Source organism: Ursus americanus, chromosome 24 (genome assembly GCF_024610735.1).
Source record: "Ursus americanus isolate L20-20 chromosome 24, mUrsAme1.1.p, whole genome shotgun sequence".
Taxonomy (NCBI): Eukaryota; Metazoa; Chordata; class Mammalia; order Carnivora; family Ursidae; genus Ursus; species Ursus americanus.
In genome coordinates this window covers 2686607-3263322 of record NC_142150.1, presented here as the reverse complement: position 1 = coordinate 3263322, position 576716 = coordinate 2686607, and the positions used below count along the sequence as shown (strand labels likewise).

Sequence of the window (576716 nt, the reverse complement as noted above, 5' to 3'; positions counted from 1 at the left end):
GTTTCCCATCTTGGTCAATAGCAGTTCCCCTGCACCCCCATTTTCCCAGATTGGAAACGTGTGTGTCTCCTTGACTAACCCTCCCCTTATTTTACTCATTCATTTACTCTGAGGCTACAGCAGGGAACTGGTAAAACTTACATTCCATGGACCAACAGTAAACACATCAATGTATATTATAATGTCAGTAAATGATAAGTGTATAATAAAAGTAAAGCACACAGAAAGTGATGGGGTGGGAACGCCGCTTATTTTCATCAGAGAAGGTCTCTTTGAGAAGGTAGATTTGAGCAGAGGAAATAGCAAATGCAAAGGCCCAGAGGTGAGAGCATGCTTGCGATGCAGCAAAAAGATCAGTAGCTGGAATGCATCAAGTGACAGGTTGAAAGTACAGAGATGAAGCCAAAGAAGCGGCGCTTACAGACTACAGACTGCTGAAAGGTATGAAGAGGGGATTGGAATTTAATTCTAAGTGAGGTGAGAAGCCTTCAGAGGGTTTCACTCAGAAAAGTGCCATGATCTTATACATAAAGATCAGAGGATCTGTCTGGTGCTTGTGAAGAACAGACTGTGGGAGCAGAGTGAAGACCACATAGTAATCCAAGTCCTCACCACACTCACAGGGTTTTGCCCGCATCCATCCCCCTCCCCCAACCTCACAGCTACTGCCCTAAATTACCCCCCTCCCTCATACCTGAATGATTGCTGGGGTCACATTAATGATCTTCCTGATCCTTCTGGATTTCTCTTTCAGTTGCACACATCTGAGTAAGCCCTTCCTTTGCTCAAGCCTTCAGTTGTTCCTCACCCCATACAAAAGAAGTACAACTTCTTCAGCCTTGGATTTGAGGCCCCTCCTGCCTTCCCACCTTATCTCCCACTGCTGCCTTTCACCTAGCCCAAGTTCAAGTCACACTGCACTACTCAGTTCTGCATAGAAGCTTCTTGCCTTCCCACCTCCAACATTTGCACAACCAATTCCATCTTCCCAAAAAGCATTCTCTCACCTTCCCTCAACTCTGTAAGAGCCAGACTTCCTCAATTTTTCCTGATGGTTCAGGCAAAGGGGATTCATCTTGCCTTTGGACTTTTATACTTTTCCAATGACACTAATGACTCTCTACGTGGCTATAACTCTTTATTATACGCATCTTATCTTTCTCATGAATTTATACGTTTCCGGGGGTCAGGGTCCAACTGCACTTTGTATCCACACTGCCCAGTCCAATGCGCATGGGGAGACACCCCAGGCATTTGTCAAATGAATGAAGTGCTGGCTCCAGAGTATTTAAGCTCTCTATCTGGGGAGACAACCATGTCCTAAGTTCATCTAAATGAATAATATAAGACTGTATAAAATGGGAGGGATCCCTCAGGGAACACACTCTATAGACTGTAGGGATTCAGAGGGGCGATCTGTAGAAGATGGATTGGACAGGGAAGAGCTAGTAGCAGGTGATGTTTCTGGGGCGATTGTCATGTGCTGCGCTCTATAGGCTGAACAATTTACTGCAGTACCTCACTTCTCTCTACTACCTATGCTTCCGATATATACCTAGGCACTGACCTGATAGCCCCCTTCAGATGAGGAGACTGAGGTAGCAAGGTGAAGTGATCTTCTCGAAGTCACACTGTTACAAAATCTGCAGATGTGGGATCTGAACCCATGCCTATCTGATTGATTAGCTTGTATCCATCCCTCTAGTATTCTGCCTTTGGAAAAGCTCTGCAGTGAAAACAGGGTTTGCGTTTTGTCTCCTGCCTCATTCCAAAATGGATTTGAAGCAGTTAAATACGAGCCGAGCTGTGCCAGAAGAGATGACGAGGATTTGAAGATGAGGTAGGTGGTTCGGGTTAGGGAAGTAGCTATTTGTGGGCTATCAGGCAGACTCGTTCCTGGATGGAAGCAGAGTGTGTCGACTACATTGGAGGATGTATCTGGAGACTTGTTGGAGACTAATGTGTGGAAGGTGTTGAATGCCAAGGAGGATTGTTGAATGTTAATGACTTAGGACACAAGGAGATGTTGAGGGTTTATGAGCAGGCCAGGATAGAACTCCATTCAAAGAACATTCATTGGGATAGGTTGTGCACTAACTGATGAATGGAAAAGTATGATTCACTGAGCAAACCCTCGCTCTCAAAGAGCTGATCATCTTTTGGGAGAAACAGCCCGTAGGATGCAAACAAAGCACCATGGAGACCAAGCTAGGAGAGGCGGGTTTTATGAAGGAGCGGGGGAACCTCCTAAGGTTGTGGCATTTGAACCAGGCCTTGCAGACAAGGGAGGATGGAGAACAGTGATGGTGACTGCTTCTGGGCCAGGGGAAGGGGGGGAGGGCGGTTTTTATAGAGGGTTCCCCGGTAATCCTACACAGGCTGGGTCATAATACTTGTCTCTCATACATTTCTGAGAGGGAGATGCACCGAAGGCCAAAAATCCTTCTGCACAGGCAGCAGCACCTGTGAAAAAGACTCAAGGGTCTTAGCAGTGAGCAAGTTCAGTGAGAGAATGGGGCCGCTTGCCTGCCAAAGGAGCTGAAGTCACCTGCGGCTGCCTTAAAAGATGGTCAGGGCCGCACAACCGGCTCCCAGACTCTAGCCCGCGAATTTTGTCAGTTCTGGGGGCCACCAGCTAGAGCAGCGATTCACAGCCAGGGGTGATGTTGACCTTCAGGAGACATTTGGCAATGTCTGGAGACATTTTTGGTTGTCACACGGGGAGGAGCTACTACTGACATCCAGTGTAGGATCCTGAGCTGTCGTTAAACATCCTGTACTACCCAGGCTGGCCCCCCATTGTCTGCAACAAAGAACTTCCCAGACCGAATGTCAACGGTGCCAAGCTTGAGGAACCCAGCTCCAGAGGACGAAGCACCCAAAGCATGGGTCGAGGTTTTGATGACAGTATCCTTAGGAGCAGTTGAAGTAACCGGGAATGTGTATCTTGGAAGAGAATTAGGAAGCTGATAGATATCTTAGAAAAGCAGGTTGTCCAGAGCAACCGCCCCAACTTCCACCATCACTCACCCCGACTATTGCAATCAGAGTCCAACCAGACCCAATGTTTGGAAGATTAAGAAAGTCATCGTAATAGCAAATGCTTACGTAGCATTCACTGCTTTTCAGATACTAAGGTAAGAGCTGTACCTATGACAGGGCATTGAATGGTCCCAACAAACCCGTCGCAGCCAGTTTTCAAGCGGGGAGACGAGGCACAGAGAAGAGGGTAAGTCACTTGCCTAAGATCACAAATCTCTGTGAGTCGCAGAGCCAGCACTTGAACCCCAGCGGGCTGTGCTCTGAACCACTGTGCAGGACTGCGGTAGCTGCATGGGAGAGAGCTGTGTTTGAAAGACACAGATCCAAGCCTCAACCCCAGCTTTACCATTTACTAGCTGGGGACCCACAGGCAGTTTCTATCCCTGGATCAGTGGGACAGTGAGATGATAAAAGGCGACTAGCTCTTCTGTGCAATGAGTTCTCACAACAACTCAAGGAGGTACGTGCTTAGTACCCTCATTTCACATACATGAGGATTAGAGAGGTCGAGTGACTTGCCCAGGGTCACCCAGCTAAGAAGTGGAGAGTCAGGATTTAAACCCACATCTGTTTGATTCCAGAACCTGTTTTTAATCACAAAGCCGTATATTCCCAAACTTGGGGTGGTGGCAGCAGAACAAAGCATATGAACGTTTCCTGGAATGTAGAAAGCAATTAACAAAAGCTATTTGTTATTATCATAGCAATCACAGTTTTGATCTTCGTGACCAGCTCACTCAGGTGTGCAGATGGCAGCACAGTATTCCAGCCAAGAGAACAAGGTCAGCAGAAGATGAATGATGCAGGGGTTTGTGTGCGATCACAAGCCCATAGCCAGCTATTCCGTAAGCCTGGGCTTCGGTCTCTCCGGTAAGGCGGTGTCACTTTTGATCCATTTGTCCTGCTCTTTGCACAGTCTACTATTCATAGAACAGGAGTGGGAGGAGAAGGGACAATGCGAGGCTAATTTAATGTCAAGGTTCCGTAGCCCATACATTTCATAGATTCCACTTAGTCATAATAAAAAAAAAAAAAGATGAATGTAGTGCCTTGTGCAAAATGGGAAAAGCCACCACACACTCACATACTGCACTGCAAATAGAACCACAGCTCACCTGACGGTTAATTCCGCCCAGGAAGGATTTCATTTTAAAACAATTGCCTGATTTCATTGTAGGGAATGCTGTGTGAGCGTTTTGCACAGAGAGGGGGTGGCATCCGCCTAGCTGGAGGACTGGCAGCACATGGAATCTTCCTGCAGTAGATTCTTAAACATGGAAGCCTGGCCAAAGGGAGGCCAGACAAGAAGGGATGGGAGAATTGCTTGAGTGACAGATGTGGACACGAAGGACAATGGGACGCCTGGGCAGGGGACCACCAACTGCCTAGCTGGGGGAGAGTGATCAGAGAAACTTTCACAGAGAGGGGATATTTGAGCTGGATCTTGAAGGACGAATAGGAGTGTGCCAGGTGGAGGAAGGGGGGAAGGTATATAGACAAGAGAGACCAACAGCCCTGTGAAAGTTCTGAGACCTGGGAGAACACAGCCACTCCTATGCTTTGTGGCTAGTTGTGGCAAGAGCTCAGGGAGAGAGGGGCGTAGAGTGAAGGAGCCAAGGCTGGAAATGTGGGCTGGAGTCAGCTCATAAAGGGCCTGTAGCTCTACAATGGCTTCTGGACAGCTTGGTGCAGTGGAAAGATTTCTGGCTGTGCAGCAGGAGGAAAAAAACCTGGGGGTTTGGAGTGTGTCAAACCTGGTTTTGAATCCAAGTTCCATTACTTACTGGCCACGTGACTGAGATCAAGTTACCTTACCTCTGAGTCCCAGCATCCATGTTTGGAAGATGGGGACGCAATGCCCACCTCCTAGGGGTGTCGTTAGGATGAAACAAGGTGAAGGGTAGACTCCTGACACAGTCAGAGCGCACTGCAGTCTCTCGGTGAACGTTAGTTCCCACTTTCCTAGACACGTGAGGCAGTGTTGTTTCCAGCCAGAAAACACAGGGGGTAGAGTTTCAACCAGATCTCTATTTTAGAATGGTAACTCCAATGGATTGTTCTAGGGAGAACGGAAGGCAGAGAGAAGACTCAGCTCTGAACGTGGAGTTTTAACAGCTTCTGTTTCAGGGGTTTATAGCGTCATTATCAGGCACCAGATTCTGGGGCTATAGCCTGTGGTTCCAGTATCTGAATCTCTCTTTAAGAAGACTGGATAATGGACTGGCTTAGCTGCCTCAATGTCCCCAAAGTGGTGAGACCAGTTTGAAGGGCCACAATTTAAGCAAGCACAATTTTATTTTGCCATGGACCAGCTGTCCCACTTCTGTTCTTCACTTCATTTATTCATTCATTCGTCTGGCAAATATTTATGGAGTGGCCCCACCAATAAGTGGGCTGCATGGGTATTGGGGATACAACGTCTCCTCTCCCATCTGTGTGGTTATATATGATCAGAACTCGAGGAAAACAGCGCTCCCATCCCCTCCCAATGCCCACATGTTGCCGGGGCTTCCTGACAGTCAGTTCGATGCATCCCTGCCCTTCGTGGAAGGTAATTAGCTGGTCAGAGAACATGGTCCAGTGAAGACAGTCCCGCTGGAAAATCACTGTGCTGTGCCACACTTTCTCAAGCTTCGTTTTCTAAGATCTCAGCACAGAATTGTGATTCTGAGACCAGAGCTCCTGAATTCTGTCTTTCTGAGAAAGAGGCTGGGAAAAGGTAGATGAAAAGAAATCTTGAAGCCATACTGGCTTCTCACTTCTGTTGGACTGGGGATAATATACCCAGAGAGTGACATGGATTTCTCAGTTTGACAAATCAGGGAGTCTTGGCTCAAGTCAAAAGAACTGAGAGAATTAATCAAGAAGATCTCTATCGATAAGGTTAAACAAGAATGCTGTCGCCAAAACAAAGACGAGGGGAATCCATGATGCCGAAACTTCCACAGCTCATTCAGACACCCTCAAACACTCACTTCCCCCCCCGAATCCAGACCACTGTCTCTTCCTCTTATGGACCGTTCTAAGAGCCTCCCAAAAGGTCTGCCAAGCCATCTGTTCTCCATGGTGTCCTCGGTCAGCTCTCTCCAGAAGGAAAGAAGGACTCGGTCCCTCTCTGACTCCCTGACTCGCTTGGGGGGATTGTCAGGCTGTTAGCTGGGAATCAAAGCTTCTCCTAGCTAACCCCTCCTGAATTCCACCTACCGGTGGGTCTCCTTGTTTCACTCCATATATATTATTCATCAGAACAGGACTGGGGACTGATGGTGTTGAAACCATGCCCCATAGAGTTAATGAGGTTGAAACCAGCAGAAAGGTTTTTTTTGTTTTCTTTTAGATTTTATATATTTATTTGTTAGAGAAAAAGAGAGAGCTCAAGCAGGGTACTGGCAGGTAGAGGCAAGTTCCCTGCAGATCAAGGAGCCCAATGCAGGACTCGATCCCAGGACCCTGGGATCATGACCCGAGCGGAAGGCAGACACTTAACCAACTGAGCCACCCCAGCCTCCTGAAACCAGCAGAAAGTGCAAAGCTTGTTTTGCAGGGAACTGTTTCCCCAATCAGCTGTTGTGTCTTTTTAGACCTGACTAAACAAACCCACGAGCCGTCTCTGTAGAAGTCTGGACTCAGGGTCAACTGATCAGTTCCAGCCTAGGAACAAGCAAGGCCCTGCAGTCCTTACCTGGGATAATGAGCCCAAGACCCCATCCAGTTTCTACCGGCTCTCAGAGCATGCTCAGAGCCCCTTCCCCTTGTCCTGAGATAACCTCCTGACGTCAGGGGCTGAATTTTGCCTCTTTCTGAAGCTGTCTCCACTCCAAAGTGAACATGGGATGTATGTTACATTATGTTTGCTCAATGCGCATGCTCCACCTTTCCTCATGAATAGTCATAAGTTTCCCCCGCCCTTTTCATCAATATGTATGTCAGCTCCTACCCTGAATTTCCCCTTTAAAAATCCCCGCTTGATCCTTAACCGGAAATCTCAGAGATGGTCTTTGCACGTCAGTGCGCCCTCTCCCCAGGATGCTGACCTGCTGAATAAAGCAGCCTTCCTCTCCAGCCAACACTGGGCGAGCAGCCGAACTCGGGTTTCCGAGAGACACCGTAGCTTTCTAGCTTTGAGTTATTTTCTTTCACATCCTCATCTCCTTCACAATCCAGCTCAGTTTTCGTTCCTGCCCGGGACTGCTTCTTGCCTCTCCCTGCAGAGAGCCGACCACTCCCTCACCTGCGGGGTCACCTCTGTATTCAAATGCCTCTCAGTGCACTTTTGGTGTCGTGCTATACTTGACCGGATTCTGTGTCTTGCTCGCCTGCAGTGACCTTTACACACAAGGGCATGGACCCTGCCATGCACAGAGCCCCGCAGATGACAGCTGATTGGATATGTGATTTTTATAGTTAAATTAAGGGACAAAATGGAAGGGAGGGGAATAGGTATTCCGAAATAGAAGAAAGGAAGTAAGACCCACCAAATCCGGCTCCTGGGCAAATAGTCAACACACCTCATTGCGAGGGGCTTCCTCCTCTAAGGGGCTGGGGCTGGGGCCAGGGCCCTGAGAACAATCCAGCCTTTTCCCTCACGGAACATTGCTTAAGAACCTGGGCCCTGGAGCCAGCCCGGTTGGGTTGGAAAGCCAGGCCTGCCACTTGCTGTGTGACCTTAGACGAGTGACTTAACTTTACCGCACCTTGGGTTTTCATCTCCAAGACCAGGGTAACGATGGACTTTTATCATCCAGTTTTGCCATGAGAACAAATGAAAAGCTCCTTCTCTAGCACTTGGAGCAGAGGCTGGCATCGTGAGCATGGGCTGAATGTCGGCTCCTATTAAAGAGCTCGTAGTCAAGCACGCTTGAAGCAGCATGAAGATCAAAAGAGTCATTGCTGAGTGAACATTATTTCCTTAACAGAATCTGCATGCTGGCCTGCAGAAGGGCCCAAGATCTGTTGGGAGATGCTTTGATGAGATGCTCAAGGATGGGGCTTTGATGCTGGATGCATGACTGGGGAAGAATGGGAGTGGTGGTTGAAATGTTTTTTAGCCAGCTCTTGAGTTTTTGCGGGCTATTCAAGGCAATGCCTTGCTGGGAACACCAACAAGGAACTGGTGGTCTGTGAAGAGAAGAAATCAGACTATCAGCCACTCCCCCCCACCCCTCGGGGAAAGAGCTTTGCAAGGCAAGTGCATTTTCAAAGCCGAGCTTTAGATCTCCCTTTTTGTGGTGTGTGATGCAACCCTTTCCTCAGCCTTCCCACCAGGTCCTCATGGAGTCCCCCTTCATGCTCCCTGCTGCTGGAGTTGGCGTCCCTTCTACCCGCACCCAGAATGTGGGGTCTGCGCTCAAGGTCCTTGGTGAGAGCAGTGGTGCCCCCAGGAGGTCAGCCACATCAGTATAGACCACTGCAACCCAATGTGAGAAGTTCCATGAGAAAGGCACTTTGGGTACACTGAGGCAAAAGAGGCAAATGCAGCCCGGGGAGCGGTGGGGGAGGATCAGCAGATTGCAACTGCTGACCGTCTAGCTCGACAGTAGGATAGAGTCAGGTTCTAGTGCCTTGCAGCCGCCCCTCGGGCATGCCCGCCCTAGAGAAACTAACACTAATCATTGTATGTCTATGGGAAGTTCCTGTCACCTCTCAGCTTATATCCGATCATGCTCTTTGGAGCGGGGACGGGTAAGGAACATGGCAGCTGCCCACAGAGTTGGCATGGATGTCTCCATGTGTCTGAAATGCCAACAAGGGCCAAAAACACAGCACTGGAAAACCTCCAGAAGCCTCCATGATATTATACACTAGTTCATGGGTCAAGGATTTGGATACCCTAACTCCAATTTGAGTTCGGACCTCTAAACCCAACGACCTCTAGACATTGTGCGGTTTTTCCTTTTTCCACTGACTAGCTTTGAGCACTCGCTAGCTGCCAGGTGCTCAGTTACGTGCTTTATGGAGCCCTGTCTTGTCATAATCCCTGAAACCTGGTAAGTTCAGTGAAATGATCAGCTCCACGCTACAGATGAGAAAACTGAGGTTGAGGGAGGTTAATTGACCAGTACAAGGTCACACAGCTTGTAAGTGGTACAGTTGGGATTTGGACCCCGCCAGGTCTTTCGGAATCCAAGACCTGAGATCTTAATAACTATGTTAATCGGTTGGGAAGGGACCAGAAATTATCGAGTTCAATCAGTTGTATACCTAGAGGGTGCAACCTGCATTGGGAAGTGCATGGGACTGGGACACTGCTTGTGCCTTGTCAGAGACACCACTGCTGTGCCACACTGGGCAAGTTACTAAACGTTCCTGGGCCTGTTTTCTTTTCCAAGGAAAAGGATGGGGACGGAAGGGAGGGGAGGGGAAAGGAAAGGAGGGGAGGGAAGGGGAGGAGAGGGGAGAGGAGGGGAGGGAAGGAAAGGGTAAGGAGGGGAGGGAGGTAAAGATCCAAAGTTCAGCTTTGAACACTGACTTGCCTTGCAAAGCTCTTTGGGGGGGGGGTTGCTGGAAGGAAGGCTAATAGTCTGATTTCTTCTCTTCAAAGACCACCAGTTCCTTGTTGGTGTTCCCTGCAAGGCATTGCCTTGAATAGCCCACAAAAATTCGAGAGCTGGCTAAAAAGCATTTCAACCACCACATCCCTCCTTCCCCAGTCATGCATCCAGCATGATTGGGGAAGGGTAAGGAGGGGAGGGAGCGAAAGGGTAAGGAGGGGAGGGAGAGGAGGGGAGGGAGGGAAAGGGAGGGAGGGGAAAGAGTAAACTGCTCTGTCTTCCTCATAGGTTTGTTTTAAGGAACTACTGCAAGTAAAAGCCTAATATAAGGAGTGGAACAGAAGGAAAGGCACCACTTTGTCCTCCTAAACAGACAGCAGGCATATCCTAGTCATCTTTCATGGGGTAGCTAATTTCTTGTACATCTAGCCAAATGTGATTAACAAGGAAAAGTTTAATATAGAACCACTCCCTTTTCTGACTCACTAAAAAAATGAGATAATCTTGAATATTGCATTAAAATAAAGAATTTAAAAGTTGAATTTGATTTTTGGCTGCTCTACGCTAAGCATTTTCATATGCATTTAATCTCCAGTAATACAGAATGAGGCTCCCAGATGGTTAAGTGCTTTGCCTCCAAACACACAGCTAGTAAGCAGTGAGAATTCGAACCCAGCGCTGCCTAGTTTTACCTGTAGGTACTTTTCCACGCAGCAAGGGCTTCACAGAGACCCATTTGAATATAGAAGCAAACAATTCTGTCTTCATAGGACCCCCCTCCCCCAGATGAAGTCACCATAACATCCTGGGAACGCTCCCAAAATGGAAGAGTTTCCTCTGCTATGTCCAAGTCTAAAAACCTTAGTAAAATCCAACCTCAGCTAAACGAATTAACCAACCTCAAAATGTAGAAAGAGCCAACAGATGATAAAGATATATAAGGTATATCCCTTGCTGAGGGGTAACTTTCACAGTCTTGAAGTAAAGGAGGAATTACATTTTTAAAAATTAAGGACTAGGCGCCTGGGCGGCTCAGTTGGTGAAGCGTCATGACCTCAGGGTCCTGGGATGGAGCCCCGAGCTGGGCTCTCTGCTCAGTGGGGAGTCTGCTTCTCCCTCTCCCTCTCCTCTGTGCTCATGCTCTCTCTGTCTCTCTCTCTCTTCTCTCTCAAGTAAATAAATAAATAAAATCTTAAAAAATGATCTCTTTTAAAAAAATTAAAATTAAAAAAATAATAATAATTAAGGACTATATTGAATGTGAAACATATTTAAAACAGTGGCATGAGGGGCACCCGGGTGGCTCAGTGGGTTAAGTGTCTGCCTTCAGCTCAGGTCATGATCCCAGGGTCCTGGATGGAGCCCCGCACCCGCACTGGGCTCCCTGCTCAGCGGGGAGTCTGCTTCTCCCTCTCCTCCCTGCTCCTGCTCTCTCCCGCTATCTCTCTCACTATTTCTGTCTCTCTCTGTCAAATATATAAATAAAATCTTTTAAAAAACTCCCCCTGAACAAACAAAAAACAGTGACATGAAATTAAAAGGTAGACAACAAACTGAAAAAAGATTTGTACCAAGGATGATGAAATATTGAAGCATGTGATACATATACAAAGAAGTATTCAAATTTTAAAGGAAAAAGACCAAGATCTCAATAGATCAGTAACCTAAGGACACAAAGAAAAAATTTACATAGAAAAAACAAATATTAAACACTTATCCTGGTAAACATTTTTCCTGAGTAGTAATCAAAGAATTACAGTTTAAAATAATCTTTATCGTCATAATAACATGTAACAGTTTTATAGTTCTTAATATTTACTAAGTACTGAACATATATAAATTCACTTAATCCTGAAAACCACCTCAGGAGATAGTGCTATTTCCATTTCATAGGTAAGGAAATTGAGGCCCTTAGAGGTTTAATAACTTGCTCAACTCCGAACAAAGTCTACTTCTGTTTAATAAGCTCACCCACTGACTGTAGATTGGGGGAAATAACTCATCAGATGCCGAAATCTCTAGGAAGGCAGTTGTTCACCTAATTGTTATCCAGCCCAGTCCTGTCCAATGTAATGCAAACCACATATGTAATTTAAAATTTTCTAGGAAATGGGGCACCTGGGGGCTCAGCTGGTTAAGTGTCTGACTCTTGATTTCAGCTCAAATCGTGATCTCAGGGTCGTAAGATCAAGCCCCATGTCAAGCACCACTCTGGGTGTGGGGCCTGCTTGGGATTCTCTCTCCCTCTCCCTCTCCCACTGCCCCTCTTCCCCAGCCTCGCACGTGCTCTTGTTTTCTCTCTCTCTAAAAAAATAAAAATAAGATTTTCTAGGAATCATATTCAAAGATTTTTTTAACATGAAATTAATTTTAATAATTTACTTTCTTTACACGTATTGTATGGTGCACTGGGTGTTATACGCAACTAATGAATCATCGAACTTTACATCAAAAACCAGGGATGTACTGTATGGTGACTAACATAATACAGTAAAAAATATTATTATAATAAAAAAATAAAAAGAAAAATAAAAAAGAAAAAAATAATTTACTTTCTTTAACCCAATATATTCAATAATATAATTACAGCATCAATAATCAATATAAACACTTACATTACTTTTTCTTATCCTAAGTCTTAGAAATCTGGTGCATATTTTATACTCAAATTACATCTTAACCCAGACTAGACACGTTTCAAGTGCTCAGTGGTTACATGTGGCCAGTGGTTACCTATCGGATAGCACAGATCTAGAATAGTAGAATATAGAAAATATCCGTTAGTGAGGAGAATGGTTTAGAAAAATAGAGTATATCAGTCTCTGAAATTGTCTAAAGTCACTGCCAACAGTAATAATAAAAGCCACATAGAAATACATAAAATGCTTGTGCTTTGTTAAGCACAAAAAAATCTAAGAACACAAAATATTAGGTTCGTAGATATTTAAAATGTGTCTAAATGCAGACCACAGATGAAAGAGAATGTGCAAACATTAAAATAGTTGTGTTAGCATGCTGGGATTTAAGGTTGTTTTCTTCGTCAAATTTTCTTTTCCTTTAAATAGGCATTCAACATTTATTTCTAGTAAGAAACTTTCCTAAACAGAAAAAAGGCAGGGAAGGAATATTTCATACAAAAAAACAAATATTTGGATATTTTAAATATTTTTATAAGCCAGAGAGCCTCATAAATTCCACATACTAGCTATCATATGGGTTTACAATATTTTTTTGACATAGAATTTGGATTTTGAGATTGCTGGTCTCTTTCGTTTGTTTATGTTAATGTTCATAAAAGAGCTGAGGTACTAAAAAAAAAAGGTCATTCACAAATCTTTGAATAATACATTATCCGGACAATGTGATGCTAGGACTATTGTTTACATCTAATATACATCTTTTAATAATACATTCTTCTCTTTGCCATATGAGCTATCCTGAAAGCGGACCCAAAGCCAGGCCATTTTTCTGTGGATTTCTAGAGTTAGACACCAATCAATAAAACCCCAGATCCTGCAGAAAAATATAGAAATTTTGATTTCAGTTTTCATGAACATGCCTAGCTCAGAAGTAGAGTCCGGAAAGAAACGTGTGAGTTAGATAAAGAAGGATGACTGGAATCACAAAAATGATTCCAGGATGGAATCCAGATTCATCCAGAATTCAAAAAGATTCCAGAAATGGATGTGTTGGATAAAGAAGGATGACTGGAATCACAGATGGCCCTGATCCTGAACTTGGAGAGGCAGCCTCTTCCGGGGAGAGGGCATGAGTTTGGGGTCAGAGCAAACAATTCTGGCTCTGCTTTCTACTTCCTTGGAGAACTGTATCTCCTTTTCCAAATCTGTAAAATCAGACATTGTAATCTCAACCCTCTAGGTAGAGAGGCAAATAAGAGAAGCCACTTCTCTAAAGATCTGTGATTCTCAGAGATCATTAATTGCAACCTCTTATTTTAGCAACATGGTATAAACAGGCTCGGAAACCAGCCAGTTTGCCTTGCTGGAGTCAGGGTTCTTTGAGCACAAAGGCCCAGAGTCCAGTAGTGAAGTCAGAGCACTGAATTACAATGCCAGCTCCCCTAGCTTCGGACGCTATGACCTTGAGCAAGTCATTTACACTCTCTGTCTCAGTCACCGCCCCTGTAAAGTAAGGACAATCATTGTGTCTAATTTAAGATTGATTGTAGGGACTAAAAAAAGCCAAACTCAGTAAGGTGTCTGGCATTCTGCAAGCTCTCCGTAAATGTTACCTGTTATTAGCAGTAGTCCCTGAAACTTTCTTTGAATGCTTTCAGTGTTTGCAAACCGATTCTCGTGATCAGCCTTATTTTAGCATCAGCATGTATATGTTACTCCCTCAATTGGTGGAATCTTTCCTCTACAGTGTAAATGCTAAGGAATTACATTTTGATGTTTCTAGAAAATAAAGTTGGGGGGCGGGTAGAAGACCACCACTAGAGGGAGTATCGGCAAAATTTTATCTCTGATTTTCTGGGATAGGCTGGTTCTACAGTGGGAGAGGCACGGTGGGAAGGAAGGGAGGGAGGAAATCAGGGGTTCAGATGGGCTTGGCGGTGTGGTCCTGATGAAGGAGAGTTTGCACAAAGTAAGCAGGAAGGCAGTGCTGCACCCTGGTAATAATCATCGTTTATTGAGCTCTTACTGTATGCTAAGCCCTGTGTCTCATCGTGATTAGTTTGTTTTTAGAAAATGGGAGTAATCATAGTACCTCCTTTATAAGAGCGGTTGTGAGCACTTTAAGAAATACTATGTATCAAATATTTGAAGAGTGAGTTCTTGACACAGAATATAAAGTTAGTTGTTACTATTAGATGAAGACCCTCATGTTTCAGATGAGGAAGGCTAAGTAGGTAATACGCCCCAAACCATGGAGCTACTAAGTGGCAGATATCATGTGTAGTCTGACTCTGAAACTCTTAACTCTATAGAGCTGCCAGCTCAAGCAGAAGCTTCCGTCCTCCTCCTGCCCCGTCCAGCCCCACCCCTCAACCTTCCAATGATGTCAGGCTGGGCTCTGCCATCACACAGACCTGGACTGGAGCCCTCCTTTTGCCTCTCGCTGACTCTGTGACCTGGGCAAGTCACCTCTCCCCTCTACCACTCCATCAGCTCATCTGTGAGGCGGAGGGTCTTTTATCTCACAGCGATTTTATGGGGGACTCGATCAGGTTTTCCAAGTAGAGTGCTTAGCCCAATGCTCGGCACATGAAAAGCGCTAAGTGGCTATTAAGCTATTATCGTGAAGTGGGCACTTGGGTTCTTCACAGCCAGAGCTCCACGCCACTGGTATTTCCATGCTTACCCTTTATTCTGGAATAGTCTGTGACAAAAGAAAAATACCGGAAACCTCGGCTTTGACAGCTCTCTCCCTCTTTGTAATATGCCATGTTCTTAATTCAGCACCATATGAATCAACGTGACCATCTCTTCTGGCCTCTAAATTCATTGATGGTGTCAGCCGGCAACAAAATGCCAGGGCACTGGGATCCAGCCGTCCCCCTGCCGCTCGCTGGCTTTCCCTGGGTGAATGGTAACATTTTCAAATGGATAAAAATCTCCAGCCAACGTCGCTCTCCTCCTCCAGAGCAGATTTATTACAGAGTGCTTGGCATTTCCGCATGCTCTGCATTTGTCAGTGTCACATTCATATGCATTCTTAGGTGTCTATACATATATAGGCATAATTTAAACCTCCAGCGAACAAAGGCTATTTTTCTAGCTTGGAGACCTTCCAAAAGATCTTTGCATTTCATCTATTTTTAAATGTTTGTGTGATTTAAAAGCATGGTAATATCAAATGATACAGAGGAGGGCTGGCTACCCAGCTTCTAGCAATTGATCATGTGCCGTGCGTCAGGCACTTTCATATCCAATATTTACTGAACTCTGGGGCGGGTAGGCATTTTTCTCAGTCTACAGGGGAAGAAACTGAGGCTCCACAAGATGAGCTTTTCGCTCGGAGTGGCACACACGCGAGTCACGCCCGCTGAGAGTGGTGGGGGTGGGGCGCCAGCCAGTGCAGTTCCCTATTCCATGCACCTGCCATTTCATCACGGCTGCCTCTGCAGAATAACACTCACTCAGGCGTTTAAAAACTATTTCCCGAGCACCTACTGTGTGGCACTTGGTGAGGTTCTGATGAGAGAGCCGTGGGAAAAATAGGCACGAAGTCTGGCCTTCGGGGAGCTTACATTCGCACGCACACACAACACGGATCAGTCCTGCGACTTGGTTGGGTCTTCGTGGGATGACACGGAGGTGGAAGAACCAGGCAGAATGCAACCAAGGCTGAGGGGTGTTTCTGTCCTTCCCCGGATCACACGGGCATGGGACATGTGCACAGCGTGAGCCTTTGGGGAAGGGCTGAGGAGAGAGGCGTGCATGAAGCTGTGCCAGTTCCTGCCAGCCCTCCGTTCCCTCCCCTGCAATATTTAGCCTGCTCTCTCTGGGGGCTTGGGGTTTTGACAGCACACACTGCTGCCCTAGAGCAAATAGAGATCATGTGAGCAGGGCAAGGTGTTTTTGGGATGGGGAGGAGAGAGAAGGAGTTCCAGAATGCTGAGAACAGGTGCTCAAACAAAATAATTGTGGGCACACTGTGACCACACATTCTCCTTTCCTCAAACTTCCAGGGGGGAATCAATGGGGAAAAGAATGGTTTCTCCTCCTGATGACCTTCTTTTCCAAAGCAGTATCGTCAACTACCATTCATTCAACAATTCCTCCGAGTCAGGCACTGTACTATACTCTTTGTGTGTGTTGTCATATTTAATTCAAGAGAGAGAGAGAGAGAAGGAAAGAAATAGAGATTCAGAGAAGCTAGTGGATGGAGAAATTGAGATTTGAAACTGAATTTGTCCAGCTCTAAAGCTTTTGTCCTTTTCCCCAACACCCAGCTGCCTTTGTGGTCCCCCACAAAGCTTTAAGGAGAATGTGGGATGCATCTGTGATTCGCTCTGTGTCTTTTATTTTATTTTATTTTTTTTAAAGATTTTATTTATTTACTTGACAGAGAGAGACAGCCAGAGAGAGGGAACACAAGCAGGGGAAGTGGGAGAGGAAGAAGCAGGCTCCCAGCAGAGCAGGGAGCCGGATGTGGGGCTCGATCCCATGACGCCAGGATCACACCCGGAGCCGAAGGCAGACGCCTAACGACTGCGCCACCCAGGCGCCCCTTGCTCTGTGTCTTTTATATCTTTGCCCACCACCTGGGAGCCTGTTAGAAATGCAGAGTCTCAGGCTCCAGTACAGACTTCCTGAATCTGAATTTGCTTTTTAGTGAGACTCCTGGGCATGTGCAAGTTTAAGAAGCGCTCCTCTAGACCTCTTGCCAAAAGATCTGACAGAGACCCTCTGAAAGGGTGGAGAGATACCTCTCTCTGGCTCCAAAAATCGTTATTTCTAGAATTAAATTGATGGCTGCTGTTCAATTTAATCAAGAACTGACAGTTTTAAAACCTGTTTGGGTGCCTCTCCAATAAAATTGGAATGGAAGAACCGCTGAGTGATCTAAGAAGTTAACTTAAGAAGGAGAATTTCTGTTTCAAGATGTTTCCATAGCCTTTCTAGGAAAGAGGTGCTCATCGTTAATGACTTTTTTTTTCCCAGTGGGAATTCAGATCATACAGACAGTGGTTTGGAGGATGAATAGTATGTGGGGGTGCAGCCCACTAACCTGAACATAGGACAAGGTGTATCTTTTATCTCACTTTATGGTCTTAGGCAAATCATCCAAATCTATTTATCTAGTGGTCTTGGCAGGGGACTATTCAGAGTAATAGCTGGGTGTTCTCGTGCCATTATAGTGATGATTACGGAAACTTGTTTTTAAGGCAGGAATATTAAGTGGGTTAATATTCAGGGACCTCAAAAATGATAGGAGTTTGCTTAATTATTTGTTAGAATCTTCCAGCAACCAATAACCCAGTCAGCCAAACCCTTAAAAAGTATTTATTGGGAAGTTGCCATGTGTCTTGGGGTACAAACAGAACAACGCTCCTGGTGCAGAAAACAGTAATTATGAATCCCTTTCCACCTGCTCTCTGTCCCACAAGAACTAAGCACAGTAACGAGTGTGAGAAGCTGAGATGACAGGCCCTGGGCAAGGGGGACTCGCTGGGTGGCAGGGAGAGGTCTGTGGTTCGCTTTCCATTTTCCTAGTCACCCTTAGCCTGACCCCCTTGCCTGGCCTCCAGAGCAGAATTTCCAAGGGCCCATTGAGCGTCTACCCCCGTTTGTGAACACAAACGGAGTTCAGGCTCCATGCTACACAGGCAGGGGAAGTAGAGGCCTTGGGTCCCCTCAGCTCATTCTCTCTCACTTCCATATCTGAGCCCAGAGTCCTAACCACTGTACCTTGGGGAGAGCTTCTCTGCTGCCCTCCACAGTCCATTCACAAGCCCAAGCCCTCTGTCTGTAGGCTTCCTAGCATCCAGAACAAATCAGGTCCCCTGATTCCTCAACAACCTTTAATGGCTCCCGTTGGCTTCAGAAGAAAATCCCGCCTCCTTAGTTGGGCATCTGTGACCCTCTGTGATGTGGCCCCACACTGCCTCTCTAGCGTGTCGTTTCCCTCTGTTCATCTCTTCCCAGTCTTCAGCCAGAATGCTGGACTGCCAGGTCGACCCCATGCCATGCGTGGATGCGCCCCCCACACCTCGGTCCAGTCGTTCTACTCAGACTGCTCCTTCTGGCCCACTGTCCAGCTCTCGAAAATCATCCCTCTCCCTCAAGTAGGTTAACCCTTGAAGTCCTTGAGGACTTTCTTAGTTCCTACTTACTCCTTGTCTCAGTCCGTCAGGCATTCGGGCTTATCGAGATGTTTTCCTTCTTTGTCTGGCTGTGGGCTCGGTAAGGACAGTGGTCATGTTGTAATCATCTCTGTGGCCTCAGAGGCTAACCCAGGGCATGCTTCTTAAATGAGGGAGATTGGCGAATGAGGGCCCCCGCCTACAGAGGCTCCAGGGCTATGCCTAGTGTGAAGAGACGGTGGAGGGTCTCTCCCTACGAAGGCACAATGGCTCCATCACTGACGAGCTGTGTGATGCAGGGAAAGTGAATTAACTTCTCTGTGCCTCCGTTCTCCTCAATAAAATGGCAATAACAATACTGTCTGCCTCATAGGGTTGCTGCATGGATGTGGAGGAATGTAAGTCGGGAGCCTGCTGTGGGAACAGCTGCACTTCTGTGACCTTTGCCCTTTCTCCTCCATGTGCCCCTCCCTTTCGCCCTCCTTCTCCCACCAATTCCTCAGTTCCTAACTCTGATGTCACTTCTTATTGTGCTCCCCGACTCCCCCATGTGCGTAGCAAGTGTCCCTGGCGTATCTTCCTGCAAAATCTGACCGTTCTCCACCACACACTCTTTCGCTGTGGTGCGATTGCTGAGATGTCCGTAACTAGAGCGAGAGCCGTCCTATTTGTTGAGCTCTTACTGTATGCCTGGGTCTATGCCAGGTGTCTCTCAGGCACTATCTATTCCATCTCCACGGTGACCCTAGGAGAGAGGTGGTATTAATCCCATTTTACGGATGAGGAAAGAGGACAGAATAAATTCAGTAAACTGTCCGAAATCACCCAGCTGGTGAGTTACAAGACAGGGATTCAAGCTTAACTCTAAGTTTGGGCCCATGTTCTTAATACTGTACTGAAGGCCCTAGGCACCGATGCCTGGCATGTTCCAGAATATGCAAAAACAGACAGAACCAAAAATGCAAACACCTAAACCATGTTTAAAACAAGTGCTTAGTAAACTGATCAGCAGTGTAAGTCTCCTCTCCATTCCTCCTTTCCTTCTCCGGGGGGTCCCGGGGAGATAAAAGAAGGTCCTCATTCCTGGGTTTGCACAGTGGCTGGGCCTGTGCAACGCTGCTGTAGTCAGCTGAGCTCATTAGAAACCCACGGAAGTGAATTAAAGAAACATGACTTGTACCAGCCTACCTAGCCACATTTTAGGTTCCTGGGGCATATGGGCACAAGCTCATTTAAAAAGCATTTTTAACAAAAGCACACAACAGAAATGTTCAGCATATGTTCGAGTAGGTAGAGATCCATGGAATCCTAAATCGACTTGCTTTTTATAGCCACTCAGAGAGGGGCAAATTAGTGCAAGCCACTTCTTCCATCACTGCACGCTAAGGAGAGGCCAGGCTGAGAAGCAGGTGCAGATGCCAAAATGAACACTGTGCATTGGAGGGTCCCAAGCCTCCGGTCCCCCCCCAAAATAACCTCCCACTCCCCACCTTCTCTCCCTCCCACACCACTTGAAATATGCCCTTCCATGCTCATTCTCTCCAAGGCAGTGCCAACTCTAAGAAACTCCCCAAAAACATTTTTTTAAAGATGACATAAATAATACATCTTAATTAGAAAATAGGCTTAGGGGAAAAAAATTATCCTCACTCCCACTTTCCTAAAGAAAACATTTTGGTGTCTATGCTTCCAGGGTTTTTTTGGGGTCGTTGATAATATATATGATATGATATATACACACATAAATGTACCTATGCATATACTTATTTATACACATGTACACATATGTGTTGAAATGTATGGATGTGTTTACTTCCTTTCCCAAGTTATGATTATATTCGATGTTTTGTGATTTGCCCCCCCCCTGTGTAATATCACCATTTCAAATCAATAGTGCATGCATACATCATCATTTTTAGAAGTTCTATGGTATTCTCTGGTAAGGCTTATCATAATTCATTTAACAGTCCAGTGTTGTTGGGTGTTTAGGTTGCCCAACCAGCTGCTGTTGACGACAACACCTCTAGGAACATCCTCAAACATCCCATCCCATGCACCTGCCCTGTTATCCCTTAAAACAAATTCCCTAGGCACTATATCTTAAAAACAAATTACTCATTACCGCTGGGTGTTGTAATCGCTCCTTAATTGCTTGGTGTAAATTCATCCAAGGGCTCCTTTATTTATAACAGTTATGAGCCCTGACAAAAAAGGAGGTTTGCGGGAGGTGAGGGTGGGTGGGTGTTAGGCAGAAGAGGGGGACAGGAGAAAGAATGGCTTGGGGATCTAAGACATTACCTGAGAAAGTAGAACTTGGTGCTATGGGACCAATTGAGAATTTTAAGGTCAGACTGAGGATGTTGGATTAAAAACAAAAAAAAACCACAACAAACTAGAAGCCAGAGAGCAGAGATGGAAAGTTTCCAATGTTTGCCTCCCTGCTTTGCAATTGCACCAATACTGGATCCTTGGCGTAAAATCGTAGAATGGCCATCTTTCTTGGCCTTTTGGAAAATATTTCAGCAATCGAGACCCACAAAAATATTCATACTATTTGATTCAGTAATCATACTTCTGGAAATACTTCCTAAGAAACAAGCACCAAAGAAAGTGAAAGCCATGTGTAAAAGATGAAGAAATATCTTTATGTACAGAGTTACTTAAAGTAACAGAAACTTTTATTCAATGAAAATTGTCAACGGTTAACTAAATTATGGTTCAGCTACCCGATAGAGTAGCATATAGCCATCTGGTATTAGCTGTGTGATCTCAGGCAAGTTATTTAACCCCTCTTATCTATTAAATGGGGGTACTAATTTTTATTATTGCAGGTTTGTTGCCAAGATTAAGCGAGATAAATTTCAAAAGCCCCGATAATGGTACTTGACACAAGATAGGTGTTGCATACACAGCAGCTAAATATACAAAGACTACGTTGCAGTTTAGGAAATGAATGTGATATAAACAAAAAGGTGCCCAGGAAAGATGCACATACCGGTTTGTCATGGGGAACCCCTGGATCTGCACCTGTATATCTTTGTCTCAGTGTGGACTTGGGGCTCTTCAGTTTCAAGACCTGGAGACTCAGTCTTGTCAATGCTCAGGGATGTCAGACCCTAAGGATCTATCCTTACTCTAAATTAACAAAAGCCTGCAGTGGGCACTACAGTGCCGATGTACTAAGATTTTTGAGAACAAAGATATCTGTCCCAGCATGTGATGCTTTCTCTTCACAGAGGCAAAGAGCAGAGGGAGCCACAGCAAAACACAGCAATGATGTAGGAGTAAATCACAGGGAGCGTTAAACCCTAATGAGACTCCCCTGTTCTGTAGGGATCCTGCTTCTCCCTCTCCCTCTGCTGCTCCTCCTGCTTCTGCTCTCTCTCTATCTCTCTGTCAAATAAATAAATAAAATCTGTTAAAAAATATTTTTACAAAACCCTAATGAGAGAAACAACCCAAACGTCCATTGATGGAGGAATGAACAAGCAAAATGTGGTCTATACACGCAGTGGAATACTGTTTAGCCTTAAAAAGGAGTGGGATTCTGATTCATGCTACAGCATGGATGAACTTGAAAACATGCTAAGTGAAATAAAGCAGACACAAAATGATAAACATTATAGTATTCCACTTAAACGAGGTACTCAGAATAGGCAAATTCATAAAAATACCAAGTAGAATAGAGGATAGCAGGGGCTGGGGGGAGAGGGAATGGGGAGTTATGGTTGAACGGGTCCAGAGTGTCGGTGCAGGAGGACAGGACAGTTCTGGGGCTGGATGGTGGGGATGGCTGCACAACAATGTGAATGTGCTTAATGCCACTGAGCTGGACACTGAAATGGGTTAAGATGGTAAATTTTGTATATATTAATCACTAAAAACAAATGAATAAAACCCCCAAATCCAACGAGAGAGGAAATATAGCATGGGGGTTAAGAGCACGGGCTCTGATGCGCAGCTGTCTGGGCTCACGTTCTGCCTCTGCCTCTTTGCTAGCCATGCGTCATCGGGCACGTTAATGATACTCTGTCTTACGCATCTGCAAAATGGGTAGTAACTACCTCCTACAGTTGTCATGAAGATTAAAATGAGTAGACCTAGGTAAATCTCCTAGTCTTAGAACAACGCTGGGCACACAGTGAGTCCTATGTAATTGCTAGCATTAAAAAAAAGTGACTATCTTGTTTCCTTCTCAGAGATTGTTACTGTGGGGATCAGAAATAGTCAGTGGCCTTGGGGCATTGTCTTTATGTGACGGATCTGCAGGGAGACGTCAGTCATAAGGTTGTTTTGTAAACAGGGAACCAGAAGAAAAGAGTCAAAGAAATTATGTATCTATTAGTATCCAGCTAAGATATCCTGATTTCATCACAGACATCGTTTTGCCGGCAGAACTGGAAACACTCAGAATCCATTGACTAAAGCTCTGTGTCCCCTGAAAGGGGGCTGGTCACAGTGGCTGGGGCTCCCTTGTGCCACTGTCCTTTGTCTGCCCTTCCCAGGCTGACCAGTTCCTCCCCAAAGCAAGCGGACACCCTGTGTCCTTTGGGTGACCTGCCTCTCTCTGGCCTTCATGTAACATGTACTGTCTGTCCTTCTGCATTTGTTCCCCGAGAGACTTCTATCGCTCTGGAAGGACACGTGGAAGAATGACAGCAGCCTGGTTGCAGAGCAGTGGGTGAAATATTTGAGTTCTGTAACTGCAGCTATCATGGCTGTTAAAATCTTAAAAACAGATTTTAAATAAGTCCTTGTTGCCCAGTATTTTCCCCATTTGTAAGCGTTTTTCAGCTGGATGTGTCTGCTTGCTCAGAGCACCGCCTGCAGCGTGCATAATGAATGTGAAAGGGATGCTGGTTCATGCCACCGGGTCCCATATTCATTCCAGCCCGTTACCCGTCTCTGGGTTGTCTTCAAACACTAAGCAAGCATAATGAGGGGCTTGATGTGGTGTCTGAATGTATGATGAGCCCCATTCATTTGCTTTTACACTCCAGTAAACAGCTGCTGAACTTCTCCCTCTGAGTGGTTTATTCTTAGTCTTCCAGAGCTTGAAGTAACTTACAAGCCAGCAACGCCGCGGACACGTCATGCGTCTGCAAGTCCACGCCCCCTGGGCGGGAGCTGCTGCCTTGCTCTTCCCGTGCGATTCCCAAATGTGGCTCCATCTCAATGAATGGTGCTGTTAAATCTTACCTCACCCTAAACGGGCTGGGAAGGACTGTGTTGGAGTCTAAGATGATCTCTAGGTCTTGTGCTTGGCAGGTACAGAGAGGAAGGCATCAGCCGAGGCTAGGCGCCCTTAAAGCATGGAGCTGCTAGCAGACAGTGTCTGTCTGTGATTTATATCTGTCCAATCTGTCGGAGGCAGGGGGCATGGGCCAACCACTCTGTGTCTGTGTGTCTGAGGGCCCCCCTCCCCCGCCCAGAATTGCAGCAGGCTAGAAGTGCTGGGGAACGAACACTCCTGGGAGCAGCTATCAAGCAAGGCTTCTTGGTAACTGGGGCATAAATATCCCAGCTCCCTCCCTCCTTTGTGGGATACTTATGAGGCATGTGTTTTCTATTGTTTCCTGGATTTTTTTTCCTGCGGTGGTCACTGGCTCAATATGCACTCTCTATGGGCTGCCCTTGTCCTTGCTGTGTCCCTTCCCCACTGCCCCGCTGCTGGCCCCAGAACCTCTCAAATACACCCACTGTACTCGCATCCCTGTCTCAAGGTCCATTTCGGGAGAGCCTAGGGTAAGATTCACGATGTCGAGAAAAGAGCACAAGATTTAAAAGTAGGAGTCCTGGGCTTTGTCCTGGCTCTGTCACATGTCACATGACTTTGGATAACTGACTTCAATTCCCTGAGTTATAGGTTTCTTAACTATAAAAATTGGAGCATAATAATACCTACTCCATTCACTGGGCCATTTGTAAAGCCTGCGTGAGAACATCTAAGAGGAGAAGCTGAATAGGATAAAGTTCTTTAAAGATGCTCACCATGTTGTTTTACGTGGCTCTTCCACTTCCCCTATTGTCAGCAAAGTGTCCCCCAAAATATTTCTTTATGCTTTTCTTACCCGTATTCATGCTAATAACCCATGCACAAGTCAAGATGATGAGAAACTCTGGCTTTTCAGTATTTTTGCAGCTAATCCTTATGATTCTTTTTACCCCTCTTTCTCATTATGAAAATTTTCAAATGTAAAGAAAAGCTGAAAGAATAGACCAATAAACCTGGACTTGGAGTCAATAATTATAAACAGTGTGCCATATTTGCATTATCTGTTGGTTTACCTATCTGCCTATCTATATCTATAATCTATCTATCTATCATATACCTATTTTCTATACTTTTTGAAGTTAATTTCTAGACTTCATGACACTTTATCTCTAAGTATTCAGTCTACACTTCCCAATGAGGCCAACCTCCCACAATACCCTTTGTGCACGTAAGCACGTAACCTTAAATGTTTAATATCATCTAACATCTTACCTATATTCAAATGTTCCAATGGTCAATTGCATCAGGAATGCTTTTTATAGCATTTTTTAAAAAGACTTCTTATTTTATTTATTTGACAGAGAGAAAGAGAGAGAGAGTACCTAAGAAGGACAGGCAGAGGGAGAGGGAGGAACAGGCTCCCTGCTGAGCAGAGAGCCTGACCTCCCCGGGGGTGGGGGGGGGGGGTCTTCATCTATCCCAGGACTCCATAATCATGACCTCCCCGGGCACCCCTAGCATGATTTTTTTTTAAAGCCAGGGTCCACTCTAGGTTCATTGCCGAGTTTCTGTGCTTAGAAAAAACCATGTTGGCTCTGATTGTGTGTGTGAGAGAGTATGTGTGTGTGTGTGTGTGTGTGTGTATGCAAAGTGTGCATAGGGTTGTCCCTGAGCACCCTTTTTCAATGAAGCCAGATCAGTGTTGTGGCTCTTTGGGCCTTGGATGACAATGGGACAAACCTGAGTCTTGTCTGGACGTTTCATCTTGCCCGGCCTGGTGGCCTCTGCCAGCAGCAGAGGGTTCCAAGCAGGTGACGCCTGCCAAGCCTGCCTGGCCACCACGTCAGCCTGTGCTAACCACTGCTCGGCCGCCCTCGGTGGTCACCTGGCAGCTGCTTACACGGAACCACTGCCAGCGACATCAGCTGTCGGTTGAGGAAGAAGGCATCCTGCCCAATGATTTAGTGAAAGATAGATTTTCTCCTTTTGGGGGAAAAAAATCAAACTATTTGGCAGGTAGAATGCCTGTTGAGACGAGTCAGTATATGCTGTTACTCCAAATTGCCAATGTGTCCTTGTCCTTTCCTGTCTTCAAGGAGATGTTGAGATAATGGAGACAAATGATGATGGAATTTTGAGAATAAGCAAGAGTACGGACCAGAATAACAGTAAAGGGTTATAAAGTCCTCGATAAATATTTATTAAATGAAAAAGGAATGAATAATAGAAGCAAGCATTTGTGGAAAGCCTCCCATGTGCTGTCCCCTTGTTTATGCTTCACAGCAACATGCTGAAATAAGTATTACCATTTCCATTTCACAATTTAGGAACCTGGGATTGCCAATTGGCTCGGGACCACGTAGACACAAAGTAGCGGAGCCAGGATTTGAACTGTATCTCTCAGATTGCAACCTCTGTGTTCTTTAAGCAGAGCCCCCAGCGGTTAAGTCCTGTGCTCAGCCTGTACCGAAAGCATCTCCAGCCACAGATGCCACTGCCACCTCTGGTCAGCACCCGGCACAGTCCACAGCACCATGTAGGCGGTCAGGTAATGTTTGTTGAATGAATGTCTAACCCAAGATATGCATACAAAAGGTGAAGATCAGCCAGAATCCAAGGGCCCCTGTTAATTTCAGTGACTCATAAGTCTCCACCCAGTTCCTTTTTCTTTGCTCTCTGTGTCATTGTCTCTGTGTACCCTCCTACTTCCCCCAATTCTTCCCCAAATGTCCTCCCCAGCCCAAAACAGCATCTTCCTTGCTGCTGTTTTCTGCTAAAATGTAACAAGTGCCCAAATGCACTAGGTACTCATATCCCTATGTCCCCCGTACCTTTTTTCCCCAACAAGCCCTTCATAGTGAAATGCCTCCCTGCAAAAATTAGGGAGAGATTTTCTCTGCAGGGTCCAGAAACTATGTTATTGGTTATCTATTTGCCCAGTAGGACCCCTTAGAGACTTACCTGGGAAGAATAAAAGGGAAGATGATGTTGTCTCAGATCTGGAAAAGCCATCGTAAGAAACAAATCTCTCCCAAGGAATGATTCAGAACCCAAACTCTGCTTCATACTTTAGATCCTATGGATTCTGCTTTGCCAGTGAGTGAAAGATTAACCCAATTCATGGAAATAAAATCGGAGAGACCTAACAGCTGCCAGCCCACTCTCATTCCCCTTGGGAGGTGGAGCGGGAGCTCCGAGTGTCAGTCCTCTTAAGTTTGGTGACTCAGAGGCTGTTTGGGAGCCTCTCCCACTCCCCATCCTCATCTTCTTCCACCTTAACTCTGAGACATGAGGGACAAAAGGTGCCTGGAGGGGAGGCAGGCAGATGGGGACATGCCTACAACTGCATGTGGGAGGTGACACTAGGCTTCAAGGTTGGGCTTAGCACTTGCGTGGGAACATGAGGAGGAAACCACAGGTATGGAGAGAAGACTACTCTGTAACCAGAAGCATGAGATGTGTGGCCCCTGCCTTTGTGGGCTTACAGGCTATTGGAGGCTTTTGGAGGAGACAGAGATCACCAGGCAAGTGCAACACCACGGGCTGGAGTGATGCTAAGATGGGGAAGTCAAGAGGGCCCTAGGAGGGCATCAGGGAAGGCTTCCCAGAGGAAGCAGCATCTAATCTGGCAGTTGAAAGATGAATAAACATTAGCTGGACCAGGCTAGAGGAGTGGAGTAAAGTGGAAGAATGTTCCAGAATGTTCCAGGGGGAAAGAATAACATAATAGAGAGGGACTAGAGCCTAAACCATGAGGTGGTAAGGAACGCATGATGAAGCTAGAGAGGAGAGAAGGAGCCCGAGCAGTGGCCTGTGGGCTGGAGTCTGGAGGCTTGGAGGACTGTTGGAGTCTGACAAGTGTGTGCTCTCAGTCCTCAGACTGGAGGACAACAGAGATAAGGAAGGAGATGCAGGGCAGTGGAGTTCCGCCTGTGTGGGGGAGCTGTTTACGTCTCCCCTGCACTGCCATCCACCAGGCCGATGGTCTCCATCTAGAGCCCCACCCCCACTAGAGCCACCTGGTGAAATCAGATTTAGTGGATTCTTCTTCCATGTGTTCCTGTAGCATTCTGTAGATAAAGCCATTCTGACCTACTTCACTGTCTCTGCACTTATGCATAATTCATTCATTTATTCATTCAGCAAATGTTTATTGAGCGGCTTCTATACACCAGCCACGGTGCCAGGGGCTGGGATAGAGTGAGGAACCGGACAAATTCCCTGCTGTCAAAGAGCTCAAATTCTCCTCTGTGTGTGTGTGTGTGTGTGAGTGTGTGTGTGTGTGCGCGTACCCAATATATAAATAAACATACAGTTTAATGTCAGAGGAAAGAGAAAATAAAGGTTGAGACAAAGCAGGGTGCTGTTTGAGCTAGGTTGGTCATGAAAGACATTTCTGCTCAAGTGACCTTTGAGCAGAGATTTGAATGAAGTGGAGGAGTAAGCGAGGCTGATATCCGGGGGAGGAGTGTTGTAGGCAGAGGACCTGGTATGCAAATGCCCTGTGGCATTTATGAGGGATCTATGAGGAGTAGCAGGAAGTGAAGGAGGCTGACGAGGACTGAATGAAAAGGAACGCGGCAGAGTTAAGGTCAGAGAAGGAGCAGAGAGAGGGGCATAGCATATTGGTTCTTTAGGAACAGAATAAGGGTTTTGGAATTATTCTGCATGGGCAGAATCGCGTTTGATGCGTTTTGTGCAGAAGAGTGACATAATCTGCTTTGTTCTTTAAAAGCATCAGGCTGGCTTCTGTGTTGAGAATAGACTGTAGGGACGAGGGTGGAGGCAATACCGCCACGGACTTGACGGCAGGGACCAGGGTGGTCGCCGTGCGGTGGTGAGGAAAGGATGAATTTGTGACATGTTTTCAAGGTAGAGCCGCTAGGATTTCCTGACAGATTGGATGTGGGGAGAGAGAGAATCAGTCAGTCGAAGGAGACGGCAAGAAATTACAAAACTGCATCTTAATGATCCCCTCACTTGTCGCTTGCTGCCTCCTTCTAGATCAGTGGTCCTTAGCTGCCCCTCCCTGCCCCCACTTCTCTTAAATTTGGCATACCTTTGACAATCTGGTAAGGGCTATGGCTTTCCCCCCTGAAAAATGTACCATGTGCATATACATAAACAATTTTGTCTATAATTTCAGAAGGTCATGGACACTATGAATCCACCCCCCGATCCCTGAATCCGGGGGTCAGAGTTCCTGCCCTAACCTTTGGGCTCCTTGGAGCTGGCCTCGCCATATTCACCTTCCTTTCCTGAGCAGAGTAACCTGAAGACTGTCACAGCTCAGTAAATGTGCCAGAAAAAACACATGATAAACAGTTTCTTCTTTAACGATTTGCCCTGGTAATAAGGAAGCGTGTCCCATTCACACCCCTTCTAGTAACTGGGACTATTATTGTACTAGAATAATAACCAAACCAAACCAACCAACAAGCAAAAAAGCTGGGGAAAGGGGAGAAGGAAAGACGAGGCAAGGGAATTACAGCAGAAACGCATTTTTTTAAAATGTTCTTTTCAAAAAGCGTTGGTGGAGATACACCAAGGGAAAAAAACATGTGAGTAAAAATGTAATCATTCCGCTGTTAACGTGGGGACATTTCCCACCTCAGCTGCGGGCAGAGGGAGGGACTTGCTTCAGGGTTTCTGCACAAGGAGAGAGAGATCCTGCTTGCAGCTGAGCTCCAGGCCAGGCACCGGGAGGGAGGAGCACTTTACCCTGAGCATCCTCAGCTCAGAGCCCGTCTGGCGTGGGGGGGCGGGGGGGAGGGGCTGACACAGAAAGGCCTGATGGGATCCTATAACAAAGGAGTTAGAAACCATAACAATAGGGGCGCCTGGGTGGCACAGTGGTTAAGCGTCTGCCTTCGGCTCAGGGCGTTATGGGATCGAGCCCCACGTCAGGCTCCTCCGCTATGAGCCTGCTTCTTCCTCTCCCACTCCCCCTGCTTGTGTTCCCTCTCTCACTGGCTGTCTCTATCTCTGTCTAATAAATAAATAAAAAATCTTTAAAAAAAAAAAAAAGAACTCTGCACAACGCAACCTGCGTGTGCATGAGATTAAAAAAAAAAGAAACCATAACAATAAAGTGAAATAAAAGCGTCTCTGAATGGTGCAAACTGGGTTTGTTATTCCTGAATCTGCCCATTGGAACATAACTGATGATTCCCCTTTTAGCAGACATGTGTTCAGTCTGGCTCTATCCTGTACCATATTTCCTTTAATCCTGATAATGGCCAGTTAAATCGGTACAATTCCTCTTCCCCCGTTACAGGTGGAAGATGGGAAGCTTGGGGGAGTGAACGCTACGAAGTGGAGGAGCAAGAAGCAAGACCTGGGTGTTGCTGAGTCTGACTTCCAATTCTCCGGTTCAAAAGGGCGCTTTCTGTAATGCCTGCGTGCTCATCCACGAGAGGAACAATTAGCCTCTTTTGTCCTGTGAGTCAGAGGGAGGTTGGAAAGGGCTGTCTGCTCCCCCTTCCTTCCAGCTGACACATCTCACAGAAGAATGCCATAGGAGCCCCAGCCCTGGGGCAGAGCCAGGCTGGGGCGGGAGGCTCCGGGGGAGCCGGCTCCGGCTGCCTGGGTCCTGCTGGTGAGGTCTCTTTGCACCTTGTTCCATAGTTCCTGCTGGAGGAGACAGCCTAAAAAACACTGCTGCCGTTTGGGGACAAAGAATGTTCTCATCGTGCCCTTTTCCCGGATGAGGCGTGTGGCCCAGCAGAGACATGGCCATCAGAACAGACGAAATCCAGATCTCGTTCATTTTGCTACCTGTGCCCAGGGGCTCAGAGATTGGGTATAATTTTGGTCTTCGTTTTCCAGACATTTTTGCTTGGCCTCTAAATAGAAAAAGGCAGCATGGACTTTGGAGATGATGTGAGGCAAAGAGCAGAAGAAGGAGGAGGACGTATTCTGGAGAGAAAACTACCCAAGTCTTTAATGTGTCTCTTCTGAGCTTCTTAGAGCAAAGAGAGCAGAGCTCCCAGACAGGGAAAAAATCTTAAGAGGCTCTTGATAGGAAATATGCTGGCACTTGTCATCTACCCAATGGCTCCTAATCCTCTTTCAGGAACTGAAATCCCCTTGAATTGGATTATAAAATTCCTCTCAGTAGAAGGCACTTCACTTTAAAACGCAAAGCCCTTGATTGAGAAAGAAAACAAACACTAATTTGAAATGTTTTGCCTTAGGGAAGAAGATGTGGGCACACCTGTTGGAGGAGCCTGGCTCCTGCCTTTTGACCTCTGGGTTCCCGGATATGTGATGAGCCCTGAGGTCTCAGGACGGAGGCCGTCCCTCCCTCCGCTCTCTTCAACTCTCACATTTCCACAGGAGCTGCTACTTGGACTTGTTTTAAAAAATTATTTTAAGCATTCAGCAGTGGGAAAAGAAAACCTGGTTTAGAAGCCAAAGGGCCCTTTCGAATGACCCATTAATTGGATCAAAGCTTCCCTCAATGCAGTGATAATTGCTTGTAACTGGCTGAAGTCTCTGACCTGGAATCCGACAAATGTGAGCCAGCAAGTCAGGGAGAAGACTGGAGATAAACCACCAGCTGCAAACGACCGGGGCAGAGGGGAGCGCACGTGCTAGAGGAACGTTTTCTCCACGGTTGCAGCTCAGTCCCGCCTCTGACCTTTCTGTCCTCTTCAATGACTCGATCCTGCACTCTCTATCCTCTCTTGCCTGTAGTTTGGCAGGAGTGTGCTGCCTCGGGAGTTTGAACATGGGTCCAGGGTTAGAGGTGAGCCTGGGGCTCTGCTGTGGCTGGAGGTGGGACGTGGGGTCTGGCAAGAGCTGGGCCTCAGTGTGGGGCGGAAGGGGGCCCTTTACCTCCCATGCCAGCACCAGGGTACTGCCCATCGGCTGCCATTAAACATCGCAGCACTCCGCCCTGGGGACGGAGACCCGCGGCAGCTCAGTCGCTGTGAGCTTAACGTCGTGCGGGTTTTATGAAGAGCTACCAATGATGTCCCTGCTTTAGCCAGTGTGTTTAGGATCTGCAAAACCGTGGCTGCCTCTCAAGAGCCTTTGGATTACAAAGAAACAGGAATGTGAGTATCAAGGAGCGGATGGATCAAAGGGTCTCACTCACTCTTTATTTCCTATGAAGCTCCATGCCAGCTACTACCCAGCTGTACCCACGGCTTCCTGCCCTCAGCTTGGACCCCAGCCCTGGCAGGGCTTCCCTGGTAGAGAGTGGGAATCACCAACTCATTGTGACATGGCTTTCTCTTGCCTTATCTGGATGGGGATGAAAAAGTTTCTTCCTGTTTCCCAAAAACTGAAAAGTCAAGCAAACAGGATTTCTAAACACAGAGGGACTTCCAACAGAGCATTTGCTGGCATTACTGGTTCTCTTCTGTCAAAGCCTATCCGCAGCCCTACTCTGGGGAGAGCCCATAGACCTGCTTGACATGGCTATGGTGCCCCCCTGTCCATGCCTTCCAGGAAAGAAAACATTACAAGGCAGAGCCAGGAGATTCTGGACCCTAGGCTGGGGAGATTCCCAGGAGTTGCTAACTCCATTGGGACAAAATGGATGAAGAATATATTCATTTATTTCAATTTATTCATTGAATATATTCAATTTATTCATTTATTTTAAAATTTCTTGCCTTCTTTTATGAATAGATAATCTGTGCTCATGACGCAAACTTTGAAAGATCCTAAAGAGTAGACAGGGAAAATTAGGTCTTTCTTCCCTTTCCTGGGCCCCAGTTAGTCTGGGGAGGCAACAGCGTGCAGGAGAGATTGGGAATAGGAACCAGGAGTCAGGAGCTCAGCTCGGAGGCCAGTGGAAGCACCTGGAAGGGTGTGAGGCGGAAAGGCTGGCCGTTAGGGAGGAACAGAAGCAGCTGGTGTCATGTCACTGTGGAGGAAGAATGGGCAGGACTTGGGTGTTGGATGGAATTGGGGAGCAGGAGTGGGGTGCAAAGTGTCAGAAATGGGGATCCCATGAATGGACAGTTACCTGGGGAAGGCAGGTGAGAAGCCTGGCTGAGAGGACAGTGAAGGGAGGGGGCAAGGCCCAAGTTGGGGGTCTGAAAAGTGCAAAGGAGGCAGAGGTTTTCAAAGAGCAGGTGGAGTTTTGCTGGGTTTTGAAGGTCAAGTAGGGTTTATCCCTGGGTGGATGGGAGAGGGAGGGTGTTTTAGAAATGGGAACTGCAGGGTCAAAGTCAGAAGTTTCGACTGAAGGACAATAAGGGGGATGTTCAACTGTAGGGTGGGCTGCCATATCAGAGTATGCAAAATAGAGTTGGACCAGGTTATAGGCAACTTGGAAAACGGTCCCAAGGTACTCGGACTTGAGATGAGACTGATGAATAAATTTGAGAAGATGAGGAAAATAAAGGAAGGGGCTTCTAAAGAGGTTTTGCATGTGTCCCATTCACTTCTTGTTTGGGCAGTTCCTTGGTGAAGTTTCTTCATCCTTCTCTCCAAAAGTTAAAGCTTAGCCCTGTGCTGTGTATGAACTTCTGCCTTTTTATCAATCCCACCATGTTGTCGTTATTCATTTCTATGCCTGGCTTTCCTGCTAAAGTGTCTTTCTTATTTCTCATTTTCTTATATCTGGAAACTCCAACAGCAGCAACAATAATATTAATTAATATATTGCCAAGTACACTGTCTTACGTATCTTACAAATGTTATCTCAAGAAGTCTTTTCAAAGCCTGATAAAGTAGGTGTCTACTAGTAGCCCCATTTTAGAGATGAGGAGACTAAGGCACAGGGAAGTTACTTGCCCAGACTCACGTTGCTGGTAGCTAGGGGACAGGATTTGAGTCCGAGTGGTTGAACTACACAGCCTACACTCTGTATTATTTTCTAACAATGATAACATGTAAGGAACTTTTGGGAAGAGCCAGACATGGAGCAAAGTAGTAGGTCATATAATCCTTCAACAATGAGGTAGGTCTCATTACTGTTCCCTTTTGGCTGATGACAAAACTGGGTTTTGTTTTTATTTTTATTTTTTAAATTTTTTACTTAAATTCAATTTAATTAACATATAGTGTATTATTAGTTTCAGAGGTAGCATTTAGTGATTTATCAGTTGTATATAACACCCAGCGCTCATTACAAGTGCCCTCCTTAACGCCCATCACCCAGTTACCCCATCCCCCCACCCACTGCTTTTTTTTAAAGATTTTTTTATGTTTATTTTTAAGTAATCTCTACATCCAACGTGAAGCTCGAACTCACAACCCTGAGAACTAGAGTCACATGCTTTTCTGACTGAGCCAGTCGGGTGTCCCGGGGAATTGGATTTTAAGCCATGTCTAAGTCATGGAGGAAGAAAGCAAAGGGCCTTGGACCCATGTTTCCAGACTCTTTTATATGGTTCCATACTCCCTTCCAGCACATGGTGTGTGCTTATTAGCTATTTATGGCATAAATAAATGGCTGAAGTAGAGGAAGGAGGGAAGAAGGGAGGGAGGAATGGAAGAAGAAATGAAGGGGGGAAACAGGAAAGAAAGTCATGAAGGAAATAGAGGAAAATAAATCCAACAAGATGTAGCAATCAGCTATCTCGTGAGCTTGGCTGGCGCTGGTAATGCAAAGATTACATTATGTAAATATTTTGAAAGAGGACTCGGAGAGTAAAACCTCTAAATCAAAGGAACCTTCACAAATGTGAAACTCCAGAACAGCACAAGCTGATGGGGAATCCTTGAGAGTAGAAAGAGCTTCCCGGAGCCCAGGTACATAAGCCAGTGATGGACTCACGCCCCAAAATTCCGACATACTTCCTTGGAACAGCGAACTGTGATGAGTGTGGGTTCCTTAAAATCACCCACACCCAAGAGGAAATATTTGGTGTTCGGTTGTTTGTAAGGGACACCAAAAATCTCCTCTATTATTCCATGACCCAAGTTGACCAACAAGATGAATGAGAACTCCAATAGATTTCTTTTTTGTGGAAGGATGGTATTTGGTTTTATAGACATTGTGTGTGTGTGTGTGTGTGTGTGTGTGTGTGTGTTCTGGGTTTCTCTATTGCTGTGGGCCTCAGGAAGGGGATGTGAGGGCGATTTGGCTGCAACATCTGCCACCCCATCGATTGCCTTGGTTGCTTCGGCTGATCTGGCTGGCCAGGCAGGTGTCCCCTTCCTGCCTCACCGCTCCATGTGGGCCCCTCCCGAAGCCGCTCGCTCCGTTGAAGGGGACGACCTTCCCGATAAAGAAGGACTGTTCTTCAGTCAAGGGTATGCGAGTAGCTGGGCTCCCCTGCTAGACCCTCCAAACAAACTCTCGAGGTTCACTTGCAGGAGAACGTAGGGTAGTCAAGCTTCCAAGACCGCAGACACTTCCAAATGAGGCACTGTACGTGGCAGTCTGCCTTTCTCAAGAAAAAAAAAAGGAGGAGACAGAATTTCTGCAGGGTAGGCAGGCCTGCTGGAGGTACTTTTCTTAGGTTAATCAAGCAATGCCTGGTGGATTTTTCTATCCCAGACAGGAAGCCCTCAGTTTAGCATACTGATAGGAACCATATTTTCCAAACCCCAAATAGGGTCACAGCATCGGACGGAGCACTGAGTTCTGCTTTATGAATGTAGTCATGTGAACTTCTCGCCACGGCACAAAAATGACATCATCTGTCATTAGCCATTTTATGAATTGTCTTTATGGAAGGTAAAAAGACAGGATGTCAGGACCACCCAGGGATACAGGGACAAGTGGTCCTCCCCCCCTCCCGCCGCCCCCAGAGCCAGTGGTCTTTAAGGAGAGCAAGGTGCAGTCACAGGGACGGGGTCTCTCTGCCCCACAGACACGGTGGGCCTCGGTGACACGGCACGGCTCATGATTCCTGTGGTTAATGAGCTCACCCTTGGGCCGCCAGCCGGTCTGCTCTGAGCTAGCTGCCAGCCTCTCGGCGGGGGCTGTGAGTCAGCCCTGGGCCGTCACTCGATCCAGAGGGGCCACAGACCTGGGGAGCCTCCCCAGACCCGGGGCTGCAGCGTGCAGCTGGAGCGCGGCAGGAAGCCTGCTCGGTCCAAGCCGCCCTGCCCTCGGTGCCTGGCGCGGGGAAGCTGCTCCCGTTGCCCGGAATTCAGAGCATTGTTGCAAAACCCCTTGTCACACCCACAGCCATCCCGCCCCTGCTCTGGAAGGGGACTCACTGCACACACAGGGTGTCTTTGAAGCACTCCAGAGAGTTTACTGAATTAATCTCCTTTGTCCTGCACATAATTCCAGTGGAATTAGTCAGCTTTAATGGGTAGCATCTCATTCTACTTCCCTTTCTGCCTAGAAGTACACCGACTGGCTTCTTCCTCCAAGCCCCTTGCTGTTCCCTTCCTGGTTGGTGGCTGTTGGGCTGTGCGGTTAACCCCGTGCAGGGCCACACTGGATGAGGACGTGGGGTGGGGGGTGGGGAGGGAGAGGACGGAGGCTTACTAAGGCACGGGGGCAGGAGCCTCCTCATGTTTTATCCCGTTGAATCTTCCCCATGGTCCTCCAAGGTAGGAATTATTATCCACTTTCTAGAAGAAGAAACTGAGGGTCAAGCCAGTTTTGTCATTTGCTCAAGGTCACAAAGCTGGTGAGGGGCAGAGCACAGATTCGAATTGGAGTCCGTGGGATTCAGTTAACCAGCCAAGCAGGCTTGTTTGGAGGAATCTCTATTCCTCACATGTTTTTGTTTATTATTCCCCCCCCACCCCCCAAAAAATCCTCGCCAAACCCTTCACTTTAGGAGACCTCATGGACTGCACGACCCTGTTCCCAGGCATGGGGTGATTTTTGGTAATATGATGACATGTTGCCAACTACAGACAGGGTGCAGTCACCCGCTGGACCAGCCTGGCTGAGACGGAGATCCTACAGAAAGCTGACGGTCGGGCCCTTGCCTGCCTTCCAATGCTCGGAGTGCTGAGAATAGTCACTTCCACGTTTGTCTGGCTGCCTGCTCCTTCACCCCCCACTGCCCCGCTCTCCCCACCCAGCTCTCCTACCCCGGTCCCCAGCTTCTCCGCTCTGTGCTCTCTCCCCCACAATCTTTCTACTGGAGCTTTCTAAACCAACGTGGACTCATATAGCATCATCTTCTGTTTAAAGCCTGCCATATGATCCTGCAGTTTCAGTCTGGGTGTACACCCAAAGGAGATGCATCAGGATCTTGAAGAGACATCTGCACTCCCATGTTCGTTATTCACAGCAGCCAAGACATGGAAACAACCCAAATGTCCATCAGTGGGTGAATGGATGAAGGACATGCGGTATATACGTACAATGGAGTACCATTCGGCCTGAAGAAAGGAGGGAGTTCTGGCATTTGTGACCACATGGGTGAACCCGGAGGGCATTATGCTAAGTGAACTAAGCCAGAGAAAGACAAATATGGTATGATCTCACTTGTATGTGGAATCTGAAACAGTGGGACTCACAGAGTAGAGTGGGGTTGCCACGGGTTTCTTGGGAGCAGGGGAAGGGGGAAGGTGGGGGGCAGTGTGGGGTGATGTTGGTCGGAGGACGAACCTTCAGTCACAAGACGAAGAATTCCTGGAGGTCTAATGCACGCCGTGGTGACCATGGTTAACAATTCTACATTGGATACTTGAAATTTCTTAAGAGGCTAGACCTCGAGTGTTCTCACCACAGGGAAAGAAAAGGTAACTATGTGAGGAGATGGGTATGGTAACTGGCTCGATCGTAGTGACCATGTCATAATGTGTATCAACACAGCACACTGCACAGCTTAAGTATCTCCAATTTTTGTCGGTTGTATCTCAATAAACCTACTACGGCTCTCAAACTGTCTCCAGGCGTTCCAGCGACTGCAGAGTGCACCCGTCCCTAACAGGGCAGCACGCATCCAGGCCACTGAGCCCTTGTTGGCATTATTCCTTCCCCTGAGAAAGGCCTGCCCTCCTGGTCTGAGTGGCAAACCTCCTTCAAGCGGTAGTTCAAACACGACTTCCTACAAGGAGACATGCGCTCTCTGTAACCCGCTGTGGGGTGCTGCCCACGCTCCCGTCGCCCTGAATCAGTGTCTGTCTTCCCCAGTCGGCCCGCAGCCCTCAACACAGGGCGGGATTCGCTGGCCCGCTGCACTTGCGGCCGGCCTGTGTAGCAAGGGATTTGCACTATTAATAGTATAAGCACCAAAGTTCTCGAATGAGCTGCTTTTGTTATAAATTGGAGTGGATTCAAGGTTATTCTTATAACAATGTCGTTTTCACTCACTTGCGTGTTTTCCAGAGTAGACGAGAAAGGGGTGGGGTTGCACATGGCTTTGCTGTTAATTGTTCCAAATGTTAAACAAAAAAAAATGAGAAAGGGTCAACCGATCTCGAAGTACATTAGTGGGCTGTGGCTAACGCATGAGGGGTGCATGTCAGCATATGGAATTTATTACTTAGGCGTGTATGTGGGGGGGGGCACATGCATGTGTTGGGGGCAGGGTGCTTTATATATTCATGCCAAAAAATACCCCTAGGTGAGAGCAATCATTATTTCCACCAGGTTGAAGGTTAACTGTGATCAAGATGGAACAACGTAGAAAATACTTGATGTAATGTGACAAGAGAAAAAATGATAATCTCAAACTATGTGTACATTACAGGTACATGAAAAGTCAATACAAATCTGGCAGGAAGCAAAGCTAAGAAACAAATGAGCCGTGATTTGTGAGATGATAAGGTTTAAGGTGGAGTTTTTTCTTGTAAGAGTTTGAGCAGTATCTTATCTTGCAGATCCCTCCCCAGACCACAGTGTGTAGTCAGCAATGCTGTGGCTGTTATTAGCCCATCTAGCTTGATGCTCTCTGAGTTTCGAGGAGTAAGAGACCACCCCAACTGCGATCAGTAGACCTTGTGCCCACTCTCCTCAAAAAGGTCGTTGATACAAAATCCTCCTTGCTAGTCATCCCTCTTTTACTCAGTCAGTAACCCAAGAGTAAGTAATCCAGCCATCCTTTTGCTAATGGTCCATTCTTTCCACCATGTCCTGGGCCTCCTTGCCTTTGACCTGGCTCCTGACCTCCCAGACTCTTACGACCGAGCCCTCTGCAATTGCTTGTTCCACCAAACCACAGGTGATCTCCCACTTTCTCTCCCAGTGTTCCTTCCCAGTCCCTCATAATGCAGGCCGACTTGCCCTGAGGATACCACATACCTTGCACTCCTCTCCAGTCATGGTTGTCCATCCTCCACACCCAGTCCCAGGGCTGGAAGGTGTTGTTGCTGTCCTTGTTCCCAAACACTGTTCCCACAGTATTGTTTCTCTACCCTTTGAGGGCCATGCTGTTGAGCAACACTGCTCCCGGGACTCCCCGCCATGTTGCCACCATCTTCCAGCCACCATCATCCCTTTCATCCACTGAAGATGTGGGCACCTGCCTTATTGCCTTCTTTTACTCTCCCATCTCTGCTTTCGACCTGGTTGACCTCAGTATCTGCGTGGATGGCTCATCCAACACTGCAGCCCCACCTGTGTCTTTCTTTTCCTTCCCAGTTAAGTTCCTCCAAAGAGTTGCCTCTACTTAATGTCTCCATTATTCTTATTTCCCTCTCTCCCCTCAGCCATTCCAAGCAGGGTACTGGCCCTGCATGCCACCAAAACAGCTCTAGTTTAGGTCACCGGTGACTACCACGTCATCACATCCAAGAGACATTTGCCCAGCCTCATCTTACTTGCCCTCTCAGCAGTGACTGACACTGTTGACCATTTGCTCCTTCTGGAAACACCCTTCACTTGGCTTTAAAGACAAACTGTTTTCCTGGTTTCCCCGTATCCTCTGTAGGTCTACCCTTCTCATTCTCACTGTCAGGTCCTGATGTCCTTGTCCCCTTCTCTCTCTACAATCTCTTTCCAGGTGATCACATCCTCACCCACAGCTTCAGCTCTCTGTGGAGAATATGGACATTTCTATCTCCACCCTCAGCCTCTTCTCTGAATCCCTGGCCCATAGAACCAACTTTTGACTTGGTATTTCCATGTGGAAGTCTCCAAGGCAACTTGAACCGTCCCTAAGCCAAATCTCATCTCCCCAACATGCCTGGTCCTTTTGGTGTTCTCTAGGAGAGCAGCACCACTGTCCACCTAGGTGTACAAGCCAGAAACCCAAGAGTCATTCTTGGTATCTCCTTACCTTACATACCCTATCTGCAATTTATCACCAAGGAGTGTTTCTTTTCCCTTGTCAAAGTTTCTCAACTCCATCTACTGCTCTTCATCTCCAACTCAATGCCCTAGTTCAAGTCCACAGTACCATTGGCAAGGCCTATTGCTATAGCATGGACTCTCCTATATTTAATCTGAGTCTCTCCAGTCATCTTCACAGAGCTCCTATAGGCATCTTCATGAAATAGTCATCTACATCAGCCTCTGCTTAAAACTCATGATGACTTTCCATCTTTTTAGGACAATGACAAAATCATGAATGTGGCCTCAGGTTTCCTTTCCCCTTTCCCCTCATCTCATTCATTCTCTCCTTCTAGCCTTCTTTCCCTTCCTCATTCTCCCTTGTTCCCCGTTGCCCCAGGGCCCTTGCACAGCAGTTCCGTATGCCTGGAACATCCTCCATACCCTTGGCTTAGTTAACTTCTACTTCCACTTCACATATTAGTGCAGGCATTGGTTCCTGGGGGAAATCTCCCCTGACCTCCCAACAAAGGCAAATTTCCCTTTAATAAAGTTTCATAATATCATGTGTGTACTTCTTTATGGCACTAATAGCAATAGACAGTTATGAGACACTTCTCATGATTTGAGTAGTGGCTCTCTCCCACTCTCATTAAGGTTTCGTGGGGGGAAGGAGGCATATCTGATTTTGATCAACATTAAATCTCTAGCACATAATATAGAACAAGAACACCCAATTAAAAACAACAGCTTTAATCACTATTTTTTGTAGCTTTATTCTTTTACATAGCAGTTGTAACTATTTGCCACACATGTATTTATTTTTTTCTCATTTACTAGATTGAAAGTTCCACAAGGGCAGAGAATTCGTTACATATTTTATTCCCAGCACCTGACACCGTGCCTAGCATGGGGTAGTCACTCCACCAGTATTTTTGCATAAACACTCAGTGCTTAATAAATGTTTGTTGAAGGAAAAAACGTACTCTGCACAATAACAAAATAACCACCCTCCTCAGCAACAGTATGGTATTCAATTAGTCCATCTAGCTATTATGTACTTGCATGCCTATATTTCCCATAAATAAATCTACTACCTAAAATTATAACTCCCAAATTTACCAAAATAGCTACCTTATCCTAATTAAGATATTAATTGAAAATTTACTATATTCAGGAGTAATTTGTTTATGTGCTTGTCTACCATTAAAATAATTGCCTCCAGAAAAGGAACTTCAGATAACGATAAACATCCCATCCATAATTGCAGAGTAATATTTTAAGTAACTCTAGAGTTATTGCTTGTCTCCTCCAGGCTGTGTTCTCCTTTTCATATGCACTGCCAAATTGCCCTTCTAATGGGTTTTTAAAATATATTCACAGCCACTGGTGGAAATGGAAATGCTCATTTCCCCCCAACAAAGAATGGGTTTTCAAAGAACAGAAGTGGCCATAGTGAGGGGTGGATTGAAGAAACTAGAACACGAGGTGGCAAAGCCAGATATCTAGGAGCTGAAATCCTAGAGGAGGCCACTGATACCCGCTTTTATGTCTTGTGCCACAGTAGAGGAGGGAAAAGAGAGGCTCAGGATCAAGCTCCCACCTTCCCAGATTCTCCAAAACCTTACCTTACGGCTTCCTTTGGAGGTGGTCGAAGAAATCTTGGTCACTTGCGCCACCTTCTGTCCAGATTGGGGAATGGCTTGACGACGTCCACGCCTCCGGAGGATTTTTGTTGCAAGCAATTTCTACCCAGTTCCCTCCTTGTGCGTGACTTTCTTCTTTCCTCCAACAGCACACCTTCTGAGATATGGATGGAACGAAGGCAAGCTTGGGAGGTTGCCTTTGGAAAAACGGGCTCAGAGCTTCCACCCGTTGTTCTTATTTCTGGCGATGTTTTGGGTAATTGTTTTGATTCAGTCAGCTGTTAGGCTCTGAGCAGGCCCTGCGGTAACAAAGATGAATGAGACGGGATTTTTCTCCCCAAGGATGTCATAGTCTAGTGGGAGTGTCAGGCACGCAAACGAATAATTAAAATGCCAATGTCATGGTAGAGAGAACACGAACCGCAGGGAAACGTAGAGTGCCGCATGGCACCCGTGGAACCCGGAGGGCTTTCAGAGAGGAGATGTGATGTGCCTGCGCTCTGGGCGAAGCACGGGGGCTCGCCGGTGGGACAGATTACTATTTCGGGCAGACCAGATTGGCGGGGGCAGCTGGGTGGCGCAGCGGCTTAAGCCCATGACGCCTGGTTTCGGCTGGGGTCTGGAGACCGAGCCCCATGTCGCGCACTGAGCTCAGCATGGCGTCTGCTCGCGATTCTCTCCCTCTGCCCCTCTTGCTCCTACTCTCGTGCTCTCTTTCTAAAATAAATAAATCTTAAAAAAAAAAAAAAACCAACACAACCCAAAACCTGGCAAGTTGCAAAACTGGGGAGGCCAAATACCTGCAGCTCGTTCTGAGAGCAGCAAGAAGGTGATAACTGCTATTAGCAGTTTGTTATAGATCCTTTTAGGCTTTTTTTTTTTTTCGTCAGAGATAGAAAGAGTGCGCACAAGTGGGGGGAGCAGCAGCAGGCAGAGGGAGAAGCAGGCTCTCGCTGAGCAAGGAGCAGGATGCGGGACTCAATCCCAGAACCCCGGGATCATGACCTGAGCCAAAAGGCAGACCCTTAACCGACTGAGCCACCCAGGCGCGCCCCTTTCAGGCTTTTAGAGATGTCTTTTTATGTGCATATTTGTGGATGGCTATTTGTGTGTGTCTATGACTTCCTTTCATTTCTCTCAACGTTTTATTTTACACGTCTCTCCACGCTGGTGACTCCAGACCTACCTCATTCTTTTATCTTCTGCACAGTGTTCATTTGCGTTGATCTCTCCTAGCCCTCCTTAGTGGACATTTGAGGTGGTTCCCAGTTTTTCGGCTTGTATGTCTATCTTTACGGACATGTGTAGGGATTTCCTAGGAGGGCAGTTGCTGAGTCAGAGGGTAACTACACTTAAACTTTTATCTGGTATTACTTAATGGCCTTTTAAAATGTTTCTACCAATGTGTACTCCTTGTAACGCAGCTGAAGCAAGTCACATAAGCTAGCGAGTCCTGCAAATCTTTCCCTGTCTGGTTTAATCCATGTGCGTGTTTTACTCCCTGAAAGAAGGATCCAGACAATAATCCTAAAGGCGTGGAGTGATCTGCTTTTCACACGGTCTCGTAGTCACCACCTTCTAACGCTGTTGGTATTGTTCCGTTTTATAAATGAACCGAAGCTCAGAGGAGTTGGGGTCTTGCCCACAGTGCCCCAGGTAGTGAGGCCCAGAACTAGAACTCAGGCCTCCAGAATCCTAAACCTCTCTCTACTACTCTGTTGCTAGGCAACGCTTCTCCCTTTTGATTCTTGTGCCAATGCTACTTGTTGCCATGGTGCCGCTGGGACAAGGAGCAGCACATTGTCATTAAGCAGCGAGCTAGAATCTTAGCTCCTAGCAGAAAAGGGCCTTTATGCCCTATGTATGGGTGGCCAGAGAGGGGCGGCTGGATGGAGCTGGCTGGTTACCGTGTGAGCTACACGTGGGGCAGACGTTTGTCTTCACCTGTGTCCACCAGGAATGCCCGGGCAGGAGTGTTGTGTTGCCACGAGTCAGCATCCAAGTCCAGTGTGTGCCTTCTCTACTCAGTCTAGAAGGAATAGGGGTGTCCTTGGTAAACAGTGCCACGCTGGAGGCAGACCCGAGTTCAAATCCTGTCTCCACCACTTTCCTGTGAGGTACTTACATTGTCTGATTCTCAGTTTCCTCGTCTGGAGGGGACACTCGTGCCCACTTCATCGGCTTCTATATGTGGATTGAATGAGCTCGGGGACCACCAATCACTCAGCCAAATGTCCAACATTCACCACCGTTTATTAAGCACTCGGTACTTGTAGCTAATGTGAGTATTGTTATTTTTATCACCCACCCACCCCCGTCCTCTTTGGATGCTTTGCAGGAGTCAAAGAGGTTCCAAAACACCTCTAGTGTCCATCACTCAACACCGAGGTGAAGGAGTACGAAAGCTCGTCATGTTCTTGTCTTAAAGAACACTCATAAACAGGTTTTCAAAAGATTTGATGTAGTGAAGTTCTGTGCCTCAGAAACGCGTTATCTGCCCCAGGAATGAGTCATCTGTAGGAGGAGGAAAAGTGAAACTGTTTTTCAAAGACGACACAATGGAAATTGCACAATTCAAATTACTGCAAATTGCCTTTTCAGCTGAATCCAAGGAATTTTTTTCTTGAATTCATTCACTTGACTTTTTGAACGCCTATTATGTCAGGCTCCCTGAGAAGGATGGAAAGATGAATAGAACGCGGCCCTCACCCCAGGGAGCTCGGGGATTAGCAGGGGAGACAGGCATTTACAATCATTACAGCGATATGATAGCTGCCGGTGGTGGGGTCTGCGGCTGGTGCCGTGGGGACCCGGAGCAGGAAGCCTTTACAGGGCTGGGGGGCGGTGGGGGAGTATCAGGAAAGCCTTCAGAAGCTGGAAGCAGCAGAGCAGGCAGAGGAGGGGCAAAGGCACTCAGTGGAAGAACATGAAGGGGAAGCAGGAGAGACTGTGGCACGTTTGGACTGGGGCACAGGCTGCGTGCAGGGTGCGCTGGGGACAGAGGTGCAAGAGGCAAGTGTCTGCACCCCATGTCTCCGCCAGGGCCAGGCTTGGCCCTGCACCACGGAACTCACGCCTCCTGGAAGCTCTCCCTGCCCACTCCCCTTCTTGTAGTGCTCATGGCTCCAGGCCTGAGCCCCCTGTTCTAACCCCTACTGGTGTACCCCTCCCCCTCCCATAAGCCCCCCAGAACCTCATTCTGGTTCAGAACATGAATGTCACCCTGGGGCAGCCAGGAGGAGTTGTCTCCATGATGAATAGCGCTGATGGCCTTTCCGAAGCTGTGTCTGGGGCACATAGCTTAGCTTGGAGACCTTTGAGCAAAGAAAGGCCTCATGTTTTCAGGTAAGGCAGAGCAAACGCCATTGGTGGCCTGTCGCTGACCCAGGAAGAAAAGACATCAGCCATTCCACATGTAGCTTCCACGGGGTCCCAGCTGTCGCTGAGTTTGTGGGTGCCACTGTTGGCTCTTCTACCCTGGTCAGGAGGAGACTACTGAGTTGCCTGTCATCAGTTCTCCTGGGACATTGGATCAGCCAGCTACCCCTCCCCAGAGCTGTCCTCGCTGGCACAGGGCTCTTCCTTGGGATGATCCTGTCTTCTCTGTGGGTGTCGTTCCGGGAAGGATTCTGGACACATCCACGATGAACTGTCCCAGACAGACGAGAAGGACGAATGCTTGCATGTGGCTGCTGGTCTGGCTAGCCGTCTGGATGCCTCCCTGAATGAATCCACCCTGGCAGCCCCAGGCTGTGGACTACACGACTCACGGGGGCACCACGTCCATGGACTGGGGTGTGAATGTCACCTGCTGGAGTGATGTAATGCAGCCCCTCCACCCCAAGGTCTCGGGCCGGCCCCCTTCAGGGCTGGGGAGGTACATATGCGTGTGCATGTGGGCAGAGTGGGGAGAGGAGCAAAGAATACAGTGGCACCGCATACGCACCCCCCCCATAGTGCCTGCGTGCTCAGTGGGGGGCTTCAGGACATCAAGGACTGTGCTGAGCAGATTTCATGTTGTAACACCTGCATTTCCAGCCCACTAGGAATTGCTTCCAAATTCTGCTGAGTCTGGATGGACTCAAGGGCATGAAGTTTATCACAATTACCCTTGTATTTAACTTGGCTGAATGGAGGCTCGGTTCTTGTCTCCCTCCCGGAGTTCCTAGTCTAGAATAAGATGAGATGAACTGAGGAATTACCCTACCCTTCCCTCACTGTGCACAGAAATGGCATCTTACTGCTAGCAACCTATTCTTGTTTTCCTGAATGTATCAGTGGATAGTGTTAGTGAACCTTAAGCTCCCATTGTCTTATGCTTTGGAAAGCCCCCTGTTAGGCAAATGTATGGGGGGAAGTGAAAAGAAGCCCAAAAAGTCCTGTTGCACAAACTCGAAGGAGATCAGTGAAACTCCACGGTGGCCCTCTGCTGCCTGCTGTAGGATCGTGGGCGAATGGTGGAAGTGTCCGTTTTCTCAAACGGATCTAACAATAGTGCCTATCTTAAGGTTGTTTCCAAAATTAATGAGATAAAACACACGTAAAATACTCAGCACTTTACCTTGCATAAGTCAGCTCTCAGAAATATTAGCTATGATGATGGTATTGCTTTACTTTTATGGACAAAGCGTCTGAGCATTTCCAGGAAGGGAATCAAACATAAGCACAATCTGGGGCAGTGGCCATCACCACTGAGCACAATCTGGGCTATGCGCTGACTAACCAGATACACCCCCAGCCCATCCATCTCTGGTTTTTAGAAAGTGCAGATTCCAACGAATAACCACTTGTTCAAATAAAGCCAGGAGTGGAGTCATTGTGGTTGGCATTTCTCAACCGTCTGAGAGATAACGGGTCAGACCAAATCTTGCTTTTCCATTCAAGTCCTGAGCTCACTGAGGTCCGTGACCTCATGGTGACCGGCCAGCCAGGGTAGGTCCACAGAAGAACACTGGTCTTTGCATCCACTCTTGGCTTCATGGGAAGACCCAACAGCCGTGGAAATTCTGACCATAAGTTTAGCCCTGCACTAATAGGAGAGAAGGAATATGGGAGGCTAGACCCTATTTCCTGTCTGAGATCTAAGCAAAGGGCTTTTAGTTTAAGGTCCTGAAGGTCAGGAAAGCTTTCTTTGCACCGCTCATGGGCTGGAGGGGTTGCAGGTTGAGTTCTTCTTACTGCCAGGACAGTTAGGCTTGATTGTCTATTGGCAGCTGACCGCCGTTCCCCATTTTAGCTACTCTACCCTGTAGCGTGAGGGCTGGAAGCCTAGGTACTAGAATATTCCAGAATCCCTTGCCAGGGTTCTTTGTCAGATTCCACTCATCAGAGGGACTTGCGCAAGATTTGGAATGTGGAAAGTAGGTGGAGGCCGTTGTGTTGTTTCTCTGGCAGTCCCGAGCAGGCATGCGGCTCTAGCAGATGTGAGCCATTGCAGAGGTCCGGGCTTGCCTCTGGGGATCACTGACCCTGGGGCTGCAGCCAGCTGGAGCATTGCTGGTTTCCTCTGCCTGCTGTGATTTCCTGCTTCTGAGATCCAGAAGGAAGTCTCAGAGCCAGCCATGGCTTCCCCTGGCTTTTGTTCTTTTAGTCCCTTTTGACTGTTCTGCAAGCATCAAATTCTCTGGACAGAATCCCTTCCGCTTAAGATATCCAGAATGGTATTTCTGGTTCCCTGACCAGTAGCAAGTGGCTAGCTTGAAAAGTCTTATTGGCTGGACTGAGAACTTAGGACTTAAGTTTTTTGTGTTTCCTGCGTTATTGAGTGCTCGCTAGAGTAGTGCAGGCAAATGAATGATCCTTGAGCCTTATTTCTGCCCCAATGACCTAAAACCGTGCTTTATTTCCAAGAAGCAAAAACAGAAACAACGGGTCTCTCCACCCAAAGATAGACCTCAGGCTTTCTATCAGTTTGAAACATGTTTAAATCTGTAAATACCTACAAGGAAACTAATGCTTCATGAATTACTATGATTCGATAATCACTTCATCCAACCCATTACTAAGATCCTTTTGGGAAAAAGCTTAATTTAATTTTATGCATAAAAACCATTATGAATGCATTACCAGGTACAGAAATGAAAGAAAAAGCACACCCGTATTTGAAGCAACCTGACAAATCAAGTTGTTTTGATTTTCTTGTTCCTGCTTGTCTTATCCACAGGCATATGTAATTTTACGTATTACTATTATGCTAACTATTGTGAAAACACAATTTATGATCTGCATTTTGCACTTAACAGCGCGTTAATAAAATTTCCATCTTGTTATACAGACTTCCTAATTGTCATGTTTAATTACTTCATTACCTTTAGTTGAGTGAATTGATCATAATTTACTAACCTTTTCCCCCACGGCTGAATATTTAGGCAGGTTCTAATTATTTTGTTAGTATGCTTACCGCTTCAATGAACATCTTTTTGCTTCTGTTGATTAATCTTCTCAGGAAAAATTCCCATGAGTAGAATTTCTAGGCCAGGAAGCCTCATTTACACGTCTGGAACGGATTTCCACTCTCATCTCACCTCATTGCCCTAGATGTTATGCTCGATTAGTTACCTGAATGGGCCAGAAGGAAAATGGGAGGAGTTGGAGAGCCTGGAGTTCTAAAGGGACGTGGAGACTGGGAAGAGACTCCAGGATGGGGAAAGACACAGACGTCACCGCAGTCTCTGAATTAGAAGCAGCGACAAACAGCCCCAAACATTTTACATAATGAACACGGCTCTTCATCCTTAGTCTGCACCCTGCCAGGGCTGTTGGCACCCTCTTCGTGCAGCCAGCAGATGGCGCAAGAGAGTAAGTAGCACGTAGGGGGTGTTTGGGGGACCTGTGAGTGGTCTCCCTTTTGCTCACATTCGATTGTGCAAGTCACCAGGCCTCCCTTAACTGCAAGGCAGGCTGGGAAGTGTAGTTTCGGCGTATGCCCAGGAGGAAGAGGGGAGTGTGGATACCGGTGTGCACATGCAGTCTCTGCCAGAGCCTTTTTCAAAATTTAGCCGAACAAGCCTGAGAACAGGAAGGACCAGGCAGTGGAGAGAAGTGGAGCTCTGTCACTTGCAAACACTTTGCATGCAGGGTCATGTGCCTGTCCAGAGCCTGGCAGGGTGGTTTGGTTTTTTTTTTTTTTTTTTTTCCATGAATAAATTGATTTTATCCTCATTTAAAAAATTTTTATTTCATTAAGTCTTTTAATTCCAGTATAGTTAACATACCATGTTATATTAGTTTCAGGTATAAAACAATGATCCAACAGTTCTATACATTACTCTTTAACCCCCATCACCTGTTTCACCCATCCTCCCCACCCCCCCCCCCCTCTGGTGACCTTCAGTTTGTTCTCTACAGTTGAGAGTTTATTTCTTGGTTTTTCCCTCTCTCTTTTCGCCCCACGCTTATTTGTTTTGTTTCTTAAATTCCACATATGAATGAAATCATATGGTATTTATCTTTTTCTGACCGACTTATTTCACTCAGTGTAATACTCTCTAGCTCCATCCATGTTGTTGGAAATGGTAAGATTTCATTCTTTTTTATGGTTGAGTACTATTCCATTATTTAAATATACCACATCCTCTTTGTCCATTCAGCTATCGATGGACACTTAGGTTGCTTCCATATTTTGGCTATTATAAATAATGCTGCGATAAACATAAGGGTGCATATAATCCTTTCAAATTAGGGTTTTGTGGGTTTTTGGGTAAATACCCAGTACTGTGATTACTAGATCATAGGGTAGTTCTATTTTTAACTTTTAAAGGAAAATCCATACATACTGTTTCCACAGTGGCTGCACCAGTTTGCGTTCCCACCACGAGTGCACGAGGGTTCCCCTTTCTCCACATCTTCCCCAACACTTGTTGATTCTTATGTTTTTGATTTTAGCCATTCTGACTGGTGTGAGGTGGTATCTCCTTGTGGTTTTGATTTACATTTCCCTGATGAGGGATGTTGAGCATTTTTTCACGTGTCTGTTGGCTCTCTGTATGTCTTCTTTGGAGAAATGTCTGTTCATGTCTTCTGCCCATTTTTAAATCAGATTATTTGTTTTTTGGCTGGTGAGTTGTAGAAGCTTTTTTATATATTTGGGATACTAACCTGTTATCAGATATGTCATTTGCACATATCCTCTCCTGTTCAGGAGGCTGTCTTCTAGTTTTGTTGGTTGTTTCCTTCACTGTGCAGAAGACTTTTATTTCAATGAAGTCCCAATAGTTTATTTTTGCTTCTGTTTCCCTTGCCTCAGGACACACATATCTAGAAAAATGTTATTACAGCCCATGTGAGAGAAATTACTGCCTGTCCTCTCTTCTAGGACTTTTATGGTTTCAGGTCTCACATTTAGGTCTTTCATCCATTTTGAGTTTATTCTTGTGGATGGTGTGAGAAAGTGGTCAGTTTCGTTCTTCTGCATGTAGCTGTCCAGTTTTCCCAGCACAGGTGTTGAAGAGACTGTCTGTCCCCATTGTGTATTGTGCCTCTTGTGTTGACAGAAGCTGGCAGTTTTAAGCAATGGTTACATGATCACACAGTCCCTGTGATTTCCCCCCATAGTCAACACAGGAAGAGGAACAAAGGAGTCACTTTTTACTCTTTCCTGGACTTCAGGGGAAGCAGACACTAGTAAGATGACCTGCTAACCTCCTACTCCTTTTCCTTCCCTCCTACAGCCTGGTTCCTTCAGCTCTTGAACTTCATCAGCTCGTTCTGGCCCTACGTCTTTGGTCCCATTTTTCCAGTGTTCTCGTCTCAGACCTTCCTTCCTTATTTATTGGATGTTTATTATGTGCTGGTCATTGTGTTAAGAACTTCATACATGCAATGGGAAGAAAAATGCGTTGCTGTAGTTTGAGCTTGTCAACCTAGAAAGGTGGCAGAAACCCATTAAGGGGTAAACACTCTTTTTGTTAGGGACACACCTTAATGGATTTGTTTGGCTATAAATGCAGAAGCTTTGCACAGAAGAATCAAACAGGAAGAGCTTTAGCAGCAAAGAGAAACGGGGCGGGGGGGGGCTTGGGGGAGAGGATTGCTCTGTGAAAAGAAAAGAGTTTTAGGAGAATTTGGAGCTGTCTTCTGGTGGGTCCTCATGAAGTTACTGGAGATAAATGTTTCAGTCCTGGCTGTGCTTTAAAATTATCTGGGGGACTGTGACATTTAAGACTCAAAAAAATAAATTAAAAGACTTGAAATCCAGCATACTTAGAGAAAATTACAAAAATCATATACGTGTGCAGCCTGATGGATTTTCACAAAGTGAGCATATCTGTGTAATCATCACTCAGTTAAGAAAGGAAATATTACCAGTATCCAGAAGTCACCTTCCTGGTCCCTCCTGGAACAGCCCTACTCCTCCAAGGCACCCGCCACCCCGATCCCTAACAGCATAGTTTAGTTTGGGCTGCTTTTGCATTTTATAAAAATGGAATGGTGAAGTATGTCACTTTCTTGTTGGACTTCTCTTTTTCAGCATTGTTTTTGTGAGGTTCAGTCACGTTGATACAAGTAGCACTTTTATTCACGTCCAGCATGAATGTAGCAAGGATGCGTACTATAGATATTCCTCAATATTTTCGTCCACATCTGTGTTGTTGTTTCCAATGTGGGCTATTTTTCATATTGCTGTTTGAACACTTTTAAAAAATGCTTAAATTGTGGAAAAATAAATAGAACATAAAAATTGCCAGTGTAACCACTTTAAGCATATAATTCAGTGGTATTAATTATATTCACTGTCTACTGTCTACTTCCAGAACGTTCTTTCTTTATAACAACTTTATTGAGATTAATTAAAGTGTAAACTTCAGTGGTTTTTAGTATATTCACAGAGTTGTGAATCATCCCCACAATGAATTTTAGAACATTTTTATCACCCCCAAAAGCAGTCACTCTCCATTTCCGCCTATCGCCCCCTCCCCCCACCCACATATCTGCCCTAGGCAACCACTAACCTACTTTCCTTCTCTATAGATGTATAAACGTTCCTATTCTGGACATTTTGTAGAAATAGAATTCCATGTCGCTAGTTCCTTTGTGACTGGCTTCTTTCACTTGGCAGCACATGCTTGGGCTCATCCATGCTGCAGCATGCATCAGTACTTCCTTCCCTTTTATCACTGAATCACATTCCATTGTGCAGATATAAACACTGCATTTATTCATTCATCGGTTGATAGACCTTTTACAGATGTAGATGATAAGATCTTGAAAGTCAGTTTGTTCTGTAACAATAGATTTTTAAAAAATAATCCCTCCCCGCCCCACCCCATTCATACCTGTCCCCAGGGATCTGCAGAGAGAGAGCGTCCTTGGAAGAAGTAGGGTTGGGGCACTTTGGAGACGAGACTTGGAGCCAGGTAGGGAGCTGTGGCTTCTTCAGTGAACAACAGCCAAACCTCGGTCTGCGTCCGCATGAGGGAGTTGTGTGGAAGCCCAGCCAGCGTCTCTGCGGATTCCCCTTATCCTTCCCTATCGACATAAGCTTGTTCCATCAGCCATGCTGTGAAGCCACTGCAGATGTTCTCTGTGCGGACAAGCAAGGATCTTCCTGAAGGTCACCCAAGAGAAGTATGTCTGCCCATGACACACAACCTCGCTGGCCTCCATCCTAATGGCGGTCCATGCGAGCACCCCCTTTGCAATAGAGGACGGTTTTCTTAATAGGCTGAAGGGTGGTTGTAGCTTGGAAAAAACCCAAAACCCAGCACACATACTTGGGTGAGATGGGATGGGAGGGGACCACATTCCCATTATACAGATGAGAAAATGGACATTTAGTGTGGTTAAGGGATTCGATCAACATCACAAGGATAGAAAGCGATGGAGCCAGCATTTGGATCGGTTGCTTTGAGTACCAGCCCTCTGTCGTGAGGCCGTCCACCACACCACCTGACAAGTTAGTGCTACAGGGAGAGGAAGGACCCTGTACTCGAAAGTTTTCACATGGCCCAGTGCAGATCTACTTTAAGCCCGTCTCCACGCCGCTCTGTGCTCTTTGAGGCTGGCCTTTGTGGATTGAGTCAAAGGGCTCCTTTGCTTTCTGGTTTCCAGCTGGGTTTGGCCAATGCCAGAGGCCAGAGGGCAGGAAGGGAGCGAGGCTGGGTTACTCATTCCCCTGAGTCTCCTTCTGCAGGCGTGGATTGGCTGTGTCTCTGGGCTGACAGCCACAGCTCTGCTCCAAGGTCCCTTTCCTGCAGCATTCTTTCTGGATCTAGGACCTTCTCCCTTCCCTGTCCCTCCAGCCTACAGCGGCAGTGGTCCCTTCTCTTCCTACTCCAGGTGCTTCACCATGTTTGTGGTTTCCATTAACCTTCCTAAATAATCCCTTCCCTAAAGTCTCTTTATTTAACCTGTTGGGTGGAGGGTAACAGCTTTTTCCCGGACCTGAACAATCGAACCCGCTGCCTCCGTGCTCACCCGACTTGGCCAGGCCCCGGGATTGGGCCAGATGAAAACCAGAGGACGGAAAGAAAGGGAGGGACCAGAATTCCAACCAGGACGTAGAATTTGCTCTGCTGGGAGCAACGCTGTCAAAAAGCCTGGCCTCCAGCTGCACCCACCTTGTCCTTGCTCGGCACCCTCCTGCCCTCACACGGCTGCAGGCCCTGCCACCCCATGTTAGCTCTGGCCTAGAGCTGGGGAGTCCCTGCCATTCCCGCCCCGCAGATGTGGGAGGGGAACAGATGACACAGGAGGACCTAAGGTCTGGGGTTGGAACCTCGGGTGGGTTTTTCCAGAAACGTTTTGCATATACTTCAGTCACCACAGTGGGATATGCTAGATACATTCAATCAAGAATAACATTCAATAGAAAATGAATTCTGTGGGTGACTGGGACCTAACATTGTTTCTAGGGTGACATGCCAACCAAGTACCAAAGACAATCAAATGTCCTCATTTACCAGGTGAAGACGGAACACACGTAAGCGACACCCCTGTCATTTACAGGGACACAAAGCAGGATCCTCGAGGTTCCTAAATCACATGAAAGCTGCCCCGACCCTTCTCCCTCTCCCTCTCCCTCTCTCCCTTCTGAGGAGAACTCCCAGCTGCTCTTTGATAGCCATTCAGGGACCCCACTGGTTTCCAGTGGCGTGGGCCCATCAGTCAGGTGAAGAACTGTGCACGGCTGGCCTCGGTCAGACTTCGCTGGCTCTCCTCTGGCAATCGAGCAGTGGCTGGAAGTACATTGCCTGAGCATTGCCTGGTTCCTGTCTTCTGTGGTTCCACTGAGTTCCTCCAGCAACGCCAGCCCCCGGTATTTACACATTCACGCCCTGTGGAGCCAGACGTGCCTCGGACATGACCGCAGGCCTGGGATGCAATTCACTGGCTGCACTTGGACGCTGTGGCCTGCTCACCCAGCTGACCAGGGAGGGGTAGACAGGACTAGAAGGCACGTTTGCAAAGTCCCAAAGCAGCTTTGAGTTAGCAACTGAATGGCCGTCTTTAGTATACGCTGTGATCAATTTTGTGTTTGAATGTGTGTCTGAAATGGCTCTCTGAAATGATAACAGGTATCAATGAATATATGGAAATATCTGCTTAATAAATTGTCAGGTTATAAGCAAGTTGGAGGCACTGTGACGGAGAGGAAAAGCTGTTAATTTTCACATTAGACAACCAGGGTTACACTCTAGGAACTTTAACTGGTCAGCTGTGTGTCCGTGGCAAGGTCACTTAACCTCTCTGAGCAAATTCCTCAAATGTAAAGTAGAAATAACAACACTTTACTTACGTTATGAGGCTGTAGGAAGTATTGAATGGGCCAAGCACATAAAGCATCTACTCATTTCCTGGCATAGTTGAAGCTGTTTGTAAATAAATGGTAGATAATATCGTCAGGATGTCCTTTAAAACATGAAATGAATCTGTGGATATTGGCTACAATGACTATAGAGAACAGTAGAGGGCAGACTTTACAAAGTTATTCATGAAATGCGGTCTTTCAACTCCTCTTCCAAGAAGAAAGCCAGAATTCCAGAAATGACTTTCTTAATTGCTTTGGCTGAAAGATGCCTCTATTGCTACTTATAATTTCTTCACAGAAACTGGGGCTTTCTTGTTTTGCAAGGATCCCAAAGGAGAACATTGAGCAATATTTAACCAACAACTTTCATCACCAGGACATGTACGGCTGGTCTCCAGATTCCGGTGGAGCATTTTTGACGGGTTACTCTGACCACTTTTCTGCCTGTCATAGATTTAATGGTAAATCAAGGAAACAAAAGATGCCAAACTCTCTTGACCTCATTTCAAATTGCATCATGTCAAAATAGCGTGAAGTTTGTGACTAGAAGCATTATGGGATACAGAAAGCCAACTCGCTGCTGACTGGAGATCAGGTTACATTTAGCTCATAATTGGGATTGGGGTGGTCGTGAATTCCATTCCATGAGAAGAGGATAAATGGGCATTTAGTAAATATTTGTGGAAATCTGAAGAGGTTCTGAAGTGTGAATGTTTGCTCCTGTCTACACTGCTGGTCCCAGTCTCTGGGGGAAGGAACTAGCCTCACTCATCCTCCACAGCAGTAAGTGATATGGGGGCTTGACATAGTTAATAATTTGGAGATGAAAAAATGGCACCTTGAGTTGCTTAATACCAGTATTTCTTTGGTTACCAAAGATGAACATTTTTTTTCCCCTGCGGATTTGAACATTTTTGAATGCCAACCATGTGCTATGTGATATGCTAGGAAATGACAGGCTGATAGAATTGGGTCATGTATGTTTTCCAAGAATGATAGCAACGATTTACAAAGATCCCCTTGCAGAAGTTAAGAAAAAAACAAAAAACAAAAAAATCAGTACTCAAATACAAGACTGAGCCAAAGATATGGTCATTGACAAAAGATTGATCAAGATGTGATCAAATGTTTCTCCTTCTGTTCTATGATAAATAATGTTGTTATAAGGACAGAAAGGCCAAATTGTATTTGTATGTATGGTTCTCTCCCCCCAAGCCATGTAATCCAACCCTGCACACCCCACATCTCTCCCCCCACCCCCGCCACAGGTGCAGAGGACCACAGTTTTGCTGTGCTGAGCTGGGAGGAAGTAGACCTATGAACCTGAAGGTATGAGAAGCAGTTTCCCAAGCAGGTGGCTGGCATTGCCCCAAGGGCACAAATATCAGAGAACGGGGTTGTGAGAGAAGAAAACGAGAGAGTGGAGTTTTGGAAAGACAGAAAGAGGATTAGAGAGGATTTGAAGAGGGTTTTGATGTCTAAACCAGGGCTACACAGGCTGGTTGTGAGCTATTTGTTGTCTGTCTGGGCTACACTAATTGCAAAAATTGAGAGCAAGCATTTAGAAACTTGTATGGAAATTTGACATTGCTGCGATACCCAACGCCTTGTTGAGCCCAGAGCAGGGCAAGCCATGCGCTAGTCTCTCGCAGAAGGGCCACATTACAGCGTGCGATATTCCAAGGTTATTTTATCAACTGTAGCTCAAAAGTGTATAAAAATTGGAGAAAATGTAAGATTATAAAAATGAACTCTTAGTGTTTCTGCACTATTGGAAGTCATTTGGGCCAACTTTTAAAAGATGTGACTTGGGTAACCAGACTTGCGTATTCATTTGATATTTTGACAATTTTGGTCATCATGATACGCCCATGCAAGGAGATAATGCAGCAGATTTTTTTCAATGGTAGATAAGATCGAAGGGCATTAGGGGCGCCTGGGTGGCACAGCGGTTAAGCGTCTGCCTTTGGCTCAGGGCGTGATCCCGGCGATCTGGGATCGAGCCCCACATCAGGCTCCTCCGCTAGGAGCCTGCTTCTTCCTCTCCCACTCCCCCTGCTTGTGTTCCCTCTCTCGCTGGTTGTCTCTATCTCTGTCGAATAAATAAATAAAATCTTTAAAAAAAAAAAAGATCGAAGGGCATTAAAAACAGTTAGAAGCTTGGAAGATGAAGTTTCCACAGGTTTTTAGGGCATGTTCCATAATGGAATAACAACCATCCTCCGGGTGCTGATCCGTTACCACACACCTGTGAAGTTCTCACCGAACACTTGTCCAGTCGGAAAGTATGTTTTCAAATGATACTTCCTATCAAGTGAAGGCCTATGCAAAGGCATTTCATAGATTTATCATCCGCTTCTTTTATCAAAAGGTAATTGAAATTTAACCTCAACTCTAAGGGAAATTTTGTTGGAACTTGCAACTGCTGAAGGACCGAAGATGAATTTTGAAAATACATCTTTGCTTCTCTAATTTTACGTGGAATTAAAAACAAACACCACGTGTTCCCTGAAATTGCCTTACATCTCTTCTCCTACATTGTCAACAGACCTCTGGCAGAATGATTTTTCTATTATGAGTGCTAGTAAAACAAAAAACAGAAAGAGTTTAGGTATACATTATCCCCTTGAGAAATGTGTTGTCAATCTAACCTAGATTAATTAGATTAATGAAGAAGAAGCAAACTCATTTTTTACATTAAAAAGGCAAGTATTTACACGGTTATGTTGTTCATCTAAGGTAAGAGTAGAGAAGTTTAATATGAGTAAAAATATGGGTAATATTGCTATTTTGCTTATTTAGTTACAATTACAGAATGACTAAACTTCCAAGTGTAATAATGATTTTCTTTGTTAATCACTATGTGCACAATTTCAATGTTGCTTAATTCTTGTAGTTTTCCCTTATTTCCTGTGCTATTTTAGTTCTGATGATATTTATTGAAATTTAATTGAATTTAATTTGTATGAATCTATCGAAATTTAATTGAATTTGTTGAATCTAATAAAAAAATTGGACCTGTATTATATGTATTTTTAAATTTCATTTTTCTAATTGCTCATTTTTATTGCATTTTACTAAAGTTATCAGTCCATACCGTATTGGAGATTTTAAAACCCTGCTCCTTCAGTACAAATGGTTTGAGAAGCCCCCATGACACCACTCGTAAGGGTCCTTATGAGAAAGCTCAGTAGAGAGTTTCAGTGAGAGCCTACATTAGCGATCAAGGCTACTGGAAGGGGGCGCCTGGGTGGCACAGCAGTTAAGTGTCTGCCTTCGGCTCAGGGCGTGATCCCAGTGTTATGGGATCGAGCCCCACATCAGGCTCCTCCGCTATGAGCCTGCTTTTTCCTCTCCCACTCCCCCTGCTTGTGTTCCCTCTCTCACTGGCTGTCTCTATCTCTGTCAAATAAATAAATAAAATCTTTAAAAAAAAAAGGCTACTGGAAGGCAGTGACATTTTATTTCCATCTAAAGCAGAAGCAGCCAGGTTTAGTGGGATCACACTTATTGCTCTTCTTTTTTTTTTTTACATTTTTATTTATTTATTTATTTTTATTTTTTTATAATAATTTTTATTATGTTACGTTAGTAACCATACATAGTTAAAATGTCTATGCTACCCAGAGCAATCTACACTTTCAATGCCATCCCGATCAAAATACCGATGACATTTTTCAAAGAGCTGGAACAAACAGCCCTTAAATTTGTGTAGAACCAGAAAAGGCCCCAAATCACCAAGGAATTGTTGAAAAGGAAAAACAAAGGTGGGGGCATCACGTTGCCAGATTTCAAGCTGTACTACAAAGCTGTGATCACAAAGACAGCATGGTACTGGCACAAAAACAGACACATAGACCAATGGAACAGAATAGAGAACCCAGAAATGGACCCTCGGCTCTTTGGGCAACTAATCTTTGACAAAGCAGGTAAAAACACCCAGTGGAAAAAAGACAGCCTCTTCAATAAATGGTGCTGGGAAAATTGGACAGCTACATGCAAAAGAATGAAACTTGACCACTCTCTCACACCCTACACAAAGATAAACTCCAAATGGATGAAAGACCTCGATGTGAGACAGGAATCCATCAAAATCCTAGAGGAGAACATAGGCTGCAACCTCTTTGACATCGGCCACAGCAACCTTTTTCATGACACATCTCCAAAGGCAAGAGAAACAAAAGAAAAAATGAACTTGTGGGACTTCATCAAGATAAAAAATCTTCTGCACAGCCAAGGAAACAGTCAAAAAAAACTAAGAGGCAGCCCATGGAATGGGAGAAAATATTTGCAAATGACACTACAGATAAAAGACTGGTATCAAAGATCTACAAAGAACTTCTCAAACTCAATACATGAAAAACAAATAATCAATCAAAAAATGGGCAGAAGATATGAACAGACACTTTTCCAATGATGACATACAAATGGCTAACAGACACATGAAAAAATGTTCAAAATCATTAGCCATCAGGGAAATTCAAATCAATGCAAAATGGATGGCACTGGAGGAGATAATTATAAGTGAAATAAGTCAAGCAGAGAAAGACAATTATCATATGGTTTCTCTTATCTATGGAACATAAGAACTAGGAAGATCGGTAGGAGAAGAAAGGGATAAAGAAAGGGGGGTTAATCAGAAGGGGAAATGAAGCATAAGAGACTATGGACTCTGAGAAACAAACTGAGGGCTTCAGAGGGGGGCGGTGGGGGAATGGGATAGGCTGGTGATGGGTGGTGGGGAGGGCACGTATTGCATGGCGCACTGGGTGTTATACGCAACTAATGAATCATCAAACTTTACATCAAAAACGAGGGATGTACTGTATGGTGACTAACATAATATAATAAAAAAACATTAAAAAAAAGATGGTGGTCAGCAAATGTTCATAGCAGCATTGTCCACAATAGCTAAATTGTGGAAGGAGCCGAAATGCCCTTCAACAGATGAATGGATAAAGAAGATGTGGTTCATACATACAATGGAATATTACTCAGCCATTAGAAGGAACGATTACCTAACATTTGCAGCAACATGGGTGGGATTGGAGGAGATTATGCTAAGTGAAATAAGTCAAGCAGAGAAAAACAATTATCATACGGTTTCACTCATTTATAGAACATAAGAAATAGCAGGGAGATCAGTAGGAGAAGGAAGGGAAGAATGAAGGAGGGGTAAACAGAAGGGGGAGTGAACCACGAGAGACTATGGACTCTGGGAAACAAACTGAGGGCTTCAGAGGGGAGGGGGGTGGGGGATTGGGATAGACTGGTGATGGGTAGTAAGGAGGGCACATATTGCATGGGGCACTGGGTGTTATATGCAAACAATGAATCATGGAACACTACATCAAAAACTAAGGATGTACTGTATGGTGACTAACATAACATAATAAAAAAATAAAAAAAAACCCGACATTGAGATACCACCTTGTGCCAGTTAGAATGGCAAAAATTGACAAGGCAAGAAACAACAAATGTTGGAGAGGATGTGGAGAAAGTGGATCCCTCTTACACTGTTGGTGGAAATGCAAGTTGGTACAGCCACTTTGGAAAACAGTGTGGAGGTCTCTTAAAAAGTTAAAAATTGAGCTACCCTATGATCCAGCAATTGCACTACTGGGTATTTACCCCAAAGATACAAATGTAGTGAAGAGAAGGGCCATATGCACCCCAATGTTCATAGCAGCATTGTCCACAATAGCTAAATTGTGGAAGGAGCAGAGATGCCCTTCAACAGATGACTGGATTAAGAAGATGTGGTCCATATTGCTGTTCTAACCTCAGACTGCAGTTAGTATTAATTACTTCCTCAGAATATACCCAAGGGGTGGAAGGCTAATCCATAAATCAATTTCAAAATCGGAAATAACAGGTGCTACAAAATTCATTTAAAATATTAAAAGCAAGAGACACAGCTCTGAGCCCAAGAAGAATATGGTCCTGAAGGAGAGAAAGATCTGAAGTCGGCGTTAGCTCTGGGTCTCACATGATCTGTAACCAGTGAGGACAAACAAGCATCTCCCTTGATGTTGCTTATTCTACGGGCCACCATCCCAATTCCGTTTCTGACGCAACAGCCAAATGTCTCCACAATTTTCCACAATGATCTCCCATGCTTACTGCCTGCCTTCCTGGCTCCCTTCAGGTCTCCACTGGCTGCCAGCCTCTCCCCTCCAAGCACCCTCCAGCACCCCCACCCCCAGCACCCAAGTCTTCCTCACAGAGCAGTGCTGATGCCCTCTCTTGCCTTCCCTGACCCTCCTTTGGTTCTCCTCCCACTTCTTCTCCTTCCTTCATCCTTAATCTCCTTTGCCCTCTGCCTCTTTTCTCTCTACCTTCCCGGAAGGTATTTTCTCTCCCCTCCTCTTATCCATCCCCGTCGGGGAGCTCATTCAAATTCACAGGTCCCAGTGCCCACCCCTCACATTATGTAAGTCCCATAGTGGCAGACACAAGGTTTCCAAAATTTCTAATTTTTATTTCACAGCTCAAATTTTGATAACGATTTTTTAAAAGTTAGCTGGTTTTCTTGAATTGATAGGCTTACTACATTTATGAATTTTCAAGAAATTATCCGCCAAGTACCTAGCTCTGAATGATGGTAGTTTTACCAATCTGTCAAGTGGTTTTCTTTTTTTTTTATTATTTTTTTTTATTTTTTTTTTAAAGATTTTATTTATTTATTTGACAGAGAGAGAGACAGCCAGCGAGAGAGGGAACACAAGCAGGGGGAGTGGGAGAGGAAGAAGCAGGCTCATAGTGGAGGAGCCTGACGTGGGGCTCGATCCCGTAACGCCGGGATCACGCCCTGAGCCAAAGGCAGACGCTTAACCGCTGTGCCACCCCAGGCGCCCCGGTCAAGTGGTTTTCCATGAACAAGCAGCTAGTGTAGCTCTTATGTCAAGTCGAGCCACCGTATGTGTCCTTTTCCTCGGCACGCAGTGTCATATGCCTTCTTTAGCGGTGTCATGGCTGAAAAGAAATAGCTTTCTTTTTACATTTAGCCTCAACTATTCCTAGTTTTTGGGCCTTAAACTGTGGTGACTTTATTTTCTGAATCTCAAATCAGAACACATGGTTTGAGAAAGGATTTTTATGCCAATTTGAGGCACAAGAGGCAGGCCAAAAGGTAGGTGTTTCTATGGCTTTGATAGTTAGTGTGATTGACCACGCATTTGAAATTGAAACTCTTAAAAATCCCTGACATAAGCCACCAATGACTGTGCCAAGTGCCTCCAGGAAGGTAATGTCAAATGATGGGACCATGTTGGTGTCCCACTTGAAAATGGTGATGCAACTCCTTGAAAGTCAGATCTAGCATCGTCTAATTTAAGCTGGCATTCCCTGATGGGGCTGCTTAGAACTGCCTCATCAACTTTGTCAACAGGCACAGAAATACCCAGTCAAAGAGCAGTCTGGTAAAGACCACATCTGTCCTACCCCTTTGCATACACAGGTGATGAACATTTATACTAGAAATGCTGGAGAGACTACTTATCTGCCTATTTTGTTGGTGGATCTGATATGATCATGTGATCACAGGTACCATCTGTTGGGGAGAAAAGACTCATAATTAATCCATGAGTGGTGGACAGGTGAAAAAATGGGGACATTGTTGAGGGAGGGAACTGATTACAGTCGTTATGCCTCACCCATCTGGCTGTATTAAAACACATGCACACCCCAACATATGGTTACTAGCTTGAGAGAAGGGAGAGGATTACAAGATACAAATGATAAATGGACTCCACAGCTTCCCTTTGTGGCCGGTATGGGAGGAGTCTAATTTTTAAATTTTCTTAAAAATGTTCATGGTGAAAAGGGTCTTTTACCTTTAGTTCCAATTTTGTCATTGAGACATTTGAGGCTGTAGCCAAACACACCACTGCTTTATTCCCTCAAACAGGAATCATAAAGGGCTACCCATTAGCCCTTTTTCTTTTTTTTTTTTCCTTAAAAATTTTAAGTAATCTCTACACCCACTGTGGGGCTTGAACTTATAACCCTGGGATCAAGAGTCACATGCACTACCGACTGAACCAGTAGGGCACCCCTGTCTTTTTTCAATATATGTATATTAATTGATGTTTGATGATGGTTTGGAGATTTATGGAAGAAATATCATATATTTGCATGAGCTATTATTACTCTATTATTATTTCTATTGTGCTACTTATTTGGTAGAGGGCAATATTCTAATGTCAAGTGACATTTAGTGGGCTACTATGTGTTAGTCATTTTAAGAGCACTGCATGTGCTAACTCATTGAAGTCTTGCAAAATCCTACAAAATAGGAACAGAGGAAAAAAATAAAGCAGAGAGTGATGAAGGGACCCATCCAAGGGCATACCACTAATAAATGGTATTGCTGAGCCAGCCTAACTGTCTGATTCCAAAGCTTGTGTTCTTTCCCATTTTGCGTTACCGTAGGTAAAATGGGAAGAACGTAAGATAAGAGAAGACCCATGTCTACAGCCAGCTCCATGGTGAACTAATGTGTGAGTCTGGACAAGGCATACAATCCTTTGGTTGTGAAGTTTTCTTATTTTTAAAATAGGAACGATAATACCTGCCCTGCTTAACTCATGTGGTTGGTGAGGATAAAAAGACTATGGCCTCCTTGAGAGAAGGAATTGAAGGATTTATAACTGTAATATGAGCCCAACCACAGTATTTAATAGAGAATATTTTTAACGATTACACGCATACATCAATGAATGAATGAGATTTATATGCGATTGTAAGAAACAAAACAGAAAGATCCCATGTGCCTTTACCTGGTTTCCCTCAATGGTAACATCTTACAAAAACTCTAGTGTGATATCACAAGCAGGATATTAAGATTGATACAGTCAAGATACAGAACATTCCATTCCTACAAGGATCCCTCATGTTGCCCTTTTAAGCCACATGCACTTCTCTTCTGCTCCCACACCTCCTTGGCAACTACGAATCTGTTCTCTATTTCTGCAATTATGTCACATCAAGAATTTTATGTAAATGAAATCCTACAATATGTAGACTTTTGAGATTGCCTTTTTCACTCAGCATAATTCTCTGGAATACCTGTCGTGATTTTAATCTGAATTTCCTAATGGCTAATAATGTTGAATATCTTTTCATGTATTTACTTTCCATCTGACTCTCATCCTTAGTGAAATCTCCCTTCATGTCTTTTGCACATTTTCTAAGTGGATTTTTTTTTTAACTCTTGAGTTTTGAGAGTTCTTTATATATTTTAGACTAGCCCCTTGTCAGAGATGCGATTTGCGAATATTTCCTCCTAGTCTGTAACTTGCCTTTTCATCCTCTTCAGAGGGGGCTTTTCTAGCATAGAAGTTCTTAATTTAAATGAAATTAGATTTTTTAAGATAAGAAATTCGTGTTGTTTTAAGCCACTCAATTTGTAGTGGTTTGTCACAGCAGCAAAAGAAAACGAATACAACCTTTTCCCATCTTTTTACTTTCAACCTGTTGATATCATTCTTTGGAGTGAGTTACTTTTAGAAGCATATAGTTGAGCCATGTTTTTTAACCTACTCTGCTAATCTTTATCTTTTAATTGTTGTATTTAGACTATATTTAATGTTACTATTAATATGTTAGGGCTTAAGTCTGCCTTTTTATTTTTTATTTTTTGTTCTGTTTTTCTATTTTTTGTTTTCTTTTCCTTTCTTCCTGTGGATTGCTTTGACATTTCTTTAAATTCCATTTTATCTATACTATTTTTGGGTGCACCTGTTCAATAGTTTTTTTGGTGGTCAGTCTAGGTATAACATTATATATATAACCAATGGGGGAGTCTATTGTGTCATTATTTTGCCAGTTTAAGTGAAATGTAGAAACCTTACTTCCTTTTACCTTCCTTTACCTTTTCCTATTTCTAATATCATTGCTTTAAATATTTCCTCCAGTATATTTAGAACTGTATCAGACAGTGTTATGATTTTGCTTTGACCATCAAAGATAATTTGGCAAACTAAAGAAGAAATTCAAAGTGTATTGTATTTACCTATATTTTGCTTACATATTTACCCAAAATACAGAGAAAAATCATATTCTTTCTTCCTTCTTGATGTTCTAAGTTTCCTTCTATTATTATTTCCTTTCTGTTTAGAGAATTTCCTTTAGCCATTCTTTGGGGTAAGTATGATGGTGACACATTTGTTAGTTTTCCTTCAACTGAGAATGTGTTGATTTTCCCTTCATTTCTAAAGGGGTATTTTTGCTGGGTATAGTATTATGGATTGACAGTTCTTTCCTGTCAGCACTTGAAAAATACTGTGCTTTTATTTTAGCCTTCATAGTTTCTGATGAGAAAGCCACTGTAATTTGAATTCTTTTTCTCTTATTCATAAGATTTTGTTTTTTCTCCCCCTGTTTTCAAAAGTTTTTCTTTGTCTTTACCTTTTAGCAGTTTGACTGTTATGTGTCTTGTTTTCTGTTTGTTTGGTTTTTCCCCCCAGAAGTTTATCCCAATGGGGTTCACTAAGCTCCTAGCATCTATGGGTTCATGTCTATTGCCAAATTTTGGGTGTTTTCAGCCATTATTTCTTGAAGTCACTTTCAGTCCTACCCTCCTCTCTTTTTATCCAGTAACATAAATGTTAGATTTTTTAAAAAATGCCACAGACCCCTATGAGTATGCTAGAAAGGACATTGAATAATTGCTTTTGTCATTTCAAAGTCTTTCACAGATGTTCCTGACAGTTTATTCCTTTTTTTTCTAGTCCCCCTCTCTGGCAGCCCTGTGCTAGGTGCTGAGCTGCAAAGATGCATAGGGCACACTCTCTGCATGCAGAAAGGGTATAGTCCCCTGGGAGAGTCAGACACAGGAACAAAATATCCTCATTATATATATGCTAAATAGAGGTATTCATTTAAATCAGGGATGGGCAAAATTTTTCTGTAAAGGGACAGGTAGTATTTAAGGTTTTGTAAGCCAACTGGTCTCCGTGAGGACTATTCATTTCTGGCATTGCCATGTGAAAGCAGCCAGACAATAGATAAGGGAATGTGTGTGTCTGTGTTCTGATAAAACTATATTGAAAAAAAACAGGCAGTGAGCCTTTTTAGTCTACTGATTGAAGCTTGCTGATCCCTGATCTAGCCTTTATTTTATTCCCTTTCTGTCTTTCTCTGTAAAAGAAGGCGGTTATAATAATTAAATTAGTATTTGTAAAGTGCTCAGAACAAGGTCCAGCAAATATTAAATTAAGGTTTATATGATGTTGGTCTTTAGCTCTTGTTTTCCGTCCAGCCCTCTACTCCATTCACATGGCACATCTGAGGGTTAGGGGTAGGTCATGATGAGTATATGCTCAAAGACTGAAAGAGGAACCATTATCAATGTATGTACTCATTACTTAGCTGGTCGCTTCAACAGTAACCAAAATAAAGATCTTACCAAGGTCATTGCCACCTGGGGTGTCCATGATTCTGTGAGCATCCCTCTGCTTTCATCTTTCCCAGAGAGGAGTGAGGTAGGGGAAAGAGAATTTGTCCTGGAATTAGAAGATCCTCCACCCATCGAGCTTCACCTCATTGACCTATATATTCTTGTGTTTAAAATGAGAATGATGATCCACCCTTCACGGGATGATTGTAGGAATTAAATAAGATGATGTGTATGGATAGTACTTTGCAAACCATAAAGTACTTTGCAACTGCTGGTTAATTATTGGCATTATTAGGCTGTCCAGACTCTCGTTCATTCATGAGTTCCTTTCCCACAAAGTTTTCAGCCTCTGCGGTGTGAAGGGTGGTACTTACAGAGACACTAAAGATCTGATACCAAAGGAGAAAAGAGAATTGTTACTTAACAAGCCTTTGTTGCATTAAATAGGTACCTCTATGGCTTTCCAAACTTTACATGCTTCAGTGTAGTCAAAGGGGAAACAATTTACCTTTTTCTTGTCCTGGTGTGTTATATAATTGCCTGCTAAGTGATAGCAATTGAAAGAAGGCTGAGTTTGCAATGAGACTAAAAGATGGCCACTTTGGCAATGCAGCTGATTCTTACAGGCTGGGACCTAAAACAGGAATCCAATTCAGTTCAGTTCAATTCAACTCAAAATTCAATTCAACCCAACCCAACCCAACCCAACCCAATCCAATCCAATCCAATCCAGTTCAATTTGATTTAATAAACTGAGCTTTGCTATTTGCCAGACTTTGTGCCAGGCGCAAGGGATACAAAAATGAATATGACACCAGCGCTGCCCTCCTGGAACTAATAAACTCCAAGTTATAGTGTGGGAGGAGCGAGGCTAGAGGAAACCTTAGAGTGGGAAAAAAGATGAGGTTTCTTCTTCATGGGGCTTGCTGTCACTTCAGGAACAAGACAGCAGGAGAGGTTTGCAAGGGTGTTGAGAAATAAGACTGTTTTGCTGTTTTTCAGAGTTGCATTCCTAGGGGTTGATGACTACCAGCAGGCACTCTGACATCAGCAGGCACCTAGAGAGGTTTCTTCCCCCAATATGTCTCCACCTGTCTAATGACTATTTTTGTTTCTTCAAATTGAGATGTTGGCCCAATTTTAAAAACATTTTTAACAGCTTCATAAATGGGAGCTTTATGAGTTTAGTTTTGCTGACCATTTCCTTGTTTGAAAAGTAGAAGGAAGCAAGGTTTACTGGTCCAAGATTTACTTCTGTCAAGAAAAGTTGTCAAAATGCTTTAAAATGGGGGGAAAACTTACTGATCGTTCCATCTAGTGCATATTTTGAGCATATCGACTTTTCCTTACATTTAAGCCAATTTACAAATCTTTAGGTCATAGAAAAGTAAATGCAAATGATTCTTTTTTTATTTTAAAGATTTTATTTATTTATTTGACACAGATAGAAACAGCCAGTGAGAGAGGGAACACAAGCAGGGGGAGTGGGAGAGGAAGAAGCAGGCTCATAGCGGAGGAGCCTGATGCGGGGCTTGATCCCATAATGCCAGGATCACACCCTGAGCCAAAGGCAGACGCTTAACGACTGAGCCACCCAGGTGCCCCAGTGCAAATGATTCTTATCTCTAAAATGCTACTGAATTGTGTGGCTAGAGTAGTAATATTCCTTATTGCCTACACACATGTGATTCTTGAATTCTCCTTTGAGCCACTTGCTACATCTCACCCTTAATAATTAGTGAGTTAAATGAAACCTTTAATATGTGTTCATCATATATTTGTATATATGATTTTATCTTTTTTAAAAAAATTACCTTTTAACACTTTTATCTGGGAAAGAACTGGCTGGTGATATTGGAGGGATAGGAATGGAAGGAAATTGAGGTGTGTTAAGTGCCTATTAGATACCAAACCTTTATGTGCATTATTTTCTTGAATCCACACAATTTGTGTACCACTTTTTTTTTTTTTTAAAACCAAGGTCTCATATTTGTTATGTTAACAAGACTTATGTTGGTGTGATGATAGGCCATGTTATGGGGTGAATTCTGTTCCCTCAAAATTCATATGTTGAAGTTCTAACCACCTATATCTCACAGTGGGACCTTATTTGGAGATGGAGTCTTAGAGAGGGAATCCAGCCAAAACGAGGTCCTGAGGGTGGGCCCTAATCCAGTATGACCAGTGTCCTTATAAAAAGAGGCTATTTGGAGACATGCACACAGAGAGAACCCCATGTGAAGATGAGGCAGGGACGTCGGGGAAGCCTCTACAGGCCAAGGAACCCCATAAATTGCCAGCTAACACTAGGAGTTGGGAGAGAGGCCTGGGACACATTCTCCCTCACAGCCCTCCGAGGGCGCACCCTGCCAACACCTTGACCTTGGACTTTCGGACTTCAGAACTGAGACGATACATTTCTGTTGTTTTTAGCCGCCCAGTTCATGGTACTTTGTTACCACAGTAAAACCACAGCGAACCAATACAGGCTACTTACAACTTCTTTCTTTCTATTTTAAAGAATCAGTTATATTTAATTAGAGATGCAAGGGACCACCCCGGGCAGTGAGGCCCAGTCCCCGCTGTCAGCTTACAAGCTCACAGTGAGATCTCGGTGGTCACCAGTCTGATCATCTGACAGACACTCGACCTCAGCCGTGGGGGTTTGCAGGCAGGGGATTGGCGCGTGTGCCGCTTAGATGAGGGGCCAAAGAGCGGGGCTGTATCACCTTCTCATCAGATTCAGGTGACAAGAACACAGCCCCATCTCCTGGTTATCACCAGCCGTCACGGAACACATTATCTTCTGCCTTTCTGAAGTTCACTGGCATTTGCTTGCTCAAAATGAATTCGTGTTACTCTTTCCTCCTGGAACGCCCCAAAAGAAACAATACCTTTGGGAGGAGTTGTTTTCTTCTAACTGTTCCAGGGAAACAATGGAGTTTTAAGCAGCAGAGTGCCCTGAGCTGGTTGATGTTTCTAAAGGGCCAGTCTGGTGGGGGCAGGGGGTGTGGGAGGAGAGAGTGGAAGTGGGGACATCACTCTGGAGGCTGTCACAGTAGACTAAGAGAAAAAGGATGCTGGCCTAGCTCCTGAAGCAGCAGTAGAAACAGTAAGAAATTATCAGGGTTGGTATATTTGAAGGGAGAATGGGTAGGACTTGCTGGAGAGTTGGAAGTGGCAGATAAGGGAAAATAAAATCAAGGATGGTTCCATGTTGTTTTTCTTTCCCTGATAAACTGGATGGGTAGCCAATTAACCAGAAAGGGGGTGGGCTTTAGAGAGGGCTTGTTCTTACGCCTCCCATGCTGGTAAGTGACCGATTTGTGCCCTGGTCTTTGGGAAAGCAGATTTCAAGCCATTCATAGAAGACTAAGTGCTCTTTTTTTCCTTCAGATAAACAATGTTAATTATATGCTGGTTGTGACCAGTGTGGTGCAGGCTGCCAAGGGAGCTGCCAATCTCCTAGACGTGAATGGCAGGATGGGGGCCTAAAGATGTGGATTCTGAGAAGGGAGAGCCTTTCAGCGAGCCTGTCTGGAAGAAGTATTACAGATCCAGAAGGACTGGCAGGTTGATAGGAAGATTTTCAGCCAGTGAAAGCCTCTGGAACAAAGATGGCTACCTCTGGTCAGGGAGCTCCAGGCTTAGAATACCAGGTGCTGGGATCACATCCTGGTTCCCTTTGCTCTCAGGAAGCCAGTTCCCATCTAGATCTCTTGCTGACACCCTGCTCCACTCTCCATTTGGGACTACAAGCTTCACCCTTCCATCCCCAGGGCCTACCCAGTGCTTTACATAAGGAGGCATTCAGTACACTTTGTCAAATAAATGAAGCATAGATGCTGAGGAAGTAATTATTTCTTTTTCTCATCAGGCTAAAAAGTTAGCAAATCAGTGGATACCGTAGAGATGGTCTACCTTGATTTCAACAACGCATTTGAGAGAACTCTCCTTATATTCTGAGGTTATTCTGGAAAGATCTGGAAACAAATATGGGTTGGATGATATGCTAATCTACTTAGAAGAGTTAATTACTGTTGACTTATACAAAAGGGAGACTGATATCTGAATTACTATCACACATGGGAGGCTATCAAGTAACCTCCATATACCTTGGAGTTAACCTCTGTCCTGCCCAACATTTTTAGAAATGACTTGGATAGATATGTCAAAAATTAAGACTCAATAAATTTGCAGCTATCTTAAAATTGAGAAGCCAGGTAAATGCCATGGAGATAAGTGTCAAGATTCGATAAGTATCTCAATGGATTTTGATTCTGTATGACAACTGGTAAGATTATACATAATAAGAATAAAACTCTTTTTGATGTAGTGAACAGATGAATTCCACACGAAGGGAATGAAGGACTCTAGCAGATTTTCGGCAGTTCACATAGGAAGAGCAGTTCCTTCTGGAAGCAGTTCCTGCTTCAGAGAATGACAGCACGGATGTTCAAATGACCCATTCTTTGCAGAAGCATCTCAAGACTCAACCCATGAAAGTTCTCTTGCTCTGGCAACATTCACGATGCCCACAGCTGGCGGTTTGTCAGCCACAGGGCGTGGTGAGCCACAACTGATCCAAAAACCCAGGTATAATTCCTTGGCACTTTGGTCCAGAGCCCTGGTATCCAGACACACCTTCTCTGTGCGGCTCACTCCCTGCCTTGATTGACCTTTAAGAGAGGCTCTCAGAGGCAGACCACCTTCTGCAGGAGTAGCTGAAGCTCTTCGCTTTCAATCAGCTCTTTCCCTTCCCCACACAGATCAAAACCCAGCTCCCTCCAGGAGCAGAGGAAACGTCATCTCAAGTGACAGCCCCGCGAAAAGTTTCCATGTTAGTCACTTTGCGTTTATAAAAGCAAACAGACCTGGCCTCTGGGACAAGGAAAATTGGAAGACCGGCTGCTCCTCTCTCCTGAGATGAATGGCTTTGAGGTGTTGCGACAGACCCAAACCCCTTCTGGGAAAGGGTGCACTGTTTACCTTCGGAGCCCGCCAGCCAGCGCGGTGGTGAGCGCTCGAGGAGGGCTCCACGCCCTTCCCTGCCACCTCCCTCCACCGGGCGTCAGGTTCCAGCCTGCAGAGCCAGAGTGGGCCCCGCTGGGCAGAAAGAAACGCTGCTTTTCATGGGGTCAGCGTGGGCTTCTGGCCAGCGGTGTAGCACTGTAGGGCCTTTGAGTCCTGCTTCTGTCGCCTCTGCGGCTGAGCCAGATGGCAGCGCCCGGGAAGGCCTGCCCTCCGGTGTATGGACGCTCTTGTGAGTCAAGGCCAAAGAGGCTCCCGCTCAGGAGTTTCTGGTGAAAGGCGCTTTTCAGGCCTGGGGCATTCGCATTCTGAGCTCGGCTCCAGTCTGACAGGAAGGGCCTCCTTCTGCAGTTGGAGCAAATGTCACTGGAAACCAAATCTATGGGAGGCTGGGCTGGAGATGAGGGTCGAGAAGAGAAGAAAGTCACTGTTGTGTGTATTCTCTGCCCCCCTCACAAGTGGCTGACTCATCGATAGGACACTTTCCTGGATTTCCCTCTTTTCACTCACAAAGATTTGCATAACTCTGAACAAAAAAGAAAAAAGTAAGGAAGCAAAAAAAAAAAAAGAAAATAAAAGAAAACAGTACTTTGGTCCATTGTCCTCTTTGGGAAGTTAGCTCTAGTTACACATACTAGAAAGCTCTGTCTATCCTGTGCCCACTTAATGGGCAGAAAGTGAACCAGACTCTCTCTCTGTGTGAATAAATTCCACTGGGCCAATAGCCAGTTTTGTTTTGTTGTTTTGGTAAAAAGAAAAGAAAGTGCCTAACATATCAACCTGAATGAATTATGAATGCCTCTATATTCCTGACTACAGATCTCAGAACCAGATAGGCTTGGAAATTCCACTCAGGAGAATTGGCAGCTCCGTGACTTTGGCAAATTCCCATAATCTCTTGGAGGATCAGGTGAGAATTCCTCACCTGAACATTGGACTAACAAGACAGGTTCCTAGCCGTTGGTGAAGATTGGATGAGATGGCATGTGTGAAATAGCCTAGCTCAGCAAGGGACGCGTGGAGGTGAGTCTGGAGAGGGACGCCGGGACGGAGTCTGGCAGACTTGGAAGCTGTAGGAAGTATCTTGTCTTTATCCTGAAAACAATGGGAAATCAAAGAAGGTTTTAAACAAAGTGGAGACCCAGGGCTGCGGCCTGGAGAAAGCAGTGTCAGGTGGGCAAGGTCAAGATCAGAGGCAAGGACAGCAGCTGGATGTTGCAAGCAGTTCAAATGACTCCAGACAGCTTCTGGGCTTTGACCCTCTGTGATTTCCTGGCTTTTGACACTGAATTTGTCTCAAATTCCGGGAAAGTATTTTGACCTTCAGTGTCCTAAAATTGGACCCATCATTGTTAAGTTTACTCTTCGGATCAAATTCCAGCTTTGGTTTTATTTTGTTAAATCAATATTTATTGAGTGCCCCTCATGTGCTAAGAACTCTGCAGCCTGAGTGTAGAGTTTCATAGAGTACAGAGACGGCAAGGAGGTAGTTGAAACCTGTGTTGGAAGGATTCTAGGGCCTCGCAGTCCAGGGAGCCAGGACTACTGAGCATGTCTGCTCTAGGCGAGGGCAGTGTTGGCCACACATTTATTCCATGTTTGCCATCTCTGGTCCGATGGCCCAGCCCCTATATTCCATCCTGACTCGATCCTGCCCCTGCTCGAACTCTAGCACCTTCGGACAGCTCCCACTAGTCTGGGCATAGAAGCAGACTCCTGTAGTTGTTTCCTGCCCAGAAATGATTGGAAAAGAGGTTTTCTTTAATCACTGGGACTGCTCTGCTCGAGCAGCATGTTAGCTGACAAGGGGCCTCTCTATGGAAAAAGCATGTCTGATAATGGATGCAAAGGAAGGCAGAGTTGAACAGGAGTCCTAGTTTGCAGCCCTGCATCTCGCAATGCTGGAAGCTCTTGTCCAGGGGGCAGGCATGGATGTGTGCCCACGAGCGGGGTGAACGACTGCATCCTGGAGGGACCTGAAGCTCCACCCAGCCGTCACCACTCACACAGAGTACAGCCATGGCTGGAGCAAGGTAGGTGAGTTAACAACTGACAACTAACGTGGGCTTACCAACCGGTGAGTGTTTCTTGGCAGATTTTCAGAAAAGGCTGGGAAAGGGAACCCAAAGGCTTACCTTGCTCTCATGCCAGATGGGTGCTTAACTTAGTGCTTTTGGGGATCTGAAAGAGAAGGGTGATGTAAAACTCTGGTCTGGGGCAGCTACAAGTGGGTGTGCCTTCCCATGCTCTTTCTTTCCCATCCATAGGGCTGGAAGCAAAGGGCTTCGGGAAGGCCAAGTTACAAGACAGAAGGCTTCTGGCTTTCTGAGTCATCTTTTGGAGGGGAGCTCCTTAGGAGTCATCCAACCCACATCAAATTGTAGGAGAAACAGATTTTGTATGCCATACCACTGAATGTTCGAGGTTTATTTGCTATGTTAGCTTATCCTATATCGATCAACACATTTACAAAGAACATGGCGAAATGGCTAAACTTCCATTGCCCTAGGGTTTAGAGAGGATTATCTATATATCACCGATTAGAAAAATCTCTACCACTTACTTGCTCATGCACTATTTATTTTATTGATGATAATACAAGGTTAAGCCAGGCCAAGAGTTTGGTGAGATGAACACTTTCACACACTGCTTACGTTATAAATTTCTGGAATGTTTTGGAAAGCAAGTTGGTAATATTTATCAGTTGTTTTAAAATATTCATACCCTTTGAGCAAGTAATTCTACTGCTAAGAATCTAGCTAAAGGAAACTATGAGAAATGTGTGTAAATAATAACACGCAAAGCCATTGATGGTCAACATGGAAACAATGTAAATTTTTAATAGTATCAGAACAGTGGGAAATTGTGGTACTTGCATAAAATGGAATATTATATGTCAATTACATTTGTGCTTATGAAGTGATCTTAATAGTGTGGGAAAATGCTTATGTTACAATGTTAGTGAAATATCAGGAAAACCCTACTACTCTGTGTATATATATTTATAGGAAAAGCATAGAAGAAAATGCACCCAGTTTAACAGTTATAGTGGTTTCTGTCTTACCCATAGGATTATATGGAATTTCTGTTTTCTTCTGTATACTTTCCTGTATTTTCCAGTTTTAAGGAATGTTGATATATTATTTTTTATAATGAAGAAAAAAATCACAAAAAGCTTTGTTCTAGAATGTTATGCCAAAGTGTCCTCTAATGGGGGAGGTTACCATTGGGCTTCTCAAAAGTGAGGTTGCCCTTCCTGAGATAAATTCAGGAGACGTTCTTTACCAAGGTCTCTAAGTGCAGCCCTTACCTAAATGATGAACCACTAAATGGTTCATCAGGAAAGCCTCAGGGCCATTACTGAGTGTCTAAGCACATACTAAAGGCAGGAATCAGGGTAAATTATTTCTGCGAGGTGGGGAGAATTCTCCCAGCGAGGCTCACCCTCACCTAACCTCTGACCTGTGCTGGGGGAAGAGAGACAGAGGGAGAGAAAGGAGTGCTCAGGGAAAAGGTGGGGTGGGCACAGTGAAGAGCAGAAGCAAGAGGGAGAAAGTGCAGAAGGAAAGAGCATGAAGGCAGCAGAGTTTGGAGGAGAAAGCATACACTTATCTTCTGGCATTGCAGAAAGATGCCATAGGGAACCTGCAACAGAATCACCAGAGTTATTGAATGACAGATAGAAGGTGCTTGAATAATTGCAAGCAAAGACTCTGAGAATTCCCTGTAATTTTTTCAAAGACCTGATACACCTCTAGATAGAGGTAGGCATTCTTCTGTAATGGATCCAGGTTAGGATTACCAAATAATAATTTAAAAAGAGATGAGAATCTGACCATTCAAATATGACCAAAATGAAGATATCCCCTTACCTTAGAAAGGAAGAATTGGATATTAATATCACATCAGTGTTGTGTGCTTTTCGTTACTTGTTTTAATGTTACCATGTGGTTCCAGAGATGTGAAAGGAAATATTTGATAGAGAAAAAATTGGATGTAGGCTTTTTCCATAACTAACATACTTAGTACAGCAGGGTGAATTGGAGGAGTGGGTGAAACACATGGAGTCAAGAGCTTCATCCATGCCTCATTCATTCATTCATTCATTCATTCATTTACTGACTCATTCAGTCCATGTGTGCTGAGAATCAACGGAAATGTATGGGGCATTGGAGACACAGAGATGAACGTTCTCTGTTCTCAATGAGCCCAGGTCTAATGGGTAGGGTGATTGTGCAAATAACCCAGTTATTACACGGTGTGAGAATTGCTATAATGATAACATGCGCAAAGTGTGGAAAGCACATCCTTGAGGGATAGCATATTCATGGAACCATGGAGTTTCTGGGTCAAGAGAGTAAGAAGGGAATTTCAGGCAATGTCAGGGCATGCCAGGCAAAGTTGGAGAGGTGAGAGGCAGAGTGTGTTTAGGGGACCAAGAGATGTTGTGGCTGAAACTTAGGTGTGAGGAGTGACAGCCTCTGACTCTGGAGCTAGACTGGGAATGATCTCCTGCATACAATAGCAGTTCTCAGCCTTGGCTGAGCATTGCTTGGGAAGTTTAAAAAATATCGATGTCAGAGCCCCACCCAGAAATTCTGATTTCATTGGTCTTGTGAGTGGCTTGAGCATTGGGACCTTAAAAGCTCCTCAGATGACCCTAATGTGCAGCTAGGCTTGAGAACCATTACTCAAGGAGGTGGAAAGTTCTAGAATAATTATCAGTGTATTTTTCTTAATATTACTTTGGCATCAGTACAGAGGCCAGAGACTGGTGGCAAAAAGGCACATTAGAGACTGAGTATAAATGTCAGGTAAGAGAGGACGAAGTTCTTTTTTATATTTTAGAGAGAAAGAGAGAAGGCACAAGAGCGCACATGAGCAGGGAGAGGAGGAGGGGAAGAGGGAGAGGGAGACAAGCACACTCTCCACTGAACAGGGAACCTGATGCAGGGCTTGCTCCCAGGACCCTGAGATCATGACCTTGAGATGAAATCAAGAGTTGGACGCTCAGCTGACTGGCCACCTAGGCGCCCCAAGAGGATGAAGGTCTGAAACATGAGGAAGAGGGAAAGGAACAGATCTGAAAGCTATCAGGAATGGAGAATGGTGGGCTGGGTGGGATGAGGGGGAAAGAACAAAATCAGGTATTCTGACTTTTCCGGGTGACTGCTGGTGCCTTCACTGAGATAGGAACCCCAGGAGAGAAAACAAGGTTGGTGCATGCTGAGGCATTTGGGAAGCAGGAGTGGGCGTGGGAAGTTCAGTGTGTCTCTTGAGGTGCTTGTCTAAGTTTTCCATTGCTTTATAGGCTTTTCCAGTTGGGTGGATACTGAGGATCAGATCACTCAGTATCCATTACAATCTTCTTCTAGATGCTTTCTGATAACGCAGAGCTCGAAAGGAAGAGAATTCTATATTTGCCAGACTCCAAACAGCTCAGGTTCTGCGGGAGACTGAGGCTCTGCCAATCCGAAGTAGCCACAAGAGATTCAATATGGCAGGGGAGCGGAACATGGTAAGACGGAAACGATGGTTTTGCTGCTTCGAGGTCTGCTGGCAAGCACACTTATGTGGGCATTTGGGCTTTGGAGTTTTCTCTGGCATTTGAACACAGGTCATAACTTCTTGCCTTTTATTTACAAAAGAAAGGAGCACTTATCGCCCCCTCCTTCCCTAATCTTACTATAGGGCTTTGCCCTAGAGTGGAAAGTCCTCCTGGACTCCAAACAAACAGACAATTTAAATATTGGTGTTTAGGAAGCCTCCTTTCATTGAGACACTACTGATTTGTTTTGGGGCTCTTTCCTTGCCTAACACGATTTTCACTAAGAGAAAAGTGTGGCTTTAGAAAAATAGATGTTGGAACACGTGGGGATGTTATAAGTTCAGATTTATTGTAGACTGTGGTGGAGGGGTGATCATTTTCACTTAACCACATCTCTCAATCATCTCCCAAATATTGTCAAGGAATAGCTTACTTCTGACAGTAAGACTGTTTGGGTACAGCAAAGGGGGTGGGTGAGAAGTACTGAAAGCAGTCAGACCTCATTTTCTCATACCAATTCACTCAAGGCAAAGCTCTACTCCCTCTCTCTGTTTCTGTTTCTCTCCCTGTCCAATAGAATTAGGACACTCAACATTCCTAGAAAGCATACTGGAAAATACTAATCCCCCAGGAGGTAGGCTTCTCTGCATTTTCTCCATTTGCAGTAAGGGCACAGAGCCTGGTGGGAACTCTCATTCACTTAGTCTCGATCCACGTCTTATTTGCATATTTTGGATTTCAGGAAAAAGGAAATGATAAGCTTCCCATTTACCTCCCAAGAAACCAAGATTACTTTTCTTTAAAAGTAAAAATGGCATGAGAGAGGTAAGAAGAATTTCATAGGAGTTAGACTCCTTTTTATTTACTTAAAAAAAAGATTATTGGATAATACATTTAACACTGTGGTCACAGGAAATAAAAACAAATAAAATCCTCAATGTATATGCTTAGTTTTGTTGCAGAAAAAAGAACTGAGTCATCAATAAAAAATCGTAGATTAGAACAACCTATTAGGCTAAAATACAGTATGTGAAATGGAGTGGAAGTCAACATTCAAGAAGAGAAAATCACAATGTTAAATATGAGATAAGTAAGAAGATTTGCATATGTGTTTTTAAAAATGGATGGTGGTGGGAATTAAGGTTTATGACACTTCTGTTCCACTGGCTACATTAAAAAGAATTATGTGTCAGCTTGATTTTTAAAATGAATGTTTACAATGTATCATAAGTTGCATTATTTGCAGCTGTTTAGCTCAGGATAAAATATTTCAGATGTCAAATTAAAAATGTGCAAATAGGTACACGGTTTTTCAAAATTCTTTTAGAAGGTATGACAGTAAAAGAAAAGTTTGAGGGCCACTTATCTAGGGAAAAGTCCATGGAGTTTTGGGGTAACTAGGTCCTGGGATCAAGCCCCACATCAGGCTCCTTGTTCAGTGGGGAGCCTGCTTCTCCCTCTCCCTCTGCCTGCTGCTCCCCCTGCTTGTGCTCTCTCTCTGTGTCAGATAAATCAATAAAAATCTAAAAAAAAAAATAACACTGGCTGGAGAAAAGTGCCAGTGGAAGCATCAGCCTGGTGCCAAGGACCAGTGTTCAGATCCATCCCAGACTAAAACAGGAGAGACTCAGGTCCTCGGCTGTTTGCATGATTCATGCCTATGGTCCCCTCTGGCAGGCTAATCCAGACTTGACAAAAATTAAAAGTGTGGGCACATCTTGCTGGGATGCGTCACACACATGTCACTCCGCCATTTACACACAACTGACTTTACAGCCATTTATAACTTTCAGTTACAAGCAGGAACATGCTAGTTTGTGTACTAATTGCTATTTGGATAAGTGTGAAGAGTTTAGGAAGAGTTGCATGTCATGGAGAAAGTGAAAAATGGGTCATCGACGTGCTTTTCTTCGCCTTCCTTCTCGCCTTGGTCTCCATCTCAATGTTTCCCTACTTGACCTGTACTCTTCAGGCCACGTCTGGCTCTGGTGAATTCTGGTGTTAAAACCCTGGAGGTTTCACTCCCTATGGGTTTGAGAGTGGTCTCCGGGCCACCTCTGGGCTCAGATGGTCTGTCTGTGATTTAGAAACCTTGCTGAGATCCTGTCACCTTCAAGTCTTTGTTGGGGAGCCCACGCCCTCTGGGCAGCTTCCCCAGATGTCGGCACCTTGGCACCACCCTGGTTTGAACACGATTTTAATAGCGACTAATTCCCTCGGCTGTGGCACTGCTGCAAATGGCTCATCATTTACGGACAAGTTTCAACAGTCGCGGAACCAGATGAGAATATTTTCCCAAACAATAGCATTGTAGCAGAAAGCAGCCAGGGCATGTCAGGGGACAGCTGTGAGTGAGGCAGGTCGCAAATGGAAGGTGGCACAGAGGAGTGCTCTACGTTCGGAGATGATTACCTATTTCAATCTTGAATACTTTCTGAAGGGAAGGGGGCTGCTTGCAACTCCCTGCAGATGATTTTTGGTACCTCTGTAATGTACTCGGGGACAAGGGCTGCCGGTAAAGTGGGTGCAGACTGTTAGAGGAGTCATTTCTCAGTTCCAACCCAAGCCTGAGGGGGGTGGGAAGCACCATACAAACACTGTTGGACACATTCAGGCCCAAGGCAGCAAATACATCCTTGTTTTTTCATCACTTCACCCACCCCACCCTCTGCCACCCACCCACTGGGTCATCAGACGTCCTGCTGCTCCCTTGGGCACTCTGGTGGTCTAGTCCTTCAGGATTCTGCTCCATGGTGGGGGGCGGGGGTGAGAGGCTACCAAGGGACCATGTGCCCAAGGCTGGAATGTTCACTCTGTGATGCCAATGTCGAAAACATATGGTGTTGCTCAAACACCTGTCATTTGCCTGACCAACTCCCCAGTTCATTTACTCTAGTTGGAAGTTCAGCTTAGGCTTCTCCTGACAACACGAAAGCACAGACCACATGTACGCAGTGGCACTCACAGAAAGGCCACCTTTGCTTGCGTTCATTTCCAAGGATAAATATTGCTTCTTAAAACTCTGCTTTGTGGCAGGTTCTTTAAACAGATCAGCGTGAATTCTCATCTTTGGGCTACCAAGCAAATAGTCTTGTTCCCTTTTCTCCGGAAGAAGCAGCAGCTGAGCTTCAGAGAGATTATTTAATTTTCTGCATGTGAGAGGCTTCTATGGTGAAGAACCTGGCCTGCCCGACCCTGGGGTCTGGGTCCTCTCCATTGCGTCTTGCTGCCATTCATGTCGCTTTCCCTGCACTTGGATAATAAATCCCCACAGTCCCGATTGTGTGCCTTGTGCTTTTGCAGATTGGCATTTCTGAGGTTTTCCAATAGCAGAAGCCTTTGTGTCCTCGAAGCCAGTGGCTCTAGGCTGCAGCTTCTCTCAGTGGTCCTTTTCTGGAATTTCTCCAGTTTTGCCAAGTGTTTCTTGAATTTCAATGGCGAGGACTGAAACCAGTGCCTCGAAGCCAATGTCCTTTTGTTTGGTGCAAGGACACTGAGACACTTCTTGTTTGGTTTTTAAATCCCAGCATTGACCACTAAATTCCAAAATTTCTGAGCTGGAAAGAGGCTTAGGAAGCATCTACCCAGGGGGCCTCAAACTTAAGTGTGCCTCAGAATCACCTGCCATACTAGATTCCCCCCAAATGTAGCAGCTTAAAACAACAAAAATTTACTATCTCACACACTTTCTGAGGGTCAGGAATCCAGGGTGGCTTATCAACAGAGTTCTGGCTCGAGGTCCCTGATGAGACTACAATCGCGGTGTTTTGTGGAGGGACTGCAGTTCATCTGAAGGCTTGACTAGCGCTTACTCCTATGGCTGGCGGTAAGGTCTCTTCTCCCCACCACGTGAGCCTCTCCTAAAGCTGCCCGAATGTCCTTAAAAAACCTGGCATCTGGCTATCCTGAAGCCAGTGATCCAAGAAAGATCAAGAGGATAATCAAGGGGGAAGCCATAATGTATTGTGTAATATAATCTTGGAAGAGACATACCGTCACTTCTGATGTATTTTAGTCATCAGACAGACCAACTCTAGTTCAAGGTAGGACAAGACTACACAAGGGTGTGAATTCCAGAAAGTGGGGATCGCTGGGGACCGTCTTGGAGTTCGAATGTCACAGCTTGTTGAAACAGATTTCTCGGCCCCATCTCTCGAGTTTCTGATTCAGTAGGTTTGGAGTGGGGCCCAAGACTTTTTTAACGAGTTCCCAGGCAATGCTGATGCTACTCGTCTAGGACACATACTTTGAGAACCACTGATCTGTCCCTGATTCTGATTTTGTAGATGCTGAAGTCGAGTCTCACAGAGACGGAGAAAAGTGAGGAGTAGGGAAGCATACCAATAATTAATCGTTGAATACCTACTATGTGTCAGGCACTAGGCAGGAGCCTTTACATACATTTTCTTGCTTAATAGAACCAACCCCGTGCGTTGCTCACCATTTCACGATGAGGAAGCTATAACTGAGAGAGGGTAAGCCACGTGCCCAAATTCACACATCTAGTGCACTCATAGGGACAGGACTGGAACCCAGGTTCCCTGCCTTTCAAGTCAGAGTGGTTTGTACAACTGAAGAGCCCCCAGTCTACTATCCTATTATAAGTGAATTGTTTTCCCTGAAAATGCATCACTTGTGTTATTACGGCCCTATCAGAGGGCACTAGGGAATCACCCTGTATACTGTACCCATTGCACTTGCAGCTCTTAGACTAAAAATTAACCTTAGTTTCATTTGAAGACTTAGAGATTCAACATTCAGGGTGCTTCCTAAGTCTCCTAGAACATGTCTAAGAAAACCTGGCTCCAGCAGGGATCCCCAGGGGACTCCGACGATGATACCAATTACCCACAGGATGTAATCTCAGTCTCTTCCAGTGCTGAGCTGTGCTGAAGTCACAGTTCCAACATAACCTTGGGCAGGTCTTTTAAAAGCCTTGTGCCTTTGGTTCATCATGTGTAAGATGGAAAGAATGGTAATTATGTTTTATTTTACCGCCCCTTCCGAGGCTATTGTGAGGTTCAAATGAAATAAAATATGCAAAGTTCTTTACAAATTGCTAAATGCCTTGCACAGAGGAGATCCAATCGCTGGTACCACACTCATCCATCCCAGAGGTGCTGAGTTGTCTCTGGCTCTCATTTCCTATTTTTTTTAAAAAAGATTTTATTTATTCATTTGACAGAGAGAGAGTGCACAAGTAGGGGAAGCAGGAGGCAGAGGGAGAGGGAGAAGTAGTCTCCTGTCTGAGCAGGGAGCCCAATGCGGGGCTGGATCCCAGGACCCTGGGATCATGACCGGAGCTGAAGGCAGCTGCTTAACTGACTAACCCACCCAGGCACCCATCATCTCCTATTTTTAATAATAGGATGCTGGACTTTATTAAAAACCCTTTATGCATCTATTGAAATGATTATTGGGTTTTTCTTATACAACAGATATTTCTCCAGGCAGAATTGGCTGCTGGATAAGAATTTTAGAAAACATAAAAGAGGGAAAAAGCCGGCTCTCACCCTCTGCAGGGGCCTGTGCTGGATGCTTGTAACGAGTCTGTAAGGGTGATATCAATATGCCTGTTTTAGAGGTAGAAATGGAGAAAAAGAAACATAAGGTCCTTGCTGTAAGTAGGAGAGGTGGGACTTGACTCTGTTAAGTTACTCAGCACAGGGCCTGGCTCAGAGAAAATGTTCCATGAATGGAAACTTGCTCCGAGGCCTCTGTCGGTGATGACCGGGCCCCTCTCCCATCAGACTTGATGGACTGCTGGGGTCAGATGGAAAGCCGCCATCTGAGAAGGACTTCCAAATCCTTTCTTCTCAGCATGGAGCACGGAAGGAATGACTTTCTCTAGGAGAGGGTCAGATTTCTATTAAGTCTCTTATTGTTGACTTTTTCCTTTAATATAGACCATACTGGGAGCAGAATTTCCCAGCGCTGACCACTTGCTAACATTTTAGAACATCTAGAAAGTGCGGTGGTCACTAGGAGGCAGCATGGGTTAACTAAGAACCAAAGTGTGTAGGGGAAGAATTATTAGTTGTGTGAAATAGAAAAGTGCCATAAATGTCCTATCTCTTGATTTCCGCAAGAAATGGAGGCAGACAGAGAAAAAGTCGTTGGACACAGGGGTCCTCAAACAGCTGGTTGAAAATTATACCCAATAAAATACAGATCCAGTAACACGTTTTAAAGACGCTGCTCTCGATCCTGTTCAGTTTCATTAGTGCTTTGTCAGAGGTTAATGACCGAGACTTAAGTCCTCTACGTGGATCAACAAGCAATATCGACACCGGGTATCCTAAAGACAGAACGGAGAACTGGTTTGTCTCTAGCTCAGATTGCGACTTGGGCATTTTAGTTCATCAGTCAGTGTCTTTTTAAAAATTCCTTTTAGTGAGTTAGGAAGGTAAGCAGTTACAGGGCTCGAGACAATACACCTTATCATATGGTTCCCATAAGTAATCTTGGGCTGTGCTGCTGGATCAAAAGGAGAAACGTAGTGGAGAATTTTCAAGCACAGCCCTCCGCTATTGAGGTTTTGACTGCTGCATTTCCAGAGGGATAGTGACATATTGTAACAAACAGAAAATGGAAATTGAAAATTTTAGAGACACGAACGCTGGGAACTGCTGTAGGACCTGGGACTACTTCGTGTGGAGAAGAAAACGATTTGGGGAGAGGAGGATGGCGGTTCTGCTCACGTGGCTGCTGGAAGGGTTAGAGCCCCTCATCAACCACACACCATGTGCGTAGGTCAGTATGGCCCGCGTTACTGCCCTCGTTTCTGGATCTACTTTCTCAGCCTTGTCTTTTTCTTTTTTTGTACCCTTTTTTTACTTAAACACTCTTACTGAGATACAGACCTTCAGCCAAGTGCGTATGTTATGCGCACAGCTTGATGGATTTTTACATATGTGTATACCTAGTTAACCCCCACCCAGATCAAGTTGTAGAACAGTTCCCTTGTGCCCCAGAAGTAACCACTAGCCTGACCTCTGACTATAGATTAGTTTTATTGGTAATGGAATCATATAGGATATATTCTTTCTGTCCAGGCTTTTGTGACCCACATTATTCTGGAAGCTTCATCCATATAATTCAGGGAAGTGGTAGCTTGTGATTTTTCATTTCTGCGTAGTATTTTGTTGGTATAAATGTATTATAATTTATTCAGTCCACAGCTGATTGACATATGAGTTGTTTACAGTTTTGGGCTATTTTGATGTGCCCTCTTTTAAGCTGCATTAACTTGTTATATTTATAATTTATTTTATAATTTATAACTTCTTGTATTTATAATTTAGTTTAAATATGTTTGATATTTATAGCAAAATACTTATTGGCTGTGCTAAATAATTTGACCTATTCTGTGTTCCTCCGCAGGTAGGAACCAGAGGTTAGTGTATTTCCTGGCACATAATAGGTGCTCAACAAACATCTGATGAGTTTGATAGATTGTTGGTTAATTGTTTAGAGCCAATGACTAGAAGTTACAGAGATACACATTTTATTCCCTATAAAGAAGAATTTTTTTAAAGATTTTATGTATTTATTAGAGAGAGAGAGACAGCGATAGTGAGAGAAAGCAGGAGCAGGGAGTAGAGGGAGAAGCAGGGCTTGATCCCAGGACTCCGGGATCATGACCTGAGCTGAAGGCAGATGCTTAACCAACTGAGCCAGCTAGGCACCCCAAGACGAATTTTCTTAATATTAGCCCTGTTGAATGCTAGAAAGTGATGAATCATAAACAGTAAATTGCCCTTTTTTTGAAGGTGTGAAAGCAGGACATAGGCTCCTCCACCAGGGGACTTGGGAGTAGAGGACACTGTAGGGGTTCTGCCCGATCTCCCTGGATCCCCTTTGTCATTTCTTGTGCCTCACTCCCAGCCTCTGTGTTCTTTTGTTTCTAAGGGCCAGCAGTACCGTTATTGGGAGCTCAGCTCCCTTGGTTTGCATTCAGATAACCTCGGGGGTGTCATTTGTCTCCCAGGGCCCCCTGTGGCGTCAGGCTGAGGCTGTGAACTGGTCTCAGGTCTTGCCCTGGGTTGTCCTCTTTCCCTTCTCTGCTCCTCCTCTTCATTCTCTTACTGCTTTCTCTCGGGAGGGCTTCCTGAGTATATCACCTGGACATGAATCCTTGTCTTGGGGTCTGTTTCTAAAGAACCTAACCTAAGACATTTGGTGATGAATGAATTGATCTGATCAATTCTGATGGAGGACAATTTAGTCCAAATAGTATGTAAAGAGACTGATTAAGCAATTCCACTGTAGCTGTCTTTCAAAAATGTAGGTGATTATTTTCTTCTTGGCCTTTTAGCTAAGATCAAGCGTAGTATCAAAAACCTAGATGGTGCACAGCCCTGACCGCCTCAGGTCAGGGTTCACTGTTAAAACTGGGGGGGCGGTGCTGAGTCACTAGGCAGTGCTGGAACCTCAGGCGGATCAGTCTGTGGAGAAGGAAAAGAAGCTGGGGCAAGAAAATGGTAATGTAGGGATGACCCTCCAAGGGGATGTAATCCACAGTCCGAATTACAGGATCCAGATCAGATGTCAAATGCAGACTCCGTCGTTTATCTCCCAGGGAAACACTCAAGAGTCCACCGGAAATAACATCAAGCTTCATTGGGTTTAGATCAGAATCCCAGCCAGCGGCTGGCTGCCATCATCCAAGGCAAAAACTAGACGTAAAGTCTAGCGCTGCCTAGACATAAAGGCCAGGACCAGGGGGATCTTGTGACTTCAGGGACCCAGAGGAGCCTAATGCTCCACAGAGGTACCCCATGCTGGACCTGGGAGCAAAGCAGAAATTCAAGCTTCTCACGTTGGTGGAGCAGAGATGTCAGCTAGACTCTGCTCTAGTAAGGGCTGGAGCCGGGGAGCAGAAAACAGGCAGGGGCTATGTGATGGGACTCGTACGTGCTGGGCACAACACGAGGCACTTTTCATACATAATCTTCCATCTTCACAAGAACTCTGTGAAGAAAGCATTATTAACCTCATTTTTCAAACTCGGAGAATGAGGCTCCGAGAGGTTAAATCAAGTGCCCTAGGTCACTGGCTAGGGCGGAATTCACACACATCAAACAATAGCTAATTGAACAATGCCCTCTGCGGTCTGTGCCAGGGGAGGGGTTGCAAAGGATAATTGCCACAGGGGTGTAAACAGACGAGGCACAGGTGCCAAAACAACTTTGTAATAAATGAAAAAATATCAATCATCCTCATGGGTCGCCCCTTAATGCCAGCTTATTGGGAAATAGGACATTACTTCTCTCAAAGCATTTTTCTAGACCTATATCTTCCAGAAACTTTCCTTAATTATTCATATGAACTCTTCAAAAGGCAGGGAGGAGGAAGCAAATTCTTTTAGTCCTTTTATCTATGTTGCATTATTCAACCCTCTCAATACCGTGAGGAAGTATTCATCTTTTTATTTAAGAGATGGGGATGATGGGGACGCCCGGGTGGCTCAGTCGCTTGAGTGTCTGCTTCGCCTCAGGTCATGATCTCCAGGTCCTAGGATTGAGTCCCATGTTGGGCTCCTTGCTCAGCCGGGCATCTGCTTATTCCTTTTCCTCTGACACTCCCCCTGCTTGTGCTCTCCCTCTCTCTCTTTCTCTTCCTGGCATAAAAAGAGAGAGAGAGAGTGAGAGAGAGATGGGGCTGATGAACATCAGAGAACTTAACCTTTCCCAAATTTCAGCCTGTAAATAATTCTATTTTCTCTGACGGTGCCTCCTCTCTGTGACATTCTTGAAACTCTCATGGAATTTATCGGTATGTGGCTGGGTGGTTGTTTGAGCACTCTGACTGCTGGTCTACAAACTGAAGGATTTATTCTCTGTTCTGGATTTATGAATGATTGTCCTTGCTGCATGTTTCCTCCATAGGCCACAGCATAATGGCTCCATGGTTATTATTTGGGTCGTTGGTCGGTGTAGACAACCAAACAAGAAAACAGGCTGCAGAGTCTGCTTTCAGACTGAGGATATCCAGGTAGATGGTTTATTCTTACAAAATACAGGTATTTTCAAAGTCCTCTTTGTGAATGTGTATTACTGTCCATCCAGCCTCCCCCCTTCTTCTAGAGATAGCCTTCCTTTGTTTGGAGAACTTCAACCCCGTCAGGCCAACAGGGTTTTGGACAAGACTGCCATCCTCCCCTTGGCCATGGAAGCTGGGCCAGGGAATGGGCACGTGACCCAAACCAGACCAATCAGAACAGTCTCCTGCAATTTTTTTGAACTGGAGCTGAGAAAAGTTTTCTTCAGATGGCAGGACAGAGAAGATGTGAGACTGCAGTTTTGGGGACCACCTTTGGAGAGAAAGCCCGTTTGAGAGGCTGAGGCTGACCCATAGAAGCTGAGATCAGGAGAGAGCGCTTGCGTAAGCAATGGAGTGTTCGTGAAGTCCGTGTCCTGGTTCTCTAATTTGGGTCACCCTGTGGTTATGTGACCCAAAGAAGTCCCCTTGTTGTCCAGCCTAGTCTGAGTCGTGTTTCTGTTACTGGCAACCAAGTCTGGTGTCATACATCCCATCTTTTTTTCCTATTGCTTGTTCTCAGCCGAAGACCAAGACAGCGCGTGGCTCTGATAGAAGCAGTTATGATTTCAGCTGGGACTATGGGACTGCTGCGTCCTCTGAGGCTAGAATGTACCCTGGTTTGCTCCGGACAGCCCTGGTTTGTGCCTGCTGCCCGGAGGAGTTATTAGCAGTGCTCCCTTTCAGCTCCTAAGGACCTGACTTAGATGATCAACCATATAGTTACATTTCGGGCTCATCTCAACCCTTCCCCTTTTTTGAAGTCTTTTCTGACACCTGCCCCCACCTTGAGCCACCATCCCCCGGTACGTGGGAGCCCCGGGGAGGTAGAGACAAAGCACGCCTCACCCAGCTGTGCAGCCCGGCGGAGTTCTGTGCAGCACTGGGCACACTGTATTGGCTGCAGGGAACGTTTATGCCTTAAGGCAACTACTAAACAGACTTCCCTTAAAGAAATCAGTTTGATTGATTTGCATTAATCAGGACCTGGATTTCCAGTTTTCCAAGTTTAAAGGGAACCCAACATTTATGGGACGGATGATGATGGTGGAAACGTTGAATATGCACTTTTATTTAATTGTCTCAGTTGGGCCTGATCTCCATTTTTTTTTTTTTAAAGATTTTATTTATTTATGTGACAGAGAGACAGCCAGGGAGAGAGGGAACACAGCAGGAGAGTGAGAGAGGAAGAAGCAGGCTCCCAGCGGAGGAGCCCGATGTGGGACTCGATCCCGGAACGCCGGGATCACGCCCTGAGCCGAAGGCAGACGCTTTAACGACTGCGCTACCCAGGCGCCCCAAGGCCTGATCTCCATTTTTATAGATTAGGGATCTGATGGGGAAAGAGGTGAAGTGCGTGCCCCTGAAGCTGAGCTCACTGCCACACCATCGAAGCCAGCACCATGTGGTGGGCTCACTCCCTCTGAGTGCCATTCTGCACTCCAGAGCCTGAAAGCTCGACACGACACTTGCCACATACTTCCATAGCTAGGGTCCTGGGTGTGATGTAGGCTTCTATCTGATGCCATGTTATCCTGACTGAATTAATTCCATAGGGTGAGTGGCAGGTGCAAAGCAACCATTTTGCTGGTGAAGCTCTTGGAAAGAGCGTGATAGCCCTGGAGACAGCAGATGAAGATTCCACTTTAGCAGAAATGACTTCCTGATAGTGGTGGGAGCCGAAAGCCGCTTGAGAGCCCAGATCTACAGTCTGGCTTTGGGTGTCATTCCTGGAAGCTCAGCGTGGAGTCAGTTTCTTCAGTTATGCCACTGAAATTGTCAAGTAAGTATCAGGACAGCCAGGTGTAGGGGGAATTCTTTCCACGAGGGAGCACTGACTATTACATCACGTCTACACACCCCAGGGGGCATCACAGTTAAGTTCAGGGGAGAAACGTGCGTTGATTTCGCTTCTCCCTATATATGCTTTACTTCTCTTCTTCCCTTTTGTAGTGGAAACAGAGCCTGAGGACTCTCATCGAAGCTTCGGGCCCCTCATTTTATAATATGGAGTTTGATACCTGCTCACTTCTTACTGCTATTTGCCTGGGAAGGCCATGGTCACTGCCCAGTGTGATTCAGATGGAGTCATATGGAGGAAGTACCAGCATAATCACGACCCATGTTGTATTAATGTAACCACGAGAAAATCATTTGGAGCTTTCTATCATTGATACATATGTTAGGGTAGAACTTTCCCCTCCTTTATATCAGGGCCAAGTAAAGGCACATGTCTTCTATTTGTTTCCTTGAAATGATTCTTAGATGATCATTTTCCTTAGTGTAATCACAGCTTGTTTCCATATTCTTACAACCAGGCATTTTTCTTTTCTTTTTGGAGGGAGGTGACTTGGAATCATAGAGAAATATTAATCATTTGGTGTGGTTTTCTTGATTAAAGGAATTGTAAATGGCTATTTGAAAAACTCAAGGAAGGCTCATTCTTGGATTAATATCAGATAGAACTTGAGTCTATCATTCATCTTACAGAGCAACTGTCTATTCTTTAAAAGTTCAGACACAGTAAAATTGGGAAAATGAGAATAATCATCTGTTAAGCCTCAATTAGCAAAATATCTCAGGGAATGGGCTGTCCAACCATTAGGGTAAGAAGAAGGACCTTTCTAATTTCTATATAGTGTAATTTTGGCAAGCTCAAGAAAGACCCACACATCCAAAGAAATTCCACTCCTCTGGCTCACCAATTGCTTGAATTTCTTTAGGAAGGTGTAATGGTTAATTTTATGTGTCTTGACCAGGACATGGGGAGCCCAGATACTTGGTCAAACATTATTCTGGGTGTTTCTATAGGAGTGTGTTTGGATGCGAGTAACATTTGAATTGGTAGACCGAGTAAAGCAGGTTGTCCCCACCCCACACTCCAATGTAGGTGGGCCTCATCCAATAAGGTAAAGGCCTGAACAAAACAAAAGGCTGACCCTCCCCTGAGTGAGGGAATTCCTCCTGCCTGACTGCCTTCAAGCTGGGACATGGTCTCTTTTCCCCTTGCCTTCAAACTACACCATTGGCTCTCCTGCGTTTCCAGCTTGACGAGGCCCCTGAAGATCTTGGGAATTCTCAGCCTCCCTAATCATGTGAGCCAGCTCCTTATGATGTATACATGTAAAATATCTCTATGTTTATCTTCTTGGTTCTGCTTCTCTAGAAAGCCCTAACACAGAAGGCACCCCCAAAATACCCATATATCCTAGACGGGAAGCAGGACTCAGGCACACATCTGCACACTAAGGAGTGATGACTGATCTCCCCATCACTCATCTGTCTAGCACACGCTTGTGAGAAGGAGAGGATGGAGGAGACAACCACCCAAACCAAAGGGTCGGAGCAAACACCTGTGGGGGAGACACCTGGTAGAACCACCAGAAGCTTCATTTGGTCATAAAATAGAGTGAAGGTTTTTTAGCAGAAACTTGGCAAGTTTCTTTCCAAGAGGGGTCAGAAAGCATTTCCATTTGGGGGACATGGCCTAGGCAGTCTGGGGAAGAGAGGGCCACAGTTTTCCTCAAGGCAGTGCACCGTGAGAGGCTTCACCCCGTTACTAACGAAGCACGATTTTCCACAGTGTCCATAACTTCTCTGGGCAAAAGCGAAGTATAGGTTCTGAGAGTCAGAAGTCCAGAGAAGCAGGCTTGCATGGGAGGCAGGTGACCCAACACCCATTTCCGGACCTGTCCCTGTCACTCCCCAGTGATCACTTTCTCTCTCTGTGCCTCAGTTTCCCCATCTGTAAAACACATCCGTCTGACTTTTGGCTCTTACTTTTTAGTGATAGGTGGGCATTTTCTATAGGTGGAAAAAAAAAACCCACTATGGGTCCCTATTTGAAGCAGAGACAAAAAAGATTAGATTTATGTTCCAGAGGCAAACCATTCTGTGCTGGAGTCACCAGGATGGAGATGTTCTAGAATCAAAGGCCACGGAAGTGCAGATTTCTGCTAAAATTAAAAGGGGAGTTGGAGGATGAGCAAAGCCTTTTCTGGCTAATTTGTCTTCACTCTGAAAATGTTTCCAACAGCAGTGATGAGGAGGCTCGTCTCCTCCCCTGGCCAGGCACTTCTCTTCCAGAGGAGAATTTGGTCTGAGACACAAATGGAAGGCAGGTCCTTCCTCTAACTCGGGAGCCTGTCTTGGATCTCAGAGTAGCTGGCTGCCGGAGAGGCGACAGGTGAGAGCAGGTGCTCTGCAGTGAGGCTCAGAAGCACATATGCTGTGTGGCTTTAGGAAGAGTTTCCCACTGAGGTCGGGAGCAGACAGGGTTCTCAACAATGCAGCACTCTTTTTCAAAGGCAGCTAGGTAATAGTGTGTGTTCTTGTCTGTTTTGTTTTTTAGGAGAAGATGTGGGTATCCTGATGTCGTTATCTTGGTAATTACAAACTGCTTAGATCTGGGAACAGGAGTCACCCAAGGAAGGGGAGGGGTCTCCTTTGAATATGGTTATTACAGGGCATTTGCTCCCTGCCCTGACCTCCCTCCCTCGCCCTCCCCATCACCCCACCTCAAGCTTGTCACACATTCTTGGTTTTGTGACTCTCTTCCACCTCGCAGGGTGTGGCGTGACCTCCTCCAGAAGCTTATGTTGACCCGTAATGTTGGGTTGGGTGCCCGTATCAGACGCTGAGCTCCATCCAGATCCCCTTTCCTATTTTTTCTGTGCCCCTCCCTGGCTTCCTGGCTTCCTTATTTTCCCCTTTGGAATGTTTGGCTTTCTGCAGCCTGCACCTGTGACTCTTCTGCTGAATTGCCCTGGGCCCACCGGCGCCAGCATGCGTAGTGTGTCTGGGAGTGTGTGCCTGTCCTCGCAGTCCTTAGCCTGTGACTGGCAGGGGAGTAGGCATCTCAAATCCCAGGTTCTTCCTCTCCTGCTGGGACCAGGCTGAGGCCTGGCCTACACTTCAGAGTTCCCCTGTGGGGTCAGGTGGAAGCCTCTGGAAGCAAAACTTATGCTGCAGATCTCAACCTTGCTGGGTCTCCTCCCCTGTCCTGCTGCTTCCACTCTCTTACCGGTTCCTCCTAAAAGCATTACTTGAAACATCAGGAACATATCAGAGGCACCCCTCTCTCTGGGGGACAAACCGAAGATGGCGCCCGCCTGTGTGCTCCCATGGCCCTCTGGGCATGCCCTTATTCTAGGACTAGCCCGCACTGGACTGGGAGCTTTCTGAAGGCAGGGACTGCGTTTTGTCCACAGCTGTACCTCGGGACTAATGCCAACAGATTCAAGGGAGCCTGGAATGAATGAATGAATGAACCACGAACTACAGCTATTGGAATCAATCCCAATGGAAGGTTGAACCCAGGACAATATCTGGGCACCTGTAGAGAAGAACAGGCCCTAATCAGAAACTGACCCGTGTGCATTCCTGAGACTGGAGTGAGAGTGGTGGGGGACCCCGGCCCCTGGGCCTGGGACCTGAACGACGCTTTCACGCTCGTGTCCTGCTCGTGCATCTTCTCCAGCATGCTCATGGCCTTTGGCTGTGGATACCGTTTCCCCAACAGGCCTTACTTGTGAAAATGGGCTTGGGTATGTGTGATTCCATTATTTTCTTAGTTTTTCATCCCTCTGCAGCATCTGCACCCAGACTCTCACGTTCACCCCAGGGTCCACAGCCATCACCTGGCCGAGAGCTCGCTGTTGGACACTCACCTGCCGCCTCCACGGCAGGTCTGGGAACTGTTGTCCCCCCGTGTCCCCAGCCTCCAAGCCATCCCCACCAGGTGCCCTTTCCAGATGGCAGGACCTGGAGCATTGGATTCTAATCACAATCCCCCGGCCCCGCCCAGGGCCAGCACGGCACGGAATGTGGTATCACAGAGAAGCCCAGTCTGTTACCACCACACCATCTCGGGCACGTCCAGGCAGGCCCAGGCAAGTCGCCAGGGGTTCTGTTGACATGAAGGACAGCCCCTAGGTTTCCCAGAAGAAACTGCGAGGAAGGCTTGGCACTGAGACATGGCTCAGGTGGAGGCTTGAGCAGACTGGAGGGCCCTCACACTCTTAGTCGTCTGGGGTTCTGGAAGAGGCTTGGCTACGGGCTGAATTTATCCCGAGGAAGGACACCAAGGCCCCACTTCTCCAAGGTATTTGGGGACAGTGGTAAGGCACAGGAAGAACAAGTCATGTAACGGAAATGAAAAACCGTGAGAGGAAGCCCCCCTTCTGGAAGTGAGGCCCTCTGGCCTGGAAGCGGCCCTAGGAGGGGACAGAGCCGTTGGGAAGGGCTATTTCATTGCAGAGAAGAGGTGCCTTAATCTCATGACTGAATAAAAAGTGCTGAAAACTAAACTTGTAGACTTGTATTCCTTCCCCCTTGCGCGTGGCAGATGCCATCCTTCCATCAAAGGTTCACGGTGAGCCGTGGGCACTTGGGAGACCGGCCGTGTGGGAAATGACATTGACCTTGGCTGGGCGAGCGGAGGGCAGGGGAGCTGTGACGATTCACAGCCAGGAGATCTGGGGAGTCCCTCACACCATCCGGGCAGACAAGGCTCCTTGTGAGTGTCCTCTGCGTGTCTGCCACACCTGGCCTATTCCGGATCCTCACGACCACACAGCTATCCAACTCCAAATGTCCTTGCCTCCTTTGTCCTGCCTTCGCTCAATGGACACGGTTGAGTGTCTTCCTTGCCTTAGACGCTGAGGAAACAGCAGTGAACAGAACAGGTCAGGTCTGCCCTGGTGGAGCGTGCACGCTCAAGGGCGGGCCCAGACACACGTGGAGCATGTCAGGAGCCATAAGCCTGCAGAGGGAGGGGAAAGGCTGCTGCCCTTCATGCGTGGGGAAGGGGGGACACTGCAATTTTAAAGACAGGGCTCAGGGAAAGCCTTGCATTTGGCATTTTAATCAAGCTCCTCTCTATGCTAGACATCGTGCTGACCACTGCATAGGTAATTCCAAACAAAAGGCTGTGATTGCCACTCTTAGAAAGCTTAGAGTCTTGTCCTTTTCTGCACACCTTGAATCCTCACTGCGGCTACCCTGCTGGTCTTCCTACTGGGCTTCAAACCCTTCCATGACATTTCAGGGCCTTGAAGAGCAGATCCTGGTTCCTGGGCAGGTTTCCAGCCTTCAGTCCCTGTCCCACCTGCACTCCAGGCTGGCGTCGGTCGCAGCGTTCTCCCCTCGAGCCAGGTAGCCACCCAGCTGGCTTGCCTGGAATCGTCCTGGTGTATGCGTGTCGCCCTGCCATCAGTATTCATAGTGGGCCGCTTTACTCTCAGAAGTGTCTCACTCCGGGCAGTAAATCCTACAGTCCAAGCGGTGCTTCAGCTCTACAAGCTACTGTTCTGCACAAGCACGTTCTGCTTCCAGCGTCCACACTTGGTGCACGCTCCCCCCACTGCCCCCAACCCCCGGTCTGGGTTGCCTTCTCCAGCCACTGTCAGATGAACTGTTCCTTATCCCTAAATCCCAGCCGACGTGTCACTGTCTGTTTTCCGGGCTGTCTCCCCACCCTCAGCCCGCTACTCCACAGCGTGGCATCCCCCCTCTAGAAGAGCGTGCTACCCACCCCTGCACCGGAGGTGGGGCTGAAGCCCATGCAGCCCTGCGTCCTCCGGCCTCGCACCGTGTCTGAACCACGGTGGGTGTTGATTAGGCCGAATGCAATGTGGTCATGCTCTAGTGGCAGATACAATGACTTAAAGCTTTTAATGCTTTGGAGAAAACACTAGAATTCAGAGACTGGGTCCACCATGAATTTTTTTTTTCAGTCTGTCACATAATTTCTTTTTTTAAAATCTTTTTTTTAAAAGATTTTATTTATTTATGTGACAGAGAGACAGCCAGCGAGAGAGGGAACACAGCAGGCGAGTGAGAGAGGAAGAAGCAGGCTCCCAGCAGAGGAGCCCGATGTGGGACTCGATCCCGGAACGCCGGGATCACGCCCTGAGCCGAAGGCAGACGCTTTAACGACTGCGCTATCCAGGCGCCCAGGTGGTTCAGTCTGTCACATAATTTCTTAAACAGAGTGTGAAGTTGGTGCCCTGAATGGGGGATCACTTGCTGACCCGCACCTTAATTTTCTAGCTCCCAGGTGCTCGCTCTCCTGTACCCTGTGATGGCCCGCCCTTGCAGCTCCCTGCCTCCTGCCTGAGTCCTGGGTGCAGAGGAGTAAAGAAGGGAATATTCTCGGCCTCTGAGAACCGGAATAGAAGGGAAATGACACGTGATGATGGGGAGACAGTCCAGAAAACAGAGTAGGAGCAAGAAAATAGGCATCCCTTATCCAAAGCTGACCTGGGAAGTTTCTAGTAAGGGAAACATGGAAGTGGAAAGTTTTGGCATCAGTAGCAGTATTTCAAGCAGCTGGAAAAGACACGAGCAATTCTGTGTTATTGGTCCTATGCCAGGGAGGGCCATGGAGGAAGTTCAACCAACATCTTTAAAGTGAGGAGGCCGATAGTTGGAGAGAAGGTGTGAGGCAATGGAATGAGCACCAACTATGTGGAAATCCTGGCTTTCCAACCATGCAGGCGTTGCTGTATTCACTCCTATTCAGTCAGATTCACACAGCGAATCTGGATTGCCTATCTTGGGCCTGGTACTGTGTTAGGTGTTCAAAATACAACTCGTGAAAACAACAGAAGACCCAGTCCATGCCAGCCTAGTGAGGAAGTCAGAAGATAATCAAATGCTCCTAAGATAAAAATGCCCGTTTGAAATGGTGGCAGGTGCTCTGAAGGCAGCATACACGGGACTCTGGGGGAGGGGACAGTGCTGGGGAGCAAGTCCAGGCTTGTGGGGGGAAGTGAGGGGTGAGCTGTGAGCTTAAGGGTGAGTAGGCGTGAACTGAGATCCAGGTGGTGCCCAGAACCTGGGCCTGCAGTGGCTCCCTGGGTGGACGTGGGAGCCTGGGAAGAGCCTGTGCCAGGGAGAAGCACTGCACAGCCCAGCTGGTTCAGAGCCCAGAGGATGAAGAGAGGGCAGGACAAGAGGAGGCTGAAGAGGGAGGATGGGCAGATCGGGGACCACAGGGCATCTGTCTTTGTGCAAAGAGCATCGGATGACCAGGCAGTGAGTGTGGGGTAAAGAGTATATGTGTGTCACCTGATCACATGTGTAGTTTGAAAACTTCCTTGTAGCTGCTGGTGGAAAGATTTTGGCATGGAGACGTCACCTGGAAAGCCGTTGCCAGAATCAGGACAGAGGCAGTGAGAACTCGCACTAAGGAGGGGACTGCGCCGTTTTCCATAACCTCTCTGAGTCTCAGTGTGTAATCCTATAAAAGAGATAAGAAGTAGAAAAGCCCAGGGTAAGTGAAGTGGCAAAGTGTCTAGTTCACAGGAAACGCTCAAGAGATGTGTGGTTGCCTTCCCTGCTGACACGAGGCAGGCAGCCGACACTTGGCTGGGGTTCCTGGGCCTGGGAGGCTCTGCTTTCTGAGAAGATTTTTGTTGTACTCACAGAAACAACCCTGTGTTTGTGCAGGGAAATGGGGACAGGAAACAGCCCAAGAAGCATTGTAGAGAAGTTCCTTTCTGGAATATTTTTGAGGTATAAAAGGAGAGGACAAAGTATATAGATCCCAGGAGTGTCATGCACACACGCACCTGTACACATACCCCCACCGTGCGCTTCCTTAAGTAAAACATGACATTGGTCTTTGTCACGATAGGGAGGGCCAGCGCCCCTGGCCAAGGAGACTATCGACTCCTGGGAGGGTTGCTGTATCTGAGCCTTCCTCGGAAAACCCTTCTTGTCTCTTGTAGCTAAACAAGTCATGAAAGTGGTAGAGTAACCCAGATAAAGGCCTCTTGTGTTCATCCCGGTGCGGGCCGTATCGGGTGAGGTGCTCTTCCAATGAAAATAAAGAGTAGCGCTCCCCCCCCCCCCCCGGCGGAGAAGGAAAGAAAGCCTCCCCCCATTTCGTGTGGTCAGCTAGAACAAAGGCTTCATCACTGGTTGACGTACAAGGTGCGCAGCTGAGAGAGACCCACACGTTTGCATTAATCAGATGGCGCTGTTCGAAGCCCAGGCAGAAACGCTTCTGGCTAAAAGGAAAATGTCATCTTATTGTTTTCTCCTCTCACGGAAACCACCAACAAAGGAAAGCTCACCTTGAAACACTGAAAGCAAATCATTCATTCCTGAGGACAAATTTAGGTTAGACCATTTTGCAAAAGTTACCATAACATAAATGATTGTGCTTTAAAAGCCTGCAACCAGGAAAGTCACAGTTCTTTTTAGTACCCAAATCATGCTGGCATTGACCTGAGCAGCTGGACCGTTGATAAACAGCTTTGCTCAAAGTGTCCCATGGTGATTTCAGGAGCTCCCAAAGGGTGTTCCCTGCCTAGTCTCTCAGCTCTGGCACCTCGCGGAGGACCCTCTTCCTCCTCGCCCGGTTGGCTTCTCATTCATTCCGAAGCTACCCTGCTGTTCCAGCTGGCCAGGAGGATGCTAACGACCCTACCAAGAGGGCTCCTCCATGGAGTGGCCAGGAAATTCCTGGAGGGTTCTGAACAGAGGAGCACGCACGGTCCTTCAGCAAGATCAAGTTGTTGCTGTGCCAAAAACAAACTGTAGGGGGCGAGAGTGGCAGCAGGGAGCCCTGTTAAGAGCCTACTGATGTGCAGGAGAGAGATGTAGAAGCTTGGACCAGGCTGGTGGCTGTGGAGGTGATGACATGTGGTCTGATTCTGGATGTATTTTAAAGGTAGAACTGATAGGATTGCCTAGTTGGAATGTGAGAGAAAGAGAGGAGTCGAGGGTAACTCCAGCGTCCTTGACTAACAGCCAACATGGATGGAGCTGCCGTCACTTGCCCTGAGCAGAGAATTAGCTCCATCTGTGTTGTCTGCCTGACTGAGCCCTAAAATTGTCACTTACTCACTATTAAGCCCAGTACAAGGAACAATGAAAGCTGTTTTTCTACCTTATTTACTGAAGAGTATATTTACTTTTAGCAATAGGATGTCACTTGTCAGGCCAGAAAACATTTTTTTTAAAGATATATATTTTTAAGTAGCAATTTTACAGGCAAAATTCCTTTTCTGTTCTTTTTTTAAGTCATGGTATAACTGACATTTAACCAGGCAAAATTTTTTATCATAATCTAAAAACTTGAAAAATAAACTATTGAAAGGCAAAAAACAAAAACAAAAACAAAACCCCTCTAATTAAGAATGAATAAAGAAGTATGCACCTAGATAGTTTTTGGCTCAATGAGGAAACCGAAAGGGAAATTTTTATTGCTAAAGATTACGAAAACCAATGACCCAGCAAAGGCTGTCCTCAGAGGAAAATTTATGGCCTGTCACGCTCTTGCAGTTGCAGCCGAAAGACTAAAAAGTAAGAGAAATAAGGACTTGTCTTAAGGAAGTCGTGAAATAAAAAAACAAAGGAAACAAGGAAAAGGAGATTTATGAAAACAAAATCTAAATTTAATTCAATGAGTTTATTAAAATTTGATGTGATTTGTTACAATTTAAATGTAACATTTATTTAAAAGCTTAAATAAACCTAAAGCTGGCTCCCTGAAATAGCTAAACCCTTAAGAAACCTGAGTAAGTACAAAGAGAAAATGAAAAAGGGAGATTCCACCCTGGGGCAATGCATCCAAGGATTAAAAGGGAAAGGATGGCTTCCTGGCACATGACCTAAGAGGAAGTAGGAAACTTGAAGAGACCCATTACTGTCACTTCGAAAGTTGATTGAGATGTACAGTCAAGGGGCACCTGGGCGGCTCAGTCGGTTAAGCATCCAACCCTTGATTTCTGCTCAGGTCATGATCTCAAGGTCGTTAGATGGAGCCCTGCATCAGGCTCAGCATGGAGTGTGCTTGAGATTCTCTCTCCTTCTCCCTCTTCCCCTCCCGCTCATGCTCTCTCTCTAAATCTTAAAAAAAAAAAAAAAGTACAATGGAAAGAGTTCCCAGAACCAGAGGTATTCACAGGTTAGTAAAGACCATAGTTTGTTCCATTTTGCTGCCTAATAACCCAGCCACACCACATGACTCTAGAGCAAATAACAGTTACATAGTCACACTATTTGATTTCCATTTATTGGTTTTCCATGTTAAAAATCAACCCATAGGCCAAGCAAGCTCAATTATAATTGTCGTATAATATACAAATATTATGACTATCCTGACATGTTAAAATGTGGTTTGTTGACAAAAACAAGAGAAGTGGTGGTGTAGGTGCATTTACTAAAGAGAAAGTGTACAAATATGTATAAATTTGATAGATCAGGATATAGAGGTGTAAGTATATTATTTAATGATAATCATCAGAAGAACTCAAACTAAAGCTATCCCAAAGATCACAAGAAAGGAAAAAGGGGACAGAAAAAGTAAGTGGGAAGGGGAGTACGTGTGCTAATTTCACCATATTTTATACTGAGGGGTCAACAGCTGCTGTTTCAGATGGATAAATCATGAAATAAAGACCTAAGGGTTGGAAGTGAATGTTATGTTGGTAAAAAACTCAAAGTAGAAACAGTCCAAACCAGTCATTTCTGGGAAAGGGAAATTGGTATAAAATTAATTTTATTTTGCCCTCTTATATTCTGTTTGCATTTTAAAAATCAATTCTTATAAATAGCAACATTCATATACATGTATGTAAAAACAAGAGAAAAGAGCCAACGCAACAGATACTCTTTGGGTCAGGGGAAGAGAGAAAAGCCCCTGGTTGCAGCTTACCCAAGGAAAGAATTTCATGGGAAGACATCTGATGAGCAGTTTTCGGTTGTTTGTGGTGGGGTGTGTCCCGTGAGTCACTCTTTACCACACCCACGCAGTCTGCATTGCTCCTGGATGGATCAGAGGTCTAGAGCTATTGAACTGGGCACCCGGGTGGCCTTGGGGTAAACGCAGACAGCACGTGTGGACTCTGGAGCTGTAAGACAAAAAGAGAGCCAGCACCCTGGTTACACAACGATGGACCCAGCCGTTTCCATCTTGAGGAGTTCAGTCTCTGGGAAGACCCAGATATGGAAACAGAGCTCTGCTTGGGGCTAGACGCAGATGGAAACGAACTGCTTGATGAGCGTAGGGAAGGAAACTCCTCAAGAGTCAGTGAGGTCACTTTGGAGAAGGTGACCTCTGATATGTGTTCAACATGAAGGCTGAGGAGGAAGGAGCTTGCTGAGAGAGAGAGAGAGAGAGAGAGAGAGAGAGAGAGAGAGAGAGAAAGAGAATGGGCCTCCCTGGCAGAGGAAGAGGAAAGGGGCCTGATAGGATGAGGCTTGTTCTTGGAACGGTGGATGGTTGGCGTGGCTAACCAGAGGTTGTGTGGGGTGAGGAGACTGATGGGAGGTAAAGCTACAATGATAGGCTGAAGCAGATCACGAAGATGCTTGGACAGAAGCAACGCATTAGCCTGTGGGTGACGAAGCATCAGTGAAGGGCTGGGAGTGGGGAAATGGCATGATCGGATTTGCATTTTAGAGAGATCCGTCTGGCTGGAGGCTGGGAGACAGGCTGAGATTGTGACAACTAGAGAAGACATGATGAGAGGAGTCTGTGATGTGGGAGGTGTGAAGCTCAGCGCTTGCCAGCAGCACCTAGAGTGCCATCTGGAGACTTCACCCAGGGTCCAGGGCAATGTCCCTGGGTGCCGCAGGCCCAGGTGTGGTTTAGGAGATAGTGGGCATTAGTGATTCCGTTACTAATGGCTATCCCAACAGAGTGGACACCGTCCTGGAGAATGCAGAGGGGAGACTGCAGAAAACCAGGCAGGCAGAAGCCTCAGCTAGAACAGGGCTACCCCATGGAACAAAAGCCCCCTCCATGGTTAACTTTGTCCCCATTTCTTCTAAACCACAATCTGAATCAGCACGGAGGCCAGATGGAGTCATGTGGCTGCCCCAGTCAGGTCCGATTTGCTTTAATATATATTCCATATTCATTTAATGGGGCGGAAATAGAGAAAACAGATTTTCAATAAAAATGCAATACAGATCCTATGGGGAAAAGGTCCTCTTTATTTTTAATACAAAGCATTGCTATATATTAAATAAGCAATATTTTATTTAAACTTATTTGAGTTTTTTTGTTTCACTCATAACTAGATGGCATTAGGTTACTCGACAGAGAGGGAGGTAATTTATGATAATATAGTCACACAAATTCTCACTCCTGCCCCTGGGTTTTGAATAAACCGTTTTTCAATCCCTTCGTCATTATTGACTAGCTGTATAATAAGCCATGTTACTTGACTGCCTGAGGCTCACCTTTCTAATCTGGAAAGCAGCAGTATTATTATCTTCGTCTCGGGATTGCTCTGAGGATTAACTGAGTTTACTGTGTGTAGGTTCCAGGAACATAATAAGTACACCATAAATGCTAGCTGCCTTGCTTTCCCCATAGTGTGTTATGTAGGGAATGGGATAGGGTCAATTGGCTCAACCCAGTGACACATGTATCCCTCACCCCCGTGTCCTCGGAGAAATTAGGAAAAGATAGGGAAAAATCATCAAGTGTTACTCAGGCTGCACATATTGAAAATGTACCATCTGATAAGTTTCGACAGATGTATGCCCCTGGGATCACTACATCACTACAAGCAAGATAGTGGATATATCCATCATCCCCAAAGTTTTCTTACACTCCTTAGGAATTGCCCCCTTCTGCCCCTCTCTAATACTTCCATCCCCCTGTTCCCAGGCAACCACTAATATGCTTTCTTTAACTATCCAGATTGTTTTCTTCTTATTGAGTTTTGAGAGTTCTTTACATATTCTGGAAACAAATCGTTCAGCAGCGATATAATTTGTAAGTGTTTTTTCCCAGTTTGTGTATTCAGTTTGAGTTTGTCTGACATTTTCTCCTGATCACACTGGGGTTACAGGACTTGAGGGGAACATGGAATATCACAGAGAATATGGAATATCTCATGGCATCTTATTGGGGTACATGCTACAGGGAAGACTTATCACTGGTGATGTTGACCTAGATCACATGGTTAAGGAGGTATCTGCAAAGTTCCTCTACCATGAAGTTACTTTTTACCCACTTCTTAGGAAATTGGTAAATCTAGCCCATACTCAAGGGGATGAGAATTAAGTTTCACCTCCTTGTAGAGGAAATATGTACATATATTATTTAGACTCTTCTGTGAGGAAGAATCTCCCAATTTGTTCATTCTCTTATTTATATCAGTATGAACTCATAGATATGTTTGGCATTCTTTTGATATGTTCCCATCCTTTTGTGTTTTTACTTCCTTATTTTCTCTGCATTATAAGATGCTCCAAGCTCACCTTGTATTTTTTCTGACCCAGCCCTAGAGTTAGCTATTTCTTAAGGGTCTTTGCTTCCTTGTATCAGAGAATGGTATTTAGAAATGAAGATCAGGATAATGGCTATGCTCCTTGCTGGTGGTATTACTGCTTTGAGGCATGGGGGTATTGTTTATTTCCTTTGGAAGTTCCTGTATATTTCAGAGGGAGATTGAGCAATTTACAATTAGCCAATCATGTAAGAGAGTTCTACTAAAAGTATGATTGGTGAACCATCAGCATCAGTATCACTTGTGAATTTGATAGAAACACAAATCTTGAGACTTACATCAGACTTACTGAATCAGAAACTGAGGGTTGGACCCAAGATTCTGTGTTTTAATAAGTACTGGAAGTGATTCTTTCGCACATTACAATTTGAGAACCACCGATTTGTAGAAATCCGAGTCAACTGTTGTGTTTTGCAGTTATTCCGATACCTCCTACAGGGGGCGCTCCAGACAATTGTCAAACTGGCTGGCTTCTTAATCTAGCTACGATCTCAGCTTGGATTCTTACTATTCTGATGATGTGGACACATCACACAGGGAAAAATACACAGGCCTCATAGAAGCAGCAAAAACAAGAACAAAAAAACCAATTTTCAACCAAATACCAGAAAACCAAATGTAATAGCGTATAAAAAGGACAATAAACCATGACCAAGTGGGATTTATCCCAGGAATAAAAGGTTGGTTTAACATCTGAAAATCAATTAATTTCGTACAATATTAATGGAATAAAGGACAAAAACCACATGATTATGTCAATAGACACAGAAAAGCATTTGACAAATTCAGTACCTCTCCATAATAAAAATACTTTAAACTAGGAATAGAAGAGAACTTCCAGACCTAAAAAAGAGTGTCTATAAAAAACTCACAAATAGCATCATACTTAATGGTAAAAGAAGGAATGCTTTCTTTTTAATTTACAGACTTATTGTGAAGATTGAATGAGTGTTAATGTGTGTAAAGCACCCACAACAGAACGAGGCATATACTGTTACACTTATAGAAATATTTGGTGTAGGGGCACCTGGGTGGCTCAGGTGGTTAAGCGTCTGACTCTTGATTTCGGCTCAGGTCATGATCTCGGGGTCTTGAGATCAAGCCCTGTCATGGCTCTGCCCTGAGAGTGGAGTCTGCTTAAGATTCTCTCTCTCCCTCTCCCTATGCCCCTCCCCCAGCCCCCACTTGCACTTGTTCTCTCTCTCAAAAAAAAATTAGTGTTTTTTTTTTTAAAGATTTTATTTTCAAGTAATCTCTACACCCAGTGCGGGGCAAACTCACAACCCCGAGATCACGTCGCATGCTCCACCGAATGAGCCAGCCAGATGCCCCAGTGTAGTTTCTTAATACAGTTTCAACTTACTATAGTTTCTGGCCCTTATTAAAGGCATGATTAATCATAGCTATTATTATTAATGTTATTTCCAAGGAGTCTAATTATCTTGAGGTGCAAGAGATGGCATACAGAAGTTTCTACCTGTGAAAGGAATTCTTGAGGGACACGGCAGGTGCTATGAGTGTTAAAATTCCATTTGGAATTTTGATATAAAGTAATGCTGATTTTTAGCCAAATTCCTACTATGGGGGAATACTCTATGGCCAGTTTGTCCTGAGTTCTGCCTGCTGGTACCACTGAGCTGGGGCAGGTTTGCGAGGGGGCACAGCAACAGCATGAGTCCTATAACCAGGAGAAGCTGCCTTCAGGGAGTGAGGCTTAGCCAGCCCCCTCACCTAGCTATAGGGTCTGATCCCCCCTAGCCCAACCCCAGCTCTGAGTTTTAAGTGTTGTCTTCCCCCACACAGCTGGCAGCAGCTGTCTTCATATTCCCTGGGCGCCCTCTCCGGTGATACTCCCTTCCACATGACCACTCTCAGCCGAGAGGCACCCACAGTCACCATCTGTAGGATACGACTATTCGATATGCTTTTTAACAGATCAGAGGCCAGGTTTTGCTTTGTTTTGTTAATTGCATGCCAAGCTGTCACCTAGAGCTTAATGAAGGGTATGAACGTACCCATAAATTATCCAGTATTCAAAGGTAATTTTGATATTCCTATCAGGAGCCTCTTCATGCTCAAATGAGCATGTGGTATTTTGCAAAGGTAAGCATTCCAAGAGAGCAGTTAATTATTTGAAACTGGGGTGCTTGGGTGACTGCAAACAGCAACCGATAGATTCTAGGAGTGGTTCAGCATGGGACATGAATTTACAATCCCTAGTGGGGTGTTTGCTTGGGAACTATTCAAAACATAAGAGTGACCCGCTGAATATTTCACAATTCAGAAGTGGCTCACTGTGGCGGCCGTGCGGTACAAAGGGAATCCTAAGGATTTCTGTGTCTCTGGTAGGTGGCAGGGTTGCCCCTGGACAGCACTGTTATTGTGGGGTTAGGGTGGTGGGGTCAGGAAACACTGAATCACAACTATTGAGGGAATGGAACCACACTGAAACTCTTCTAGGGAGTGGGAGAAGGGGACATTTAACCTCAGGTCCATCTTCTTTTGTGGCTTTCTCTACTCCTTGCAGCTGGACCTGCTGATGGTTCTAACTATAGAGTCAAGCCTGTCCCAAATTCTGAGCCAATCTCAACAGGCAAAGGCAAGGCCTTTCAGTCCTTCATTTTTTATCCTTTCATTTACTCAGCACAAACATGGTGACGGGCATTGCTCAAGGCACGAAGGGATACAGAAGGTAGAATAGAAAGCATGATCCCTCCCTAGAAGTAGCTCACTCCCTAAGGCTGGAAATGGACACATAAATCACCCTAATCTTCAATTTGTTCTTTTAGGTCCTGCCCTGCCCTAGAGTTAGTCTCTGCCTGACCCTGGCTTGCTCAACAAATCCAGCCCTATGCACCCTCCATTCCAGACTGACGCAACCAGAAAGTGATGGTGCCTTGTGCCTAGCTTCCAAGTTATGGGACTGTCTCACACATGGCAAAGTGAGGGAGGAAGGTCAGAAGAATGAAGGAGGTAGGACCTAGTGAGAAGGCAAGGTTGACAAGAGCAGGTGCAGGACAGGAATAGAACATTCGACAGGACAAGGAGGAAAGGGGTAATGCAGCTGGTCTACCCACATCTGCATCTCTATTATCTAAAGCTTAACATGTTACCTTTGTTATAAAAAAGGAGTTTTATATGATTCCCAGTGTTTTATAGCGGTTAGGATGAGTGATTTAAAGTCAGTCCAACCTGAATTCAAGACAGTACTTTTCTTAGATTCAGACTAAAGGAGCCCCTGCCCAGTCCCCACACTTCTGGACCTTCCCCACCAACACACACACACAAACACATTTTAGAGTGACTTTCCTAACATTTTCTAAGTGCTTCTCTGGTGTTTGGGATCAGGCAGAACCAGCAGTACTGTTCAGGTGGGATACCCTGATCCCAGATGGGACCTGAGTGGATTTTGTCCTTGTTTCTCCCGTTGGGGGCTATCTCTGCCCCTCTACTCCACGTATGGGGTCAACCAGATATCCCCTTTTTCCAGAAAAGCTGCCTGGCAATCCAATTACTTCTGCTGGCTAACATGGTATTTCTTTCACATGAGATTGAGCTGCCTCCACAGTACCAATGTGCTGATTTTGGTGTCTCGCTCCTATACCACAAAGGATTACTTCATGGCTCTGGGCTAGCAACATTCACTGCTGGCCCTTGGGCTTGTGCTGTATGTGTATCTATGCTTAGACTCGCCTGTCCGTGTTCTGACCACAGGCTGGCTCCAGGCTACAGATCCACGGGTGGTGGGATGGTAGCAGGCTTCCTTTACCCTGTGCACACTTCCTCAGGCTTCACACTATGTGCAACAACAGACATCTGCTTCCGGGGTGGGCCTTGAACTGTACTGGACCATGCAGATATTCCTGTGCAGAAGGGACTGTTCTTCCTATTCCAGGACCACCCACCTATCTTAGGAGAAACTATCTTGGCTCTATGATTCCTCTCCTGTTCTAGTCCATACATTGGTTCCGAGGTGGGGGGAGGGGAGAGAGAGAAAGACAGGACTGAGAGAGATTAAAATGATCTTGAGGTAAGATTAGGGGAGAGACTACGGATTTTTATAAGAAAACAAATAAGGAATCAAATTGGTTTTATTTGGAGAAAAGGCAAATGGGTGGCTCAATTCTTGCTTTCAAGTATAGGCAATGATTTTATGCAGGGGATATGGATAAATTATTCTTTATATCTGAAAAGATGAACAAAAGGGACTGAAATTAGATTAGAGCCAGAGAGATTTCAGAATGATAAAGGGTAACCTGAGCGAGTCTCCCCCTCACCCCCCTTCCCCAGGGCATTCAGAGGGAATTAGGCAGCCACCCACTCAATCAGTGTTTTTTTGTCAGGGGTTTGGGGGGTGTGGTAGGGGAGTGAGATGCAGTTGTGGTCCCAGCTGTTTTTATCCAGATATTCAGCTTCAGCAGAAATGTAGGGTTTATTGGTGGCCCTGAAGAGGTGAAAGTCTTAACCCCAGGAGCAAATAGAACTAGGATTTTCAGGGAACATTCTGAGGAGCAGAGCAGCACTTCTGGGCTTATGTCTCCCCTTACCTCACTATAAAAAGGGATCACAAACTTACTTTTTGCTCTTTTATGTCTAGGACAAGTTGAGATTTATATGCAAAAATAAGTTCCTTGCAGAATTCATAGTCTGATGACCTCAGCCCACATCAGTTGAATTTCTGTACATCAAGTTCTGGGCACACAAAATATTCCCACCATTTCCCAAATACGCCCTGCTCCTTGGCATCTTCTCTGCTTAAAATGAGTTTCCTTACCCTGCCCCCTCTCTCTTCTGGCCATTTCCTACTCATCCTTTAAGGCCCAGCTTAAACGTCATTGCCTGTGGGAAATGTCCCCACTGCCTCAGGCTGAGTCAAACTGGGTCCTATTTCTGTGTTGCTGAGTTTCTTTGTCCACACTATTGTCTCCCCTCTGGACTGAGCTCATTGTGGGTAAGAGTCATGTTTCTGTCAGTTGGTCAGTCAATAAGCAAATGATTGGTGGGCACCTACTACGTCCTAGGCACCATGCCAGGCACTGAAGAAATAGCCACGAACAAGAGAGATGTAATTACTCAACTCCAGGAGCCACTAACAGAAAAAGACAATTGGATGAGTAAAAGTCACGTGGATGAAGAGGGTGGGGAAATGTGTTCAAGACAGAGGGAACAGCATGTTTAAGTACTGGTGGCCAGACAGATTTGGCAGGTACATTTAAGGAAAAGAAAGAAGCTCGGTACTGCTGGAGAATACTATTAGCAAGAGACTGGTGAGAGATGGAGACAGAGAGGGGACCAGGGGCCGCATTACTCTGTACCTCTTGAGCCCTTTAGGGGAACTAAACTCCATCTTACTAGCAAGGAGGAACACCTGAAGGGTTTTAAGGAGGAAAGAGGTGGGGCACCTGGGTGGCTCCATCAGTTAAGCCTCTGCCTTCAGCTCAGGTCATGATCCCGGAGTCCTGGGATTGAGCCCTGCATTGGGCTCCTTGCTCGGCAGGGAGCCTGCTTCTCCCTCTCCCTCTGCCACTACTCCCTGCTTGTGCTCTCTCTCTCTGTGTCAAATAAATAAATAAAATATTTTTTTTAAAGGAGGAAAGAGGCATCTCCTATTTGCACACTAAAAGATTATTCCAGCTGCAATCTGAGGAACAGCTAGGCACGACGTGTTGCTGGAGGCGGGGAGAGCGGTTAGGAAGGGTTCTGTTGACATAATGGCCTGCTACAACGTGGTAACAGCGGGAATGAAGACAAGCGGGTTGTTGGCAAGGTGTTCTGCAGGTGTAGCAGACAGAGTTTAGTGGTTTATTGTTGGTTTACAGGTGGCGTGTGGAGGTGTTGTTGGAAGGATGGACACGATGGAAGCTTCCAGGCTCCTTTCTTGGACAATGTTTAATGGAGGTGGTGTTCATTTCCTATGGCTGCTATCACAAAATACCACAAACGGGATGGCTTAGAACACCAGACGTTTATTGTCTCAGTTCTGGAGGTCGGAAGTCTGAAATCAGTGTTGGCAGGGCTATGCACCTTCTGAAAGCTCTGTGGAAAAATCTGTTCCAGTCTTCCTTCCTGGCTTCTGGTAGCCATAGGTGTTCCCTGGCTTCTAGATGGCTATTTCCTATGTCTCTTCTCACGGTGTTCTTCCCATGTCTGTGTATCCAAATTTCCCCTTTTTCTAAGGACATCAGTCATATTAGAATAGGCCCACTCTACTTCAGTGTGACTTCATTTTGCTTCATTACACTTGTAATTAACCTATTTCCAAATAAGGTGACATTACAAGGTCCTAGGGATTAGGATTTCAATATATGAATTCTAGGGGGGGGGCACAATTCAACCCATGTAGAGGGTTGTATCATTCACTAAGACATTCACTAAATATCATTCACTAAGTATCATTCACTAAGACAAAGAGCTCATGTGGTAAAACAGGTTTGGTGGTAGAGGGATGCAACCTTGAACTTGGGGCACGTTGCATCCAGTGGCCCTGCGGAAAATTTACGAGGAGGTGCCTAGAAAACTATTTGATATATTGGGTTGGTGCTTGGGAGAAGAGGGGTACGGGCTGGGCTAGGCAGATAGATTTGAGTGTTCAGCATATAGGGTGGATAAGATAGTGAACCTTTGGGGAGGGTCAGACCATGTGGCAAAAATGATCAGCTCATCTTTCAACCCCAGCACCCAGCCGAGCCCCTCCGTTGCTCTAAATGTTGAACGAATATGTGCGTGATGAGATAAAAATATTCCTTCAGCTCTCCTTTAGTTGGAGATCAGAAGGCCTTGCCTGGGTGACGGCTCACCCCGCTCTGGGTCTATGACAGGAAGGGAATGTACTTTGTAGGAATGAGAAACAAGCATTCTTAGCTTTTACCTTACATTCTCCCCCAGCTTAACTTCGTAAATGTGTCTCCAGCGTCGCACCCAGCATCTCCCAGGGAAAGCCTGGAGGTCGGGGAGAGGGATCCTAGGCTGTTCCCATCTCCTGACTTGTAGGGACGGAGCGGCAGAAAGGTGGAGGAGCCTGGCTGTGCTTTGCAGGAACATTTATACCCTTTTTACTCGAAAATCTTCATCTTTGCCATCAGCTCAGCTCTTGCTAAACCAAATTTGGTACTCGAGTTTCCAAATAAAGCCCTTTCTACACCACCTCCGTTCCCCCCAAATCCTGAGACTGATGGTAATTTGATCTAGGGGGACTCTGGGGCCCAGTGGCTCTCCCACCTGGCTGTGCAGGAGCGGGCGATACAGGGGGGCCATGGGGCACTGTCACTGGCTGCTGGGTGGTTAGGGGTGGATCCAGTCTTCTTTGTGCCCGTTGCCTGGTGACATTCAGAGGCCCCTATCTCAGAGCCACATGCTGGCCTGCTATTGGTCCAGTGGTGGCATTTGTTGACAATAGACACTTCCCTGGCCCTGGACTCCTTGGGAGCTTGAGTTTCAGGCTACAGTGCTTGTCCAAATGTAGTTCCTTAACCCATTATGTCCCCTGCCGGGAAAGCTGAGCTGCAGCTGCGAGGCCACGGCCAGTGCCCGCCACAGTGCCATGGTGGTGTTCTCTGCGCCCGGGCGTGCAGCTGGCCCGGGGGTTCTCTGCTGCTCTGCTTCCGTGGCAGGACAGGGTTTTCCTTCCTTCTCACCTCTGCCTGGATTTTCCCGTATGACAGTTTAAACAAACAGACTTTGTTGGCCTAACCACAGGGAAGCTGAGCTAGGAAAGGCAGTCACCGGCAGCCAGAGAAAGGTTTGTGCAGGTGCTGTACACCACAGAGTCAGGAAGACTTAAACCTCTTGCTGGGATGCCCAGGCACCTGGGGAGGAGACCTACACCTTCCAGGGATGGAGGTGGGGTCAGGCAGGTGGGGAGAGGTGAGAAGACAACAGAAGTGACCACGGAGGAAGTAAAAGGGCAGGAAGCCAGACAGAAAAGGGATTCTGGAGGCCTCCAAGATGGACCCTTTGGATGCATGAGTGAATTCAAGGTCCAGAGGGGTGGTGCCATTTATGGAGGCCAGTTCTCTGCTTGGGTGAGCACCTGGGGGTCTGGACTCCTCAAGCAGCTCCTGGGGGGCCTCTCCACCTTCTGCCCCAGCCACCCTTTAGAGAATGGGTCAGCTGAAGGTCAGGATGGAGACAAGCTGGGTCAGGGCAGCTGCAGTGAGGACCACAGGTTGCCCAGTTAATGGGAAGAGAGTTCTGGCTGGTTCCTTAAAGCCCTTAGCACTGACCTTTTAAACCTGGTCTCGGTCAGAGGACTGTAGAGGCCCAGCCTCCTGGCAAAGCCCTGACTCCCACTCCCACACCCTCATGCCTCTCTGTTCTCTCAACTGTAACAAAACCATTCACTTTTAGGTGGGGAAAGCAGAAGATCCTGCAAAGACCAAACAAGGCTGTGTGTCAGGTATGAGGCAATGCTGAGAAACACGAAGAAGGAGGAGTCTTTCCTTCCTTCTGTTGATCTCTGTAGCCAACTGCCCAACTCTGACTTACACTCCAAGAGGAGGCCCCAAGAGGATCTCAAGACAGAAGAGGAAGTCCGGGGGGTTCCAAGCTGTGTCTTCCAGATTAACTGATCTATGTTGACAGTGGCCCACACTCCAGAGCAAGTAGGGTTTGGAGCCGGGGCACAAGTGCCAGGGCCCCATGGCTATGGAGACATGTGTACTCTTGGGTCACAGGGATTCCTGCTAGGGCCTGCTGGAGCCCAGGTCCTGGTTGTCTCTGCTGAAGGCACCGTTGGGATGGATGCAGTGAAAGGACTACCCACCACCACCAGGGCTGTGGATCATACTTGTGTAGCTCCTGTCATTTCCTGAGGCCATCCTTCTGCCAGCAACAGTTATTCTTCTGGGTTTGTAGTGTGGCGCTCCCTTTTCTGTGCATCCGAGAACCGGGGAAAGGAGTGTTAATGCCCGACGCAGGTGCAGGCCGCCTGCTGAGAACACTGCGGTACTCTTCCATCAGCAGCTTCCTTACCCATTTGGACTAAGAACCAGCAGGAAATATCTCCTGAATAGCATACATCTAGGTTTTAGTTCAATTTCTTGTTTTTTGGGGTTTTTTTGTTTTTGTTTTTGTTTTCAGAAAGAGCTGACTGGCTCTAACTTAAGCATCATCACCATCCAACATTTTATGGGTATTTGTTTTGTTTGCTTTTACTTGTAGGCATTCTTGAGAACAGAAGTGTTGGCATAATAAATATGGTAAGATCCACTCTAATATTGAAAGTGGAAAGAAGGTGGACTTCATACAGCATGAACCAGGGATCTTGAAATCAATTCTGAGAAAGATTCTGAAACGTTTTTAAGAGATTTATTGTTTGGCTAGGGCTGTTTTAACAAAGTACCAGAAACTAGATGGTTCAAGGACTGAAATTTACTGTCTCCTAGTTCTGGGGGCTAGAAGTCTGAGATCAGGGTGTTGGCAGAGTGGCTTCCTCCTAGGGGTTCTGGGAGAGAATCTGTCCCATGCCTTTCTCCCAGCTTCTGGTGGCTTGCTGCCATCTGCAACTTCCCTGGAGAAGCACCACCCCATCTCTGCCGTCTTCTTCACACGATGTTCTCCCTGTGTGTGCACCTGTGTCCACATTTCCCTTCTCTATGAGGACTCTAGTCATATTGGATTAGGGGCCCACCTTCCTCCACTCCACTCATCTTAACTAATTACATCCACAATGATTTCCAAATAAGGTCACATTCTAAGGTACTGAAAGCTAAGACTTCAACATGTGAATGTGGGGGGAATACAACCATAGCAGAGAGCTTCTGAGCATTTGGCAGAAAATCTAGAAACATGTCTAGTCAGTCATGCATGTCAGTCTAACCGGATTTCCTCCTTCACAGGGTCAAAGATGGGTGACCAGATTTACCCGGAGATGTGGGCAGGGGCCAGGACCCAATCGCCCTGATGGCCACAGCAATGGAGAATGACTTTCTCCTGTATCACATAAGGTCTGACTTCTCGTTTGTTCCGGGGACTCGCAAATTACCAAGTGAAACAGTTTGGCAAGGAAATTAGCCCCCACATGGCTTCGACATCTGGCCTGGTGAGCAAGAAGCTACCATAGTTACTAGTATGGCTATCATTATATATCTCGGGAGGCAGTTCTCAGAATCATTTATAATGAAATCTCTAAAGCTTGGAAAACAATCTCCTATCACTTCCCTTGTCATCATACTACTTCCTTTTAATTTCCAAACCTCATTTGCACCTCTTCCCACAGTCTGTCCGAATGAAAGCAAATCTCAGTTTTCGCCAGGAATAACAGTGCAAGAGGAGTGTGGGTGGCAGGGCCCTAACGCCCAAGCTTGGGCCTCCATTTCCCGCCATTGTTCCCTGAGTCAGGTTCCCAAACACTCATTTGGGCTGTCCTGGGGGGAGTTTTTCCAGATAAAAATGGCCTGGTTGGCTGCCAGTGATTCAGGCAGGTTCACAGCCCCAAACCTGTTTTATCTCCCATGCTTATCACTTATCATCAGCTGCCAGGAGACAGACAATAGGAGCAAAGAGGCATTTTGGCTGAGCCAGGTCTTAGGTAGCCCCAAGGGTTTTAGAGGCCTCCAGACAACCAGACTCAGGCAGTCCGATGGGGTCCTTCTGGGGTCCCCTGTTAGGAGTCCTCTCGTGTTAAAGCAGCATGGATTCAGTGGGGTCCCATGGCAATATAGCATTTCCCTGCAGCCCACGATGGCAGAAATGGATCCCCCTGTGTATTGACTTGTCCTCTCCTCAGACCTGCTGTTTCAGAAAGCCGAGGACTACAGTGAGTGTTCAAAAGTCCAGGGAAGGAGGAGTTCCAAGGACCTTTTAGAAAGTTGGGTTGTTTTGGTTTGGTTTTTGGTTTTGTTTGGTTTTTCCCCCCGAAAACTTCACTTAACTTTAAAAAAAAAAAATAGCCCTGAAGGTAAAATTAGCAAAATCTGAATTTCAAACTCAAAACTCTGGACTGAACTGTCAATTCCCTGTTTTCGAGGTTGTACTCCAGTTATGCAAGCACACATTTTGTGCAACTTCCTGTGAATCTGTAATGATTTTAAAGTAAAAAAAAAGTTCCTTAAAAGTCAACCTTATGGTTCTCCAAAACCCAGTCAATATGCCCTGTCTTTGAAAAGCCACAGAGCTTGCTTACAAGCTGAGAGCGCAGGATTTAGCCAGACGGACTTCAACCCAAACGCAGCTTTCACGCCTACAAACTGTGTGATTTTGGGCAAGTTACTTAATCCTTCTGAGCTTGGTTTCCTTATCTAGAAGATAAATCTGAGTGCTTCCCTGATGGGGTGAGGGTGGGGACTGAATGAGGTAACTCATGGAAAACACCTAATGGGGTGAATGGTAAAACACTTGATAAATGTCCCTTTTAAAACAGTAATCTATTGAATAGAGGAGCCACGCATGTGTTTTTAGCAAGATCACAAAGTCATGTGTGTGGCTCAAAGAATTTTTCTAGAGGCCTCAATGGTGAGTCAAGAGGGTCCACACCTGGACATGATTCAAACACAAGTCAAATGCCTGTGGAAGAACTGTGTGAATTCTGCACTAATTTTTTTCCCCTATAAATTGTCCAGAGTCCCAAGTTTCCTAATGTGGAACTAGATGAAACAATTAACATCATAGAATAAGCACATTCCATTTCCACTGCAAATAGGGATTGGCCACAACCTACCGGCCAGGTGCCTGAGGCTGGGTGGGGCAGGGAGCAGCAGGGGCTGAAAGGTGTTAGGCCCTATTGGCGCCTAAGTCCTGTGTGAGAGCTAATGAAGGGACACAAATGTGTGTGAAATATACCAGGTACCAGCCCTCCAGGAAGAGAAGGGCTGTCTGGTCCAGGAGAAGCCTCTTGGCTACCTATCAGCACCTCCTGGAGATTTAAGAGTAAGTCCTGAAGCCAGCTCTTGGCACACCCTTCTAGTCTACCTCCCTGCCGCAAGCCCTATGGTTCAGACATCCTGGTTACCCATCATTTCTCAGACCCGCTGGGCTTTCTCCGACCAGGTGGTCTCTCCACTCTGGAAGTCCCCCCCTCCACCTGCTCCTTTATTCTCATTCACCTTGGAAGGTTCCACCCACCCATTTTTCAAAGCTTCCATCAAATGCTTTATTTTCCTGGAAGCCTTCTCTGCACCACCATTCAGAGGTCCTCCCTCCTCCATGGAAAAATCCCTGCCCCTGATTTGTCTGCTTCTTACAGCCTTTACCACATTCATTCAACAAAAATCTACGTGTTCTGCACACCGAACCCTGTGCTGGGCTCCAGAGATGTGGCAGTGGGAAATGGAGTGTGTGTGTGTACGCTGGGGGTTGGGGGGGTGCGGGGTGGGATGGGCGTTGAACACACAGTCACACAAATAAATATATTTGCAAATTGTGTTAAGTGCTCTAAGGGAATAAGGGGTTTATGAAAGAACTGTGATGTGTGTCTGAAGGACAAAGGCCCTTCTGAGGAATGAACATTTAAACTGATGGATCAGTTGGAGTTGTTAGTGACCTCAGTGAAGAGGGCAGGTAGGAGCTTTTCATGAAGGACTGTAGATATGAAGGATGGGGTGTTTGAAGAACTGAAAGGAGGCCAGTGAGGAAGCAGAGGGAGTGAGGGTATGACATCCAGTCATGGAGGACTGTGAGGTCATGCATGGCAAGCATTTTGAAAAATGTCCCAAGTATACTAGAAGCCATTTTAAAGGCTTTTACACAAATAAGTAATGTGGTCTGATATGTAATTTTATTTATCTTTTTGAAGATTTTATTTATTTATTTGACAGAGAGAGGGTACACATGCACATGCAGGGGGAGCAGCAGAGGGAGAGGGAGAAGCAGGCTCTCTGCTGAGATGAAGGCAGACACCTAACCGATTGAGCCACCCAGGGGCCCCTGATATGTAATTCTAAATACTCCTCTGGCTGCTCTCTAAAAACAGAAGCAAGAACACAAGAGTGGCTAATAAGAGGAGATGGTACCCTCTCCATATGAGTGATGGTGTTGAATGTAGGGATTGTGAGCAGAGGACAGATCCTAGATCTATTTTGGAGGTCTGGCCTCTGGAGGGAGTGGGTGCTGTTGCAGGTTACTCCCAGATTAATGGCTTGGACATCTGAGTGGATAACGGGGCCACCCAATGAGAAGAGCCATGCTGGAAGAAGAACCAGTTTAGGTGGACATGTCTGAGGTTCAATTTTAGACATAACGTTGCCAGTACAAATGTCAAATAGGCAGCTGGATGGATTGATTTTGACTTCAGAAGAGAGGTCAGGGCTGGAGACATATGTTTGGAAAGCTATCAACATATAGATTTAAGCCATGTGAGTGAATGAGATTGCTTAGGACCAAGGTGTAGAAAGGAATGAGAAGAGACAGGAAGAGGAGAGGAGGAAAAGAACAGAAGAACATACAGGATCAAGCTTTGGAGAACCTAATGATCTACTTTGTATTAGAATAATCTCTGCCCCTTTGATCCTACCTCTACCTCCTTCCAACAGGGAGAGCAGAGGCTTTGGCTTGTTGCAAGAGCTGAAGTGCTTTAGACTGCCCTCAAGGAGACTGCAGGCTGGAAGAGATATGACACGTACAAATGTCCAGGTTATAAGAGTGATGAATCTATGGACTGTTTAAGATTTTTAAGATTGCCAGGAGAGCAGAAAGTTGTCTCCCAGACAACACTTTTTCAGTCTCCATAATGGCGTCCCTACATTGCATTGTATTTATATCCCACAGTTGCAGTTGTGAAGCCCTTCAGAACACTGACTTTGGTATAATTTCACATCTTGTATACTTCTCAAATCTAGTGTCCTCATTCCTGGGACAGATAGCACTGCCCTCTTATTTCGTGCCTTGGGTTCCTGCCATGGCCTCCTTACAGCTCCCTGCCTCAAATCTCTCCTCAGTTGGGTCCATTCTTCACATAGTAGCCAGCGTGATCTTGAACTGCAAATCTGGGAGTCGATCCCATGCTTTAAACCCTCAAGAGCATACCATGACTCCCAGGATAAATCCAACTTCTAAGCCTAGTATTCCAGACTCTCCCTTTATATCTTGTACATTCCATGCTTTAGCAACATTCTCTGTCCCGGCAAGAGGGCGCTGCTTACGATATCCTTCCACACAACTCAGCCGTTCCCCAGCTCTGGGCCTCTGTTCTGCCCTTGAAAACATGTTTTCTCCCCACCTACGCCTGACCAACTTCTACTCATTCATCAAGACTGAACCAGGACAGAGATCACATAGGAAGCCTCTTGGACCTGCACTCACCCTATCGTATGACCACCATCTCCTCAGGAGCCCGTGTCCACCAGGAGGACTGAACCTCTTGCAGGCAACCAAGGTGTCTTCTTCATCCTGGTACCTTCAGCACCTATCACGGTTTCAGGAAAATAACAGTTACTCAGTGAATACTTGTTGAAATAAAATGAATGAGTGAATGATGAATTATAAACTACTGGGATGTATTAAGTGCCAAATGAGTAGTACAGAAAATAAGCATAAGAGAAAAGAGGAAGTCGTCACTTCTGGTGGAGAGAGTCCCAGAAACTTCACAGATAAGACGAATTTCTGCTGGAGCTTGCAGGATGAGATAACACATGTGTTGAAGAAGGGTGAAATCAGTCTGATTTGGCTAGGTGGAAAGAAGTGGGAAGGCCATTCCACGGGGGCAGGTGGCGGGGGCAAATGTTTCTAGGTGCAAAACACCAGGCAAGTTTAGGGAACAACCAAGAGACCGGTTTGACTGGAGCAAAAGATGTGCAGCTGGGAAGACAAGTAGGTATGAAACACAGGTGGGGGCAGGAAATGGACAGCGCAGAAAGGTCTCATACTTTTGTCCAGAGCGATCCACATACAAGAGCCACAACGCTGCCTCCCCGCAACCCCCATCCCCCGCCCCGTCCTCTCCATCAAGGAGGTATAAATTTGAACTTGATTAAGGGGAGTCTTTGGACAATGCAAGCAAAACAAACATTCGGGGCTGTGAGATAGGAGCAGAGTGGGTGATGTATGGGATTAGGTAATTACTTGGTGCCTTTGGAGGGTGAACAATAGGCCAACATAACTGACTGGTTTTTATTTTCCTTTGTCTCTTTGGTTTTGCCTGAATCACAGAGCACCTGAACTGACCTAGGAAAAAAGTTATTTTAAGCAGGAAATGCAGCAGGGAGGAGAATGGGAAATCCTAAAATCATGCCAGGAGAGGAAGTAGTCAGTGCTGGTCAGGCTGAGAAGAAGGGGCCTGCTTGCCCCACTGGGTTCCTGGCCTGCTCTTGGGAACTGCCTACTTGTGAGGCTCTTGACAGCGCAGGACAGTGACAGTGGAGCACGTGCCATGGGGGTCAACACCAGTGGTACGCTGTGTTTGGAGAAGGAAAGCAGAGAATGTATTTGGGCCACACACAGGAGAGCTCTATCCCCTCATCAACTCCACCTGCATCCTGTGTGTGAGTCAAAGGGGATAGCAAAAAAAGAGATTGGAAAGGGAGTTCCAAGCCAGCAGCTGGTCCACATCCCTGCTATTTACTGGCTCTATGGTCTTCACAAGCCACTGAAAGTCTCTAAGACGTGGTCTTGTTTCCCTTCTATTGTTCTATTGAGGGCGGTGGGTTAAGGGTTTTCTCCAGATCTCAAGTTGTATGACTTTCCCATGATTTGGCTCCAAAAAACAGAACCAAAAGATGTGTCTAGAGAGAAACAGATCTATTATAAGGTAGTGACAATTATGGAGGTCGGCGAGTCCAGCATCCGCAGGGTGGGTCGACAGCCTAGGTACCAGGGGAGTTGATGTTGCAATTCTAGTCTGAAGGCTGTCCCCTGTAGAACCAGGAAGAGATGGTGTTGCAGATGAAGTCTGAAGCAGGCTGCTGGAGCCTTCTCTCTTGCTTGGGGGAAGCCCATCTTTTTGTTGTATTCAGGCTTTCAACTGGTTAAGCAAGATCCAACCCCATTAGGGAGAGCAATTTGCTTTACTCAAGGTCCACTGATTTAAATATTACTTTCACCTAAAAACACTCTCATAGAAACACGCAGAATAGGATTTGACCAAGTATCTGGGCATCCATGGCCCAGCCAGGTTGACACATAAAATTAAACCATTATACCAAGTTACCTAGCTTTAGAGTCCTATGCCAGATCTCTCTCATCCTTTTGACAAGGAGAACAAAGACAAAAGAAATGTAGATAAAATTAAATTTCCTTACAACTTGCAGCCCTTTGACAAATACTTGAGACAGGCAGAGTACGACAGTCCTTAACAAACTCACAACTATCTTAATGTCAACGTCTTGCTAGAGGCCAAAAGCAACCTTAGCTTAACAATAGCTAGACCTCCCGGATCCGCTACGTCTTCCTTAACCTATGGACCCCCTTTTGGAAACTTCCTTTATCTCTACCCACTCCCACCCCCAACTTAATTGTATATAATCAAATCCTCCTCACAATCCCAGTACAACTCTTTCTGCCCATGTGTCCTGGCTCAGAGCTTCAATAAAAACATCTTTCTGCACTGAAAATGTCTCAAGAATTCTTTCTTGACCCTTCGCTCTGGCCCACATCACCTCACTTTGACCCAGCCACAAAAGCGCATCCCCCATACCTGCCCTGTATTTTCCATCTCTATTCCTTTGCTAACACGTTGCCTTTCACCCCAAATATTCTTCTCCATCTATCTCTTAGTTCCAGTTCTTGAAATCCTGCATTTCCTTCATAAGTAACTCATTACCACATCCTCTTGGGAGCACCATCCCATTCTAGTCAGAAACCTCGGATAATTCCACAACCCTCTGTATATACCTCAGTTTCCTCTTCTGTAAAATAGGGATGATCGCTAACGTAGTAAGGATTGCACGAGCTAATACGCATAAGCTAGTTAGAACGGTCGCCTCACTATCACGAGTGTTCACTTGATATTATCATTCTTTCACCTGTCTCTCATTTCCTGCTAGAGATGTGTAAAGAACGGTAATGTGGCTGGGAATTTGCAGTTATCTTAAAGGTAAAATGCTTTGAAAAATGGACATTTATGCATAGACATTACTTTTGTTCCTCCCTTTTGTAACTCAGCGGTCTTGAACTTCGAGTGGTTTTAAGAATGACTGCCCAGGGCTGTAAACACACAACGTCTGCTCTAGTCACAGGCTTTGAAGGATAATTGTGACCATATGTGATGTTTGTTGTATGCACTGACTATGTCGAATTTGAACAGTGACGCTGCTTTTGTGGGTTTGGTTCTAACTACGAAATCCTTTCTCCCTGGGTTATTGACGAAGCCCTGGGTGGGAAGTGGCCAGCAAAATGTCTGCCATAGGCAGGTTGCGTTGCTCTTAGTTCTGTCACACTGCCTTTACTTTCAAAGGTGGTCCACGGCTCTGAAATGCTCCAAGTCCCAAACCTTGAAGGGTGGCTTTCTGGCACAATTACCAGTTTTTCAGCAACTGTATTTCAATAGCCTGTAAGCCATTCACTATTGTGGGGAAATGTAAATGAGGGTCTCTGAGCCCACAAGAGGCAAATGCCTACTCAAGTGGTGTCACCCAGGCACGAAAGCCAGAGGCGCAAATGGCCAACTTGAGACAAAGGAGCACCTATAGTTGTGCCTAGGTGTCCCCTCTGGACAATGATGGAAAAAAATGGCCTGGAAGGACCCATGGTACACTTAGAGTCAGAAGCGGGGGAGGGGAGGGGAGCCCCAGCCTTGGAGGTTAAAATTCCCACATGCTTTTATTTACTACATTTTGGGAGATATCAGGAAGTCTGGCCCAGTGGAGAATAAACACTTGTTAGAGTCCAATACCTGTGTTATTTCCCTATGTTTGCACCTTGTTTTCCCTCTGGCTGTGCTCCTGTTGGGAACAGCAGCTAGCCCTATGGACCTGTCTTTAAAGGGCGCCAGGAGAGAGCACTGGGGTGTCTGCCTCTCTCCTCATCAGGCTCGGGTGGGGAAAAGGGCCCAACGGAACCCAGCAGATACAGGCAGTCACTCAAAGGCCTAGTCTGAAATCCTGCAAGCTCCTATAAACTAGTGGGGAAAACTTAACCAACAGGCCTGGGGCTGAGAAGCAGTATGAAGTCCCCGGCGAGGCTCCTCAAAGCCACTGCAAGTTTAACACTAAACTTGAAATACCTGTCTCTGCGGCGCCTGGGTGGCTCAGTGGGCTAAGCGTCTGCCTATGGCTCAGGTCGTGATACCAGGGTCCTGGGATCGGGCACCATGTCAGGCTTTCTGCTCAGTGGGAGCCTGCTTCTCCCTCTCCCTACTGCTCCCCCTGCTTGTGGTTGCTCGGTCAAATAAATTAATAAAATCTTAAAAAAAAAAAAAAAAAGAACAAAAGAATGAACTACCTGTCCCCTGGGCTCCAGTATTCCCTATTCAACATATTTTTTTAAAAAAGATTTTATTGGGATGCCTGGGTGGCTCTGTCGGTCAAGCGTCTGCCTTCGGCTCAGGTCATGATCCCAGGGTCCTGGGATCGAGTTCCGCATTGGGCTCCTTGCTCCGCGGGGAGCCTGCTTCTCCCTCTGCCTGCTGCTCCCCCTGCTTGTGCTCGCGCTCTGACAAATAAATAAATAAAATCTTAAAAAATAAATAAATAAATAAGATTTTATTTGAGAGAGAGAGAGAGCATGAGCAGGGGGCAGAGGGAGAGGGAAAAGGAGACTCCCTACTGAGCAGGAAGCCTGATGTGGGACTTGATCCCAGGACCCTGGGATCACGATCTGAGCTGAAAGCAGACACTGAGCCACCCAGGTGCCCCTTAAACTTGTTTTTGTACATATGTGTGTGATGCCCCCCTTTCTCTAAGCTCATGGAGGGCGGGAAACATCCGTGGTTATGCTGTCACTCCCGGGATCTGTCTATCGTAAAGTGTTGCCTACAGAAGGCACACTTAATTACCTACTGCTGTGTAACGAACTACCCCAAACTTGGCAGCTTGAAACAACAGTGCTTTATGAGTTCTCTTGGTTCTGCCACTGGGGCTGTCTTTGGCTGAGTAATTTGCTCCACATGGCACTGGCTCAGACACTAGTTAGGCTGTGTTCAACTGGCCACTTTGGCTGTGCTGGAAGGTCCTAGAAGGCTTTGTTCAAACGTCTGGCACTTAGGGGTTCCTCCATGTGACCGCGCTCTCTCTCTGTTCATTCGGTAGTCAAGCTGCAGCTTATTTACAGTATAGCGGTGGCTTCCAAGAGCAAAAGTAAAAATGGATATATTATATACGTACATTTAGATACATCACATATGTCATTTCAACATGTTATCAACCAAAATTGATCGATGAGATATTTTACATTCTCTTTTAAATTTTTGTGCTAAATTTCAAAACTTTGGTGTGGCTTTTACACCCACAGCACATCTCCGTTTGGACTTAGCCACATTTTAAATGCTTAAGAGCGACATGTGACTAGTGGCTACCGTATGGAAACGTGAAGAGCTAGACAATCCCTTAATCTTCCTTAGCTCTAAAGGCAGGATGATAAAATAGGACACGCAAGCACTATAATGTATATATTTTAGTGCTACTCTAAGTATAAATGAGACAGAATACCCTAAACACTCAGCAAGTACCTTGCATGCAAGGTTTATTGAGTTTATTGAATGTTTGTCTTAGTCGCTTTGGGCTGTTATTACAAAGGACCATAGATTGGATGGCTTATAAACAACAGAAATTTATTTCATATCATCTGGAGGCAGGAAGTCCAAGCTCAAGGTCTGCTAGATTCAGTGTCTGGTGAAGGCCTGCTTTCTGGTTCATTGACAGCAGTCTTTTTGCTGCGTCCTCACATGGTGGAAGGGGCTGAGGTTATTCTCTGGGGCCTCTTTCAAGTGGGCACTAGTCTCATTCACAAGCCTCCCATCACCACGACCTAATCGCCTCCCAAAGGCCCCACCTCCTCATACTTTGGAGATTAGGTTCAACATATGAGCCCCGGGGGGCGTGAACATTCAGTCTGAGGTTAGTCCCGTTTCATTGTTTATGAGTATTTCATTGCCAGCCATGGAGACGCTCTTAAGCTTGCTCAAGTAAGGTTACACGTTCCTTGAGTTGGAGAGTTGGAGAGCATTTATGATTTGCTTTTACCTGGTGCTCTTAACCAGGTTTCTCATTCTTCTCATTTCTCAAAATTTCTCAAAATTTCTGTTTCTCTCTGCTTATTTGCTCTTTCTTCTCTCCACTCACCAGCATCCTTTGCCTACTCGTGGTTCATCATAGCTTCCCTAGCCTTTCTTGCCATGACATGACCTTTTGATCAACTATGACTGACTGATAACTGGTTTGGGTTCTCCATATTTCCCAATTCAAATTCCCAGGAGAGGTAATCTGATTGGCTTGGTTCATCTTTTCATGCCAGTTCATGTCCTACATCACCTGAAAATTGGCTGCCTGGGGTTCAGCTGCCCATCCTTAGTCTAATCAGCTGTGGCCAGGGATGTGCCTTCTTACGGTACTTCATATGGTCACCTGGAAATCAGGGAAATGTGGGTGGGGTAGTTTTCCTTAGTGGGGGGTGTGGGCAGACAGGTGCTGATTGATATCACGACATGCTGTTTCTCTCTGTCACTGGGATTTCCCAGTTGGTTTCATCAGTCTGACATCACCTGACAGAAGGAAGGTTTCTTCCCTTTACTTGTTACTGTCCTTGACCTTTGAGAGAGCTTCTCCTGAAAGCAATGCCTGTTATTGGAGTCTGCAGGATCCCTACTTGCCGAGGAAGTCTGATTAGGTGCAAAGCAGGTCTCAACCTTCCGGTGGGAGGCTGATGCATGTAGTCTTCCTTTTGTAGTTCCTGAAGAACCCATTCTTGGTCCATACACTTAGCACAACAGACTGCTCCAGTGTTTACTTTGCCTATATCCCCACAAATTGTGTTTTTTCTAAGTGGAATTTGTCGTGTCACCCTCTTGCATTCGAATCAGTTGGGAATGCTCATCTCAGCCACAGACCTATGGATGAGAAGCCCAGGGAATGCGGCTTAGGATTCTGCATGTTTATTAGCTCCGTAGATAAGTTCAAGGCAGAGTAAGTTTGAGAAGTATTGCAGTAAGCCACCTTGTGAACCTCATTTATTTCAGATTATATTGCTCCATTCCCTAGATTTCAAGCAAACCCCTTAGGATGCTTGATTCATGGAACCTAGAATTTTTCTAGAACTTTCCAGATAGTCTAAGGTCCATCCAAGTATCCTCAGAAGCAGATCTGAACAAACATGAAGGTCCTGGCCACCATCCTTTCTGACCCAAGCCCCCAGATCCAATCAGACAGAACACAAACTTTGCCCCTGACTTGACATTTCCCATGGGACAGCAAAGGTCTTTACCTGGCAGCTCTTGTGTAATAAATCAGCAGAAATCTCGAGGCACCACCCTGGATAGAGGCCCTCCTGGCTGGTTGCCGGAGTCATAGCTCCATGGGATAAGCCCAAAGAAGCCCCAGGCGGGTAGAGAGCGGTGCGTGTGGGGCTGCCTCTCTGCAGAATCACAATGAAGCCAGTGTTTGCATTAGAGCCAGACAATGACTCTGATTCAAAGGACAGGATGCCAAGGCTGAAGGGTGCTCTGGGTAAGGGGGAGGACCTGGGCCCCTTTCTTGGCTCTGTCTCTGCCTGGAAGTGATTCTACTTTTGTTTTTAATCCTATGTCTTTTTTTCATATCTTTACGAGCTCGAATAAATGGCCATCCATTTCTTCCGGAGGGATCGCGTATTTTTCATATTTGACCCAAGCATTTAGACACTGTGTACCCCAGCCAGTGCTTGCTGTATATGAGCAAGAGATATGCATTCTCCAGATCCTGGAGAAAGGGAAGTAATCCCCTTAACAATGGCTCGGAACTGACTTTCAGCCTCTCTCTGCAGCCAACACTGAGCTCTTTTGCAATCAATGCACTAGTGCAGGCAGGGTATCACAGAGTTTCAGCTCTGGGCATTCCGGATAGTTTAATTTCTACTCTAGGACAGAAAACACCATTTGATTGGTGGACATTTAATGGATTATGTGCTTCAGAGAGAGCTTTTCCCCTAAGCATCCAATTTAATGGTGTCCAGAAAGTCTTCAAAGTAGGTCAAATGTACAGCTACGGTTTCCTGCATGGTGCCTTGCTTATTCATTGAACAGAAAACCTACTATCCTCTCTCTTTCCAGCCTGGAAGTGGGTGAGTTATATTTAAGTCTCTAGCCTCTTTCTGAATATATCTCACTAAAAAGGATAACCAAAAAGGGAAAAATTAACACAGACCAATGAAAATCAATTTAATAGAAGAGGAGAAAAAGGGCCCAATATTCTGGAGTAAAATACAGAATTCTCCTTCTGATGTAGATTTTTTTGGTAGGGAATAAAAATATTTTTAGAAACTACTCGCCTTGTGTTTTCAGTAACTGTTAAAGGAATTCTCCTACTAAATAGGAACAAGACTTATTGAGAATACAACTGGCCAGATTAGAAATGACTCCATGGAATTGAAAATGCAGTACAGATCAGCATCCATTTTGGGTGCAGAAAAGTAATAAATATGGCACTGCAAAAAGAAGTGTATTAATGAGAGGATACACTGAAGAAATTATACTGGAAAGCTGAAGAAATGTAAATATAAAAAACTGAAATGGATAGTTATATTTTAAATTATTTAGTTAAAATTACCAGAAATGGGGAAACGTAGCTTGAAGAAGAACACTTGATTCCTCATTCCATATGACAAGGAGTGAAACGTGAATAAAGATTCTCTTCTAGTGTCTGTTATCAACTTGCTCTCATTCTGCATGGCTGCAAAGAAGCCAGGAATTACTGTTCCTAGAACTGCCTTCTCCATAGGGTTCTGGGCTCAAGTTGGTCCAGGAGAGACACTCTTCAGAAGACTGGTTCGTTTTTCTCCTGACACGGTTGTGACCGCACACTGAAGCCTTCACAGTGGCTTCGGACCTTCGGGCTCAGATCACATTGGGGGATTCACTGACCGATGCAGCCCTGTTCTTCCAAAGTTGTGCAGGCCCCTGGAGTAAACTTCCATTCCTGGAACACCTAGACAGTCGTTTTTCCTGCCCGAGTCTTGGCTGTACATTTGAATTTAAGAGTTACTTCCTAATTTAGTCACCACTCATAGAATTTAAAGCAGGAAGTCTAGCTTCCAAATTATTGCAGAAGATAAAAGCAAACAAGATACTATCCATTTAGCAGAGGACAAAATAGAGAGGAGACATATGTAAGGCGTGAGGCAAGATGACAGAGTAACACTCCGCATAACGGTCGAGTCAACAAACCTCAACACTTTTAAACCCCTTTAAAAACAGGCAAAGGCTCAGGTTAGAGTAAAAGCAACAAAGCAATCCAGTGACTGCTCACCAAAGAGGTCTTAAAATGATACTGAAAGGTTGAAAAGAATGGGGTGGGGCTCTGTCAGGCCAATGCAAACAAAAAGAAAACAAGAGAGGATTTAAGGTAGTCAAAGATTTAAACAGAATAATTAGAATTTTAAAAACGTTTACACAACTCATTCACAAATACATTCTTGTAAAAAGTTCAAACAATACAGAAGTCAACAGAAGTAAAGGGAAGCACCTCGAACATTTGGTGCTTGTCCTTTTAGTCTTTTATCACTTATCTATTGATCATCTATCCATCTGTCTGCGCTTTACCGGCTCTAAGGTACATCTATTTTTATTTTATTTCATTTTATTTTTTTAAAGATCTTATTTTTGAGTAATCTCTACACTCAACATGGGGCTCAAACTCACAACCCTGAGATCAAAAGTCACATGCTCCACCCACTGAACCAGCCAGGGGCCCCAGATGTATCTATTTTTAAAAGTACCATTATTGGGGCACCTGGGTGGCTTAGTTGGTTAAGCGGCCGACTCTTGATTTTGGCTCAGATCGTGATCTCAGGTTGTGAGATTGGCCCCCATCAGGCTCTGTGCTGGGTGTGGAGCCTGCTTAAGATTCTTCCTCTCCTTACATCTCACTCTGTCCCTCTGCCTTCCCTCTCTTAAATAGATAGATAGATAGATAGATAGATAGATAGATAGATAGATAGATAGATAGATAGATGATAGATAGATGATAGATAGATAGATAGATAGATAGATGATAGATAGATAGATAATAAAAGTACCATTATTTCCTGTATCTCTAACGAAAAAAATGGTACCAGTTAAATTATGACATGCCAGAAATTGTGAGATGCATTCTAATTTCACATAGTAAAAAATATCTAATTCTTACAATAGATTTATTCTAACATACTTATTTTTGTATAAGAATTGACTTATTTTATATAATTTCTCTCTCTCTTTCTCTCTTTCTCTCTGCATATATATAGCTTCTGTGATTTTCTTTCTTCTCCGAATGATGTAACTTAGGATCTTTTTCTTTTCTTTTTTTTTTTTTTTTAAAGATTTTATTTATTTATGTGACAGAGAGACAGCCAGTGAGAGAGGGAACACAGCAGGGGGAGTGGGAGAGGAAGAAGCAGGCTCCTAGCGGAGGAGCCTGATGTGGGACTCGATCCCGGTACGCCAGGATCACGCCCTGAGCCGAAGGCAGACGCTTTAACGACTGCGCTACCCAGGCGCCCCTTAGGATCTTTTTCTACTTCAGATCATAATTACCCATTAAAAATGCCACAGAGTATTTCATAATTGCAATGTACCACCACTTATTAATTTTTCCTTTAAATGTTAATATTAATATTTACGTTATTTCCCTTTTTTTCTCAATGACAATGTTACAATGACCACCTTCATACACTCCTATGGAGGCTTTGTTTGCACATTTTTCTAGAATAGATAACTTGTACTCTTCTGAACACAAGCACCTTTAAGACTTTGGTAGATGCTAGCAGATTGTCCTTCAACAAGACCTATACCAATTTACATTCCCATCAATACTTGCTTCCTCATCAAAATGGACATTATTATCATTATTTAAATTTTTGTCAGTTTGGTAAGCTGTTTTCCTGTTGACTTTTTTGATTACCAGAGAGGTCAACCACCTTATGTTTACTATCCATCACATTTCTTCTTCCGTGAAGTGACTTTTTATATTTTTTACTCATTTTTCTATTGGAGCTTTTTCTTTTACTTTTCGTATGATTTGTGGATCTTCTTAGGGTTATGGGTATTAGCCCATTGATCTGTTATGTACCTTGCAAATATTTTCTCCCATTCTTCTGCTTCTATTTTCATTTTGTTATGATGAAGTTAGCCACGTGGATTTTTAAATATAATCAATTATGTCGATCTTTCTTTTACAGATTTTAGGGTTTGTGTTATAATAAAAATTACTTCTTAATTCCAAATTACTTAAAGTATTCTCCTATGTGTTCTCTCAATAAGGAGATGTATTATTTCACTTAAGATGTCCAGAAGTAAGGTGGATTTTGGCATGGTATGAACAGTGATCCATGGGGTTCTCCTGAACTTGACTTCATTGCATCCCATCTTTGGTTCTGCCTTTATTTTAGGCTCCTAGCAAGATGGTGAGAGCAGGCACAGATTTCACAGGCAGAGTTCACAGAAAATCCAGAGGAACAAAAGGGACTGTATTTTCCTGTTTCTCTTCCTTAGAAACATGAACAAATTTTCCCAAAGCTCCAACACACTTCCCCTCATGTCTTGGCCCAATTACTGCCCAAGGAAATGTGATTACCATGATTGCCTTAAACTAATCCTTTGGGGTAAATAGATTGGGGGAGGGGGATCAAATACAATCATCACCATAATTACTTTGTTAAAATTCCAATGCCAAACTCTTTGCCTGAAATTAATTTGTGTACAGTGCTAGGTAAGGATCTAACCTAATCTTAGTTGCTTAATCAATACCTAATTATTTTAATACCATTTATTGCTTATGCCATTGTTTTGTTATTGATTTGAAATGCCACTTTAAATACATAGGCACATATATACATAGGCATAGACGTATGGGGATCTCTGGACTCTCTTCTCTTCTAGGTCCCTATATGTCTATTTCTACACCGAAGTTACCAAATCCACTGTGTTTTGCTGTGTGGGAAAACAGCCCCACTCACATTATCGTTCTTGTTTTTCAAAAAACAATTTGTTATTTTCACATAATTTCTTGAGGCATTATTAAATCAGCTCTAATCTTCAATAGGGTTCCCTCAGTCATCTATTACTTTGGGAGACGATCACTACCCTCACAGCACCGAACCCCCCAATCCAGGGATACTCGGGTCATAGCTCAGAAAGAGTCTTCCCTCATATGAGGTTATATATTTGTTACTAGGGTATTAGTCTGTTCGGGCTGCCATAACAAAATACTATAGACTAGGTGGTTTAAACTCAAGAAATTAATTGTTCATAGTTGTGGAGGCTGCTAAGTCTGTGATTGAGGCGCTGGCCCATTCAGGGTCTGGCAAGGACTGGCTTCCTGCTGTTGGCTGCCTTTTTGCTGTGTCCTCATTTGGCAGAGACGTATCTTTCTCTTTTTATAATGCCACAGTTCTATTGGACTAGGGCCACACCTTTATGATGCATTTAACCTTAATTACCTCCTCAAGAACCTATGTCAGACACAGTCACAGTGGGAGTGAGGGCTTCCACAGGCGAATTGGGGTCGGTGGGTCGGGGGAGACACAATTTATTGTGTCTATTGTGAACAGAGAAGCAACTGGCAGAGTAGATTCAAGAGGAGGCACTGGGGGAGAATAAAGTTGATCTCTGCCTATCACTATTACCAATAAAGATTTCAAAGGTTTACATTTAATGTAGCCATATTTCTTCATGGTAAGTCTTGTCAAGAAATTCTTCCCCACCCCAAGGACATGAAGATATTCTCACATGTTTTTTTTTTTAAGATTTTATTTATTTATTTATTTGACAGAGATAGAGACAGCCAGCGAGAGAGGGAACACAAGCAGGGGGAGTGGGAGAGGAAGAAGCAGGCTCATAGCGGAGGAGCCTGATGTGGGGCTCGATCCCACAATGCTGGGATCACGCCCTGAGCCGAAGGCAGACGCTTAACCGCTGTGCCACCCAGGCGCCCCTCTCACATGTTTTAATAGGTTTCAAGTGTTGTGTTTTACATTGGGTCTTTAATTCTTCTAGAAATTACTTTGGATAGAGGGTGAAGTAGGAATCTAATTTCATTTTTTTTTTTTTTTTACATTTAGAAATCCAATTGCCCTGACACCATGGACCACTCTGTCATTTCTGCACTGCTATATCCCCTCTGCTGGGTTATGCTAGACTCCTGCCACTTGTGTTTTAGTGTCCAGGCTCTATACTCTTCTTCCAATCTGTTGGCCTCTTCCTGCATCTAGAGGCAACTTGCTCCATAACGAGGGTGTGTGTGTGTGTGTGTGTGTGTGTGTGTGTGTGTGTGTGTGTGTGTTTGACAGAGAAGGGTGGGGTTCGATCCCGAGGTAGAGTTTCAGGTCTGAAAGGTTTACTTGGCTATCAAAAGGCTATCTTTTTAAAGATTTATGATAAGGGCCACTTGTGCCAAGAACTGTCACTCCAGCGCTATAAAAACCTTGGTTTACAATATCCAGATTTCTTGCAAGGAAATGATGTGAGCAAATAAATCAAACTCATCCTTTTGGGGCTTTGTACGCAGAAGTATAATCACGGTTGCCTTGCAATGATCCAAGCAGGGTGAGTTTGAGGGCAACGGAGAGTGCTTTCTTCATTCTGAGACACATGTTCCTGGGTGGTTAGACTGTGTATGATTTCCCCTCACCTTTCAGCTTTTCTGGATTTTCTCAATTCTCTAGAGTGTGCATGGGTTGCTTTTACTTATGCACCTGTTAGAAGTGCGTTCAGCTACAAGAATGGGAAACCTGACCAACAGTGGCTTGAACAAGTCAGGAAGTCCCTGGGTAGAGAGCCCGGGGCCGAGCCAGAGCCACAGTGCTGCCAGAGACTCACCGTTTCTGTCTCAGACGCGGGCCCTCATCTTCACCTGTGTATCCGCACTGTCCCAGGACGGCTGCTGCTCCTCCACGCTTCATGCTCCTGTTGAAAGAAAGGGCGAAAAAAAGGAAAGAGAAAGTAGGACACCTTTCTTAGGAAAACAGAAGCTTTTTGAGGAAATTCACTGTGGTGGTCTGCTAGTGTCTCATCGGTCATGACTGCCCCTAAGTGCAAGGCAGTCTGGGAAGCTGAGAACTTTTATAAGGGTGCAATGTTGCATGGAACATTCTAAAGCAGGGATTGGCAAAGAATGGCCCCTGGGCCAAATCTGCCCTGATGTGGTTTTTTTTTGTAAATAAAACCTTTTCTTTTCTTTGTAAATAAAATCTTATTAGAACACAGCCACACCCATTCGTTTATATAACGTCTGCGGCAGTTTTTGCTACAACAGCAGAATTGAGCAGGGGTGACTGATCATATGAGCACAAAGTGGGAAGTATTTGCCAACTGGTCCTCTCCGGAGGAAGTCTGTGGACCCCCAATCTGAGAGAGAAGAGAAAGAGGGCAGATGTTGGGAGGCAGCTGGTAAGTAAGAAAAAAAAATCCAACATGATGTTGGCAGCCAGTAACCCATGAGGAGTGACTCATGTCCCGAGGAGGGCAAGCTGCTTTAACGAACACATCCCACCAAGGAAAGGACAGATGTTCAAAAACCAAAATCCGAAGTTAGAAAAGAACTTACTGGAAGAAATACATTTCTGTACAGTGTCCAGGCCCTCCCAGGCGCCAGCCCTGATATCGGAAGGGCGATGGTTTAGTCTCCAACCCTGTTATTTTTTCATCATTTTCTGCTCATTAGGATAGAAGAGAAATCTCCTCAGGTTTCAGAAGTCCGTCCTTGGGCTCAAGTGGAGGAAAGCAGTAAGGTGAGAGGGCTGTGTGAAGCGATCTCCCGTTCTCTGTCCTCACTCTGCAATGAAGGGGAAGCGTCACTCTGCCCTGGGAGTCACGCTGAGAGGAAACAGTTCTCATCGTGCCTGAAAGAGTGGTGGTGGCCGAAGAGGAGATCATAGGACCCTGAAGACTGTGCACCCCAAGCCTCTGCACAAGCCGCCATGGCCACTGGTGTCTTAGGCGAGGTTCCCTCATAACTGTTGCACGTACGTCAGATCACGTGACACGCTTGACTCGCCTGACAGGGAAGGATCAGCCCGAGTCACCTGGCAAATGAATGCTGCTGATCTTCTGTGATCCCAAATGAGAAAAGTAAGTCCATCTGGAGATAAAGATGACACAAAATTCTCAGGACAGTCCCCAGGTAAACTTGACTCAGTGACGAGAATGCAGTAGCCTACTTTCAGGCCCCCACGGCAAAGGTTCTCTCCGTAGTGCCCATGTATCTGCAGTGACCATCAGGGCAGCTCTTCAGAGTTTACGTGTCAGATGGCTGATGTAGTGTCTTAAGCCCACAGCCAACCATAGGCCCATGGCTTCCAAGGAATCCACGTTCCTCATGGCTGCCCCAGGGATCCATTCTCAAATGCAAATCTGATGAGGCCTCGCAGAAAAAGTGCTGCTCCAACTGAGTTGTTGTTGTTTTTTAAAATTTTATTTATTTATTTGAGACACAGAGATCACAGAGGGAGAGGGAGAAGCAGACTCCCCGCTGAGCACAGAGCTTGACGCAGGGCTCGATCCCAGGACCCTGAGATCATGACCCGAGCCAAAGGCAGATGCTTAACCAACAAAGCCACCCAGGCGCCCCTCCAGCTGAGTTTTGCAGGGCCAGGAGTGCGCAGGTAGAAGAAACGAGTTTACTGCGGAGAGAAAGCGACATTTGCAGACCCACCGAGGCCCGAAACAATGTATGTGACCTGGAAACTGCAAGGAGCTCCATCAGGGAGCAGCGCAGGGCAGAGGAGGGGCTGGAGAGGCTGGTCTGGGCCACATCAAGCAGAGAGAGTCCTGTGAGCTTAACCCAAGACTCCAAACCTCATCTTAAAGCTGCAGAGAACCATTGAAAGTTTGTGAGAGGTGTGGCAACAGGGTGATATTGGAACTTAAGAAAGGTCCCTCTGGTTGCAGAGTAGACAATGGCATGCTGAAGGGGATGCCGAAGGCCGGACCTTTAATCACAGTAATCCAGAGGAGAAGTCTGAGTGAAGGACGGTGAGGGGCATCTGACTGCAGAGATGTCGAGGAGGGAGAAGCTACAGGCATTGGTGTCTCCTTGGGTAGTAGAGTTGAAGAAGGTGTTCTGAAGGAGTCTGGCCTGGCTCACTAGGTAGACAGTGGAGCCCTTCATCAGGATGGGGCCTGGGGGGAGGAGCGGGTACGTGCAGAAAGATGGTGAGTTGATTTTTGGCGTCATTTTGCCATCAACCTTCTCAGGCTGGTGGAATGGGGTGGGACTTGTACGATCCCCTGCAAAATAAAGAGCAGCTTTTTACCAAAAGCTAAACTCATTATCTTCTAGTATCCATTGCTGCTGTTGACAAGTTTTAATTACGCTCGTCTGTTTTCATTCCTTTGTCTAGGACTGTTTTATCTCTTCAGAAGTTTTTACAATGTCTTAGGTGTGGGGTTTTGGTTTTCATCTTGTTTGGAGCTCACAGTTCTAAGTCTCAGGACCACCTTTTACTGTAGAAAATATTCCTGTACTGTTTCTATGAATTAATATTAATTCTCTGGAGTTTTGAAGACCTAGAATTTAAAAAAAGAATGACGCTGAGAGTTTATTTCTGTGGTGATCTTGGCAAGAAGCTGAGGTTTCCGGTGACTATGGAAGTATAAGTGGGAGTCCAGGCTCATGAACTCCTGTGCAGACACTTCCATTGTGCCACCTCCCATCCCTCTGCCCACCCCCACCTGCCCATGCGGCTACACTCCCGAGTGCAAAGTGGAAGCAGAGTGTATAGAATTTTCCTGTTTAAAATGTGTTTCAAAATGTACCTGGGATTTGTTTCAAGCAAGTATGGATGGTAATACACGCAGACACAGAAATGACTGCTGTGAAGGAAGAAGTGGATACTCACGGATCCCTAGGAGCAGAGGCAAGATACACTATGCAGGGCCACCTGGGGAAGCACCAGGGTCCAGGGGCAGAAAGGGCAAGGGCAAAGTATGGACTCCACCCTTTATTGGGGTTTTTGTGGGAAGGAATGGAAAAGGCTTAGGGTTGGATAGTTTCAATAATTTCAGCAGGCTCTGGGCTGTGGGGGTGGTCTCGAATTGTCTGGTACCTGGCCCTGGGGTGATTTTGGGTGGGGGTAATATTAGCTTGGTGGGTGACAGCGGGACAGCAGAGGTGGTTGGGGGTATGGGCTCAGGAACTGTTGGTTTGCATTTCATGCTTGTGGGCAAGTTGTTTGCCATTCCTAGGAATTAGCTAACCCCAAGAGGGGCTGTCCCTCCCAGGTCTGCAAGGCCCTAAGGCGTCCAACTATCAGAAATATGGAAAATAAAAAACACAATGAAGACAAAAAAAAAAGAATTTAAAACTTACCCTGGGGAATTTTTTATATTGATTACATGTTTAAGATGATAGTATTTTAGGTATGTCGGATGAAATAACATATATAATTAAAATTATTTTGACCTGATTTCTCTGTTTTGATGTAGCTATCAGAAAATGTAAAGTTAATATGTGACTTACAGTATATATCTATTGCACAGCATTCTTCTTGATAAAAATTACAAGATGGGGAAAAGTATGTTTTCCAACAGTATACCGAGACAGGATATTTTAATGGTTTAGTATTACCTGCAAGTCAGCGTGCAAACTTGTAAGGGGCAAACCAACATCATGGGCCTCCTGAAGAAATATACAACGTCCCTCAGGAAGTATTACTGCCCAATCTATGCGACCAGAATCTCATCAGGAGGAAAATCAGACAACACCAAACCGAGGCACAGTCTAGCCTGTCCTCTCCAAATCTATCAGTGCCATAAAAGACAAAGAAAGGCTGAGAAATGAGAAAATATACACACCCTGAAGTATTTAGAGATTGCGAGTCACGGCGTCTGTAACTTACTCTCAAATAGTTCCGCACAAGTTTTTGGAGCTACATATAGAGAAAGCAAGGGGGAATTCATTGAATTCTTTTAGCATCTTTTCCATAAATTTGAGAAATTTTGAGAGTAGAATATTAAATGATTTTTTTAAAGATTTTATTTATTTATTTGCAAGAGAGACAGAGAGCATGAGTGGAGGGGAGGGTCAGAGAAAGAGGGAGAAGCTCCCCGCTGAGCAAGGAGCCTGATGTGGGACTCGATCCCAGGAGCTGGAGATCATGACCTGAGCCGAAGGCAGATGCTTAACCGAATGAGCCACCCAGGTGCCCCAATACTAAATGATTTTTAAAGATAAATTTTTTTAAAAGCTTATGAGAGACAGCACTGTGGAAAGTGCCAAAAAGTTCTCATTCTTAGATACAGGCAAGAGGGGCTCTTGCACTGGGCCTTGCAGAGTCCCCATCCTACCCTTTGGCTGTGACCCTCTCCACAGGGTTGGGAGGTGGCAGGGCCACAGGGATGCATCTACCCAAAGCCCACCAACCCCATTCTAGAGCCCCCAAGAACACAGAACTTAGCAATTCCCTGCCACGTGACCCTGAGCCCACTTCTGGATTTGTGTGTGCCTGTTGCCTGGACCCATCTTCCTGAGAGTGGACCACACCGAAGGGGTGCACGCCCTAAGGCTCAAGGGATAGATGTTTGCAGGGAGCATTGCATGAAGCTTGGACATGCAGGCCAGGGTGTCTACGTGCTCTCAAGGAACGCCCCTTGCAGTTCAGGGTGGAGTGGGGGGCAGGGGGTGGCTAGGTATAGGGTTGGGGTTGAACAACAGGTGCAGAACTCCAAGGAGTCTGAGAAGTCTGAATTCAGGTCTGGCCTTATTAGTCATTGTGAAGGTCTGTTTGTCTAAGTGGACAATAAAACCCATTTTTACATAGTTGGCCAGCTCGATGTGATGTATCACTTTAACGTATTTAGCCATATGGTATGTGGAGCTGCATTCGTGCTCTTTCCCTAGGCCCTGCCATGCTGGGCACGTGACCGGGGCTGGGAAGCCTTGAGAAGCCTGCCTGCACAGGCTCGGCACTGCCACCACCTCATGGTTCTCATTACAGGTGGTGGGGGGTGGGGGTCGGGGAAACACCTCCCTAACAATGGAAAGACCAGAGCCTACAACAATATGGGAAGATGGGCAGGAACCCGGACTGAATACACAGGGAGATTTCGAGAACTCAGAAAGCCCTTGAGCAGTAGCCCCCGAGGGAAAACACACACTTCGCAGGAAAATTTCTCTCTCACAGCTAAGGACGGGTCACAGTGAGAACAAAGCACTTTTACTATGGCAAGGATCTGATGGCCAGGCCCCATATGGTGTAGATTATCTGGAAAACTCTTGAGGGGGATCTCCAGTCCTCAAGCCTCATATCCCAAAGGGGGTCGGAGGTGGGATTAGTATCCTGGATCCCAGGGGTGGGAACAGGAACCCTAGCTGGGGCTGTACCAAGCAGGCTCCTTGGAGACTTAGCAGTGCTGGCCCCCAGGAAGGCCTCAAAGGGCAGCCCTGGGTGCTGGAAAGGCTCCAGCCCGGGGTTCTGCCCAGCTCCTTTCGGGGGCTGATGCCCTCAGGAAGGCCCATACACCCTACAGCTGACATTTCTCACTCTTCACTTGGCTGGCTGCTTCTCATTACCCAGGTCTGAGCTCCAATGTCATCCTCTCAGAGGCTGCCTCGACCACCCAGCTAAGGCCACAGCCTGCAGCCTCAGCCCCACCCAGGCAAGCTTTCATTCACCCTCCTTCATGGTCTTCAGGGTGCTTCAGACTCCTGAGAGTGTCTTGTGTATTCATTTGTTCTCTTGCTTCTTATCAGGCTTCCTCCTAGACTAGAACTTTTTGGGAACAGTGAATTTTACCTGTCTCACTTATCACTATAGCCTAGTCCAATACCTGACAAGGTGCAGACATTCGCAATAAACATTTGTTACAAAATGCAAAAAAAGAAAAATTTCTCCAAAGTTTCTCTCTGTAAGAAGAATAAACAGTAAACCTCACAGGGTCATGGAACATGGCTCAAATAGCTGACAGCAAGCCAGCAATTAATATGCACATTTTTATGCTAAAAAGTCAATGTATTCATTTTCTATTGCTGCATAACAAATTACCAGAAACTTGATGGCTTAAAGCAACCCAAATTTATTACCTCAGTTTCTGTGGAGTCTGGCATGTTTTGGCTGAGTCCCCTGCCTAGAGTCTCATAATGTAATGAAGGAGTCAGTGGGCTGCGTCCTCATCTGGAGGGGGACTGGGGAGAGGTATGTTTTCACACTCTCCCTGGTTGTTGACAGAGTTCAGTTCCTTGTGGTTGTAGGACTGAGGTCCCTGCTGTCTTGCTAGCTGCCAAACAGCAATGTTCTTTTTTTTTTTTTTTTAAGATTTTGTTTATTTATTTGACAGAGACAGCCAGCGAGAGAGGGAACACAAGCAGGGGGAGTGGGAGAGGAAGAAGCAGGCTCCTAATGGAGAAGCCCGATGTGGGGCTTGATCCCAGAACGCCGGGATCATGCCCTGAGCCGAAGGCAGATGCCTAATGACTGCGCCACCCAGGCACCCCCGAACAGCAACGTTCTTAGCTGCTAGAGGCTGCGCTCAGCTTCTGGTCACGTGGCTCCCTCCACCTCAACTAGGGAGAACACCTCACACAACCAATCCTTTTCATGCTTTGAATCTCTCACATTTCCCTCAGCTACCAGCCAGAGAAAATGCTTTGCTTTTAAGGGACTCAGGTGGTGACATGAGGCCCACCTAGATAATCTCTTTATCCCAAGGTCAACTGGCCATGTAACGAGCTAAACCCAGGAGTAAAATCTGTCACCTTCACATTTCTGGGAATTATTCAGAACACATACACTAGGGCCAGGAAATCTTTGGGGACATCCTAGAATTCTGTCTATCATGGTCAAGTTCATTTTCCTGTGTACTTTATTACATATTATTTTGATAAATGTTTATGTATATTTGTATTTAAGTACACATATATATTTTATATTTACATATATCATTTATTTATAAATTATATGTAATTATATCAAGTTATATATTTCATCAAAATAATTATATCATAACATTGTGATGTTATATATATTTACATATACAAACATTACATAAATATATAAACACGTAAATATCAGAAAATAAATATCAAAATATGTATTTGCATATAATTTGTATAAAACAATATTAGATAAAATTGACTGGCTGGGAAAATGTAGGATGGCTCCTTGTGGTGTGACCTACTCTGTCCACTACTGCAAAGCCACTTTGAAAAGCGTAGACAGAATGGGTCTATCACAGGGATTCTGTGAGCATCCCATGAGGCAAAGCGTGAGAGAGAAAGGAGAGCATCTGAACTTCTGACCTGGAGTCAGACAGACATGAACTTTGATCCTGTCTCTCCCACTTGCCAGCTCTGCAACCTTGGGTAATTCATTTAATTTGTTTTGAGTTTTGGCTTCCCCATCTTAAAATGGGAACAATTAGACTCACCTGTTAAGTTTGCTATATCAAATAAAATAATGGTTGAGGAAGTTTTCAGGACGCAGATTAAAGTAGGTACTCTATAAATGCTTGTGATTCCAAATCTGGCATTTTCCTCACTGCTTTTGGGTTAGGGCATTATGCCTCTATGGGACTTCTATTACAAGGCCAGTATGTTTCTAGAAGGGTAAGACCTTACTTTGGCTCTGTGTTTGGTACCTGCTGGACAAAGAGAAACTCTTTTGTCCTGAGAAGTCAGCTCTGGTGAGAGGAAGGAGGTCCTGGCAGAGAGCTGGTAGCAGAGGAGATGGCCCCCAGGGCAGAGAAGCCTGGGGGCGGCAGGAGCATGCAAGAAAATCTAGATCAAGGGTGGCCATTCCTGGGGTCTTAGTGGGCAAAAACAGCAGTCTCTGGGAACCCTGGAAGCTGTGGGAATCTCTACACACCCTTCCTAAAAAGGAGTGGGTTGATGCCCCGCAGGCCAGAACCACATTCTGGCATCCCAAATGTCCACCATTCCACTCAACAGTCCTCCCCCTCTTGCCCTAATTCCCTCCCTATCCACTCACTCTCTATCTGCCGTCCTAGCAGATTCACTCTGACCTACAAACCCAGCTGCCCTCCTTTGGGGAGCTCTCACAACACTTACAAATAACTGTAACCTAACGTGATCTAGTTTTCCAGACGTACCTGGGCAGAGTGCTCTTATAGCAGCAAGCAGCCTGGGGTGGGAGTGACTTGGGGAGGGGAATGTCACCTGGAAAAGACTTCCAGGGGCTCTTAAAGGCTGAGGGGCTTGGATAGGTGTGGAGTTGGGAGAGAACTTCTAGAGGGAGTACGGACTGTCTACAAACATCCTGGCTCTCCTTCTGGGCACATGGTCCAATTGCATCTCCCTGCTATTGCTGTAGAACCAAGGAGAGAAAGAGGGCACAAAGGGATGGGAAGGAAGAGGATATGTGAGAAGAAGGAAATATCTAGAAGTTTCTTCTCAATCTTCTTATATAGACTGTGCTGTGAAGGAAGAAAAGGTCTGTGAAGAGTGTGGTGCTGGTGATGTGTGGAGGTAGCCTGGTGTGCGTGGGGGGGGGCAGGGGAGAAAGAGACTGGGTAGCCCAAGGGTCGTCAAAAGTGGGTGAAGCAAGAACCGGGCTGACTAGCAGCCAGGCAGCCAGGAGTTTCTTTGTGCTGAGATTAAGTCAAGATATTTGTCCTGTGCAGGCCATTGTGGGTGCCAATGCCAGGTCTGGGTCCAGGTGCTGTTGCTCAGGCTCATATATTTTTTAACCACATCCTGCCCAATGAAAGTCCAAACTCCAACTAGGAAGAATTTACAAGGTCCCTACGCTCCCACTACAGGGGCATTTTTGCTAGAATCAGGACTTGCTGAGTTATGGAGTCAAAGGGGGTTAAGACTCCCCAGACTGGTAGGATGTATTAAGCCTTCTCATCACTTTGGATCCCATCAATGCCACCAAACACCTCTCTTGTTGGTAACAGACGCTCAGAAAGAGAAAGGGAAAACCCTCAAACTGCCCCCCCCCCAACACACCACAAGACTCACCAAGAATTAGTAGCCCAATAGGAATCCTCAGAGACCAGCCCTAAGATTGTTTGCAATCAGAAACAGGTCCCAGGTAGAGCAATTGTCCCAACACCTTGCTCACCTGCATGTGTTCTGACCTGAATAGCACAGTCTATAATTAACCATGCTGAATGTATTGGCATTAGCAAATCAGCTAATCAAGTCATAGGGTGATTAGTTGTAAAACAAAAAAAATCCCAGGCTTGCAAATTCTTTAGCTCCTTATTGTAGCTTTCACTCCTAGAGTTGCCTCGCCTGGGTGTTTTGACTTGCCCTCCAACCAACCTAGAGAGACTTGTGTGGGTGATCCAACAAGGAGGAGGAAGGAGAAAGGGAGGTGAAAGAGAGGGTGGGAGGAAAATGTGTGACCAGAGGTTAGTTGTGTTTCCGAACAAACAATCAGGATGTTGCATAAGTTGTGAGGAATTGTGGGATGGGAAACCTAGAGTCTCCAATCAGCATAAAAGAGTGAAGGAAAAGAGGATTCCAAAGGATCTGGCACTGGGACACTTGAAGGGTCTTGTGATTGCCTTTAATTCTTACCATCCTGCTCTGAAATTAAAGCTTTCTGGTGACCCTGACAACAGGGAGAGCAGGGGAGGGAAGGAGCCCACATTGGGCAAACCTAGAAAGTGACCTGCCCTCTGAAGCAGCCCAGAGGAAAGCACCTGAGCAATGCAGGTGTGCCCCACACAGTCCTGGATGGAAGCTTATTAAAGAGGGAGGAGCTGGGATGCCAGCCCTGGGCACTGAGGAGCTATCTGGAGCCTGCAGAGGAAGTCTTAGGGTCTATGTTTTAGTATGATGAAGGAAGCACCTTCAACTCCAGATCCAAGAAGGAAATGACCCTTCACAATTAAAGAAGGGTAAACCAGCACACCTGGGTGGCTTAGTTTGTTAAGCATCCAACTCTTGGTTTCAGCTCAGGTCATGATCTCAGGGTCATGCAGTTGAGCCCTGTGTCTGGCTCTGTGCTTAGCACAGAGTCTGCTTGAGTTTCTTCCCCCTCTCCTCCCTCCCCCTTTATTCCCCCAGCCTTGTGCTCTCTCTAAAATAAATTAATTAATTAAATTCAATTTTAAAAAAGAGGGGTAAACTCCCTACCCATTGCCATTATGTATCCCACAACACAGTCTACAGAGAAAATGGAGACTCAAAGCCAGCACAGAGCTAGCAAGAGGCAGCACTCCACAGCAGTCTTGAGCATAACAAGCAATAATCAAGTCACTCTTTCAGTTGGACTGTTCCTGAAGCATCAACTGACCATGCACATGCTTCAACCTAAGGAGTTCAAGAGCCATGAGAGGCAAATAGGAGAGGGTGAACACCTCCTTCACCATGGAGCCTCAGGATACCCCAGCAATGGGAAGCTGGGCCCCCTCATCCCCCTCTTACAGATCCAGACCATATAGTAATCCTAACCCAGACAAGACATGGGTCAGGGGCACTTGGGATGTTGTGACTTGGTGACAATTGGACCCCATCTTGAGTAACACTCTTCTCTTTCTGACATCGTACATACCTGCCTCTAAGCAATTCCATCCCCTTTGGGCTGCCATGTTGAAACAGTCCACAAGACTGAGCTTCATCTTCTTCCATCCCAAAGTCCTGGATCAATTACACCTGCTACTCCATTCCCTACCATAAACCCCAGACTCAGCATATGCGCACCCATCTCCTTCTCAGGGCTGGGTTCTGATTTTCTGTCTCCCTAGGGCTCAGCCATTACCTGGGTCCCCCGTACTCTTTATCTCCCCTGTCCTGGTGCTTACCATTCCTCAATGGTACGTTGTGAAAGAGAAAATCTCCCTTAGGTCCAAGTTTGTCCAAGGGATTTTCTCCCCTCATTTGCCCATTCTGAAACCAAAACCTTGCTTCTTAAACTCAGGTAAGGAATCCATTTCAGCACTCATCTTTAACAATATAGAATGTTGGAAACAAGACCTAAAATGTCAGGAAGAGAACACTGAAATTTCTGAGAATGACTGCATTCATGGTCTCTAAGGAGAATCACAGCCAAGAACATGAAGGACATAGAACAGCCTGGGTTCCTCATTTCATTGGCAATTGATAGACTTTTGGACTTAGCTTGGGACATCCTCCCAGAAAATGCTGATGTGACGAGGGTGCCCTATACCTGGTTTTCATTTTAAATCCATCCCCTTCTGGACCTGCCTGGGGCTCAGGGTTTGAATATTTTGAGGGTACATTCATCTATCTGTTCATTGATTTATTCATTCAGTATATAATTCCAATGCCCTGCTATGAATGAGACCCCAGCCGGGGCTTGTATCCTCTACAGAATGGCAGCATTACACGGTGGCTACAGTGCAGGCTTACGCTTGGGTTCAAATCCTGAAATTTGTATTCAGGGGTTGTATGATTCTGAACTATTAACTTGTTGAACTTCAGTTACCTTCTGAGTAAAAAAGACCCATGATAATAGTACTTAATTCAGGGGGTTTTGTTAGGCTTGGCATATAGCGGCTGCTCAATATGTAATTCTCCTGTAATTCTCAAGCAATAAAGCAATAAGAATAAAAAGTCTTTGACTTCTCTGTGTCAACTGAGACAGTCTGGGCTCTGTTCTACCAGGAACACAGGGGCTTCGTCATTTAGGTAGGGATGAAGTAGGATTTCAGAGGAACTTCCTATGGGAATCTTAGCAGACAAAAGCCTGCTTATTACCTAATACCCACCCCCCCCCAGCTTCTCAAGTTGGGCATCCCCATGCTCCCCAGTTCAGGAGCTCGTCCAAAATGAATCAGGATATCTACCAGTGGCATCTGGCCCTGTGACTTGCAGGGCTTAGAATATAGTTTTTCATCTTTGTTTTTTTTAAAGTAGGTTCCACGCCCAGTGTGGAGCCCAACTCAGGCCCTGAACTCACGACCCCGAGATCAACACTGAGCTGAGATCAAGAGTAGGACATTTAAGCCACCCAGGTGCCCCAGGATGTAGTTGTTAATTCAGTTTTGAATCTGGAGTCTAGCGTCATGTAGCAGCATCTCTTATGTCCCCTGCTCTAAGTCTCCTTTTGTGCCAACAGATCCAATAACTACTGTATTGGAGATTGTTCTGGGCATCTGTGTATCCTCCTTACCCTATTACGTCACAACCATCCACTTGTCTTCCTGCGTCGGCCCACTCCGAAGACGGGGCCTCTGCCTGTCTCTTCTCCTTAATTCCCATGCACAGCCATACCTCCTCCCTGGACCAGGGGCCCTGCTCCACATCTCAGCCAGTGGCCACGGCTCCAGTTCTTGACCTAGATTCTGAATCCTCCTCCTCAAGGCTGAAGTCTCTTTCCCACCCTTCCCACTGCTCCATTTGCATATCCTTGGCTCCTCTGGTTAGATCTGCCCCTTCTCACCTCCCAAGCTGAATTTGGAAGTTATCTATTTGCCACCACAGTCCTTCTATTACCACCCTTGGGGCTAGTTAAACCACTTGGTTTTGGATTCCTGAGTCTCTGTATCAGGCCACCCCGTCCAGACACGCGGGCTTTGCAGAATCCAGAACCTGCTAGTGGTATGACCTTGGGCAAGTTAAAATTTCTATGCCCCAGTTTTCTCAAGTGTAACGTGGAAAAATAAGATGTACATCATGCACCTATTGTGAGATAATACATGCAGAACTCAGCACGACGCCTGCAACAGTCTAAGCCATCAACAAAAGACACTATGAAAGTGTCCGAAGCAATGGAACGAAAAGACATCTGTCCATTTCAGGGCAGAAGGTGCTGGGAGGATGTTGCTGATGGTGATGACGAGTATGTTCATTTTTTACTTTAGCTTAATGTCTAAGCTAAGTAGTGCTCACATATTCCTCATTGCTTCCATCTCTGTGCAGTTCACACTGTCTGCGACTGTTATTCAGGACCCCAGGGGAGTCTGAAAGGCTCCAAGGCGAGCAGGACCGAGTCTGTGCTCCCAGGTACTGGGCAGGGTGGTCTGGGGGTCCAGCCACCTCTGGGTCACGAAAGCTGCAGATACGGCTCAGAGCTCCAGCCTAAAGGGGCTACGCATGAGCGCCAACCGGGGACGCGGGCAAGGGAGGCAAAGAGGACGGAAAGGGAAAGAGGACTTAAGAAATGAGAATGGGGACAGCCAGCAATGGGCCTCCCTGCAAATAGGGCAGAGACAAACCTAGGATAAGGGGACATGGCAGCACGCTAAAGCCAGGCTGCTTCTCCATCTGTTCTGTTCCACATGTTCAAGCCTTCTGGGCAGGACAGGGCTGGCCAGAGGGTCATACTGATGCCACCTGCTCAGCACGTGGCCAAGCCCTCATCAGCCCCTCAAGGCTTCACAAGGCTCTAATTACACTTCCCACCAGAAACACATTTCACAGATGGGGATAGTGATAAGAGCAATTAGCTTTGGCCTGTGTCAAAATGGCCTCTGATCCCAGCCTCTCAAATCACAACCCGTCATCCTGAGAAAGATGAGCAGAAGGGATTTGTCCGGTCATGGAGCCTGGAGCAAAAAGGGGCACAAAGCAGGTGCCTAATATGTCCTTCCTCTTGTCTCAAGGGAGCTTAAGTATGGCCATAAAGAGAGGGAGGAGAGGGCCCTGTCTCAGCTAGAAATTGGAAGGTTCCAGTTCAAGGGCTGGCTCTGCTTCAAGTTCCACATGTGAGACATTAAGCTAAAGTAAAAATGAACACACTCGTCATCACCATCAGCACCATCCTCCCACAGCTTTGGGATCGTCCCCGTGCTCAGGGCTGTTAGCACCTGCCCCTCGCACGTCTCTCCTGCCACTCCGAGACTTTGGGACTGCATCAGCCTGGACACGAGATGACCAGCAGCCTGACGTGAATCAGCTGGGTGAGGGTACAGTCAGCTGTGAGTGTGCTTTACACAACCAGGCAGCCTGCGAGTTCTCTGACGCCCGCTTGCCCGCCTCACTCACCTGAGGGCCACAGGGGTTTCTGCAGGCCTCATCTGTGTTTCCCCAGGAAAGCCCCCTCTACTGAAATGTAAGCTCCCCAGGGCACAGAGTTTAGATTTGTTCACTGCTGTATGCACAGTACGGGGCACAGAGAAGGCAATCCATGAATATCTGACAAATGAATGAATTTCTCTAGTTCACATGGCCAGGCCCGTAAGTGTCGGCCTGGAGCCATGCTCTCTACAGAGCTTTGCCTCCCCTGTCCACTCCAACTGGACATACTCAGCCTCTGCTTAATATCCTCCTCTATCTTCAAGATTAATTAATTAAACAGGAGAGTCACCACAAGAGTTTCTAAAAAAAAAAAAAAAAACTTGTGCTCAGACCCCACTTAACAGAAACTTGATTGAGGGTAAGACCTTCGCATGGGTATATCTTTGAATTAACAATAAAACACCAGTGATTCTAATATGCAGGTGGGGCTAAAAACCAGTGCTCTAGACAGAGGGGAAGGATCATTCCCCAAAGACAAGACGGACATGGGGTAGGGAGACTGGACAAGGCAGGGGTCAGGAGGTAGGGGGAGGGCGAGCTTACCTGGATTCCCGAGGCGTCGAAGTTCTTTAAGTTCTGTTTATCAAAAGTCGAAGTAAAAACAGGGGCTTCTTCTTCCCAAATAGGAATCCAAGCCACCTGAAGCTGCTGCAGGAGGGCCCATTGCTTTTCCTCCTGCAGATGGGAAAGACACGAACTTTCTCAAACACCTACTTAGTCGTTCACTCAGGACTGCTCGTAATCTCCCCTGCCCACTTGCGGCCCCCAAACAGGGACCCATAATATTGATTGGGTTCAGCTGGCTGAGGTCCTCCTCTTTAACAATACCTAGAGGGATTCTTTACCGAGGACCATAAATTAGAGACAACAAAACTATCTGTTCCTAAGAAATAAACCCTCACTGTGGGATGAGCTATGTATGCTGTTTATAAATATTGCACATCCCCGGACACCCCCCCCCCCAATGGCAAGGTGAAACTATGGTGTGAATCTGGTGTTAATGCCTGTAAACCAATTTATTGAATGGGCTGAATTCCATGCTTGTATAAATAGGAAAGAGTATTTTTTTTCCCTTACGCTGTCTTCAGCCGCATTGCCTTCCTTCATGGCTTTCTGGTCACTTGTGAATGTAAAGGATCTTCTCTGATTTAAAACATAAAACAGTCATACACCCAGTTCAAGCCAACTCCCCCCTACTTTTCTTTCTCTAAAATGCAGGCGTGGGGCTCCTGGGTGGCTCAGTCCATTAAGCTTCCCACTGGGTTTCAGTTCAAATCATGATCTCAGGGTCCTGAGATGGAGCCTGTGTTGGGCTCCCTGCTCAGTTCAGAGTCTGCCAGAGATTCTTTCCCTCTCCCTCTCCATCTGGCCCTCCTCCTGTGCACGCGAGCGCGAGCACGCAAGCACGCTCTCTCTCTGAAATAAATAAATAAAATCATTTAAAAAAATAAAATAAAATGCAGACTTGACCTGCGCTCAGGGATGAGCAGTGGGGAGGCTGTGTTTTTTCCCTCTTTCTCCACTTCCTTCTTCCACTTGCTGCTGCACATTCCTCCGGGGTTGGGCCGGGGAAGAGAGTGTCTTGATGCTTACCTGTCCTGTAGGTGCTTCTCCTCTCTTGAGTGTCCGCACCCTCTGGGAGCCGTAGGTGCTCACGGTCTGGGCCCACTGCAGTTCTCCCATGGGGAATGCACGCCTTCTGGTCGACATCTTGCAACCTCCTTAGCAACTTCCTGCAATAATCCGCTCTGCAGCCTTTTCCTGTCACCTCTATGTTGGCAGGTGACCCTCTCTGGCAGGGTCCCAACTCCAGTTTCCAGCCTAATCTCCAGTGTGTGTTTATCCCAACGGAAAATCGCATTTCCTCTTCACACCCTTAGCTGGTGTTTTTTTGCTCCCTCTCTTTACCCTGCCTTAGTGGGTGACTTCAGCCACCCTCCTATCTTCCAGATTTAGCAGGCGGCAAGGCTGAGAGGAGGCACCAGTCTCTATATTCAAATATACCTCCAAACTCCAAGGAAACAAACATGACTTTCGTGTCTCTCTCATGATAGACCCGCACTTTCTGCAGCTCATCAGGACTGTGAGTTATGAGCTCTCTTTTTTTTCTTTTCAATCTGTTTGATCAGTGTCCGTTCACTTGGTTTGGGGTAATGGGAACAAGAAGAGAAAAGAAGTCTGGCAACTCCTTACCTTGATGACTCCCCTAAAGACCCCCTTCAGATTTCTTGTTTTCTGCATAAACCTGGCTAGGTCAATGGCTGCTAGGGCTATTTTTGTTAACCCCTGAGAAGCCCTGCACGGATATGTTTAGCACTTCTCTCCAGAGAATGGGGTACTTCTCACCTCTGTCTTCATGTTAGGATTTCCGTGCCAACATTGTGGATCAGTAGGAAGAGTTCCATTTAATATCATTTTGTGTTACCAGATCCACCTCCCTGGGGCCCTCAAACAAGGAAACACTAGTGGTTGTAAGAGTGCTGACCCGCCCAGGCCTTCCTCCATGACTATACGCTGCTTGTGCTGTGTCTGTGGACACACATCAGAGACCCACAATGAACTGTGTCCCAGCAGCCACTGCTGGTTGGTGCCACTCTGGGTACCATTGTGACCTGAGAGCTGCTGCCCAGACTTCTCAACCACATAGAATGGTGTGATTCTATTGCTCTTGCTCGAACATTTCTATTCTTGATTGGTGATTGTCCCATCATAGATATGTTAGAGTTGGTTAACTCTTTCTTTATAATAGGGCTTAATAGATCTTCTTGGATTTAGCCAGAAAAAAAAAAAAGAAAGAAAGAAAGAAAGAGAGATGTTCTGGATGGAAAGCTGCCTAGAATCCTTTCACAAACTACTCAGAAACCTGTCTCTCTGTGGCTGTTTCCTGTGTCACCTTCCCAAATGTTGACCAGCTACAGCACCTGTGTGGCCCACTTCCTGTCTCATCGGAGTTTTGCTGATTGTGTATTTCGTGCTTACTCTTTGTTGTGTTACATATGTTTTACTTTTCTGTCTCTTTTTGCCCTCCCCATTCTCTTCTAGGTTGACTCTCTCTTTCTGTTTTTCCTTCCTTTTTTCCCATCTGGGCTGGTGTCCTTCACAACCAAAGATGTTTCTGAGCCCTGGCTACAGGCTCAAAGTGGTTATATCAGTGGGTCCCAAATCCTCTAAGGTTTTGCTCCTTCTGGCTGGATTGGGGCCCCATGCCCAGCTTTGGGCCACTTGTTCCATGTCATCACTTTGGCAAAGGCTGTTGATGTCCCACCCACGTCTCCCTCTGCTCTTCCCATCTCCATGCGTGCCAGCCTATTTCCAACTGCTGCACCTGGGCCCTGCGCCTGGAGGCTTGCCCCAGCTGTTGCGCACACCTGGAGCAGGTCAGGTGCTGGGGACGAACACCCTCCCTCTCCCCCAGGAGCAGCTCTCACCCAATCACAGATGGGAACCCACTTAACCTTGCTCCTTCTGTTGGTAACTCCCAAATGCATGTTGTACACTGGCTCCCAGAGCTGCTCGGCGGGATGAAGTTTCAGTTGCCACACCTTTATTGGCTGCCTTTCCTACCCTGTCCGACTGTTCTTACCACCGCCCGGCCACCCCCGCCACCCTGGCAGCACTCACAGTAGTGTCTCAGGATGTGCTTTCAGGGCAATCCAGACTAAGAAAGTGTCCAAGCCAGAAGTGAAAATATGGTGAGCAGATCGAAGGACCACCAGAGTCTGACAAGACTAAGGAGGCCTCGAGGTGTGGGCCAAGTCTGGACCGCATCTCTCAAATATAAGGCTGTGTGTCAACGGGACATTTTTAACAGAGCAAGCCTAGAAGCAGGCTCCCATGAAAGGGTGCTCTTCCCCCTCCTCCTTTGTTCACTCTCTCACCTTCAGTCCCTCTTTATCTGCTGCTTCCTGCCTTCAGAGCACGACCCCCGGCTCTGTAACTCGGCCCATCCTTCCCCCTTCACAGCTCCCATCGCCAGCTGCCCTGGAAGCAAATGTCTGTCTCCGTTCTCTGCCCTGCAGCCAGTGTGCCATCATCGGGGAGCATGCCCCGAAGTGCCAACCAACCATTGTCTCAGGTCTTTTTTTTTTTTTTCAAAAAATGATGAATTTTTTAAAATGTTTTTTGATTATATTATGTTAGTCACCATACAGTGCATCCCTGGTTTCTGATGTTAAAGTTTGATGATTCATTAGTTGTGTATAACACCCAGTGCACCATGCAATACGTGCCCTCCTTACTACCCATTACCAGCCTATCCCAATCCCCCCCTCCCCTCTGAAGCCCTCAGTTTGTTTCTCATAGTCCATAGTCTCTCATGTTTCATTCCCCCTTCTGATTACCCCCCCTTTCTTTATCCCTTTCTTCCCCTACCGATCTTCCTAGTTCTTATGTTCCATAGATGAGAGAAATCATATGATAGTAGTGAAGAGAAGGGCCATATGCACCCCAATGTTCATAGCAGCGTTGTCCACAATAGCTAAATCGTGGAAGGAACTGAGATGCCCTTCAACAGATGACTGGATTAAGAAGATGTGGTCCATATATGCAATAGAATATTACTCAGCTATCAGAAAGAACGAGTTCTCAACATTTGCAGCAACATGGACGGCACTGGAGGAGATAATGCTAAGTGAAATAAGTCAAGCAGAGAAAGACAATTATCATAGGTCTCAGGTCTTTTGGAAGGAAGTCAGGTCAATGATTCACTGATGAAAGAATCTGGTCTTAGGAAATAAACCTGAAGTCGAACCTAGGCATTTTTTTTTTCTTTTAGGTGATGGGAAATCTCTTACTTCTCCATCAGCTGTGTCGAGAAAGCGGCTAACTCATTACTTCATATTGGCAAAAGTGATTTAAGGGCTTTAGCTGGAAGCCAGGAAATTGCATCCTATAGTGGTGATGGGGCGGGAAAAGGGACGCTGTCCTCCCTCCAAGCCTGTCGGCATCACACAGGCTGCTCTTTCCCTCTGTGCATGAGCTCATGCAGAAACCTTAAGTGTTCTAAGATGCCCTCTGACGGGGAGTGAGGTGGCCTGAAGCCTTGTTCCTGCAGCCAAAGCACAGCCATTGAGAGCCACTGCTACTGACTGCGTGGCATTGAAGCCCTCAGGGGATGGGGTGGAAGTAGCCCTGTGACAGCTCAGCCCCAGACAGCTCCCCATTGAGTAGCTGGTGTGGGACATACACCCACTGCATGCGTGTGTGTGTGTGTGTGTGTGTGTGTGTGTGTGTGTGCGCGCGCGCGCGCGCACCTTCCGGGACGGGGGCTGGGCTGTGGCTTCCATTTCTCCCAGAATGAGCCTGGGCCCCGGGGACTGTCATGAGGGGAGGCCCTGCAGCAGCATGGCTCCCGGACCCATCTGCATGAGGTGGGTCTGTCCTCAGAGCCAGGAGCTGGAGGGATGCATTGCCTGCGTGTTTTGTTGACACACTCAAATCTTCTCTGCCAGCCAGAATGATTTATGTGTACGTCTTCATCGAGGGCAATTATTTTTTAGCACCTTGCTGGGCATGCTGGGTGATGTCATCATGGGGAAGAGCCCAGAGTGCCTGTCTCACTTGGAACAAAAGTGTGAAAGATGCCCCCTTCTCCTGTCTCATTCAGAAATTGTCTTTCTCTGGCACCTTCATGCAAATATTAGGAGCCTGTCTTCTTTTCTCCTGAAAGACACTAGTTTGCCCACAAAACTCATCAAGAATGACATTTAAAAAGCACCTCTTTGGGGCACCTGAATGGCTCAGTCGGTTGAGTGTCTGACTCTTGATTTAGGCTCAGATCATGATCTCAGGCTCATGGGATCGAGCCCCACGTGGGGCTCTGTGCTCAGCACAGACTCTGCTTCTTTCCTTCTCCCTCTCCCTCTGGACCTCCCCTCCCTCTCTCTAAATAAATAAATAAATAAATAAATAAATAAATAAATAAATAAGTCGATCTTTTTTTAAACAAAAAAAAAGCATCTCTGTTGGAGACAGGTTTTCTTTTTTTAAACAGAAAAGGAAAAAAAAAACCATTTCAGCTCTCCTGCTTTTAAAATAAAAGCAAGTAGCATAAAACTTTATTCGGTAAGTAAACCTAATGCTAGATAGGTTTTGGATTTCCAGAGATAGATAGTTGAGTTGGGGAAGAGGAAAATGAGAAAAATGGAGACACAAGGACACAGAATAGGCCCTGACAACAGAGAAGAATCCATGAGAAAGGGGAGAGACAGACAGACAGAGAGACAGAGGGGAACAGAAGAAAGAGGCGGCAGGCATGGACACGGTGAAGAGCAGGCAGGCAGTAAGTACCAGGGGAGGGAGAGACACCGGAGAGAGAGGGCACACCCCCCTTGCAAAGCCCCCTGGTTCTCCTTTCCCCAATATCAATTTCTCCAACTAGGGTCTATTCTGGCTTCTTCCACCTCCTCCATAGACCCCGTAATTCCTCACCCAACCCACACCCCAGTTTGGATCTCACCTCCCGCTGAGCCTGCTCCTTCTATGGGCCAGGGGTGCTTCCTCCTTGAATCAAGGCCTGATCTGACAGGGTGGCCCCCTCCCAAATCCTCTCCTTCCGTGACTTGGAGACTTTGCACCGAGCGGGCTGCCGATGGGATACGGACCCCCATCTGGTTCTGGGTACACTGGCTGCCATGTGGGGGACACACGCCTGTCCCTCTTGCAATTTTCACGTCCGGAAACTGGCGGTAATGATCCTACCTAGCCTGCTCCCAACACCGGATTTGGAGGTTTGGGGATGTGTGTCGGTGTGCATGCAATGTGTCTCCATGTGATAAGAGATAAGGAACACGAAGGCTCCCGACGACCTTGAAAATGATGCACAAAAAGGAGTTCCTGCTGCTCTCGTGCTCATCCCGGCACTTTTCTCTGTCCCCACTGCTCCCCCGTCTTCATCTCCTCCCCTAGGTACAGGCCTGCCCCAAGGCTTGTCTTTGCTCTTTTCAATTCCTAACTTCTCCTCACTTCCCGGCCTTCCGTGGTCTCAACCACAGCCCACCACTGGCAGCTGCCGGGATGACCTCTCTCTGGAGCCACGTAGGTGACCCCACGGAGCTCTGCGGACTCCCTTCTGGAGAAGCGGGAGAGGCGCTCTTTTTGCGGCAGACAGACTCCATTCTGAATCCTCGCTGTGCTGTGCCTTGTCGCCTGCAGGACTCTTCCTCCAGTTTGCTCCCCCACAAAATGGGAATCATAAAACCCAGAGGAGAAACAGGATGAGGCCTCACAGCGATGAAATATTAAATGACCGAATAGCGAGGTGGGGCCGCGAGAGCCCGTGTGGGCTAGAGATCCCGCAGACACGTTCTCAAGCACCAGGGAGCGAAGGGCTGCAGGAGGACGCCGCTCCCAGGGGCAGGGAGCAAGCTGACAAAATGGCACAGGGCTTAAGAGCAAGGACGCCAGCGCCAAATCTTGGCTTTACCACTTACTAGCTGTGTTGCTTTTGGAAAGTTACTTAATTTCTCTGTGCCTCAGTTTTTTCGTTTTTTGCTTTGGTTTTGTGTGTGTGTGTGTGTGTGTGTGTGTGTGTGTGTGTGTAAAATGAGTTGTTGTGAGGATAAACGATCAGATAAATCAGCTAAATTCATGTAGGCTGCTTACAACAGTGTCTGGCATGAAGAAAGTAACCATGTTGGTATTTTATTTAACAAGTGCCATGTTAGCTAAGAGTGACAGGATCGGTCCAAGTTGGACGTTCATTTCTTAGGGACCTTGGGGAGGCTTTGGGGACTCTGTGGCAGCTCAAAAACAAGGGGCCTGAGGACAGTCCCCACTATGCCCCGTGCCAAGTCTTGCTTCACCTTCCTCCATGCTGGAATCATCTCTCTGAGTGAAACCAGGCACTTATTGCTCTCCACCCCACCCCCTGCCTCGGAGCCCGGGTGCGAGCTACCCAGGCCAGTGACATCACCGGGAGAGACAGACGTGCTTGTACAGGCAAGGGGATGACATCAATGGAGGGATGAAATGTGCCTCCAGGTCCCTGTTTCCCCTGCCAGGTAATTCGGGCATGTGGCATCGCAGGTCACTCCTGGCCAGGCAGGCAGGCAAGGGAGGGGAAGTGGGTTTGAGGAGCTAAGGGAGGTGCTGTGGGGCACTCAGGCCCTGTGCAGGGGCAGACTTGGTCCTCGGGGCAGTGAGGAGAGAGATGAGCAGAGTTTTTGTTGAGGAGAGATCTCTCTGGCTCTTGGATGGAAACGGGGCTTAGGGCAGGGCCAGATGGGAGGTGAGAGCAGGTATGCAGCTGTCATGGACAGAAGGAACAGGGAACTGAGTCTAGGTGGTGGCAGTGGGGAAGGAGTGGAAGGACCAGGTGAGTCCCACTGTAAAGGGAGAATTGGCCAGACTAGGTGACCGCTCAGGTGCCATCAGTGGGGAGGAGTAGAAAATCCCAGGTGGCAGGTGGTCTCCAGATGGGAAAGGGCTTTACCGACTGTGACAAACTCGACGCTGTCAAAGGTGTCGTTTCACATAGGAAGACCCCACAAGGAAAAAGGAAAGATTGTAGTGTTTCTTGCTTCCTTTAAACGCAGACTGCACCCCGTACCAGGAGCTGGCAGATCCAGAGAGCAGGCAGATGGGGCCCTGGTTTTGAGGTGCTCACATTTGAGCCGGGGGGCAGTCCCTCTGGCTGAGGAGGCCGCGTACTTCCTGCCTCAACCAGGCTGGGTCACAAGCCAGGGAGGACCTGAGCTGCCCCCAGGGCAGGGACCTCCAGGCCAGCCATGAGCAGCGACCTCCTCTACATTGCCCACCCTTCCCCAGAGCACCGGCGTGACACGTAGCTTCAAATCACAGCTCCTGGCTTACCTGTCAGCTGTTGCTTCATCTGTAAAATGTGGATGATGATAAGAGGAGGACTCAATTAAGAAATGCGTGTACGTTTCCCAGTACAACGTTGGCACGTAGTACGTGTTCACTAAACGAGGCGCTCTAGCACGACGGCTGCTTATTATGATCCTTACCGCAACCCCATCTGGCCTTTTCTCCCTTTGCCTTCAATACCTCCATCGCTCCCCAGTCCCTCCCCTCCCGCAAAGGCTCATCGAAGATAGTTAATCCCCTTCCACATACACCTGAGGACTCGGTGGGGGTCTGAACAAACCGCCCCAGGTTCAAGGTGGATCTAGTTCCTTCTTTGAGTGGATCTGTCAAGAAAGGAGACAGAATTAGGAAGGAGAGAGACACTCCTGGGCACTGAGGTGTCTGCTCAAGCACCACCTGGTGGAGCCCTCACAGCCCCAAGAGAAGATATCTTTGCCACACTTTATAGAAAATGTGAAATGAAGTATAGAGAGGTCAAGTGGCATGACTGAAGGTCACACAGAAATAACCACGGAGATTAGGATCAAATAGGGAGCTGTCTGACTCAAAAATCGGGGCCCTTACTAATAACCCTCACGATCTCATAAAACCTCCCATCCCTGGCCGGGTAGGAGCGGCCATCCCTTTGATAAATAGCTCAAAGAAGGAAAGGAAGTCATTCGGTTGCATGCGGCCTTCCAGACGGAGTCACCAAGGAACAAAGTGTGTTTGAGACCTAGAGAACCCGGACTGGCTGGGTGTGTATCCCATTCCTTCTGGGTGTGGCCGGGACACAGCGATGCTTGTGAAATGCAAGGGCTGTGAGAGGAGTCAGGCTGAGGACGTGGGTGAGCAGACACTTATCTGGGCCACATCTCAGGTACACCTGGGGCTCCAGTCCAGCCGTGCCACAGGCAGGCTGTGAAGCAGGAACAATTGCAAGTCATAAACCCTCGTAAGGACGCAGAGCACACACTCTGCCCTGACTGACGGGAGACGCAACCTTAATGCTCCCGCAGTCCTTCCCAGCTTCCAGCGCTGGGAGGAGGCAACCCCAGTCCCCAGAGCCTGCCCTCCTGCCTGCAGCTTAGACATCTCTTTCCCATCTGTGATCTCATTCGGCCACAGACGGACAAGAGTCCTGGGTTCAAATCCAAGCTCTGCCATCTACTAGCTGTGGGCCATGAGTCATTACTCCTCCCACTACAGGCTTGTGAGATTTTCACTGGGGAGGTGAGGAAACTGGGCTCACAGAGGGCACTAGGGTAAATGACAGAAAAGGGTTTTATATCCGGGTTTGTGTGATTCCATATCCAAGGCTCTTTCCAACAGAACCTCTGGTCCATGGAGAAGGGACCCCCAGCAAGCAGAGCATCCTTGCTTCTTCTCCATCTGGAGCACAACCGAGCAATTGAACTCAACCACCGGCCACCTCAACATGTTTGAGAGAAGGTCAAATCTCTCTCTGTCCCATTCAGGTTGTATCAGTAAAGACTCTTTTGACTGTATGAGATTGTACCTCCTGTGCGGGACCCCATGCCATCGTCTGGACAGCACAGACTAGCCATGGGAAGGCCTCAGCCTTGGGAGATGCAACCTTGGGAGATGCTGACCCAGAATCCAAGATGGCAGAATGTGACGAGTGGGGCTGAGAATGATCCCAGTAGGGCACTGGGTGGCTGAAGACCATGCACAAAGCAATAGAAATGGGAAGCCTTCATCTCTGAGGAATTCCTGCCTTGTTTTCTGTACCCATAAAAGGATCAAATCAGTGTGACTTCTGGAGACCAGGCTGCTGGCCCACACTTTGTGAAGTTGTGCTCCTCGGATGGACCCTGTGGTTTATTTTTCTTGGTCTCCTTTTTCCAGGAGGGGCTGGAGCCACACTTTGCATTACCTGGTTGCAGAGTCCGAAGAGAAGTAGTTTATTACTCATTCATTCATTCATTCATTCACTCCTTCCCCCTGCCAGGCACTGGGGATATGATGTAACAAGGCAGAGCATGGCCTCTGCCCTTTCAGGCTTAGTGAAGTAGCATGAGATTTGGGGCAGGTGGACCAGGGCTCTGCTCCCAGCCCCAGCATTTACTCCCTGGATGATCGTACCTGTTCCGAAACCCTCGGAACCTCAGTTCCCTTGGGCGTCAGATCTGTGTGATGATGCCTCCCTCCTGTGATTCAAGTGAGTGAAAGGATTTAATTGAGCAAATGCAAAAGCCATCAAGATCATATCAATTTTGGTTATGACTGTGAGTAATGTCACTATTATTATCATAGCTACACTCTTCCACTCAGGGGGTTTTCTCTGCCTGACCTGTTTATTATGTCAGAATCTAGATAAAATTTACTTTGACAGCAGGTTCTGACAATATTGATTGATTTACTCCGGATCATTAACCCGCTTTTTTTGGTAAGTATTAAAATCCATGTACTGTAAGATTTGCCCATTGAGAGTAAACAGTTCAATGGTTTTTAGTCTGTTCACAGGGTTGTCGAACCATCCCCAAATCTAATTTTAGAACATTTTCATTCCCCCTAAAAGAAACCCCACAGCCATTAGCAGTCACTCCCATTCCCTCCCACCAACCCACCATAAGCAATCAGGAATCTTTCTGTCTCCATAGATTCATCTATTCGGGACCTTTCATATAAATGGAATTGTCTTTTGCGACCGGCTTCTTTTACTTAGCATAGTGCTTTCTGAGTTCCTGCTGTAGCATGTATCAACAGATCCTTTCTTTTTATTGCTAAATAAGACTCCATTTCATAGATAAAGCAAATTTTATTCGGTGATCATCCATTAAGAAGACACTGGGTTATTTTCACCCAATATGTTGGGTTATTTTGGTTGTTATGAAAAATGCTGCTATGCTTATTAGAGTTTAAGCTGCTATGTAGACCTATGTTTTCCTTTCTCTTGGGTATATACCTGGGCAGGGAACTGCTGGTTCTGTGTTTAACATTTGGAGGAACTGCTGGACTGTTTTTCAAAGCAGCTGCACCATTTTACATTCCCACCAGCAGTGTTCAAGGGTTCCGGTTGGTCTGCACCTTCACCAACACTTATTACTATCTTATTGCTGAAAGTTATCCTGGTAGATGAGAAGTGATATCACCGTAGAGCTGTGGTTTGCATTTCTCTAATGGCCAATGATGTTGAACATCTTTTCATGTGCTTATCGGCCATCTGTATGTCTTGGAGAAATGTCTACTCAAATCCTTTGCCTGATTTTAGATTGGGCCATTTATCTTTTTATTATGAGTGGAGAGTTCTTTATATATTTTGGATACAAGCCCGTTATCAGATACATGATTTGCAAATATTTTTCTCCCATTCTGTGACTTGTCTTTTTACTTTCTTGATGGTATTGTTTGTAGCACAGAAGTTTTAAATTTTGATGAAGTCAATTTCTCTGTTTTTTCTTTCATTGCTTATGTTTTTGGTGTCATGTAAGGTCTATTTAAATGGGCTCTGCCTTTTAAAATTTTGCGTGCCTATTATTTAAACAAGACTTTGATATTAAAGAGCCAGGACTATTTGCAAATCAGAAAAAAAAATCAGTGAATCATCACTATCATCTTAAACGAGTTACAATAATTCAACAAGCCCAACTGAAACCTTCTTGCTGTGGAAGAAATGGGGGAAGGATGGCATTTTCAAGGTAGCAGGATAGCAGTGGAGGTGGGCTAGAAAGCCCCTGCTCCCCTCACCACCACCAGTGTGCAAGATTTTTGCAGAGGGGCTTTCTTTAAGGGAGAAAAAAGTGAAAATGCCCTGGGACTAAGATATGAAGAAGTGAAGCAAGGCTCTTTTTTTTTTCTTTTTAAGATTTTTTAATTTATTTGACAGAGAGAGACACAGTGAGAGAGGGAACACAAGCAGGGGGAGTGGGAGAGGGAGAAGCAGGCTTCCCGCTGAGCAGGGAGCCCGATGCGCGGCTCGATCCCAGGACTCCGGCATCATGACCTGAGCCGAAGGCAGAGGCTTAACGACTGAGCCACCCAGGCGCCCCTGAAGCAAGGCTCTTACGCGTGCTGCGTTTGCATCCAAGGGCCAAGCAAAGCCACGTCTGGATTCCTAGGTCCCCAGGAGGGCCTGTGCGGATGAGGAAGCTCTTCGAGATGGCTGACAGGACACCAGGGCCTTCGAACAAGCTCTTCCCTCTGCCTGGAAAGTTCCTTGCCGCCAGTCCTTCACCCAGCCAACATCTACACCTCTTTACTCCTATTTCATTTGTTGGTTCCTCAGGAAAACCTTCCCTCACCCCTACCCACCCTGCCCCCTCCAAGATCGGGTACCTCTGAATACATTTCATAGCTACCTATACTCCTTTGTGATACTTTTCACAATTTTAAATTATATATTCATTCTAATTACATATTTCATTATCTGCCTTTTTAATAAGCTGCAAACGCCATTAGCACGGGGCTAGTGTTTGTTTGGCTCACAATTATAGGCTTATCGCAAAGTGTGACACCAAGTAGATTCTCATTAAATATTTGTAGAATGAATGAATGAATGATCATAGGAACTGGAAATCCCTCCCAAATGGCCCATTTGTTTTCAGAGGGGCTTGTCTTCAGGGTCCTTACGGAATGAGAGTAATATAAGAAGGTCAGTCCCCTGTAGACAGAACAGGAAAAAAGCTTCCTCTCTGTCTGCTAGGTGATTGCAGTAGTACAGGGCCTGCTCCGCGTGGGGACTGACAGGATCCCCGGACGGGCAGGGAGAACGTGGAAGCATCGTTCATCTCTCCTTGTCTTCACTCCGCTTCCCCTCCTGCTGGGCTCACTCTGCCACTGGTCATCTCCCTCGGGTGGCCCCACAGCCACAGGTTAGCAGGCAGAGAGAGGACTTCTTCCCAACAGAGCCAATTAGAGTCCCAGAACTGGGTCTCACCGGACCACCAGGAGTATACGTCCATCTCTAAATCAATCCTTTGGAATAAAATAATGAACGACGCAGGTTGGCCAGGCCTGAATCCCAGGCCCCCTCGGGAGCCAGACAGAGGCGCGTGCACCGAGAGTGGGGGTGGGGCGCTGCCCCAAAGGAACACAGAGATGTTGTGATCAGCGCAGGGTGAGTGAAGGTGGGAGACGCAGAGGGGTGGCTGTTCCCTGCAGTGATCGTCTGAAGCACACACCTGGTCGTGTTGCTCCACTGCCTTGAGGACAGAGTGAGCCAGGCCCTCACCACGTGGCTGCAGCCCACAGCTCTAAAATGACTCCCTGCCACCCCCATGCCCGCACATTGCTGCGTTCCACCCTCCGTGGGGGCCCGTCCCTCTGGCTTCCTTCAGGGGCCATGCAAAAGCTCCCTCCCGCGTGGAGCACGGGCTGTCATTCCCACCTGTCCTCACAGAGCTGTATGCTCCTTCCTCCAGACTCCACCTTCCTTGGCAGAACACTGAGAACACTCTCCTGCCCCCAGGCATGTATGCCCTCCTCATCCTGACCCTCAGAAGGCCTCCCGACCCCTACTAGCTGCTTGGTGAATGTTGGTTGGACTAATTAACCTGCCAGGCAAAGGGAGGCATTGAAGAATGTCCTGAGGCCTGGCTCCTCTGGCTATAATTTTAGTACAGACTGGCTTAATCAGGGCATTTGTATTGCAGAAAAAAAAAAGAAAAGAAAAAACAAGCTCTACTTGTTTTCCTCTGATTCACCGAAGAGAAAAGCGGCTTCATTTTTCTTTTCAGTGATTGTGCATCCCCCATTCATGCACCACGGCCTTATATGTTCCCTGAGACATTCCCACGTCTGCAGCGGCAGTTCCCAGGCCCAGCCAGTCCCCCACCCCAGGGACCTGCTCCTGGCCTCGGGCATCCGCTCAGGGCTTAAAGCCCATGCGGCAGGCCTTCTAGGGGCAAGAGATGCTCTCCCCCGCTTCCAGGGTGGCCTGGGTGTCTGTCTGCCACATTTTTGCCCACCCAGCGTCTGTCAGTCTGTCTGTCTGTCTTCAGGTCTGAAGCTGCCTGCTGCCAGCAGCAGCCCTTACCCCGCAGCCCTGCGCTCCCAGGTATTACAGAGGGGGTGAGAACGCTTGCCTCTCTAACCCAGGCATCCTGCAAGTGGTTATTACCGTCTATTTTACCAGAGATGGAAACGGAGTCTCAAAATGGCAAAACAACTTACCTGGTGTGCTTTTGTCTACATAGCTAGACATTACACGTTGCATCACGTAACTGCACATTAACTAGACTTTGGAGAAGTGTGGGGTGGGGTGAAATCGTGTCTGGTGGGCCTGTGGATCTCTGCTTAAGACAGCGCAGGCCACCCACCACCACCAACAATAACACCCCACTCCCCTGACCTCTCTGCCTCATCCTCGTTCATTCATTCTCGAATATTTCTTTTCTAGGCTCTGTTCGAAGCTCTAGGATACAGCAATCAACAAGACAGGCATCCGACCTTACCTTCCAGGAGGTATGACAGACAATAAATACAGAAATAAGTACATAATATAGTTTTAGATAGTTGATAAGTGCTAGGCAAAAAATAATCAGGGATTGTTACGATTCGAGATCTTAAATTGGCTGGTGGGTTCATAAGTGTTTATTATGTTCTGCTTCATAACTTGCCTTTTCTTTCCATATATTCTTTGCACATTCTTTGCATTTGAAACGATAAAATTTAAAAGTTCTGCTTATAAAAAGACTGGGGTTAAGGGCACAGAGAGTGATTGTGATGGGGAGTGGGGGTGTCTCAGAAGTCACCAGGCCTCTCCTCGGATGTTTATTTCAGCTGAACTCAGGAGGAAAGGGAAGCTGCAGAGCACAGGTCCCAGGGAGGAGCCACGGGGCATTAGGAGGGGAGGGCAAAGACCCTGCCACAATGACTTGGGGAGTTCTAGAAACACAGAGGCTGGCGAGCCTGGAGCCCAGGGACTGAAAGCTCTGGACAAGGGAAAGAAAGGAGGTGGGCCGCGTAGAAAGCACAGAACTTGAACCTAGGGCATATGGATGTTATTCGGAATGTAATGGAAAGTGGGTTTTGTTTTTAAAAGATTAGTCTCTTGGGAGCACTGAGGGAAACCACAGTGCTCCCCTTATGCCCCCGCCCTTCCCCTCTCTTCTCAAGAGGTCAGGACTTATATGGAGATTCCAGAGTCTAGCCCTGCTACTTTCCAGACTCATCAACTCCCAGAGCCTGAGCTCTGTTTTTACAGTGCAAGGAAGCAGAACAAGTACAGGTTTAACTTTATGCTGCATTTACAGGTGACAATGAAATCCATGTTGCTACCAAGTTCCAAGTTCAAATATGTCTGTGAAATGATCTCTAGTCACTTGAGTTCCATTGACTGTTAGTGTCTTCACTAAACCATTTTGCCCCCTTGGTTAGGCTAATAACCTCACTCCTACCATCTTTGACCCAGCAATTCTCCAGCCATGTCTGCCTGGCCCCCAGCCTTCGGGGAAGAGAAGAGAATGGTGGGGTAGTGAATGGAGTCTGGGTGTATGACCTGGAGACCTGGCTTTAGCATCTGCCATGTCTCTTACCAGGTGAGTGACTTTGGACAAACCACTTAGCCTACTCTGAACTCATTCTCTCATCTATAAAACCAGAATAAATCCTTTCTCACAGAAATAAAGGATGGGGGAAATGCCTAGCACAGTGACTGGGATGAAAGAGGAGGTCTGTAAAAATGAGTTGAGTTCAATTTTCATTATATTCATAAATTTAAAATTCTAAATCTATTAAATAAATTTGACCCACCTTAGTGCTGCCTCATTGATCACTCGGTATTTTTGTTTGTTTGTTTTTTTCAATGACTGCACATACTCATTATGGAGTATTTGTAAAATACTAAATAGCATAAAGAAGGAAATCCAAACCATAATTCCACCACTCAGAGCTAATTACACTTAAAATACCCATGTGTTTTCTTTTATGTTTTTTCTTTGTACATATTTTCATATTTGGATAGTACTGTTTATTCTATTTTATATCTGGCTCTTTTCATCAAGTACTTCATTTTATCAATTTCCTAAGTCACTAAAACATTCTTTGAAAACACGAGAAGTAAACAAACAGAAAGATCCTGCTCTGTGGGGCTGAATGGTGGGCGTCAAGGGCGGACGTAGGAGCAGCAGATCTCAGGCCACTTCCGGGCCACAGAGGTAGCTGGGACTCGGGTGGAGATAGTGGAAAGTGTTCTGATTCAGAGTGGTTTTGGAGATGGATCTGATATGAGCCGTCAGAGAGAGACTGCAGGTAATCCTTAGTGTTTAGACTGAGCTGTTGGGTGAAGGGTGGTGCTGTTTACTGGGATGGGGGAGGGGGAGAGGGGGGGAAGCTTCAGGAGCCACAGATCTGGGAGAACATTCTCGGCTATCGGACGGCCCAGCCTTTTGCATCTTCCAGGAGACTTCGATGGATGGAGTGGGTGGTCCAGGCAGATCTGTCCACATGCTCAGAAGCAGCTAACACATGATCCATGAGATGCTGTAAAATGCTTGGACCAGAAAGCATCCCATGAGCAATTCAGAGGCAGCCCCACTGACTGAGAGCCAGGTTACATTCGGAAACTCGGACCCACCTTTTCTGAAGAAGAAACTCACAGACACATCTCTCAGCAGTTAAATGCTGACACAGCGTGTGTTCCTAATTCCTCCAATAATTATTGACTGCTTCCAAAGTGCCCGGCGCTGTTCTAAACACTGGGCACACAGCGGTGATCAGATATAATGCCCTGCCCTTATGGAGCTTATATTCTAGAGGGCAAGCCAATAAGTAATATATAGTGTATTTGATTGTGGTAAGTGCTATGGGGAAACATAAAATGGAGAAAGGGGCTCAGGGTGTGGAGGGGGTAGGACTGCAATTTTAATTTTAATTAGCATGGTTAGGAAGGCCTCACCACTAAAGTGATGTAACCAGGGCATCTTGGGCCTCTTGCAGTGACTGATATAAAAAGGACTAATGAGGTAAGTTCTGATGGTCTCAAGGCAGACAATGGTGGTAAAGTTGCAATGTTGCAGCCAGACAGGATGTATTAACCTAGGGTTTTTCAAAAGAAACAGAACCAATAGGATATATCGTATTTTACTATCTATCTATCCACACATGAGCACGTGCAGGTGCGCGCGCACACACACACACACACACAAAGAGATTTATTATAAGGTATTGACTCATTTCATTATGGAAGTTGAGAAGGCCCACAGTCTGCTGTCTGCAGACTGGAGACCCCGGAAAGCCATAGAGCCAACAGTATAGATTCCAGTCTCAGTCTGCAGTCCTGAAAGCCAGGAGTGTTGAAGGCAGGTCTCTGACGCGGCTCAAGTAGTCAGGCAGAGAGCAAAGTCAACTTTGCTTGTCTTTTTGTTCTATTCAAGATTCTCAGGGTATTGGATGAAGCCAAGACACACATCGGAGAGGGCTATCTGCTCTACTCAGTCTAGAGATTCCAATGCTAATCTCTTCCAAAAACACCATCACAGACACACCCAGAAGTAATGTTTGACCAGCTATCTGGGCCTCTCGTGATCCAGTCAAGTTGACATAAAAAATTAATTATCACACAGGAGTAGGGAAGAGGGGGTGTTAGGAGCAAACAGATCTCTTAACTGCTCTCTGGACTCCTGGAGATGGTGGTACAGAAGGCTGGAGGAGGGCCTGTCACAGAGAACAAGGGTGCTGTCTTGATTTCTGCTGATATCGGCCTGAGAGGCTAAGGGAGGGCATCTTTCTTGTGCAGAGGTCTGTGGAGAGAACTCAGGATGGGTATCCAAGTGAGAACTCTATATTTTATTGGATGTTGTGAATTTTATTGTGTTGGGTGCAGGATATTTTTATATTCCTGTGAATATTTTTGAGCTTTGTTTTAGGATACAGTTAAGTTACTTGGAAATGGTTTGATCCTTTCAGGTCTTCTTTTATGATTCATTAGAGGGGTTCAGAGCACTATCTAGTCTTGGGATAATCTCCACTACTGAGGCAAGACCTTCTGGAATATTCTACTCAATGCCCCATGAATTATGAGTTTTCTCTGTGTGGCTTATGGAAGCAGGACTGTTTCTGTCCCTAGATATGTTCTAGGAACTATTCCTTTAATCTTTTTGAATGTTTCCTTCTCTGACCTTTGGTGGTTTTCTCACACATATGTGCTGATCATACCCTGCTAAAAACTCAAGAGGGCCTCTATGTGGATCGCAGGGTCTTTCTCTCTATGCAGCTCTCTCCTGTTTGGTACTTGTCCTGATGCATATTCTAGCTGTCTTCATCTCACAACTCAGGGAGTCTGCTGGGCTTTGCTTGGGATTCCCCCGCCTGAGCTATCACCTAGAAGCTCTCAAGTAAGCTTGCGTAACTGTAGGGCTCACCGTTTGTTCCTTGTATCTCTGGGACCACCGTCTTTCTTTGTCTGCTATCTATATCTTGAAAATTTTTGTTTTCTATATTTCCTCTTTTCTTAGTTGTTTCAGGCTACAGGGTATATCCAGTCCCTATTAGTAGCCATTTGGGTCAAAAGTGGAGTCTCTCTCCATTTTATTTCCCTTTCTTTACAATGAGATTTGTGTTAGAAGATTCCTTAGAAATTACCCATAAGCTGTCAAAAGGCTCATGTCACTCTCCATTGACCCAGATCACTCAAATAATAAGACAGCATTTTATTTAAGAAATAAAATAAACAAAAGAAAAAACTCTCTTGACTCTTCTGGGAGACTGAGAAATTTTAAAAAGGCACAACACTTGGCTATTGACCTCCAGAAACTCACACTCTCATGGAGCCATGGCTATACTAATAAATGGCTCTAGCAAGACTAAGTACTCAGTCATCCAAACTGTTTGGAAGGTGATGTAGCACCTCTCCCTGCAGCTTGTGGGCTGAGAGAAGGGTAGGGTGGGGCCTGAAAGGGGCACACAACCCAGCATATTCATCCCAAAATTGAAGATTTCAAAAGACTGACAAATGGAGAGGCATAAATTTATCTGTGATGCTTATCTTCAGAGATTTAGAGCAGTGGCTTGAAAGACACTAATACAGATGTAATCTTGGTTTCAAATAGTCCAAGGTGGCAGCTGGGTTTGGAGAACGTGAGATTAAAGTCTTCCCAGGGCCCCTGACAGTGCCATCAACATTCTTGCCTGCGGGCAGCTGCAGATCTAGTGGTTAGGGTAGTTCACTGAGTGGCAGGTGGCAACTTGGGACATGTGTGGGCGTTCGGCTTTTAGGAAAGACAGCCTTGGGGTGAAATCCCAACATCGCCATTTACTTTTTCTGTAAGCTGGGGCCCATCAGGAGTTCTCTCTCAACCTCAGTTGCCCCAGGCTATATTTTTTTGTGACTGCTGAAATCACTACATCTCAAGTAATACAGTTACATCAGTAATATCTTCCTTTTAGAAATCCCAATCAAACCATCTACCTTCTGTTAGCAGTGCTGTCCCTCACTGTAGTATAGCATTGTTTAGTTTTCAGCATTCTTATTTGCAAAAAAAAGAAAAAATAATTCTGGGCTCAGGCGTCTTAGCTGAATTTGTGTGTTCTGCAATCTCAGCAAACTTTTCCTTGCAGACTTGGCTTGGGTTACTTCTAGTGATGGTGAGTCTCACGTGAGCCATTTCCATCTTCCTAATTCCACTTTGGGAGACGTCTGTTTCCAAAGACTGACTGGGCAGATCTTCATTAGAGTACTTGTCACATTGATCTGGGAATTATTTGCTATTTTTAGCGACTAGTCCAGTAGAAGACGAAACCCTTAAACGCTAGGACTAAATAGTATTCATCTTGATATTACCAACACCTGCTATATTGAAGAGAAGGTAATAAGACTCCTTTGAATGAATGGACTAGTGGAAGAGCAAATGGACATATCTGGTAAGGATACACCTGAAGTGGATCAGAGGTTGAAGACTAGCTAACTAAGAGCCCTATCGAGAAGAATAATTTAAGTGAGGCTAGCCAGAACCCAAAGAACACATAAGGTATCCTTTCTGGAAAGCAGCTCTGAAAAAAGTAGATGGTAGTGTGAAAGGAGCATAGACTTCACTATCAGATTGACTTCAGTTCAAATTCTAACTCATCTATGGATAAATGTGGACCTTGGACATGTTAAACCATCTGAGCTTTCCTTGTATTTAAAAAGTAAAAAGGGAGAAATAATAATAATAGTAACAGTAAAAACAACATAGTAATTATTAGTGCTCTTTACCAAATATTTTTGGTTCTTCTTCGGGTACTTGGTGAAACTATACTTCCCTTCTCCCTTGATTTCAGGCATGGTCATAAAATTGACTTCGGCCAATGAAATATGGAAGCTTTTAAGCTAGTATAAGATTTGCTACTGTTTCTGCCTCTTACCCTAAAGACTAGGAACTTTTCAGAGGTGACATCTTCATCACCTACGTCTCTGAGTGGATATGAAGTGTAACAGATCCCTCCACTGACCTAAAAAGCTAACCTTTTGTTGTTTAGAGCAACTAAGATTAGGGAGTTGTTTGCTACTACAGCTTAACCAAACTCAGTCTTACTGATAGAAATATTCATAGGTTATTGAGATAAGTAAGTGAGATGTTTTTAAAATGTCTGGGCCAGGGGTGCCTGGGTGGCTCAGTTGGTTAAGCAACTGCCTTCGACTCAGTTCATGATCCTGGAGTCCTGGGATCGAGCCCTGCATTGGGCTCTGCTTCTCCTTCTCCCTCTGCTTCTCCTCCTGCTTATGCTCACTCTGTCTCTCAAACAAATAAATAAAATCTTTTTTAAAAAGTGTTAATTTTTAAGTGTTTGTGGGCTTGTTGTGGCTGAGTTGAAAACTGTAAAAAAGTCACAACTTATTTAGTTTGGATATGGTAATCTTTTCTGCTGGGGCAATAGCACTGTGGAGCCTATCAATAAGAGAACTCCCAGCCTCAATAATTCTCAATTAATTGAGCTGCTTACAGCCTTATTGGAAAGATCATGTGTGTGTGCGCGCGCACACACACACACACACACACGCATATATTAAGTAAAGAGCAAGACAGTATATACCAAAGAGTAGATACCTCGCGCTGGCAATCAGCTTCCAGCAAGATCTAATTAGGTATGAACTATGTGGCAAAGGGACCCAGGGCAGGGAGAGGCTAATTGTAGCCGGAGGAAATAGGAAGGGAGTTGGAGGGAAGTCTTGAAGTTGGGTAGGCTATGAACAGATGGAGGATAGAGAAGATTGTGAGTTTCTAAAAACTGTAAGACAAGTCTAAAACATCTAAGTCTTGTTTTTCTCATTGCAATCTTCTGATTAGAAGTTGTATCTGCAATATGAAAAGCTGCATTTTTACCTTTCTTTCCGGGGAATATATCACCAAAACAGTTCTTGGCACATATTAGAGACTCAACAAATATTTGTTGGTTAAATGTATGAATTACTGGGCTTTATAGAAAAACCAGACCTGGGTTCAGATCTCAGGAATCTTTCTTACTATGTGACCTTGTAAAGGCTACTTATCATCTCTGTGGTTTACTTTCCATACCAGCGCACACTTTTCTGCTCAGATGTATCACTGCTTCTCACGGTGGCTGCTCAGTAAAGAGACCAGGGCGAGCATCTTCTGTTGCAACACAGCTCTCCTGACTATCACAGTCGACACCTTTCACAAAGTGATGTGCACTCTTGGCTCGAAGGGAGTTTTCTGATACGTCACTATCATAAAATGTGCTGATAACATCATCATGCCTACAGCATCTTCCGTTTATTGGATATTTTCTTTAGGATCAGTTTCAAAACGCGGACTCACTGAGTCAAAGGCTATGACCATATCCACGGAAAGCTCAGCATCTCAGAGGGGCGGTACGGGAGGCAGTCCCAGCCAGCGGCGGGATGGAGCATAATTAGAAGAGCCCAATTCAGCTGATGAACTTCGATTGTATGGAAAGCTCTGCTTGGGCTTGTCAGCAGATTCTGCTTTGCAAAGAGGTTTTCTGGTAAAAACTCTTTCCCAGTTCTAAATTAATCTTCAGTCTTTCATCCCGCCGCTCTCTCTCACCTTCCAAACCTACCCCCGTCACCTCTGGAATTGCTTCAGTCCCGGATTAGCGAGCGATATCATCTGAGGGTGGGACAGCTGGCTGGGGTGTTGACTAATTATTTCCTGGGTGGTGTGTGGGCCCATCTTCACTCCTCAGATGCCTGACTTCCTTTTGATATCTTCCTGCACTAAAGCTCTTCCGTGTGCTTATCAGGTAAATTATGGATACTGATTCAAGTTCTGGCACCAAAAGGTAAAGTCCGTAGTGATGCAACAAGGGATGGCATTTCCAAGAGTGAGACGTAAGCGCACGGGTCTCTTCTTGAAACCAAATCGTGCATGCGTGTCTGCGTGCGTGTGTGCATGCACACGTGTGTTTCTTTCGGGTTTTCACTTCCCAGAATGTCCAGGCCATTCACCAATATTTCACATCCGAAAGCATGATCTTTTCCTTTCTCGTATTTGATCCTTCCCAGAGTTCTCTAGTTGGTGAACTGTACCAACCATCCCTCCAGCTGGGCAAAGGCAGACACCTGGGAGCTATTCTTGATGCCGCCTTTTCCCTCGACGCCTTCATCTTCTCTTCATTCAATCTATCAGATCTGCAGCATTTCATCGACTAACCCATCTCTGAACCACGCCACATTCTCTCTCTCCACTGCCACCACACTGGTTCAAGCCGCCCTCACCTCCCCCCGGAACCTGGGCTAAGAGGAGATGCGCAGCCCAGATCCCCTTCAAGGGAAGACTTATTGACCAGCTGTGGGGTGTGTAGACAGCAGACGGCCTCCCACTGTTCCTGCACAGTCTGCCACAGCTGCAGACAGCCACCTTGCCGGGGATCATGCCTTTCCCAGGGCATCCCGTACACGTGACCAGCCCCAGTGGGAAGTACGCCTGCCTGGTCACTTCAGCCGGCTGCAGCACAACTTCAGTTGACAACACTGCAGAGCCCTCCAGTAGGGTGGCTGAGCCCTCACCAGCTGAGGCTCCGTCACTCTGTCTCCCCTGGAGAACTCAGCCTGCAACACCCCTCGCCCTGTCTCCACTCCTGTACACCACAGGGATGTGTGTGCAATGTGAGCTCAGTGATAGCGGGTAACCTCCTCAGGACTGCCCCACTGCCTTATGGCTAAAGCCCCAAATCCCGAACCGAAGTATGTGGCCCTTCCTGCTCTTTCTCTCTCATCTCACGCTCCTCCCTTGTTCTCCACTTTACAACTCAGCCACACTGGCTCTGAAAGGTCCCTAGGGCCACTGTAATCAAGTACCACAGACCTGGTGCCTTGCACAACAGAACCTCATTGTCTCACAGTCCTGGAGGCTAGATGTCCGTAAATACGGTGTTGGTAGGGCCAGGCTTCTCGCCCAAACCGTGGGGGAATCCTTCCTTGCCTCTGCCCAGCTTTTGGTGGTTTGCCGGCATCTTGGCATTCCTTGGCTTGAGAGACATCGCTCCAAGCTTCCATCAGCACGTGGCGCTCTTGCTGGGTCTCTGTCTTCGCACGACCACATTCTTCAAAGGACAGCAGTCGCTTTGCATTCGGGGCCTACTGTACTTCAGGATGACCTTGCCTTAACTATCTGCCTCTGCAACAACCCTATTTCTACACAAGGTCACATGCTAAGGGACCCGGGGTTAGGACCTCAACATATCTTTTTTTTTTCAATATATCTTTTTGGATGGTGCAGCCACTCTGGAAAACAGTGTGGAGGTCCCTTAAAAAGTTAAAAATTGAGCTACCCTATGATCCAGCCATTGCACTACTGGGTATTTATCCCAAAGATACAGATGTAGTGAAGAGAAGGGCCATATGCACCCCAATGTTCATAGCAGCATTATCCACAATAGCTAAATCGTGGAAGGAACCAAGATGCCCTTCAACAGATGACTGGATTAAGAAGCTGTGGTCCATATATACAATGGAATATTACTCAGCTATCAGAAAGAATGAGTTCTCAACATTTGCTGCAACATGGACGGCACTGGAGGAGATAATGCTAAGTGAAATAAGTCAAGCAGAGAAAGACAATTATCATATGATTTCTCTCATCTATGGAACATAAGAACTAGGAAGATCAGTAGGGGAAGAAAGGGATAAAGGGGGGTAATCAGAAGGGGGAGTGAAGCATGGGAGACTATGGACTCTGAGAAACAAACTGAGGGCTTCAGAGGGGAGGGGGTGGGGGAATGGGATAGACTGGTGATGGGTAGTAAGGAGGGCACGTATTGCATGGTGCACTGAGTGTTAGACGCAACTAATGAATCATCGAACCTTGCATCAGAAACCAGGGATATACTGTATGGTGACTAACATAATGTAATAAAAAAACATTAAAAAAATATATATCTTTTTGGAGGGGACACAGTTGAATCCATAACAGTGGCGTTCATTCAGTCACTGAAAGAAGCCATACTCATCCTGCTTCAGGCCTTTCGTATATCCCGTCCACAGCCTCCGGTCTCCTACCCAAGCCTGTCATCCTCTTGATCCCAGTTGAAAACTCATTCTCCTTAGGCAGACTTTTCTATTTCACCTCCCCCTGCAAGCTAGGTCAGCTCTTTACACTCACAGCACTTGGTACTTTTTTTCCCACAGCGTTTAAGACTACTTGTAAGTGTGCGTGTGTTTGAGTAAATATCTTGACAATGGCTGTCTGCTCCACTAGCCCATAAACCCCACGAGAGAGGAGACTGTGTCTGTCTTGCACACCATGTATCTCCAATGCTGAGCATGGTGCCTACCCATGGTAGGCATACGGTACGTATGTATGAAATCAGTCATGAGGTTTTCTCCCTCCTTATAGTTTTAAGTCTCAGGTTGTCCTTGTTTCCAGGAGACATGATACTTCACCCACCCAGTCAAGACAACACCTTGTGAGGAAATGGGCAAGATGAAGAGAGTAAGTCCCAGCTAATGGTGATTGAAGTTGACCCCTAAGATACTCCCATGAAAGAGAGCATATTCCTAGCAGACAAAGCATTCTTGCAGGGGCCTGTGGCAAATCTGCTACCCAACACAGAAAATGGGCAAGAACTACATGACCCTGCTGAGTTGTGAAATTTCCTGAAACCAGGACCCTGCAGAAACGCAGGCTCCTGCCAGAAAGCTTAATGAATAACAAGGGGTAATAGACTGTCCCCTAAATTTTCCACCTAGAGGACAGAGGCTGCCTCATTCATGTGGGTGACATTTGGAAAGGTAGAACAATGGAAACAGTCCAAATATATGAAAAGGACTACTTAGAGAAGGTTGAGGTTGGGGGAGGTAGAGAAGAAAGTTCCAATTAAGATGTTATTAAAATATATCTATTAAATAAAGGGTGACTGCCAGTCAGCTGGTTATTTACTGAGTAGAGGAGTGAGTCGTTCTTATTTGATGAGACCCATTTTAGCTCTTTGTGTGCTATGCTCTCTGCAGCTTTTTTTTCCCCCTTGAGGATGCTCTTTGGGTGAGGTACTGTTCCCTCTTGTCTTTCCACTCAGTGGTTCTTATCTCTCTTTGTGGTCAGCTGCAGCTGCTGTCATCCCATCCTTGGTGGGTACCAAGATTTATCAGGCTGCCTGGGACAAAGACATTTTCTAGTTGGAGGAAATTCTCATCACACAGTCTGCAGGGTGCCCAAGTGGAAGGACCTTTTCAGAGAAGCAGGTCTAAGAAGAGTAATTCATATTTTGAATTCTTTAAAATTGTTCTTCTTTCTAACCTTCCAAGTACATGACCTTTATCATAAAATGCTCCAGAAGATTAGATATAGAAACAGAGAATGTGAAAAGAATTACCAAGGTAGTAATCAGCTATAGCAATCACAATTTAGGCAGCAGGATAATAGCTTTGCAACCAAGGCTACTGTCTTGAGAGATGGTTTTCCAAATTCTTTTGTCTCTTTCCCTAGGTATCATCTTCTCAGAGAGTGCTTCTATGGGGTGGAGAAGGGACTCTTGCCCTGATGGGGGTCAGCTGCACTCTGTGCAAGAAGAAATGCAGCAGAAGCAGAAGACAAGCCCTCCACTTTCCAGTCCGGGGACTAGCAGGAGACAGAAGGATGGAAGTAGCAGAACAAAGCTGTTGACATAGCCCAATCCCTCCTGGGGGACTTAGGAGAGCCATGTATTAGATAAGTCTAAGACAGCAAAGAAGACTGGAGGCTCTGTTCTGGAACCCACTGAAGAGTGGGAGGAGGAGGCTAATTCCCAGGCTGTCCACACTGAGCAGGGGGACCAACTGCCTTCTCACCCACACAGCCCAACATAGTCAGGGAGAGGCAGGTCCTACGGCTCAACTTGCCTGAGTCATCTTTGTCCCCAGTGTGGTATAGACAGGTTTCAGAAATACCTGAGAGACCAGTGGAGGAGTTTTTTAGAAGGAACACCATGGCAAGGATGAGGGATCCCAGTATTTAGGCTACTGAGGGAAACACTCAAGCCAAAGTCAAATGGGAGTCTCATCAGAGGAGTTTCCAATGCCTGAGAGAGCCAAGGTAAGGGAGAGTCAGCCAGAGGATGCTTGAAGGCCCTGACTGAGCCGAGTCCAAGGGAGGTGAGGGGTATGTGACAAGGAACAAAGACCCTGAATTTCCCTATGGCCGTGAGATTGCATAAACCACCACCACCACTCTAGATACATCTGGACACATCTTTGGGAACAAAAGAGACAGAGGAAGAATTTTATCTGAGGGACTGAGCAATTTTATCCCAAAAGGTTAATCTAAATAAACTTTAATTTTAGGTTTAATATTGAGTTATGCTTAAATTTGAACACTTACGTCTTCTCTTTGCTAACCAGTTGGCTGTGGGCCTGCAGCAGGAAAGGCCATTTTAAATGTAAGAAAAATAAGTGTATTTTCTCTGTGTGTCAAAGTTAGAGTGTAGAGTTAATATTCTGCCTCTGACACACAGGAATAAAGGAACCATGAAATCACTTGTCAAAAATCTCCGCAAGAAAAAAAAATAAATCTCCGCAAGGCTTAAAAAACCAAGCAACCGGTTGCTGCCGGGTAGGATGGGCCACATTCTGAAAGCCCCCACAAATAGGGCTGACTGCAGTTTTCACAATTGCAGAGAATGGAGGAGGAAACTCAAGGAGTGACCGGGTTGGTGGATTCCTCTGGCGATTATGCTGTTCTCCACTTTAAAGAGAGGAGCCCATACTCCACCCTCAATCAGAACCAGCTTCTAAGGAGTAGCTCAACTAATCTACCCACAGCAGGAACCAGGTAACTTCCATGGACATGGGACCCGCTCATTCACTTCCCCTCCTTGGCAATATCTGCAGGGGTTATATCAGCAAAATGGTTTGTTTAAAATGACTGAGCCCACTGTACATGATAAATGATACACACATTACATTACAAAACTATTAACTTAAACATGTATTTATAGTAGGAAAACATAGTATACAATTAACACAACCTGGTGTTCGCTACCTGTCCTTCCCCACAAGGACAAGCCATGGTGACTTTGGAAGTCTCTTTCCTGTTTCTGTTCTATATTCCTTTCTTGGGTTAGCCTTGTGATTCCAGAAATCCCTGGATTTCTCGCATGTTATGCTGGGCCATGTTCCACCATGATCCTGTCTGGTTCTGGGGGGCCTGTCCTTTCACTGTATGAGGACGGGGACAATCATAATCAGTGAGCTCTGTGTCCTTCCAACTGCCAAGTCTTCATCTTCCGTAACCCTGGCCAGCCCTGGTTTTGTTTCTATTTGTACAACACACTTATGTGTAAGCTGTAGTTCTTTCCTGGTCAGGTGCCTATTGCAAAGGTCAGTGAATGTCCTCTTGTGATCGGTGCCAAACACAGCCTTCTTTCAAACTCCTGGCAGAAAGAGGACAACTCCTAGGCGAGCTGCCTCCACTCCCCCATCCCATTACTCAGAAGGTTTTACTCTGAATAGTGTCTCTGTTCCACCAGTAAGTGGCCTGCCAGATACAGCACGGGGACTTAAAGTTGCCCACTCGATCCCTCAGGGTGTTTTCCTGCTTGGTCTGTAATTCTCTCTGCATATGTAGATGGAGCCCATTCTTACACTTGTACGCTTACCCACATGCTTATTATTTGCAATGTTGAGCACCTGATAGTGTCATTAGAAAACTCTGCAAGAGTACAACCCAACTCGAGGGAAAATTCCTTGGGGAAAGGGAGGTTGCTTTATACCTCCTTCAGTTCCCTCAATGCCAAGCAAAAAGTAACTATCTTGATCTGAGATCGCTTCACATTCAATTAATATTTGATAGCTAACCAGTGTTTACGAAGTATTCCAACAGGCCTGAGCCTTTCTTATACATGATCTTTTTTAGTCTTCACCACAACCTTGTGAATGACGGACCATCACATATTCCAAAACACTGAGAAAAGTCAAGCAACTCGCCCAATGACTCAGCTAGAAGGTGGCAATCCCAGAATTGGAACACACTCTCCTGCTTCAGACTACCATGCTGTTTCCTACACTACACCTGTTTCTCCAGTGGTCATTCTTGCCTTAAAGAAGAGGGGCCCCAAGTTCAGCAAACTTGCCCACTCAAGAGAAAGTTCTTGATGAGGAGAAGTAAGAACTTGGTTTCATGGAGAAGGGCCTGGAGGCCCTGGCTCATGAGAGGCACCATCCCAGCAGGTTCCTAGGTGTTAGAGAACTGGCCATAGAGTAGTGTCTGATGCATGCGTAAGGGCCATCTGGGCTCCTCACACTGCTCCTCCCAAGGGTGGGATAGAGAGGGATGGGGGTTGGTCTGGTGGGGTCCTCTCACCCACAGGCCGAGGCTAAGGCTTTGGCATTAGCCTTTCCATTAAGAGAATGATATGGAATTCAGTCTCCTACCACAAGGAGGTTGTAGTGGGGGTGACGAGCAACATTTCCACACCCTGCCTGTCCTTGACCGTGATCGTGCGGAACCCTAGGTACCATCCCTTGAGCAAGCAATGGGGCCAACTGGGCTTAGCAGGAGTTGAGAGGGCAAAAGATAGTTAGGACCCAAGTAGGTCTGTCCTCTCCAACTAGCATATGAGCTCCATGAGAGCTGGCACCTTGAATGTCTTGTTCACTGCTGTGCCTGAGTGCCTTGAACTATGCCTGGCATATAGCAGGCACCCAATAGATAATTTTAAATGCATGATTGGATGGTTGAGCAGAAGAACCAGGAGGCATGGTGTGTCTTATGTTTACAAACTCCACCTGCAAGGGAAACCTACATACAGGCCTTCTTTTTTAAAAGGCCTCCACTTATGCCTTGCCAGTCCCAATTCCTTCTTCAACACATACTGTTTTCCTGAAAAAACACCTCTGCATGATATCTGTGCATTGGCCTTAGGCTGGCACCTTCTTTTCCAAAGGCAAGAAAAACTGGTCTATCAAGTTTTTTAGTTTGAGCAGAAGCAACTGTCCATAGCCTCAGAACCATGGCTCTCTCCCCAGCTCTGAGGCCTTTCTGCTTATCACCCACCCCCACCCGAGCTGGAGACGCAGAAGCCATACCAAGATCAGGTCTCCCAGCCTCAAGCTGCCTGTGGCAGGTCCCACTGTCGGGCCAGGCCTGGCCCCCGTGCACATCCAAGAGAGGTCACAACCCGCTATGGATCCTGCCATTCTCAAATATACTCCCTCATGGTTCTTTGTCTGAGGGAGTCTGTAGTAGGTAGCCAAGAGTCTCCCTGGGTATTTGAGCACAGGAAAGTCTCTTTACTTGCCTACGACTCAGTTTTCTTATTTATAAAATTAGAATAACAATAGTATTTGCCTTAGAGGATCTTAGGAGAACTAAATAAGAAAAAAATATATATATAGATATATATAGATATATATTATATATATATAAAGTGTTTAGTACAGTGCTTGGCACATAGTAAGAGCTCAATAAATGATAGCCAGTATTATTCCTATTTGGTATGGTTTGTTTTGGTGCTTTTGTTGTAACAAACAAACAAGCACAATCCACAATCTGAAGTAAATGGAAAGAGCTCCTCATCCTTACTAAAGCGTACAACAAAATTGTGTCAGGCCCTATACGGGTCTAGATGGGACTGGGAAGGAAGATGGGACTCAGAACATCCGAGCTAAGTCTTTAAGTTCTCTGGTCTTCACTTAATCTTGATCCCTGGAATGAATGACTGTTCATTCATGAATCACTCAAGTATACTGTTGGTTTGTCTATCTCACTTTCAGTCTCTTAAATTCAGTCATATGTAACCTCCAGGATGCTTTCCCTGACTGCCTGAATCCCAGGCTGGATTCCTCAGGAGACAAATTTTGAGATTAGCCTGTAGGAAATTTGTAAGGCAATGCTCTTGGGATTGAAACCCGTGGAAGGGAGGAGGAGGAAGCAAATTGGGTAGAGGGAGAGGTTGAACAGCAATGCAGTCCCAACAGAAGCCTCAGCAACCCCACAGACCTGTCCCAAATTGCAGTGAGTGGACCAAGCCTTTGTATTACCAAGTTGGGTCAGTCATTGGGTACAGGCTGTCTCTGGAAGTTGAAACCTTGGGCAAGATAGTTTCCTTCAGCCAAGATAATTCCCAAAGAGGGCTGTCAGCTGAAGGTGATCTTCTGGAAGATGATACAGCTGGGGGAATGAGTCCTTCCTTCCTGAAAGGGGTTTTTGATTGTGCAACATAGCATCTACTAACATCCTCCAACCTCGATATATCAGCAATAAAGACATGTCAATTTCCATCTGCCTGACTCCTATTTCTCAAATGGTATATTACATGGGTGAGAAAAGAGGAAAGGAATTTATTAGGCTCCTGAACTCTCAACGCCATTACAATCTGTACTATCCAGATTGGAAGGGTCTCCTCTTCTAGTTCACAGCTCTGAGTCCTTTCTTAATCACTAAGCATTTCTGCCATCAAGACTAGAAGTCAACAAATGTAGAGGGATTTATGATAAATGAAGTGAGTCGAAAAAATGCAAACTAGTAATTATGGAACAATGGGGTGGGGGGAGTAGACAGGGATTGCGCTTACTCCAGATTGGCCTGGGTCTAGTTTAAGACAATTTTTGATGTTTCTGTGGCTTTTTTGAAGAGAGAAGGGTGTAAGCAGTCTTCAGTCTCACCTGAAAGAGCAGGGAGCTGTTTCCTGGGGGCAGTCAAGTGTATCCACTGCCGTGATCAGTTTGGCACTATCTCAATGTAGCTGGGGGTTCTGCTGTCTGTTGGCGTGTTCCAACAAGGCCAAACCTGAGACATATTGAGCATAAACACCTGTTTGAATGAGTTCTGGATCACACAGTGGATTTGCAAACATGTCTTCAATTAAAGGCTACTCTCAGGAAATTACAGTTGCCTTTCCACCCTAGAAAGAAAATGCTCCCAAATCCAACTCCAAACCAAGCACTGAACTTGGATTTCAGGCTTATAAGAGATTTTTATCAAAGGTTTCTGAGTCCCCAGGATATTTTTCAGATTTCTCATTATGCCCATTAAAAACTTCTATAATTTTAAGAATTATAAATACATCCTAAACTTGTTTTCGTAGGTTTGTTTATTGTAATGGTACAGGTAAAGCAATTCTGACGTTGTTGTATATGTGTTGTAAGATTGAGAAGTGAAGGAACAGACTGATGTTGAGATCCAGGGTTTTCACTACAGAATAAAGAACATACAAATATGGATCAATACGCATATGAGGTGATGGATGCCTTAATTAACAGGATGCTGGAAATCCTTTCCTGATGTGTATACATTTACCAAATCACCATGTTGTACACTTAAGATATCTTACAATTTAGTCAATTAAGCCTCGATAAAGCCAAGAAAGAGAGAAGGATTGGGGTGTATCACAAGGACCCAGGAGTCAGAGTAGAGGAACTCCCACTGGCTGAATCAGTTAAATACAGTAATGAATAATAAAGCATTGGAAAAAACAGGAATTCTTATGTTCTGACCTTTGATGCACAGATACATAAATAAATGGAGAAGGCAGAGCTCTTGATGGAGAACCAGCTGGTAAATATGGAGGGAGGGCTGTAGCTGGAAAATGCTCACTTTGCAACCACCATGATAAAGATAGGATTGGGCAAGAGCCATCAATGGAAGCAAAATCTTGGGGAAGTTTTGACTAAGAGCAGAATATCTGAGCTATCGGAAAGCGTTTTCCCCACAGATGTTCATTCGTTGCAAGGAAGAAAAATATAGTAATTTTAGAGTGGAGAATTGGACAACACCTCCTGGTCCTGGCCAACCATGAGCAACCGCAGTCTTGCCACGAGGAAACATCAGGTAAACCTAACATGAAGGCCGTCCTATTAACACCAAGGGGAGAGGGGTTGAATTCTTCAAAAATGCCAATATCATAAACGACAAAGAAAAGCTGTGGCTAAAGACCAAAGACTAAAGACAAATGATAACAAGCATGAGGGAAGATGAGCAGACAATGGAACTCTCCTTCATGGTGGGTGAAATGTGAAATGGAGCAGCTGCTTTGGAAAACAGCCTGGCAGTCCCTCAGATTTTAAATGTTGAGTTACCGTGTCACCAAGTTACCCTTTCTACATGTACAACCGAAAGAAATGAAAACATACGTCCATAAAAACTTGTGCATGAACGTTGATAGCAGCATTATTCATAACAGCCAAAAAGTGAATAGGCAAACGTCCATGAACTAATGAACAGAAACACAAAAGGGAGTATATCCATACAATGAGAAAGAACGAAGACACATGTGGTAACACGGATGACCCTTGAAAACATTATGCCAAGGGAAAGAAACAGGTCATAAAAGCCCACATACTGTATGATTCCATTTACAAGAAATGTCCAGAACAAGCAAATCTCTAGGTACAGAAGGTACATTGGTGGTTGTCTAAGACTAGGGGAGAAGCAGGGGTGATGGCTAATAGGTGAAGGGTTTATCTGGGGACAATAAAAATGTCTTAACTTAGGTTGTCGTGATGGTTGTATGATTCTGGGATTATACTAAAAACAGTTGAACTGTATGCTTTAAATGGTTGAATTTTCTAGTATGTGAATTATACCTCGATAAAAATGGTTTTTGAAGTTTGGTGGGTTTTTTTTTACATTTAAGATAAAATTTTCTGGGTAGCGACAACATTTAGCAGCATGATTTATCTCTGTAAAGAGTAATTTTAAAAAATAAAGAAATAAAGCACACACGAGAATGGATTGGGAAGCATAGAGGGCATTTGAGAACTTGGCAAGAGCAGCTCTGGTAGAGAAATACAGGCAGAAAGCAGAATGGACTGGGTCAGGAGAATGGGAAGTGAGAAAGCAGACAGAGTCCACTGTGGTGCAGACAATATTTTCAAGAAGCTTCCATGTGGAGGGAAGTCGAGGAATGGCATGAGCATTACCAAGGCATGTGGGACTGGAGTGTTGAGTGCTGGTGGGAAGGGTCTGGTGGAAAAGCCCCAGTTGGAGTACCAGGAATTGAAAGAAGATAATCCAGACAGCCTACATACAGATTCAAGAGAAGTTCTAGGACCCAGAATCCATGTGATACTGAGAAGCACACTTTCTCCATTGAAGAGGGTAAAGGAACAGGCTAGAGGCTGGTATAGACAGGTCTGTGGTTTGGCCGAAGTAAGATGAGGAAGTTCCTAACAGCTGGCTTCTAACTGTGGAGAAGGAGAGAGGATGGGAGGTTTGAGATTTCACATCCCAAGTCAGTGCCATAGGAGCTGTGTGACCTTGGCAAATGCAGTGTCTCTGAGCCGGTTTCCTCCTTTGTAAAGTGAATGATACCTTGGAGTGTCCTTGTGAGGATAAAATGAGATAACTGATAAAACATAGAACAACGTGACTTTCACACACTATATCCTCGCTCACTTTGCTACCACGGCCAAGTACATGCAGACAGGAGCTTCTTAAAGGCAACAGTCTTATTTTATTAATCCTCATGTTGCCGCTCCCTATGACAATATCTGGCACATTGAGTAGATGCTCAATAAATATTTGCTTTCTACGTTCAGATCGAATTCTTCTCCACCAAGCAGCTGTCAGGCTAGGGATTTTCACCGGTGTCCTTTCCCTAGTCCTCGCAGCCACACCGGGAGGGGGTGGAAAAGTTCTCGAAGCTGAGAGAGGTCAAGTCACCCAGCTGCTAATGATAAAGGTGAGCCTCCAAGCCAACCCTTCATTCCAACATCAGTGTCTTTCCACTGCTCCCAGCTACCTCGCATTGCTTTGGTCTTTTGTGTGGTTTCCCCCTCTCCACAGGCTGGTTTCTAAGCCAGTCTCTGAGATACTGCCTAGAGCACCTGGGCTAAGCGTGAAACCTGGTGGTCTGCTCACCCCTCCTAACTGCTCCCCCAACCAGCATTGCCCTCCTTCTTCCCCCTGGCCACCCCTTGACCTGATCAAAGTGTCTAGCACTAGGATGAGAAGGTTTCAAGGCTTCATTCTAGTTATTTCCAGACCCCAATATATAAAGTAGTAAATGATCATTGCGCAAGCGAAGCTTACCGTCCAGTTTTGGCAACATCGAAAAGGCCCCGGAGAGCTAAGGTGCCCAAACTGACTGCAGACAGAAAAGGAAAAGTACCAAGATCAAGGGAAAAACTGAATCTTTGGCTTTATAAGTTCTGCCCTTTTTTTATTTCTTAACATTTTAATGAAAAATTTTGAACATACAATTACAGTGGTATAATTGTATAATGACCTAGTAGAAAAACCAGTATAATGAACCCATGTACCCAGCAATTAGCAAGATTTTGCTGCCTTGGCTGCATCTATCTTTTTTTAATGCAATTCCTGACTTCCTGTTATTTCACTCCCCACCCCAGCATGCATTTAAAAAAAATTTTTTTTTTTACCTACACACAGGACCACTTTTACACCAGCAGGCTCAACAACAATCTCCTGATACCACCTAACACCAAATTTATATTCAAATTTCTCTGTCTTGCTTTTTATCTTCCTTGACTTTTTTTTAAACAATCTGTATGTTTGAATCACAATTCCAAACCCGCACCCTGCATTTGTTATGTCTCTTAAACCTTTTTCAGCTACGGAGTTTCTCTTTCCCAAGCGTCTCCCTGATCTTTGATGCCACCGCTTTGAGAGTACGAGACCCACTGTCCTAAGAATATTCCCCCTCTTCTTAGTCTGTTTCCTTGTGGTGAAATTTAACTTGCTCACTCCCTGCACCTAACCCACACCCCCACCCCGCCCCCTGCCCGAACTAGAAGTTGGCGTTAAACATTTGATTCCTTTGGCGTTTTGGTGACGATTCTCTGAGACGGAGCTGTGTGCTTCACACTGGACCCCATCAGGATTCAACAGTGCTGACCGTCCCACTCTTGCCCACGCGGAGCTTGATCAGTGGGTTCAGGTGGTTGGCCTGTCCTTTTCCGGGGAATAGCAACCACGAGACCCGTTACCAAAAGTCTAATCAGGAGAATTCTTTAGGAGGGCCTGGGGGGTGCAGCTGGTTGGGCATCTGACTCCTGGTTTCCGCTCAAGTAGTGATCTCAGGGTTGTGGGATCGAGCCCCGCCTTGGGTTCTGTGCTCGGCGTGGAGTCTGCTTGAGATTCTCTCTCTCTCCCTCTCCCTCTGCCCCTCCTGCTGGTTCTCTCTCTCAAAATAAATAAATAAATCTACCTTTTTTAAAAAAAAAAAAGAATATTCTTTAATGAATTTAGGAACCATTACCTGAGTCTCAAATGTGTACCAAGCCACTCCATTGAGGAGATACAGAAATAAATTAAAATACACTCTCCCCCACACACACTGAGGAAAGTCACTGGGAGGAGGGAAACAAAATGTGAACTGCCCTGGCCTCACCCCTTGAACGGCTCCCTCCTCTGTAAGCCTATAAACACTTACAAAACACAGCCTGGGGGCCAGCAAGCACTAACATTGTCTTCTAAGACGTCCTCCTGCTTGGAGCCTGCATGCTTCCCAGACTCCTGGTCCTGATGAGCTCCTTGTTCTCCCTACAGGAACGGGGAGATTTTTCTAAGAGCCACAAGGCGTCCAGGCCACCCTAGTCGAATCCTTAAAAGTTTGACTTCATAACTCAATAGGCAATGGGGGTTTTTGCTTTGTGTGTCAGATTTTTAAAAGTAAAAAATCTCACCTCCCATGGAGTGAAAAGTTCTTGAATGCAGTTGCTTTAAAACATCTATGTCTTAAGTGCTATGAAGCTGCTTGGGAACAGGGAGGCTTAAGTCTGTACTTGGCAAAGTGAGAATTTTAGAATGGGTCAACTCAGCTTTTATGTGCTGTCCAAATGCCTCGCCCTTCCACAGCTCTCACTCCGCTCAAAGCCCTCAACAAGCCTTCTCTGCTGGAATTCGAGTAGTTTGTATGCAGCTCTTGTGTGGGGAAAACGAAAACCGGGACTCTAACTTGTTGCTAGTGCCCATGGCTCAGGGAAAGCGTGTCGAGGGCATTCTGGGGTTCTGCCTCCGTTAAAAGAGGCTCTGCGGAGTCACCTGGTACTAGGGACACTTCCTGGGTGAAGAGAGTGGGAGCCGCTGAAGGCTTCTTTGTTTCCACAGAACTGTGAACACTCTACTTGGGGCCACTTTTTTCTCTGAGTATTTTTATTATGGACACATACACCTTTAAAATGTGATGAGAGCACTCTTTATTGCAAAAACTCCCTGTTTGCATTTCTAGCAACGTTTCCTAGCCAGCTCTGGAGCTGGAACAAATTCTTTCTTTCACCTGCCCCTCCTTCTCCATTTCTCCTCCTGAATGCCGTGCCAGCCCTGTAGACTGAAACAACATATGACACATCCTCCCCGCGTGTTGACAGAGGAGGCTGCCTTCTCTCTGTGGCGGCCCCACCCACCGCCTTGGGGACCTCCTCCAAGGAGAGTTCACCCGTACCTTGCCAGGGGTCAGGGCCTCCCCCACAGGTTAGCTCGATCAGAGTTCCCTTGACCAAGTGCGCTTGACAACTGCCCTAGAGCCTGAAGAAAACAAAGGTGGGGATTTGCCTTCCTCACCTGTGTTGGAGCCTAACTAGCCACCGACGGCCAGCGGCTCCCATATTGGTTGCGTCATCCTGTCACCTAGTTTCACACAGTCTCTTTCTTCTGTTTTGTTAACTTACGTAACTTTGGCTCATGGACCAAATAACTCAGTGGGAGGACTCTGAACTTATGTGTTTGGGAATTTATGAGAAGATTCTGAAGAACATCCAAAGTAAGGGAAATGAAAGTCTCAATTGCTGGAGGCGTAGTTATGGTTTTGCATGTGCGTGGGTTACGTCTGACTTACGTCATAGATGCATATGCCGTGTATCCCTCCACCGGCACTGAAGGAATAGACAGTTGTGGGGCGGGGGAGAGATCATCCGAGTCACAGAAGGTCTTCTCCACCAGCTGGTCTCTTTTTTATTATCTTTTACAATAAGACATTTTGATTTATTTGCAGGTTCTTACATCCAGGCCATAAATTAATACTTTATTTAAACAAATTTTTACACTCTTATGAGTCAAACATTCTCCCACTGAATCGTAAGTATATACTTTGCATTAGGAAGAGGAAACAAAAGAGGGAAAAGGCCTATAAATCTAAGGCATTACTGAGGACTTTCCACACACTCAATCCTTTTCTAGAGAGGCAGGGTGATCTGGCTCTGTCTACTGAACCTGCGTTCAGATCCTAAGCCACACACGGCCCGTCTGCTGCAGGTAAGCCATAGAGACTCCATCTCCTTGTACATAAATTAAGGAAGATGACAGAACTCATGAAGATGTGAAGAGACTTAAAAAAGAGAGCATGAGGAGTCACCTGGGTGGCTCAGTTGGTTAAGTGTCCGACTCTTGATTTCGGCTGGTGTCATGATCTCCGTGGGATCAGAGCCCTGCCTCAGGCTCCACACTGGGCACAGAGCCCGCTTGGGATTCTCTCCCACTCCCTCTGCCCCTCCCCCACCGCTTGTGTGCTGTCTCTCTCTCTCTCAAAAAAAAAAAGAGAGAGAGAGAGAACATGGGTATGATGTTAGCCCATATCACTACGGGTTAGTCTTCTTTTTTATCTCATTGAAAATTTGGAAACTTTTTTAGAATTCATTAAACCAGTACTACTGGAGAACATGAGCTTTGAAGTCCACTCCCTGAACTTCAATCTTGCTTCCCTCTCTTCTAAGCCCTATGACCTTGAACATGTTCATTAATTTTGCTATGCCCCAGTTCCTGTACCTAGAAAGGGGGGATAGTGGCAATACCTATCCCATAGGGTTGTTGTGAAGCTTGAGGCAGCAGTGCATGGCACATAATAAGTGCTCCATAAATATTAGCCAAGACTTTCCAGAAGCAGAGAAGTGTGAGTTGGAGCAAAATCACACTTTCTATTTGACTTCGTCATTATGAAAAAACTTTCTCAATTGGAAAAAACAAAAGTGGTGTTGCATTGCCCTAAGAGGAGCAGAAGTCACCCATTAAGGAGCTACTTGAGTTGAAATGTGCTATCAGGAAGCCTTACTTTTGACGGAGTGTGGAAAGTTCTGTATAGCAGGCAACCTGTGAAATGAAATAGGTTATGTTTCTGTGAACTCTTCCTACTCCAAGCAGGTTAGTGCCACTTGGGGCTCTCCAGGGACAATGCATGCTTTTGTTGGGGATTGACATTTAAAAGTGTTTGATTGTTCAGTACATGTTGTTTGAAGAGTTGCTTTACTAAAATTTAATGGCAAATTCCACTCTGGATTTCCTGCCAAGAAATCTATAAAGCTTTGTTTGAGACTGAAAACATTCAGAAGTTTTTTTTTAAAAAGCTGGGAGGTGCTGGGTGTACATTAAAAAGGAAAAGAAAAAAAGGAGGAGGAGGAGAGAAGTCCTGTGGATGCAGGATGAGTGTTTGATGTAAGAACTGGCTGGTCGGCTCCACAGTCAAGCAATTAAGAAAGGTTTAAAAGGGCCAAGATGAAGAGGGGCCAAGGCGAGCAAACAGCTCCATCAACGCCCAACCCAGAGAGCAGCCCGGGCTGTGCTCGGAGCTTCTCATTCAACAGCTTTGTTCCTGCTCTGAGCCGACGTGATGAGAGAGCAGCATCGCGTGCATTCTTACCAGAACGTAACATTACATAACACCTGCTCCGCGTGGCCAGCTGCGGGCATCGCGGGTTAATATCCAAGACTGGCATTCTAGTGTTAGGCTCGGGAAGTAAGCGTGTAGTGGTTTTCATACCAGTGCTCGCAGGCACCTGGTCGGAGAGCTTCAGGCTTATGTCTCCCAGGTTGTGTAAACCACCCTGTATTCATGTTGGAATAATGCAGGTTAAAAATAAAATAAGTGTCTGCTAACAGAGGACTTTTTAAAGATGGATAAGCATCATACATATAATGTGAAGTGACACGTATGGTTGCAAAAAGGCATCTTTAACTCCAGGAAACAATTAGGTGAATTTTAAAATAAGATTATATTACATATTACTTACAGAAGCAAACACATGTCAGCAAGTACAAAAACATGCCCAGAAATCCCGCATACCAACGTCAGGACAGTTAATTAGCTCTGGAAGATGAAGGGATGAAGGAAGGGAGGCAGAGGGATGGGAGTCAGGTCTTAGTTGTATCTGAACTATTATTTTTTCTTTAAGTCCGAAATGAAGGGATCTGAGTCTAAAGGTCAAAATATGAACGTCTATTAAACCTAGGTGATGGGTGCATGGATATCTGTTATATACTTTGTACTTCTCTGTTTTTCATAATTTAAAAGTTTAAATTAAAAAACATTGGTATATCCCTATGGTGGAGTATCATGCAGCCATTAAAAAGAATTTAAAAATTGCACAGGTTGTCAGAGAAGTATGTGCAAGCAGTGTTTTAGATCAAAATAACAGGTTGCTGTACTGTATGGCAGCATAATCTATTTTTGCTTAAAATAATATACATACACACACACACATACACACACTCTAGTTTCAACCTCTCCCCTGGGCTATACCCTCATATCCAGTGCCTGCAGTCTCCATTTGGATGTCACTCAAGCAATCAAAAAAAATGAGTGGGTCTATAACCAACCTCTTGATCTTTCCCTCCAGACACTGTCATCTCCTTCTCTTCCCCATCTCAGTACATGACACCCTCAGCCATCGGTTGCTCAGGTGAAAATCCCAGGAGTCAATGACAAGTTCTCCCTGGCCCTCAAGTCCTGTGGGTCCCACCTGCCCATTCTCTAATCCTCGGCTCCCCCCCCCCACCAACCCCCAGTTCCTCATCCCTCAGTCCCCCAGTGGGAGCCTGCAAGGCTCTCCCAACCAGCCCTCTGGGTGTCGACTGCTGCTCCCTACAATCCATTCCCCATCTAGCAGCCAGTGGTCCCATAAATCACCCCCTACCTAAAGCCCAGGAATGTTCCCATTGCTCTCAACTCCCTCAGTATGAGCCTGGATCTCCCACCCTCCCCTGCCTCATCGAGTGCCATCTCCCCCTCCACCCCTGCACTCCAGCCGTTCCGGAGTATGTCCATGCTCTCACCAGGTTGGGAGCATGCTTAATTCCTTCTCCTTTTGTAATCAGAAATAACCCATTGATTTAATTAAAATGTCCACACTGAGAGAAAAGCAGATCAACTGAGTTAACTTATTTATCTGTTTAATATGCTATTTATTTACTTAATTCAGCAAACACTTATTGAATACCAACTGTGTTCCTGGACCTGCAGTCGATGTTAAGTTGTCTTTGTTCAATTTCCACATCTCGAGCCCAACAGCTTCAAGGTTCACATAAGGGCTTTCATTTTGATTATGATGTTCCTTGGTACAGGAACATCTGTACTGAGCCTAGCTCTGCTCTGTAACAGGGGAGACTCAGCAAAAATGCAAACACATTACAGAGAAACTCAATTATAATAGGCTTAAGTGGTTCCCGTTGCCATCATTTTCCTCTCACTAGAGACAGTGCAAGTCCAGAACACAAGTGATTTTCACTATGTTCCCACTGACCACTGGTTCTGAGATTTCTGCATCAACCCTATTGTAAACTCTTCCCTGTTGCTAATACTGTGTGTCTGGAGGGTTTGCTGGGCACCTCACTGGGGAGCTTTGGGGTTGGAGCCCAGCGTGAGCAGTTTCTGGGATACACAGACAAGTGCCCAGTGCACTGTGCGCCTTGCCTGTGAGAGCTGTCTTGTCTCCTTTGGCACAGTTCAGATAAATGACTCATTTCAAAATCCTCAGGGCAGAATCTGCAAGGAAAACATGGCGTTTGTAAGACCTGAATTCTCTAGGTTGGTTATTGATATGAACTCAAGCCAGTTTCCTTTTTGTTACCCAAAAAGACCTGAGTGTATAAGAAAAATACTCAGCGAACATCTGACTAATTATATGATTGGAGGTTTTTAGTTTAGCATAGTGTTTAAAACATGAGCTGTAGAGTCAGAGAGGGCTTGCTCAATATGCTCTTTCCTTCATGCCCTGCCCTTTGCTTCCAGACAAACTCCTACTCATCCATCAACACCCACCTTAAATATCACTTCTGGAAAATTTCCCCAGTGCAATCCATCTGAGCAGGCAGTCCTTTTTTTCTCGATTCCCAGAGCATGTCTATCATGTCTAGGTTACATATTGCCTTACAATTACTTGTTTGCTTATACATGCCTCTCCCATTGAATAACAAGGTCCTCCAAGGCCAGAACCATACCTTACTTGGTTTAGCATGACGTCTGTCATTCATAATAATGGTCAAATATGAATACTCTGTAGTCGTTCAGACCTAGGTTCGAATCCTACTCCACTTCTTACTAGCTGTTTGACTATGTGAAGTTACATATCTCCATACACCTTAATTTCCTCATCGAAAAGACATTTACCCATACGTTGCTGAGAACATTAAATTAGGCATTGCACATAAATGTCTGCCATGATAACTGATACCGCTGAAGAATTTTTAACTCTCACTTTATGATTAACTGCATCAAGTGTTTGCTAGCCAAACTAATAAATGAATGACCCAAACTTCTGATCACAGCCCCTTTATGCCAACCAAAGAAGGCATCATGGACAAAGTGCAGGAGGAGATGTCCTTGGCTTAGTGTTCACTTTTCCATGAAAATACAGCTAAAAACACACAGGCATTTTACATGGTCACTTATGAAGGATGCCTGCTTGGAGAAAATGGCCTAATCTTTCCAAAACGGCTCCCTGAGTTATGGTAAAAATGAAACTCGATTTAAATGCTGAAGGTCTTATAATGTGCATTTCATAGTCTACCTGTTTGGGCAAGAGATTTTCTCCGGGAGCCTGCAAGAGACAGCTTAATTAGCGGTCATTAGAATAGATGCAGCTGATTACACATCACTTGAAAGCATTTCAGATCTTTTTTTTTTTTTCACTTTGTAATCTACTCTTATCCTTCCCTGGCAACGTTTCTGCTTACTTCTGATTGAAGTTTAAGAGATAGACACGTTTTCATAAAAATTTATAGCCTGTTATTCTGCCTCGGGCCCTTCATCTTTTCTTAATTATGATACTAGTAGCACCGATTCCTGGAGGACCTACTTGTGTGCTGGCCACAGTGTGCCAAGCGCCAGCTATCACCTCATCGCTTCTTTTCCTACAGCCTGTCACCATCTAACATAGCAGATAACTTGTTCCTCCACTATGTCACTATTGATCATCTGTCTCTCCTCCCTTCCCACCCCTCGCCTCCTAGGAAGGGAAGAGCCCAAGGTCAGGGGCCTTTGTTTTCTTTCCTGGCATGTCCTAAGAAATTAGAACAATGCCTGGCACATAGCAGATGCTCAATGAACACTTGTTGAATGAACGCATCTTCACACAACCCTGAGGTACCCAGAACCACCTTCATTTTGAGGTTAGGAAAACTGAGGTCCAAAAACAGAAAATGAAGAACTCAGCATCACACAGCTAATAAGTAGCAGCTGTGACCCTGGGACTCAGGTATGTCTGACTCTAGATCTATACTTTCTCCACTAGGGAATGCCTTGTTGGAACGGGCTATCTTCTGGAACACAGGCATCCCCTGGGCCTGGGCTGGCTTGAGACGGGATTTAAGACCAGGAGCACAAGTGATGGTGTTGTCAGAGCTAGACGAGGAGACAGGGTCAGAGTGCCAGCCACAAGGAGGGAGCTTGGAGCCAGCGTAGAGAACAATTTCAATTTTCTGGCTCTGCGCGAAGAGGACTTTCTGGTCTTCTCAGAACCCCATTGTTACTGCGTGTCAAAAATTAATATAATCTCCTCTGCCCCTTACAGGCCTCCTCAACTTTCTATGAAGATTCCTGACATGTGAGTAGAGATTCTGGTTCTTTGGAGAAAGGTGCTCTTTAAATGCCAGGTATTATTAAGTATTATTGTAATGATCATTTACTGCTGTTCATTCCCTTTGATATTCTGTACAAGGCCCCTCGGTTCCTGGACCTCTCTAGTCAAAAACGGAACCTATTTCATCCCCAGTTCCTTTCCTTTTGTATACTGAGAGTTAAGAAAATATTGGGTGAGTTCCATATTTCCATCCTGGATGTGGATTTTGATGAATGAACCAAAATAAGAGACCATGACCTATTGTGGGAGGTTTGATACCCTCTCCTCTTCACATGGTGCATACTTGTTGGGCAAGACTTTTTAATCCATAGCTTCAGCTGCTGGTCACACATACATGGCTGGCCAATCAGTATCACCCTCCCCCACTTTGCCTTCCAAACTCCCCTGTTTCTGCAGCCGCCTTCTGCACACCCCCACCAGGACGCCTGAAAAACATCTCATACCCAGCATGTCCAAAGAGCAACTTATCATCTTATCCCCAGTCTATACACACCTCTCAACTCCTTGTCCAAATGAATGGTATCTGTCATCTTTTATTCCCGTTCAATTCTCTAATTCTCACTGCCCACCTCCAGGTATCAAGCTCTGTCTGTTTCAGATCAGAAATGCCTCATGTCTGTTTCCTCCTCTTCATGTCTACAAATTCTGTGCTAGTTCTGACCCCAAGCCGTTGCTTCCCTCCTCCCTGGTCTTTCTGCGTGTGGTTTCTTCCCTTCCCACGGGGCCACCACCGCTGTCTTTTGACATGACAAATCTGATGACGGTACACACTCCAACTCCAGGATCTTCAGAGCTGGCTCCAGTCTCAGGCTAACATCACATGCCCTATCGTGTGCTATCATGGCCTCCCCACCAACTTCATGTATACCCTCCCCCTCACACCATCGTGGGCTTATTTCTCCATGCCTTCGTACTCTCTGTTCCCCTTGTCTGGCATGCCTTTCTCCCTCTTTGCCACCCATCCCATTCACAAACATCTTTCAGGTGTCTTTTCATCTGCTTTTCCAAATCCCTCCAGGTGGAGTAACATTCTCCCCTGGAGTTCTGTAAAGCTCTCTGTAAATGCCCTCCTAGATTAGTCAGGGTTATCCAGAAAAATAGATCCAAGAGGAGATATATATGGGAAGAGATTTATTATAAGACTTGTTCACATTATATAGAGGCTGAGAGGTCCCACAGTCTGCTGTCTCCATGCTGGGGACTTAAGAAAGCCAAGTAGTGTGACTCATTCTGAGTCTGAAAGCCTGAGAACCAGGAACAGCGAAGACAGAATGAGATAGATGTCCCAGGTTAAGCAATCACGCAGGAAGGGATGAATTCTTTCTTCCTCCAACTTGTTGTTGTATTCAGGCACTCAACAGACTGGCTGATGCCCACCCACATTGGGAAGGGCAGCCTGCTTTACTGAGTGCACCAATTGAATGCTAATTTCATCTGGAAATATCCTCACAGACACACCCAGAAGTAACATTTAGCCAAATACCTGGGCAGCTTGCGTGCCAGTCAAGTCGACACATAAAATTAGCCATCACACCTCTCAAAACAATCCTAGTAATAGCAGTCCTATAGCACATGCTTTACGACAGGCACTTTTCTGGCCTCTTTATATACTCATCTAGTCTTTGCAACAACCAGAGGGTAATTACTATCTTAATCCTCATTTTATGGATCAAAAGCCTGAGACCAGAGTTAAGTCCTTTGTCCAAGGTCACCCAACTAGGAAAGAGAATTACCCATTCTGATAGAGACAGTCTGTGCCAGAGTCCATGCACTTGACCGCTCTCCTTTCTGTCCCCCACTGAAAGATTTATGTACCTGTCTAGACTGTAAGCTTCTTGGTCTCCCCAACTGAAAACGTGGATAGTTACATTAACACCTATTCCTGAGACTTTGGGAAAGCAGTAACAAAACTTAGAACATGGATATAGATGTAGATGATAGAATGCTAATTGAATAGTAAGTTTTTATGATTATCACCCTCAACCACTGCAGCAAGTCTCCTGACCATCATTGATCTTTCCAACCCATCCTCCTCTTTGCCACAAGGTTAGTCTTCTAGAACAGAGATGAAATAATATCATTCTCCTGCCTGAAGTCCTTCAGTGACTCTGTATTGTCTAAAGGATGCTATCCAAGCTCTTTTTTTAAAAGCTTTTATTTATTTATTTTAGAGAGAGAGCGGGCACAAGCAGGGTGGGGGGAGAGGGATGGGGAAAGAATCTCTAGCAGATTCCCCGCTGAGCAAGGAGCTGGATGTGGGGCTCGATCTCAGGACCCTGGGATCAAGATATGAGCAGAAATCAAGAGTCGGGCGCTTAACCAGCTGAGCCATCCAAGTGCCCCTATCCAAGCTCTTTAGCTAGAAATATGGGCCTTTCCTAACCTGGCCCTGCTATGCCCTATAGTATTTTCTTTACTGTCCCTTGCAGGCAACTTACACTCTGCATATAAAAGCAGCAGTCACTTTCTGAACACACCCATGACCCAGTTCCTCCTGTGTTTTTGCCCAGTCTGTTCCTGTAACCTGAAATCCCCTCTCTCTTTACCTACTCAATGAACAGCTGCTCATCTATAAGACTCGACTCTATGGTACCCCTCTGTGAAGCCCTCCCTGACATCGTCAGACAGAATTAGGTCCATTTCCTTTATGCAGCCACAGCCCCTGGGACACAGTGTGTCATCTCTCACCTCACCAAAAAGGAAGTATCACTAATTCAATGCAATTCAATTAATTTTTGTAGCCAGGTGTCAGCTGGGTCTCCCTCTTTCACAGATCCACCAGTCCCCTGGGCTGCCATAACAAAGCTGTACCAACTAGTGGCTTAAAACAACAAAAACTATTGTCTCAAAGTTCTGGAGGCCAGAGGTCTGAAATCATGGTGTCGGCAGGGCCATGCTCCCTCTGACAGTTCTAGGGGAGGGTCCTTCCTTCCGTTTGCAGCTTCTGGTGTCCACCCGCACTCCCTGATGTCCCATGGCTTGTAGACGCCTCACTCTGATCCTATGGCCATCCTCCACAGTCGTCACATCACCTCCCTTCTGCACATGCCTGTCTTTGTCCAACTTTCCCCTTTTATAGGAGCACCTTTTTATAGGGTGGGTTAGGGCCCACCCTAATGATCTCATTTTAATATCATTACTTCTGTAAAGACTGTATTTTCAAATAAGGTTACATTCTGAGGTACTAGGGATTAGGACTTCAACCTATATTTTTTGAGGGGACATAACTCACCTCATAACAATGGGAAATTGTGCTTATCCCAAAACTTAATATTTCGCCCCTCAGGCAGTCTGAAGTCTTCCACTGAAGTCCTGTGATCCTTGTGGCTTACTCCCTGCCGTTTCTCCCTATCTCCTCTCCTGTGTTCACATGATTTCAGTTCCAACACAGGGCCTCCATAACTGCATGCCTTCAATATTTTCAACAACTAATCCAACAAGATCAGGAATTCCAAGCATTTAGCCACTTCCCTTCAGATGAGGAGCTGGGGCATGAGGAAAGATCTCATCAAGCACCTGCCATGTTTTTCACTCCATCTCTTTCCAGAATCTTGGCCAACTGCCAACCCAGGATCTTTCCAAGAGCCTTCTTCATTGCCTCCAGCTCTCTGGGAGACACAGTCCAGTTCTCGTGCCTACACCTACTTGGATGGCTTCCCTCGCTGGGACCACCCTGGCAAACCAGTCTGGCTTTCCTGGCCACCCCACTCCAGGATGCTAGCAAAGAAAAATTGTCTCCACTTGTTGCATTTTTATTGATCACTGATATGCTGGCATTAAGTGAGATGCTGATGATACAACAGAAAGCAAATAGATACATCCCCTGTCTACGTGGATTACAGTCTGCTGGGGAGGATAGATACTAAGAGTATGGCTGTAAGTGCATGGAGTACGATGACAGAAGGGTGTGTAGAACCACAGTAACAATGCTGCAGCTTTCTAATGAGGATATACTGTGTGCCAGGCACTGTTCTAGACCCCGAGAAATTCTCATGGAGCTTACATTCTAATGGGAGACACAGACAAATAAAAATGTCAGGTAGTGGTAAATGCGATAAAGGAAAACCAGTCAGGATAAGGGGATAAAGGGGTTGTATTGGTTAGGATGAGGTTCAATTGCACAGAACAGGCAAAATAAATAAGGATGGCTTAATATGGGGCTTGTCTGTTTCTCTGAAATGAAGAAACAGAGGTAGGCAGTCCAGCACTTTTAGAATAGTTTCGAGGCCCCCTCGTTCTTCTCTGCCATTTTTAATGTGTCTTGTATCTTCAGGATTCCCTCATCATTCAAAATGGCTGTGAGAGCTCCATCCATCACATCTGAGGCCCAGAAATGAAGCTGGAGAACAGGAGTGAGGGCAGATAGCAGGCACCTCTCAGCTAAGTCACCTCTTTAAAGGCAATTTGCCAGAAACCTCACCCAACCTGTTCCTCTTACACTTTAATAGCCACCCCTAAATGTCAGGGAGACTGGCAAACACAATCCATCAGCTGTGTATGGTGCTACCCAGAATATAACCAGAGTTGATTCATAAGGAAGAAGGAAAAATGGTTTTCGATTGACAACTCACCATATCTACTGGGGCCGGTCAAGGGCTTTCCAGAACAAAGGAGGCTTAGGGTGGCAGCCAAAAAATGAGCAAGAGTGCCCAGGCCAGGAGGAGGTCATGGCGAAGGACACTGCTGCAGGGACAGGAGCAGCAGCTCTGATGCTCCGGCTGGGTCCAAGCATATTTTTGTTCTGCAGTGTCCAGCTCAGAACCAGGCACAGTGCTCATCTCAAGAAATATTTGTTGACTAAATATTGGCCTCCGATGGAGTGCTCATGTCACCCAACACGTAATCTCTGCCACAAGAGAAATGCCCCCCAAACAGAGTCTCTCAGTTTATTTCCATTCTGCCTACAGCAATGCAGATGACTCCTGGTGAAAAATCACCTCGTGTCTAGCTGCAGACAGGTACCCAGAAATCAAAATAGGAAGCACGTATTGCAATAAAACCTGACCATAACTTCCTAATGAATCAGGAACAGTGCTTCACACCCCAATGCATTGCACATATTAAGTACCCTTTGTTGTTTATAGCTATAGAATCTGCTGAGGTTGGGTTTAAGGTAAGGGAATAAAAAGAAACCTGCCCAGCCCTTCCTGTTGATGAAATTCCAATGGAGTCTGGTTCTCAGGTTCAGTGATTACTGAGCCAAGTCTGGAAGCTCTAACACTGAGCCGATCTCTACTCTGCTGCCAGACCTGGAAAGCTTGGATGGGGCAGCACAGAGGGCAGACCAAATGAATATGCCTTGCTCAGATCCTGGCACATGGCAGATCTTCAACAAATATCAGCTCCCTGAATTACTGGGGCATTTGAGAAAAGGTGTGCAGAAGTATGACATTTGATTAAGTCGGAAAGGGTAAACAGAGGTTCTTGCAAGGGTGGGAAGAAGGGACAGATGTGTGGGATGAAAGGCACAGTGTACGCAAAGGGAGAAGGGTGTGAACAGCAAAACTTCAATGAGTCCCGGGGGAGGGTGGAGGTAGGAGATGAGGCTGTTAAGATGCCTTGTGCAGGGCAGTGCTAAGAGGTTTGCACTTTCTCCAGTGGGTAACAGGAAACTTTTGAAGAATTCTGAGCAGAGAAGGGACATAATCGGTCGGAGGGTCACTGACCCCTCTCCTCCCCAGTCACTGCTCCCGTGCAAGCCTTCCCTGTAATCGCAGTATTGCCTCCATTAATCTACCGTTCTCTGTCCCTTCACCCCAAGACCTCTCCTCTCACTATCCCAACTGCTGACCCTGTTATGGATATATCAACATCCACGCAGACATCTCCCAACACCTCTGGCCTCCCAGCGTTGATGACCTTGGCCTTGGGCCATCTTAGCCATCTACTGCCAGAGCCACGTCATGGACCTTCTCCACCTCGAGAAACTCAAAGCCCAGTTTTTCCCTTCCTTTGTCATCCTTTGAGCAGCTAGAGGAATCTAATCACACCATTCTGCTTAATGTTCTCCAGTGATTGCCAAGGCATTGCAAATAACAATCCAAACTCCTACCTGTGGCCTTAATAAATTCCACATGTTTCAGCCCCTGCCTACTTCTCCAATCACATCTTGGGGCACTCTCCTCCTCACCTTCCATTCTTCCTTCCTTAGACGACAGTCACACCTCTACCCTCATCATATCAGACTTCTCAAACGAATTCTCATCCCTAGCTGTTCCCACTTTCCATTTCCCACTCACTCCTCAAGCCATGACATGTAGCTTCATCTCCCACCAATCCACTGTTGCTCCTCTCTCCAAGGTTATATTTATAAAATGCCGAATCACATGGGTCTAGGTGGGTACCCTTGTCTTGAAACTCACTCCTCCCAAACATAGTCTCCACGATGTTACTTTTTCTTTTCTCACTTCTGCGTTATTTCTTAGTCTCGTGACTTTCTTTTCCTCTGTCTACTATTTCAGTATTGGTCTTGTCCAGAGCTCTGTCCTCAGTCCCCTTATATTCCCACTCTGCACTCTTCCTTAAGCATCTGATCCCTGTCTATGGCTTCCCCTCCTCCCATCAGATGACCCCCACAGGCACTTCAACTCAACTGAGTGCAAACTGGGTTCACCACCTCCCATTCCCACCTCTCATCAAGACCCACTTCACACCATCCAAGGAAATCACACACCCTTATCCTTCCATTCGCCCAAGCTGGAAACCTGGGAGTCATTTTAGGTTACTCTTACTCCCTCATCCTCCACCAATGATTAATCACCATATGTGAGTGAATCTAGCTTTTTTTCCCCCCCAAATTTTATTTTATTTAAATTCAATTAATTAACACGTAGTGTATCATTAGTTTTAGAGGTAGAGTTCAGTTATTCATCAGTTGCGTATGACACCCAGTGCTCATTACATCACGTGCTCTCCTTAATGCTCATCACCCAGCTACCCCATCCCCCCACACACCTCCCCTCCAGCAACCCTCAGTTTATTCCCTATAGTTAAGTCTCTATGGTTTGTCTTCCTTTCTGATTTTGTTTTATTTTATTTTCCTCTCCCTTCCCCTAGTGATTCTAGCTTCTAAGTGTGTCAGATCTCTCCTTTTCCCCCTTCCTTAGTTCAGTCTCTCCTCACTTCTCTTCCAAATTGTTGACCTGCCTGATTGCTGTGTTCCCTGCGTTTGTTTTTAATTTCTCATCTTCGCTGGACTATGAGGGACCACATCTTTAAAAATTTCTTATCCTCTGGGTCTGCCATAGTATGTACTTAGTGCAGGTGTTTCTGACTGTATGAATGAAGTGAGTACATGAATGTATGAATTAAAAAGGAACAAATGGGACAAGGCACTTCACACTGTCCAGCTCAAAATAATATGTTTATAATATTAAAATTCACAGATCACTAGGGCGCCTGGGTGGCTCAGTTGGTTGAGTGACCGATTCTCGATTTCAGCTCAGGTCCTGATCTCAGGGTTGGGAGATGGAGCCCCACGTCAGGCTCCGTGCTCAGCGAGGAGTCAGCTTGAGACTCTCTCTCCCTCTGCCCTTCCCCCGCCCACAGTAAGTAAGTAAGTCTTTAAAATTCACAGATCACTTGAACAACAACCCTGTGAAGTACTTATTACTGTTCCTAACCTCTCTGGTTAAATAATTTGACCAAAACCATAGAATTAGTGAGTCACAGAGTTAGTCCTGGAAAAGCCTACTTTTGAACCTATGGACCCAAGTCTTAAACTTTCCACCAAATTATAGAGCTTTGTTCAGTGATCGCATTCCTTTTAGGTCCTTTCATAAAGCTGGTGTTAGCCAAATTGATTACGCTACTTAGCAGCTCTGTTTCTAAATGACACATTTTTGCCCTCAGAAAATGAAATGTATTCATTTTTTCAAAGCACAAAAGTTTGTCTTCGTTGTTGCTGTTCCAGCGAATGTGTGATCATCTACAATTTCAGGCAGAGATTTCAGTCTTGATATGTATATACAAAATTCAGTTCCACTCAGCAAAGGCAGGAAGATTTATATGCTCTTCTGTGGCTTGAGACAGTCACTTCCTTGGCAATGCTGACATCTCTTAGAAAGGCTGAGATAGATAAAACATCACCCACATAGCGTTAATATCCTACACCATGTTTCACCAGGCCTCCCCATCCACCCATGGTCCCCATCTTAGAGAATAGCCACCCATTTCCCAGGCCAGAAACCTGGTCATCATCTGAGCCCCCCTGAGTCCTCCCTTTGTGCATCTAACCAAGCACCAAGCCAGAACATTCCACCTTCTCAGTGTCCCGTGGGTCAGTTATCTCTCCATCCCAGTGATGACAGCCTTCACTCGGGCGTCCACCTGGACCTTACCTGCATGAGGAATTAGCCCTCTGATACCTCCACCCACTTCTGGTTTTGCACACACCAAGCCACCATCCACACTCTAGCCCAAGTCTTGATTCCTGTAGGCAAATCTGCTTGGGCAGGTTTCTGCCTTTAAACTTCTAATGTCTTCCCATGTGCCTCAAGATTAAGTCTAAAGTCTTCATCACAGCACACAAGGCACACACAGCCCAGCTGCCACCAATCTCCCCACTTTCTACCTCTTGATTCTGAGCTTATTTGCTCTTCCTCTGCACATTGCACTTACTGGTCCTTTCCTCCCCCACTTCAGCTTGGCCACCTCCAACCAGCCCTTCAAATCACAGCTTAGGCATCATCTGCTCCCAGTATCTGTGGCTCACCACAATCTGGGTAAGATGCCTTCTTCTCCCACGGAAGCCACAGCACCTTCCCACACACTATTGTGATGTCTGCTTGCTCGTCCGGCCTTCACCAACACACTCCTTACTCGGTGAGCTCTGTGACGGCCTGGGATGTATCCTGTTCATTTCTCTGCGTCTAGCTTCTGAGCTAGTGGATGCTCATAAGTTTGTTGAATAAATGAATTTCTGTCCTCACCTCTCCCAACTCCTCCTTTCCCCCCATGACTGTGGAGGAGACACAAATAAAATACCCAACATGGTCAGTGTTGTAAGAACCATAAGAGTTGTGTAATAAGGTACCCTGGGAGCAAGGAGAAGGGAGCCCCAGCAGCTTCAGACGTCTCAGTGGAAGGCATGGTAGAAATAGGCCTGAAATGTTAACGTTTTGAAAAGTAGTAAATGGAAAGAACACCCAAACTTCCAACCCTGAAGATCCGCTTAAGAATAATTCATAACTCCAGACCAGTGGTCCCTATTCTTCTTCCACGTAAGGACCCCTTCTAATATTAAAACGTTTAGAGGTAACAGCATGTAACAGCAGTTGATGCAAAAAAATCCTAAAACTCCTCAAAGTTCCGTAAGGATTTTTAGACTCTGATTGCACGCATTACAACGCCATTTACAAAAATTCCCAAACTAGCAGTACACTCATGTGAAAGTGCCCACAGACTGTGCCTACTATGTAGGGCATGGATTTGTGGACCCCCTGTAAAAACCCCACAGCCCCCCAGGAGCCCACAATTTGGACCCACTGATGCTAATGCCAGCCTTTTACGGTACCTGCTACCATTTCCCCCTGGATTTGGACCGACTCAAGAAACTCACTGACATGGAAGACATGGTTGGAAAATGGAGACCTAACTGACAACACTGTCATAACTACGTATTTCTATTCAGGCATTAAAAGATTAATTCAAACTATAAGAATTTGTATTTTAACCCAGAATGAGCAGATTCAATACTTTCCTTTAGGCAACTTATCATGGGGTCACTCTACTGGAAAGCCTGCTTTGCTGCCACATGATGAGATGAGAAGAACATCTTCTCCAGAGAGCATGGATGAGCTTGTTAATCCCCCATGGCATGGCATGCTCGTTGGCTGGGGCTCACACTGAGCCTACGCCAGGTATTCAAGTGCACCCTTTGCTCTCACCCTTTCAGGTCCTGTTTTCAACAGCCATGTTCAACCAGGACACAGTAAACAATCCCCCCACAGTGCTTTGCTCATACCTTAATTATGGCAGCTTATTCATTCTTTTTTTAAGGATTTTTAAAACTCATTTATTGTTAGAGAGAGAGAAAGTGTGAGCAGTGGGAGAAGCAGAGTGAGAATGAGGGAGAGACTCCCCACTGAGTGCAGAGCCTGCCATGGGCTCAACCTCAGGACCCTGAGGTCATGACCTGAGCTGAAACCAAGAATCCGACGCTTAGCCGACCCACCCACCCAGGTGCCCTTCATTCTTTTTATAGAGTAATTTAAGTTATTAACTCAAATTCAAATGATCCGTAAGTGTATATTTTTAAAAAAATAGTTTCCCACATCACTGCTTGATCCCATTTCCCAAAAAGAACCACAGATAATAGTATAACACAGTCTTTTGTTCTGTTTGGTTTATTTAAAAGAAAAACACATAAACCATACCACACATATTGTTCTATAACCCAATTTTTCCTTTTCGTTTTCTCTTTTACAATTTTTAAGAATTTTTTTAAAAAATAGTTTATTTATTTTGAGAGAGAATGAGAGCATAAGTGGGGGAAAGAGTGGAGGGAGAGGGAGAGGGAATCTCAGGCAGGCTCCTCACTGAGTGCAGAGCCCAACTTGGGGCTCGATCTCATCACCATGAGATCGAGACCCAAGGCTAAACCAAGAGTCAGATGCTCAACTGACTGAGCCACCCTAGTGCCCGTTTTTTTACTTTTTATTATGGACATCTTCAAACCAATACATAAATACAGAGAGCAGCATAATGAAAGCCACATATCTATCACCACAAATATCCACAATTTGTCAATTTTGTCTTATTTACCTCTCCTCCACATCCAAGTTTGTTGTTGTTGTTGTTGTTGTTTTCCTGGAATATCCTAGCAATTCTCAGACATTGTATTATTTCACCATAGTATTTTGTCATGTATTTCTAACAGGTAAAATCTTTTAAAAACATAACCATTTTTCCATTATCATATCTCAAAACAATAATCTCTTAATAATTGTCTATTTTCTATTTTCCTTGATTGTCTTTATATTTTTTTTAACCATTGGTTTCCTTGAATTAACATCCAAATAAAGCCCTTAACTGGTTGATATGTCTTAGTTCCCTTTAATTCATAATAGTTACAATAATTATATCTCCACTCCCTCTTTTAGGCTATTTATATGTGGGCTTTTGTCCTGTAGAATTTCCCACAATCTGGATTTGGCTGATTACACACTCAGAACATCATTCCACATTCTATTCTCCCTGTTTCCTGTAGTCTCCTCAAAAGAATGAAACTCTTGATTAGATTCAGATGCCATTATTTGGGCTGGAATATTTGATAGGTGGGGCTGAGCGCTTCCTATTTTATCATACTGGGAGGCTCAGTGTAACTGAATGTTCCATAGATGTCACTGTTATCAGCTGATCATCCAATACAGCTTCCCATTAACCTGACACCTGCTCATTTTAGTACTATCAATGACCACTATCTAGATGCATTAACCCATTAGGACTTGGTTACATACAGGTAATCATTCCCTCTGCATTTGTTAGTTAAAATTCTCTTGTAAAGAACAAGTTCCCTTCCTTGACCAATTTGATGACATAGAAACATGGTGTGTACAAACAAGAATAAATGTTCTCTTTATTACCGATTTCCAGAATGACAACTTGTCATCATAGCAATTTCCAAAGGTGGTTAATGAGTTAATTTCCTTTTTTTTTTTTTTGCAGTATCATGGTGAGCCCCTAGATTTTTATATTTTTGATGTTCTTCAATCCATTGCAGTTGTTACTCTCATTGAAACTCATATTTTCTCATCTTTAGCTATGGGAGCCCCTCCAGGTTGCCCGTGAATTTAGATAAAACAGCTAAGTCTTTACAGTTCCTTGCTTTCTAGTACACAAGAGGTGGCAACCCCATCTTATCTATTTCTTGCTGTGGATTTAGAATCAGTGATCACTTCAAGGAGCCTTTATCTTTTTAATAGAAAATGGTATTTAGATACCGCGTTATAGGTGCTAGTGGGTACTCATTGCTACTTGGCAGTAATGGATTCCAGATCTTTTCAGTGGACAAAGCTAAAATGTGTAATTTTTAGAGTTGTAAAAATAAGTAAGGACCTTATACTACTTCCACCGATTTGCTTCTTTGTGTAACAATACATTACATATCTTTCCATGACAGTGATGCAGATCCACATTATTTTAGTAACTGTATACTATAATATGATTGTAATATAGTTTATATAACCAGTTTCTTAGAATAGTTTCTAATTTTTCAGTATTACAAATATTGCTGTAATTAATAACATGAACTTACATCCTTGCCCACATGTGTAAATATTCTGTAGGTATCTAAAAGTGGAATTGCTGCCTGACAAGTATGAATCCAAAGGGCTTCGTCAGGGGTGCCTGGGTAGCACGGTGGTTAAGCATCTGACTTCAGCTCAGGGCGTGATCCCAGCGTTCTGGGTTCGAACCCCACATCAGGCTCCTCCACTAAGAGCCTGCTTCTTCCTCTCCCACTCCCCTTGCTAGTGTTCCCTCTCTCGCTGGCTGTCTCTCTCTGTCAAATAAATAAATAAAATCTTAAAAAAAAAGGGCTTCATCAATTTAAAATCCCAATATTATTGTCATAGAGAGTATTTTTAGTGATTTAACACTACCTGCTTTACTGATTCCTGCTTTTGAAGGCCTGAATCCTAGGCCTGGTACGTAGTAGGCACTTAATAGTTATGTGCTAACCCAGACTAAGAGAGTCAAGGCCCACAGAAGTATATGTAAAAGAAAAAGTCTAGGCTAATGCCTCTGTAACAACTCCAAGGGACACTTGGGAAAGTTCTGTGCCTCCAGCCCAAGGAGAATGACATGAAGCCCAAACCATAGATTAGAGACAAGTTTGGTTGAGTCTAACCTGGATCAACTAAGCGCCATCTGACTCACAGATGAATGAGAGAATAAATTATTATTTTAAGCCACACGAACTGGCGGGTGATTTGCTGTACTTTATTATTAGCTTATTCTTGGGTAGAATGACTCAACATCATAAAGATGTCAATTCTCCTCAAGAAAATATATGTGTATTTAATATAATCCCAACAAAATATACTGAGAAGGGTTATTATGAGCTAAATGAGATTTTCTATAACTGAAATTGAAGATGACACCAAAATGAAAAGGGAGAGAGACCAGAGAAGTGAGAGTAGTGTGTGAAGGTTCTTGTCTTGCTCAGGAAAATTAGCGTAACTATAGCTCCTAGTAAGTTTGGAGAAACAGAAGAGCAAAATTAAATCTACAACTCTCAAACCAGCCCAAGGAAATTCTATCCATCCAATGAAAGAAGGAAGAAGTGGGGGGAAACCCTGAGAAGTGACATAGTGGGAACTGCAGGGTAAGGACCAATGACCTCCAAAAAGTCACTCATCGATAAAGACAATAAGAATACTGGCAAAAAATTGTCAAGGACTTAAATATAAGAGCTCAAACTATAAAACTCTTAGAAGAAAACACAGAAGAAAAGCTTCATGACCTTGGATTTGTAAGGACTTCACAGATACAACACCAAAAGCACAGGCAACAACAGAAAAAATAGATAGGCTGGGCTTCAGGAAAATTTTTAAAACTTTTGTATATCACAAACACTATGAACAAGGGCAACCAATGGAACAGGAGAAAATATTTGCAAATCATGTATCTGATAAGGGATTAATATTCAGAATATACAAAAAACTCTTACAACTCAACAAGAATAAGAACAACCAAGTGGGCAAAGGACTTGAACAGACATTTCTCCAAAGGAGATAACAGAAGTTTCCAGGAGCTGGCGGGGGAGAGGTGGGAGAAAATAGGGAGTTATTCTTTAATGGATACAGTTTCTGTTTGAGATGATCAAAAAAGTTCTGGAAGCAGACTGTAGTAAGGGCTGTACAACATTGTGAATGGACTTCATGTCAATGAATTGTATACTTAACAAGTGTTAAATGGTAAATATTATGTAGTCTATATTTCACCATAATAAAAAATTAAAAGAAAAAAAACCCAATGTATTTATTCTTTTATTTCTGCTAGAAAAGCCTAAAAGCAATCACCAACCCAGTGGCAATGTGAGTATCCCTAGTATCCAGACTGTGGTTTCTAAATATCACTTGCCATTGAAAAAAATCAAGGCTCTGTGTAGTGATGGCTGATTTCAGGCCTGAGACAGTAAGGTACAGTATGAGCTTCGAACATCTTGACACACTGAAGAGCAGAGGAAGCTCTCAAAGACTATGAAAAATATCCAGGAAAAGAATCCAGGACCCAACCTGAAGACGCTCCCCCTGGCCAAAGATGGGACAATAATTACAATGGTTTGAAACACATTACATATTTTAAATTTGAAATTTCATAATGATCCTCCAGAAGATGAACAAAGAAGAAAAAACCCAGTAGTCACCTTGGAGAATGCTAGGGATCAACCACATTATTTTGAACACTAGTAAATAAAAATAATAGGTAAGAATGTTGCTTTTATCCTATGTTTCAGGATTATCAAGATTTAAACTGTCCTTCAGAGTGACATTTGATAAAGGGAAGAATCTTTATATAGAAGTACTCCAGTTAATCAATGATGAAGAAATGAGAGAAGGGGAGGGAAGAAGGGAGGGAAGGAAAAAGCAAGAAAAAGAAAGAAAGAAAGAAAGAAAGAAAGAAAGAAAGAAAGAAAGAAAGAAAGAAAGAAAGAAGGAAAGAGGCTAACAGAAGAAAATATAGAAGCCTATTTTTGTGACTTTATTTCTTTTTTTTTTTAAAGATTTTATTTATTTATGTGACAGAGAGACAGCCAACGAGAGAGGGAACACAGCAGGGGAATGGGAGAGGAAGAAGCAGGCTCCCAGCGGAGGAGCCCGATGTGGGACTCAATCCCAGAACGCCAGGATCACGCCCTGAGCCGAAGGCAGACGCTTAACGACTGCGCTACCCAGGCGCCCCTGTGACTTTATTTCTTAAATAAGAACCTTAAACCACAAACCATAGGGGGACATGTGGGAGTGCTACATTTAGCTATATTATAATTAAACATTTTTCAACAATACCCACCACAGACACAGTTAAGATGGAGTCAGATTAGAATAAAATATTTATACTTGCTCTATAGTTAACCAGATACTAATGTTCAGGACATGGAGGAATTCCTGCAAATCTGCCCGAAAAGGGAGAACGTAAGGAAAGATGGTTGGTAACAACAGGCAATAAACAGAAGGGGAGCCCAAAGGAAATGAAGGTCAATTTCACTAGAATCCAAAGAAATGCAAATTAAAGCAAATTTGTAAAAAGTAGAAAGCTGGATAAAATCAAGTGCTGGAGAGGCTATGGGGAAAATGGGGACTCTTCCCAGCCAGTCAGAGCCTGACCTGGTGCAGCTGTATGGGAGAGCAGATCAGCGGTTCAGCACTCAAAATTCTGGGTTTTAAACCTCAAAGTCTCACATAGCGCCACTGATTTCTGCCTGTGTTCATTGTAACACTGTGAGAAAGCAAGGAATTGGTAACAACCCAGGTTTCCTTCGTCCGAGAAATGTAGACATCAGTGATGGAATAGCACGCAGGTCAGAAAATAATGAATCTGATTTACGTATTACAATGTGGCATGCTCCCACAGACATCATGTCATGGAAAGAGAAAAGAAATACAGTGAGGTTTAGAGTCTAATAAAAGTCATTTATATTAGATATAAGTGCATAATCATTTCATTCTACTTTTGTTTAAAAGATTTTATTTATTTGAGAGAGTGTGTGTGCATGAGCGGAGCAGGGGCAGGACGGGCGGGGTGGCGCAGAGGGAGAAGCAGACGCCTCACTGGGCAGGGAGCCTGAGGAGGGGCTCGATCCCAGGACCCTGGGATCATGACCTGAGCTGAAGGCAGACGCTTAACCGACTGAGCCACCCAGGCGCTCCTCGTTCTACTTTTCAAAGATACATATGCACACATGAGCAAACGTGTCATGCTGGCACGTTGCTCAACTTCAGGGTTACTGTTCACAGTTTCCCATGTGAATGGTACCCTCTGGAGCACGAATGCAGACCACAACATGAATGGTGCCCCCTGGAGGTGTGCAACACGACAGCCCCGACGATGTAAGGTGGCTTGGAAGGTCATGGATTAAATACACTAGAATAATAGCTGATGGTGGGAGGAAAAAGAGAAATGGGGGTGGGACTGGGGAATGAAAGGAAACATGAAGTCAAAGGAGAAGTACGGGGCCCTTGCACAACCAGAGGGTGGCGGTGTGACCTGAATGAAGACAGGATCCATTTGCTTCTGCGGTTTGAAGGCTGGGGACGGTGAGCCTTGGAGAGCGGTCTTGAGCTAGATAACCGACAATCTCATAAATCCTGCTAAGAAATATGGATTTTATCCTGAAAGCTATGGGGAATCCTGGAGGTGTCTGAGACAGAAAAAACTGTTAAGGGAATGGAGGAGAGGGGCAGACAGGCTGGGCCAGTGATCCTACAAAACAATCCAGGCTTGGGCCACATGTGTTCAGGGGAGTGAGTGTGGCCACAGATGTCCCAAATCAAGAGTGCATTCCTAACTCCACAGGCACAGAAGTCCTCAGAAAGCCCAACATTCCCTCCCTTGACACCCCCCACCCTATTCCTCATGTGCCCAGAGGCTCAACAGGAAATGAGGTATGGTTAAAAATGCCCCCCGCCCCGGGGCAGGCAGGTTCAGCACAGCCGTGATTGGTACCACCTTCCAGATGTGACTGTGACTGTCACACAGCTGTCTGCCCTGATGGCCTAGGAGTCCCTGCTGTTGACTACCCACCTGTGCCCTTAGGGCATTCAGTCAAAACTTCCATGCTGATACACAGGGTGTTAATTTGAGGGGAGAAATTCTTTTCCCCTGGCAAGGACTTCACCTCTGACAGACAGATGCCCAGATATTTACACGGGAATTTCTCCTCCTTTATCTTTTCCTAAATCCCCACCTAGCAGATGTTCACCGGCTCCAAGATTTTGAGAAAGTCGTTCCACCTTCCTGGTGGAAATCCTGGGACAAGACCTGATCATTTCTGAGGCCCTTCCAGTGCCAACACTGTAGGACGTGTGAGGAATCTCTTCTCCCAACACGCTGAACCCTTCATGGGTATGAGATGCCTGTGGACAGAGCAAAATGGGAACAGGTTTTCGACTCAGGCTAGGGTTAAAGTCCTACTCCTGCTGCTTACCAGCTAGATGGCTTTAGTGTCTTTATCTGTAAAAATTGGAGGTTAGGGACACCTGGGTGGCTCAGTCCGTTAAGCGTCTCCCTTTGGTTCAGGTCATGGTCCCAGGGTCCTGGGATCGAGCCCCATATCAGGCTCCCTGCTCAGTGAGGAGCCTGCTTCTCCCTCTCCTTCTGCCCCTCCCCACTGCTCGTGTTCTCTCTCTCTCTCAAATAAATAAATAAAAAAATATTTTTTAAAAATCGGAGGTTAGAGAGTTCTATCTCACAAGATGAATGCAGAGGAAATTCATGTGACAATACTCAGCACAAGGATCTGGCATTTGGAAAGTACTCAGCAAAAAAATAGTTTCTCCACACCCTCCTTTCTTTCTGTGTAGGACAATCCATCTCACAAACATTTTCCACATGGGAAATTTTACAGATTTTCATGGCCAAATTTTCCCTTTCCAAGAATTTAAAGATGCGCTCAGGTGTTATTTCATAGGTAGAAAGAAATTTCCAGAAAAATCAAAACCATTCATTAGAGGCTGTTAATAGCGGGCTTATGTATTTATTTCATTTTGGTTTAATTTTTAATAGGAATGGGTAAGGAGAAGCACAAAATCAAATACATGTTATAACATCACCTTCTAGGAATAACCTTTTCTCATGGACTCAAGATGAAAAAAGATAATGAATATTTGCTTTTTATAAATCTGTTTCTCTTACGTGTTAATTCTATCCTACTCTTGCTCCTACCCTTTGCCCCTCCTGCGCAGACAGATTGTTGGCCCACTCTGATCGGAGACAAGATCACTATGACGAAGCAGGTACTCAGGGAAGACAAGGAAAGCAGGAAGGAGAGAAAGCACCACACCTGCTTAACATTTCTGGTCAGACGACCCACGTTTCTGTTGTAAGGATAGTGTAAGCCAGTGGTTGTCAGCCCTGCATTCCTGGAACCGCAAAGTACTAATTAATTAATTCTGGTTCAAATGTTTTCTTAACAAAATGTAATATCTAATGAAAGCCAAGGTGTGGGGAAATAGGCCCCATCACCCGTAGCAGGTTGTTATTAGAACAAATCTCTGGAAAAGCAATTTGGCGATTAAGTATCAAGTCCTTAAATGTTTGTACTCTATGACCTGGAAAGTCTCTTTCCATTTTACTGGAGAACATGGACACGTGCCCAGAGAAGCCTATCACAGTGTTATGTTATAATAGCAAAAAAAAATATATATATATATATATATCAGGAACAACTTACTTATATGAGAACAGTTATAGGCACGATGGTGCATCCAACAGGTGGATGGAAACTTCACAAGGTCAAAACCTGAGCATAAAAGCATCTCTACAATCTCACTGAAATTATTTTCTTAAAAAAAGAAGCAGAATATGGAATCTTCACAATTCAAAAGGTCAAGAAGGAAAATATGCCAAATTTTGGCAGTGGTAAGCTTTTGGTGACAGGATTTTGAGTGACCTTTCTTTCTTTTTACTATGCTATTGTGAGGTTCATCCTAAGGACCACAGTACGTAACTTGCCTAATTAGCAAATCATCATCATCACACTTTATAAGCAAACACACAGAACTACCAGATGAAATCTTTCTGGTTGGGAGATGGCTCAGAAGGGGATACCTAACATCAGAGCCACGATACATTCTATCAGTTCCCAACAAGGATGGGGCCTGGCCTGTCCTCTGCCAGCTTGCCGGTTCCTCCCCAAGATTTCTGTTCTGCTTGGACACCAGGAGAGGGGTCACTTCTCCCAGGGGCTCTGACATCCTCAGTGCTGAGGCTTTCACCTCAATGTATTCATTCTCATTCTTAGTGCCACGATGATTATTTTTTAAGTGAAATGACGTTTTTTCAACATCTAGCATTTATTAGGCACTTTCTAGGCACAGGTGCCGTGTTGGTCCTTTTTATATCCACACTGCACCTCTCTGAGGCTTGCGAGAGCTCTTAGTAAAAATAGCTATTGTCTCCTTTCTATTTTGGCACCCCCTTCCCCTCTTCTCCTTTCTCCTACCCACACAGAGAGTGCCTTTTGGGGACATAATTGATTTGGATGAAAGGAGAAATGGGCAGACTGGGCTGCTCTGTTATAAACAGAGCCTCCACGCTGCCTGAAGACTGGAGAAACATCTTCAGGTGGACAGGACAGGAAGGTTCTGGAAAGAGGGCACCAGAGAATCCCACAGGCCTTCTCCCTGTGATGTGGCTTAATTTGCTTTACAGGCTTCAGGCATTATTTGCTGATGTCAGCAGCCTGTCAAACTTTAAAATAATAATAGTGAAAAGGAAAACAGCCCCTTTCTGCCAGGCGGTTCTGTTCTGCCAACTTCTGTGTTCTGAGTTAATAAACATCTAAGAACCACCACCCCTACCACTCTGGGGGACCAAAAAAAAAAAAAAAAAAAAAGCACAATAATTTTAAAACCACCAGGTCAGCCCACTGCCAGCATAAACCATTCAGACAAGTAGCGTTTGTCACAGTCTAATGAGGATTTTACCTCTGCCTCAAAAGGGAAGCTATCATTAGGCTTTGTTTACCAGACCAAATGATCGTCTCGGACAGTGGCTTCCTTCGGTCCCCTCCGCATTTTAATCATGCTCGAGCCCAAATGCATAGATGTTTTCTGCATCCGATGAAACTAAAAAACCATCATTACGCCAGCTAATGTCTTTTGAAAGCATCAATTAAGAAAATGGCCGGTTCATTCCCATTTTACTCGAAAATCTGAAATATCCACGTGTGTTGTAATAGCATGTGGCGGGGGGGGGGGGCTCTCTCCAAAAAGGAGACAGCTCAAATGGTTTGAGGAGGTCAGGTGGGCAGGTCCCTGCGGGCAACAAGCAGACAGAGAAACTCTGCAAGGAAAGAAACTTCTCGATAAAGCCAGACCTTTTAAGTTATCTTCACATGTGGTGTTGAGACTGGAGCCAGCCCCTCCACGGTTAGCCCGATCGCAGGCTTCTGCAGCAGGCTGGCACCACACACGCCCCATTGTTACTACCGCCTCAGGACAGATTAGATCCCACATTCCTCAGAAGTACTGAGCTCCGGAGGGAATGCGGCCAACAGGCTCCTTCCACGGGGCAACAGCTAGCTACAACTGATAACTTCTCATTGAAGTAACTGAACAATTACACTGGGTCCCCACCAGGGCCCCGTCACCAGCTATTAAGGGAGAGGTGTTGCACTTGTATCTGGGGCGTGTGCAAAGGCATGAGCCAGACAAGAGTAACTCGGGCGGTCTTTCAGCTTACTTTTCTATGCATTTATCTATGGCTCCGTGCCCTGGGTTAATCAAATTGCTCAGCCAAGGTGTACTATTAGGTTGTTTTATTTTATGTTTTCTTTTGGGGGCCCTTATCGAGTAAACCTTGATATTTGCACTCTCCATTAGGCTTGGACAAGTAACTAATTAATCTCTGACCAAAGCTACTGAAGTTAGACTCGGGTGGGGGTAAAATACCTTGAGGTCATGGTTGGTTTTAATCATATAGCTTAGTTCAAAAGCTGAACACTAACAAAGATCTTTGCTTTCAAGTCTCAGTTTCAACCAGAGAGCTCATTACATAGCAACTCCAGTTGCACTTCGCTTGAATTCTGCTAACTTCCCTTTTATTTTTCCTGGAGGAACTGTGATTCCGTGGATGAAGCGACGACACGAATGAAAAGAAAGGACAGCACAGGTCCCTTTGCCGGAGCAAATCCCAAAGGGCCTCCATTAAAGGGTAACCGGGGATTATGTCTGCCAGGCTTCTCTATCTCAAAAGCGTGATGTTTGGCTTTTGTAATAATAAAAGGTTATTTTAGGGAAAGGATTCTATTTTAACACATACGGTATTTGCAAGGAGGAAATGCAGGGTTAGACTTCCATACAGCTCAGCCTTTGTAAGAAAATAAAAGACGCAGTTTAGCAGATGGGCAATTCCCCAACCTGCAGAAATGTAAAGAGCCAGGATTTGGGTGCCTGTGGGTTTTATCAGAGATGTAAGTAAGGCTGAGACCAACACCAGTGCTCCTCTTTGGCTAGTTTTAACACGTTCACAGTCACAATTAACATTCAAGGAATTTCCTTTTCATCCAAGTTTCTTTTAAAAGCACTTTATGCCACAAACTAAAGTTCTAGCTGCCTTCAGTCCTTCCCATACAAAAGATTGCTGAAATCTTCATGATACCTTTTTCTTTTTTCTTTTTTTTTTTTTTTTTTTGAAAATGGGTTCGGACCACGTCAGTTTCCCTGGGGCTTTTGTTTTCCAGTACAGGAGGTTCTCACCACCTCCCTCCTTCCTTCCCCTGAAAGAACCTGGAATGGAGACCTGGCCTCCCTGTCCCGCACCCCTCTATACTCACTCGGGAACCAGAGGAGCGCCCTCGCAGGACAGGCGTCTGCAGCCCTCCCCCTGGCCCGGTGGGAGCGCTGCTACCTGGCAGGGCTCCCCGGCCCACCCCCAGCCTGCTTTCAAGCCCCTGAGCCGGCCATGCCAGTGCTTTCCGCGAGGAAGGGAGAAGGGTCCTCCCCTCTCCCACCCTGCTCCCCTTACACAAGAGATTCGCACACAGGCACCGAGTCCGAGTCCTGGCTGTGCATAGAGCTCAGCCCGGTATCGGAGTCCTCGTCGTTGCCAGCACAGCTCTTGGCCAGTCCGCGGGCCTGATCCACCCACACCTCGGCGCAGCCCTGAGGCCGGGCTTCCCGGGAGGGTCCGCCAGAGCCGAGAGTCCCGTCGGGCGCTACCGTCAGCTCCAACGTATGCAAAGTCTGGAGAAGGCCCTGCAGCTCGCGCTCCTTGCTGGCCCACTGCTGCTGGCTGTAATCCAAATCCGACTTGACGGCCTCCAGGTCCGTGTTGAGCCGGAGCCCGACGTAGAGGCTGGCACTCAGCTGCGTCCTGACCCTCTCCTGCTCCAGGAGCAGCTCGCCGTCGAGGCCACCGTCAGGCTCCAGGGGCTCCTCCCGCGCGGCGAGCTCCTCCTGGCGCCTCCGCATCCACCTCTGGTTCAGCTCCTCCTGAATCTCGGCTGAGAGGCGCTCGAGCAACTCCTCCTGCTGGGCTCGCTGCTCCTGCAGGCTCAGAAGGTCGTCGCACCGCCGGGCCAGCTCCTCCAGCGCTGCCGCCTGCGCGTCGCCGTCCAGGGGAGCCGCAGCCGCCTCCGGCTCCTCTCCAGGGCTGGGCCCGTCGACCTCGATGCCTGCGCCCACCAAGTAAGTGTCCTGCACGTAGTTGACCCCGTGTCGCCGTATGCGGTCCAGGTGCACCTTGGCCTCATAGCGATCGATCTCGCGATCCAGCTCCCGGAGCCGCTGCACCTGCTGACGGATGGTGTGGTCCTGTGAGAGCACCAAATGCACCAGCGTCTCCATGCGCTCCACGGAAGCACTCTCGCTGGCCCGCGGCGAGGACGAACAGGAGGAGGCGGTGGACGACGAAGTGGACGAACAGGGCGACGACGGCTGCTGCTGGCGCCGCCGGTTGAGCTTGGCCAGCTTGCGGAAGGCCTTGCGCACCACCCGCCGCTGCTTCTCCTGAGTCATAGCCAGGTTGGGCCGCGCCGGGACTCCCCGGGCCGAGCAGGGGCGCTCGCGACTGAGCACGACGCGCGCCTCGGCGCTGCGGGGGCCCGCGTTAGGTAGTGACGCCTCGCTGCGCACCAGCACGAAGCGCACATTCTCTTGCTCGTCGCCCCAGGCGGCCCAGAGGCGCAAGATGCGCGTCTTGTTGGGCAGGATGCGCTCAAAGCCCCGCCACTTCTCCACGATGCAATAGCACTGCGGGGGCCCGCACAGCATGCCCTGCGGCAGCGCCTCGTCGTCGTCCTCGTCCTCCTCGTCCAGGAGTTCCCGCAGCTCCTCCCGGCCTGGCGACTCGCCGGCCGCCCCCCGCCGCCGGCTCCGCCGCTGCCTCCGTCGCCGCCGGCAGCCGTCCTCCAACAGCACCCGCACCACGTCCGAGCAGGTGGTGCGGCGAGAGAGACCAGACACCAGCTTCTCCTCCTGGCAGATCCACACCGATATCTTCTTCTCCGAATCCATGGCGCACCCGGGACGCAGGTGGCGGGTCGGTCTGGGCCCCGGCGGGGCGGCGGGGGCGGCGGGCAGCCCAGCAGCTCTGCGACGGTTTAGGAGCCTGGGAGTCTCGCCCCGTCAGCTCCGGCCCTTGTCGTCAGTTGCGCCCGGAAGGCGAGCGCCGCCGCGGGCTGGAGCGCTGAGGCGGTGCTGGGCCCGGACGGCGCGCTCTCCCTGGGCTGAGCGCCCGGGATCCGGCTCTCGCCGCTCTGGCTCTGCCCGAGGTTCCCGGGCCTCCAGGTTTTGCTCCTCCCCACGTGGCTCCTCCCCCGCCCGCCCCCAGCGCCCAGAACTGCGGCCGGAGCGCGGGAGGCGCAGCGCGCGGACCCGCCCCTCGCAGCCTCGCCTCGCGGCGCCGCGAGCGCCCAGTCCAGCCCTTCTCTCCCCTGCCCGCGGCGGCAATCTCGGCCCCTTCCGCGCACGCGCCGCTCTATTTCGCGTCGGCACGACGGCGGACCCGGAGACCCTTCTGTTCAAGGGCTGGAGCCTGTGCCCAGGCGGGGACCAGCGCTGCATCTCCCTCGGCCCAGAGCTTCCCCCCTTGCGTGTAGAGCTAGCTGAACGCACCTAGACTTTCTCACCTTTCCCGGCGCCCCATCCTTCAAGGCCACGCCGTCTGGGGAGGGCCTTTTGCGCAGATGAGAAAACCAAGATGCGCGGCGTCTCTGACAGAGACTCTCGGACCGCATCGCGTGACGTCCAGCGCGCAGCTGTGAGCGCCGCCTTGCACGCGGAAGGCCTCGCCCCCTCCTCATCAGGAAGCAGTATTTACGTGTTCAAGGAGAAGTAGACGGATCGTGGGCTCCGTGAGCAGGTGTAGAGATGGAGAGGTCTAGGCGTGAGTGGGATCTTCAGAGGCCGCTCCGGGTTGCCCGCATGGTCCATGTCTGTGGCTCCCCATCTAGCCACGGCTTCGCACAGCCTTCGTGGCCGGAGGCGCCTAATTCTAGCGGGATTTCGGGGCCTAAACCCCAGTCACAAGCTCTTTTCCACTTTCCACCTCCGTAGGAGAACACTAGCAGGACCGTGACAGTTTCTGGCATATCTACACCCCGATGTGGTCAAGAAGAGAAAAGAAACAAGTTTCACAGCTCCAGATCCAAAACCACGGTGTCAATGAGCTTTTTTTCATCCTCACGTGTTGGTGAGGATCGTCTTTTGTGTGTAAGCCTTGCCCTCAGCCTGTCCTTGTAAGCACAGGTCTGATAAGGTCACTCCCTTACTTCAAGACCTTGGGTGGCTGCCATTGCCTCCTAAATAAAGTGCTTTTATTCATTCACTCATTCACTCAGTAAATACTGAGTACCAGTGGCTTCAGATGCTGTGCTAGGGACTCCGCGATGAACATATCACAGGCTTGACCATCAAGGAGCTCACAGTCTAGTGAAGAGCCCAGCTGAGTAAACGTGTCCAAACCAGGGTCTCCTGTGCTCTGATAAGGGAGGTATGAGGTGCTAGGGGAATGCTTCAGTAGTATCTGCTCAGCCTGGGAAAGCCAAGGAAGACTTCCTGGGGGAGGTGGCATCTTACACAAGGCCAAAAGCACCATTTGGGTCAGTCAAAGGAAAAACAGAGGGAAGAGGCAGGCAGCGTCCCAGGCAGAAGGAGCCATATGTGGAAAGTCCAGAACTTGAGAGCATGGCAGTTATGTGAGCTACAAGGAGCTGAAGTGAGACGAGAGTGGAAGAATGAGGTTGGATAAATGAGCAGGAGTGGGATCAGGAAGGGTCTTTAATACCTCATGTGGGTATTTGAACCTACTCTAAGGACAATGAGAAGCCATCGAGTATGGATTCTGAATTCAGACTGAGTGAAAATCTCCACCCCGTCACTTACTAGCTTGGTAACCGTAGGAAAAGAATTTTGCCTCTGTGAGCCTCAGTTTCTTCACCTGTGAAATGGTGCTAACAAAATACCCACCTAACAGGACTCTTATAAGGATTAAATGCTGGCAAGTCCACGAAGGAAGTTTTATTGGAGGGTTAGAAACCAGGGGTGTATTAGTTTTCTAGTGCTGTGGAACAAATCACCATAAATTTAGTGGCTTGAAATAACACGCACTTAGGAGTTTGTAGTTCTGGAAGTCAGAAGTCTGGTATGGCACAGTTGGCTTCTCTGCGCAGGGTCTCCCAAGGCTGCAGGCAGGCTGTTGGCTGGGTTGCGTTCTCACGTGGAGGCTCTGGGAGGGAACCCACCCGCAAGCTCACTCAGGTTGTTGGTAGAATCCAGTTCCTTGCACCCTGTGTCCTTGTTGGCTGTCGGCTGGAGCTCACTCTCCACTCCTGGAAGCCTTTCTTAGGTCCTTCCCACACAATCCCTTTCATCTTCAAGCCAGCAACTGTGTGTCGAATCCCTTGAAAAGCTCCCTGGCTTTGAGTATCTGTAACTTGCCCTTTACTCGCTGGACAAACTCCCTGCTTTGAAAGGGCTCACTTCATTAGGTGGATTCACCTGGATAATTTCCCTGTTTTAAGGTGAATTGATTAGTAGCCTTAACTGTATCTGCAGAATTCCTGGTGCCCTGTAACATAACGTAATCACCAGAGTAACACCAGAGGGTTGGAGATCATAGGGCCCTCTCAGACTTCTGCCTACCACAGAATGTAACATCATCTTCCCGTTCTGAAAAGTCACTCTGTTTGCATTGGAGCTGATGGTGGGGGCGGGGGAGATGAGAGGCAAGGAGGCCCTTTAGAGAACCTGTCACCTCCCTTCAAGGAGGAAGAGGGTGGCCTGCCCTGAGTGAAGGGGCAGTGAGAGGACTGGACAAAATTGAGCCCTGTCAGGGAGGCGGGGCTTGGAAACAGACGGAGGCGGATTTCCATCTCCCTAGCCTGGTGTTGAAGTTCTCTGATAGTCTGGCCCAACACACTGCCCCAGTTTCTCCCTCACGTGTTTGGATAGCCATCCCTTCCTTCTTGCCCCCTCACACTTGATGCTTAGAGCTTTGTTATCAGCCACGACCCCTACTGGACTTGAAGCTCTACAAAGATAGGGACCGTGTCTGTTTTGCTCACTTTTGAATCCTCTGCATTCAGCACAATGCATGGCGCATTTTGGTTTACTCAGTAGCTGTCAAATACATACATGGATGAACAAATGAATGAATCCTACATTCCAGCAAGTCAACGCCTTCCAGATCTCATCTCCAAATATGTCTGTGTGGCTGCTTGCCACACAGCTCCACTTGGGTGTCCCCCAAACACCCCAAACATTTGTCAAAAAAGAGAAGCTGAACCCGACCCTTTCTTCCCGAGCCTGCTCTGCCCCCTGAACCTCTGTCTCAGAGAACGAATGGCCCCCCATTCACCACGTGAGATGTGAAACTGAGGAACAGCCTCCATCGCTCACTGTTTACCTCTTTTCCTACAAGATACCAAAGTTCTCTGAGGGCATGGGTTTTCTTTGCTTTGTTTTCTGCACACAGTGGGCACTTGGGCAATGTTTGTGGAATGGATGAATGAATGAATAATTGCCTTAGATCAGACCTTCCATAATTCTTATCTGAAACCTGCACTTTCTTTACTAGTTTCCTTGTCTCTGGTCTTACCTGTCTCCTGTACCCACTACTGACAAATGTTTGATGACCCCCGTTAACCTCAGCAAAGCCTTGGGATCTGATGTCTGCTTTACCCCCAGCCTGTCCATTCCAGCAAGCCCCTTGTTCATACTGTCCTCTCTGACCCCCTGGCTAATTCCTACCCACCCTCCAAGTTTCAGCTGAATGATTACCTCCTCCTAAAAGTCAACAACATCCTCTCCAGGAAATAATCCAAGTAAAACTGTGCTCTAGGATGATTAATCCGCATCAGTAGGTGGGAATAATTGAAGTTATGACACACTTTTGGTAGGAAGAAGACTGGGCTGCAGGGGAGGGTTGAAGAGTGGACTTAACATGCTGACTGTGGTCACCTGAACACCTTCGTACACACAGAGAAGATGCCTCCCAGCACATCATGGACACTCTTGCTCTTAATCCTCAGGGTGCACTTTCCAGCACGGTAGCCGCTGGACATAAGTGGCCATTGAGCCCTTGAAATGTGGTTATCTGAATTGAGATGTGCTGTGAGGGTAAAATACACACCAGATGCCAAATACTCAGTACAAAAATATTTTTAATACCTCATTAATAATACGCTATATTGACTCCATGTTAAAATGACAGTTTCGGAAATACTAGGTTAAATCCTTGAAATTAGTTTCCCTGTTTCTTTTTACTGCTTCTTTAATGTAGCTACCAGAAATTTAAAAATACCGATGTAGCCCGCATTGTATTTCCATTAGACCATGCTGTCTGTGGGAAGACCCCGAAACTTGGAGCAGAATGTGTGAGCCTCTCCAGGTGCAGTCACCCTAAGTCCTAAACGAGTGAGTATCTGTCTTGGGTTATGGCCATCTCCAGAGAAAGCCATTGCATACGTTTTCTTGATTGTAGCTGGCATGTTTCTTTTTGCTTTATGATGTCCCCCAGGAGAGCTTCTTGCCGCCGCAGAAGCCGGTCCCCTTAGGCAGCCTAAGAAGCCCGTTCTTGAGTCCTGCCCTGCAGCGGGACCCCTTTGAAAGCACACACTGTTGCTTCCTGGACAGCAGCTCGGCGTCCTGGCTCGTCTACCAGCCCTAATGGAAGCCGTGTCGATTCAGGCAGTGCTGCGAGCCAGGAAAATACACAGGCTTCAGAATAGGAGAAACATACAAAAAGATATTTATACCCTAGGGGAGGCATTCCTACAATGGACATTAAAAAACCAAAATTCATAAAAGAAGGGACCCATGAGTGTAACCACGTCAAAATCCGAAACTTCTGACTGAAAAAATACATGAGGATATCATAAATAAGAGAATAAGTGGCCAAACAAACATGAAATCATGGCCAACCAGACCAGAAATCAGGAAAATGCAAACTTAAGTAAAACAAGATGCCCTTTCTCTGTGGGCAGACCAGCAAAATTTTTTAAATCAATAATCACACTGTTGCCAAAGACAAGGAGATACATCCTCTCTTACGCCACTGGCATAAATCAATACATCTATTTTTGAGATAATTTGGTCATATCTTTAAAAAATAAAACTAGGCATGCTGCATATCCCAATGATTCGCTTTATAATATCTACCTTAGAGAGACACACATATGCTTCAGGAGGCATGCACGGAGGTGGGCACGACGCCATTTTTGTTTTGGCAAAACCATGGATGCAATTCAAGTGTCCACCAATACGGCCTTGGCTGAATGGACTGGGGGACACCCATAGTTTGGAAGGCCTGGCAACAGCTAGAGGCAGGAAAGTCGATTTCTATGCACCGGCAATAACAGATCTCTAGGATGCATTGTTCTGTGCAAAAGGAAAGTTTCAGAGTGATGTATGCTGGATCCCATTCCTATTTAAAGACCATATATACAAAGCACATATACACGTACGTACAGCCACATTGTGTGTTTTCCAAGGGGACAGGTGTCTGTATGTGCGTGCACACAGCCAGGTAACAAAGGGTGTTCACCAAACTGAAAGCAGTGGAATGAGATACTTGCAGAGGAAGAGGATCAGAGGGGAATTTCGCTTCATCCGTAATGATTTTACAAGAATAATTCAGTCACATATTACCTAATTATGCAATCACAGCATGTGATTTTAAAAAGGGAAAGGGCTCAGGTTGGATCAGTGAGTTCTGGTTCTCCTTTAGACCTTTTCTTCACCTGCCATTATCTCCTTGCTGTGGATACAGCCCTGGAAAAGGTGGCTTCTCTGTTCCCTGTAATCTGAAGGACGTTATATAACCCACTCCTTTATCTCAAAGGGTCGTGAAGATTACCTGTTCTGCTGGGGACACCCGGGTGGCTCAGTCGGTTAAGCATCTGCCTTCAGCTCAGGTCATGATCCCAGGGTCCTGGGATGGAGCCCTGTGTCGTTGGGCTCCCTGCTCAGCAGGGAGCCTGCTTGAGATTCTCTCTCCCTCTCCTTCTGCCCCTCCCCCTGCTCATTGCCGCATGCGCGCTCTCTCTCTCTCAAATAAAGAAATAAAATCTTTTTTAAAAAAAGTTTAAGAGTACTGACAGCTGAGGAGGAGTCCAGTAGAGTACCTGGTTTAAAGAATGTGCTTCACGCTGGATCTTTTTTTTCTCTTCTAGTCAAGCTTCTAAGAAGGCAACACGGTAGAACTTTTAAGAAGTTTCTCACAGGGATGGCAGAGTCCTTTGCTAAATGTCCTCATGTTGGATCTCAGGGGTGGCATGTCATTCAACTCTGGTGTTTTAATCATTTATCTTCCTCACACCTAGGAGAGATAAGACATAGCTCCCTCACCCATGAGGAACTGAGACCAAGGGGCAGGGATTGGCCAGTTTCCCAGCTCACAAAGCTCTGTCGGAGCTGGTATTTTGTCTGGAATTTCTACCTGTCCCATCTGTCAGTCACGGTTTGTGGCAGTGGTGGAACACCCCAAACAAGAACTTCCGCCCTTAATTACACTGAGCCGTGCAGAAGTGTGACTGGACCTCACTGCCTGAATCAGTTCCTCTTAATGATTAACCACAGAGAAGAATCTGGCAGATTGTGTTTACGGAAATGGTGTGGCTGCTCTCAGATGCACTGGAGGGAATCTGGGAACTGCCACACTCCACCAAGGGAACTCAGTCCTCACCACACTGAGCTGGGGCAGAGATGCTGGGCGCCATCCTCAGGGACAGGGCTTCTTAAAGTGAGGTCAACCACAACCTGCTCATAATTGCCCGTGGTGTTTATTAAAATGCAGATTCCTGGGCTTCTCTCTACCCTTACTGAATTGGTGCCTCCAGAGGTAGGCCCAGGAATTTGCATTTAAAGCTATCCACCCCACCTCCCTCCAGGGACACCTGGGTGGCTCAGTGGATTAGCCTAGCGTCTGCCTTGGGCTAAGGGGAGCCTGCTTCTCCCTCTGCCTGCCGCTCCCCCTGCTTGTGGTCTCTATCTCTCTGACAAATAAATAAATAAAATCTTTAAAAATAAATAAATAAAGCTATCCCCCCTAGGGATTCTCGTACACACTAAAAGTTGACCTCGACTGCCCTAGGAGGAAGAACACAGAGACAAGAATGAGCTTAGCAAGAATGCTCTTTAACCATCTTGGCTCCATAGATCGTAATGATATATCAAGGACATATATACACAATAGGATGTTGGCAACATATGACAGGTGAGAAAGAGATGCCCCTGGGAAGAGGGAGAAAGGAAGAAACAGGACAGAGTGGGGGAGGAGCCGCTCATTCACTGTCTCCACAATCTTGTATCTTTGGTGGAAGCGTTGGCTCTTCAGTTGGAAGCCTAGGTTACAAGGTGATAACACAGACATGTTTAGGTAAGAGAGTCTCAGGTGGCAGTGACTTCAATCATCTGAAAGACATTCTGGAAGATATTTAGCATTCTTAGTTTTTATTCCAACAAAACCAGCCTAGTTCCTGATTCACAAATCGTCCTGGGAATATATGACTTGCTGTCAGAGAGAGGTCTCTTGAGCAAAAAAAGCATGGTTCACTCAATGGTCTATGACATCACCTTTGAGGACTATGTCAATAGGGGTTTTGTTTGATTAATTTTCATTATCTGTTGTTACCCAATTAATGAAAGGTGATACTATTAATGAGTGTGTGAACGAGACAGTGTCTTCGTTGCCACATCTGAAACACTCCCCAGCCTTTTCATGGTAGAATCGCCCTGACCCAAAGTGTGGCCTTTCTTCATTGTAGAGACATCCACACTCTTTCTCTCCAACCATCCCAACACCAAATTATTACGTGTCAGCTGCTCACTGCCCAGGACCCAATATGAGGCCTGGGCTTGAGTTACTGCCATTTCATGCGAGCAAAATGCTAGCTTTCTTTTTTCAGTGAAGTCGATTGCGTTGGGAGAAGTTTCAATACCACAGTTCTTGGTCTGAAAGCATGATTGTTTGAGGAGCTGGCATCAATCGCAGAGAACTTGCCAACTCCCTTTAAGAAATTATGTTTAGAAGAAGTTAAAATTTGATTAAATGCAATCTTTGATACAAATAACTTTCAGACAATGCAACTATCTTCACAAGGAGATGTTCTTTTCCTCACTAAGGAAGAAATCGAGACATGTTTCCATTGTCACTGTGGCCCATCCGGATTGAAAAGGAAGGCTGTGGGATAGATAAGCAAAAATAGGTTACATCTGAGTAACCCGGCAGTCTCTCCCCGCTGGCCTGAGAAGCTCCTCTTTGTCTCACTCCTGAAGCACAGCATTGTTTTCTTGGATCTGTGCTCTGAGTTAAACCTGGATTAAACTATGGATCCCTTACACTTGATTGTGTCATTGCAAGACCTACACAGATGCAAACCTCGAACACAATTGAATCCTTAATAGCTTAAATCTCTGTGAACAGGAAAGAAGCCACTTGATCGTCTGAAAGATTGTCTCGTTGCTTTCTCTTTGATATCTATTGTTAAACTATAAAATGAAATCACTGAATTCTCAGTATTTGCTACCTTCGAGAATGCATTACAGAATTTCACAACACTGAGTCATTAAAAGTATTTGATCCATATGATTCCGAAGTTTCATTTCTCAGTATGTGTATATCCCAAAGAACTGAAGACAGGTCTTGAAAAGATCTATGTGTCCATGTTCATAGCAGCATTATTTACAATAGCCAAAATGTGGAAGCAACCCACGTGTCCATCGACAGATAATGGAGAAACAAAACGTAGGACATACATAAACTTAAGGAAATGCTGACATGCTACAACATGGATGAATTTTGTGACTACTAAGTGAAATAAGCCAGTCACAAAAAAGAAATACTGTATAATTCCGCTTATACAAGGCACCTAGAGTAGTCAGATTCCTAGAAAGTAGAAGGGTGTTTACCAAGAGCTTGTGGGGGGGGGGATGGGTATGAAGTTTCATTTTGCAAGATGAAAAGAGTTCTGGAGATGAACAGTGGTGAGGTTTGCACCACAATGTGAATGCATTTAATGCCACTGGCCTGTACACTTAAAAATAGTTAAGATAGGAGGGGCACCTGGGTGGCTCAGACTGTTGAGCGTGTGACTCTTGATTTCAGCTCAGGTCACAATCTCAGGATGGTGAGATCGAGCCCCTCGTCAGGCTCCAGGCTCAGCATGGAGTCTGCTTGAGATTCTCTCTCTCTAATTCTGCCTCTACCCCTCCCCGGCTCTCAATCTCTCTCTCTCTAAAAATACATAAAATCTTTTTTAAAAATAGCTAAGAAAGTAAATTTTAGGTTATGTACATGTTACCAGAACTTAAAATAATAATTTTCCTAAGTATTTCAGATTTTTATGTCAAAGCTCTTATTAAGAGAAACTTCCACTTTTTCAAAATGTAAAATGCTTTCCACATGACTTTCAGAGTAAATACAATATTTTGTCAATTCCCTGGATCTTTCAGGAAACTAAATTTCTCATCACTGTTCATTAGAAGGAAGCCTTTGTCTTCCTATTGCTTTCATACCCTTTCCCCCTGGCTCCATGTACAGTCAGATTTCTTAGCTATTTGTGGTGATCCGTGGCTTCATTGGTCTGGTCTTTATCAGAAACTGGGGTAGATGGTTGCAAGCTCTGGTAAGCTTGAAAAATGATAGCTGGGTACTGATCTATCTTCACGTTGAGAAGCCTGTAACTGTAAAGCATATTCTTAATAAAAATTAATGTTCTACCTCGTTCAAAAGGCTGTGCACAGAAAACATAGCACAAGGCGTGCAGAAGTGCCTGGAGATGGCTGACGTGTTATCCTAGTACATATTTGTTTATTGAGCAGTGGCAAAGAAAGAGCTGGACGGACCCACAGGCATTACTTTTATCCCTGTTCCTGGAGCGCTCGTTTCTAAGCAGGTCTCCTAGAAGTTGCAGAAGGCAGGCCTCTAAATCCCCACTCCCATGTCCCCGCGTGAAGCTCCATTTGTGTTTATGCTGTATGTTGGGGTTCTGTTCACCCCCCAAATTTTTGAAATTCACTGACCATGAAAGTGTGTTGCTTGCCTGTGCACCTTTCTTTCTTTCCTTCCTGCTTTCCCACCGTTCCAGTTCCACGTGGGAACCCATGCAGTGGTCGGGAGGCTGGATCTACCCTCAGCCGTGGGAAGGGAGCTAGTACCACATGACCCAGGCCTGGCCAATCAGCACATTCCATCCCCCTGTGGCAGTGATTGGTTCAGGGAGGGGCATGTGACCTCAGAAGGTGTGGTTAGAGTACATCTCAGGACTTCCGCAAATAAAGCTCATTGGCACAAAGATCTTTCCTTTGCGCTGTTCCTTAGTGAGGGCTTGTATCCTGGGGAACAGCTGGAAGCCCTTTACCACCAAAGAGTTGGCCAAGGTCTGCCTCAGATGAAGTAACACCCAGGAAGCAGAGCCAAGAAATGGTGAGGGGAGAAATTAGTTCCCCATTAAGGTGTTCGAGCTAGTCCCAAAGCTCTTCAAATCCCTTTTGGGCTTTTCAGTGACATGAGCCCAGGAAGTTCCTTTTATAATTTAAGCCAGTGTGAACCAGCTTTTCTCTTAGTTAGAACCAAAACCATCCTGATACGCCATCCATCCATGTGAGCTGGCCCCTTCATTTTGCAGAGGGGAAAACAAAGTCCCACTGATGCTACCTGGTTAGTTAAGAGGCATGGCCATCCCAGTCCCAGGCCTCTTCCTTTCTGCTCTTCTAGTCATTGAGATCATGTTTGAGATGAGTTTGGCAGCAGTGAATACAATGTTAGTTTTCCTTATTACTAAGCACTAACTGGATGTGCTCCAAAGTGCTGAAACTGATTTTCCTCCCCTTGGATTTCTGGCAATCAGTCTCATTGCTTTATGGCCACCCTGTGTCTTATGGGTCCTGATGACTCATTAGAAAGAAGAAAAGATCAAATAGTTGGAGCAAGGTGTGGGAACCTCATTGAAGAATCGTATTCAATTTATAGCTAGTTTACCAGCAACTTATGTTGCTTTGCCATTTTCTTCTAAACTTGTCATGTACTTTCACTTCTTGCTCAACATCCCTACTAGCATTTCTTAGATTTCAAAAACACAACCTCACTGCCCAGTCTTCTTACCTTTTGGGCCTCCTCTACAGCTAGAATTTCCAGAATGTGCAGGCTCTCCCTCTGTAAACTCTGAAAATTGTATCATTTTTATCTATATATATCCATTCCTCTCACCTAAACATTGATCTTATTTTTCCTCGGGACTGTGTTGTTTATCTCTACCCCTAAAATTACTTGAGAAAATGTTCATTAACTCTTCAGAGAAATGTCTTGCAATGGGGAGAAAAGAGAGAAGAGCTGCATTTATTGTTCTAAGAGAGGTCCTCGATGCCTTATAGATATTCTCACAACGCCCAATGGGAAGTAGGTGGTAGTGTCTCAGTTTGAAACGAAGAAACTAAGGCGTGAGTTGAAGGGTTAAGATTCAAACCTAGGTGTGTGCAGTTCCAAAGACATTCCCTTCCACTGCTCTATTAGGCTGTAGGCTTTGCCCCCCCCCTTTTTTTTACCAGCTCCAAATAATAATGACCACTGGATCTAGTGTTGAGAAGACTGAGGCCTTATCCATGTCTAGAGGGAGAGACAATAGAGACATCTGTTAAGCTTGTTGAAGGGGCGAGTGACAGCCCACACACCACGTATTTCACGTCTCTGCATGCCTATGTCACAGCCAGTTCTAGAAGTTTCCCCAGAAGAACAGGTGCACCAGGGAGTCAAGCTATAAAGTTTGTAAACTATAATGTATTATAGGGAAATTAATTAGGGAAAATTATAGGGAAAATGATTTTACATAAAGATAAGTTTGCATTTGAAGTCTGAATCTGAGAAAACCAGAAGTCAGGGAGCTAATCATTGTTAACTGGAGGCATATCATGAGTCTGGACAGATGAGCATTTCAGGCACTGGACTGACCAGTGCACTTTTGTATGGGGCATACTGGGGCAGCACACCAGCCTCCTCTCACAGACCAACACTGACACACTGAACTCTGTAAATGTCACCCTCTGGAGTGACTCATTTAGAAGGAACCAGTTCACATACCATTGAGCAGGCTGATTCACAGGGTCTTTCTGTCAGAGCATACAGTGTGGCACATAAACAGCTGTGACAAAAGGTCAACTTCTTTTTCTGAGGAGATGGGGATACCAAGAAAGGTGAGAGGGTATCGAACTAGCAGAAAGAGAAGCCACATTCTAGCTGCTGCTTTGAAGACATGCTCCTTGTGCATGTACCTTAGCTGCATGGTAGACAACACCACCGGAAGTGACGTGCCAGATGGTTGCAAAGATGGTGGTCCTCACATGGGATTATTCAAGATACTCAAAAGAAAAGAGGCTGAAAACTTCTGCTGACAGAAGTTATTCCATGGGAAAAGGAAGGAAAGAAGAAGTGGTGGAAATAGTACCAATTATGGATTTAGAAGAGCTGAGCCATATTTGTCTCATTTCCTTATCTGAGGAATATCTATGATTTTCAGTCATCTAAGGAGGAATCTTTGTTTGTAAAACACAAGGAGGCAGATTTAGGGTTCAGCAAGAGGTGGGGGTATTTGGAGCTGAAGAAAGCCAGTGTAGGAGTGATGGGCTTCACCAGGGGACAAGGGGCATTGTCTGAGGGACAGCACTGAGGGTGACCTGGGAGGCTTAGCAGTTAGAGCTTTTCCACTGGAGCAGACTATGGGTTTATCTGAACACGAGAGAAGGGGGCCACCCCAAGAATGCATACCAGTGGGTTTGAAGACAGACTTCAGACAAATTAAAGAGCAGATATTTGCAGAGAGTTTAGTATGATCTCTAGATCCCAGAGCTCTGATCCCAGCTCTGGCTGTATCCAGAATCACCTGGGAGTTTTCAGACCTACCAATCTATGGACCCCTCTCCCAGACATTCGGTTCAATTGTCTGAAGTGGGGCCTAGGTATCAGTATTTTCAAAAAGATCTCTAAGTGACTCTAAGGTGCCATGAACATTAAAAATCTGACTCTATGCGTAAGTCAACATAGGTAAATTTTCAGGATCCCATGGCTGAATTATGACATTTTGAAGGAACGCAAGAGAGACATTTGGAGATTATTGATCCATACCATGTGCCTCCTTGATTTCATACCCGCCCCTAGTCTCAGGCCTGGCAGATTGCCAGGGTGACTTCCATCCATGAGAGTGTCCCTAGAGGGCCTGGGAAGTGTATCCATGGAGCTGTAGTAGGTCAGCTCTGAATAAGGACGAACTCTCAGTATCTGAGTGGTCTGACACCGTGGGGCAGGAGAAACCACACTGGGGGACCTGGGGCAGTGGGAAGAGCAAAGGTTAGGAGTTGAAGTCCTGTCATTCACTCTTGACTCTGCAACTCCCCCACCCTGTAATCCTGGGCAGTGCCTTCATCTCTCTGTCACCTGTCAACTTCAGTCTTAAAGTTGCTGCTACACTCGTGACTCTCTGATTCTAACTACATTTCTGAGGCCCCTGCCAATGTGAGGTCTCGGGGGTCATTTGAATTTCTGGCTTTGGGGGCAAAAGGGTGAGGGAAGAGGAAAGTGTAATAACGGAAGAGAGCAGAAAAGTAGACAAAGGTTATTTGAGCTTTTAAAAGACATCAACAAAGTTCTATACCAAGGGTATTAAACACAATCTAAAATTTATTTGGTTCTGGACAGAGAATTGAATTAAACTGAAGGAGAAAAAGTGGGACTGAATGAGCACTTCTCTGGTTTAAAAAAGTGTAATAATGATAATAGTAATAATGGATATTCATTTAGCATGTGGCAATTTACAAAGTACTTTCACTTATTAATAACTACTGTATTGTACTTCATGTACTAAAAAATACTTTCAGGACTTTTTTTTACCTATCGTTCTAAGAGCTGTTATTCCCCTGAAATGTAAACGACAATATAGTTTTATATATCTGCCTAACAAAATGCAACTATCCTTTGTACAAAGACACACTTTTTCTCCCAGAGAGAAAAGACACAAAATCCCAAAAGAAAGGTGCCCTCCTCTGGATGACAGTCACAGTATCTGTCTCTGGGTGATGTGAGTATCAGTCCCACCCCAACGTTCTGCAGCCAAAGACTAAACTTTAAAGTTCACCACTGCCACCAATACTTATATACATTATAAGGATTTTATCTATTTATTTTATTTTAGAGGGGTTGAGAGAGAGAGTTGTGCAAGCAGGGAGAGGGGCTGAGGGAGAGGGAGAGAATCCCAAGCAGAGTCCACGCCCAGCACAGAGCCTGATGTGGGGCTCGATCTTGAGACCCCATGATCATGACCTGAGCCTAAACCAAGAGTCAAATGTTCAAAGAACTGAGCCCCCAGATGCCCCCTTATATACATTATAAGTATAAGTATAAGGGAAGGAAGAGAGACAGAAGAAATAAAGGTGTGTATGTATAGGTCTGTACGTAGCATGTAAGAAAGAAACGATGCATAGTTGTGACGGTCCTTGTTTCTGTAGCTGATAACTGGGCAGAATTGATATTTATAACTTCCTTCCTCTGCTACTCATTCCATGTTTCCTTCCTGTGCCCCCAGGCAGGATATCAGCTGGTGTGGATTCTTTACGTGGTAGGGTGACCTCAACTTTTATTTCTAAAGGGGCTGAATCTTCAGTGGTTCTGCCTGTTTTTCCACTAAGTATTACTTTTCGACATGGAAGTACTAAGAGGTGCCCCAAGAATCCCGTGGGTTTCAGACATAGTTCTCTATGGCCCTGTGGAGCAGCCATCCAACTTCTCCTTGGTTACTAGAACCTACCACCCCAGCAGGAAGAGTAACTCCCTTCTTTGCCTTTCAGTTTAGTGACCCGATGAGCCCATGATGGTTGACTTCAGTGGAACCTGTTGTGTCTCCTGGTGGAAGCATTCTTCCCTGGGTGCTCAGACCTCCAAAACTGCAGAACAAAGTTCTGTGAGTCAGTGCTTCCACCCCTTGGTACTTGGACCTGTGTATTTTATTTGTGGGGAAAACAGAAAGATATATTGGTAGCTGATTCCGAGTATACCACACCCTGTAAAATAGAACCCTAAACTTTCATGATGTCTCCCATTTGTTGCCAGAGAAGGGTTTTCAGGAGGCTGTTCCACCATCTAGCTGGCCTGCTGCTCCTTATGTGGTAAGAACAGTAGACCCCATGGGTACAGGCCTGTTGCCTCACTTCTTTTGCTGTGAGATGTATTCCTGGATCAGAAGTAATGCTGTGGGGAAAACCGCGACAGTGAATAATGTATTTTGCAAGTTCATGGAGTTGAGACTTACAACTTAGTATTGGCTATAATTTGTAACAGCTGGAAGGCATCACCACCACTGGGCCTGAAAGGGCAAGGGGGAAGAAACAGTATTTCTTGGCCAGGTGAGAGCTAGAGACAGGGAGGAGGCAAGTTCCACCCACTCAAGCAGGAGCTGTGGCTGTGGAGGGACCCAGCTATTGGCAAACGCATAACATCCAAGCAGAGAGGAATCAGGAAAAAAAAAAAATACTCCGTCCTCATCTTCTACTGCCCCTTGATCTCTAGCCAATGCCTCCCGTTGTCTAAACCCAAAGGGAACCAGAAAGCAAAGGGCTGCAGTGATGCATTCCAGAGGATTTAGGCATCGAGGGCCCAGAGCAGGACAAAGAAAGGCAGATAGTGGACATGGAGTGATGGGAGAGGAGGTGTGTGTAACCAACACATAGAAAGAATAATTCAAGCAAAAGAAATCTGGAAGAAATCTCTTACAGCTTTGAAGTCCTAGGTAGGAAATGGAAGGGTTTAGGATCTCAATTAGTGTGCTCAGTTCTTCTTCTGGTGGTAACAAATTGTCAGAGAGACGGCATGAACGTAGCGTTTGGCATGAAGATAGCGCTCGATCATTGGTTGTTAATACTAAAACTGCAGTTTAAGTAAGGAAGAGGAAACATACATATCCAAAAGAATAGGATAATAATGATAGGAAATGACACTGAGGTTCTAAGGGGAGGCTCTCCCTGCCTTTTCCATCCTAGCATCCTGTGCACCCAGCCTGCGCCTGGCAGTGAGCAATCACCCAAGGCTGATACATGAACAAAAGTGGCATGGAAACAATTCTAAAGTGAGAGAGAAGAGGTCTGGAGCAGCTGGCCACACGTGGGATGGAGTTAACAAACATGCCGAACTTGGAGTTTCAATCTAAGGATGCACACATTATCTCACTCACATCCTTGGAATGTGGGGGAATGGAATTACAGCTTAATATTAATAGAGAAGCCTGAGCCTGTTCAAGGTGAAACAGTGAAGGAAGGGGATGGACTGAGAGCCCCTGAAAGTGAGAGTCTGAACACACTTGTTTCTGAGACTGAGTACCCAGGGGGAGGAGCCAGGCAAGAGCATGGGAGGGCTATGTGGGGGCACCTTGGGGCTATTGGCTTGAGGAGGCTGTGAACTGAGATTGCCTTAATAATAGCTGACATTTATTAAATGTTTACTATAAACCAGCTGGTTTCTGTAAACCATCTTTGTTAGGTCCAACCTCAACCTCATAAGGTTAATACCTTCATGTGTATTTTAGAGGTATGGAAATCAGGGCTCAGAAAGGTTAAGTAACTGAATTGTGACAACACAGCTAGCACACGGCAGAAGCAGGATTTGAACCTGGCTCTTTTTAAGTCTATGCTCTTAATTACTTATTGTGGTACCCAGAGTGCAAGAATGTTCCCCAATGATCCGGGCCTCCTGGTACTCATACTCTGTGTTTTCCCCTTCCCTACTGCTTGTGTGACCAATAGAATATGATAAAAGTAGAGGCTTCTGGCTGGCTTGGTAGGTGGAGCACACGACTCCTGATCTTGGGGTTGTGAGTACAGTATGTCGGGGTATGTTGGGCATAGAGATTACATAAAAGTGTAAAAAGATAATATGATAGTAGTAACAGCATGGCACCGCCAAGTCTAGGTCATAAAACACATTGCGGTTTCTGCCTCTTTCTCTTGAATCACTCACTTTGGGGAAGGTAGCCACCATGTTGTGAGAAAAGGCCCAGCTGATGAGGAACGGAGACTTCCATCCAACACTGAGCAAGGAAGTAGGCCTTGTGCTAAGCCACATGGGTGAGCTTGGAAGTTGATCCTCCGGCCCCAGTCAAACCTTCAGATGACTGTATCTGCAGAGTCACGCAACCTTATGAGCTACTGTAAGCCAGAACCACCCAGCCAAACCACTCCCAAATTTCTGCCCCATAGAAACTGTGAGCTAATAAATGTCTGTTGTTTTAAGCCACTAAGTTTTTAGGCAATTTGTTACGCAGAAATAGATGATTAATATAAGATTATAGTAGCAACACTAACTCAGAAACCTCCTAGCTTTCTCAAAATTCCAAAGTTTCTAATCTGGGCCTTGAAGGATGAGTAGGAAACATCTGGAAAGAAGGGCATCCGACACAGCATGTGCAAAAAATTAGCACAATGCAGCACTTGAGAACTTGTGAATGGTATGGTTCCACCATGAAAAGAATATTTTTACAAGCAGAAAGAAATGGGCGGGCAGGCTGTCGGGGGCTAGATTATGAGGGTGTTGTTTATGTTATCATAAGATTCCTGGGCTCTATGCTATAGGTAATAAGGAGCTGCTGGCCAATAGCATTAATGGACCAAGGCGGTGAGAAGGATAGATTTTTTTTTTAATGATGTAAGGAAAATAAATTATCCAATTTTTAAAAGAGCAAAAGATTTGAAGTTATTTCACCAAAGAATATACGGGGATGGCAAGCAAATAAGCATATGAAAAAAATAAGCAGCACTAGCGATTAGGGAAATGCAAATTAAAATCACAAGTAGATACCAATACACACCTATTAGATGACCGAAGTTTTTTAAAAAATGTTTTAAAGTCTGAAAACGCTAGTGCTGGCAATGATGTGGAGAAACTGGAAGTCTCCTACAGCAACTGCACTCATAGGTAAATGAAAAGTTATGCTCACACAAAAACCTGCACATAAAGGTTTATAATGGTTTTATTCATAATCACCAAAAACTGGAAACAACCCCAATGGCCTTCAACTGATGCAGGGATAAAGCAGCCGTAGTACTTCGGAACGCACAGCAACAAAGGAGAAGAGTCTACTGATTCCCGCAACAATGCCGTCGAGAACCAAATGAAGTCAAATTAATATGGTTTATGAATCTAAAGTTACCAAATGATCCTGTCTTTTTTGAAAAATCCATGTTTGACTCCTTAATAGCATGATAACTATGTATTTATTCTTGCACAGTTGCCCTACGTCTGGTAAACATGATCCATGTTTGATGAATGTGCCCAAAGTTCTCGAGCTGCTCTTCTCCATTTCTAACAGACAGTATAAAATGAAATACAAATGATTTGGAGTTTCCATCATCGCAGTATGTATCTATATAATCAATATGTGGTTTTCTGGATGGGTTCATGTAAGTGCGAATTGGAATGATTTCTGACAGCATTTATTTATCAGTGTAGGTGAACAACCATGCATGCCAAGGATTTTTATCAAATCGGACCTAATGGCTTATGCATTTTCCTTAGTCTTTGAATATTGGCTACTCTCGATTGTTAACATTTATCACATCCCCCAAGTCCTGCTCGTGATGCTACTACACATGAGAAAAACCAGAAGTCATTTGAAATCTGACGTTGCGTCCACGTTTCCCTCCCTCTCCCCCACCGCAAAATGACAGGAGAGCAGAGGGATAGATACTTGTTAGGAGGCTTACGGCGCTTGTCCTGGTGGGAGATGGGGGCAGCCTGGAGCTGGGCGGGGATGTGGGGGTGGAGAGGAGCTAACGATACGGAATGGAATCGGCAAAAAAACTGGGGGGCTGTACAGAAGACGTGTGTGGGAGAGAGACAGAGACAGAGAGTAGTCCTGGCACCACGGACACTGATTTATTCTCAAAATAAAGCATCTATAAAGAAAATCTTTTTTTAAAAAAATAGAATCCTTTTTTTTTTTTCCTTTTCTGCACAGGGGGGATGTTTAAGCTCTCCTCACTATGGGTCTTCAAGTATGAAAGACTTCTTGCATGCTGTCAAGGTCAGTGGACTGCAGAGACCAGGATAAGCGGGAAGGGGCTCAGGCTGCCACATGTGCTCCGGGTTCACCTGAAACTTCCGCAGCCTAAGGGCCGCCAGGCACCTGGAGAGGAGCAGGAGTTTCTGGAAAGCTACAGGAACACAGACACAACACGGTGGCTTCTCGGGGGGAGCAACCCTCCGAAGCAGGGGGTGGGCAGGAGGCTCGTGTCTGGGGAGTGAGCCTCTGGCCGCCACCAGCAGAATGCTGTCCCCGCACTTCAGAGCGGCCTCTTGGGATTCCCAGTGCTCTTTTGCCTTCTCAAGTTCCTTTGTCAACAGTCTCCAGGAAGGATTCCAGGCTGCCGGCAGAAATGAATGCAAGCTCGCTTCTTATTTGTGCCTGTTAACCTTTGCCTTGATCACCACTCCAGCACTGCCTTTGTTTCGAAAGGTGACCTGTGGGAAAACTGCCCTTTCTGTGTTGAAATTCGCGGTGAGGCAGAGCGCATTGATAGCGGAACCCTACAGCTCATGCGGAGCAAGAACCTTGCTCCGGCATGTGAGCGTGAGCCACGACGGAGTCAGATGGAGCGATAGCAGCTATCATCACAGGGAAGACGTTTCTAAAAACATTGACACCTCCGTACACTCACTCCCCTCCCCCTGGGCCTGTAAGACAGACTCACCTGCCAGAACAGGCAGCTCCAAAGAAACTGAAAGCTTAAAAAGGAAAAAAAAAACAACACCCTTTTGGGTTCAGCAGAGGTGGCAGGGCAGGTGTAAAACACAGGAGGAAGGCAGGATGGGCCCCCTCGCCTCTCCCTCCTGGTGTTTTCCATAGAGTTTATCACTTGACATTTACCTTATCTCTGCATTTGTCTCCATTACCGTCTGCCTCCTCTGCTAAAATGAGAACTCCTTGGGAGCAGAGCTATGTTCGGTCCCGTTCATCGCCACGTCTCCAGAGCCTTGACCCGAAGCAGGTGTTCAGTAAATATCTGTTGACTGCATGGGCGAATGAATGAAGGTGACCCCAAAGGTGGGCTTGGGACAGTGGGCCTGGACAGAGGTTTTCTGCCTCAGCTCCCTCCTGCCCACGTAGCTGGAATGCACCTGCCTTTGTCATCGCAAGTAGAGACTCACCCGGGAAAACAAACACCCCTGAGAGCCACAGCCGTCCTGACCTGGATGCTAGCCTGTGTGCTTCCCAAGGACAGGGCACCACAATCCCCAGCACTGAAGACATGGGCGTTAAAAGCAAGGGGCCATTTGAGAGTAGGATAGCCTTGATGAGTCCATGCTGGCCTGGGCTTAGGACCAGAGGGGAAAGCTCCAGAAGTCAGGGCAGGCTGGTGGAAGAGTGCCCAATGGGAACCGTACCTACTTATTCACGAGTGCTTCCGACAGCTGGTCTCGTGCCTTGGAAAGAAAGGATAATTTGTTTCTCCTTCTCCGTCTTCTCCATCCCTTGGCCCCAGGCTCTGCAGTCCTGGAACTTGGGTCAGATCGACTTTCTTCATTCGTTTCCTTATGAATTCATTTAGCCCACGGTGACTGAACACAAATTAGTGCTGGAAAGTGTGCCTCCGTGTCCTCAAGAGGTTTAACTTGCCAATTCTAAAAGCTTTTGTGACCTACTGGGTAAAATGTTGCTTTCTAAGAAAATGACATTCGGACAGCTGAATTTCATATTCAGATTACCTTGCGGAACCCTCGCCATTCTGAACTTGGGATTTGTCTGCGTTGCCTTACACAGGGTTCTTTCCCGGGCTGATCAGACGCTCCTTGAGGACAGGCTCTGGTCTAACCACTGCAGTACGTATCATCGCCAACTCGGGGGTCTAATGTTGCTGCTTTTGTTGTTGCTTTGTGGTTTGTTGTCTCTGCCATTTCCTGTGTGATTGTTTCCCGGTGTGTTCCATCATTTTGATTAACGGCTGATGTTCAGTTGTGTTTGTGGGATTTCTGTGTAGCCTGGGTTGTACGTGCGTCTTCAGAGTGGTTTTTGCATTTGCTTCTGGCAGCCTTGTTACCAGCTCAGGATGTTTCTCATGTTGAATTACTGGGGACTCTCTGCCACTCAGGTAGTATAAATTTGAACCTCTAACCCGGGTGGATATAACCCTTTAGTTACAATTGGCTTCTGGTTATAATTTCTCAGAAGGCAATTTTGTTTTCTTACCCAGAGCCCATGACGGATGGGCTGAATTTCCCAGAATGTGCCCTTAAAAGGTATTGGCTCTTGCAGGGTCCTCATCTAGGGCCTTGTCTCTGTCCCCGAATGGGCAGTGGAACCCAAACTCGACAACTCTACCCCAAGGATTGCCAAAGTATCAGATGCCACTGGAAACTCCTTTTTTCAGCTTTCACTCCATTTCTGGACCCTGAGCATTTCCTTCCTTTTTCCTTTTGCAAAACTGTATTGCAGAAATGGGTGTCTATATCTACCCTACGATGGTGCTTTAATCGTTCGTAATTCACAACAGACATACTGTGTCAAAACTAAATCAATAGATTTTCAAAATGTGCTATGTAGAAGGCTTCCTATGGGACACGGAGAGGGAGAAGATACTGAGCCACGCACTCCCAGGCAGTTTCGTGTGTGTTGTCTTATTTGATTCTCATGACAATCTTAGGAGATAGTTATTATCCCCATTTTACAGATGAGGAAACAGAGGCAGATCCAGTGCCTTACTCAGAGTCACATATCTAGTCAATAGGAGAACTAGCATTAAACTCATGTCTGTCTGACTGCAAAGTCCATGCTCTCTCACTATGTCAGGCTGAGGGTTCACAAGAGAGAAAGCAGGCCCAGAAAAAAGGCTAAATACAATATAAAACTAGAAAAATAAAACACTAAAACCACATTGCAAGAGATGTTCCAAGGAAGTAAGGATGTGAGTAATTGCTGGTAATATGGGCCAGGGGCTATGCCTTCAGAGGGGCCCTAGCGGGCCGGCAGGGGCAGAGCCTTGGTGGAGGCCTTGAAGATACTGTCTCAGTGGAGAAGTGGAGAAGCACATTCCTGACAAAGGGGAGAGCAAAGAAGAGGCCTGGAGGTGGAAATCATGTGCATGTTGTGGTCTCCCTGAGTAGACAGGGCATGGTTGTGCAGAAGGACAGCTGGGACATAAGACAGCAGAAGTTTGAGGCCAAGTATGGAGGGCCTTGATTGCTAACAGATTTGGACCATATTGGGTAGGTAATAAAGAGCCTTTGAAGGCTTTTAGCTGGAGAAGATGTAGCCAAGGCAGTGTTTGAGGACTATGCAAGGGGAGGTCATGTACAAGACTGGCTAGGGAGGAACAGAGAAAGGAGAGAAACTAGTGGGTCTGGATTAAGGGGAAACAGTGAAAAGCAAATGAAAAGGATGGATAAATAGGCATGTCTCCTACTAAGGGCGCCAAGGCCAGTTGTTCTCAATTAAGCACCAATTCAATGGGAATTTGAGCTATTGTCAGGGTATATAGCACTGCCGTGTTCTGTGCGCTCAGCCCCAGCCAGACCACTGGGGCCAAGGCCCTGGGGCCAGAGCTGGTCTAGTGAGCGATTAGCCAAAGTTACTGGGAGAAAGGAGGTCAGTGTAGGCTACATCCTGGGAAATACACACTGAATGTCAATGCTGGGAACTTCTGAGCTCTCTCTCTAAGCTCATGGGTGAGTATGACACAGGGAATAGAAGGCAAAAGAACAAGGTAGAAAAATAGATATTGACATATTATAAGCAAATGGGTCTAGAAGCCATGAATGGAAACTGAGGCTTGTTTTAATTGGTCTTAGGTTGCCTAGAATGCTGTGAGTCTGTTTAAAGATCTCAGGCTGGAGTGAGCAGCTCTAACATGTGAGCTAGAAGGGAATAGGGAGAATGCATCTCCTTCTCTAAACTTCCATGCCTCTGCTATGGCACTTACTGCAATGCATTGTGGTCACCTAGCTCGATATCCGCCTTCCCCACTAGATTGCGTGCTCTCTGCGGCAGGGACTGGGTCTGATTTATCTATATTCCTGGCACCTGGCACAAAGGCTGGCACAGAGTAGATACCCAAGTAAGAGTTAATGAGCGTTTGGACCAGGGTAGGAGCAGTGGGAATGGGGAGGACTGGTCAGTTTCTAAATACATTTTGAAGGTAAAGCCAAATGTAGTTTCCTAATTGTTTAGACGTGGCGTATGCAAGCAAGAGTGGAGTGAAGAAGGATTCAAGGTTTTGGGCTTAGGAAACAGGAAGGATAAAGTTAGAATCATCTAAGATGGACAAAGCCACATGTAGAACAGGTTTCAGTGAAAAAAATCAGGTGGCGAGTTTGCGTGTGCGGATTTTGGATGTCCATCGGATATCCAAGTAGAGGTGTCGAGAGACAGCTGGTTTCTCAAGTTTGGAATCTGAGAGAGGTTTGGACCAAAAATACAAATTTGGGAGTCATCTGCATCAAGATGGTATAAAAAACCTTGACCGTGGGCGTTATCGCCAGGGGAGTGCGGACAGAAAAGAGAAGAGGCTCAAGGTCTGAGCCCTGGAATATGGCCACACTAAAAATCCAGGGAGAAGAGAACACACTAGCAAGGAAGACTGATAAAGAGCAACCGAGGAGACTGAGGAACAAAAGACAATCCATGAAACAAACAAACAACAGCAACAATGAACACAAACGGGAGAAAGGGGAGTGCCGGAAGTCAGGACGGGAAAGCATGGAAAGGAGGGAGGAGGCATCAAGCGTGCCAAATGCTGCTACTGAGTCAAGTAAGATGAGGAGTGAGAACTGCCTGTTGGGTTTATTTTCTTAAATATTTTATTTATTTATTTGTCAGAGAATGGCAGGCAGAGGGAGAGGCAGGCTCCCTACTGAGCAGGGAGCCCACGTGGGACTCGATCCCAGGACCCCACGATCGTGACCTGAGCTGAAGGCAGACACTTCACCACGGAGCCACCCAGGCGCCAGGGTTTAGCCCGTGGAGGAACACACGGTCTCGTGGGGAAGACAGATATGGAATGAAGTCACTATCATGTGGAGATGCTTGTGACCATGCAGAGACTTTGGTGGGGCCCAGCGCCTGGGCAGGGTGAGTGAGAGAGAATAGGAGGAGTGGCATTAGACGTGACAAGTACAGACGGCTCGTTACAGAAGTGCTGGGAGGAGAAGCAAAAAGATGGGGCAGTGGCTACTGGGGGCAATGGGATCAAGACGAGCCGGTTGCTTGTTCGTTTGGTTTATTTGTTTGTTAAGATGGAAAAAATACCAGCCTGTTTCATACCGATGCAGCACAACTGAAAAGGCTAAGATCTTAGACCAAAGGTCAAAGCTCTAGTCTTCCACCTTCTAGTAATGACTCTGTGTCCCTCCCAGATTCACACGTAGAACCCCTGCCCCCACTGTGATGGGACCAGGAGGTGGGGCCGATGGGAAGTGACTGGCATTACATGAGGTCTTGAGGGTAGAGCCCCCATGCATGGCATTCGCATTCTTATGAGTCATTTGAGAGCTTGCTTCCTCTCTCTGCTCTCCGGATGGGAAGACACAGTGAGAGAAGTCAGAAGTCGGCAACGCAGAAGAGGACTCTCACCAGAACCGGTTCGTGCAGACTCGCAGCCTCCAGAGCTGTGACGAAGTTTCTGTCGTTGAGGCCGCCCAGTCTGTGGCACTTTGTGATGGCAGCATGAACAGACTAAGACCGGCTCCAGCAAGAGGCTCTTCCACGTTCTGCGCCCCTCAAGGGTGAGGACTAAATGCCTGGCCTTGGTTCTCGGCAACCGATATACAGTCGACACTCCTCACTGTTTATCAAATTAGTGCCTGGGCATAAAATGCTTCAGCACTTCTTTGAGCCACAGTTCCATCTGGTAAAGGAAGGTAACAGCACTGACATCAGAGCGTTGAATAAAAGAAGGCCGACACCACGCACAGAAGTGGGCCTGGTCCCTAGGAGATGCTTCGTGAAGGTGACTCTTATCAGTTCAGTGCCTTCATTTTACAGATCGGGCACCTGAGGCCCAGGAAATGGTTGGCTCAGGATCGCTTCCTCTTCTAGGGGAAGAACTAACAGTCTTCGGATTCACTTGCCTTCACTCTTCCCACCTAACCAGATCACTCGCCCACGATGCCCGAAGAAGTGGACGTGACTGTGTTCGGGGTGGACTGATGAGAAGCCTGGACGTTAGGAAGTACTAGCAGCTCGGCAGTCTCCCTATGCCCACGTGAACCAACAGAGGCCTCCCTGCCTAATTTTAGGGGATGCGCGGCAAAGGCGATCCTCCCACAGTGCTCTGTATTTTTCTTATAGCTTTTTGTTGTTTTACCAGAATTCTGGTTTAAATGTGTTGGGTGGCAATTCTTGTTATTCTCTTCATGACCAAGTCAAGGGACAAAGCTATGCTACATACCCGTTCTGTTCATTATTAGTCATCGTGTAATTATAAATCTAGATGGCTGGTACTCTTCCTTACCAGGTGGTAATACAGATGGAGATCCAGAATATGTTTCTAGGCAATATTAATATAACATTTAATAACCTTGGAAACAGCCTCTGTCACCGTACTTGCGATAGATGAATAGCCTGTCCTTGCCAGGATGAATGGAGAATGTTTCCTTTTGTCAACCTTTATTAGCGGAGTACTATATGCTGCTATGCCTTTAATAAGACAGTAAATCTCCAGCCTGGTTTATAGTTTGTCTTTCATCCAAAGGCCCCAAAGTAACTTTGCTAACACTGCGTCATTATTAATTATCCAACTTGCTCAGAGAGGCAAGCGGTGGTTGTTTCAGAGGGAGAAACTGAGGATTCAAGAAGGTTATGCGACTTGACTTTTTAGGGTCATGAACAGGGTCAGAAAAAAGAGCTGGGCACAGAGCCCAGATTCCTGTCTCTCAGACTGAGGACCCAGCCTTCCCCCAAAGCTCTCTCAACATTTTTTTTAATAGAAAATGCAATTTTCTACCTTGACCTACTAAGCAGAAATGAACTCTAAACTCTTCTTCAATTACTTGGGGGTGGGGGGGAACAAAGTTTATTTTTGAAGTTACTTTAAGTCATAAAATGCTTGATTCACTATTCTAAATAATCACATTGAAATAAGTAAATAGCTTTGTAGTCCTAATGATAGCTTGGATTTAAATGGCGCCTGTGCTCTGCAAAGCACCACAGCTCACAGGCTTCTGAAACCCTTCGGTCATTGGGGCTGCCCCTCTTTGAGACTTCAAATATCCCCACCCGCCTCTCCCTCCTTCCCCGCTTCCTTGGCTCACACTCCTTTCCCTCAAACTACTTCTTCCTACGCACCCAGAGCTCTCAAGATAAGAGGAACTCCTTGCTCTTGATGGATATGAAAAAAAGACTTCCAGGCCCTCTGGAATAGGCAGTGGAATCCCGTAGAATGGGATTCTCCAAGAGTTTGTTAGTGGGGGGGAGCCTAGAGCCCATCTTGCTTGGAGGTAAAGGATCAAAGTTACAAAGACTGACTGGAATACATCAAACATTCAAGCAGTCCTCTAACGATTCCCCAACCACCCCCCCTTATACGTACAGCGGGATTTCATAACTCTCTGGCCAAGGGAAGGCCAGGCAGTTGAGAACAGTATTCTTCCTCCACCTCTCACTTAACGCGCTGAGAGATTTTGGAGGTCACAGCTTCCCGGCTGCCATGACAGAAATCTAAGTGGTGTGGCATTGGCTTCGCAGCCAGTCCGGACGGATGGCAATCCATGATACGCAGTGGCAGAAACTGAGGGAAGCTAGGCCTGCAGACTTGAAAAGCAGAGTCAACTCAATTTAGAAGTGTGAGGCAGGGATCGGCAGGGGTCAACAAAATTTGGCAAAGACCCAGGTGACGAATATGTTCAGCTTTATGAGCCTTATGGTTTCTTTTAGAACTGCGCAGCTCTACCACAGTAGCATGAAGCCAGCCGGAGAGAATATGTAAACAAATGAGCACGGCTGGGTGCCAATAAAACTTTATTTACAAAAACAGGAAGTGTGCTGGATTTGGCCTGTTTGCCAACTCCTGGCCTAAGGAAAAAGTCTGGATGACAGAATGTTAAGTTTACGTTGCCCTTGGCTGCATTTGACAAATTTCAATGAAGAGATGGGTTCCAAAAGCATTGGCTGGTTTGTTAACAGATGTTAAAGAAAGGGTTCAAAATTTGGGACCCCAACTTTCCATAAAATTTAAACGGGCTAAGAAGGCTGTGTGGCCTCCCAAGCCCATCAGGAGGAGGAAGATAAATGCACGAGGAGGAACCTCCTGGGGAGCAGAGCAGGGGCAGGGGCAGGGATGAGAGGGTTAATAATTGAATAAACCCTGAAAAGAATGAAGGACAATGTAGGTGGATTGATGAAGGAAGAATAGAATTACAAGCAAGTACAAAGGCCCTGAGGCAGGAGTGTGCCTCAGACTTTCAAAAACCCACACGGATGCCAGTGTGGCTGCAGAGAGGAAACAAGGGGTGGAGGGGTACTAAGATACTCCATCAGAGAGGGAGAGCAGATGGGCGTGGGGGGTCCTAGAGGATAGATCACACAGGGACTTGTAGGTAATTTTGAAGATGGTGACTCTTCTCAATGAACTGGGAAGCCATAGAGGGTGTTAAGAGTGTGAACAGGAACACTCTCTGACTTATGTTTTTAAGTGGATCATTTTGGTTGCTGAGTTATGAAAAAAAGTGGGGGGGGGTGGGCAGGAGTGGGGAGGACATACGCAGGAAAACAGCCAGGAGTCTATTATAGTTACCTGGGCAAGGGATCATTCACTCACTCATTCATTCATTCATTCATTCATGGAACAAGCATTTCTTGACCACCCTCTTGAGAAGATATCACCACAGATAACGTTCCTGTGTCACACCAATATTGTGGGAGATTTCCCTTAAACAACAATGTTGTATTCATACTAGGAGGAAAAAAAGGTTGAATGTGGTAAGATGTTGTGAGTTCTTTGAGATCTCAGGGTTTGAAAGATCATGAGAAAGTTTTTCATTTTTAACTTTTGAGGAAAATTTTTAAAAGATTTATTTATTCTAGAGAGAAAGAGAGAGATCAGGGGGAGGGGCAGAGGGAAAGGGAGAGAGAGAGAGAGAATCCCAGGCAGACTCCACACTGAACGTGGAGCCCACTGGGGGGCTCGATCCCACAACTCTGAGATCACGACCTGAGCCGAAACCAGGAGTTGCTCGCTTAACTGACTGTCCCACTCAGGTGCCCCACTTTTGAGGAAATTTTTAATAAAACTTTGGCTTATGAATTTGGGGAATGAAAAATAATCTGTGTAAGATCAGATGACCTCTTCCCCATGTTATTTGTTATATTATACAGTAAGAAATGTTTAACGTAAATCTCTCTCCCCTGCGAGAAAGTCAAAGCTATAAGCAAATGCAACGTGCGATTCTAGATTGGACCCTGAATGGGGAAAAAATCTAGAAAAGCCATTATTAAAACAATTGGCAGTGTTGGAATATGGATATAGATTAGATAATAGAACTGCAGCGATGTCACGTTTCCTGAATTCTGTCATTATACTGTGTTTATATAAGATAATAATATCCGAGTTCTTGGGAACTATGCACTGCGGAATTAAATCTGAAGGGGCACAATGCATAGAGAAGGGCCATAATGTATGCAACTCATCCTCAAATGGCTCAGAAATATATACAGTGCACATGTATGTGTGTGTATGGACACACGCATGGATTATACGTATATGTGTGCATGTGTATATGTGGGGCGTGTATTATGTATGTGCATATGTGTATGTATATGAACAAATATGACAAAACAGTCACAATTAGTGCTTCTAGATAAAAGTATACAGGGGCTGGGGCGCCTGGGTGGCACAGTCGGTTAAGTGTCTGACTCTTGGTTTTGGCTCAGGGCGTGACCTCAGGGTTGGGAGACTGAGCTCTGCATCGGGCTCTACTCCCAGCGGGGAGTCTGCCTAAGACTCTCTCTTCCTCTCCCTCTGCCCCCCCGCCTCTCTCTTTCTCTCTCTCCAAAAAATAAATCTTTTTAAAAAAGTATACAAGGGCTTAGATATTATTCTTGAAATTCCTATGCAATGTGTGAAATTGTTCCCCCCCCCAAATTTTTAAAAACATTTTATAGACACTGCAAAGGCAAGTTTACCTCCTCCCCAAAAGTTAAGCTAGTTAAGCTGTAGAGTCCCCCTTCCAAAGGAAGAAGTAGAAATATTTCTACCCCCACAGGACATTACAATGTCCACATGAAAGGAAGGATTCTGAGTCTTTTCTTCTTGAACGCTTCCTTTTCCAACCAGAAGCTGATAAACCTTCTCTTCCCACTGGGCCCCAGAGTCTCGCAATCATCTCAACCACTTGACATCCCTAGTTCTCAAATTTGGCTGCCCCTAAGAATTACCCGGAAAGCTTGAAAAATGATTGATGCTTGGGGTCCTACCTCCAGAGAGTCTGAATCACCGAGTACTGGGCATGGGTGGCCTGGGCGTCAGGATTTTTTAAAAACCCCTTCATGTGATTCTTTCACGCAACCAGTTTGGAGAACCCACTAAGCTACACCTTGTTACCACCTGCTCTGAGCTCAGCTCAGAGCCTGGTGGGGTCCCAGATATGCCATCATCCCCCCCGGTCTCTGGCTTTGTTCTGTGGCTGCAGTGAGTACCTTTCTTTGACTGATGGCTTTGCAGTCCCATCTGGGACTGCAAGGGGCTTGGAAGTGTCCATCCTGGAGGGCCTCTGGCACCACCAAGATGCTCTTCTCTTCCAGGGTTTCTTTTTTTTTTTAATTTTAAATATTCGATTTGTTTATTTGAGAGAAAGGGAGAGAGAGAGAGAGAGAGTGCACTAGCTGGGGGAGGGATAGAAGCAGAGGCAGAGGGACAAGCAGACTCCCTGCTAAGCACGGAGCAGGACATGGGGCTGGATCCCAGCACCCTGAGATCACGACCCAAGCCAAAGTCAGACACTTTAGCCAACCCTGCCACCCAGACGCCCCCGTTCTAGGGTTTCTACAGTCACATTCAGCCCTAGGGGAGTGGGTGGGGGTTGTTGGGTGTTACTGCGGGAAGGTGACCCTCTGCAAGAGCGACCAGGGGAGGGGGAATCCGGAGGGTGCTTTCGGGACCTTTATTTTCAGTCGACATTCCCTTTCTATCCTGAAAGCCTCGGTCTGTTTCTCTAACAGACACTCGCTAACAACTGATGATCACGAGACAGGTCCCTGAACAACACACAAAGTGGGCAAGCGGGTGATTCCCAGATCACCCTACCGCACGGGTATGCTCTTTGTTCTCTCTGCCCAGTAAGGCACCCTCCTTCTGCATCCTACTAAAGAAAGTTCTTTCTGCAGCCTTGGAATGCCAGCTCAGAACAGCCTCTGGCATCACCCCGCACAAGTACTTTTCATCTCCAATCGCCCCTGCTCCCCTATTAAAAGATACATTTTCAAAGCAGTGGGAGCAAGTTACTCATTCAAATGCTGTTAACAATAACAGGATTAAGTGTGTAATAGGAAGTTACTCAGCTTTGAAAGTTTGCCCCGAAGAGTTAAAATTTCTGCTTCATTGGAAAGGGAGGGGGGCGGGAATGTCCTTGTGGGAGGAATTTTCAGCCCCTGGAATTTTATGTCTGATCTCCCTCCCCTGTATCTGAGCTGGAACGTGAGATGCAGCGTGAGATTGCAGGAGAGGGCGGGCTGCGGACAGTTTTGGGGCCCGCAGGTGTGCGGCAGCGGCTGCACGGCGAGGGCTGGTCCCCCACCCAAGCGGGCAGACACCCGCCAGGACTTGCCGGAGCCCATGGCAGGGGAGTCGCCTTGTAAATTACTCTCTGGAGGCTCCCTCCGCATTGGATGCGATCACGAAGGACAGAGCATGGAGGTGCTGCAGCCCAGGTGTGGGGTGGAAGACTTCTTGGAGAAAGTCCATGGAGGAGAGGCTCCCCCAGTGCAGGGATGACCCACCGTGACCTCCCAGCAAACTGGGGAGGGCCTCGTCTACACCTTCTCACTGTGCCCGCCGTCTCCAAAGCAGCCCAGAGCCAGGAGACTGCACCCCCCCACCTCTATTTTAATGATTGTTTTCTTTTAATAAAGATCTCCTGAAGTTCTATAGTATGAGGACACGACACTGAAGTCCTCTACTAGGAGACATTCTCCACCGTGGGGGACAGCCAGACCCTCCAGAGAGGTGCAGGGTCTCGGCCACATAGCAGGTGCCTAGTAAATGCTGTAGTTTAAGAAACTATGCAGGCCCCCAGAGCGGTATTAAGAGGTAACCTGTGAATCCCCAAATGGGGTCAGTAATAAGACAACAAGCACGGTCAGGACAAGACTGCACACGAGGGCAAGAAAGGGACCTCACCTGTGTGGGTCAGTCACCAAGGATTCTCAGATTTGGCTCTTCCGTGGACAGATTCAAGTTGAAGAGTCCTCATGGTACAGGAACCCAGAAAATATTGACTAATGGAAGAAACAAGAACTAAATTAGAGGTGAGGGGATGCAATGACCAAGGCAAGCGTCTCCTGAGTCTGGAGGCAGAGAGCTGAGGAGGCAGCCCGGTGCAGGAGTGCCGCTCAAACCCCATTTGGAGCTTCCAAGAGGGTTGCAGGCAAGGGAGAGGGGAGGGGAAAGAAGCCTACTGAGAAAGAGCAGGAAGAGAAGAGTCAAGGGTCAAGTTCTCAAATTCTGCTTTACTAGTGGTGAGATTAGTAGGCTCTCCTCAGGGGAAATTCAGTCTCCCTTAATGTCCCATCACGGATTTGACCTCATCAGCAACCCCCCCCCCCAAACCTGCCCAGGCCACCCACTGACAGAGGCTCACAGATGATAGCTTGAGAGCAAATGCATTCAAGACCCAGCCCAGTACTTTACATATCTCACCTCCCAATCTGGACACCTGTGCCCCAGTTCCCTATGGTCCCCACAACCTGGCTTGCTCTGCACACATCCCCTGTCAGTGTTCCTGTCTTGGATCCAGCCGACACACTGAGCTACATTTTTGTGATAATATTTTACTTACATTTGTATTTACCTGTCAATTTGCATACCGAGCGTCATCCTGAGAAGGACTGGAGGCAGCTTCTAAAGTTTCAATGTGGTAACGACTTCAACAAATCTGGCTTTCCTCCCTGCTTCAAAATAGCTATGCCCGGATCCACAAAACGTAGATGATTTTTTTGTTGTTGTTGTGTAATTGTGAAAACACATACACAGTGCCTTTGAAATCTGGCTCCAGGTTTTACTTACCATCCCGAGAAGCATCAGTCAGTGGGCATGGGGTATCCCGGCCAGCTACCTGTCAGAGCGGTCTGAGACGTGCTGGGTTCTCCCACAAGTACGGCCTGGAGTTTGGGATGTCCAGAAGTGCGACCTCCTCAATTTTCTTCCTTTCGTTAAATGAAGAGGAAAAAAGAGGTGCAAAGGTTGTGTTGGAAAGAGCAGTTTGGTTGAAGCTGAAGGGGCGCCCGAGCAGGAGGGATCTTCCTGGTATCTTGCCAGCCCAGAACTTTCATCAGCCATACACGCCTACTGTCCCGCATGAAGTCGGTCAGTCCTTTGCTGAAAGGCCTCTTGGCCACAGCTCAGCTCAACAGGGGAGGGTCCAGCTTTGTCCTTGGAGGGCGTGATGTGTGGGGGTCCCACCCTGGGACACCCTCGTGCTGTGGGAACATGGAAGGCTCCCCTTCCCACATTCACGCAGGTGGCTTTTGGGCTTGCAACAGGTCTGGCTTCTCTGCTGTTCCCTCTGTGGAACTCCAGAACATCCGTGTGCCACTTCACCCTAGGGCAAGGAGTGCGCCTTCTCTTCCTGCGGGGGACTCAGGGCCAAAGCTGCCCCCTCCTCACTCGAAGGGCCACCGAGAGGGCAATGGGCACAAAAAGAGGCGTTTTTCTTATTTTGTTATTGTTTTTAAATTTAAAATGCCTACCTTTCTTCTGGAAATATCTGAGAGGCCTTACAGAAAGCAGGATGCAGGAAGTGGCTTCCTCGGCGGAGCAGCATATTTGCTATGGGCATGGAGGGCGGGAATAACAAGCGACCTCTCGCTTGTGGGTCAACCCTGGGCACCCATGGCCCTCGATGCCTCTTACGGCACCGTAACGGTAATGTCACCACCCCTCCCTCACACACAGACAGTGAGGCTCAGAGAAATGCAAGGACTTGCGCAAACACCCAGGGGCTCAGCGGCAAAAGCAGGGTCGGAATCCAGAGTGGGCGAGTCCAGAGCCCACCGCCCAGCCAGGGCGGGGAGAGCCTCGTCTATGCTGTCCCCACCGTAACCATTCAGCCTTGCGCTGCTCGCTGAGGCAGAGCTAAGTTACATGCAGGCAAACCGAATCTCCGCCCTCAGGTGAGCCAAGGAGCGCGGTGTGGGGTTTCTGGTTTTGCTCGGCCTTAGCACGTCCGTCGATGCCTCCGTGGGGTACGCGTTCCTCAGTTGTGGTTGTCGCCTGATGCTGGTGTGCATTTGAGCTGACAATCCCCGCCTCGCATTCCATTGACTGTGAGAACTGTCAGCTTTCTCTCTTACTTTGACACCTGTGTGCTTTCGGGCCCTGGGAGGCCGCAGGGTCGTCTAGTCGCAGCGCACTGCCACCCAGTTCTATGGGGCTGCTGGCCTGTGGAAGAGCGCTCACCGGGCACGGTCTTCCTTAGGCCTGAGTGAAGGCCGCGCTCCCCATTAGAACCACAGGCCCCAGGAGGCAGCAGGGAGAGCGGGTGGATTACTGTGAAAAAGAAGGGGGAGGAGGAGAGGCTTACAAAGTGCTTTCTTGGCCTGCTGGGAGATGCAGGCCAGGTCACGGCCCTCGGGCCGGATGTGAGTTTTCCTGTTCGATGGCCTCCCGGAGAGTAGAGGGCGAGCTGGGGCACAGCCCGAGGGAACTTCTTTCCACCTGACCAAGCAAAGGCCAAGGGAAAGGTACTTTCCTTTTTTTTTTTTCTTTTTCTTTTGTAGAAGCAGAAAGAAGTTGTGAAAAGAGTGTGCCTTTTTGAAACCGGGCGGATGGGGGCTCAAATCCACATTTTCTCACTTCCTAGCTGTGTCACCGTGGGCAAGTGATATCAGAGTAACATGTTCGAATGCCCTTTCCCATCAGTAACATGCAGATGAAAACAGGGTCCTTGCTGGCACACTCTGAGGATTCAAGGCAACACCGGGGAAGAGCCCCGGCCTGACCGCAGAGGTCTGGCAGTTAGCTGGAGGAGCGGTGGGGGGCTTGTACTCCACAGTAGAAGGAGCGGCTCGGACTCACAGGCCACACACCACTTGCCGCGGGCGCGGCTAGGAGCATAGTTTCTGGTTTTCAATGAGAAACAAAACAAAACAAACAACGAACACATAACCAACCAACAGCATCCCCCACCCCTGTCGCCTGCCAACCCGCCCCAAACCTTCGAACCTTCGAAACGTGGACTTCAATCTAAGGCCTCTAGGGCGAGAAGGTCTGAAAGTGGCACTTTACTGCCCTCTGCTGTCCACCTGGAAAACGCCCTGCGAGCGTTCCGCATCTTGGCCAGCCTTAAAATCCCAAGGACTTTGGCCCCCAGCCCAACTCTTCTGAAAGGTGCACCCCAAAGACGAGGGTAGCACCAGGACCAGCTAGATAATCTGAGGGGTCCAGTGAAAAATACAGGGCACCTTGTTAGAAAGCGAATTAAGGATTTCAAGACGGCGACAGTAGAGCGTAGCACCAAATTTGAGGCACTTAATTTGAGGGTGGTGCCCTGTACAACTGTGCGTGTCCCATGCCCCAGGAGGTGGCCTTCCCTCATTACTCCCTGCTCCTGACATGGAACTTCGGGATCTATGGCAGAGTCTCAATAGTTCTCTGAGGAACGGAAATTTGGAACACGTCTGGGGAGAAGAGGTGGGGAGAGGGCCTCCCCTCGCAAGCCAGGCTGGTGGGGGTGAGGTTCCCTTGGCTCTCATGCAGCCACACAGATCTCGCCTCTGTGCGCCGCTGGAGCGTGAGGAAGCCAGGAAAAAATAGCACGCCTTGCCCTGGCCTTGGGAACCAATGCAGATTTAGGAGGTGGACAGACGGAGAGTCAAATATCAACATGACTACGGAACAGGCTATACTGGAGGACAGAGCTTACCTAGAACTAAAATGTGGGCTGAAATCCACCCTCAAACTCCACCAGCAGAGACCCACCCAAATGAGAACGTGGAGCGACTGTTGTCACCCACTCACCAGGGAATTCACTGTACCTCCATGGGCACAAGTAAGGACGGGAGCAAGATGCCAAGAGTAATGAGAGAAAAATCCCTCTCTACGGAGATCAGAGCAGCGGAGGGAAAGTGCGCCTCCTGTATTAGGGCCTGACTAGGAAAATAGAAACCACTTGGAGTATTTACAACCAAGGGAATTTGAGGCCGTGAATTGCTTTCACACGTGGTAGAGGTGCTGAGAAGTTAAAGCACAAGATCAACAGGAAGAGGAAGTCACTCCCGCTTTTCGGCTGGAGGGGAGAAGGGGTAGGCTGGCGTTGGGGTGGCAGGAGGTGGCAGACCACCGGGTCCCTCAGATAGGAGCTGGAGTCATGGAAGAAAGACGTGAAACGGAAAGAGGGGGTAACGATGGCCTGGCTTCTCCCTTCTTCCCCTTCTTCTAGGACCTTCCATTGGCCACACTCGGCTGAGAGGCACGTGGCGCAGGAGCCTGGAGAAGGTAACCGATGGGGATCCGTTCCCCTGCATTTCCCCTGCCATTCTAGAGCACAGATGGGTCCTGAACAGAACGCTTCCCTGACAGTTACAAACTCAAATCATTGCCCATTGTCTGTTGGATAAGAGGTAAATTCTGCCCCACGCCATGAAAGGTCTCTCACAGGCCACCTAACCCCTTTTCCTTGTTCTGTCAGCTTATTCATAATTCTAGGCTCTTTTTTTTTTCTTTTTAATAATGATTTTTTATTATATTATGTTAGTCACCATACAGTACATCCCCGGTTTTCGATGTAAGGCTCGATGATTCATTAGTTGTGTATAACACCCAGTGCACCATGCAATATGTGCCCTCCTTACTACCCATCTAGGCTCTTAGTCTTGCTTCCTGTCCCGGAATGTCCTTTGCCCACACCATCCCCTTCTCTCTCCTCCTCCTTCTCCGCCCCTGCAGCCCTACATTCTCCTCCCTCCATGCTTCTCCTGCTTTTTCCTTCCCGGCTTCCCTGTTTACGTCCTTTCCTCTTGCATACTTTTCCTCTCCTTCCTTTCCTTCCTATTAATGAGCAGATCGAAGTCAAGGTCTTTGTGTTTATTAGCTGTTATTGCTTTCCAATAAATAGTTCTTAAAAATGAAATATTAAAGCATACTGTACCCATTAACCTCTACCCCCAACCAGCGCCACACCTAGGAGACCCCAAATCCAGAATGTAACCGATAGAAACCAGGCCAGACTTTCCTTACCAAGCCACGGGATGGCATCTCGATTTCTCAGCAGGATTAGGAAACCCACACAAGAGCTCAAAACCTGCGCACAACAAAATAAGCCTCTTCACATCTGCCCCTGGAACATCAGTCAGACTTCTGTCTGCAGTAATGACCGCCCCAGATTTTACTGGATGGACGTCACACAAAACGGGAGCCCTGAAAGCACTGGAAAGGGACGGGAAGCAGGTAGGTTTTGGTGGGAACTCCCTGGAGAGAGAGAAAAGTTAGAGGAAGCGAGCTCCCCGTGTCTTCGGGTTCTAGCCGGGCCAGGTGGAGGCCGCACCTGCAGGCCGGGGGTGGTGCTGGTGGAAGAGGAGCCATCCTTCTGGCCTGTGAAAATAGAAGTGGCTGTATAGCTGCCAAAGGGACGAGAGGGGGTCCCGGAAGGGAAAGAGCGGGAGAGGGGATCCCCCGGTTCTATCTGGTTCTAGCTCTGGTCCGCGCCGGGACCAGGCTTCCAGAGAACACAGAGCAGCTCAGTTAAAGGCAAAAGAGGGACAGGGCCGCCGCCCAAGAAACAGCCTTTAGTCAGAGTCCAATCAAGGGAAACACCTACGGAGATGAAATGAAATAACACCTCTTAGGGGGGGGAAATCAAGACAGAGCCTCCACAAGTGACATTAATAATATATACAATCCAAATTACCCACACAGGAAGAGCCAGATAAATGGGGTAGACTCTCGAGTGAAAAGACGTTACATGAAAGGAACCAAACGCGGAGAACTACACGCTGGCTGATCCTGTGAGATTTAGAAAAGGCAATGTTGCAGGGAGAGAAAGCAGATCTATGTTGGCCTGAGGCTGAGTCAGGGGAGGGTACTGATCGCAGAGGGATATGGGACACTTTCTGGGAGAGAGGATATGATTTATATCTTGCTTGTAATGATGGTTATACAACTATATATAGTCCTAATTCTACACTTAAAATGAGTGGATTTTACTGTACTGTAGATTGTGTCTCAGTAAAATTGGAGAAAAAGTAAACAAAAAAAAATTACAGCCAGTGGACTCTTTTTCATGGCTGTAAGATATTGGTCCATATTTTCAAGTGTTCTTTGTATTCATATCACGGTCCATTATATAAATGAACCATAATTCGTTTTTAATTCTGTTGCTGGGTATTTGCATATTTCCTCTTCCTCCTCCTCCTCCCCTTCTTTCTTCTTCTCCACCTTCTTCTTTTTTCTGATTGGACCCATGGGGCTATAATATTCTGGTACAGTCCCTGCAACACTTTTAAAAGTATTTGTTATGAACTGAGGTATCAGTTTTGTTGGGTTGTAGATGATACATGCTAACCTTTCTTAAGTAATGCTGGGTTGTTTTCTAAAATGGTTGTACCAGGGGTGCCTGGGTGGCTCAGTCGGTTAAGTGTCTGTCTGCCTTTGGCTCAGGTCATGATCCCAGGGGCCTGGGATCGAGCCCCATATTGGGCTCCTTGCTCAGCGGAGAGCCTGCTTCTCCTTTTCCCTCTGCTGCTCCCCCTGCTTGTGCTCTCTCTCTCTCTGTCAAATAAATAATATCTTTTAAAAAAGTAAAAATAAAATGGTTGTACCAGTTTATACTTCTACCAGCATGTCTGAAATCTCCATTGCTCCATATTTTTGCCCATACTTGGTATTATCAGATTTGAAAATTTTAAATCTGCTGGGCAAATCTTATTTTAACTTGCATTTCTCTTATTACTAAAGGAGTTGAGTATCTTTCCATATGCTTATTAGCCATGCAGATTTCTCTTGGGGGGAAGTGACCAAGTCTTTCTCCATTTTTGACTGGGTTATTTTACGTATTGATTCATGATGTCCTTTGTATATTATTTGTATGATATTATCCCTTGTTGTCATACATATTACAAATATCTTTTAGTTTATGGCAGTTATTTTCACTATCTTAATAATTAACAATTTATGAATTAGAATTAGTCTATCAATTTTTCCCCGTTGGGCCTTTTTTTTTTTTTATCTCTTTTAAGAACTTCTTGCCTAATTAAAAGTTTTGAAAATATTCTGTGTTTACTTCTAACAACTTTACAGTTTGCCTTATGTACATCTTTAACTTACCTTCAGTTGATTTCAGGGCATGCTGTGAAGTCAAGATGCATTTTCACTTTTCCCGATGGTTAAGCAATTTTTCTACTAGCATTTATTGAATAGTCTTGTCTTACTCCACTGACCTGCAGTGCCATTTCTGTCATGTATCAAAGCTTGATCTCCCTATTCTGTTCCATTAGTGAATTTATCTAATCCTGCATTATTAGCACACAGTTTTATTTAGGGCTTTATAATAAATGCCAATGTCTTGATAGGGTTAGTCTCCTATATCGGTCACAGAATCATCAGGAACACAGAAATCACAGCAGTTACTTTAACAGGGAAAAATGTAATACGAAGAATTGTTAACTAGTAGAAAGTGCTTACCCCCTAAAAGGGGTAAAGGAAGACTCGAAGAGTCCAGATGTAGCTGGCAGCTACTACCGCCACGATGAAGAAGAGGAAACAAAAAAGAACTAGACCTTTGGAGAACCGCATGCCTTCCCAACCAAAGGCTGAGGTCTATACAGCCTGCTTGTTGCAAGGTACCTTGAGCGGGGGTATGGGCGAGAGCTGATGTGTAGACACGGTCCACCGTTGCTATAGAGTGTGGAGCTGGTCTGTAGAAACTGCCTACCTCGTGGAGACAGTTGCCTGAGGGCACAGTCAGAGCCACGGTAGACATGGCTGCTTGGAGCCCCACAGAAGCGCCCACGGTGGGGGAAAGGGTGGCCTGAGGGCCCAAGCTAGAGATGCTTCTCCAGGGTTGCCGGGCTTCTGTGCTGAATAATACTAATGGAGGACTGAGTCCAGAGAGAAAACGGCCGCCGTTGCCTTGCAGTATAACTCCAGCGCCCTCTATTGGCAAAACAAAGCACTGCGCCAGAATGGCAGGGAAGAAGTACTCTGGCAAAGAGGGCCAAGAAGGTGGATTTGGAGGTAAGAGAAAATTAATTGATTACTGGCACAATCTTCTAAACTGTTCTTACCTTCAAAAGTTTTCTAATGATTTTTGGTCCCTTGCATTGCCACGCGCCTAAGTGGGGGAGTGGAGAGAATTGAATTTTTACTTGGACTTTATTCAATCTATAGATTTATTTGTTGGAACCGACAGCTTTGTGCAATTGATTCTTCCAGTTCGTGCACATTTGGATCTCTGCATTTATCTAGGTCTTCCTTAACGCTTTCCAATAGCATTTGTATCATTTTCTCTATAAAGAGCTCTTACGGCTTCTGCCAGGTTTATACTTCAGTACTTCCTATTTTTAAAGCAAATGGTATATTTAAAATTTTCTATTTCTTACTATTCTACAAAAATGCGATTTATTTTTGGTATGTTGTTTTGTACCCAGCAACATGTTAAACTTACTTCCAAATTCTCGTAATATATCTATATATTCTTTTGGATTTTCTGCATGGACAAGTTTATCTTCGAAGAATAAGAACAAGAGTAGATTCCCTTTCTTACATGTTTCTTATTCTTGCGTTACTGTGCTGTCTACAACCGCAGTATGTTGAGTAAAAGTGGCAGATACAGGCATCTTTGCCTCATTCCCAACATCAAAAGAAATGCTACTGCTGTTAGCTCATGACTTTATAGATACCTTTCATCAGTTCAGAAAGGTTTTTTCTAGTCCTAATTTGCTAAGAAGTTTTTTAAAAAATTATGAATGGACATTGAACTCTATCGGACATGTCTATCTTCATCCATTGAGATGATCTGTGATTTTTCTTTCTTCATCTGTTGACGTGAATCACATGGGTTATTTTCTAATGTAAACCAACCCTGCATTCCTGGGCTGAACCCCATTTTGTCATCATGCATTATGCTTTATGCACATTGTTATACTCAAATTGATAATATTTTGTCCAATTTATGCTCCCAAGCTAGATTAACCTAACATTTTCCTTTTTCGTATTGTCCTTGTTGGTATTCTAGCCTTATAAAATAAATTGGGGAGTATATTTAGAATCAAGCTTTATACACTTTCTCAGATACCCTTGACTGCCTCCTTTCCCTGCCTTGACTGGCATCCCACACATGCCAGGTTTCCCCTCCACTTTTAGACTTTAATGAAACACCACCACATTACAAGATATGGGATCTGAATTCCTGAACAGCTCCTAAGAGGTGGATGATGCCACCCAGAGGAACATGCAGTTGTATTCCCACGGAGTGATGACCAGGGAGAACTGGGAGATGAAAGCCTGATAGCCAAACACTCCCTTTTCTCTCTCCCATTGACTACTTCAAGATATTGTTCTTCCCAGAAACCTTTCCAGTAAAGTCCACACAACAATAGTCTCACATGTTGGATGACCTAATATGTCTGTTTCAATCATTGTGAAGTGGCAGTAATACATTGATGCATCACATTGCACTTTGTAAGATTTCCCTTGCTTTACTTCCTCTCATCTACTCTGCTGAGTTTTCATTTCCCAAATAAAGTTTTAGTATCTTAATCCTTGCCTCAGGCTCTGCTTTCTAGAAGACCTAAGCTAAGACCAGATAATATTTGTTCTCTGCACTGGAGTATTTTGTGTAAGATATTAGGATTTTGTTTCTTTGAAGTTTGATAATGCCCCCTAGTAAGTTATTTAGGTCTGGGTTTTTCTGTTTGGAACTAGTGTTTCATTTTCTTTAATGGTTGTAAGACTACTCTCTTCAGGATTTCTACTTCTTTGTGAGGCAATTTTCATAAGTTCTAATTTTCTAAGAACTCATCACTTTTATCTATCCTTACACATTCATTGGCATACAATTTATGAAATATTTTTATCTATTTCATTGCACTTTTATTAATATCAGTGAGATCTGTAGTGATTTTCATTGTCGTTACTGTTTTCCGTTTGGTTCTTTCTCCCTCTTCTTTCCTTATTTATCATGCTAAGGGTTTGTAGATTTTATTAGTATTTTTGAAGAACCAACTTTTGACTTTGTTATCTCAAACATGTTTGTTTTCTATTTCATTCGTTTGCCCTTATGTTTATTAGTTCCTTCCATTTTTTTCCTTTTAACTTCATGAATTGAATGCCTAGCTCATTAGTTTTTAGTCTTTTTTTCTTTCTTTTAAATATTTTATTTATTTGGCAGAGAGAGAGAGAGAACGCACAAGCAGGGGAGCGGCAGGCAGAGGGAGAGGGAGAAGCAGGCTCCCTGCTGAGTGGAGAGCCTGACATGGAGCTGGATCCCAGGACCCTGGGATGATGACCTGAGCCGAAGGCAGATGCTTAACTGACTGAGCCACCCAGGGACCCCATCTTTCTTCTTTTCTAATATGCATGTTTCTAAGCATGTTGGTCTAGTGCCTCCTACATACTGTTTTAACTGCATTCTACATATTTTAGTAGGTGGTATTTCTTTAACATACAGTTTCAGATATTTCTTAATTTCCATGACGTAATTTTCTCATGTGTTAATTAGAAATGTTTAATAATTCCCAAATATATGGGGCTTTTCTAAAGATCCTTTTTATATTGATTTCTAACTTAATTGCCTGTGGCCAGAGAATATTGTGTATTGCAGCAATCCTTTGAAATATATTGACACTCGCTTGATTTGCCAAGAGCATGGCTTTCATGCTGTTCTATATGTGATTGAAAAATTATGAATGACAGTGTTGTGATAGAGAGTGCACATGCCCACCCGTGTAATCAAGACTTCGATTTTCCTATGTATTTCCTGATATTTGTCTGCTTGTTCCATCAATTACTGAAAGATGACTCTGGATTTTTGGGCTTTTTTTCTTCCTGGCTTTCTCATTTTTGTTTTATGTTAAGACAGTTTTATTAAGCACAAAGGCAAGTACAATCTTTCATCTGCATAGAATTTAACATTGTATCTTATAAAGTGAAATCTTTAAGATTTAATCTTAATGTCTATTAAGGCTCCCAAATAAACTGCACTCAAGTCTTTTTTTCAAGGTCTACTTCTGGGACAACCTAAATTAAGACAGTTGGTCCCCTGGAATGTTGTAGCACGATAATAACTAAGACTGCCACCTTTGATGAATTGGCACTGGACCTACAGGAAGGGGATGTGCTAACTTATGCAAGCTCTAGCATGCGAGGGTGGTATTAATTTATAATTGTGGAATAGGTTGGTTATTGCTAAGTGCAATCAGTGCACAGAAAGAAGAAAATGTCAAGCTCAACTCAGGGCATGGTATAAAAGATCTTCCTGGCAGCATTTGAAAAAATTCTTAGCTCATGCAGCTGGATGACAGACTGTGCCGAAAACCACGCCAGAAATTACAAATAAGGCTGAATTCACAGCCTGCACAAGTCTATGTTACAGTCAGGCCCTCCAAGTAAGTAGCGGCACCCTGAAATGTGGGGCGTGGACGGCAGGGTGGAAATACTGAGAGCTTTGAACCCAATTCCTCTGAACCCTCGGGGCTACTAAGTCCACTCACTCTTGCTGGGATAGCAGCGTACCCTGCATGGAGACCATGTTAAGGCCTCAACTGAAATGGATGCCTCAAAAGATAAAGTACTTGCCTCCCCAAGATCTGCCCCACCTCAACAATTACTAGGGTAAAGCCTCAGCATGTCCAGTGGGGGAAATTTGGTCTGTAATTCAGGAGGAAATGGCTCATCACCAAGAGTGCAGGATTTGACTAGTCTGTACTCTTCTTCCCTGCAGGAACTGGCAGAACATGCCTGGAAATGAATCTTAAGGACATGAGACTGGGCTAGATTAAGGGGTTTATTGGTATAGATCACACTCTTCTACAATTCAGAATGTAATATCATTGCAAGAACATCTAGAGACGATTCTGGGTCAGCTGGACGGTTCTTTGAAGCTTGGAGGAAACAATGGTGTAGAGGAAATGCAGAGGTGCAGGAACTGCCTTGGTCCTGAGGCAGAGCTCAGAAAGTTCAGAGGCAACACTTGGGGCGGGGGGGAGGTGCAGGGTGGTGGTTATAATTTAAGACCAGAACACCTACACCTGTCTATGTGCCCCAGAAGGCCAAGAAAATAGTCCCTTCACTAAAATAGCAAATGCACTAGAGAATAGGGCATAAGCATCACCAAGAAACTCAGTGGCAGCCTGCAGGCCAAGGATGATGGCAGGAGACAACCCTTGTGTGAATGGATTCTGGAACAGCAGAGACCAAGTGGCAGCAATTAGCTGTCAGAGGCAAAGCAGTAGTTACATCACAGGTAGCAAGGGATGCAAACCAAGGAGCCTGGCCCCACAGGGATCTGTGAAGATGGCTAGTGGACCATGGCAAGATAGGGACAAGACAGGTGGGCAGCCATCGAAGGTGTTGCTTGGCTGTATTAGTCATAAAATAGCAAGATTAGGTGAGATGTCAGCTGCTGCAATGAAAAATCACCATCACTCATCCTTTCCAGATCTTAGCCTGTTCTTAGACCCATAACCCATTGATCAAGGGAAGGCTGGGGTACTTGGGGAAGAATGCTATGAAGCCGTATCAAGGGCATCAAAGGAATAGATAGCCATGTACCAGAATACCTATACACTGGGGAATGGGAAACAAAGACATATTTTTAGGACCTTGCTTTTTTGGCTTAGAATGGGAGTTGGCAAAACATTTTTACTGTAAAGAGCCAGACAGCAATTATGTTATGCTCTGTGAGCTATAGGGTCTGTTACAACTGATCATAATCAACTATGCCACTGTAGCATGAAAGCAGCCATGACAGCAAGGAAATAGTAGGGGCTAGTAGGGTGTTTTAATAAACCTTTACTTGCAAAAACAAAGAGCAGGCCAGATTTGGCCCATAGACTTTAATTTCAAAACCCCTGGCCTCGAATGCAGTCAATTTTCATAAAAATTCAATGTGTGCTTGGAAATAATATATAGGCTCCCAATTGTTATGTTCATTACTTTGTATTTTGTGAACTAAAACAGCACATTAAGTTATGCTGTTCAAATCCCCTATGTCTGACCTGTTTGTGTGTGTGTGTGTGTGTGTGTGTGTGTGTGGTCTGCTTTATCTATAAATAACCCGATGAGTTTAGTTGTTCAAAAACTTTCTACTGTGAAATTTCAAATTTTGCTTTATAAATTTGAACCTGTTACTAGGTTCATACAAGTTTAGAGTCTTTATTTTTCCTGGGTAATTAAAACTTGTATCATGTTGAAATAATCCCCATGAACTCTAGTAATAATTTTTTCCTCGAGCTATACTAGTGTGAAAAGAATATAGCTACATCAGCTTTCTTTTGTTTTATATTATATTTTTCATCCTTTGTTTTCAACCTTTCTATGCCTTTACATTCTAGTTGGTTCCTTATCAGCACAGAACACAACTTATAAGTCGGAGCTTCTTGGGAGCCAAAGCAAATAGGAGATGTTTAAGCCCCCCCCCCCAAAAAAAAGTGCAGTCAGGTTTCTGGCAGCCAATTTGCTAGTTAAAACAACCTAGATATATGACATACAGGATATTAAACAGAACAAAGGTGTCTTTAAAGGCAGTTTAAAAACCCCTAAGGCTTCACAACATTGTTTTGGGTTTTTTAAATTGGAATTTTATCAGTTGCTCACTGACTTAACCACAGTAGCTGATTCGGCTTTCCTAAGTAGTAGCTGTGTGTATTAGTCTGCTGCAACAGGGAGGCAGAAAGGAATGATCAGGGGTTCACAGCAGAGCTGCTTGATCCCTCAACTTATTAGAGGCCTTTATTTATCCTCTGCTCTTTAAATCCCTTTACTCAGTGATGTTTACCTAGTGTGTCTCCATCTTTGAACTTAAGTTGACTGGAACCACAGGCACGAACAGAAGATGTTTTTAATGTATTAATGCCCCTTGTTTTAGAGGAGGAGGGTAGGGCAAGAAGGGCCGCACAGCCAGTGGGGGAGCTAGACCTGCAAGGCAGGAGGTGTTTCCACCTTGCAAGTCTTATCACTGGCTTTCCTGATTTAACAAGGGCTTAACTTCTCTGTGCCTCAATTTCTTTATTGAAAGATAGGAAATGACTCCTTTATTCAAGAGAATGTAGTTTAGAGAAAACAGTGACTCTAACAGTGCCTGGCATACATTAGGGCCTCAACAAGGTGTTCCAAAGTCCCTTTCCCTCTACTCTGAGCAGCTCGGGGAACAACATTCCTCTTGTGGTTTGCTGAAAATGGCTCTTTTCAAAGGAGATGGGATGTTATTTCTTCTCTGTTCCCACTCCTGCCAGTGAGTGACTCTTGGGATGTGAGGCATGCTTCACCTCAGATTTCAAAGAAACGGGAGAAGCAAGACCTTCTGAGGTCTAGGTCCCAGGGTGCACTTGGTCTTCTTCTAAGAAGTCCAAGGTCACCATTGTTTAAAAATTTCTCCCCTGGCCTTGAGCTACTTACATCCAGGGATTCTCAGTGAGTCATAATGCTGGGGGTGGGGATGCGGTGAGTAAGGAGGGGGAGGGAGGTGAGGAGGGGAGGGGAGGGGGGAAGAGTCCAGCCTGGGCATCAGCGTGACCTATTTAAGGCTCCACCACTCACCAGTCATGACCTGGGATGATCCATCTTTTCTGAGCCTCAGGTGGGGGTAATAATACCACTGTCTTTGGAACTATTGTAAGAATTAAAAGAAACAATGTATCCACATTGTACCAACACCCTTGGCAAGTGCCCGGCACACAGGAAACACTTAGTGAATCAAAAGCTTTCTTATGCAGGGCGGTGCGGCACACACCTGAATCATGAGCCCCACAGTTCACCCACAACTCCTAATCACACGTCATTTTCAACAACATACACTTCTGCAGATAAAAAAGGTAACCCACACTTTCATTTTCTTTATTTTTCATTGATACCGTATGAATACAAAGTTTCTAGAAAGCTACAAAATGTCTACCACTTTATCAAGAAGGCATCAAAATGTGTCACTTTGCAAAGACATGAAAACACCTGCAGGAACTGACACAAAAATAGCATTTTTAGAGTGATGAAATAATTGCACTTAACTGTCATGGATATTAAAGTTATCACACATATGTACCGCGAAAGCTAGAATACATTTTTTTTTTACAAAGCACTTTATAAAAAAATTCTCTGCACACAAACCCTATAATTTTCATATAACTATCATACTAAAGATAAATTCACTTTAAAGCCAACACTTAGAACATTTTTAAACAAAAAGGTACCAGTACCTAAACACAGACATTAACAAATACAAGAATACTGTACTGCCAAGAGGTTTAACCAAATGCCTTTTGAAAGTTTCTGCAAATAGGTCACGAAAACATGTGTGAGACTTTGCCCCCCACCCCCATCTCTCCAATCTACTGAGAGGAACCTTATCCCCGGGGGCAGGTTCTGGAGCCCCTCCCAGCTGCAGTACAACATCAGAGCGACCGCTGACCAGATGAAGCGCTTACGCCACGAGCCCATAGTATACACGGGACACACAGACACCGACGGCGAGAATCCCATTAAGTCATTTAGAACGTGAACAAACACATGTGGCAAAACCAATTTACATACAATTTAAGCATATTAAAGAATTAAAGGCTATTCGGGTTTCTTTTTTAAACGTTACAAAATTTTTTTGTTGTTTTTCAGGCACGTACTGTTTTTTTTTTTTTTTTTCTTTTTCCTTATCTGCAGGCAAGAGCCTACTGATACAGGCCTACAGAAGTGAATCTTTCAAGGAGGTAACAGGGAGACGTATTTTTTTTTTTAAAGAAGTGCAGTTAATATCTAATTTACACAGTCAAACTAATCACAGAAAACGACTGATCCAAAATAATAATAACAATAATAAAATAAGAGACCGTTTCCAATTGACTTACGCCTAGATTCCGTGAGCCTCTCTCAGAGACAGGGGAGGGGAGAACCATCTCACCATGGAAGGCAGACAAGAGAGTCTACCTGAGAGAGATGGGATCTCCTGGAATCTGACCCCATTTAATAAGGGACACGAGGGAACATAAATGCCATTTCAAATGAACTAAAACGATGTAGTGCGGCAGGGGACTGACTCACTGCAAAGTCAGAGAACAAAACAAGCTACAGCCTTCGGAAGCAGGACAATAAATACCAATATTTCCTCTTAGTTAATGGTGCATGACTTCAGCGAAACTACCCTTGCAAATGCGGTAAATTTTAAACACAAAACCTTCATTCTTCACAACAGAAGCAATGAGTTTATGAGAGAAAACGATTGCCAAACAAAGCACAGCAACAGCTGAAAAGAGAAGCAGGAAAACCAGCATCCGATTCATTTCTTTCCAGGTGTGGGACAGTATTGACAGGGAGGGCTGAACTCAGGCGGCTCACTCTCGCCCGTGTTAGCCCATTTTCCTTTTCATCACTTGTTTGTTTCTTGTAGAAATTTCTATAAATACTCACAACTTGGTGTGGGTAGAAATCACTCCTGAAATTTCACAGCCCAGACAGGGTAATCTTAAAGACACCAGGGAGAGACGAAAGAACATACGAGTTAAGAGTTCAGAGGCTAACTTTCGGAGATGTCTGATGTCACTTTGAAGTCTGTATCGGCAAGGGAACTTTTTTTTTTTTCCTCCTGGCTTTTGTTTGGCTGGTGTTTTTGCCTTCTGGTCCTTTCCACGCCTCTTCCTTACCTCTATCAGTTTTCCCAATCTAAACAAGTTTTTGAGAAGAGCCAACACACAGACTCTAAAGGGTTGCCCTTTTGAGGGCTGGAACATTCTTTGAAAACGCCGAATTGTGAACGGTGCTCTTTGGAAGTTTCTCATAGCACATTCGTACACAACACTCAGAGTCAACATTTTCGCCGTAAGAAGAACACTTCCATTGTAATGACCCTAACTCATTTTTGTTCTGCACTCGCATCTCAGTCCGAGGCTTCCAACTTCCAGAGTGGTATCACTGCGTAGACCAGAGAAGTGCGCGCTGTCGTCTGAATGGAAAAGAAAGCCTCCACGGAGACTGAACACGAACACGAGGCGAAGGACAGATCTGTCCACCGGCCGAAAGTCTGTCGTTTGCGTGGCAGGCCCCTCGCGCGGCCGCGGGGCCAGGTGACGGGCAGAGAGGGCGCTGGGGTCGCGGACACACACGCACACACACACACACAGACACACACACACACCAGTTCCTGGGGTCCCTCCTGCTGCTGGGCGGTGGTGACGGCACGGCAGGCAGGGTCCGAGGCGCGCCCTTGTGGACAGAGGCCTGTGGCTGGTTACTCATCCTGGTGAACCAAAGGCATTACGGTGATCTCAGAATATTTTTGGTCTCTCTACAAATTATCGTTATATGGCAGCACTTTTCTAAGCTGGAATCTCAAACCAAAGGCACTTCCATGCTAGAGCGCAGAAGATTTATAAATAGTAAGTATTTGGTCGTGAATTTAAAAGGCAACTTTAAAAGTACAATTTGCTTTTCACACTAAACTATGAAGTTGGAAAACCTTCCGTTTTGGTGTATACATTTGAGAGTGCGGTCAGAGAACCGACTCGTGCTCAGTGTCCGATTTTAGACCAAGCGGTCAGTGTCCTATAGAACAGGAGGGGGAAAATGGGCTTACACAAGAGAACGGAGAACTTTTGCCTGTGCGGTTTCATCCGGGGCCAATTGGTGGATGGACGCGGAGGGCTGGGTCTGACTAGGCATTACTAAGGCACTGCTTACTGGAACGCTTTGGCAGCTCTGAATTGAAAACTCCCTAAAAAAGTAACAGTAGTAAGAGAAATGCTTCCAGCTTACAAAAGGGCTCACAGTTCCGAGGCAGCCTTTTGCACTGCACACCCTACACGCAACATCTCAGAAGATTTAAGGCTTTGCAGAAATGACATGTGCAGGGCTTTGCCACAGAAACGTCAACAGAAAGAAAGAAGCGATGCAGACATATGCTCTCGATGTCACAGGTGGGAACGCCAACACACAGAATCGGTTCTACCCTCCGTGAGGACGGGTGTAGTGTACCAGACAGAGCATATAAAAACTTACGCAAATCGTATGTACCTGGTTCATAAAACTGTCATCTCAGACGATTTAAATAATTTATGGTTGTACAAACACAGACTGCTAAAGCCACTACAGTATTGAGACCTAAAGACGACTTGGGTTGAAGTCATCCGGGGACTTTTAACGCCAAGTGCTGGGAACAGGGGCTGCTTTTTGGCTGGTCTGAGTGTGGGACATGGTGGCTGGGTTGCTTAGCAGATAAAACTTGGCCTCAGAGTCTGTGGCAGGTGAACTGTCCTCAGGTAAGCGAAAAGGCTCATCAGCGTTCGTATCTGCTCGTGGCTGCCTCACGCAGCTCCAATCAGACCAGAGGCTCCGTGGGACAAGCGGCATCAGCATCGGGGCGATGCTGTGCTCTGGCGACGGGCGTTCTTAGTGCCCCCCTCTCTCCCGCACTGAGTCTGTGTACAGCTTCGTAGGGAACATTTAGGCATGAGCACCGAAGAGGAACAACCTCCACTGGGAGAGCCCAAGGAGTAAGTGGCCAGGTCCCAGAGCCTCACCCTGATTCTGTCACTAACCAGCTGGGTGACTGTGGGTAAGTCACACCTCCCCTCTGGGCCTCAATGTTCTCATCTGCTAAATGAAGGGGAGCAGGTTGTGCTCTCTTTCAGCTCAATAAAGAAAACTCTATCAGCCCTCTTCCAGAACAGGTCCCTCTCTCCTCCATCCGTTAAGATGCAGTGTTCCAAAGGCTTCCATAAATTCCAAAAACAGCACTGAGTGTAGGGCAGAAGGCAGACAGCACTGAGTGTAGGGCAGAAGGCAGAAGACCGGAGGAAGTTTACCGAAATGATGAAAGCGCTGGTCGTGAGACCCATACGCTTATGAGAATAATGAACACAGCTGGGACTTCTTTTACAGCTGGTAAACTAAGGAATGAAGGTCCAATCACAGAGGCCCTCACATAGGTGCGAGCTGATTATGGGGATGGTGGTGACCAGCTGTTCCCAACATCCCCAGGGATGAAGGGAGGAATCCTCTGTAGCAAGACAGACTCTGCTGTGAACGGAAAGTCATTTGAGTAACATTCCTACCTGCCTCTTCATGACCTGAAACGAGGCTCCCAGGACAGCAGCTTTCTCAGAGTGAAATGGAAGGAAGGATAAAGAAAATCTCAAATATGGCATTTGTGACCTGTAAGACCTAGGGCAGTGGTTCTCAACTAGGAGTGCTACTGCACTCCGTGGGATGTTTGGCGATGTCTGGAGATAGTCTGGGCTGTGCTGACAGCAGGGAGAGTGCGGTGGAGGCCAGGGACGCTGCGCAGGGTTGTCCCACAGAACAAAGAACTGCTCCCAACTGTCAGCGGTGTCAAGGCTGAGAAACCCCGACTTAGCATGGACCTTCTGGGATTCCAGAACCTGTTTGCAGAAGTCCTGAGAGTAACTTTAGGTCTCTTGCTAAGATGGAAACAAATGCCAACGGACCAGAGTCGGTCCTTCAGCTCTCCCCTGTGCAGGCTGTGGAAGACGGGCCTCCACGCTCTCCAGAAAGAAGACGAGAGGCCCTGACTCGAGGCTGCTCATGCTGGGTCACGAGGAGGTCCGGTACCCAAAAGAAGGCTGTAAGGACAGAGGCCTAGAAAGGCTTCTTATGGTCTGGGAAGCTTGACCGCTGGAGGGAGAAGACTGCGACGAAGGATGAAAGCCCACAGACAGCCCTGGATCAGGTGCTCCCGCACCGCCCCCGCCCCCACGCCTAACTTGGCAGAGACAGACAGAGGGCAAGGGTTCGGGTAACAGGATCAGTGGTTAAGACAGGGAAAATACTGCCCTGGAGAAAGCTGTAGAAGGACAAGACGAGAAGTAAATTTTTAAGGCTCTTAGAAATGTTTTTAAGAGCAAAAAGCAATCCTCCAGGTTGTTCTTGTAAATGCCCCACACTCAGCTCTGAAGGCATCTCGGGGAGGAGGGCACAGCCGGCCTCTGTGGGCTCAGCAGACTGGGTGTGCCCTTCTCTGCGGCCCGCAGGACCCCCGCAAGCTGCGCTTCCTGGGTCTATTTGTGCTTTGAAAAGTAAATCCCAAGAGTCCCCCTGGCAGACAGAAGAGCCTCATTCCTGCATGGGAAAGTGCATCAGATACTTCTGTCGCTTAAGTTCTGGGCTGGCTCTGGCCCTACAAGGTCCTTTAGTCCCCTTCATAGGGTCCTGGCCCGGGGAGAGTGGGGTTTCCCTTGAGGAAAGATGCGGGAGACAAGAGTGAAAGAAACATCCCTAGGAGGGGTGCCCAAGAGAAGTCATTAAGTATGATGACCACGGAAGAAGCTTCAGTGCCTGGGCAGAGGGCCAGACGGAAGGGCAGACCACGAGGGCAATCCTTCAAAGGCCCCCTAAGAATCAGAGAATGTATGTTAGTTTCTTTTATGGAGGGAAGACAGACATCAGCCTACTGGTTTCTATGAGGGGTGTCCGTTCCAAATGGGAGAAGTTTTGCACTTTCTTCTCTGGTCTTCCAAGGAACCAGTGGCGTGAGTCCGGGAGAGGTCAGGCTTGGTCCTGTGGCTGCCTGTTTGCCACAAGCCAGCCACAGCCTCGTGCTCCTGACGACCAGACACTCTGATCACTATCCAGGCAGGGTCAGAGAGGTGGTGGGGCAGGGAAGCGGGTAAGGGACTTGGATGTGAAAGAACAAGGGATTTATTTTCTGGCCACAATAGGTTTCACAACTTAAAAACCTACTTCACGTTCTATTGTGCTCACCTATTCCTGGCAATTATAAAAATGTCACTTTCCTCTGGGAGGCTGGGGAGTGTAACCATGTTTCCTTCCCAAGGAATCACTTATGGAAATAACCCAAGACACGCGGCCACTTCAAACCCACTCTGCCTGGGCAATGCTTTGGAATATTTGGGTTGGAAAGTTCAATTTCTCCTGGAAAGAGAACCTCCCAAATGAGTCTGCTTGAAAAAAAGTCCGAGAGCACGCTGGGCCTCTCAAACCTCCGTCAAACAAGTACTGTGACTTACTGAGAGATGTGGAGGAAACAGATGTCCTTAGAATGTATCTAGATCTAGGGACACAGACTGAGATACAGACACATATCAGCACCTGGCAAACAGATGACACTGAAGAGACAGATGTTCAATAAATATGTGTTCAGTAACTTATGTGTATGTGTGTGGCTGGGTACACACACACACATGCACACACAGTTACGGCAGGTTACCACGCAGACTGGTTCACCAGAAAGAATTTATCCACAGGCTGGTGAGGATGCTTGCAATTTTCCGGGGAGCAGAGATACTAAAACTGATGAGCCTTTTACTTGTTTGGTTGATGAAATTTCTCCCAGCCACAGGATTTTCTCTACTTTGCAGCTCACAGTGCAGTATTCATGCCAATTTTAAATTTCTGTTATTAAATTTCAGTGGTTCAAACATTTACTCATCTTAATAAAAAATTTGGTTGTCCATAGAAAATATAACTGCACACACAAGACTATAAACATTGTACGTTTAGATTTTCAGTATTTATCTACTTATTGCAAAAAGAGCCATCTTTTTTTTTCATTAAATAATCATCACATTAGTACAATACAATTTTATATTTTTTAAATATACTATATATGTTAAGGATAAGGGGTGAAGTTTTCTTCCTTTGTAATACCTGTTCAAGAGTTTAATGGATTAAGAGATTAGTTTTAACCTTGAGGAAAAAAAAAAAAGTACAAATTTGTCTCATTAGAATATTTCTACCAAGCATTTAAGGCTATATTTTAACATTTGGTTTCGAAAAGAAAGAGAAGTTTCATTTAAAAAATAATTTAGTGAATTACATTCTTTCATAACTTCCACCCTAATTAGTTACAAAGATAAGTCTAAAGATTCTTAGTTTTGTGTACTAATTTACATTTATATTTAAAGATTAATTTTACTTGTATCTTAAAACAAGAAATTTTATGTTGAAAAAAGAAAAAAACAGAACTAAATACATTTGTATAAAGGCTGTAAATGCCCCATGGCAAATGCTCTGTCTCAGATTTTTTTTTTTCTACCACAATTAGAAACAGGTCTCTGCAGACAGAGACCCGGGTTCTTTAAGGTTCACCTTTCCCGAGAAAATTGTGGGCTGCGGATGTGAAGAACACACAGAAACCACTCAGATTTCTCTTTTTACAACTGTACCAGAACTTCACAGCTACAATGATAGTATGAACACATGAGAAAAAATGACTTCACTCAAACAGGATTTAGAAAAAGTCAGGGTGACCTCAGGGCCAGGGCACCCCCTGTGTGGTGAGGTTTACAGACAGTCATTCAATAATGGAGAGAGTGTGTGTGTGCGCACATACGTGTGTGTGTGTGTATATACAGATATCTATATATATAAATAACCATCTTCAGTCCTTTACAAGCCTGTAAATATGATGTTGTGCTCCATGTTCACTATTTGAAACTTCAAATACACAGGCCATGCAGAGGAGAGTTTCTTGTGTATCCCTGTTTGTTACCACCTGTTTAAAAAAAAAAAAGAAAGAGAACTATAGACCTATATATACACACAAACACACACAGAGAGAGACACCACGTGGATGAAAACACACTCTATCCGTGCTATGGCCACTAGGATTTGCTTGGGGACGGACAGTCTCAAGTCCAACAGGCAGACCACTGCAGACGTCCCAGCCTCCCACTGCTCCCTCCAAGCACAACTCAGGATAATTATGGGGCTGACTTGAATCCTATCTGAACTTAGTTACCATGTGTAAGAAACACCTTACGGACAGGGTCTGAGCCATAATCCGAGCCCCCAAGAATTACTGCAGGTTTTTGGGAGGGTCAATTTCTTTACAACAAAGACCATTTTCTAGAATTCTGTCCCACGCGACAGCCGTTTATCCTAGGAATTGCTTCCTATCTTATTCCTAAACTTCTACTCGATTTGTTTCACAACAGCCCACAATAGACGTGAGCCCCACGAATACTTAGCTCCGCACCGTTAACCAGCAGTGCTGGGACTCCGGACTCCGTAACAGACTCTGAGTAAGGCACGTGATGGAATCATGTCAACTGATCCCTCTTTCCATTTACACAGGCTTTACCTTTTGAAATGTACTCTTGACACATTCATCTGCTTCCCCTGTTGGTTCAAGTCCCTGGACTCCAGCTCTCTGCTCCTCCTGCCCATGGCCTTAGCCTGCGTTCTTACCTTGAGTGACCAGATCTGACCCAGGTCACTGCGGCCCCGACCTTGCCTGCTTCCCAGAGCCGTTCTCAGAAGGAACTTTCTAAAAGCAAATCTAGCCCAACTTCCCAACGGTTTCAGTGATGCTGTTATGTGTGTGTGTTTTGTTTGAAGACAGCCCAGTGTCTTCAAACTCTGAATCTGAGGGCCTAGGCCAGTGCCCGGGGGGGGGGGGGTTCCCCCTCTCCCCACTCTGTCGGCTGCTTCACCCGTTCCGTTTCCCTTACCCTCAAGGCATCCGAGGGTGTGGTCCCTGACTGACGGATAAAATCTCACACGCTTACAATTTTCCCATCAGGGCACACAGCACGCCTGTAAGTACCTAGATTTGTGTGACTTTTTTCAACGCCAGCATCTTCAGTGGGCTGTAAGTTCCCGCAGAACGGGAACCATGCCTCCTAGTCATTAGCCTGGCGCACAGCCGTTGTTTAATAAAAACGTGCTGAACGAACGGCCAGCGACGTCACAGCCAACATAGGGTAACTGCTTAGCACACTCCGACTCGGCAGGGGCCAGTCCCACGGAAAACTGCAGCAACTCCACGAGCGGCCGCCACGCCCGCTCCGCTCTGACGGGGAGGGAGGCCGGGGAGCGGACGGAACGTGGGAGAACCGTCAACGAAGACACCCAGATCGGACTTCGAAGACGTTTTTCCTAACCATCAAGCCACGCTGCTCCAGACAATGAACTGATACAGTAATAGATTATCTGCATTTTTTTTCCTGGGTAATAAAGATTTGATTCCGTACTGGTACCCACCTCCTTCCTGCCCCGTCTTACTTCCCGCCCCTTCGAAGCCTCACAGATCAAGACTGCAAGCATGCAGGCCTTCCGCCCTGGAAATCTCTCTCCCTCTCTCCCCATATGCAAAGAAATGCCATGTCCTGCTGCTTTTGCCTCCGGAACAGTCCCTGAATCCAGCCCCTTCTCCACCGCCACAGTCCAGGGTACCAGCGAAGCACCCGGACTCCCCCACCCTGAGCTGTCCCGGCTCCTCCCACTCCCATCGGTACACAGCCGGCGCGACAACCCTGTGAGCAGTAACTCTGACAACAACGCCCTCCTGCTAAAAACCCTGATGGCCTGTATTCAACTTCCAAACTTCAGGGTGAAAGGAAAACCTGTTTTCGAGCCTGCAAGGCCCAGGAGCGCCAGCCCCATCTGGCTGTTCCTACCCGGCCAGCTCCCTGCTCTCCTCTCACTCCATGCCAGCCACACGACTCTATTTCCAGTCCTCCCACCTGCCTGCCCACCTGTGGTGCTCTTCTCTACCCTCTCTCCCCAGTCAGCTAGCAGGATGGCCTCCACTGTTCCTTACCTAGGGAAGCCTTCTCTGACCTCCCTCACGAGGTCAAGTACTCCTGGCACCACTCTCTTGGCACTATGTACCCCCTCTGCCAGCCACCAGCCACCGCCTGGTTCACATCCACCTTGTGATTGCTTGAGGAACGCCTGCCTACGTCAGGCGCCCCCAGGATGGCTGCCCCCACCCCCGTCTAGTTCACGTCCCAGCACCTGACACTTAAAATACACACCCATGGAATGGCCCTTTTCTTGGTAGATCTGCAAAATGTTTATCTGTCAAGGCAACTTAAACATCAGCTTTAAACATGCCTGAGGATTCCCCGCCCCAATCTGAGTACAGGTACCTGCCAGGCAGCTCAACTGCTCTGAACGTCCAGGCGTCCGTTTCCAAGTACATGCAGCCACGCAGTGTACAGACGGTACATTCTGACACTGTAACCACTTCTTCACCTGCCTCTGGGCCCCGAGCAGGCCAAGATGTACTACGGGACAGGCGCTGTGTTTTACCTGCATTGCACTCTGGCAGCAAGCACAATCTCTCCATGGTTTAGCTGAATGAACGCAAATATTCCCAATAACCTTTGAGGTGGAGTGTGCAGACCCGAGCTTTTTGTTTGTAAATGGAGGAGGAAACTGAGTTCAGAGACTTTAAATGACTTACCCAAACCCAGGTCATAAAGTAGAGCTGGGTCTTAAAGCCCCAGTCTTCTGATTCCATGACCATGAAATATCCTGCGAAGTGTCTCTCCTGTCCTGTTACGTCTTCATTTACATCTGTCACTAGCTCTGTGACCTCAGGTAGGCCTAACTTTCCTTATCCATAAAATGGGAATAAATATGACCTCATAGTTCTGCAGTGAGAATTCCATAATATCACATTTACAGAAGATTTAGCACTGTCCCTGGAACCTCTATGACCTACCTTACCTTCTTGCAAACTTTCTAGGAAAGAATATGTCCTATTTGTCTTTTTCCTTTTTAGGCTCCAGGCCCAACATGGTGCTCGAACTCATGACCCTGAGATTAAGAGGCACCTCCTCTACCGACTGAGCCAGCCAGGGGCCCCGAGCTGTCCTAGACTTCATGGTTAAGATTCAAAAGGAGAAAAGAAAAAAATGTTTCCAGCAACCTGTACGTCTGTCTGAACACAACGTCCAAAGACGACAGGAATACTTGGCCTATAATTCAGTGACTATCTTCCTCGGCCTGTCTGGATATTGTTACTAAGGCCTGGCATTTACAGGTTCACCTCAATTTCTGTATCATCCTGATGAAATCAGAGTTTAGCTCACCAGCCAGTAAGGTCTGGAATTGATCGTGTTGACACCGGCTTTGTAATGCAATACCTAGTGACACGCCTACAACCACGTCCAGCAACTGCCGTCCTGGACACATCCTACGTCCTACACGCCTACAACCACGTCCAGCTAGTGCCGTCCTGGACACATCCTACGTCCTACACGCCTACAACCACGTCCAGCTAGTGCCGTCCTGGCCACGCTCCTACGTCCTACACGCCTACAACCACGTCCAGCAAGTGCCACCCTGGCCACGCTCCTACGTCCTACCCTGAGGAAGAGCTTTATCAATGAGATGATTTCATTCTCATAATCCAGGAGTGCTGGTTCAATTTTAGCTTTTCTAAGAGCTAAAATATTATTTCTAGTAGATATTTATTGAGAGCTACTAATTCTTCACAGCCAAGGAATTTCTCTAGTTGCTTCGTGATACATTTTGGAATTAATTTTATGCTCTCTGGACATCTAGGCTGCTTGAAGTCACATGTTCTCAAGGAGAAATATGGATTTGGTTTCACGGGTTTTGTGGCTAAAAAGATGCCTTAAATTTCTTCCAGGCCTCATGTTCCTCGGCTATGCTGTGTGAGTGACGTAGGGTTAGGGACTGAGGGCATATTCCTTAAAATGCTGAGACAGACTCAGAACTGGTTTGTGAGGACAGCTAGGAGTCCTTCCAAGAGAGGTGGGCCAGCCATTCACTCAGAATTTGGGTTAATTCCTAAGGCTGTTAACTGTCCACACCAAAGTATGATACACCCAACTTCTGCCCATCTGAGTGCGAAACTCACCTGCTCGTAACTCGCAACAGAAAGTGGCGCCGTGTCTGGTACCCACCAGCACCCCAAACCGTGAACTGCTCGGTTTTCACTAACGACCATTACAGACCAAGATGCTCATCAGTAATAGTTATTAAAGAACAGGTTTTCCAAAGCTTCCCCCAGATGGCTAGTTTCTCACGGACACACCAGAGAATCCAGTGAGATTCTCTCTCAGGAGTAAATGAAAACAGCATGCAAAATGATCTGTCTGCCAACTGAATGCCCATCACGTGTCTGAACTCTTGAAATGCCCTGCAGCTCACTTAGCCATCCCTGTAGCAGTCGGTCTCAACTCCCTGGGGAGCTATAAAAATAAAAGAAAAACCGTGATGCTGGCAGGACCCCACCCCGAAGGATTCTGATTTTATTTCTCTCAGCGGGGGCCCAGGCCTCAGAATTTTTAAAAGTTTCCTGGGTGAATCTGATATGCAGGAGGATTTTAATTTTTAGAAGTTCTATTTATTCAGTTTTTATACTGTTATGAAGAAACTGGCTCCCACTGGCTCTTGGAAGTTAAATAGGAAGGCATTTCATGAGCTGGACAACCCACTGGTACCTTGACACTGACCAGGGAGGGTGTGTCTGTATCACGGAAACAGGCAAACACTAATAAATCAGGGTTGCGGGGGGCGGCGGGGGGGAGGTTGGAGGATAGCCTTCTTCTTCCTCTTCTTTTTTTTTTTTAAAGTAGCATGCCACTGATGGAGAACCCTGGTCTCAATGGGCCCCAAACCTCTGGGTAGAGAACTTCTGCTCTAAGTATTCTAGCTCAGAGTTTTGAGGACATCACTGTTCTTATAACCCTCCCAAGTCCCCACAGGAAGCCCCCATGAGAAATCTGTTTTAAAGTTAAATATGAGGGGACCCTCCCCCATTCCCCAGGAAACTTCTCCCATCGTGGACCCTGAGCACCAACCACTGCTTTTACTTTCCCTTTAGCTGTCCAAGTTTGAACCATACTTTTCAGCCCCTGGGGACTATTTCCTGGTCATGACATTCTATTTTAATTTATATTTCTCATGGTGCTTAAGGGTTTGTATTTTGCTATCCTAATGTGCGTTACTTCTTATAAGGCCTTGCAGATCTTCATGAAATGAGTCAGGGTGGATTTGAAGTACGAACCCATTGACTCAGCTTTTGTCTCACTTGCAATGTGCACACTATGCTGCTGGGTTTCAGGCATGGCTGACACTGGAATGACCTAGGGAACTATAAATATACATGCCTGGCTTCTAGCCTCAGAGCTCCTGATTTCGTGGGTCTACGATGCAGCCTTGGTATCAGGCTTTTAAAAGTTAAGTATTTAAAAAGCTCTCCATGCCTTTCTAACGTGCAGCTGAATTTACCCCCTTGAATTCCAGTTTTCCTGAGCTTAGAAAAGCTCAGCCCCGCCAGATGAGACCCTGTCTCTTCTACAGACCCGAGCCCAAACAGAGCCCAAGCCTGGCCCAGGCACTGTGGACTCAAATGGTGGCCGACCGCCAGCCTGCTCAGCACCCGTCCCCAGCCCCCGCCCTGTCCCCTTCCCCTCCAGCTTCAGACTGCATTTGCCACAAGAAGAAAGGGGCAAAAACGTTACCAATAAAATTGTGAAGTTTTCCAGAACACTGTTCATCATATATTTCTCTGGTAAGTGTTTGAGCTTGTGGATGAAGTTTATCATATATTCACACATCGGGGAGCGGTTTATTCGGTACACAAAGCGGCCGTTCTCAAACCTTGCGTACTCCGTCTGTGAGGGGAAAAAGGAGTTGAGCACATTTACATTTCTGACTTCGGAATACATGAAAAAGCTATGACTGTCTGCAAAAGCATTTTTCCTTTTCCAACAGGAACCCTCTGCTAGATGCTGTACTATCTACATGGCTGATTTAATTAACAAAAAATCCTATCTCCAAACTTAATGCCATACTCAGAAATCCATTATTTTTCTGGAAACTTAAAAAAACAAAAGGGGAAACAGGAGAGCTTATTTAAAGAAGGGCTGTCCAGGTCAGAAAGAAAAGAAAGCAAAGGTCAGAAAGAAATATAATCACCTATTTAGTGATTTTCTGCCTGGAAATCCGGGAGTGCAAGGCCCAGCCAATTACAGCTCTTAAAAGAGCCCAGAGAAAATCCTCCTGCACTGTTACAAAGACCTCACAGGCCAACGACCAACGCAGCGAATCTCTCTACCTGGGGGAAAGCTATTTCACCCTGATCACGAGCTCCTGACTGTGAGTTACTTAGGTCTTTAATAAACAAGGGAAAGAAAGAAAATACTGGTATTGAAGATCCCACTGAAGCACCCAGAAATAAGAAACACACCCCTAGACAGCCTTGGATCAAAGAGGAGTTAAAAAGGAAATTACAAACTATCTCAAGAGTAATGAAAAGGAAAATACTTGACATCAAAACTTAGGGGACCCGATGAAGCTATACTTGGAGGAAACTTAACGAAGCAACTTCATGAGTTCATTATTAAAGGTAAAAAAATTATAGAACTAGACCACGTCTGAGATTTAAATAAAAGAAGAAAACCCACAAAACAGACCCAAGCCACAAAGAAACCAAAGGAAACCAGGAATAGGAAATTAATAAAGATAAAAGCTCAAATCGAGGTTAATAGAAATAAAAACTGTGGGCAGAATAAATTAAAAAACTGGTTCTTTAAAAAGTCAAAACAAAATCAAGCCTTCACAAGCTTAAGACCGAAAAGAGACAAAACCGCAATTACAGTAGAGATGGGAAGATCTGTAAAAGGTTACTTCACATAACTCTAAGGCAAAGAAAGCCTAGAGAGGATGATTTCCCAGCAAAGTATGAATTACTAATACTGAACCACAAAGGAGAAAACCCTAGTCCGTCGGTTAGGAGGGAAATGACTAAACCATTGCTCAGAGACTCACCACTGAAAAAGGTACACAGACCAAATGGTTTCATCACTGGGTTTTATGCAACTCTTAAGGAATAATTATTCTCATTGTTACGCAAACACTGTCAGACCACAGGAAAAGGCAGGTGTCCCAAATCTTTTAATGAAATTGATGGACGTAAAGAGATTAGAAAAAGGAACAGACTAGTAACACTTAGGATATGCAAAAATCTTAGGCAGCCCAGCAAAGAGAATACATCAGTGTGTCCAAAGCAGGCCTTTCTCCAGGAATGCTGTGGTGGCCCCACACACGACAGGTATGAACGCGTGATGCCCAGAAACCGGACAAAAATCATACGAAGAGATGCCGAAAAGGCATTCGATAAAATATTGCAGCTGTTGCTAATAAAAACCCTAGGTACAACAGGAATAGAAAGAAAGCACTTAAATATAAAATAAAGACCATTTATAAAATCCAACAGTGAATATACCCGCAAATGGCAAAACCCCAAAACAAACTCTATGGGCAGCAGTTAACTACTTCTTTTTATGACAGTGTTGGAGGTTTTAGCAAATAGAAAGAAGGTGAGAAAATAACCAAAACAGAAAAGGTGGCAAAAACGTTGGAAAAGAAGAGATAAAATAAAGCCTTCTCTTTTTGCTGCTGCTATGACCATATACACAGAAAAATCCAAGAGTCTAGGGGAAAAAACCCACTGGAGATAAATAAGGGAAGGAACATGGCAAGATGGCCAGATAAAACATATATAAGCAAAAACCAAGAACTTTCCTCTCTTCTAGTAATTAAAATCTAGAAATGGGAAATTGCATTAACAAATTATATAGTATTTAGAAATATATTTAACAAGGAAGGGATAAACCTGTATGTGAAAACTATAAAATCTTATCAAGATAAATGAGATGGAAATGCAAATAGGTTCTCAAATGGAAACATTTAGTATTGGTAATGTGTCCATTTATCCCAAAATAATGTCTAAACCAAGTACAATTACAATTAGATTGATCAAGAGAGGATTTTGGTTTTCTTTACTTCTGCTTTTTTAACTGATCTCATTTTGTGGGAGAATAAATGCTGTTTACTAGCCTGGAAAATATATGGAAAACAACAGCCAGACTGACTTGCGTCAGCAGATATAAGAATGTGCTATAAAGCCACTGTAATCAAATCAACACGGTATTGGGACATGTAGAAATAAATGGGGGGGGGGGGGGCGTCAGAGAGACTCCAGGAATGGCTCCCAGGATATGCAGTAACTTTAGGGGGACAGATCGCAGATCTACTCAGTGGGAAAAGGATGAATCACTTAATAAACAGTTTGACACAAACACCTATGTATCTGGAAGAAAACAGAAGCAGACTCCCATCTCACACCAAATGCAGAAGTACATTCTAAGGGAATTAAAAGTTTAATTATAAAACTCTACCTACCACTCACACTAACTTCCCCATGAAAATTCCTGGGACTTCATCCATCAAAGACAACCTTTTCCTGCTCCCTGAACTTACAGAAAGCTTTGGGTGTGTTACTGGAGGATACAATGAAAAAAAGTTTGGAATCTGGGAAACTGAGTAACTTGTCCAGTTCATTCTTACCCAGGCAGGAGGGTCAGCTCAGGTGCGCCCTGACAACCTGACTACTCAGCAGTCATGCCTACCAGGAACATTCCACGTTCCCAACCACCGACAGGCGACTGTGCTCCCTCCTTGTCCGAGGATTTGGGAGGTCATCTGGGCTGTAGGCCTCCCCGGCCTGTCTCATTACATGGCCACCTTCTCACCTACCCTCTCCTTGCGCTTCCCAGACACACGTTGAGCCGGCTCCCCTCCTCTCTCATCCACTTCTGTTCTCTGCTCCTCTGGCTGGTGTCTCTGGTCCACTCACCCCAGGGCTAGCTGCTGCTCCCCAAATTTAAATCCTTATTCCTGTGCTGCTGCTATTCCCTCTCTGCACCTAGTTCTCCATTCCCAGAGCTTTAATGATCCTTAATGCTTAGGATCCCCGATCGGTGTTCTCAGTCTTTACCTGTCTTCCAAATTCTCATCTTGCATCTAGAACCATCCCCTGGCTACGTGCTCTTGAGCACCTTACTTTCTTATCTCTGCTGGTGGCAGCACTGTCCTTGCAAACACAAAACATGTAACCTCTGACTCTCCTTCCTCATGGGTTTTTAATACCCAGTGAGTTTTTAAGTTCCATCCAAAACGTCTTACTGGATTCCCCCTATTACCGTTTTAGTGAAGCTCGGGATACTTAAGCTCCCATCGACCATCTAGTCAACTCTTCTGTCCTCTCTGGCTAGGATCACGTCCTCAACACCAGTCTCGGGAGGCCCGTCCTGTGCTCAGGAAGCTACGAGGGCCTGCCGCATCCCAGAGCCTCACTGTTCAGCCCCAGGTATTAAAACCCACACGCTCGCCCCCGCTCTCCTCCCCAGTGCCTCTTCTCTCCCCTGCCCTGGCACGAAGTCTGCTGCACTCAGGCTGGGCTCCAGGACCACCGTGAACCAGAGCTGCTCATTGGACACGGATCCACGAGGTGACGGGCAGGAGACACCGGAAAATTCCACTTTACGTGGAATGTCAACTGCAAACATTATTCACACAAAGCAACCCATGCTGGTAAAAAGAACACACGTTTTATTGACAGGGAGGGAGGCCATGAAATATAAAAACTACAAATAGGTATTTGACCCCAGCATGTGCTGCCATCTGTTTAAAAGAATTAAAGGAGGGGAAATGGCAAAAGCACCACCACCAGTTGAGGTGTCCGGGTTTTAGAAGACAGGTGCCGCTCAGCTGAATTTCACCACAGCTGTGATCTACAATGCCTGGAAGTGCCCTTGGACCTGGGGGTGGGAAGGGCACCATCTGATGGGTGGCAGGGCCCGTCTGCACCCGCTTCCACACCAGGGCACCCCATGAGCCCTCGGGTCGGACTGAACGCTGCTGGCCGCACAAGGCAAGGCAACCGCGGCCAGGAGAGCTGGCATGGGGCTTCCTCCCTGCCTTCTTCCACTTGCTTTCAGATCATTTTGTCTTTTTAGAAGTAACAGGGGAAAGAGGTGAGAGAAAGGGGGAGGGGGAGGAGGAGACGCCAAAAAAAGTAAAACTCTCCACTCCAATGAAAGCCAGAAGGAAGGCGGCAGTCGGCCCTTGCATGAAGATTCCGGTGGACAGATGCCCACTTACCTCTACTTTTTCTACTACTTGCTTCCCAAAGGAGCACACTTTGGTGGAACAGGTGACTGTCATATTTTCAGAACTCTCATACTGACTGGTCACACCGTAAAAAGCCCCGGCATCGTCCTGAATACTGCAGTTTAGGTCGGCCTGTTGGGAAGGAAACGGAGGTGGGGGTTACGCTCTCATCGCCAGAGTCATGGTAACAAGCAGTGACCAGTGAGCGGCAGGCTAGGACCTCCGACTGCTGGGGCCGAGTGGAGGGCAGGTGTGGCTCAAGGAGGCGGTGAGGTGATGCTTATCCAGAAACATGGTCCTCGGCCCACTGGTCACTTTTTGAAGAGCACGCCCTTGGACAACGGCAATGCGACACGCATCCACTGCAATTTGCTTTCTCGTGTTCAGCGTAGAACAATACTGCACCCTTGTCCTAAAAGATCCCTGAGGCCTCTGAAATGTGTGCAGAAAGCAGTATGTGAATGGGGTTCATAGTCACTAATCTGTAGACTTATTTAAATATTTATTTATTTGAGAAAGAGAGAGAGCAGAGGGAGGGGCAGAGGGAGAGGGAGAGGGAGAGCATCTCAAGCAGACTCTGCGATGGGCACAGAGCAGAGAGCCTGACGCGGGGCTCGATCCCAGGACCCTGAGATCATATTCTGAGCGGAAATTAAGAGTCAGTTGCTCAACTGGCTGAGCCACCCAGGTGCCCTAATCTGTAGATACATTTAAAAGAACAGGAGATCTATAGCTGACTGGCCATTTGTTACAGATGTAAAAACAGAAAATTTACTACAAATTACAGCATCAGAGGGAAATGGTTCCTAGTAAAGACTGGCTTATAAAGAGGCTAAATAATTCATATATCCCACTCATTTAAGGTGTCTGATGATTACCTACTGCGTGAGGTTCATGCTGGACACTACGTAGGACTACAAACGGGAGCTATGTACATAAATAACTGTAACGGAGATAGGAATAGTACCACGTCGAAGTCCAGACAACGGAAGGCATGACTTCTAGCCAGGGGTATTACTTACGGGATGGTTACAAGGTGCAGAGATGGGTTGAGGGGACACTGGGCAGAAGGGGCCTCGGGTGCCTCCTTCCAGCGACAGCGCAAGGGCTGAGGCCAGTGGGAAAAGTGAGTTTGGAAATGCAGCCAGGACCCAGGTTGTGGAAATGGGGACCCTTGGAAAGTTCTGGCACAAGGAGGTGATGTGATCAGAGTTGTGTTTCAGGGATAGATGTCTCAATGTGGGATAGTGTCCACTGCAGATGGAGGCTAGAGGCCACGGGAGTGGCTGGACTACTGATGGCTCCCTCCCCTCCAATACCTACTGACGGGCTCTGGCACACCAGGCACTGGGTATGGAGCCGGGGGTCAGAGTGAGCAAGACCTGGGCCAGTCCCTACTGCCACAGGCTCACGCCTGAGTAGGAAAGACATCACCGTAGGGATGAACACTCCCGCCGCAAGAGGCATAGAGGGCATGAGAACCAACCTCAGGGTTGGGGAAGCTTCCAAGGACGAGGCAGCTCAGATCTAAAGGAAGGAGCGCTGACTGAGGCAGGCAGACGTGCCCTGGGAACGTACAAAGTGCACATAACCAGAAACAAGGCCAAGGAAAGGCTGGGATCAAGGCAGCAGGGGAGAGAGGGTGGCAGAAGAGGCAGGAGGGTTTGGTCTTAGATCCTAAAACCAAGGCATGGAGGAGTCATAAGTGCACAGGAGGGGCCCAGTGACAGGTCATGGCTGGGTCTGCGTTTCCTAAGAGGCACCATGAACACAGTGCGAAGATGACTCTGGAAGAGCGAGAGCACAGGCAGAGACAGGGCAGAGGTTGACGGGCCTTCCAGATAAGGGCCGGGGTCTGCACTGCCGTGGGGACTGGAGAAGGACAGGGGTACCTGCCACACGATCGAGACCACAGTTTGTGAGTCTGGCACATTCTGACCAGCTGATCTTAAAACCTTGACGCTCACGGGGCACTAGGAAGACCTGAGTCATCCTACATATATTTTTAATAAGGATCTGCATTTGAATTCCCTTCTTGAATTGAGTATCAAGAAAATGTCCCTTTCCTGAGGCAAAACTTCCTGTTTTCTGGCTTTGAATAAAAAGAACCATAGGCTTTATATTCCCCTTTTTTCCTTACATGCCAAGAAATTCAAAGCTAAATTCAGAGCTCAACTACAGTAATTACCTATCCCGGGCATTTCTAATAGCTACTAACAACCAGTGTACGGATCCTTTTACTGGGTTACAATCTGCTTTTACTTGTCCTTGTCCACTTTTCTATTGCCCATAAAGGTAGTGACACTCCCTCGTATTTTGCTTTTTGGAATTATATGGGGGCACAAATTGTAAATAAATAAAAATACCCAGGAGTACATTTTTCTCACAGTCGAAGGTTTGATGTCGGCTCCGTGAAGAGCAAGGTGGCAAGAAATGATGATGTCTGAGCCTGACCGCGATCTGCACCCGCGCCCCCCAGGGTCTACCGAGCTCCAGCTGCCAGAGGAGAAAGTTACCACGTGTCCTCGGCACACAGGACCTCTGACCCAGGATTACACCCGCTTTTCTGCGGCTGCCACCTGGCGTGCACTGAAAGTGGACCTTTAAGGGGCGCCTGGGTGGCACAGCGGTTAAGCGTCTGCCTTCGGCTCAGGGCGTGATCCCGGCGTTATGGGATCGAGCCCCACATCAGGCTCTTCTGCTATGAGCCTGCTTCTTCCTCTCCCACTCCCCCTGCTTGTGTTCCCTCTCTCGCTGGCTGTCTCTATCTCTGTCGAATAAATAAATAAATTCTTTAAAAAAAAAAGAAAGAAAGAAAGTGGACCTTTAAGGGGCGCCTGGGTGGCCGAGCCAGTTAAGCATCTGACCCTTGGTTTCGGCTCAGGTGGTGATCTCAGGGTCGTGGGACAGAGCCCCGAGTTGGACTCCGTGCTCAGCATTGAGTCTGCTTAAGATTCTCTCTCCTCAGGGCTCCTGGGTGGCTCAGTCGTTAAGTGTCTGCCTTTGGCCCAGGGCGTGATCCCAGAGTCCTGGGATCGAGCCCTGCGCTGGGCTCCCTGCTCCGCTGGGAGCCTGCTTCTTCCTCTCCCACTCCCCCTCGTGTTCCCTCTCTCGCTGGCTGGCTGTCAAATAAATAAATAAAATTTTAAAAAGAAAAAAAAAAGGATTCTCTCTCTCCTCTCCCTTTGCACCCCGTCCCCCTGCCCCCACTCTCTCAAATAAATAAACCTTTAAAAAAAAAAAAGTGGGCTTTTAAGAACCACTGCTTTGTTCTTCCACCAGTGAAGAACACACGGCTCTGAGCAGTGGCTCGGGTACTCTTCGGCGGTGAGATTTATGCTCTCGTAATCACGGCACACAGCTTGTGCCAACAAGTGTTTGTTTCTTTCTTAAACTAAAAACACCCATGTGGTAAGTAAAAAAATAAATAAATAAAAAATAAATAAATAAATAAAATAAAATAAAATAAAAATCAAACTGGAAAAAGAGTCTATATTTTATTTCTACTCCCGAACTTGCTGACCTCCCTACTGGTGACCGTGTTAACTGTTTCTCAAGTGCCCTTTTGGAGACACACACGCAAGCATACACATCCCCTTTTTGCACAAAAAGTCATTTTTCGAAAACTTGCTTTAAAATAGAATATATACGTACATAGCTACATCCTAGAACTTATAGAGTACTGATATGGAATACCAGTTTTAAGAAGAACAGCCATTTAAAAACGCAGGCAGCCCCCACTTGAGTGGCCGCACACTATTCCACGGCACAGATGCGCCCTAGTAAGTACCACGTGCTCTACTGACGAGCGTGTCGGTGCTTCCCGGCGCAGACACGATAATGAGTTTAGGTGCAGCACGAAAGGTGCATTAGAAATTACTTTTACTCCTCCTTTCTTCCAGCTTTAAAAAGTTTCCAGCATCAAAAGGGTTTTAACGGGCTACAAATACATAGTGAGTATTTTAACAAACTCGTTATTTTTGATACAACCAAGTTGTTTTGAAAGCCTGGTGAACAGTCAAAAGCAGTCCGGTGTTTCTGTTGTGAGTGCATCGGGGAGGAGCAGGGCGGGGGGAGCCCGCGGGAGAAGCCTCAGCTACCGACCCCCGCCACGGACCTCCACTTCCGTCAGGGATACAACGGGGGGAGGTTTCTCCAGAACGGCTCCTCAGCTCCCTAGGCACCATGCTTTCTTTCCTACCCTTTTGTCAAATGCTCCATTTTTTACTTTAGTGGCTTCAGTGGCATTAACAGCGTAAACTAATTCGGACACTTAAAATCTGAAGCAAGCACAGAAGTCAACAAAGAAATATACACGTGACGTTTAGAATGGCATTTGCCACATTGTGATGTTAGCACGATTGCTGGAAGCGTCCACAGCCTCCACGCTCCCGACTGAGTTCCCGTGCTCCAGTGACGCTGGTGAAAGCAGCTGTCCCACTGCGGTGGCATACTGCGTAGACGCCACTAGACCCGATTCATTTTTAAGACCCTCTTTCCTTTATTTAACAAAATTATTTGCAGCAATAACCAGTGCTCTGTTTCACTGTTTTAAACTTTACCAACACCAAAACTCCCCAAGTGGTAACAGAATGACAGAAGTGAAGTGACCTAAGTTCTGTTTCCCATCTTCCTAATGACTGCGCTACCACGGCTCGTTTCCCCAGCTACTCTGTAACCGCGGGAAGCCGCGGGGCTGCAGCTCACATGACTCTAGGAACAGACACAAGGCTGAGTCCACACGTGGTATGAAAGAGTAAGTAACACAACGGCGAAGTCACAGAAGTGTGCTAATTTGAAACGTACATATGTGCATGTATGAATTAAAAATGCTAACTTGACCAACAGTTTAGGACTCAGGTCAATAAAAGATTTTTTCTTTTAAGGAGTATTTTATCAATGGCATTGTTTAGAACTGTGGGCAATGGTGATAATAAAAACGAGAACAATTTTTAGATGGTTTCGCCATCTAAACTTCTCTAAGACCATGGCCATCCTTACTGCCTGTCCCCACCATCTTACCTTTGGTTCACCACTGTCCCTTAGAATTCCCAAAATAATTTTCATTAGTCTTAATTGGGAATGGATGACCTGTAGTCTTAACGACAGGAAGTATCAAAAATGAAGCTATTAATATATACACGCTACGAAAACCTGCTCAGAAATTAGTTCAACAAATTGTGATATCTAAAGTTAAAGAAGTTAATTTTTTTTACATAAAATTAAAGTCTGACATACATTCAGAGAAATGCACAGATCACAAGCTTAGAGTTCGATTAATTTTCATGAAGTGAACACACCCATGTAACCAGCACCCAGATGAAGAAACAGAAGCCCTCCCACCCATGCTGTCTTCCAGCACAACCACCCCCAGCCCTCCCAGGGGCGATCTCGAGGCTAAGACACTGTACATTAGTTCCGTGCGGTGTCTTGAACTTTAAATCGGTGGACTCATAGAGTGCTGGCTCCTTGGTGCTTAGTTTCACGTGCTCACCATTGTAGGGTGAGGATTCATCCATCCTGCTGTGAGTAGCTCGTTCACCCCTGTTACTACAGAGTATTGCACTGATGAAAAATACCACCATCTACGCATCCTACTACTGATGGGCACTGGCGAAGTTTCCAAATCGGACTCACCGTCAAGAGTGCTACTCTGTAGGGGCCTGGGGAGCGCTAGTTGGTTGAGCGTCTGACTCTTGGTTTCAGCTCAGGTCATGACCTCAAGGTGCTGAGATGGAGCCCTATGTCGGGCTCCATGCTGAGCTCGGAGGCTGCTTAAGATTCTCTCTCCCCCTCTCCCTCCGGCCCTCCCCCACACCCCAAGAGTGCTACTCAGTACATCCTTGCGTAGACTTCTAATGAACATGCGTACGCACTTGTCTTGTGCTCCCCAGAGTGGAACTGCTGGGTCATGAGGACCATGTACATTTTAGCTTCTATTTAGACAAGAGGGACAGATGGTTTTTGAATTACCTTGCTTTTCTTTTTTTGACGGTGGAGAAAACTTTAATTTTTACTATACATTTAACAGGTTAGTTTTTATTTTTACTTTTTTTAATTTTTATTTTATTATTATTATTTTTAAAGATTTTATTTATTTATTTATTTATTTATTTGACAGAGAGACAGCCAGCGAGAGAGGGAACACAAGCAGGGGGAGTGGGAGAGGAAGAAGCAGGCTCCCAGCAGAGCAGGGAGCCCGATGGAGGGCTCGATCCCAGGACTCTGGGATCACGCCCTGAGCCAAAGGCAGACGCTTAAAGACTGAGCCACCCAGGCGCCCCAACAGGTTAGTTTTTAAAAGGCTTCTCAACTAACAGTAAATAGCGAATTTGCTATTACAACTGCTCTGCAATTACTCTTGAACATGGAAAGTAATCATGTAGCCATCCAACCATATCACAGCTGTTCTTCGGGAATTCTCTAGGAGGAGGTACTGATGTGAAAGATAATCATCTGTCAGCTGAGGATGTTACGATTATCCCAGAAAGAAATGCATTCTCTGAGCTCCCATGGAGCAAAGGTAATATCAGTTAAAGAATTGCAAGCATTGAATCAACAACAAAGGAGGCAAACTCTGTGATGAGCCCAAGACTCGCACTGAGTTCATTACCCACCCTCTCGACTCATTTTTTCCCAACTGAAAGCTCAGGGCAAACCTATTTCATACAATTCTGAAGGCAAGAAAATAAGAAAGAATGTGCTGGTATCAGAGATACAAACTATTTCTGCCTCATCAGCTTTTATCTGACCACAGGGTAGTTTCTAGAAGCAAATTAAGATAAAAATCCAAGAGACAGCAAAAACCCAGCAAACTTATCTTCCCAACAAATCCTAAATTCCAACCATATCCTACCCTTTCCTTTGGGGCCAAGACAGCCTAAAATGGTTATGGGCCGGGCTCTGAAGTGTTAAACGCCAGCAGGTGCACACACACGCAATTGTGGCTGGGGAGGGGAAGTCCAAACCGGTCTGTGTAAGGAACCTTGGCCCATTATGCCTTAGAACAGAGACCCAAAAATGAACTGGGTTTAGAGGTCTTTCTCCTACTACCAAATGCAGGGATCCTTTCTAGAGTATATACTGACCTGTGCTGCCTTCAGGCTAAGATACAGGAAAACCACTGCTTTAAGAACCTACTATGTGCTGGGCAGACTTGTGAATAAGCTCTTTTTCCTGCTGTATTAGTTTTCTATTGGCTGCTTTAACATATGACCACAAATTAAGCAGCTTAAAACAACACAAACTGATGATCTTACACTTGTGCAGGACAGACTTTGACACTGGTCTCCCCAGGTTAAGGTCAGGGTCCTGGCAGTGCAGGGAGCCTCTCCGGAAGCACTGGCTGTGTGTGTGTGTGTGTGTGTGTGTGTGTGTGCGCGCGCGCGCACGCACGCGCGCTTTCCTTGCTTCCTCCAGAGTCTGGAGGTCACCCACATTCCTGGTCTCTGGTCCCCTCCCCCCACTGTCAAAGCCGGTGACAGCAGGCTGGGTCCTTCTCTGGCTGCCCACTGTCATCTCTCCCAGACCCCCCTCTCTTCTGCTTTTAAGGAACCTGGTGATTGCTCTGGGCCCACTCAAATGATCCAAGATACTCTTCCTACCTGCTGCTGCTAAGCAACCTTGATTCCCCTTTCTGTGCAATGAGACATAGTCACAGATCCCATGGCTAAGGTCTTGGATGGGACTCTGACGCCACACCCTTCAAGTTGCAACTGGCTTCCCTGTAATTTGCACCTAGAGTTCTGCTTTCTGGAATCACACAGACCCCAGAACCCCTCTGTCAGACAATTCTGCAATTTTCGTTCATTTCCCCCTTACTCTTACCTGTCCTCTTCCCCTTCTTGCCAACAAGGTTCGTCAGGCCCTATCTGCTTCCCCAGATTCAAGTTCTATATTTCTCTTGATTAAACCCCATCCTGATATCAGCCCTCCCTTCCAGCTAGTCCAGATATTTGTGAATTCTGTCTTTTCATCTGTCCTTATTGTCTCCTAGCCCTCTGACCGACCGCATGGACAGCAGTGACTTCCTGGAGTCTCTCTCTTCCTCTTTACCCACAGAGGAGACCTGCTTCGTGAAGCCGCTGGGGTGACGGGAAGAGACCATGCATAGGAGACATAGAGGCAGACGAGAACAGCGCTGACCACCGCTCCCAGTAACTGGGTGATTTAAAACACACCCCAGGACCGATACAGACAGAGTCTCGAGCCACATCGACAGAGATGTGACCCCATAAAAATGGTGGTTCATAATCAATAAGCAAAAACAGTCCCCACGGAACCCGTGGGAGCCTCTGTCCACAAGGATCAGGTGTGCAGGACAGCTACAACGATGGCTTTTGACAAAGAGCAAAATCAGCATTTTTCTGATCCGGGAGTTCATGATCAGTCTTAAGTTTTGTGTATAACTGCTCAAACGAGCACAAAATTACCATCTTTCCCACAAAGAGATGATTAGAGAGGTTACAGAATTCTTTCTTGAAAAAAAGAGGGGCAATTGTTAATACATGTGTGTTGAATCAATTAAAGACTTCAGGGTCTACTTGTGGGCAAGTCCTGGAAAGCGATACAAGGTCAAAGGAGAATCGGGTCCCAGTGCCAGGCAGAGAAAGCGAACTGAATCAGACAGCAAAGAACCAAGAACAACAAAAAAAGGAAACATCAAATTTTCCCAAAACCTTCCCTCAATCTTTCTTGTCTCACACTCATCAAATGCAGTGGAAACATGTCAGTCACCAGATGAGACTCTGGATTCATTTCTCCTCTATTACTTCTCATTCCGTTAGCCCATCTATTCATGTGTCTGTTCCACTGTTTAATTTTACGTTCCTGAAATTTGAAATAAAAAAGCAATATACTTTAAAGAAATGATCCTTCCCATTTTATGGGTGAGGAAAAATGAGGCTGAGCCCTGCTAAGTAGGATGCAGAGTCCTCGGACGGGAGGGCTGGGCCAGGGGGTCGTCCGTGCAGAGCCCCAGGGCTCTGAAGGACCTGTGAGCACTGGAGCTGCCAAACCAAGAACCCAAGTGCACGGCTCATGCAGGAGCGGCGCTGACCTGATGACAGACACTCTGTCCTGGGGCTCAGAGGGAGAAAGCCTGCTGGCATGGAGAGTTAGCAGATAACCCCACAGGCAGGGGAGAAGGCAGGGGCACCGGGTCAGGGAAGGAGGAGGCAGCTGGACACTCCCTTCCCACGCAGGCCTCCCTTCCACCCCCAGGGCTTGGAAGAGCTGGGTGGGAATGGCTTGGTTGCAGAAATGAAAACATCAAGAGGACTGTCCCTGACAAGAGACAGTCTAATAGGCACTGATGGATGCAAGGAGACGCTGGCATTTTCAAACCACCACTTTGAACCTCTCCTCTTCATCCTCTCTGAGCTATGATCAAAGGACCAAGATTTCAAATTGTGAAGCAATTTTTTCCAATGGCAGCATCTGGCTCCTTGGCAGGCGGCACTGGGAGCCGGGCCCTGTTGTGGGCGGCCGTCCAGGCCTGCCACATGGCCAGGCTCGGCCAGGCAGGGCACCACGTGGGCCTGCAGCTGCTCCCGCAGGCGCCAAAGGACAATCGCTCTGCACTGGGCAGTAAGCCTGCGGGCAGACGTAGCCCAGGAGGCAGTGCTGGGGGGTGGGGTGGGGGTGGGGGGGCTTGAGGACTCTGGCTGCTCCCAGACCCTCTGGCCTGACTCATTTGCATGCATCTGCCCCCTGGCCCAGACCCCTGAAGCCAGCCCCCTCGGCATCAGAGGACTGGGGCGGGGGAATTTTGCTAGGACGACCAGGGGACAAGGCAACCTGCACTGGGGGAGAGCTATGAAGCAAGTCTTTGAATACGTTCACTTGGGAGCATTGTGCCCTTGCCCAGCACAACGGGACAGCAGCTGTAGGGCTCCTACCACAGCTGTTTTAAATAAGAATAATAGGAATAAACTCAGCCTCGCTCTTCAAGTTACTTTCCACTAATTATGGCATATATTTACATCTGCAAAATAGAGATTTAAAAAAACACCACCAGGAGCCCCTTTATTGTGCAGATTGGCACCCCTATTTGAATTTCATAAACATTTAGTACTTCAAAGAATCTTAAAAGCTTGCTTTAATTACAATATGCACTGCTTGAAAGACTGGCTGTTTGCATTGCAAATTCCTACAAATACCAGCATTCATTTTTTAAAAATTCAATTAATATCACCCACACAACTTCAGGTAACTGCCCCTGGTGACTTCGCACAGTCGCTGGGATGACAGAGCCAAGGTCTCAGCCCCAAGTACAAGGCAGCTGCTGCACAAAGGCAGTTCTTTCCTATGGAGGCAGCTAATGAGTCGTGGGCTCCCAGCGGAGCTAGCCCTGCACACATCCCGTCCATCAGGTGTGTGAACACCGGCCATACCCTCCCAACCCGGAAACAGGACCTTTTTCTGGTCTGGAGTTTTTCTGCAAGAAAAGTCCTGTGTGGAATGACAACAGATCAATTAACAAGTGTAGAGCTCCCAAGTAAAATACAGGATGGCCTAGTTACATTCGATTCTTAGGTAAACAACACACTTTTTTTTTATTATCCGTGTGTCCCAAAGATTGCATGGGACATATGCGCACTAAAAAAAGTGTATGTCGTTTACCTGAAATTCAAATGTAACTGAGTGGCCTGTAGTTTTATTTGCTAAATCTGGCACCTCTACTGACAAGTCACATTTACCAAAAAGATAACAAAAATTGGGACTTATTCTCAAATCTCATCACTGTAAGAAGACAATTTTCTGCTCAGAATATTTTAAGAGAAAAATGAAGTTGCCAAATAATACATGTAGCATGGTGTGGAGAACAAAGCCAAAGAAAAGAAGGAAATTTCCCTACAACTTACAGCCCACTGACAAGTCCTTGAGACAGGGAGGGTGCTCTTCCTCTAGAAACTTACCTGCCGCAATGTTATTAATACTTTGCTAAGGGCAAAAGGCAATCTTAGCTTAACATTCTCCTGACCTCCGGCATCCTGTAAATCTACTTTATAACACGTAAAAATTCCTTTGGAAACTTCCTTTATCTCCCCCCCACCCCAGATATATGTTGGCAATCATCCTCCAAGCATATGGCCTCCTGATATACATCTGAGGGGTCTCATGACTAAGGTCTTATTAGACAGTAATAAATGACCTTTTTCTAACAACAGCTAGCCCCTCAAGGTCCTGGAAAGCTTCCAAAATTCCTGAGAGACTCACTATCCCTTACTGCCTCCCAAGATGAAAGTATCTAATCGGCCACCCCGGACAACCCCAATGCAACTCTTTGTGCCCATGGGTCCTGTCCCGGTGCTTTGATAAAAACCACCCTGTTTGGGGTGACTGGGTGACTCAGTCAGTTGGGTGTCCGACTTTTGATTTTAGCTGAGGTCGGGATCTCAGGGTGGTGGGATCAAGCCGCACGTCAGCTCCGCGCTCGACAAGGAGTCTGCTTGAGATTCTCTCTCTCTCTCCCTTGCCCCTCCCCCTGCCTGTGCACCTGTGCGCACACGTGCATGAGTGCACGCTCTCAAATAAAATCTTTTTAAAAAATCCGCCCTATTTGCACTCAAGATGTCTCAAGAATTTTTTTCTTGACTGTTCCCTCCGAACCCCAACATTTTCACATCAGAGCATAATTCTTTTTAGTAAAATCAAATGATGTACCATGTTTGTAGATACATGCAGAAAGTCCAGAAGGATACATGGCTGTGGGGAAATCTCCCTTTTTCTTCTATGGCTTTTTGATCTCCCTGGACTATTTGTAATAAGCCTATATTGCTTTTGTAATGTATAAAGAAAATTAAAATGAGGCGGGTAGGGAGGATGTACTGTGGATCTCCACCTGCCCCAGGAGGAGGGATTTCATAGATCACCAAGGGCCTAGGTCTAATCTTAGACAACTGACCAAGACCCCTGAGGGGTTTATGACCATGTCCACATAATCTACTTCTTTGCAAAACTGGGTCTGGAAATGAGAACCACCCTGAAAGTGCTAACTTGGTTCTTTCCTTCTCGGGCTTTTTCTTGAGGTATGGTGACAGAGGAGCGAATCATGCCGCCGTCAAAGGGCAAACGTTGGGAAGTGCCAATGCATCATCATGTGCTTGCTTGCCCCTGGACCTCTGGTTAGCAAGGACACCGGCTTAGCATCTCAGCCTCTAACCACCGCGGGGAGCGGAGTTAAACAGCTCCGCGCAGGAAAAGATGGACCCCTGACCTGGGCTTTGGTAGCGACCACTGAGCCAAACGACCCAGGACAGAAAGCATTAGTGGAACAGCTGTCAGATGGATTCTCCTAAGAGGTTAAGAGAACTTCCAATTTACATTCTGCCTAGATGTGTGCAAGCATTCAAGTTAAAAAAAAAAAAAAAAAAAGTCCATACTGTGACTGAGGTTAAGGGATTGGGGAAAAGCACAGTGAGCTTCTGCTCCCCACTTCCTAGGCTGTCCTGTTCTGCCTTATGTCTTCAGATGGATTCGGAAAGTCTTTTAAATAAAGTCATGGCGACGGAAATCCATGTTTCCACCTCAGCCCTCACCATTCTCCAAGTTCTGGAAGGCCCAGCGGCCATGGGGACCTTCAACATCCACTTCCCCTGAACTCCTTCCCACTCCCATTCCACTGACCAAATTCTTTCAAGATCCCGCTCAAATGCCAGGTCTTTGTAAGGCCTTCTGGAATGTTCTCCAGCCAAAAGGGGTCCTTCTACCTCTGTGCTTCCACCTTTCCGTCACAGCTCCTATCCCATGGTGCTGTCATTACCTGCCAGTGTGTCTGCCAGCCCATAGCAGACCCTAAGATGTGCCTCTTACTCAGGTCTGTTTTCCCAGCGCCAGCTCTCTAGGACCAAAGTACAGTTCACTGAATGTTGACTGAATGACTCACTAGTGATGTGTGTGTTTATTACTAATGCAAATGATGAAACCATTTCTATTAAGAACCTGACAAACTCCAGAGACAGCCTGGAAAAACTTTGGTGTGAATCTCTCAAGGTGTCCTCCCTGGCTTCAGAACATTGCTTTAGAAGCATCGCCCAATAAACTATCAGATGCTTCCTCCATGGGCACGCAGTGTCCGCGCTGGCTCCCAGGCAGGTGTCATCTTGGCACCTGACATATACCAATTTCTCTAGGTGAACTGAATGAAATGAAATGACTTTTCAGCCAACAGGTTTTTTAAAAGAACTGTTAAAAATCGGCTACATACACTGCACGGCTGGATAAACAAAAGCTACAGATGGATCCCTGCTCCCTGGGGGAGGTCCACAGAGAAGTGCAGGATGCAGGGCTGGGAAAACAGGAAGGAAGCAATGCTAGACAGCAGTCAAAGCAGAGAATGCTAACAAGCTTCAGATTATTTTCCTTATGAAATCAAACCAAACTGGATGCATGTGCAGGTTTACTGACTCCCTTGTCCCCCCACCTGACGTACCAGAACCTGCCTATAAGAGATGGTTTTACAAAAAACAGACCAATGGTGAAGATGATCATATAACCACAGTCTACCCAGAATATTTATTATGTATTAGCCTCATAAATACCTCTGAGCATAGTGGTTTTACTTGCTAATCTTCCTTTCACCTAAATCATGCCACCACTCGATACCGGTCTTGTAATTTCAGGACAACTACTTTGAGATGAGACCAAAGTACAGAGACACGGAAGGCTTGTTGAACTGAAAGGCCCCCTCCCTTGCTGATAGCAGTTTAAGACAAGCGGGGAGTAAATCATTCCATTTTGCTAACTTCCTTCTCCATGAATAGCAACGGGTGGGTTTGGTTCCAAATGATAGACTCAAGTCTACAAGTCCAATCAAAATCACGCGAATCCAATTAGACACAGGCTGCCACTCCGGAGGGGGCCATTCGGGCTTCCATGTGCACCCGGGGTCTCCTTACATAAAGCCCATTGTTTATTTATAGTGCCTGTCATTTTGTCCAACAAATGTGATTTCATTCCTACCGAGATAAAAGCATCTTCTAAAGGCCGCCCTCCTTCCAGATAACCCGCTTTCCCTCTGTTTTATAAAATCTGCTCACACCTGCCCTGGTTAGTAAAACTAGCCTTTCTTTTTCTTCCCCTAGAAAAATAGGTTAAAAAAGTTGAATGACTAGAAATATATTTATTGTTAATTATTTGAACTGAATGATCATAATTCCAAGAATTTTAAAAAGCAAAACATCATGAATGACCACAGGGTTAACATCAAAAATCCTGGTTTCTAAAATACCACTAATGTAATAATAACTTGAGAGAAAAAAAGAAACATTATATAAATGTGTATAAAATTTTTCTTTAACCACAGGATCCATATCCATACAATTTCATTTTCATACTATTTATTATTCCAATCAAAGTTTAAGACTAAGTCTGCATCCTACTAAATATTCTTCTAAATCGTTTTTGGCTCTAAGGTTATAGTAACACATGGCTTTCTTTGAACCACTGCATCCCTAAGCTCAACACTCCTGAACACCCTGGTAGGATGGAGAGAATTCTGAGGCCCCTTCAAAAATATTAGTTTCACTGTGTTTCTTATTTGGTTAAACCCATAATTCTGTTTATTTCCTTCAGTAAACCACATGTGGCTGGAAATAAACATCTTTTGAAAGTCAGCTGCAAGTGGGACTTGGGTTTCTGTCTTTCAGGATTCACAAAGGAATCACACCCACTCCCTGTCTAGCTTTGGGAATTCTACGGTCAATTGCAAGACAGTTGGCATTTTATCTTAAATTAGCTCTTCATCTGACCTAACACTGGCAACCTATCTGCATGAGTCTCAGTGCTGAAATGGAGCTCGACTCTATCCGTTTGCAGGTGGACCTCTTCTGTTCTTGGGACCTACATAGCACCTGACTGATGACGGTTTTATAAGGGAAGAAAAGAAGTCTGGTTTTCTGCCAGTGCAAGTGTTTGCCTCATTTATCACAAATCTGGTTCCACGCTCCTCTTCGATCATAACTTCAATGCTGGCATCAAACTGTAATTTTTCTGGGACGTTTTCAGTAGGGATCCAAATTTAAGCTAAGATGTGCACTCGTCTGTAGTACTACCGGTGCAAATAACTCAACTAAGGTGACGGGGGACGGGCGAGATGCCTTCAACTCTGGCTCAGGTCCCCAAGGATAGGCGATGAAAACCCCATCGCTGGAGGGGCGGGCAAGGCACGTACAGAGTCAGCTGTAAGAAGCATCCTACTTCTGGAACTGTGGAGATGCGAACACATGTATGTCTTAGAATTGAGGGAGAACAGTACATTCAACCTTATTAATAGTTTCTATAGAGAAAGACAAAAGATTAAAGTCTTGGAGGAGAAAAACAGATGAAGAGGGATTCAAAAAGCAAAGTGACGAGAGAAAGTTCTTCTGTTTTAAATTACGCCACGCCAGCCTGATGAGGATGTCTGCTCTGCTTCCTCCATGCCTGACTACCTTATAAAAGCAGCTTGGTTATTTACACACCACACAAACACGTACACAAATAAGAATGGCTAAATTAGGATATACCCAGTAAACAGGACATAATGTAGTCATTAAAAATGGCAATTAGGGATATAATGGCATATGGCCACATGGAAGGGTGTTAGATAAGGAAGAAAAGCAGGATACCGGATTTAATGCATTCCTTGATTCAAACTACATAAACATGTATTATATTCGTGATTATATTCGTGGTGCATTTAGGAATGAATTAAAAATGATCTATTTCCGTGACTGTCTAGAATATTATGATGTTGCCTTTGTAATCGTAACATAAACACAATGTCGCTCCTCTAACCCCGCCCCAAAGGCAGCTAACAGCGTCGCGTGGATCTTTCTCATAGTCTCAGGATCCGACATGAACTTGCTGGCAGCAGCAGTCACTTCACAGTAGCCTCCACGTAAATGCGCACCAGGGCATCCCACGGTGACCGGACTTCAGAAAGAAACCGGTCTGCTTCCCCTGGGTGACCATCACTGGCTTCCAGTGAGATCAGGTCAGGGGAGGGGCTGGGGACAGAGCTGGGCTCCCTGCAGAGGCCACGCACAAATTTCACAGAAAGGGCATGGATTCCAGGGTCCAGCCGACCCAGCACTGATTAGCTGTGTGACTTTGCAGAAGTCACTCTGCCTCTCTGACTCGATTTCTTCATGTGTAAAGTGGGAATAATCACACGTGCCTCACGAGGATTAAATCAGATCAAGTATGTGCTTATGCCTGGCACAGTGCCTGGCTCAAAAAAGGAACTCATTAAGTCACGTTCAACTACTGAAAAAGAGAGAAAGCCCTTTCCCTCCCGTTCCCGCAAAATCCTTTTTCTTCTCTTTGTAATTAAATATGCTGTAGGATTAAAATGCACAAGAGTGAATGAAAAGTAGGCAAGGAGGAAGAGAACGGAAATAAATAGGAGACGGTCATGAAAACAAAAAGAGAAAGAATAAAAATAGAGAAGCCAAAATGCAAATAAAGTCGCTGTACCAGGAAGAAGAATCCAAATACTCTCTTGGCTCAAAAATCGTTAAAACCACTGACTGCTCCCTACTGCTGACACAACCAAACCCTGAGTCTTTGTCTTTCCTAATTTTTTCACCCACCTACGCTGTCCCTACAAGTGCAGAGCCAGCTGCAAAGTACCTCAAGATCCCTGAGGCTCCTGAACTCACCTGAATGGGTCTCCCCTGTATCTTGCATCTTGGTGCTCCCGCTAGCCAGCCCCTTGCCTACCATGCTCACTGTCATCTCCCCCTACCCTAACACTGGCAGCCATAATGATGGAAGGAGGTGGTGAGTGACCCTTAACGTCTCATTGGGGCAAAGGTAAAATGGTAGAAACCACTTAAGAAAACAGCTTGGCAGTTTCTTAAGTTAAATGTGGAGTCACCATGTGACCCAGCAATTCTACTCCTATGGAAAAACGCCGAGAAAAATGTTGCAAATGAAACCATATGTCCACACAAAGACCAGTACACAAAGACTTCACAGCCGCATTATTGGACCAAAGCCTGAAGTGGAAACAACCCACAAGTCTATCAACTAGTGAATGGATAAGCAGAACGTGGTATGTCCATACGACGGGCTACTGTAGGCAACAGACAATTGCTAACTGGTGGCATGCTGTAACATAAATGTGCCCCAAAAACACCGTAAGGGAAGAAGCCAGCTGCAAACTTCCACACCCTGAAGGATTCTACTCACATGAAATGTTCAGAAAAGGCAAATCTGTATAGACAGAAAGTAGATTAGTGGTTGTCTGCAGCTGGGAGTCGGAGCAGGGACTGCCTGCAAATAAGCACAGGGGATCTTTCTGGAATGACAGAAATAGTCTAAAATTTGATTATAGTGATGGTTAGACAACTCTAAATTTTTCTAAAAATCACTGAATTTTAAGGGACAAATTTTATGGTTTGTAATTTATACCTCAATAAGGCTCTTATAAAAAAAAATATCTCACCAGATACATAGCCATCCACGGGGGTCTTTGGGTGTCCCCCACCATGAGGGTGTGAGAGATGGTAACGCTAACAGGGTAGGGGCCACCCCTGCCTCTGCCAGTCACTTCCGTGCTGGGGCCCGAGTCCCCGGGCGCCAGTCGGGGTCCCCCACCCTGAGAGCAGCGGCGTGACTGCTCCTTGGTGGCCCCATGCTGTTCACCTTGAGGTGCAGGCACTCGCTCGGGGTAGCACTCGGTATTTCCTCCACAGCAAACCCCCGACCTTGTCTAGCCCGATGGAGCCCAGGCTGCACGCGGCTGATGTTCTGAAAATAGTCAGAGGAATCATACGAGCAAATCAAGAGTCAGCTTGATTTTGACGACTTCGGGCACTTTGAGACAGAGGGCAAAAGGGGGGAGAATAAAGATCAGGTGTAGGACCTCTGCTGAAATTTACTGAATTCACACAAAACCAAGAAAATCTGCTAAGCAAATTGCTGATACACAAAATATTTCAAAGGGACTGTTGAACCTACCTAAAAAACACCCATTCCTGATACCCAAGGATAGATATTCTAAATATAATTTATTCTCACTGAGGCATTAGAGGAAGCCAGGGAGCCTTCAGATCGCAGCAAATTGTAAACCTAATTCAAATGGCCTTTCCTCATTTAACATTGTTGAGACTGAATGCCTTTATAAAGGTTAAGTACTGCTCACCATTATACTGAAGGAGTGAAGTCTTCTACCACATTCATAGAAGTGCTCAATTTTAATCCTGCAAATGCTAATTTAACAAATTTATATCTAAGCTCAGAGCAACTGTTTCTCCATTTGGACATTTCACAATAGCGACCACACTTCTCACATCTGCAGTCTAGATCTCATTACTTGAGGATCCAGGACCAGAGAGCCCGGTCAGTGAAAGCATTTGTTAAAATCATCCCAAGCAAAATGGGAAATTTTGGAAGCAAAAACAAATACAACTTTCTATAGACTTTCCAATCTACTTTATATTCAAATAACATGCTAATTATAAGAAATCTTATGATCATTAAAAAGCAATACTGCTTCATTTGAAAATACTGAAAATGGTTTCCTTTCATCATATCCTACCATTTCTGATTAATTATAATTAATTTGAGTAGAACGGCCTCTTTTTATATCCTTCACAACAGTGGCTTTTAACCTTTTTGGTCTCAGGACCCCTTTCTGCTCCTAAAATCTACCGCGGACCTCAAGGAGCGTTTGTTCCTGCAGGTTCTATCCATACTGTTTGTATCGGAAATTTAAACGGAGAGCATTTGAAAAAATATTACCTACCTAAAAACATCTTTTCTTTTTTTAAATTAGACATACCTATACTTTCAAACAAAAGAAAAATTGGAAGGGTAGTACTGCTTTACACTTTAGAAATATATTTACTGTGTGCCTTCCTAGAAAATACCTGGATTCTCAAACCTGCTTCTAACTGCTTGTCATGACGTGTTGTTTTGGTTGAAGTACACAAGAAAATCCAGCCTAACATAAATCTGGAACTAGGAAAGGGAAGAGTATGTTAAAAGGCTCTTCAGAGAACTGTGGTCACTTTTCTTTGATACTACACCAGAACTTAACAAGAGATAGTTTCTTAAAAATTAGCTGCAGTGTCGGGGCACCTGGGTGGCTCAGTGGGTTAAGCGTCTGCCTTCGGCTCTGGTCATGATCCCAGGGTCCTGGGATCAAGTCCCGCATCGGGCTCCCTGCTCAGTGGAGAGCCTGCTTCTCCCTCTCTGTGTCCCTCTGCCTCTCCCCCTGCTCATGCTCACTCTCTTTCTCAAATAAATAAATAAAAATCTTTTTTAAAAAATTAGCTGCAGTGTGGAATCTGAAACCACATCAATGAACTTTTCAAACTCTATTACATGAAAATCCACTGGCTTATCTTACATAATACCAAAAAAAAAAAAAAATCACTTTTGTTAATATGGCTGTGGATGTCACCAGAAAAGTCTGTTAAATATTGGGAAGCTGTCAAGTTCACGGAGGTGGATACGAGTTTTCCAGAATCCTTATTTTTACTAGAAAGCTGGAATTCTCTCTCTAGTCATAAATAGCGTCCATTGCTTTTCTTGAGGTGGCAAGGCAGGCGGGCTCAATGCGTTCGTTTGCAATGTGTACTCTAGGCCCAAGATGTCATAAAATTTACAAAGGACATTCTTGGTGTAACTAGTTCTCTTTCTTTTTTTAAACTGTGTGCAGTCTTACCCTTCTGCTTTTCAACTATCAGCCTGCATATCGGCAGCGTGCACAAGCCAGATAATGGCTCAGTGTCATAGTGAAAACAGCTCTGGCCTGCTCAGCCCCTCGAAAGGATACTGATGAACTCCCCAGGGGTCCGCAGGCCATACTTAGAAAACTGCCGTGTGACCACATAATAACTAACCTCCAGCCACCTTTCAGATCACGAGTGGCAGCCCCCAATTTAGAAAGGCATTACTGCTTGTGCAGGTTATCCATATGTACGCCCCATCCCAAGAACCTTAATGTAAGTAGAAGGCTATTTCCACCACCCAAATTCGATATGGAACCATGAAAAGTGGAATCTAGTTACCACGTAAGGATACAAGAAACTATACAAACTAAATTTAATATGGAAGTTCTCCAAGAAATTTAAAACATATATTTTTCCTTAACTTATCCACTCGTTTCCCCATTTGTTGGGCTTTCTTGTGTAAGGCGTTTGCTCGGTGCTGGAGAAATGGAGCGTTCTTGGTGGACAGGACCCCCCCTGCACCCCCCACCCCGGCAGCTGGGGCTCGCAGGGTGTGAAGCAACCAGGAAGCACAGCAGAGACGCTACCACCAAACTTCTCTAATTACAAGGCCCCGGGGCCTCGCCCTACAAGTAGCCTGTCCTTTGTAATCTCGGAGTCTGTTTTCTTAGCTGGACGGGAGGCAAATTCCACTTACCACTGTGAGGACGGGGGAAGTGCCTGGAAAGCATCAGCACAGCCCCCAGCCCCCAGCCCCCAGCAGGTATTCAATCAGTGGTAGCCACTGTTAGGAGTAAGGTGCCCCGGAGGCAGTCCGGGTCCAGAGGGGAGTGGGACACGCATCCAAGTTTAGGACCCGGCCTGGGAACTGATTAACCACAAAATGCGCTGCGAGTAAAAGGAAAATCAATGGTCTGCCTAAGGGAGGAAGGGGCCATCATAAAGGAGGCACCACCTCAAAGGAAGGAGGAGCTGGCCCCGTGGGAGAGGAGAAAGGGTAAGAAGTCCGTCAGACACACGCAGAGCAGCTGGGCACGGGGCAGCTAGCAAGGAAAACACCCTGCAACCAGCTCACTTAGGGCCTTCGATGCCATGCTAAGGGGCACAAACATCTGAGGAGATTTTCTGTTTCTTTTTCTAGAGGCTGACGCCTTATAAACACTCATCGCTAACAGGTCACCTTGCAGCCTTGGTGTCCTCACCTCCACACATCGTACTCACGCCTGTGGCCTGTTAGCCGTCCCCTGGCCTGAGCTTGACTAGTGCAGAAAGAACAGAAAAGCTCCTCTCAGAGGCCGGGGGACAGGCAGGAGGCCCCAGCCGCTGGGGGAATCCGCCCTTGCTGTTTTAAAGCCCAAATGAGGCACATCCTGGGCGAAGCCATTTTGTATCCTCTCTGCCACTTATAAAATCTGGAAGCACGATTCATCCCAGCCCCCTTCTGCCTCAGGTCCGCGGCTCCAGTGGAACTGATAGGTCGCCTTGCTTCATGGAGTGAGAACAGAGAGGGGCTAGTGCCCGTATTTTCCAGCCCAGCTCCAGCCACCTGTGAAGTCTCCAGCCACCGCTCGAGGGAGCCCTGAAGCCCACAGAGGCCTCCCATCTCTCTTGTTCTTGGGCAGGGACACCAAATGCTACCTGGTTGCGTTTGTACCCGAGGGTAGACCACAAGGCCAGCCTGAGGGCAGCCCCCCAGGTGCAGTCAGCAAGCACCCACGACCAGCCTCGCTGCTCCGCACGCACGGACGGGAGGCGCCCGTTCCGACGAATCCCACCGCCACCACAGCAATGTCTTACTCACCCAGAATTTTACGAGGAAGAAGGCATTTTGAGGGCCTTTTCCAAACAGTTCCTTTAAGCCACCTTTCTTTTCAGGAAATTTGTCATAAATCTGACGAATGTCCACTGATTCGAGCAACGGGTCACTGTAAGAATGGTTGGCATGCCCAATGTGCACGAAGAGGTGTTTGTTGTACTGTAAGAAACCAACAGAAACATTCCCATTACAAACCCTTTGGTCAACCTGCGGCACATCCATCTTGAACTGGAACAAGAGCAGTGGTCTCCAAATCCTGGACTTAACACCTTGAATAGCCTAGGTAGGGTCTGTGCCTTTGAAAAGACGAAGACGTTAGGAAAAGCCATTACAGCTCAGGGTTAAAACCATCGTTGTCTTTTATCGACAGGGGTATCTATTTTCCCTCAAAAAGGCTTTTCGTAGACATAGCAGTAAGTAACATCTGAAGTTACCTGACTACCAAACCAAGAAACTATTCTATACCCAATTTCACCTGACTCAACTGGAAAGGGGAGCAACACCCTTTGGAGCCCAATATTTACAGTTCAGCCCAATGAGGAGTATGTGTGTGGTCAACAAACATCATCACCCAGAATGCACTTCTTGCTCCAGCTCCCCCAGCAACAGCACGGCTGCAGCGCTCTGGGCAATGGTACCCACCCACTTCCAAGGAGTGCGGAGCCTCTTTCTCAGCAGTGCCCTCAGTAACCAGTCTAAAGCTCCTGCATCGGGGCTGGACAGTACATGGCTGTCAGTGCTAAGTTAGGGTCAGAACAGATCATGGAGAGGATTTTGGTTCAAGGTCATATGGGGCCAGTAATCAGAGAACACAGGGCACTCATTCACCAACCAACCAACCAAAACCCACTTAAAGTCTTTTAACTTACAAAAGAAACTCTTTTTTCTCCTTGCTTTGGTATAAAACATGGTAACTGGACCACAAAGGAGTTGTCCAAACCAATGGTTCTCAAGGAACATTTAAAAATCACCAATGCCTGGGGACATCCAGGCTACAGGGGAATCCCAGAAAATGAGGCCAGGCATCAGTAATTTTGAATGGGCATTAAATGGATTCCAGTATGCAGCCGGGTTTGAGGACCGCTGGCCAACACTTTCTACTCCAGACCCTCTGTGCCTGTCTCTGGGGCTAAGAAGACTGTAACGCCAACCTAACGAGACGCAAAGTCACCTGCAGGTGTCAGGGTTGGGGGGGATCAGAACCCAACAGGGCTCATGCGAGAAATTCCACAGCCCTACTCACCTGGCACTCCCTATTTACTTTTCAAGTTCAAATGGATATTTCTCCAACTAGAGTCCTTCAGAGTACCGATCCCATTAGAAAGGAGAAGTCCCAAATAAAAGAAGGCTTGGTGAAAGCCGCCTACCAGAAGAGTACTGTATCCTGCCTAAGAGTTTGGAGTCTGGACTCAGTCTGCTCGAGCACAAAACTTTGTGCTCACTGAAAATTAGCTAAGACACTGGGCAAGTGCCTCCCCAGTCTGTAAGATGGGGAAATGCTGGTCTCTGCCTCCTAGGGTCACTACGGGGTTTAAATCAGAAACTGCACATGAGAATTCACAGATTCAACGAACAGTCAACGATAAATGCTAGCTATTATCATTGTTTTGTAAAACCCCCCTTCTTTGAGCACAGCTAAAAAAAACATTTCTTAACTTGGTATAACACAAAGCTTCCTAAACTCGTGTGGTCACAAAACCCAATAGATGTGTCCTGAAGAAATGCTGGTTTCAATTCATGACATGCTACGCAGGCACTGGATCTCTGGCCGCAGGACCAAACGGCAGGAGGTTCGACACCCCATCTGACGTCGGTGGTCCACGGTGCTGGATGCCTGACCATGGTGGCCAGGGCCTGGCGTCTTCTGGGAGAGCGCTAAGCCCTCTCCTGCTCAACATCAGAGGGCTATCTCTACCAAAGCTTCAAAATCCCTAAGAGGTATTAGGTGAAATGAAAAAGGGGAACCTGCCATGCTCTGCCCAGCTAGCTGCTAGCTTTCAGGTGTGACTGAGGGCTGGGAACCACTCTGCAGGGATGGAGTATGCCTGCAGTGGAAGAGAATTTTTAAAATGAAGTCAAAGCCACTGCCAGGTTGGGAAGCTGAGATTATGGGGTACAGTGGAATGTCTTTGACCTTTTGTAAATGTTCCCAAATGTTGTCGTCACATTTTTTCAATTATAAGCAAACAGAAGCCCATAGGAATGTACGAGGCACTCTTGCTAAGGAGCTTCCATTCTCATTAATGGGTAGAGGGAGAAAAAAAACAGCACAGGCAAAGCGGGGGGCAGAGACGCTGGTGTAATGGCAGCCAGAGAGGCCAGGATGAATGAGTAGTGTGTGCCTCGTGTCTACGCCTCTGCTCATTCTCCACTTACCCACCATTCTGAGAGCTGACGGCCAGAGGCGCTGTTCGTTCATCATCCAGACCGCTGGCCTGCCGCACATCCATCCAACCCTTATTACTGACCTCTGCTGGCAGCAAGCTCCCAGCCCCACCTAGCTCGTCCGGGAGGCCCCGCTTCTGTCCTGCCGTGTGCCACCTGCAGGCAGCGAGTTAATGGGCAAGGAGGCAACACGAGCAGAGCTATGGGGACACCTGTGGTCAGAACCGTAGACTCTCTGTTGAATAAGCCGCTCTCAGCTCCTCCTCCTTGGCAGCTGTCCATTGCGGGCAGAGCTGGGGTGGAGGTAAGAAGCTGAGACTTGCAGTCTTTTTTGCTCCCGACATCCAAAGTCCCCGCAGTGTACTGCTGGAACGCAGGACCTCTATGTTTCAAGAGGACAGGAAGGCGAATGGAGGGCAACATTCACCATACGTTTTAACGGCGGCCATGAAGATATGGCCAAAAACCAAGGTGCTGAGCACAAAGCACAAAAACTCTGGAACCAGATGAGAACCTGAAATCTCAGTTTTGCTCATATGTGCAAAGGGGATACAGTATGCATGACACACAACAGGAGTGAGGATGGAAGGGAACAAGGCACAGAGGGTGCTCAGCACAGGGCCCGGCATTAAGGAGTGTTGGATAAATCGCAGCTGCTAAGGTTCCTGCTGTCGTGGCTGATGATTACGCGAGATCACGAGGTCCTGGGGGAGAAGAAAAGAACTTGTCTGCTTTAGCTACCCCTCCGGCCTGGCAAAGAAGAGAGAAACACAAGTGAGCCAAGAGCTCGGAGCAAGTTGTGAAGCCATGTGACTGTTCAAATCCTCGATTCCGGCCCACTCACAACGAGCTTCTCGGGGTGAGGGCCTCTCCTGCGCCTCAAGGAAGGAAAAGAGCCGTGTCCACTCACTGCTCTGTGCAACGTGCTTCCCACACACGTGACCTCAGGTAATCCTGGCCTCACGATGACACCGGAGGGACATTTTATTAAAGTCATTACACATGGGGAAATGGGAGCTCAGAGATGAACAGACTGGCCTGAGGTCACACTTCCGGGAATAGTCCTGGAGTTAAGAATAAAACTTGGACCTGTCAACACCACAGCCCGTGCATTCGCTGTAAACGTCAACCAGGCTGCCTCCCAGCAGAAAATGCCTCGACCCTTCTCACTCAGATCTCCTTTTTCTGAGAGCTGATTTGAGAAAAACGAAGAAGAAAAAAAGCTAACTAGTGTTTTCAGATTTCTAAGAAGTGAAATTAGAATTCAGGACAAACAATGATTCGCAGAGGCAGCAGACAGACTCTTCAAAGGTTTCTATTTTGAGGAAGTTACCTTTGTGCCCAAGTGGCTGAAATGAACTGAGAACGGCAGGCTGTCTTTGCCAAAGGAAAGCGGGCACTGCCTCTCCGAGGCTGTGACGTGAAGCCAAACCCTGACTGCTGGCGTCTGGGTGCCTTTCTTCCTGCCAGGAGGTGACTTTGTTTCTAAGAATACAAAGGACTAAAGAAGGTATCCTGGAGACCACAGCAGTGAGACAAACAGCCCTCCCTCTCCCCTTAATTCAACCTGGGTAGGTCAGGAATCCCTCTGCCCCCAAATCCAGAAGACTGAAAAGAAGAAATCTACCTGATATGTTTGGGTTCAAGTTTTGATCAAATCAAAACTCCAAAAAAACCATTTGGTAAAGCTCTAACTATTTCCCATCCTGTCAGTTCTCCTTATAAGGGAAGAAGGCCAGGGTGAATATCTTATTTCCCTCTCTGCTTCCCAAATAAATCCCATTTTGTTTTCAGCAATGGTGGTTTCCCCAAAACTAAAGGTGAAGCACAAAACCAAAAAAGGGCAATTCTACATAATAGGGCAGGAAACAAATATTTGCAAAACACCACCAACAGCAACAACTAAAATCCCCAGCAACAACTATTTCTGCCTGCAAAATGTAAGCAGAAACAGGGTGAATGTCAAGAAGTCATGGATACCAAAGCCCAAAACTAAATTTCCTTGATATCCAAAATAGAGGTTAATGTTGGTTTGTTCAATTATAAAAAAGTCTCCTTAGGCACTCAGGAGATATGCTGATTATTAATATATCAATGACACCAGCAAAAAGGTACTCACTCTGCTTATGTCTTTTATGGATTTAGTAGAACAAACCAGCATTCCTGTGACACATTCTATGCTAGGCACAGGGAATCCAAGACCTAATAGCACAAAATCCCTCTCTTCAAAGGACCTACAGAGTTGAATGTACGGAGCTAGCTTATTGCCTTTACAAAGTCATATATTTACCCATGTAAATATATGTTCTCAATGATTCCCACAGAGAAGATTGGGAATAAAAGACAGTCAACATCCCCTCTCCTATACATCACATGACTTAAATCATCGTTAGCCTGCTCTTTTTCTATGAATGGCTGTATTCTCCAGCACTAAACATACAGTGTTATTTGTTAGCAAGGAGAACACATGTGGAACTCACTTGAAAATGTGCATCAGGTTTCACAAGTCTAAAGTGGAAACCATGATGAGAACCAAGTTACCCATCACATCTGAGAGTAGAACACACTCGGATTTGTAAGGTTTCAGAAGATTAACCCTTCTTGCAACTATTCTCAGCTAGGCACCGGAGGCTGTTTTCACAAAATGAGGGAATACATCACAAGAGAGAGATGGGGCGCTAATCCAGGAGACGGAGAAAAGAACGCACTGGCTCAGTAGCTGGGCGGCTGACCTGGACACTAGCCAGTCCGGGGTGGACAAGGAGCCGGAGCGCTGCTGGAGGGGTGTCACCAAAGGGACAATGGACTTGAAAGAGTCCCTGACTTATCTGACCATCTGGACAAGAGTTTGAGAACTCTGTTAGAAACGTTGAAGATAAATTTGTATAGGTATATAAAAACGGATTAAAAAAAGAGGCAATAACAAATCCTAGGAAAAAAATTTTACAATCAAGAAAATGGTTCTCATACATCACACATTAACCATGCTGTATGTGACATTTACAGGCTTGTAATACAAACACTGAGTGTTAATTAAACCAAAAATTGTGATATAACCAGACTGAGGAATAGGGAGGGAAGAGAACAAGGGCTCAATTTATTTAGAGAGCTAAGTTCTGGTCTTCCATAGTAAGAAGTCAACAGAAAATGTCTGAAATTAATGGACTGAAATATACACTATGAACATGTTATTTGGAAATATGGAGATACTATACGAAGAAATGGCTGAAAGGCTGTAAGTAGCTGTCCCTAAGGAGTAGGACCGGGAGGTGGGGAGACACGGGGCGGAGGACTGCTGCTTTTCTTTACCGGCTGTGAGTCTGGTTCAATTTGGCTTATATACAAAGCACATGTATGACTTTACTAAATTAAATAAACAGCCAACTGAAAACTATTTTGGAACATCGTGGAGTTTTTTGAGGAAAAGAAAGAACTATAAAGGGAAACAAAAATATTAAGAGTTGTGCTTCAGGATGTTTATTCTAGTTGGTCACAAGTTCCCTGGACTCGAAAGGAACTTGGTCAGATCACAGAGCCTTCCTATGGCTCGAATAGTCAGGATGACTGAGCAGAAGCTGGGACTCCTGTCTGCCTGCAGGGTTCACCAAAACACCAACGTTGCACCAGCAAATTCCCACCTGCATCAAGACTGTCCCGCAGCCCAGCGGCACCTGACACAACCTTAATACACAGATTTCTCTTTTGACTTGGGAAAATGCCCATTTTCTCTTTTTATCATTATAATTCCTCCAGCTATTCTTCAGGCAGTTGTAAACAGCAACAAGGGTGAATATAATCCTAAAAACTCAACAAGTTACTTGCAATGGGTTATTTAGCTACCCTGGGGGTTTTAACGAAGGGCTTTTCCTCCTCTCCCAAATCTGTTCTCAGGTTACTTTCTTTCCTGCTCCCACCTTCTCCTTCCCTCTCTGCTGCTTGGGGAAGCTCAGAGAGGGGTGAGGAACACTGGAACTCTGGAGTCGGCTGGGGTCTTGTGTCTGAATCCCGGTGCAGGGACTACTTCCTAGTGAGGTCATCTAAAATGGGCAAGTTCAGCCCCCTGGGGCAACTTCCACATCCATAATCCAGGAGTAATCACAGTACCTATCTTGAAGGAGTGTCACAAGGATTAAATGAGAAAATGTGCGGAAAATACATAACACTGCGCGTGCACAATTTGTTATTATTATTGCCAAGTAATCATGATATTTCTTTACTTCAGACAAGATAATGTGAAATTAAGATTGTCCTTCTAATAGCAATGAAATGGAAATACCAAAATTTAAAGCACAAATTAAGAGGAACATTTGAGACACACAGGGTGATACCTACTAGTTCCCAAACTGCCATTAGCTACCATAATGCAGGGTGGCTGAGGAGGGGGTGATGTGTACCCAGAGCCTGGAGTGACCTGGCCCCCGAATTTCCCCCAGACACGTCAGTGGCCGCTCTCTGAAGCACACGAAGCCTGTCCTTGAAAGTGCCCCTCACCACCCACGAGACAAAAGGGACCAACACAACTCCCAAAAGCAGCCGCTGGGGTTTTCTTTTCTTTCCTTCCTCTTTTTTGAAAGCACAGATAATAGGTTCTATTCCAGAGACCTCTGGTGAGGCAGCTCACTTTCTGTGAAAAAGGACAGAGAAACCCGACAATCTGCGGGTCCTTGGGCATCTTCCTCCTTGCCGCTTCCTCGGACACGCCCAGAGCTGCACTACACCGTCTGACGTGAAGATGGCACTCTTCCCCCAAACTTGTTCCAAAAATTTCAAGTATTTGAAGAACGTAGTAAAACCTTGAAAAATGACTGCTGTCAAATAATACCAAGAGAAAAATTATAATCCACTTAGGAATTTAAAGAAACCAAGACAGATAACTCACGTCAAGGGCTGCTAATGTACAAGTTGGAACAGAACAGGGACAAATCCCCTACACTGGCTTCCTGTCCCTCTCCTGCCTGGGCTCTGTCCAGACACCCCCAGGGCCGCCTGGGCAGCCTGTGATAACCCCTGGGCCCTGCAGGGACGGGGAGTGGCTGTGGAGCCAAGCCAAGGAGAGTGCCCTGCACATTCAGCGCTTGGGGGGAGCAAGGCAGGCGGTGGGGTGGGGCCTGGCCGGGCTCAAACTCCAGGAGAGCCTCTCCTCCTCTCCAGAGGCCCTGGCCCTGTTCTGGCTACTTGGCACCTGGCACTGCTTCATCCCCTCCCCTGTGCTCTTCTCAGAAACCTAGGGCACTGAAAGCAAAGAATAAGGAGCAAGTGAGTCCTTCCTGCCGGGATCTCACACTGGACGCACCACCTCACACCCCTGCCTCCCACTTCCATCACCACCTTTCTCAGAAAGTGGGTCTTCTCACGGAGGTGCAGCTGGAAGGGCCCCGGGCCGCATGCAGGGACAGCAACTGGGAAGGCAGGCGGGTGGGGTGCTGACCAGCCAACGAAAGCAGATGGAGCCTGGCTGGGCCTCTGTGGAACGTCCATAAAACCCAGATTTCCAGATGCTTTCAATTGCCTCATCCCCCGATGGCCATGGTGAGTGCCCAGAGCGGTGAGTGCCCAGAGCGGCTCAGACACAAGAGTAAACCACGCACCGCTGTGAGAGGGTGCAGCTGGGTGAGATGAGCAAGGACAGTGGGACAGAGCTGGGGGGGGGGGTGGTGACCACACCACACCACAGTGAGCCATCCCCCATCACCCGACAACACTGCGTGGCTTGTGTCCTACCGGAAAAACCTGGGGGAAGCATCAACGCTGGGCACGGCCGACCGTCAGACCAGCTGTAGCCCTCCCCGGAGAACCGGGAAGGCCCAGTGTGCTTTCTGACCATTCCTTCCAAGCACGGGGTGTGCACAGTACCCACACATGGATCAGAAAGAACCAGGCTTTTTGCTTTCTGAGCTGTGTAGCCTGTGGCAAGTTGCTGACCCTTTCTGGGTCTTGGCTTCCTGACCTGAACACAGGGATGACACCTGGTCTGCTCTTCTCCAGGGGTCAATGGAAAGGTCAACCGAAAGAGCAAACAGGACAGTTCCGTATGGGCCCCAGGGTGCCGCGCAGATGCTGGTACACAGGCGTCCTGTTACCAAGATCCACCCACACGCCGTGAACGGGGCTGGGAGAAGGGGCCTCTTTTCGGAAGGACCACAGATCTGCCCCAACAGCCGTCTCCCCGTGAATACATGACCCCCTTCTGAGATGCGGCCCTGCCTCCACAGCCACCGCAGGGCCTGGAAGCTTCTCCAGAGAAACCCCGTCCTTGTCTGCCCGGTCACGACACAGGCGAGGAGTCTCCTGGCACTCCGGAGTCCTCAGCCTGTTTCTGATCGAGTTCCTTTATTTCTCCACTCTAGTCCCCATACAAACCACCTGCCCTCATTGTGCCCCAGGCCTCATCGATGTTGTACTTCCTAGAGCGGCAATGGTCACATTCCCCAAACCAAAACCAGGTTCTGTGATCTAACAAAGGAATTTTTGTGGATCTGTAATTTTAGGCCTTTGAAAGGAGCTACAAAAGTATGAAAATTAAATTATTCTTGGGGCCACACTGACCAACTGCCTTTATCTGCAGGGCATTCTCCCTCACAGGTCTGCCGTTTCTTTCCCCAGAGGGGCGGTGGTGGGGGAAGCATCCTTCTCGGATGATCGGTCCTCTCCCGGTCCCCTCCATGTCACGCTGTGAGGGAAGTCATGAAAAAGCACTTGCTACATAAGATCCCCCGAAGGGTGGTTACTGCTGCCACCGTCGTCCCTTCGACTCCTCAAACCATGGGCTTTGGATTCAGACAAACTTCCAGGATCCAGCCCTGCCATCGACGAGCTGATTCCTGGGCTCAGTTACGTAAACTCTCTGATTCTCTAATACCCATTTCAGCCAGTTTACTTTGACGACAAGAGGCAAGAGCATCATCACCCAGGCGGTTCTTAGCAATACTGCTTCCTACTCTGTTTCACGGGTCTTCAAATGGCAGCACCGTCCCCGGTCTCCAAACAGTCCTTTCCATTACGCTCTTCCTCCCACAGCCAGTCAGCCCCTAATCAGCCCCCAAGGCCTTTTAGTTTTCTCAACACGATGTCTCTCTCCTCTGACATTCCCTATTTTTTGTCCCCGCTGGGCATGGCCAGGCCGCTGCCCTGGTTTGGTCCTTGCCACCAACACCTGGACCAGAAAGTCACTTCCCTACCCCAGCCTCTCTGATCTGCTGCCACTGTCAGCGTCCTGAACACACGTCGGACCACATTCTGTCTCTCAAAAGGGGAGTGAGGTAGGAGAATACAGACTCATGTTATGCTCTGTATGTATTAAAACTTCTGGAAAGATTCACAAGAGGGGCGCCTGGGTGGCTCAGTCCGTTAAGCAACTGCCTTCGGCTCGGGTCATGATCCCAGGGTCCTGGGATCCAGTCCTGCATCAGGCTCCCTGCTCAGCATGGAGTCTGCTTCTCCCTCTGCCCCTTCCCCCATTCGTGCTTTCTCTCTCTTTAAAAAAAATATATATATATTCACAAGAATCTAGTAACAGTGGTTAGAAGGAAGGGAAGTCTCTCTCCATTCTTTTATGCTCATCGATTTTGGACTGCGTGAATGTACTACACATTAAATTATAATTAATTTAGAAAATTATTCTGGTTTCCACCTGCATTTCGATAGGGTCCAAACCACTTGGCGAGCATATCCTCTGAAGCCTGGTTCCTTCCATGTCTCTGGCCCGATTTTCTGCTACATTATTACAAGAGGTTCAGGTCTCAAATACATTTGTGGAATCCTCGACGTGTCCAGGGAAGCCACTCACTGTCACTGTCAGAGCAATACAGTGAGACCATGAAGTGCCACATACAGACCGGAGTCCGGCTGAGTGCATTTGCCCCAAATCTCACAGAGCTATTCAGTTACCAGCCTTCTCGTTTCACTCGAACAAACATGGTACCACTACATCGCGATGGGAGATGTGTTCTAAAGTCCAGGCAAAACCTTCTTTGCTTCTTTCGCTTCTTTGCCCCAAACCCTGAGAAGAAGCACAGCACCAGAAGTTGGACAAGGAGCTCAGTGCAAACCCAGCCCAACTCTCTATGCAAGGTGAAAGGCACTGCCACAGCCAGCCCGTGCTTAGGAGCTCATGTGCTGGAAGGCAGCTGTCTTCCTGTCTGAAGAATCTCTTTATTTCTTCCAAAGTACAGGGAGGTGGCTAAGAACACAGAGCAGAGCCAAACCTTGGCACGGCCACTTCCTGGCAATGGATCTTGATAACGTACCCTCGTGTTTCGGAGCCTCTGTTCCTTTACTGACAGACCGGAGAGAAGCACAGTACCCACGTCAACATACTTGGCATACCGTGCTTTTCACACAGCTCCGGAAGTGCTGGTGGCTGTCACTACGGCCACGACACATAAAGGTATTTTCTACAGTGAGTTGCGCTGTGCCTTCCCTGTTCAGGTTCGTTCCTGTACCCATCGCAGAACGCACCTCCTTTCACTGCTGCTTCAAAATCTAAAGAGAATAATCTCCTCATCCCTCCTTCTCCATTCCACGGTGTTCCCTTCTCTGGTAGGAGTAACTCCTACCTAAGGAAACGCACACACCCCCTTCCTGCTAACCGCGCTGCTCCTTCTGGCCTCCCGAACAGCACAGGCATTAAATGTGCAAACTGTGCCTGGGAAGTCTGAGCCAGAGGGGGGTTGCCAGCTGAGGAGGAGGACGTGGCTGGGCTGCAGGAGGGCTGGAGGCACCTGCCGAGCCCCAGGAGAGGGGTGGAGGAATTCTGCGAGGCCTTATCAGGAAAACCACTCCCCACGTATGCACGGACAGCCCAGATCCATCGGCCTAAAGGAGCAGCTGCCTGACTTGGCCAGATTCCAGGCAAGGTGCTTCTAAGGGGCCCCCCCGGGGTGGGGGATCCTGCGCTCGACACTTGCAGTCCTTTGCTATGGAACACTGAAATCATGTAGCAAAGTGTATTTCCAAGCATTACTAACCACTTCTAAAATAGTCTCTGTTGTTTAGATTCTTCCTTCCTTTCTTCACCCTCTGCTGTTTTTCTCTTAGCTTCAAGTGGAGCCAGAGGTAACAGAGGGACTGACTTGCTGGTTTTCCACCAATATAAACAACCACCGATTTGGGGGGAACGCGGCCGTCTGGTTCGTACACGATGCGGCGCCAGCAGGGGGCGCTCATCCCCCAGACGACTCCTAGCACCTTCCGGATTACAGCAGCGGCCCCGGACTACCAAACCCCCTCCTCCTCAGATACAAATGGCTCTTGCAGCCTTTTGGTCATAATCTCAGGTGGCAGAGTCAGCAGACCTGGGCCGCAATCCTGTTTCCAATGACAGCGGACTGGCGACCACGGGGCAGGCTGTATCCCAGGATTACATAAAATGATGCAGAGTGCTGGCTGTCGCCACTACTGTCCTGCGGGTGTATCCGTGCTGGTGCCACCAGGGGGGGAGTCGTGAAGACGTCTCTAGTGGTGGCAATGGGGACACACATCGTAAACTCAAGAGTGATTTTCCAGAATGGCTGGTACCAGGGAGGCCACCCTAGCCTGGAGACTAGGCGAACCAGGTCCTCCTCTTGGTTTTACTGCTACACAACTGTGTGTTCGAGCCCCGGCTGCAGACTAGCTTCAAACAGCCATCTCTCCAGGTCTCCTCCATAAAATGGGATAGAATACCTACCTCACAGAGCTGTGATAAGACGAAAGAGATCACTAATGAAAACGCGCACAGCACCCAGCTCCTTCATTCGTTTGGCGTTTGTCACCACTACCTACAACCTCACTGGCTCCAAAGAGCCAAAGCCCTTAGACGGAGGAAAGGTGTGTCTATGTCTGCATGTAGGCAAAGATCTGGAGAATCCAAACACAAAGTTGAAATTGTTTGGGGACCTTTAATTATTTGTCGCTTTGCTGGCTTCCTTACCGAATTCACAAGCTTAAGGTCTGACGTTGTATTTTAAATACTGTATACCGTCAACAAAGGTGTTGACTCACAGCTTTCTTAAAAGGTACCAGTTGAATTTACTTTAGATAGCTTGAAGTTCTCCTGTCGTTGGAACAAAAATAGAGTAAAATTAAAGTCTGAGAAGCCACAGAAAGTCTAAGAGCTGAAGAGCCCGTCCACAAGCTACAAGTGTTTCAGTGTGACCTTGGTCCTGAAGTGCCATTACACACTCATTTTAACAGTGCCCCGTGTTTGCAAAATAAAGCACGTATTATGGAATCTGAGAAGCTCATGCTTGAGACACTGTCACAGTGCTTTAAATAATTTTGTGAATTATTACTTTCGATGAATCCCATTTCAATTAATCACCTTTTCCTCCCAAGGTCCCTCCATTTCCTCCTTCCACAAGAATCATCCTTCAAACCCTCACGTTTCTTCTAAGATAAATTCATATGCCATTATTCACGATCATTTGTACACAGTAAGTTCATTTGTGTGCCACTGGAAAGTCAGTGTTTGTAACGTGGGAACGCGAGAAGCCACATCAAAAGTGACACGCATGTTACACTGTAACAACATAATGTCACAACAGTGAGAGAGCTCTGCTTGGCACGGTCTGATAGACCTAATTGGGTGGCTCAGTCAGCTAAGCGTCTGCCTTCGGTTCAGGTCATGATCCCAGGGTCCTGGGATCGAGTCCCACATCGGGCTCCCTGCTCAGTAGGAAGCCTGCTTCTCCCTCTCCCTCTCCTCCCTGCTTGTGCTCTCTCTCTTCTCAATCTCAAATAAATAAAATCTTTAAAAAATAAAATAAAATCACGATATAAGCCAAAAATGCCAACACATATATTAGAAGGTATTCTTACTTTCTGAAATTATACATTTTTAATCTAAAGAGCAAGTAATTTTCCAACAGTGAAGCAGGGCCGTCATTCCATATTAGTACTTAACATCACCTTACGTAACGTGTGTGCATGTGTACGTTCGTGCACTTCTCACGTCTTCTCCCCTGGAACACGGGCTCCAGGAGAACGAGGATTAATTCCCTAACACCTGGAACAGTGGCTGGCATGTAGGAAGTGTTTAAAAAGTGTTCGTTGAATGAATTCCAATTTCTTTCCGTCCCCAACTCATGCCCCCCACTAAAGTATAATTATGTTCTCAAGAGGCCCAAAAGTGTTGACTCACAGCAGGCCTTGCGTTACAGGGCACCTTGAAGTCATGTGCTTGTCAAGTCCAATCTTTAGAGCCAAACCTTTCCATTCATCAGTAAAAGGCCAAATCCAGTGGAACCAGTCCAATTATCACGCGTAATCCTAAACATGGATGAAACACGATGCACGTATGGACTCTGTTCCAAGGGGGCTGGGGGGCCTTGCCTTTAGGAAACTACTCACCAACTTTCTTACTGCTTTCTACACTTAGAGTCATCACCTCTGGAATGTTCTTCTCCCTTACTCTTCCCTTACCTTCCAGGGTAAGGGTGACTTCCTCAGGGAAGCACGCCCTAACCCGTTCATCACTCTACAGAGCTCAGGGCTCTTCCTTCGTAGAAGTCCCCACACTTCACAAAGACCTCACGTGTGTCTTCCCGCTAGACGTCCCACTGCACGCGGGCAGACGCGGTGCCCGTCTGTGCCGCGCGGGGCTCCTCCTCGGGACAGTGCCTTGCACGCAGGTGCACGTGCTCCTAAGTGTTTACGGATCGGACCGAATGAATCCAGTGGCCCGCAGTATGAAGACCGATAAACACAAACAACGGAAAGAGGAACTGGGCATTCCTGGCCCGAAGGGTCCATACCTGGAGAGGACAGTCACAAGAGGGGGCTGCCATAGGCTATCTTAATAAAAATATTTAAAAAAAAAAATTTTTTTTGTGGGTAATAAAATATTCTATTGTCTTTTAACCAGGGAAACAACTACCATCTTGGGACTTGTGCTTTCCGGTGCCTGGGAGCTCTGTTCTTTAAAAAATGGTCAAAAGCAAAGAGAGAGAGAATGGCTCACACAGGAGATATGTAGACTGGATGGAGAGAACTTCAAAACTGAGGGTGATTTATAGTAGTAAAAAGAGTATAATGACATAGATTTGGGCTCCTGACCCCTCTGCTTATTTGCTAAACATCCTAAATTGTTTAATGTGTCTGGGCCTCAGTTTCTTCATCTGTAAAATGGGGGAAACAGAATCTCCTCATGGAGCCCTACAAAGAACGAAATAATCAACGGCAGCGTATTCTGTTAGCAACGAGGCATCCTACCAACACGAGTCATGCAAAGCAAAAAGCATCACTGGGCTGAAACCCCGTCTCCGGCCTATGCTTTCCAGAAAGAACAAGAAACAAAGAATCAGGAGGGTCACCTTTTACGTTTATATCTCAGTGCCTCTCATGGAGAAGGATTTTATGCCATCACCATCACCCTTCTTAAAAAACCACTCGGCCACACGAGAAGAGCGATCCAGCTGGCCTTTCCCTCCCCTGTCCCAATAAGCTGCCTCAATTGGCCTAATGACCTACTCCGTCTCTTTCTGCCTTTTTTCTCCCAATTTTGGAACAGGCTCTATCTTTCTACCAACACCCAGAGTTCACAACTGATAAAGAGAAATGTCAGGGGTCCACTCACAGGCTCCCCTGAGTCTCCACTCTGGTGATGGCTTGTGGCGTCTCCCCAGTCAGAGGCTTTCCACTGAGCCACTGTACAAAGACCCCGGAGAGGTCACCTCTGATTGTTCAGTATGTTAGTATTTACAACAGATGGTGAACTCATCCATGACACTTTCTCCTGACAGAACGACAGCAAAGCAGAGAGCCTGGGACCTCTGAGATCAGGGCAGCGGGGTGAGAGAGAGCGTGTGGAAAGGAGTTGGTGAGGATCCCGAAGACGAACTCCTGATTCCTGCATTCTTGCCTAGGGCTCACCCACACACAGATGCAACGCTCAGACACACAGCCAAGGAGTGGGAGTGAAGAAAGGGCCTGGGGCTTGCTGGGTGGGAAAGAAGGGGGGCTCACACACGTTTGGGAAGTGATGGGCTGGGCTGGGAAACAATGACGTGACAGGCACCAGATGGGGCAGGGACGACGGCAAAGAAGAAAAATGCCAGAGTCTAGATGCCATCGTGACTGGTGCTTATGTCATAATGCATCGCTTTCTGTATCGAACTGCTAAAATACCAGCTTGTTACTTCTCCGTACGAAGAGAACCACTTGCTATCTTGAGAAAAGAGGGACTTGCAAAGGCAGTACAGAGTTAACAGCTAAATGCTTAGCCTTGAGTTTTAAAGACATGAATTTGAATCTCCTATCTATCAGATATTAACTGTGTGACTTTAGAGAAATTCCTAACCTCTCTGTTTCCTCATCCATCCAACAGTACCGACCCTTATGGGGTTTTTGTGGGTGTAATGTGACCATATATACAAATAGCTTTGCACGGTGCCAGCCACATGTCAGGGTTCAAGAACTGTCATCTGCTGTTGCAGTTTCCTAAACACGAAAGCCTATTAATGTCTTTCCCTTCAAGCTCCAGCATTCCCTGGAGTTTGAGGTCCAGAGTACTCATAAATATTCGGCTCTACAGTTCTACCTACTTGTCAATGGAAACACCTTTTCACTTAAGTGAAAGTCTGGCTCTTCTCACCCATGTTATTTGGCAGGCCTGAGGCAGGGGGAAAGGAGAAGGAAGGCAGAGGAGTGTGAAGGTGAACAGGAATGGGATTCAAGGCACACCTCGCAGCACACTCACCGAGTCTGGGTCTCGCTGCTGTTCGAGGAAGGCGGAGAATTCCACCAGGCGAAGTTTGGTTGTGCCAATGGAGCGGCCCTGCCAGGCAGGGACCGAGGGAGCTGGGGCTGACGCAGGCTCGAACCCTGAAAGACCAATCATCACTTTTAAAGCAGGCCCCGTGCCTCTCTTCGGGCCTGAGGCCAGTGCTGGGGCCGGGCCCTGCAAAACGGCTGCCCCCTCCACCAGAGTCGAGGGGCAGAGTGAAGTCAGGCGGGGGTGGGATTCTGGCCAAGGACCCCAGAGGCACAACGTTAGGTGGCTCACACAATGTCAACTTCGGCCCAGGTTAAGGGCTGGAGCACCCCTCATCCCGGACAAGGGGACCAGCTGAAGAGCCTGAAGTGAATCCTGTAAGGATCCCCTGAGAAACTTCTTGTGTTTGCCCATCAACTTCCTTAAGACTGTGGTCACCAGCCCTACAGAATTACTCTCTCAGAATGCTCCGTGGCACTGGAACAGAGCACAACACGTGAATTAATGTCCTGTCTGGGGACTCGGTAACAGTTCAATGGAGTGACCCCACGTGCACACGTGTGGGGAGGGAGCAGGTGGGCCGGCCAGATTCTGGGCTGCTAGTCAAGGCTTCCCTGGAAGCTCTTCGTTCAAGAGAGGGTACAAGGAACTGAAACCTACTTATATAATAAAGGGTGAATAATCCCCTCTCTGCCCTCAAGATCTGAATTGTCCAATTCAGCGGGTTTATGATGAGGAAGGAACCACAGCGATTCCCCCTTCCAAGGGTGACCCAGGGTCCTCGGTGAAAGTGATCGGACTTCCCTTCTTTATATTTTTTTCCAGTTTTGTTTTAAATTGAGATATAATTGACACATCCAAATCTTTCTCCCCCTTTTTTAAGTAAACTCTATGCCCAATGTGGGACTCGAGCTCACGACCCCAAGATCAAGAGTGCCATGTTCTACTGACAGAGCCAGAGGGTACCGCTGGCTTCCCTTTTCTTTAAAAACCCATGGGAAGAACTCCTGGGAGGTCACTGGGGGCACCGAACATGTCCGTGACCCTTCCGACCTCCAGGCTTAAGGAGGGTAGGGTCAAGGAGGGAAGGCCAAAGGCACTGCAGGTACCGCGATGCGCCCAGCTGACAGCTGTGCAGGAAGGTCCCCCAAGGGGGAGTCCCGTGGAGACTCACCTGGAATGGGGGCTGTGACCGCTGGCTGGATGGGGTAGGCCTGCTGCACGAAGGGCTTGACGCTGGGGATGGAGGAGTGGAGAGTCAAAGTCGAGACTATAGCAGTGGCTACTCCCCAGGTCTGGCCTTGGCCTCCCAGGGCTAGGGGCCCAACCTGCACGCCCCCCATAAGGTTCCCTGCCTGCAGAGCTCTGCCAAGACAGAGACAGTTACTCCGATTGAGAGGGGCCAGCAGGCGCTGGGGACCAACCCGTCAAGCCTCACAGTGCTCTAGCGGGACGGGACGAGCTGGAGAGAGACAGCAGCCGGACTCCCGTGTGCTGTGACATCTAATCGAACCTCTCTTTTCGTCCCTGCAGTGACCAAAGTTGGGGTCACCATTGCCAGGCAAGGTTTGGGACATGCTTCAGTCTCTCCTTCTCTTGGCCAAACAGCTTAAGCTCTTTTGAGAGCAGGTGGGCAGGACTTCCTTTTGCTTTTATACCCAGAGAGCCTCAGCTGCTTACGAGGCCTGCTTCCCTTGCCCTCACCACCGGGAAGCCAGAATGCGCCGGGCTCCAGGAGCGCCTCCACTGTCCTCTCTGACAAGTGCTTCTCAGGAAGACCCCAGGTTCTGCCCTCCAAGGCCTTGAAGGCCCGGGGCCCCTCTCGCTGTTTCCAGCTGGATGAGCACTAAAACTTAAGGTGGCCGTGAGCCGCTGATGCCTCTCCTAGACCGATGCAAGTCTCTCTCCTGCTACTGGCCTCAGTGGCTAGTGGGAGATGACTCTGGGGACCTCGGGTTAAGTCTCTTTTCTCCTGCAAGCCCCCAGGCAGTCTGGTCCTGGGGAAACGCCACCCAGGCTGTGCTGTGACCAGACCCTTGATGTCACTGCCAGCCCCTCCCTGGACTTACTCTTGTGAGGATCCTGGCTGCCCTGTTTGTATCATTCCTGGCCAGAACTGGAAGGCAAAACGCAAGAGGCATCAGCATTATGAGTTCACACGAAAACACTGTTCAGGACGTCTGCGCACTGCAACCCCTGCTAAAGACCGTGGGCTCAGACTGTCCGGCCGCTGCAGTGACCCGCTCTAGATGCAGATGTGGTCATCGCTGTGCACAAGACAGCAATGTGCCTCCTTGGCCTAGCAGCCCAGGCTTCCCCGGAGCTCCTCCTCCAGACAGTTGCCCTGAGGGCAGGGACCAGACAGCAGCTCTTCTGGGTTCTCCTGACACCTACCAGAGATCTGGGCACATTTCAGGGGGCTCACAAATATTTCATCTGATCGCTTTATCCATGCAAGCACCCACCCACCCATCCTTCTCTTCCTCTCTCCATTCGCCAATGCTCCCTGTGCGACATTTGGGCCTCCACAGCTCACGGCACCAAGGGCCGGCCGGGAGATAACGAAGCTCTGAACCAGACAGAGGCCAAGAGCTCCGAGAAGCTATGCAGACACCTCTCCTTTACTGGGAGCCTCCCTGAGGCTTCTGATGCCTGCCGCCCCCTGCTGTGTAAAGGAGGCAGCCTGTGTAAAAGGAATCGCAGAGCGAGTCCTAAGGCCCTGGGTTTGAGTCCTGATGGCACTATCCATGATCACATCACCTAACTCGCTTTGTTACTCAGTAACCTCGTCATCTGCAAGACGGCAATGACAATGAGAGGCATTTAAGATTATTGCGAAGCTGAATGAGATTATAACGTTAACTTCTCAGTCCCTGGTCGGAGCAAATTGAAAACGGTAATAGAATACTTTGCTCCTTTAAGGGTTAGTTCCCTTAAAGGGACCCTGAGGACACAGGAAAAGAGAGCAAGGGCCGGAAAAAAAAAGCAGAAGCAGCAGGTCACAACCCAGAAGGGCACCAGCGAAGTGATACCTAAATCCATGTCGGCAGGGACCCAGGATGCCGGCCTCTAGCTTTCTCTCCCCGCGCCTCCCACCACTGGGCACCGGCATCATCAGCGGACCACAGGTGGTCCTCTCGCCCTCACACGGGACCCAAGGACAAGTGCCAGGTATGGATGGCTTGATGCCGGCCCCTCACCCCTAGGGGCTGCCGCCACCGCCGGACGGGCTTGTGACTTACCCCCGGCGCCCCCGGGAAGGCGGGGCGTGGAATCCCAGGCAGCCCCAGCTTGTTGTGAATGGCAGTGGCCGAGACAATCTGTGCCGACGACATGGCGGCCATGTGCTGCAGGGCCTTATCCTTGGCCGTCTGATCCTTGAAGGTGACAGTGACACACAGACTTAATACGTAGCACATGGCTACCAGGCAGCTTCACAGGCACAGCCACGAGCACATGGACTAAATACAGAGCCACAAAAGAGGCCGGAGAAGCAAACATGCACGGATAAATAAACACAGCCAGAAGGCCAGAACACACTCACCCTACCATAACTCTGAACCTTTAGGACACGACCCAGGGGCAGGGATTTTTAGAAAGAAATATTTTATTCCATTTTTCAACAGAATGGGAAGCCTCTGAGAAGAGTGGACAATGTATTTATTTTTTCAGCTTCCAGAAGGAGATTTCTCCAATTATTTGACACACTCAAGGAAAGGGGGGGGGGGTGGGAGGCCCTGCATTGAAACATACAGATGGGAGGAGGGAGACAGGAGAGGGCGGTGCTGGCGGATCTGGGGTAGGGACTGTCCACAGGGTGCAGGCAGGCCCCATTTGTGGGCGCAGTCACGGGGCCACAGTCCCAGGAGCTGCTGGAGGCATGCGAGGCCCGGGAGCCCTGGCAGACACCTGGTGGGGAGGCTCAGAAGCAGCAGGGCGGGTGGGGGGCCATGACGGGGCCAAGCAGCATGCTGGCGGGGGCGCATGCTTTCTCAGGTATCCCCACCATGGGTCTAAGGCTACACAGGTTCTCTCCATAGCTGAGGACACAGGGGATGCTACCGGGCAAGTGGTTTCTCCCTTTACTAAATGGGTCTTTTCTAGAAAAGCCAAGGCTGGTAACACAAAGCTAGCCAAAAAGTCTGCCAAGCACAGCTAAAATACAGAATACTCAATTTGGTGAAAATACTTACCATGCTTGTTACCTGGATACAACAATAAACAATTTGTTAAAAGAATTGCGTACAAAGGCAGGGATATTTTTCTTTTTCACTTAAACAATATATATATTTACACAAACACACAATATGGGGTGCAACAGAATGCATGGGACTATGGGTCTTTTTCACATTTTAGCAGGAAGGTATGACCCAGATAACCATCTAAAAAGGCAATTACCAACCAGTCCACCCATTTCAAAAACTACTCCCAACCCCCTTGAGCTGGTTCTGTGGCTTCCCCAGTATAGATGGAGAAACGGTCAGCCCCCTGGTGTGTGACAGATCCTGACTGGTAGAGGCAGAGCTTCCTGCTTGGCGAACATGTCAAGGTGCCTGGCTGCTCATGGAAGGTCTACACAATCTCTACTAGGCCCAGGCTCCAGTGGAACGGGAACAAAATGGTGGCACCAAAGTAAAGGCAGCGGCTGCCAAGGCTGCCACTCAGAGTCAGACAGGGCATGAAGGTCAAGGGAAAGTTCAGGGAACGACACAGCCAACAGCTGGCTTCAATGTGCAGAGATTTACCCAAAGGTGACCCATACCATGCTGACGTGCCAGAGGCGAGGCCAAAGGGAGAAAAAAAAATCCAAGCCTACAAAACAACTACGAGGGGCTTCTAAAAAAGGTCAAATTAGGTGCTCCCAAGCAAGGCAGAGACACCACTTGGTCCTAACTGCCAGGAACACGATGTGAATTTTCCAAAAGCTTACATTACCCCTTGGAAAAGTGCCTAACACTTGCATAGAATTTTACACTTTACACATTTCTCTGGCTCTCCATTGAGAAAGTAATGGGCCTCATGTGACAGCTTTTTGGGGTTGTCCGTGGTCATTGGGATCCTCTTGAAGGGCACGTGCTGGGGCTGAAGGACCAGGTGAGGGCCCAGGAAGCCCGCAGGATCCCTCGTCCCCAACAGAATGGCTCTGGGCACTAGTGCGGGGCTTTGCTGCCTCAGGTCCTTGAGCTGAGCCCCCACTTGCTCATCCGAACACCCTACCTAAAGCTAGCTTGTTAACGGTTTTGGTTTGTTCTTTTTTTTTTTTTTTTTCTTTTCTTAAAGAGCTGAATCATTTTGGATACTGAGATGCCCAAAAAGACAAATCTTGATGTCAGTGGAATAAACTGACTAGGTGTGCAAATGCCCTAAAGCCGAACAGAGCCTGACATACACAGATCTCAGCGCCAGTCAATCCACCCCTCGCTGGTCCCGTGGTTGCACCTGCCACCTGCCCCATCATCCCTGCAGAGGGGGATCCAGGCCTAATGAACAGAAAACGCAGCTCCAGCCGTACGACACCCTTCTCTGACAGGAGTGACTTGACATCAATACAAACACACTGGGTTCTTTTTGGATCCGTCACCTTGTACTTCAGCCCCCGAGTCACCTAACCACTAATGGGAAGTTATAAACGCCCTCACGATGATGACTTCTGAGCTAACGTAAGTCACAGGTATGACCACAGGCACCGTCCACCTCAAGGAACAAGCCTTATCACTTCGCCAGGGGCCAGGCGTGAGGAGCTGGGACAGTGGCAGCCCAGACTCCTTGCTGGTCTGGCTGATGCAAACTGAGGAATAACTATGAAAAGAGCTGCGGGCTTGGCTCTATTCCAGAAGTCCGTCATGGGCCTTGGTGTTCATGAAATGCCGATGACGGGGGTGACCCTGCTGCCCCAAACACAGTGTGTGTCTGTGCATCCTCGGTGGAGAGACTCAAGAATAGAAAGTCGGGGTCTGAATGGAAAGGAGTCCCCCACATCTCCATAGCCTGCTTTTATTCCAGCAGAGGTGCTGGAGATCTTCCCCTACGTTAGGCTGATCGAAAAGTTCTCCAAGATGCTCCACGAAAGTTTGATACTTTTTTTTTTTAAAGAAAAAAACAAGGAAATCAGTCAATGAGGAAAGGAGAGAAGTCGCCGGCTTTGCTGTTGAGGTCACACAGCTGCAGGACAGGGCCACTTCCTTTGCTAAGTTGAACTCTCATGACCCAGCATTCCAGGAGGGACCTGAAGGACACAAATGCTCAAAGGCAGGAGAGCAAATCACTCGTTCCTGTCTCCCCAACTTGGTCCGTCCCCGTAAAGAGCAGTCCGGGACATGGCTCCACACCTGCCTCGGCCTGACGTTAATGGGTTGCATTACCTTGGGCTAGTCGTTTAACCCTCTCATTTTCTTCACCTATGAAATAAAGAGTTGCACTTGATGCCCTAACGCCCTCTGGCTCTGAAAGTATCAGTCGCTGTGAGTGTGAGTTCCATTTATAAGCAAATACATCTGGATACGCATAGCCTGAAAGTACTGGTAAAAGGACAGCAAGATGTTAAAATTTGGGCAGCTCTTGGCTGTCTATCCTAACAGAGAAAGCCAAGTGTGGAGAGGAAATTTTATCTCAAGTAGAGGTTCTTTCTGCACTTGACCTAGCTATTTGAGAATAGGCAATTTTCTGCAAATGGACTAAAATGTCTATACCCGTGATTTCCTACCTTTTGAAGTGGAGACACTCTACCTTCTCATTTAATAACATCTCCCCCCTTTATCTAAAATATATCTTTGAAAATTAAAAGGATTAAAATTTTTTGTTTCAAATCTAAAGTAACGCTGTAAATAATAAGGCCTGCCAGTGATATCTCGAAATCAGAACTGAGAGCCAGACTACAGACCCACTTCATCTGAAATGGGGGTACAGAAGGATGACAAGCTGAGAGATTTCAGTGGAAGGGCCTCTAAATTGTCATTTCCAGCCCTGAGATACATGCCTGGCATTGAAGAAATTATAACTCCAAGTGTCAGACCCAAGGAAATTGCTTCTCTGTGTCGCTCTGGTCTAATATGCTGGACTTTAAGACATTCCACTCCCTCCTCCCTGCTCACCCCAGAATCAAGGGGGAAGGGGGAGGGGTTGTTAATCTACCCAAATAACTGATCCTACTGTACATTCAACAATCTGGGCTACACTTGTATACCACAATAATCTTGTTCTAAGAGGTTTTCGCACCAACATTTCTGAAATGTGGATGGTTCTACAAAGGTTTACAAGGCACACTGTCTTCTCTTGAAAAACTGTTACGAAGTCAATACTGAGTTACCGCCTATGATGTCTTAGATCACGGGAAATACTCCCAGTGTGCGTATGTCTCTCCACGAGTATGCGTGAACAGGAACGCTGTGTCCTAGCAAAAAGCCTGGACAACTTCACACGGAGTCCTCATCACTGATCTGAAGTCCCTCCATCCCTAAGATGACAAAGGAGGAGGCCACAAAAAGCTGAATGTTTGGGAAGTGGCGAAAGAAAAGGCAACTCGCCCTTTTCCACCGGAACTCTAACTCAAGCCCATGACCTGAAATGTGGAAAAATATTTACGGAGCAGGAAACACGGGGGGTTGCTAAGAACAAACGGCCCGTCTGAGCTGAGGATGAGGGCAGATAAAGCACTGTACCGAGGGACGTGGGGCTCAGTGCCCGCTCGCCTTTCTTCCCTGTCCAATTTCTGGCACGCCAGGCTGTCAATGGCCTCACCGCTCAGCCGCACGGGGTCCAGCAGGCTGTGTCACGCATAAACTCCCCCACCTGAAGCCTTTCGAATGGTTATTGTCACTGAGCAAACAGGCTTTCATATTTCATGAAGCAGAGCAGGGCGGCTGCTACGCCTCTAGGCTCTGCAGACAGCCTCCTTGTTACGGTTTAAACACGTGATGTTCGGGAAGTGTCTACACGGAATACACGTGACATGCACACGGCTGGAGCAGTGAGCGCCTCAAACTCCAGGACGTTTTATGAATCAGCCTGCAGACGGGATGGGAAGTCTTATTCCCACTTCCCTCTGCCTCCTCGGCTTTCAGTTATCCCGAGGAATCAACTCTCATCACCTTCCGGCACTAACCGTCCACAAATTCTAAAGACAATATTAAAGGGCTCACGAGCTTGCGTGTACGGTATCGCAGCTGTTACATACTGTATGTTCGTGAACAGCATATGAAATCAACATACTCCAAAGAGTATGAGGAGCCATCAGTTTAAAACGTAAAGACTCCAGCCTACTTTATTCATAGGGAAGTCCACCACTACATCAGGAAAACTGTCACACTGAAAAAAAGACCATGGATTCAAAAAGTCTGGATAGCTCTTAAATGTTTTTCCCCAAATATACTTTCCCCAGCAATACAAAAATACAATACAAGAGAGGAAAGATGGCAATTTGCTTGCAAAACCACTTTTTCAGAAAAAGACAAAACACAGAATACTCTTCTAAAAAGTCATTTTGCAGATGTTGTTTCTCATCTCGCACTACGTGGATTCATATGACCTCTGCGATTATTAGCGCTCGCCCCTGAGCGGATAAACATCACACAACTCTGTGATGGTCTGGGAGAAAAGATGCAGGGCACTTGAATTTTTCTAGCCATGATCTCGAATTTGCTTATTATTAGAGAAAGCAGGAGTAAATACAAAAGGGGGCTATTTCGGTCAGGCAACGGCTAATGCCAAGGAGGGAAGGCACATTCATACTTCTCCTGACTTCCCATGTAATGAGTAGCAATTAATTCATCTTATTGTATTTGCAAATGCCAAAGACTCCATTCACATCAAAGAAAAATTTTTCAAGGCTTTTACCATTGTTCATTTTTAAATGTACTAAGCTATATTTAGTATTTTATAATTGTCAATAGTGTTGCCTTTAATTCCGACGTGGGGCTTAGCATCATAAAAGACTGCAGATGAAGAGCCAGGTGATTTGTAGGTATGCCTGCCGCCTCTACCAGGAAGCCTGGCATTTAGGTCAGCTACAGCTAGGTCTGGGTGCCGGGGGGGAGGTCCCCTTCTGACCACGGCCCCCTTTCCCCTGGGAGGCGACAGCAAGAGGCAAGAAGTCAATCTCCCCTGAGAAGCCAGAGGAACCCACGCCGGAAGCAAGCTCAGGTCTGGCTCCAGACTGAGTATCAGCTCCCACCACTCATGTGCTCTGTTTAATTCGAACATGCACGAAGATGGGGCTCAGCTGAAGGAGACATCAGTGGAAGCATCTTTAGTTAGGGAACTGAGCCCTCTTCCCTGACCGGCCTTCTTTAGGGAGGCAGCATGACATCATGCAGGGAGTTTGGGCTTTGGTGCCAGCTAGTCCGGGGATGAAATTCAGACTTGTGACCTTGGGTGAGTCACCTGGCCATTCTAAGCCTCTGCCTCCTCATTTCTAAAACGAGGACAAGAACCACCACCTTCGGGACTGCTTTGGGCACTGCATTAAGCACACCCCATGGTGCCCACAGCCCTGCCATTCAGTGAACTTGCAGTCTAATGGGGCCCATGTGACCAGAATGGCTTAGAAGCCCTGGTCCCGACTCCATACCCTTTCGGCACCATGTCCTCTAGGGCACTGTCTACACTGGAGGCCCATTAACAATGGGATGTCTTTAGAAAGGGATAGAAGTGGAGACTGAGACTGTTTCTGTTGCCTTTAAAAGGCAAACCCAGACCTGGCTGGGTTCACACAGAAACATGCATTCAGTCCTCTGGTTTATAGTGTGAGCCCTGCACCACCACACCGCCGATGAGCGGTCCTAACCCCATCACACCCAAGCACGAGAAATCACCGGTCTCTAAACTTAGCTTTAACTCAGTTCAGTTAAAAACAAAGTAGTGAAAATATCACTGGGGAGAGAGGGCGCATGCCACGAATGTGAAAGAACCCCGTGAAGATGGGGAGATGCCAGGAGAGGCCGTGTATCATTTCCCAAATCCCACGGCCAGGCCAAGCGTCCTGGTGCTGGTGCGGAGGCCAAGCAGGTGGTCGTTACAGGCTTCCTGGGCCTGGCTACCTCGGACAGCCCACGCCTGAAGGAGTAGAGGGGTTCAGGGGGCCGTGGGGAGCACCAGTGGGTGAAGTGAAGCATGTCTCCCCCGTGGACAAGTCCATTCCTGGCTAGAACCGGTGGTGATACAACCAGGAAGGAGCAGTGTGGACGGCAGCAACGCCCCCGCGAAGCTCCTGAACTCTTCAGGAGAATTAAATCAACAATTTGAACTTTAAGCTCTCTGCTTATTGGAAGGAATGGCAGATTGGAAAGAATGGCTTGTTCAGAAATCAAATCACAAAAGGCCAGCAGGGCGAGAATGAAGAAAACGGCCCCGGGGAGCACATGTAGCTCGTAAATTAGTCACCAACGACTGGACACAATCGGACAATCTCAGGCCTTTTCTGTCCAACTGGCATGACGCAATGTCAGCAAGTATGGGCTTTTCTTCCAGAGCTTGACACGAACACGTCTACTGCCTAAGATGTATTCCTGCCGAGCTTAGGGCAGAATGAAGACCTCCTTTCCTTGGGGAACCATCTGGAGTTGTGACCTCCCCAAAACGCACTCCACACCACAAGTGGTCTGGTCCATCTTCTCAAGAAGATGACGGTCCGCAGTGTGGCTGCGGTCTGCAGGGTGCCCTTCGGCTGCCGTGAGGAAAGGAGGCCTCTGGGCAGGGCCGGGACCGCCTCGCAGGGCCACCGAACATACAGAGATACTCGGGGAAGCTCTAAGTAGGGACTCTGAGTGGCAGAGAGAGGCTGCTTCCTGTGTGGACAACACTTCTGCATGGGATAATAAATCCCTGGAGCTTAAACAAATAAAAATAGTTAATGGCCTCTTGGTCAATTAACGGTGAGTGAAATAATTCAAAGGAGGGAATAATTCATGAGTTGCAGCCCAGTGTTCAGACCATACCACCCACTGCCTTCTCAGACAGGCTGCTGCTTCTCCCCGCCCAGCCAGAGATGGCAGTGGGGGGCGGGACGAGGGGGAATGAACCTGCTTTGGGGGACGGCACTGCAGATACAGCCGGTGACACAGCATCCGAGGGAGGGAAGTCCGCATCCTTGGGATTCCCAAATGCACGTTTCACAGCCCCACGGGTCACCTGCACGCTGGACCTGCGTGGCCGCCATCTTCTACCTTAGAACTAGAACCAGGCCCCCGAAATCCAGCCTTGCGCCTGGAGAGCGGTGGGTCACAAGGACCTTGTCGGGGCCAGGGACCACAACATGGCATGCCCATCGCTGAGAAATGATTCCCCTCAAAGCTAAGCTCTATTTTAGACTAGCTAGCTAGCACTCTGATTGGTCTCTTAAGGCACTTTAGCCAAGATGATTGAAACAAAAAACTGGAAAGCGTATAGTTTAATGTCCAAAATTCTGGCACGCTGGCCACAAACGCCTTTTATTCCCCTATCCATCTTAGCCCGCTCTTGAATCTCTGCACTCTGCCGACCTCCTCACCGCTTCTCCCTACTGTCCCAGTTTCTCTGCCCCTGGTTCTTCATCTCCTTACATCACGCCTCAACCACTTCAACTGCCCCCTCCATCTGCTTGCCCCTCCCTTATGGTTACAGTCTGTGCCCAATGTCATCCCCACTTCTCATTCAAGCTTATCTTGGCTTAGGCTGCTATACATCGTAGAGAAAAAGTCTCATGTTGGTGGCAATGGCTTTAGCACAAATTCAGAGTAAATGATGGATAAAAACCTAGATTCATTTTAGGACAAGGACAAAAGGAGAAGATAGTTTTCACTGGCTCTATTTTCTTAGGGAAATAAATGGCAAGGAAAGATACTGTTGGTGGGGGTGGGGAGAAGAGGGAGACTGAGATTGGCTGGGGGAGGAGGCTAGGGAGAGGAAACTGGAAAAAGTAAGAATAATGTTTTGGGTGCGCCTGGGTGGCGCAGTCGTTAGGCATCTGCCTTCGGCTCAGGGTGTGATCCCAGAGTCCTGGGATCGAGGCCCACATCGGGCTCCTCCGCTGGGAGCCTGCCTCTTCCTCTCCCACTCCCCCTGCCTGTGTTCCCTCTCTCAGTGCTGTCTCTCTCTCTGTCAAATAAATAAATAAAATCTTAAAAAAAAAAAAAAAGAATAATGTTTTGCCATTTGATTCATTCCACTGAGAAAAAAGTTAAAGGAAATACGTCCTAATGAAAATGATCATTTCTAAGTTGGTACGAACATAAATATTTTATGGTAATTCTCTGCACTTTTTAACTTTGTTATATTTAATATTCAGCAGCCCAAATTCATAGTTAATTCTGACGCACACCCTCAGTGAGCTGCCATGACTCTAAGGGAACCCAACCTTCAAACACCTAGTTCAATGCTGCTACTGAAACGTGTCAGCATATACTTTTCAGACTTAGTAAGGACAGGAGTTTTAAACATAAACTACTCTTTAAAAACACTGAGGAAGGAAGAGTTCACAGCAGTCACAGTGGACTGGAGCGGGAACCAGCCGCGGAGAGCGGGGAAGAGTGGATGTGAGCCCTGGGGGGGTGTGCCCCCCCCAAACTACAGCAACCCCTGAATTAGGCTCCCTGCCTCCAGCTCTGCCTCCCTCCTGGCCATCCCTCTGAAAACAGTGGGAGAGAGCTTTCCAAAGCTTAAATATGAGCGGTCCCCACAGGCTCCCCATGGCCCACAGGTGACCCTCACTCTCTTGCAGGTGATCCGGGACCTTCCCGTTGGGCTCCACCAGCCTCATTCCCATCCCGTGCCTCCAAGTAATGGTGTTCTTCGTGATTCCCCAAACACCCCCATATCTCGGACGGGAAACTGTCTGCCTTCCTGAAGGCCCAGTTCTAACGGCACCCCTTCCAACAAGGCTTTCCTTATTAATCCTCCCACACTCAGAACCACCCAGTCTTTTCCCCACTGTTCCACTGCAGAGTCTCCTAGCTGCGAGACAATCTACTGGAAATCTAGTATTTCCCCAAATGCGGCCAAAAACAACAGAAAAGTTTAGTGGTCCTCAAGAACAGAGACTCTGCTTATTCCACTCTCTATGCCCAACATCTCATCTACTTGAGGGTCTAGGCCATACTGGATTCTCAATGAAAAGTTTGCTGCACTTAATCATTTCTGTGCTTCATAAAGTTCAAATCTTTGTGGAAATCTTAAACTTCCCCAAAACAAATTTTGCTATGGAAGCTAAAATTAGGGACGCCTGGGTGGCGCAGTCAGTTAAGCGTCTGCCTTCGGCTCAGGTCATGATCTCAGGGTTGTGGGATCGAGCCCCATGTCGGGCTCCCTGCTCTCTCTTTCTCTCTCAAATAAATAAAATATTTAAAGAAAAAAAAGTTAAAATTAAAGCCCACACATCTTGGGGTGATCTGGCCCACCAACAAGCACTTTGAGAACCACTTCTGCAATCAGCCGAGGCATAAAGCTGACCTTTGGAACTTGTTTTAACAGATTTTCAAGAGCTTGACTTTCATAGCTAGGATGACTCCTCTTCAACTGTGACATGAGAATGACCACTCTCTTCGTGAGTCTGCTGTCTTCAGAGGAATATGGCCGAGCACACTGCAGAGCTCACGCTGCCCTGAAAAGGCTGCAGGAACAGCGAAGAGGAAGTCACCTCCTTCTCCCTTTGCCTAAGGAGGGTGGTTTTCAAACCTTACTCAGTGGAACAGCCGAAGAGGCCACTGCTAAGGGTAAAAGAGCATGAACTTCAATTACTCATTTAGGGGTGTCCGGGTGGCACAGTCTGTTAGGTGTCTGACTCTTGGTTTCAGCTCAGGTCCTGATCTCAGGGCTATGAGATCGAGCCCTGCATCAGGCTCCCTGCTCAGCTCAGAGTTGGCCTCAGATTCTCTCCCCCTCTGCCCCTCCTGCTTGGGCTCTTTCTCTCTCTCAAATGAATAAATCTTAAGAAAAAAAAAAAAAAAGAACAGCATTTACTCATTTATATATTAAATGTTTTGACTAAGATTTCAATCTGAAATATGAGTTTGTGGCTTAAAAAAGGCTGGAAAGCAACCAGCCTCAAGAATTCCAGCACACCCTTCCCCAGGAAGGAGGGAGGGTTAGAGGCACAGGGCGCACATGGAAGCCACACCCAGCAGCGGCCCCAGGTGTGAGCAAACCACTTTTTTCAGCTCCGAGGGAGGACAGAGAGATGAAGCTTGGCTTCATTCTTCCAAGGAGGGCTACAGGCCTTTGCCCACCCCAGAGATTAGAAATCCTTGACTTGTAAGCATATGGAAAAATGCCCAGCAGCAGGCTGAGGCCAGCAGACAAGCACGGGTCCTGAAGCGGCCAGTCGACGGCCACCTTCTCTCCAGGAGGCCTTGCTACATCTTCTCAGGCAGAGCACAACATCTCTGTGAAGTCTGGATACTTCCTGCCTCCCCCACCGCCCGCCCAGAAGCTATCCTCGCTGTCTGCCGGGATGGCTTCAACCTTCTGTAGTGACTTGATCTCGTTAGTGTGGGAGGCCAAGACCACGTGGCTATCAGCCTGACCCCACAATGAACTCAGCCAGGAGGCTCATCCCTGCCTCCCACAAAGTGCTGTTAGACTCCAGAGCTGGACGGGAGAACACGGAAAACTGGCGAGATTGACCTCTCTTACGAGACCACTTCCTGGGGATGGCTGGTCCGGAAGGTTAAGGAAGGCATCGCTAACGTCAAATGCCCATGAGAGGTGAAGGCAGCAACATCTCTGCAGGCAGGCGACAGCCAGTCTCATTCTCCCGGACCGTCCTAATGTCCTCTGGGTGGTGACCCAGCAGCTCTGTGGCTAGGACCTCACTTGCCCTGAGTTACGGATGATCACCGCAGGGTGAGTCACACACGAAGCCCACACGTGGACCAAGGGCTCGAAGTTAAAAATTCACCTTGCTTCTAAAACGTGGGCGCTGAGGAAAGGTTCGGTAGCAAAAGCTGCATGCCTAGCTCCAAGGGACTCGAGTGGCGACATGGGGTGCGCCGGCGTGAGGCCTTCTGCTTGAAAACCTTCTCCCACCTCCACTGGATGCAACCCGGCCCAAGAGAGCAATGGTTTAGGATTCAGAGACTTCTGAGTTCAAATCCTGACAGTGACGTGTGCTAGGCTTGGGGGCTTTGGGCACATCAGTTCAACTCCTGGAGCCCTGGTTTCCTCCATGTTATTCCTCAACCTCTGAACAAGGGAACTGACTTGGCAGTGAGTTCAATGGAAAGAACATCCAAGAAGCTCTCTGCAGCACACTAGCTCCTGTCTTTGCATTCCCATCACCAGGCGGCGCGTCCCTGGGATTCCCTGCACGTTTGCCCTTGGCTCTTTCCGCGAACACTTATCCCACAGTGCCCTATATTTCCCATTCCCATTTCCACGGCCAGCTCTGTGAATAGGTGGTTGACTGTGAAATGCCCACCGTGATGAACACCATGCCCGGAACGCTCCATTGATATTAGCTGATGGGAAAAACAAAGGCCTCCCTTTTTCCAAGAATAATGTGGCAGGGAGGAAGGCAAGTAACGGTAAGAAGATGGAGGTGGTTCTTGGAGCTGATTGGTACCCTACTGCCCCTTTTCCGCCTCCTCCTTGGGTCTGCCCCAAAGGAGAGTGGGCCAGGGCTGACAGGAGGGGGAAAGTCACCTTTTCTTATTTTGTAAGAACAAACGCAAATACAACCATGTGTTTGTGTGTACACGTATGCATAAAGTAACGGTTAACTGTTTCCACCGAGGAAGACTCTTCAAATTCCCAAATGAGAAGAAGAGCACTTCCTGCATCCCATGGGGGTCCCTTCTGGACAGGAGAGCTTTATTCATCATGTACCAGGGCTTCTGGTCCAGGGCTGTGTGCCCTGGTGAGTCGGTAGGAACCACACGGATGGTACAGAAATAGAGCAATTCATAACATCGCAGATGGAAACACAGAACTGATGTCTGTAAACTTCTTTTGTACATCATTAATTCATTAGCGCAGAGAAACCAGAAACAGAGTCAGAACTTCAGCAAACGCTGGGGTAGTTACATCCACATAGAGAGGACGGCACCTTTGGTTAAAAAGCAGGATCTACGAAGTTATCTTAGTCTTCCATTGCTCAGCCAGTGCAGCTAAAAGCCAGCCACCATCAGCCACACGTGCGAGCGAGCCAGCATGCTGCCCACTGCAGAGGGCCACCAAATGCTCCTTCCTGGTCACTAGTCCTGTTCCACAGCCCGCCTTGTTTGCATAAAAAAAAAAAAAAGTTGGAGGACTTTGGGAAGGATCCCAGTGTTCAGCATTCGGTGCCGTGAAATCACACTCTGCTCTTTAAGTTTAGCCCCAAAACAAATTTAATTAAATTATGGGGAAAATCAGAACAGAATGACAGCAAAAAAAGGCAGGTGGGAAAGGCAACAATATGCGCTACAAATTCATTTTTATTATAAAGTAAAGCTCGTCTGTGCAAACGACAATCCCTCTGCATTTCTGAAATAGGGCATTATGGGGAAAAAAGTCACATATGTTTTACTGTAAATTTCGGAAAGGGAGAAAAATAGGGAAAACTTGCATTTTAAAAACTGTCAATGCCTCCGTTTTTGCTGTGAAACATATTTTCAGAAACTGGAAAATGAGACACACGTAAAGAACAAAGTAAACTCATGTATAAATGGAATTGCAAACATGGGTTTAATGAAGAGCTTTCCCATCTCTCTTTTTTTTTTTTTAGGGTCTCACCTCAAATTTCTTTTTAAATCACAGAACCATACACTTAAAAAACAATATTGAGCAATGTGGAAGAAATCTGGCAGAAAACACTCTCTGTGTTTAAAGAACACATGAAAAATTACATGAAAAAACACGTTTTTCGTTAAGTATTCTTTAAAATACATAAAAAGCGTAAAATAACGTCTAAATATTCTTTTAAAGTAATTTCATGATAACTACTCTGGAAGTGATTCTTACTTTATTTATTTACTATTTCTACACTAACTTTGTGTCTCTGGACTGTTTTCCCCTCTCCTAGCCCAGGGCTGTTTGGTGGACATTTGAAGGTTAAAAAAAATTCACGTTTCTGTGCTGAAAAGTTATCGAGACCAGCTCTCTGCTGCATTTGCATGGTTATTAAGGACACACAAACACACGCGCGCGCACACACACACACACACACACACTCTCTGAGCTTAATGTGAGGCTAGTACAGAAAGAGAGATTAGACACAAAGAAATGTAAACAGCTCTCACATGCGAGGAAACTAGGTTACGAGAATCCCAGCAGCAGGCATTCACCAGTCACCATGGAAAACAGGAAGTGAGATGCGTAGCAACCACAAGCCAAAAAGCAGGAAAGCGCATACCTTTAGCTTGGAATGAAAATCACGAGATTTCCTTCTGGCAAGAACCTGAATGTGACTAGACACCTGCAGGGTAGGGGAAGGGAGGAAAACAAAGGAAAAGCCTGTAACCATGGAGATGAAAAGCCCCCTACAACTGGGCAAGCCAGACGTACCTTAATGGCGGCTTGAATTTCTCGAACTTTCTTTCTTGCTAAGACCTGTATATGACTAGACACCTACATTGTTCGGGTTTATGAGGGGAAACAAAACAAAACAAAACAAAACAAAAAAAAGGAAATCAAATATAAAATCGCTACTCCTTGGGAGGGTTTTGGGGTGGGGGTGGGGGAAGGTTATTTGCATCTCAACAAAGCTCTGCAGTTAGGAATACACAGTCCCAGCCAGACACCAAGCCCCCAGCGCTGCTCTAAGCTTTTCAGACTGGGTCATCACTGCAGTGACTCAATTTCGGGATGAAAGTTAGGCGGCTCTTAGTTTTCTCACCAGGGAGAAATCACCAGCACGGGATGAGAGGGGGAGAGTGGGGTTGTTTTCTCTATGAAATTTAAAAGGTGGGGCTAGAGGTAAATGAAAATATTTATAGCTTCTCAGCATCAGGAGGGAAAATCCCTTCTTCTCAATTTAGAAGAGACGATCCATAAATTAGCACATTCTGCACAATCAAAAAGCTGAAGCTGTCGGTTATATTCTGATCTCATTAAGAGCTCTGGATTCTGTAGCAAATGTTAAAATAATACTGACATGTAAATTAGATCTCAAAGAGAAATGGAAAGACCCAGTTAGCAGAGCAATTTTTTTTTTTTGCCCTTATAAATATCTTTAATCCTTCTACTCTTTTGGATATTGACTGGGCGCCAAGTGGATTTGCATATTATTACAAAGCGAAAAGTGTGAATACAGCCAGCCAGCCATCCTGTTAGAAATCTGGGTTGAAAACCACACGATTTGCTGAACAACAAATTCACACTGGAGAGGTATCACCAACGGCTGCCTAAAACCATCCCCAGGATGCCGGGGTGTGGAAAGCCAGCCAAGCCCAGCTTCTGAAACACAACGATTCCACTGGGTAAACAAATTTGCATCTCTTTCAGCGGGACTTGGTTAAATACAGAAGAGTCCCCCACTGAAGGGGTTTGGGCACATGACCAGAGCTCGGAGACCAGCAGACACAGCTCAGGTCCGGTGCTTTTCAGCACGTTGGGAATTGGGTCCGTCTGTTTCAGAAATTAGAACCTTCCATTTAAAAGTTCAGCAACTCAGACTGAGAGGCAGTTACTTCATTTTCAAATACTCTGCTGACTATAAAAACAGGATTTAGGGTCATAAAAGAGCCTTTTATCTTTGAGTTTCAATGATTAATTTTTTTTCCAATTTGCTTTTTCTTTTTTTCCTTTTTTAAAGTACGGAGAAGCAGGAATGCCCCCTCCTCTTCACCCCTCCATCCGGCTCCTGCTTTGACTTGTTCTCACCCGAGTTTTGCTCTTGCGTGATTCTCTGACTTGCTCAGGGCCAGTGTCCACTGTTGGGGCTGGGGGGGGGGGGACATCCACTGAACAGACAATGCCCTGCCTCTGCACACTGGCAGGAGGCCCCGGCCCTCTGTGCTGACTCAGCAGCCAGGCTCCTGGCAGGGGCACATGTAAGCATTCCTGGGGAAAAGCTCTCCCCGCCATAAACACTCATGAAAACAACTCATCACAGAGCAGAGGACGGGAAGCTGCTGCTCAGTTAACGAGACCACAGTTGTGCCTGCTTTTTGGTTTGATGATAGTTTTTTAAAAATCCATGCCAGACAGATTCCGCAGAGTTCAACATTAAAAAATAATTTTGTTCTGTTAGCAACTCACCGACGAGTTTGGTTTGATATTCCCCCCTGCCTCTTTCCTTTCTCTCTTTCTCTGTTTTCCGTTAAGCACGAATTTCTCATCCGTTCCAGTTCTGAACTGGGTCAGGGGTTTGGACTGCTTTACATCAGAAGGGCCAAGGAGAGCCAGGGCCCGGACAAAGGGCAGAGCAAAACTCCTCACACTGCCTTGCACAAAGGTTTAGGCTGTAACTTCATTTCCGTCACGGCAGCTACCGACCAAAGGCCTAGCTTCAGGGGCAGCCGTTCCCTGGACACACACCACTCGGTATTAGGTTCAGGCCAAGACTCACGGCTGCTGGTGTTACTGTGTCATCGACATGATGACTCATGGGCAGCGGTTCCAGGATTTTACAATGCGAAAAATCTTCAAGTTTCACGACTTCCAAGTGTATTTGCACCTGCAGCTTCTGCGGTGTTTTACAGATGCGCAGTTTGGGAAAGAACTAGAGGTATTAAGCTACGGTCCAGGAGCAGTGCCTACACTGTCCTGCACAGTGACACTTTCCCAGATATGCGTAAGAAGCACTACGGAGACCACACAGTGAGGGGTCACTGAAATGATGAACAGTGAAAACTGAGCCAATTGAAAACACCTACGACACTGACGTCCTTACAGGGAACTCAAATTGGGGGCTCCTAGGAGCCAAAGCACAGACAGCCACTGCAGCCAAAATGCCTCGTTGGGGCCATTCGCTGACATGCACAGTGTCCAGGCCGGTGAGTTTACCTGTTTTCTGGTCCTCGTCTTGCCTGTCCTGAGTTTGATGTATCTGGCTATCAATTCATTCCTACCTGAAAGAAAGAAGAATTTACAATAAGATGGGTTACCTTAAAAAACAAACAAAAACCCAAAAAACAGCCTTGGAAAGCTAAGAATTTAGATTCAAGACTTTTGAAGCTGGAGCTGTACACTTATTAACGCTAGAAAAATAAAACAGTACAATTGCTTGCAAAAATATTTACTAGGAGAAATTTGGCATGAAAGGCATTTAATGACGAACTATGATTAGCAACTGAGGATAGAGATGTGCCTTTTTGTTTCTTTACGCGCTGGTCCCTAAAGGGGTGGTCAACCTGTCTGAGCAACAGACAGAAGGATGTGGGTGGAGCCCACAAACCTGTTTCTGTTCCCGTCTAAGCTCTCATGCCTGCTCCTCCTCACCCAGGCTTCTAGTTAGCTCCCGTTAGAGTCAGTATGGCCACTGGAGACTGAACTGCTCCCACCATACGGAGCAGACAACAGTACGAAAGCAGACAGTCCCTACAGGTAGTCGCTGTGCTAGTAACTAACTATACGTAAGATCTTGTTCATGGAAAAGAACAGCAACAACAATAACAAAAAAAGACTTAACCTCCTCAGCTTTATAACCTGCAGGGGAAAGAAAATAACTAAAAGTACACACTGAAACCTCCCGTGCCCCTCCCCCACTAGGAGGCCGAGAGGTCTCAAACAGATCATCTGACTTCGAACAACTGTACAATGTGATGGGAGACGACCCCAGAGCTGAGTGGGGAGAGGTATCACTAACAGCACATGAGTAAGAACCCGCCCGTGCAGTTAACTACGGCCCTTAACGGCAGGGCTCGCGGTAGGGTTGGTCTGTGCTGTCTTACTTCCCAGACAAGGCTGCATACCCGAGGAGGGCAAGCGCTTTCTCTTTCGCCCCGAAGCCTCCCTAGCACCCAGCACACTGCTGGGCACCCAGAAGGAACAAATGAGGAAATCACCCGGCCTCTGGTGAAAGAGAGGGACCACACCCCCCAGACCTCCCCTGGCGGAGTAAAGAACTGGCCACAGAAATGATGACCAACCTAAGTGTGTAAATCTAGTCGGAGGATTCTCAAGACGCCCTCGGCACTGCCTAGACATCGGCTCCTGTCATCATGGCTCTGTCTGCTGCCTGCTTGTGTTAGGACCACGCGGGACAGGGTCACCACTGGAAGGCAGAGGAATCATGGAATCCTGGGGCTGGCAAGTTCCTCTGGGTCATCTGCTCCCACTGCTAGAAGCCTCAATTCTTAGAAGCCTAACCAAGCACTTCTAGAATTATGGAAGCAGTCCATTTGACCTTAAAACATATTTAAGGGGGAGGGGGGAAGACTCTTATTTGGGGCTTCTTATAACTCTCATCCCCAGATTCTCCTTATTCCTCTGACAAGAACGAGGCTATGCACATGACTGACTTTCAGCTATTAATGACAGCTCTCAGGTCTTCCTGGAGTTGTACCCAAGCCAAACCTCCTCTGTTCCTCTGTTACCTGTGACAGCTTTGGAACACGACTATATCCATCCAGGGACATCCTTTGTCTAGTTTCCTTTCATAGCCTGGAGCCCAGAACTACAGTGGTGCTCCTCCTATGACAAGTCCACAGCAGAAGTTTTATCACCTCCCTCATCCTAAACACTCTACCTCTGTTAATGCAGCCTAACGCTGCATTTGATTTTGGGGAACCACAATAAACTGTGAAATGTATGTCATGTGAACTCCTAGAGGTTTTTTTCATATAGACCACACATCATATATATCCCTACCTCTGTGCCAGTCTTTTCATGCATAGTTGGTATTTTTCTGATCCAAATACAGAACCTTACATTTTTATTTCTATTGCATTTCATCCCGTGAGATTAAGCCTATCATTGCAGCCCGTCAGGATCCTGTCTGAACTTACCCTTTCACCACAGGAAAAGGACCTCTAAATTCAGGTTTAAGAACTGCTTCTCTAAGCAGTCTCTCTCAAACTTTTGAGAACTACCAATATCCCCTCTAGTGTCATTGGGGTCTACTTCTCCATCGCTCAGATGGTTGTACAGATTTTGCAATTTGTCTCAAAGGCGTGCGGACAGCAGAGCCCAGCCAGGAGTGCGTAATTACCAGAAGCCAGACCTAAATGACAATGTCTGCAGACAAGCCAAGCGTCCTCCAGCTCAGGGTCTCCCTGTGCGTCCTGTTCAGGACTGAGTGGCCAGCACAAAATAAATCCAGGGTTCTGTATGACGCGCAGTTTCATCCGAACCTTGGCCTGATGGCAAAAACATCCCCGACTCCCTACTCTTTTTCCGTGAATGGAGACGAGGTTGTGTGATGTACGTGACACAGAACCTCCACAAGGGATCTCTTAGGGCACTCTGAGATCAAGCCCCAGCACAGCCACACCTGACTGTACACACCCGGGTCCGTGCAAATGACACACACCCCTCGGAGTTAAACAACGGCAATGCAAACTCTGATTAAAGCACGGCTAAAAATGATGACGTCTACCATGGGCGCTCCCTGAGCAGCTGACTCTTGCCAAGCACCGTGTCACAGCCACCATTTCACGGAAACTTGTGACTCTAGTTCCCCGTTCTTTTTTTTTTTTTTTTTTAAGATTTTATTTATTTATTTGACAGAGATAGAGACAGCCAGCGAGAGAGGGAACACAAGCAGGGGGAGTGGGAGAGGAAGAAGCAGGCTCATAGCGGAGGAGCCTGATATGGGGCTCGATCCCACAACGCCGGGATCACGCCCTGAGCCGAAGGCAGACGCTTAACCGCTGTGCCACCCAGGCGCCCCTAGTTCCCCGTTCTTAACCTAAGTAAGATCACCTTTCCAAGCCCTGTGTTCTCTCTTCCCTACCATGACTGAAGCCACGAAGGGTACTTAACTTGAGGTTTCTGTGTTTCTTGCCTGCATAAGGAATACCGCTGATTCCGACTTTAAATTCAAATTCAACTGACTCTCGTCATCTACCTGACGGCACAGAGTTTGTTAATCACTTCATTTCATGGGAATTTTCTAATCACCGTGAGGGCAGCTCTGTACACAGAAACACTATTTGGGCTCACCTGGTTTTTAAAAATGTGTTTGTGTATGTAGGCATGTATGTGTTTATTTATTTAAGATTTTAGTTCTTTATTTGAGGAAAAAAGAGTGAGCGAGAGAGAGAGAGAAATGCATTCGAGCCAGGGGAGGAGCAGAGAAGCAGACTCCCCACTGAGCAGGGAGCCTGATGTGGGATTTGATCCCACGACCCTGGGATCATGACCTGAGCTGAAGGCAGACGCTTAACCGATTCAGCCACCCAGGCACCCTTATTCGTTTATTTAAAAAACAAATTTAAACACTATAGTTCATCCTCAACTTACATATCCTATAATTTTTTAAATCACTTTCTTGTTTGGGGGTTTTTCCTTTTTCTTTTTTTTTTTTTTTTAGATTTATGTATGTTTTTGAGAGAGCGAGCATGCGCGTGAGCAGGGAGGACGAGAGGGAGAGAAAGAATCTCAAGCAGACTCCACACTGAGTGCAGAGCCAGATTCGGGGCTCAATCTCACCACCCTGAGAGATCGTGACCTGAGCCGAAACCACGAGTCAGACGTTTAACCGACGCAGCCACCCAGGCACCTCTATAATTGCTTTCAAAGGGCCATTCATAGAATGTTTGGTCCATTTTACAAAGCAATTAAACTACATTAAACATTTAAAATTCCGTATTTAATTTAGAATATATTTAATTCTTTTAATTATTAGAATTGTTTGACCTAACTTCTAAAACCTTTCCTTAAACTCTTAGAAACCTAATAAATTATCTTAAACACTCTAACACTGCTTATGAATCTAGTAAGACTTCAACCCTCCCAAAAATCAAGTCTAAATCAATTACTTCATTGCACATTTTAATTTGGGAAAACAGGCTAACCTGCTGCATGGGCCAAATTATTTTAAATAATCACTTAAAAACATCCAATATGTGTAGATCCTCTCAGTTGAATATTAACACTATGACATTGAGTCCACTAAAATCTTCTATTTTCAATTCTAAATCTTCTCAGAACTAAAATATGCCTACCCATTATGGAAACAAGCATGACATTCCAAATGATTTAAGAATATCTTTTTGGTACCTGGGGTTGTATATATTTGGGGGAAATCAACTAGGTTCTTTTTCTTTCTTTTTTTTAAGATTTTATTTATTTATTTGACAGCGAGAGAGGGAACACAAGCAGGGGAAGTGGGAGAGGAAGAAGCCGGCTCCCAGCGGGGCAGGGAGCCCGATGCGGGGCTCGATCCCAGGACCCCGGGATCAGGCCCTGAGCCGAAGGCAGACGCTTAACGACTGAGCCACCCAGGTGCCCCTCAACTAGGTTCTGAATGGATTTTTGTCCGTGACCTTGAGAGAACATCCTGAGTCGGATTTCTATGTATTTCTACAGCATGGCTCTCCAAATGAGGTGAACCCATATAGTCCAGAGCCCTGGATATGAACTGTGGTCCTAACGTGCAGAATTCCTTTACCAAGGACTGGGAGCTTAGGGCACCAACGATCACTGATGTAACTGGCAGTTGGCCTTGGCTCTACACAGCATAGTCTTGTTTTATAGCCATGATCAGAGTGCTGAGTATTAGAACTGTTAACCCTAACTTCTCTCACTCTCTCTTCTAAGACACACAGGGGCGCCTGGATGGCTCTGTTGATTACACGTCCGAGTCTTGGTTTTGCCTCAGGTCGTGATCTCAGGGTCATGAGATCGAGCCCCACATCAGGCTCTGTATTCAATAAGGCATCAGCTTGAGATTCTCTTTCCCTCTTCCTCTGCCCCTCCCCTGCTCATGCTCTCGCTCTCTAAAATAAATAAATTTAAAAAAATCTTTAAAAAATAAAACACACACACACACACACACAGTAGTGCTTGATCCAGTAATTACAAACATGACTTTCAACAAAGGTAACCGCAAAGTTATTCATGACATTCCTAAACTCATTCTACTGTCAAGTGGGGACCATCTCCTTTGTGCCTTGCACGATGCCTGCCTGGTGCATCAGGGATATGAAGAGAAGACAGCCTGCCTGCCCACAAGGAGGTCAGTGCCCAACACAAGAGCTAAAAGAGCAAACCAGCTCTACAGGTCCCACTCCGACTACTGCCATGAAAGAGGGTCTGATAACATGCACGTGTCATCGGCCACAAGTAATCGAGAATGTCTAGAAAGCCTTCTTCCCCAAAGTACTGGAACATAATCTAGGCCTTGAAGGACTGATGGCATTTTCTCCAACATTTTATTACAAAAAATTTCAGACATACAGAAGTTTCTTTACAGAAAGAATTCCACAGTGCACACCACATACCCGGTTCCTAGATCCTACCATTCACTTTGTCTATACCCGTTTCGACACGTCCTTCCATTTCTCTACCCGTCCGGCAAGCTGTCTTATTTTAGTGTCGTTGTTGCATTCCGTGTTGCTGTGGTGGTCACAGGCACGAGGACACTCTTCCTAAGACTTCAGTATGCATATCACTAACTCAAGTGATCAGACGGACTTTGACAAGAAGAATAGAGAGGCGGGGGTGGAAGGCCATTCCAGGTGGAAAAGCAGCATTTCCTTACACATATAAGCAGGAATCTGGCACCTGCTGACCCGTAGGCTCCCGTGACCACTGCACACTTCCTTTCTGAGCCCACGAGTTTCCAGATTCTACGCTCGGCAACCTCTCCTTGGTACTTCTCTATACATACTTGGAATAGCTTATAGAGCTGAGTGGCAATGCCACACTCCACCACTAAGTGTCATTACACTACAGCTTCTCTGTGGCAGAAAAAGTCCTTTAGAAACACACACCCTCCCTGTTGCTTCTTTCCGTCTGAGGCTCTGCAGCCACAAAGACAGACAGAGCCTGACTTGCCACTTTTATACTGGGATCCTTCTCTGGGCACGGCAATCCAGCTTTTATTTCATCCTTCCTTTCTCTTAAAGAACAGAACACCGTTGAAAGTGAGCCATCACGGCTTCTCCTGCATCCCGGACGGCCATGAAATCTCCCACTAAAGGGGCGAAGGAAAGTGAGACACCAAGGGAAAGGCGTGGAGTTTGCACTGGGCTTGCCTTGCCTACACGGAAGACTGGTTAACGTTGTTGTGGCCTGGGTGTGTGATGGGATGTGGCCTCAAGGTCATGTTTGAGGCACAGCAAATGCAGGGTCTGTGGCTAGAAATTGTAGCCCAGAGACACTGGGCTTTCGCAGTGCAAGAGCCACTTTGTAATTGAATGGAGGCAGGGAGCCACAAAGAAAGAAGTAACAAATGGGACCTCCTCTTCCTGGCTGCAGCCCAGTGCAGAGGCAAACTCATGCCAGGGCAGGGCTGAGCAGCCCAGGAGCAGGGCAGGGGCTCTGGCGGATGCACGCCGGCCCTCCCTTGGCTGCAAGAGATACCTGAGGATTCCGCCTATCTTTTAACCATGTAAAGAATGAGAATCAGAAAGAAAACTCAAACTTCCCTTGGTTGCTGGAACAAAGCTGCTCTGGGTTGTAACCTTACGGTCTTCCACACACCCTCACGAGCCCTAACTCAGCTCAATGGCCCTACTAGACTACCAGAAGCTTCCCTGGTAACACCTTGAGCTTTCTGAGCTTCGGACCTGCCCGCACAACTGCTTTCATGTCCCATACGGCTCCGGCCCATTTCTGCACGTCTGGATTCTGCCCACCTTTCAAATGCCTTGTCCTTCAGAAGCCTTCTAGATGGAAGAGGCCTCGCCTTTCCCTACACACCCACAGCCTCTGACTTGGGCTGCTTTGCTGCTGGCTTATAGCCTTTCTGCCTTATACTCTATCTTTTGGGTGCATGTCCTGGCCCCAGCCAGATGCTGGAGTCACTGAGAGTAAGAACCACTGACATTCATATTTTCTGTTTCTCTTTCCCAGGCAGCTCAATGTTTGCGGAGTGAGTCACCGGCAGGGGCAGAAGAAGGGCTCCTACTTCCCTATAATCCAGTTTGACACTGGATCATCGACATGAAGTGAAAACAGAAAAGGAAAAGATGACCCAGCGAGAAGAAGCAAAGATGATGGCTTCTGCCAGGTGACAACACCGCAGGACACAGCTCTGTCCTCCAACACAGCAGCAGTGTCCAACAGAAAGAAGGGTTTAAGGAGCACTTTCTCAGCACAGTTCTCTAAGGTGGTGGCAAAATACTCTCTAGCCATCAACTCTTATTTTTTAAAAAATCAGCTGAGGTTCATCTAAAGGAAAAAATATCTTAGGCTATGAGAGCCAACACCAAAAAGCACAGGCGTAGGGGACGAAGTGGGAGCCAAGCGTCCTCAGCTAGAGAGGGGTCTACAGGTGGGGATGTTTAATGACCCTGTCCACCTGCATATATAGGGAGTTTATATCTCCGGATCCCCCCAGAGGAGGCAGTAAAGAGTATTAACTAACCTGGGAAGAGCTAATAATTCACCTTTTCTTTCACCCTGCTTGACTGTACCAGCAACAATGCGGCAGGGGGGAGGGAGGGTGTCTGCCAAAGCTGGCCAGTCACCCTCTAGTTAGACAGGGGACAACAACTACAAGACCACACGCAACATGCCAGAATCAGGAGGGCATAAAGATGCCATCTCGCCTTCAAGGAACCTACACCTGTAAGAACGGGGTCAAGTCTCCCCGTCCTTCCCCGCGCCTGCGTCACAGCCGCCACGTCCCATTTATCTGACTGCTCACATGATGAATGCCTGCCTTTCCCACTTCCGGACAGGAAGTGCCACAGGAGCATCAACCACACACCACGTTTTGCTCATCGCCGTGCACCCCCCGGGGTCAAGAACACAGCAGGGCCTCAGAAGTACATACTGATGGAATGGATGACTGAATGACAGGGATGGAGACCAAAGTGGGAGGGGGCACAAAGCTTAGACTGGGGATAACGAGGATTCACTCCCCACCCCCTGCCAAAAAAACCCAAACGTCTGAACCAACCCCAGAGCACTGGCAATGAGGAAGTCTGGACACCAGTGTCTCCGTTAATCCCCGATATAAATCATTGACCAAAAATCAGCACCCATATGGAAAATCACCAGAAAGGGCCAGACAGCCTGTTCTGGGTTATCAGGGGCTGGTACTGTGTGTTCCCTATCTAAAGGCTTACAAAATGCACTGATGGCCTTCAGCAGGTGAACGCTGGCATGTCCCTAAACGAGTCTGCAGACGTCTGCGTTCACCCAGGGGCTTATAAGGAGCAGCTTTAGAAGAAAGAATACACAGAGGAAGGCTGTGTTAACCTCTGGCTCATCGAACTTATTCCTCACATCCCTTCAAAATGCCTGGCGATAACTCAAATTCTGCTCCTCGGAGTTCCTATCAGTCAACGGCAGCTGATAACATGATCGAGTGATGGCCCCATAAAACACCGTGCACTCCTTCATCTCGGCAGGACAGCTTACCAACTGTGCGTTTGCCCTAGACGACAATACAAGGGTCAAAAGGAGACAAGCAAGTAAAGCTGTCCAATGCTTCATATGAAATACAATCCTTCTACACTGGAGATAAATTCTTTTTGTCGTCATTATTTCTAGAAGGAAAATAAATATGAATGAAGTAAGTTTTTCTAATGGCTCATTCTCTTGGAGGCAGTAAAAGATGCTGGAGAATCACCTTTTTAATTCTCTAATGCATAATTTCACTGGCCTTACTCCTTTCTGCCTCTGGTTGCTGTTCTTTCTAGTCCATCCCAGACACAGCTACCTACAAAGCACAGCTCTGGCTTAGCCACTCTACTGTCCCAAGACCTTCAACGGCCCACTGCCTGCAGGCTAAAGGTCAAACTGCTTTAGTATAGTATTCAATGTTGTCCCACCACCTGGCCCTCACGTTTTGTTTTCATGACACACCACGTCCCCACCACCTGAATCTACTTACCACCAACCAAACGCACGTGGGGCTCTCAGTTCCCCGAACTATCCTGCCATTCTAAGGTTTTGCTCATAGTTGCAATACCTCTTATGACGATCAGTCAAAATCCTTCCAGACCCAGGTCAAAGGGTATCTCCTCCATGAGCCACCCCCCCCTTAAACACGCACTAGATAGGGAACGCGAGAGTTACAAACGAATCGTTTAGGACAGCGTGGCCCTGACTGGGAAAGCAGCAGAGATTCACGCTTCTGCCCTGGGCCCACAGTGCCTCACGCCTGCATGCGTCTGGGCCCTGCCCGCATGGGGGCTTTAGTAAGACTTCCCTGCGTAACAGACAGAAGCTCCTCAAAGGTCGGGCGTCTGTCATCAGCATCTCTGTATCTCACACACTCGAGGTGTGTATGGGATTTAATGGAACCTCTGCGTCTTGCTCCCTAGACTACCTAAACAGAACTCCTACCCGCAGGCTCTCAGGCAAGCTTCCGCTCACCGTTTGGGCATTTGCCTTTTCTTTCACACCCACATCTGGTTATGTTGTTCGCCTGCATCATTAGGTTCCTGGTCGCTGTAAGAAAAACACACCCTCCTTCGCCCAGTGCCCGGGCCTAAGAGCCCATTCCTGCAGAGGGTCCCTCTACTCTAGTGCAAGGAGCTTCACAGAGTTCCCCAAGTCCCGGTCATGCTTTTCCATACCTCTGTGCCTCTGTACAGACCATATGTCCTCAAATGTCCTTTCTCTTCTCCTTTGCCTACAAACTCCTCCTCATCCCTCCAAGCCCCGATGCAAGTATTTCCTCCCTGAGTCTTCTGGGAACCAAGCAAACAGAGTTAGTCATTTTCTCCTTCGTACCCTCGTGTGCCGAGGGTATTCCCCGCTGCTCTATACCACCGTTACTCATCTGGGGGACCAGGCACCCCCACTGAGAACTGTGACTGCTCCATGGAAACAATCTACCTGCTTCTCTCTGACCGTAGATATGGCATCTATTAAGCAGGAACTCAATAAACGCTTTCGATAAAAGAAGGGATGAGTGAGCTCTCCTAGACACAGAAAAAAGGATCTAGGAAAAGGTCATAGACGGTGGTCAGCACCGACAGCACCACCCGAAACCTGGAAGCCCTTTTACAGTTAACGACTACTCAGGGACAGGCAGCACAGTTTTCCAGACCTTCGTTCTGCTCTCTTAACTTGGCACCAGTCAGACCAGCCCATGTGCCTTTCCTCCTCACCCCTTTCTACCCGCACCGACCTCCACATGCCACAGTCATATGGACCTGGTCCAAAGAAAAGTGAATCTCAACACCCATTCGGGAGAGCCTTGTTAATGAAAAACTCTGCTAAGAACACTCTGTTTATTTATTAATTATTTGGCCTTTAAAGAAGTGTGAAATCCACACAATCGAAGTGCCAAAAACTGTTGGTCCTTGCTGGCGAATCTTTAACGGTGGCGACACTGCAGGTTTGTTTTGGTTTTGGATTCAGAAGTAGGGCAGCCTATATCTTCAACTTTCTGGGGAAGGTGGACTTGTCCTTAGGAGCTGTGTGAATCTGGGCAACTTGCTTAACATCTCTGGACCTTGAGCTCCTCACCTGTGAAATGGGGATAAAGAGCCTACCCTGGAGGACTGTGGTATGCATTAGCAGTAACACATGAAGGTTCTGGTACCTCGAAAGGATTTAAAATGGTCCTGGAGCTATTATGTAATGTCACCGCGCCTGGTGCATACGCTCTCATTGCTTGAACTGATATATATAAGGTTTCTGTCCAGGACACCATACCACATGGCATCTTACATAAACCTATAATGCTTCTACTTTCAGCATTATTGAAACCGAACAGCTTTTCCATGCTGCACTGAAAAATGTTCTCAAAATCTTTGCAGCGCCCTCAACTTTCAACATGGTATGGCCACAGAAATTGTTTCCGAGTAAAAGGAGGCCTTTACTGTGATATCTTAACATTAAAAGGGCATCATGCAAGCTACTTACTTGCTACAATAACCTTCTAATTTAGAATAGATTCTTCACTGAATAAGATAGCAGGAATTAGGTTTTTGCCAAGGGCTAAGTGTGGCCAAAATTCTTGTAATTTGTGGCAGATTGTAAAATTATCTTTATGAATAGGCTGGTGGCACTGCATTAAATAGCATGTCCCCCACTGGATTTCCAGAATTTAGTTCTTACTATAAAAACAACTCTTGCTAGAAGAAGAGAGCCAGAACTTCCGTACTCCCACAGCAGCCGCTGGACAAAGGTGAGTTACACCCATGCGTTCAGTCAACACGACGCTCGCATGGGATGAACCACTGCTGGGGAAGCATGCTAAAAAAACCCAGAGGAATCTAAATGCTCGGGTGCTAGGTAATTCTTTTAAAAATCATATGGAAACCACGATCATAAAGGACATTTCTTAAAGCGCACTCCAACAAGAGATTGAATTTGAGGCTTGAGTGCAATGAAAACCCCACTGTGTGGTAGGCGGAGACGCAGTGAGATGGGAGGGAGGCAGAAAACGGCGGTGCTGAAGACCCCCCCCCCGCCCCGCCCCGTGCATCAGCGCCAGGGAAAGCCCTATGCTTGTACCTGCAGATGCTTCACTGTCATATCCCCCTACTCCCAGTTTATGAATGTTGCCTGGGGCTCCAGCTGCGAAGAAACCCACCCAAGCTACCAAACAGGTATGTGGCGGAGTTAGGATTTCAACCCACCTTTGACTTCCAAGCTCATCAGGCCCTAACTTCAGGCCAACTGCTCCGAGGACAGCCTCGAAACTCTAGTTAATTTCTCGCAAGGTCATTACCAAGTGCTTCGTGAGAACAAAATCTTCCGGGGAGGGGGCACAACCCAACCATGCAGTGGACTGAACCGTATATAGACTTTAAGTTCTCCATTCACCACCTACAACACAGGATGAACTCAACTCCAATTTCTGCATTCGAGGCCTTGAGAATCCGGCCCCGATGTGCTCCCCTCCCCTGTTCAACACCATCCGCTGAGTATTTTCTATATATAAAAGGCATTGCAAATGAAGCACTGTAGGAGACACACGCTGGAATAATACCTGTTATCTGCCCTCGAGGTGCTTAGAGTATAAGGGGGAAACTGAGGCAAGAAGCCACACGACAGTAATAAAAGCAGGGTATTATGAGGATGAGAAAAACAACTAAAGAATAGTCTGAGAAAAAATAAATAAATAAAAATCCAGAGATGTTTCCTCCCGTGGTTGCCACGCTCTCTGTCATTCACCCAACTGCTCTGGCCACATCTGGTCTCTAAACCGCGAGCAGCCAAAGGCAACAACATACAGGCCAGTCACTGAGGGGAGAACAGTGGCCTGTGCACTGGGCTGCTGGAAACTGTGACTGAGCAAACCAGATTCCCTCTCTCAGCTGAGTTTTGGATTCAGGAGAGCCAACTCCTTTTTATTCTCCTTTAAAAATTTCACATTACCCGGGTGATATATATGCAATATATTCTCCCTGTAAAAAATGAAAATGTTATACACACAAACCCACTTTGGGGGGCAAGGGGGGGTGTTCCTTTTTCCCTCGTCACTCTCTACACACACCGTTCTATCATGTTGGCTTCTATTTCTTCCGTGTTAACAACCCGCCGCCACTCCCCATCCCTGCCCCCACGGTCCCGCCCAAATCTGCTGAACACTGACTTCTGAGTTGCCAAAACCCGGGTCAAAGGGCACTTTCCAGTTCCCGCCAGTGAGCCCGCTCTGCCCCTTCAGCTCATCAGACTTTAGGCGTGCGGTGAGCACAGGGCTCGCCATACGGCCCCCCTCCGGTGGGTGCTTTCCTTCACCTTCTTGGACAAATCATGAGCTCCATGAAAGCGGGGGGGCACATCCTACTCCCGGACCCCGATCCCCCAACTCCCGGCGCAGGATTGAGAATGTGCTACTCAATGATAGCATCACTGCTGATTTCAGGCATCTCCTGAAAGGGAAAATACTTGAAGACCTGACATCACGGCACACAGGAGGTGGTGACTGGATGTTTTCTTTGAAGACGCAGGAAGAGAGGGAGGAAGACAGAACTGGCAGGATGGGGGGGGGCGGGGATCACCGTGCTGGCAGATATGTGGGATATAAAAAACACGATGGGGCTCCTGCCTTCTAGGAACCCACAGTCCAGGGGAATGCTGAGGGAATGCCAAATGCCCACCAACGTTTCCTCTTCCTAAGCTCCGAGAAATGTCCGACGCACCCATAATCACAACTGAGACACGGGCTGGGGCAGAGGGAAGGGGAGTGGTTGCTTTACCCCCTCACAGAAAGAACCCGGAAAACGCAGAGCCCTTCCTTCGTCAAAATTACAATGTTTTTAATTCTTGGGATCGTCAACCATTTCCGATTTCCCGTCCTGCCTCAATCCACCACCTGCCTAGAGGATACCATTCAGCATCTAACAGAGAAAAACCCATGTTCTAAGAGACAGCTCAACTTTTTCATAGGTAGCACAGGTAAGAATGAACTGGATAAAATGCAGATGAACCAATGAACCATATTCTGGGTAGCCACAGAATTTTTAAAGACAAGGAATACACACAGTCAACGTGGCTTCCTCTGCAAACTCATTCACTACACACAAGTTTGATTTTTTTTTTTTTTTTTTTTTTTTTTAAAGAAAAGGCAAAGCCCGAACTACTTATCCTTACATGGCTCTAGCCCTGAAGGTTGCTTTGCAAAGATATCTCAGGGTGAAATTATCCAGGAAACCCTTATGTGGATAGAAGGTTCCACAAGTCAACAACCGCTTAAGCAGTTTAAACCAACAAGCAAGATGCCCTCTATTTAAATGCTATGAGCGAATCTATTTTAAGCCTTTAAAAATCCTCTGGGCAGGTGTTTAAGCTGTGTACAGACTGAGCCTGTGGAGACTCCGGGGGTGGGGGAGGGTGGGCTCCACTCTCCATGCAGGCAACATTTTGTTCAGACAATCTTCCTGCAGCAGGTCATGTGACAAAGGCCAAATAAACAGCATCTGGGGATTTTCAATTACAGACCTTCGCCCAGCATGCCTGCACTGTAATCTCTACCAGATGAGGCTCAGGCCTCCCTATTTTCAATAATTCACACACTGTGTACACATAACATGACAATAAGGGCATTCATGGAGCGGCCTGATTCGCAGATCAAAGCTAGCAAAGGGCCAGCTGTAAGCATGGTCTGCTGCTGGATGATTCGTGCTTTTCACAGGCTTGGAAAGACGCTCTGCAGGACCTGGCAAGCCGGCCTCTTTCCCGTGCAGTATGCTGAGCAAACTCGGAGTGTGAACCGGGCACGGTCTCCTCGGGATGGCCGAAGAGGCGACCGGTTCCATGGGCATCTGCAAGTACGGGGCAGCTTCCCACTCCAATCTACTCAACAAGCTGCCCCTTGCAGGGGCTTGGCCAGTGCAAGACCCGTGCAAGAGCTCTACCGCTCCCGGGAGAAGGTAGTTCTTGAAAACAAACCTGTTCTAAAAGAGACGGTACGGTTCCCGTCCTTGACATGCCCTCGGCCAGGTGCCTGAGTTTGCAAATCCACTGGCGGTGCCGTTTCCATGCAGCACCACACAAATGACACGGAGCTGTACGTTTAATGGCTGTCAGAGAGCTCGCGGTCTGGGAAATGAAAGCGGACACTCTGTTGTTATTCCTGAAATCCCTGCACATTAACTTAATTAACTCGGGCGTGTGCAGACGAACGCATTTAGGCACTGTGGGTGTGTGAGCATGCGTGTGCGCGCTCTACAAGCACTCAGAATTCTCAAGTCCACAACATTCCAAAAGCCTAGCGCCCTGCAAAGGAGAGTTGCCGCCGGAGGAAATAAGGACCCTGCTCCCTCCTAGAGAGATTTCATACCCATCAATCAGGGCAGGAACCCGGAGAAAGCCATGGTGACTTCCTCAGCAGCAAACACATGCTGCTCGCCAGCTGTGGGGCTGCGCATCCTTACCCCCTTTTCTCTCGCATTCAGAATGGTTTCCTCTTAATCACAATAATCCCAAAAGTGCTAAAACATATCAATCGTTGGGAAGCCCTGCCTACAAAGGGCCAGCCGGCCGGCTTTTATGGCCTTGTCCAACAGCAGCTGATACTTCATTCAGTGACAAATCCAATTTAGCAGTTACAAGAGGTTTAGCATCCCTGAAAAAATATTGGGGTTGATCTGGCACTCTAAAGTCAGCAAGTGCTCCACTGCCATACTGTTGCAGATTTTACTCTGCTGTCTGTCGTATTTGGATGTCTACAACCGACAGTCTCGCACCTTCTCTACCCTTGCCCCCCACGATCTAATGATAGTGGCTGTTGGTGGTGGTGGCAACAATTTAATCCCCAGATAAAAAATACAGGCTACAGTCATATTTGGAAACTGACTCAATGTGATTTTACCATCCCCACCCCCAACACACACAGACACACACACACACACACACACACACACACACACACACACACACACAGTAGTTGGCTCTACTCTTCAAATGGGAATTTCTAGCAGACTAAAGGAAAAAACTGTGGGGTGAAATTGATTTTACTCTAACCTTTGCGATCTAAGTCAGCTTTGAAGGGCAGAAGGAGATAAAAAACATGCAAAGATTTTATCCTTGGACCGAAGTCCATCATATTAAAAACTACTGCAGGACTAATGTAAGGACCTTGTAATTAAATTCTTCACATTCATTTTTAAACATCAGAATGTGAAAACAAAGAAAAGCTTTGAGCCATGATGGAGGGAAGCACATAAAATGACAGAAAGAAAAATTAGCTTTTGAATATTTAACATACTCAAAATATATATAGATTCTTTACAGATCATTATACAAATTTAAGTTAAAAGAATCTCCAAAGAAAATAACGTGGATAATTTAGCTATTAAAGGGACATACCACCAACAAAATGCCATTTTTAAGCAACACCACAAGGTAATTTACAAAATAAAATAAAAGGGAAATGATCTAATAGGAACATGGGCTGATTATTCCTTTAATATTAGGCTTTGTAGTCAACAGTTGGTTATTCATCCCAGCTTTAACGATACCAAAAAAGTGACCACAGAGACATCTGGTTTAAAAAAAAAAAAAGTTTTCAGTGCCATAAATGAGACATTCGCAATTGTGGCTGGCAAGATATCAGCGATGGAATATTCCATACATGGAGTTCTTATTTCATGTGGTTTTAAAACTTTATTCTTTTCTTTGGATTTTTTTTTTAAAGCATAAACCGAAAATTAAAACAAAAACAAACACCCAAAGCCTGCAGACTAGAGAAGACATTTAGCTTCTGTGAATAACTATCCATTAGATTAATATTTTGTCAATGCCACTTGTCACAACAAAAGCAGCGGCATTTATAATTTACTCTAAGACTGGTTTAATTAAAATTCAAAAAACCACGACAAAGCAATATTGAATTTCATTTGCCACACTGTAATTACTTACTTTGTAGCTGACTATAAACAATATTTTATTACATCCACAAAAATGCACTTAAAAACTAACAGTAATGCAGAGACAATGCAAGGACTGAGGGAACAAGTTCTGTCACTTCTACTTTGAACACAGAGTGACTTCCTAACTTTAATGGGACAGAAGAAAATGGAGACCCATTTTCCCAACCGGAGGGGACCTATGGGTCGGCCTACATTACCTCTCTTGAGAGCAGGGCTCAGACTCCCCGAGAACACAGATTTGGCAAACCCAGATCCATGTACCTCTCTCCCAAGACCAAGAAAGAGTCTCACTTGGCTCAGACTCAACAATGAGACAATAGAGGCTGCCAGGCATGATGAATGACTTAAAGGCTTAAAACCACCATTTGCATCCTCCCAGATAAACAATTAGCCAAAAAAAAAAAAAAAAAAAAAAATTCTGGAGGCAACTTCCAACACTGTTAATATATATGCCTGCCTGGCAGGAGAGAGTTAGTTTAGTGAAATTAGACTTATTTTAAGAACATTTGTCAAAGACATTTTCTGAAAGTGGTTTACTGAAGTGGGAAGAAAGAAACCTTCCATTTTGGATAAAAGACAAAGTTTAGAATTGTAAAAGTTAGGAAAGGCTTAGAAACATCGAACACTCCTAAAGCCACTATCAAGGATCTCAGTGTATTTGATTACTGATTTTTTCCATTCCCTCTTCCCTTATTTTAAATCCACATAATTCTTAAAGGCGCCATAATAAAAAAAATTCACGTATTGAACGAGGCAGGCAGGCATAAACACGATCTAAGCAAGAAAGAAAGGGAACGGCCTTCACACACACTTGCCAGATAAAAATCAGTGCTCTGAAACTGCATACGGGCAATTTTCTGGAGCTCATGAGGATCCAGGAACGAATGTCTGAGAAATGACAGAGAAATATCTTAAAAGTCAACCTGCATTTTTCTAGAATGAATTTACAGGACAGGGCAAGAGTACCTCAGGAAGTTCACCAAGCCTCCATTAATAAATGAGGTAGCAGTGCGGTTTCCATGACAACCGAGACTCCAACTCTCCAGCAAGCTTAGTGCATAACCACCAAAGGTTTTTCCTCAAATCTCAACTTCCCGTTTCGAGGTGCCGACAAAAACCAAACATACTTTTTAAGCCCAGGGAAATGGCGCAGGGGTTTTTAAAAAGGATTCTCGTAACGCTGGCTTGGTCAATAGTGGGGTGGCCAGCAACACGGAACTCTGCAGCTCCGTCCTGCTATAGACGCCTGGAACACGATGTTAAAGGGAGTTAAGGGCCCCCTGAGAATGTTCTGTGAGTTAAATGTATTTGCTGTAATATTATAATGTGTTATGACAAGTTATAGATCATTATAATAGGCTCCCATGATTAACATTAGTCTGACTGGTTTTCTGTGCGCTGTAGAAATGATTTGAGGAATTCAGAATCAGCTTGTTCACCACAATTCAGCACCTGGGGAAAACCGACTGCATTTCTTTAACACATGTAACCTTGAGGCTTATACTTCATGAGGTCATGACACATTTTCAAATGAGAGCTTTCCAGATCCCTCCACAGAAACAGGGGAGTGTGGAAAAGTACAGACTCCAGAACTCTGCCATTACCTAGTCACTGATTTTAGGGAAGGTTATTAACCTTTTTGAGCTTCAGTTTCCCCCAAAGGGGTAGTACCCTATAATGCTATGATACCACAACGATGAACGCTAGCTACTTTTACGTTCCTTCTGAACACAAGCAGTCAGAGAACGAGAACATCAAAAAGCCCTGGTGTCCTCCAGTCCTCCACCTTCTGCTTCCCTCTGAAAACTCAAAGAGGGGAGTCTCCAAGGTCCAAACCAAAAGAAGATGGCGTACTTCCCAGTAAATGCACGTAGGTACAAGAAGGACAGCTATGAGAGCAGAACAGTTCGGGGGGGTGGGGGGGTGGGATGTTAAGATTAGAGGAATTCTTGGAAAAGCCCAAGAGAATTATAAACCAGCCCTTGCAAGAACAACGCATTCACCGTAGAGTTTTCCTTGGGGAAAAATGACTGAAGAGAGTTAAGTACAGACTGTATGCAAAGGTAGAGGACACACTTCTTCACCAGCGCCCATCCCTGCTAGCTCAACAGTTGTGCTAAGAGCAGAGAGATACGCTCTAAAGCCAATGGCTTCTGAACACCCAGTACGGGCAGGACTTGACGGGAGACAGCTAAGAGGACCAAAGGAGGACAAAGGTAGCACTTCTGCTCCTGCAGAACTTGCAATCCCTCTACGTAATGGTGGATGAGAGATGCCGGGGGGGGGGGGGGGGAGGCAGGCAAACCTGTGGTGGTCATATACATTTTTAAGGGTTTCCTTAATTCTGTCCCCTGGTTTTTCCCTTTCACGTATGAAGAGTCTAGACTGAAATCCCTCTCTGGCATCCACATAACAATGTAACTTCCCCCACCTGGACTGCCTTTAGCATGGTCTCAGGCTAAAAGGTGTTAGCAGACAGTAACAAATTCCTGACAGCTACCACTGTTACCTTGAGAAGAGAAAAAGCATTCCAGTATTCCATTTCAATCTGCAGACAGGCCTGGCTCAGCAACAGAGCCGCTGATGGACAGGGAGGGCAGATTCCCGGGACGACCCCCCCCCCCCGTGAGAGTCATGAAGTTGCTCTCCAGGGGAGAGCCATCAAACGTCCACCCCACTCTGAAAGTCGCACATAACCTAATTCCGTTCCTCTCACAAGGTCACAACCAGGCAGCCACCAGATAGGTATGACCTCCGTTAACATGAAGTCTCCATCTCATTTTTCTCGGAGCTAGAAAATTTTCCACCTCCGAGAAAAATGAGAAGCTTCTGATGCGAATGGGGCCTGTCTCTCCTTGAGAGCTGTGGCGGGAGCGGGCATGCCTACGGACCCAGCACTCCCAGACCACGTGAAGCACACACGGAGGGGAGTCACAATGACATCATCTCAGCCCGGACCCAGCCATCAGGAGCCAGGAAACGGTGGTCATTTTGCTATGAATATGAAAGTAAGTAAAAGTTGGGAGAGAAAGACTGTTACTCAGAAACAATCATCCCCATTACATGAATTTTGATTGACCCTCCTCCGCAATGTAATTATAGACCTTTCAGTGTGAGTGAGCAATTGGGAGTACTTTTTTAGCTTGGTTTATGAAGTGAGGAGCTAGACGGACAGCAGAAGCCGAGCGAAGTTGGCCACCGTGAGACCGCCACGTGGAGAGTTCAGATGGCACCCTGTGGACAAACGCAAAGGGCCATCCCTCGTGCTCAAGGCGAGCGAGCGCTTTACACATCCCATCTGGGCGCTGGAAGGGAAATCTGGCTCTGGAGTGAAGACGAGATGGAGGGGGCTCATTGGAGGCAGGGAGGGAGGCAAGGGGAGCGGAGCAACCGTCCAGGGGAGAGATGCAGAAAGCCTGAGTTTGGGAAGTGGCTCTGAAGAAGCAAGAGAGGGGACTGGATCAAGGGCTGGCACCACCAGGTCTTCCTGGCACATCTGGTATGGATAGAAGGGATGGACTTTGATGGCAGTGGACGGTCTTGGCTCCAAGATGGTACTGCATCTTGGAAACAAAAAAATACAGGAAAACCAGGACACTGGAGCAAGGGAGGCAACCAGTTTCGTCTGGGCATTGGAGGGCACCGAAGGAGGTCTACATCCCTCTAACAAGCAGGTAGATGTGCGAGGTCAGGGATTAAGAGATTCAGGCTGAGCAGGAGACTCGCTCGGGTCCAACGGTTAGCCTGCTGCTGACAACTAACCCTGAGAGCTACGAACCACACCCGGGCTGAGTGGAGAAGGGAAACGGAGCTGGCGAGAACAGAGCGTTGAACAGAGGAAAGGCAATCAGCAGAGGAGGCTGGGAAATAGGAAAAAGAAAGAGACGTGGTCAAGTAATATCCTGGAAGGCAAGGTCAGATAAAGTTTCAAAAAGAGCTTAAAGCTCACCCTTTTAAAATGCTGGCGGAAGGTCAAGTAGGATGAGAGCTACGAGTGTGTGTCACGGGACATGTTAAATTACGTCTCTTAATGCTACGATAAACAGGCTCATGGAGAGAAGCAGTTCTGGTCGTCCGTGCTGCCTACCGTCAGTCTGACGCAGGATGAGTCCTGTTTGAGACAAGGCTTCACAAGTGGGGTTCCGAGGATTAAGGGCCCCTTTGGAAGTTCTATGACTCATATGGTCTCATAGGCTGGACTCTGGTCACTGACCTAGAATGTGGAGAGAATGATGGAATCGAAATCCAAGAGCAGTGACTGAACGGTGTGTGGTCTGGGGGAGAGTGTCGACAAAGCAGGCCTGTGTCCAGAAGCCCTCTGGTAGAGTAAGTCAGGGAGGCCTACCTTCCCAGACCTGAGCAGAGACTGGGAGTGCAGGGCGACTCCATTCTGCTCACTGCCATCGGCCTGGCTGAGACCGCGAGAGATGATCGTGAAAGCATTCTGTGAGCATCAACCGGCTACATGGAATCTACGCCAAAAAGCACCGTACATTTTATTAGTGTTTGTAGATTGTGTGCTACACGTGCTTTAAATTCGTGAAAATTTTCATCAACACGTGTGTATGTGTGTCTGTGCATAAGGGAGACTGTGTGTGCACGCATCATGCGTGTTTGAAAACATCTGTCAGCAAAATAAGTATCTGTTGGCGTAACACCGGCTAACCACCCTCAATTCTAGTCACTGCTTCTAGAAGTTCCACCAAAGGGGCGGCAGGTTCCAAGTCCGCTAGAGATGTCACATGTGAGTGACATGTTGCCAGTGAGTCTCCCAGGGGTGATACAACCAACTCCCACAAGTCAGAAACCCCACAGTCACGTCTGGCTTCCTCTTCTGGTTCCCCATCCTTACACAATCCATATACAAACACGCAATTGCATACACATCTGTCCCTCACACCCATCCACACCTGCAACCCCCCCCCCGCCTTTTCCAAGGCCTCACCATTTCCTTCCCAATCTTAGGAAGTAGCCTCCCAACTGCTTCCTGCTCTTCCATTTCCCCCACTCTCACCCTTCCTGTAAGGCTACTGCCAGAGTGATCCTCCGTAATCAAAATATGAAGTCTTCTCCCGCTGCCTTCGATGCCTCCTTCCCATCCCTGGACTTTGTGTCAGCACAGTTTCCTGCACCTAGAGTCCCAGCTCGTGGAGCCCCCTGCAGCCTGTCCATAAAGCCTTCCACAACCCACGCCTGGGGATTCCCTGCTCCAGCTCCTTGTGCTCTCCTGCTCTCATAACCACCCCCAACTCATTTTTTCCAAACCACCTTCTCTAGCAGTGTCCAGGGTACAGGGGGTCAGGGGCTGTTTCCCACCATGCCTCCATCCCCAGGCCCCAGGACATCGCCCAGCACTTTGCGAGATGATCAGTGGACATTGCCTGAATGACTGGACCCGTGATACACACAGAGCGTGCATCATACTTCTTTCTGAAGCTGAGGATCTTAAAAAGGTTTTGTTTTGTTTTTTTTTAATAAGTAAGTTGGAAGGAAAACATTATCTTAGAAAAAGAATATAGTATTTGGGAATTTTCCCAAGTCGAAGAAAAAAACTTGCTCAGAGGTCTTTCATGACTTCCTTGTGTGGTAACATGTTTTCTGTCAAGAAAAATTTATAAGCCTGTTTCTCCACTTTGAGCCACACAGAGTGTCTGCTGAGAAACCCTTTTATGCCATGTGTGTGGTTTCTCATCTACCCAAGCCTCTTAATTACAAAATATTATTACTAAAACCAACAAAAAACAATGAAAATATTTGTCACCATATTGCCTGGACTCTCTTAGAAGAACTGTCTTAAAGAAAATCAGAGATGTTTGGCCCTAGAAGACACTTGAGGGCTAACTTCATCTAAGAATTTCAACTTTTTCTGCAGGTGGGAAAATTAAAGCAAGGAGAAGTCAAAAGACAGGCCCACGGCCACACCACTCATTGAGTTTACAGCGGGGGAAGGACTTCCGACTCTGAGGCAATATTCAATTGACATGCATTCTACAATAAACATTTGTTTTGTATTGACTTTTTACTCGAATGTTAAATTTTCTCTTTCAAGTGCATCTCATCATTAACATTTAGTAAATGCATGAAAACAGGCCCTAAACTTTGCTTCCAGCAGGATTTAAATCCAAAATTCTTCTTAATTAGAAAGAAAAAACTAATCCGGATACACGCGGCATTACGTCCCAGAGGCTATTCTGGTCGCCATTACATAATCAAAACGTAAAGGCTGTTCTCCCCTAGAGCATCGGAGGGTTTCAGCGCCAGGCAGCATGTCCACATTCGACATTATCCACAGACAATCCATTGTTCCAAGTGCCCCTCCACAGCGGCAGCCTGTCACACATTCCTCTCGAATGCAGTCCGCTTCACTAAAGGAGGTCCCACCTCAACACTGAACACTTCTGTTCTTGGGATTTGTAGGGGTATGTTGCCTGTCAGGATTGCTTTCAAAATCCCGTAGGTTCCAAAATTCCTCTGAAGAGAAAGAATGAAATATCTCCTCAACCAGATTGATGACACAGCAGAGGTAAAAACGAGGTGAAATGACTCCTCTTGGGCAGATCCACAGTGCGTCCCTGAACATGAAAGATGAGGATGGAAAGCAGCCGTGTGAGTCCCTGCTTTATCCCGGGAAGAGTCAGCTACAGGAGGTCCAAGGGCTCATCCCTCCCGCCTCACCCCTCAGGCCCAGCCCGCCTGGGCTGCTCAGTGTGGGCACCTACGATGTTTTTCTCTGCTGAGGGAGGCATTCTGGTCCTCCATCCATAATTTCAGCCTTAAGAAGTTAGCGTCTTCTCTCCAATTACATGGCTTCTCTGAATCATTTTCTACGAATCATCCCTTCATCCACAAAATGTTGGAATCACTGAAGTTTCAGCTATTGAGATACGCAGAGTAACAAGATTTGAAAATGTATCACACAACCCTCTGCCCTAAAATCTTCCTTTGTAATTTCGAATGGCATCTACATTCAAGCATTTAGGAAAATACTGGATAAATCTACATTTACCCATGACAATGTTAAGCTTCCTTTATGTCTCCATTTCAACTTTCTTCTTTCCAGACAGAAAGGCCAATGTCTTCAGTCTGTCCTTACCCAAGGGCGATCCCCAGGATCACTGTTACCGCTAGGAATTGTGTTTGTCTCTTCGTGACCTCCTGCAGGGGCAGCTTAACACGGGGCATGGTCTTCCAGGGGCCAACACAAAATGGCGGGATTAAATACTCGCACAAAAACACAGACATTGGATCTTATAGAAAAGGCAGCTGGTTTAGAAAAAGGAGCCCCAGCCGAGGTGTAGGGACACCTGGTTCAAATTCAGTTTGAACTTAACCTGAACCTCAGTTTACTTATAGGTAAAGAGTGCCTAAAACTCCCTGACAGAACAGTCATGAGGATCAGTAAAGAACGTTCCTATGAAATCAGTGGGCACAGTATCTGACACATCACAAACACAATCTACGCATTGGCTGAATCCAAAATTAGGTGTAAATAAATTCATTTCTCATTACCATTATGATTTCTCATTCACACTCCCCTCAGTCAAACAGAAACAGGCCCATGTGCCTCCAGCATTCACTGCTGCCAGTTAGACCGGGGAAAGGCGAACACTCCTTCCCCCGTAAAGCACCCCTGCACCAACAGAGAGACAGTCACGGGACTTGGAAGCCGAGCTCGCTAAAGAAACAGAAATGATTTAACAAAATGAGAAAAGGTTCATCCTCGCGGGCAGTCAAGTCAATGCAACGCAATACAGCCATAATCCTCTCTGTTCCCAAGAGTCCATGTTGCTGTTGAGCGAATGCACGGATATTCTGATCCAACACTTCTAGCCAACAATTTGATAATATGTATGAAAAGCCTTAAAACTATCTTTGCCTCTAATGTAATTTAGGGACATAATCTGGAATACTGGGGAAAAAATTTGCTAAGAGGTATCTGTCACAGTTATCTTAGTGGGGGAAAATAAGAGAAACTAAAGATAAGAAATTGTTAAACTCTCTCTGGACAGAACATTAAGCAGGTATTTAAAAGTATTATTCAATAGGAAACGTTTATGCCTTACATGAAGAAAGCACAATAAAATATACATTAGAGGATAATTACAACTTTGTAAAATAAAAAACTCATATGAAGGAAATACACAGAATGCTAACAGTGGTTGACTCTGGGTGGTAGGTATCATGGGTGGGTTTTTCCCTTTCTTTATTTTTCCTACTTTCTGTTTGGGGAATCCGTCAAACCCCACCATGTCCACCTGCTGAACCCAATGCCAGCACGGGGACAGCACCTGCTAGTGGTGGGTGGGTGAGAGGACGGACCGGAAACCCAACCAGAGCAGCACAGGTATGTGGGGAGAAGGCTACTTGGTCAATCCCATTGTGTAACCCTGACTCTCCATGGATAAAATCCCATTTTCACACTGCGCACTGCTCACAAATCCAAGGACAAGGTACGCTGAGTTCTACAGAGCTGATACAATTCAAGACTATAATTCGTGTGTGCGTGCATTCGAAATCAAGAGTGAAAAAAAAGTAAGCGATTTCTAAATCCAGTCACACTGAATTATCTGCTGCATTCTCGCTTGTGCCCTCTGGGCCTTCAAACATGTAGCCTGAGATCCTTCTCCCCTCCGTCTCTGCCTGGCCGACTTCCACTTCCATGTCAATTCCCATCTCAGACAGCCCTTGACAACTAACATGGTTTACAGACTAAACTGTGGGTCCCACCCACCCCTAAATTTACGAGCTGAAGCCCTAACCCCCAGCATGACTGGGTTTGGAGACAGGGCCTCTAAAGAGGTAACTACGGTCAAACGAGGTCAGAAGGGTGAGGCCCTAATCCGGTATGACTGGTGTCCTTCTAAGAAGAGGAAGAGACGAAAGAGATGTGCGTGCACAGAGGGAAGGCCAGGTGAGGCCACAGTGAGACGGTGGCTGTCCATCAAGCTTCGAAGAGAGGCGTCGGGAGAAACCAAATGTGCTGACACTGTGATCCTGGACTTTCAGCTCCAACACTGTGAGAAAATCCATTTTTGAGAAAAGTCCATTTCTGTTGTTTGAGGCACCCAGTCTGTGGTCTTTTGTTACGGAAGCCGCAGCAGATGAACACAACGCCTATGTAGCCTCCAAAGATACTCTCAGCTCAGTGAGGGCAGCAGCCACACCTGTCCTGTCCACTACTGAGGGCCCAAGGCCTGACGTGGGGGAGGGGCTCCATGAGAAACGAACACATCTTGAAATAAGAAACAGCAAATATGAAATGTGGGATGCATGGGTGGCTCAGTGGGTTAAGCGTCTGCCTTTGGCTAAGGTCATGATCCCGGGGTCCTGGGACAGAGCCCCACATTGGGCTCCCTGCTCAGTGGAGAGCCTGCTTCTCCCTCTCCTTCTCTTTTTCTTCTTTTTTCTTCTTTTTCTTCTTTTCTCGCTGAGCGGGGAGCCTGATGTGGGACTCGATCCCATGACCCAAGAATCATGACCTGAGCCGAAGGCAGACGCTTACCCCACTGAGCCACCCAGGCGTCCCTAAATAAAATCTTTAAAAATATATGAAATGCGGAGTGTTTGCAGAAATCAAGATTAACTTCAAACACACAGCCTTAGAGTATGATGGGAGTGGCCTCTTTTCACAGTAACGGCCAAGCAGGCAAAGAGCGGGATGAGAAGGTAACCAACCATGTTGGTCCTTTTTGTTCTTAGCAGATTTTAAAATATGCTTGCAGTGTAAACTCTTGGACATTATAAATAGTTAATTTCCAGATAATTATGGATGGAGAGTAAGTTAATTAAGTTGTTTGCCTTTATGCACTAGGGTATCTGTGAGTGTGCCTGGATCGAGAGAGTCACTATGGGATTGCAGCACTAATTAACTTGGGCTTAGTTGCTGAACATAAAAAAAGCAGACATTAAGGCTGAGTGGGTTGTATTTAAGGAAACTGCATTTCATAATACAACACTTTTCAAAGGTGATCTCTGCCAAGGGAAAAATAGACCTACCTTTTCTTCTTATGACAAATGTGCCTTTACTCTCCACCTTTCCCCCACATTGTCTGCAATATGGTGAAGATTTCTCAAAATAACCCTTTAGGCAGAGAAAAGAGTAGGGGAAGTACCCAGCACAAGAACGGGTTGTTTTCTGTGGCTTGAAATCAGAAATTGAAAGGTAGTATTAACTGCCCCTGGAAAGACAATTTCCATCTGGTCCACAAAATCTTGTTAAGCTCATAAACCCAAGACCAGTCCACAAAAATCTATCCAACCCGTAAGAGTGAGACTACAAACAGAGGCCACCTGTCCTTCCTTTCCGAGGCACCAAAAGGAAAGGGGGGCTTCATCCACTTGCTCCCCGATCTAGGAGGAAGCAATGGTTTTTTCCTAGTTCTCCTCCCACCTACCTTTATTTCTTTTCCAAATCCTATTTCTTCTTTCTTCCGGTGCCAAGCACTCTAGCCCTCAAGTCACCTAGGTTCAAAAATTATGACGCCCCCTCTCTGCTCCAACATAAAACAGCATTCCTGCAACGCAAGGATCCCAGCTAGGGGTTGGGTGGAATCAATCTCACTGACCTCATTTACACTACACCCAGTGCCCTTTATTCGTCATTGCAGGTACAGTGACATTTCAGAAGAAGATTTAGGACTCTCAAATGAAACTCCGATAGCGGCACTAAGGCGTTCATCCATCCATCCAACAATTAAAAACCTACTGTGTGCCGACCCTTTCATTTGGAAAGGTGCGGTGTCAGTCAAGTCCACGGGTAAGTACCAGCCTTAATTTCCCAAAGACGAGGTCTCTGTGTTTGCCTCTTTGTCGAGGAAGTCTGATTGCTAAACCGGCAGGTAACAGAAAAACAATACACACCTCTAAGCCAGACAGAAGTCAGAAGCCGAGGTTTGTCTGTATAAATTCAACCATTTAAAATCTCACTGCCAAACAAATCCATTCTCCTATGAATAAGAAAATGTCTTGTTAACTATGAAATGCTAGACCTAGATCGGGAGCCTACCCCAATTCAGTGGAAACCAAATACTATCTCTAGGCTGCTTTCTAGTATGAGAAAACAAACAAACAAGGTTTGCTATTACATATATTCACCTCCGAGTGTTGGTACATCCCCTCCTGTCCTCCCTCTGCTACGTTCTGAGCTACATGACACGATGCTCTGAGTCCTATGGAAGTGACCTGTGATCTCACAGAGACAATGACCTGATATCTGATGCAACTAGAGGCATGGGGGGAAAAATCACGAAACTCTAAAGCACTTCCTCTATACACACACCTATATTTAACTCACCTTCCTTCTGAATTCTCAGAAGGGAGAATCAAAACATTTTTAACCAGTCATAGGTATCATTTATTGAATGCCTACTGAGTACCAGCCACTACGCTACACACTTTCCACTCTGCATTATCACAGAAGTTCTATAAGACAGCTGCTATCATGACTCCCAGTTTACAGACGAGAAAGCTGAGCTTCACACCAGTTAGAGAGCTCACTCAAAGCACACAGCGAATGAATAGCAGAGCTGGGGTTTGAGCCCAGGTCTGTCAGATGGTGCTGCCCTTAAAAGGAGGTTGTGTCAGACATTCTCAAGTCCAAGGCTTCCATGGATATCTGTTCCAGCCCCCGTGAGGCCTAAGTAACAGATGACCTAAAGAGAGTGAATAATCTAAAGCAAATCAAATGCTAGAAGATCTATTCTGCCTACCCCATATCTCACCCTCTCCTCTCCGAATGGGATCTGGCTAATTTCTTTCACAACTCCAAGGGTCCGTTTCACTCCAAACCGTAATTACCCCCAATGCTGCTTGCCAGCCACCTGTTGACTTTGGCTATAATACATATTGCTTGACATCCAGTTTTATCCACGTCTTCTTTCTTCCATTCAAACTTCAGATTCTCATTCCTCAAGATGTAATACTGCAACTCCATTCAACAAACACTTATTAAGTCTCTACATAATTATATGTGTCAAGTACACAGACATGGCCCCTGCTCAAGGTCTGGCTCCAGCTCCGGCCGGGGAAACAAGGAACCAAATGTGTAAGCCACACACCTGGTCGGAGAAATTCGAAAATGGCGAAATCATCGTAGACCTTGGAAATCCCGAGTGATGCTGTGTAGCTAAAAGAACAGGGGAATCAACCATGGTGACAGGCTGTGGGTGTTTTCATTTTGACCATGAGAAACTCTAAAAGGTTTGCACAGCTCTTCTCAGCAGCATAGCGACAGGAGTAAATTTAAGTTTCAAGAAGATGAGACAACTTATCCCAACATTCTGTGGGCTGACTGGCTCACTAACTAAGAGGCACGACAAATTCCCCATCTTCAGATTTCACGTGCCTGGTTTGTTAGGCTACTAATGATAAATGTCAAAAAGCACTGTTTATCCTTCTCCGTTTTCATTATCTTAATTCAGACACAGCACTTTCCTGCCTTGCATCTATTACCTACGAGCTGGACCTTGTATTAAGACATTTCAACACCAGAAGGCCAGGGGAGAGGCAGACCCGCATTTCTGCACACCTCTGCGGGTCGGAATGCGATGTTCATAATTAAGATGATCTGAATTCCCCCCAAAGCTTCCCCCCCCCAATTCATTGATAAAGTCTTGATTAAAAATACAGACATTTTGTCATCCTTACCACATTTACCTCATCTCAACACTCTCCTGACTGGGTGAAAGCTAATGCTGCTTCTTCTGTCTGGTCAATTATTGCATGGACACAAGGGACCAATTAATGCCATCCATAAAAGCCTGAATCATTCTGTCAATTAACGAGAACTAACTATGTCATCAGATATATTACTGGTGAGCAAGTCTATTTGGTTGCAATATGTCTTGAAGGAGAGCGGTATCGAATGAATCACAATTGACTTGGACAACTGCTAGCATAATTTCGGAAGATGAAAAGACAGATGTGGTAGTTATTAGTGGTCCCCTGAGGAATTACAGCCAAGCAATTGTAATGTGCTAAGACTGCACTAGCAGGTGCCTGCAGTACAAATCAGACAGAGGGTTAAATCAATATTTTCAATTTCTTAGGATCAATCTGGTGTTTGAACGAGATGGAAACTTGTTAGCGATTGGCAGGATGTGTAAATGAAAAGTCAAACTTCTTATTATTTGTTAAAAAGGAATGAGTGTACTGAATCATGCCCCTGGCACAAGGTAATGCTTTCATGATCCAGTAGCTAGGGCATTCACAGAGAATCAAGCGGTTCTTAAATTTTAATAGAGTGCAAAAGGTTAGCTTTATAAAGGTTGAACATTCAAGCTCTTTAAAAATGATTGAAGTGTCAATAGGAAAGTTTTGAGCTGTGACAACAGTATAGTTATTAATGATTAGTGCAGGGACCAAAAGGAAACCTTAAACTCAATGTAAAGAGGAGGGAGATAAGGTCTTACTAAGAATGTACAGATTAAACAGAGCCTTGGGGACATAACCGCTTTTCCCTTGTTTTACTAAGCAGCAGTCTGGCTTGGAAGACCATTACCAAAAACTTGGAGCATTTTCCCCCAGTCGTCTGCATTGACTTTATAACCCTTGCTGAGTCTAGATTCCTGAGTGACTATCTCTGACACTGCTCCATCTTGGTTTTTGTTACTTGGCTCACTTTTAATCTAGGGACAGACAATCCTATATGCCCCCAAATTATGAAGCTCCAACACAGAGAGAGCTCAGAACCGTAAACTTGTCCTAATGCATTTTGTGTGTCCACAGTAACCAGCTTAATCATTACTAGGGGGCAGTGTGGTTCACGGGAAGGAGTCGGACGGATGTGGGTGGGAATCTGGGACCTGGGGCTTCCTCACTGTGTGCCTCTGGGCGAGTCACATGACTGTTCTAGGATCAGTCAGCCCAAGTGCTATAAATCAGCAGGCCAGGGGAGGCTTCCTATGCCTGCCGGAAGCAGTAAATCCCCAGCCTGGCATACCCATTAGAAGTGCAAACGTCTCCTTCCTATTTAAAAGGAAAGTGGCATATTTCAATAAGAAAATACGGAATACGTACAACACGAAGCTTAAATACATAAAGCCAATTTAAGTAGTTATACATAACTGGAGATTACAATATTTTCCCTTTTGCTTAAAAAAACACTAACTTTCCAGAATCAATAAAAAACACTAATCCAAACAAGTATTTCTTGACTCTATGAAAGCAAAAATTTTTGAGACACAAAGATAATGAGGCAGAGCATCCGCCCTCAAGGAGTTTGAGGGGAATATGCACCCAATTAATGGTAAACAAAGCAGATCTAAGATCAGCTCAGGTCACTGGGGGAATTCAGGGAAAGGAGAAGGCCTCTAGGTGGCGGACGGCCAGGGGAAGAGCCGGCTCTGCAGGAAAGTCCACGGAAGAAGCGGTGTTTGAGAGAGCCCCTGAAGAAAGCCAAAATGCAAGCGGGACAAGCGGGAAGGGAGCCGGAGGGAGGGAGGGAGGGAGACACGGGGGGGGGGGGTGTAAGTCCAGTGACTGAAGCGCAGGTGAGGGGAGGGATTTCAGGCAGAGAGAGCTTCATGGGCCAAAGAGATTTCATTTGTAGAAGTGAACGGCGGGAAGTGGCCTTCGCAAAGGGTGGGGGGTGGGGGGTAGAGCCACCTTCCTACCATCAGCACAGGGCCCTCGGGTCAGGTGACAGGGCCACGGCGGAAGGCCAGGCCAGAGAAACAGTGGAGGCAAGAAGACCGTGGGTGGGTGTGGAGGGTGGCTCACCCCCTCTCCCTCTGTTTCTGGCTTTTTTCACTTTTACACTGGTCTCTAAAGTGTGTGTGTGTGATGTAATTATAATTAGGATATAATATACATAGCATTCATTTATAATTAATGTGCAAAAACATGTGTGTGTATATGTGTGTGTGTGTGTTACATACAGATTAACAGATTTTTTTTTAAAGAATGAACACATTCTAGGTCTTATTTATTAAACACACACCAGCAGCAGACAGCGAAGAGCACGCGGGGCTGGGCTGCATGGCACAGAGGGCAGCTCTCCCCATGCAATGAGGCTCTGCGACCTTGGGCACCACTCCCTGTGCACCTGCGAGTATGAGGATCTCCAGGCCAGGAGGTAACGGGGTGAAGCCCTCCCCCCTTCGGTGGCTTGTGATGAGGACAGATCAATTCTCAGGCTGCCCCAACAGATGACCAGGTTTGGGCTGAGTCCTCTTTAGGGCCCAGGACTCGGGGTTGTGGTGCCAGCCCTGGAGATCCGCAGCAAACTGCCCAGGCAGCCCAACAATGAGGCAAGCCAACCAAAGGGGGGCGGCCCACTTCCTGCCAAGACAATATACGTAGATACAATATAAGTAGAGAAATCACAAGATGAGCAGTGCTGATTTCACTAAGGGACTCAGAAATTAAAATAGTACTAGAAAAAAATTCATGTCTTAGAATTCAGTCTATATTAATTTTTATTAGAAACGTGCTTGAGAACTCACTGGAAAAACCACGCATCTTGGAATTTGCAGACATGTAAGAATAATTTGACTCCCTAAAACACAACAGGGTCTTCCCACCTCCGTGCCCTTGCTCACCCCCACTTTGTCCATCAGAACACTCCCGCACCCCCCAGCAGCCTTTGTGAATCTCTGCAGGGCAGGCTGTCCTCTGGCCTTCCCGACCCAAAGGAGGTGAGGCCCAGCTCAGTCTCCAGCATGTTCTTTTTCCTTGTGTGGTCATTGTCACTCTCAACCACCTGTCTTTCTCTCAATTCCCTCCTCCAATTTCAGCAAGGCTAAGCTCCTCCATTTCCTAATGACACAGGGGCCTCTCCCACCCCCAAAGTCCTTTCTCTGATCCCCCTGGCCTCCATGTCTTTGAACCTGTTCTCCCTCAATCTCTCCACTCCCAAGGCACAACTCATCAAACTCCGATCTTGCCCTCTTTGAATAGACAGCTACAAACTCTCTCCTTGCCCAACCTTTTCATTAAAAAGCCCTTAAATGTCTTGTGGTGAGTGTCATGGAGGGGAAGAAAAGATGGCCTCAACAGTCTCACGATGCCAACACGTGTATGTCCTGTCCTGCCTTACTGATCACCTAAGCAATTACAGGTAAGGCGCCAGGCACCGTCCTCAGGCCGTGGCACATGCTTTTGCGATGAGCGTACTGCAAACACCCAAGTTCACGCCCAACGTGTACAACGGTAGTGAGGGGCAGCAGAACATGACATTGGGGGGTTCCCCGTCTCCCAGCTGAGGCAGAGCCTCGAATGTAGATGATGCTCAAAACATACACAGAAGAAGGAGGAAAACTGTCTCGAGGATCAGAACGAGCATGATCAGCCGACGCTCAAAGTCGACAGAATAAGGAAGAAATCCAGATCCTTTTCTTGGGTTCAGCTTTTCTTCTGAAGACAAACAGTAGGGTAGGCAATGCTGTATGCCTGAATCACAGCTGGCGCTGACAGCTCGGGGGATCCAGCTGTTCCCCAAGGCACACCCACGTCCCCGGGTGACCACAGCGACACGGCACCACCGACGGGCTGGGGGAAGATGCCCGACCGCCGGTGAGGTTTGAGGGGTGCTTACACAAGGGAGGGGAAAGGTCAAGTGGGCTCATCTGCTCATTCATTTTTCTCATATTATCTTCTGAAACTCTCATCTTGGGCGAGGTGCCATGAAAGGCTCTTAGGATTCAAGAGGAACCATGAGTCTCTGCCAGGCAGAAGTGGGTGGTCAACCGGGGCCAAGTGCGCTGGGTAATCCTGCCCGCTGCACTTGGGTCGGGGGGGGGGGGGGGCTCCTCCTCCAACGCGGGGGCCTCCACACCCACCATCACTACACACGTTCAGCAGGCTGCAGAACTAAAAGCACAGAAAAGATGGCAAGAAGGAGCGGGAAAGAAATGTTTCTTTTTCTTTTTGGGGGGGCTCAGTGTTCTTTCCAGGATGTACAAATCCTCACGAGCGGAAAGCATGACTCTACGCTTCATGAACGCAATCATTTGCAGAAACAGATTGTGGGACGGATACAATAGACTTTAACTAATTTATATATACTCTGACTCGTTCCCAAAAGGCTTTGAGGCAGGTTCCAAACAAAATACATAGTCGAAGACAGCAATGACACAAGAGGAAAACTAAGACAGGAGTAAGATTATCCAGAAAAAATACAGAGCAAGAACCCTCTTGCAGAGTCTGTGCTGATGGCCACCGGGGAAAGACCGGTGAGCAACGACTCGCTCCGATTTTTGGTTAGCGTGTACTGTAAAAAAAAAACATGCAGCATTCGGCCAAAAAAAAAAAAAAAATCACAGTGCCGTGGGGTGGACTACATGTATGTTCTTGGCTTCGGTTTTGTGAAAAGAAAAGCTACGCCTTTAAGAAATCCAGCTCACAAATGCCAGCTTTTGAAACCAAGGTTCAGCAAAGAAGAGCCAATAAAAAGGCTGTAACTTGAAACCAGCCCACACAGCACAAAAAGAAAGGAGAGAGGTCGGCCTGGGCGCCCTCCGGCACACCCTTCTAACCCGGTTCTAGAACAGCAGCGCCCAGTCCGCAAGACAAGAAGCTAATTGAGTCCGATGTCTGCTTGCATAAGCTATAAAGTAAGTACATAAAGAACAATATGAACATACAGCGCCATCAGTTCCAGAAAAAGGCCTGCTGTCCGCCGCCACACTGCGCGCCCAACAAGCAGGGCAATTGTGCACGCAGGCTGTCCGAGGAAGAATGAATAATTAGCGTACTCGTGAATTAAGTGTCCACCCGGAAGGGAGCTCCATCCTGGAGCAGTGGCACGGCAGCGCCCTCGGCCCTCAAGCCTCAAGCTGGGGGTTTTTAAAGACCTTTATTGATAATCGTGATGCCAGCAAATGCATTCTTCAGCCAAATCAACCAACCGCTCAGTCTACTGTGACCATTTCTGATTCGCTGAAACACACACACACCACACTTCTCTTCTAAAGTTTCACCAACTGCTACTTTCCATTACCAGGAAATGTCATTTTATTTTTTCATTGGCTAGGGATACGACTCCAGCCAAAAAAAAAAAAAAAAAAAGGAAGAATGGTGACAAAAGCATCCATGTGAGCTGTCCTGGCACAAAGAGGGCAAAAGACAATGTCAAGTCCAAGTCCGTACACGGTTGTCCAGAGAGTTGGGGGGATGGAGGGGAGGGCGGAGGGGGCCAGGAGTAAAAATACCTTTGGTCCTAGGATTTTTTTCATGGACCAGCATACTGAATGCGAAAAAACTTTTTTCTTTCCCCAGCAAAACTGGAAGGAAGCAAGCAGGATGTGTGGTCTGTCGCTAAGACAAAACCCTTTGATCTGGCCGTCGCTGAGGCCCAAGACACCCTGAACCATAAGTACCATGAAGCTTACGGCCCAGAGTCAATCTGATCTGAGTTCAAATCTCTGCTCTCCCTTCCTAAGAGCTACTGTCATTTTTAGCAAGGCGCTAACTTTTCTATTTGTAATAGAAAAGTTAATTTTTCTATTTGTAAAATACAGACAATAAATGTTGTCATCTCAGAACCTTCCCCCACCAAGCATTGTTGAGAGAATGAAATGATATGTCTCTGAACTTCATTTGACACGAGTAAGATTCCAGAACTTTGTCTATTTGGAAACTCAGAAAGCGCCAGGCACAACCCCAGCATCTCATGGTGGCTGACTGTCTGCTGAGCACTGAGGCAGGTGTCTAGAGAGTCAGAGAAGTAAAAGGTACAGTTCTCGGCTGTGAAGAGCTCCCAGGCTAGTTAGAAGCAGGATATCTAAGTTTAGGGCTAACGTGAGAGTAGGCACGGTCCGCTGGAGATAATAAGGTCTAAATGCTTTTCCCTCACCTCACTTAATTCTTTTGCACTCGAGAAAATCCACTGGGTTCTATCCAGAAAGCTTACAGCCCTAAAAACAATAGTAATACAACTGACGAGTGGCATCTCACCAGCACCCAGAGGTATTCTCGGAGACAGAGAGTTGAGACGAATTCCCTCTTGCCCTTTAGTTAGTTACTCTATGAATTCAAACCATAGGGAGCACAGCAGCCCCAAAGGAAATCACGTCTGGAATGACAAAAAGACTGTGCTCCCGACCTTTCGAATGAGTGGTATTTTGAAAAGAAGCCTCTGCATGCTATGCCTGGGAAAACCCTGTTGGGGAAGCTTCAGGAGTCAGGCTTCCAAGCCCAGGGACCTAAAATCCAATCTACAACATGAATTAATAATGGGTTCCTGTATGCCAGGCACAGGGCTAAACCCTTACACGCATTACATCATTTGATGTTCAAAGCACCACTAAGGGAAAAGTAATTTTCCGATCTCTGTTTTACAGATAAAATTAGGGACTTGAGGAGGCTAAAGCAACTGGCCCATAGTTTGCACAGCTGTAAGAAGTAGACCATGACGTGAACCCAAGCAGGTTGGTTTCAAACGCCGCGCGAGCTCTTATCACACCTGATCATTGTATTGGTCTGAGTGCACTTCCTACTCTAGTTCGTTTCTTGACAACTACTCACTCACACTATTTCCTTTGCAGAAGGGCAAAAACCACTACGGATTTCCTTCTATGCAGACCCCACTGGACCCACGGCTGACATGGAAAAGTGTAATCCAAAGTACAAAGCCCCACAACAGCCTCATGTTCTTCTCCAAGGAAATCTTTCTCCTGAGAAGTTTGGTAGGTTAGGAGAAGACAGGACAAAGATCTAGAACAGCCCAGAGAGTTTTAATTCTGGGTGGTTGGTCAGTAAACTTTAAAAATTCAACCTTACTCTGAACAAGAGAATATAGTTACCTAATGTGTTCACTTTTCACCCACTGAATAAAGAAAGATTTTTAAAACGGCAATCTTTTTTTTTTTTTTAAGATTTTATTTATTTATTTATTTGACAGAGAGAGAGAGACAGCCAGTGAGAGAGGGAACACAAGCAGGGGGAGTGGGAGAGGAAGAAGCAGGCTCCCAGCAGAGGAGCCTGATGTGGGGCTCGATCCCAGAACGCTAGGATCACGCCCTGAGCCGAAAGCAGACGCTTAACCGCTGTGCCACCCAGGCGCCCCTTAAAACGGCAATCTTAAATGCTAGCGAAGGTATACTGAGATGGTCCCATAGGCACTGCTATCCAACCTTCTAGAAAGCAGCTTGGCAAGCTGTGCTTCTGGGTTCATATCTGAGAACTCTCCGCCTAACCCGAGGTCATAAAGATTGTTTACTGTGCTTTTTCCTGGAAGATTTAGCTTTAGCTTTTACATTTATGTCTAGGTCCCACTTTGAGGTAATCTCTGTGTATAATGTGAGGTAAGGTGTAAATTCCTCATTTTGTGCATGTGGACATCCAATTGTCCCAGCACTATTTGTTGAAAATGCTATCTTTTCTCTATTAAATTGTTTTGGGATCCTTGTAGGAATAAAAACAACAGTAACAATCGACAATAAACGTAATGGTTAATTTCTAGTCTCTCGACTCAGTACCATTAACCTAGCCTTACACCAGTAACAACAGTCTTGACTACTACAGTTTTGTAGTAAATTTTGAAACCTAAAAGTATGAGTCCCCTAACTTCTTTTTTCAAAACTGTGTTTTTATTCCGGGCACTCTCCATTTCTGTGTAAAAAGTTAGGCATAGCTTGTCAATTAAAAACAACAACAGCAGCAACAACAGCATACTGGGATTTTTACAGGGATTACACTGAACCTATAAACCAACATGGAAGAATTAACAACACTCTGTCTTCCAATCCATGAACACGGACTGCCACTCCATTTATTTTGCTCTTCTTTAATTTTTCTCAGTCATATTTTATAGTTTCCAGTGTACATGTCTTGTAACGCTCTTGCGAAATTTATTCCTAAGAATTTTATTTTTTGATGCTATTTTGAATGGGACTGTGTTCTTAATTTCATTTTCAGATTGTGTCTTGCTAGTATATGCAAATGATTTTGGTATATTGGCAGGTATCCTGAAAACTGGCTGAACTTTCTAGTCCTGGGAGGTTCACCAAACCATGTGGTGTGCTATGGGGTGCTGTGGGGTGGGCTGTGTGTGTGTGTGTGTGTGTGTGTGTATTCCTTAAGACTTTCTACATACAGTCTTAATTTGTCTGCAAATAAAGACAGTTTCACTTCGTCATGTATAAACCGAATGTCTCCAATACGTTAGCCTGCAGTACAGTTTGGGACAGAAGCGGCAAGAGGGGACATCCCTGTGTGTTCCAGCTCTTAGGAGGAAGCACAGTCATCATCTGCACAAAGGAGTCTACTCGAGCTTTCCTGAGGACCTTACAGAAGAGAGCTGGGTAAATATTTTCTTATACCGATGACCCATGATCACACACAAATGAAAAACATACTTACAACTTGGAAAAAAAAAAATCAATGTGTGTTTTAAATTAAGAACAGAGAACCAAAAATGTCACCTAACAGATAACAAATAAAAAGTTACTAATAGATAAATAGGCACTGATTGCGAACAATGGGGAGAAGAAGGTGACCTAGGAAAGGGCAAACAGGGGCACCACTGTCAGCCCCCCAGGTCAGCAGGGCTCTCAAGGCAAGGGATCAGCCCCAGCAACTGTCTCCCCCCTCCACTCACCCAGGGGCCCAGGCCTGGGGGTGGCGGCAGTCTGGCCCCCACCCTCCCCCACCTTAAAGCCAGCAGGGGGTGGGGGTGCTGTGGGGGTCTGGCAGAGGAGGAGCCTCCAGTCAGGGCTCCCCTGCAGCTATTTTCACACAACGGGTCCCTTATCTTAACAAAGCAGGCCGAGTCCTCTAAATCAGAAACCAAAAAACAAACCTTGGTTCCAGGACAGACACAGCATCCAGCACTGTTTGGAAGGACACGCTGGCCCCAAAGACCTTGTTTCCTCTGAAAGGTAAAAGTTCAAATGCCCCAGCGAGAGGCACAGAGGGGTGTTCAGAATCCAACTGCTGGGGGAAACGGGCTCTGACACACTCACACTCTACCGTGGGCACAAGTGCCAACCTCGACTGCAGCAGATGCCTGCAGGGACTACTGTTTACACTCTCAGACCGGTCAGATCTGCAGACAATGGCTGAATGCCTACCGTATGCAGAATCCAGGGCCCACAGTGTACGCTTGGGTATTTGTAACTTACCTAGTGCACTCAATCTGAGTGAAACAACAAGCTAGACGTTACAGGTAGGGATTTTGTAGGAAATACATTTCAAAATAAAATGCTCACTCAAAGGATTTAAAATCTAGCCAGAGAGAGAGAAAAAAACAAAGCGTATGGGCAGAACTGGAGCTCATTTCCCTAATTTTATAGAAGTTCTCCTTTTCCAATATCTCAGAGAGGTGGAAAGCCATAATCACTTAGTTTTCCCCAAGAATCAGAAGAAATACTCCTTCAGGGTGGGGCAGGGGGACCTCCGTCTGCTAAAGGGAAAACTGTCAATACTTCGGGGCTCCTCTAGGGCCCCTGGCTCACTGGCACTACATATTACCACACTTTCCACAGTAACCCTGCAGTTCCCATCCCCGGTTCTCACACTCTGTGCACCCCCAACTGCACCTGTCCCTCTCAGCCGCCTCACCCCTGTGCCCAGTACCTCGTAAGTACCAAGCAAACGTTTCCCTTGCCTTCCCTCTGCTAATGGTACTTTGGATCCCATCACAGCTCACGCTTTTGTCACGTAACACTAGCATGTGACTCAAGTGGTGTGCGTGTCACAGCCTTGCACCCCTCCCCACACAGAGCTCAATCCGCTATCGGAATGATCTGGAGGAAGAAATGATGACCTGTGTCAAGGAAGCTCCTGCCCTCCCTTTCCCTCCTGCGCTTCCCAACTACAGAAAGCATCTCTGGATGGAAAAGCACGGAGGCCAGGGTCTGCTGGAAGGACCCCAGCAGCCCACCTGGGAGGCAGCCTGGGCAGTCTCAGCACCTGCCCGGCCCTAGAAAAGAACCTTCGGATGCCTGCTCCGACAGGTGCTTCTCACAGAATGACTTCTGTAAATCTCAGCACGACGGTGTGAAGCAGGCCCCACGTATGGAGTGGCAGCATTTTATAAGCAAGGGTGTTTAAGAGCTCAGGAGTCAAGTACACGGCCCAGGATCACACAGCCGGCAAGCGCCCGCAGTCTGGCTTTGCATTTAGAATGACCCCGAGGCTCCACATGACAGTCCTGCAAGGTCTTATTATAGTCATTAAACATTTCCTGAAGAGCTCAGGGAGGCGGCCTGATTAGCAAGGTGAGGGAGAACCAGGACAGCGGCTCGCTCTATCAAAGATGAGACGGGCTGGGGGAATGGAAAGGACAGAACAAGTGAAAATTGACACGTGCAAAAAAGAAAAAAAGGGGGGGCTGGACAATTACCTATTAAGAATGCTGTCTTGAAATGTAAAAACTACAAATTAAACTGGAGCTAGGTTTAAATTGCTTTTTTTAGTTCACTTGTTCTGTAGTCCGTACAACATGTAATCAGGACATGTTCTGAAGATTACCCCAATAAGCTTTGAAAAGAGCACAGTCATTAAATAAAATCATGAGATAATTGCATGGTTCTTAGGGCTGGGCGTTACTAATATGGATGCTAATTTTATCTGTGCAACAACACTGATACCAGAACGAGGGCGCTCCTAAAACGCGGGTTCCTTTAGCAGAGCTCTACCGCGCACCGTTCTGCAAGGCAGCATGGCTGGGGAAAGCTCTCAGGCCCCTGCTTAGCTGGAAGCAAAGCACCTGTGCACAAGACCACCTTCCCAGCCCCTCCAGCTACGTGCCTCCCTCTCCCCCTCTCAGGAGAGACACTTCACAGGCAAGGCCTCCATCCCACCGGCTTCCACTGGCCTCCTGTGGAGACGCCTAAGGATGGAAAAGGCTTGGAATAAATGATCGCAGCTCTCACCCTGAGAGGATGGGACGGGGCGGACACCGCACACCACCTGTCTCTCCCACAGCTCACACCTGGCAACAGGGAGGCGCACCGTGATATGCAGCAAAACAATGAGTAACTGCTCCACGCTTGTGAGTGGGGGGCTCTAGGCTTTCACTGATAGAGGACCAGTGTGTGGGGAACTAGACGTTGACACTCCCTGCAGGTGAGGTAGAGGAGAAAAGAGGAGAAGGAAGTGCAAAGAACACAGGAAGAGAACGGGAGCAGGAGAGGTGGACAGAGGAGGCGGGAGGTCCAGTGAGAGCATGTGCTCACCCAGGCGGGCACCCCGACACACTTTACCAATGCTCAGCCGATTCGTATCTGGCCGCAGATTCCACACAGGCTGATCAATAACTTAAAAAGATGTGAAAATAGGATGCATTTTCTATAAAGCCTTTTTCGATAAGCTTCAATTGAGTATCTATGATGTCCTTAGCCCCATGGAGTCAGAAGACAAGAATCATGATTGTCCAGAAGAGCTGGTAGTTCAGGGTTCCAGATCATTTGCTGCTGTCTTTCATCAGCAAGAAAGGAGTACTGGGAGCTGTGCGTGAGTGTGTGTGTGTGTGTGTGTGTGTGTGTGTGTGTGTGCATGTGTGTGCTGGAAAAGCCAGGAGCCAGATCCTATACGTTGCATAGAAAAGGAGGATGTCTACGACCGGGTTGAGAAAAAGCAGTATGAACCGTGGCCTGTGATATCCCCAGGGTACAAAGGCAGAGCTGCTCAAGCTCCAGAGATTATGTGGGCCCCAAGAATGCACCTAAACAGCCAGGTTCCACGAGGCTCGCCGTGTAACTTGGGCGTTGCTCAGAAGGAACCTATCACCACACACTCCCTGGAGCATGGAGAGAGTCTACTGGGCGTGGGACTCTAACTTAGGACCCCGTTAGCTGAGAGTCTTTTCCTGTCACAGTGGCACACATGTTACATGTTGCCGAACGCACGAGAATCCATCACGTGGGGGGAGACCATCATACCCAGCATATTTGGAGGGCATTAACTTGAAACTGACTGGCGTAGTGGGTAAGAGGGACTCTGGAGCCACAGTGCCTGGTTCAAATTCCAGCTTCTGCACTTCCTAGTTCTGGGACTTGATCTCCACGTCTCTCAGATTTCCCAGTCTATTAAACCAAACACAGCAGGACCCGGCTCGTAAAATAGCTGTGAGGACTAAAACAAGTCCATCTATACAAAGAGCTGTAAAAATGTTAGTATGATAGAATTTACATACGTGTTTTCTCAATGTGCACACTGGAACTAAATGTTTGTGTCACCCACCCGCCCAAAATTCCTGTTGAATCCTAATCCCCAAAGTGATGGTATTTGGAGGTGGGGCCTTTGGGGAGCGGTCAGTCAGGAGGGCAGAGCCCTCAAGCATGGATCAGTGCCCTTCCAAGAGGCTGAAGAGATCAGAGTGCTCCCCAGTTCTGCCATGGGGGACACTCGGCAAGAAGACAGCTATCTATGGGCCAGAGGCTGGCCTTCGCCGCTCGACGCCGATCTGCCAGTGCTTTGGTCTTAGACTTCCAGCCTCCAGAACTGTGAGAGGTAAGGTCCTGTTGTATAAAAGCCACCGGGTCCATGGTGTTCTGTTACAGCAGGGCGAACAGACCAAGACAGCGGCACACGAAAAACATGAAATTCTTATGTCCAAAAGAATTCCCCCATCACAGAAGTAACTGCTAACATTTCCTCTTGTCTCTTTTGATCTCCCTGTTTCTGTCATTACACTTCCTGGACGGACAACCGGAGCGGCAAAGCGCTGAGCCGCCGGGGCGGGGGCCATCACCCGAGCGTCTCCCCGGCACTGTGTTACCTCCACTCCCACGAGAAGCAGGGACTCGGCCCTGACGAGCTTCGCGGTATCGGGGCTCCCCACTCATCTGCCAGGATGCCCACGCTGTTTACCAACTTCATCTCTTTGGTGACACGGTTCTGACACACCACAGAAACACAATGCACTCGCACCTACAATTCCAGTCCACGTGGCCGAGTGGAATCCAAAGAGATAAGCTATGAATGAAAGGAGATGCGGCCGGCAGTCCGTTCACAGGCCACCCTCTTGCAGGACGCAGGTGCCTGTTCTAAACCCAGTGCTACCCCTAGACCGTAAGTTCCTCACAAGACAGGAGGCAGCCTACTTCCATCCCAGAGATAATCTAACCCCCCCAGGGCCACAGAGACGAGGTACTGAATGTCCATGTGCACACTGAGGGAATTCCCAGGGAAGGCCTCAGTCAGGCTCCCATTTTACTGAAGAAACTAAGCTCTGCAAGAAGTTAACTTTCCTCTCTGGCCCGCTAAGATATGATGCAACGGGGGCGCCTGAGTGGCTCAGTCGTTAAGCGTCTGCCTTCAGCTCAGGGAGTGATCCTGGTGTTTCGGGATCGAGCCCCACATCAGGCTCCTCCGCTGGGAGCCTGCTTCTTCCTCTCCCACTCTCCCTGCTTGTGTTCCCTCTCTTGCTGGCTGTCTCTCTCTGTGTGTCAAATAAATAAATAAAATCTTTAAAAAAAAAAAAGATATGATGCAACGATAAATAAAAGTATTCTCTCTCAGGTGGATACAGCTTTGACAATTTCTAAATGCTTTCATCTGTATCATTTCATGGGACCCGATTAAGCCTTTTTTCAAAGTATGAAGGCTCGGAAAGGTTTCAGGACCTAGGCCGAGGTCACAGGGCAAGAAAGTAAGAGATGTGACTGGGGCCAGAGCTCAAAACTCTGGCCTCCTGCATATTCACAATACGGAATGGCAAATCACTGGTCTGCAAGCCCACGTGCCACTGAAGCACCTGGATGGCTCATCGTGCGGGCGACCTTGAAGAAAGTCACCCCACAGGGGACCTGGCTTTGGATGGACAGAGGAGTGGACAAACTGAAGAAAAGGGGCTCTGCTTCTGGAAGCCCTGAAAGCAGCAGGAGTTCCGTTCCCCAAGTTTAAGGGCAGAGAGGGTAGGGGAGAGACCAAGGCAAAGATGAAACAAAGCACACAGAGGTACAGTGCCCCCAAACAGCTGCAAACACTTCCCTTGCTGCCAAGCCCTTCCTGCCTTCAGCCTTGGACACACTGATGTACAATATACCTTCCTGGGTTCTCAGCTGGGTTTTCACACCCACGCCTGCCATCTTACAATAGTTATTCACATTTGATTTCTTTAAACCAATGTACATCAATGGCCCAAGAAAATCAGTGTTAACAATGAACTTATTTTAATTTGGAAAACCTGCACTTACAGTCCCCTGGCCCCCTCAAGCCAAGGGATTTCATTTGTCTCGGTTCCCTTCTGGTCTGGTCCTTGCCCCTGTAACACGATCCATGATCCTGGACCAGGCACTACTTTGTATCCCACTTTTTTCATGTAATCGCATTTCCTCTCCCATGCCGAGACTGCTCCAAAGGCCTCTTGTAGGATGTTTCGATTTCATCACCCATGTAGACAACTGATCTCAAAGAAGCTCCGTGACATGTCTGACTTGTAACTCTGAAGGTCTGAGATCATGGTTTGGGTGAGAAGGAGAACGCTTTGGGGGCGGGAGGAGAGGAAGAAAGGAAACACAACTGAGCCTTTCTTCTCGGGAGACAAAGTTCTATTAGACAGGAAGGCTCTGGACGCCCCCGAGGGGAGGTGGGGGCTGGGGGGGGGCCTGTGGCTCTCGCTCTCCACGCCCCCCAACAGCAGCGCCCTGGGGGCTGCAGGAAATTACTGTTGGGCAAGGGCCCTGAGCAGATCTGGTTCAAACTGGATCACATCACAGCCCAACACACGGCTCCACGTAAAACCTTTGCCGTCCGGCTCTGCACTGATGGAGAAGTTTATGCGCCACAGCCCGGCACACAGTGTCCCTCCAGAGCCCTGATACTATGTCCCCGTGGCCTTCAACCTCCCCTCACTGCGGAGGCCCTAAGCGCCAACCACCACATTCCTGGCCACCTGGCTACTACGCACACTCAGTTCCTCCGCCTTGACCCCAGGAGGATAGAGAAACTGGCCCCCGTCCTCAAGAAGCTCACAGTCAGGGTGAGAAAGCCAAGGTTTTGAGTGGATGTTTATCATAAGAAAATCAATAAGCCATTTAGTTGTCTGTAAAACAGTAACATGGTTTTAACTCATCGTCTCCAATGGTTGAAACCGGGCCCGTGTATTACAAACTACGACTGCTTCTCAAACATCGTCTTCTACTGTGAAACAGAACACACACACATAAAAGTAAGACCTAAGTGAGCTGCTTCAATGAAGGATCGTTAAGGGAAGACTCATACAGGTGACTCTGTTTTTTAAATCACCAAGAGAAAACTCCCCTCCGCACGAGCTGATTAGGGTTTCCTGCTGGTGAGGACACTGCGGCCCGTGCTGCCGCCCCCCAGCACAAGGAAGGGCGGGGGGAGGGGGCGCCTGGAGCACAACCTTTCTCGCAACTGGCCGGTCATCCGCCTCATCTCAGCACTCCACTGTCTGGATTGCAGTCAACATACATTCCAGGTTTCCCAGGACAGTCCCAAGTCCAAAATGTCGGTTCTGTCTCCATAAGCCATCAAAAGTGCCCCTACAGGTCCCCCCGACTTCCTTTTCAGCCAGAAACAACATGCAAAAACCCCCAAAACAACCTCGAACATACCAGAAGCCCTCATCTGGGGTTCAGATTATAGCTGCTGTTACTCTAGCCTACTTTCTGTGTATGCTTTCTATGTGTAGCTCTCTTGCAAACCTAAGACGACCTGCTCGCTTCTCTATGGGTCCCCAGCCAGTCCTAAGCTGACTCACATAGATTTTCTCATTTCCACCACTAAGCGTGATAGAGGTTACAAGTATTTCTGGTACAATTATAAATTGCATCTGCACACCCCAGCTTGTGAGTGCCTCAGGACAATTTCACACTACTCTGGTTCAATGTCTCCCTGTCGCCCTCTAAACTTGAGAAACCCATTGATATCGAATCTCCTTTGACAGCAAAGGCAATTATAAGAGTTCTGTGCGAGGGAAGAGGGGAGGGCCGAGCAAGGCATGGACAGAGGGCAGTTGTGAGGAGCCGGACCTGCCTGACCCTCTGGACTCAAAGGGCTTTCATCTCCCGAGGAGCCGGACGCCCTGGCTCTGGGTCATTAGCACCACCACTGATCTCCACACCAGACATGTCCCCAGAGAGCCCCCAATGCACTACTTCCTCAACTTTGAGTTTCTGACTCTGAGAAAAAACAAATCCCACGTCCTTTGAAAGAGCTTAATGAGATGTGGCCATGTGAGAGAACTGCTCCAAACACATCCACTCTTTAGACAAATGTTAACAGTGGTTCCACAGACAACGCGTGGGACCCCAAACGTAACAGAGGCAGGACCACTGGAGCACATCAGCCGCATGGTATCGTGTGGACAAAAAGTCGGCGCTCGATTCCATTCTCTCGGGAGTTTAGAACAAAGGTTACAAATACAAGGTGTTTAATGGTTATTAGGTGCGACTACCCGCATATATGAAAAGTAATGAGAGCCTGTCTCCCAATTTCCTATAGGTCGTCTGCCAAATTCCTGCCTCCTTCCCAAGAAGACAGAATCGGCAGTGTTTTCTTTGCCATACAGATAGACCCCATGTCACTATAAACAAACGCGGCTTTCTTTGCAGCTAATAACCACAATGTGTGGGTAAGAAACCTCTCCAGTATAAATCCGTGGGGACAAGGCTGCATTGTGGGCATTAAATAATTATAACAATCTGACATGAGTCAGAGGATTGTTTTTCAATGGCCCTGTGCACTTCAAACTTTCAAGTCAACCCCAAACTCTCTTTCCTGGCACTCTGTCCATGTGCCGGGCTATTGTGAAACAATCCTCATTCTTTACAGTTTGGTCCCATTGCAAGGAGCTGGCAACGTGGGCACTCATGAAATATTAACACGTTACATTGATTTTTTTTTATAAGTGTGGCCAACAGTGGATCAATTATATTACTATGAAAAGCTTTTCATAATTCACTTGGGGGGCATCAAGATCTCATTTCGAGACAGCACACGGATGATGAAGTCGACGGTTCTGAAGAGGCCGGCGCTCACATGCACAGAATACATTAAATGTGACGGACCGAGTAATAATACACTTTTCACAAAAGAAGAACAATGTTTAAATCTGGCAAAATGATAAAAATAGGGTTCACTATATCAACAAGTTGGGAATTAAATCCACGGCAGTCTCTCTGTCGACGAGAACAGCAAAATCCCAAATGCTGGCAATGTATACCCCTTCTGGCTGACCACCATCTGTTTATCCCCATCTCGCTCAAAAGCAAAATTTGCTACCTTCTAGATAACAGAAGAATTATCTCAACCTATCCTTGCTCTGAAGTACCTTTTATTCAGTTGGCCAGAAAGAACAAGTATCTCCTGGCTTGCATGTGACCACGGGGCACCTGGCTCAACATTCTTGCTGATCTAGCTGCAAGTGAACGGGAGAGAATCTTCTCTTTAGTTGTGCAGTGTACAGAAACTTCACACAGGCTGCCCCACCAAAGATGGGCATCTCAAAGAGCATTGGCGGCAGGGGAAGGGGGTCCCCAGCAGTTCTCAGATCTCAAATTCCACATCAGAATGCTGGAGAGTGAGCTGTGCCCACCTTTGTTCCCTCCATCAAACCATGAACACATCAAGAGCAAGAACTAAGGCTTCTTCATCTTGTTACCCCCTTTCCTGGCACTGGAGATTTGCACAAAAGATGTGGTAAATGAGAGGCGCCTGGGTGGCTCCGTCGGTTAAGCATCTGACTCTTGATTTCGGGTCACAGTCTCAGGGTTCTCGGATTGAGCCCCACGTTGGGCTTGGAGCTTGGCGTGGAGTCTGCTTGAGATTCTCTCTCTACCCCTCCCCCGTGGTCATGCACGTGAAAGAAGGAAAGAGAGAAGAAAAGAAAAGAAAAGAAAAGAAAGGAAAGGAAAGGAAAAGAAAAGAAAAGAAAAGAAAAGAAAAGAAAAGAAAAGAAAAGAAAAGAAAAGAAAAGAAAAGAAAAGAAAAGAAAAGGCAGGCCGATGCGGTAAATGAACAGACACAGGGTGTGGCTTCTCCCTCCCACTCTGGGAGTCCTGCACCTGACTTGTGTGTAGACACTGAATTTATCCTCTTTCTTGCACCGATCCATAGCATCGCTAGGAGAGAAGTCACCCAAAGGGCCATCTTCCAGATCTCCCAGATTAGGGGCCCAATGTGGAAACGTTCCCTAATAAGCCGACAAATGCTTTCTGTACTTCAGGGCTTCTAAGCCATTAGGAATACCAAAAAGGGCTTGCATGCGTTACATCGTTGAGCCAACCCTGAAATCCCCTGGAAAATAAATATGCAGAAGAGGCTCCCAGGGGCAAACGATTGACAACCTTGGCTCCAGTGTCCTAAAAATTGAACCACTGCTAGAATGCCCTTCCAAAACCCGACAGGGGCTTTCCAGAGGGCTGGTGGGAATGTGGTCACACAGGCACTAGGGTGACAGCAAGGTGGGCAGTCTGAGTTCTATCCAGCCCCAGGTGCAACATGGCTGCAAGGGTATTAACGCTGATAAACAACAACAACCCCACCCAAGAGCAGGCCCGGCGTGAATGTGGAAGGCTCACCAACACGCCTGGCCTCAGCCTGAGAGCGGCTCCCAGCAAAGAGAGGACAGGGCAGTCACCAGCTTGCTCAGCTCAACAGAGGCCCGGCCTGGGCTCCTAAGAACCCTCCATCTTCTGAAAAGCGAAAAAGGACTTCAGTCAGGGCCAAATCAAAACTGAAGTGCTATAAAAAGCAATTTAAAAAAGATTAGGTTTATGTCATATTTATGATCTAACTTGCTGCCTGCCTCCTTTCCCCTGAGCCAGTGGAGGAACAGAAAAGAATCCTTCAACCTTTAAGTCAGGCAACAAGTTTTAATGTGTTCGTGTGGCCGGCACCTGCGCTCTCCGGCGCACAGTGCTGAACGCGCCGTCTCGCCTTCTCCTTCGGCCCCACCTCTGCACCGAAGAGCACGGAAGCCACACGCACACACGTGCACGTAACACACACACGCCCTAAAACTTCCGAATCCCGATGCTTCCGCCGAGATTACAATTTAGTCCAATCATCACCCAATCATTAAAACTACTTATCACCTGGTTACATTTAGCTCAATTTTTCACCTAGAACACCTGTTACCAGGGACACGGCATCACGTCCATGCTGAGTTTTAATTAAGGAGGAAAGTCAGTGCACACACAGCCACACACGTGTATTTTACATTTCTGCAGCGTGGGCTCATTACATTTCTGGGACTTCTTTGCTACTCCAGATTCCTGTATTTAATTAATATCCATATTTTCTGAATTATTTTAAATGTTGTGTTAAGTAAGGATGAAAAATTTTGAAGAACACACACCAAGTGGAAATTGTTGGGGGATGGGGGCAGAACAGTGTTTCTTCCAGAGGCAGCTGGGAGCGCTCCCTGTGTCCCAAGGGTCTCCACTGCAAATGAGGGCAGTGGCTTGGCTGTCTGGGAAGGAAGGACAGAAGGACAGACAGACGGAAGGGAGGAAGGGAGGAAGGGAGGAAGAAGGCTTCCAGCTCCCAGCATCCTGTCCTCCAGCTCACTGGGAGAGACACAGCTTCCATTTTAAAACTCACTCTCCCTGAGATTTGGGGACAGGGGCTCTGGAGCCCACAGAATGAAACCCACTCTTATCTCTGAAACAAAACTGGCTTTGATGTTGGCCAGCTTGCCTGCCTCTTTCCCTTTTCAACTGTGGTTTATCAGCAGCAGTATCTCCATTAAGCACTTAGTCAGCAGCCATTATGGGGCCCAGTTCTGCACTGGGTGCCCGTTCCTGAGTAATAAAAGGAAAAAGCATGAACCTTGTGCACATGGAGGGAGCGTTCAGTGGTGGGTGGGCAGGCAGACACACACACACACACACACACACACAGTGCTTTCGGCCCAACCGAGGGCAACGGGACCTGAGCCGCTTGACAAATTTGCTGACCTGTCTACACCTCTGTGCCCTTCCCGCTGCATGCACACGTGTTCTCCATGCTGTTGCTTTACTCACTGACTTCTCCATCACTTCTGGTCTGGACATACCCTCCGCTACCTTGGGGATCCTTGACTAAGCCAAGCCCTTCAGGTTCCCTGAAGCCAAAAGCGCCCTCCCTGGCCCAGCCCCAGAGGCCCCCTCCTCCATGCCAGCTCTCCAGCCAGGCCAGCAGGGGCTGGGGGGACGGGGGGGAGCCAAGCATGTCCACCCGACCTCTTCAGGGCTGGCCAGAGCCCTCACACACTCTTACGCTCGGCCGTACCGCCTTCTAAGGCGCCTGCTGGCTACATACATATCTGCTTCCGAGGCGAACGAACCGTCCAAGAGCGGAAGCAGCACTCAAACACAGGAACAGTGGCCCAGGACGCTACCGTCTGAAGACAGAGGCTCCTGTGCACTCCCAGGGTGCCCAGGGCACCCTGCGGCCTCAGGACGGGCCTCAACAGCCAGAGTGCGGTCTCCAGCCCCGGCCAGACATCCTCCTTCCACAGAGAGCAAACAATGACCTGCACTGTCAGCGCGGCCGCTTTCCACCCCTCTCCGTACGTCAGCCCAGTGACCAGCGAAGGTGGCGGGCAGCAAGCAGGAGGCAAAGGGGAATGAGAAACAGCTTCCAGAACAGTCTGTTTGTGTCCAACTGTTGAGAACCTGGAGGCACTGCCAACGGGGAAAGAAACACCTTCCTTGTAGCACTTCTTCAGGGCTTCAGACTTGTGGTTAGCACCTCTCCAGCTCGTCCAAGAGAGCCGGACCCAGGCCGGACCCCACCCTGTCTCCTCCACCGTGGGCCGTGACTCAAGACTCTGCCTGCAGGAGGAGGGGACATCCAAACACGACGTGGAGATCCCAGGTGAACTTGCGGCTCGGCGCGCTGTCCTCCGACACCACTGAGGAGGGAAGGGTGGGCTCTCACCTCATCCAGGCCTTATGCAAGCTTGCAAAGGAGGTGCAGACGAGGCTCAGAGAAGTTAAGCAGCTCACACAAAGTCACACAGCTCTTCTTTCGTCAGAGGCCTCCGAGATCCTCACGTTTCATTTCCAGAAATGAAAAGCACAGCTCTCGGCTTTCACATTACACTGTTTATCAAAAGTACTGATCTAAGGAATGGAAAACACACACACGCACACACACACACACACACACACACACGCATGCTATGGGAACTATTATTCTCCCAGACAAGACGTGGGAATGCAGAGTCCATATGGTCAGCAGAAAGGCAAAAAGCCATGGTGCTTACTTCACCTCAGCAGCTCCTCCCTCCCTCCTAGCCCCGAATTTGGCTCTCTTGAAGCTCTCTTAAAGGAGGCTCCCTTGAGAGTAGATCGAAAGATAGCATTTCTACTATTTTATAGGGGGAAAAACCACCTATCGGGCGTCCCTGGCTTCCTTCCACCTGTCAAGCATCTAAAGGTGACAGGAGCTGCTGCCGGGACACCCAGGGAGCCCCTCACTTGCCCCCACTGCCTCTGCAGCTCCAACACCCTCAGCTCAGGGAATGTCTTTCCCAGGACAGAGCTCCCTTCCAGCCCCAGGCCGGCTCTAGCCATCTGGCTTAGTGGCTCCTCCACGGCCACGTCTGTCCCGCAGAGCCCACTGATGCAGGTTCGGCAGGAACATTCAGACACCAGCTCTTCTGCCCACAAGTACCCGCCTGGCTCAGACAGACTGTAGGCCCTGACTCTTGGTTCAGGAGATCATGGTCGCTAGCCCCTCCCTTTACAGCAGCTCCCACAGTAGCCCCTTCTTCCAGCCCGGCCGCGGGCCTTCAGAGGTATCTATCGTTCTATCATGTTGTGGCTGTGTTCACAGTCTCACCGGGTACAGAGATGACCTGCTCTGAAGCTGTTAGGGCTGATTCTCCGGCACGGTGTTCTTGAACCCAGAAAATCACTCAGCCACCACCTCTCCAAAGAGACTGAATTCAGTGACGACGCACAGCTGATTCTCTCTGGTCCTGAATCTAGAGCGTTCACGCTTACCAAGAAAGAGGAATCAAGAAAAACTGTAGGCTTCCAGCATCTCCAACATTGAGCTTTCTCCTAATAAATTTCGTAAGTTTCACATTAAGACACTATATTTGGAAAGACTAGCTAATTCAGTAGTAATTCAGAATTCTCCTTAAAATTTTTCATTGTTTAAAAACTTGCGCCACTGTGACTCCATCCCTCTATTATCACAGACCACATTTATGACAGATCTGTGGTCCGTAAGAGGCTGAGGCTCCTACAGGACAGGGACAAATACCCCTATCAGTCCATCTCCCCAGGGACCAACAGATAGAAAGTATTCTCTCAACTGCCACCCTTTTAGGACTCTAATTTTGAAAGAATACCAAGTAGGGATTTTCCCTGCGTGAGGATGGACTCTTCCACCCTGTCTACCCAGTCATCTCTCTATCAGCCCCTGTCACTCACATCCATCCCCACGTGCCCACACCAGGAAGCCATCACCGAGTAAGTGGTGGCAAGAGGGCCATTCCCCTACCTTCCCTGTAAACCCAGGAAGCAATTTTCTCAGTCCACAACCACAAGCCCAAAGCCACAAGCTCAAAAGCCCATGTGCATTGTAAGACAGTATTTCTGAGCACAGCTCCGGCCCTATGCTTAGCTCTGGCTGATGTCTAACTGCTGACAGATAGATGGTCTATCCAATAACAGGTGTGGGCCAGTATCATACCCCAAGAGGAGCTTTGAGGGGCTCTTCTCAGCACAGAGGCAAGAGCTTCACAAAGCAAAACAATAAAAAATAAAAATAAAAAACAGAGATCTCTTTGGGAAAAACACATTTGTAACAACCAAGACTCCCCAAAGAGGATAGGAATTGGACTTCTCCACCCCCCACCCCACAACCACACACCATCTATGACAACTGAGGACCTATACTTCCATCCTGGGAACTTTATTTTAAAAATAGACTTCAGGGAAGTTTTAGGTTCACAGTAATACTGAGTAGAAGGTACAGAGATTACCCATGGACTCTGTCCCCAAATATGCATAGGTCCCCCATTATCAACATCCCCCAGCAAAGTGGCACATTTGCTAAAACTGATGAATCCACACCGACACATCATTAGTATCCAAAGTCCAGAGTTTACATTAGGGTTCACTCTTGCTATTGGACATGTTATGGATTTGGACAAATTAATGACACGTACCTAACCTGGGATCTTTGGTAGATGCCACTGTGAGCAAGGCCACTCCCTACTACCAGTCCAAGACTTCCCACTGCTCTCTTCCAACCCACTCTTCCTCTCCAGTTCCTTGGGCTTCTGGGTCCCACCTCAGGCTGCCTTTCTCCAGAATCACAGACACTTAGCTCCAGCCTTGGCCTCCCTGGCACAAGACAGAAGCCTTTCTCTGAACACGCCTGCCATGGTTGAAGGGAGGGAGGGTCCCTTGCCCCATGAGTGCTGACACCCAGCCATGACATGAACTTGGAAAGATCTTGTTGGAAATTCTTCAACAAATTCTCAATGGGAAGAGTCTTCATATAAGGTTACTACATTCCAAGAAACAAATAAAACTGGCTTTTTAGCAAAGAACTGGGGAAGGGGATGAGTGGCTCTTTTAACTAAGAAGTCTTGTTCTAGCAGCCTCAGATGACATCATCACAAACCTGTCCCCTACCAGGTTAGCTACTGGTTCCCATCAAAACCAGTCTTGGTCCACGTGTAGGCTCCTTAGAAGAAAAATGCTACCATAATTACAGACCTCATGTCCTCACACACCATCCAGAGAATGTGAGATATTCAACCAAAATCTTCAGTGAAAGAAAAGTTTACTTTTCTAGAAGCCCAGAACACAAAAAAACAAAAACACCTCATCTACTTCACTGACTCTGACTGGGTAACTAGTTGCCGTGTATGTAAGTTGTTTGTTCTGCTTATGTCAGTCATGGCCCACCTCCACAGCTGTGAGTGAGGTCAATCCCTCCCAAGTCATATAAAGGATAAGGAAGAAGGCTAGCTTGTGTACTTATGGTAAGAAGAACAGAATGGATGCTAGGAGGCTTCAAAAAAAAAAAAATATATATATATATATATCCTCTACAGCCATTTAAGGAGCGTGGGCCACCTCTGTACAAAGGACTCCCAGCCCCACAGGTGCAGATGAAAGCAACGATCTCACCATTGCAGGGAAAGAAGTATTACTTGCAGGCAGCCACTGGCTAAGGGAGAATCAGTAGCCCAAAGAAATATGTCTCAGGGCCAGGGTAAATTAAAGGAGACAGTTTCTTTCGGGGCACAGACCTACCTGAGACCTCTATGACCAAAAGCTCTGGGAAGAACGTCATGAGACACCCCCATGGTGACTAAATGGGTTCCTGAACCCCACTCCCAATGTGTACAGGGAGTTCCCACGCCACCAACAAGCAATTCGTGGACACCAACGGTGTGTCTAAGGATTCAACTCAATCCTGATGCCTGTCTGCTCAGAGATAGCGTCAGGTTCCGCAGGTCAATGGTTCAGTCCCACAAGGCTGACCCCCCCCCCCACTTCAGACACCAACCACACGCCCAGGTGGTCATCTGTGCTTCTGACCAACTGACTGGAAATCAGTGGGTCCCACGACCCCTCCTCAGGTGTAATTAATGTGCTAGAGCAGGTCACAGAACTCAGAGAAACACCTTGCTTCCTAGCTTATTTATTTTTACTACGAAGGACAGAACTCAGGAACAGCTGGATGGAAGAGATGCATAGAGCAAGGTATGGAGAAAGGGTGTGGAGCTTCCGTGCCTTTCCAGAACGCACCATTTTCCTCAATCTCTACATGCTCACCAGTCTGGAAGCTCTTGGAACCCTGTCCTTTTGAGCCATCATGGAGGCTTCTCATTACACAGTCATGATTTTTTTTTTAATTTAAATTCAATTTATGTGCTCGCTTCAGCAGCACATATATTTAAATTCAATTTAGTTAACATATAGTGTATTATTAGTTTCAGGGGTAGACTTTAGTGATTCACCAGTTGCATATAACACCCAGTGCTCATTGCATCAAGTGCCTTCCTTAACAGTGCCCATCATCCAGCTATCCCATCCCCCCACCCACCTCCCTACACAGTCATGACTGATTAAATCATTGGCCAATAAAGACTGATTCAACCTCCAGGCCCTCATCCCTCCCTAGAGGTGGTGGGGGACAGGATGGGACTGAAAGTTCCAACCCTCTAATCACCTGGTTGGTTCTCCTGGCAACCAGCTCCCACCCATCCTTAGGTGGGGCTCAAATGTCTGTTCATCAACATAACTAAAGACACCTTTGTCACTCTCAACAGGAAACCCCAAGGGTTTGGGGAGCTGTGAGTCAGGTGCTGTGGATGGAGACCAAATACACACATTTTGGTCATCTGAATGAGCAAATAATATATTTTCCTTATAAATCACAATAGTGTAGTAACGTTATCTACTATACGCATCAGCGTGTAGGACGGAGCCCTGGGCATCAACCCACTGCTGGTGACACTGCCAGACCCACGGAGCTACGGCACTGCTCCTGGGCACACCAGAAAGTACTAGAAATCCCAGGTCTATGAAGACGCTCAAGACTCAGAGGGATGTGGAGAGGGAGGAAATCTGCCTCAGCCAGAGAGGTCAAGACAAAAGCTTCCTCAGCTCTCCTGTGGGCAATGAGCCCAGAGTTCTCCCAGCACACCCCTAGTTTGAGAAAATAGGAAAATGTCTCTGCGTTCAATCTGGCCATTTACCCAGGCTTAAACCCCAACAGGGAAAATGTTCCAGCTTCCATACATTTGTCTCTGAATTCCCAAGCGCCTTCACTTCTAAAAAGCCTTCACTTGGTAGCAGTTACTTAGGATTAACAGAAGAGTCCTTTCTTTTCTTTATTTCTTCCTTTTACCATTGGTCTAAGGAAGACTCCTTCATGCCTCAGGGGTATTTCCGTAACAACATGGCTGACTTATCAGGCACGGGGCTGGGAGCTCACAAGGTTAAGCCAAGCTCCTCATGACTGAAGCTTTAGCAGAGGGTTTTCTTTAACCTCTCCTGCATACAGAAGTCTCCACAGATCTTAGCAGTTGCCCATAGGCCTCCAGTAGTAAAGCACAGGAAGTTGGATTTTGGCAGCCCCTCCTCAGGCGTTAAGTGCAGCCTTGCCATTTTATACCTCCTGCAAAGAAGAACATTATCCCTGGAGGTCAAGAAAGGCTGTGCCCAATGTCCCAGTTGTGTCTCAAGCTGCCAGATTAAGAAACACGGTCTTTGAAGATCTGGGGGATCAGGAGGGGAAGGGGGGACCTGGCTGGCTCAGTCGGCAGGGCATCCAACTCTTGATCTCGGGGTTGTGAGTTGGAGCCCCATGCTGGACACAGAGCTCTGGGGACGTACACATAAGATGTCCACCACATGAGGGACATTCCGCCAGCTGGCACTTCTTGACTACCTACTAGCTACTAGGCAGAGTCTGGAACGGGGCTGGCGGTGAGTGCGGAGAACTGAGGGTTTGAATCTTCCAGATTCCATGTGCCTCCATGCAGAGTGGGATTTGAGGCTCTACCATTGAGTAAAGGGAAGGGTAAAGAGTTCGTTATGAAGAAGTGGGAAACTAAGACGTAAAAATCCTAAGGTTGCACTGACCTATGGGATCTGGCAGGGCCAGGGCCCGGGCCAGATTGTGAAGAGCCATCACTGAGGATCCAAGGCTCTCCCTTCAAAGCCTGTCCCCTCTGGGTCCGCCAATTCAGACACTCACTGGGTCCGGAAGAGCCTAACTAATCGTTACCACACTTCCTAAGAAAGACAGGCCAGTGCTTATGCCATATTCAATATGGACCGCTACAGTTTCCACTTTGGGAAATGGGTCTCATTCCTTTTCTTCTTAACAGAGGTTCAGAATTAAAACCTCCAGCTCAAAACAGGATTCCACAGCTCCCTTCCTCCTCTTGCAGCTGCTGAGGCTGCAAATATGGAGTCACCCAGCCTCTCACCTGCATCATCCCTCCTCACAGACACTTTCTGGGTGGGAGCTCTTCTCCCCACGTGACAGATGAGGCGAAACTAAAGGAGGGATTTCTGAACATCAAAAAGAAAAAAAACAAAAAAAAAACCTGCTAACAAGTTTAAAGTATGTGCATGGGGATGAGTAAGGGCAGAAAATCTGAAATTACGTCTGTTCAGGAAATTCTGTGAGTCACATGCGTTGCTTTCTTCCTAGTGTCTCAAGAAGAGGGGCCTGATGACCAGTGAGACCACCCACCACCCCACAAATAAGAGAGAGAAGGAATGAGCTCGCACGCACTGGGGAGACTCACACCAGGTGCCCCTCGGTTCATGCTCAGAGCACTCGTCTCCCTTCTTACAAAGGGCAAACTGAGGCTACAGAAGACCGAGGCACAGGGGAGGCACCTTCGCAGGGGCTGCGAGAAACGAGTTAATAGCAGCTGTTCAGGAAAGAGGCCAGACTCCCGGAACCCCCACTGGACATGGCTCCAGGGCAGAGCTGAGGACACAGGAATGGTAGAAGTCTGTTGGCCTGTTCCATGCGCCGTCTCAAAGTCCCCCTAGGCCCTACTGTATGAGCCTGCCTAGCCCTGTAACTTCCCGGACTATGTCCCAGGCCAGGATCTGATTATTCCTGAGGGAGACTATTTAATAAGCATAAATCACTAAAAATAATGATAGCTACAAGTTACTGGGGAAGTGGGATGAATAGGGCATTTAGAAACAAAAATAATTCTCCTTCTCATACTTGACCCGTATTTTCTGAGGCTGTGCATTGTACTCACTTAGAAAAAGAAACTTCTAGTTTTTCCTTTATCCTCTTCCGTTTTTTTTTTTTTTTTTAAGATTTTATTTATTTATGTGACAGAGAGACAGCCAGAGAGAGAGGGAACACAGCAGGGGGAGTGGGAGAGGAAGAAGCAGGCTCACAGCAGAGGAGCCCGATGTGGGACTCGATCCCGGTACGCCAGGATCACGCCCTGAGCCGAAGGCAGACGCTTTAACGACTGCGCTACCCAGGCGCCCCTATCCTCTTCCGTTTTATACTCAAAGAGGAAAAACCGTATCCTTCAGTGGATAAGCAATAAATCACATCTAGGGCTCTGGCTACTTAGGACTCTTCGTGGATGGATGAGGACTACAGTCTGCTCTCGAGGACAGGAGGCAGGGACGGAGCACCCAGGGGCACCATGGAACCCTCGGCACCTGTCCCGGCCTGGTCGCTGCCAACAGTTCAAAGCATTACCCGTTTCACCTGAACAGGTAAATGCCAGGAGAAGGCAAATTATCCACAATGGGCTTCTCCTTGCAGCTCTTTGGAGTTTTCACATGTTCTCATGGAAAGGTTCTTTTACCATAAAATGTTGCCTTTGTAGAAACCCTCAGACCTTCCTCACACAAGTGAGCCAATGACGATTAGTTTCCATTTATTAATCTGTGAATTAGCTATTATCAATAGTTTACTATGGGCTAAGCCCTATATCTGTATTTTCTAATCCACAGCCACTTTATAATACAGGTGCTATTATCCACCCCATTCTACAGAGGAGAAAACTAAAACTTGAAGATGGGTTAACCACATTGCTCAAGGTCACACAGGTAGCCAAGAAAGGGCAGAGCCAAGAATAAGAACCCATCCAACCACACGAACCACGATGCTACTGTCTTCAACCATGTGTTTTGTACAAAGACACTTTAAGGTACCCTAGGAAGACTTAGACTTCATGGAGACTGTGTTTTGAGCTGACAAAAACTGAACTACACCCCCTCTAGACACTAAAGGTTGATCAGCTGCACCTTCCTTGAAAAATGAGTAAGACCAAAAATTATCTTACTCTGACCCACTCCATGTGCATACAAACATTACTGCTTCCAAAGACCTTTATTTAAAAACGAGAGAGAGAGAGAGCTTTCACATTTGGGGATTTTATTGTGAAGACTGGCATAACATTTCTTTCTGCACTGTTATGCTCAGTATTTTCACATCATTCTTTAAAACAACCTGCAATGCAATTTGCTTCCCCAGAAAAAAGTTATTATATTTGATTCTTATTGCAACTCACTTATTACTAGTTGTATTTTGTAATTTTTTCCTCTCCAAACAGCCTCGGGATTTTGCCTACGGAGCCAACCCACCAATTCGTTTGATTGTTCGGCACGACCAGCAATTCTTATAGGCCATTCCACGGTTGCAGGGATTTCATGGTACACATCCACATGTCCACAAACTAAAAAATATGACAGAATTCAGATCTGACTTGATGATCGCACCTGTTTTTTACTCAACTCTCAGACCATGATCTTTAGATCATTTATAAGGTTAAATGGCAAAAGTTACCTAGGCCAACCCAACTACTCAGTTGTAACCAGTTAGAAATTGGATGTTGTCACCCACGTTCAGTACTGTCCTTACACCCAGGCCAGAGGGCCCAGCTGGAGCTGGAGGCTGAGAAGGCCCTGCTCTAGTCCTCTAAAGTCAGCCATACTCTTCCTCTCCGGGTACAGTCTGTGAAGGTCATGGGGACAGCCTGCTCAGGCTTACATTTTGGACCATGAAGCAAGGACCTGTGGCTTCACAATTCCCAGACCAAGATCCCCATTCCACATCCTGGGCCTTCCCAGACCACTTCCCTGAATCTGGCCTCTAGAGGGTACTTGTGTGTACCCTTGGGAGGGAGTGGCCAAGGTGCACCCGTTTGGGGGGGGGGGGGGCAGGGAATGGAGGAGGGCTTGCCTGTGCTGTCTGGGGTATCCACATGGTCGGGGTGGGACACGAAGGGGGCAGGCTCCAAATTTTGTGATTCCAGGTTATTATCAAGGTATACTTATCAAAGTAGGGGATGAGAAAATAATTTATTTCCTTGATTTATAACTTTTAAATATTTAGACATATGGAATAGGAGCTTCCACTTCCACTCTTGCTCAGGTTCCGCGAATATTAGGGGCAGGTCTGGTCACATTCAAATACAAGAGTGCTGCCGTTGTAAACAGACTCCTGAGAAGCTCACGCAGACCCTAGAAACTGATAAACCAGTCTGTCAATTCAGGCATTAAAACGCGACCAGCAGAACTCCTAGTGAAAAGATATAAGAAACTCCATAAAACTATCTAATCAACCTAGAGAAACACCAAACAGAGCTGTGAAACTAACTTAATTTAAACAGATCAATTTTTCAGATTGGTACAGGTGAATCAATGATTCAACAAGTTTCTGTAACTACTTATCTTTAATCACTCAACGCCTGATTTTGCAGACATAGTCTCAATTTCTAAGGCTCCCTGGATTCTCTGAAAACAAATGATAAATAACTATCAAAAGCAAAAAGATTACTCTTCTCAAAATTTGTACCATCTTTAGGATCGAGCGTTTTGAAAATAAATAGGACAAACTCATTATGGAGAGACCTAAGACCCCAACTTGAAGGTTTTACATAAAAGGTTTTTTTTTTTTTTCCTAAGATTTTATTTATTTATTTGTCAGAAAGAGAAAGACAGCACAAGCAGGGGGAGCAGTAGAGGAAGGAGAAGCAGGCTCCCCGCTGAGCAGGGAGCCCCAGGTGGGCCTCAATCCCAGGACCCTGGGATCATGACCTGAGCTGAAGGCAGACGCTTAACCATTTGAGCCACCAGGCGCCCCTAAAAGTTGTTTTATATAATCATTGCAATGCTTTTTAAATGGCCAGGATAAAATAACAGTACAAAACAAAACAGCCAGGATATATGTTACACCATCTTCCCTCCCAGGCACAGAAAGGAATGAAGACCCCCACGGCATGTAATTAGGACAAAATGACTATCATGAATTGGCCCTGTGCTATGGGTCAGAGGGAAAGAATCCTCCTGCAATAAACAGTGCCCATCGTGTAAACTATAGTTACAAATGTCCAATGTCTCTCGGGAAGCCTGGGTGGGTCAGTCGGTTAAGTGTCTGCCTTTGGCTCTGGTCATGATCTCAGGGTCCTGGGATCGAGCCCCATGTGAGGCTTTCTGCTCAGCAGGGAGTCTGTTTCTCCTTCTCCTTCTGCCCCTCCCCCCTGCTCAGCCCTCCCCCAATAAATAAAATCTTTTAAAAAAAATGCCCAGTGTCTCTCAATGGATCATATTCAGCTGCCTCCCAAAAGAGATAAATAAGCAATAAAAAGGGAAAATTGTCTTGTTAATGGTGACACACATCCTCCTTCACCACCAGCATTTGTCTCCTGGGCAGATAACAGGCCTGCTCTAGGACAACATTTTTATGACTAGAAATTTTAAAGGAGACTCACTTTATCATTTGATCTGCACGGCAAACCACCAAATAGTCATCTGACCCCTGCTTGAACACTTCTTACCAAACTGTAAAAAAGAAGCCTAAGTCCACCTTTGTAGGACGATTAGAGAATAATATTTTTTAAGGGGGAGGGGGTCAGAGGGAGAGGGAGAGTGAGACTCTCAAGCAGGCTCCACCCCCAGCATGGAGCTGGAAGCAGGGCTTCATCTCACCACCCTGAGATCATGACCTGGGCTGAAATCAAGTTGGATGCTTAACCAACTGAACCACCCAGGTGCCCCTAGAAAATAGTATTTTTATAACTAAGCCAAACTTTGACTGCTTCCATTATATTTAGAGCCTAAGGACAAGACTGCTTCCTCTTGACCCATGAGCGTCTTTCACGTATTTGAAAACACCTCTCCAGTCTTAAGAGTCTTTTCTAAGCTGGGCCAAAAACCCCCAAACTCTTCGATGATTGTGTGTAGCATGTGGTTTCTTCTTTCTATCGTCCTCGGAACGAGGTCCGCAAGGCATACATTTCCTCTGAAGGCGGCTTGCTTTTATTCCCAACACATGGAAAGGGGTCTGGCACAGAGATCATGGGAAGGAGGGGCCAAGGGAGGGAATGGAGGCAGACCGCAAGAAAGCAGAACACCCGACTCCAAGCATCGTCTAATAGGGTGACCATCCTCTTCTAACAACAAAGCCCGAGATAACATTCGCTTCTGCAAAGGCCATGTTTATGAACTTACTGTCATCTCATGGTCAACAAAACTCATGAAGTACTGCCAAGTCACATGTTTACCATCCACGCTGGGACTTCTGGGTACCTTTACTCCTCTAAAATATCCTCTTTCTTAGACAGACTCACTTGCCAGCATGGGCAGAGTTTCCGGACTCTCAATCAGGCCCACACCAAGCATGCTCACCCTCTCCAAGCTTCATGTCATTTCCACCAGGACACCATGCAAATGTCGGCCAGGACACAAGAGCCGGTGGACACCATGTTCCTGCCTCTCATCACCCTGAGGCCTTAAGCCAGCTGCACTTCAGAATTAGAATCCTTGCATTCAGTACACAGGATACGTCTCCATTTCTGACAAAGTAGATATGATTAAGAAATCATGGGGTGCCTGGGTGGCACGGCGGTTAAGCGTCTGCCTTCGGCTCAGGGCGTGATCCCGGTGTTGCGGGATCGAGCCCCACATCAGGCTCCTCCGCTATGAGCCTGCTTCTTCCTCTCCCACTCCCCCTGCTTGTCTTCCCTCTCTCGCTGGCTGTCTCTTCCTCTGTCGAATTAAAAAAAAAAAAAAATGTTTAAAAAAAAGAAATCATACAAAATGCCTTATCCTCCACATCAACTGCAGTTTTCTGGTCTACTAATAAGCTTTTCAAAGAAAGACACTCCCTGGGATGAGCTGTTCTTAGTGAATCCATGCTAGGTCCAAGTGATCACCATGAGAGAAAAGCCATACTCTTCAGCCCACATTTACAGGAGTTCAACGCCCAACAACACTCCACTGAACTGAATTCAAAGCCATACGTCCCAAGCTTGGAGAGCACTTTCTCCCACCGAGGTCCCTTAAAAAGGTCTGAAGAATGGAAACGTCATAAGGCATAGTCTTTCCAAATTAATAATGTGAAGAGAACAACATTTCCTTAGGTACCTAAGCTCTGGTACATGTGCCTAAAAATAAAATTCCACAACTTTATCACTGGACCCAAGAAAAGCTCGTGGAAGACCTGGGCTTTATGATTTTTCTGGCCATCACTTAGGCATCTGATGACATGCAGGCACCACCACATTCTAGCCATCCCCCTTGGGCAGCAGTCTCCCAGAAACCTGCAATGTGTGATATGCACACGTCCTAACTGGGCCCTTTACCAAGGATGGGCAGAGCCTGAGTCAGAAGACCCTGCATCCACAATGCTGCTTGACTTCAGGGCAAGAGCTTGTGGCACGTCAACCAACAGACCTGGGTTGGCATTCCACAATCCCGAGCAGGGACTCCTCGAAACACTGATGTCTCGTGTCCTTAGCATACTGAGTAGAACGCAGTTTGCAGGACTGCTGTGAGGGGTACAGGAGACCCCACTCTGTGAAAGACCTGGCCCCATGAGAGGGACACGGCAGGCACTCAGGAAGTGGGATCTTTCTCTCCACCCCCCCCCACCATCCCTTTGTGGATGTGCGGTAAAGCTCCTCAAAGTCCCAACCAACATGGTAGCCCACACCGTGGCATTCAGTCAACAAAAGCCATGAAAATTATTATCTTTGTTGCCCAGCTCATGAAAAGCCATAGCTCCCCTTCCTGTTTACCAACAAGCCACCTGACGTCTTCTTGCTCACACACGGTTGACTTCAGCCCCCTAAGCCACAGGTGAGAAGGAGAAGCCTTTCCTCGTTAGGACAAAAAACAAAGCCGCCCTGACTAATTCACAGGCCGCCTCATAATCCTTCATCCAAGGACCTTCAGAAATGCCAAGACCCTCAGGGAAGTGAAATTTCCTCGAATGTACAGAGAGCACCCGGGGTTTCGAGATGACTAATAACAGACACGTACTGTAAACAGGGAATATTAAAGAGCTCAGAAAGCCTCTTAGGGGAAGGGGGGGAAAATCCTCCTAATTCAGGGCCTGGTGGAGAGAATGGCAGGTTTCTGGCAAACAAAAAAAGCAGAGGTGAAAATGCTAGGCCCTGGCAACTTCTGTTTTCACAGAATCCGGAGCCCACGACGGTCATGTTAGGGAGAAGGCTCCCCGGCTTCTGGCTACCATGGTGTTTTTTCTATCTTGACAATTCACTTCTCCAACAGGCACGCCGCCAACTCAAATGAGACTCAGAGCAGTGAAAAGCCCTTCAGGTAAACAGTGTGATAAGCTAAACTGAAAAACTAGACAATGTTTTTGGACTATGAGGTAGTTGCTATGGAGACAGTTGCTAATTAACTGCTTTCAACCAGGAGAACAAAGGGCTCGGGGCAGGCAGGCCTCTGTATCTCCGAGTGAGCAATGCTTCCAGCCTTGCGCAATCGGCACATCGCTCATATCTGGAATACCTGAGACCCGGCTGGGTCTGCTGCATGCTCGAAGAAATGACAAAAGTGCATTCTCTTCATCTTGACCTGGGTGAACAGCACCTGGCCACCAGTCCCTCTTGGGGAAGCAGGCTCTGCGGCGAAAGGAAGATTCACAGGCACCGCCTTGACCCCCACACCATGTGCCGGGCACTTTCATAAAGACTACCTCCCTCCCCGTCCAGAGACAAAACTCAGCCATGTGGATGAAGGGGGGAGGAAGAAGGGGGAGAACACATGATTGTTTTAAATGATACATTTTATTTTATACACTTCATTATAAAGAAAACTAAACTCATCAATTCAAAGGGGAATGGCTAAATCGACACTTCTTTAGAATTATCTCCCTCCCGTGGAAAAAAAAAGTGACTGGTGATTTGTCAAAAACAAACAACAAAACCCATAATCATTTCCTGTTTCTAAGACCCACACCGTGTGGACACTCAACAAATAATAACAAAAAAAAAACCCCATTTAATTGTAATCTGCTTATCACGGATGGATTTTCTCTACCATCAAGCCGGCTGCCTCAAACGTGGTCTCATCTCTGGAGGTTACAACGGGTGCCCTGAGACTGAAATGATCTGTTCTGAAGGGCTGACCTTTGAGCGATATCCAGTTAAAACCACAGATCTATGTTCCGTTCACGAATATTTAAAGTCAAGCGTGAAATATGAGGAGAGCTGCGTGTAGCCGCCTCTACGTACGCCACAGGACCCCAGACGGCCGGCTTCAGCCCTCCGCCTAATTTCAGCTTACACTGAATGTATCTACATTAAGTAAATGTCAAACTCAACCAAGCTATTGTGTGATCCGTTCTGCCTCCCCAGAACAGAAATCAAATGTTGTGGGGGCTTTTTCCTGCTCGTCAGAAACACAGATCGATACAGCCTGTGAGCCACCCACCTTTATTATCCGAGGCAGAATGCGGATTAAGGCGCGTTATGATTCTGAATGAAATACAATGATGTGATTCTCAGTGTGACTCTGTGGTGATAACGCACGTAAACATCTTCAGGAAAGCCCAGATCTGGCATCCCTGGAATCCATTTAAGGGCATGAGCTCAGGAAGCAAACAGGCCTAGATTCAAACTACAGCTCCTACTTGACTACCTAGTCAACGGGGACTGCTTTTGAGCTTCCGTTTGCACGTTTGCACGTCCTGCAGAGTAAGGACACTAAAACCTATCTCAGAAAGTTACTCGGAGAATTCAGTGAATTCAAGTGTTTACTACGGTCCCTAGCCTCTGGCAGATAGTCAAGATAATGCAGCTACGAATTAAAGCCTCCATGACTGACGTTACTCCTTTCCTTAAAAATGGGGTGAAACTGCTGGAGGCTCTAGTTCTACCCCCTCAGCCCAATTCATGAAAAGAGAAAAGGACTTTCAGGGTGAGTAGGGACCCCCGACCCCCTGGAACCCAGGTCTCTCCCCTGTGGCCCTTTCACACCAGGCACCAACTAAAACTTGAGAAGCTTTCACTAAAAGGCAAATGGCAGGTATTAGACCTAAGGGTCAAATCAAACTATTTCTGGGACAAACTCAATCTTTTCTTGCCAAACCAAGCAGTTAAAATTCTTGCTTTGCAGAGGGCGGCTTTTGAGTAAGGTCCTAGCCCAAGCCCCTCCCTGCCTGGCTTCACTTTCATCAGCCCCTGCCCAAGGGCATCTCACCTCTTCTCAATTCCTCAGCCTCTTTCCTTTGCCCCTTCCAGCATGCTTTCAGCTCCATCCATCCATCCATCTACACAGTCAACAGAACTTACCAGCCACCAGCTCCGTACCAGGCACCGTGCTGACGCGGAGAAGCAGAGCTGTAACTGACTCCAAGAGCAAGGGGTTCTTAGGCCAGCGTGGGATACAGTCATCTGCGCAGGGTATCTGTCACCCTGTAAGGTTAGCCCCGTGCTGGGAGAAGCACATGGTCCTCCGGGGCACAGATTGGGGGAATGGGGAATCAGATGCCCACAGTATTCCCAAGGGAGCAGACCATGGCTCCCGAGGCCCTTCTTCCTTTTTGTTCCACTATTCACTTTTACCACATTCCCTACTGCCCCATCTGCAAGCTAAACACAGGGGTCAAGGAGGGATACTATAGGGAAATGTCGGTGGGGTTGGGGTGGGCAGGGAGAGGAGGAAAGCCGACTTTACTGAACACATCAGGGAACATGCCCTCATCAAGGCCCAGCTCTACAGTAAGCATGGCTTACTGCCTCCCACCAGCTCCTCAGGCCCCTGGGCCTAGCTCCAGCACCGCAGAACACCGCTGTGTTTGCTGGCAGCCTCCTGCTCCGGTCTGGGAGCTCTCCAAGACAGAGACACCTTATCTCATTTATATTTCCATCTAGAGCACCTACCATGGCGCGTGGCCCATAGCTGCTCCTACACTGAACTGAACCGAGGTCTACAGCACGTCGGTGACTGATGCAGGATCACAAAGCTAAGTGGTGGAACTGGACTGAAACCGAGAACTCTGACTCATTCACTGGGTGCGGGGGGTGGGGGAGATGTGACAGAAGTATTTTTGGAGAGGAGATTATTTAGCTCCGGAAGTACAAGAAGGAATCATCCGCAGACTTGGGCATTTACGTACAATTGGGTTCTACGGCTTCCAATATCTCCTTAAAAGCCTCTCATCCAATTTTGTAGGCCTGGGCAGGGAGAACTGAGAGCACTCCCTTATTAGAAACCACATTTAATTATTAGCCTTAGGCGTGTATTCCCCTGGGGTGCCTCAGTCCAACAATATCAAGAAAAACCCTGCAAAACTTTCAGTCTTTGGTTCCCAAAGAAAAATGGGGGGGGGGGACAAAAAGCCTTGTGGCATCTGATAATCTCCGAGCCTCCTTCAGAAAGACTGTATTCTCAAACCCCCACTTTTACCATCTACCACACAGGCTTAAGATATTTTTGATCCAGGTTAAAAGAGCAAAGCACATCGAGAAAAACAAATAGAGACGACAGGACCTCCCCAAGTTACAAGCAGCAGTGGGTGCAGAGAGAGCTGAGGATTAGGGGGACCTGGGTTCCAATTCCAGCCTCCTAATCCCGTTAAAAGTCACAGCCCCGTCTCTTCGTCTCTCTAAGCCACTTACTTTACTCATTAAATGGAAATTAATAATCACTCTACTCACCAGGGCTGTTGGATGAAGGGAGATAACATGTGAATAAAGCCCTTATAAACTGTAAAGCACCGTAGGGGATTTTTTTCAGTAGGCGTTGAACTACAGACACGCTGCTGCCAACCTTAAGAGAGAAATACAGTGCGGCCATAACCATAAAGAGGAACCAGAATGACTGATAGGGATAAAAGCTGCAGAACTGGACGACTGATCGGGGTAAACATTTAGTCACCTTGATGGCTATTGGAAAAATAGTCACTGTTAAGAGTCTTTTTTAAAATAATGGCCCCGAACTTGAGTGTGTGATCGTTCACCAGCCCCTCAAACAGCTCCATGCCCAGATTCCTTATCTGTGAAACGAGGACAATGACAGCATCCATGTCATGGAGCTGTTGTGAAATTTAAATGAGTGAATATCCGTAAAGCATGCAGACCAATGCCTGGCATATTTTGCTTTCTTTCTTCAAAGGGTTTATTTTTAAGTCATCTCTACACCCAACGTGGGGCTTGAACCTACAACCCTGAGATCAAGAGTCACATGCTCTATCGATTACACCAGACACTTCTAATTTGATAGCCAAGGTGGGCGGGCAGGTAGATAAACCAGGAAATGCCAGATAAATTTGTACTCTTCAACTTTTCCACCACACCTCACAGATGAGGGAGGCCGGTGTGACACCTCAACTTCACCTGACTGAGTGAACAGACACCGGGTGTTCAAACCTTTCCATTTTAATACCGGACCAGCGAGCAGGATGCCAGACTTTTTTCTTTTTCAGGTGGGAAGATAGGGGGAGGAGGAGAGAAGGGCACACCGACCCACAGACTGAGCCGAGATCAACACTACCTCTGCTTCCCTAGTCGGGGGGACGGCACCGCCTCGAGACATCCTCCATAAATCACCACCTCCACAGAAGTGCGTGTTCCTTTTACGGAAACAGAGCGTTCAGGGTTTTATAACATTTGTACCAAAGAAGGAGAAACAAGGACTGGTCTGGTGCCAAACTCAACTGTAAATACAAAGTGTTTTTTTTAATTGGTAATTACAGATGAGAACTTTACACTTTTGGCATACGCATCACAGTCATGCTTGGTTTACGTATTTAAATAAATATACCCACCACAGGCTCCAATTTCCTCCCTGCATTTATTTGACCACGAGGCACCGAGTTCCCACTCTGTGCAGATGACGGCCCTGCAGGGTGTGTTGCAGGGGGCGGGAGGGACGCCGGCAGATGCCCGACGCCAGACATCCCTCGAAGAACACCCTGGAACACCACTCAAACCCTGCCCTTACGGAGCTTCCAGTCTAACTGGAGAAACAGAACACTAGTCCTATTACAAGTTAGAAGTCAATTACAAGTGAAATCCACACAGTGCATGAAAAGGTGCCCGGGAAGATGAGGACTCCTCGGGTCTGAAGGGTAGAGAGAGAAATCTCAGGAGGATGGAGTGGTCAGGAAAGACCTGGTAGAAATGGAACTGGAACCAGGAGTCTTCAAAGACAGGAAGGCATGGCTAGGCAGGGAGAGACAGGCTGTCTGGATGCATTTACATATGATTGGGTTCTACAGCTTCCAATATCTCCTTAAAAGCCTCTCACCCAATTTTGTAGGCCTGTGCAGGGAGAACTGAGAGCACTCCCTTATTAGAAACCACATTTAATTATTAGCCTTAGGTGTGTATCGCCTCCAATCAGCAGTCAGCAGACTTCCATGGGGCTTCCCACATGCCAATCACAGAGTGTGGGTGCAGAAGGCAAGTGTGGAGAAAGTGAAAAGAATAGTGTGGTGAGAGCTGAGGCCACTAAGACGACAGTGGAAGATGACAGTGGGAATAGAGGTAGAGTTTACATTTTATGCAAAAAAATAAGGTCATACACTCACACACACACACACACACACACACACACACATAATGGGGGAGGAGGGAGAAGGAAGAGGACAGAGGACGAGGAGGAAAAGAGTTGCAATTTCTATGGTAGTCACAGAAAGCATGGTCAGAGGCTCATCAGGTATCAGGCAATCAGGACTGGGGAGCAGGAATGGTAAGGAAGATGGGCAAGTGAAAGGGGTCCCAGAGGCCAATGGAGCAGTCAGGCACTGAACCAAGATCTCACAGGGTAAATCAAATGGTAGAGCTAACTAGGAGCTTTCAAAGATAAGGGGCTTGGAAAAACGGGAGACTGCACACACTGACACAAAAAGACAGTCGGAAAACAAGTAAGAGAAGTTGATGGGTTCCATTTTGAGTGTGTGGAACCTTCTGCAGACAAAAGGACATCCACCTGGCAGGGAAACAGCACTCCTCTGCCTAAAGACAGTAATAAAGTCGGCCGAGGGGAAACTCCTAGAAAGAGAATAAAACCCTGAAGATAATCAGTTAGTGGAGTTAAGAAGAGAAAGAAAATTCAGTAGAAGAAGACAGAGAAAGCACCCAAGATGTAAGGGCTGCACGGTGGAATCCAAGGAAGGAGGGATGGTCAGGATGAGTGGGCGGCCATCACGGACACACAACACGGCACAAAATACCACAAGTCCAAGGACTGAGAAAAGGATGCCAGCACTATCCATGAAGAGGTTCCCACCATCTCTGAGGACCCTGCTCAGAGGACTGAAGGTATGCAAAAGCAGAACCCAAACTGAATTGGGCTCTTTCCCCATACTCTGGAACTTTCCAAAGATCAGCCGTGGGGGAGAATGAACGATGAGACCGAGTTTGAGGGGAAAGCAGGAGCAAGATGCTCTGAACATGGTCACCTTCCTTCTCCAGGCCTACTGTGGTGAAGGAGTAAAGCCTAAGAGGTCACCCCCGGAATACTAATTTCTCCCCTCATCCTGAGAGCAACACCTACCGCAGGAAATAAACCTCTAGGTAGTAAGAATTATTCACACTTTAGTCTCAAAACTTCCGATAACTCACTCACGTTTCCTGATATGTCAAGACTTAGCAAACATCTCAAGTGTTTGGGGCAGCGCTCTGCCTCTGTAACTTCCCCTTTATCCCAGAGTGATACAGGGACTTCTCTGTAAACGACAAAACTCAATCGGACAAACCATGCTGATGTGATATGTCTTTTTGCAATTTAATTCAACAGAAGCTGACTGCCTGCTAGATGGCGAGCTCCATACGGCCTCTCATGTTCCCCACGAGCTCCCAGTCTCAAGATATAGGATGCTACCTTTCACTTACTATGCGTAAGAGGTAAAGTCGGAAAAGAAAAGCAGTGTGATTTTCTTTGCTCCGATATTTTGCCTTCCCTGAAATACATCCCCTCCCTGCCAGCTTTCTGTCTTATTATGAAAGTAAGAAGACAACCCTATACAGATAGAATTCTCAACTTCAGTCCCGAAGGTTCTTGACGGTCTTCCAGAAATGAGCACCTCCAGCCCCCAGGGGTTCTCAACTCGCATACCCAATCAAAACTGCCCAGGCAGCTTTTTGAAAAAGCAATCCCTGCTGCCTCATCAGAGAGCTGATTCAAACGGCCTGGAGCGAGGCTGTTGTCACTGTTTGTGTTTGTGTGCTGGTTTGAAAGCTTCGCAAATAATTCTAATATGCAATCAGTGTGGAAAAGCAGTGCACTCCCCCACGCCGGGTGCTTCACAGATCTGCGTGTGTACACAAATGCCTGGGGACATTAACTGCGCGTTCTGAGTCAGCAGGTGCGCAGCAGGGCCTGAGAACCTGCATTTCCAACCGGCTTCCTGGATGGCGTGATGCTGCTGGTCTATGGAGCAGAGGCGGAGGAGCAACCGTGGAGAGCCAAGGCCTGTGTGCTTCATACTGGCTCTCCGAATGACCGTGACGTAGCCACATTTCGTGGAAAGAGAATTAATTTGCTTCAGGGTCAAACTGACCTGGGTTACAATCCTGACCCCAAAACTTCCCAATCACGACTGTGGCCAAATGACTGATCCTCTTTAAACTGGCATTCTTGTATACAACATGAGTGTTGTAGATTGAACTGTGCCCCCCAAAAAAGTTATGTTGACGTCCTAACCCTCAGCACCAGAATTTGACCTTAATTGGAAAGAGGATGGGTGCAGATGTCATTAGCTGAGATCATACCAGAGTTTAGAGCGAGCCCTTAATGCCATGTGACTGGCGTCCCTATAAGAATGTAGAGCAAAGACACACTTGGAACAAACACCATGTGACAAGGGAGGCGGAAACGGAAATGATGCAGCTGCAAGACAAGGGAGGCCAAGGACTGATGGGGGCCCCAGAAGCTGAGAGGAAGGCATGGGACAGACTCTCCCCTAGAGTCTCAAGGGAGCTTGGCTCTACGGACACCTTGACTTTACACGTCTAGCCCCCAGACGGTGGGACAATACATTCTTGTGGTTTGAAGCCACCCTCTTTGCCATCCTTTGTCATGGCAGGCCTGGCAAAATGACACAAAGCAGCCCCGCACAGGGCTGCTGGGAGACCGAATCTGGCCATCGTCGGGGAAGGTGCCTACACGGCTCGGCAGCACAGGCCAGATTTCCTTTCCCCGTCAGAAGCTGTGGTGAAGAGCACCAGGTGGTGAGCATTCTCCTTTCAAGGAGAAGTAACTGCCCAGAGACACATTCCAGAACCTGGCCTCTCTGACAGCTTTCCCAGGCTGGAGCCCCGGCAGCGGGGCCCGTTACGTATCTGCACCCAGCTAGGGCGCTCCCAGTGGGCTGGAGGCGCAGCTCTGCTATGCCACGAGTGGGAGCGATTACAGGCCCGGCGGGGTCCTGGCAGCCCACTCTGACCCAGGCGGCCCTGACAGCCAGCCAGAGGGCCGCGCGGGGTGGGGGTGGGGGGCTCAAGGTCAGAGGGCCCTCCTGGGGAGGCACAGTCAGCACTGGCACAATATCAGCCTGGCCGGAATCCAGAGAGGACCTGTCACAAGTCCCGAGGGGAGTATTCTAGGCCCCTAATTATGCAGGATACTCCCAATTCGGTGTACCTCAATTACCTAAAAGAGGTGTTTTTTAGAGTATTACTTAGGTATAGAAAAGTAACATACAGAGAATGTTTAAAAGTCAATTCTGGGGGTGTCTGAGTGGCTCAGTCGGTTAAGCATCTGCCTTCAGCTCAGGTCATGTGTCAGGCTCCCTGCTCAGTAGGGAGTCCGCTTCTCCCTCTCCCTCTCCCTCTCTGCCCTGCTCATACTCACTTGCTCTCTGTCAAATAAATAAATAAAATCTTTAAAAAAAGAAAGAAAGAAACGTCAATTCTGACTCTTCAGAGAGCCCTTGCTCTTATATAAGCTGCCACATCCCACCCTGCCCCCACCCTGGCCTCATTCATTTGCTGCTCAGAATCACGAAGGGGCCACTACATGCAGGAGGGTACGTAGATGCATACGGCACAGATCAGGTCTAGAGAAGCTCGTGGTCTGGTAGGAGGAGAAAAAATCGTTGACGCACATTTACTGGACGCTTAGGACACGCCAAGTGGATCACGTGTATCATTCATTTTACTCACACAGCAAACCCAGGAAACTGAGGCTAAGCATCATCTACGCAGGGTCACACAGCTGAGAAGTGGAAGAGGTGGGATTTGAACTACTGGTTGCAAGCCCTCACCACCATCCCACAGCTGTTTCCCATCAGACTGGGCAAACGCAAACAAAATATAAGATGAGTTAGGGGAGAACGAAGGTCATGGCCATTTTACTCTGGAGCCTTAAGAATGAAAGATCTCCTTCCACCGTCCTATACAGTCATCCCAAACCAATTCTTCAAAACAATGCCCTGCACGTGTACCTGGGATATCCTTAAGGAATATCCTGTGTCCTGATTCTCCCAGTGAGCAAGGCTTCTGAACAGTTCAGTGAAATCACAACGAGAAATGAAGCTTCAGAGGCTGGGCACTCAGCAAGATTCCCATCTACCCCGCTGCAACACAGACAGCCCCTGGGCTTGACTACAGAAGTCATCCAGGACAGTTCTCTTTGCAGGCTTATTCCACATCCTGCATACCTTTTTCCTAACGAAGTCTTACCTTACCATGTCCGTGGGTACCTAAAAATGCTTTAAAAAGTGCAGGGCTGGGGCGCCTGGGTGGCACAACGGTTAAGCGTCTGCCTTCGGCTCAGGGCGTGATCCTGGCGTTATGGGATCGAGCCCCACATCAGGCTCTTCCGCTATGAGCCTGCTTCTTCCTCTCCCACTCCCCCTGCTTGTGTTCCCTCTCTCTCTGGCTATCTCTATCTCTGTCGAATAAATAAATAAAATATTTAAAAAAATAAAAAATAAAAAAAATAAATAAAAAGTGCAGGGCAGGGGGTGTGGGGGGTGGAGTGAAATGCCAAACTCAGTACACATGCAACATGCATGAACAGGGTCAACAGCTGCCAGATTAATAAGGAAACAATACTGTAACAGAAAAACTGGGGAAAATACTAAATAGATAATTTATGAAAAATATGAATACACTGTAAACATAGACAATTATTTAAGCTCATCTGTAACAAGAGAAGTACAAGTTAAATTAACACTAAGGTATTTCTACCTATCAAAATAGCAAAGACATTCAAAAAACTGAACACCCATCACGGACCATGGACTGGAGAAGTGAGCATTCCATTGCCTTTTTAGTGAGGTGGACACAGGTGGTTTGGGAACATTACCATACAGCTCTTAAAGAAAACAATCTACCCTTTAACCACGCCATTCCACTTCTTGGAATTGGTCCTAAAGAAATAATCACATATATTACTCCAGAGCGTTCACTTTGGTTACTTGTGGAAGGGCAAAACTACTTTATTGCCATTGAAAAAAAAAAAAAAAAAGGCAAATGGTTGAATATTCTGCATGCACAGATACACACGCATATTCTAGGTAATTTTTTAAAATGACTTCATAGATTTTTTTCAATGATATGCAAAAATCTAAATTAGGATCTCAATGCTCAATTATCTAAAATAAAATCTATATAGGCATAGAAAAAAGCTGACCAAATATAAAGTAAAATGTTAAATCGATTAATTTCCAGATGATAGGAATTTTATTTTTGGTTTTTATGTTTTTCAGTTATTTCTAACGGTCAAGCCAGAAGAAAAGCAACAAATGAGCACATCCTTAAATCTAGACATTCCCATTATAAATTTTACAAGATAACGAACTCCATACAAGATAAACGGAACTAACACCTAAGCATTTACCATGTTCCTGGCACGATAGCGGACCCTGTGCTAAACATCTAATTTAATCCTCATGGCAGGCAACCCTCCGTGCTCAGTGTAACTGCCCCCATTTTAAAGCTAAAGAGAGACGGGAGAGCTTGCCCGGAGCTGCTCGGCTAATAGCTGCCTATACGTATCCACGCCTGATGTTCTAAAACCAGGACACTGTTTAACAGAACAATGCGTTGGGGGCTCCCGAAAACAACTCTGTATCTCCGTTTCAGTGCCCATCACAAGGACACAAGGGCTTACATCAAAGAGGGCAAATTAAAGAAAACATCAGCCAAGATTTCAGCTTCGCCTGTATTTTTGTGTCTGAGCCAAAACTTTCTCCATAGTACTATATAGTACATTTTAAACTTTTCCCCCTTCCTAGGACCTGGTTACTCTTGTAGTACCCCTAAAACTGCCCCCCTCCTCAAAGATGTGGAGTCAATGACAGCTGTCTGAGAAAAAAGGCCCAGAGCAGAGAAGTACTATTTACATACCAAACAAAGCCTGATAGAGATCTCCCTTAAAAATACTCGCTCACTTTTGTCCAAATTCTGTACTCACCAAACAACTTTCTAATCAGTGAGGTGATCTCCAAGTGTCCCCATGCACCCCGAGGTCTGCCCTGAGTACCCGCTGCACACCCATCACCCTGCAGCCCAATCTCCCGCCAGGGGCACCTCTAGATGCCCCCTCCCCTGCCCTGATCCTTAGTTTCCAGGAACAGCAGAGCCCATGTCTAGCTTGTTTGTTCCTTTGGAATTCCTGTTATTCCTATAGCTTTAGGTTTCTGTAACTATATGCTGTGGTTCAGTTTGACTTGCTTTGTGTACAATAAATATTTCACCTATGTTCTCCAAATAAATAAGGCTGCTTGCCTCGTGCTTGCTCTTCTCTGCCTACAGTTATCTCATTTTATTCTGCCTGTTATTAAGGAAACATTTTCCCCTACTCCATTACAGTTTTATTACAGGAGGAACTTGTATCTCTAATGCAAGAAAACAACTGCTTACAGAACTGGCTTAAATTGGTCCCAAATCTCAATCAAGTATCTGCTGATACTCACTGCCTCCTAACTTCCTAGACGCATCTAAGATATATGTTCCACCCCCACGCCCACCCCCTCTAACCCATCACTGGTCAGGGCCAGGAAAGAAGCCTGCTGATCAGGTATCCCAATCACCAGAAACCTCTAGAAGGACCTGCCCACTCCTGAAACTGACAAAGCCCTTATCAGTACCTGCCAGAGATATCCCATTACTGCCAGAACCTTCCATCAGACCAGGAATCCATCTTCAAAAGCCTGGTGTGTTGAGAGCAACTCACATCACAACAAGAAGGGGTCCTCCCCCAGGCTGATTACAAGGAATGCAGGAGACCAAAGTCTGAGAGACACCAGAGACCTTCAGTTGATAAGGGTTTCTACAGAAGCCCTACAGGAGACTCCTTGAATTTGTGTTCTTAAAACACAGACCAAACTTAGGCTGTTCTCTGAGAGTTACAATGATGAAGGTCTAAGCTAGGCCCGTAAGAACAGACCCAACAGGAGAGCAGCCATCCCCAGAAAATCTCTACTGCATGTCCCAACACCCAGACCGTATCAGAAACGAAGGCATTCATACACAGCCTATAAGAATGCTGCTCCCATACAGCAATGTCCACGATAGCCAAACTATGGAAAGAGCCCAGATGTCCATCGACAGATGAATAAAGAAGATGTGGTCTATATACACAACGGAATATTACACAGCCATCAGAAAATGAAATCTTGCCGTTTGCAATGAGGTGGATGGAACTAGAGGGTATTACGCTAAGGGAAATAAGTCAATCAGAGAAAGACAAAACAGAGGATCATAGGGGCAGAGAGGAAAAAATAAACAAGACAAAATCAGAGAGGGAGACAAACCATAAGAGACTCTTAATCATAGGAAACAAACTGAGGGCTGCTGGAGGGGAGGAGGGTGAGAGGATGGGGTAACTGGGTGATGGGCATTAAGGAGGGCACATGATATAACGAGCACTGGGTGTTATATAAGACTGATGAATCATTGACCCCTACCTCGGAAACCAATAATACATTACGTGTTAATTAATTGGATTTAAATTTAAAAAATAAAAGCAAAAAAACAAGAATAATGCTGCTATAAATACATGCATACACAACTTTGTGTGGCCAGGCCTTCATTTCTCTTGGACAGATACCTAGAAGTGGAATTACCCTGTGTTTAACACTTTGAGGAACTGCTGGGCTGTTTCCCAAAGAGGCTACGCCGTTTTACATTCCCACCAGCGAGTGGGTGAGGGTTCCAGCTGTTCCCACTCCTCGCCAACACTTATTAGTGTCTGTCTTTTTGACTACTGCCATCCTAACAGGGATGAGGTGCTATCTCGTTGTGGTTTTAATTTGCATTTCCCTAATGGCTAGTGATGTTGAGCCTCATTTCATGTGTTTTTTACTATTTTTATACCTTCTCTGAAGAGATGTCTACTCAGATTCACTGGCAAAATGAGCAAGTCTGAATTAGTTAATGAGGACAGACAAATGTGTTTCTTTTTAAGTCATGAGTGTCAGAGATGTTTTTATGTTGGGGACATGAAAGGAGCGGAACCTAAGGGACAACTAGAGTGTCCTCGCCTTATTCCCCTTGGCCGCAGTTTACTTAACGCACATGACCTGTCTCTTCTCCTCAGCACAATCCAGGGATGTGGGCAATGTCATCCTCATTTACCATTCAAATTATGTTTACCGAGCACTGACTACGTCCAGGGGACACAGAGATGAAGATGACATGTTACCAGCCCCCCAAAATTCACTGCCTATTAATAGAGGAAACACATCCCAAGAGGGCAGCTGACTTGCACAAGGTCACTTAACTTGGGCGGCACAGTTCCCACCGTCTTGATGCCTAAGCCCTAGTGTCACAATCCCCTCGGGCCGAGAGAAAACAAAATCCCAGGTTCTTGCTCTGCTTTGAAGAGAAGTCCACTGAGGCAAGGCAGGTACGGCAGGGGCAGCGGGGGCGCCACAGTGGGCCCAGGTTCAGCAACCCCTTCTGTAGGGTTGGTGGCCAGTGCAGGGGGCTGTTGGGCTGGCCTTTCCTGCGCTGGGCCGCTGGGCAGGAACCCTGCAGAGGTCATGTACTGAGACCTGTAGCACGCACACACACCCCACCTCCGCTTGGACTGGATACAGTCACCAGCAATGATGGGTTTAAATAGCAGAGCAAGGGCTTGCTCGGCCCTGGCCTGACAGAGGCTGCAAAGCAGCTGGAGGCCACAGCCCTCCCACAGGGGTGCATCTGCTCCTGCGAGCCTGCTGGACGGGGGCAGTGTCTGCACACCAGCTGAGACCCAGGCAGGCCCAACCAGGGCAATGCCTGTCCCGGCCCAGCTGAGGCCGGCGGCACATCCCAACCCGGCTTGGGCCTCCTGATGCCACATGCTCCTCACCACACAGCCACGCCGCAGAAGGGCAGCCCTGGAGACTCTCGGCGCGCGTCTGTTGGAGCTAACTATCAACCTGGCTGAACGGCCATCTGGAGGGCCATGTCAAGTGTAATGGCACATTCGGCGGATTCTGAGTTCCCAGCTCCCACCTACTGTGAGCCAAACTCCCCTGTCTGCTCCCTCTCTCTCTAGGCATTCAAAACTGCTAGCTGCCCGCCTAAAACTTGAACTTGGGTGGCCTTGGAAATCATTAAATAACATAAACTGTATGGTCTCTGTCAGCAAGGCCAATAAGAATGACAAGGGCCAACGCTCACTGAGAGCTTACTATGTCCTGCCCAAGGACCCCATACGAGTCACCTCGCTTAAGTGTCATGACCTCTCCACGCGGTAGGTTTCAAGACCCCCATTTTACAGAGAGAAAAATAAGCCTCAAGATATCAAGGTCTTACAGCTAGAGATGATAATGCTAGATCCTTCTAATCCTACAGTGAATGCACTTTTGTACTGTAATTCCAAGTGGAGGTGGCAAAAATCTCAATTTATCGTGCTTGGGGGCTCCATTACAAATAACGTGGTTTATACCGGATTCTAGCCGCTGCGTAAGGAAACAGCTAAAATCACTAAAAGAGGCTTGATCTAGAATGCCCTTCTTTTTAACCGCACAATTTACATACCTGTGTTTTACCACGCATTACGCTTCAGCTCATGTTTTTTACAGTGGTCAGCCCTGAGATTCTGTATTCGTAGTGCCCACCACATGTCCATCGCATGCCCTGGCACAGGACGGCTCCTCAAAATAGTCTGCTTAGTTCGTACTTGAAATATCGACTTGGTCTTGATATGCTCTTCACAACTCTGGCCCAACAGTCCATTTTCACATTTGGAGTATCTGTCTATACCATACATTTTAAAAAGTGTTTCATTTTTGCATCTTGTCAAATACATTTTGGGGATACATGTAAACATTTAAATACTTATTAATATTATTCACCAAAGTTAACTTAGTCGCCAAAGTTAATTCGCCAGTACGCTGTCTCTAAGTCAACAGGCTTGTTAAAAGTATTTAGAAAATATCTGCTACCCCTTTTAGAATTACAACTCTCATCACCAAAATTGGTTCATGTTTCAAATGATCTTATTTACTTAAAAGTCAAGCTTTTACAGCTTCAGTATTTTTCTCCAAGGAACATAAATACTTTATAAAAATAAATTGCATATATGCCTTAATTTTTATATGTTTTCATAGTAAATGTGGAATGTGTTGGGGTTTTGTTGTTTTTTTTTCCCCATTCTAAAATCAGACTTCAGCCAGGTAAAGCAGAAGAAAGTTGCATACTAATTATGGCCAGCTCACTCTTCTCTTTCCTTTTCATAGACATGCTTTCGAGGTCTTCAAGGTCTCAAACACTTTCAACTTAATTGGTCCAAAGAAAAAGGACTTCCTTCAACACAAAAAAACTGATGTATTTTAGGCTGTGCAACTTCAGATGCATAAGCTGTGTCCAGCGAGTACCTTATTAAAGCTTAATAAGAAACATTACTGGACTATCGCTCAAGCCAGGCATATCACACAGCGATTGGCAAAAACGTATCAATAATTACAACACATCCTTCCCCTTGTTTAGAAGGGAGGTTTCATTCAGATGGAGAAGAAAGGGGAAAAGAAGGCAAAGGTCCTAGAAAGTGCCGCTACAACCCGTAGCAATGTCCTTTTACTCCAAATGACATGCAGGTTTCCAATCCCACCACCCAGCTCTGCAGGCGGGGGGAAAGAACGGGACTCCAGGCCAGTTTCTGGTCTGTTCTCCACCAACCACGAGCGACTCTACTAAAACCTCATCAGGTCAGTAGAACGCCATGCGTTAACTGTACTGGAATCAACAAACAAACCCTCCTCAGATTGCACCCCTGTCCTGCTCAATACCCTCCAAAGGCCTCCAGGTCAGAGCAAAACCAAAACCCTTACAGAGGCCACCAGGACCCCACGAGCACTGCTCTCCGGCCTCGCTGGCTCCGCTCCCACACTCCCGCCCCTTGCTGGCTCTGCTCCAAGCACACCAAGGACTGACGTGTACGTTGCCCTAGGCCTGGGATGCTCTTCCCCAGATGTCTGCTTGGCCTAGTCCCTCAACCCCTTCCCCTTCCTCAGGGGCAAAGCCCCTCCCCACATTCTCTCCCATCCCCCTTCCTCACCTTACTTTCCTCTTTACCACTTTCACCCTCTAACATACTTACTTATCATCTTTAGCGTCTATCACACCCACGTGATGAACGCCCCATGAGGCCACGCACACTTGCTGGCTTTTGCTCACTGGATATCCCCAATGCCTACAGCAGCATCGGACACACTAGTTGGGGTTCAAATAAATTCGTTATCTGTTGAACAAAGGATTACACCATGTTCCAGAAGAAAGCAAACTCTGGCCAAGAATGGCTAACTAGGGTTGTCATATCAAATACAACCATGCCATGGGTATACTGGCACTAAAAAATTACTCTTTACCCACAATTCAAATTTAACAGGGTATGCTGTTTTTATTTGCTAAATCTGGCAATCTTACTTATCCCTCCGGAAGAGTCAAATCCAGGCCATCCAGGTCACCTGGAGAAGGCAGAGGTTCAAAGACACAGTCAGAAGACCAAGTGAAAAGCTATTTCCTCTCCCCAGACCGTCTCCTGAGGCCCCATGGTATGTGGGTGCTTCCAGCTCTGGGCAGAGAAGGGGGCCCGTGCAGGCTGAGAAGGCCACCTGACAGAGCTCTCATCACCTCCTCGACTTTCAAAAAGGAACACCTTTTCCTAAATCCCCATTTGGCCTGGTCTCAGAGAGGCCCAGACGCTCACGTTCCCTCCCACCCTCCTCTTGTAACTGCGGAAACCACAGAGACACAGCATAAACAAGTCACGTATTCCCCTGCTCCCCTCACCCTCCTGTCAGGAGCCCAGCGCCTCGGGCTCCTGACTCAAACTCTGGGTCAGAAGACGGTGGCTGGGTCTCGCGCTCTACAGAGGGCCGCAGGCTCTCGGAGTGGGATGTTTCTCTCCTTACTTGCACGTCACAGGCAGGCCCCCTCGTGCTGCGTGTGAGAGAAGGCTAAATGCACGTGAAAAACGAGCCAGCGCGTACGATAAACAGTGAATTGGGAGATACCCACACTACCTACTGGAAATCTACTGAAAAAGTTCTCAATAGTCATGGGTCTTCAGGCATATGCTCCTGTGTTTACTACTCCCAGGTTTCCCTGCGCTGGGCCTTCCAAAGCGGGAGATCCCTGAGGCTTCTGTGATGCAGACCGAATCTCAAAAGACCAAGATCTAGAAGTTCCTGGCACGCAAAGTCACACAGGTCATGGGCTCGGGGGAATTGGTGGGGGGTTTGGGGGGATGGGCATAAGAACTGAGCCAAAAGTGAAAGCACCGGGGGGAAGATCGCATACCCCGGTTTGCCTGGGAAGGTCCCAGTTGATTTCTGTTTTCCTGGTGTCATTCTTAATCCTGCCCCATTTGATTCTCTGAAGTGTTTTATAGTCTGGACGTTAAAATACATGGTCATCCTGGGCACAAGGCAAATGGAATGACCTCTGTGCCCTGGAACCCAGGATCTGCGGGACAGGAGGGCACAGCATGGAGGAGCAGCCGTGACCAAGCTGCCGGGCCAGCTCGCCCCTGGAACTGGAGCTGGGAAAAGGGCATCTGCGGGTAGCAGCTTCCAGTATGAAAACCAAGGAGACCAGACCCTTCCAGCTCCAGATTCTAAAAGAGCAGCTGGAAAAGGCACTTGCCAGCCCCTCAGCTCCCCCTGCAACACCGGCCTGCACGAAGTGCATGCAGGCCCACACGTCCCCCACCGTTCGCGGGCACAGGCCACCAGAAGCCCAGTCCTGGCTCAGAAACATCCTCACATTAGGGTGTTAAGTGACTGAAATGTCCCTCTTTGATCTGACAGAGAGGGAGGGCAGGCCCTGCTTCTGCTGACAGGTCCCGCCTCCTGTCCCTGGGTTTTCTCGGCTGGCCCTAAGAGAGCAAGCTGATCCCCACCCCTGGCTCGCCCTCACCCCCACATGCCTGCCTGGGACTGCAGGCAGCTTCTCCCTTCTATCCCTGGCCCACTGCAGTCTGCACTTAGCCACGGGGGCTACAGCTAATGGGGGGAGCTGATGCCTTTACAACTCAAACTAGCAAACAAGGCCCCAGCAACACCCTCTGGGAGCCTGGGAGGAAGGAAATCACACATCAGACCCAGACCAGATCTGGTTTAAGAGAAAGGAAGGAGGTAAACTAGGATCGGGGTCTCACCCATTAATTCACCCCAGGGAGCCACGGAGTAGAACATGTCTACGGATGCAGCACCCCATTACCCTACAGGAAAAGTACCCGTGCTTCCATCAATGCACCAAGGAGACAAACTTAAAGATTTCAGCATACTTAGCACAACAAACATGCAGGAAATCTGGCTCCCTGGCTCCAGCGTCCGCAAGGTTTTGTGTGACGAGTGGGATGCTTGCTAAGAAGATGTGCGCACAAACACGAGAGCACGAGTGGGGGCTTGACATAGTGACTCTTATTGCTTCCAACGGTTCTCTCCTAAACCTTCCTTCCTTTTTCCCCTTTTTTCTCTCTGCCGCCCGGACAAGCTCATTCACTTTTAAGGCTTTAACTCTAAACCTTGAAATGGTCTCTTCCAAACTGTTCTCAACCCAGGACGCTGAGTTTCCAAGCACCTGTTGATCTCCCCCCCCATGGAGAGCCCCAAAGCCCCGCCAACTCCATAGAGCCCAAACTCATGACTCCAATTCTATGCCACAGTATCTGTTGTGTGTCTGGAAATACACTGCTGTCCATACACATGAAACACCTCCATCCCTTCTCTTGCCAGCAAGCCCTAGCAAGCCTTCTGATGTCTCCTATCTAAACGCCCGATCACTAATACGCTAACCTAACCTACCTTCCCATTCCAGCCTCTCTCTCCCTGCCACTCCCACAGCCCCCGACCTAGAGGTGACAAGCCTTCCTCCTTTCCTGCGGGAGTCCTGCAGTGACCTCAACCTCCGTGGGTCAGTCATCAGGCTTCCAGAATACTTCTCCTTAAACACTAGCCGAATAGCCTAAAAATGGTGGCTCCCAGCCCTCTTCCAGGAATGTGCTACTCACACAGAAAAGTTGATCTTTGGTGTTCAAATGCAATCGTCTGGCACATCACCCAAACTCATCCTCCCTTTCCCAGCATTAGCCCCTCCACCCATCCTTCTCGGCCACCCCACACTCCAGCCCTACCAGACTCACTGTTCCTGAAGACAGGTGTTTTCACACCTCTCCCTCCCTCTACACTGGCCATCCCTGAGAGCCAGTTCAGCCTAGTGGTTAAGACCAAGAGCAAACTGTCAGCAGTCAGATGGACATAGGGGGTTTGAGCCCTGGCTCAACCACTCAATACCACGTGAACCTCGGTGCCAGTGCGTGTGGCTAACCATCTGAAAAGCAGCTCACCTGGTTTCCCCCACACTGAGATAGGAAATTCCCTCCACAGGTAAACCCTTAGAAAAAATTCTGTGAGCTGTGTTAGGAAACAAATGCATCTTAGCAGAGAGGCTTCTGCCTAGTTGGCACATGTATCCAAGTGCTAAAGGAGGAGCCCCTGGTAACCAGCATGGGCACCCATGGGTGCTGACCGCGAAGCTTTCGCAGCGACTGACGTCCAGGGTATGAGGACTGAGCTCTGCCTGTCTGCTCTTGAGGGGTTCCAACACTCAGGCCCAAGGGCATCCTGCCAAGAGCAAAGCTGCTCTCCACTGGCTGACAGGAAGACAGAGGTTCTCCAGACACCGCCTAGAAAAATATATAGCACACGGTCTCCTGGGTGGTTCAGTCGGTGAAGCATCTGCCTCCTCCGGCTCAAGTCATGATCTCAGGGTTGTGAGGTCGAGCCCCGCATCGGGCCCCCTGCTCAGCGGGGTGTCTGCTTTTCCCTCTCCCTCTGCCCTTCCCTTCCGCTCGTGCTCTCTCTCTCAAATAAATAAAATCTTAAAATATATATATATTATATATATATATAAAATCTTATATATATAAAATCTTTAAATATATATGGCACAGAACTACAACCCCGGTCTCTGTCATACGTACTGCAATTTAAAAAGAAAACACACACATCTGGTTCAGTGACTCCTGGACACAAACATCCTGGCCTTTATCACACAAATGGTGATTATTCTTCTGTGAAGAACACTGGTTTGGTGACATCTGGGTCCTGAGCCCTAAGTTGTACCACATTTTCAGGGTCACTCAATTCGGAGTTACCTCACAGTTTGGGGTTCCTATTATAGGCCAGGCACTTGCACCATCTAACTTCACTTAACCTTCACCTTCAATCTCCTGAACAGCACTCAGCTCCCAGCCTAGAGCCGCGAGTCCCCCCACCCTCCCTCTCACCTGGCATCTCAATTAACTGGTGTGTTCACCTACTTTCTCACCATCGTCCTCTCATTCCATCTTTACTACTATAAAAATGAAGGAAGAGATTATTATCACAATGGTAGCTAACATTTACTGACCATTTTCGACGGGCCAAACAGGACACTAACTATTACGAACCAGGTTTATTGAGATATGATTCATGTATCATACAATTCACCAATTTAAAGTGTGCAATTCAATGATTTTTAGTATATTCACAGAGTATGCATGTGTGTATATATATAATATATATTAATCATCCCAGAAAGAAACCCCATACTCATTTGCAGTTATTCCCCAATGTCTCTCAAATCCTCCAGTCCTAGGTAACCACTCATCTATTTCCTTTTTTTTTTTTTTTTTTAAGATTTTATTTATTTATTCGACAGGATAGAGACAGCCAGCGAGAGAGGGAACACAAGCAGGGGGAGTGGGAGAGGAAGAAGCAGGCTCACAGCAGAGGAGCCTGATGTGGGGCTCGATTCCATAACGCCGGGATCACGCCCTGAGCCGAAGGCAGGCGCTTAACCGCTGTGCCACCCAGGCGCCCCCCACTCATCTATTTCCTATCTTCATAGACTGGCCTATTCAGGGTATTTCTCGTAAATGGAATCATGTAATAGGTCTTCTTGTGACTGTACTCTGTCACACAGCATAATGTTTTCGAGAGTTGTTCACGGGTCAGTATGGATTAGCAATGCATTCCTTCTTATCACCAAGTAATAATCCATTGACTGGATATACCACATTGTCTTCGTGCCATATTTATTTATGTCCATCAGCTGACAGACATTTGGGGTCCTTCCACTTTTGGTCTGTTATGAATAACACTGCTACAAATATTCGTGTACGAGTTTTTATAGGGACATCTGTTTTCATTTCTCTTAGTTTTATACCCATGAGTAAAACTGCTGGGTCTTCTGGTAATTCTAGTTTGAAACTTTTGTGTTAACTGTTAAGACTATTCTCCAGAGTGGCTGTGCCATTTTCTATTGCCACTTCTCCACATCCATGGCCAGACTCATCGTCAGTCTTTCTGACCACAGCCATCCTAGTGGATACGAAGTGGTATCTCACCGAGGTCTGAATGTGCATTTCCACGATGCCAAATGATGTTGAGCATCTTTACAATGTGCAACTGGTCCCCTGTACGTCTTTTAGAAGAAATGTTTATACAGATTCTTTTTAATTGGATTATTTACCTTTTTATCAGAGTCGTTCGAGTTCTTTAATAACCTACATACAAGTCCTACACATCAGATTTATAAACAGAAAATATTTTTCTCCCATTCTCCAGGCTGTCATTTCATTTTTGTGACGGCATCCTCTGAAGCACAAAAAAATGTAAATTTGACGAAGTATCAATTTATCTGTTTTTACTTTTATTACTTATGCTCTGGGTGTCATATCCAAGAAGGCTTTACCTAACCTGAGGCCAGAAAGGCTTATTCCTGTATTATCTTCTAGAGTTTTATGCTTTTAGTTCTTAAATTTATGTCTAAGATGCATTTTTAATTCGCCATGCTGCAGATGGGAGTCCAACTTCCCTCTTTACATATGGATGTCCAATGATCCCAGCATCATTTGCTGAAACGACTATTGCTTCCCCTTTTGAATTGCACAGTTCTTGAAAATCAATTGGCGACAAGTGTGAGGGTTTGTTTCCGGACTCTCGCTTTTCTATTCCACAGAGACATGTCTACCTCGATGCAAGTACCACACTGTCTTGATTCAGATTGTATCTTTGTACTAAGTTGTGAAATCAGGAAGCATGAGTCCTCCAACTTTGTTCTTCTTCTTCAAGTATGTCCTGGCTATTTTGAGTCCCCTTAATTTCTATGAATTTTAGGATCAGACTGTCAATTTCTACCAAGAAGTCGGCTGGGGTTTGACAAGGATTACACTGAATCTCGTGACCAACTTGGGGATGACTACTGTCATGACGGTATTAAGTCTTCCACTCTGTGAACACAGAATGTCCTTTGATTTATTTAAGGTCTTTTAAAATTTCATTTAACAACGTTTTATAGTTCAGGGAGTAGAAGTTTTGCACTTGTCTAGTTTCACTTATTCTTGAGTTATGTTGTTCTTTTTATGCTGTTGTACATGGAACTGCTGTCTTAATTTCATTTTTAGACTGTTCGTTATAAAGTGGAGAAATACAATTAACTTGGTGCACTCATCTTCTAACTTGCAACCTTACCAAAATCCTTCATTAGTGCTAATAGATTTTTATATATACCTATAGATGATCAGAAGGAGGTAATCTTGCTTCTTCCTTTTAATCTCGATGCCTTTTGTTTCATTTTCCTAACTAACTGCTCTGGTTAGGACCTCCAACAAAATGCTGAATAGAAAAAGAAGTGAAAACAGACATTCCTGTCTTGTTCCTGGTCTTAGGAGGAAAGCATTCAGTATTTTGCTATCACTAATATTACTATTAAGTAAACATCATATTTACTATGATGTTGGCTATAGATTTTCACCAATGCCCTTTACCAGGTAAGGAAGTTCTCTTCAGTGCCTACAGAAGTTTGTTTCTTTCTATCAAAGAAGGACTGGATTTTGTCAGATGCTTTTTCTGCATCTCTTGGGACGATATTGTGATTTTTGTTCTTTATTCTATTGATAAAGTGTATTCTATTAATTACTTTCAGATTTTAAACCAACCTTGCATTCCTGGAATAAATTCACTTGGTCATCACGTGTAATCCTTTTTATATGTTGCAGGATTCAGTCTATGAATATTTTCTTGAGAACTTCCGCATCTGTATTCATAAGAGGTTCTGGTCAGTGGTTTTCTTGTTAGTCTTTGCTTGATTTTGTCATCAAGGTAATACTTCCCTCCAAGAATGAGCTGGGTATGGGAAGCATTTTAACACATTATCTCCTTGAATCCTCACATCAACCTTGTAAGATGGGCACTACTATTAGCCCCATTTATCAGATGTGGAAATGGAGGTTCAAATATTAACATGCCCATTTTTACATATCCAGTGAAGTGGCAGAGCCAGGATTTAAACCGGACATCCCTCACTCCTGACTCCATGCCCTTAATAACCATGATAAACTTACTCCTATGGGCTGACTGACAAACCCCCATATAATCAGTAGCTAACAAGATTAGTGGTAGGTTCAATCTACACTAACCAGATTTTGTGACCTGGTCACAAAGGTCTGATAACCTGCCTTAACTTAACATCCTTCTAAACTCCACAGTGATAGTTTACTTAGTTCATTGTTCCACTTAAGTGAATCATTCAGGATCAACAATGTCATCTTAGAATAATCTGAGGAAGTAACATTCAGACAGCTAAAACCAAATCCAGAGTCACCCTGAAAAAAAGGTAATGCACACATGTGTGCACACATACACACCACTTAGGGACATCTCAAATAAGCTTATAAACATATTGTATCAGATATATATTGCGGGGACAAACTGTCAAAGACTAGCTTTCTAGGAGGATGTTTTACTACTGTTATAAAAATCAAATCAGGAGGCGAGGAGGGTAGCGGAGGGTAGCTTCAGTCACCACAATAACCAAATCAGGCTCAGCAATCCCTTCTAGCTACTGAATGTCCCATTTGGGCAGAATCACTGTGATATGGATATATAATGTAAACTAAGAAAAAGTGTTCTCATTCCCACCTCAGGTACAGGGTCAATATGGGTGGAATAGAAAAACACAGACATGGCGATGGGGTGCTATGGGCTCCATCCTAAGTTCTGCTTTGCCAGGAGGTTCCTCAAAACTGGAGAGCCTAATGGAAAGCCTCCTGGGCTCTGTGCCTCAGTTTCTTATCTAAGAAATTCTAATTGTTGCCCTCATCATTTCATTAGAATGTTGTACATGTGATAACAGTGATAAGAATGCAGGAAGGAATGCCTTCTGGAGATGAAAGATGGAATTATTATCATCACCAATTTTCACCAACTGAAACATTTTTTGAGGGCTTCATGTGTACCAGGCATGACGCTAAGGGCTAGAGACGCAGACGTGCCAATGACATGGCAGCTGCCCTCCAAGGAGACGGAGATGCAGACACACGTACAGAAACCGCATCTGGAAAGGCTCTGACATGCGGTTAAACAACTTACCAAACACACACACACACACACACCACACCACACCACACCACACCAAAGAAAGAGCAGCTAGCTCTGCCTATGGAGATCAAGCAAGGGCTCAGAAAAGAGGGGAGTCCTTTTTACAGGGTCTTAGAAGAACCGGCAGGAGTTTACCAGGCAGAAAATAGGCTGAAGGTATCTCAAACACCAGGAAAGCACATTGTCCCCTTCTCATTGTGTCCCCTTCTCATTGTGAGATCAAGCAAGGGCTCACAAAAGAGGGGAGTCCTTTTTACAGGGTCTTAGAAGAACCGGCAGGAGTTTACCAGGCAGAAAATAGGCTGAAGGTATCTCAAACACCAGGAAAGCACACTGTCCCCTTCTCATTGTGTGCCTGGAACCAACCCTCTCTCCTACGAGCCATGCAGCAGATAGGGACACCGTGTGCAGAGACCTGCAGGCTACCGTTCGTCACAACTCGGAGGCCGCCCAAGAGCACTGGTTAAGAGTCACGCACTGGAGCCAAACTGATAGGGGTTCAGACCTAAGATCCAGAAGTGACTAGCTGTGCAACCCTGGGCCATTCATTCACCTTCCCGGGCGTGGGTTTCCTCATCTGTAATAGGGCAAGAATCATAGGAACTACTCATGACATTTGTAATGAGGCTTCCACGAGTCGATGTGAAGGGTTTGGAACAGTCCCTGACACAAGGCTAGCACTGGATAACTGTTCGGTACCGTTACCCTGAATTCCCGTTGCCACGTCTGCCCGGGTCAGTCCGGGCCTTACACCAAGACCCGTCGGTCCATCTCAAACATTGCCTAACCCAGTGCAAGCGGTCATCCCACCTGGCAATTCCCTTTGCCTAACAACTGTTTGTGGCTGCTGTCTCGGGACACATGGGCACTGAGAGAATGCTTCCTAAGACACGTGGCTTACGATCCCAGTAACCCAAATAGCATCTTCCATAAGCAGGATCGAATCGCCATTGCATTCTGTGCGTTGCTGTGAGACAGCAAATACAAAGGCACATCGAAGTACGGGGACGGCAGTAACAGTTGAATAAACATGCAATCCGATACCTCACATCTGGCTTGTCCTCGGCCCCAATACTACTCACGATCAAATATGTTTAAGGCTGTGGCTACTTTATAGGTACAAATGTCTTTATCAGGACATTACCGTGCACCGAACCTCTCTCAATAAAAGCAGTCATAAACAACAATCTCTCCTAAGCTGTCAAGGAAGCTACTGTGTTTGTAATAGAACCATTCATCTAAGAGACAGTTGCCAAAGCCTGTCTCAACACAACAGCAGTCACACAGCCAAGGCAGATCCGGGGAAGAGGGCAGACACCGAGTAATTGGGACCTTTCTGAAGGGCTGGAAAAAAACTCCGCTTATTAACATATGTTAAATATTACCCCGGATGCTGCAAAGCTTTGGGGTGATCAATTACATTTCCCCCAGAGCATTCTCTCATAAGGTAGCCTAAAAGTTCCTCTGGCCCTTGCAAAAGGAACAATGTCTATGGAAATTTTCAGCTAATGAACCAATTTCACTGCCTGTGAAGAAAAGGCTGTAAAGGCTATTAAAAAAAATTTTTTTTAATAAATTCAATGTCCTCAGCAAGCAGGCTTCACTGTCACACCTTTCAGACTGTGCTCTAAAAAGCTAAGGAAAAGGGGAGTACACGGATACAAAAAGAGGCTTTAAAGAACTAATATCTCTATAGGCTTTGAAGAATGAATTTGATTTTATTATTTACCTGGATTCGAAGCATTTGAGAGAAGAGAAGGTGGCAGACAAAATAATGTGCAGTTTATGCACAAAAGGTAAATATCGAGCAAATGAAACCTACCTGTTATTAATTCAAATGATTGTGTCAAATGAGAATTTACAGCACACCACAGTCTCCGGAGTATTTTCATAGTCTAAAAGCCACCTACCTCCACCCAAAGGCAATGCAAGAACAAGACTATTTGCTAGAAATCTGTTACAAAAAATAACATGATCATCAAAAAAACATTTTTAAAGAGAGCCCCCCTCCCCGGCCCCTACCACCCTCCAGCATAAAGTGTGCCCAATACTCTTGTCAAGAACAAGTTAAATGATAAACACCAGCTCGGCGGGGAATGAGGTGTGCTAACTCCTGTTAATACCCCTTTGCCGTGAGCATGGAGGTGTTGCAAGAATGGGTAACACTTCCCTCTATCTCTCCCATCGCCATTTTACCAGGATCCATGAATGTTAGAATAATGCCACTATTAGTCTGGACAGCTGACTGACAGATCCAACTGGCCAGGGCACCTGTTGAACTCCCAGACCCATGTCCTCAAGTCTATAATAAGAACACCCTGTCCTGCTTCCTGGCCCCAGCACCACCATTCTCTGACCACCTGTCCCCCAAGACGGTTGCCCCGGACACCCATCCGTGTTCGGAAGGGCTCAGTGGCACCAGCTTTCCTCCTAGCACCACCCTCCCGCCCACCAAGACCCTGTGATGGTCTACCTCATATCCCCTACCTCATATCCCCAACTGAATCCCTAGTGAACAGCACACCAAAGTGGACCTAGAAAATACGGTTTGCTTCTAACTCTTGGTATTTTCCACATTTTCCTTTAATGAGTATTCCTTACTTAGAACCAGAGGAAAAAAATACACTTGATATAATTACTCTTTCCTCTAATTCCAAAAGCAACATATGTTCACTATTAAACTCCATTAATACAGACATATATCATAGAAAAGGAGTGAGTCTCCAATAATCTGACCCCCTCTGGCAAATACTATTCCTATGTTGTAAATTCCTGCAGATTTTTCCTATGATCCTGACCAAACAATACATTTACATATCGAAATTTAGAGTTGGAACGTTCTCTACGATAGCACCTTTACTAAACAGATCAGCTAAACACGGTCATAATAATTATTATTAAAATGACCACCTTAAGCACTATCAATGGCATGGGAGACAAATAAGTAACAATGGTAAGAACTTCGAGACAAGCTCTGGAGTGAAAGGCAAGGCAGCAGCCACGGGAGTGAGGAACTGAAGCTCTAGAAGTGGGAGTCAGTGGGGCAAGGTGAGAACACCCAAGTCCACCCAAGCCCACATCCCCTTGTAGGCTGGGGGGGGGGGGGAGCACTGCTCTGGGGCTCTCAGCCACTGCAGTGCGGCAGGTGCTCATTGGTCCCCCCCCACTGTGTGGGACTCTGGTCCAGACAAGTTTGCCCCCATATCTCCTTTCCGACCCCTTCTTTGGCAGAAACCATGAATGGGGGGTGGCGGAGGGAGGGGGTGCAGGGAGCTGGTTCAATCCCTCCCTTAACCAAAACCAAAACACCCCTCTACCTAGGCCAGGGAAACTTAATCCTGCATGACAGCTCCAAAATATTCTTTCCTATCTTTCCAACGGGCCTAAGAAGAATTAGCCTCACAAAAGTATTATTTTCAGAATTCAGTTCAAATCACTTTCTCATTTATAATTGCATTTCCCTCAGCATTGTTGAGATAGGGAGAAAGATGCTGATTTCCTCATCCCATTCTACAGATGATGGCAACAAAGCACAAAGAGTTTGTACAGCTGCACGAAGATACAGTGCTAACAGGTACAGTGTGAGAAGAGCCAAAGAAATTGGGAGGAGGAGGTAGGAAACATAAGCATTTTCTTGTGACCCCAAATGGTCCTTCTACCCTACCCACTCTGCCACCTGCTTTTTACTAGGTTCGTACCATTCCATTCAGATCCATGTGGTGCTGTCCTCAGAGAAATTCTCCCAATATCTGGCTACTTTGATATTTATTTACAAATTCACACTTCACGACTTCCACATCAACGTGATGAATGGACCCAACGCTGATGAAGCTCACCATGTTTTACCTCCTCTTCTCCAATGGCCATCACCCACGCTCGTATCAGCTGACCACACTGGCGGCCACACCTCGAAACTCATCACTTGAAATCTCTCCACATCTAATCTCAGACACTGCCTCTCCCATGCATGACCACAGTCTCCTATCCTGCCACCTCCCCTAACTTAGCAGAGCCTCTGGGCAGCACAGGTCACGATTTCGCCCCTCCAGCATCACGTCGTCCCTTTCCCCCCTAGACTGGTACAACCAAGCTATCACTAGCACCTTGGTGTCTCAGGTCCCAAGCTTTGACAATTGTCAAAATACGGATGAACAAACAGTCCTGGTGAGAAAAATGTATGTATCACAAAATCATGCCATTGGGCTTCCCCCAAAGTAACACTCTCCGCCTATACGAAAATTAATTCAAAATGGATGACAGACCTAATGTAAAACATAAAACTATACACCTTTTTGAACAACACACAGGAGAAAATCTTCAGGATCTAAAGCTAGGCAATGACTTCTTCGGCATGACATCAAAAGTACAATCCGCAAAAGGGAAAATTAATAAACTGGATCTTATCAAAATTAAAAACTTTGTACTCTGGGAACCCATGTGAAGAAAATGAAAAGAAAAACCATAGACCAGGAGCAATATTTGCAAACCACATATCTAGCAAAGGACTTGTAATTAGAAGAAAGAACTCCCAAAACTCAACAGTAAAAATATGAATAATCCAATCAGACAATGGACAAAGGACATGAACAGACAGTTCACCAAACAGAATACACAGATGGCCAAGAAGCACATAAAAAGATGTTCAACATCTGAGTCATCGGAGAAATGCAAATCAAAAACCACACGAGACATCATCACACACCTACCAGAATGGCCAAAATCAACAACAGTGACAACACCAAATGCTGGTGAGGACGCAGGCAACCTCAATCACGGGTGAAAACATGAAATGGTACAACTGCTCTGGAAGACAGGTAACTAGTTAAAAAAAAAAAAAAGGCAGAAAAGCACAAGTACCACTCCTGGCCATTTTATCCCACAGAAATGAAAATACAAGTTCACTCAAAAACCTGTATATAAACGGTCATAGCAGCTTTATCTGTAGTAACCAAAAACAAGAACCAGTCCATACGCCCTTAAACAGACATACCACAGAATACACTCAACAATAAAAAGGAACACGCTATTGATACATACCAACAACCCGGATGAATCTCCAGGGAATTATGCCCAACGGAGAAAACCAATCCCAAAAAGGTTATATCCGGTATGATGCCATTATGCGACATGTTTGAAACGGTAACATTTTAGAAATTGAAGACTGATTAATGGTTGTCAGGAATTAGAGTGGGGGGAAGTGAGACAGAGTTAGGTGTGGTCATAAAAGGCAACCTCACACGGGGCGCCTGGTGGCTCAGTCAACTGAGCTCATCCAACCTGATTTCGGCTCAGGTCATGATCTTGGGGTCGTGAGATCGGACCCCATATCAGGCTCCATGCTGGGCGTGGAAAGAAAGAAAGAAAGAGAAAAGAAGGCTCTCCAGGTTCTCTCGGGGCCTCCTGTTAGTGCTGGGCCAAAATTTTTACTCACGCCATCCCTCCACCCCCACCCCACAGCAGCTCTACTGAGCCTGCTCTGCTTTTCGAGAGCCCACAACCCACCTCAGGCCGCAGGGCCTTACCGCCCATCTGGTCCTGCCTCTGCACCTCGAGTAAGAGAAGCTCTAACCCCTTTAAAGTCACTTCTGGGTCTGTGTCATCAGATATATCCTCACCTCATCAATTTTTCTCCCCTGCTAACCCATGGTCTCTCCCCTGTCCTGAAGGAAGTCTTCCCTTAACTATTCACGTCCTTCAAGATACCCTCCCACCGCTCCTCCTGTGTGTGGCCAAGCCTCTCCAAAGACTGGACCATGGTCATGCGCCATCTGGGGACAGAGGAAACGTAAACTCAATGATGTAGTTTACTTCCTGGACCCGAGCCTTGTAAAGGACTGCTTCAAATGTTAGGTCTCATTCTCTGCTCACATTTTTTCTTTCAGCTGCTCTAAAAATGCGCTCCTGTCCTCCCGGACCCAGGCCGCAGCCTCCCAGGCCTGTGGGCTCTCAAGCTGGCTGATCCCCCATAATTACCCAGGGAGCTTTAGAAAATAGAGATTCCCAGACCGTACTCCCAGAGGTTCTGATTCAGTCGGTCTGACTCAGTTTTTGTTTTCTTTTCTTTTTCAGCTTCTCAAGTGCTTCTGCTGCTGGTGGTCAGGCTGGGGAACCACCGATGGGTCTCCCTTTTTCTTAAAAAGGCAATTTCTTCATTGTCCCACTGCTACAGGCACCTCCCTCGAAATCCACGTCAGCTCCACCGTGACCCACGGTGAGCCTGCGCCCCACAGGCCGTCCCCACCGCTCTCACAGCTCCGGGGACCACTTCTCTGCTTGTGAGCCCCCACGCAGCCTTGGCGGCCACCCAGTACCCTCCAGCACATGACAAAACCCAACCCTTCATTCTGCCCTCTCTACAAACCCTCTTCTCCTGTCTCCACTCCCCCCACTTCATGCTCCGGGCCCCCCCAAGCAGAACCCTGACATCACTCAACTCTTCCTTCTCTTTCACAAATCCCATCGGGTCCGCCAGTCCGGGTGGTTCCACGTCCGAAACTTCTCCGCCCACACTGCCAGTACCTGGTCTGGGCCTCTTCCTCTCCCCCTGGGCTCCTGCAAGAGTCATCTAACTTGCCTACACGCCTGCAGAGCCGGCTTCGTAAAACACTGGCTGAGTCACCTCGTCTCTCCCGGAAAAACGTAATGGCTTCCCCCTTTGTCCTCAGAATGAGCCCCAGACACCATAGCGTGGCATTCAAGGTCCTCCATGACGCACGGGCGGCCCACCATCACCCTCCCGGATACACCCTCATCTCTCAGAGCACCAGAGCTGTGCCCTTCCAGGGCTCCGGGACTATATCACACTGTGCCCGTCCCTTCTCTCTCCCCACAGTAGCAAGTCTGAACCGAGGCTCCACTCATCACCCCCGTCTGTACGCAGCGATCCTGGAACTACACGCAAAGATGCCTCTTCCTGCGGAGAAGAGCCACAACTTTCTACGGATTCTCAATGGGGTCTATACTCCAAAGGAAGGAAAAAACAAACACGAAGTGGACTTTTCCCATTCCAAGTTAGCTCAGCGAAGTCTGCCTCTCTGCCTCTGGCTCTCATTCTCCTGCATTCTCCACTAGAGACCCACGCATTCCCCAGTCGTGAATAATCACACGTTCCGTGGCCCTGCCACTAAGCTAGGGACATCTCTAGTACAGAATATACTTCCTTCCGTACCAGCACATACTGCTGACCCTTGAACAATACTGAGGTTAAGGGCGCCGACCCCTGCAGACTCAAGCACCCGAGTATAACTTTTGACTTCCCAAAAACGTAACTACTAATAACAGCCTAATGTTGACCGGAAGCCTTACCAACAACAAACAGTTAATGAGCATATATTTTGTATGTTACATGTATTGTATACCGCAGTCTTCCGATAAAGTAAGCGAGGGTAAATTTTTTTTTAAATCATAAGGAAGAGAAAATACATTTATAGTACTGTACCGTAGCCTAAAAAATCTGCACAGTTCAAACCCATGTCGTTCAAGGATCAACTGTAGTTAACTGTATAAACTGGCTTGGCTTCAGATTGTCAGCTCCACCACTTCTTTACTGTGTGACCTTGAGCAATTAACTTGACCTCGGGCCTTAGCTTCCTCAGCTATCAAATGGAGATATTTGGGGCCCGTGGGTGGCTCAGTTGGTTAAGCGTCTGTCTTCGGCTCAGGTCATGATTCCGGGGTCCTGGGATCAAGCCCCACATCAGGCTCCCTGCTCAGCAGGGAGTCTGTTTCTCCCTCTGCCTCTGCCCTTCCCCACTGCTCGTCCTCACACTCTCGGTTTCAAATGAATAAAAAAAAATTTTTAATTTAAAAAATAAAGAAATAAAATGGAGATATCTGCAAGACCCGTATCACTGGGTTGTCATGAGGCATAAACAAGACAACACATTCTAAAGCAAAAAAGCCCACAGTCACTGGTCACCTGGGTCTGCTATGTTAAAGATTTTGTATCTGCTGTCCCCTTCCCAAAGCACAGTGCGGGCCCCAATAAATGACTTCTGAATCCACGTCTTCCTGAATCCCAGGGCTCCTCCCCTGCCACCGGAAAGCTCTTAGAAAGCATAACTTGGTAATACTTCAACGTTCTTTGCCTTTTTTTCCCTTACGATCAATGCTTGAGCCATCCTACTTTCCAGCCAGACCGTACAAGGGCTCATACCTCACACACACACCCCTGCATGCCCCCCCCACGGTAAACCTCTCGGGCAAAACGCTGATGATGCCGGCTTCACTCTTCTTGCAGGAACCAAACTCTTTCGAGAGCCCCCATTACTCATTTGTTCTCAGGAGTCCAGAATGAACCCTCATTCTACTACTGTGCCTGTCGGGCAAAACACCCTTCCAACCTCTTGAACTAACATCTGCCAACACGAAGGAAGAACCAGGGTTTCTTCTTTCTCAATCCAGGAAGACCATGAAGTATACAAACATCTTTCTCCCTTTTTTCCTGCTTTCTCCCTCTTCTAGCCAGTGCCTCTACCCGTAGAGCCCTCTGGGCTCAGGGTTACTCTGCGACCTTTCTTTTCTTTGTTTTAAGGACCTTTCTTTGTTTTGACCGAGTGTTCTGAAATGCATATATTCCTGATACCTTCTGAGTCTAACAAGACAGGGTGGGGTCCTTGCCTTAAGGGGCTTCTGGTCGGTTCTAAGGGCGCGGTTCTCTGTGCTTCATATCTGCAGCCAACTCACTTGAAATCATGCCCTGAATCACAGGCCAGACAGAGGAAATCGAAGATGCCACACGATGTCCAGATGCAGAAAAACAAGTTCACCTCAGGCCCCACGTGTGCCGTTTCCAAGTGGCCTTGAGATCCCATAGGGCTTGGGTCTTATAGCCATTTCCCTATCAGGGCCTCTGGGGCCTCCAGACATAGGCCAGCTCCCTGGTCTTGAGACGCTCCTCATTTTCCCAAGCAGTTCTCCAAGCCAGGAGGAGCCTGGGGACCACAGATCTCAGTCTCTGCCTGACTGACTAAAGCTCACGTGTGCCTGCTTGTATGCACCCATGCCGAAGGTCCCTGCCACCACCTCACTACGAAGGCCCCCTTCCCTCTTCGGTCAGAGATTCTAAGAAGTAGGCAGAGGGGCCATTCCAAGTCCAACGCTCCCCCAGCTGGCAGGGCTCAGGTCGGCAACTGGAGAGGACTGGCCCAGAGATGTCTTCCTTCTCCACCTCCCAAACTTATCCTGTCCTCACAGCTCTTCTCTCCAGGGCTAACCAGGAGGCCTGGAGTCCCAGCAAGAATGGGGCCATCCCTGGAGCTGCCCCCAGGCAAGGACCTTGAAGACATTTGCTCATAAAAGGAGAAAACCATGGCCCAGCGATTGCTCTAGCCAGGCCGCCTGTAGGATCCCAGGGCACCAGAATCTTCCAGACAGCTTCCTGGCCACCATGAGGGCCAGCCTTGTGATCTAGGATCCTCCCTGCTGCGTTATTTGAGAAGCTTTCTTCCTGCCAGCATTGGGCCAGGTGCCCTGGACACTGGTGGCCAAGAACAGGCTTCAAAAGGCTAAGTGGAAGGTGACTATCTTCAAAGGGCCCTCAAACTTCCCAGAAAGCTCTGGCACACAGCCCCAACCTCAGGTCAGAGTTTCCTGCAAATGAACTTGTGAGGGCTCCATGAGGGCAGGGACCATGTCTGTCTGCTTTGCCGCTGTACCAGGACAGCCCCCAGCACGTGGCTGGAATACGGGCGGGGCTCAATACTGACAAGTCATTAACATACAAATACCGCCACCAAGGAAGGAAGGAAGGCGTGCGGAAAGAGCCCAGGTTTGGGGGTCACACGGACCTGGATTTGAACCCTTCCGGCTCTACCATGTATATTCCTCATGTGTACCTTCGCCTACACAGCGGGGGTTAGAATACCCGCTCAAAATGCTGCTGTGAGCCGTAGATGGGAATCACATGGAAAGCCGTAGCCCAGGTCATGACAGAGAACACTTTCTGTTTTCAGTTCAAAAATACTCTTACAGCTCTCACTCCATGCCGGACACTGTCCAAACATGGTGGGGGGAATCCCAGAGCACAATTAGTTTGTTTAACTCTTATAACAATCCCACGAAGTAGGACCTACTTAAATCCCTTCTGCGGTTGTGGAAAAGAGACACAAGGAGGAAAAGCAACTTGCCCGAAGTCTGGTATCTACAAGGGGCAGGGCCAAGCCTCCTAGAGATTCCAAAGTCCAAAATGTTAAGGGCTACATTTTTCTGTCTCTAAAGCCATCAGTCAAGGAATGTTTGCCCGTGTCCCCACCCTGGTGTGATTATGGTAGAAACTTGACCACATTGCCAGACTAGAGTTTTCAGCTGCAAAAACCAAAAATGCGTCTGGGTATCCCCGTGGTTCACAGCTCTGTTTTAAACTAATGGCCTGTTCCTGTGAAATTCAATCTCAGGCAAGTCTGCTGATCAAAAACTTCTCTTCCATCCTCTCCTCTTGCTATCTCCTCTCCAACTATCTACCAGAAAAAGAAACACGCGGCTATGTAAAAATAGGAAAAAGGAAAGGAAAGCAGAGAGAGAGAGAGCATAAGTTTGCACGCCCTCAGGAATAGAAAGGTCTCACTCTCCTAACTACCTCTAAGGACAGCTACCCACACAAGAGGGCCCGAGGCAGAAGTAGTTTGCCCACAGGGAGGCCAACCACATCAAGTCTCAGGGTCCCCATGCACCCCAGCAGCAGAGAGAGAATTAAGCCATCTCTTCGAATGGCCCGAACCTTCTCATAAAGAGAGCTTTCCATTTTTCCCCCCTGTAGGGCTGCATTTTCCCTACTGCCAACCACGGAGGAAATGTCATTACCAAAATACATCAGTGCTGCACTTGACCTTGCTTCTCAACTGGCTTAGGATTCATGACATCACAATGTACTCTACAAATGCTCAGAAATATCGGAAAACCCCCCTCAAGTCAAAAACACTTGGTATTTCACTAAAAAGCATTAAATTATTTTGGTTTTACTCTATGGAATCTAAAATGCTTTCAGTGTTTTCATTTTCAAAACACCGAAAAGAAAAAGTACGCTCGTAGGACCTTAGGAAACTTTGACTCCTGGTCTGGTTTGTGTTCTGGTTCATGGGGTAAGACGGGGAGCAGGCCGGAAGCCAGGAACAATAACTCGCCCCACACTGCTCTCTGACTCAGACCCCAAGTGGCAGGGGCTTCCCTGTGGAGGCTCCCGAGGCAAACTTCTCCCCTCCTCAAAGTCACGGGCAGGTTATCGGCCGCTCCCAAGAATCTGGGGCAGTTCTCCTAAGGGCCTAGTCTTCAGCTCCCAAATCCCTGCTAACTGCCACGTTTCCCTTTCAAATTAGCAGAGGCAAAACTCCTCCATGGGGGCCAATGAGACGGGATTGAGGACAGTGTTCTCTCTGCAAGGCAGCTGCTTGGAGATGGCACGGCTTCCAGGGCCCTGCAGCAAACGCAGGTGCTGCACCACCCCCCATCTGGACACATGACCCTGCAGTTGTAATTCCTACTGCTGCCTGCTCAAAAGACCACCCCATTTTCAATCAGGTTGGTCACTAACACAGGAAGTCAATGGATGCTGATTTTAAGGGAAAAAAGAATTCCTATATTAAGAACAAGTGCTCTCAGGAAGCACTCGGAATCTGATGGTCATGGGCATTAAAGACACTCCTGCACCCAGCTCTGAGTCTGTCCACATACTCCTCACTCTTACTGAGGGACAAGTCACAAAATTACAGCATCACAAAATGCACAGGTCCCGAGGACCCACAGACATTAACCACTTGACTGTCTTTTTCAGGGGAGAAAATGGAGATGCAGGCCAAGGGTAAGACTGTCTACTGTTGGCAAAGACTCAAATCCCGAAAATGCTCAGTGATTTTTCCATATTTAGCCCAGTGCCTCTGACACCCAAGGACCAACAAGAGCTCCTATTTACTTCCACAACAAATTACTTCCATGATGGTGGTACAGGCAGACGGGCTAATCTACCACGGCTGCTACCTAAAAAGTAAAAACAGAGGAGAAAACAGAACTGGAGTTGACAGCATTAACTGTTGCTCTGAATCACGTTGTCAGCGCGAAACCTCATTCCTCAAGTCAACATGCTCCAGGATTCCTAAAGTGAGAAATGAAGGGCAGGAGTTACCCCCAACCAGGGTGTCCGACACGAGGCCAATACCGATAGTTTAGATTACAATTTCTGGGCAAACAAATGGGAGTCGTACAAGGTAGAGCAGCCTGAAGCCGCCTAACAAGTAGTAGTGAAATCAACTTCAAAGAAGCCTCAAAGATTAAAGTACTTTCCTCCGCCTTTAAAATGGGGGGTGGGGGGCTGCATCTTGAGATACGAAGATAAGACCCTGTAAGCAAATAACCAGGCTGGGGAAGGGGAAGCCCAGCAAAGATACACACACACACACACACACACACACACACACACACACACAGAGGATCGGAGGCCCTGGAACTTTCTGCCCACAGCAGCTGCCATGGTTCACCCTGAGTCCATTTCACGAACGGACACGAGGAAGCTTCTCTGTCTACGAAGGATCACATGGGAGCATAAACCAAATGAAGACCTGGGCTCTCTCCCCCGTGTGTGCGACACGGACAGGCTGGAGACGCTAACGCCGCAGAGAGCAACATTTCCCTTGTTTCCATTACATCATCCGAGCTGGAGAAGGGGAGGGCGGGGAGCACAGCTGGTCGCAGCTGCACCACCATCTGCTTGCTCCTCAGCCGTGTGTGCTGGTTTGAGCGGCAGCCTCCTACGGCTCCTGACAGAGGAGGCGCAGTATTAAAGGTACAACACCCTATTATGGAAAAGCTCGCAAATTACTTAGAAATAAATCACTTCCATGATCAGTTAACAAGCTCAGGAAGGTTGCTGAGCCAGTTCTCTTGGAGTTTCGGTTATTTGTTTGCATCTCTTTGGACTCAGCTACAGTGCAAACTCTTGTCAACTCAACGTGCCCAATTAGACAAGCAGAACATACAAGCAACCACCTGCCATCTGCTTCCCAAAAGGTAAGCAGCCAAAAAAGGACAGGTCCGCAGCTGGAAGCATTTATGGAAGGAGTGGGGAATATTCAAACCCAGTACCCAAGCCTCAGACTGGCGGACGGCTACTTGCCGCTGTCTTTGGCATCCCGAGCCATTCGGTTGACCAGTCTTGTCTTCGTGGGCACTCCTAGTACTGCTGGGCATCCCCTTGTAGAAGGGGAGACTGGTGAGAGCCTGGGGGTTAACCGCCTGGCCGGCCATTCAACTGCGAACGTGCAACAAAGCAGTAAGATGGTGGTTTGAAGGTCTGATCAAGCTACCCACGTGCGTCTCACCTGGCTGATGGGCGGTGCTTAAAAAACAAAAGTGCTGGCTTTTAAAATTGAGCGATTTCATATATAAACATCTATATTGCTAGTTCTTCTGGTGGGGGGGGATCAAGAGATTTGTCAACAGGAGGCCCCATGTCCATGTGGCACCGTCAATTACCAGGAGCTACTGAGCGGCAGGCTTCCATGAGATGGGGCAGGCGCTCTGAAGAACCAGCCCCACCCGTGGGGGTCCACATATGCCACGGCAACTAAATCCCTACCTGGACCCTGAGAGCTTTCCCATAATGCTGCTGAGCGTGTAGAAGAACAAGAAAACCCCAGAGAATGACTGCCCAATGGTCCTTTATTGACTCTTCTGGTTGACTGAGACTTAACCCCTCGGATGGCCAGCTAAAACTCTACAAAGATCATTCCACCCAATACAATGAATGGATCTCAGAAGACTAGCTGCCATCACCCCTTATCACAAAAGCACATCGTAACATCTCAAAGGAGCATTGCAGACCGCTTACCATACATCTTGCCTTCGTCTGATAAGATGATTTTCCTCCTCCCGCATGGTGGGTAGATAGCCAAGGCCTCCTGAAAGCTCTGCTCAATGTCGGGGCTCCAGACCCCTTCTGCATCATTGTCGATTGGCTTGTCCGCAGAGTCGCTCATTCTTTCCATGTTTTCGGCAGGGCTCTCACTGCCGCTCCAGCTGCTAGGCTCAATTTTGGCGGTTGGATTTTCCAAGCCGAAGCCTGGAGCCTTTTCAAGAAAATAAACCTAAGAGAGAAATGAAAAAGATAGTATAGGGGTGAGGTAACAACCAACGATACTGCTCTTCCTCGTTCTATTACCTATTCTTCAGGCAGCAGCTTTGCTTGGAGAAGAACTCCTAACGGAGAAAACAGAATCTGGGGATCCAACTAGCTTTCGTTCTTTAGATATCGTGTTCAACACTCATACAGATATGCATACAGAAATGCAACAGCAGGCAGAAATTGGATAATCTTCACAGATGTGAGAACGGGGCTCCCTTGGAGTTGCAAGTTCACGGTGAATCCTGCAAAAACACTGACTAGATGCCTACCAGGAGCACTTTGCTCAAGGATAATCAAATGTCCGCAGCAAAACAAGTTGTTTAAAAGAAAAGAAAGTAAAACAAAAGAGGTCTGCCTCGCTGTGACAATTGGCATGATAACTCGAAAATGTCAAACCACCCAATATTTGTCACCTAGGTCACCGAAATGCAAGATGGTGGCAGGGTGGAGGAAGGAGGGGTTATTCTGTTATCACAAATACGCACTCCCCTACAACTGCCACGCCAGCTGCCCTCTATCTGCTACTGGGCAGCATTTTTCAGCGGGGTTTCCATCCCATCCCCTCAGGGCACTCTGCCACTCTCCGCTTCTAGACTGTAACCTTGAAGCAGGGACCAATTGCCCCCACTCCTGCCCTTCCCGCCAATCACTACAAGTGGCCAGCACATCGGCAGAAATGTTTTACACCTACATGGGGCCCTTCATCCAGGAGCCTACTTGGAATTTCTGATCACATGAAAACTGTAGGGAGTCTTTCATTTATTTTTCTGTAGCGCCGAAGATTACAGAACCAAAAGAAATTTTTCTCAAAGATTTATTCCCCTTAAATTATGCATGTAACCTATGGTCATAATGGGATAAGCTTTCCAAACAAATGTCAAACCAGCACAAACACCAATGTGAAAATGATCTAATCCAGTACCCCCTGCTGTCTGCACACTAACATATCAATATTCCTTTGTGGAAAAGGCATCAGATCATTAATTCAAAGGCTTCCCCAAAAAGGGAGAAGAAATGCTCCTGGGAATGGATCGAAGAGGGGGAGGCCCAGGGCCTGAGTGGGGAGAGCGCAGCGTAACCACCATCCCACCCCCTTCGCCACCTCGAGTCCACACCACATTACAACAGAGGTGGCCAGAAGGGAAGCAGATGCTGGCAGCCCCACCGGGCACCGGGCGCTGTTCGCTGCTCCAGGGCAGTCACCTGAGAGCAAGCAGCCTGTCTTCTCTCCTTCTCTTTCCCAACTGCCTCCCTTCCACCTGCCCTCCCCCAGCTGCGTTCATCAACAGATCCCAGGTGCAGACACTCAGGGGCCCGTGCACATTACACAATTAATGGTGTAACTAGTGGGTGCTTTTGGCTTCGTACTCTGACAGCTTTTTGGATCTAGCAGCACCTGGATAAAAGAAACCCTCAGGTTGTCTGCTTTTAAATGCTGCCACGGATCCATCACTCAAAGAACTTGTCAGCAAAATATTTACTACTTCTTACCAACATGTGTCCGTTAACACAGGACTTTATATTGAGAGGTATCAATCATGCCACAAGGAAGGGTCTCGTGACTGACCTGCAGATGAACTCCGCGAAGCCTCCAGTGTGGGTCTTCTGAATTCTTAAATTATGACATTTTTTTGGTGGGGATTTAGGGGCCTCACAGAAATGCAAGCCGAACTGTACTAGTCTACCCTACCGTCTGTTCCGCTGGCAAAGCAGCAGAGCGGGCAAAGCATGAGAAGATGAGCAAACGCTCGGAGGTAGCGGCGAATCCACCTTCCCCCCTCTACCTGACCCCGAAACAGAACAAAACAGTCAAATGGCACGCAGAGAAGCACAGGCCTGTGCCTGAGCTCTGGGCAGCTCGCGGCAGGATGAATTCACTGCGGGGAGCCACATTTGAGGATGAACAGTGGATGTGCCCAGCATGCAAGCAGGACAGTGGAGGAACAGAATCCAGGACAGCGGGGGCCAGCGGAGGGACGAGGGGAGCGTTCTTTGCCTAAGGAGAACACTACAGTCTAAGTAAGAGCCTCAGTCTTCAGACCAAAACACAGCAGCACCTCTGATCCCGTGCTTGACAGGCCTTCCTCTTCCATCAGCTGGTCGTACGGTCTGCACTGGAACGTCGTCAATGGCAAGGAACCCCCTACCTCCCCAAAACCGCTTCCTTCGTCCCGGCTGCTGAAATCCTTCTATCAAGGAGACTAAAACCCATGTCCCGGTTAACTTCCATCTATCCATCCCTTGGTGGTCTATCCATCCCTTGTGGGAGCAAATCCACCCCCACCAACACGCATTTAGGTATGACAGGAACAGCCCCCCCAGACTCTGTGATCCAGACCAGACATAATGCACATCATCCCTCTGCCCAGCCCTCATGAGTGCATCCCAGTTTGCCCACAACCCTCCACGAATGACACTCAGCGGTGGACCTATGATCCATTTAAACCTCCAAGCTCCCAAGTGCTGTTCCTCAAATTCCTCTCTTGTGCAACTGGCTTAGGAGCTAAGAACATAAGTTTGTATTTATTCCTATTAAATTCCATTATTTTTACCCTTAGGCCATGACTCCAAGCTGGTAAGATCTTTCTGAATCATTAATTGCCAAGCTTAGTGTCCCTAGACACTGAACAACCTCTATGAGTTGTCACATGGGGAGGGTGCAGACCCATTCTTAGAAGTTCCAGAAGATTCTGACTCAACACACAGAAAAATTTCCAGCTAGCTGAACTTCCACGAGGGGTGAGACGCCTTAAACACAGGTAGTAGAGTCTTGCAGACAACCCCTTCAAGGTACCTCTAAAGCTAAAAATCACTAGTCCTTGGTAGGGAATGCACTATTAGCTGGCATTAACTGAACCATCCATTTTATTTTTTTTAAGATTTTTATTTATTTGAGAGAGAATGTGTGTGTGAGAGAGAGAGAGAGCGCATGAGTGGGGTGAGGGGCAGAGGGAGAAGCAGGCTCTCTGCTGAGCAGGGAGCCCGATGCGGGGCTTGATCCCAGGACTCCGAAATCATGACCTGATCCGAAGGCAGATGCTTAACGGACTGAGCCACCCAGGCGCCCCGGATCTATCCATTTTAGTAAATACAGGCACTGTTCTAAATGCTCATGTTTTTATTCATTTACTGCAAAGGGAAGAACTCTGTGTCCAGGCTCTTGCAATTTGGTCAACTGGAGCTGAGCAGGATGGAATTACCTACTTTGGATAGGGGCCAGGACATAGCTCCAGAAGCTACCACATACATAATCCACAGAGGTCTACAGGCCCTTGGTTTTACAACCCAATTGTAAGACGAGGCCCCGTATGGGCAGAGAGTTTCCGATCACAAGACTGGGGCTGGCTGAGAAAAGCTCCCCGTACTGGATACCAAAATAACCATTCTGGCATTCTATCCCTCAGATCCCTTCCAGCCCGGCTCAAAATCCACCTCATCCTGGAAACATGTATCCAGTGACTCTGAGAGTATCAGCCACATGTTGGGAATATCCTAAAAATGTGTCTAATGGGTAAACCACCACCCAATCTAGCCGGCTTCTGAATGTACAGCAACAAGCACCTGCTTGCTACCAATAGTAAGATCTAATCAAACGAGATGAGTTTAGACTATCTGTGCCTGAGAGCTAACATCCTCACCTCCTCATACATCCTTCGAGCAAGGGAGTCACCTTTCCCTGGACGCAGTAACTGAAGAACACGGTACTGGGGGTGGGGGACGGAGCTCGTGGTATTAAGACTCAACCTGACGTGGCCTCCAAACCCAGCTCACCCACTAGCCTCGACACCCAGGCTAAATTAGTTAACCCCGCAGAAGCTCAGGTTTTAACGGACAAAGGGAGATCAATTCAATTCAATCCCAACACAGCAAAGTCATGAAGGGATAGAGGGCCTCTCCCCTCACAGGACTGCCACAGAGATGCAGCGAGCTACATTGTGTACCATTAGTCCCCGGGTGCCTCCTTTTCCATCATTAACACTCTTCCAAAGGCTCATTTTCTCCCTCAATTCCTCCCTGGCTAAACTATAATAAATTCCAGAAAGAAATGTTACCAGTGACCCCAACATTCCTGCTCACTGCCCCAACAGCTATACTCCCTAAATGGATCATTCTTTCAAAATTACCCACTGAAGAGAGGTGACATGATGACAGTGAAATGACATCATATGTATATTTGTCCAATACACATTTTAATATAAAATTCTGAGGGAAGAAGGGGGTGAGGCAGTCCAATGCAGGCAACTCCATTCGAGGGACGTACTCACAAGGGGTGTGACAGAGGGGACAGGAATCTGCTGCTCCCTTCATCTTAATTCTTGTGGGTCTCTCATAATGTCAGCATCTCACCCACTTATAGGTGATTTAAGAGCTCTTAAATAAAAGGGTTAGCTTTAACTAACCCTCGTGATTAATGACACACCACCGAACATGGGGGTCACACAAAATCCATACGGCTTCTTTCAGCCAATGTCTCCACAGCCTATGAGGCAATCAGAAAAGGGCTGGACTAGGCATTAGGAATTCTGTCTCTACCTGAGTAGCCCAGGACCACACAGCACTTGTCGACCCCCACATGCCTCAGTTTCCATCATTAACACTGATGGGGGCCAACTAAGTCATTCATCATCACCTTGTGTTCCCGTACACTCTACCTATAATAAAACTTAGTACGCTGATTTGTTACTGCACCCCACCCAAACCCTGTCTCCTTGAGGGCAGGGACCATGGTATCCCCAGGGCTGGCAGAGTACCTGGAATAATGCTCAATGAAAGAATGAACCAACAACCAGATGACGTGAACATTCTCTGACATCATCGTGAGTGAATTTACCACCCAAGCTTCCCATGAGAAGGGCAAGAGTTTCAGCCCCTTTCCCAACCCTCACCCTGACTCTGGTCCAGGTTCTGATGAGAAGAGTCCCAAAGAAAATTACCAAATTAGGAAGATGTAAGAGGACAGACTTAAGCCGGGCACAGTTTAGATGACCAAGAGGTTGGCTGTCTGATCCAATTTCTTATTTAGTAATCACAATTACAATCAACAGTCCTTCTGTGTTAAAGGCACAAATATGGGGGCACCCGGGTGGCTCAGTCGGTTAAGCGCCGACTCTTGATTTCAGTTCAGGTCATGATCTGGGGGTCACAGCATTGAGCTGTGTCAGGCTCTGCGCTTAGCAGGGAGTCTGCTGGAGACTTCCCCCCCACTCTCTCTCGCCCCCTCCCTCTGCTCCTCCCACCCTGTGCCTTCATGTGCCTTCTCTCTCTCTCTCTCTCTCTCTCTCAAATAAATCTTTAAAAGAAAAAGACACAACTATGGTTTGGGTCCTCTAGGAGGTAAGTTTCTGCTTTGACAAACAAACATTATCTTGAGTGGAAGCATAATTTTCTAGATACAACATTTCACCTTCTTTCTTTTTTCTTTTGGCCCCTAGAGAAAACAGAATCAGAAGATGACAGCTGTAAGAAAAGCTATAAGGGAGGCAAAGTGGTGGAGGGTGTGAAGGCCAGAAGCCAAAGAGGTGGCCAAGGAAGAAATCTGAAGAGGTGACAAATGGTAACAAAGCAAATTTGAGTGAGTAGGTGAATGAAAAAGGCAACACAGGTCGTGACACTAAAAGGAAAACGAAGAAAGATTTCCTCAAGCTCAGAAGAATGTGGACATAGGCAACAGCGTGAGCCATTTAAAGAAAAGAATCACATGGTTGAAACGACATTTGTAGTAGACAACTCGACCACACGTTTGATGGCTCTAAAGTCACTCTGATCTTAGTGAAAGCCAAATTTTTCTTATAAGAAAAAAGCTGCCCTCCAATAAAGAGTAGGAAAAATGACGCTTTACTTCCAAAGTGAACTGGTACATCAAATCCAAATTCAACCTTTTCCCAATAAACGATGTTTCAAGCACTACGCCAGAAGCTTTCATCTAACACATCTTTAATCATTGTACTATTCCCATTGGGTATTATCTCCACCTTATGAGGTCCAGAGGCCTAAATAAGCTGACAAAAGTCATATACTAAACAAATTTGGAATCCAGGAGTCATTCCGTCAGCTTGAATGCACCGTCCATGGGATTAGCAGACGCAAGTACACACACTCTCACCGCACAGTGAGCTGGAGCCTGGATTTCAAAGGCAGTACTGAATGCTCAGCTCGGTCTGCAACTGACACCCTCAAGCACAGTCTAATTAATTCCTAATGAATAGTGATGATACTGACTCACCTCCCCGGGTAGCTGGGAGGAATGTCAGGCACTAATGATGGTTCATTGCTTTTGCATATGTAAAGTGAGGCAAGTTACTAGTTCCCTGTCATTTCAGACAGTAGCCAAACCTGCCAACCAGTGGCCTGAGAAATACAGGACTGACGGCCTGGATTTGGGAGGCAGCCTCCAAAGAAACGGAACTGCAGAATATAAGTCATTGTCAGCGCAGAATGTTCAGGGAATGCCAACACTGAGAACGGAGGCCATGTCTGCCATAAAGCTGGTGGCAGTCAGTGAGCCCTGGTGTCATAAATTCCAACTGCCAACAGGTTCTAATTTCAGCAGGAAGGAGTGGATAATTACTCCTTCTCATTTTCAAAAATCACTTCCATATCAACAGGATCCATCAACAAGCCAACACCTCTTCACCAAGACCCGGATGCTGAGCACCCCGTGAGAGGCCTTTGGCATTACCCTCCTGAGATTCCCCGATGAATACTCCCGCTCCATCAGCGCTAAGTACTTGCCCAGGTGACGGTTTAAGAAAGGCTTTGCTTGATTTCATGCTATGCAGCTCTGTGTTACCAGCGTTTAGGGGAATCACGTTCCCCACCCCCTTAAGGAATCTGTTAGCCCCTGAGAAGAGAAACTTCTGCCTCTTCCTTTCTGCCACCATCACCACCAGGCTAGCTAATCACTGCTCTGTTTCATCAGAAGACGCCTTCACAAGAACTCGGCCACAGACTCGGGGCCAGGCAGTCTATCCAATCTGACCACTCCCAAGTGAAGACCTGATAGCAAGACAGGGCACTCACCTGGGAAGCACCAGCGGATGGCATGACCAGAGGCCTGGGTCGTGGATCCCCGGGAGGTAGACTACTTAACACATTAGCCAGAAACAGAAGTTTCTTTGCTGCTCTAAGAGTTAGTGTAAGCAGCTGCCAGGCGGCATTCAAATGGAAAACTCGTAGGACCTTACTCAGGGTAACAGTCAAAGAAAGCCCCGAAACCAACCCCTCAATTCCAGGTCTATAGAGTGAACATATATTTAAGGCAGACCTGCCAATCATAATGCTTATTCAAAACAAAGGAAACAAACCCCAGGAAAAGAATACTCCTTAATCACTAAGTTACGGATAGCGATACTTTCTTAGTTCATGAGGTTCACCTGCAGATTATCGTGATACCTTCTCGTCTTAGATGACAATGCGTACAAATTTAAAAATCAAGAGTAGACAGTTTCTATTTTTAAAAAGATACCAACATGGCAGGTAAAGACATACACTGTGCTTGGCCAAACCCAAAGACAAATATTTCAAAAGGGTCATTCTCAACCCCCTACCAGGGAGGAGTGCTTACAAATACGGGAGGAGTGCTTACAAATACATTCGGAGTGCTGTTCCCTGGGTGCCGAGTCTGTGGGTCATGACTGGGGTGTCATCCTTCTTACAAAAGGCCGTGGGGACTCGCTCGGTGTTACACAGCTTGTTGCCAGCCAACTTAATGATAGGTTGGCTCTGGGCTGACTCCGAGTCCCCACAGCTGACCTGCCCAGATGCAGATCCTCCGGCTGACTGGGAGTTCTCATTCGATTGCATCAGGACCAGCCCTCCCTGGTCCACACACAGAGATGGTCCCAGGCCACCTTCTCTGGCTCCTATGACTGGGGTGCTTCTCTCACTCTGGCCGTGCCTACGTCCACCCTGGGTTATTTACAAGCTGGCAAGGAGACAGAAGCGATAGGTAAATGCACAGTTCACTTCGGACTAGGTCCTAAGTCAATCAACAGAACACCTGAAGCAAGCTGGCATTTGAAAGGGCTGAACTGTGAAGTCCAACCTCTGCTCCAGTTCTTGTCCTGGGTACACTGGCATCCATATGCTGTCTAAAGACCCTACAGACCCACATGAATCTCACTGGCACTGGCATTAGAAGATCCAAGATCAGGGCGCCTGGGTGGCTCAGTTGGTTAAGCTACTGACTCCTGATTTCAGCTCAGGTCGTGATCCTGGGGTCGTGAGATCGAGGCTCAGCATGGAGCCTGCTTGAGATTCTCTCTCCGTCTCCCTCTGCCTTCCCCCTCCTCTCGCACTCCCTCTCTCTCCCCCTAAGTAAATAAATAAAATCTTAAATTAAAAAAAAAAAAAGGAGGAGGAGGAGGAGAACCACCACCACCACCACCGCCACCAAAATCTAGGTCCCAGTGTATCCAGGAGAAAAAACTACTCTTCCCTGTCACCTTTGGGTAACCAATGACACAATTCATCACAATGCATTTTTTCCTTTCCAGCCTCTCAACCATCGAAAATCAGGATATCGCTTTTTGTGTGGGTGTTGGGTCTGGCCATTTCTAAGGGATCTGGGCATATAGTCTCATCCCACATCATACAGGAGTATCTTGAGTACCAAAACATGACCCTAAAACTCCCCGGAAGCAGAACTTGAGCCCCTGAGCCCTCTAGCACCTCGGACAGTGGCAGGTGGCAGTAGGAGACTGGATAAAAGTAAACACCACAAAAGAGTGGCTACAACCAACCTTTCCGATTCCACAGTTACCTTAGGGAAAAAGTTTATTCCAGGAGCCCTGGAATAAATCACATTTACTGAATTATGCTTTTATGCGATGCCATCGGCATACAAAGAAACATCCTATGAATTAGTCACTGGATTTACTCCAAGAAGTCGAAGATGGCCTTCACCACATTTCACAGAGTGGTCTTTACAAAGATCCCAAAGGAAAGTTCGATAACAAGACACCGTGCATTTTTTTTTGTTTTTTTGTTTGTTTTTTTTTTTACCTTGTGGTCAACCGACTAGGCCTTGGCTTTACTCACTGGCCGCCAAGTGCTCTGAGCCACACTGGCAGGCCCCTGAGAGAAAGCACGGACGTTATTTTGGTCAGCAAGTTTGGTTTCATTCCCAAATCCATTTCAGATCTCTACCTCCACCTCCATCCCCTTCTTTCCTGGGGTTTCCTACTTTTAATTTACGCTATTTCACAGCCTTGCAAGTTGCCTTAAATCCATCCTGAGACAAGAGTGTAGAAACACAAAGGGGAGATTGCTTCTGTTTTCTAATCATCCACTCCCATCTGCCACCACACGCAAGGCACTACAGAAACGGAGAGAAATAAATAGGCCACCCTCCCTGCCCTCAAGGAGCAGCCTTCCAGCTGGGAGACAGATACTGAAGTTCCCTCTCTGTCCTGACTTCCAGCCCCTCCTCTAGGAAGCCTGCTCTCCCCTCCCTCGGTTTCTGCAGAAAGGACTTTTGCTCACCAGGACAAAAGAACTTACCTCACTCGCTGCACAGGAATGATTTACGTGCCTGCCACCTCTGCAGGTCTGTGGAGCTTCAAGGCTTAGGTCCAAGCCTTTAGTCATTTCCCTATCCTTGGCATTTAACAGAATGCCTGGCACACAGTCATCGCTCCCCCAAAATGACTGAGTGGATGTCTGAAAAAATGGATCCACGGGTGAATGAATGAATGAATGAGCAAGTGAATGAATGCAGAATGTCAAAGGAGGGATGGCCAAAGTGCTGTTGGGGCACAGACATGAGAGCTGATCCTGCCTCTCCGGTCAGGGGCCTCGCAGGAGGGGAGGTCCAGGCTGGTCCTGAGGCCTAAATATGACTTCCCAGGCCCATCAGAAGGGCTCAGGGGGCCCTGTTTGGAGAAGAGGGTCAGCGGATGGGATGTGCTGATGAAAGGACAAAGCCAGAAAGCAGAAAGGTTGGGCAAGCTGAGCCATTTCACACAGGGCCCCTCCTGTGCCAGGAGAGCAGCTCTGGGCCGTCGCGCACCATGGCCAACACGGCAAGGCCAGGGCCACCACGAGCGTGCCGGCAGCTCCGGAAGGTATGTGCGCACCTATCTGGGAGTGTGAACGATGAAGAACAGAACACTCTATAAACCTGAACTCAGAATTTTTGCATCAAAAGCACTTTTCAGTGTGGTCCAAAGCCAGAGCAGTCCTCCAGATAAAGTCAAGTGTTGCACTGGGACACATCCCTTAAGCAGTCCAACTTTGCAGAGGTGTTTTAGAGACAGCGTACACGGACGTGTTTTTTTCAACAGCGTGGAGCTGCCAGACAACATCAGACTTTGTCTTCAAGCACCCTCCATTACTCCCCTGCTCCCCAAAGAGGGCTGTGTGCTGATGGCACAGTCAGCCCTGAACCGGCACGGGGACCGGACTCCTGTGCTCTCACGGAGACACGCGCATCTGACAACGACCAACATGCAAACGCCAGCCAACGGCGACGCGCGCAAATGTATACACTGACCAAAGACATACCCTGGTTGTTCCCAAATGCCCACTGGTTCCCAAAGACAGATACCATGGAGCCCCCACTCTTCAAATGAGAAACACAATCTGCCACTTAATGAGGACACAGTGACAGGGCAGCTGCAAAACAGGTCTTATGCTGGAAGGGATGCAAATTCGGAGATCAATCAAAGCCTCACCCTTGCCCCCATCCCCGCCCTCCAAATTTATACCGTTCAACTTCAGCTGGATTATTAATCTTGGCACTTTGGCTAGAAACTGGCCAGGATAAGAGAGTACTGTTCCCCCTTTAGACAATAAGCCACTCATTCAAAAATAAATAAATACATAAACAAACACGAGCACCTACTGTGTGCACCGCACCCACTCTAAGCAGTCTGCAAACACCTGAAGGGCACACAGCGGGGCAAGGCCCCGAGGCAAAGAGAACGGCAGGCTGAAGTACCCACTTCTGGAATCAGGCCTCCCTGTGCCTTCACTTCGCAGGCCCTAGGGTGCCTGAAGGAGAGCAGACCGTCACCAGATTCCTCCCTCCCCCTCCCACCCCGCCAGTACGAGTTCCCCATATCAAGGAAGAAAGGCAAAAGGCTACAATTCGATCCAGTCGACATTTCTGCACCTCCCAACACACAGGAGGAGTCTCTTCAGAGGTTTGTGTTTCCTTCCAGGATCTCTTCTTCCTCCAACGCAGTCTGTTAACCCTGGTGGAGGAACCAGGAAGGCCGAACCTTCCACTCATCTCTCACTCATCCAACTGGAATCCATTTCCAATTCCACCTACGGAATCGCACTGCTGCCCTCCCTCCTGCTCCGGCTCTCCCACCTGTGGATCTTCCTGATGTTGATTCCCCGTCAGTCCAACTGTCGGATGTGACTCTATGGGCAGGAGTCAATTTGAAGGCCAAAAAGGCCCAAAAGGACACCAAACAACCCCAAATCCACACGCCGAGCATACTTGGCACTGACACATTCAAAGCCACTTCTCTGCACTGAGGACCTTTCTCTAAAAGCATTCAAGAAAATCCAAAAGAGGGGCGCCTGGGTGGCGCAGTGGTTAAGCGTCTGCCTTCAGCTCAGGGCGTAATCCCAGCGTTCTGGGATCGAGCCCCACATCAGGCTCCTCCACTAGGAGCCTGCTTCTTCCTCTCCCACTCCCCCTGCTTGTGTTCCCTCTCTCACTGGCTGTCTCTCTCTCTGTCAAATAAATAAATAAAACCTTTAAAAAAAGAAAAGAAAAGAAAAGAAAATCCAAAAGAGACTTCCGAGGTCCTGAGTGTGGGGACCCGTCGCATAGCCCCCTCAGAGGGACGCTGCTACTCAGGGGACCTGGCTGCAGCAGCACCGGGCTCCCCCCACCCCTTCCGATGCAACTCAATCTCGAGCACATCCACCTGGCCCCCCAACCCTCAGCGGCACGCCCTCCACGCCCCTCCACCCGCACGCACTCTGCTCCTGACTCACGCGCAGGACCTTACCGCCCTTCTGGGAGCCTGTGTCCCCACACCACCACCACTCCCCACCACCACGTTCTGCCCAGTTCCCAGCTCTGGACGGAGGTTGGGATGACATGGATGGCTTCTTAAAAAGACGACCCCAGTTTTGATGCTACAAGGACTGAATCAGAGCCCCAAGGAGATGGCTTTTTGGCAAGTCTCTCTTGTGCTCTTCTTTGGCCAGAGAAGTTTTCCTAAAATGCAATTATGATGTTTATCATGTGCTCATTTAAAATCTTTCAGCAGATGCCCACCCGCTCCGGGACCCCACTGCATGACAGGGGCACCCACGGCCTTAACCACCTAACTGCAGCCTGCTCTCAGATGCCTGTCCGGTTCCCTACATTCCAACCACGTGACCTCTTCCTGGCGCCCAGATACAGCAGGCTGCCTGCTTCACCCCTTTAGCCGCCGGGGTCCCTCTGTTTAGATGCTTTCCTCACCAGCCGCTCGCCTAATAAACACCTATGGGTCCTTTCAAGACCAACGCCACCAGCCTCTCTCTGGGAAGCCTTAGCAGCTGCCTCCACTCAGAGATGTCACTTCTGTGTCCCCACAGCACCTCCAACAAACTTCCAACACTACACATGCACGCTTCACCGTGATTTCTCGTAGGATACGGTCTCCCAGCTCATCAGTAAGTTCCTTGGCATTCCTATAACATCTCTCAACACCAGAGAAGTTGCTGGAACTTCAAAAAACGTTTGCTACCTGTTTTCCCTCATGGGTACCCCTAGAGTTTCAGGGGCTACACCATGCCTCTGGAGAGCCTCTATGGCAAAGCAGTTAAATATGTATAAAGAGTATCTAGGGTTTGGGAATACCAAAGAGTTTGAATTTTGAGTTCCCCACTTATTAGCTATGTCTCAGTGTCCCCTCCCCACTTTGGTGCAGATGAGACTTGGTATTAGCTACTTGTTATAAAGATATGAGATGATCCATGTAAAGTACAGGTGTCACGATTATTGGCAGTCATTATTACATTATTTACCATTGTCTGTATGCTTCTCGATTAGCGGGTTTCAGTGCACACACGTCTCAGAACTGTGCCTGACACATTACAGGTCCTCAAAATAATTGCTGAACAAATGCGTATAGCTATAATTACTAATTACTGCTTACGTATCTGCCTTCCCTGCTACACTACAAGTTTTCAGAAGGCAGGGACTCTGTCCCATTCATTTCTGTACCTCATCCCCAGCTCAGCTTCATAAATAATTGTCTGATTTAGTTTCACATGAAATATTAATACAATGCTTATGACTATTAAGATATTCATCCTTGTCTAAGGAATCACAAAGACAGCCTCAGGCACAGTCTAGATCAAACCCACAGAAGAAAATTAAAAAGTCACTGGCTTGAAAACCTTCCTCTAATCTCCAAAAATCCTGACTAGCTGGCCTCTAGGCTCAACAGCAACTCCGCAGGCCCCCCTTCAAGATAGGGGCCTGTTACCTAGTGAGTCACAACCCGAGGTCTTAAGTGATGACACACGCCCCCTCCTCCCTGGTCTGTGGCATCCCCGCCCCGACCCCCAGCCACAGCCCCACCACCTGAGACAGGGGCTCCAGCCTCTTCAGCTCACAGCCAGTCCTCCCCCTGGGGCCTGGGGCTGCAGGAGGCCGGCCAAAGTGTCAGGTTACCACAAAATAACAGTGGGCCTGCACAGTCAGCGTGCAGGGCAAGTGCAGAAAGAGAAGCCCAGGAGAAAAAAACCAGACACTTGAGTTTGAGTCAAAGAGGAACTGGGTTTTAAGAAATATACTTTAAATTCACAGCTACGCTCTTCACATCACCACAATAGCCCCTACAATAACTCATTCATTTAGTGTCCCATCTCGAGTAGCTTATATTTATATTATACTTAACTGCTCTGAACGTGCTTTTAAAAATGTTATTTTAGGGCCAGAGTGGGGGATGGTTTTTGTGTGTGTGTGTACGGTTTTTTGTCGGTTTTTTTTTTTTTTTTGTAGTTTGCTTATTTAGTTTGCTTATTTTATAAAAGTCAGATTTGGGTCAATGAAGGTTGTAACAAGTATTCCCATTCAACAAATCCCTGATATTACTCAGCTTTAATTTTCTCAACACTAAATCCAAACACAACAGCTAATTAGCTCTGCGGAAGGAGGGGCAGACCTTCAAGAAAGAAAAAGCTAATAAAAAGCACTCACTTTTTTTTTTTTCCTTTTTCCTAAAATGAAATCAAAGGTCACTCCCGTGCTACCCTCGTGCGGGAACACTGCCGGCTTGATGTGGGCTGACCCAGCCTGCGTCCTTCAAACAAAGTTAACTTCAATCACGGCAGCGAGTTAACACATTATTGATTCTCCATCCACTGTTCTTTCATCTGGGTTTACTTCGCGGACCATGCCTCTTTAATGTGCTCCTAGCAACTGTTTTATAAGAGGGTGGGTAGAGACCCAGCTACAAGAAAAGCCCTTCTCCAGCTGGACAGGTAAACCCTGAGGCTGGGCCATGGGGGAGCTGGATTGGGTTTCCCATTGTAACCCTCAGCTGTCAATGCCCCAGCACGTTAGATTCCCTGAAGGTGTTGAAAGAGAGGCAGATTAAAAAAAAAAAAAAATCCAAATGGGGGGGAACGGATTCTCTACAATCTTAAAAAAAAAAAAAGTTCATTTTCATGAGGAAAGGTTCTCCAACATCCCCTTATTTTGCAGTTACTGATTGATGTTTCGTGTGAAAATATCAGGGTTATGAGTATTATAAGGCAAGCAGTGCTTGGAGCAGGGCTCTGTTGCAAATGCTTAAAGGGGAAGGAGGTGGGGGGGCGGGGACGGACACTTGAAAACAATCATCTTAGTGGCCAGCAGACCAGCTGGTAAACATGCAGACAGGCAGATTCTGTGTTTCATTTCTTGTAACTCTTAAGAAATAACCCGCTCCCAATCCCATCAATAAAAACTTCAGAGAAAGAACGTATTACCAGCTGACTTTGAGTTCTGCAAGTGGAGAATACGACATACACAGTGAAATTACCAGCAGTTTCATTCTGCCTTTAAAAACAGTGTAATTCCCGGAAGAGAGGATCTCATCTGCTTGCTCCTCCTCAGGCTGTCAGAAATCACACAGTTCATGCAGGACACCGCACACCGTGCAATTACCAACCGGCATTGCCACTGCTAAAAGATCTTTAATAATCCTGATTTTCCTTTCTTTTTTTCTTTTTCTTTTTTTTTTTTCCATAAAAGCTCTCATTAGTAGCCCAGCTCTCTTTGCTTGTTCAGCGTGCCTGGTCACTTACAGGAGGAGGAGAAAAACGCGGAGGCGCGGCTCCTCTTTCCCCAGCTGTGTCTCCCAGGGAGCTGTTCGGGTCTCCGCAGTGCGATGCCACGCCACCGTGCTGGCCGACAGGGTTTAAAATTAGCCGAGCCCCGGAGAGCCACGGGTAACCTTCGGACAAGGTTAGCCAGCGGCGCAGCGCACGGCTCAGGGAGGGACATTAATGAGAAGCCAAGTAGAGCTTTTCCACGAGCCCAGCAGGGCCCCTCAGAGCCCTCAGCGTCTAGAAACCTGGAGGAGGGGGGTCCGCCTCCTGGGCTGGAGGAGGCTGACCTCGGCTCTTATTTTTAACCCACCAGCTCAGCAGCTGCCTTTACAAGGTGATCGGCGCGAGCTCCGCGTGCGTCTCTCCACGTTTGAATTCCACATACTCAGCCGCTGGTTATACCTTAATTTTTAAAAACTTCAAACTGGATTTTAAGAACATAATATCCATGGAACACTTCTAAATGTAAATTTCCTACCCACAGATGACCAAAAAAGTGGAACCTACAGAAACACACACGGGAGGAAATGAACTGTATTCACAGTCAGTGCTGACAATGCATTTTGTTTTTGTTTTTGTTTTTAAGATTTTTATTTATTTATTTGACAGAGATAGAGACAGCCAGCGAGAGAGGGAACACAAGCAGGGGGAGTGGGAGAGGAAGAAGCAAGCTCCCAGCAGAGGAGCCTGACGTGGGGCTCGATCCCATAACGCCAGGATCATAACGCCAGGATCACGCCCTGAGCCGAAGGCAGACGCCCAACCGCTGTGCCACCCAGGCGCCCCTGACAATGCATTTTGATGTACTTTCTTGCACTAATAACATTATTCTTATTAATACTATTTTCTTAGTATTATTACTCCCTAGAGTTTTTGGTTCTGTGATTGCCCACCCAACACTTCACGTTCAGCATTACCCTGAGTCTGGAAATGTTCTTTGCATTTGTGATTTTTAAGAGGCACAGTACTCCATGTTGCAAAGATACTGTTATTTGGCTATTTCCCCATGGGCGCACATTTCTATTTTGCCCAACTGCTCGCTGTTACGGCAAACATCCTTGTAATCATTTCCTAAGGACAGATTCCTGGACTCCACAAGGGCAGGAAAAAAACTGAAGCCACTGGTGCAGACTGGGGACCCCTGAAGACAGGGGCTGTGCCTGTCACACAGTAGTGTTTTCTGAACAAAGGAATGGTCTTGGCGCTTTCCAAATAGACAACCCTAAATTCTAATGTGACGCTTTGCAAGCACCTACGGGAGATCATCAGGCCAGCACAACAGAAGTCCCCTCAGCAGTGCAACAGAGGAAGCCACAGGCGAAGGGCCCATCTAATACCTCGGAACGCCTGTCAAAGCGATTTGTATGCTACGGGCACCGTCCACACCGCCCACACCAGCACCTCCCTGATACCTGAAAACCGCACTGGTGGTTGAAAATACTGAAATATTTTCATTCAAGTTGGTGAAGAGTCAGTGGCCCAAGCCCGCTGAATGCCCCTGTCCCCTTGGCTCCCACCCCTCTCCCAGAATCCCAGGCCTCCTTGCTATCCAAGTAAAGGTCAGTGCCTGGCACAGCTAGGGGCCCCTGGGGTTCCCCTTGTGTCGATGTCCTTATGGGTCATTAAATATCTTAAATATCGCTCCTGCTCACAGACAACTTACAACTCAAGATTTGCTTTTCAGACTTTGTTCTTCCTCTCTCCCAACCAGCCCCTCAGAGACCACTGGTTAAAATCTTAATTATCGGGGCGCCTGGGTGGCTCAGCCATTAAGTGTCTACCTTCGGCTCATATCATGATTCCAGGGTCCTGGGATCGAGCCCCACATCGGGCTCCCTGCCCGGCTCACACTCCCCTTGCTTGTGTTCCCTCTCTCGCTGTCTCTGTCAAATAAATAAATAAAATCTTTAAAATAAAAAATTTTTTTAAAAAATCTTAATTATCACCACTTCAGCACTGTTTCTTAAATTCATTAAATTCCTTAATATTTTATTTTTTAAAGTGAAATGGACAATTAATGAGAAGCACTTACCAAGATGCCTAGCAGGGAGCGGTTCCCACTAAGTTATTCTCCACCAGGCACGGTGAGTTGGGTTAGACAAAGATGGACATCATAAGCGAAAGAGCCATATACCAAGTATTAACACCCGTGATACTGGCTCCCCGAGGATCAAAGCTATCTGCTTAGATCACATGGGACTTCAAGGAACTCTCAGATCATCAACTATAATACTCAGGAAACTAAAGCGAAAATATCAAAATGCTAAAATCAAGAGATACGTAGAAGAGTCAAATGCAACCTAACCTGTTCCCCAATCGCCCTGGTATCGGCTTACCTCTAATACCAGTAAATGCAACATTCTGGAGCTGGGTGTATTGCTATGCTGTTGGAAGCATGATCTCTACCTTATCTCTCTTTGCTAACCTGAATTATTTTCTGTGTAAGGGAAGAGATAACTAGTAAGTGGAGCAGAATTTCATTTCCTCTGAATGTTTTTGTCTATCTTCTCCTGCGGATGCCAGGGCAGGAACACCAGCCAGGAAAGGGAAGAAGAACAAACCAGAAGCCTGTAAATCAGACTCTGAAAACCAAAAAAGAGCTACCCTGGATGCGTTGCAGCCCCGCCCAGCCCAGCCGCTGGGATGGTGACCCAAGCTGGAATCAGCTCAAAGACAATGCCTGCCCACATCTCCACTACGGAGGAATATACACCAAATTTCAAGTCACTATGGGAGCTACTTCTGACTCCCAATATCAAATACAATGGCCAAAGTTTAAGAAAATACCTTGTAGTAGTAACTGAAAATAATATTCATGGCTAAGATTTATTTAACACTACTGTGTATGAGGCACAGGAGTCATGACTTTATTATTTCTCCTAATCCTCATCACAACTATATTAAGTAGAGATGTAATATTACTATCCCCTTTATTCACATAATGAAGAAAATGAAGTTTAGAAACATTAAGTCATTTGTCCACTTGTCAGAGATATTGAAACCCAGATCCGTCTCACCTTGAGCCCAAAGTCTGTTTCTGTGACACAGTGAACCTCCCATCGTTGGAGGTAATCAAGGAAGAGCTGAGCGATCTCTTAACAGGGATGCTGTATCGGGCGGGAACTGGAGTGGGGAGAGGGCTGTCAGGGACGATGCAATCTAACCTCTGATCCATGACAGATGAAAACAGATTGCCTATTGTGTGCTGGCCCTGTACTAGGTGCTTAGAGGACAGGAGGTGTAGGCCACCCTGAGAATGAAGTGAGCGCACAGTTAGAGCCGCTCGATTTTTCTGCTCACAACAAAAGGCAACTGAAAAGCAAGACCGTCGGGAGTCCAGGCTCTGGTGACGGTGAGCCCGACGGAGCTGGCACATGACCAGCGTGTTTCCTTCTCCCTCCCCAGAGCACGACCACAAGGCTGCTGGCCTAGCTACTGCAGCCCAGGGAAGCGCTCTGGCCCCGCTCTTCCTAAATTCCCTGCACCGGAACTTTTCTCCAGCACAAAGCTGACACTTATGGTAAATACACTGTTCAAACCTGTATTCGAAAACATCAAGAACACAACCAGAAAAGGAGATGAAATGGACAAGTCAGACAGGAGACTAAGTATATGACTTTCCCCCTTGGTGAGGAGGGAAAAAAGGACAAATTCCAGCGAGCTGAAGGTGTGACTTTAACCTCCTCAGCAGAGCTGTAAAGACGGTAGGAACACTGCAGTGAACGGGACACGGGGAATAGGCTAGACCGTTGTGGATGTGAAGATCCAAATGGCTCTACATGTCAAGAGCCTCAAAGGCTTAAATCCTTAGACTCAGTAATCCCCACCCTGGAAATCTACTGAAAGAGAATTTCATGAAAAACAACATTAGGACCACAAAGATACACATTATAGAATCATCCCTAATACTATGAACAGTGGAATGACTAACAAAGTCACAGTATGTGACTGTAAGGGAAAACTGTCTCCGTTTATAAGAAAAAGTGAAAAAGAACAGACTGAAACATTAGGGACAGCTTCCCAAAGAATACTGATTTTAAAAAGCAAAATACAAAATTGTGTATTTATGTATATATTATAAAATATACATTTGTACGTATATGTGTAAGTATATATGAAATTGTATGCATAGATGTATTCATATATATTAAAAATATATTTATATGTATTATGTATACATGAAATTGTGTGTGTATGCATAATTAGTTTTATGCCCATATCTACAGAAATAAAGTAACTGTCATTTTTAAAAAAACAGTTATTCTTTTAGGAGGGTGACATTACAGGTTTTTGTCTTATACTTTTTTCATGTTCTACTGTTTCAATAATTTTTTTTTAAAGATTTTATCTATTCATTTGACAGAGTGAGCAGAAGCAGGCTCCCCGCAGAGCAGGGAGCCTGATGAGGGGCTCGCATGACCTGAGCTGAAGGCAGGCACTTCACCGACTGAGCCACCCCGGCACCCTGGTTTCTGTAATTTTTAAGAAAGGACTCCAATTTTTTTTAAGAAAATTTAAATAATCAGCTACAACTTGAGACATCCAAACACATGAATGCAAAAAGAAAGCTAAGAGGTCAGACCTCTGAAGATACTTGAATCCTTTCTTTCACCAGGACCCACCAGCAGCCAATCTCCAACTTTCTATGTCTAGTCACAAGCTTCAAATGCGGACACACAGATGATCGCCTGGCTCAGGGAGACCTGAGGACTGGACGTCCCCCTTACCATTCCAGCAGCCATCAGAGTAGCTAACACAGAGCGTGGATTCTGGACCTAGCCCCACAAGAAGCACTTCCTATGTCGATTCAGTCACTCCTCATAACAATCCTATACAGAAAGTACTATCATGACTCCCAATTTGAAACGAGGAAACCTAGATACAGAAAGAGAATAAACTGCCCGACCTCGCTCAGACAGGTGGCAAAGCCAAGATCCGCACACAGACTGACTCTAGAGTCCACACTGATAACTACCAGCCCCAACCATCTGTATGAAGCCAAGTCTCCATCCGCTGCTCCGCGGCTGGGACGTCTTATCCGAAATGCCTTCCCTCCCCTTAGCCACCTATAAAGCACCCACACGTCCTTCAGAGGCCAATTCAACTGCCACCGCTTCCGCAACGCCTTCCCGGAGCTCCCACGCAGCATCAAGAGACGCGGGGTTTCAGTTTTCCATGAAAACAGCTACACTGGTAACAATGATGGCAGCAGAACAAAGTGAATGTACTTAATGCCCCCAAGCTGCACACTTAAAAATGGTTAAGATAGTCAATTCCCGCTCTGTGCATTCTACCACAATTAAAATTGTAGGTAGATATGTAGGTAGATAGGTAAAATGGGAGCTCCGAGCCAAGAAATCAGGTCAAGTGAGAGCCTACCTACAGTGGAATCCCAACGTCCTCTCCATGCTGGAGCACTGACACCCTACAGAGGCTTCACACACCACACAGATGTCACCTGTGTCTTTCCAAGACTCTTCCCCTTTCAGCAGGGATATCACTCCCTCCGGGAGTCTTCCTGGACTCACAAGCCCAGTCTGGGGGAGGCTGGTCACATGCACCACAATATCATGCCCTCGTCCCAGAGCACCTTGGTAAGTGCCCATCAGCAGGTCTGTGCCCCCACGCCAAGCTCCCTGAAGGCAGCACCCTTCTCTGATTTGAGCGTGTCCTCAGGACCTGGCTCAACACAATCACCTTTAATCAACACTGAATCACTTAATTAACTGCTGGGAAAAGGAGGGGCTGGAATACTGCTCTGATCTGCAAAGCTCACATACGGGGTTGTCTTGAAGGGTGATGAAGAAGACAAGCCAATGCTCGCAGAAAACCCACAGATTCTAGCCTAAAACTAAAAGGCAGAGGGTCCACTTGCAGAGATTCCCAGAGGCCCCCTGCCACCTCTATTAGATATGGGAGATTTAGGTGTGGACAGGTGACTTTCAGCATCGACGGCTCCCACGAGTTCAAGGTCCATGTCCATCTTCCGATGCCCTGGGCGGAGACTCAGGTGCTGGGTGCAGTACAAAGGCTTGGGTCACCTCTTCAAATTCTCTTGAGGTCAAGTTTAAATGGCAATTTGATTCATTTGTCAGGCACCTATACTTTGGGCTAAAATCAGAACACATTCTTTAAGGCGGCTAAATCTTTATTGATCCTGAGGGGTCAGCTCAGAAGGCAGGGGCGGTAATGGCGTGTCCTTTGCATAGGGCATTTTCCATTCTTTAAGGCGGCTGGTACAAGCGCGGTATTTTTTCTTGTGTTTCTGCTACAGTTACTTAATCGCCCCTAGTGCCGTTCTGCTCGTCGCACCTCCAAGTCTACCCTCAGCGCGCGTGCCACAGAGGAGAACAAATCTTTGAATTCGCTTTCTTCCTCCCTCTCCAATCACTGAGCAAACTGTAAGAGGGAAGCAAGCGTAAGGCCGGCTCACCCGTGCTGGGGCCCCGCAAGGCAGCCGGCCGCCAGCGGACACAGAACCCCAACTGCAGAGCACAAGCGACTTCCAACATGACTTGGGTTCAGCTTTAGGAAAACCCAGCATGGGACAGTCATACATTCGCGACTCACAGCTCCAAACAGGTCACGCTGAAATGACAAGGAAAGTAAACGTGACCCAAGAGACAGGGTGGCTTGTGCCTTGTACGGAAACCCTGGACCAGCAGGCAAAATCCACGCTCCAAGCTGAGGTTTTGATTCTCCCCCATTTACAAAGAAATACCACAGGTAAAGGATACCTGGGGGTCCGAGGCAGAGGAGCGGAGACTCAGGGCATTTTTAAAAGGACATCATGATTATCCCCTTTTAATTTTTTTGTTTAGTCTTCCATTTGTTTAGCCAAACCTCCCTCATTATAGAAGTTCAGTGGATGAGGGAGACACGAAATGTGTCAACACCCCGCCTGACGCGGAGGGGCTGAGCCTGCGCCGGGTTAGATAGGACGCAGGCAGAGGAAGGCCGCGAGCAAGTGCTTTTCTTCCCACCCTGGGCCTCGGGCTCCTCATCTGTCAACAAGGGAGCTGAAATAGGACTTTTATTGTAGCTCTCATTTGTAATATTCTTTCTATCCCATTCAGCTGTCTACCAGAACAAGCACATTTCTGGCCCATGCATGACTGGACTGTCCAAAACGTGAATCTTTTAAAGTACCATGGATATTACAGACCATATTATATATATTGGCCATATTATGTATGTTCTAACACCGTTCTTTTTTGAAGACGTAGACTATTTCTAACAAAATAACAAAAGATGGTGATTATAGGGGCACCTGGGTGGCTCAGTCGATTAGATGTCTGACTCTGGATTTAGGTTCCGGTCGTCATCTCAGGGTCGTGAGATTGAGCCCCGTCTAGGGCTCTGCACTGAGGGTGGAACCTGCTGAAGATCCTCTTTCTCTCTCTCCCTCCCTCTCCTTCTGCCCCTCCCCCTCACTCTCTCTCTGCGGGGGGGGGGGGGTATATTATAATTTTTAATGGCACTTTTTGGGACGTCTGGGTGGCTACGTCACTTAAGTGTCTGCCTTCTGCTCAGGTCATGATCCCAGGGTCTTGGGATCGAGTCCCGCATCGGGCTCCCTGCTCATCGGGCTCCCTGCTCATCGGGAAGCCTGCCTCTCCCTCTCCTCCCCACTCGTGCTCTCTCTTGCTATCTCTGTGTCTGTCTCTCTCTCTCTCTAATTAATTAACTAATTAATTAAAAGGCACATTTTAAAAGTAGATCTTATGGGGTGCCCAGGTGGCTCAGTAGGTTAAGTGGCTGCCTTCAGCTCAGGTCATGATTCCGGGGTCCTGGGATCGAGCCCCACATAGGTTTTCCTGCTCAGCAGGGAGTCTGCTTCTCCCTCTCCCTCTGCCCCTCCCCCTTTCCTGTTTGTGCCTGCACACTCACTCTTTCGAATAAATAAAATCTTTAAAAGAAAAAATAAAAGAGAAGCAAGCTTCACCGGACTCTCTCAAAGAAATGTTCCCTGCTTTTTTTTTTTTTTGCCTGCTTTACTTAATGGTATTTCTTTGCAAATGTTATCAAAATCAAGGTTCCAGCTAGAACCCATCACATTCCACAAGACCTTCAAATTTGACAAAAATTCTATATTTAATTAGTACTTCAAGCATCATCCAACAAGCTCTGCTGACTACACCTTCATCTGAAACAGAATACAGTGAATATTCATAGGCACAGACGTTTTTTAGATTTAAGAAGCACTGATAAACTGTATGTTCAAAGGGAGATAATCACCTCTCCCTCACTTTACAATAAGTAGTAGAGTTCAACAAGATCTCCAAAATCCTAAATAAAATATTTCCAATTTTCATATTCCTTGTCTAAACTGAGCTCATCTTTACTTTAACTTACATTGCTACCATGTAAACCTGTCTTTCCTGAAGAGTTGGTTCTAGGTGGGGCGATGAAAACACAAAGGGCCAGAACACAAACCAGCTCTTTGGTCTAACCGACCATGAACATGTTCACATATTCTGGTTTTGATCGGAAATAATAAAGGAGAGGAAGAAGAAAGGATGCACTTGGGATTTCGGGACACCGTGTGGTGATCAGAGAGACACCTGAGAGGCAGACCATTTGCCAGAGGAAACAAATATCACAATCATATTAACGTTTTAAAGGAGACTCCTGTTCACGGTCACACGCACTGAGGAAGCACGTGCGGGACTGCCTCAGCGACTTCTCCAGAGAGCTAGATAAAGCACGGCAAGCTTCTGTTGGGCTGACTGAGACCCACGAGTGGTAGGTGCCTGGACTGCTCACAATTTAGTTGGGCGTCATAAACCACACGCAGGCATGTAGTCCATCAGTCTTCAACAGGCACGTGGCAACTTCAGGCCAGGCTGTGTGCTGGAGATGAGGACGGCGAACCACCGTGCTCTGCCTCAAAGACCTCACAGGCCCGTGAGAGGCACGTATGTCAGCTGCAACCCCGGAATCCAGAACACTGCATGGCACACAGCAGGTGCCCAAAAGATACAAAGCAGGTTAGGAGCCAGGGAGGGCGGACAGAGGCCTGCCCAGAGAGCCGCAGTGTGGTAGGGAGCCCGGCTCTCACATGGAGGCCTGGCCTTGAATGCACACCCCACCACTCTGCAGCTGTGCACCGGGCCGTGCGCTCAGTGCCGCCGCGCCTCAGCATCCTCATGCGGGCCCTCCTTCGGGGGTGACGAGATAACATACATGGAAATGCCTGGAATGGCAAAGACCAGGAAGGACAGAACCTGGTCTGGGACAAGGACCAGGCAGGACAGAGCTACCACAGTAGGATAGAATCTTTTATCCTACTTCTTCTTCCTCTCCCTTTTGTAATCCTTCCTGTAGAAACCCCTTTCCCCAATACTGACTCAGACAAGACTCAGAGTGAATGAACCAAAACCGACACAGGACGGGGGTGGGGCGCAGAAGGAAGACAGAAACCAAATCCTCTGACTACCATCCTTTGGAATGAAAACCCTCCGTAGTTCTACGGTGGAAAAGGGGGAAAGGACTCCCAAGCCAGACGCCTGAAGCACTTGGACTTCTCTTCTGCTGGCTAGACTCCTTCTCCAGACAATTCTTGACAATTAGCGGGAGTTATTCCCCTCCCCCATCTCCTCATTTGAATGTCCTTGACTAAATTAAAATGCCTGCAGCACATTAACACTTGATCAACATAAAACACAGGCTAAACCAGCTTAAATATCTTAGATCTTTTCCTGTTTTAAAATGATGTAGGTGTGTGTTTGCATATTTCTGTCTATCCAGTTGAGAATGCACGTTTGGCTGTGTACGTACATACACTCACACACACGCATGTGTTCTTTAAGTAGGCACGCATCTGCATAAATATAAACTAGGCTTCTCCGGGTTGAGGGAAGTGTGAGAGATACTGCCTGTATGCCAGGGAGGCAGGACAGGTAAATGGTGTGCCCACCTCAAACACTGTAAGCTCACCTTGCACAAATAACTAAGATTGCAACCAATGAAGAAGCCCTTCAGTTTCCAAGACAACCCCAGAGGCAATCCTGGAGGGGCTCAAACTCCCTGTGACTGGACCCAGCCCCTAAAGAACCCCTCTTCTCTCTCTTCCCGGAGGAAAGCTTCCCTTTTAGTAAACAAGAGCCTTTGTCCTAACCCGGATCCCCAAACCTCTTGAGGGGTGGAAAGCAGGGGCCTCAGAGCTGCCTTCATGGCTGGAAAAGACCACAGCCACACCAGGGGAGCTGGAACAGTCAGGTTCCTGCTCCTTAACTCTCTTGAGGTTAAGAGATGCTGCGAAGTTGACGGTCATCCCATTCCACAGGCCTTTACCTAGAAGCAGCTGTGTCCCAAGCCCAGTGCTCAGAGATTACTTCTCATACGTCGTGTGTGTTTCACAACAACCCAAAAAGGCAAGTGGGGTGGTATTACTTCCCTCTCACAGGTGGGGGGTCTGTGACTCAGAAATATTGAGGGGCCCAAGGCAGGCCCCAAAGCAGGTAAATGCAGGAGGCATCAAGCCGCCTCACACTGCAGACCTGGCTTCAAGAGTACTGGCTGCAGGAGAAGAATCCGAGCTCCTGGGTTCTAGTTTCAGTTGAGTCTCTGATCTAAGGGTCATCAATCATGAGTAGTCTCGACTTTATGAGCCTCAAACTCTGACAATATAAACAGAAAAAGAGAGGGCACCTTTGGTTCTACGACTCACAGAACGCAGTCAGGTAAGAACCTATCTATACAATCACTATTCAACACGATTCTCAAAGACAAGGTAAGGTGGATTGTTGTCCTCAGCTCTCCCACCCAACACCATCTCCCCTGCCATCCCTTGGGTCCCAACTCAAGTTTTCACTGCCTCGGCATTCACGCCCGTGGTGCCCCAAGGAATCCCTCCACTGCCTGCCTTTCTGGAAGACATCAAGATCTTTCTCGACAACTAGCTCAAGCCCGAACAGTCAACCCCCGAGCAACCTCAGCAGAGTGTCTGAACTTATCTTCATTGTACCTGCTTCTCAATTTTTGTCTCTTCAACGTCGCCCAGGGACCCAGCCTGGACTTCTCTATACTCATCACAGCGATGCCACAACCATGCCCGCATCCCTCCCCAGATATAAATCAAAACAATTATTCACATGGCAACATTTTCTGGGTATCTGCTAGGTCCCATATAATAACCTGGAAGTAGAAACTGGGTTTTTTAAAGAGAAATAACAGGATAATGGTCTCAGCCCCAAGTAACTCACAATCTATAAGGAAGATGGAGATGTAAAGGATTGCTGGGATTTGCTGAATCATTTGACACTGGAATTTGCCAGTGACTAGGAGTTGGAAGGGACAGTGACTATGAAGAATAATAGAGTCTGCTCCTGATACTATCTCGAAGGATATAATGACCGGCTGACTTTAACGAGGTGGAAATTTAATAAGGATAAATGTCAAGTCATGCACTTAGGTCCAAAACAAAAAAAAAAAAAAAAAAAAAAACAACTCACAAGTATAGGGTAGAGAAAAATCACATGAGAAAGTCTTAAGGGATTGGGTTGCCCACAAGCTCAATGACTCAGTGTGATGAGGCGTGCTATAAAAGCTAATGCAATATCAGACTGCCCCGATTAGAAATGCTGCATTCAGAGTAAGAAAAGTGAGATCTCAGATCTGGACCCCAGAGACTGTAGAGGGATGAATGGTCACAAGTGGGCACATTTCAGAGACTAGTCAGGAGTGGGAAGCCACATCGGAATGAATGACTTAGGGGGCCACGAGAAGTACCGTCCAACTAGTCTTGGGCTTGACCATCCCGTTTCCAGAGACAGTTTCCCTAAGCTAGAAAGGCACTGAGGTTAACCTAGAAGAATCTTTATTACAGCATGGCTTATAACTGCCCCAAACTGAGAGGGCACAGGCAAACTATCTGGAAAGAGGGAATAGGTTACATATCTCATTATGACATATTGCCAAATGCAATGTCAAATATTTATTGGTAGGAAAGACGGTAATAAAATTCTATTTACAAGACAAAGAATATTATAAATTATTATGCACAAAATATTATTCATTCTGTAAAAACAACAACATATACACACATCAAAAACTGCATTAGCGCCTGTCTGGAAGACTATGTAGTGTGAAGCCGACAACAGAAAGAGTGCTGAGATTATCGACAGGTTTAAACTTTCCTCTTGCTTCTCTGTATTTTGCCTCTCCGTATTTTCTGTTCCATAATAAACATATACTGAAAACTCTGATATGAAGAAAAGAAAATCTAAATGGGCTAGGATACGAAAGGAGCAATTAGGCTCATGCTGTCGGCTCCAGCACGAGAGGGGGTTAGGATTAATGGGGAGGGATTGAGGAGACCCCGTCTGAGCTCAATGTTAGCGAATGGTCTGTTAGTGAAATAAATGGCCCTTTGTTGTGGAGCGAGCTCCCCATCAAAAGCAACGTGCCTCCAGGAGGCATTAAGGCTCTTTGGGAACGCACCGTAGGAGAAGCTCCATGAGTGCAGGGCTCGCTCCTCCGAAATGACCTGAAGGTCCCCTCTAATCTATATACTCCAATTCCTTGATGGACGCTCGAGCCATCCATGCTCCAGAAGGCACGATGCCTCTATTTCATGCTCACATGCTCAACCAAGCTTGTAGGCGCTACCTCTCCACTCTCTCACCAAATCGGGGCCGAGCAGAGTACAAGGAAAAGGACATTCAAATGGGAACCAGCGGTACCCCCGCAGGAAGAACATGGTCTTGAACAAGTCAATCTCTAGAAGCCTCAGTTTCTACATCTGCCAAATGGCAGTAAAATGCAAACGATCTCAAGAGGTTCTGCCGATATTTCAAGAAAAAGCCTGTGGGCTTGCTTTGTGAACAATCAAGAGCTATCTACACACGGAAGCAACGATGCATTCCATCAGGAGAGCATTTCAAGCTCAAGCTGGATGGCCAACTGACAGGACCGGCTACAGGCAACCCCCTCCACCGGAAGCAGACACAACTCGAATGCCAAGCCCCCATGACCCGACTGCACTGGGGCTCAAGCAGCCCTCCAGTCCTTCTGCTTCCCCTGACCACTTCTCACCCCACAGACTATAATAATGAATTGCTTTTTCTCCCGCTTCTGAAGATGAGTCTTGGTTTTTCACTATGACGACACGTTTCTTTTTAAGAGGAGGATCAAGGCCTCTGCCTTCATCCACGGTCCCCAGTGGGGCGGGAACTCATGACAGACTTACTGATGATCTGACTGAGCCCTAAGTGAACCCTGCTACTTAAAGTGTAGCCTGTGGACCAGCACCACTGGCATCATCGCAGAACGTGTTAGATACGCAGATTCTCAGGGCCCTTTCCCAGATCCACTCAATCAAAATCTGCATTTTTAACAAGCTCCCAGGTGATTCACGTGCTAACCAGGGAACGAGGCTGCTATCGGTCCACACCCAGCCGTCAGAGAGCGAGGGGAAGACCTGGGCCAGGCGCATCCCACAAGAGCTCCAAGGCCCAGAAAAGGGCCTCATTCATTCATTTACTCATTTATTCAGTCATTTGTTTGTTCAACAACTATATATGAAATTCCCACGTCATGCCAGACACGTGTCTAGGCACCAAGCTCTGTTCTGACCAAGTCTAACTGAAGGGTAAGGCTCCTCCGATATCAGAGAGAACTTCCCATCACAGCTGCCCGCCCACTAAATTCAGCTACCAACAAGTAAGTCCTTCCAGCTCCTCCAACCCTGGCCCAGCTGCTCAAATGCTTTGCAGGTGTCAGGGCTGGTATCTCTTCACGAACCACCAGAGAAGCCACCCACACAATAGCCACGGCCCGATGCCCTGGGCAGAGCCCCTTCTTTATTTCTGCAGGTGCTACATTCCAAAAATATTTCTTCTCCTAAAGCATGGCAAGAATTCTACACTTAGGGAAGAAAAGAGGTTAAAGGAGGGCCTCATTTTTCCCAGAGGAGAGAGGAGACTCACAGAGAGGTTTACATTTTTAAAATGTATTTATTTTATCAGCCACATGCTTGCAAGTCAAACATCCCCTCAAAGACATTTTGCAGACAGAGATATTCAGGGAACACATTGGAGGCAGCGTATTTATCCGCGGCTATTACAGGACTAGCCCAAAGGGGTGGGTATCAGATGCTGTCTCCTGCTGAAATGACTGTCTGCCTGCCTGCCACCCCCAGGCCAGGTCAGAGCTACTTTATGTCCCTCAAATACCCCCCGCTTGGCCCTGCCAGACTGCCTCTGCCCCACCGGTCCCCTGAGAGCCTTGCAATCAGCCGGGGTCGCTCCTGACTGAGGACGGCTCTTTGCTGCATGTGCTCTGCACCATCTTTGGGGGTCTGTCAACAGACACCGAAAAGCATCACTAATGTATACACGGGTGGAACATTAACTCCAACACTGTCACGGTGCTGGGAACCGCAGAGCCTGGTAGGATCCCAGGCAAACTCAGCTCCTTGATTTCACTGCCCAAAGGGGCATTACAAGAAGGTGCGCTGTCTCTTACAGCTGCCTCTGAGCTCCCTCCTTTGCTATCTCTCATCAAGTCACCCTTTGAGTCACAGGATTTAGCAGTTAGGAATGCTTCCCGCATCTCCCACAGTCGCGCCCCCCCACCCCCCGGCCAGGTAACTGTCTCCTTCCCAAGGGTGAGCAAGCATCTTGAGGGCAGGACAGCCATCTCTGGAGCCCAGCAGACACCCGACACACCCAGGTTTCCGTAAACAGTGATAGAAGGTCAATGCATTCAACAAGCATTTAATGAGCGCTGAGTTTTAGGATTACAGTACAGGTATCCCCTACCTTCCGAAAGTTCGAGTTATGCCACTTCGCTCTTATGAAAGATCTACCGAGCACAGCAACGGTTGTTCTCATAAAAGTGACAATCCTCTTTGAATTTCTTTTGGCTGGTTGGAGAAAATAGGTATTGATGTAGGTCTTTCCTAAAAGCAAATTGGCAAAACGTGACCTTTGGAAATCAGGGAATACTCTGCTTTAGGCCATTTCTGCTTACAAAAAAATTCACAGGAACACTCTACTTTTGGAGGGGGGGGAATCTATACTAAATACCTGAAGATAAAAAAGAAAGAAACGGGAGAGCCCTTAATGGCCTTTGGAGATGAAACAAAACAAGAAACAAGGACTTTAAAAGCTGGGATGGAGAAACTCCAGCGTGAGGAGTGAGGGAATTCCTGGGGCCGAGCAAGCCAAGGGCAACAGAAATGGAATTTTCTTACCCATGATATCTCACACAGATCCACCCCCAGTCTGTAATTCACTGTGTACGGAATGCATTTCCCACACACCAGCCTCTTATTCTGCGATCGGCCAAATGTCTCATCTGTCTTTTCAACTATCGGGATACTGTATGGTACACATCGTCTCCATCCTGAACTGTTTCTTCACAAGGAGAGCCACGGCTCATAACGGGATGAGCATTCTGACCTCCTTCTCTCCCCAGCTGTCAGGGCCACGTGAGAAAGAAGGGCAGGGGAGTACATAAAGGCTAACGACTGCCCCCAGGTTATGCCCTGGGACCCGAGTCTCACCGCTTCCCCCCAAATCCTGTGTTCTCAGCAGCAACCCACCTCTCCTCCCTGGCCTCTCTTTGCAGCTAGCATCACTGTCCAACAGAAATGCAACGCCAGCCACGTGTCATGGTACGTTTTCGAGTCACCTCATTACAAAAGGTAAAAAGAAACCAGTGAATTTAATTTCAGTAACTTCTTTTATTAACCCAACACATCTAAATATGAATTCAACCTGTAATCAATATTTTAAAAACCATTAATGAGATTTTACGTTCTCCTTCCATACTAAGTCTTTGAGGGCCAGTGGTCACTGGATATGTTTTGGGGCCATCTCAATTCAGATGCCACCTGCCAAGTGCTGAATGGCACAGGTGGCAGGTGGCTACCATGCTGCCCCACGAGGGCCTCAAGTGAGCATTTCCTACACAAGCCTGAGTCCCACGGAGCCTACACACCTGCTGTCTCCAAGCACACAGAGCCTCGGTACTGGGCACTGGCTGCTCTTGGGTCTGAGAATGGGGAGGCCCAGGGTTCAATGTTCAAAGACTGTCCGTTCTACCCTTCAAGTCTCACCAGAAGTACCACTACGTCAAGGAAGCCTTCCCTGACTACGTCCTCAACAGTTCTGTGCGCCTCCTCTGTGCCCCCAGCACCCTGGCTTCACACACCATAGCCCTAGTGGCCAGAGTGGAGGGCCTGCTCGACCGTGTTCTCCACCATTGTCTGTTCCTTGAAGACATGACTGTGTCTGCCTCGTTCACAGCCCACGCCTTATCTCCTAGCCCAGCACAGGCTCGATAAACATCTGCCAGATGCATGGATGGATGGTCGGATAAATGAATGGAATTCCTCCTAACAGAACGTCTCTCTCTCCAGGCCAGAGCTTCCCCAACTGTAGAAGCCATGCTTCCTTCCAGCTCTGCAAGTCAGCCGTGATTCGTGTGGCCCTCGCCATTCTGTTTAGCCCTCCACCGCACAACCAGCTCGGCCAGCCATCTGACACCAGAGAGAAAACTCCTAGAGACACTTTCGAGTTTCTTGCTCTGCAAAATGGGGCAACATAAGTTGCTTTCGGGTCTTCTGAATGTATCCTATGAGCCTCCTGCTAGTCCACAGAAATAAAGACATAAACATAGTCTCTCATAGAATTCTCAAATACCTTCCCTGGCCCATCAGTTATGTATTTCTTACACAGACTACTCTCCATTTTGTCCTTAATGAATCGATGTCGTGAAAAGATCACAAGGTCAGCTTTTCGACTCTCAAGTCCTGGTGTTCATCACCACTACCTTTCTGCCAGCTAGCTGTTTGATCATCGTGTTATCTAACCTCTAGGCACCTGGGTCTCCACATCCATAAAATGGGGATAACAGTAGAAGCAACTCAGAGTCGTTGCAACACCAGAACACCTTATATATTTTACAGGGCCAAACAGATGGTAGCTACCACGTAAACTGATTCTTCTGAAGCATGTCAAAGTCAGGGGACAGAGTCACCCACACCTAACAGCCACAGCCAGGGCCCAGGCCTGGGGACTCGGGCAAAGACCAGAGAGAACTGGCAGGCTAACATCAAACAGGCCCAGACTCCACGGCCTCACAAAGCCAAGTCCCCAAGGTGCTGCCTGGGGATGTCGGGCAGGAAGCAGCCCAGAAGAGCCGACTTTCCCGAGGAGCGGGACCGCCTACTGGAGCAGGAGGCAGGAAGTTTCTGTCTCAAAAGGGCAGGGTCCCCACTGAGCGAGGGGGTCCTGCCCTCAGTCAGGCCAAGCCAGGGAGCCAGAGGAATGGCTTCGTCCACCTCTTCTCTCATGCTCTGGCCATGTTTCAGAGGCACCTGAGCTTTCTCGAACCGACTGTGCCCATTTCAAGCAGGAACCAGGCCAGCACGTACGTGCGCGCACATATGTGTGTGTGTACGCGTTTGATTATTTCCGAAGAAAGCACTCTGCCGTCCGAGAGTGAGTCATCAGTAATCCTTGTCAATTTGCCAGCAGCCTGCCCCTCTTCATTACAAACAGAAAGATAAAAGCCCTTGCACTACATTAGCTGGCATACGCCTCCAGACAGTACAAATAAATTAATTGTGCCTCATCTCCAACAGCCCAAGAGGTGTGCGGGAGGGGAAAATGCTCTCCGTCTTGTTTCATTAACAAATTAAACTGAAATGGAGCCGCGACCATTCTCTTGTGCACATACGCTCGGGTCCCGCACCAACATCGCCCTACCGCGCACGTGGGGCAGCGTCACCCAGGAGAGAGCCCGGACCCTGACAAACCACGTCTCCAGCCCAAGAGAGCAACAGTCCTGGCGGGTTGGGGGTGGGGGGGACCCCAGGGGCCACCGTCTAGGGTGGGTGCCTGGGGGACAAGACTCGCCCATCACATCCCAGGTGCTGTTGCGAAGGGAGGGCGGTGCGGGCACTCACCCCAGGCAAATAAACAAACCAGCTCGGTGGCCCAGTGTGTGCTCAGAGTGAAGGAGTTTGTCATCAAGCAAACTCTGTCATGCTCAGGATGGTGAGCATTCCAGAAAGAACAAAGTTATTCAAGACCAACTTGAAAAACAAGTTGGACTCCCCTTCGCCACAAGCTAAGATTACACCCTCACACACACCTTTCTTCGATCCTGAGACGTTCACTTTTGCAGAGCAGTTAAAGGCAATTTGTTACAACGCTGTGATTTTCTTTATGCTGGCTCCGTACTACGTAATTTAGGCAACCTACATTTTATATGCTCAAGGGGGCATGGCTGAAAAGCTGATCCTTTCATGTTTTATCTCCAAAGAGACAAAAACAGTGCTTCCAGGGGAGGAGGGGGACAGGAAATGGGGAGGGGGGAGACGCTGGAGGGAAAGAACAAAAGTGCACTCTGAGAAGAGGAAAAGCCCCTCTACTCTCCAAATATCACCCCATTAACTGGTGACCTGCAAGGAAGTCAGATCACGAACAGGTACTCCAACCGTAAAATATGTCCAAAGTATTTATTATACAGATTGGCTCTGGGTTTGGTTTGTGTTAGTTGGTTTGGTTTTTTTACCTGTAAAATCCAAGAATCTGAAGAATTCTGAGCAGAAAATCTGACCTCAAACAGCTAGGCCTTGCCTATAACAAAACAAATTCCATAAAAATCTTAAAAAACAGTAATAAAGCCACACTCGACTTTACTATAACTGAAGAAATTCCAATGAAACAATGAAGCAGCACTGAGCCAGACCTTGTGAAAATGACAGTATCTGATGCAGGCCAAGTTGCTGAAAAAACTGGTACCTTCCTGCGCTGCTGGTGGCTCTGTGAACCGGTACAGCCCTCCCGGACGGCAGTGGAGCAACAGCCATCGAGAGCCAAAAAAATGTTTGTGCCCTTTAACCCAGAAATCTTGCTCTTGGGAATTCACCCCAAGGAAATAATCTACAATAAGGATGAAGCCGTATCTCCAAGTATTATTTATAATAGCACAGGGAAAAATATATATATAAGGGAAAAAATCTAAACGTCCAGTAATAGATGAATGGTTAAATAAATTCAGTCTGTGAGATGATAGATTGTAAGACATTAAAAATCATCTTGAAGACTCCGTAACCATTTGGAAAACATTTGCTTAAGGTTTACTGAAAAGAGCAGAATACAAAATTGGGTCTACATATGATTACAGCTATATAGAAACATGCCTGCATTCAGGCAAGGGCTAGAAGAAAAATGAAAACAGTTGTGTTAGGACGGTGAGCTTGCGGGTGAACTTTTTTCCTTTTGTTTCATTTCCTTTATTGTGGTTACAGCATTTTATTTTGTGAAATAAAGAGAAATCACGGGGTATATATGCAGCTCAACTCAGACTCAAAGGCTGAATGAGGAATCTGGGAAACCAGTATGCTGCTTTTTGGCTTGGGACAATACAGAGTCTCTACCCTGTGCTCTGCCTGGGGAAAGGGACGCTCAGAGAAGCCCCACGACCTCTCCAAGGATGTATGAGGCTACCAGGTGACAGACAGGATGAGACTCCAGGCTCCTCTGCTCAAAAGCCCTGGCCCATCCTGTCTACCGTGGCCTCTAATTCCAAGGTCCCTTCCTTCTCTGGGAAATAGTGTCCTCAACAAAACAAAGAGATGAACACTTACTTCCAGCACTATGTGAGTCTGACCACCTGCATCTGTTCACAGACCATCTGCATCCATTTCACCTGCACTGCAGGTTACAGCCGCAACCCAAACCTAGCAAATCAGAGTCTCCGGGACTGAAGTACCTGAATGTGAATTTCACCCGCTGCCCAGGCAATTCTTTAGGCACGGGGATAATTGAGAACCACTAGTCTAAGAATCATGCAAACACCTGCCCAGTCCAAACACCCAGACTCAAATATCCACCTCCCCCCAACACGAAAAAAAACCTGTCAGATGTTAGGGAAAAAAGCATTTGGAAGCCTATACTTGCTCAAATGAGCATTTAACCTCAGAGTTAAAATGTTAGCTAGAAAACAAGAGAGTGACCTGTGTTTCTCAGACACATTTTTTCTGGCAAAACAATTCTTGAGTAACCAGGCTGCATCGGATTTCACATGCCCTGTGTTTAGCATAGTGCTGGAAACATGCTTGTTGAAACAGTAAGTGAATAAATAAGCAGGTACTATGTAGTGTCTGCGTCCGCTTGTTTAGTATCCGTGTGCCCACGCTGTGCAAGCTCCATGACATGGGGGAGGATGCAGATCCTCCCTGTTGTTCTGCACAGGGCCACTGCGGCCCCCGCACTCGAGTCGGGCCTGGGCCCTGTGCACTTGCAGACAGTAGGTGAGGAAATGAACAGTAGGCACCAGCAAGAGGCAGACAAAAAAAAAAAAAAAGGTGAATGCTCCCGGATCCAGTCATCTAGATCTTAAATGGATGCTGTTCCTACAAGAGAAGGGAACGAGCAGCAGGAAACAGGCAGCTTCTAAACCAAGTGCACACCGTGCCCTGGGCCCAGCGCTTCCACACTCACGCATCCTCAAGGACACCTCACAACTACGTCAAGTAGACGAGTAACAAGCAGCTAGGACTAAATGGTTTGCCCTGAGACACAGGCAGTCAGGAAGAGACACGGGATTCAAAACCACATTCTTTACAGTCTAAGTAGAGGAAAGGCAAGCACAAAAAACCAGAGAATAAAAGAAACTAAGTCTAAAATAATGTCCCATCAAGGAGCCACAGTCCCAAGGAAAGCCACACAAAGATGGAAGGTGCTTCCAGAGGAGGGGCCAGGCTGGCCTCAGCCTAGGTGTGCCCAGGGGGCGGCCCTTGCTAGCAACGCCCCCTTAAGCCTGCGGACACTGCCTGTGAGTCCCAGCTGGTGGTCGTGGGGCCCATCTCTCCCCTTCAAGCAGTAATGGCGGCAGCCACACGGCTCCAGCACCTGCAGACACTTCAGGATCCGACCGACGGACGTCCCCCTCAGAATCCTGCAGTGTTCTGTCGGGTCGAATCGCCGAGCACCCGTGGGAACACCTGGCAGGTGACTCAAAGGCCGACTCTGAAATCCCGCTGGCCTGGATGCAAATCCTGCCTTTCCCATTTGCTGACCTCGAGCCCTTCATCTCTCGAGCCGCGGGATCCTCCGCTGGAAAGAGGAGTGATTAAAAAGCTTCCCTCGCTGAGTCGTTCTGAGGGTTCAGTAAGACAGTCCCCTGACGGACCTATCGCAGGGCGGGCACGCGGTAAAGGCGCAGAAGGGCTTCCTGTTGCAGCAGCTACGACAAGCATTGTAAAATCTGATCTGAACATGACACGCTTCCCCAGTTATCACGCACACAGACCACCTGCAGGTTCTGCATTCCCCACTCACGTTCTCCCATTCAAACAGCTTCACGTACTAACACACGGCACATACTTGTCATTTTTAATAGGCATGGAGTTAGTACCTATTCCTCTCCCTAGGGATCTAACTTTTTAATGATTTCCACATTAGATTTAACATTAAATGCAAATTGATCCATAAAGTCATCTAATTAGAAATTAAGCAGGCCATAGACATTGCCTAGGATTTAATTAGGAGAGCAACATGATATGATGAGAAATGCCCCTCACTAGGAGGAGAAGCTGGGGTGGGAGCTCCACCTCGGCCAATTACTGCCTGAGATCTGGAAGGCTGCTTAGCCTGTCTGGGCCCCTGCAAAATAAGGAAGTGAGATTTCAGAGATCCCTTCCAGTCAAAGAAAAGAAATCTATAATTCAAATTGCTTCAGTAACCACGTATGGAGCAACAGGCTCTGGAAATGCAAAGACTCAGTCACGCCTTGCGGAGTCTGCAGATGATGGAAACCACAGCCTGCTCCATCCACCAACACACCCTGGCTTGTGAGGCAGAAGGGTTCGGATTTCCACCATAGGCAATGCTACCTGGCACACGTTCCTCCCTCCCGGCGTGCCCTCACCTCTTTGGGGAGCCTCTATCCTCTCTTTATTTCCCAAGGCATAATTTTCAAGTCACACAGTCCCAGAGCTCCTAGCTCAAGACAGGTAGAGCTGGTCAAGCTCTTTGCATTTGAAACCAATATCCCCACCCCACCTCCAACCCAGAGCTTCTCCCAGATCCAATTCTGAAAAGGTTGCTAAGATTTATCTCAGCACTGCTTGTCCTTTTCTGCGCCAAAGAATCCTTGTGCCTGGCCTGGCCTGGCCTTTGAGCCGAAAAAGTGGAAATGGGAGAGGAGAGGAGATGTGCTGAGAGCCATCTGGAATGAGCAGCGCAGCACAGGGTCTGAGAGTTTGAGGGGTACGCAGCATGGCCGGAGGCTACCCCAGCCCGCCCTCAGCAAGGCCGGAGGCTGCCTCCACAGTGGCATTTCCCTCTCGGGGCGCTGGTGGGACGATGTCTTACCCCCATTGATGTGAGTGGTACCTGCTGACGCTCTCCTCACATCCCACTGTGGAACAAGGACGTGGTCCAGAGCATGCCACACGGTCCCTCCCCCTCCGGACAGAGTTGAAGACCCCCAGGCACCTTCCTCGCTCCCCAGACTGCTCTCATCTCACTGTTCTCACTGTTCAGAGTCAGCAAACACGGGCTGCTGCTCTTGGAGAGACCCTGAGGAGCGAGCTCGGCGTGTTCCAGGCCAGGAAGTAGCGTCCCCAGCCCTGAAAATCTCAGAAAGCAACCACACAACTCAGAAGTGGCTGCTCAGAAGACCCTCAGACCCCCCAAGAACACCCCGGAGCAAAGCTTTCAGACTCTTCAAAGTTAGAGAGCTGCCCTTAATTGAACATAATGATACATGTAAAGCATATGGAAGTAAAATTCATACTACTCAACCCAAATTCAGGTAGAGGAAGATACTTAAATAAGGTAACATTAGTGTAGAGGATAATGGGATTTGATGAAATGTCTCTGTTTTAAAAAAGCTTGGATCGCAATAAAACAAATGTAAAAAAGCATCTGACTATAGACTGGCCTTGGACTGTACTTGAGAACCCTACAGGGATAAGATAAGAGTGTAATTTAGAGAAGAAAAAAAGAAAAGAAACAGGATTCAAAAATACCCCTACACAAAAATCAAAATGTTATTCTTCCATAACCCCACACGAGAATTATGCTGATAATTCTACCTGCAAAGGAAGTGGGAGAAGAGAACCACAGGACTCTGTAAACCTGACACCAAAGCCCCTGACCCACAAGAGCTGGGGGGTAGGGGGGTGCACGAGGAGAGGGAGGCCAGGGGCTGTACAAGGAGAGCGAGGAAGAGGATGGTAAGAGCACCAGCGCCTTCCCTCAAAGAACTGTACAGCTTCAATCACTCCCACCTCCCTCTTCTCTGATGCCCCAAGACAGTCCTGGGGGCGGAAAATGCCTGCCTATCTCTGTCTCAGACCCTGAGAGGTGAGGACTCTTCCCCACAGCCAACAGGTGACAGGTGCAGCCCCTCAGCTGTAGGTCCCGCTGGGGGCCAAGCGTCATCCATGAGACACAAGCCACAAAGAAGCCACAGGATACATCTTTCCCAGGTATGTTCAGGCAGCTCTGTGTGAGATGCTGGGCGGAGACAGTATGGTTGTGAGTTATTCTGAGCTCTGCCTACCAGAGCCCTACTTACTCGACCTCACGCAGCATGGGGAGGGGGGAGCCACTTCTTCCTCCTTTATCTCAATAAAGATGCAAATGAGCCAGGCATGGTTCTAAACACCTTATATACATGAACTCACTTTACTCTTATAACAGCCCTACGAGGCAGGTACTCCTATGAGCACCCCCACCGTACAAGTCTGGCAACAACAAGGTTAAGTAATTTGCCCAAAAGCAAAGTGCTGGAAACCAGTGGTGAGCCAGGAGCCAGGCGATGTGAGCCCAGATGCTGTCCACTGCCTCAAGACACCCCCATGTGAGTGGATTCAAGCCTGCCAGGGACTTGGGGTGAGGGGTGGGGTACAGAACCCTCCCAGCTCCCTGATAATACCACACAAAGCCTCCTTGACGTCCAGATGCTTCCAACTTTCAGAAACATGCAGGTCACCTCCCCCCTACCCACCTCCCGTTATTGGGTTACTGCTGCAGGATCGTGTATTAAGGCAAACACCACTTTGACATAACCTAATAACCACCCCATCTCCCAGCATTCGGCAAGAATGAGTGCTACAGGGCACACGTGCAAACTTGATTCTCAGGCCAGGAGTGATTTCTGCGGGAAGTGTAATTCCATTGTCCACCTCACCCAGCACATCTTACATCCATAAAACACGAAACCTCCATCAGTCAGGACACCCGGGGATGAAAGGCCCTGCCTCCTGACCCATGTTGCAGGTACAGCTAGACCCCATCTGGTGACAGAAAGTCAAACCTAATCTGATCTTTCCATTTGGAAACCTAATACCAAAGGCACACACATAGCTGTATATGGAAGGCAGCGTGATCACAGAGACCTCTCATCGTCCCACGTTCAGTTCTGCTGCTTACTTATTTATCCCGACACTGCAGCCTATGATCACTATAAACTGCATTCATTGTCATACGGACCGTATGGGCAGACTTGACTGGCAGTGGCTCATCCTCTAGGATTTACAGATTCACTCAGAAACCATTCTGTACAGCCAACTCTGGGGTGTGGGTCCGTACCTCCACTGCAGAAAGCTGAAAGACAAACCCCCTGCTTCAGATCCCAACCCAACTGGTCACCTGGGAGCAACAGAAGCTGTGACTTGGGGGCAAGAAGCCATCCGGCCCCCGAGTGGGGAGCTGCGCGCTCTGCCGCTGACTTGGAACAGAGCTGGCCGACGAGAGCTGGCAGGCCAGTTTTGACCCACCGTCTCATTTTGTATGGCCCAGGAAAGAACGGTCTTGACATCTTGAAACGGTTAAGGAAAAAAAAAATCAAAAGAATAACAAATTACGGAGCGCCTGGGTGGCTCGGTCGGTGAAGCATCCGACTCTTGATCTCAGCTCAGGTCTTGATCTCACGGTAGTGAGTTCGAGCCCCACACTGGGCTCCACACCGGGCGTGGAGCCTACTTAAAAAAATGTTATAATAATAATAATAACAACAACAACAACAACAAAGGACATAACACTCACATTTCAGTATCCGTAAAAAAATTTTTATTGGAACACGCCCATTGGTTTGCTGTCTGCTGTCTACATCTACTGTCATGCCACCGCCACAGAGCTGAGTAGTGGGGACAGACATCGTGTAGCCCGTGAAGTCAAAAATATTTACTACCTGGCCTTTCACAGAAAAAAAGTCTGCTGAGCCCTGACTTAAAAGCACTGCTAGGAACAAGACTTTGAGAAAACCTAAAAGGAGTCCAGGAGGAAAGCATGAATGGTCGCTTCCTGACCACGGTCTGACATCCAGGGATTCAGAAGCAGCAAGGACGGACGGTCCGCAATGAAGGGGAAGAGACCTCAGGAGGAGATGGGTAGTCCAAGGGCTACGAGAAAACCCTGTGCATTTCTAGCCACCCTCTGCACGGCAGACACCCCCTTTGCCTAAGAGAGAAAATGAGGCTGGACGGGGGTCCAGGGATTCGGCGTGACCTGCTGCTCCAGTGCAACAGAGAACGCACGCAGATGGGAAAAACGAGCTGAAGTTCTCGCCGGGGCTGAGCCCACCCCGCACCTCCTTCCAGCCGTCGGCCAGAAGCTGACAGCCAGAGGACGCGGAGCCTGTCCTTTAGTCCTCAGTCACTAGGCTATAGCTTCTTTGCGATGTTTCTTAGTGCCCAAGAGGCAAATGACAGTGTCGGTTTTGAAGGGAGGGTCCGCGGAGTGAACTAGAAGTGAGCACAATATCCTTTCTCAAGTTTTTAAAACAACAAAGGCTAGAGGATGACCCTTATCCTCCTGACCCCACAGACCTCACCACCTCTGTTAATCTGGGAACCCCGAGAGCTGGGGTTGCCAGATTTAGCAAATAAAACTTCGGGATGCCCAGTTAAATGTGGATTTCAGGTAAACGACAAATAAATTTTTTATCGTAACTGTCACAAACGTTGCTTTTGGAAATTCAAATAATGGGAAAGACGTATACTTTAAAAAGTACTGATCGTTTTACTGATATTCAAATTTAACAGGGCACCCTGTATTTTAGCTGGCAACTGAAATCCAAATCGTGCACAGGAGGTGTGCTGGTCCCCAGCCTCTGCCGGTGAAGCTTCTGCAGGGCAGGTCCTGCCGCGCGGAGCCCTGCTTGCACCCTGGGATGCACCCAGTGTCGGGGTGGACTGCCTCCAGAAATAAGCTTCCCCAGGAGCACACACCTGTGCCCTGAGCCCTTTTCCCAGCAACCATCTGAACCCAAGACACACGTCCTCAAACCCTCCTCAGCCCCTGGGCTCGATTCCGCTCTCTGACCCCTCAAAAAGCCCTTCCCAACTGGAAAGGATGTCTTCTCTCCCTCATGCCTGTCCTGCTGATTGCACTAGACCACAAGGTGTTTCTTCCAAACCTGGGCTTTGTCTCTGACGAAGGATGACTCCAGGACATGAATTTAAAGGAATCTAGGAGAGGAAGGTGTTGAAATCATACTATGTTAGACGGTCCCAAACAGGAGCCAGAAACAGTAACTGAGGACAACTCGGCCCCTACCCCGAGGTAAGCTCTATGCAGACAAGGATTTTGGTCTGTTTTACTCCACGCCCCTAGTGCCTAGGATGGTACCTGGCACCTTTTGGCACTGAACAGATAACTGGGGTTATCACCTGAACAGTGTGCCCCCAAAATTCACATACAGAAGCCCAAACCCCAAGCACTTTAGAATGTGATGGTCTTTGCAGACAGGGTCTTTAAAGAGAGAACTCAGGTAAAATGAACTGGTAAGACGGGCCTTAATCCAGCATGACTGCAGGCCTTATAAGAGGAGGAGATGTGGACACACAGAGAAGAGAGACCACATGAGGACACAGCGAGAAGGTGGCCATCTGCAAGCCAAGGAGAGAGGCCTCAGAAGAAACCAAACCTGCCAACAGTTTGACCTTGGACTTCCAACCTAGCAGAAAATAAATTTCTGTCGTTTAAGCCACCCAGTCTGTGGAATTTTGTGATAGCTGCCCTAGGAAAGTACTGCTGGGATGAATGAATAACTGAATGAATGAAAGTGGGAGGAGCCCATGCCTGTCTGGTTCTCCATTCTCCCTTAGGTACTTAACACCAGCACATGATGTGCTCTCGTTTAAAAATGCCAGCAAACCAGCCAGTCTCTCCCCAGAGCACCACTGGCAGCTGACCAGGCCGAAGCTGCTGGGGACACAGATATGGGCACAGTTTCTATCATTCCACTCCCCAGACCTTCCCACTTCTGGGACCAGCTCTCCAGAAGGCTTCTTCTGTTCTCTTGACCAGAGAGTGGCAGGTGAACAGCCCTCCAGAGGCGATTAGTCAGTTTTCCATTGGCTACCACACTGTATGTTCCATCCTTACAGACAGAACAGAGTCCGGAACAAATACTTCTGGGCATTAGTGTAATGATGTGATGCCTGGAGCTACTGCAGCCATCTGCTCACCATGAAAGAAGGGAGCCGACATACAGAGGACAGTATGGGGAAAAATGGAAAGAACCAGGTCCTTGACTAGGTCACTGAGCTGCCGAGCTAACCAACCCTAGGATCACCTGACCTCTGGACTCGTAATCTTGGGAGACAGATGATCTCATTGTAAAGCCGTAAGAGTTTGTGTCACTTGCAGCTAAAAGCCTCCAGCTACAATACATGAGCTGGAATGCTGCCAGGATCGACTTTCTGGTTTTACCAGGCAAAATCTACAGATCCTGACTTTTTCAAGTTTGGGAACCCTTTTTAAACATTCTACAGACGACCCATCTAGTAGCAGTAGTAATTTTAGTATCCAATATCTAAAAGCCAACGGATGACCACGACTTCTAGTAATGTTTCTTTTTTTTTAAAGTTTATTTATTTATTTGACAGAGAGAGAGAGCACAAGCAGGGGGAGTGGCAGGCAAGGGGAGAGGGAGAAGCAGGCTCCCTGCTGAGCAGAGAGCTGGACGTGGGCTGGACATGGGGCTAGATCTCAGGACCCTGAGATCATGACCTCAAGCCCAGGCAGACACTTAACCAACTGAGCCACCCAGGTGGCCCTGTAGTAATGTTTCTTAAGTAAATTGCATTTTAGACAGCTACCTCTGACGTATCTAAAAACACTCGGGCATCACGGTAGACAACGTACATTGCGTTAAATGAGCCTGCAGACAATCCCAGGTGTGCATATGGGTTTGAGGACCCTCAACATTAACCACACACTTCCCCCCAACCCCTAAAAAATATCTGGCCCCCAGCTTAAAATTCTCTGACTAGACAGAGGCCAAAGACCCTTCCAATTCAGTCTGCGTCAAAGCTGATGCTTCTCGTCAATTCGGGTCCAAGTTCTACGTAAGACTCATCCCCTCCCATGAAGGCTTCCCAGCCGGCACCCCTCAATTGTCAGTTCAGAACGGCCATCATCAACCCCAAGCAGACTGGATTTGCCTGATTCTCACCCACAGAAAAACTTGGTCTCTCATTTTACTTTTTCCCTAGTATTCCCCCATGATGGACACGGTTCCCAAGGGCAGAAAAGACAGTCATGGTGACGGTAATACTAGCCAACGTGCTGAGGACTTGACGTGCATTATTTCAGGTCATCTTTCAAAGCGACCTCTGAGGTGAGTATGTTATTATTCCCATTTTACCAAATGAGGACGGGGAGACGGGGTTCAGGTAACCTGCCCGAGGGCACACAGCAAGCTGAGCGGCGGAGCTCACGCGAGCATTAACAGAAGCTATGTGCGTGCAGGCGAAGTGACCGGGCCTCAGGCCAGGCGGCAGCGCCAGCCAGTTTCCAGAGGCGAACTGGTCAGACTGGTAGCAGGAGACCTGAGAGCCCCCGGACTCTTTGACAGCTGAGAAGAGGGGTTTGCTCCAAAAAGGAGTTCAAATTATTAGATGGGTGGAAGGACGGAGGAATGGTGGATGGATGGATGGATGGATGGATGCATGGATGGATGCATGGAAGAATAGATGGATGGATGGATGGATGGATGGATGGATGGATGGATGGATGGATGGAAGAATGGATGGATGGATGGATGGATGGATGGATGGATGGATGGGTGGAAGAATGGATGGATGGATGGATGGATGGATGGATGGATGGATGGATGCATGGATGCATGGAAGAATGGATGGATGGATGGATGGATGGATGGATGGATGGATGGATGGAAGAATGGATGGATGGATGGATGGATGGATGGATGGATGGATGGATGGAAGAATGAATGGATGGATGGATGGATGGATGGATGGATGGATGGGTGAGAGACTTTTAAGGAGGACCAGTGTGATGCCATGAAGAAATAATAAGGCTGCCCCTACCTAGGGTATACAGAATGTCCCTCAAAAGACGCAGACTGCCCAAGTGGACACTCCACCTTTAGCCCAGAGTACCTTAATTATGCCTTCAGGCCTAGCACTGGGCGGGGGGCCCTTCGTGGGGAAGGAGCAGGGAGGACCTGAAGGAGAGGATGGCTTGGCACCTTCAACCCTGGGCACAGAAGATTCACCAGCCTGGTGCAGCCTAACCAGGAGTCAGGGACCAAGGCTCAGAACAATGACTTGGCAGCAGGAGTAGAACCTTGTGACGGACCCCAAGCTTGCTTCATTGTTACTGTGGTTAATTGGTTACCTTGCTGTCTTTGTTACTTTACCTTTATTACTTTGTTACCCTTGCTCCTTATCAGTTTCCTTGTAGTGATTCTCGGGAAAACCTGAGAGGGTAAAGGGCCTGCCTGCAGTCTCCAAGGGACGAGGAGGAGGGGACGGGGAAGCTGCACAACACGCCCTCCCCCGACGGGGGGAGCAGACACTAAAGGGCTAAAGCGTGTACTGCAGAGGACTGGTCTAGCCGTCAGACCTCAGCTTTGCCAGCCAGGACTCTGCACATAAGGTCCATCTGGTTCCTGGGAAGGTTCACCGTATGCAACATCCCAGAGGACAGGGAGAGGCCGAGCTGGGCAAAACCCCAGCTGCAGCCTTAGGGGGTCATCAGTTCACTGGTGACTTTTTAGGGGGTGTCAAACACAAACTCCAGTGAATAAATATTATTTCATAACTCCATCAATGTTTCCCGGCTCCTGCTCGACACAGGCTCTCTGTTGCTTACAATCCTTAGTCCTGCACATTCTACCACTTTCTTCCTTCCACCCTCTGACGTGGCCTGACCACCTCTTCCTGAGATCACAGCCTAAGACTCCCATCTCTTGCCCTTTCAAACCAGCCTCAGAGTCAGAGGAAACTTCCCAAACCACTAATCCGATCACATCTCTTCCCAGGTGAAAATCCTGCAGGCCAACCAGCCACCAAGAGATACAATCCACACGCCTCAACTCGGTATTCACAGCAAAGCCCGGGAAAGACCGCTGCAGGCTTGCTGTCCGCTCAGTGCCAGCTGGAGCCTCTGCCTGGGACACCAGTCCGGCCACTTCCACAGCCTTCCTTCTGCTCACACGCACCCTGCCCCCTGCATAGCATCACGGCCGCTCCCCGCCCTCACTCCTGCAGAACACACGCCTGCAGGCACGGTCTCAAGGCTTCATCACCGTGCTCATCATGACCTTCAAGACACGTCCCTCTCCGCACAGCAGCTCCATGAGAGCAGGATCTTGCCTGCCTTGTCCACCGCTCTGGCCCCCGGGGCCCAGACGGTGCTTGGCCGGACCGCGGTTACTCCTCCCTGAAGGACCGCACGACCAGAGTCGCTGCGTTCTCACTGTGGGCGCTGGGCTGCCCTCCGTGAGTCAGCAGCTGTCAGCCAGTTTACACTCACTTCCCCTGTGACCACCGGGCTCCTTACTTCACGGTGAACTCTCTGAAGAGCACGGAGCCGTGTCCCATTCACCCTCGTGACCCAAACATCTGGCACGCAGTGGATACCCAGTGATGGTTGCCACAGTATTTTCATGAAGCACATATACATAATGCCATCCCCTTTTTAAACAAATTATTAATACTTTATTATTTCTTTGCTTCTTACTGTTGCACAAGTTTAGCGGGGGAAGGGGAGAAACGTGTTTCGGTGTTCAAGTTTTAAAAGGTATAAAAGCTCCCTGTTAAAAAGGGAGCTTAGAAAGGGTCCAGGAAAACAAAGAACTGGAAGACGGACAAAGGGGCCCAAGCTGGTTGGCTTTCTAAAATTTAAATATCTCACTTTTCTGGTTTTCCATTTATGAACAGTTCAAACAATTCGTAAATGTATGACGTAGAAAATGAGAGTCCTCACATGCTTCTAAATACAGATCACTATTAGCATCGGATACAGATTCTTCCCAAACATGATAAAAGATGTACTCACTTTACACACACACACACACACACACCGGTCGCACGAGCCACGGACCTGTACCACGCAATCCCTCTGCCATCTCGCCGACACACTACGGAAGTCAGCCTCATCCCTTTCTGCGGCTTCGTAATACTCACACGCGGTTTTACTGAAGTTCACGTAACTATTCCTTGACCAAAGAATTTTTTAAAGTCCCAGTCTGTCACTACACCAAACCGTATGGTGAGGGCCATTCTTGTACATACTTAATACGACTCTTTCCTTAAATTAACTTCTGTTAAGTAGAACTGCCGTCATAGAGTATGCAAATTTGACATTTGAATCCCTATTGTCCAAACAGGCTCCAGGAAAGCTCTACCATGCAGACCCCTGTCAGTAGTGTATAACACTGTCCCGCACCCTGGCCTCAGTCAAGGCCGTTTTGAACAATGGAGTTAGCAACCTTCAGCAGGACAGTCTCGGACCACAGAACTGTCCATGGCGCTAATCCAAACTCACGGATTCTGGGTCTTCAAGAAAAACAGGCAAGGTTCTACCCTTGCCCAGGGCTCAAAAGCCTTACCGGGTCAACTCTGGACTCCATTAGCGGCACGAAGAACTGCACAGACCTCAAGTGAAGACAGCTCCTCCACACGGAGGTCCTAAGCTCTGGGCTCTGACCACGAAGCAAAGCGATCACAGGTAGGATCCCTTGTCAACACCGCGAGCCCGTAGCTCCCGCGGACGGAGCCCCAGAACGAGCGGCTGCTGGAGCGGAGGGGTACATCCCTGCTCATCATTCCTGTCCTCCAAGGGACACTGGGAGCAGCTGAGAGCGGAGCTAGGACCAAAGGCACATATTTGAACTAAAAGAAGTTTTTAAAAAATAAAACCCACTGCCACCAATCGGTGTAGCCTAAGATTTCACATTGCCAGTATCCTTAGGGGAAATCTGTTCTCTGTTAATACGGTTTCTGTATGAATACGGACAACACTTGGAGCAGACCTTTTTAATTTTTTGAAGGATATTTCTACAACTCTCCCCTGTCCTCTTAAACAGAGGAGGATACCTGGGAAAGCTCACAGCCATAGGATGAACACAAGTGCCCCCACCATACCAGGCATCGTGCTGACCACTCACAGCAACAGGGCAACGGGCGCCCAAGAACCCCAGCTTAACAAGCTTTTTAAATGTGCCGCCTACTGTGCTTCCCTCTTCCCAACCTATCAGCTCTCACCTTCTCTCTCTCTAGCAGATGCTCTTGACTATCTCAGAGCCATAAATGCCCCCCTCCAGCCATTTCTGCTGTAAGGAGAAATTAAGCAGATTAGGAATGCAAATACATTAAAAATAAACAAGTAGAGACACCTGGGTGGCTCAGGCAGTTACGCGTCTGCCTTCAGCTCAGGTCATGATCCCAAGGTCCTGGGATCGAGTCCTGGGCTCCTTGCTCAGCAGGGAGTCTGCTTCTCCCTCTGTCTCTGTCCCTCCCCTTGCTCATGCTCACTCTCTCTCTCTCTCAAATAAATAAAATCTTAAAAAAAAAAAAAGAATAAACATGTAGAGCCCAGAGAAAATCACCTATGAGTGATACAGCTAAGCTTGAGAAGGTCGCCTATGAGTGAAGTCCTTGGTTCTGCGTACACTTCGTGAAAACCAACTCCAATGTCATCATTACATCTGAATACATGCCTTAAAATGGCCTGCAGACAGCTCCACCATGCCCTTGGGTAGAGGGATTTTGTTTTTGCCACAGAGGCAGGCAGCTGGCTGGCCACCAAAGCAAAAGCACGAGGAGGAGTGAAAGGGGTGATCCTAGGTCTCAGTCCAGTGTTTTCAGAAGAACAAACACATCAACTGCTTTCCCCCACAAACCGTGAGACAAACATCCAGTCACACGAGTACAGCACCACAAGTAAACAAGTCTTCTGCTGCTGGCATTACGCTTCCGCTAAGGAAAAAGGGCCACAAGCATCAGTTCTTTCCCACACTTAAACTTTTCTGGAAAACCTCCGACTAGCCAATGATGTAGAGACAGTCTCGCTCTCCTCCTAGACACAGCAACTGAGATCTACAAGCGCGACATGTCGCATGGTGCAAAGATTCCTGGGGTCAAGGTCGAGGTCAAGTTTCTTAGCTTGGTTTTCCCATCAGTGTAAGATGGGGATGAAGGGGGGGGGCGCCTGGGTGGCACAGCGGTTAAGCGTCTGCCTTCGGCTCAGGGCGTGATCCTGGCGTTATGGGATAGAGCCCCACATCAGGCTCCTCCGCTATGAGCCTGCTTCTTCCTCTCCCACTCCCCCTGCTTGTGTTCCCTCTCTCACTGGCTGTCTCTATCTCTGTCGAATAAATAAATAAAATCTTTAAAAAAAAAAAAAAAAAGATGGGGATGAAGGGGACCGTCGCGGAGAGTGTCAGGAGATAGGACCGTGACCGCTGCTACTCTGACAGGCGTGAGGCTGACCCTCCGGCTCAAGCCTGGAGTGTTCATGAACTGTGCGGCACGTGCATCAGGAGTGTCACATCTGCTCTGGCGACCCCAGAGGACCTGCAGAGTCCTAGAAGCCGCCAGGAAAGCAGCTCAGTGACAAGTTTCCAAGTCAACATGCACGCTGCAGTCCAGAAACTCCACTGCCTGCTTGAGAAATAGATCAGGTGATGGTCTGAACAGCAGAATCACCCGTCAGAGGAGACCTTAGATAGAACCCGCATATGAAAGAAAACAGATAAAAAGGACAATCAGAATTTCCTAATTAAGTGACAGTACTTACTTATTATAAATACAATGAAACTGTTCTCATGAACACAGGTTTAAATCACAAATGAAGCTAATAGGTTTCTCTTTTATTTTGCCTACAAGTATACCAAAAATCCTGATTCATGAACACTTGCAAATGTTATCTATTTTAACCTTTTACTTGTAGTCTCAGAAATGCATTCAAATAAACTAACCCAGAAACCTGAAGGTAAAGCAACAGGAAATTTTTATTCTAAAGTTGGGTAACATTTCTTATCAGAAAATGTTCAGTTCGGAGGGAGTTGAAGTACTTTCACGGGCCAGTTTAAGCTTTTATTTCTGGAGGAAAACACTGTTAAAATGTATCCCGTACAACATAATTCAATGTTCAGTGAGGTCAGCTCTAAAAATCCCCGGATACTCGGTACCAGGCTCTGACAGATATTTATGTAAAACTTCAAAAGAGTCAAATTTATTTTGTTCCGCACATTGAGTTCAAACTAAGTTTCGATTTCATCACTGACACTCGACCAGCCTTTGTAAATAAGCATGGTGAGAACACAAGCCTGTATTGCCTAATGCAGCTCACTCAATTTATTTTAAAAGTTTCAGCAAGATACACAAGGGGCAAAAGTGAGATTATATTTGAGAGATTCAGGCAACGGAGTTAGTGGGCCGATGTAAAAAGAATGATTTATCACCTCATGTGATACATTTTAGCTAAAACTTGCCTTGAGCGGTCCACCAACTGCAGCACGAAGTAAACTCCTACGAATTACTCTAAGTAACTCGTAAAAGATACCGTGTAGATGCATGCACGGTGTATTACACATACAGCGCTGTTCTAAACGGCAGAATTTATCTACACGACGCATAACTTCCGGGAGTCGCTGGTACACGACCAGCATCTCAGCGATTCGTGCTGCCTTGTTCTCACAGTCTAAGGCAAGATGTTCTTCATTTCTACACGTGTCAATTGTTTCAAAGAATTGGTCCTTCTCATCGTTTGCCTGGATAAACACATACCAAGGCAAGCAAAACGCCGACAACCGCCTCCTCCACTCTTCCATGGGGGGGTGGCAAGGGCATGTAGAATCCAGCCTTGGGACTCTCCTTAAGCAGGGCCAGCGTTCGGGTTCCTCTCCGTGCTGCACACGCGACAATGATACCAACTATTTTCACAGAGGACTGTGACGTGAGGATTTTGAAGCTGCATTTTCCATGTCTGATTGAAACATGGTGGTAGAATTCTAGGATGTTGAAGAACGGGGCGGCGGCGGGGGGGGGGGAAACGTGGGGTCTGGGAAAGTATGAGAAAATACAGAAAACCTGCCGGTCTCAAAAGCAGAAATGACTACATGGAAGAAATGTGGACGCCCAGAGAGCTGTCGGCTCAGCTCCTGCCTCAGCCCTCAAGCACCAAGTCCAGCTTCAAAAGCAGCATAGAAGTTTAGTCCTTTCCACCTCTCTTTCCCTCCCCAAAGATGGAGGCTCTTTTCATTCATTCAGTCATTCATTTATTCAGTCACTCCACAAGTACCCGGTGGATATCCACTCTGCAAGGCTAGGCATCCACAAGGTGTGTGTTTTTGTTAACATAAATACTGTATTTCACCTCGCACAGCTCCGCAGCAGCCTCAGAGAGAACCTGAAGACACTGAAGTGCGTAACCACCACCAGAACCAGGACCCACCTGCTCATCAGACCGTCCCAGGGCCTGGCAAATGTTCGCTGGTACTCCGACACCCAAACGCTCTGACTTGGGCAAGCATGTTCTGAGCGCCTGTGTACCAGCGCAGGGTACAAAGTCCCTGTTCTCCAGGGGGCTCAGAGGGCGAGGACGGGATAAATCCCATTCCCAGGGGGCTAAGGAAGAGCAAGGCAGGCTTAATTATATCGCCCTGTGGGAGGAGCCAGGTTGGCATCTGTGAAATGAGGTACATTCTTCTCCTCAGACACAAGAGCTGGCCAAGGGTGAGAGCGTATCGGAGGTGCAGGTGGGAGAGAAGGCAGGGAGGGGCAGAGACAGCTGCACTCGGCTGCAATCGAGGAGTACGGAGTGGAGGTGGCTGGCCAGAGTGGGAAACAGAGGAGCGGGACTTTTGCATCCAGCAGAGGTAACACGATGCAGGCCACCTGGTTTGCAGACACCTCAGTCACCCATAACTTCTCAGAGGGGAAAGAGTGACTCTTTTGGCAAATTCCACATACCAAACCGAGTGGTCACACTGCACTGCCCTTGCGCATGGCAGGAGGCCCGTCCAATACACACATGACCTTCCTCTGGTCTCGGTACATGGAGGGGAGCTCCCAAAACAAACCAACGACAATGCCGACGCAGCCATCATAGAGGGTACATCTATGTACCCTACACGTGTCTGACTCGGCAGGAGCCAGGTTCCTCTACCATATCTCTTTCCACCCTCGGAAAGCCATGCAGTGCTTTAAAAAGCACATCCACAAATTAAAACCACAAGGAGATAGCACTTCATGCCAGTGAGAACGGCCAACATCAAAAAGACAAGAAATCACAAGTGTTGGTGAGGATGTAGAGAAAAGGGAGTCCCTGTGCTCTGCTGGTGGGAATGCAAACTGGTGCGGCCACTGTGGGAGACAGGATGGAGGTTCCTCAAGAAGTTAAAAATAGAGCCACCCTACAATCCAGTAATTCCACTCCTCGGTATTTACGAAAGAAAATGAACACACTAATTCTTAAAGCTAGCCACACCTCTATGTTTATTGCCACATTACTTACAACAGCCAAGCTATGGAGGCATCCCGAATGCCCACTATGGATGCTGTGCTGTATACATACAATGGAACATTACCCAGCCTTAAAAAAAGAATGACACCTTGCCATTTGTGACAACGTGGACGGACCTCGAGAATATTATGCTAAGTGAAATAAGAGACAAAGGCAAACACTGTGATTTCATTTGTATCTAGAATGTAAACAACAAAACAAACAAGCAGAAAGACACTCATAAATACAGAGAACTGGTTGTCACCAGACACAGCGGGGAGGGAAGGGGATAGATGAAATAGGTGAAGGGTTAATTAAGCAATACAGACTTCCACTTATAAAATAAGTAAATCCTGGGAATGAAAACTACAGCATAGGAAATGCAGTCAATAATATTGTAATAATGCTGTATGACAGTTGGTGGGTGACTCTACGTATCACGGGGAGCATTTCATAACATGTATGACTGTTGAATTACCATGCTGTATACCTGAAACTAAGATAATACTGTATTTCAACTATATTTCAAAATAAAAAATTTTAAATAATACTTAAAATGGTCTTCGGCAAATAACAATCAATAAAACATAAAATAAAATAAAATAAAATAAAATAAAATAAAATAAAATAAAATAAAAGCGCATCCAGGGCCACTCTGCTTCCAGAAATTTGGAGGTTTAGCTAATTTGTTTAGAAGATGGCTATGCCAATTTGCACTACCCCATAAGCCTCAGTTTGAAAATGAGGAAGGATCTCTGCAGCTGTATCTGCGAAGAATTTTAACAAAAAGAGAACCCAGAGCCCACGCAACAGACCGCTGCTCCTGCAGGACAACTCACACTGGGCACCACTCACCCAGCTCTTCAAGGGATGCAGTAACTGGATTCCAGTGGCTCCACGTTCACTCACTCCACGAACATATTCTGAATGCCAGCTGTATGCAAAGCACTGTAGAGATACAAAGGTGTGCAAGCCACAGTCCGCACCCTGAGAGAGCTTACAGTTTAGGAGGAAGGAAGGACACTAGGAAGAATGGTAAAGCATGCTGGATGGTAAGGGTGCCATTAAGAAGACACGATGGGCCATAAGAAGTCAAGACCCTCCTCTGGTAAAGGAGGAAAAGGCTGGGAGAAGGCTTCCTGAAGGAGGTGGCTTCAGAGAAAACACAGAGGTTTTGACAGACAAAAGAAAAAGGTGGCACTCTTCTCTGAGCACGCACAAAGCACCACTTACGTCCCACAACACCAGCGGGCGAGGTGACATTATCTCCCCAGACTGGGCAGGGAAACCCTGGCTCAGCCAGCAGGAGTGACTTGCATAATGTCACACACATCCTTGGTGGCAGAGCCAAGCACCAAAGTCCTCATTCTCTAAGGGAAGCCTTCCTGGTAGAGGGAACGGCATGGGGATGGCACAGGTGGGAAATGACAATCTCCCATTTGTAGGACATCAGGCTGGAAGGACAGACACGCTGAGACCACACTGCTGGGCCCTCAAATACCAGGCCGAAGAGGACATGTCCACTGGCTGGGTGACGAAACAGACAGGGAAGAGACTCTCAAGAGACTCTTGAGAGATCAGTCTGGGATGAGGTGTAGTGGCTAGAAGCCACCGAGGCCAGCCAGTCTGGGTCTGAACCCAGTTCGGAGACCTACTAGCTGCACACTCCGGACAAGCGTCTTCATCTCTCTGTGCTTCCACTTCCTCTTCTACTGAATGAGGGAGGGGTGTGTGAACACCACCGTCGCCGATTCATAGCATTACTGTGAAAATTAAATGAATTGCAAAGCGCTAAGTATAACGCTGGCCGTAAGCACGACGACAGAAGTATGGCCGGGTAACAACGACGACGGCGTGGCAATTTCACGAACCGCAGCGGACACTGAGGTTGGAAGATCATCCCTGAGACAGCCAGAGAATCCAGACCAGAGAAGATGGTTGCAGCTTCAGAGGGAAAGGAAAGGAAGTTACCGATATGAGAGATTGTTCTTGGAAGGGAAGAGAGACACTTCACGGAGGCTCGCAGCCTGGAAGACCGGCAGTGCTGGCTGGAGGTGCCACTCGGCCATATGGGCACTTGACAAAGACTCAGGATTCCTTGCTGGACTCTGCCCCTTACACATCCGGGTGCATTTCTGGGAGCCTCAATCTTCCATCTCTAAAATGAAGCTTGCAAGCCTTACACGGTCTACCCGCAGCACCGTTCTGAGGCTCAAATAGCACGTTAAGGCACAGAGCGCTGTACAGATGGACGGCATGACGCACAGGAGGGAGCTGTGATGGGGACCAGCCTGGGGGATGAGCGGAAGGAGAGGGAAACTGCTTAACCTGTCTGTGACGTCCCCAGAGGATAAGACCGAGGACCAGTTCCAATACTGGCGCCCTGCACGGCTGCAGGCCGGTAGCAGCCCAGGACCACGGACACCTGAGGCTGCCGTGGCACAGAGGGAGGACACACAAGAGTCTGGTTCAAGGGGCAGCCCAGGAGGCAGCCTCCCAGTGCTGGCAGCAGAATTCACCATTCCAGGGCACACCAGGGATAAAGGAAGTCCAGAGCGTGGCTCTGTACCTCTTCCAGGTCTCCAGTTACACAGAGCCCGTGAGCACATCAAAAGAAGGGCTCTGGAGCCAGCCAGAGAGAGACGGGGGTGAGAACCCCAGCCCGAAAGGGCACCTGCAGGCAACCCTGCAACAGGTCACACGTCTTGTATCATACCGTCAGTCAGTGGAATTTCATACAGAAATTCATCTTGTTTATGTTGAGTGCCGTCTACGTGGTCCAGGGGACGTACATTCCCTACGTAAGCTGTCTTTATGCTAGCTTTGGTGGTACCAAACTCAGGACTCCTAGCCCCAAGTCTCTTCCCTGGCAGACCCTCCCCCTCCCCATCACATCACTCACCACAGGAGACTGGAATCATCTCCTTAACACGGCTCTCTCTCCCACTACCCTGGCTCCTTGATGCTCCTTGAATGAACCTAGAGTTCTCATTCTCTGAATCCTCAGCACCCAACACAGATGATGGCGTACAATAAACAGGGTTCACACCATCTTTTGGAACTCAAAAAAGACAGGGAGGACTCCCAGGCACAACCCGTTCCAATTATTCAAATTTCCCCTTTAGTCAAAAACAACTTTCAACATGGCGGCACCTCGTTTATTCAAACCTCCCTGTTTGGTTTTTCCACACATCCAATTTCCCAGATCACAAGCAAGGCCCAATTTAGGTTTGAGATCTTAGTTGTGCTTCCATACAGGTTCTAGAAAAGTAAAAGCCCTTGGCACTCCAAAATACAGTTACTAAATTAAAACACCCCAGAATAGTGCCTTCTCCCTTCAACCAACTTTTTCTGCCGACTTTCAACAGTTTTAGAGTTGATAAATCAGAGGAAGCCTTTATTTAAAGAAAGGGGGGAAAAAATCTAAGTAAACTGTTTCCAATGTTCTCTAAGAATGTGGACTCTAAGAACACAATCTGTCCACACAAAGATAAATGCAGTTTTATTAAAGAAAACACAACGGGCTTACACACACTCTTCAAACAGTGTGCACGCGAAGAAGCAAACACAAATTCAAAGGGGGTGGGACAACAGGGGCTCAGTGGGGACTGCTATGGTTTTGCTCCAAAGCTGGGCTGGAAAGTGGGCCTTGCTAGAGACGGACTCCTTGCTCTGCCCCTCAAGGTAACTGCTGCCACGGACCCCGACGGAGCTCCAGGAGCTGACGGCAGAGGCGGGCGGTGAGGCCACTATGACTATTGTCACAATAACTTTTATTGAAGAAACAATCAACTAAACTACTTATAATCTACAAGACCAAGTCCCTTGGCACAAATGTGTTAAAGGCCTCGAATGCTACGGGAGTTTCGATTTATTCCAAATATAGACCTGAAATCACAGACTCGGAAGCAAAAGCAGCAGTGTTGTGAGTGACCAACTCCATCCAAATATCCCACCCTTTTCACCTCAGAGTGATGGGAAATAATCAGAGTCAAGAAATACAATTGCTAGAAATTCTCCCTTCCATCACAGAAGGAAAAGTTTTTAAGACCAGTGTGACTTTTTTAAGAAACGAAAATACACCCAGAACTTCTTTCCACTGCACTCCACCGATAAAACGTCACTTTTTCAGTAATGTAAAAATATATTGTAGGTTTATAGTTGGGTGTCCCTCACTACTTGAGCATTTTTTCAAGCACCTGGATGCTGACGTTTTTAAAATGAATGAAGATTCTGTCCCTGTCCGTAAAGGGCTCACAAGTCAGGCATCCGTGCCTAAAATGAAGGGCTCTACTAAATGGGTGATACTAATTTCTCTAAAGGACTTTTAGAAACAGAAAACAAGACCCAAAGTTCTGTGCAGTAGTCTATTCTTTTCCCTCATTTAAAAAAGAATTTAACATAAACAGAAGAATCTAAAAGGGGGATGCTGCTACGTTCAAAGTGGTAGCGTTATCTACCAAGAAAATGACCTGCTCGGTCACAAGGCCTACCGCTGGACACCGGTGGTCGCCAACTCCCACTCTCCAGAACGAATTCATACCACCTGGTCAGCTTTCACAGATGAAAACACTCCCAGGCCTGTCTCCTTTCAGTGACAGGTAACTAATGCTTCCCCCAAAGACCACACATTCACTTTATATATGACATACATAATCTCTCAGATGGTAGGCTCAATTCAAACCAGGATTCAAGTCTACACAAAGCTAATCTTCGACTTAAGGGTCAGAAGCTCTGGGGACTGGGATTTCTTTCATTCCAACTCGTTTAACAAATATTTACTGAGCACCAACTGCCAGAAATTTCCTAAACACTGAGCAATTACACTGGCCAAAACCAGACATGGAACCTTCCCTTGTGGGGCTTACAATCTAGGGGGTAAGTCACACAATCAACACACTAATTTCATTGACAGAAATGAAAAGGACGTAGTGATTCAGATTAACAAGCAGCTGGGCTGAGGAGGAAAGAGAATAGACACCTACTGGGTAGGAGGACAATTAGGTCAGGGACAGTCTCTCCAAAGACAACCCCACAGAAGATATATATTCTTAAAACTTTCAAAATAGCTGTGACAAAGGCTGGCATGACTATTACTGGAAAATGTTCTGAAAAACTAGTATACATAATTTAGAAAAGACAAAAATATTTTTAAAAAATAGAATGAGGCTAAACTCATCTATAAACTTAATAGAACCCCAATAAAAATAGCTTCAGAAAATTTTTTTGAGCTAGACAAAGTGTTTCTAAAATTAAATAGATTTAGATAATCAAACTGGTGAGAAAAGGCAGGGAAAAAAACCTTAAAATGGAGAGTGATGAAAAATGAATAGCTGTACTAGATATTAAAACCCATTACACAGGTATGGGAATTAAGGCTCCAGGTAGATAATAAAGCACGTATGAATTCAGTGTATGGATCCACGGAGAAAAAATTCAATGAACAGTGTTGGGACCAGCCAAGCATTAGGTATAAACCCTGGATTCCCTACCTCACTCTTTATACACCGAAAACATTCTAGACACACTCAACTCTGTGAAGTACCTTATGACCTCCTTTTTTTTTTTTAAAGTGGGGGACTCTCTTCGAATAATTTCAAAGAAAGACAGTCTGCATGCAAATGAAAAACCAAGAAGCTATAAAGGAAAAGTTGATAAATCTGATTTAAAATCAATTTCTGAATGGAAAAGTTATATAACAAGGAAACTTAAAATTTAGACAAATGACAACCCTAGAAAGTTCATGTGCAATCACCCCATCCCACAGTCCCCTGAAGTCTCCCTGAGTTATCAGCTATGCTTCTCAAATGGTACTGTGCTTACTATTCACCTGCAATCTTGTTAAAAGGAAGATTCTCATTCAACTGGCCTGGAGGTTGGGGGGAGGGGTATCTCAGATTCTGCTAGTCTAACAAGCTCCCTGGAGATGTTAAGTAGCTAAATTTTATGGAACTTGCCTAGTTAAAGAAACCTGGGGCCAGAATTAAGAGGGACTTAATACCTTCACAAGAATCACCTGGGAAGGTTTCAGAACACCCCCACCCACGCACCCACCCAAGCACCACCACTGGCCAGTCTGACTTAGACGATCCAGCGTGAACAGCAGGAATCAGTATTCAAAAACAAACAAAAAAACCACACCTCCCTTCGTGGCGAAGACACTCAGCCTGGTTTGCAACCCAGTGGGGAGATCATCTGAGTCCTTTCCTGCTTCTTCTGTGCTCTCAACACCGCAGAGAGACCTGTCTGAACTGGTAGCTTGAAACGATTCCTTTCCTGTCCCCAGACCCCACCTGCCCGCCCTCCCTGACCCCCATGTCACCCTTCTGTAGCCCTGTCCTAACACATCCCCTCCCACCTCCCGAGCCTGCAGGATGGAGAGCGCACAGCGGAGGAGGCCTCCTGCACGACTCGGAGGCATCCCGGGGCTGGTTTCGGAGCTCGGCCGCCCTCCGCCCGCACACTGGCTGTGTGATCCTGGGCAAGCCTCCTAATCTCTGAGACCCCATTTCCTCATTTACGAAAGGCAGGCTGTCGTGAGGGCTAAGCGCGTTCGCCTCCTGAAAGAACTATGTGAATTGCAAAGCATCGGATGAATGTTATTTTATTAGATGCGGGACCTTTAGGAAAGCACGTCCATAAACCCACACTCCTCACACCCACGTACCAATAATGTTCTACAAAGTTTCCCCTCCCTGTCGCCTCTCAATTTACAGGAGAAAAAAACTCTCCAGGTTTCTACTTTCTAAATATACAGACTAAATTCTATGAACCAAATGAGTAAAACATAACATGTCCTATCAAGCCGAAACTGAAAACGGCTTCAACTTTGTAAAAGATGCCAACAAATCCTGCATATATGTCTGCTAATGTGCACAAGGACTTTCCAAATCAAATTCTATCTTCTTTTTTTTTAAACGTTTTTTTTATTATATTATGTTAGTCACCATACAGTACATCCCCGGTTTCCGATGTAAAGTTCGATGATTCATTAGTTGCGTATAACACCCAGTGCACCATGCAACACGTGCCCTCCTTACTACCCATCACCAGTCTATCCCATTCCCCACCCCCTCCCCTCTGAGGCCCTCAGTTTGTTTCTCAGAGTCCATAGTCTCTCATGCTTCATTTCCCCCTTCTGATTACCCCCCTTCTTTATCCCTTTCTTCCCCTACCGATCTTCCTAGTTCTTATGTTCCATAGATGAGAGAAACCATATGACAATTGTCTTTCTCTGCTTGACTTATTTCACTTAGCATTATCTTCTCCAGTGCCATCCATGTTGCTGCAAATGTTGATCAAATTCTATCTTCTTTAACAGCTTCTACTTTGTTATTTCTAAAGGTTGAGTCTCATCTGAATCCTCATCTCTGCTCATTAATGCTGCCCACCGCACCCCGCCCCTTGCCCCAAATCTGGGGACTAGTGGAGGAAGCAATATTTGATATCTGACACCATCCCCAAGGGCTCACATCCTATTGGTCTCCTCAAGAAGGCATCTGCCATTTAATCCATTTGCTAATCCAATGAGTTTGGAAGATTCCCTGGGAGGAAGTCTGAAGCACGTGCGTGATATACACATTGGATTTATCATCAGGAAGCATTTGCCAAAGGCTACAGAGAGCATGCTTTCCACGTTGGTCAGAGTTGGTCAGAGACGGGAGGGGAGGGCGGGAGGGGTGGTGCCACTAGGCAGGACACTCAGGTCTACAGACACACCTGGCTTGCCTCTTCTCAGGTGCTCAGCCAACCAGATCATCCCAGCGCCCTGGGGTATGAGGTGCGGGGGGGGGGGGGGGGATTCCTCACCAAAGCCACGTTTGAACCAAGCACCATACAACCTAAAGCTGCAAAGCAAATTGGCAGCAGAAAAGGCCTTGAAATCTTCCAGTCGGAGACGGTCACCCTGGCTGCCAATACCTAGTTGGCTAAACACCCAGGGAACAAAGTAATGCTCCCCGAGACTGAGCCCCCACGGGAGCACGGGGGCCAGAACAGCAGCCCTGCGTGGCGAACCCACCAGAAGCCACGTGCTACCGCAAGGAGCCGCCTCTGTGAGTGGGGCTCCTCCAGAACACCACACAGCGCCTACTTCCCAGCAAACCAGTTGGCCAGAGACCATTTGGTTTCAATAAACAGAGACACACTCCCACTTACCTAAGGGGGGTAAAAAGATAGGGGAACATGGGTTCATTATAAGGCCAAGGGGGTCTATCAGAAGACCCTGACTCAAGAACTGCAGCCAGCCCTCAGAGCAAATGGAAACCAAGAAATGGAAAACCATCCACAAATGAGACTTCTCCCAAGGTCTCTGGTCTCCCGCTCTGCACAATTGCTTTGTTCTTTTCTCTCTGCAAAGTCGGTTTATTCCCTGCTTCTCTCTACCCACGAGTCAACCATCCCCCCATTGAGAGTTCCCCTCAACTATAATGGGAACATCAAAAACAAGCTAGGATTGCAGTCCCCATTCTAAAATATTCAGGAAACAGTTCAACGCAGCTTGGGTGAGATGTCCCCCCTTGATCCAAACATCAGAGAGGAAGTGGGCAAGCTGGTCTAACTGTAGAGGATATCTACCTGCCTGGCACAATTACAAAAAATTACAATACAGGGACAGCTGAATGAACTCTGACCTTTGTTAAAGCCACAAGGCTTTCCAAAGGCACCATCTTGTCTTCTTATCTTCACTCCGAGGAAGCATAGCTGTATGGCCAGATCCTCAAATAACAGATCAATGTCTTTTCTGTAGCTTGCTTGTTGGTTGCTTGGGTCAAGAAAAAAAGCATTTTGTTGTTATCAAATGGGACTTATTTCTGGTTCTTCCCTTTCTCTTTAGAGGAAGGTTCTCGGCAGGCATCTTGCCTGGAAACAGGCAGAACCTGGCCAATACACGAAAACGTCCTTGAGATCATGAATGCAAAGGTAGGAGAGAGACACACGGGACACACTTACACAGAACGGAAGCTTTCGGGGGCAAACGTAGGAAAAGTTAATTTTCCATAGGAAGAGACTGTTAGGTGTAAAGGTTAAAGCAAGGCTCACTCCTTCCTCACAAAAGCCACTGGGTTTCTCATAAAGTAACCCCAAAGAGTCCATCAGTCGGGGTCTGTTTCACCTAGGGCAACAAACACATTCCTCCCAGATCACAGGCTGCTCTGTGCGGTTGCTAATAAGATAATCTGTTACAGGAGGCTTACAAATCCATTTACATTGATTTTAATTAATGAATCAATCCCTGGCCTTGAACAACTTGGTCCAGAGAAGGTAAGCAATCCAGCTTCAGTCTCTACTCCGGGCCTGAAATCTACATTAAAAAGAAGTTAACTCTCAGATCAATGAAGGACAAATAAAAGTAATTGGGTTTGTATCTCTCACGCCATAAGGAAAAAATCTCTTCCAAGTTTAGACAGTAACTCTTCCCACGTCAATAAGAGGAATATATTTTCAGTGGTTTCAAACTCACCTAAGACGGAGGGTCTTGTTATGTTTTTATTTTACAAGCCCGAAATCTGGAAAACCGAAGTCTGCTATCATGACTCTCAGTCAAACTCTAAAATCAAAACGAGCCTAACTTTCTCAACAGCTGACCCGAACCTTTCAGTCTAGACCGAAGTTGAACAGAGAATTACCCAAACACAAACTACAAATGACAAGTAAGAACAAAGTGGCACTCACCAGCCTGGCTGTGCTCTCCATCAGCCAGCCTTCGTTAAAAAGGCAGGCAAGCTTTTGCATTTGCTTTTATTTTATCCTTTACAAAGGCCGAAACAGAATCTGACCTTTCTGAGTCACTGCCAGCTATGAATTGGAAACGAGCTCAATTTAAAAGACAGCATCCGTACATGACTGCTCATCACTTCACTTTTCCTCCCTCTTTTTCCTTATCTGTTTCACAGGGTTGGCCTACCCCCCCTATTTTTAGACTTCTATCAGAACTTCCAATGACTCCATATATACTCAGTGGGAAAAAAAAGTCCAACTTCAGTCCCATTTTCTCACAGCCAGCTAACACCAATTAGCGTAGGAAAAGAACAGAGGAGTTGAGAAATGAAAACGTATCACACTCGATTTTAATTTTTTTTTCAAAATCGAAAAAGCCCATAAATCCACAAGCAAAGCATAAAACAGCAGTGAGCAGCAGCCCCGCGGGTGGAGACACCAACCTACGTCGGCTCCGACTGAGGAACCAGGACAAGCTGGAGGCTGCCCATAAAAGAGGAGGTACTCAGGTTGCAGCGGACCCACTACATTGGGAGATAAGCACTTCGTGTTTCTCCCTTACTTTTTCAAGTGTTTAATAAAATAGTTACCAAGCTGATTTTGAAGTCAGCAAGACTGGCCTGAAACACTGCAAAAGGAATTAAAAGCAAAAAAAAAAAAAAAAAAAAAAAAACAAGACCCTGTTTAGAAGGAAGTAAATTGCAAGAAAAAAGCAAGAGACAAGCCAGAGCTCGGGCCGGCTGGCATGGGTGTGTTCTCTCCTCTCCTTTCTTTCTCTCTCTTTCTTTCTCTTTCTCTTTCTCTCTCATTCTCTCTCCCCTCCCTCCCTCACCCTCCCTCTCTCTTCACCGAGAGAACAAAAGAAGTTGATACTTCAGCTGTACATATGGACTCCAGAGCTTTCTGCCTAATGTCTGCTTCCATGCCCCCAAGTTTGAGGATTCCCTGGAACATGAAAGCCCCCTGCAGCATTCGCCTCGTGTTTGTTGGGAGCATTTCAAGGGACCCAGCCCGCCGCCTTCCCGGGCACGGGCAGAGTGTGCAGGGCTGAACGGCAGAGCAGGGTATGCCAATGCAGCCTCACATTCAGATCGAGACCACAAATTATAAACAGTTTCAGTAAATTGACTCGAGCGCCTTTGTTCCTCAGACATACATCTTCCTACCGCTTACAAAGGCAGGCAGCAGAACCTAACCACCAATGCGACTACAGCCAGGACCGGGAAAGGAAGTTATTGAAGCCTGGATTTCCTGCTTTTGCTTGTAGCCAAGAACTATGAGGCTTGTAGTGGTTTCAGGAACTGACTCATCTAATGATTCATGGATAAGATACTGCTTTTAATATGTTTCTGACCCTAAGACTCAGGGGCTTCAAAACCAACCTGAACTTACGCTTCACTCTTATTTGCAAATGAATCTGCCCAGCAAAATAAGCACGAGGATGATGGTTAATAAAATAAAACATCACGCCAGTGACAGGAAAAGTGGTATGCGGACATCCCATTTGAAGCCATGATCAAAAGCCTAGTCTGTGGGCTGTGACTTGACAGCATTCAAACTTCCCCAAAGTGGATAACAGGTGGGATAAGGTTTATTTTTAGATGTCATTCCCCTCGATGTAAAAATAGATTTAGCACAGCAATATTTTAATTCAGTCGCATCTGGGGTTGTGACTCTAAATACCCAAGATGTGAAGAAGCATGCAGCTCTAGATTTAACTGTTAGACGTGCAACAGGAGAGGTCGGGGTTAGCTGACCAATGAGTAATGGGTAATAAAGGACTCCTAGTGGAACTCATTCTCTTAAATCACCCTCTACAGAACACTGCGACTCAGGACTTCCACCGTCCTCTGCCTCTGAACATTATTCTCTTCGCCCCACCACACACTCACACACAACACACACACACCCACACACAAGCAGACGAATGGGGACGGACACACGTGCGCACGTGGACGGACGGACGGACACACACACAGTACTGAAGAGCAAAGCTCTCTAAAAGTATCGGGTCAGGAGCTGGCACCTCTGGCTGCTTCCCACGAGGTCCCCACGGATTCATTCATCATGGAGAAGTCCCATGAGGGACCCGTTTTCAAACCTCCCCTGCCCACACCAATCCTTGGGTTGCCCCTTTCCCCCAGTGGAAGGCATCAAACACAGGACCAGCCATCCACTGGGATGGCTTTCAAAGTGTTTACTGGTTTCAACACCAGCCCAGCGCACAGAGGGAAAAGGAAAACAACAATGTCGGCTGGGTGGGGGGTGGAGGAAACAGTGAGAACAGTTGACCAGGCAAGGCCAAAGTGCAGGGGCTGGCTGGCAGGCACTGCTCGGCGGGGCTCCTCCAGCAGATTTACTGACATGACGTCAGTGGCTCCGGTCCAGCTTTTTCTCTGGTAGCTTTTACCACTTGCCTCCTGAAGCCTCCACTATGTCAGGGAGCCACAGGACCACAATGAAAATTCCCTTTGTGAAACCAAGTTTACCTCAGGGCACAGAGGCCGGCCTGCCTGTGAATTACAGGGCTCCTTGCCCTCTCTCTGTGCCGTGGAGGAAAAGGGAGGGAACGAACCCCTACAATGCTGTGCTTTGCTTTAATACAGAGGAACCATTAAATGAAGCTCACTGCCTTTCTTAAAAAAAATGAAAATAAAACGCAGGGAGGGCGGGCAGTTGGTTACTAAGTGAGTACCCAAAATGTCATCGGCCAGGATGCTGGTTCATTCCTCAGGGACGTCATGAACGATGATCACTTCAGGACTCGTCGCTCATTCTGTTGTGAGGCTGTGCTGGCTGGATTGTGAACGCACGTGGCTTTGTTTCACCAACAAAACAGAAAAAGTATTCCTGAAGCCGAAACTCCTGGCCTGAATGGACCCTCTGAGGAGAGCATTAGAGCTGCTTCTCCCTAAAATGAGCTTTTAATTTTTTTTTTAATTTTTACTTTTTCCCTAAGTGCATATCCCGCGATGAACCAACATGGGTATCAAAACAATTTCCAAGAAACAAAGATAGGAATTACTAAAAATAAATCTAACGGCAGACCTGTTAAAGAAAAAAGCACTCATTTTAGGCTTAGAGGCTTACTATAGTGTTTCCACAGCAGCACCACACTCGCTGGGTTCTAAGGACGCCACTGCATAAATCTGCCTAAAACCACAAAGCTTTAACCTTGCTTTTTTTGCTTATAAAAATAATGTATTAGTGATAAATTCTTTAAATGACTGAGAGATTCAATATATTCTATTTTAAACACTTCAAGAGAGGAAGGTACAAAACTTAATTCAAGGAGCATTTATTCAAACAGATGTGGGTAAATGACCCCAACAATCTCATCATAATATAGCTTCCAGTCTGAATGGCTCAGGGAGGTAATAAGATAAGGAATTTCTCGCCTTCTGGTTATTTAAACAGGAGCAGAATGAACTACTGGGTAGACAGCACCAATGGAACTGACTGAAGTCTTCGGTAAAGCCTGAATTAATGTGAGCTTTGGCCTTCACGATGAGTGTCAAACCATGAACTGTCCCTGGGGAATTCTTTGGTTTGGGCTTTTTTCTTAGGGGAGAAAAGGACAAGATGGCAAGCAAGGGCATGGACGTGGCGACTGAGAGCCAAAGGAGCCAACATGAGACAAGTGCGTGAGGAAAGGATTAACCATGGGTCGACAAGTTGACCTGGAAGGTGGGATCCATTTCTGAACAAGTGGTGTGAGGGGAAGCAGAGACCCTAGCGCTCACAGCGTAGCCTTGAAATACCATTTTCCACTACAAGGAACCAAAATCCCAGCAGAAATGATTCATTCTAAGTCAAGAATACACAGGAAGAGAATGGATAGCAAGAAGCTATCAAAAACTATCACGGTCACATGAAAAGGACAAAGGAACTCACTAAAGAAACTCGTCTTGGCCAAAGATGGTACAATCTGAGTATCAATAAGAGGAACTGTAATGTATTCAAATGCATCTAATAATTTAAAATCTATGATTGCATAATGATACTCAAACAAAAAACAAAACCAGAAACCTGCCTCTCCTGTACAAACCACACACCAGGTTAACCAAATAACTGATAAGAGAACATTTCTCTGTAAACGTCTACTAGCTACTACATGAGGAAAGAACAAGAGGACTGGAATACTACCAGTTTACAAAGCCCATATGAAATAAGAGATAGGGCAGAGATCATAAACCAATGGCTGTTAATATCATAAAAAGAGAGACAACCACACGTTATGATTACGTACCTCTTGTGGAAACACTAGTTATGAAATATTCCACTCAAAAAAAAAAAAAAAAAACACCCACAAATAAAAACATTAAACCTGAACCAGATCGAACTTGTGGATCTAAATTCCCACTTATGGGAATTCCAGAGGATAGCAGAACATGATACATGGCACTGTGAGGATGTGGCTGCAAAATCCAGAATGAGGGAAACTCGAGAGAGACACGGTGCAGCTTTTATAACAAACCAACTGCAAGGGGAAAATAAAGGAGGGAAGAGAGATCTCTATAGAGTTTTAAAGAAACACAGTAACCAAATACAACCTGTGGATCTTGTCCCGACCTGGATTTAAACAAACCCAACGATGGGAAAACACTGATGAGACAATCAAGGAAATTTGAACGGTGATTTTTATAGATATTTTCTATTAAGGAATTATTATTAAAAGGTTGTGATGATGATATTACAGTTAGTATTTTTTTAAAGAGTCATAGTTTTTAAGCACTTACTGGAAACTTTACAGATGAAATGGTATGACATCTGGGATTGCTTCAGAACAAAAATCCAGTGGGAGAGGAGCCAGGGGTTTAGAAGAAACAAGAATGGCCAGGAGTTGATGACCGTTGCTAAGTGATGATGGGACACGGGAAGGTCACAGCCCTCTATTGTACTGAATTTTTCCACAGTAAAAGTTTTGAAAATCTGAAATAAAATATAAGATACTTTTCTTGTCCCCCTCTCTCACACAGAGAGAAAGACGCTACAGGAAGAAGTACTTGGCATTCTAATTTTAACTACTGGGTGACAGTGATCACCCAGAGCCAGTGACCTAGTGATGGTGACTTATGCGACACTACCTTCTCTGCCAGGCACTGTACTAACCCTCGCTATAATCCAAGAGGATGGCACTACTTTGTCCATTTTATAAGTAAGGAAACTGAGGTTTGAAAAGATTAAAGAGGTTGCCCAAGGTCAAAGAGATAAGTAGAAGAAATGTAATTCTACAGATTCATCAACATGAGAATGAGAATGCCTCCTGTCTTTTCAAAACAGTAACAACTCTTGAGAGCACTGATAACTCCGTAGGCCAAAAGATTCGCAGTTCCCCAGTGCTTTAAAGGCAGCAGAATCGAGAAGTGGGGCTTTTCTGATGACCACTTTTGGGGACACCCGGGGATCTGCAGGGGCAGTCTCTGTAAGATCTCACAGTGATGACAGCAGAGGATAAAGGGGGAAAAGCCCAGGCTGCACGCATGTGTGTAGATGCGCGTCTTGTGTGTAAAAATGTGAAAGCAAAAGGGAAATTGTCTGAAGAGAGAAAAACAACAGAGCAGGAAATCCAGCAAGAGTGGAAACTGGGAAAAAGCTTAAAACTAAACCCAATAGAGGAAGATGGAAAAGCAAATAAATTAGCTCCCAGCAGACGGGACCATTCTGGCTCGGACAAAGCCCTCAGAAACTCCGGCTGGGGGGCTGGAGGCAGAGGGAGCAGGGGACTCCGGAACTGGTTGGGGGAGACAATGGCGAAGCTCACTGCCGGCCAGTCACCCTATGGCTTCATATTTCACTTTATCATATTATTATTTTCTTTATTTTCAGATGAGGAAACGGAATAACTTACTTCAGATCACACACTCAGTAAGAGCAGGACTGGAGCTGGAACCAGGGTCTGACATCAAAGCCAGGCTTTTAGGCTCCTTTGCTAAATATACCAAACGCTACAGAGAACTATACAAAGTTAGGACAAGACCAAAACGGCCAATAGCAGAAGTACCCAAAAGGCACAGGGAAAGGTATGAAGACTCTAGGAAGGGAGCAAACCAGTAGACTGGGAAGGAGGGAAAGATAAGACCACAAGTCTCAGAAACTGGCCATCAGTGGCCCCAACATGCCCTTTTGGACCAGAGTCACCAGAATCAGGTGAACAGGAGGAAAAGAGTATGGACCAGCCCACTCTCTCTCACTAAAACCCAGCCGAGATGTCAAAGATGGGTAGCAGCCACATCAGCAATCCCATTTTGAAGATCTTAATGTCTTTTTCGGAGGCCTAATTACTAAGGGCTCTGAGCAAGCCCATTAACCTTTTCTCCCCTCAGCCCCCACCACTGCCCACCCCATATCACAGCCTAAGGCATATTTTCCACCAGGTACGTCACCTGGGCAATCACCTGGGCAGGGAAGGGAAGGAATTCATTCCATCTCCCCAGGTTCTCAAGCACCCCTACTATGAAGGAATGAAGTCAAGGGCATCTGCCTAAATCCCACCCCCAGCATGAGGCCATTTCCATATCTAGGCGTTCAGGTGGAGGGTGGGGGGGAGCTAACTTATTCTGACAGTCTGCCAACAGAGCACATTCCAAAGAAAAACCAGAGAAACTGGCAGGTCCAGTCCCAGGCTTTCAAAGAGCATTAGCCTACACACACACACACACACACACACACACACACACACACACACACGCACACACACACGCACACACACACACCAACCAGGCTTCCAAACCAGCCTCACCTCCACACACATACATAAAGGAGTTTGGAACAATACAGCCCCCGGGAGCCTTGCCCTCTCATTTTCAATGGCCAGTATACCCAGTCTGAGAGGGGAGTCTTTAGGACTGAAAACAAGGGGGCAGACGCGACTCTTGCCCCTTGCCAAGAAGACAAAACGAAGGTGAGACAATCCCCTGATAAAAAGCTTGAGCCAGTCACGCCCAATTTTTTAGGACCCTAGCCACATGTTCGTTTTAAGACAGAGTACAACAGGCCACAAAGAACACAACACAAGGTTATTCTGTACTTTACCGTTTCTGCACAAATACACCAAGTGAGGGGAAGCTGACCTCTGTCTTAACTCCGTTCAAATGCCACAATAATAAAACCTGACAAGTGACTTCATATGCAATCTTTTTAGCCTGGCAGCCGCAGAGCCACAGATCCAGGAACTGGCTTCAAACACTGACCCTGTGACACATGACACTGGCTGTGTGACCTTGGACACGGTACTAAACCTCTCTGAGCTTCACGTCCTTCAACTACAAATGGAGCTGTTGGGTTTAGATGAGGTCATGCTGAAGAATGGGCTTAAGACATAATCTGGCCAGTCTCCCTTGCTTACCCAATTCTCCAGAGTGGCCTGGGGATGGATGCAACCAGAAATTATGGAAGGGACTCAGGAGTACAGCTCCTCCTCCCCAAACCCTGCCTTTGGGAGGGGAGTGTGGGGCAAGGGATGGAATGAGTCTGATAAAGATGCAGTTCTCCAGGACCTTTCTGCCTAGGCTTTCAACGTGTAATCTCTTTGATCTAAAGCTCAGCTCAAAAAGCGGGCTGGGGGAAGGTGGCCCAGCATCATCTTCCCAGAGGGAAACGCAAGATTTTCAAGTGACTTGCCTGCCCAAGGGCACAGGGAGGGCCAACGGCAGGGGCTGTCCAACCAAGCCTTCCCTCTACACAGCTGCCAAGTGGGGGGGCCAAGACCCTGGCCTATGGGGGACCCTCAATACTGCCTTCCCCGATGACTGGCCCCAACAAGGAAACAGTGCTAACTCAACAGCAAAAGACCTGAAAGACAGCACAGTACACTGAACACCTGCCCCAGTGACTGCCTAAAGCACATGATAAAAGAACTAAATAAACAGTGGTGTCAAAACCACCACCTGGAACTGAGCGATGTTGCTACAATTACTTTTGGTTTAAGGCGAAGTACTAAAATTCCTTAAATTCCATGCTACTTTCCCTGCCTTACAGATTTAGGTACATCATAGGACAGGATCCCACCGTCTCCCAAAGAACAAAGAGGAACAAGCCTGAAACCTAAGAATGTCAAGAGCACTGAGACCACAAGTCCTAAAATATAATCTGAAATCCCCGAGTCTGACACAATACAAACCTTTCAGAATTCCACTGGGAAAAACTTCTCAATTAAACTTTGCTAGTCTAAAAGGAAATGAACGAATGCTGAATCATCCCTATGAATGGACACTTTTTCTTTTTTTAATACATTATGAATTGATCTGCACAACAATGGATGGTTTGAAGCAATTTGGTTAAAAGTAGCACAGGTTTAGAGGAAAAGCTCCTCTATTGTAACTCTGCTCTCAGAAACAGCCTGGGACCCGCCTTCCAGAATAATGCTGTCCGGAGCTCAAGCCCTGGCCACAAAGACCTCCTGCCCAAAGATTTTCCCTCCATTCTGCCTAATTAAAGGAGGTCATCCAGTTTCCTCAATAGTTTCCTAATAGTAGAATGACTGTATAGTTTATCGCCCAAAACGGGGCACTGGAGAGGAAAAGAGGGGGCTACTGGCTACTGCTCGCAGACAAGGAGCAGGACTGTACCAGGCAAGCACATACACAGCCACGAGGGACGGAAGAGGACAACCCTTTACAAAACACCAATGGATAAAAACTGCCACGAACAGTTATTATGAGGAAGACAGGGAGCACGTGGGAGGACACAGGGGCAAGACCAAGTTACAATTAAGAAAACACTGGGCAGAGCAGAAGCTGAAATTTGGGGGTATAAATTAACCTAACCCGGGATTCTTTTCTTCCCCATCTTAAGTCAACTTACAAAGCAGATTCGATACTGGACTTGGCAGCCGCAGGTGCCTTCCGGGTCTCTCCTAGCACCTGATCTCCCAGTTTTTCCTTGTTGGTATTTATTGAGGTCTTGGATGGCTTAAGTGTAAGCCACACGGGCAGTTAGCATAGTCAGCCTTTATCAGGAAGGAGCAAGTCATTCCGCATTATTGAAATTACTCTTTCTAAAGTAAAAGCATCTTCTACCTTAGACACTTCTAATGGATACCTATAGGCCCCTCACTCAATCCAGTAAATAAGCAGAAATGTAAACTTGTATGAGGACATCACTCTGCATATCAACCTTAATCATCTGACCAGCAAAATAAATGTTCACCTGCGGCGGGGGGTCATGGTAAGTACAGCCAACGTTGTTCAATGTGATGACTGGACTCAGTGCTGTATTGATTCTTTTTTTTTTTTTAAAGATTTTTTTTTTTTTAAGATTTTATTTATTTATTCGACAGAGACAGAGACAGCCAGTGAGAGAGGGAACACAAGCAGGAGGAGTGGGAGAGGAAGAAGCAGGCTCCCAGCAGAAGAGCCCGATGTGGGGCTCGATCCCAGAACGCTGGGATCATGCCCTGAGCCAAAGGCAGACGCTTAACCGCTGCGCCACCCAGGCGCCACTGCTGTATTGATTCTGTGAGATATAAGTCACATACCATAAAATCTACCCTTTGAAATTATACAATTCAGTGGCTTTTAGCAGAGTCACAGGTTGCGAATTGTCTTTAAACGTGCCTCTCTCCACACCTCAACGCTTGGTGTGCCTGCCTGCAAAAGCCTCTATCCCTCCCGCCAAGTCCACTCATCTCTCCTAACAATCTTTCATTTCAATTCTTAATTTAAAGGCTAGGAAACCAGGTTCACTCACACACAGTTCCATGTAACCTGGTTAAGGGACAACAGGAGAGGTCTATAAAATGCAGGTGGTCCCCAACCCAGGCTCACACAAAGCAATCTTACCTGCTCAGACCAGTCCCTGGGCGTGGCCCCAGTCGAAAGCACGGGGACATGGACACACCCTGCTCAAGTGTAGCTGACCAGCTTCGGGCAGAAGACTCTGAAAACCCAGGTCACAACCGACCAGCTTCCAGGAGAGATCCAGCTCATCCATCCAGGGAGTACCTGGGTGCTAACCCAAAGAGACACTCATCTTGGATTAACAAACATCCTCTTTAATATGCAAACACACTGGCAAAAGAATGGATGGGCTGCCAGTCACACGAGTGTGAATCATTATTTGAAACAGATTTCGGGTCCACAGAAAGGAGTCTAACACAAGGGGCACAGATTCCATTTCGGAGCTTGGCGCACTGAGATTACTAGGATGGTCTGTGGTCCAGCAGCCGTCGCACCTGCAGCTCTAGCCTCCCGAGCTAGCTCTTCCCTCGACTTTCCCACAACCCTTCAGAGTACGTAGCATCAGCTCCATTTTCCAGATGTAGAAACTGAGAGCAGAGCAGAGAAGCAGCCTGCTCCCTAATAGGTATTAAGTGCACTGGGTGGGGAGGGGGGCCGCCCAGCTGACTCAATAGGTATAGCGCACAGTCTTGACCTCAGGGTCCTGAGTTCAAGCTCCACACTGAGCGTGGGGCCTACTCTCAAAAATAAATAAAATAAAATAGGAAAGAAAGTTAAAAAAAAAAAAAGTGCAGAGGCACCTAGGTGGCTCAGTTAAGTGTCTGCCTCTTGATCCAACCTCAAAACTCCAGGGACAGTTCCTCCATGGTCTCCCCAGCAGGTCCAGGGCCCTAAGCATAGTTTCTCTATGAAAAGATGAGTTCCATACAATCATCTTAGAGAACTTTTAGAACCCAATCCCAAAGTTAGGAGTTTGCCTTCCAAGCAAGAATCTAAGGAAGAAGGGCACCTGGGTGGCTCAGTTGGTTCTGTGGCTGCCTTCGGCTCAGGTCATGATCTCAGGGTCCTGGGATCGAGCCCCCCATCAGGCTCCCTGCTCAGGGGGAGTCTGCTTCTCCCTCTGCTTCTCCCCTCAGCTTGTCCTCACTCGCTCGCTCTCTCTCAAATAAATAAATAAAATCTTTAAAAAAAAGCAGGAATCTTTAAAAAAAAAAAGGAATCTAAGGAAGAGGTTTCCTTTCAGGCGGACAAAGGTGCACCATGCTACCCATCTTTGGAAGCATTTCCATTTAATTCATACTACCACTTGGCAAGGAATAACCTCACACATTTACTGATGGGTTTCTTCCACCGCTTATTAATAGAGGAAGTATGGTTCAAAGCGATTAATGGTCTTAGACTTTATGGGGTACCTCAGCCACTCGTGGATTTGACTCCATTTGCCTGAGTCCTGAAGTCCAGCTCTTCTAAGTAACTCAGCCTCAGCCTTGGGTAGCCCTCAAGAGTCACTGTCCAGGCTCACCTGGCAGGAGATCTGTGAAGAACTAGCATTCAACGTAACATCTGAAATTGCTATTTACTGGAGCGGCTCAGTCGGTTAAGCATCTGCCTTTGGCTCAGGTCATGATCCCAGGGTCCTGGGATGGAGCCCCACATCCAGCTCCTTGCTCAGAGGGGAGCTTGCTTCTCCCTCTCCCTCTACCTCCCTCCTCCCCCCCTTCTCTCTCTCTGAGAAATAAATAAATCTTAAAAAAAAAAAAAAAAAGAAATTGCTATTTCCTGAGCATGTATGACATGTCAGGCATACAGGAGGCATTCTACTGAAATTCAGAGATGAGGACACCAAGGCTCAGAGGGCAATTTGTCCAAGGCCACAGAACCAGAAAGTGGCTGAGCCAAGAGTCCAACTAAGGAGTGTCCTACTCCAAACCTGGGTTTTTAAAACTACATTATTATCCTGCCTTTTTCCCAGCCAGAATCAGGACACTTCCACTCCCCTTGTCAACCAGTTCCCTCTGCTTCTTTCAGTTAATTGCTCACAGCCGAGTTTCCGATCTGTAGGGGCTCACGACCAGCAATAAACCTTTTCTATCACTGTTTGAGGGTTGAGGTCACCGGAGAGTATTTCAGGGGGGTCATTTGTTTTTTAACAACTTAGCTCCACGCTACTTCCAAAATGGCACCTGGCAAAAAAATAACTTAAAAAAAAAACTCTTTCCCTTCAAGACCCAACTCCAGCATCCCTTTCTCTGCAAAGCTGTCCGCAGTCCCTACCACTGAGCAACACAGCTGCCTGGGTGGGTATTATCAAGAGCACTTAGACAATGGAGTTATTTTTCCCCTTTATTCTGATACTACACAAGGACATTCATGCTCCTAAAAACTACACATGCTTAAAAAATAAGAGCTCCTTCCCAAACCACTCCCTCCAAACAACCTCTGTCAATAACATAAAATCTCACAGATCCTTTTGGATAGAGATGCAAACATGGTTCTTCAACATTTCATCAACTCGAACACACCCCTGGTTGTACAATGCAACACGATTTTATTTCTAAAAAATATTGCTGTGGAACAAACCACAGAGTGCTGCCTTATCACTCAAAAAGCAAATTTCATACACGCTACACTGTAACTTTTTTTTAAGCATAGGTCAATCTTGCACAGGAAGAGGAAAATAATAAGCAAAATAAATTGGGTAAGATATACCTAAAACAACTTCTCAGAGAGATCAACACCCACGCTTTTCCACATACTATCACCCTCGTGCCAAGAGCACTGGAGACATCAAGCGCATCCTTAGGAATGCCCCAGAGCGGGCTCCGGGATTCTCTTCCTCTCCTGCGTCTGTTCCACAGGCTTTGATGAGTGTGTGCGACCGCATGGCAGACCATGACCCCTGCCTGGCCAGCCACGACTGCAGGCCACGTCCCAACTTCAAATATACAAAAAGTTGCATCTTGGAACGCACGAAATACGGAACACACAGCTGCCCCACTGGGTGGTGACGATCTCTTTACAGGCCTGTTTCCCTTGCCGAACTACAGACTTTGCAGGGGTGTTTACTGACCACCATTCTCTGACCACCTTTGGCTGACCACCAAATCCCTGGCACCCAGTAGCACCTGTAAATGTTTAAACCACCAGAGGCAAGCAGCAATTCTACACAAAACTGGGAGCATCTGGACCTCCAAGTGCGCATGGTGGAAGGAGAGAGAAGAAAGGAATGAAAAGCCAAGTGTGGTTTAGCGAGTAGCAGGCTCATCTCTGGGACCCCGTCAGGATCACCCTTCCCATCCCCCCGCTACACCAAACGTTACCACTTGACGAGCTCCGCGAGCAGCCTCACTACCCAGAAAGCAGCACCACCTCTGCAAGCAGCCAGACAAGAACTAGTCCCTTAAACCCCTTGCCAGCAAGCCTGACACACACCTCACCTCTATAATCACATCTGGAATCAACTGCTACACTCCCAACGGGTAAGAGATGATTGCCAAACATGGGGGAGATGGTTTTGTTCATTTTACTGCTTTTCCTGCAATAGAAAGGTGCAACCTTATCTTTGTACGGCTGTATTTTTAAAACCAACCAAGTACATCTTAGTTAATTCCATCAAGATTCGGTATTCGTTCACAAATACGGGGGGGGGGGGGGTAAGCCCACAAATACAGGGGGGAAAAAAATCCCACTCAGGAGGGCTGGCCAAATTTTGACTGACTGGATCTGAAGAAGTAGAATACCCAGAGCGAGGGCTCCTAACCAGAGGTGGACACTACCGCGGACCTCTTAAAAATACAGAAACTTTGCACCCAGGCCAGCCCTCCTAAATCTCCAGGGGTAATGTCCAGGCTGCGGAAAGATCTGCGGAGGCCGCGGTGCACGTGCTCAGGTGGGAACCCTGGTGCGGCAGGGGCTCTCTGGGGCAGGCACGGAAAGCAGGTGACCTGGATTTGAGTCGGAATCATCTCAAATTAGCCACGCAAAAGGATCTGGGTACAGTGCACTACAAACCCAGAAGTCAAAATGTGGGAAAAGATGAGGGGCCTGGGAAGGTGAGCGAGAACATCCAGGGAGGGTGCACTGGGAAAGGGGCAGCCGGTCTGACCTTGTCTTCCTCCCCCGCAGGTATCAGCGACACAAGGATTTGCTGAATGAGATTCACAGGGCTGCCAAGCACGTGTAATGCACATCATCAAATTTCCACAGAGCCACCTACTGTGTGCAGAATCCGAGTCAGCTCCAGCAGCTCAGGCTGGAGTCCCTCTGCCGGTTCCCCACTGGAAGAGTGGTTTTCCTTCAGCTCAGACACCTGAGCAGAAGTATTCTAGAAATATTTCCCTCTTTAACAATTCCTACTCACAAAGGGAGCTGCTTCCTGCCTCCAAATCACAGAGGACTCTTCTCATGGTTTCCCGTCACATCCACATCAATCAATTTTATATTTTAGGATTAAGGTAAAACTCAAAGGTGAAAGGAAATTAGGGAGGTATTTTGAAAGCACAACAAAACTAGAAACCTTTTCTCAAAATAAGAAAGAACAATACCGGCCTTATCTCTCCAGTGTTTAAAACAAAGGCAGATTTTGAATTACGGGAATTTCTCAGCTCTGCCTATATGAAAAATACTATTAGACAGCCTATTTTCTATTTTGCCCTCCATGAAAATACTTGCTGAGGTCTTCCGAGTGTTCCAGATTTCAGGACAGGGCTGCCATCCCCTCAGCTGACGGGGCTCTTTCTAACTCTAACCATCACGGTCTCCCAAAGGCTTTAAGATGAAAAGGCAGCCAGGGAGAATGGGTTGAAAGAGATTCCACCAAAGGAAGCATCGCTCACAATGGTTTCAATGGTTTGCAATCAGTTAGCCCCCAGGACATCCCCAGCCACAGGGATGGGTGATCTGAAAATGAAGCATATCAAAATGCTATTGATAAGCTAAATTACCAGACAGCTTATCTGAGGCCCACATCCGCCATATGGTGCCCCAACTTCTGCCGCCTGTTGCGGCCACAACAATAGGCACGCCTACCCAGAGAGCACCGTCCGACAGAAACCCAGCAGCAGCGGCATGTGGGGCGGCTGCTGTGTTTACATTTTATTTTGTGCTATTAGCCTTGTGCCTCCCCGTATCCCGGTCACGACTTGAAACACAACACACATTCAACGTCAAAAATATGCGTTACCAGCAGGACACATGCACGCATGCGGTGTGTGTGTGTGCGCGCGCGCGCACGGGCGCGCGTGTGTGCAGGTACACATCAGGTGAACAGAGAAAACCAGATGTCAGCTCCCGAAATAGAGCTGCCTGGTGGGGGAGGGCGAGGCAGGCAAGCTCCCAGCGAGAGCGGTAGCAGACAATGCGCTTTTCTCCAAACACTCGGGCGGGCGGGCCTCGGGGAGTGGCTATTTAAAACACTTGGCTCCTTTTATTTCACCACCGTGGAAGTGAATTCGGCTCTTAAGTACCAGAGCAAATGAAGTCATTCGGTTTCTGCGGGCTCCCTTTGCCTTTCAGCAGAAGTCAGACTGGACGAAAGTCGGAAGGTCCAGCTTAAGTTGTTCTTTCTTCCAATTAAAATTGATTCCACAGAGGATTTGGCGCCTGGGCTTCATTAACTTTTTTTTTCCCTTGGAAAAGGCACGAAGGTCAGAGAAAATTTAAAGGACAGAAGACAGTGGAATGAATGCTATCAAAGATGACCCATGTCACAGGATGCCATCAAGTCACGATGTAAAGACGAACAAATGAGGAGATCACCTTCTAAAGGCTTGGTTGGTATCCAAGATTGATGGTGGGTTTTGTTGAAATGAATTCATAAAATTTCTGCATTTATTGCTTTCTACTCTCTACCCTCTAAAGAGGTTCTGATCTTTACAGAGATTGTATCATTAATGGTAATAAAATATTCATTTATTTAGTTTACTCTCTATTAGAGAGAAGACACTGGTTGTGCATAAATGTACAAGATGCAGGTCTGGATACAGTGCAAAGCAAAAAAAAAAAGTAAATCTAACATTCAGATCTAGTTAACTATTATAAAAAGGCACTCACTTCATCCCCCCCCCCCCAATTACCAACACCTTAGCAGACAACATTCTTGGATGAACTTTTCAAATTTCTTAAACATTCTCAGTTTTAAATAAAAAAAAACCTCCTTTCAAGTTAAATTGAGATTGCACTTGAACTCCATCCAAGAGCGGAGCTGAACTGAATTATGATAATTAGAAAGCTGTGCCTATAAAAAAGCAGCGCAGTTCATGCATTTTTTTTAAAAGTTCATGCCAGAGAATATAAGTTCAATATGTTCTCACATAATTAACATTTCCCACCATTAGCAGCAGTTTTTCAGTTTATATATCAGTAAAAACAACAGCACTCGTCATTGTTGTATATTCCCAGTCAATAGTGTTTCAGTCACTGTACACATACATCTAAATCTGTCAGATGCCTAAAAGCAACCAGAATTCCCCATTGGAGACGATGGTGGTGCTTAACTTGTTCATTAATAAGCTGCTTTTTTCTTTTAAACCCATTTTCCAATGCTGGGCCTTGTTCCTCAAACTAAAACTGCTAATGAAATCCTAGGACAGAGCCTTAAAAACTAATGCGAAAAAGAGCAGAAAGCATTACATCAGGAGAGTAAACACTGATGGGGATAGTAAATATGGGGGGGGGGGGATTGGGAACAGGATACAGCCAGGATGGAGACTTCCCTTGGTTTGCCACAAAAGTAGAAAAGACAGTCTCTAAGATTCTCCTCCCCCTCCAATCAGAAGAGAGACCAGTGGTTTCACAGTTAGCTAGGACTCCCAGACTATGGAAACTATTTTCTGAGAATCCTCCCAACCATGCAAAAACCCAAGCGCTGGACAGACCTTCAGGGCTGAGCGAGACCCACCCTGTAAAAAATACCATCCTCAAAACCCACCCTTTGGGGCATCCCATTTGCTTTCACTAAAATAAAAATACATATTTCAAAATTCTCTTATTCGGCACCATGAGGACAGCTGAATCCCTCTGAAGAGATGGCTGAATTTCAACCGTAAATTCCGACAAGGGATAGGGTCAAAGAAGCTGGTGATGAGAATCTTTGCAGGCTGGGGGCTCTCAATAACTCACAGCTTTGAAACAAAATAAAAACACACACACACAAACACTGCAGATATTTAGATCCAAATATTCTAGCATTCCACAAACTATCCCAGAAGAGGGAAGGCCCAAACTTCCCAGATCTCAGCAGTGCGCAGTCACTGTCATGCGAGGGGGACTAAGCTGGTATTTGTCAAAAAGCCCAACCTTGAACCAGTAAGGGCTTAACGTGCACCCGAATTACTTGATTTTATCACCTTTGTGAATGTGAAAGGATAAAATATATCACTGATATTGTTCAAACATGATTTGGGATCTAATTTAAACACCACAGCATAAGCTGTGGCTTCTACAGACAAAATAAGAAAAAGCACCAGGCAGCTTTAAAAGATTGCTTCAGCCAGTCAGTCCCCAACAGCCCAGCCGCAGAGCCCAAGTTTGTCAAAGGGCAAGAAGCTTACAATCTACTTTTTTTGCCGAGTTCAGAAGTGGGACACGAGCACTTGGCAGTTCCAGTCTCCAAACGCTAAAGAGGAAGCCGCAGGGAGCGCCTTTATCGACGGAAAGGTGGGCTCTGATTTCCCTGAAGCGCTGCAGAGAAAGCTGGACACTTGCTCTGGCTAGTAGTCTAGTCCTCAGTCTTTGGAAAAAACAGACCTAAAAAGTTTTATCACTAAATAGATCCAACCCCTAGGCACAGCTTTCACTCGGCAGCATTTTTAGTCTTTCGCAATCTCTTTATTGGGAACAAGACAACGTGCCTAAAAAGCTTAAAAGTGTTATCTACCTACTGCCTGCTTGTGAACTCGGTCCCTTTACGGACGCCGGCTCCTACACGCAGGTATTTGCACCACCTTTGGAGGGATAAAACACGATTTTCCTTTGCAGGCAGTATAACTGTGCTCACAATGAACATGTAATAGGACAGGAGACTAGAGAAAAAAGTAATCCCACAGACGCACAGGCTCTGGTTTGACCACCACGCAGAGAGATGGATCCATTTCTCAAACAAGGAACTTTAAAAATATTGTTAATGGCACAGCTCATTTCTTCAAAGGCCTGTCTAGCATTTGAGACCTACCTCCTCCAGCTGTTCCTGTTACATACTTTTCTGCTGAAGATACAACAAATATGATCTAAAAACGGATGATACACAAGTATATTCTCAAATTTTCCCACCGAGAAATGCCCTCCTATACCTGCTGTTGTGCAGTGTCAGAATTCAAGATTGTTTCTAAATAACTTGAGTGCAAGCAGCAAAAAACCCCACACACCCTTTTCCTTATGACTTGCTTGTCCTGGTTCTTATAAAAGGGGACATTAGTCCCCAAAGTGAGTGTATGAATACAGAATTCTTGTTGTATAAAGTAACAGAGAGGTAGAGGAAAAGGGGAAGGGCAGAAGCTGGAAGAAGCTGACTTCCCCCAGCGTGCCCCCCCCCCCCCCGTCCACCCCGCCCAAAACCTGCCCTTACATATAATTACTTTGCTGCTGGGGCCTAGGCACACATTGTACCACAATGCTAGGAAGCGCCTCTCCGTGAGAAATTTGTTTCAATCCGGCTCAAACTAAACTAGGTTGCCCTCCCTCTTTAAATTAAATCTCATTAAGTATATGTCGTGGTGAGTCCTGGTTTATGTTTTGGGAAAAGGATAAGGAAAAAAAAAAAACCATCAATCTCTCAAGAATGTTCTCTGGATGGAGTTCTATTTGTTACTTTATGAAAGCTCACTGAGAGGAGTAATCTATACAAAGATTCTTTCCTATATTTTTTCAAATCTTACTGTCAAGGCAAAGTGTCGCATTGGTTTTGTTTCAAAATTGTAAAAAAAAAAATTTTTTTTAAAGAAAATTATCCTGATATTCCCCTAACACTGCAGATCAAATAATACTTAAAGTAAAAATAAAACGGTCTACATTGGCACTTTTATACCATCAGCAAGAACCAGTAATGAATACAGCTTATCAGTTCATTTTTTATACCAACAACAAATAAAAGAATCACAAACTGTTTAAAATCTGAAACCTGAGAGCTCAACACCGAGCTGCACATACAAAGAAATATTAAACAAAAATATCTTTGACCATTTATGGAAATAGTGAGATTAGAAAAATAAGCCTTTCCACCCCAAAAATAATCAACGATTCAAAACCTCGCTGTTGACAAAGGTTCAACTAATCCATTTGTCTTTCCTGAGTCACTTGATAATTAGTTCTACTATTTCCTTCTTAAGAGGAAAGATTCTTAACCAAAGTTGGATCTAAGTCTGGCCGCAAAGATCCTGCTATTTACAAAAGGGCACAAACCCAATAGTGAAAGGACGAAGCACTGGGCACAGCCTGAGATATATTCCCGAACCACTGCCTCAGAGTACCCTGGCAGAGAAGCCCCGTGCATGACACAACAGCAAAGCCACCGAAGACTGCAGAGAAAGGAGCCCACTGCCAGCTCTGACAATGCAGTCAGATCACATGCTCCTAAAGGGATCCGTCTACTCAGGTAACCACCTGCAAGCACCCAGCACAGCACAAGCGATCAGACCACCAAAACTTCCAGAAACAATCAAGGAGAAGGGTGGGGGGGGAAGAAACATGTGGTTGCCCTGAACTGTTAAGTGTTCTGCTCCTTTGCAATATCTGTAGCATTTTAAATTTTCTTGTTTAACCATTTTGAAATCTGATAGGTTTTGCAGACCTTTCTGTCCCAGGACCTGGGCTCCCTCCAAGGCACTGTTTTTAAAACAGGCCTTTTTACATTACCCGCTCCTGGAACATCATCTGTCTCTAAGTTTCCAGTGCTTACTGAGGTCAATTTTCATTTCTGCAAATCACAGGCAGCCACTTGCTTCTGAGAAGTTAACAAGCCTCCTGAGAAATGCTGGTGGCTGCTATTTCATTGTTTCATAAATATTTTTATAGAGTGACACCATTCAACTTTAAATAAATCTTTAAAAAGAAAGACAATTAAAAAGCAAAGAAAATTATGATCTGGATTTTATTTATTTTCGTGGGAGGAGAATAAGGGAAGTGTGAGCCCTCCATTGTTTTCAACTCATTTAAAATGTTGCTTCAGTTTTGTTTTGTTTTTTTTAAATATACAAACGCATTTTAGAAAAAAGAAACTCATGGAAGTTGAACTTTCTTGAAAGCGGGCCTCTGGACTTTTGAAAACAGTGTTGCTGCTACGAACAAAGACTAGAAGTACACCCTGATTTTCTCCTCTCCTGGGGATCATTTCTCTTCCAATAAACAAACAAATCCCCCAGTATTTCCTACCGAAGGGAAGTTTTCCAGGGAGAGTCTCCTTCAGGGTTTGGTGGTAACTGCGACTCAGTCTTTTTTGGACACAATGTTTCTGCTGACTCCTGAAAATTTTCCACTTGAATGTGCAATGAAGCGGCGGCGGCGGCGGCAGCAACAGTCCTGGAGAAGCGGCAAAGGCGACCGTGCCTTCTTTCATCTTTGAGAAGGAGCGAACCCCCGCCGGCAACACGAGTCGGCGCAGACCCCGGGCTGGCCTCTGGGGGCCCCGGCGCCTGGGGGTGGGGGCCCGGTGGGGGCGGGGGGGGGTGGCGGCCGGCTCCGGGCTCCGAGGCGGCGCCGGCGGCTCTCCCCGCCCGCGCCCGCTCCGAACTTCTGACTTCCCCAAGCGAACCGTGAAAACTGCCGGAGGGTGTGAGGGTGTGTGCGTGTGCGCGCGTGCGGGCGGACAGGCGAGGGGGACGCGGGGGGCGCGGCGCGGCCCGCCCGGCGCCTCCGGGATCGCCGCCGGGGGCCGCCTGTTGCCGCGCGGGCTCCGCAGCGCGCGGCCCAACTTGGCGTCCCGGCAACTCGCGCGGCGGCGCCCGGCCGCTCACCTTGAAGGGGGCGCGGGGGCCCGGCGGCGGCCCTCCGCGTGCCCGCCCGCCGCACACAAAGCGGAGCCCGCAGAGAAAGAGCGGCCCGAGCCGGACGCGCCGCCGGCCCCCCGCCCCCGGCGCTCCGTGCGCCACCCGCACCCCAGCATCAGCCCCGCGCGCCAACTTACCTCGGCAAAAGGAGCCGCCGCAGCGCCCGGCGAGTCCGAGGCAAACTTCGGCGCCGCTTCCCCGCCCGCAGCTCGGTGCCCGGCTCCCTCCCCGGCTCCCGGTCCCCGGGCCGGGCCACCCCACCCCTGCCTACCACCGCTCCTGCCCCGGGGCCGGCTGGGCGCACTGGGCTGCTGCCCGCGGCTCCGGGCAAAGGCGGACGGGGTGGGGGGGCTTCACTGCATGGCCTGTCCCCGGACGCGGCCGCCCCGGGCCCGGGCCCCGCCGCGCGGACTGGCCCGCAGGGTGGAAGCGAGTCTGCAAAGTGCTTGGTGGGCGCCCGCGGCGGGCGGCGGGGCCGCGGCGGCGGCTGCAGAGGCTCGGCTCGGCTCGGGCGGCGCGGCGCGGCGCGAGCGATGCTAAGAATGTTCGGAATGAGGACAGGAATGAAATGAACGCCAGGACCGAACTCGCTCCGGAGGGGTGGGGCCTCGGTGACGTCATGCGGCCTGCCGCCCGGGGCCGGGGGCGGGGCCTGCCGCCGCCGGTGACGTCATGGGGATTCGGGGCGGGCCCGGCTCGGCCGACTAGCCGTTGGGGCGCGGACTCCCACCGCAGGGGCGGCGGGGCGGAGTCTCGCGCCCACGGGGGAGCGGGGCGCGCGCGGGAGCCGCCCTGCCCCCTCCCGGCGCGGGCTCGGGCTTTGTCCCGAGCAGGGCGGGGCGGCGGGCGGCTCGGAGGTGTTTGCCTCCGCGCGGAGAACTCTGGAAGCCTGGGTTCCCTCCTCCGGGCGGGCGCCGAGGCCGGAGCTGCGCGCGCCGCGCCCTCCGTGCCTCAGTTTCCCTCATCCGGGACGCGGAAGCTCGGCCAAACGCTTAGAGCGCTCCCGGACTCGCGGAATTCTGCAAGTTCGGGGAAGAGAAGTTTCTTTTCTGGAAATTCAGGTGGTGGTTCTCCAGCGCCGTGGAAACCTTCCCGGGGCCGGATTCCCAGCCTGCCATTTCTTCCCCTGTTGCACTTTATAAAAGTTCGGGGCGCTCATTCAAGTCGAAGTCGGCCCTTTTGTTGGGAAGGGAAACCTTTAACATAGCAGAGGAAGCATAATTACAGAGTTCGTAATAATCTGGCCCTGCTAGCACGGTCTTCTCCAACTTGCTCAAGAAATTAAGTTCACACATCCCTGTGGATTGTACTTTTCGAAAGTAATGGGTTAGGTAAAAACTTTCGGGATTTTAAAATGCTGCATCCGGCAACTTCAGGCCACTCCTTTTGTGTGTGTGGATAAACTTCTCTTCCATTATAAAAGAATAATTTTAACTCCACCTTTGGAGACGCAAAAGTGACATAGTAGATTCAGTGGGTAAATCAGAAAACAGCTGGGTAAAGTCAGTCCTCTGTGGCAGAACTGTCTAAAGTTTTCGGTAACTGTCACGTGCAGTTTCACTAAGATCAAAGTAGCAAAGCAATCCTGTGCTGTTGACCTCTTTCCTTTTAGGCACTTTGCTCTCCTTTCCAGTTGGGGCCCCAAGATAAATAATGGCGCATATTTTATGTGTCCCTAAGCCCCCTAAATACGGATAATTGAGGGAAGCAGAATGTGACTTGCTACGGCACATTTTGTACAAAACATAACTTTTACTAATGTTTTTTAATTGAAATTTCTGTTGTGATAATTGAAGATTCACATGTTGTAAAAAATAATAGTACAAAGAAATCTTTTGTTCACTTTGCCCACTTCTTCCCAATGCTCATGTCTTCCAAAACTATAATATAGCACAATCGGAGTGTTGACATTGATGCAGTCCACGCATCTTACTGACATTTCCCCAGTCTTAATTGTACTCATTGTGTGTGCCTGTATTTCTCTACAATTTTCTCACAGGGGTAGGTACCCACCACTGGTAGGTACTAATGCATTGTATCTCTAGTTTGCATGCAATCATAAGGTGATGCAATGAGGTTTACAGTAATGACCCTAGCCACCTTCGCATTGTTTTTTGGAAATGTGTTAGAAAAACATAATTAATTTGGCATTAAAACTATTCTAGGCATATCCCTCTCTAACTATCATCTTCTACAAGTACTAGAGCCTGATGGCAGTGCAAACCAGACAGGAGGGTTGCTAAACCACAGTTTGTTGGCCCAGTGCACCTGAACATTTTTCAGACTCCAGCTCCCATCTCACAGCCACCTGGCAATACAAAATATACCATTTCTTACTGAATTGAGGAAAAATACCTTGGCCTGGGATTCAAAGCTCTCCATGACCAGTATTTTCTCCAACTTCTCCCATTTACACGGCTGTTTCTTGAGACTTAGCTTAAAAACCTCTTCTAGAAAGACTGCTCAACTAGTTATTTCCTCCCGAGGACCCTCAAAATTCCTTGCTCCAGACGCACTATTGTATTCTGTAGTTACTGGTGTGCTGGAATGCCCCCATATCTGAGGCCAGGCGGACTGGGTCTCATTTAGCTAAGGGTACACCGCCCGGGACCTACACATAATTGGGAGTAACGTTAGTGATCTCTCCACACATTTTCACACTCCTTGGCCACGCCCTGGACAGTGCATAGGACCTATGGATGTCCGGGCCCAGCAGCTGTTCACGCCCAGCATCTGAGGACAGGAACAGTAGCTGCCACCTGCTAACATGACAGCAACTAGCATATACTACACCCACACCCAGCACTTGGCACTTTGCATCTGCCATTTCAATCCTCATGGCACCTGTACAAGGTAATGATTCGTAGCTCAGTTGATACAGGTGAGGGACTGAGGTACCGGAAGATTATGTGACTCACCCCATGATCCGCAGTCTGGAGAGTAGAGGCAAGACCTGAATTCCTTCTGACTTCAGCCCATATTCATAACCACTGATCTCTACTGCCCCCAACACTGTAACAAGTCTATACCAAAGCAATTGGATGTCGGCACTTTCTTAAGTATTTTCCACTCATCACCTCATGTCATCCCCCACCGTCACCCTATGAGGTAGGTGTTCATTATCTTGTAGATGGACAAACTGAGGACAGAGAGATGAAATAATTTGGTGGAGATCATACAGCTAGAAAATACAGAGTAAGGATTCAAACCCAGGCAGTCCAGCTCCATATTTCATGCTCTGAACTTTCCGCTTGGCAGCCCAAATGCAGTACTACACTGACTGCAAAAGATATACCATCTGCAGGGGTGATCTACCCGGAGATGTAACAATTACAAGTATCACCTATGATGCAAGAGGATTTGTTACTTCCAAGTCTTACCCAAGGAGGATCCTAACGTGTAATGCATAAGAGAAACAACGATGCACTTAATGGTAACATGGCATGCTGAGGTAGAGCTCAGCCCGAAGCCAGAAAGGAGAGCTGGCAGGTTAGAACTTACCCTAAGGAAGCGCCTGGCTTAGGAAGATACTGCTTTGGAAAATAAGTAAAGATGTATATGAACATTAATGATACAGTTTGTGTCATTTCTAACGAATTAGAGTAACTTACAGGAATGTAAACTGGTACAACTTCTGGGAAAGTTTGGTGTTAACTAATGCACATGCATACTCTATGACCCAGAAGTTCTTCTTAGCAATAGAGCCAAGAGAAATCCAGGTACGTGTGCACCGGGACACACATGCGGGAATGTTTATTGGGGCATTTTTGTAATAACCCCGAACAGGAGTGGTACCTGGCTGGCTCAGTTGGCAGAGCATCCGACTCTTGATCTCGGGATTGTGAGTTCAAGCCCCGTGTTAGGCATAGGGAACACTTAAAAATACATAAAAATATTTTTTAAAAAATAGAGGATCACAGAGCTTTAAAAAACAAAAAACACAACCAAACAAGAAACAACCCACGTGTCCACTAATAGCAGAAAGGATAAACGAGGGGCGCCTGGGTGGCTCAGTCGGTTAAGCGTCTGCCTTCAGCTCAGGTCATGATCCCACAGTCCTGGGATCGAGCCCCACATCGCGTTCCTTGCTCACCAGGGAGCCTGCTTCTCCCTCTGCCTGCTTCTGCCTGTCACTCCCCCTGCTTGTGCTCACTCTCTCTTTCTGGCAAATAAATAAATAAAATCTTAAAAAAAAAAAAAAAGAAAGGATAAACAAACTGTGACATAATCACACAATGGAATAGTATACAGGGTTGACAACAAACAAGGTCCATGCAACAACATGGATGAATGCTAAAAATATAATATTGAGTGAAAGAAACATGAAATAAAAGAATCCATATAATATAATTATATGAAGTTCAAAAACAAGCAAAATTTAATAGCATTATTTGAGGTATACTTAGGTGTATACTGAGGTGGTAAAACTAGAAAGAAAAAAAATAGAAAAACATGAATTGCCAATAAATCTGGGATAGTGCTTACTAGTAGGAATGGGGCATTGGGACAAGGAAGAGAAACATGGGAGGGGGCTTTTGAAATGTGGACAATGTTATATTTTTGTCTGCTTACATGGATGTTTACTATAATGGTCCATTAAACTTTGCACAGAAGCCCCCCCTTTATCAGAGGGGACGCATTCTAAGACCCCAGGGGTTGCCTAAAGCTGTGGATAGTGCTGAACCCTATATATATTATATTTGCTCCTATGCATACTTACCTATGATCAAGTTTTGTTTATAAATTAGGCACCATAAGAGATTCACAATTGTAATAAAATAGAACTAATTATAACAATACACTGTAATAAAAGTTATGTGAATGTGGTCTCTCCAGCCCTCTAAATATCTAGTACTGCACTCACCCCTCTTCCTGTGAGGATGTAAGAAGGTAAAATACACCCGTGATGAGATGAAGCCAAGTGAATGGCACAGGCATCCGGACGTAGTTCTGGGCTACTATCGACTTTCTGACGATGGGATTGTCTGCTTCAGGACCACAGTTGAACTTGGGTAACTGAACCAGACACAGAAACCGTGGGGGGGGGGGGGGGAGGGCTACTGTATCTGCTTTAGACACTCTTTTCTACACATCTGTTGTATTTCACATTTTTTAAGTTAAAAATAAATATTAAAGACTTTAGAGCCACTAATATTCCAATCCCTCCCACGTTCCCAGGGCTTGAGCTGGTTCTGAATCCTATCGCCCCCCCCCCCATTTTCATAATCCTTTCAGTGTACACCACTCCCTCTCATCCAGATCACGAACTTCACTCCTACAGGATCCTTTGATCAGCATTTAAACAGACAGAGGGCTCCCTCCCATCTTAAAAACAACAAACCCAACCTCATCTGAAGCTTCTGCCTTCTCCTCCTTTTCTCAACCAAACTTAAAAGAGTTGTCTGACTTCATTTCCGCCATTTCTCTATCTCCCACTATTCCTTGACCCTCTCCATTCAGGCTTTTGTCTCCATCACTTCTTCCCTCAAAACAGATGTTTTTCTAGCCCTCATGACTTGGTTTAGTTAGTTCAGTGGGACTTTCATTGACCCCCACCTTAGATTATTTGATGTGGTTGATTATCACCTCTCTAAAACAGTCTCTTTCTGGCACAATCTCCTAGTTTCCCCTACTCCTCTGCTGTATCCCATTGTCCTTTGCTGACCCATTCTCCTGTAGCTAGCCGTTACATTGTGTGGTTCTAGATCCCAGGCTTTCTTCTATTCTTACTTTATATCCCTTCTCCAGCTGATGCTAGCTAGTTTACTCCAGTGGTTTCAATCACTATGTGTTTGCTGTTGTCTTTCAAACATGCACATGCAATCCACATCTCTCCTTGAAACTCTAGGTGTATGTATCTCCTGTCCTACTGAACAACATCATCTGGGTATCTCAAAAGCATGTCAAACAACCTGCCCAAAATCACGGTCTTCCACTGTATGAGCCTCATGAAGTGTTTCCCAGCTCTAGGAAAAGCACCAGAAAACAAGTTATCAGGCTTCATTCATCTCTACCTGCTATAACTCTTCAAGAGTGTCCTGCCACATTTAGAGAAAGGCATCCTATGGCTCCGCATGATCTAAGCCCTCCCTGCCTTTTCAGCCATCTTGCATCTCTCCCGTCCAACTGCATGCTCCTAGCACCCTGGATAACTTTCAGTCCTCAAACTGATCATTTGCCCACAGGGCCCTTGTTTGTGTTAGTACAGCTGCTTAGAATATCTCCCCCTTCCCCTACTCTCTATTTAAATTTTTTCTCCTGTTTTTCTTGATACCCCAGACTTTATCACATGGTTTTTTATTGTATTAGTTATCAAATGCTGAGTAACAAATATCTCCAAAACTTAATGTCTTAAACCAGTAAGAATCATCTATTGTCTCTCATAATTTCTGTGGGTCAGGCATTTGGGAATGGCTCAGCAAGGTGGTTCTGGCTTGTGGTCTCTCATGAGATTGTAGTCATATGTCAGCTGGGAATGCAGTTAACTAAAGGTTCAATTGGGACTGGAGTTTCCCCTTCAAGACTGTTCATTCATATGGCTCGCAAGTTGGTGTTGACTGTTGGTAAGAGGACTCCGTTTCTCTGTACACACACCTCTCCCTATTGCTTGGTCCTCGTCACAACATGGTGACTTGAATTCAAAGCTAAACATTAAGAAAGTGGGAAGAAATGGTGGGGGGAGGAGATAGGGGTAAGGAAAGAGAGACAAAGAAGCTGTTTCTTTTTATGAACTAGCTTCAAAAGCCAAATAGCATCCCTTCTACCATATTCTTTTCATTAGAAGTGAGTCCCTAAGATTGGCCCACATCCAATGGGAGAAGAATTAGATACTACCTTTTAGAGGGAGAGTGTCAAAAAGTCTGCAAATGTATTTTAGAAATCACATCACCTGTACTTTTCCTTCCTGGACTTATCACAGTCTGTAATTTTATATACCATAATTAAATTATAAAGATGTAGTGTATACTTCTGCAATTATTTGATTAATGCCCATCTTCACACACTAGAACATAAGGCAGTGAAATAAGCAGGTGGAACAAGAATCATACTTGCTTTGCCTACCATTTTCTTCCTAGTACCTAACACATTAGCTGGCAATCAATGTAGAATAAATACGGGGGCACCTGGATGGCTCAGTCAGTCAAGCTCCAGCTCTTGATTTCTATTCAGGTCATGATCTCAGGGCCATGAGATGGAGCCCCACATCGGGCTCTGCACTCAGTGCAGAGACCGCCTAGAAGACTCTCTCCTTCTGCCCCTCCCCTCACCCCGCATGCTCATTCACTTTCAAATAAATAAATCTTTAAAAAAAAAAAAAGAAATATGAATGTTATTAATTATATGTAATGCCTGCAACAGCCCTTTCAGGTTGGTATCCTTCTTTCCATTTCATAGATGTGGAATTAAAATGGTTGGATAACATGTTTAAGGACCAGAGTTTGAATCTAGGTCTCTGTCGCTAAGCCGGAACTCTTTCGAGGGCTCCAGACTTCCTTCTAGGACCACAGAAGCTACTTTGGCCGGAGTGAAATGATCTCCTCAGTTTCCACATTTCCTCATCCAGAAGCCTTGGGATAACTAATTCCACTTCCCAGGTGTATGGATTCAAAGACAGACTTATCCTTAAAGACCTACCCAGAATCTGGTCATGAAAAAGAAATTCTCCAAAGTAACTGATCCTTGTGAGCTTGTTTATCATGAGCAAAAAGAAGGGAATATGGAGTTTCTGAAACTGCAGACCTACTCTTGGGAAGGTCAACCAGAGCAGTTCTTGGAAAAACTAGTTCTTCTCAGTAGCAATATCTCCTATCTGACACCTATTCTCTGCTCCTGTCTTATCTCCTTCGCTAAGAAGAACGGGACTATTCAGAGCTGCTGTGTCCGAAGAGATGACCACTAGTCATCTGTGGCTTTTATACTAACTAAAATTAAATAAAAATTTAAAATCCAGTTCCTAATCGCACTAGCCATATTTCAAGTGCTCAAAAGCCATCAGGTAGCTGGTGGCTACCATCATAGAAAGTGCAAATATAGAACATTTGTATCATTACAGAAAATTCTGTATGATACTGATAAAATGATACTGAACAGTGCTGCTGGAGAAACTGGGTAACCCTAGCCCCAGAGAATTCCAAGGCCCTGGAAGAAGACAAAACCAGGGCTGGAGGAATTTATCCACCCAAAGAGAGCCCCAACTCACCATTGAGAACTGCTCCCTAATCATGGGGTTCTGGGCATGGATATGCCTCTGCAGGTCTGTACTCTTTCATCAGGCTTTCTGCCTCTTCCCCACCCATCCTCTGAGCTACCGTTCTCATTTTATTTAGCTAGTTTTTAAAGATTTTATTTATTTATTTGTTAGAGAGAGAGAGGAGCATAAGCAGGGGGAGTGGCAGGCAGAGGGAGAAGCAGACTCCCCGCTGAGCAAGGAGTCCAATTCGGGGCTCAATCCCAGGACCCCAGGACCATGACCTGAGCCGAAAGCAGAAGCTCAACTGACAGAACCACCCAGGCATCCCTAGCAATCTCGTTTTAAATACTCACCATCACTCTCCAAACCGGACCACTCCTTGCCTGCTGCCCTGAACCCACTGAGCCTCAGCCTAGCCCAGGACAACATGTCGTTAACATTTTTCTTCACTCCAAATCATTCCATCTCCATACTTAGGCCAGTCTCCATCCTTCCTGTCTCAGAGTGTATGATTTCCCTCCTTCTCAAAAGATAAGCCCTCCCCCAACTTCTCCATCAACATATGTGTTCTGAATTCAGCTCCCTTTCACCTCACTGGAGAACCCACTTTGTTAATTATTTTCTCTCCCTTCATTGCCTTCTATCTTTCTCTCCACCAGTCTTCAAGTAGTCATGGCTTCCCCAGTGTTGTCAATAATTGTAATTCTCCCTTTAGGATCATCCCATCTTCCCCTTCCTTTTCCTACCAGTTGGCTCCAGGGAGCTGTCTGCAACAAAGATTCTACATTCTCATGTCCCACCTAGGGCCTGGCTCTCATCCAACACGGTTGCTTCCCATTTCATAAAATTTGTTCTGGGTGTGACATTCAAGGCTTTCCACAATCAGTCCCTGACCTAACTTTTTTTTTTTTAACCAATCTTGTTTTTTAATTTTTTTTTTATTAAGTAAGCTCTATGCCCAATGTGGGACTTGAACTCAAGACCCTGAGATCAAGAGTAACATGTTCTACCAGTTTGCCCCCCTGGCCTAACTTCTTACCCAATTTTTTCTGTCACCTTCTAGCCATATTCATCTCTTCACCATCCCCCACGCAAAGCCTAAACATTCCTGCCACTGTATCTTTATAATCACTACTTCTCTCGCCAGAAATACTTGCTCCACATACATTCCTCCACCAACGGGGGCTGAGCTCAAGTTGCTCTTTCCTGATGACGTCTTTCTAACACTAAAGGTCCATCATGCTTGTCTGACTCCCATCACTGAGCACAGGCTGCCTGATGCTACCGTGTATTGTTGTATGGACGTTTCTTGTCTCTCTCCAGTTGAATTTCAGAATACATCCTGGCAAGGAATTAGCATTCACATCTTTGCACTCCCGACTTTTTAGAAAACACAGAATCTTGTGCACAGTGGCTATTCAAATAACGGTTGATTGACTCATTCCCAGACATATCCCATCATCAATTCAAAAGGGGCCAGTGGCAAACCATGCAGCACTATCTCAAATAACCTCCTAAAAAGAATATCCTAAAATGGGGACTGTGACAGCAATTAGCTATGTAAATGCCCTGAGGATGAAGTTGATGCATTAAAAAATAACAGACCTCGTTGGAAGAGCCTGGGAAGACAGGTGTGCATGGGTGCTGGGAATTGCCGAGCTACACAGCCAGCGAGCATCAGTGCCATTATTGATACATTTTGGTGGGTGAGAAAAAAAATCTGTGCTGTTTTTTTTTCCTGTCTGGGGGCAAGGAGGCAGGGTGTGGTGTGGGGAGGCAGTGCAGGGTTGGGGAGAGGGCAAGGAGGCAGGTGAGGGGAGGAGGAGGTGGCAAGGAGTGGAGACAGACAAAAGTTGTCCTGAATCTCAGCCTCATTGCTGACTTGATGTATAAAAGTGGGTAAGTAATCTCTTTTTATGTTGTAGCAGAATATTATTGGCCTAAGGAGAGGTTTATGATAAAAATGAAAACAGTAAGATATCGTGTTTATAATTTGTTTTTTAAAAGTATATGTGAATATATTGCACAAAAAAAGATCGGAAAGCTGCATGCCAGAATATCATAGATTATAGATGATTTTCTTTTTTTCTTTGGCCTAGTCTGTGTTTCTCAAGTTTAAAGCATTGTGAATTTTATAAAGAAGGTCTGTTTTAAAAATTATCTGAGTTAAAGAACCGCAATATAATATCTGCTTTAGGTATTTTGAATTATTTGTCTGGGCTGAACAGAACGTATGTTTTTTTCAATAATCTCCAACATTCAGAAAAGGTGAGAGGAAGTTGCTGACATGACACCCCAGCACCCCCAAATGATTTAGTGTGTCTTTCCTCCAAACAAGAACATGCAACCATCTACATTGGGAAATTGACACTTCAAAGCTGCAAACTGAACTCAGGTTTTCCCAATTACCTAATGAGGCGCCAGGGACCCCACCCCAAATCACGTGTGGCATGTGCTTGTCCTCTTTCATCTCCTTTAATATGAGTCAGTTCCTCAGCATTTTCTTAACATTCATGATTTTAATGGTTTTGAAGATTGCAGGTCAGCAATTTTGTCCCTTCCTTTGGGTTTGTGGTAGCCAGGCTCCCAAATGGCCTGCACTGGTTTTCGCCCCCTGGTATTCAGGCCCTCCTGTAAGTCCCCTCCCACTTTGAATCAGGGGTCACCTGTGTGACCAGTGGAACAGTACAGAAGTGACGTGTACCTAGAGGCTAAGTCATGCAAGACGCTGCAGCTTCTGCCTTGCTGTCTTGGATTCCTTGCTCTCGGAGAAGCCAGCCATTGCATCATGGGGATGTTCAAACAGCCCTGCGGAGAAGCGTATACAGAGATTAGCTAAAGCATTCCATCAGTGGCCATGCAAACTTGCCAGCCATAAGAAGAAGCCACCTTGGAAGTGAGTTCTCTGGCAACCTCAGAGGACAGCCTAAGCCAGAGCTGCCTATCCAAGTTGCTCCCGAATTCCTGACCCGTAGAAACTGTAAAGGACAATAAATATTGTTTTAATCCAGAAAGTTTAGGGGTAAATTTGTACACAGCAATAGCCAGCTAATACAGGTTTGTCCGTTTCCTCGTGATTAGATACAAGCTTTCCATCTGGGGCAGGACACCACAGAAGTCGAGCTGCGTTCTTCTCGTTGTATCCTGTTATGCCTGCAATTTGTCACGTTATTGGTGATGTGAAGTTTGATCATTTGATTGAGGTGGTGTCTGTCATGCTTCTTCACTGTTAAGCCACTCTGTTTAATAAGTAGTTTATGGGGAGATACTTTGATACCATGTAATTGTACTGTGTCTCATCAAACTTTCTCTTTGTTCATTATTACTTTTTTATATCTGTGGAGATGCTTACACTCCTATTTTATTCAACGGGTTATAATCCATTACTATCATTTATTTTGATGATCAAATCATACCGTATTTGGCCAGTCAGAGCCCCTTCAACTGGCTTCCATGTCCTTTTGACATGTCCCATCATTTTTTGAGCACATTGCAACTTTCTGGTTCAGTGCTCTTGGGGTGTACTTTTCTCAGTCGATCTTAATGGACAGAATTAGGTAATATGTGTGTGTATCATACATATACTTACATCTGTATTTCTCTATCTCTTACTTACAATCATGAATTTATATTGGTACCTCCAACTCCGATCAAATACCCTTAGATTCATCCTAGTTTTTTCTTTTCCATATTTGTAACTCCCTTCTCCACCAGTGAGAAAACTGTCTCCTTTTATTCTTCATATATGACTTGATCAATCCCCTCATTGTAACCAATTTCTCTTGACCACTTCCTGCCTCCCTCCCACCCAACATAGTTGCCCTCTTCACCCCTCAGAGGTTCCTACACTCCACACTGGGGACATACTTTTCCAGCAACATAGTGGATTAGGTATCCTAAATGACCCTTTTGCATCAGTTTTCTATTGGACGTATAACAAACCACCCCAAAACTTAGTGACTTAAAACAAAAATAATTTATGATTTCTTAAAATTCTAAGGATAGGTTGGGAGTTTCTGCTGTGTCACCCGAGTTCACTCATGTGACTGTATTCAGTGAGTGAGTTGGGTGGGGAATGGCCGTTCTCAGATGTCCTCACTCACATGTCTGAGGTCCCAGCTGAGATGACTGGGATGGCTTGGCCTCTCTCCTCATGTGCTCTTTCATCTAGGACTTCAAGTGATGCTGGAAGTATTCCAGGAAAGCAAAAGTGAAAAGGCCTCTTAAGTCATACAACATCACTTACACCAGATTCTATTAGTCAAAGCAAGTCACAGGACAGCCCAGATCCAGACCTTACTTCTTGATGGCAGGAATTGGACCAGCAGAGTTACATTGCAAAGGAGCACTGACACAGGGAGGCATAATTCACTGGGGCCATTAGTATGAGCACTTGCCATACTTTCCTGATTAAGTGATAAAAATGTCAGATATATATATACACATATATATATCTATATATATATATTTCTTAAACATTATTTTAAATGCTTCTCTGAACTGGAAAGAACTTGATAGGTGGTACGTGGGAAATAGAAGGCAAAGCTGGGGACTACAAAAAGCAGTGAATCAAATGTGAGACCTTACATAAAGCTGGGACCCTACCCTCATTGTAAGGGGAATGAGAAAAGCACTGTTACTGAAAAAAAAGGAGACAGCAGGAAAAACTTGCCTGCATGACTTATCCTGGGTGCTGGATGTCAGGAAAATAATCACCTGAAAATTGGTAACCACGAATGGACCATTTGATGGTGTCATTTAAAGTGATCCCCTATTGTTAGGCCCCTAGTGGACTGAGAGGAGCATACTGTAAATCCTCCCTGGAAAAATTAAAACTCAATCCAGGCCTCCAAAAATTCTTACAGATGAAGTTCCAACAAAAAGGAGAAACTCATGGTAAAACAAAATCACAAAGCATGCTAAGGAGCAAGCATCATCTGCGAGAAGCAGCAGAAAAAAACACGAGGCAGAAACAGAGCCTTTATGTATTCAGACGCTAGACTGTAACACTTTGAAGTAACCAAGTTTAATATGTGTTGTGGACTGAATTGTGTCTCCCTAGAATTTTATGTTAAAGCCCTAAGTCCTCATGTGACAGTATTAGGAGTAAGGAAATTATTAAGTTAAATGAAGTCATAAGGGCGGGACCCTGCTAGCATTAGTGTCTTTAGAGGAAAAGACCCCAGAAATCTGGCTCTCTCTCCACCATCTGAGCCCTTGGTAAGAAGGTGCTCTCACCAGGAACGCTACCATGCTGGCATCCCGGTTTCAGACTTCCGGCCTCCAGGCTGTAAGAAAATTAATGTCTGCTGTTTAAATCTATCCAATTTTGTGATGACAGCCCGATACGATATGTTTACATAAATATATGACAAGCTTAAAATATGCACATGGAATAAATTGGCGGAATTGAGGAAAGTCCACATAGAAATTCTCAAAATTAAAATTTTAATAGTTAAAAGTAAAAAACCCCATTTGAAATATGGGTTCCACCACTGGAGATAGAATTAGTGAACTGGATAATAGAGTGAATGAATTTATATGGAATATAAGGAGACTGGAAAAATGAGAGGTTGATGAGTTATGTTGGAGAACGTCTAGTATACATCTAGTCATATTTCCAAAAAGGATAATGGGGATGGAAAATTGGAGCCATCACACACTGGGATACTGGTTATGGAAAATGGTGCAGCCACTTTGGAAAACGGTCTGATAGCTCCTCAAAAAATCCTAAACATAGAATTAACATAGGACCTGGAAATTCCATTACTAAGTATTTACACAAGAGAAATGAAAACATACATCCACACAAAAACTTATATACAGGTGCTCATGGAAGCATATTTACAACAGCCAAAAAGTGGAAATAACCCAAATGACAAATGAATAAACAAAATGAGGTATATCCATATCATAGGATATTATTTGGCAATAAAAGGGAATGAAGTACAGATATATACTACGACATGAATGAATCTCGAAAACATTATGGCAAATGAAATTAACCATTAACAAATCACCACATATTGTAGGGTACTATTTATATGTAATTTCCAGAATGGGCCATTCTATGAAATGTCCAAAATGGCAGACCTATGGGAAAAGAATTAGTGGTTTCCTTGGACTAGGCAGGAGCAGGCGGGATAGGGATGCATAGTGATTACTTGCAGGTACAAGGATTCTTTTGGAAGTGAAGTGTTCTAAAATTAAATTATGATCATGGTGTACAACTCTAAATATTCTCTAAACCATAGAACTACACACTTTTTTGGGTTTCTTTGTTTTTTGAGTTTTTCATTTTAGTTCCAGTAGTATTAACATAGAGTGCTACATTAGTTTCAGGTATACAATGTAGTGATTGAACAATTCTATACATTACTTAGTACTTATCATGATAAGTGTATTCTTAATCCCCTTCACGTATTTCATCTACCCCCACACACTTTCCCTCTGGTGACCATCAGTTTGTTCTCTCTATATAAGAGTCTGTTTCTTGGTTTGTCTTTCTCTTTTTTTCCCTTTGTTTTGTTTCTGAAATTCTACATATGAGTGAAATCATATGGTATTTGTCTTTGACTGACTTACTTTACTTAGTATTATACTCAGCTTTATCCACATTGTTGCAAATTGGCAAGATTTCATTCTTTTTTATGGCTGAATAATATTCCACCCTGTGTGTGTGTGTGTGTGTGTGTGTGTGTGTGTGTGTGTGTACACATACATCTTTATTCATTCATCTATCGTTGGACACTGGGCTACTTCCATAATTGGCTATTGTAAATAATGCTGCATTAAACATAGGGGTGCATATATCCTTTTGATTATTGTTTTCATATTTTTTGGGGTAAATACCCAGTAGTGCAATTACTGGATCATAGGGTAGTTCTATTTGTAATTCTTTGTGGAACCTCCATATTGTTTTTCACAGTGGCTGCATCAGTTTGCATTTCCCCTAACAGTGCATGAGGGTTCTTTTTCTCTACGTGCTTGCCAACACTTGTTATTTCTTGTGTTGTTGATTTTAGCTATCCGACAGGTGTGAGGTGATAGCTCATTGTAGTTTTGATTTGTATTCCCTGAGGATGAGTGATGTTGAGAATCTTTTCATGTGTCTGTTGGCCATCTGTCTGTCTTCTTTGGAGAAATGTCTGTTTGTGTCTTCTGCCCATGATTTAATTGGATTATTTGGTTTTTTGGTGTTGAGCTGCATAAGTTCTTTATATATTTTAGATACTAACTTTTTATTGGAGATGTCATTTTGAAAATATCTTCTCCCTTTCAGTAGGTTGGCTTTTAGGGGTTTTTGTTGTTGTTGTTAAATCCTTTGCTGTGCAGAAGCTTTTTATTTTATTTTTGCTTTTATTTCCCTTGCCTGAGGAGACCTATCTAGAAAAATGTTGCTACAGCCCATGTCAGAGAAATTTTTGCCTATGCTCTCTTCTAGAATTTTTATGGCTTCGGGTCTCATATTAGGTCTTTAACCCATTTTGAGTTTATTTTTGTGTATGATGTAAGAAAGTGGTCCAATTTCATTCTTTTACACCATTTGTTGAAGAGCCTGCCTTTTTCCCATTGCATATTTTTGCCTTTTTTGTCAAAGATTAATTGATCATATAATCGTGAGTTTGTTTCTGGGCTTTCTATCCTGTTCCAATGATCTATGTATCTATTTTTGTGCCAGTACCATACTGTTTTGATTACTACAGCTTTGTAGTATAACTTGAAATCTGGCCTTCAGCTTTGTTTTTCTTTTTCAAGATTGTTTTGGCAATTTGGGGACTTTTGGCAATTGGCAAATTTCAGGATTATTTGTTCTAGTTCTGTGAAAAATGCTGTTGGTATTTTGGTAGGGATTTATTAAGTTTGCAGATTGTTTGGGCAGTATAGACATTTTAACAATATTTGTCCTTCTAAGAACTATACACTTTAAACAGGGGAACCTTGTGGTATATAAGTTATATATCAGTAAAGCTGTTTAAAAAGAAATAAAATAAGGAGACAATATTCAAATTCATAATAACTGAGAATTTTCCCTAAGTGTTGCAAACATATCTTTAAATGCAGGAATTCCAAAGAATCAAGCAGGTTGAATAAAAACAAAAACCATATCCAGACATGTCATCAGATAACTGAAAAACATCAAAGAAAAAGATATTTTATTTTTTACATTCATTATTTTTTTTAAGATTTTATTTATTTGAGAGTGAGCAAGAGTTGGGGGGAGGGGCAGAGGGAGAGGGAGAAGCAGGCTCCCCACTGAGCAAGGAGCCCGATGTGGGGCTCTATCCCAGGACCCTGGGATCATGACCTGAGCAGAAGGCAGACGTTTAACTGACTGAGCCACCCAGGGGCCCAGAAAAGGAAATTTTAAAAACATTTAGAGGCAACAGACACATCACCTATAAACGAGCAACACTGATTATTGTCTGACTTTTCAACAGCAGAAGATCCGATGGCAGTAGGAACATTGTATCTTCATTATGCTGAGAGAAAATGAGCTATAATTCTAAACCAATTAACTATACACACACGCACAAATATGTATATATATAATATATTTCAAGAATGGGTTAGAAGTAAGAAAAGAAACTTCAGACAGATATAAATGAGAGATTATACCACCCACAGATCTTCACAAAAGGAAATTTTGAGGGATTTAGCTCTGCCAAAGGGAGAATGAACCCATACAGAAATGTGAGGGGTATGAGCAATGATGACCGTAGTTGCTAGTAACTCTAAGCAAACATTGTATAAAATTAAAAAAATAATGTCCAGTTGTGGAGGAGTACTGGCTGGAACTAAAACACTGGGCAACCATATCCTATAAGGCAGGCTTGCGTTCACGAGCCCTAAGATCCTTGATTGCTGGTCTCCCAACTCACCACTTTTGCCAAACATCCTATTAGATCGTGTTTGTTTTCCTATAAGTCCGCTGACTTGACCAGATCCATCCTAAGTTTCTCTCTTTAACTCCCACAGTCCAACCCCCTATCCTAGTTGCTACTGGCACATGGAAGTGAAGGACTGACTAGGCCTGTTGGAGCAGTTTTTCCTTTAAATATTGAAAAGCTTAAACAGGCCCATACAAGGATCAGGTTCTTAAAACTGCCTTCATTCCAAACTGTTTGCTTACATTTCGGAATGCTTTTTTTGTGTGTTGATTCAAAAAGTAACACATGTTAATTATATTAAAATTGAGAAAATTATGAAGAAGAAAATAAGTTATCACCCGTTGCACTATATCATAAAATTAACCACTGACTACTTAAAATTTTTGAACTGATCATAAAATGCAACAAAGAGCTTAGTCTGTGTTTCCACCACTCAGAACTGAAAATTGCTAACATTTTGTCATATTTACTTCTAGACAGTTCCTTACATTTTCATAGTCTAGGATAGATTACAAATAGAGGCCTATATATTTTATGCCTAAATATGTAAGATCTAAATCAAACCAATAAACTATTCAACTATATTTCAGCCTCCTACACTGATAGATGTATTTTTATGACAAGAATTATAAAGCTATACTTTTTTTTTTTTTGGTGCAAAAAGGTGGTTTCATTGAAGCATGGAGATAGGACCCATGGGGCAGAAAGAACTGCCTAAAGCTATACTTTTTTAAGACTAAAAACTTAGTAAATAACAAAGAGATTTAGTTTTAATTATTACTATTCATGTGTAGGAGTTTGCTGATAAGCTTGTGATATTTAGATAATAAGCTAAAATATATATATAATGTATGAATAATGATATATTTTCCACTAAATTTTTTTTTCTTGCCTTCATTTCAGCAACATCACTAATAACATTGTAAAGTTAAGAGTTTCACAGGGGCGCCTGGGTGGCTCAGTCAGTTGAGTGACCAGCCTTCGGTTTCTGCTCAGGTCAGGATCTCACAGTCTGGGATCGAGCCCCATGTTGGTCTCCGCTCAGTGTGGAGTCTGCTTGTCTCTCTCCCTCCCCATCTGCTCCTTCCCGCCCCCATCGTGGGCCGTTCTCTCTCTCTCAAATAAATAAACAAAACCTTTAAAAAAAGTTTTACATACTTTTTCTTCTATTAAACATAAAGCCAAATGAAACTTTTTTTTGGTCTTTGGGGTTCTTGGATCCTTTTTTTGTTAATTTCAGTTTAGGTCACTTCAGACAATTGCCACTGGAATTATCAGTAAAATTCTTAGAATTTCAGAAACAAAAACCCCCATGAATTTTACATATGTTCATGTAATAAGATGGTTATAAGAGAAATAATCATTATCATAAATATAAGATATTTTAAAATTTTCATATTAATTATCATTTATATGCTGAGTCTCACAGTCTCGTAAAATATTTTCTGGTAGTAACGTAAAGAATTGATGCCATTCTTTATGCTTATTACATCTGTAGCACTGAGCCCATAAGTGAAAGACTTGTGTGCAAGTTTTAAAAATATATTGCTATTTTGGGCACCTGGTGGCTCAGTTGTTAAGCGTCTGCCTTCAGCTCAGGGAGTGATCCCGGCGTTAGGGGATCGAGCCCCACATCAGGCTCCTCCGCTGTGAGCCTGCTTCTCCCTCTCCCACTCGCCCTGCTTGTGTTCCCTCTCTCACTGGCTGTCTCTGTCTCTGTCAAATAAATAAATAAAATCTTAAAAAAAATATTGCCATTTTTGTGTGTTTGTGATTATGTGAGAAAGTTGAAAGTGTAAGGCCAAGTGCAAGACTGTTCCCTGGGTATGAGTGTGATACTGTTGGTTCTATTTTCTAAATGAAGGAAACAAAAGATTACTGACCAATTCCAAACTTTTAAAATCTCTTCTTCCAGTTTCATTCTCCATAATGTACTTGGTGTGAATGGTGCCAGGTATTTTTCATATATATATTCACGGATAATATTTGTATTGCCTTCAGAGTGTGTTTTCAAATTCTTAACTATGACATTATACTATGCATCATATTCTGTGACTTGTGTTTTGAAATTGAATTTTGGAGATCTAGCCGTGTTGATATATAGGGGTCTGTTTAATTTCTTTCCACTGTGGATTATATCATATTTTCATATCTTGTTTATACAGTTTTGGGTTTTTTTATCTTATAAATATTTTATTTGAATAAAACCACTTAATGGCCATTAAAATGATCGGAAATAAAACGATCATTCTAAAAGGAAGTTATGGCATCATTGTGTTTAGAGAAGAGGAAGCCACGAAAGGGGAATATTTACAGAGTTAAACTTTAGTATAACATGTGAATTTTGACCTGCTGTGAAGGTTTTAGTTAGCAAAAAGCCTTACAGTTTATATAAAATGATTGTGTACCCTAATCTCAGCCATCACTAGATGAAGAGGCTGAAACTGAGGGTTCCTTCTTCACGTTATAGCTTTATTCTTGATATCCCTCGAAAAAGAGACCGACTCGATTGTGGAGCTGACTCACGCCTGGAGCAAGTAATTATACAATACCACGGTCATTCACAACAAAAGCTGAAAGACATGTCCTACAATTGTTTAACTTTCAACTGCTGATGTTACATACAATACGTTACAAGTAAGCATAGTTGCGCATTCCTGAGTCGATTGTACTAATTTCTGTACAAATTTAGGAATGAGCACATCTGGGTATATGGATACTTCTTTACCTTACAAAGTAAAGGCAAGCATTTTCTACTTTAAAATTTTTATTTCTGGGTAGAACAAAGACTGAACTCCTGGAGATCAAACAGGGAAAAGGTACACCAAGTTTAAAGCACTGTGAAGTCATGAAACAAAGAAGAATCTGAGATAGAAGTCAAGCCATATAATCCACCACCTTCTTACAGCACTATTTATTCCCGGCAACCATCGCATCTCTAATGAGATCTATTTTTTTTTTTAAGTCACAAGTTCCAAAAAGTTAATAATCCACTCTCTGAAATCAGATGGAAAACAACGACCAACAGAAAACACACACAATCTTTTGTCATGTAAACAGAATAAATGGTTTTAGTAAAGGGTGCTGATATATATATACATTTTTAAGATTTTATTTGTCAGAGAGAGAGCTAAGCAAGGGAGCTACAGGCAGAGGGAGAAGTCCCTGCTGAGCAAGGAGCCTACCACAGGGTTTGATTCCAGGACCCTGGGATCATGACCTGAGCCAAAGGCAGATGCTTAACCCGCTGAGCCACCCAGGCATCCCAAGGCTACTGACATTTCTAACAGTAGTAACTGTTAGACCAGTTCCTACTAGACTAGACTAGACTAGACTAGACTACACCAGTAGTTACTGTTAGAACTCCCTATGGGAGGCCATTGGTTGTAACCATAGTGTCTGTATTGGTGAGCGTAATAAGGTTCTCGTCTGTGCTGTGGGTAATTGTTACCCATGCCACTGAAGGAATTGTCCCTAAACTGTTATCTTGCAACTGATTGCCTTGTTGATCCAATTTTGTATCGATGAACTTTCTCCGACTTAGTTTTTAAAAAAATTTGGCTATGGATCTTGCAGACTGTTTCACACCAATACAGAAAACTCTTCGTTATCTGTCTTATATGCCGCATACCCCGTTGCACGGAGGTAACTTATTTAATGGCCATTTAGATTCTTTCCAGTCTTTTGGATTTCAAACAGAACCACAATAAATGACCTTGAACATTATTTGATATATACGTGTGGATATATGCAAGATATATTATCAAAAATGGGGCTACTGGACCAGGAGGTATGCACATTTTTAGTTTTGAGATATATTGTCAGATCACTTTGCACAAAGATTGCAGCTATTTACATGCCTATAAACAGTATGAAAACTCCTGCTTCTCCTGTCCTTAAAAATTAACCTTTTACCTTAGCTAATCCAGCGGGTTAAAAAATGCCGTCTCCTCGAATCTTTCTTATTATGAGTAAGTTTAAATACTATGCTCATATGTTTCATAGCTAACTGTATTTCTGTAAACTGTGTTTCTTTTTATGAAAATTATTCATGCCCTTTACCTATCGTCCAGTGGAGTCGTTGCATTTGTACTCTAGTTAACCTGCAGGAGCTTATTATTACTGGAGGAATTAACCCTTTGTAACAGGAGTTGCAAATACATTTTCCCCAAGTTTCTGTTTGTCTTTTGATTTTGTTTATGAAGGTTTTGTGATGGATACTATCTTAATGAACCGGATATATCAATCTTCTGTGACATTTCTATTTTATATCTTTTTTAGGAAGGCTTTCTCTACTATATAGATAGTTTTAATTTTTTCAGCTCAAACTCTTGATCTATCCAAAATTCATTTGGTGTGCAAAGCAAGCACTCAAGTTAATTTTTTCCCAGATGGCTACTTTGTTGTCCCAGAAGCACATAGTTGAATAGTTCTTGTTTTACTTACTGATACCTAAATAAATACTGCTTTATAAAATGAATTCCCATATATGTGAATCTAAGTTGTTTATCATAGGACACTGATCCATTTGCATGTTCCTACACAAATGCTACATTGTTGGCATGACTAGATGATGAGGACACGGAATACACGTGAGGTTCAGTGGGGTGGAGTCCGGAGCCGACGACCAGCGTCTTTGGTGCAAAATTGGTGGTTTATTAAAGCACGGGGACGGGACCCGTGGGCAGAAAGAGCTGCTGCCCCGGGGTTGTGAGGGGTGGCTGATGATAGACTATGGGGTTGGGTGAGGTAAGGAAGAAGGGAGGTTGAGAAAATACTTTCATATGTTAAAGAAGACTCACAGGATACATTGTCAAGTCAAGGCCGGTTACCACTCTCATAAGACATTAACATGAAGTTGGTCGGGAACTTCCTGGAGCCTGCCGATTACAAGGATATTCAATTGTATCTACATTCCCTTCTGGAAGCTAGGTTACTGACAGAGATGCTTTGTTCTTGTAGACTGCTAAGACATTTGTAAACTGAGCGATTGTGGTGTCTATAGGTTAACTATTTCTCTGTCCTTGAGGGCAGCCAGGAGTGCCTGAGGAAGGTCAGGTACATCCCATGGGGGGAGGGGCGTGCAGGGTGTCAGTTTCTGCTTTGTCCTCAGCTTGCCTTCTCTTCCCTCATCACTAGAGATTCATGCAGATTTGTATGTGAGGGTTTTTTTTCCTGCAGAATGGTAATTTACATACCATAAAATACACAAATCTTGATTTTACAACTAAAATGAAGGTTTATCTGTATATAAACCTGTGTAACCACCACTTGGATCAGGATATAGAATGATTTTAGTACTTTGGAAGAGTATCTTATGCTCCTTCCCTATCAAATACCCTCAATATGTAATGATGTTAATCATTATTAAATATTTTTGTCTGTTTTGAGTTTAATATGTATAGAATCATATAGGATTTCCTCTTTTGTGTTTCTGTTTGCTCAACATTGTGTCTCAAAGATTTATCCATTTCATTGCATTTAGCAATTACTAGTACTTCTTCATTACTGTGCAGAAGTCCATTTTATGATCTGTTCTGTTTTGTTCTATTTGTTGATCTCTTCTACTGTTGATATGCATTGATCTCCTCTACTGTTATTTATTTATTGATCTATTGTTGATATACATTGGCATGTATCGATCTAGTAATTGACCAATTCTGTTGATATACATTGGCATGCTTTCCAGTTTGGGGATATTGTGAATAATCTTGCTTTGAATATTCTTGGATATGTGTTTGATGGATATAAGCATTTATTTCTGTTGGGTATTTGCTCAGGGATTGAATGGCTAGGTCATAGAATATAAATTTGCTCTGATTTAGCAGACACTTTCAAACAGTTTTCCACAGCAGTTATACAAATTTAAACTTCTTCAGTAATGTGTGAGCATTCCAGTTGCTCCCCGTTAGCACCAACACTTGGTATTCTCTATCTTTTTGGAGGGTGGGTATAATAGTATCTGATTATTGTTCTAATTTGCGTTGCCCCAATGACTGACGATATTGTATACTTTTTCATCCATTTGTTAGTGATTTGGTCATCCCCTTTTGTGAGCTGCTTGTTTAAATTTTAGCTCATTTTTGGGAAAGTCCTCTAACTTTTACTTAGTGATTGCCAGAACATATCTTATATTCTGCATAGGAGCCCTTTGATGGATACATACACTGCAAATATCTATTCCAAGCCAGTGACTTGCATTTTCACTCACTTGATATCATGTTTTGATAGGAAATATTTAGTTTTAATGAGCTTCCATTGACTGTATTTTCCTTTGGAGTGATTGTAATTGAAACTGTATCTTTAATTTCAGTTTTCACGTGTTCATTTCTATTATATAGAAATACAATAGATTTTTGTGTGTTGTTCTATATAAGTGGCCTTGCTGAGCTCACTTATTAATTTTAGGAGGTTGATTTTTTTTAATTCCTTGGGACTTTCTATGTATATAATTTCGTCATCTGCAATTAGGGACAGTTTTATTTTTTCCTTTCCAATTTGTGTTGCTTTATTCTGCTTATTGCCTTATTGTGCTGGTTAGGCCTTTTAGTGTTTTGTTGAACAAAGTGGTAAGAGGAAGTATTCTTGTCTCGTTACTGAATTTGGGTGGAAGGCATTCAGTCTTTCACCAATAAGTATGCTATTAGCTGTCCGATTTTTTATAGACTCTCTTTATTGAGATTGAGGAAGATCCCCTTTAGTCCTAGTTTGCTCAAATTTTTTTTTATCATAAATGGGAAATCAATTTTGTCAAATGTTCGTTTTTACATCAATTGATATGATCACATTGCTTTTCTTCTTTGGCCTGTTAATATGGTAGATTGTACTGATTGATTTTTGAATATTGAATTCATCTGTGTATGTTTTAAATTTCTCTCAGTAGTATTTTATAATGGTCAATGTAAAGATCTTAAAAATCCTTCATTAGATTTATTCTTATGTATTTGATCTCTATTGTATTTCTATATAACAGAAATGAACACGTGAAAACTTCCTTAATTTCAGTTTCTAAATGTTTGTTAGTGGTATGTGCAAATAAAGTCATTTTTTACATACTGACTCTGTATTCAGCAACTTGCTAAATTTACTTGATAATTCCAACAGTTTTTCTGTAGATTCTTTTTTATTTTCTATGTATTCAATCATGTTTCTGTAAAGACAATTTTAATTCGTCTTTTCTACTTTTTATTTTTGTTTTTCTTGCCTTATGGCACTGGTTAGGATCCCCAGTACAAAACTGAATAAAAGTCGTAATGGTGAGCACCCTTACCTTATTTTTGAAATCAGTAGGAAAACATCCAATATTTGATCTTTGAGTAGGATTACAACTACAGATTTTTGTGTTTTTCTTCATGTGTAAAATTCCGAACCAATTTTAAATATATCCTTTAGCTTCACATAAGTTAGAAGACCTATTACTGTAAACTCAGAGGCTAACTAAAAAACATAACCAATGAAGAATAAGTCATTTACATTTGATTATGACTGAGAATGTAGCAATTTCTTAAAAAGACTTTTAAAATTTACTTGAGAGAGATTGAGCATGAGCGGGGGAAGGGGCAGAGGGAGAGGGAAGAGCAGACTCCCCACTTAATGCAGAACCTGATGCGGGATTTGATCCTAGGACCCTGAGATCATGACCTGAGCCAAACCAGGTACTTATCTGACTGAGCCACCCAGACAACCTGAATGTAGCAAATGTTTAAATAAGTTAAGTTTTTAAAGTATTTTAAGTCAAAGTAAAATGTACAGAGAAAAATGTATAGATCTTATGTATATAATTAAATAAATTTTATGCTCATGTATCTGGTACCCTAATTAATATTTAAGGCATTTTTCTGTCTCCCCAAAATTTTATTTCTCCTGCTTTCAATCACTACACATAGCACATAGGCAACTATTGTTCTAATTTCTGTCATGGTTTTAGTTTTAAAATTTCATACACATGGAATTGTAAAGCATGTATTCTTTCATGTTTGGTTTATTTGCTCAGCAGAATATTTTCACTATGCCACAAATACCATAAATTTTTATTTATTCTCCTATTTGATGAGCCTTTAAGCTGTTTCTAGTTTGGGGGTATTATAAATAAAGCTGCTATCAGCATTTCCATACAAGTACTTCTGTGAAATTAGGTTTTAGTTTCTGTTGAGATAATACCTAGAACAGAACAGTTGTAAGTCTATGTTTAACTTTACAAGAAACTTCAAAACAGTTTATCATAGTGGTAGTGCTGTTTTCCATTACCACTAGCAATATATGATTTCCAAATGTTTTCTATCCTCAACAACATTTGGTGTCAGTCTTTTTAAATTTAGCTTTCTTTTTTCTTTCTTTTTCTCTTTCTCTATCTCCCTTCCTTTCTCTCTCTCTTTCCTTCTTCTTTTGTGTGTGTGTGTGTGTGTGTGTGTGTGTGTGTGTGTGTGTGTGTGTGATAACCTCTTCATCTGATTAAGGGGGTTCTCTTCTATTTCTGTGATATTGTATCATTTATAGGTGTTAAATTTTTAAAACCACTTTTTAAAGAATTCAGTATAGTCAACCCACAGTGTTACATTGCTTTCAGGTGTACAACATAGTGATTCAACAAGTCCGTACATTACGCTGTGCTCACCACAAGCATAGCTACCGTCTGTCACTGTACAGCACTATTAAAATACTATTGACTACTTCCCTATGCTGTTATAAGTGTTAAATTATTTTTAAAGATTTTATTTATTTGAAAGTGAGAGGGAGAGAGAGAGTGGGAGGGGGAGGGGCAGAGAGGGATGGAGAGGGATTAGCAGACTGTGCAGAGTGCAGAGCCCCACTCAGGCCAATCTCACCATCCTGAGATCACAACCTGAGCGAAGACCAAGAGTCCAATGCTCAACCCACTGTGCCATCCTAGGTGTTAAATTTTATCAAATACTTCTGCTGCCTCTATTGAGACACATAATTCTTCTCATTTTTTGTTAATGTGCTGAATTATATCACTTACGCATTAACAAATTTATTTACGTACCTTACATTCATCAGTTTTGGGGGCACCTGGGTGGCTCAGTGGCTTAAGTGTCTGCCTTCTGCTCAGTTATGATCCCAGGGTCCTGGGATTGAGCCCTGCGTTGGGCTCCCTGCTCGGCGGGAAGTCTGCTTCTCCCTCTCCCTCTGCCTGCTGCTCCCCCAGCTCGTGCTCTCTCTCTCAAGTAAATAAATAAAAATCTTTTAAAAAATTTATCAATTTTAAAAATACAGTTTGAATTCTAGAAAATGTACACTCTTGTGCAACCCTGTCACAAACTGTTGCCCAGGAAGTTTCCTTGTTCCTCCTTATGGTTCATTCTGTTCTTATTCCAGACTCCAGGTAACCTTTGAAATGCCTCCTGTCTGTACAATTTTGTTATTTCTAGAAATCCTACGTACATGGAATCATAAAGTATGTGGCCTTTTGTGTCCTTTCTCACATGGCAAAGAACGGAGGCCTCCTGCCAATGACCATGTAAGTCAGTCATCTTCGAAGCAGGTTATCCGGTCTCTGTCCCACCTCCAGAGGACAGTATCCTCCCTGGACATCTTGACTACAAGCTCACGAGAGACTCCGAGAGCCACATCTACCCATCTGAGCAATTCTCAAACTCCTAATCCAGAGTCACTATGAGATAATAAATATTTTTTGTTTCAACCATGAAGTATTGAGGTAATATACGGCGCAGCTCTGGATAACTAACACACCTGCCTTCCTGGAACAAGTTCAGTATTCTTTCCACACATCCTTGTACTCCATTTGCTATTATTTTATATAGAATCATTGTGTTCAGTTTCCTGAGAGACAGCGAACTATAATTTTCCTTTCTTGTCATGTCCTTTTCAGGTTTTGAGATCAAGACTATGCAGACTCATATAATGAGTTGGGAAGTATGATCACATTTTCATGATCTCAAAGAATTTTTTTACAAAATTGGCAATATTTATGTATATAGAAGGATTTGAGAGTAAAAACACTTCAACTAGGAGTTTTCTCAGGAGAAAGTTTTGTTTGTTTGTTTTTTAAAGATTTTATTTATTTGACAGAGAGAGACAGCCAGCGAGAGAGGGAACACAAGCAGGGGGAGTGGGAGAGGGAGAAGCAGGCTCCCAGCGGAGCAGGGAGCCCCATGCGGGGCTCGATCCCAGGACCCTGGGATCACGCCCTGGACCAAAGGCAGACGCTTAACAACTGAGCCACCCAGGTGCCCCTCAGGAGAAAGTTTTAAAACTAAAAATGGAATGAAAAAAACTGATATGAAACTATTCAAAATTTCTATTTCTTATTTCAATTTTGTTAACTTTGTACAAGAATTTATCCATTTTATTATAATTGTCAAATCATTGTCGTAAAATCATTTCTAGGATCCTCTTACCATTGTGTTATAGGATCTGAAGAATTCTTGGAATTAAAAATTTGTGGTCCCTTTTGTCCATCAACCTTTCTGTGAATTTATTGATTTTAATAATCTTTTCAAAGAGTCTTAGACCTTGTTATGTTTCTCTATATATGCTTGCTTCCCATTTTATTGATTTCTGCTTTTATCTTTAAGATTGCCTTCTTTCTACTTTATTTGGGTTGATTTCCTGTTCTTTTTGTAGCCTCAAAAGTTGGAGCTTTCATAATTTATTTTCAACCTTTCTTTATTTTTTTTTAAATCATACATTTAACATTTTAAATTTCTCTCTAGGCACTGCTTTGTTTCCTTAAAGTTCTTTTATGTAGTATTTTTTTGCTATTATTCTGTTTAATATATTTTCTTATATTCCTTGTGATTTTTTTTCTGATCCACAAGCTGTTCAAAAGTAAGTGCTTAAATTGAAATCTCTATGAATTGCCTAATAATATTTTATAAAATTGATTAATAGTTTAAATTATCTATGATCAGATTTTATAGTCTATATTCTTACTATTCAAAGGGTGGTTTACGAGCCTAATAACATCGGTATCATTTGGGAGCTTGCTGGAAATTCAAAATCTGTACTTTGTCAAGATCCTAACTGATATCTATGTTGATATCCAAGGTTTGAGAAGCACTACTCCATATTATTTCAATTCTTTGAAATGTGTTGAAACTTGCTTTATGGCTCACCATTTGGTCTATTTTGCTGTATATTCCACCTGCGGTTGAAAATGTACATTGTGCAGTTCAGTGTCAGTTCAGTTAAATGTCACTTAAGTCAGGGTGGTTAATCAGACATTTCAAATCTCTTATATCCTTACCAAGTTTTTGTCTGCTTGTTTTATCGGTTCTTGAAAGACGCTTGTTGAAATTTCCAACTGTAATTGTAGATTTGTGTAGTTCCCCTTTTAGTTCTATTAACTTTTGCTTTATAGATTTTGAAACTATGCTATTAGTTGCATACCTGTTTAGAGTTTTTAATCTTCCTGTTTATCATATGAGATTTCCTTTTTACCTTTACTAGTATTTTTCCTTAGAGTCCTCTTTTATCTATCTATCTATCTATCTATCTATCTATCTATCTATCTATCTATCTATCATCTATCTATCTACCTACCTATATTAGCTTTTTTGGGTTAGTACTTACATCTTATGTCTTCTTTCTTCTTTTCCTCTCATCTGTCTTAACTTTATATTTAAAAGTATTTTTATATTTAAAAGTATTTTGTGTAACTAGCTTATGTTTGGGGCACCTGGGTGGCTCAGTCCATTATGTGTCTGCCTTCAGCTCAGGTCATGATCCTAGGATCCTGGGATTGAGTCCCACATAGGATTCCCTGCTCAACAGGGAGTCTGCTTCTCCCTCAGCCCTTTGCCCCTCCTCCCTGCTTGTGCACTCTCCCAAATAAATTAATAAAATCTTTAAAAAATAGCTTATGATTGGCTTTTTAAAAAAGTCTTTTAGTATATATATATATATATACATATTTTAAGATTTTATTTATTTATTTGACACAGAGAGAGAGGGACAGCGAGAGAGGGAACACAAGCAGGGGCAGAGCGAGAGGGAGAAGCAGGCTTCCCGCTGAGCAGGGAGCCTCATGCGGGGCTCGATCCTAGGACCCTGGAATCATGACCTGAGCCAAAGGCAGATGCTTAACGACTGAGCCACCCAGGCACTCCTAGTATTTATATTTTAATTGCAGTTTTTTTAATCCATTTATAGTTAATGTATATACTTAGTAATATAATTGAGTTTCAAATTAACATCCTTCTATTTTTCATTTGTTCATTCTGCTTATTTGTTTCTTCAATACTTTTGGATTAACAAGATATTTTTATTTTTACTTTTCTTCCTCTATTAGCATTTGAGTCATAATTCTTTAATTACACATTCAGTGCTTACCAGATCAATGACAATATGTCCCTTGATTTATTAAAGTCTACCTTAAATTAGTACTTTTACCACTTCCTGAATAATGAAGCCATTTACAGCAGTTTAATTCCATTTACCTCCTTCTTATCTTTTATGTTGTTGTAACATATTTTATTGCCACCTGTGTTTTAATCCCCACACAACATTATTCTGAGCAGTAAAATTCATTTATTTTATCTACATTTTATTCTTTCCAGTAGTATTTATTTCTTTTTTTCAGTTCCATGCTTCAACCTGGGGTCATTTTTATTCAGGCTGAAGAACTCCCTTGAGTCTTTCTTGTAGTGCAAGTTCCATACCTTTCTGACTAAGTCAGGTGCCCCTCTGTATCTTCTTTAAAGGATTATATAAAAGAAGGTTATCTCTCTTTTTAAAGTTTTGGTAAACTTTACGTCCAACATAAATTGCTCTTCGTGGGAGAGATATTTGACTATTAATTCAATTCCAATTGGTCTGTTGGTTTTTTTCAGGTTGGTCTATTCAGGTTTTCTATTTCTTTTGGAGTCAGTCTTGGTAATAATATAGATTGCTAGATTGTTAATTTCATTTGGATTTTATCAGCATAAAACATTTTATTAGCGTATACTTATTCACCATATTCTCCTATGATTAAAAGAAATATCTATTGAAACAAGCACTCTTCTGGTTATTTGAAGTATCCAGGCAGGTTCTAGAGCTCCACGGTAGTTTATTCAAGCAGCTCTTTCCAGTTCATGTACTGCTTTGGTGAAAAGACCAGCTCTTAGAACTTCCTGCCCCACCATTTTGCATGTCGCTCTGATCTGGGCTGGCCTCACCTTTAAGAAAAGGTGGAGCCAGGAACAAGAGTGCTGGTCAGTTTTCTTTTATTTTACTTTCTCGTTAATACTTCTCGTAAGACATATCTATTAGGGATGAATACTCTTAATTTTTGTTCATATGAGAATGTTTACCTCACCTTCATTTTTGAAAAATAGTGTTTTTGTTATATTTCGTGAAAGGGACTTTTCTTTAAAAAAATCTTTTAGCACTCTGAATATGTCATTTCATTGTCTTGTGGCCTTTACTGTTTCTGACACAAAGTCAACAGTTAATCTTACTGGTGTTGCCTAGTACAGTTGACTATTTGAAATTTCCAACTGTAATTGTAGATTTGTGTAGTTGAGGGGATTAGGCTGCTGTCCCTCCCCCCACAGTCTAAAATCCATGTATAACTTCTTTTATTGATGTATAATTGACATACAATGTTATATTAGTTTCAGTTGTACAACATAATGATTCAACAATTTTGTACATTATTAATGCTCACCATGATAAGTGTAGTCCCCATCTGTCACCATATAATGTTATTACAATATTATTCACTATATTCTCTATACTGTACTTTTTCTTTTCTGTGACTTATTTTATAACTGGGAGTTTGTACCTATTAATCTCCTTCTTCTATTTTGCCTGTCTCCTCCCTACTGCCTTGCCCCTGGCAACCACCAAGTCGTTCTCTGTATTTAAGAGTCTGTTTGAAAGACAGAAACAAAATTGTGAAAAATATAAAACTGTTTTTATGATGACCATAGTTAATGGTGACTATAGTTAATAATATTATATTGTATATTTAAAAGTTGCTAAGACAACAGATCTTAAAAGTTCTTATCACTAGGTAAAAAAGCATACCTGTGTGGTGATGGACGATAACTAGACTTAGTGTGGCGCTCATTTCGCAGTATATACACATATCACTATGTTGTACACCCGAAACTAATAGAATGTTATAGGCCAATTATATCTCAATTATTAACAAAGGTTTTATTTATTTATTTGAGAGAGAGAGAGAGACCAAGATAGTGACAGCTAGAGAGCACTAGTGGGGAGGAGAAGGAGAAGCAGGCTCCCCGCTGATCAGGGAGCCCGGCACAGGGCTCTATCCCAGGACCCTGCAATCATGACCCAAGCCAAAGGCAGAGGCTTAACCAACTGAACCCCCAGATGCCCCATATTTCTCAATTTTTAAAAAATAAGTGTATAACAGGACAAAAAGTCTGTTCTTTTATTTGTTGTTTATTTTTTAGATGCCACATATAAGTGAAATCATATGGTATTTGTCTTTCTCTGTTTGACTTATTTCATTTGGGATAATATCCTCTAGGTCCACCCATGCTCTCACAAATGGTAGGTTTCATTCTTTTTAACAGCAGAGTAATACTCTATTATATATATACACCACCGTGTGTGTGTGCGTGTGTGTGTATACACACCACCTCTCTGTCAGTGGACACTTGGGTTGTTTCCATATATTGGCTACTGTAAATAGTGCTGTAATAAACATAGAGGATCTATCTATCTATCTATCTATCTATCTATAAAATTATTTTTTTAACGAGTGGTTTTGGCTTTTTTGGTAAATACCCAGTAGTAGAATTACTGATCATATGGTATTTCCATTTTTAATTTTTTGAGGAGTCTCCATACTGTTTTCTACAACGGCTGCACCAATTTACATCCCCACAAACAGTGTGCGAATGTTCCTTCCGTATCCTCTCCAATGCTTGTTATTTCTTGTCTTTTTCATTTTAGTCATTCTGACAGGTGTGAGGTGATATCTCGTTGTGGTTTTGATTTGCATTTCCCTGATGATGAGTGAGGTTAGCATTTTGCATCAAAATTATTCATTTTTTTGATGTTGAGTTGTATAAATTCTTCATAGATTTTGGATATTAACCCCTTTTTGGATATATCATTTGTAAATATCTTCTCCCACTCACTGGGTTGCTTTTATGTTTTGTTGATGGTTTCCTTCACTACACAAAAGCTTTTCATTCGATGTAGTCCCAATAGTTTGTTTTTGTTTGCCTTGTCTGAGTAGACATATCCATAAATATGTTGCTAAGGCCAGTGTCTAAGAGATTGCTCCCTATAGAAAACATTGGCAATTTTGTAGTTTCAGGGCTCACACTTAGGTCTTTAATCCATTTTGAGTTTATTTTTGTGTACGGTATAGAAAGTGGTTCAGTTTTATTCTTTTGCAAGTAACTGTTCAGTTTTCCCAACACCATTTATTGAAGAAGCTGTCTTTTTCCCATTATACATTCTTGACTCTTTTTTTGTAGATTAATTGACTATATAGGGACGGATTTATTTTTGGGCCCTATTCTGTTCTATTGATCTATGTGCCTATTTTTGTGCCAGTACCATATTGTTTTGATTACTATAGGTTTGTAGTATATCTTGACATCTGGGGTTGTAATACCTCCAGCTTCGTTCTTCTAAAGATTGCTTTGGTTATTTGAGGTCTTTTGTGGTTCTATACAAGTTTTAGTATTATTTGTTTGAATTCTATGAAAAATGCTGTTGGTATTTTGATAAGGATTGTATTAAATCTGTAGATTGCTTTGGGCAGGGAGGACATTTTAATGACATTAATTTTTCCAATCTATGAGCATGGTATATCTTTTTTTTTTTTTTTTTTGCGTCTCCTTCAGTTTCTTTCATCATTGTCTTATAGTTTTCAGAGTGTAGATCTTTCACCACCTTAATTAAATTTATTCCTAAGTATTTTATTCTTTTTAGTGTAATTGTAAATGGAATTGTTTTCTTAATTTCTCTTTCTGATGGTTATTAGTGATAGAAATGCAATGCTTTTTTTATTTTTTAAAGAATTTATTTATTTATTTGAGAGAGAGAGAGGGAATGAGTGGGGTAGAAGGGCAGAAGGGGAGGGAGAAGAAAACTCCCCTTTGAGCAGGAGCCCAATGTGGGGCTTAATCCTTAACACTGGGATCATGACCTGAGCCAGAGGCAGATGCTTAACCGACTGAGCCACCCAGGTGCCCTGAAATGCAATGGCTTTTTGAGTATTGATTTTGTATCCTGCAACTTTACTAAATTCCTTAATTAGTTCAAATAGTCTTTGATGGAGTCTTTAGGGTTATCTATATACCATGTCATTGCAAATAGTGACCATTTTACTTCTTCCTTACCAATTTGGATGTCTTTTATTTATTTTTCTTGTCCAATTATTGTGGCTGACTTCCAGCACTATGTAAAATAAAAATGGTGAGAGTAGACATCCTTGTCTTGTTCCTGATGAAAGATTTCAGCTTTTCACCATTGAGTATAATTTTAGCTGAGTTTATTACATAAGGCCTTTATTATATTGACATATGTTCCCTTTCTACCAACTTTGTTGAGAGATTTTACCATGAATAGATGTTGAATTTTGTCAAATGCTTTTTCTGCATCTATTGAGATGATCATAATGTTTTTATCGCTCCCCCTCTTAATGGGATGTATCATGTTGTTTGATTTGCGAATACTGAAGCACACTTGTGTAACTGGAATAAATCCTAGTTGATTGTGGTGAATGATCTTTTTAATGTATTGTTGAATTCAGTTTGCTAATATTTTGTTGAGGAGTTTTGCATCTCTGTGTATCAGAGATACCTGTAGTTTTCTTTTTTTGTAGTATCTTTGTCTGGTTTTGATATCAGAATAATTCTGGCCTAATAGAATAAGTTTGGAAGTTTTCCTTTCTTGGAATAGTTTGAGAAGAACAGGTATTAACTCTTCTTTAACTGTTTGGTCGAATTCACTTATGAAGCCATCTGCTCCTGGACTTCCGTTGTTGGGAGTGTTTTGATTACTGACTCAATTTTGTTACTAGTAGTTGGTCTGTTCAGATTTTTCTATTTCTTCCTGATTCAGTTTTGGAAGATTATATGTTTCTAGGAATTTACCCATTCCTTCTAGGTTGTCCAATATGTCAGCATATAATTTTTCATAATACTCTTATAATTCTTTTATTTATGTGGTGTTGGTTGTTATTTCTCCTCCTTAATTTCTGATTTTATTTATTTGGGTCCTCTCTCTTTTTTCTTGATGAATCTGGCTAAAAGTTATCAACTTTAACTTTTCAAAGAACCAGCTCTTGATTGCATTATCTTTTCTATTTTTTTTCCTTAGTCTGTCATTTATTTCCACTCTAATCTTTACTATTTCCTTCTTTCTACTACCTTTGGGCTTTGTTTTTCTCTGTCTGGCTCCTCCTAGGTGTAAGGTTAGATTGTCCATTTGAAATTTTTCTCGTTTCTTGAGATAGGCCCACAGCACCTATAAGCACCATAAATTTCCTTCTTAGAACTGCTTTTGCTGCATCCCAAAGATTTTGGACTGTTGTGTTTTCATTTGTGTTTGTCTCCATGTATTTTTTAAAATTTCCTCTTTGATTTCTTTATTGACCCTTTGGTTGTTTAGCCACATATAACTTTTGAGTCCCAAAAACTTAACAATGAATAGCCCATTGTTGACTGCCAAGCCTTACTAATAACACGATTAACACATATTCTGTATGTTATATGTATTTTATACTGTATTCTTACAATAAAGTAAGCCAGCAAAAAGAAAATGTCATTAAGAAAATCCTAAGGCAGAGAAAATACATTTACAGTATGGTACTGTATTTATTTTAAAAAATCTATGATTAAGTGGGCCCATGAAGTTCAAACCCGTGTTGTTTAAAGGTCAACTGTACATGCCCAGTACATTTTCTCTTCCTGCTTTTGGGATTTTCTCTTTGTCTTTACCTTTTGACTATGATGTGTTTAAATAAGTATCTCTTTGTGTTTATCTTACTGAAGTTTGTTGAGCTTTTTTTTTAAAGATTTTATTTATTTAATTCGACAGAGATAGAGACAACCAGTGAGAGAGGGAACACAAGCAGGGGGAGCGGGAGAGGAAGAAGCAGGCTCATAGCAGAGAAGCCTGATGTGGGGCTTGATCCCATAACGCCGAGATCACGCCTTGAGCCGAAGGCAGACGCTTAACCGCTGTGCCACCCAGGCGCCCCTGTTGAGCTTCTTGGATGCATAGGTTAATGTTCGTCTGCAAAGTTGGGAAAATTTTTGCCATTAATTTTCTGAATAATTTTTCCTGTCCCTTTCTTTCCCCCCTCTCTGATACTTTTATTACATATATGATGGTGCACTTAAAGAGTCTTTGAAACTCTGTTAATTTTCTTCCCTTTTCTTCTGTGTTCTTCGGATTGTATAATTTCTTTTTAAATTATTATTATTTTAGAGAGGGAGGAGGAGCAGAGGGAGAGGGAGAGAAAGAATCTCAAGTAGACTCCCTGTTGAGCATGGAGCCTGATGCGGGGCTGGATATCATGACCTTGAGATCATGACCTGAGCCAGAATCAAGGGTCAGATGCTTAACTGACTGATCTACCCAGGTGCCCCCAGATTGTATAATTTCTATTAATGTTTCTGCCAATTAGTCGATTTTTTCTTCTGCCAGTTCAAACCTACTATTGAAGAACTCTACCGAATTCTTCACTTTGGTTATTGTTACTTAAAGTGTTACTTTTCAACTCCAGAATTCCAATGATTCTTTTAAGTAATTTCTTTACTGATATTCTTTTTTTTGATGGGACATTGTCATCATACTTTCCTTTAATTCTTTAATTGTGGTTTCCTTTAGTTCTTGGAACAAATTTGTAGTAACTGCTTTGAAGTTTTGTCTGCTAATTCTACCATCTGTTCCTCTTCGAACGGCAGATTTTATTGCCTGCCTTTTTCCCTGTATATGGGGTGACCTTTCTGTTTCTTTTCACATCTTATAGTTTTCTGTTGAAAACTAGACATTTTAGATCTTATATTGTAGTAGTTTGGGTACTTATTTTCCCCTTTCCAGGGAGTCATTGTTTATTTTTCTTTGCTTGTTTGTTTATTTCTTTAGTGAGTTGGCCGAACTAATTGTGCTAAGTTTATATTTCCCTGCACGGTGCAGCCTCTAATTTCCCTACTCAGGTTCCCCCACCTCCCACCCCTGGTTTTTATCTTTTAGCACGGATTCCTAAGGATCACGTCTTGGCCACCATAAGTCACTTATTGGTCAAAGGTTGTGCTTTATTTCCCTTAGCCACTTAGACTTTTTTTTTAAACCTTTTACTAATGTGTGTGGTTTGTAATCTATCACAATTCAGGAAGTTTACATTTTTCTACCACTCGCAGCCAGGGACAGGTAACTTAGAAATTCCTTCTCGGGTCAGTCCTGGGAGGGTGTTGTCATGTGCACCACACATTCTTCCAGATTGCCAGGTTGAGTGTGGTTTTATTTTCAAGCTTGACTTCTTAGGAGTTGTCTCTGGGGCAGAGCAGCTTACTGTGCGTTCCGTGTCCGGGCAGGTGTTTTATTCACTCCCCTTGTTCTGTCGAAGCTTCACCCTGTGTCCATGGGTCTACGGGTGGTTGGGGGAACGCCTTCCGGTCTGCCACATGTCTACTTTTGGTTGCTCCTGCAGGGGTGCAACAGTGCCCATGCCCACAGCCTTCCTGACACCAGCGTTGATTATGGTCCCAGAGGCCTCTTTGTGGCTCTTTCCATGGCACTCCCCATTAAACCTCCGTCTGCTCGGCTCTTGGGCTCTTGCAATGGAGCTACCAGCTTCCTCTTCATTTTTCTCCACCTGATCTTCGTGATTTTCAACCACCTTCTTGGGCATAGCATTCTCCACTCTGTTCCAAACACTCGGTTCCCTTATGCTGACCTGCGGAGTTCTTTATCCCATACTCTACCTCTCCGCCTGGGCAGAACCCCTGGGCCACTGTGCTGGAACTGGGGATAGAGGTCTACTTTTATTTTGGTGACACCTGGCTGTATGAGAGGATACTGGGGCTGGGGGCTGGAGGACGGGGGAGAGTCAATCCCTTGTCTTTGTAGCTTGACCCTCCAGACATGGAAATTCTGCTTGTGGAGTACATGTAGTTGGGTGAATGTGGGAGGTGAATGGAGCCCCAGTATGCTCGGCCTTTCATGCTTGGGGTAGAGTTTCTGTTCTGTGAGTGGGTGCTGGATAGAAAAAGGGAGTCTGGTCCTCTTGGCTATGCCTGCCTGGAATAGCGCTTCTGCAATACAGGGTTGGTGAGAGGAGCGGTGGTGGATGAGAAACCCCAGCAGCATGCCCTTAACTGGACTGAACCTATGATTCCAGACTGGGAAAAACAGGGAGAGGGTTGCCTCATTTTCCGGACTCTTTCTTGACAGGTGTTTCTCTGTGTGAGTTTGAAAACCTGGGGTACAGCTTATATAACATGGTGTTGGGAGTGAGTAAAGGAGTGAATGGTGGCTCAATATTTTTACCAAGATTTAATAAATTTTCTTAAATGAACGCTTCTCCATTTGTTGTATGTCTTTAGGACAATTTCCAGAGACTTTGAATTGTTGTTTTCTTAAACTAATTTTCTCCAGTTAAATTGTTGTTTTGCCGGGGAGAGGGTCCACTGAGCTCTTTGCCATTCTGGAAGTCCCACCTCCAAAATGATCTATTAAAAAATGAAAACCTGTCAATGATTTTCCTGCTCTGAAACTATACCTTCTCTCTAACTTAAAGCAGTTTAATGAATTTATTGATTTTTCATTGCTTTTATTTTTTTTATTTTTTTAAAAGATTTTTATTTATTTATTTATTTGACAGAGATAGACAGCCAGCGAGAGAGGGAAAACAAGCAGGGGGAGTGGGAGAGGAAGAGGCAGGCTCCCAGCGGAGGAGCCCGATGTGGGACTTGATCCCGGAACGCTGGGATTACGCCCTGAGCCGAAGGCAGACGCCTAACGACTGCGCTACTCAGGTGCCCCGATTTTTCATTGCTTTTAGAATAAAACCTAAAATTCTTAATTTGACCAACTTATGTGATCTAGCCTTCCTTTCTTTCTTTCTTTCTTTCTTTCTTTCTTTCTTTCTTTCTTTCTTTCTTTCTTCCTCTTTCTTTCTTTCTTTCTTTCTTTCTTTCTTTCTTTCTTTCTTTCTTAAGATTTTATTTATTTATTTGTCAGAGAGAGAGCACAAACAGGGGGAGGGGGAGAGGGAGTGGGAGAAGCAGGCTCCTCGCTGAGCAAGGAGCCTGATGTGGGGCTCAATCCCAGGACTCTGGGATCATGACCTGAGCTGAAGGCAGACGCTTGACCAACTGAGCCACCCAGGCATCCTCTAGCCTATCTTTCTAACCTCAATTTGAGTCAGTTGTGTCCCACTGGCCACACAAGATCTCTCCCAGTTCCTCAAACATGTCAAGGTCTCTTCTGCCTTAAGACCTACCCATATACCTTTCATGTGCTTGGAAATCTGTGTGTGTTTGTTAGTTCGTTCGTTCGTTCTTTCTTTCTTTCTTTCTTTCTTTCTTTCTTTCTTTCTTTCTTTCTTTCTTTCTTTCTCTCCTTCCTCCCTCCCTCCCTCCCCCTCCTTTTCTTCCTTCCTTCCTTTCTTTCCTTCTTTTTCTTTCTTCCTCCTTCTCTTTTCTTTTTTCTTTTCTTTTCTTTCTTTTCTTCTTCCTTCCTCCCTCCCTTCCCCTTCCTTCCTTCCTTCCTTCCTTCCTTCCTTCCTTCCTTCCTTCCTTTTTCTTCTTTCTTTCTTTCTTTCTTTCTTTCTTTCTTTCTTTCTTTCTTTCTTTCTTTCTTTCTTTCTTTCCATTTCAATTCCAGTATAGTTAATATGCAGTTTTAAAGTAGTATCAGGGGGTGCCTGGGTGGCTCAATTGATTAAGGGTCTGACTTTTGGTTTTGGTTCAGGTTGTGACCTCAGGGTCATGAGATCAAGGCCCATTTCAGGCTCCTCATTCATCATGGAGTCTGCTTGAGATTCTCTCTCTTCCTCACCCTCTGTCCCTCTCCCCCTCAAAGAAGTAAGTATAATCTTTAAAAAAATAGTTTCAGGTGTACAATGCAGTGATTCAACAATTCTACCTATATATCACTCAGTGCTCATCAAGGTAAGTGTACTCTTAATCCCCTTCACCTATTTTACCCACCCACTTCCTCTCTGGTAACCATCAGTTTGTTCTCTATATTTAAGGGTCTGTTTCTTTGTCTCCTTTTTTCCCCCTTTGTTCATTTGTTTTGTTTCTTAAATTCCACATATGAGTGAAATCATATGGTATTTGTATTTCTCTGACTGGCTTCTTTTGCTTACATAATACTCTCTAGCTCCATCCATGCTGTTGCAGAGAGCAGGATTTCATTTTTTATGGTTGAGTAGTATTCCACTGTGTCTGTGTCTGTGTGTGTGTGTGTGTGTGTGTGTATACACCTACACACACCACATCTTCTTTATTCATTCATCTATCGATGGACACGTGAGCTGCTTCCATAATTTAGTATTGTTAATAACGCTGCAATAAACATAGGGGTGCATATATCCTTTCAAATTAGTGGTTTTTTGGGAGGGGGTAAATACCCAGTAGTGTGACAACTAGATCGTAGGGTAGATGTATTTCTTAATTTTTTGTGAAACCTCCATACTCTTTTCCACAGTGGCTGCACCGGTTTGCATTCCCAGCAACAGTGTACAAGGTTACTTTTTCTCCACATCCTTGTAAACACTTGTGTTTTTGATTTTAGCTGTTCTGACAAGAGTGAAGTGATGTCTCATTGTAGTTTTGATTTGCCTTTCCCTGATGATCAGTGATGTTGAGCAACTCTTCATGTGTCTGTTGGCCATCTGTATGCCTTCTTTGGAGAAATGTTTGTTCCTGTCTTCTGCCCATTTTTTATTTTATTTTTAAAAAAGATTTATTTATTTATTTATTTATTTACTTACTTACTTGCTTACTTATTTGAGAGAGAGAGCTCAAGCAGGGGGAAGAACAGAGGTGGAGGGAGAGGGAGGAGGAAAGAATCTCCAGCAGACTCTGTACTGAGTGTGGAGCCTGACATGAGGCTTGATCTCATGACTCTGAGATCGTGACCTGTGCTGAAACCAAGAATTGGACACTTAACCAATGAGCCACCCAGGCACCCTCCTTCTGCCTATTTTTTAATTGGATTATTTATTTTGGGGGTGTTGAGTTGTATAAGTTCTTTTTAAAAAATATTTATTTATTTATTTGACAGAGAAAGAGAGAGAGGGAGCAAGTGCACAAGCCGGGGGAGCAGCAGGCAGAGGGAGAGGGAGAAGCAGACTTCTGGCTGAGCAGGGAGCCAGGATGTGGGGCTTAATCCCAGGACTCTGGGTTCATGACCTGAGCTGAAGGCAGACACTTAACCAACTGAGCCACCCAGGCGCCCCATTGAACTGTATAAGTTCTTTATATATTTTAGATACTAACTTTCTATTGGATATGTCATCTTCTTCCATTCAGTAGATCATCTTTTAGTTTTTTTGCTTGTTTTCTTCACTGTGTAGAAGTTTTTTATTTTAATGTAGTCCTAATAATTTATTTTCACTTTTGTTTTCCTTTCCTCAGGAGACATCTAGAAAATTGTTACAGCTGATATCAGAGAAATTACTGCCTGTGCTCTCTTCTAGAATTTTTATAGATTCAGGTCTCTTATTTAGGTCTTTAATCCGTTTTGAGTTTATTTTTGTGTATCGTGTAAAAAAGTGGTTCAGTTTCATTCTTTTGCATGTAGCTGTCCCGTTTTCTGAACACTGTTTGTTCAAGAGACTATCTTTTTCCCATTGATATTCTTTCTTGCTTTGTTGAAGACTAATTCACCATAAAATCATGGGTTTATTTCTGGGCTTTCCATTCTGTTCTTTTGATCTCTGTGCCTATTTTTGTGCCAGTACCATACTGTTTTGATTACTACAGCTTTGTAGTATAACTTGGAATCTGGGATTGTGATGTCTCCAGCATTGTTTTTCTTTTCCAAGATTGCTTTGGCTATTTGGAGGTTTTTTTTTTTTTTTTTTTTTTGTGGTTCTATACAAATTTTAGTATTATTTGTTCTAGTTCTGTGAAAAATGCTGTTGGTATTTGGATAGGGATTGCATTAAGTCTGTAGATTGTTTGGGGTCATGTGAACATTTTAACAATGTTGGTTCTTCCTATCCATAAGCATGGAATATCTTTCCGTTTGCTTGTGTTGTCTTCAATTTCTTTCATCAGTGTTTTATAGTTTTCAGAGTACAGGTCTTTCACCTCCTTAGTTAAGTTTATTCCCATGTATTGTATTATTTTTTGTGTGCAATTGCCATTGGGATTGTTTTCTTACTTTCTTTTTCTGTTACTTCATTATTAGTGTATAGAAATGCAATGGATTTCTGTACATTTATTGTGCAACTTTACTGAATTTATCAGTTCTAGTAGTTTTTTGGTGGAATCTCCAGGGTCTTTTATATATAGTATCATGTCATCTGCAAATAGTGGAAGTTTTATTACTTTACCAATTTGGATGCCTTTTATTCCTTTTTCTTTTCTGATTTCTGTGGCTGGGTGTGTCAGCCTTTCTTTACTTGGCTAATTTCTATTCCATTGTTGAGAGCTCAGCCTAAGCCACCACATTTCAGCAAAGTCCTTTCTTTGTGTCCTGACATGAGTAAGTCTAATGCTCCACCTGAACCTAGAACTTTCCTTTCCATACCTGTAGTACTTTAATTTGTTGTTATGAGTTTTTCATTATTCAATAATGTTTCCTTCTCTGATTGTGAGTTCCCCAAGGAATTGTTTTCTCTTGTGCTTTCCCAAAGACCTCAAAAAAGACTTGACTGATAACTGAACAATCTACTACAGAGCCTTTGAACAGACAGAACGATGCTAGAGTATCCTATAGGATAAAGTGCGAGAAGAATACAACGATTACTAATACTTGTTTTTTGCTTTTCATCTCTTCAACATTTATGCAATTATTCTAGGGAAATTATATTTTGGTCAGGGCAGATAGATTCTTTTGTAGTTTGGATGTCCAGTTCAGGCACCCTTAAGTCAATGAGATGGCGGTAGGATGCTTCTTCTAGTAACTCCAATACAAACAGCGAACTTTCCACTTCCCTTTTTTCCTCTGGTCTCTCTCTGAAGTCAAAGACATCCTGGCTGAGAGACACTTGTGGAGGCCAACACAGGGAATATGCTGACTCATGTCCCCCCCCACCCCCATCTTCCTTTTGTCTCATGTAGAATTATGAAAACATGTCTGTCTTGTTTATTGGCACAAGTAGACACTTAATAAATCTTTTTATTTCTTTTTCAGTACATGGATAATTGTTTTAGTCAGTTACATAGCTGTGGGCAATTAGACTTCCTCCCACTGTTTTCTAGCTCTTTCCCAGTTATGTCTGGAAAATTCCTCAGTAATAATCTTGGTTCTATTTAGCTCACAGCTCCCAAATGGCCATACCCATGCCCATCAGTGCACCAAATTGTTGGTAGTGTACCTGTATCAAGGAAAAGAGAAATAGTGCATTCAGAAGTGAAAGTACTCACAACTAAAAGTAGTGTAACTCTCTGAGTGCCTTGACAGCACCCAGAAGTCCCTTTCAGACTCTCTGCAAATGTTGCCAACATGTTTCTTTTTATCCTTTTCTAAATAAACCCCAACAAATAAATGGTGGTTGAATGAATGAATGAATGAACAATACCTGCATATCTTCAGTGACCAGCAAAATAAGAAGAATTTTCTTACTGAATTTTGTTGCTTTAGTTTTCTTCAACCATCACGTGTGTAGCCACAGAATGCTTCCTAACAAGTTAGTTTCAGTATGTGCTTCTCCCTTCCCTAGATTTCCTGGGGTAGGGGTGTAGCCTCTGTGTGCCGTTGTTTCTGCCTATGGGAGACAAGATCTGTGTTCTAAACAACTGACTTACAAGTGGACTTCTGGAATGCAGCTGGCTCTGAATTTCAGAACTGTCTGTATAATACTAAGATACCCAGAGTAATTTCTTTAGGTTTTCTTTACGTGATCTTTTTGTTGTATTTCCATTTAAAATTATTATTTAATAAAACACAGAAGCTGAATTGGTTAAGCATCCAACCTGGTTTTGGCCCAGCAGACTCCCCATGATCTCAAGGTCATGATCTCAGGGTCATGATCTCAGGGTTGTGAGACTGAGCCCTGTATCAGTCTCCACGTTCAGCAGGGAGTCTGCTTGGGTTTCTCTCTTCCTTTCCCTCTACCCCTACCCACCTCCCCCACATGAATAAGTAAAACTTTAAAAAAGCAGAAAATATAGAAGCCAATGGACTGTAACAATTCTCGTTTATCTGTCACTCCATGGTCCATGCTGTAGCTCAGTTGATCGTCACAGTGCTTGGCCCAGACTAGGCAACTATCAAATGAATGGAGGGATGGTTGGATAAATGAAAGAAAGGATAAACAAATGAATATCACATGGAGCATAACTGAAGGGGTTGGAAATTTTAGATTAGAGAACATTTAGATAAAATGCGATAGTTTCTCCGCCTATTTGAAGGTCTGGGTTTTGTTTGTTTTTGAAATGCAACAGGTTTATGAGGCAGAACCAAGACCAAGGCACAAAGGTTTGTCTCATTCCAACAAGCACTCTCTGAAGCCTACCATGGGATTTGTTTGACCCACTGAAAACAGAATCACTAAACAGTACAGTTGTGCTTTGCTGCTTTGGGGTGAGTGGGGACCTGTGGTAGCAACAAGGTTTCTAAAGAGGAAGTGCTATTGTTAGGAAAGGGGGACTGGATATGTCTAGAAATTGAGTTTGCACCATTAGTTCAATTTTGACTTAAGCTGTGTTCCTGTTTGGAGTGCCTGGGGAAAAACCGATGATGATGATGGTGATGGTGGTGATAATGATGGTGGTGATGATGGTGATGGTGATGATGGTGATGGTGATGATGGTGATGGTGGTGATAATGATGGTGGTGATGATGGTGATGGTGATGATGGTGATGGTGATGGTGGTGATGATGGTGATGATGATGATGGTGATGATGGTGATGGTGATGGTGATGGTGGTGATGATGATGATGGTGATGATGGTGATGGTGATGGTGATGGTGATGGTGATGATGGTGATGATGATGGTGATGATGATGGTGATGGTGGTGATGATGATGATGGTGATGATGGTGATGGTGATGATGGTGATGATGATGGTGATGATGGTGATGGTGATGATGATGATGATGATGGTGATGATGGTGAGATGATGGTGATGATGGTGATGGTGGTGATGATGATGGTGATGACGGTGATGATGTGTGTGTGTGTGTGTGTGTGTGTGTGTTTATGTGTGTGTGCAAGCTCACGCACATGTGTGGGTGGTGCAGTGGGGCTGCCTGTTGGCACCATCACTTAGACAGGTTACTATTTAATGCTCTATGAATCTGTCCCCTGAAAACCTTTACTTATTTTTTTTTGAAGATTTTATTTTTAAGTAATCTCTACACCCAATGTGTAGACGCACACCCCCGAGATCAAGCTGAGTTAGGCACCCCCAAAACCTTTCTTAAGGCAACATGGATGATTTTGCTTTCTAGGTAAAGGTCAGGAAGTTCCTGGAAAGCAAGATAAAAATTAGTATTTTGAGGGGCACCTGGGTGGCTCAGTCGGTTAAAGCGCCCCTCTCTTGGTTTCAGCTCAGGTCATTAACTCAGGGTCCTGAGATCATGTATGTCCCACATTGGGCTCTGAGCCTGGTGGGGTGTCTGCTTCCTTTCCCTCCCTCTACCCACCTCCCCCTTGTAGGTGGATGTGTGTGCACATGTGCTTTCTCTAAGATGAATAAATACATCTTAAAAAAAAATCAGTATTTTGAGAACTTTTTTCCTACCCTCAAAAGCAACTTGCTAAATAATTTCTTGCCTTTAATAGAATTTCTGCAATAGTACAATCAGAAATAACCCTACTTTAAAAAAGAAAAAGAGGAAAAGAAATCACCCTACTTTGGTAGGTGTCCTGATGGATCTTGTGTGGACGTTGTGGTCCCCACACGTGTGGGTTCTGAAAGGGCTGACTTACAGCCACTGTCTTAGGAAAGCCGAGCCTTTGCTAAGGGGCCTCCGGTATGGCTTGGCCCAAAGTGTTCGAATTAACTTGAGGTGTGGGAAGCGGGCTCTTTTCCTACTTCTATTAATACCCCAAGGTCCTTGGAAGGCCCGTAATCCCCCAGTTCCAAGTGTGAAATGCAGGCAGGGAAGCTGGGGGTTGTCACATGCCAGCAGCAGAGCCAGCAAGCAACGGGCTGGCTGGGAGCCTGTGAGAATGTCCAGGGCAGGACTGAAAGGAAACATCAGACAAGAGGACCCGATCGCGCGGGTGTTCAGCAGCATGGGACAGGCACTGGGATCACATGAACTCTCTCTTGGTAGGAGGCTTTCTCCAAGCGCCTCCTTGCCCCTGGAGAATTCCAAACCTCCACAAAGGGGAAGCTCACAGCTTTCAGGACCTGGGATTTCCCTTCAGGAGGCATTTGCCCCTCAGCTAGCAGATAAGGCCATGGGCTCTGCCACCCTTCCACTCAGAGGAAGTCTTGCTTGTCCCCCGTGGCCTGCCCTGCCGTTCCTGGTTTAGGGAGTGGAGGCCAAGGAAACGCATGCATAAGAAGTTTTGTGTCCACATTTTCCTCACTCCACCTGGGGGCCCCAGGTCTGACTAGCATGCATGTGCCTGTGGGATTATGACCAGAAGTGTGTAATCAGAGATGCCCAGGAAATCTGGCATTCATTGTGGCCAGTGCTTGGAGCAGTGAGGTCCCAGCTGTGATGGTCCCCACAGTCCTCACAGCTGCCTTTGCTGATGCTGCCGTCCACGTTGGTTCATTCCAAATGACATTCAGATGACAGTGGGACTCTGTGACAATGCCAGAGACCCTGTGGGGGCCCACTGAATAATCAAGACTTGATGCAATCCCAACTTCAGTTAGGGTTTTCAGGGAGGATGCTTTCCAAAAGCAGTGTTGGCAGTGGGAGGCCATGTTTGGTCTTTCAGATTAGCAATATATATATATATTTTTCTCAGTAGGCTCCACGCTAGGCATGGAGCCTAACATGGGGCTTGAACTCACCACCCTGAGATCGAGAGTCTCATGCTCAACTGACTGAGCCAGCCAGGGGCTGAGCAATATATTTTTTTAAATGATCATATTTGCTTTGGTGGACGGTGAGGGTGAGGCTGAGGTGGGTACAACAGGTAGGAGTATATGTTCATGAAACTTTTATGAAAAGGAGTTCGCCAGTTTGTATAAGGAAGCGGCCTTAAAACAACGAGGCAGATTTCAGGGCAGCTCCGTTACACACATTCTGCCTCGCGTTGCACTTTGACCCAGTAATTCCAACTGTATAACAGTCTCCTCTCGGGAAACGATCAGCTGTAGGGACAAAGATTTGTGATGTTTTTGTCAGTATTGTGATTGCCCAAATGTGGAAATTGACTTCAGCGTCGAATTGTAAAGGAATGGGTAAATCCGTCACACTCAACATTAAATTAGTCACATAAACTCACATACTAGGTCTCTACAAACAAACGAAACGATCTATGTGGAGAGAATACATAGTTCACAGAGAAGAAAGTACAGTTCCCCTTAAAAACACAAGAAGCCATCTAGGAGGCCCACATACTCTGCAGGCAGGAAGGAAAACTCCTCAGCCTTCTTGCAAGATGATTGGCAATTTCTACCAAATTTTCAATGCATAAACATTTAGACTCAGCAATTCTACTTTTAGGAATTTATCTGCAGATACCTTCGCATTTGTGTCTAATGATTTGTATTTAGATGACAAGAGCTGGGGGCAACCCCAACATCTACCAGTAAAGCATTGGGTAGAAATGGTGGGTACACTTAGGAAGCATAGTGCCCTCTGCAGCTGTTAATGAGAACGAGGGAGTTCACTTAGTTCACGACTGCACGGAGCTATATGCTAAATAGATTAAATGAGAAAAGTATGGCACGTGTGTGTGTGTGTGTGTGTGTGTGTTTAAATTTAGAGACTATCTCAAGAATAACATAAAAAGTTATTAATAGCTTCTTTGGGGAATAGGAAGGAAAGGAAAACTTATTATTTGCGTTAGGTTCTTTGATATTTTTCAAATTGTGTACCATGCAGGTGTATATATGCCATTTATAAATTAATAGAAAATAAAAGAAAATTTAAAAGCAAAAAAGAAATAGAAATATCTTTAAAAATTACTGGGAAAATGCTCACAGAATAAAAATGAAAAAAAAAAAAAAACCAACCCCACCATATGTAAGGTGTGATCTCATTTGTTTTTTTGTTTTGGTTTTTTTTAGGGGGGGAGGGGCAGGGGGAGAGAGAGAATCCTAAGCAGGCTTCACACTCAGTGCGGAGCCCCATGTGGGGCTCGATTTCACGACCCTGAGATCATGACTTGAGTCAAAATCAAGAATTGGACGCTTAACTGACTGAGCCACCCAGACGCCCTGTACCTTTGTTTTTAAAATAATGAACATAGAAAAAAAGACTGAAAGGAACACACTGAAATGACACAGAATGATACGTAAAGGTTTTTTTCTTAGTATTCTTTTTTTTCCCAGATTTTAGGCAATGACTACATATATTATTTCCGTAATCAGAACAAAAAAAGACAACTCATCTCTGGTTAATGAGTTTAAGGGAAACTTACTTTCTTTATCATTCTTTTTGTCATTTTTTTCATAGTGGCGTTGTACTATTTTAAATATGAAAGAAAAAAAAAGAATAAAAACTCTGATTTGGAACCCTAGATCAGAGTTTTCGAAAACGATGTTTGGGGCTCCTGAGCAGCTCCCTGCGGAGTGAGAGGCATCTATCCCTGGCCAGTCTCTAGCCAGGCTGGGCTCGGCCACCTGGTGACTACCCACTGGTCCTGGAGAGCAGGGGAGAGAGCTCTCCCTTTCTCAGTGCTGGGTACCACTGTTTCTCAAGCAACGACCTCTCTGTTCAAGCAGCCACGCTTGCTGCTGCAGAGGGACCCTGGGAGCGAGAAGTGGCGCAGAGAGAGGTGGGAGGAGCCAGAAAAGCAGCGGCCAAGGGAGCAAGCCAGGCACAGAGCTGGTTTCAGGCTGCAAACATCTGGGGCATATGGAACTCATCATAACTCATGCTCTTGTGCTTTCCCAGGTTGCTTGAGGTTTCCTGAGTATCTCCTGTTCTGGAATTCTTTGCCTGCTCTGTCTTCCTAGCGTTCTTCCACAGACCGTGAGTGTCTAAGGATGTGAAATTCCCGGCACGGAAGCCTGGCCTGTCAGAATAGCTGTTTTCCTATCAAATAGCAGCCTTTGTGAAAGCAAAGGGCAGAGGAAAGACAATTCTCGGGTACTAATCTGAGGTGGCTGCCATGAACTGTTGTCTAGGTTGTATACTGCCACGTCTTCCATTCATAAAGTAGACATAATTAATTTGCATATTTAGTACAACAAGTTTTTTTGGCCGTAAATTGCTTAACGAAGTTAGTGTACTATGACAATTTCCAGGCATATAGAAGAAAAGTGTCTTGAGAAGGGACACTTTTCGTCTAGATAGTTATTTGGGTCAGTAGCAGCCTTGCTGGCAAATGCAGAATTTTAATTCAGGGGCCACCTCTCGCCCTTGTGCACAAACCAGCCCAATCTGCTGTGAAACTCCTGGAGGTGAGCGTGGGTGACTGGACATTAGTAAAAAGATAGTTTCAGCTGCGTATTTACAAATGCTGAGAAAGAGGGAGAACCATAGGTCTTTTTTGCATCTTTGAATGTTCATAGGAGAGGCTGTCAGCTCTGCCCTCACACTTGGATTTCTGGCTTCCCCAGTCATGAGAACTGCATGCTGATGTGAGGATTTCAAAGCACTTATTGAGACCTCAGGGCTCTATTAAGCAGAAATTGCTGCCTGACTCGGCAAGCTTCAGTAACTTGGTCGCTATGGTGTTTAATCCTGACTCACGGACCCACGCGCTCCCTCCCAGATTGCAGAACATAGATTCTGCGATTGGCCACATCTGACTGCTCACATCCTTTGCACTGTGTGTGAGTATGTGTGTTTGTACAAGCGTGCGTGCAAGCTCACTCGTGTGTATAATGAATGCACACTGGCTCCCCTCTAACGTTCTCATGGAAACACTGATACAAATTACTTTGGCCACATTCGGTTTCAAGGTGGGAGAAACCCGTTTGTTCTGCTGAGATAAATACAGCAACCTTGGGTTGCCATGTTTGGGAAGGGAGGGGTGTTAGCAACCAGGGCCCTCGTCTGGGAGTGGCCCCATGGTCCGAGGGCCTCTTTCTCTCTCTCTCTTCCCTCTTTGCTCTCCACCTCCCAATAAGCTACTAGCAGAAGGAGCAGGGAGTAACCGAAATGCCTGGTTCCCCTACTGCCCTTCTACCCCCTCTACAGAGAGGCCTGAAACTCCTTCTCTCGCAGACCCTTCTAGGGCTCGCACCTGAGCAACCCGCAGCCCGCTCGCTGAATTCTGTAGCCCTGTATCTTTTGCTGGTTGCTGTATATCTACGAGGAGGAGTCCAGTAATCTCCCAAAGTGATCCCATTAGCCACTCTCCTCATTTATGTCTGCCTTCTTCTCCTGCCCTATGCGCTCTCTGGGCGCAGTGGCTGTGAGTGTGCCGCCCAGAACTCCAATCACTGCGGCTGTAACGGACCAAAGGCCCCGCCTCTGCGCTCTGAAACCCACCTCTGCGTGGGCGCGCGGTGACCGCGCTTCCCGTGCGCGGCTCCCGGGAATGACCGAGCCTGGCAAAGACACTAGGGCACCTCCATTCCTGCTTGCTGAGGGACGTCTCTGACAACTGACCTGGGCTTACAGGCCCCCTGATGGCCTTGCAGAGTCTCCCATAGACTGCATGGCAGTTGCATGCTTTTGTCCCCACTTTGCTCCCTCCCTCCAGCACGTGGGGGGTCTCTTGCATTTGCGATCTGTGGCTCTCCCAGGTTTTCACAGCTCCTTCTCTATTTTCTTAAGAGAACAATCTTTGCATGTTTAGTTCCATCTTGGCATCTCTTTCTCAAGGACCCATTCTAACAGAAGTAGTCCTATGAGTGGGGTAATAGCACTATCGGCCCTTTTCATCTCGGGAGGACCAGGTTCTCGTCCTCATGGGAATAGATGCTTGTTCTGCAGGTGGGTTTGCCTTCCTAGCCTCCGGATGGTGTGGTAAATGATATGGTCAGGGTTTGCTCTGCCAGAGGACACAGCAAGGGTCCTATGAAGTATGGGGCATTAACATCAAGACCCTCTTTCATCAAAAGACACCTTTAAGAAATTGAAAAAATAAAATCCACACAATGGGAAAAGATATACTGCACGCATCTGTATGTATGTGACCTGTGTATGGAATATATATATTCTTACAAGGCAATAAGAAAAACAGGGATAGCTCATAGAAAAATGGGCACAGGACTTGAATAGGCACCTTGCACAAGAATATCAGTGTGGTCAGTTAACATTTGAAATGATGTTAAACTCCACTAGTCATTTGGAAAATGTAAATTAAAGAAGTCTCAGTGTGATGCCATTAGAAACAGCTAAAAGGAAAACACCAGACAATACCAAGTGTGGACAAGTCACTGGAGTCGAGAAACCAGAACTCTCACTCTGCTGGTGGAAGCTTATACTGGAGTAACTATTTTGGAAGACTGTCTGACGGTATCTACTAAATTGTATATATGCATTTCCCATGACCAGCAATGCTGTGTGTACGTAAGTTCACCAAAAGAGAGTAAGAACGTTCCTGGGGCACTATTCATAATGCCAAAAGTAAGTCATGATGCAAATGATAGAAGAATGGGTTTAGGGTAAACTCTGTTTGTATGTTCGTGCAGAATACAGCAGTGGGGAGTGACAAACGACACGGACGCTCGCGCAGACCACACTGAATGAACGAAAGACACAAAGCGCAAGGGGGGATTCTCTTTGTAAAGTGCTTAAAAGCCAACAAAACTCCCCCGGACTGTTAGAAATCAGGAGACTGGTTCTCCTTGGAGGGTGAACAGTGACTGGACTGGCCAAGAGGGTGGCCTCTGGGGGTGGTGGCAAGTTATGTTTCATGATCAGAGTGCTAATTCCTCAGGCGTGTTCACTTTATCAAAGTCATCAAGCTGTACTAGGATTGGTGCAACTTTTCTGGAGGAACGTTTTGGTAAAATTGACCCCAATTTTTACTTTTTTCCTCAATATTTTCGTTACAACAATTCAGAAGATACAGACTAAAGAAAGACTATCCACTTTGAACATTTCAAGGATGATCTTGGGCTTTTCTAGTATATGCTCAGATGTCCTCTCCCGAGCCTCCTTCAGATAAAATCAGGACCATGTTCTAGGTGCTGTTCTGAAACTGCTTTTTGCAATGTCGATTATATGCTCAACTACAAACACTGTAGCCAGCATTCCACGTCATTGACATTCTTCCACAGCGTTTAAAGAGCTGCTAGTTGCCCATTGAGTTGGACTCGCATTATCTGTACAAGAATTCATTTTTCAGGGGCACCTGGATGGCACAGGCGTTAAGCGTCTGCCTTCGGCTCAGGGCGTGATCCCGGCGTTGTGGGATCGAGCCCCACATCAGGCTCCTCCGCTATGAGCCTGCTTCTTCCTCTCCCACTCCCCCTGCTTGTGTTCCCTCTCTCGCTGGCTGTCTCTCTCTGTCAAATAAATAAATAAAATCTTTAAAAAAAAAAAAGAATTCATTTTTCAAGTTTAAGGTTTTACAGTCTTTCAGTATTATAAGCAACAATGTGATGGTCATTCCTGTAGCCGCATCTTTGCCCCACGTCCATGGTTATGTCTTTAGACTCCAGTCCTAGAATTGTGTGTCCGGATATAAAGGGCGAGTACGCCCTTGAGGTTGAGACATCCCATGGTTAATTTTTTTAACAACCAAATAATAGTTTGCACGGAATGCGTGTTTCGAAATGGGCCCCTGTCCCTGTCAGGTGGCTCTTGGCAACCTTAGGGCAACAACAGTGAAGACCATGACACTGTTAATAATGACCATGGTGCCATTTATATCATTTATTTTCACCCAGAGCCTGGCTAGGCGGGTGTGAATAGCTGGGTTGTACAGATAAGAAGACAGGTTCAAGTGAAGGACCTGATTCAGGTTGTCTTAGAGGAGCGCTGGCTTCAAAGCCAGGCCTGTCCAACACCGAAGCCCTCTCCCCACCCTTGGTGCTGTTTCTCAGGCAATGGCGGGTCCCTTGGCTGAGTTGTACCAGGGAGCCCGACTGGACCAGTGATTACCGTAAGCCATAATATCAAAACTTAAAAACGATCATAGTGAGAGCAAATGCTCAATGTAGGTTACGAGACTGAGCAGAAAAGAAGGCTTGCCGCTGACAAAGAGAATGAGTCTGGAAGGGTGGGCGCATGTGCAGAGGAATTCTGAGTGTGAGGGAGGTTACCAGAAGATAAAAAGTTGAAATCCCGTGTCAACCCACTTGATGACATGTCACAAGCTTGTACAAGCCACCTCAGCTACCAGGGCACCAGGCTGTTCGGTCTCATTCCCCTGGAGTAAGATTGATAAGCACATTCCACCGAGACCAGATGCAGCTGGGAGAGGCCAGAAGCCAGTTTACGAGAAGACACAGAGGGAGTGGAGAGGTTTGTGCAAGCTTTTTGATTATGTCTCAGAGTTTTTATGAAAGGTCAAGCGAGTGAAACCTTGGGGATGTTCCAGTGAAAGGCTGGATGAAGCTACATCCATTTTTCCATGACGTTGTTAGGGCTGGTTACTCAGAAATAGCAAGAAAGCTGTGTGTGTGTGTGTGTGTGTGTGTGTGTGTGTGTGTGTGTGTGTGTGTGTGCGCACACGGTGAAGGATATGCTGTGATTGACAAGTTTGGGGGAAATGGGATGTGTAGGCCTATCAACAGTTTGTTCTGTGTCCTTCTGCCTGCTGACCTGGGCAGGTATGGGGAAGAGGCAACTTGGAGAAGTAGGAGCGAGCTGGAATGCCGCATATCTCGCTTCTAATCCGAATTTAGCCACTGCTTAGCTTCACATAGAACCAACGATAAATAGCTGACACGTATTGCAGGATCTGTGCTAAGTCCATCTTCTGGATCTCATTTAAATTTCAAAACCACTCCACAACAAAGGTCCTCCCATTGTCCCTATTGCACAGATGAGGATACTGAGGCTCAGAAGGCTTAGGAACACCCCCCCCCACCCGAGAGATCTCATAAGATTTACTAAGAGGCAGGTTTGAGCTGAGGCTTATCTAAATCCCACATGCCTGGTCTCCTGAATGGCATGACTTGGAGAGAGTACTGTGAGCCAGGCCTCGGCTTCCTTTCCTTTAAGGTGGAAATAAACACACCAAGCATTGTCTGGAGCCTTAAATTAAGTCTGGTATTTTACCAGATTCTGGCACATAGTAGGTGCTCTCTGACTGTTACTTTTCCTGCCTGCTCAGGACTCTGAGAGTGGGGAGAGGGTATATAAAAACCATACCAAACCAAAGAAGCTGAAAACCTCTGGTGGGCTGGATGACGGTAGGTTGGACGGGGAGCAAGGCTACAAACAAGAAGAAAGGTTCAGCTTCAACAAGGAGTAGGAACAGGAGGAGATCACTGGGCTCAGCTCTGCTCATATACAGACCTCACCACAAATTGTGGGGATGATGGGACTGAGTCTAATTGTCAAATGGGGAAATGACGCCCACGAAGACCAAGGGTCCTGCCCTAAGTGTTGTGGCTGGGATTCTCTCCAACGAGTGAGCGTGACTTCAAGGTTTTTATTACAATTTTTTATTGAGAAAAAATTCACATACCGTGGCATTCACCTTTTGAAGTGTACAATTCAGTGGTTTATAGTATATTCACAAAGAAGTACAACCGTCACCACTATGTAACTATCTGATTCCCAGAGTGAATAATCGACATATAAAATTATGTTTCAGGTGTACAACATGATTCAATATCTGTATAGATTTAGAAATTATCGCCGCAGTAAGTCTAGTCAACATCGTTACCATACATAATTACAGTTTTTTTCTTGTGATGAGAACTTTTAAGATCTACTTTTAACAACTTGCAAATATGTAATATTATGAACTATAGTCACCATACTGTACATGACATCCCCATGACTGATTTATTTTGTAACTGGAAGTTTGTACCTTCTTCCCATCTTCACCCACTTGTCCCCATCCTCACTGTTCCCCTGACTCACAACCAACAATCTGTTTTCTGTATCTATGAGCTTGGCTTTTTTACATTCCACAGATAAGTGAAATCATATGGTATTTGTCTTTCTCTGACTTATTTCACTTATCTAACGCCCTCAAGGTTCATTCATGTTGTCACAAATGACAAGATTTCATTTGTTTTTTATGGCTGTGTGTATGTGTGTATATATATCACATTTTCTTTACCTATTTATCTATGGAAGTTTCGATTATTTCCATATCTTGGCTGTTGTAACAATGCTGCAGTGAACATGGGGGTGCATCTATCTTTTCGAGTTAGTGTTTTCATTTTCTTCAGATCAATAGCCAGGAGTGAAATTGCCAGACCATAGGGTAGTTCTATTTTTAATTTTTTGAGGACCGTCCCTCTGTCTTCCACAGTGGCCGTACCAGTTTACATTCCCACCAACAGTCCACGAAGGTTCCTTTTTCTCCACATCCTCACCAACACCTGTTGTTTCTTGTCTCTTTGATAATAGCCATTCTAAAAGGCATAAAGTGGTATCTCATTGTGGTTTTAATTTGCATTTCTCTGATGATTAGTGATGTTAAGCACCATGTCATGTATCCATTGGCCATCCGTATGTCTTTGGAAAAATGTCTCTTCACATCTTCTGCCCATTTTTAAATCAAAAATTTTTTGTGTGTGTGCTATTGAGTTATATGCGTTCTTTTTTTTTTTAAAGAGGGAGAGAGGGAGAGAGAAAGAGAGTGAAGGGGAAGGGCAGAAGGAGAGAGAGAATCCCAGGCAGGCTACAAGGCCAGCACAGAGCCTGATATGGGGCTCGATCTCACAACCCTGAGATCATGACCTGAGCCGAAATCAAGAGTCAGACACTTAACCAACTGAGCCACCCAAGCACCCCGTATGCATTATTTATATATTTTGGATATTATTTCCTTATCAGGTACATCATTTGCAAATATCTTCTCCTATTCATTTTGATTCCCTTCGCTGCGCAGAAGCTTTTTAGTTTGATGTAGTCCCACCTTATTTATTTTTTTCTTTTGTTGCTTTTGCTTTTGGTGTCAGATTAAAAAAAAATTCATTGTTAAGACCTATGTCAGGGAGTTTATTGCCTTTTTTTTTTCTTCAAGGAGTTTAATGGTTTCAGGCCTTATATTCAAGTCTTTAATCCGTTTGAGTGGATTTTTGTGTGTGGTGTAAGATAGTGGTTCAGTTTCATTCTTTTGCGTGTGGCTGTCCAGTTTTCCCAGCACCATTTATTGAGGAGACTATGCTTTGCCCATTGTATATTCTCAACTCCTTTGTTGTAATTTACCGTATATGCATGGGTTTATTTCTGGGCTCCCTATTGTGTTCCAATATGATGACTTTTCTTTCTTTCTCTTGCCTCGTGCCTTGACAAGTTTTTCCACTGCTATGCTGACTGACTAGGAGAGGTGAGACAGACGTCCTGGTCTTGTTCCTGACCTTAGAGGCAAAGTAGTCAGTCTTTGCGCATTAATTATGATGTTAGCTGTGAGTTTTTTTAATAGATGCCTTTAATCAGGTTGAGGAAGTTCCCCTCTATTTCTACTTTGTTCTTATCATGAGAAGGTGTTAGATTTTGTCACTACTTTCCTTGCATCTATTGAGATGATAATGTGGTTTTGTCCACCATTAATATGGTGTATTATATTGATTAATTTTCATAGGTTGAACCAACCTTGAATTCCTGGCATAAATTTCATTTTGTCACGAGGGATGCTGCTGAATTTGGTTTGCCCGTGTTTTGTTCAGGATTTTTGCATCTATATCCATGAAGATATAGTTTTCTTTCTTGTGATTTGTTTGGTTTTGTTATCAGGACAATGCTGGCCCCAAAGAATGAGTTAGGAAGTGCTCCTTCCTCTTCTATTATTCTATTGAATTATCTATTTCTTCTTTCAAATCTGTCAGTTTTTATTTCATGCATTTTGGGGATCCAGTAATTGATTAAAAATAGAACTTTATTTTACACATGACAGGGCAATACATGGATGTAACTGGCACCCAGGTGTTTATGCTTATTGATCAGATATCCCAAAGTGCCAAGGAAGATGCCATCACGATGTAGAGTAGGCAAAGTGAGTACAGAGCCAAGCCCATGTGGGTGATGCATGTTTAGCCTAGTTTAGACAAAACCCATTTTGTTGCAATTACTTCTAAGGGAATCCCCAAACATAATTTCTTCCCATCTGCAGACGGTCTTTGAAACTTCCAGCTGGAACGGTATCTCACTCCTTGTTTGATCCTTGTGTATTCTCTTGGCTGAAGACCACTGAACTTGTTTTTCTGTTTCTCCCCCTTTGAGTCAACACACATCTTTCTTGTTTGTGATTGTTTCCAGTCTGATTTTGTCTCTCTTCAACCAATGCATATGGAAATGGCTCAAGGAACTCACCTTCTAGTTATCTCTTGCCCTGCAAATGTCCTCTTTCAGGAGACTCTTCAGGAGAGTCCAAGCTTAAAATGTCTGTGGAGGGTGCAGACAATCTGATGGGTGTTGAGTGAGAGAGAAGTAAGTTGTGCTGAATCACACTGTGTGATTTCATGGACCAGGCACAGAGTTGAGCTGAGCCTTGAAGTCTAGGACAGACTCTCCTGCAGAGGAAAGGAGGGGCCATTCCAGCTTCAGAAAACAGGGTAAGAGGTTCTCAGACCTAAGTGTAGACATATGTTGCATATGTGTAGTGTTGAAGAGGTAACCTGGTTGGAGGTGTGCATGGAAAATTTAGGGAACCATGGAGAGCATCTTTAGAACTTGGAATGGCTTTAGGATTCTAGTCCACCATTCCCTGAACTGCATTTCTTTGTACACTTGTATCCCACTTAATATTAATAAATGTCTCCCAATTAAAAAACATTAAGAACTGTGGTCAAATCCACATGGTGAATACTGTCCACCAATTCTTTATGGCAGGATGTCTCGAAGTCCTCATTAAGCAAATATGCATTATGAATCTCTGAAGGGAGATGCAGTATCTAATGTTTTCCTACCTTATTTGGCCATGGAGTCCTGTTTTCAAGAAGATTCAGGCAACATCTTCAAGACACAATGTTCCATAAAGCAGAGATGGTAAAATGTTGATCTAATACAACTCTCTTACTCTTGAAATGTGGCCTGAGGGAAAGAAGTGCATCTTTGGGGTGCTGGGGGGCTCAGCTGGTTAAGCATCTGCCTTCGGCTCAGGTCATGATCCCGGGTCCTGGGTTTGAGCCCCACATCGGGCTCCTTGCTTGGTGGTGAGTCTGCTTCTCCTTCTTCCTCTGTTCCTCCCCCTGCTCATGCTCTCTTGCTCTCTCTCAAATAAAAATAAAATCTTGAAGAAAAAAAAAAGAAGCACATCCTCAAGGTCATAGATTAAGTCAGAGTCTGTGCTGGTGCTAGAATCCAGGTCTCCAGACTCTGGACAAAGACAAATTGTGGTGGGTCTTGGTTGCTGTGTGCATCAGTTGGGGAAAACTTTAGATGCTATAACAAAAAATGCCAAAATTTCAGAGAGTTAGCTCACCAGAAGTTTACTTGTTATTCATGTGGTAGTCCAGTGTGGGAGTTTGTGGTCAGTGGGTAGTTTGCTTCCCTGTGGCTGATCAGAAACTCAGGATCCTATAAGAAATGGTATGGCTCTATTATCCCCTGGGGTCGCAGACTAGACACAGAAGTCCCACCTGCTTTTTAAAGACCCTCGCCCAAGAGGAAAGATAATGCAGTAGTTAAGAGTATGGACTCTGGAATAGATTTCCTGGGCTGGAATCCCATCTCTGACTTACTGGCAGTTTTCCTCTGTATTATTCAACTAATCAGACCCTTAGTTTCTTCATCTGTAAAATGGAAACAATAAAAGAACTTACCTTATAAGATTGTTATGTGCAGTAATGAGTTAATGTTTGTCAAACACTTATTTATACTTTGCACATAGTATGTGCTTATAAGTGTTTTCTTTTCCTTTTTTTAAAAGAAAGATAGATTTATTTATTTATTTATTTATTTATTTATTTATTTATTTATTTAGAGAGAATGAGTCAGGGGGAGGGGCAGAGGGACGAGTCTCTCCACTGAGTGAGAAGCAGGATGCGGGGCTCTATCCCACAACCCATGCGATCATGACCTGAGCCAAAACCCAGGGTCAGACACTGAACTGACTGAGCCACCCAGGTGCCCCTTCTTATAAGTGTTGTCTAAGTAATACTACTACTAATAACAATCATCATATTAAAAAAAATAACTCCTGCTCTATACGTGGCTGTCAAGAGAGCTAGACAGCTATATCCTAGTGGCAGCTCCACACTTTCGAAGGGGAAAAAATATTTTGAAAATTTTTGATAGAGAGCTAGTCACCTTTGCCAATTCAAACATTAAAATTTAAATCTGAACAGGTAGCTAATGGAAATTTTAAGGTTTTGAGCAGAGAGGTGAAATAATAAACCATTCCAGATATTTCCTTCCTATCTCAAATATCTACCTTATTTAGTAAAATTTAAGCTGGTAAAGATAAAATTATGTATATTATTCTAGACTGTGAATATGTCTGATTGGGAATATGTGAATTTTCAACTGTTACAAGGAGTTAAAAATAAAACAGGGGGCACCCGAGTGACTGAGTCAGTTAAGGGACTGGCTCTTGGTTTCAGCTCAGGTCAAGATCTAGGGTTGTGGGATCAAGTCCCCCACTTTCCCTCCCATGCTCAGCAGGGAGTCCACTTGTTCCTCGTCCTCTTCCTCTGCCCCTCCCCCCACTAGCGCACTCTCTCTCCCTTTCTAAAATAAGTAAATAAATCTTAAAAAATAAAACAGGACAGCTGGCTGGGATGACAAATAGCAAAAAACCAAAAACCAAAAAACAAACCCTTTGCACAGGCACTATATTTGTGTAATTTGTATATTGTATATTTCGCCTACACTATATATACTAAGCAAAATGAAAAATACAGCTAGTACTGAAACTATTGAAGAGAGAAATTTTAAGTTTTCCAAAAAGAAAGCCATGATAATAAGGAATTAATTGTATGGAATCTTTATTGCTAATTTAATATGTATTTAAAAGCTAATGCTATTTGGTGTGCTGAAATAATTGTAAGTTTAAAATATTTACAAGATATTTCAGTGGTCTTACTCTACTTTTCTCATAAGGTGGTATATTTCTCTTATTTAAATTCTGCTTGTAGAAGTAGCAGTTATTTGTTCTGTTCATAATATTCCATCCCTCTCTACTGGCACATGGTAGGATAGCATTTCCCTGCCTCCATTTGAAGTTAGCCCTGGCTTTGTGACTTGCCTTGGCCAAAGCAATGTGAGTGGCCGTCGTGTATGTCACTCCCAGGAAGACTTAAGTGTGATTTACCAAGTTCTCGTCCTTCCTTCACCAGAGGGGATTATAACCCATTACAGCCTTCCTCCACCTGAGTCCAAGTGTCTACAAAGACTACAACCCCACTGCCAGTCGTCAGTGCAAATGCAGCATAAGCAAGGAACACGCTTTTGTCAGGTTAAGCCACGAAGACCCAGAGATGTTCACTGCTGTCTGATAACCTAACTGATCCTAACTGGTACAAGGAGTATCAAGTTAGCAACGGACGACTCGAGGCATTTTTAGGTGATTTGATTGTGGCGTGCGGCAGAGATGGGTAGAGGCACAGCCTGGAGATAGGAACATATTGCTATAGACGGAATATCTGTGTCCCACTCCTCTAATTTGTATGTTGAAACCTACAGCCTAATGTGATGGTATTGGGAGGTATTTAGGTCATGAGGGTGCTAAGTACGTATTAAGACACGTATGTTAAACGGCAAGGGCCTGAACTGTGCTTACTACCGTGGGAACAAAGGACGATAAAAAGTAAAAACATTACCTACACTGTGTTCTTAAACACTGTGCGCTCTTTCAGGCCTCAGTCAGCCCGAGAAACAGAGATGACTTATAGCTCTGCTTGGCAATCGTAACATCTTCCCAGGGAAAGACTTGACTTTTCCTCTGAATACTTTTTAAAAATCTAAGGCTAATTATGTTTAATGCACTGGTACAATTTGGTTATTGGTTTATTGGATATTATCTAATTGATAGGATTTCTTCCTATTTTGTAGACTGAAATCTCTTTAACATGATAATTATTCCTGGACAATACAGTATTCAATTTATTCTGCGGGTAATCATGCTGTAATATCAGGCATTGCTTTTTGCAATCAATGGAGATTATTTTTTTCATTATAACAGAAAGAAATACTAATTTTAGGAGCCACAATAGAAAGATAATGTCCAATGGAGCCATTATTGGGTTAGGCAGCTG

At 46.0% G+C, this 576716-nt stretch overlaps 2 protein-coding genes and 2 long non-coding RNA genes across 19 annotated transcripts; 2 read left to right on the top strand and 2 right to left on the bottom strand.

Moving 5' to 3' along the window:
- Positions 1 to 204846: 204846 nt before the first annotated feature.
- On the bottom strand, positions 204847 to 210601 carry RASSF10 (Ras association domain family member 10). Its single transcript, XM_045796521.2, has one exon. The coding sequence runs from the start codon at positions 210342 to 210344 to the stop codon at positions 208851 to 208853; it is 1494 nt and encodes a 497-aa protein (XP_045652477.1). The 5' UTR covers positions 210345 to 210601; the 3' UTR covers positions 204847 to 208850.
- Positions 210602 to 245796: 35195 nt separating this feature from the next.
- LOC148107834 (uncharacterized) lies at positions 245797 to 248124 on the top strand. Of its 2 annotated transcripts, none has more exons than XR_015721504.1 (3): positions 245797 to 245999; positions 246775 to 246950; positions 247419 to 248124. It is a non-coding gene; the product is annotated as an uncharacterized LOC148107834 (long non-coding RNA). The 2 variants fall into 2 exon arrangements; XR_015721505.1 differs by having other exon boundaries at positions 246772 to 246950.
- Positions 248125 to 256532: 8408 nt separating this feature from the next.
- TEAD1 (TEA domain transcription factor 1) lies at positions 256533 to 516529 on the bottom strand. Of its 13 annotated transcripts, XM_045796512.2 has the most exons (16): positions 516321 to 516442; positions 515570 to 515716; positions 433498 to 433753; positions 331846 to 331910; positions 329404 to 329466; positions 329252 to 329314; positions 316146 to 316157; positions 315195 to 315329; positions 314022 to 314068; positions 313127 to 313188; positions 311938 to 312062; positions 295863 to 296036; positions 292029 to 292133; positions 274386 to 274526; positions 269900 to 270052; positions 256533 to 264168 (listed from the first exon to the last, which is right to left on the bottom strand). In XM_045796512.2, exons 3-16 carry the CDS (start codon positions 433652 to 433654, stop codon positions 264055 to 264057), a joined length of 1416 nt encoding a protein of 471 aa, XP_045652468.1. In that variant the 5' UTR covers positions 433655 to 433753; positions 515570 to 515716; positions 516321 to 516442; the 3' UTR covers positions 256533 to 264054. The 13 variants fall into 13 exon arrangements, with proteins under 13 accessions (XP_045652468.1, XP_087711412.1, XP_045652467.1 ...); XM_087855286.1 differs by lacking the exon at positions 515570 to 515716 and having other exon boundaries at positions 516321 to 516529; XM_045796511.2 differs by lacking the exons at positions 515570 to 515716; positions 516321 to 516442 and adding an exon at positions 449041 to 449249.
- Positions 365642 to 371697, top strand: LOC123791654 (uncharacterized). Of its 3 annotated transcripts, XR_006779470.2 has the most exons (6): positions 365642 to 365788; positions 367517 to 367603; positions 367721 to 367861; positions 369343 to 369478; positions 369987 to 370054; positions 370898 to 371697. It is a non-coding gene; the product is annotated as an uncharacterized LOC123791654 (long non-coding RNA). The 3 variants fall into 3 exon arrangements; XR_015721529.1 differs by lacking the exon at positions 369987 to 370054; XR_006779469.2 differs by lacking the exons at positions 369343 to 369478; positions 369987 to 370054; positions 370898 to 371697 and having other exon boundaries at positions 365643 to 365788; positions 367721 to 368066.
- Positions 516530 to 576716: the final 60187 nt, after the last annotated feature.

Bases quoted from the DNA above. Each gene is read 5' to 3' on its own strand.
- RASSF10 (XM_045796521.2), bottom strand. From the start codon at position 210,344: ATGGATTCGGAGAAGAAGATATCGGTGTGGATCTGCCAGGAGGAGAAG.
- TEAD1 (XM_045796504.2), bottom strand. From the start codon at position 448,994: ATGAGAGCTTTTATGGAAAAAAAAAAAAGAAAAAGAAAAAAAGAAAGG. The intron at 312,063-313,126 runs GTGAGTCTCCAC...TTGGTCTTTCAG, and splicing joins GGTCACAGCCCCCATTCCAG to GGTTCGAGCCTGCGTCAGCC. The intron at 270,053-274,385 runs GTAAGTGGGCAT...TTCCCCTCACAG, and splicing joins AAGTAGTAGAAAAAGTAGAG to ACGGAGTACGCAAGGTTTGA.